We start from the raw sequence: 520,594 nt of genomic DNA, 5'->3' as shown, positions 1-520,594 counted from the left end.
GTGATGCTAGGCTGAATGAAACAAGTTGATTCAACATTCTCTCGCAAGGTTGGCTCTTTAGATTGTTTGGATTTCAAAGTCCCCCTGCTCCATGTGAAGATCCTTTAAAGGTGTCACCAGAACCACTGTGATTTGGTGAAACATTGAAACACGGTGAAAGGCGTTACTAAAACATCCTTGATACAAGAGACAGAAGTTGGTGCACTGATTTGCAATCATTTTGATGCAAAAATCAATTGAAATTTGAAATTCTTGACTGGTTTTCACATTCAATGTACAAACTTTTTATACATTTTATAAACATTTGTTTATAAACATTTATAAACATATGAGAAAATACAGGTCTTTGTGGATTTTGGTCATTTAGTAATTCTACTGTTTTCCTGTTGTTTTCTTATCTAATGTATTTTCAAACCACTGAGTAATAAATCCAATCAGTAAGTTAATGATATACAGTTGACTTTCATAGCATGCGCCAATACTTTTTAGTCATAAAACGTTATATTCAGTTAAATATTATCCTAAGATACACCAGATTGAAAGTCACTGCTTTGCAGAAGCAGTGACTTCCTGTAAGCTGCAGATTAAGAAACTGAGGTTCTAAGAACATCTCCCAGAGAGATGTGTGTGAACATACCTTGGTAAAAGGCGCTTCATGACCGATACTAGGCAGTTTCAGTATTTTCCAAGTGAAGGCTTGGATAGTAACACAGCCCATGAACAAGCTCCTATCCGTCTGTGTGCTGTATTGCTTTGCTCAGGTGGACCCTCGGCCATCCACAGCAAGTGGGTGCCAGCGTGGGGATGGCTCTTCTGCTCCACCTGGAGAAGTGTGCATCTCCAGGGGCTGCTGTGGAGACAGCGGTGATGAGAAACAAGGTAAGTCTAGCAGACGTGTGATGCCTTTTGGTAACTGAATGGGACAGAATAGAGAACTAGGGAGTATGTTTTTATGTTAAAAAATGTTTGGGAATTCTTTTCTTGGTTTTTTTTACCCTCTTCATTTTTGAAAGAAAAGTTTATTCCAGATTCAGTTTGATTTTACACGCTTTTTTTCTTTTTCAACATTTGTGAAGTACAAGACTCTTGCGAATCTTCACATGGATATTACATCACAAAACAAGTGTTTCCTCATCCAAATTCAATGAAGATTCAGCAAGTAATACTTTGTGGGAAACATGTTCGATAGAATTCAGATTTAATACAAAATACCTAGACCAAGGTATAAGCTACAACGTTGTTTTTTTTTCGTCTAGACAAGGGTGGAACTTTCCTTGAATACGTGAACTGATTAGCATCTGATAATCCTAGCTTAATCTTTGTCACATGCATTGGTTACAAATACAATTGGTGGTGTTTCCTGTAAGGAAGTGATCTAAGTGGTGAGAAAGAATTTTAAATGCTATTCTCTGAGTAAAATTGCATCAGAATTCCAGTATTTCTGGACTACTGTAGTACAAAATGCTGCTGCAAATAATTTCATGTCATGTTTTTAAGCCCAGTTGGAGATGAAACACCACACAGTTGCTTCCTTGTGATGAGGAGAAGTGTAGTAAAACTTGTGTGTTGAGATAAGAAGAGTTTATTAATTGAAAACAAAAAATAAAGTAAAATAAAACAATGGTAAGGGTAATAATGGTAAATAATAATGATAACAAAAAATACAATTAATGTACAGTACAATTGCTTGTCACTCACTGACGGTGCCAAACCTCTCCTTCCTGATCCCAGATCAGCTGTGCTTCCAGCTAACTCCCCCCAGTTTATATAGTGGACATGACCCTTGCCAGCTATACTCCCCCCTGCCCCAATTTTGGTGCTTTTCTTGTATTTTTTTTACAGAATTACAGAATATTCTGAGTTGGAAGGAACCCACAAGGATCACAGAGTCCAATGCTGAAGTGCATGGCCTGTATGCAGACCATACCTAGAGCCTTGGTGTTACTAGCACCAGGCTCTGGTCAGCTGAGCCAGCCCTGCAAACTTTTCACTGGCACAGCATCAGGAAAAGGGGAAAAAATAAGTCCTTGCCATAGGATATATATGACTTAGCAAAAAACAAAAACATCAGCATGTCATCAACACCACTGTCATTCTGAATCCACTGTAACAGCTACTAAGAAATTAACTCTTCCCTAGCTGAAACCAGGACAGATGTATAAGTTAGTCCTTCTCCTTGAGGATTTTTGTTCTGAGTCCAAAGAAGAGCTTGGATTTATCAAAAATTTTAATTCTAACTAAAAAGCTTATCTAAGTTCTCCTCCTTACTATACAAAAAGGTAAGCTACCATCTTTGTTGGGATTTTAAAATTTCACTTTAAATATAAAACAGATGGTCTTTAGATGAGCCTGTATCTATCTGTCCACAACGAAAACTACTAATTAGAGCATGTTATCAATCACTGAATTCAGCTGAAATCTTTACAAAAGAGCACTTGTGTGTCCAGCTACATTAAGATTTTCTTCCTAAAATAGGACTCCCAGTTTTGTCCAAAGAGGATGCAGAGAACTATTTGGAGCAGGAATCTAGAATCAGCTCTAGGATACTTGCTTATTATTTCTCTGCTAATAAGACAATTATTAAAGCTGTATTGGATATCAGTACATCTGTGTAAGTTAACTGTGCTGTACAAAAATATACTAAATGGCAATGGCTGAAATGCCATTGAATTCTCTGACATGTCTAACACATCTCAGGTTAGCATACATTTTTATCACTTGCCCAAGAGGTGGGTATGCTAAGTTCCACTGCATAGCCTTGAAATCCTCATTGTGCTTGGTCTTGGTTTCCCTGGAAAGGGCACTTACTCCAGGCAGCATTTTCTATTGTGACTGCAGAATATGGAAGAAGAGGTGCATTCTTCCATCATCTTTTATGGAGGCTTTTTACATTTGTCTGTTGAGGGAATGCAACTATAGACAAATGCTTATATGAAAGTAGAGAATTAAAGGTTTCTCCAAAGACTAGTATGAGCCTTTGGTCTCTGTAATAACCCTAAATACGAAATTATGTTGTATTTCATGTGAACAAGCAAGAGGAGTAGAACTAGGCTTTGAGGGACAGGCTGCATGCTGGGGCTGCTTGGATAGTGCTCTGGATTACTTCAGGAGATAAGTCAGCTGTCAGACACAAAGATACAGATCAGGGAGTCAAATTGAAGATTTGCCCTGCTGCCACTCTTTTCTGGGATTTGGGATTATTGCAAAATTATTTTTCTGCTTAGATTTCAGCTCCTGGTCTCATGTTGGTGACAGGTGCCTGCTCTTTTCCCTGGGCTTTGCTCAGATTTAAAGAAGTTTCTGCAGTGAAAATATATAAAAATTGTAATTCCAGATTTTATTGTTCATTTGGTCTTCATACTGCAAAATATTTGACAGGAAATGAATGATAACTAAATACTCTTAAATATATGTTTCCCCCAGAATATCATAAACTGAGATTGTATACATATGCACACTCAAAATAGAACCTTTATCTGTTGTCTGTTCCTGTGAGACTTGGAATTTTTTCTTAGAAATTATTTTAGATTCTTTTTTTGTTCACAGGAAACTCAGCAAAAATGATCTAAAAAATCCCACACATTTCTTCCTTCTGAACTTTTACTCTCTATGCAGTGACTTTTACCTTTGTAAATCTATCATCCAGCAACTTTGCTTTGCTTTGAAATTATATTTTTGAAAATGAATATTGCCTTGGAAAATAACGATGAAACTTTTTTTTATTTAAAATGGTACAATTCTTCGTATTTCATGCATATTATTTTGCAATTGTTTTTTCATGTATGAAAATTCTTGAAGAAATATTGAGTGTAATTTGCTGCATCTTATCTGCAATGCCAAGCAGATATATATACTTCAGTAGTGTTAGTGCTTTTGATAAACCTCTGACATGCCTTTTAGCCACTTAAAGATCTAAGGAATAAAAGCAGCAATAAAAAGTTGGTTGATGACTCAGCCAATGTGCAGATTGAGTCTGGAATAATGAATTATTTCTGTTTTCCCCTCACCTTGTAATTAATTGTTGCAGTAAACTGATATGAATATGAAAGTAATGAAATTGAACATCATAGTGTGATTATCAATGCTGCAGTTGTTACTTTATTTAAAATGACCAGTGAATTATGGTAATACAGACTAGACCAAAAGCGTTAGCAGGGGCCTGGAGTGGGCACCAATTAGAGAGGGAGTTTGAAGGCATTGTAGTTCCTGTATCCAACCAGAATCCCAATTAGAAGGCAGGGTTTTAGCCAACTTTGTCTGCTCTGTAAGAGCAGGGGAAATGAAAGTTTCCACACAGGATACAAAATCTGGAGACTTTCATTCAGCTTGTATGTGATGCATGAAGGGCTGTTTGACACCCATGCAAAAACCATCTCTTCCTCCAGCCCAGTAATTTATCTGGTCCCATACCTACCTCAAATTACCTGAATGAACTCATACACCAAACTGGGTTTGGTGCCAGAAAGGTGTTCTGCCTCCCTTTTCCAACCAATGCTGCTCTACAGGGGAATCTGGAAGAGGGAAAATGCTCCTTCCTCACTACATTGTAATGTGTACTGGAAGAAATAAGAAAGTGGAAGGGCAAGTGGGGACACTGTGCCATTCTGAGGATTCCTTTTGTCTCTTGTTTGAATGATGCGGAATCAAAAATATAACCAAACTTGCTCTCTGATTGCATCCTGGTGTTAATTCTTTGTTTTTCTGTGCAAGAACTCTGGACAAGTTCTTCACCTTAGAGCTGCAGTGTATTTTAAGAACAATCTTTGCATATAAACTATACTAGCTTGGTGGTTTTCCTACAAGCAGGTGAATACACATATATCTGTGATGAAAAGAGCACATAACATAGTAATAAAATATTAAATTGACAAGTTTGGATTTGGTTTGGTGGAGGAAGGACTTGGTTGTTTGTTTGGGGTCTTTTTCCCCATGTTCATTCTCAGTTGTCTTTTTTCCACTGTGTAGTTTCTATTTGTCTATGATTTAAACATTCTGGTGTTTCTCACTTTTTTCAGGGCCCTGTTCAGAGCGTTTCTGTGTGTTAACTATATAGCAAGTGATGGTGAAAAATTATCCTTTTGCTTCTGTTTTATAGCTTTTAATTTTTTGTTTGTTTGCTTCAATTCAGGTTCCTCCTGGAACAACTGTGATTTTGAAACCAATCTATGCAAACTTCTTCCTGAATTCAATTTACAGCCTGGCTGGATAAGAAGAAATGGTCAATCTGGGATGGGACCACCATACTTTGACCACAATGGGAATGAGAGTGGTAAGACTCCTCATGTTCTTTGGGGAAACTATGGACTCTTACATATTATGTAGTTTTCTATTTACTAAATTTTGCTAATTTCTTGATTGTTCAGTTATATTCTGCCACAGGTTTCCTGAGCATCTGTGTCTTTTGAGGTGATTTTGAGGTGATTTTGAGGTGATTTGTGTCTTTAAGGTGATTGCAATTAAAATAACACAGAATTCCAGGGGGAAAGGGGTGGAGGAAGACAGTATTCCAATAAGCAATTCTTGTTATCATAGAGGTTCAAAAAATCAGTTTCAAAAGATGTGTTTACCTACCAGAACAATCTTTACTTGTTTCGCACATATTAAGTGGCAAATTCAGTCTTGACGATTGCAAAGTTTAGAAAATTTGAGACATATTTTCATGTTTTCTTGGACTAGTAAATGCCTGGAGTGTATCTATCATCTGTAGCTAATATTACTACTCCAAATATTTTGAGAGAAGAGGACGTTGTATTTGGAGATAGCATAAGGTTTGATAGTCTGTTTTTGAGCCAGCTTCTTCCTAAATCTTACGATTCTATTTTACCTTGAAGAGTGTCTCTCAACTAAGTAATTTCTTTCTTCTCAGACGAAATTTACCCTTTATACTTGTCCTATGGCCAAATAAACCCTGCTTTTCCTTCTGTGATGCATACTGTAATACAATAGCTGTTTAGTTCTCTTCTCCATATTTTCTGTTATTCTCTTTCCCTTCACCTCCACCCACACCCTCTCATCCATCCTAGGCACAAGCAGTGCTTTGGAAGCCTTCGTGCTGAGCACCTGAAGGCAGGCATGCAATGCTGAAACATGTACAAGTAGAGAATCCTAGGTGGGATGCAAGTATTGTTGTGATTAGTCCAGGTGCTTTACACCCTGTTCCCAAGCTGTGATGATCTGGGACTGTGGAAATCTGCACTGTTCTAAAGTAGCATCTCCTACACATTGCATTAACCATCAAAAATATAGAAGTTCTCAATAACAATGAGTATAAATTGGTGTTTCAAGTGGAATGTATGGAAAACTTGCTTAGAAATCAGCACATGAAAATGAAACCCTAATTTAATTTTTTTTTATATTATTGAGGAAAACAGCAACCAAAACCCCTATTCTAGGTTTTCCTGCAAGCTCTCATTTCACAGTGGACAATTCTCATGATACTCTGCAATTAGGAAATTTTATATATCTGATATGCTTTTAGCAACTTCAGTTTTTGATTGTGTGTATCTCAGAAGCACATCCTGCTGTGTGCATTATGCTTCCAAAGATAAGGTTGCTCTTAAATAAGTGTTGATTTAGACCAATGTGGCACAAAAATGTGAGCAGTTAGCAAACCTTTTTCATAAACACAAGCTTTTTCTCGAGTATGCAAGTTGTGAAATAGTTTAAAATAATAGATCTTTTAGCATTAAGAAACACATTAAGAAAACCCCAAAAGTACCATGGAATACAAATATAGCAAACTCTTGGCTAGAATCAGAATAGGTTAGCCAGGCAACAGTCTTGCTGCACTTGAAGTTTCTAGAATTTGTGCATGATTGGTAGTGCACACCACATCAGGATTCAGCAAATGCCAGAAAGATACACTAAAAATCAATAAGAACTGGTAGGGAAGGGAAAATATAACTTGTACAGACTGCCAAAGCCAGGCAAAGATTGAGAATCGTGAACTGAAGTGTTTGTTGCAGACGAAGCAAACTGTTCAGTCACCTGTATTGTTCTCATTTACTTGTTTTGGCCCTTCAGTCACTGTTGTATCTGCTAGGTCTGAATTGTGCAGTGGTCATGTTAATCTAAGTTACTTTATTCAGGTAGCAGGAAGCTCAAATACTTGTAGCTATTCAGCTTTCTGAGAGGCTGCGTACTCAGACTGGTGAACTGAATAGCTGAGGAGATTTAAATGCATTGTATTAATTTGCTTCTATTTTTCTACCTGGAGAATGTCTAAACTGCACTTTCATTTTCTAAATGGTGATTCTAATTGCCTAGGAAATATTTATCTTCTTATGGATAAGAAGATAAAGTGAGTTGAGTTTTCCCACTGCTGGTGACTCAATAGACTATGTAATCCATTTTATGTTGGTTCCTGCTTAAAACCCAGAAATGATTCTCTATCATGACAGCTGAGTGGTGTTAAAAGGAAGACTTCCTGCCATCAGGATAAAACACACACATTAGCAGAAAAGAAAAATCCCTTGGTAAATTTAACTCCTTTGAAGATTTATGTAATCATTTACCAGAACCCAAAATATTTCCTTAGGTCCGTCTCTCATGATCTTTTTTATTTTTCACTGAAAAAGTGATTGAACAAAACAATGACAGCCACTTTAAAAGAACCCCCAGAAAAAGACACTATAGATGACACTATTCTCTATGCAGAGGTGTAATCTGAAATGATTGTTCAAAGAATTCCTTAAAATTAATATTTCTTCCCTATCTGTGTAAAACTTAGAATTCCTGTGGCACATGAAAAACAAATTTTTTACTCTTAGACATATTCATCTTTAGAGAACTAAAAGGAAAAATTTCAAAATTTCATGGAAGCTAACATCCAACAGAACAGATTGGAGTCAGGGACAGGGCTCTGCAGAGACAGCAAGCCATCTGTTGTGGGTAGAAGCAATACCCTTGCAGCTGGCAGGCTCTGAAAATGCTGCCTGAGCAGTCAGGAAAGGTCTAAAACCTGGGGGCACATGGGCATTGCCCTGGTAGAGGCTGAAAAATGCTCCTCTGTGGGGGACTGCTCAGCTGGCTCCTGCCCTGAGCTGGGCTGGTGGTGCTTCATCAGGGGCTTTCCAGTTCCACACAAGGATGAGAGGTCAAGGTGGGTAGTTTAATAAATTAAGTGGTTAGATGTTTTGATCTATCCTCTGATATTTGGTGAATGCATTAATCTTTATTTTTAGGACTTTTTTTTCCTTTAGTCCTGCTTGGCCTTTTTACTCCTTTATCTTCCTCCTTTCATTAGCATGTTAATGTCAGAGGACAGCAAGTTACTTGACATTGTTTGGAGTTTGGGAAGAGGAAGAGAAAGGAAGAAAAAGAATTAAAAACAGACTGAGTATTCTCCATTCTTTATTTTTCGTCTTGCATCCTTAGCATCAAACATCTCTGAAATCTTTATGTTCAAGAAGAGTTAAATTTTGACTTGCAGTGTTTGATATCCTAAAATAGGGTGGTTGCCTTCCATCTGTTATAAGATCTGAAACAATATTATCAGGAAGAGACATGATCAGTCAAAGGGCATGGCAACAACCATAGTTCACTGACTCCTCTTGAGCTGTTAACACTTTCAAGGGAAGCAAGGACTTGTTTTGTAAATGATAAATAATGGTATATTTAATGGTAGCTTTGAAGTTACAAAGACAACTTTTTATATTTGGAATATACAAAGATACTACATCTTTCTCTCAAGGCAATTTTCTGAGCAGCCAGAGCCCAGACAGCACCAGTTTTCAGCCTATAAAAACACCAAAGTCTTCTCTCTCATGTTCCACCACCTCATCAAAGACCTGAACTATCATGACAAATATGTATTACTGTTTACAGAAGTTCGATGTTTGGGTATGAAATAAGTTATGTACTCAATCACTGGAGCTTAAAGTCTTTGGATCAGATCTTTGAGTTAGTCTCACTTTGTCCCAAAATGTTGAGTATTCAAGACATCACCACATGAAATGTTTTGGAATCCTGCTTAAAATTTTAGCTGGAATGTGGAGCAATACCATGACAATATTGAACATGGAAAAAAGCTTGGATCACAATGGCTACAAGTGCTATTAGTCTTTTCTGGGAAAACAATCCCAGTTGGCTTTTTAGTTATTAATTTATACCTCTGCATATTGGTCTCCTTGTTTTATTGTTTTTTTTCCCCAGGATTCTAAGTTTTCTATTTTTGTTCCTTTTAATAGCTTATTTCCTCTCATTGTCCTCTGAAACGCAATCCTCTTCTGCAGCTTTAAGGACAAGCGTTTTCCTTCCAACTGATGAAGAACACCTTTGCCAGGTATTTTGGTGCACATTCTTTGTATTACACTGTTTACCACTGTTTCCCTGAAATAATCAACCTTTTTCTTTTCCCCAGATTAGATTCCATTATTGGGTCAGTCAAAGGAGCAAAACATTAATGGTGGGGCTTCAAAAGCTCTCTGAAGATACTGTTACAAACATTTGGCAAGTTTCAGGAGAACTACGAAATCAGTGGAACATAAATACCATTACAATCAATAGCACCGAAAGGTTTGAGGTTAGTAAATTGAGGTCACTGTAAAGGACACTTCTTAAATGGTTTATAAATTGTGGGCCTTTTTAATAGGTCAGCATTAAATATTTTGTAATTGAAAAGAAGACATTATCATGAGGTAAATGAGAAAAAAGCCATTTTGAAGATCATAGTTTGCATTAACAAGTACAGCTTGTTCTTAATTATTAATGGTGTTAAAACTGACACCAAACTTTACATAAACCATGTGTGTGTCTTAAATAAAACCATCTCATTGAGCCATAAATTATCTACCAGCTCATAGAAGTGATATACTTGTGACTTAACTTTTAATACATTCTTCTCTTAGCCCCAGTCTAATTGGACTGATAAACTCAAGGTTTTATTTATATAGGAAACTGCATTTTATATTATGAGATACTGTTTATAGGGGTACCGCAGGTGACAAACACTGTGCTTAACTATTACTTGCAGCTTTGAGTCTTTGTCACAGAACACATGCAAATGGTTTAATTTTGCTCAAAGCTACTGAAAAGCAATGCAAGTGTCATATATTATTTAAATGTTTTTGTGTGTGCATTTATAAAAAGCATTAGTACAATAAATGTAACTTAGGGCTCTAATATTGTGGGTGATGTACGCTCGCTGCTGTGCATAGTACTGGAGAGAAAGTGGGGAGCAGAGAAGAAAATGAGAGGCCTTTCCTGCTACTGCAGTTACTGTGAAGTTGCTTAGTGTGCAAACCTGAAGGCATGGCAGCACAACCTCGTTTCCATAAACCAAATGAGTAACAATATTGGCTTCCATATTGTGCTGAAGCATCCAACAGGATCTTGATTTTTGAAGTAATACTGGCCTACTCAACTCTTCTGAGAATGTATATTGCAAAATACCTGTACCCAACTCAAGTATCAACATTGTTATTGGTCAGTAACTCACCTCTACCTGGTAAGGGTGTATGTATAGCAATCTAAGGTTGTATTGGAAGGGCTTACTTCTGGTGTCATTCTAGATTTATTTTTTCATTGTTTGTATTACTTGGCAAGTTGACTCAGTCCAGGAATGGTTTACATAATATAATCTCTACTTCCTCTGAATTCCTAGGTCCAATCCCAATTAGATTATTGCTTGCAAACCTGGTTATCCTTTGGCCTCTATCAAGTGAACTGATGGGCAGAGTCCAGCTTTAAAGAGGCTGGTATCAAACTTACTCTAGTAATTATTACAATTGACTTAAGAAACACAGCTCAGCACCTCACAAAACCTAGAGTCTGAAGCCAAGCAAATTTTCTTCTGTTTGCACATTTTGCTCCAGTGACAACTTGTAAGATATCAATGTCATACAAGTGAATAAAATTCACTTACACTTTCGCACTTGTTCTTTTATATGACAAGTCTACAGGGATACCTGTGGCATTTTTCAAGATCAAGTTTTGATTATTAGTGTTTCCATGAGAAAAAAAATTATGGGAGACAAATAATTTTTCTTTGGATGTACAAATCACTTTGAAATAGGGTGCTTTAACACTTCTGTCAATTTTAAAAACAGATTTGAAGTGAGATTTTAGTTAAAAGCTACCACCGAACCTCCACTGCTTATTTTCTTAGCTCATTTTGATTTTGAGTGTTTAACACTTATGTCTCTTCTTACTAAGAGTCTGGATTATATCTATGGGATATAGAATTTAGTTTGGCATTTAAAAATCTTCATTTTATGGTGTTCTGAAATGCCAGTGGTTTAACTACATGCAACAAGCAGAAAGCTTAGTATGTCTGTTTTGGCCGAGTTTTGGACAATTGTATCATGGTATTCTCTCCAAGCTACTTTTCTTCTGATTTACTGAGAGCAAATATCTGTCTCCCAGACTTCATTAAGGCAAAGGGTTCCAGGCTTGGGGTTCATTTGTGTCTTTGTGCTTGATTCCTGTTTTACGTTGTGCTTTGCTGCTGTGCTGCAATCTGCTCCTGTGGCTGCATTGTGGAGTCAGCCCACAATTCATTTGATCAGGTGCTCACAGACATTGCATAGCTAAATATCACTGTAGTTATGAGCAAATAGTGCCACAAAGACTTATTTTGTTACTGACTTGTGAGCTTAAAGAGCTCTAGACTTTGTGTGAGAAGGAAAACTGAATTGTTCCTTTCTGGAGAAAACTTGGGCGTGAGTCACTTTGGTTATTATTGGACTGAACTTAGGGAAGTTCAGCTGGGTATCTGCACCAGATAAAGCCTGGATAATCTTTTCTAGACACAAGAGCAGCTGGAGGCATCTAGTAATATTATCTTCTGGAAGTGGGGAAGTTGAGTGACTGTTCAAGAGTTTTGAGGAAGCGCAGGTTCATACAGACTTTGTGTGCTCTGATGGAATATGAACTTGAAGCAGCCTCTGATTTTGCTCCAGCAAAGTGAGCTACTCCCTCTTTAGCATTGTCTAAATCACTTTTTCTCACTATATAAAAAAATCTGACTATGAAACCCCAGATGCAAGCTATAGGTAGATATGTATTTTAAATGAAGTTATTAACAACTAAATCTTGAGTTCAGAATGAAACATTACTGCAAAGGTAAAATATTTGTCAAATCATTGATATTAAATAATATTTATGGTGTTTCTAATTATAAAACAGTGCACTGTATTGTTTTAGGAACTTATCTGAAACCATGCCATGATAGAAACAAAAAAATAGGAATATGCTATTTGTCCTTGTTGTGATATCATGAAAGTAACCATTAACTAAACATATCATTGCAGCAGAATTCAAGAACTCAAAATACAGTTTTCTGAAACAAATCAAATGAGCAAATTTCCAAGATCCTGGATTTCATTTATATAAACATATTTTTGAATGTGCTATGGCTGCCATTCTTCTTGTGCAAGCCAACTACAGGTTCAGTAAAGCAAAAAAAAACCCAAAAGATTACGCCCCTCATAAAAACAAAACTCCAATTCATACCATAATGGTCATATAATTGGGTAAGTTGAGTCATCTTGTACAGCAAAAAACTCAGTTCCTGGTAATTTATAAGTTTTCTGCATTAGTCTGTTAAACTATGCACATATTGTTGCTGAACTCTCAAGCTAATGTTTGAAAAACTATTGGTAACACTGTGAATTCCTTAATAAGAGCTAGAATGTACCTCTAGGTAGATCGTACCTCCAAGACCCTGGAAAATCCTGGAACTGTTTCATCCCAAGATGTGGCTAGGGAATATTTTAAGGAAAGTTATTAATAAGATTGATTTGTTGGGTTGTTTTGATTGGTATGTTTTTGTTTTGTTTTCCCAGGACTGCAATTGGTCAGTTGCCCTGTACACCACTGCAGAAAATGTGTAATAGTCTAGGCATTTACAAATGTGGTTGAAATCTGCCCTTAAGATGGAAAAGTAAAATACTTATAACTTCTTGTGTATAGAAGACTTTGGTGGAGAAAAAAAGTCCCACTGTTGTAACATTAGAGCGGAATAACTGTCAACCAAGTACTCCTCAAGGCTTTTTGCCTAAAAATGTGATTGAAGGCTTCTGAATAATGGGTTTTTTTGCTCTGACTTTTCTCCATGTTTTTGAGAAATTCTAAAATCAACCAGAAAATGTTCATATTTCTAGTCTCTGGTGGAATAATGGCTTGATAAAACATAAACTCCTTAGTGTTCTATTCTTTAACTGTCATGATCCTTGCTTAGATTTTAAGGCATTTTATTGTGATTTTCAGATCCTTCCATTAAATTCTACTTTAATCTTGAGTTAGATGATTGGTTTACCTATCTGTGCTCAGGTAAAGAAAGCCACAGGTGTGTCAAAAAGCCAGGATGATAATCCTTCAAAATTGTTAAATGTGTGATTAGAGTTCTCATATTTCCATTAGATACTCCATGAACTTGACTGGCATATATTGTGTGCTTTTTTTTTTTGTCTGTGACACTGATAAACTCTGTTTCTTGTTGATTTGTTGTTAATCTCTTTAGGTTATTTTTTCGGGGATGGTGGAGACCCAGGGACAAGGTGAAAGTGTTGCCATTGATGATATTACGTTTAGTGAAGGATGTTCTGTAGCACATGGTAAGAATAACTGTTTTTCAGGAGACAGGTCATTTTACATTGTCTTTTTCCTGGATTAGAAGAGAAAAGACAATGGAATTGTTTTGCTTTTTCAACTATTTAAGTGTTTTCATTTGGCTCATTTTCATTTCTCTAAACAATCATCTGTCTTTTCACATCTAAACACAGTTACAAAGAAAGACAATAAATAGTTTAAGAAATCTGATACATTATAAATGAAGGGCTCCGTGGATAAAAAAAGATCTACTGTTTTTGGCTGAAGAATTGATGTGTTCAGCCAGCTCTGGCACAGCTTTGGTCTGACTATGAAGATTCCCAATGCACTTGTATTTCTAAATGCAAGAAGGTCCTGATCCTTAGCTGTGCAGTGGGGTTATGCTGTTCTGCTCTGCTACATCCAAGAGCTGTAATGTCAGGCTGGTCATCTCTGCAGTCAGACCATCCCTGCATGTCAGAATTCTTCAGCAAAACATTTCCTATTTCCCTTTCCAACCCAATGTATTTTCATGGAAAAAGAGTGCTACTCATCCTAGCATAAATGAAGTTGCTTGCTGCTCTGTATTACACCAGAGTATTGCCCTCTGGCACCTCTGTCACATCCTCAGGTGAGTGCAGTTCTGATTCAAACCACCTCCGTTGTTTTTCTTTCTTTTGTTCTTGGAATGGGCACAGAGGGTTTAGACTTTAAACTTAACTTGAGATATTAAAAGCAGTGTTTGACACAGACCAAGCTAGGTTACATGGTTGGTTTTGCATTTACCATACTCCTAAATAATGCTTGCTAGATTTCCCTGTAGGAAAAAACTATTGAAAAAATATGCACATGGGTATCAATATGTTTGAGTGCTAAGCAATTTCAAGCAGATCACATTTAGAGCAAATTACAAAGCCTAATTTAGTGATGCCAGCAGGCATATATATTTAGATTTCTATAATTCTAGAAACCTATGTACTTGTTTAGCCAGTTGCTGTAGATCTGTTTGTAAAAATACATAGAGTTTTTAACAAGATTCTTTTAAAGCAAAAACAAATCAAACCAAAAGAACTCAGATATAAGATGAAACACTGTCTCAAAGAGATGGAAGAGAAAAAAAGAAAAGAAGCAGATGTATGCTTTCTCCATATCTTGTAAATCCAGGTGTTAAACTTCCCTTTCATGGCAGCTGTTGAACTCTATGCTGTGGCTTACAGATTGAGCTGCTGCACTGTTAAGTGCCTCAGGTATAATCTAATAAGAGCCAGTTCTTATCCTGTGTTTCCTCATTAGGAGAAGTCAGCTTCATTAGGTGACATCCAAATGGCTCACAGCAGCTAAAAAACAGGGTCAAAGAATCTTAATTTTCTCCCTGAAAGAGAAGTGTTACTACTGAACATTTTCCAATAATTAAAACAAAAGGTCAGACTAATGGTTGGTTGAATTTGAAATAATTTTTTCTCTAGCCCTTATGGAATGTCTGGATAAGTAGGTATTTAATGAAAGCCACTTGAATTTCATGAAATCCCTAGTTAAAACTTGCATTTTTAATGTACTCTTAATGATTTTTAATCCTGGTACAAATGCACAAAAGAGATGACCTGGGCATTTCTATTCATTAGCATGGCTATGATTTTAGGGTTGTGAGTAAAATATCTCTAAATTTTTGTGCTTTCAGGAGTTTCTTGATGCAAACTGTCATGGTTAAATATAAAAGTAATTTCATTATGCTTTAGGTTCTTTCTTCCCTTCCATCCCTTCCCCTCTCCCAAATTGTCCCACTTCAGTCTCTTGTCCAGTTCTGCTGAAAGACAAAACTTCATGCATTGAAAAAAAATTGCAAGTAAAACCCTGTCTTCAGTATAGCAATTTAAGATACTCTACAGTTTGTAGTTTCCCCAACAGCTGCCAAATAGTTTGTTATCACTCAAAACCCCCACAGCTCTTTATCATACATTTGAGTATGGGCTGCAGAAAAAAAACTTTAGCTGTAAAATAGAATATATGTAGTTATTTTCTGAAACACACAAAATGTAAAATTTCCTTTAATTATACCTTGAGTAGACCTTCTGTTCAAAGGCTTCATATTCTTATCCAAGTGGCTGCTTTGTAGAATTCTCTCACAACTTCAAAAAACTTATATATGTGAAGAACCCCATTAAGACTGTCCTTCTGATCTCTATATAGAGATGAAAGTAAAGAGCTCCAGGGCATGAAAATTGAGTGCTATAAGGTAGAATGAGGTTTTTGTCCTCCTTAAGTCACTTGTAATGCAGAAGTGACAAAGCCCACTGCAAAGTTATGGGTTTTTTTTCAGGGAAACTGAAGTAATTATTTATGTACTACCTCTAATGTATACATTTTGACAAAAATCCAATATGAATACTTCAGCTGACAAAATATTAAAATGAATTCCTTCATAAATTCTAATACTGCAGAGACGCAGCCTTTAATATTACAGAAAGCAGATATTTGAGATGAGCTGCTACAGGGATGGGAGTCAGAAAATCCAAAATACTAATCTTACTGTTGTCTGACATGCTGTGGCATTAAGAGCTAGAAAATGGGTATTTTCATAAAACAACCTTCAAAATATTTAAAACTAAATGAAAGAAAAAACCCCACAGAATGACTTGAGATGTTTTGTATCAATACTTCAAAAGTGTTAAAACATGATCTTGATTTTTCTGAATGAATTTGAAATTTTTTTTTTTGCATGCTGAAATTTGACAAAATCCATCCTTTTCCAGACCCTTGTAGAATTTTGCATTTTCCATAGGAAATAAGTTTTTGACAAGCTCTTTCTTGGATAATACACATGGTTTGAAAACAGTGCACACTTATTCAGCCCTGGAACAGGGAATAAATGAAAGGTTTGCAGTAGTGCTGGACAGCCCATTTCACTGAGATGTCAGTAATGTGAATAATACAATGTCTTTCAGATGAAGGAGACAGTAACATCTAGGTAAACTAACCTGAAACTGTTTTCTCCATGTAGCTAGAAATGTCTATGTTTCCTCTGAGATATCCTGTCTGTTGTTTAATAATGTGTCTTAAGCATGAGATTACCTTTCCCCTGCAATAACATTAAGAAGTGGAACTTCATTGTCATAGTGCAGTCCTGCTTAAAATCTTGGCCATTGCTGAAGGCAGCTTGATTAGTCAAGCATGCTGTGCCCTTAAAAAGCTCTCGAAAACATGTGGTGATGCATTCAGAACCTTTCTGTCTCTAGAAAGGAGTATTCTATTACAAGCATTGTGGAGATGCTGCCGAGTTTAACCTCAGTTAAAAGTGATTTTTCTGTAGCTATCACCTAGAAAAGTAAATAGGTATTTAAAACATGTCAGTTTTTATGTTACCTGGCAACTCTCTCTGTGGAATTGAATTAATGAAGGTTGTGATGGCTGGCTAACATAAATAGCACTCCATTGCTTTCAAAGAAGCCTCTGTCTTGAGGGAATGATTTCTTAGAATATTTAAAGATGGCAGGCTGAAATACAGGGCAGCAATGAGGGATGCACAGGGCTTTTGAAGTAATGTTTTGAAGAAGCAGAAATGTTGCCAAGGAGTTTAATAAGCATAGTTTTCTAATGAGAAATAGTCTCATATATAATGACTTTTTAAGAAATGATTGTTTTTCCTTGTCTTTTAGTACCACAGACTTCCATTTTTGAGCTTGGCGTGTGCGAGTGGCACTCAGACCAGCCAGCTGAGCCTGCTCTGGGGGCACGGCTGCAAACTGGGCACAAGATTGCCTCCTGTTCCTTCCAGGAGGATTCCAGCAAGGATACTGAAGGTGGGGATTTAATTTAACTCAAAATTACTAGTTGTCATGAAGAATATAGTGCTTTTTATAGAAAGATGGTACCTCAATGCCAAACCAGAATAAAACTACAAAAAGTACTTGCATGTATTTTGTATTTAACTTAGGTTTTGTTTTGGCTGTTTAATAAGGACATCATGAGCACTCCTTCTGATAAGGCATAAAAATATTTTATTGTAAGGTTTAATGAATTTTTTCAGGTATTCATTAAATATTTTAATATAAGAATTCTAATATAAACTAATAGCTGATTTATTCTCCAGTTTATTCTTTGTATGAGATCTGTGCAAGAATTTGGTGAAATTAAATCAAATTCATCTATGCCTCCATATGTGTGTTTTTCTCTTTTGTTGTGATTTTGGTACTTGGCAGTTTGACTTTGTACTCTGCTTGAGCATACAGTCTGGAACTTCATTTTATACCTTTTATTGGGGCAAATGTAAATAAACAATTATTCTATAAAATAGTGTCCTACCATTGAAATCAATAAAATTGCTCCAGATGCAATTTTAAGTAAGGAGCATCACTTGTTTTTGAAGTCACTGTGTAGTATGTCTCTATGGGTTTATGGGAAAGGTTTTTGAAGCTTAAATCTCTAAGTGTTCTATTGTGAGATGGAATTATCTTCCCTGCTAAGTGTTTGCCTTGTGTACTGAGACTGCCTTCAGAGGGGTCAAGTACTGCTGTAGTAATGCAGTTTGTGATGCAGCTTTGAAGAAATGATATTATGGAGATTACTGCTTGAACTTTGAACCCACAGAAATGGAGCACATCTTATTGATAGAAGCTGAATGAATGTTAGATATTGTTTTTATTTTAAAAAATTTAGAAGATACTTTAGAATTAATTTCAAACATCTATAAGTCAAATTATCACTGAATAGCAAGGAAAAATGCCTGAGTGTACACACTATGTTAAAGGTAATTTTTGCAGATATGCATAATGAAGAGCATAGTGTAAAGCAGATTATTTTCCCCTTAAATGTGAAGAGTCATATCATCTTCCAATTTCCACTGGTGTATCTAACAAACAAGAGATTTTTCATTTGATTTTATTTGAAAAACCTCCCATAAAGTCAGTGTATCTGTGCCACACCTTAACATGACATCTTAACGGCTAGTAACAGGTATGGATTTTCCTTTTAAGGCAATAGTGAGAACACAAAAATATTGAAATTCTGTAAGGATTTTACAGGAGCGTATTACAAGCAGTGTCTATGGAAAGAGAATATATTTGGAAATATTTCCTGCATAGGTGCTTGCTTGGGCATCATTGTATGGATATGCACAGGCAGCTGAGTAGGCTGAATTTCCCCAACTACTTAGAGAAATTCCCTGTGCAGCCATAAAGAAAAATGAAAATGTGTGAAAAAACAAGCATCAAAACAACATACAGAATTTAATTCATCATTAACATTGAAAAGCATTGAAAAATCTGAACTGTGATTGCTGACCTTTCAATACACTCAGTATTTCTATTCATGCAGATGTGTTGAGACATAAATGAAGAGGCTGAATATAAAAAAATATTCTATAAACTAAAGACATGGTATGAAAACTGCAAAAATACAATGCTTGAGGGCTCACTTGCAATGCAAATAGAGCTTGACTAAGCTTTATATTCTGAGTTTGATCAAAGCTTTTACTTCTATAAATAGAAGAGAGGTAAGAAATAAAATTATAAAAAAGAGGTTTAAACAATTATATATATATATAAAGAAAATATTTCTTACAGCCTTTGAATAATCTTCCCTTGCTTGTGTCCCTAAATTTAATAAAATACTTTCTGTCCTTGGAAGACCTTTTTTCTTTGTTCCTTTATTGCTTTGCTTTTCTCATTTTTTATTTTAGGCAATTTATCTATAATTTTTCCACTTAATTTCTCTAGCATCAAAAGTTCTTCCCGAGGTTTTATATTCCCCTATAATACTGTTCAGAAAGTACTTTTTCCTTGTTTTGAGATAAGTTGTATTTAGATAAATAAACACAGAAACTGCAGACTTAAGACCTTTAATCAGTCATTGTTTATTATTTTAATAGTTGCTGCAGAAGGCAGCAAAGTATTCAGTGACTGAGGAGGTGGGGAAAGAGCTGATATATTTAGTAAAAAGTATTTAGCCTTTTTATTTCTGAAAACTAATAGACACTGTTGAGGGGATGGAGAACTCTTTTAGATCTTTGTAGGAATGCTTTTTATAAGGGTCAGAAAGTCAAGAAGAGCACAAATTGCTTTTCTGCTTCAGGTGAAAAGACAATATGCTTCCAACATTTTGTTGCAGAAGTTCTGTCTGAGAAGACCTTGATTACATAGTGATGTGACTGCTACCTGTAGCAGTAATGCAGATGACAATTTTTCTTATTTTTTCTTTCCTAAGCATTGCTGTAAAAAGCATATTTCCTTGAAACCACAGTGGGAAGAAAGCCCCGTTCCCACATATATTTGTCATTGGATATTGAATGGCTGTAAATGTAAGGAGGCTGAGCTGGGACTTCTTGCAGGTTTTAGCATGCAAAGTAAAAACTTTGAAATACTATTACTGATATAATTTGTGGTTGCTGGGGCTATCTGTGAGTAAAATGAAGATATATATATATATATATATATATATTTAAATCTATTTAATAGGAAATACATGGCATCCAAGTCACATCATCAGCATGATGAACAGATTTCATTCTGACTGGAATGAAGCTGTAATTACATGAGAGTAGTCCTTATTTTTAAGACTGAGAAAAAAAATGTTTTATGAAGAAGTGACCTTTATTTCCTTTCCTTTTTTCTTCAGGCCATTTTGAATGGTTAGAAACTAATGACAAAGCATTATATGAAAGGGCCCATCTAAACAGCTCCATGTGTCATTGCTCCAGCAAGACTTGCCATTTTCAGTTTCACTACTCCATGGCAGATAGTAGTGTTCTCAAGGCAGTACTGCTTATGAATCAGGTAAGTAGAAAAGTGTTCATTTCCAAAAGGTAAAGGTATGGCAGCCCCGGTGTTACCAGACAAAATGCAGGATACCTCTGCCACTGCATGCCTGTCCCCTGAGTCAGCTTGTGCAAAAAGTAACTTGGTTACTGGTTTTCCAGTAATTCCACTGGTCTGTGCAATTGCAAGACCTGGCTGTTCACTGTCTCAGCTGTGAACAGATTTGATGGGTGAAGCTTCTGCAATAAGGCTTCAAGGACAAACCCAGATATTACAGAATTAAATCAATTGCAGATTTCAGGGGGGAAATATATAGTAACAGCTTTTCTAGCCTTCTTCCTGTTATGGAATTAAGAAAATAGGTGCTTTTGTCTACAGAGACATATTAAAAAAGGTTGTTGGCTCAGGATAGTTGGGGAGTTTTTGATTAAACACCCACTTTGCTTTGCCCAAGTGCTAGAGCAGTAATTTTTCTATTCTTCTACCTATTAGTAGATAAAAGAGCCCTGCCAGAATGAAACACAAATGTCAGTTGAACATTGTAAACTCTTTCCATCTTTCTTACCTGAGGGAGGATGGATTATAAGAGAATAGAGACAGTACTGAAGGCAATCTCACCCCTGAGGAGCTGCAGCTGAGCTAATAACCAAAGAGTAGAAACAGCCTTGCCCTTAACTGGTCACAGTGTCCAATAAGGATGGGTGGTATAAAAGAGTGGATTATCTGGTTAGGAGGAGAGTTGGAGTCAGCTGGCTGTGCTGTGAGGAGTAAGGGTCAGGTGGTTGTGCAAGGGACAGTAAGGGTTGGTATCTGCTAGGGACAGGCAGGAGTCAGTCGGCCATGTGGAAGAAAGAGGAAAGGAGTCAGTGGAGCTGTCCATGGGAACTCGCAGAGAGAAGGTGTGAAAGTTTTACAGCAGGGTGATGAACTGATGGTGACAGTCAGTTCCCATCCACTGTCAACTGGTGCCAAGCACTGACACTTACCTCCCCTGTCTTGTGAGACTTTCTACTATTAGGATGTTTGCTTTTGGAAGTCTGGTTTAATAGGTGAGTATTGATGCATGCACTGCTACTTATTGAAAGCAAGATCGGTAGAGCTGCCGTCATGAAGTTAAAGGTTCTCATATCTTGATGGATATGAAGTCAATTATTATCACCCAAAAATATATATATTTAAATATTAAATCCAATTCATTCACAAAGATTAGGTAAAAACCCCAAAGTATAACACAAGCAAAAGGTCTTAAAATAAGAACAGGTAATGGGAATAATTTATTTATTTATGATTGTGTCTTTGAATATTCATGAAAAAAACTCCAGGCTTTTGCTCATGTTTCATTTATAAAAGCCAATAGTTGTGTTTTTCTATGACCCTTTACTGTGTCAGGGAATTGTAACATAATCAGTGTTCTGGTCAGAATGCATGGATTTTTGTGCCATAGTACTTGCCAAAAATTCCCAGGTGTGACACTCACAGCAACCTTGAGACAGAACAGGAATATTGATTTCAGCAGTTCACCTAAGTAGCATCAATGGATCCACTTCTAGAGTTTTCTTTCCCTGAAAACAGAGCAACTTATGTAAGTGAAAACCATAAGAAAACTGACATATAAGTTCCCATAGAACTGGGAGCCTAGATTGAATTAATTGATAAACTGGTCCTTACATGTTAATCAGAAAAACATTTTCTGGTATTTATTACATCAGTCCACTCTATTTCCACAGATTCTCTTAACCCTTTTATGTTTAAGTTTTTCAATTTCTCCTTCAATCATAAGTATATTTATTGCACATAGACTTATTTAAAGATCATGTGAGTTACTCATACTGCAAAGTTTGCCAGAAAAATCTTCAGAAACATAAGCTTCTGCTGGTAGTTTCAGGAAAAATAAAATAATGTACAGACTCATGGTTAAGACTTCTTAAACTGAAATAAAGGGAGAGTTGGCTTTTTCACATTTTGCTACTGAATCATTAGGTTGTTTATGAAAGACAAATGAATCTTTGAAACTAGCCAATACTAGGAAATAGAAGTGAGAGTTGAGTGCTTTTTCTGACCCTGGAAGACAACAGAGCTGCTGTCCTGGAAGCTGTCATTCAAAACAGCCTCTCAGCTGTGTGTACCTTGCAGTTTCCTGCACATCCTATAGCTGTATTTATTGATCAAAACCTCTTATCTTTGAATAACTCTTGCGAAATCCCAGAACTGACAAGCCCAACACACTTGGAGACTGGATTATACTCAATTTACAGTTTCAGTACTATTCTTAGAGGCAAGTGACACGTGTTATAAATTTATCCCTGGCCTTCCTCTTTCAACAGAGGGAGCAAGGATGAGTGAACATATTTTCTAATATAGACATTGTGGTATCAATTGGAAGACAAGGAATTTAAATTGCTCTTGGGTATGAAGAAGGACAAGGAAAATAATAGTAACCTGTTGTTTACTTACATCTACTTTGCAGTCCATGATAATTTGCAGCTTTTCCTCTTTTCTTGTTGGTTTGCCAAACTGCTCTTAATTAAACATTACTGTATTTGACTATTTGATGTTTCTTTCTTAATTGTGACTCATATGTCTTTGAACTTTGTCTTATTGGTTTGGAAACTGGTTTCTGTATACTGAGATGATTTTAAATGCAAATGTTGTTCTTGACAATGCTTGTAATTCCTCCCAATATAGTATTTTCTATATTGTTTTGAAATCTATTTTTTGTCTAACTCTCCACACTCTCCAGTCAGTTAGTCAGCACTATAATTATATCAGGTTCTGGAACAGACCTATGCAGAACTTTATTACAGTTTTCTTTTAGTTTAATAGAAAACTTTTGACATCTTCTCTTTGAAATAAGCTCACATTTCAATTTGCACACACATTTTACAGTAATTTCATTACAGCAAATCACCACATTTTTTAAAGCATGTGTTATGTGAGATTGTTAAAAACCTTAATACAGTGAAGTAAATAATTTTCAAGTCTGCTTATGATGAAAAAAAATACCACACTGCTAAACATAATTTTCTTCTCATCAGAAGCAGCTAATACAGGTTTCTCAGTTTCTATTTCTCTAGCTTATAAGGTTGCTAGCAATTTGCTCCAGTTTCTTAAGTGTTGTTCAGCATCTTGGCTATAATTACATACTGTACTTATCCTTAGCTGCCATATGTGTCCTTTGTTCTCCCAATTATCTAATTAACAACACATTCTCCTAAGTTTCTCAGAGCTTGCTGTTGATAGTAAAATATTCTTTCCAGTATGCAATCTTTACTTAAAAGCTTGTGATTCCATTCCAGTTTTAGTATGTCTGGCTTATATGTATTTTTAACATTATTTGTCTATTCTGGTCCATATTTGAATTCTCATTTAGCAATATTAACTGTTCAACTAACATAAAATATTCACAGAATTATAGAATGTCCTGAGTTGGAAGGTACACACTGGCATAATTGAAGTCCAACTCCTGGCCCTACACAGGACACCCCAGGTGTCACACCATGTGTCTGAGAGCATGGTCTATATGCTTCTTGAGCTCTGTCAGGCTTGGTGCTGTGACCATATCCCTAGGGAGCTGTTCCAGTGCCCAGCCACCCTCAGGGGGAAGAAACTTTGTCTAGTATCCACCATAAGCCTCCCTGACACAACCTCAGGCCATTTCCTCAGGTCCTGTCACTGGTGAGCACAAAGAAGAGATCAGTGCCTGACCGTCCTCTTCCCCTATGAGGAAGTTGTAGACTCCAATGATGTTTTCCCTCAGTCTCTTCCATGGTGAACAGCCCAAGAGGCCACAGCTGCTCCTCACATGGCTTCCCCTCAATGCCCTCCACCATCCTCATGGCCGTCCTTTGGACACTCTGACAACTTAATCTCTTTTTTATTTTGTAGTACCCAGAACTGCTCCCAGCACTCGAGCTGAGGCTGCCCCAGTGCAGAGCAGAGCAGGACAATCCCCCCCTTGCCCAGCTGGCCATGCTGTGCCTGATGCCCCCCAGGACAGGGCTGTTCCTCCTGGCTGCCAGGACACTGCTGGATCATGTTCACTGTGTCATTGACCAGGACTCCCAGGTCCCTTTCCATGTCACTGCTTTCCAGGATCTCATTCCCCAGTTTGTACATTCAATTAACAAAATTCACTGTCTGTTAACTGACAGATAAATTTTAACATTTTTGGCAAAAATAGAAACCAAATAATATAATGTTGAGTCTACCACTTGATGTTTATTAATTGCTTTTTACTCCTCTTAAGTAATGGGCTTATTCTTCCTTTTATTGTCTTAATCTTTACATCTTATACGGCTTTGAAAAATACAGAAATTAAGCAATAAAAGATAATTTCAACTAATGCTTATACATGCAAGTATATTTGTATCCTCATGCACTAAAATTTTTCTATCTGTTGAACAACACTTGCAAAAGTCATGTGAGTACACTCCTCTGCAGAAGATAAAGTTGATTAATCATTGTGGGAGAGAAAATAAGCCTTTGTTGCAAATTACACTCTGAAAAGAGAAGTAGTGACAAAATATAAAAAGTTGTGATTTCTCTTCCATTCTTCAAATCTGAGCAGCATTATCTCAGAAAAAAACAAACAAACAAACAAAAAAAAAACCCAGAACATTTTTGGGAAAAGGAACAATTCTTTTCCATTTTAGCTTTACAAAAGGTTGTTTAGTGATAGTAATATATAGTAAGGGGAATAAAGTTGTCTTGAGCAACTGCTCCCCTGCATCACCAAAATAAATCTGGAAGGAAACTATTGGAAAAACAACACCTTCCATATTTTAGAAAAAAACTAGTGACACAAGGAATGTGCTAGAGGGGTTAACCTATTTGGAGCAAGGAGGTGGAAGAATATGATAAGCAGTGTGAATACTACAAGTATTATGAGGAAGAGAAATTATTGTTGACTTATTAGAGCTGTATAAAATCACGGGGTAAAATCCGCTTAAAATATTGTTTCATCTGAGGTGACTTACAGCTTTCAGTGTAAATAAAAATCCCAGAATGTCTAGCTACTGTGCAGAAAACTCAGGTTTACTGCTACAAGCTATTTGTAGTAAAATTAGTTTGGGAGAAAAATGGTCATGGGAATGGGTTTCTAAGCTGTTATCTGAATGTGAACAAAATTATAATATTGAGGTGCATCCAGTGAAATACACAGCAAATGCAGTGCTTCCCAAAAGATATACAAATGTGTTTAAAGGGTTTGTACATGCAGGTGGTGGGGAGCATGTTAAATAAGAACAGAGATTTAACCACAGCCTATGGTTCCTAGTACATCATCCTTTTCTGTGTCTCATGTGTGCCTAATGTAGGCTGATAGATTTCCTTTAGAAGCGGAATTGTTTAGTAAAATGAAGCAAGTTTTACACAGAATGAGGTGTTCTCAATATTGAAAGAATTTTGCTGAATATGTAATGTAAAGAAGTGAACAAATACATCCTGTACTAATGTAGAAACTTACAGCTGACTTTTATTTTTGAAATCAAGTATGCCATGTGCTTTATCCAATTTGATTTTGTCTGTCATTGAGTGTTTGAAATTAGTGTGTTGCCTTGGCCCTGTTTTGCAGTTATCAATTTTTTTTTTTTTTTTTTTGTGATCTTTGAACACATGTTCAATGGGAATTTAATCTTCCAGCTTTATAATATATCAGAATGGCCTTGGTAAAAAAAGAGCAGTAATTTTCTGCACATCACAAATAATTTCAATGTTCTTCTGCTGGCTCACAGCCTATCAAGCAGTAGACAACACTTTTCTCCTCTCTTTTATATTATAAAACAGCAAAAATATAACTGTCCATGTATATCGTATTGATAACATTTCACATGCCTATCATAACCCTTTTTATTAATCTCCTGTAAGATATTGTTTTTATACTTTCAATTTCTCATCATACAAGAGACTTTCCATTTCTCTTATCCTGCTTTGCATCTTTTTCTGAACTGCCACTAATTCTGTAATAGCCTTTGTGGAAATGGTATGATAAATACTTTGCAGCTTCCTAAAAGTAGTCTCAATATTGATATTTTTAATGATAAGTCTGTCTGTATGTATAGCTTATATTAACTTATCCTGTGGGTTTTTCTTGTCTTTTTAGTTTTGCTCTGTTTTGCAACTGCTTCTTGAAAAGGTTTTGTGTGGGTATATAAAGTTCAAATTTCCGCTGCCTTTATGCCTCAGTATGCTCCAAGTGGGATCATGACCAGAAGCAGAGTGAGCATGAGATACTTTTGTCAGATTATTGAACCAAAAGGGCTTGCAGTGCTTGCATAAAGACAGTCTTACCATACCTTCTTCCTGTTACCCTTAGGAGGTTGAATTAAAATGGGAGGATTAAGGTAACTCGGGTCATGAGTAAAAGTTGTTAGATTGTACTCTGTGTGCTTGCTTTACAGATTAAAAAAATAAAAAACTGTTTTTAGCACAATTGATTGGGTAATTTTGGTAGACCCAAACTTCAGTTCTAAGACAATTAAATCTAATTAAATACACAACAATAATATAAGCAGTTATTTATGAAAAAGAAGCTTATGTGGAGAACACCATGGAAACATATTGTTAAATTCAGCAATAACATGGCTTAATTTACATATTAATTGACATTAATTCTGCCAATTCAACTCCTGATAAATATATTATTAGTCTGTTTAGTCACAGTAAATATGTGTTGTTTTCCCTCTCTTCAATGGACCTCAGTGCAAAGATTGTAAATGAATATGAGAAGCTGTATTTTTTCACATAGAGTAATTTTGTATATAGTGGTTGTTTGTCTGGGAGATGAAAAGATGGATAAAAAACGGCCTCAACTCCTGAAGGAAAAAAAATTATCTTTATAACATTGTTTTCTACATTTTACAGGAGGAGCATCTCTTGTGGGAAACCAGCATCTTGACTAAGAAGGAATTTGTCAAAGTGAATATACAGCTACCAATAGGGCTAGAAAATACAAAGGTATGAATGAAAAAGGCATGTGCTCAATTTTTGAAGATCCTTTACTTCATTGTTTTAGGAAGCCTAAAAATTAGTTAAAATTGTGTGTATATTGAATGTCTTGCTTTTTTTTTTATTGCTTCAGTATGAGTGAATTTCTGTCTGTAGCTCAAGAAAACATCTACAAACATCTACAAACATGACGTACAGATGCTGCTGCACTTGAATAATATGCAAGAAAATGAATACAAATCTCATCTGATTCTAATTAGTCATCTGAGTCCAACTCAGGAATTACCAAGGAAGATACCTTTTCTTTGAAATTTCAGCTACTTAATTTTTATATTAATTTACACATTACCATTTTAAGTGACTTTCCATTTACAGGTTTGTTTTGGGGGTTTTTTTTGTAGTTCTGTAAATAACCACCATATTTTACTGTTTCAGCAATCAGCTGAAAATATAATCTCTATGAAAGGACAAAAACTAAGCCTACTGCAGGAATTGATGTTTTGACAGATGTTAGAATTAATGCATTTCAGTAAGCTAATAGTTTCTAAGGGTGTGTTGTTGCCTGTCTCTCCTTTTCCCACAGGGCGACTTTGAATAAAAAAGTAGATGTGTAATTAAGTTATCTGTAGTATCTAAAAATAATTAAACATCTGCTTTCATGTGCACGACTTTACAAGTTCCGCTTTCACAACTTTGGTTTCTTTCACTTTCATCACTTTTGCTTTCACTTTCACTTCCACTACTTCTACTTTCTCTTCCACCACTTTATCTTTCACTTTTGTTTTCACTACTTTCACTTTCGTTTTCACTTATTTAGCTTTCACTTTTGCTTTCAAAGCATTCACTTTCACTTTCATTTTCAATATTTTCACTTTCGCTTTTACAACTTCTGCTTTCACTTTCACCACTTAGACCACTTTCACCATTTTCACGACATTCACATCCTAAGGTTCACAACTGTCACTTTCGATTTCATTGCTTTCACTTTCACTACTTTCCATTTCACTTTCACCACTTTCACTTTCACTACTTTTGCTTTAACTTTTGCTTTCAATCCACGTTCATTTTCACTTTGCTTTCACTTTGACTTTTATTACTCTCACTTTTGCTCCCACAACTTTCACTTTCACAGCTTTCACTTTCAGAAATTTCACTTTCGTTTTCACCTTTTTTGGTTTGATGTTCACAGCTTTCACTTTCACAATCATGACTTTTACTTCCATTTCCACATCTTGTGATTTCGCTTTCCCTTTGACTACTTTCACTTTTGGTTTCACCACTTTCACTACTTTCACTTTCGGTTTCACCACTTTCACTTTCTGTTTCACCGCTTTCACTTTTGGTTTCACTATTTAACTTTCAGTTTCATGAATTTAGTTTTCACTTTCTCCACTTCCTCCTCTTTCAGGCCTTTCATATTCCCAACTGTCACAGCTTGAGCATTTACTTTTGCTTTCACTGCTTTTGCTTTCACTGTTTTCGCTTTCACTACTTTTGCAGTAATTTTCACTTTCATCACTTTCACTTTCGATTTTGCTACTTTCGTTTTCAGTTTCAATTCTTTTGCTTGCACTTTCAGATTCTGTTCTTTCACTTTCAGTTTCAATTGTTTTGCTTTCACTTTGTTTCACTACTTTCGCTTTATGTTTCACTACTTCCATTTTCGATTTCACTAATTTTGCTTTCAATTTCACAAAATTAGTTTTCACTTTTTGCCCTCCCACCTCTTTCAAGCCTTTCATATTCCCAAATGTCACAGCTTTAGCGTTTACTTTTGCTTTCACTGCTTTTGCTTTCACTACTATCACATTCATTTTCACTTTCATTGCTTTCACTTTCGATTTTGCTACTTTCACTTTCAGTTTCAATTATTTTGATTTCACTTTCTGTTTCACTAATTTCATTTTTGGTTTCAATTCTTTTGCTTTCACTTTCGGTTTCACCACTTTCACTTTCTGTTTCACTACTTTTGCTTTCAGTTTCACAAATTTAGCTTTCACTTTCTCCACTTCCTCCTCTTTCAAGCCTTTTATATTCCCAACTGTCACAGCTTTAGCATTTACTTTTGCTTTCACTGCTTTTACTTTCACTGTTTTACTTTTCACTACTTCTGCAGAAATTTTGACTTTCATTACTGTCACTTTCACTTTCGATTTTGCTACTTTCACTTTCGGTTCCACTACTTTCACTTTCAGTTTCATTATGTTCACTTTCTGTAATTTCACTTTTGGTTCCACTATTTTCACTTTTTGTTTCAGTGCTCTCACTTTTGGTTTCACTACTTTTGCTTTCAGTTTCACAAATTTAGTTTTCACTTTCTCCACTTCCTCCTCTTTCAAGCCTTTCCTATTCCCAACTCTCACAGCTTGAGCATTTAGTTTTGCTTTCACTGCTTTTGCTTTTACTGTTTTAGCTTTCACTGCTTTTGAAGTAATTTTCACTTTCATTACTTTCGGTTTTGCTAGTTTCTCTTTCGGTTTCACCACTTTTGCTTTCAGTTTCACTACTTTCACTTTCGGTTTCAGTTCTTTTGCCTTCTCTTTCAGTTTCACGACTTTCCCTTTCCGTTTCACTACTTCCATTTTCAATTTCACTGCTTTCAGTTTCGGTTTCACTACTTTCACCTTCTCTTTCACTGTTTTCACTTTCTGTTTCACTACTTTAACTTTCTGTTTCAGTTATTTTGCTTTCACTTTCGCTTTCACTACTTTTGCTTTTGGTTTCACTGTTTTGCTTTCATTTTTGCAAATTTAGTTTTCACTTTTTCCACTTCCTCCTCTTTCAAGCCTTTTATATTCCCAACTGTCATAGCTTTAGCATTTACTTTTGCTTTCACTGCTTTTGCTTTCACTTCTTTTGCTTCCACTACTTTCGCATTCTTTTTCACTTTCATTGCTTTCACTTTCACTCTATTGGTTTCACTTTTGATTTTGCTACTTTCCCTTTTGGTTTCAATTCTTTTGCTTTCACTTTCACTTTCAGTACTTTAACTTTTGGTTTCACTACTTTTGCTTTCAGTTTCACTACTTTCAGTTTTTGTTTCAATTCTTTTGCTTTCACGTTCAGTTTTGCAGCTTTCACTTTCGTTTCAACTACTTTCACTTTTCTCCCACTTCTTTCAGTTTCACAGTTTTCACTTTTGCTTTTGCTCTCCCTACTTTCATTTTCAATTTTGTTTCTTTACTTTTCTTGCTTTCACTTTCGCTTCCACAGCCTACATATTCATTTTTGGTTTCACTACTTTCACTTGCACTGTCACTTTTTCGCTTTCACAGCTTTCACTTTTACTTTAGTATTCACAACTTTCGTTTTCACTGCTTTCACTTTCACTTTTGTCATCATTACTTTCGCTTTTGTTTTCAGTTTTTGCTTTCACAGCTTTCATTTTCTTTTTCACAACTTTCACTTTCACACTTTCATTTTAATCTCTTTTGCTTTCACTTTCACCGCTTTCACCGCTTTTGAAACGAGGATGAAAAATTAAAGCTACAATTTTAATAAAGATTTGTAGGGAATGGTATGTTTATTTACAGCACTGTGGATGCATGTGGGGATATTTTTTTTTAAATGGATATGTGCACTTTTGAGAACTCTTGATCTTTATGTTTTTGGGTAATTTTTATATATGTAGAATTTTATAATAGATTCATGTATGTTTATTTTGTTGATTTTGTGTTACACTTACCGCTTGTTACACTTCTACTTAGTTTTTTTTAGAAAGTACAGAAAGAACTCTTGGGTTATTTGCTTTGTCTGTTTTAAGATTTGAGGAGTCTTTCTTATCTCTTCCTTAGCTAGGACAATTTTGCTAGTGCTGTAGTTATTAGACTAAACAACATATTTTACCTATGTTAATAAGCTCGAAGAGGTACATTTTACTTAAATCAAAATGGATTTTTACTTTGTTAAGTTTTTACTCTGTTTCAGTTTCATCCCTTTCACCACTTCCACCACTTTCACCACTGCCACAACTTTCAGCACTTTCACCACTTTCATCACTTTCAACACTTCTACGTTCCCAACTTTCACAATTTTTGCTTTCACTTTCACTTCTTTTGCTTTCATAATTTTTGCTTTCCCTTTCACTACTTTCCAACTTTTGCTTTCACTACTTCTGCTTTCAATTTCACTTCTTTCTCTTTCTGCTTTTCTTTCACTACTTTCTTTCACTACTTTCACTTTTACTACTTTCACTTTCATTTTCACAGCTTTTGCTTTCACAACCATTACTTTTACTTTCACGCCTTTCGCTTTCACTTTTGCTACTTTCACTACTTTCACTTTCAATTTCACCACTACCACTTTCAGCAGTTTCAATACTTTCAGCACTTTCAAAACTTTCACTTTTGCTTTCACGACTTTGGCTTTCACTTTCACAACTTTCACAACTTTCACTTTCACCTTCACTACTTTCACTTTCTCTACTTTTGTTTTGACTTTCGCCACTTTCATTTTCACAACTTTTGCTTTCACCACTTTCACTTTCACCTCTCTTTTAAATGGTGAAACAGTTTTCAGTTGTTAAGCTCTGCTATTCCAACTGGTATCTGAGGACATTCCCCAGCCCAATTTACACACCTGTAACTGGAAATTTTCTCTTGGAGATCTGCAAAATGAGGTTTTGAAGACAGTTCAGAAAGGAAGATGGAGTCTTTAGGATCTTAAAATTCAGGACACCTTTCTAAAGCACAGGGACATTACTCTAAAGGTTTATGAGACTGGTAGTTTTTCTTTAAAATAGTCTTTTTTTCTTTTTAACTTCACTCTTGGAATTCATCAAACTTCAGCTTAAAATTTTCCATAATTTCAGCCCAAGACAGCCATAAAAAAATTCAGGTTCTGGTCTGAAATTTATCACAGTTTTGCAATGGAAATTACGAAGTACTTTTTGCCTCTAAAACTGTATTGTGTAAATAAAAATCAGTTTTCCTCCACTGTTAATGCAAGTATTTTAATTGTAACAATTGTCAGCTTGTGTTTAAAGGAACACTCCAGAGTAGGGCAGGCTTCATCTGCCTGAATAGCATCCAGCTCTTGGATACTGCACAATCAGAGCCAGCAGGTTCCTGCTCCTTGGAAGAATCCCCCTGCAGGGCTGGGCAGCTCAAGGCCCCTGGATCAGCCTGTGACTCTCACCCGGACTGCCCTGATGGCAGCGATGAGGACCCAGCCAGCTTCTGTGAGTGAATCCCATTTCTTTAGAGGGCCAGCCTGCTGAGGAGTGCAGGGAAACCTAAATGCTTCAATTCAACCAATCACTAGAAAAAAAATTTGAAATTTATATGGCTTCTTTTCCCCAGAATATTTAATGACATACAGGTCAAAAGAATTGTTCATTGCATTTTCTTCTTTCCGTTGCTTTGTGTTCCTCTGTCTGGCCTCATTATCATGTTTTAGATACAGCTAGTAATTTGTTTAATAATATGCTGAAATACAACATTTACTGTATTTTTGCTTAAATATATTCCCTGTGTATGACTTCTATAAACCTAATTTGCAAGGGAGTGAAATCTGCATTGGGATTTGTTCTCTAAACAGTTTTCTACAGTTTTTTAGAGCGTTTGTGAATTACTGTCAGAAAATTTATTAAATGAAATTATATTTGCACTATGATACAAATCACCACAAAAATGTAGTCCGGAAGCTACATTTTCATTATATTTGCAGCTGAAGGTAAGTTTGTTTAGAAGCCACAGTTTCTTGTGTACAATGAAGAGTAAAAAGAAAAAAATTAAAATTACTGAAAAATGTCTGTAATAATTCTGAATTTTAGACCTCTATGTGAAAATGTCTTTACGGACCCTATCATTTCTAAAATTAATATTATAGGGCATGCATAAGTATGTATGTTTGCCTGTGGTAGTAATACTTAAATATGTGTTTAACATAAAAAAATGTGTACATATTTAAGATACTGGTGATGATATATATTGCTACTGGGATGTGCCAATTAAATTTTTGTGTATTGCTCAAGGTAGCAGGATTAAAAACACTGATAATGTTTTATTTTCTAATTCCTTGGTGAGACTTCAGGAAATATTTGTGACTGCAAGCCATCTTTTTAACTCACAATATGAATACTGAATTTTTTTCAATTACTTAAATAACCATGTGGGAACTATCTCTGAAACAACTAATATGTGCATATGCTGAAATAACATTTTAAATAGAAAGTACATACTGTTTTATCTCTGGGTAGAATCTAAGCAAACATTAAAGTCTGTAAGGGTTCCCTCTCCGAGAACTCCTTTTGATTTTTACAAGGCTTGACCCTCTGCTGCTAACTCTGTATCTGTCCGGCATCCACTGGTAGGAGTATGGAGAGTCCTTGTAAGGTCTTTTGGAGGAATGGAGTGAAAGTTAATTGTATTTTCAAAGCTGGACTTTATTTCTCAGCAATTCAATGACCCCACTTCATAACAATGAAAGAGAATTGTGGTGTAGAGCAACTGGAAATAAAAAAGAATAATTTTTAGATTTCAAAAGATGATGAAAAATAATTGTCATAGTTGAAGGGAGCTTTTAATCATACTACACATGGTGAAAATTAAGATAACTCCAAACATTTAAAGGGTTATGCCTCAGACATTGATGCTAGGTAACCCAAAAGATTACAAATTACCTAGATCTAGTCAGGATTTCAAAGATAACAGTAGAATTTTTGGGAATATTTCTTCCATTATGGTGATGCTGATGGGTCAGAAAAAAATTGAGATTTGGCACAAAATGACCTGATGGCCATAACATTGTCCTTTGTGGAATCTCCAGAGTTAGGATGCTTGGACAAGGAATGATGAAAGCCACAACCAGTCGCAAATGTTCTTCAATAGCTCTGTGTAGTGCTCCATTCTCTGCTGCTGCTTCTGCAATTAACTTTGGTTTTTCTGTGGAATTGGGCATTGTTTGCTTAACTATGTGTTGAAATATTCACAGTTTGAAGAGGTATCATTTCATTGGAGTGCACAAAAGTACATTCATCCTCCAAAAAGAGGGTGGAAAAAGGTTCTTTTGTGAAGTATAAGTACCAATAGTAGTTGCTTATTTCTCTGACTACTGGCTGAGAAGAAAAGAGCACACAAAAGTGTGTGATCTTTACAATAGCAATAATTATTGTTAAAGTTGACCCATTTTAATGGATAATATTGTCTTGCATGCTTCCCACACTCCTTTTCAGGAAAGAGGGCCCTAATGGAATATAGCTACTCAGCATTTTGGTCAGCTTAGAAGATTAATATTTTAGACACTTTCCACTGTATTGAGAAAAAAAGGTGTAAAAAAAAAAGTTCTTATTTATTTTTATTCTTTGTTCTTTTATTCACATTATATCAATTTTCCACAAGATCTTAATATTCTCCTCCATGATGTTTAGAGTTCACTATATTCATTCATATTGATTTTCAGTAAAATTTCCTATCTGGTACAACAATGTACCAGATTTAGCCTTTATTAGGTCTTGTAGCATCTATCCTTGGACATATTGTCAGTAGCTTCCTTTGTTCAAGTGTTCTCAGGTACTGAAAGAGCTGACAGGTCCCCTACTGCACAAAAACAATGGCAGACAGCTGTTACTTAATGTGAAGGATTCCTCTCCTTTAGGAGTTTCTTTATTTCATTATAATAAAGAATTTAAAAATAATGTTTCTCTTTTGTCATGTTGATTTGTCATGAATAGTATTATAATAACAGATTTTATTACAAGAACAAACACATAAACATTTTGCAGTGCTTCCTAATATTTGGTATAATCTATGCTCATTGTATATATATATTTCTTTATTTATTTTTAAGTCTATGAAATTTAAAAGTCTCAAGAATTAGGAAATTGTCTAGGAAACACGCATATGAGTAACCATCTTTGAATTGTTAAAATCTATGAATCTAATGGAGTGACAAGTTATGAAAGTACAGATTTTACTATTAAATTCTACATTTTCATTATGTCTTTTCTGAAACCTCTTACTTGTGATCCCTCCTAAATTTTTTATTTCAGTGAATGATAGCAAGTTATGAAAACCTAGTTAATATATTCAAACAGAAAGTGAGAAGCAAAACTTGGATAATTTAAAGGACTATAAAGATCCCTTTCATGCTGATGCCTTTTCTTTATTTCCCACCCAATATAAAGGAAGTTTTGTACTAAATACTGTGTCAAATAACTAATATTTAAATACTATACTTATTATTATTTTACATTATTTATGTCACCTTCACAACACTTATAAACCCATGAATACAGCTTGTAAACAAGTCTAGGAAGCACTTGCTATTTTCAAGTAGTATCACATTTTGATGGAATAGTCTTTCTAGAAACTACCTGCTCATCAGCATCCATGTAAATTCAAAATTATTGTGGGGTGGGGTCATCCAATAGGTATTTCTGAAAGAGGATCACTTCCATTTATCTTAATTAGAAGCTTTTTTAAAACAGCCATCTTTACTGCTTCTGCATTTAATTTAACACTTCTAGTATTATCTTAAATAGTCTCAGCTTTTCATAGGATTTGTATAATTTATTAATATGGAATATGTAGAATGAAGGAAACCTGTATAATTTTAAAGCTGTGTAGTTTTTACATAATTTCATTTATAGTATAGCAATTTACAATTGCAAATCCTTGAAACCTTCCACAGCAGGTGAGCAGAGACACAAATATTTTTATTACCATTCAACATTAAAGTGGAAAGAGCACTTTTTAGTCTGAAACATTTGTTTTACTAAACAGTTGTGCATTTCCTGTGATGCTGATTTTGCCTGAAAGTGTCGGTACCTGTTCATTGATATGGTATGTGCATGGGGAGAACAAGGAGCTACATCAATGCTATTTTCACAGACTTCACTTCTGAGCAGCACTGTGTAGCACTGACTGCCTTTGTGTTTCACAAGAGCAGCTCCAAGCATATGTGACCTCTGCAGAGCTCTCTTAACCCTAAGCAAGGGAGCTGAGTCTTTTCAGAAGGGTTTGAGGCCATCTCACCTATGAGAGTTATGAGTCATCTGCCTAATGACTTATGAAATGAGGAAGTTCAGGCTGGATGATCTGTGGCCGTCTGTGACATTTCTGTACAAAACTTTTAACAAATTCTGGGTAAATAAAATTAATCACAAACTGAAAGGGAAAGTCCACAGACACTCAGAAAGAAGGTATATGTGTAATCCTTCATTTCATGGGATGACATAAAATGTTAGCCAGAAATGACAAAATATTAATCGCAAAGAGGCTCTTTGGTTTCTGTTTATAATGATAGTTATTACCTCAAATTCCAAAGACACTTAGGTGTTGCCATATGGAATGAGGGAAGCACCCTCCTCATTCTGTACTGTTGTTCAGGGAAATACCAGCCTGGTGGAGAGACCAGCTGAATGTCCCCATTTGTGTTCATTTGGTTGAGCTCTCAGAGCAGGATTGAAAACTTTTATGCAGTTGCAGGCTAGCAAAGCTGAAGCAGTATGACTTGGCTGGTAACCCAGCCTAGTTAACAGAACTGCTGTGTTTTACCCCTGGAGGATCAGGAGGAGATGGGATAAATAAAGTAAACTAGTCAAAGAAAAAAAAAAAACATTCCCATTTAACCTCTCTGTGCTCTGGAAACATGTTTTGTTTTGTTCTGTTTGTTTTTGTTTTATTTTGCTGTTTGTTTGTTGTTGGTTTTTTTTTTTTTCTTTTTAATATATTGGAATGGTTTTCTATTAATTGAAAAACCTTTTCAGTGTATTTTATGGCTTCATTAACCTACACTTATTCTTGAAACTCAAAAAGGTTTTGGGGAACAAATTTTTTTTCCTGGCCTCATCACTGGATTTTGTAGAAATGGTGTAATAATTTACTTTTTCACTAGTTAAGATATATTGATGTATTCACATGGGTTAAAAAAAATCAAATTTGACATACTGTTAAAATGGAAGCAAGTTTTTGTTTCCTTTCTATTTTCATTTCTGTTTTGCTGAATTATAAAGATAACAGTCTGAAATAGAAAACTGGCTAATTTTCCATTCAAAATGTCAAAAAACCTATCTTCACTTTGAATCCATTGAAATCTTCCTAGTGAAATATAAAACATAAGCTCTGGTGCTGAGAATTCCAATAGAAAGGGACATAATATATCAGTAAATAGTTTTATGTCAAACTTAACTGCAGCATGACTACTCAAAAACAATAGGCTGTGCAGTCACTTATTTTCCTACTATGGATAGTGAAAGATTATCTATAATCCAGAAGGTTCAGGAAAAAATGTTGAATATTTGATAGGCACACTTCTTAATTTTTTTTAATGTTTGAGGAACGAAAAAACACACTGAAAAACTGTCTTACTTGGATTTGGGTTTTAACCAAAGCACAGAACTTTTCTTTCAAGCTTGATTAAACATTTACAAACACCCCCTTGAGTTTTTAGAATTAAATAGGGATCAGATTTGACTGTTAATTTGGACAAATGCATTTCACTCACAGTTGACAGCAAGCTGTTCTATAACATATTTACAATTTTAAATTTAAGTATCACTTCCAGACACTACATAGGGGGAACACTTGAGTTTGGTAACTGACTGTGGTCAGTGTTTCTGCATAATTGGGTGCTTTTTTAGAGCTTTAAATTTCAAGTGAAAGGTGTAATAAAAAAACATTTAGCATCTAAAGTGTGGTGAGCATTACCATATTCTATTCCTCTCCACCACCCAAAAGGAAAAAAACAGCCATCATCATCATCAAAAAACTAAACCCAACCATGGACATCAACAAAAAAAAAACAACCCCGAAGTGCATCAACATGAATGTTCTTCATACCTCTATAATTCTGTTCAGACTTGAATAAAGTTTGAAAAAAATGACTGCACAAAACCAATTTCATTTGGGATTGTGTTTTGGTGTGTGTACATCTCTTTTTTTCCCCCTATATATATATTCAGCTTATATATTCAGCCTAAAAATGGATGTGTATACATTTCTTTCTATATCTATAGGGTTAGAAAAAATTGTACTACAGGCTACCAATGTAAGAAATGCTGATTTCACCACACCTCTCTTCCTGTTGGACATGATGAGTGATGAGCTCTAATCACAAAAAAGCTGTTCTTTTTATCAGCATAACAAATCTTCTTGACGTCCCAAATGCCTTCAGAAAAAAAATAATTTAAAAAATGTTTCCATGCTAAATATATTTTAGAGCTGTAGAATAATAGTTATTAGTACTATTTTGATCTTAGTTTAATATTTAAACCATTATTTTAACTTGTTTTCTTTGGTATGCCTATAGGGTAATTTATGGATGTCTTTTTGGGTATTACTGTGAAGATACTGCAGTCAGCTGTTTATGCAGAAGACATTTTGTGGGGTTTAGGGAGACCAGGAGAAAGAGATATTTAAGCAAAGAATGTTTGCCTTTTTGTGTCACATTGATTCTCTCAAGACTGCTTAGCTAAGGAAAGCAAAATGCCTATATATAGTATTAATTACTAAAACAGCTTAGTCTTGGATATCTATTAGCATATTCAACCATAATGTACTAGCAATTGAAGTCTAATTAAAAAGATACCTTGTAAAAGCATGAAAATTTAATCAAATAAGTTAACCAAGTTTCATTTTAAACTATATATACTGTACTAAACAGAAAATTATGGACCATCAAATTTTAATGTATATGGTGAAGCCAGATAAGAGACACTGATATTTGTGGTTTATTTTGTACCTTAAGATTTAACTGCTCAAATAACCTCTATATTCTTGGAAACTTTTGCTATTTAGCTTTGCTACAATGGTGCTTAAAGAAAGATGCATTTAATTTTGGTTTTTTACAATCTCAAAATTGGAGTCATATGTATGATCGTGCCTGAGGCTGATATGGTCAGATAAATGTACTGTGGGAGCAGAAAGTCACAAATACAGTTCTAAAATAATGGTTGTAATTGCAAAAAGTGACCCCAGGAGTTAAGTGTAGTGCCTTGGGAAGCTGTTCTGGACCAGAAAAGAAAACTCTGAGTATAAAACTTTCCTATCCAAATACTTATTTGTACTCAATCAATGTAGAAGTGTGTGAAAATTTTATACAATTTAAATTGGTCTAATCCATACCAACTGAGAAAATGGTCTTTTACTTTGCAATAAAAGTTTCTAGGCAATCTGAATAATTGATAGGTTTAAATCTCATTTTCAAAAAAAATTAAATGAAAGCTTAATTAATCTTTGCTTTCCATATATTTTAAGCCCTAAATGCATTTGATTTTTCTCACATGTTCATAACTAAATTACTGGTGTAATTCTTCTTTAAAAAAATATTTAATGTTATTTTTATAATAGCTCACCAACCTATGTACAGGTCTTTACTATGGTTATTCTCTTACAGGTAGTTTGTTTCATGGTTCTGAGTTTGATTAAGAAAGGGAGGGCCTGCCCAGCCTGTTACCTGTATTCTTGAACTAGTTATTCCTCTGAATAACCTGAAAAACATTTTTGCTTCTTCAACACTCTAAGTACATCTAAGTATAAAAGCCAGTCAGAGTTGTGGCATTAAACTGTTGCATCAAGTTCAGCTTATTGATCCCTTGTTGCTGATGTTCTTACCACAGCTAATTACACCTTGTGTGATTTTGAGACTGACCTCTGTGGATGGAAGCCACTGAGCAAAGGTGATGCTGACTGGAACATAATGAAAGGACAGGCTCCCCGTGACAGAGAAATCCCTGGCAGAGGTCATACAAATAATATGGAGCATGGTGAGGCTTCTTATTTTTCTCATTCTGTCATGAAAATTCCTACTTGTAAATGGTCACAGGCTTTGAAATGGATGCCACATATTATTCTGTAACATATTACCTGTAAATAACACAGGTAGTATGTTACAGAAAGTCAGTCTTTTGGAGATAATATTTTTTAGCTGTGATCTAGTTACTATGTCTTTGTAACCATTATTTTTGGCTGGCATAATCACTGAGGTATGAGACTTAATGCAGTTTTTTTGAGATACTGATCTTTGAACTGACAGCTGACTTTGTGTATATCATAACCATTGCTTGCCCAATATTCACATAGGGGCCATTTTTGGAAGCATTATTTGGACAAATAGCTTTTTGTATATTAAAATTAAATTAATCTATATTGTCTGGAAAAATATAGAGTAAGTATAATTTCCTTTAAAGAGTTGTCCTTCCTTCAGCCTATATTTGCCATACAATGTATTCAGCTGAAAAAACATTTTATTCCAGAAGAGGACTGTTAAAAATACTTTTACAAAGTGAAAATTATATTACATTACCCAATCCATAAAAATAAAACTGCCAAGCATGGTTTTCAATATCAAATAATATTGACAAGTATTCTGTGTCTTTAATTTTATTAAAATGTATCTATCATACTGCTTCCAGTGGAGATAAGATTAAAATCTGTCTTACAGTCCAGAGCCCATTTAATTATTTATGTTTATTATCTGTGACCAGACCTCCACACTTCTCTTTCATATTCATGTTAAAGAAATATGCCATGTTAAGTATTCCACCTCAAGCTTTCAAAGGTATAGAAACTCCAGGATTAAAATTCACCTGAGCAAACAGTAGTGGGTGAAGTATGTATGTGCATGCTATGGAATGATTCTAAATGATCAGTCATATTTTATCCACTGGTCCTCATGTGATGAAGTGCACCCAAGTTGCTACTCACTTTTCTCAGCAGCTGTTTGATATTTCATTTTATTTTCTCTGTATAGTGGGACTGGGTCTGCATTACTGCACTTTATGTAAGCACTGCTGTGTTACAGGTTTCCAACTCTCAAAGCTCCAGAAGGGTGCACTGATCTGCCTGTGTCTGTCTCTGCTATAGGTGCTGGTGAGATCTGAGGGGCAGTGTGTCAGAAGGAAGGCTGCTGGCAGCCTGAGTATCGTATTAAAATCACCTATATGGAGCCATGTGTTGCTTCACTTAAGTTGCATTGATACCTGAATTTTTACAAGTTTGTTTCAGTGTTGCTGCAGGTTGAAGCCTCAAGCAGATTTGGAGGTTACTATGCCCTACCTCTCAAGCCCAGTAATGTTGCATTCTCTGTATAAATTAGCTGAAAAGGTATTTGTGAGGTGGTTTTGTACCAATCTATCATTGTGTCCACCACAGCCAGAACTTCAGAATTAGGATTCCAGAATCTGAGCAAGTTTTTGCCAATATTAAATCACCATCCTGCAGGTTGCAACTGTTCATTTTAGTACACAAAGTGGTCATCTCTCTTCTCTCCTGGGGAGGGCAGTAGCAAATTTTGATTAATGAAGTTCTTAACAAGGCTACAGTAGAGCCTGAGCTGCAAATTAAAGAGGGTCCTTTGAAGTACCCTTGCATTCCAATGAGGGGAGCTTCCCTCATGCTGTGGAATGCAGCATTCCTGTTTGTACAGGAACCTGGAATGGCCCCCTCTTTGTGCCAGCCTTGCTAAAGCAATGCCATTATTCACATGCGGCTGGACCTAACCCTTGGCTTCATTACAGATCCATGGGAAGTAAGTGGCTAAGGAGTATGAGTGTGGCAGCACAATAGCTGGTTTTCCAAGATGTAAGGAAATATGTGTAATATAAATGCTCAAAAAAGACTGAGCCTTTAGTGTTGTTTTGCATAGACTTTCATGAAAAAGTCTCAGTATTCAGCAAAGGCAGCACTGACGGCATTCAAAATATGCTGCTTTAGGGCCCCTTGAAAATGTTTATCCTTCCCTACCTTTGTCTGAAGCACATCTGCTGTAGTTCAAATCCAAATGCAGTGCATTTGCCAGAGTTCAGATTAGATCTTTAATTAAGCTTTCATCCCCACTAGCACAGACAACAATGTCAAGTCTGTGGACCCCATGAGAAAATACAGCTTATTCCATTGGCTCCCGTGGTCTGCAACATTGTTAGCATGCTTAAAAGTGGCTGGGCTGTGCTGAGAGTGAATACTGTACCCTAAAGGAAATAATTTCTGGTTTAAATTCTGTTTGAAACATTATTTAAGCCAATTAAAATGTGTCCTTTAGGGATCTTGGCTGAAGTCTCTGTTGCTTGATCTCCAGGGTGCTCTGTGTTGCTGCTCCTCTGCTCTCCCCAGTCCATGCAGAGAGTGGATGGGCAATGTGTGAAGGTGATGGGCAATACTTGTAGTGTTTCAAGGCTGGAGATCTTAAGGTTTTTGCTTGAAGAGAGCAGATTAAAAAATACGTCCAGTGGATCTGCACAGTACTGCTCTCAGAGAAGCAACACCTGAGCTGCCTTTGAGGGGCTCCGTAGTCACTGAGGTTTATGTGCTCATAGGCACCATGACAGGGTAGTCTTAGCAATGGCTGCCCAAAAAACCTTATTTCCTTCTCCCTCTCTCCTTGTCTTTGGAATCAGTCATGATGATTTTACAAGAAGGAAGAGCCAATAGCATTTAGCAATTCTGTTTTGTCTTTACCCACATAGACATTGTCGCAATCTGTTACAGCACCCTCATTATCTACAGAGACTGAACTGATGGCAAAGCAGTTTAGATTGTTTTGATCAATGAATAAGCTTTATGTGTCTCATGAAGTATATAGTTACCTCTCTGGGGTAGCCATTTGCCATTGGAGCATGACATATTTCTCATACTTTAAAATAAATATTTTTATAGGAGCGTTCATTTACTTCAGTGGATCACACCAGAGGAACACAAAGATGGCCATGTCTCACCTGGGAAGCCCTTTCCTTGTCAAGCTTACCCCTGGGCTCTCCTGCTGCCAGGTAACAGTTTGATATGAACTGTCCCCATCTTGGTGACCTATCCCTCAGCTGATGCAGGTCAGGTATTCCTGCTCTAAGTGTTGCTGCTGACGGTTCTGTTTCAATACCAGTGGGAGGAGTTACAGACTGCTTTGGGAGGACAGAGAAGGCAATTTTTGTTGTTTTGCTACCAAATTTTTATATCTGATTATTACTATTCTTTTTCAAAGCACCCAGCAGGTAACTCAGATTTCAGGACATACTCCATTTTTTTGTGTGCTTCGGCAAAGGTATCTGGACAATAATAGCAGGGCTCTATCAAATAGCCACTCTGTTGTCTGCAGACAGGAAAGTCACATAACCAGGCTTCCATATGGTTTCAAGTCACTGTACACATCAGCTGTGGTTGGTGTGACCAGAGAACTAGCTGCCATATTCCAGACATGCACTAAATTTTAGGTTATGGTTTGACAAGGATGCTTTTGAAGCTGATCAGTGCAGTACTTGGGCATTACTTTGAAATGTGGGTTTTTTTGTCAGATGTCTTGTGGCTCTGCAGAGGAATGCAAAAGCAAACAGCCAGGATAGTGGTTGAACTGAAAAACTAGAAAGGTACCAGGAAAAAAAATTAATCAGGAGGGACAAAAAATAGAAAAATATTAGATGAAAACTGAAAATGCACTTTTATAACTAGACGGTTTTATTTTTCAACAAAATTCTGTATTATTAAAACAAAACTTGAGGAAATATATTAAATATGAACAGCAACTATTCACTACATTCACAGCTGTGTTTTTATTTGTCCTTTTGGCCACTGAATAAAATCAATAGACACTGCTCAGTTTTATAACTTTTTTCTTTTTTTTATCTTTCCTGAGGCTTTTTATATTTTCTATTCTGTAACTTTTCAATGCTTATGCTATACTAGGGAGAAGTTGTGTAGTTATGAAGTGGTTTTCTTCTGATACTTCTTATTTAAAAAGCCAGAGAGAAGAAAAGGGAAAGACAGAGAAAGCTTGCCAAAATAATTTTATTTTGTTATGTGAAAAAAAGAGCTTTAAAGAAACAAAATGAAATTTAGATTGGTTTCTTAATTTTCAGACTTCTTGTAGAATAAAAACTGTTAATTCCACTTAAGAAAACTTTTTTTTTTTTTTCAAAAAAAGAAAGTCAGGAAAGGTGTTACACTTAGAAGTCCAAGCAATTAGCAGAATTTTATTCCAGCAGGATCTAAACTTCTTATGTTTTATCTCATCTAAGGGACCAGAAACAAGTGCCAGCTTAGCTAAATCTGTTTTACTTGAAACTTCAGCTCATTTGGACTGCACACATCAGTGAGTTACCAGGTCTCAGCTGAATAGCTGCCACTTGCAGCTGAGGAGTAGAAGCTTCTGCAAAAATTCAAGAACAGTGCCTTGCAGTCATTTAAGACAATCTCACAGTTCTTAATCTTCGTGTGACTTCTTATTGTTATATAAGATCAGAAATAAAACAGATGCAGGATAAACTCAAGCAGAATGCTGCTTCAGGGAACTCAGAAATCCTGAACATCCCATGGAATCCCCATGTGTGCACTACTCCTGGGGGACCCAACAGCCTTTGTGCTCACAGCACATTTTTTAGACAGTTCCATCTCATTTTTGTTGACTTTGATACTGAGGAGATAAGCACCTTTCAGATTCAAATTAATTTATCTTAGAAACCCTTAAGGCAAACTGGGCACTGCTGATACGTGAATCAATGAATTATTCTAGTAACATTTATTGCAGAGTTTGGTCTGCATTCAAAATAAACACAGTTGCAGTGGGGATGCACATATTTTTCTCTACTTCAAAGTCAGAAAAGAAAAAAGTTTTATTATAAGTATGCATGTATTGAATGAATTTAAAATTCTCAGATCCAACAAAAGCTAGAGCATGTTCTTAGCCAAATGTACGAGTCTGTCAGGAGAGTGTTTTTGAGAACTGGAAGCCTGGCGTTCTGCCACAGTATCCCTGCAGACTTTTATTTCTGGGAAAGAGCAACGAGTAGGGGTTGTTCACTAGGATGTGTTATGTTCTCTGCCTATTAATGTGAAATGATGCCCTCTGTTGGATATCCCACTGAGAGAATAAAAGGATCCACACAAAGAGATCTATGTTTATTACTAGCTTTACAAGTACTTTAGCTCCAGTTGATAAAAAATATTTGAATTGAAGGGTAACAGATTTATATTGTGCCTTTCTGGTTAATTGAAGCTTAGAAGTAACTTCTTTCTGCAGCTTCTTGTAGCTGGGTCTTTTTGTGGATATAAACTAAGAAACATCTTCAGTTAGTTCAAGGTTTTGCACTTGTAGAAGAAAATTTCTAGTCCCAGATCTGTGTTTATGGCTCTATAATGGACACAATAGTCATTGTATAGTAAGACATATTGACATAAAGAAAGAAGGTAACATTATTTCTTACTTAATGAAAACATAAATGTGTTTGAAAAGCTGTTTAAAAGACAAAAAACATCTAAATTGTTTGGAGTGTAATTCTTCAAACACCTCACTTTGGAAAGTGTTTGTGTACCTGCTGCTTTCTATTTCTTAAGCTTTATGCTGGGGGACTGAGTTACACGGAAGTATTTCAATTTATTAATGAGGATAAAGATTATTGTATATAAGACATGATATTCATGAGTGGTGGTAAAATTAAATGTTGAGAGACTGAGTCCACCAGACCTGAAGCCGGATGATATTGAAAAGTAGCAGTGTGTTTTAACAGGAATATTTCTGCATGACTGATCCAGCTCTTGTTTTACATTCATGAAGAGACAAGTATTATCAATATCAAGGCTTTTGCAGGGAAGTAACAATACTGCAGTTGAAGAAATTTTAGTCTTTGTCTATGTGAAGAAGCAGGAAAGACTCAAGGGGAAAGGAAAAATTAGTCTTTGAAAACCTTATTTCTTTCCCTCGGTTCTCAGTTGAATTTTTGCCTGGGTATTATTAAAAAATTAAATGTATCAGTACCAAAAAAAAAATTAGATTTATTAAATTACTCTGTAGTGCAGGGGAGTGAACTATGATTTTCACCATTCTCTTATCTTTTCTGCCTCACAAGCAGTCTCACCCACATACAGTCTTTGTATTTTCCTCCCATTTATTGGTCAGTCTGATTGTTTCAGGAGATTAATAGATTGTTTTAAAAAGCTGTCTTCACATTGTATTCATTTATGTTGATTTTGGAAATAAAAGATCCTAAGCATTCCTTCATATAAGAATCTCAATAATTTCTCTTCTGAGATTAACATGCCTATGAAACTGTATTTGTAAAGAAAAATAATCTTTGAGAAGTCTCTAAGTGCTTACTCTGATAAAGAAGTTAAAGGAAGTCATATCATTCAGTCTGCATCAGTTGGTAGATACAAGTTATAAGTGAATTGTAAAAATAAGCTTTACTTTTAAATATAGTTTTGTCTTTAGACATGATACTGCTCCTCAACATGCTGTGATTGCAAACATCCCCATCTTTCATGCCAGGTATGTGCTTAGACCTGTCATGTCATTTGTTGTTATAATGTACATATATTCCTTGGTACTGGCTTCATTGCAGATTGATTGTATAATTTTCTTAAAGCTTTTCACTAAAATACTCTTTCAACAGGTAAGATTTTGGTACTGGTTATCTCAGGATTCCCAGCTTTCTGTCTTTAAGAAGATGGCATTAAATGGAAGTTTGGAAAAATTATATGACATTTCAGGATTGCCTGAGATGAACTGGAAAAAAGTGAATATACCTGTAGAAATTCTGGATGAAAAATTGCCTTTTCAGGTAATTAGATATCACATTTACATTGCTTTCAAAAAGATATTTTACTTTGGCCTTTAGAATTCAATTACTTTTAATGATGAAATATAGAAAGATATTTTTCCATTCTTTAATGCTCATATGAAAAAGAATTTAATTCAGCTTTTTCCACAGGTCCATCGGATAAACAGAATAGCCATTGTTTCTGTATTGTAAGCATTAGAATAACTTTTAGTAACAAACATCAAGGGACCCTAAAGATTATTTAGTTCCAGTTCTCATTGTCAAGGACACCTTTCACTTTACCAGCTTGTCAGAGCTCCATCCAGACTGGCCTTGAACATATCCAGGGATGGGGCATCCACAACTTTCCTGGTTAACGTTCCAGTGCCTCACCACCTTAAAAGGAAAGGATTACTTCCCAATATCTAATCTGAACACACTCTTTTTATGTTTGAATCCATTCCCCTTTTCCTGTTACTACATGACCTTATAAATAGTCCCTCTCCATCTTTCTTGTAGGCTTCCTTCAGGTACTGAAGGCTGCAATTACATCATTCTGGAGCTTTCTCATTCTGAGGCTGAATAAACCCAATTCTCTCAGTCTTTCCTAATAGGAGAGGTGCTGCATCCCTCTGATCAACTTGTTGACCTCTTCTACACTCACTCTGACAGGTGCTGGAGACCCCAGAGCCTGGGGTCTCACAAGGGAAGATTAGAGGGCAGAATCCCCTTCCCTGCCCTGCTGCCCACGCTGTTTTTGGTGCAGCCCAGGACACGTTTGGCTCTCTGGGCTGGGAGTGCCCATGGCTGGGTCATGTCCAGCCTCTCATCCACCAGCACCCCCAGGTCCTTCTGGGCAGGGCTGCTCTCAATCCTTCATCCCCAGCCCAGGTGCAGAACCTTGCACTTCATCTTGTTGAACCTCATGAGATTCCCATGGGCTGTTTCTCGAGCTTGTCCAGGTCCCTCTGAATGGCATCCTGTCCTTCAGGCATGTCAGCTGCAACACTCAGCTTGGTGCACCACTGCAAATTTGTTGAGTGTGCACTTGATCACATTAATAAAGATATTAAATTACACTGGTCCAACTATGGACCCCTGAGGGGCACCACTTCTCACTGATGTTCGTCAGGACTCTAAGTTGTTGGCCACCATCCTCTGGATGTGACCATGCAACCAATTCTTTATTCACCTAACAGTCAATCCATTAAATCCATCTCTCTCCAATTTGAAGAGAAGGATGTTGTGGGGGCCAGGTCAAAGGCCTTACAGAAGACCAGATATGGGAGCCATAACCCTTCTCTGATGCAGTCACTTCATCATAGAGGGCATGGGGTTGGTCAGGCAGGACTTGCCCTTGTTGAAGCCATACTGGCTGTCTCAAGTCACCTCCCTGTCCTCCATGTGCCTTAGCATAACTTGTAGGAGGATGTGTTCCATGATCTGCCCAAACACAGAGGTGAGGCTGACAGTGCGAGTACTTCAATTTGCAATCTGTCCCTTCATTTATTGTGCCACGTTGCTAACTTCACCAGGCATAGTATACATGAGCTCAATTAAATGGTGGTGTAAATCATCATATTTGGTAACTATGAATGGTATCATCATACTTTGTAACTATCAATTTAAGAAGATATATAATTTTCCTGTGTTCCAGCAGGAAGACCATTCATTCAATAGTGATGACTTTTACCAGTTTTGATTGAAGCAAGGTCACCCAAGTTGCATAAGTTTCCCTAGGTAGAAGTATGGCTTTGATAGTGGAGGAGCAAATTTCTGACCTGACCAAATCTGAGTTGTAGTTTTTCCTGGCTGATGTTCAGAGTTGGTTGTAGGAACTATTTAGTTCCTGTGCAGATGTTAGAAATTATAAATGAATATATAATTAAATAAGTGTGTGTGTTTGTGTCTTTTTATCATATCACCTTTAATGAATTAACATTTTTTTCTGTTTTTACAGATTGTCTTGCGAGGTACTATTCTAACAACAAATGCTACTGTTGCTGTTGATGATATCAGTATAGCAGGGGAATGTGTAATTGTGAATGGATCACTTCCAGAAGTCAGCCAGGAAAGTAAAGGCAAGTTTCATGGTTTTCAATACATTTTCCCCAATGTCTGATATATATAACTTATTTTACTGACAACTTGAAGTTTCTTTTAATAAAGTAGATAGATAATCTGAGGGAAAAAGTCCATATGCTGTAATCAGTCATCTTGGAAGTGTTCCCGGCTGTGTTGGATGGGTCTTTGACTCTGCCCATGGCAGACTAGGTGATCTTTAAAATCCTTCCCAATCCAAACCATTCCATGATTCTGTAATGAAGGCGTTCATCCTTGTGTAACACATTAGCTGCTGTAAGTTTGCACTAATTCTGCAAAGTAAACTCTGGTGGGAATTTCCTTGTACCACTTACTGTGTAGTACCTGCTCACATTCACGTTTGGATGCAGAGGCAGAAGCAAAGCATCCTATATTTTCCACTAAAGGGCAAATTCTGCTGCTTTAATTTTTTTTTTACCTTTAGAAAAAGGTTTCTCCCATCATTACTGCTAAATATGTGACATAATAAATTCCCACCAAACTCGTTTTTGTACTCACACTCTGTAGTCTTGAAGAGACAATGGATGGAAATATAAAACAACCTGTCAGACTGCTGCTCATGGTCCTCTTGATGCTAACAGCTAATTTTCAAAAATGCCATGGGCACATGTGCAGTCAGGGGTGATGGTGATGAGTTACAGACATACGGTATCTGAATTTAATGTCCAAAAGTTTAAAGGCACAATAGAGAACTTCAGTGTTTTTAAGGCTTCTCTGATCCCTATATACAGTAGGGTTGAGGTATGTAGAGAAACGTTTATTTGCTTTAATTATTTTCCCTACAACTCCCTCATTTACACATTAATCACAAAGATAGTATTTTTAGAAGAGAGTTGTATCTTTTTAAAATCCCTCTCTGGATAGAAATGTGAGTATTTGAAAAAGTTAAACAAAAAATATGATAAGCTGCTCATCATTCCTCTCACTTACTCACTTTTTAGAAACCTACTGAAGAAAAACCAGCAGACCCTGGCTTTTTGTTTCTCCATTCATTGAAATTTGGGGTGTTTTCTAGTGTGTAATTTGAGGTACAGGCACCCAGCCTTGGCTTCTTGCAGCTTTCATTGTGACCTGAGCACAGAGAGAGCACAGCTACAGCAGAAAGGTTTGATGGAAAACCTGCACCTGGCTCCCAGGGAAAGGGCAGGGAGGCGTACTGGCCTCTGAGCAGGAGCCTGGCTCTGTAACACCAAGGTGTATTTAATAACTTTTCACATTAAAGTTTGAATATTGTGGAGAGTTAGATTTAGTTTAAGGCCATCAGACATTGCAATCAGCTGTGTGTCTTATCAGCTGTGATAATCTAGTACACTGCATAGGTGCTGATCTGTTTCTTGTGCTGAGCATGTATTTATATTAAAAGGAAATAAAAGGCAATTCTTATAATTTTATATATTTGTGGGTTGACTTACATGTATTTTTCTGATTTTCAAGGGGAAAAAGAATCTGCAGATGCTAATGCTTCATCTTTTTACTGTCCAGTGGGATTTTTTTCATGTGGGGATGGGCAATGTATTTCACCTGATAAATTTTGTGATTTTAAGCCTGACTGCCCAAACAACCACGATGAAACCAAATGCCGTAAGTGGAAACTTTGAAATTTATGTTTTTAAGCTCCTGTGACTATGTTCTTTTGTCCTATTTGCAATGCTTTCATGACTTGGTAAATCTTGAAATTTAATTAAAAGTAAAAGCTCTCGAGAAATAGTTACTTCACTTTGTTTCTGTTCTGTGATTTTTCCCCTTTTAGTTTCTGTAGCAACTACCTCTCTCTTAGCATTAAAACCAGAAGAAGAGGCTTTGATTAATTATTTAGTAGAAGATGCTCCCTAAAAAATTATATTTTATTTTATAATTCTAATGCACTGGTCACAAACTTGCATTCAAATTGTAACTTACTTTTGACATGAAGATGCCATAGCTGTACCACGAGCTTGGTCACAGATATAATTTAAGCTGAGTCAGTGTCTTCTGTTTGGATGAGCTGTGACTCCTGTCAGGGCCACATGCCTGGGCTTTCTCTGCATAGAAACAAACACGTGGGAAAATAGTGGGAGCTGATGCATCTCAGAATCCCTCTTCAATGTACAGTCAGCAGGGAGCTTGGAACTGTTTCAATGTCTCTAATATGCAGCTTCAAAAGTCTTTTTGATTCATTCAGTTTCCTTCTTTGTATAAGAAATCACAATTATACTTTGCACTTTTGAAAATGAGTCTCTTGCTTTGAACTATCAGCTTTGCTCTAGAATTTATGATGCATTTTCAAAAGGAGTTGCCATGAGACTTATTTAATGCAAGTTTTTCTTTTTAAAAATATAGCATGATGCTTTCTAGCACATTCAACACAAATGACAGAAATATTGTAGACAAGATCTTCAAACTATTTTCTGTGCCCTGTTATGCATCTAAGAACATAGACTTTAGAGGTGCTAATATAATCCAATTTCACTGTTCATGTTTTATGGTTTTTATTTGGAGATCTGAGAGTTGTTGCTCAGGTAAACAAAGATCTATTTGACTATTAGCAAGCAAATGAAATAATTACAGCTTCTATGCATTTTCTCTTCAATTTTAGCATTGAATCTTCTTCAGCTAGAGCACTGGTATTGAGGGTATTAAGTGTTTAGAAAGACTGCTATCTGAAATATACAGAACTTTGACATATAAAATTGCATTTTTTTTACTAGATAACAGTTTGACTAGCACAGAAATGACTATTGAGTGTTCACTAAGCAGAATATCTTTCCTCTTGTGGGTCAGAGTAAAGAAAATTCTGATGTTATTGTAGTACAGCTGAGGTTGGAAGTCATATTTGAAGATTACTTAGTGGTTAAACACCACTGTACTTGAAGCAGGGCCACCAGAGCCGAAAGCCCTGAGCTTGACAGAGTTAGGTTCAGAATACCTGTGAGAATGGAGACTACCCATCCAGCCAGGATAGCCTGTTCCTGTGTTTGATCTTTCTTGCAGTAAAACAAGTGTCTGTTGCTTCTTCTCATTTCACTGGGCACAACTGAAAAGAATTTTTACTGCTTTACTGCTTCCCTGTCCATGTTAATAATATTTAAACACTCGATTTTTAATTTACTTGATGTTTTTCCTACTTTACCTATGATTACATACCTTATGCAGAATTGGGTTATGATAGTCTGAATTTTTCTCCCATTGCCCTTTTAAAATTCAGGTACAGGGTATTTGTTCTCTGACAAAATAATAACACTTCCAAATCAATAGTTTAATTTAAAAAATGTTCTAAATAGATTTAGCTGCATGCATCTTTGCCTGCACTGGGCAAAGCAGCAAAGTGGTAACTTTTAATCAAGAAAATTAAGATCTGTTTTTTGTGGCCATTTATATTTCATTTTAACTATTCAGCCTTTGTTTCCATTTCAACATTGTACCTTTGGCTGAAGACAAATGTCCAGCTAGGTGTTCAAGCAGTCCCAGACCAGCCTTAATTACAAGTTGCCTATATGGCAACTGATATTTTTTTTCCTCTAATTATATGACTGAAGACTCTTATTATGCCTAAGTTTCATTTGTCAAGACAATACATTAACAAAGCCATGCTAAAGGTTAAACTTTGGAACCAATATATTTATGGTGATCTTTGCTCTAAGTATATTGCTGACTTATAAATCATTGTCACTGCTGAGCTGGCTCAGTGTGTGCTAGCACTACAGCTTGTAATGTGGGAAGCTGAATGTAGGTACACAAAGGACACTGCAAGTAGTTTGGCAAGTTGACTGTTTCCAAGCAATAAACTTGCCTTTCAGCACATTAATCTGGTAGTCTGCAGCACTAGAATAGCTCTTATAATTCTTTTCAAATAGTATTTCATCATCTTCATGCTTATGTAGTGCATCATGACTTTCTATATTTTCTTTGCCTGTTTCTCCTCTTGGATACAAGCATTTCATGTTTCTCAATTTTCCTTATTTCTGAACTTGGCTAAGTACAGATTTTTTCACCTCTTCCAGCTACATTGTTGCTTTCATCAATCTTAGCATTTTTTTCCATGGTGTTCCATCTAATAGTGATTGCATGCACCTTGACCTTGTTAATGTTTTTCTCTTTGTATGAGAACCAGGCAAAGATATTACATGGGCTTAAAATGTCTTTCAAAATATGTTTCATTTAAATATTATAATCTTAAATTCTAGCAAGATGATTTAGTTTGATGACTGGGTCCACTACACCCACTGAATAAGCCAGGTCTCCATACAATTTTTTAAGCTCTCAATATCAATCTTTGAGACATTTCTTGATTTTCACTTCCACTCAAATGAGTACCTCTTTTTTCTGTCAGGCCTTGAAGATCAGTTGAAGATAACCACTTCTGAGACAGACAAAATATTTTCTCTCTTGAGTGCTGCTACCCCTGACTATTAGATCACAGCTTTTCTTCTACAGATGAAGAATTTACTATGGCCATAAAGCTTTTATACTTTTTATACTTGACTTCTATGCATTAAGGCAGAGGAGAAATGCGACAGCCTTTTTCAAACTGCAGATTTACAGCTGTGACCTAACATACCTATCACATTGTGTGCTTGTGCTCTGGAAGATGAATGTGCAACATGACTTCTATGGTTTACATCCTCTGCCTTTGGTGTAGTCTAAATGTTCACTTTTGCACTCTAAGAATTATGTTGATGGAATAGGAAGAAGATCAGGTTGAAAAGCAGTCTGGTAACAGAATTGATATTCTGTCTGACCTTTGCTAATTTCCCCCTTATGCTCTGTCTTTTGTGTCTATTCTTTTTTTTTTCCTCTGTCTACTTATGGTTTGGATTATCAGGTATAATTATACAGATTTCTATATAAAATAAATAATAAATAATTTACTTTTATATAAAACATAGCATATTTTTATAGGTTTATACATGGTCACATGTTTTGAGGTGCTCCAACCTAACCTCATGCACAGTCACTGATGTATCGAGGTTTACCTGTTGCAGCACTGACTCACCCACAGCCACAGATCCTTTGAGATGTACTTTCTCCAGAATGGACTTACCCTTCAGAGTAACACCTGCTGCCACAGAGGCATAACCATGGCCACAGATACTTCAAGATGTATCTGCTCTGGCATGGGCTTATTTTCAGCCACAGCCACCCCAGGGAGTCCCAATTTCATGTAGCCTCATCCACAGGTCACAGTCCCTTTGACTCCTGTCCACACTGGAGTTCCAGCCTGTTCCTTCCAGCACAGCAGCAGCAGTGATCTGGCCATCTGCCAGCAGGCACATCACCTGTGTTATTCTGAAAATGCTCCCAGGCACAGTAGATAAGCAGTGCAGCAAGCAGTGAAAGCAAGAAGCAGCCCATAATGAGCACCAGGCTCTAATGAACAGTCAAGAAAGCAGACCCCATGGCAAGCACAGGCATGTGCCAATTAATATCTAAAAATCAATACAAGCTATAAATTTGATCCAACACATTCCAATCACACTTGTCATTATTTCAAACCCTTCGAGCCACATGTGCCAGAAAGGACTGGGACATGGTTGAACCCCCAGCTCAGGCCCACATAGCCGCTGACTCACTCCCCTGGTAGGATGGGAGAGAGAATCAGATGAGTAAAGGTGAGAAAACTCATGGGTCAAGATAAAGACAGTTTAATAGGGAAAGCAAAAACCATGCAGACAAGCAAAGAAGAGCAAGGATTTCATTCACCCTGTGGGCAGGCAGGTGTTCAGCCATGCCCAGGGGAGCATTACACATTACAGTGACTTGGGAAGATCAACACCATCACTTGGAACATCTCCCACTAGTCTGCTGCTGAGCATGGCACCACAGGATGTAGGCTTTGTTCAGTTGGGGTCAGCCATCCTGGATGTGTCACTTCACAGCTTTTTCTGCATTCCCAAACTCCTTGCTGGTGGGGCAATCTGAGGAGCAGGAAATCTTTGGCTCTATATAAGCATTGCTGAACAATAATTAAAATATTCCTGAATAATCAACACTGTTTCCAGCACAAATTCAAAATATAGTCCTTTATCAGCTTCTGTGAAGAAAATTAACTATACTCTAGCCCAAACCAGTACACATAAACACATGTTATTGTTTTGTGTTTATGTCTAAATGAAAGATGCATTTAATAGTTATTTCTATGGTGTACAATTTAGGGCAGCACAAGTATGCTAAGACTAGCCTTAAATTAAGTACTTCATAAACTGCACATAATCTATATGTTTGTACACAGTTTTATGTACCTTTATTTGAGTTAGAAGGCAAGTAAAGAGAAGAATGCATGTATTGGTTCTTAAAAACTACTTTAGTGGCATAATTGTTTAAAGATAAATATTATTTGGTTTCTAATGGTTACCTTCACATGAATAATAAAAATCTCCTCAGTATACTAAGAAAAAATCCTCATATTTCCCATTATTAATCTTGGCAAGGCATAACATTTCTGCTCTAATTACACAGTAACTCTTCCTAAATCTCATTTTTAGAGTCAAATCTTGCATACCAAAATGTCTCTCTCATATACTCTATTTCAGCCAGGCAAATCAGTAATTCTTAAAGGTGAGACCAGAAACAACAGCCAGATCAGAAAGATGGGCTGAAGTTCAAAGAGTGAAAAGATTGCCAGCTTGTAAATTGGAGAAGGTACCTAATACTGGACGTGCCTAGATAACTGCATAAGAATCAGCTCATGAAAGTTAAATGGGGAAGGGATGGGACAGAAATCCCATCTATAGAGAAAGGAAAACACCTTTGACAGTGGGCAAGAAATGGCTACAAAGGCTGCATTGCTTGAGCTTGCTGGTGTAGGTGAGAAGTAACGACGGGGCTGGAAGAAGCCAGGGCAGGAGGGACCCTGGATGCTCTGGGGGGAGAAATGGGACCAGCTGATCAAAGTGTCAAAAGAGAGAAAAAAAATTGGGAGATTAAATGTCTGGTAAGAGAGAATAAAATAAGGAGAGAATAGGAATGAAGAATACAAATGTGGAGCAGTGATATTTTGGGATGGATCAGTATGAAATGTGGCTGTTAAGTGACAGAGAGCTGAGACTACCTGAGAGGACCTGGAGCAGGCAGTGCTTGGGGAAATGAGGTAAGAGAATGAGGATTTCCAATTTTCCAGTGACACTAGGACTGAGATAAGGAGTCACAGAAGAGCAGTTGTGCAATAGGTAAAACAGGAAGGAAGCAGTGGAAAAGAGCATTGAGGAAAGAGCAAGGCATTTTTTCAGCAGAGACCACACACACTTTCAGAATGTCTATAGAACCCAGAAGTCATAAGTGTAACTTGTCTACTTTATTTAGCAAATATCTACATAGTATTTTTTTGGCAAAATCTATGTCTTATTTCATAGTTACCCTTTGGTTTCCAGCAAATTATGCACTTCGATTAAAAATAATGAATGAACTTTGGTGGCAGAGAAAACAGGGTGAATAACAAGAAGACCTGAATAGTGACCACTGGACCTTGATTTTTCATAGTTCAGTAAAAACAGGAACTTTCCCTTTAGTTTTATAGATTTTTTTAAAGAATTTTATTTTTCTTCCGTAAAAATCTCAATCTTTGTCAATCTTACAGCTAAGTTAGGATATATTAGTGCAGTTAGTTGTTAAAAATGTAGGTGCACAGTTATATCACAAGATTTATTTATAACAGAATCTTTTTAATCTGCATGTTTTACTTTCCTTACAAGCAAAGCTATTTCTCATTTCACAAGTGATATACACCTCTGTGTTATGTACAAATCATGTCTGTATAGTACTAAAAAGCCCACACGACTGAAATCACAAAGAACTCTGTTGCAATTTCATGGCTGTTGAAATGGATTTCCAAACAGAATTTAGCAAAAAAAATGTTTTGGAGTACTTTGTTCCTGTAGCCATCTGTAGAGGAAACTACTGTATCTGTTTTAAACCTTTATCTTTAGGTGTAGATTGTCTGGTTTCAGTTTGTAATTTTGAGGGGATTTTATGTGTGTTTTATTAGGGGGTGGTTATTTTTTTCAAATTAGTAGTAATTAATATTTGGAGATGAAAATTGAGGGAAGGGAGAACTCTGCCTTAGATTTGATAAAGACCAGATTTGTTTGATCTTCAAGTAGTGATTTGTTTTTTGTCTTTTGTTTGTTTGATTGTTTGTTTGTTCCAGTTAGCATTACTTCTTGCTGATGAACTTTTGCAGTTATTTTTTTAACTGTTATCTATTCAGTTTGTTGCTGTAGAAATTAGGCCACTGCACCTGAAAAGTATGGTGTTATTTGATAGAGTGTATATTATGAAATTAGCAAATAGTAGCTGGGATAGAAAACCTACAAATGGGAAGGCAGATGTATGTTTCAGTGTGTTTGTATTACAATAAAGAGAGTTAAAATAGTTTAATATGACTGTGTCCAGAGTTAAACTGGTTCCTAGAACTGATGATAATTTTATTTTTGCCATCTAGTATAAATTCCTAAATTTATCTTAAAATTACTGATTGAAATTTAGTTTAAAGTTTATTGGCGTATTAAAAGGTTTAGGAACATTTTTAAAATAAAGTAAATATTAAAAGCAAGTAATGATGATGTTATCTCTTCACCTGGATTTTTTTATTTATGATGCATTCAGTATAAACTTACATGAGCTGAAAGACAAGAAGAGATTTTGGGGATTCTAGAGATTTATGAACTTCCATTCTTGAAGAAATGCTAATATCTTAAACACTTGTTTTAAAATACTGTTCTGAGCAGGATTGTTTCTTAAATTCATGTTAGGCATCACTCAGCTAACAGAGAAGCTGCATATCTGATTTGTGAAGGCCTTAAAACTCCTCAAAACAGAAAGGGGAAAAGTACTTTTCATAAGAGCACAAAGTGAGAAAGAAATCTAGGGTTTTGTGGTAACAAGTCAGCTCAGAGAACACTGAATAAGTTAAAGATGTAAATGCAGCTTTCTCAAGGCATCAAGGAAGCAAACCACTCTCAAATGCGATGTTCACAGGATCACTGATTCCTTCCTGACTAGGGAAGGAGCTCGTTAGAAACGATGCTGAAAGGGGCAGCAAAGAAAAATGTATCTATACATTTGGATACCACTAGGGGTTTAGCAGCATCAAACAAATGGTTGAAGTATTTGCTAAGTCAAAAATATAGAAAAGATGACATATTTTGGTAGGTTAAGTGTAAAAACGTAGTGAGGATGACAAAACAAGTTTAACAAACACTAGCAATAAATCCACCAGCACATGAAGAGCAGACAGCCCTGGCAGAGTGCATAGGCTTACGTGATGATTAGAGTATATACACAGCATGTGAGAACAAAAAAAAGAAACAGGAGAAAAGCAAAACAAAAAGTCTTAGGAGAGAAGGCAAATTAGATTGTTGAGTTGACTGTGAGAGAAAGAACAAAAGTACCCAATCAAGAGATTTTTTTCTGAATAATCTGTCTGAAATGGAATTGCCAATCAAAGAAGTTATGGGACAAGACACTTAGATAATTGAAGTGTTATCAAGCATTAAGATCCAAGTGCATTTCATCCAGGCTCTACCAGCTTTCTGTATTCTTGTATTTTCTCTAACTGTTAAATAGTTGGTTGAGATTTAGTTGAAGGTTTCAGAGTTATTTTATCTCAGTGTACTCATCCATGCTTAAGCTAAATGGTCTAGTGAATCCTTTCTTCTCTGTTTTGTCTGTGTTACAAGTTACAGATGCAAGAAGTCTGGGCCCAGACTTAACAGTTTTATCTTGTTTATTTGCCTCATTTGGTGTAACCATCTGTGTCCGAGGTCTGTCATATACTTTGTGGCTGTTCTCTTGGGAATATGTGATGGTTTCTTCAATTGAGTAAAAAGCAAATCAAAAATAGCTGTCCATATTCTTTTTTCATGATATTCTCTCTGGGGAGTTTCAGTAATTTCTCTCATGCTTAGATCCTTGAATATTTGCAGATATATTTTGTCTTCATTTTATTCTATCAAAACTTTCTGTCAAAAAATTCCTTCCTTACTTTTTTTAGTCACATTTGATTTGCATCATTTTATCGTAGGCATTTCTGACCCACACACACCATATGTAGAGAAAACATATATTGAATTGGATTTCTTAAACATTATTTGTTCTTCCATATTTGTAGATTTTTTTAAGCTAACTGTGGACTTTTACCTGTCAATGATTTACAAACCCTTCTCTTTTCAGAAGCTATAGCTATTAATATTACCAACACGCTTCATTAATAATTTTTCATTATTTCTAAAAAATATGTATAACTAGTGTAGCATAGTTTCTAAAGAGGAAAACAAACAAAATCTAACATACACAAAAAAAACCCAACATGTTTTCCATAAATAAATACTAATATAATCTTATTCTTCAGAGGACTTCATATGATTCTGATATGTGCATATTCTACATACCATACTATGACCATAGCATACTGAAAGCTTTGATAAGGGTTATAAAATAATGGCACAATTCTGACAGTCATGCCTGAATATTTGCTTTATTTATTCTATGAATATGATTAATAAAATATTTCTTAAAGACTTTAATTCCCTTAATGTTTTCCATTTAAAGCCTGTTATATTTGCAGAAATAAAAAAAATATAATTTTGTGATTTAATTAAATTTTTTCTAAAATAATGGAGAGAAAAACCTGATGAAAAGGAATTCTTTACTGTGGGAGTGGTGAGTCAGTGGAACAGGTTGCCCAGAAAAGCTGTGATTAGCCCATCCCTGGAAGTGTTCCAGGCCAGGTTGGATGGGGCTCTGAGCAGCCTGGTCTAGGGAGAGGTGTCCCTGCCTATGGCAAGGGGGCTGGAACTAAAAGATCTTTAAGGTCCCTTCCAACCCACACCATTCCATGATTCTGTGTTAATTTACATTCATTCATAAATTATACCCTTCCACTCCTTTTCCCCCCTTTATTTATAATATATACATTTTCTAAAATATCACTGCTCTTTTAATTGAAGAATTGAAGAATGCAGCTGAATATGCTTTTCAGATCTTTTTCACATCAGTAGTTTGTATTGCAGGGATTACCAATATCATAGTGTCTCACTAATGCCTAATATTTAACTTTATTCCAATTATGAACAGAGGAAAATTTTGTTACCATTAACATACTTGTTGGCATTTAGGAAAAGAGGGATTTAATTTCTGGCTCCAACAACAAAATAGATCCTGCAGAGGGTTTGTTGTTGCTTTGTGTGCCAAATGTTCTTGCTGCATACCAGGAGGACTGTGAGGTTTGTTTTCAGCACCTCCTCGCTTTGGCTGAAGCACCCCAAGAGAAAAGAAGCTGTTCCTCTGTGGCTGCTCTTTTACTCAGTGGTTACCTCAAGCAAATACCTCAGGTCTGGTATGAAGCCACTCTGCCTCTCCACACCCCTTTCCTAGACTACTAGAATATTGATGACATATTAGAAATAGAAACATTTTATTTACTTTTCATACTGCAAAGCTTTTTTAGTAATGTTGTATATAGAAATGAAATGTCTCTCTGTTTATTCCAGCTGCTGTGTGTGATTTTGAAAGAGAGAGCTGTGGCTGGATTGAAGCTGTAAATGGAGATGAATTTGACTGGGTAAGAAGCTCCAGCAACGCTCTTCCACCTGCATTTCAGAAGCAAGCTCCTCCACAGGATCACACCTATAACAAGCCTGAAGGTAAAACAAGCCAGGCCTAGAAACAGAGAAGTGGAATAGATAAATCTGCTTCTTAACCAGATTTTAAACAGAGACCATGAATGATGTAAAAACCTTTATAAAGCCTTTATTTCTTTAGCCTGAAAAGTTGTTTTTTTGTTTTAACAGGTCATTTTATGTTCATTCTGAAGAGCAGCAACAGCATTTCACAAATAGCTCGGCTACGAAGCCCAAAGTTCAGGCAAACAGGATCAAATTGCACACTGTCCTTTTGGTATGAAATACTTTACATTTAAAATTCCTGGATTGTCTCACATTGCTTCTCTTGGACTGAAATTGAGGTTATAGTTTGAAATAGATATATCTTTCTCTGAAGTATTTATTTCATTTTATTTTATTCTGTTGCTATGGTCTTCATTGTAAATAATACAGATATAAGATAAAACACTTACAGAAAAGCAGTGAAACATGACATGATGTTGTTGTCAGGCTCTGAGCAAAATTATAGTAAAGGATTGTGCCTACATGGGCAAATACCACAGTCCTTTTCCTAACAAGTCTTTGGTTAGGTAAATTTGAAAATGTGATTTTTTTTTAAGAAAACACAAATATTTTCAGTAATTGTCTTGTCTCAGTCTTTGTGCAAACTTGTCAAAGATAGGAAGAAGAAATATAGCTTTGATAATTTGTTTACTAGGCCAAACTGGTGTTACTCTTTAAATAAAGGTTTGGCCTGACCTTGATGTTATTAAGAGCAGTTTGTCTCAGTGATATCAAATACATCTGCCATAGGAAGTGGAACTGTCTTTTATCCAAGATTCATGACTTGAAGTTGGATATTACAAGTTGTTGGTTGTAGACATGCTTCTGCTCCCAGTTTTGTTGTACAATTGCCAACCTAAGTATTTGTCAGTTTTAAATGCTGAAGGCTTAGAAGGAAACATGCTAACAAAAACTAACATACATAGAAAGCATACTTATGCATTCAGTAGGTGTTCTGGTTTTCCTTCTTGAAACTTTACAATCATGTACTGAATTAAATTTATAAAAATAAATTTTTCATCTGAGTGAGCAGCGTTTGTTGCTGAATAGAAAAGAAAATATATCTGTTCAGTTCTGGGTTTCAGTTTAATGAAGTATGCTTCTTCTCTCAAAATCTTCAATTCCTGAGATGAGGCCTAGACTGATATAGCAGCCTGTCCTACCATCATTCGAAAATGGATTGACTTACAGGCCCTGTGGTCTTCCTATGTATCACAGAGATACAACAGAAAAGATAGGGGTCATTTTAACTGATGTGGTCCATTTTCCTCATTTGCCCACCTAACATTCTTATTTTATCATTTTAGGTATTATAATTATGGAGAGTCAGTTGGGGCAGCAGAGCTGCAATTGCTTGTGGATGGGCTGGGACAGCCTACTGTTCTTTGGAGGACGTATTACAACGAGGGAAATCAGTGGCTGAAGGCAGTCATTCAGCTTGGACGCCTTCCACATCCTTTCCAATTTTCACTGGATAAAATCAGTCTGGGTGTTTATGAAGGCGTCTCAGCAATTGATGATATTAGATTTGAAAACTGTGCTCTCCCACCTCCAGCATTAATTTGTGAAGGTCCAAATCGCTTCTGGTGCAGAGACACAAAAGCTTGTATTGACAGTTTATTGGTCTGTGATCTTGTGGATGACTGTGGGGATGGATCGGATGAAGACAACTGTGGTGAGTATTCTCCACTATTGCTTACTAACACCGCACAAAAATTGGCTTGCCAATTCACCCCTGAACTGAAAGAGAACAGAATTGCTACATCCAGTAATGATTCCACTCAGTATAGTTAGACATAGAACAGAATGATAACTTTAAACTTAAATGCATATGGTGAGTTAAACTGAGGATAAATGGAATTCTATTTCCTTTATCCAAAGCAACTCCATTTCTTTATCTTGTGTAAAACACAAACATTTGTCACAAATTTATTTTAAAAGGGAGGATGTAAAGTCAAGGTGCTATCTTTGATTTTACTGACCGAAGTACAGACATACTGATGGACTGAGAGGAGTGTATGGCCTACTTCTTCTTATGACTATATTCTTCCTATCGAAAAAAATTTAAAATATCTATACTAAAGATAGGAGGTATGCTGAACATATTTGTCCCCTTCAGAGGAAGCACTTGAACATACTGAGGAAAGCTGTGAGTTGTTCCCATTTTTGACATTCACCTTGAGTGCTGAAGGGTGCTGTTGATGGTTTTTCCCCTGAAGCATGCATTCATCAATTTTAAGAACTCAAGAACATTAATATAAAATAAAATTAACTAGCATTTACTTTATCACTTTCTGAGGTAACTGAATTATGCAAATCACAATCAGTTTGAGAATGGGGGACACCTTACATGCTCGAGGTGATATCAGTCTGCAGCAATAATTGCTGAATATCAACTTAGAACTGCTGTAAATTTAAAAGAAAGTGAAGGCTTTCCAGCTTATCTTAGTTTTCTTATTTGTGAAATGTCTAGCTTATTTATAACCTATTTTGAGGTCTACGATAAGGTTGGGTTGCAGTTTTAACCACCATTAAATGCAGCAGCTTAATTTTAAAAAAAATGCTATAATGTCAGTTACTGCTTATTAAAAGCAGATACAAAGTTGGAATGCAAGTTCACCACCAATGACATATTTTGTTTTATATTAGAAGTAATTAATACATTTTTACTTGGTGTCAAATAAAAAAATGCAGTTGTATTATAAATGCTTTGATATAGCCTTGATAAAATTATCATGTTAATATTATTTAGGGTAATAAAGATCTAAACTCCAATGTGTTTTTAGGACTACATCTGCCAAGCAAAAATACATTATATCATTTATCACACATACCTACAAGAGAGTATGGTGTGGTTTATTTCATTCAATTAACCTCAATTTTAACTCCTTTGATCTGTTCACTTTCCGTGAAAGAACTTTACAGTCTTTAATTTCAGTAATAAATAAAATTAATGACATGGGTACTTTTACTCACAGTTCTGTTTATTCAATAAATTAAGTACAATTTGACAGATATATATTGGAAATACATATTTGTGAGGATAAAAAAAATATAAAAGCACCCTCCCCTTTTGATACTGCTTTTTTATTTTGACATTCTGTTCTCTTTACATTTCAGACCCTGACCTACAGTGCAACTTTGAAAATGGGCTGTGCAATTGGGAGCAGGATGTACAGGATGACTTTGACTGGATCAGAATACGGGGTCCAACCCCCACAGTCAATACAGGCCCGTTAAAGGATCACACGACAGGCACGGCCAGAGGACACTACCTTTACCTGGAGTCCTCTGAGCCACGCCTATTCCAAGATAAAGCAGTTTTGCTTAGTCCTCTCTTCAACCCTTCTGGCTATGGAACCTGTGTTTTCCGCTTCCATTATCACATGTTTGGAAAAGAAGTTTATAAGCTGTCAGTCTTCCAAAGAACTGTGAGTAACTCTAAGGGATGGCTGTTGTGGTACAAGTTTGGAAATCAAGAAAACAGATGGATCAGACAGACACTCTTCATCAGCAGTTCTAAGCCATTTCAGGTATGATCCTTCTAGGTTTTGAAGTGTCTATTTGCTGCATCATAAAACACGGAGTGTATATAAATGACTGCACAATCTCAAAGCTATTTGTAACTGTCTGATCAATTTTGCTTCCAAGCATGTTTGTAGGGATTTTTGAAGAAATATATAAAATATTTTTGTTCTTCTGTTTACATTAACTTTTCCCTCTAAACCACTTAATTTTAATATTTTGAATATGTGTTATTTAAAATGGATACTGGTTTTGTTTTTCAAAGATTTGGTAAAAAAAATCTTATCCAAATCTACTACAAAATAGTTTGATTCATTAATTCTGTTCAAAAGAATATCCTCTGCTTTGCCTTATTTTTAAACAGTTACAAATTAATTTTTAATTATATAATGCCAGAAAATATATCAATACCAAATATTTGGCTGCCAGGTTAGACTAAGAGTCAAAAATTTCATTAAAAAAGAGATGATTAAAGTAAGTTACAGTTATAAGCCTTGACTTATATTCTCCTCTTTTAAATCTTGTATATATTATTTATCTTTGATTACGTGTGGTCTGTTTATTCCGGTTGGGATATACTGCAGGGTTATTAGAGGTAGCACTGGTTTTCTTGATTGTCAACTGGTCCTAAAATTACCACCCTTCTCTCCCCACCACCACATTATAAAAAGAAGCATTTTCAACCTTCATTTGAAATCTGATATAGTGCAATATTTTCTTTAGATTGTTCATTATTATTTTCAAAACCACTATTTTTAAGTAGAGAGAAATCTACTTTGGAGGAAAGTAGATTGGAGGAAAAGGCATTCATATTACTGTGGATGCAAAGAGGCACATGGAATGAGAGTCTTCATTTTCTGTCAAAACCTTTTGTAAAAATATAAAGGAATATAAACATAATGCTATCAAAGCTCCCTTTTCTTCCATTACCTGCCCTTCCCTGTCCTCGCCTCCCCTTCCCCCATTTATTGGTTTATCTAAAATTGTTCTAAACCTCTGTATCCTGTATTTGACCTTCTGAGAATTAGGAAGGTCTATTCAGTAACTGAAATGTTTTTCATGTATTAGTGTTGTAGGGTTTTCTGTTGTACTTGCACAGTTCTGTGCAGGGAATTTCAAAGATCTTATTTTGATCTATTTTTGTTTCTTATAGTCATTTTTGTGGGGTGTGAGGTATAAGTTTGATTGTTCTGAAGAAAGAGATCAAGATCTGATGTTCATTATTGTGTATTGTGTATCTTATAAGGGAGTTTGCTGTGTCACAACCTACAACACTTTAAAACTTAGAAGTTTTGAAGAGAGCAAGTTGCGTTCTTTCTTCTAAGTTGCCAAATGCTGATCTCTTTCCAATCTTTCTTTCTCTTTCCGAACTTTCTTTTAAGTGTATAGTGTTTAAATACTCTATATTTCAAGTATTTCTACTGAGATTTATACTACAATAGTGTCTCAGTTGGTTTTAGGCTGTCCCCAGGCTGTGTAACTGTATTAAAGCTGTAGCTTCTATATTTACTAACTGTGTTCCCCACACCCCATAAACTTAGTTTCACTGCTTCACACCACATGCTTAAGGTCTTGTAGGTCACCTCAATGCTTCAAATGAAGTGTTTAGATTCACCTGAGAATGTTTTTTTTTTAAATGAAAGTCTGAAAACAAGATAGAACTTTAAAACAATTTTCTGGTCAATATACAAGTCTTGGCTTCACAATCTTCTCCGTCTCTAACTAGAGCATCTTGTCAGCTCTTACAGGATTTTCAGAGATTCCTAGTGAATAGAAAATGTTAGACTCTAGGACCAAAGATAGTCCAAATCTTTGTCAATCAGACTTTCATTTTGCTTTTTCTCTTCTAAATGTATGAGATAATTATACATCTGAGATGTGTCCGCTTCCTCTCTCTTCCCTATGTAAGTAGGTAATTTGTTGACCCCAGTTGGAGAAATAATCACTATAAATAATAAATCCCTCAAATTAACATTTTCAGTTTATTTGCTAAACATGAGAAGTCAGTTTTGGGAGTATATAAATAATTGTGCCTATACACCAACTCCTTCAAAAAGGAGGAATTGTCAGCCAAAAATTCAAAGCAGCAAAAAAAAGCATTTGAGAATCTCTTGAAAGTCAGATTCTCTTTTGAAAATTTTGAACTCTATAGGTATGAAACTCTAGGCCCTTTAATTGAATGCTCTGGCAGAAACCCAAAGGCAAGAGCAGACTCACTAGGTTCACACCCACTCCCAATAAGCCTCAGAATCTTAATTTTGTTGAGAAACCTTTGTTTTGGCTGCCATTATTCCATGGTGTTCCATCAGAAGTTTCCCATCTGAGTGTTAAATGTGACATCATTGAGAACTGTGGGAATAGCTGGAGGAGGAAAAGGTAAATTCAGACCTAAACTATTTAAACTAAAGGAATGCAATTTTCTGAGACAAAATTAAGAACCTCTGTGAATTACTCCTACTGACCAGTGTTGAAAATATTCCCAAATACACATGCTTTTAAAAATTTTGCAGCTTTATTGATCTATAATTTTGCTTCCTCTGCAAAGAATATTATCTACAAGAAATTATACAATTTTCTTAATTGGAAAAATTCAAGTTAAAAATACATTTCTTATAAACTATTCCTTTTAATTCTATGGGATACTTGTTTCAACATGAAAAAAAACACTGTCGAGTGTTTTTGTGTCTTTACTTGTTCTGCATTTATTTTCATCCTGAGAAGTTTACTTACATGTCTTTTCATTAGATAAACACTTGAAAAGGTAGTAAAATAAGATTCTGTCCATGGTAACCTACTCATATTGATGATGAATAATGTTTGCTTTTATCTTCTTCAGAATAACCATATCTGAAATAGTTTCTGCTCAGAAGAAGGTGCAAAGACTCTATTTTAACATTTTCGAAAAATTTTACTCTCTTAGCTTGCTCTATTTATTCATATTTCTGATGATACAGAAAGGAAGTGATGGTTTGTGAAAAAGGGCAAAATTCCATATTTCAATCCTTTTGTAGTCTCCTTTTTGTCATGATAGAAATCACATACCTATCAAGTCTGTCTTAAGAGACCTAATGCAACTTTACTATATTGCAAAACATTATTAAAAAAAGAATCATTATCTTTAACCCAATACAGTTCTTCCCTTTTTGCCCATGTAGTTTACACATTTATCTCTATAAACAAAGATGGTTATAGATCTTTGGTACTGCAAAATTTAAGTAGTACATTAGGGAGTCTATAATAATTTTGTGATTATTTCATAAAGGTCAGTTTTGCATTTTGTTCATTGACTCTTATGAAATTTAAAAATGCAAATACAATGTTTAACTCCACGGTTAGCTATTAATGCTATATTTGGTTTTGTTACTAAACATTTTAGTATTATGAGTATCATATATAAAACCTTACTTGTTCCTTCAAATATAAAAGTTTCTCCATTGAAGTGTGAAAAATAAGGACTAAAATCAGAAGAAAATAAATAATGCAAAATAACATTGCAATTAAGTAGTTATAAAATGCATTTGACAATTTTCTTATTTTACAAGTAGTTAAGAAAAGTAAACAAAAAATCCACTATAATAATTTTAATCATTTTATCAATTAAGTTTTAGCTTAGAAAGTAATAGAATATTGATTGAAAATTAGAATGATACATTTGGTATGAATATAGAATAGCCCTATGCTCTGTGAACACAAATCTAATACATTCTTTCTCCAATGATTATTTTTATCTGTTGTGCTATTTTTTTTTAATATACAGATATTTGCATTATGGTTTATGTTATGACTTTGGCATATCAGTTTCATATCAAATACATATGTAGTGAGCACATCTTTTACACCCAGGCTCTTGTCATTCATATTGTCAAGAGAAATAGAAGTGCTAAAAGTCATACAGAAGGTACTAAGCTGGTTAGATTACAACAACATAGGCTGTTCTGCTTTTTCACCCTCTACTCTTCCTTTTCACTCCTCAGTGAGATGAGATAGCAGTTTTCTTTGGGGATTCTGATTATCTGCTCTGTAATAAGTGAAACAGCATCACAAAAATCACTCTTCAATTATTTCTGCAATTCTTGCTGTTTCTTGCAATTACTTTTCTGAGGAAAGAAAGGATTGATCAACACCCTCACCCCACCAGCCATTTATGTAATGAAAGACTCAGAATTCTAGAGGTAAATGGAAATTTTTGTGTAATTACATTTTAAAACCTATTTTTATAGTAGTTTGGGGTTCTGCTTCAAACAAGAGTCCACTGTGGCAATTTTTGAGGTTTCAGAATGTAATGTTTTTCTTTCATGCATTTCTAGTGGTGATAATAGCACTTTGTACATGAATAGTACATGGGACTTATAGTAAACTAAATACCCTTTTTACCTATTTAAGACAAGATAATGAATCACTAGTCTTCTTTGTTAGTTATAATATCCTTTAAGTAAGAACAATTACAATTACATTTCCTACAATAATAAGCATCAGAACTATGGAAATTACAAATTTAAATCTTGTACCCCATTTCACAGCCCCTCAGAGAGAATATTTTAATAGTGTTTGTAACATCGATAGTTTTGTGGGCTTGTGTGAATTTTTCAGTCTTCTCTAGTTATTAATTGATAAGCATCAGACTTATGCTAGTATGTTCCAGAACATGTAGCTAATGAAACTTAACCAAACTTCTTTGCCTGCAACTTCTCTGGAAAAGTGTGCATTACTTTTTGTTGTCCCAAGGAAAAGTATTATTTCCTAGTGTGGAAAGCACAGGAAGAAAGAAAACAAATCAAAGTAATTGTGTATTTACCCTTATTTTTGGAACATTAAACTGTGAAAAAAATGGAAATGTTTGACCCTTTCTCAAACACTTGGGTAAACTGTGTTCCTTTCAGAAAGAAAGTTGCTTGAGATTTAGCAGAAAAACATCTAATCAACAGTGTTATAAAAGCTTTATAGATAAAGATCATTAGTGATTTTTCTATTAGTGACTAGAGACAAGAGAGGTATTCTATAAAATCATTATGTAAAACAATCCAAGCAAAAGGAAATAGTATTTTAGGATGGTCTGTTGTACAGCTCATTGGTGATGGATCTTTTGTGTACAAGAAACCACAAATGGAATCAATAAGTAACTTGGAAAATTACCAGAAGTCTGTTAAGGGCTAGAAGGATAATAAAGAGGCTATGACCTCCCACCTGCCTGGGTGGAACTACTGGGTGCCAGGATGTGGCACTGCTGTGGGTGATGCAATCCATGGGGAGGCACACTGGGCTGTGGATGGCTAACCCTGCCACCGCGCATCTGCGCTCGTGCTGCGAGGCACTGCTGCACAGAGCTTGTGGTGTGTTGGGAGACTCACTCTTTTAGATATTCTAGCTGTGATATCAGATTTTCTGAAGTCACTTTCGCCCTTATTGAACCCTTATTATTGTCAAGTGTTATTAGCCTCCTGCCTTGATTTGATTGTCTACCTGCTTCCTTCTTCAGGGTCTCATTTCAGCGTGTTTTGACATACCAGTAGAGTTTGTTAATGTTTAGTTGGTCAGATACATATTTTTCATTAAAATATGGTGTTGAAGCAGCTCTGAACTTGTCAAGGACTTCTCTAAGACATTTATTACATGTCTAATACCTAGTTGTGATCATTTTAATGTTATTGCTTTTGATCCATTCCCTGCTAGTAATTTGCACACAAAGATTTAGAGAGCATGAATTTCCACTCTAAAAACAGCTTCAGTTTCAATTTTCAATTTATCACTCATCTTCCTTCTCTTACTCTTCTCCATTGTACTTCCCCTAATAATCTGCTAAGATTGGAATTCAGGAATCCTTTTTTTTTTTTTTTTTTTTTTCCCTTTTTTTTCCCCTGTCCTTTAAATGTTACCATTTACTTTTGTTCCACCTTACTCCTCCAATAGTACTTCAAATAAATGGATATCTAGGCATATTTGCTGCATCTCAGTAGGTCTTTTTCTGACTGTATGTTGGCTTCTTTCATCCCTGATATGTCTTTGCATATTGCACAATACTCTGGTTTTTACATTTACATTATGCTGTTGGTTTCTGGTCTGTTTACAGTAATTATTCTTATTTTGTTTTCCATGTGGCATTGTACAGCCTGTAGTTTCGGGCAGACCTGCACAGTTTTGTATGTATTTGTCTCTGGAGCAAGTTTTTATTAATTGGCTAATATGGACCTTTAAATATCCAAATGCACTGAAATGGAAGAGACATCTTGCTTAAATTCTTACCTAACCTGACCAGCGCCCTTCTCACCATCATCATAAAAAATTTCTTTCTTCATGTCCAATGTAAAGCTCTTTCAATTGAAAATCATTGCCCCTTGTCCTGTCAATATATGTCTTGGAAAAAAATCTCCATCTTTCTTAAGAGCCGGCGTTAAGTACTGAAAGGCTGCCATAAGGTCTCCACATATCCTCTAAATTCAAATCTTTCATGCTGGCTTCATAGGAGAGGTGTTCCAATGCTCTGACCAGTTTTTGTGGCCCTCCTCTAGACGTACTCTTACAGGTCTCTGTGGTTCTTATGCTGGGGAATCCAGAGCTGGATACAGTACTCCAGGTGTGGGCTCACCAGGTGGGCAGAGTGGCAGAATCACCTCCCTTAGCTGGCTGGCCACACTTTTTGCATGAAGCCCATGGCAAAGCCTACACAATTCTGTGTGTTATTTAAACAAAACAAGAAAGAAACCCAACCAACCAACCAAAACCAATTACATGCCCAAAACCCAAAAAGTTGCTGTCTTACCTGTATTTAACACTCATGCCTTTTCAGAATGTTTCCTGGCAGGTGTGATGTGCAGAGATGGTTTCAGGGTGGCTGAACTGTGCCAGAGGTTGCTCTGTCAGGCCAAATCGTGTGGAATAGTCCAAGTCTATCCTGTTGAAGTGTCTTTTGTGTCTCCTTTTAAGACAGTCATTTTCAGAATGCCCTTTGTATGGCAGCTCTGATTTTTGCACTTGTAGGTCCTAAACTCTCCACCATGCCCTGTCCTTACAACCAGCCTCAAGAGGCTGTAGAGGGCCAGGAACAAAAGATGGCATATCTCATGTCAATGTCCTCCATACTTCATGCAGAACTTGTATAGGCTCTAGTTTGGGCAATTCATGCTCAGGCTTCCTAACTAGTCCATGGTCTAGGTCAGAAACAATATACACATAGAGTGGGCAATGTGTGAGCCAAGGCACTTGTGGGAAGGGGTGAAAAATAACCTTAAGATTTTGTGGTTGTGATGAGCTTTGTGTTGATAGTGAAGTATATTCAATACCTACAGCATGAATTGAGATACAGAGAATTTTAATGCTGAAAATGTGTGCAGTACAATGCAGTGTATTTGAAAAAAAAGTAGTGCATAGTTTTTTTTTAAGTCATTCATAAACAATCGTTTTGCCATTTTTGATAAATGGATTTCAGAACATAGAAAGCTTTGGAAACAAGGAAATCACATGAGAAATCAGGAAAATACATTGTATAAACCTTCAGAGAAAATTTTTGGGGCTTAGCTCAGGTCTTCGGGAAAGATAGTGGCCTTTTGTTTAATGTTATCAGAATACTAAAGAGATAATCCATTCTAACAATAAAAATAATTTATTCTTTGTCCTATTGATATGCTATGGAAAACTTGTCATGATGTTGTCAAGTCACAACATGTGCACAAAGGGGACAAGGAATAAGAATTTTTAAGCTATCTCTAATAATGCGTTTTCCAGTGAAAATTATATTCTTAATTTCAAATATGTCATTTCCTTGCAATTTTTTTTTTTTTCTTGAGAGGGGAGAGCACAAGGGGGCTGGGGTGAGTGTTTTTTACCTTTTTTGTCCCTATTTACATGCAGGCTGCTCAAAGGAAATCATATAAAGTAAAAATAGCCTTTCTATTCTCCACTGAACTGTCAAGTTCTGCCCATATTTTAAATATGGAAAACCTGAAGTAATCAAAAGTTTTCACCATCTTTCAGAATCCACAGCCCACTGAGAAACTGTGTTGGGCCATTTGAATTCAGGGGGCATCATGTAAGATAGGAGTTTTGTTTTCCTGAAAATGAAGAGTACTGTTTGATATTTCCTATTGATATTACTGTATTAGTTATCAGCAACTGCTCAACAGGAAAATAAGACTTGGATAAATTTTCAAGGAGAAGGAAAATGTTAGTGACTTTTATGTCATGACTTAACTGGATCTTTGAAAATATAACAGGAAGATCACAGGAAATCTGTACTATGTTGAAGATTTAATTAAATTTCTTTCCATAGTGTTATGCTTTATATCAAACAGAGTTTTAAAAATATTTTTACAATCTTTCTGGTTTTGAGTATGCTTAGAGCAGAATTAAGAAACAATGTAGAAATCTACTCTCACTGAAGTGTCAAAACTCTCAACTCCAATGAAGACAGGATTTTATGTCAATCCACATATTCTGGTGATATCTCTGTTATTGTTTTCTTACTTTGGGAGGTTAAGGCTGTATGCATGGATGTAGGAGCAGCAATTCTATGTAACTAAGTCAGGGGAAGTCCTTTGGGTCAGGAAAGGTCCACTTCTTTTAGGCAGAAGGTCTAATAGTGATCCCTTTGCTCACTAGCATTTACTGCTGAACAGATAATTCACTGTTTATTACCACAAGTGTATTCACAAGTACTGAAAAGAAAGCAATGAGTGCCTCCTCTGAGGATGCTCCTTATCTCAGCATGGAAGAATTGCCTTTGCAGTAAGCACTGCATAGATCAGAAAAAGTCTGTCCATTCAGCCCAGTGCAGACTTCCCTAGACAGAGATGTGAAGATGACTTTCTGCAGCCCTTTGTATCTTGGTATGCTCTACTGTACAGAAGGGAGGGACAGAATTACTCAGGTCATAACAAGTCATCCTGGACAATGTGGGACACTTCTTTCAAGACCATAAGTCCCAGGTATTTGATGTAGTAACTCAGCCAGAATCCTGTTTTTTTTTTTTGTTTGTTTGTTTTACTTATTTACATATAAAATCTGAGAAAAACCATGTTTGGGAGAAAAGAAAGCAGACTTTGTATATTCTTATGGATTAAGTCAAAACTGACTATGAACTTCAGGTGGTTTAAATATAGTTTCATAATTATAATTGCTATACAGATGTTTCTGAAATGGGCAGGCTAAACAAGTTGTTTTATAAAGCTAGAATCTCAGAAATTTTTAGGCATTGACAATATAGTACTCTCACAATAATTCTTCCAGTGCTAGTATTACAGAGTGACAACAGGATCTTTTCTCTTAAATGAAGTTTTGTGACCTTAATACAGGAAAGTAAACACTCCCAGAATATGTAGTTATTAATCCCACCAATATCACTGAATAGTCTGAAACAGGATAGAAATGTGATTCATCCCTGCACTTTAGAGAAATGCTGTGAAAAACATCATAAATCAGCATGAGGGTTCACAAGCTTATAGTGAAGTGTGATAAAGTGCTTTACTGAACTAGAACTAGTGTTTCTCAGTATCTTGTAAAACCAAGCACTGTAAAACATCAAATATTTGGCACAATATTTTTCATATTTGATGTGTGTAACCTTAAGAATGCTGGTAACAATTCATTTGGACGCCTGTGTGAAAGGAATTTATTTCAACTTTTGAAGTCTTGAGACATTAATTTCTAAAGTTAATTTTCAATGGTCATGAAAAAATGGGGCTGATGAGCTTTGAAGAAGGGCAGTGCGATCTTAAGCTTTTTAGTGGGTATGATTTAAATGATGTGGTGACCCAGTGTTGATCATCTTTCCAGAAGCTGATGGCAGGTGTCCACTTGTGATTGCTTTTGGGGTTAGAAAGGTTCCATGCAGCACATAACAGCTCTGATTGCCAAAATCATTCCCCCCAAGAGAGGGAAAGCTGGAACAGACAGTGACAACACATGCATACATTTTGTTTCTTCCTAAGACAAACCATTTTGCAGAAGGTACAGAGGAACAGGTCAGTGCCATGTAAACAGAATGCAACTAGTGAACACCTAAATGAGAGTTTGGGGGAATAATCTCAAGTCCACAGCTCCTACTCCTCTGCAGCTGAGGAAGCAGAGAAATAGAGCCAAGGAAGAATAAATCACAATGTTTGGACTCATCAAAGCAGTCAATATCTTATTTGATGTAAATAAATAACTACTCAAAAATTCAAAATAAAATGTAAATTTCTCTTTTTAATTTTTTTTAATGAAAGAATTGTGTTTTCTTGAAAAATAGTTTTGCTTTTAATGCACTTGAGAAATTATTATTCATATTCATATTATATTAGCATATTAAATTATTAAGATGTTCACGCATTATTGAAAAAAACATTCTACAGTGAAGACTTATGACATGACTTGTGACATGATCATTGGATTAAAATATTTTAACAAAAAAGAAGCTTTGAAACTCTGTTCTATGGCTTGTCCTTTTTCTGTAATTACAAAAGTTCCATCACCTCATAAGGAATTTATTGTTTTTTTGATGAAAATTTATTATACATTATTGTACAATTTTAGTTATTCATCCCTAGCATTAAAACATAGGGGTAGCTTATTTCAGAGATATGCAGTGAAATGTTTAGGACTTTACTTTCAGTAGGTTACAACAAAAGTTTTTATTAAAAAGTTTTTTGTCACTTATTTGTGTGGTTGTACTTTCCTCTTGAAACCAAATCACATGATTTCTTGCCAGAAATCATCAGAGAAAGCTAATCTAAATTACCATGAACTAACTACAAATAAAAATCACTAAATAACCCTGTTAACACCTCCTGTGACAAACCTGAGTTGCTGTTTGTCTAAATTGCAAGTTGATTACATTTCCTAGACATTTGGAAATCCTCAGAATTTTGAATATGCCAAAGTTTATGAAATAAATTCCATTCTATCTTAAACTGTGTTTGTATAGAAATTAAGATTTTACTTTCGTAACCGTCAGTGGGAATTGGCTAGTGATAGAAATGAGCATTACTGTAAAAATTTAGCATTTGTACAGAAAAATATTATCCATTGTAATTACTCTATTAACACTTGTCATAACATCACTCTTCAAAAGCCTATTTTATTCAAAATCTTAAGGGATCATTCTTTTTATGTATACAAAGTGTCATTCTAATACAGTTTGCTTTCATGGAATTGTGTTTTTTCCTCTCTTTTCTTTATGTCAAACACCTTTCAGTAACTTTATAGATTTCATTGAGACTTCTGAAAACATGAAATTGGGAATTATTTATTCTAATTCAAATAATAAATGTGATGTGAAATGAGTTTCACAGCAGATGAATTTCCTAGAGTTTGCTTTATATAATCTCTTATGAAGTTTGCAGAATTATGTCTGGCAAATTAATTTAAGTGGTCAAAGTTTAACCACAGCTACAGATAGACTATGCTCTGTATTGAGACTCTAAACTCATAAATTGGTCTCATTTTCAGTTTTAAGTGTATACCTATGCCACTATTGCATTTTCTGTGTTGTTAATGAGTTCATGTTACATTTCAAAGTATCAGGTTCCCCAGGTGCATAAATGTTTAAAAAATAGCGTGGGTGGGGGGATTTTAAACAACACAATCATAATGATAAGGGTGTAAGGGTATTCTGAATTCTATTCCTTCTAGAGAACTGTGTCCTGTCACTTCTAACTTTAGCTATTTTTAATCCCTTTAAAAACATATTCCTGCTTAAGTTGCAAGAGTGCAGCTTTCTTAAAGGAAATATTGGTGGAAGATGTTATATAAGGATGTCCTCAGCCTGTGTGTCTGTCAGGACTGGGGACATGGACACTGAAGCTTCTTGCGCATTCAGCAGTGACATCCACAAGTGCACAATCCAATCCCATGGAAAATAAGTGTAGTTGTGAGGGGATTTGGGTTTATCTTAGTAATTGCTGTGTAATTAAATAAACTCACTGCCTCTTTTTCTAAATTTGAGCTAATTAGTAAGTAATTAATTGCAGGTAAATAATCATTCATACTTTGAAAACAAATTGAAAATTTTATTTAAAATGCTGTTTGCCAGTCAACATTACAGTGGAAAGAGATCTGTCATTTTGGAATAATAAATTTCCTTGCATGGCTTTCCAAATAGTAAATGTTTTTTTTGTCCTCTTTGCCATTTCTAACCATTCTATTGCTATTTATACCAGTACTGTAGCATTGTCCCCATTTTAACCTAAAATACCCAAAACCCTCTGGCAATATTATAAAAAATATTTGTGTGTATCCTGAGGGAAAAATAAGAATCCCATACTGCTGTGAGAGCAATAAAAAGCAATGCTGTCATTTATTGTTGTCATTCACTTGAAATATACTTTATGCTAAAATGGCCCATCTGGAGCATATCCACAGTAGGGGACATTTACCGGTCTTCTTTTAGCATACTCATTTATTTTGTTTAATGGACATAATATATAAATGAAGTGTAATCATTTTTATTTACTCTGGTGATGTCAGCATCAGTAATAAATCTACAATTCACATGCAACTTCAAAATAGCAGAAACAAATTTGTCAGTGTTAACATTTTTAGACTGATATTATTCTTTTACTTTAATGGGGTTAAGGCCATTCCTTGCATCTTTTAAGTATCCTGTTACAGGATAATCAATTTCAAGTGTAATGTTTCAAAGGTCTCTGTACATATCATATGAAAAATGGTTCTTGTTGAATATAACCTTTCTTTATAAATAAATTACAACAAAAATAGTAGAACTAACAGTACTCTGAAGCAGAACTGTCATAATTTTGCCACTATTTATACTTCATTCATGTGTAGGAATTTTTTACTGAAGTGGAGAAAAACTGAAAAAATACATTAGAAATGTTATACAGCATTTCTGAAGCTGAACGTGTGTGTAGCATGTAAAATAAGGATTTTAAACAACGACAAAGAAACTTTGGATTTTAAGGATTTTAAACAATGGCAAAATGTTTGAACTCTGTTGGATCAGCAAAAACATCTTTTTTCAAAGTGTGTGGTTTGAGAAGACTTTTTATTTTTATAAATAGGGGTTTATTATTTAGTTAAGCTTGATTTCTTATTAAATCTTTCACTAATCATCTGCTGGATATTTATCACTCTGCAAAAGACAGAAGACAGGAGGTTTATTTAGTCTTCCAGAGAGTATTTCACAAATGCCAACTTCTCCCTGGCAGTAGAAAATAATTAAGCAAATACAGGATTGATAAGTCTAATGAAACAGTAGAATGTTTTTATTTAAAAGGTTCCATAGCTCATTTCTTACCTGCCTAATTGTTTTCATCATACTGAAATTTGTATGAGTCTACAATTTTTTTTTAACATGAATGGTACTATATTTAAGCATGATTACTATTATTGCAGTAAGTACCAAAGGAGGTAGTAAAAATGTACCACTTATGATAATGTCTTGGCATCATTTTATATCACAATGATGTTTCAGTGAATTTACACCATTGTAAAGCTAACCATTCTGTTATGGTTCACTATGATTAATGTGACCACAAGTGAAAGCTGATAATAATTAGTCACTTTCATAAATTGCCATTAAATTGACTGTATCCCAGAGAATAAATTTTATCTAATTTTAAGTGAGAAACATGGCAAATGACTTCTCTATCAATTAATAAGAAATATTTAATGAGAAGCAGAAGTCTACTATACACTGAAAAATGCTTTTGTAATTCTTGTTTTCTAGATTTTGGTGAAAGGTATCGTAGGAGATGGTTTCACCGGAGACATTGGACTCGATGATGTGTCTTTTCTGGGCTGTACTCTTTACAATGGTAAGAGTTGAAATTCACATCTCCAAGCTGTGGCCAATTCATTGCTGTTATTTGTAAATATTGCTACTAGAAAAGTAAAAATGAGGTTAAAATGTCAGTCAGGAAATCCAGACTTATTTCCCTGCTCCTCAGACTCTCATATCCAGGCATCAGGAAAAAATAGGTTCTGCTGTGCATGTAAGGTCCAAAAGAGATCCTTAGTGAGAAGTGTGCAGCTTCTATACTCTTTTAGATCTTGACTTCTAGAAGGTAAAAGAAACTTAGCTGTGTGTAAATGAGCTGAACTTTCATTCTGCCAATTCAGTTTGATACACCTTTCCCCTCCCTCTCACATGACAGCACACAATTAGTTCAGGTGATAGAGCAATGTGTTGTCAAAAGTCATCGTTAGCAAGGGTAGAACAGTCTCTACAGAACTGTAAAATATTATATCCCAAAATACATGTACTTCAGGATGCCAGACTCAGGATGTGGAGTTCACCACAGAATATATTTTAAGGGGGCCACTGTCAGCTGCAGCAGGTATTGCAAGGTTATATATGGTGTGGCAGTTGCTCTAAAGCCATGACAGGGCTGTAGAGCAGCAGGCAATTTAGAAGTGTCTGAATAATAGTATCCTAGCACTTACTCTAAAACACACTAGTGTAGATGCATTTTGTTCTGCTACCCCAAAAATTTCTTACAGATATAATTAGTTCTATGAGGAATATCAAATATGTATAGTATTTCTTTTGCAGATAATTATCTAGTGTTTTAACATGTTTATACATGGTAAAGCAGGTATTATAACATTTTGGATATGAAGGCTTTTTGTTAATACTCAGGTAATGGATTGTGCCTTATATTCAGGTAATAAAATCTTAATCGGAAAATCCATAAATAATTACAAATTAGTTAGGAAGAAAACTTTAAAACTAAACAAGAAATTGGAAAACACAGAGGGTCAGAGTTTCAAAGCTTCAAATTAAGATTAAAGACCCTCATTGTGTGTGGAAAGATAAATTGAAAATACTCAAGTATAATGGTGGACAGGAATCAGATTTTGTGTTCTGTATATTTTTGAAATTGAGAGCAATTTTTGAGACAGTTTAGGGTATTGTTTTTATTTCATCTTCTCCATGCCATAAAAATATTCCAATAACAACAAAAAAAAACAACAACAAAAAAAAAAACCAAACCAAAACAGTCAAAGAGACTGTGGGAATAGCCTGCAAAATAGACAACAGCTACGGCACATTCCACCATATTTAACACCAATTGGATCAGGTTGAAAAAGCAGGGTTCCCCTGTCCCTGCACACTAGAATCAAACAGTGCCCAATTGCTCTAGGTCCACTTTAAGTGACCAAATGCTGACAGAGAGAGATGTACTTGACAGCTTGGTGGTAAAGTCTCTCATAAGTAACATTAAAGATGTTGAATCTTATGAATTTTGAGTGTACTGCTTCAACAAATCATTTGAATGCCTTGACCAAAGGCTATTCAGTGATGCTTGCTCTGGACAAAATGGTATTCAATAAAGTAGAGAAAATAAATTGTTTCAAAATAGAGGAAGTATCAGATCCTTCTTTCTTTTCAGTTGTTGTGAAGGCTATGGTTATTCAAAATTTCTTCTTCTATTTCAGTGTATCAGGAGCAAAGCCTTAAAAATGTGGCATTTGTATTTAAAAATTTCTGACCAATAAGGTCCTTGCTGTTATTTTGAGTTGTAGATAAATATATCAATTCATAAAATTCTTACTTCAAAACATTCCTTCCTCTCTAAGTCTTTTGTTTGACTTTTAGGACATTTTGAGACTATCATTAATTTGACTGGAAAATAATTTATTTAATGTCATAGATTTGCTTTCTACCCTACAAAATAGAAATGGGTAATTTATTATCAATATTGGAGCTTCAGCCCTTAGGGATAAAAAAAAAAATCCTTGCTTTCCCAGACACATTTAATATGAAAAGTCTTCACATGTACTTTTTAATTAACTCAGGTGTACTGCTGAGGTGCATTGTGCACTACAGCTAATAATTCAATAAATTATTAAATTTTAAAAAGGAGCTTTATAATGGAAATTCCTTTTATGGACAATAGTAGCAAAGGTTTTCAAGAAAAGAGAGTAAGCTTGAAGAAAGGTGCATAGTAAAGAATAGCAGGACGAAAAAAGACAATTGATTTGAAAGAAGTGGTAATGAGTTTGAACAAAATATAAAGGAGGTGGTGGAACAAGGTGGTGACCTCAGAATAATTTCTCTAATGAGAAAATAATTTTTTTCAGCGATAAATTTACAAGGTAAGAAGGTTACATAGTAATTTCCACAGTCGCTTTTAGTAATCAACATGTTGAAAAACCCATTATCATCTGAACAATCTGTTAGCTTTGGTGCACAGGGAAAAATGGCTTCTCTGATTGCTGTTGGCATTAGTTTTTTGAAATTATTCACTGGGTTAATCCAAATTTGAAAGAGGTGTAAATCCTGCAAGTGTCAAAGATTGTACGGATGGCGTGACAAAACTAGTGCTTTCCACTAAGGAAAGCTCCAATTCAGCTCCTGCTGAACAGCATTTCAGTCACTCAATGGTGCAGGCATGAGTCCAGTAAAGCCATACCCTGGAAAAAGGGGGACAGTGGCAAAGGAAGAAATCATGAAGCTGAAATGTCCAGGTGCTCAACATCCTTTTGGCTCCTTTTCAAAGGATACTTGCCCACTATTTCTACAACTACTTCAGTAACTTCAGTTCCTGCCACGCTCCCCATGAACAACTGCACAGAGAAGGAGTTTGTCTGTCAAGCCTCTGGCCACTGCATCCAGATGATCCAGAAGTGTGATTTTAGACCTGACTGCTCTGATAAGTCTGATGAATCAGCTTGTGGTGAGTGGATCAAATCATGGTTTTTGCTACCTTACTAGTTTGTGGGTCTTAAGATCTATCTTATCGTTACAATTTGGTATTACCACCTAGATGCTATTTTAAAGTGATTTTCCCCAGGAACATAGTAACATTTTACTCGTAATATGTGTGATGTAATGCACTTTCTGCCTCCTGATTCAGACTCAACATTTCAATTCAAGTTACTGCTAAAATGTGGTATGGGAAGGAATCCTCAGCTCCTTAATGATTGGTAATCATACATGACAATTTTAAGTGAGCATGTTCACTAGTCCAGACTGGAAGAGAGAAAAGCGTTAGAATTTCATCTTTGGGGTGGACATCTGGGAGAACTGTATCCACTTCTTAACTACTTCAATGAGTATGGGTTTTGGTTGGTTGGTTGGTTGTTGGGATTTTTTAAATACAAAATTGTTTCAGCATCAGCAATAATTGTGAAATTCAGCCTACTCCACACAGAAGTGAATTCCAGCCTGTAAAGCTCTGATAGTCTTATGGAACACTGTAAGGGGGACAATGGACAAGGTCCACATGCAATGTGCCATAAAGATCTAAGACAATTGTTGATTGCTTCCAAGTTGCAGGAATTCACACTGTGGCATTTTAGACGCCTTAATGACTTCCTTTTGCCTCAAAGAACAGTTCTTGAAAGTACCAAAGCCAGTTAATGAGAGGGATAGACATCTAGAGACAGTGACCTCATCAGCCTAGGCAAGCAAAACTATTTAGTCACTGAAAATGAAAACTCTTAATTCATTACACATTGTGAAGGGAATTCAATCACCTCTCTCAGGGCTGAGGGCTCAGTGAGTCAAAGTATCATTCCCTCCCTATGTCTATTTCCTATGTGGGAATAACTGGAAGAAACAAATCTGATATTTTAAGTACCATGGTTAGTTTCCTATAGTGTGGAAAAAACCCACTTCAACAGCCATTGAAATCTTGCCCTGAAACACAAATACAGAGCCCTCTGAATATTTCTCCTCTCAGAACAGTAGCTCACAAAACATATTTTTCTCCTAAGCAAGATAAATACTGTGGAGAATACACCTTTACATATTTGCTCCATCTGAGGTCTCTCATCACTAAGATGGGAATTTATCACTTAAATGTCAATGCTGGACTAGGACTTAAAAATGTCCAGACTGAAACAGAAATATGGTCACAGGAAGGTGTTATCTTTCTCAGAGGCACTTTAAATATAATGTTGACAGAGCATGTTCAAAAGGGGAATAAGCATTTAAAACAACTCATCATTCTCAAGAAACATCACTAATCTTCATATGGGCAATCCATGAGATCACACTGGCTGCAGCTTGCTTCCTTAGTGAGGATATACAACCTATAAATCAAAACTCACTCTCTCTTTAGTCTACCATTTTTAGTCTTCAAGTAAGGAAGCATCAGGCACATTCTAACAACAAAACATGATTTCTTAATGCAGCATTTTTTATGGGTTTATGGGTTAAAATAAATTATTGTTCCCCTTGCACAACTCTCACTGCAATCACTTAAACTTTAGTGTAATAATCTGTTCCAAAGTTCTGGAGAGTGACTAGACTCAGCTTGGACCATGTGATGGAGAATAAATATTCACAGCAGAAATGGAAAATAAAATTGGTTTCTTTACCCTAAGTAGGGTCAGTAGTGAGCTCACTCTGATGCTCAGTAAGAAAAAATGCTTTGGAAGACAGCTGCATGGGTTTTTTTTTTAGTAAGACAACAGTGCATTTGATACCAATACCAAATAGATGCATTTATGCATTTTTATGTAACTTTCAAGTTTTGTGAGGGCTGCTTTAAATCTGGTTTAGTTTTTTTTGGTTTTTTTTAGTTATGTTCATGGACTTTGTAGACAATCTACGATTTGCTAATGTCATCAGTCTACAGGACTGGAGACAGAACTATACAGCAGCTCACGTTCTCAGCTGATGAATTTTACATGAATTTCCATGTATATTGCATGACAGATTATTAGAATTACCTGAAAGGTGATCAGAACTCACATGAAGGCAGATACTGAGGTGCAAAGGAATTGGTATATTCACAAAATTAGAATCAGTCTAATAGAGGAGAAAATATAAAATTCATGTTTTATCTGCAAGAAAAAAACTTTGCCTGTTAGTAATGTGTTCAGTAATCATGGATACTATAAATTTAATCCCTTTTATTTCCATGTTGCTTTTTGGGTTGCAACATGAGTTAATGATTTTCAAATTTTATATAAACATGAGTAATCACTGTTAATCTCTAAAGTTATGGAAGTCTGTGACTTTGAAGATAAAGACCTGTGTGGATGGCATCAACCAGCCTTGGAACAGATGTCAGGAAATTACTCCATACTTTTCACAAAGACATTCAAGTGGCAACTTGGAAGAGGAGCAAATCTCTACCCTGAGGAAGAACAACACTGCCCATTAACTGATCATACTACGTGAGTACATTTTTTCAGGTGCTTGAGTCTCTTCTAAAATGTGTTATTTTAACCACATGCCAAGGGGAAAAACTTCTGCATTTACACTATTGAAGCAGTTTACTGATTTATTAGTGACATGTAACTAACTGACAATGGGTGAAGTAGGAATGCAGGATCAATACTACAGATTAATCAAAATAAAAAAAATCATTAATAAGCCAGTAAAAATTTCTAAGTAACCTTTCTATAAGTAACTCCCAAAAGTTTCAGTACCTCCCTATCCAGAGAAACGTGCAGTCCTCCCACAGGATACGTGGAGTACAGGAATGTTCCCCCTGATGGAAAAGCAAGTTTAGAAGAAAAGGCTGCTCAAGCCTCCTTCCAGCACCCCAAACTGCCAGCCCAGTTGGCTGCAGGCTGTTGGCAGCTCCCAGGGGGTCTGCTGCTCTGTCTGGTCTCTGCAGTGGTTGTGGCACCAGCAAGATGACCTCTCACATGTCAAAACCAGGTGTTGGCCACTGCTCTTTGCACTGCATTATCAATTCCTGCTGTTACAAGTTTTCATCCTACTTTTACACTTCTTTTAGGGCTGACTTCTCTTTTGGAATCTGGCTTTGTAATTAATTTGGCACTGCTTAATTTAGTTCATTGTGGTCATCCTCTTGATTAGTTTGAGGTGAATACCTTCTCAGTCTTTATTCACACAGAAAATTTATGGTCACTTTTCTACCTTACTAGATATTGTTAGTTGTTAGCTGTTGTTTCCAATTTTGTTATTTTTGTTGTGCTAGTGCTCTTATCTCAGCAGTTTTGCCCAAGGGTGGTCTGTACAAGTTAAAACAAAATGTCCTGTGAATTCTGCACTCATTTAATATTTCACTCATGCAATTCAAAACTACTGTAGTTAGAGATAACTTCAGTTTAGCTGGTATTTTTTACCACTTATTTTTATTTTACCATTTCTCTGGTTAATGACATAAGTTCATATTAAAATATAAAATATTCCTATTCTCTCAGTGAAGATTTGTAAATTAATGTTGCATTCTGGGTAGATTGTTTAAGATAGTTACTAGCTCCTCTGAGGATATTCCTTTGATTTATCTCAAGGAGCAAAAATTATCTTTTTTGCATGAACATTTAGTTTTAAATGTATGGAGTTTTTTGATTTTTTTTAAATTAAGTAAGAAATTTGTTTTAAAAAATACATTAATCCAATGTATTCCAGTTAAAAGTAACAGTAAGAGTTACTGAAAAAAAAAGCCCTACATGAAACTAGCAAATTAATTGAGTACGATCAATTTTAAATGTTATACAACTTCATTAATAAGTACATTTTTGTGCAATGTAGTTAATCTGAACAGAAAAATACCTGCCTGATTTTAGTGACATGTATGTTTTGTTTCTGTGACAGTAGCCCATAGACTGCAAAGATGGTCTTTAAATTAAGATCACTTCAGCAAAATCTTTGCTATATTGCTACTAGTTTAAAATTACATTATTTTGCATTTACTCAGCCTGAATTTATATCACTATTAAAGAGTGAGCTCAAGATGTTAGTTTCACCGTGTACTTCATTAAAATTACTTTATTTTTACAAAGATCCCAAAACAGCAATCTCAAACTCAAAAAAAATAATTCAACAATAGCAAAGAATTACAAGGCTGTCAAGCTGTTTCTAGGCCTCTACATTATATATGAAAAGGAAGTGTATCCCATAACAAAAAAAGAGCAACTGTTTACAAGAAATTAGCTGTCAAATCTTTCATTGACTGCTCTCTAATTGTTGTATATTAACCAGTACCAGCCCTGTATGTGTATTTAGTAAATCCTCCCACAACCTTTCTAGTATAGGTTTACAGTGGCAGAGTGATACATGGAATTGTATTACTGGTTTTCAACATATTTTCAAGGTTTAATGAAACTAACAGTTTATTGAAAAGGACTGATGAAAAGAGAAAGTAAATGATCCATAGAGATTACAGTTTTCAGGCAACTCTGTAATGTATTGCTCTTGTGATGTTTCACATGAGATGCAGTTTGATTCTGTGATTTCTCCCTTCCCTTTGTTTATTGGCCTATAGAGAAGTACAGAAAATAAATGTTTCCAAATTACCACAGGAGATGCAGAGCAGCAGTTTTGTTGAATTAAAGCCCTGCAACATTTCACTTTATTTTCTCATCCATTTTCCCCAAATTTCCACTAGTTAGAGGAGGCAATCTGTGTTACTGTAATCCTGTATGTTTGCAAATTAAAATAAAATATGCAGGACTGTGTATAAAAATGTTTGGATTCATTTTGATGCAAGAGTAGTTGGCAGTGCAGCTTATAATGAGTTCTTTCAGCAAAAATACCTGTGAATACTTGTAGTCAAACCATTTGCTTCCCCAGAGTAAGCACTTGGGCTAGCCACATGTAGGCTGGTGAATTGTGAGGTGAAGGTGTGAGTCTTTGAAGCTGTAATTACATTAATTAAGTGAAAGTAATTACTTTGGAAATAGAGAGAGCAGCTTGTATGCCTATACAGAAACCAAAAGCTGGAGGAATAGAAGTCATTATGGGAGTCTGTCATTGGAGCCTGCCTTGAGCTGCACAGTCCCTGGCTTGAGCTGGAACAAGTCTGTCATGTGTTGTGAAAAGGGCTGGGTGACATTGACACTGTGCACTTAAAAAGACCATTATTCATAGTTGAATGGAGAGCTCCTGTGTTTCTATGCTTAGCAAATGGAATTCTCTATTGCAGTTACGCTTCTAAAAGCCGCAACAACAAAATATCAGTTTGTGTAGGCTTAAACAAGTGTATTAAATTGACACCAGCAAATGGATGTCTACTAGTTTGTTTCCTTTTTAAACAATCTGGTCAGTGATGTAGCAAATTCTCTGACATTTTCAATGATGTTTGGTTACAACTGTTAATTGAAAACTTCGTAAGTCACTTAATTGATATGATAATTCATGCATCAAATCTAATAAATCAAAACAAAAATGGATGCAGAGATAAAACGAAGCTGACATGATAATTATTGCTGTGTAAGTCGTTCCCCTGATAAACATATTTTTGATACATCTCTCTTTCTTTTGTGTCTCCTTTTAAGACAGTCATTTTCAGAATTCAGGAAAGTTAGAAAAATTAAAGGTTTTAAGTAATATGCTTAAGCCCAGCAGTTTTTTCAGCAGTCAAGAAATGTTTTACATTTGAGAATCTAAGAATTTCAAAAGAGGAGAAAAAATTATAAAGTGTGTGTGGGTTTTTTTGTTTGTTTGTTGTTGGGTTGTTTTTCCTTGTGTCTCCAATTTAAATACAAGTTACTTGTAAGAATAAGCTAATGGCAAGGAATTATTTGCAGAATGTCAAATTAGTTCATTACAAGCAATCATAATTTAATCAAACTTAATTTTGTATGAAGAAAGAGAATATACCCAAAGTATTTTTTGCCTCTTATGTTAAGATGCCAGAGCATGAGATTAAATTAATAATAAAAATAAATTAAACTGTGAATAATTTAATAATTTTGTGTGGGTAAAATTTTGCCTACATTTGCCTAATTTTCTTCCTGAAATTTGTATTTATTACATAAAACAAAGTGTTAAAATTCTCTGTGATACACTTGGAACATAGTCACAGATAGAAATTTTCTTTTGGAATTTGTCTTTTAGGATCCAATAGTAAATATACTACAGTTGTATTTAGTGCAAGAATTCCTTCTCATATTCCTAGTGGTTTTCTTTTGAGAAACTTTCTGATGTCAGTGTCCAATTACAGGTTTCAGTTTGACTTGTGTTTTGCTGTGTTAAGCAACTTTAGTTCCCCGCAGTTTGAATTAAGTATTGAACCTCAACCATGTGATAAAGTTTAGATGCTCAAGATAGATTTTTTGTTCTCTAGTGCTATGCAAAGAACTTGGTCAGCTGGCATCCAGCATTTTACAGACAGTTGGGAACACAAGTAGAGGTTGTCTTCTGCATTAGAAAATAGATGTATGACATTCTTTCAGAAACCTGTCTTCTAAAATATTTATGTCTGCTTTATTATGGCATGACACTAATTTTACATTGTTTCTGCATTTATTAAGCCTTAATAATAAATGTAATGGATATGGAAGGTTACTAGAAAAAGAAATTCAAGTCATAATAAGAGAATTTACTCTTTTTTGAATAACCAGTTTGAAATTAATATGGCACATATGACTGTAAGTGAAAATCTGCATTCCTAATGAATAATGAATTCCTGTTTGCTCTCAATTCTCTCTTAATTTTTTTTAATCTATACAGAAATGATGAATTTTAATTCAAGGGAAGCCTTTCTTTCTTTTTTTTTTTTCTTCTACTTGTTAGATAAAGATTTCAGTTAATGACTATTTAGGACCTATTAGAATTTAAGTGGTTGGAAGTGTTCAGCAGAGAAAATCTTTCTCTGGTGCATAGAATTAACTAAATTATTTGAGTACTTATCTTCCTTTAAGAATATTGGAAATTACACATTTTATAATATTTTAATTTTGAATATAATTTATTTTTCTGAAACAATATTCTCACAGATGCAATAATCTTTATTCAGGGAAGAATTTTTTTGAAGCCTATGAATATATTATATGTGCAAGAGGTCTGTGAAGGTTTTGTTCACATGTTACAACCTATAATAGCCCAACCTGTATTAGCTACAGAAGAATTAGTAGTCAAAGAATTTCTGGTGCAGACACAGAATATCTAAAAAATACAAAAGAAACAAGGATTTTTTTTTTTCATTCTTCTTCTCTCTCAGCATGAGTCTTCCCATGCTTCCTAAAGATATGTGCAGTCACTGTGCATCTTAACTAAAACCTTGGCCTGCCCATCACGAGTCCTTCTCCTTCCTTCCCACCACCTGTGGCCTTCTGGCTGAACTGACCAGCACGATGGGAAGTTCACTGAGATGTTGATACCCAGCCCAAAAAGGAGGTGATAAATTTCTTCTTGAATGAGTGCTTGAATATTAAATTGTCTTTCACTTCTGAATTCTTGTAGCATATTTTGTGATTTCTCCAGGCAGATGCAATGTTGAGGGAAATGTTAAGGTTTGCTTTTTAATTTTTTTTTTTTTTTAACAGAAGGCTTGTTATTTTTATATATATATATATATATATATATATATTTCTGTAATACTTTCTGTAATATTTTGTAATATTTATAATTTTTTTCTTCCCATCTTTCAGCAGTTTCCCACCTTACAGGCAAATTTCATGTAAAAAGTACCATGTGAATGTGGCTTCCCCATTTTACACATAATATTGAGGTTACATTTGACTCTTTATCAATACATAAAAATTAACCTGTCCTTGTGTCTTTGCTTAATTTTTAAATTTTATAATAATGAATTTTGAATGTTATATATTTATATGCCAACTTTTGTTGCTAGAAAATATAACAACTTTTCTTTGTATACCTTCTTAAATTTTACCAGAACTGTCATATCATCTGGTTTTGACACTAAGAAGCAAGAACTAACAGGAATCAACAGAAAATGAAGTTAGCATGATGCAAAGGTCAAAATATCACAGTTTACCACCACCTTCTCTCAAGTATATAAGGCATTAAAATTGATATTTTAAAATCTATATTTTAATTTAATTTAATGTTTTATGCTATATTCTGATGACAGTACAAGAAAAAAATGACAAAATCATGAATATTTTCTCATAAATATGTTTTTTAGGAATTAAAAGTTAGAATTTAACACCTTATTAACTAATTTTTTTCTCAGAAATCTTCTGGTGAAAGGTTTTTAGTTAGGAAATTGTAGCTTATTTCAAACAAACAATTTCAAATGCATTAACTTTAGCAAGACTTCTGCCTGCTGCTTACTCATGCTTTGGGGAAAAGAAGCTAGAGAAAGGAGTTATCTCCCATAGGCCCAGTACCCTGATAAAGGATGCAGAGGATGTGGAAAATTCAAGCTGAAGCCACTGTCTTGACTGATTCAAACCATCAGCTTGAGCTTTGATGGCCCACAATTTCCTATTGTGCCCAGTATCCTTTGACCCTTTGGTCAAGAGAGTGCTCCTTTTGAAGGTCATCTGGTGCCCTACTGGGTTTTCCTGACCACTATTTTGGTTTTTTTCTCTCTGCAGAAACACATCTGTTCTAATAACAGGTCACTCGCTGGGCATATCCCAGAGAGATGGTGTTGGAGAGTTGAAAGAACAAAACTTTCAGTGCATAATGGGTGCAATTGGTGTGGGGCTCTGATTTGCTATGTAGATACTGTATAGTGTTTATGGACATACATGACCAGGAAAAATGGAAATGCATGTGGAGACTGCTGCTTTCTGAATTTTGAAATTTAGTATAGAGTGCTGATCATTGGGATACTTATAACTCTAAGTAAACTAAAATATCCCTCTCCAGTTTATGTTTTCTCTTTGTTTTTTGTTTTTTTTTCCTCATTATTACTGAAATTTGGAAGGAAATCAGAACAGTGAAAGGGAGTTTGTTTTCTAATCAAGTTTAGTTTTCAGTCCTAAAGAAAAATAATGAGTAATGGCTATTCTAAAAGTTCATTTAAGTGTTTAAGTGTTTAGTTAGGGATTCTCAAACAATTAGGAGAAGATACACAGATGAATTAAGACTTTAAAAACTGTGAGATGTCCAAAAGTTCATTAAATAAGAGCTTGTACTACCTGTACAAGAAAGTACATCTGAATAAGTTTTGATCCCCTTTCAGACATTGCAATAGACAATTAGTACTGTGAAATGTGTAATTCACAGCATGAGACATGAATTGATAACACTGCAAGATTTAAGATGGGACTAATTTTTTGATAGGTCTTCAACTTTTCTTAACCCACCTAATCTTTCCCTAATTATTATCTTCAGTTCACTGTATTCTTTGGAATGCCTTGAAGGGGGACACAGCGTGAAGATTCTTCTATAAATGTCCATTCTTTGCCAACTACAGTTCAAAAGATATTTGAAATATTAAGCTATTAACTAAGACAAGTATGCAAATATAGGTCAGTTGCTTTTGTTGAAAAATTTATATCCATTAAAATGTTGTGAATTTCCCTCTGAAATTAATTAGTATTTTTCAACCGGTGCAGGAATGTCTTTGTTTAGGGAATGCTTGTAGTACTGAAGTAAAATTAATTATTTTCAAAGGGTAAATTTTGAGATTTTAATGACACTTAGTGTAGATGCCAACTAAGAGGTTTTCCATGGGCTAATTTTCTAAATTGGTCTGAGCTTTTGCAGCTTCTGGCAGGGGAGCCTGCCTGTATTCTGAATTTCAGGACTTACATAAGATCTATGCTGAAAGCATTCACTATTATATATGTTGAAAAATACCATGTTTTACATTTGTTATCATCAACTTCTTGATGTCTCATTAAAAAAAAAAACAAACAAAAAACAAACAAACAAAAACTTAAGGGAGTCTTTTTATGGAATAGGAAAGAAATGAATTTAAGGGAGGGTCAGTTGATTAACTCTAAGAATGAAGAAAGTTACCTTCTCTGAAGTTCACTTAAAAAACAAAGTTTGAGGGTGAAGACAAGAACATCATCTGGCAGAGTAAGAGAAGCTGTTAATTTACATTTACAGAAGCTTTGGAACATCTTGTCACTGTGTATTTCTTATTAGGTTCAATAAAAATGGGCCCGCTAAGAAATTCTTTAGTTTCAAAGTCAGAGCTTGACATGCTGAACAGATGATTGCATGCATGTTTATTGGCTCTGCTAAAATTTTGCATCCACAGAAGGTATGGACCTCTAGCTAATTTGAACTCTCTGCAAATAGAATGATTACTTATTACTTTTTCCACACTCTTCCCTCTACAGATCATGCACCTCCCTGGAAATTCCACGGAGGCTTCTATACCAGGCAGCTTAAGAATTCAAGATTCTGTAAGCAAATATGATGCAGGTTAATTTTCACTAGAATAAAGCTTTCCTTTTAAACATGGATGGGTCACAAGGACATTAATCTTGTAGTCCTAAGTGTGAAAACGTCCATGATAGGAGTGAAAGCCAAGAAGAATGCTCTACTATACTTACAAATCCCCTTCTGATCTCTCCGTTTCCCATTACTTTCCTGCATAACCTTAATATTCTTGTAATCACATACCACCATTGTGTTTAATGTCTAGCACTGTGAAGTGTTTCATACAGGAGACTTTTATCTGGTGTACTAGTTTTAAATGTGATATTATAGCAAACACTGGAATAAGGTCAAAAGGACACTTAGACTGCACTATGGGGCAGTGCAGCATAGGCACATCTGGGCACAGATGTGATCTTTGGCCTGCCTGTGTCTGACAGAACATACCAACAAGAGATGGATGACTGAATTTCATCATAGAACTGATTGTACCCTGCCACTGTTTCAAACTAATCTCACTGAGAGTCATGGATGTAATGCTGAATACTCTGGAAAGGATGAGGACTGTAAATGCTGCTGCTCTTCAGAGCTTTTTTATCATTCTGCTTCTTACAAGTCCTCTTGAATGCTGTTGTAAATACAGTGTCAGCACCCTTGGGTTATTGAAGGCATGAGTTCCCACAAGCAGAGTAAATTTTGAATTTTACAATATTTTGCAAACCTTAAGAGAACTCGGTGCTCTTTTACCTCCAAGCAAGACTCTGGTAGAATACTCATCACAAAGACAAAAAAGAGACCTAAAATTACTACCTTGAAATAACAGTTTTCTTCAGCAGAAAGGAGGGAAATAAATGAGTTGTCCAAATGCATATTTCTTGAAAGATCTGTAGTTATGAATTTTCAGTTTTCAGCTATTTATTACAGCCCAGTCAGTTTATTTGGAGAATGTTTTAATACTTAGTCTAAAGGATTAAGTAAATGTATGCAGTGATTATAAAGATGTCTGAGTTGCCAGGATTCAGTGATAAAAAAAAAGCATCAGCAGCAATTCTCTTACCTGCCTGTTCATGAAAAGGAAAATAAGATTGTGAAGAAGATCCTGATTTCCACACATCCTGTCTTCCTTCCCCCTGGGATTCTGCCAGATGAGCTTTGGTCCCTGCTATGTTTATGAGCAGTTCAGTGATCTCACATGTAACATAGCTATCTCTGCAAAATGAAGATCTGTCTCATTATAATGTTGCATTTTTTGATTATTTGGTTGGTTGTTTTTTGTTGGTTGGTTGTTTTCTGGTATGACACATGGGGAGGTAGAAACAGTAGTCTAGATGAAAAAAGTCTCTGATTTGTGAGGATTTTTGAAGGCCTGTTTCTGACCCTGTACCAGCAAACCTTACTCTTCCCATGAGGCAGATTTTCAGTCTGTGAAGAGTGTGATGTCACAACATCTTTGAGCATCTTGTGTTTCACTTGGCAGTGCTTGCTGGGTAGGGTCATTGTCTTCTCACAGCTGTAGGGATGCAGCTTTACAGAGTGGCTGCTCAGAACTTGGCCAACCTGAAAACCAAAAGGAAAGGCAAGCCAAATACCAGTACCTATTTAAAAATGTAGGTTCCATTGCTAAGTTTGTAAGCACTTGTTGGGAAAGATTCTTTTGAGAAGTACTGAGCGCGCAGCACTGCTGTTGGAGAAAAGAAAAATTTATCTTTGGTTAACAGAATTTGCATTTTATTTTGGAAAATAACATTTTTAGGGACTAAATCTTCAATCCGCAAACCACTAAAACTGCACTTGTGGTCAATCTATACACAGAGTCTGATGCTTACTTCAAAGACATCTCACCTTTCCCAGTAGCACAGGAGACAAAATTTTATCCAATATCTTAGGTTTTCATGGCATTAAGCCAGGATCAAACTCTCTAAATTTTCTTAGGAAAGAGGGTAGCAGGGAAAGCCAGAGTCCCTCTAGCCCACATCTGTTTGACTTTTGCCAATCTCTGATATAAAAATACTAGCTGCATTTGCAAGGGTTTTTTTTTGATTCTGACTATATGCTAAGATGCATCCAGATACCCAGACAGCAAATGATATCTAAAGAAATATTGAAATCTTAAATTAATTATGATGATTTTTTTTTTTTAATAAGTTATATCTGTTTTTCTCTGAGCAGGTGCACTGAAGAAGGCTGGTATCTCTTTGCAGACAGCTCAAATGGGGAATTTGGTGACACAGCTGACATTGCTACCCCAGTCATCTCCCTTACAGGGCCCAGATGCAAAATCATATTCTGGAACCACATGAATGGTTCAACAATAGGTTCTCTGGAGGTATGGAGATGTTCTTTATTTTGTTTTCTTTTGACTTTCTGCATGAAATTGCTGTGAGAAAATGTATGCCTTCTCTTTTAGTTTCATTAAAGCCCAGGCTGCTAATAAACAAAAATTAATAATTACTAGCACTCTACTGCTCTCAACATATTATGATGTGAAGGAAGCATTAGTTCAAATATTGGAGAAATTAGAAATATCTACAACAAGGAAAATTTTCTGACTGTTATAGATATGCCATGGTTGGAACTTCAAAACAAGAATAAGTTTTGTATCACACAGTACAAATTGACATTGAAAAGCATCAATAGATATTTGGACATCAAGGTCTTTAGCTAATGTGAGAGCATGAGAAAAATAAGTAATTGTATCAAAAATTGACATAAAATCTTTTAGAAAGAGTTTATTCCTTGAAAAGCTGAACATATCACTTTCAGAGATTATTTATATTCATGTAAGCAGCATCAAACTATTTCTGTTGCATATGCAACAGAAGCAATAAATCTGCTTTTCCATACCCTTTTCTTCATTCCAGTTTAAATAAAAGCACTTCTCTGTAAAGGAAATTTAACTCATTATAGCTTGTAAGTCAAATAAGTCATTGCAGACAGAAATGAATAAAACAACAACATTGTTCTAAACAATAATTTTTAAAACACAGTTGTTATAAAATACAGTGCTTATAATGGGATTTCCTAGGAATTTCATGGAATACCTGCAGCATCAGGAATGGATTGAAAAAAATACTCATATAAGTTACCAGTCACCTGTGCACTCAGGATCATATTGGATGTGGGCACTGAATGAGGATTTAAATATACAAATTATAATAAAAGGTGACATAATTCAGTGATTTTGAAAGCAAAATTAATATTTGTGTTGACATTAGAAATGTGTTGTGGGATGTGGCGAATTACACACCATGCATGTGACTTGCTAGATTTAGTGGAAACATGTTCTGTGTTTTCTTGTATTTTTCCTAAACAATTTTACAAAATATTGTAGAATATTAAAATACTTTAGAATATTAAAAGAATATAATAATATTATATTATTAAAATAATCACATTATATTAAATTTAAATAACTAAATTTAAAATTATAATTAAATTTAAATAATTAAATAAATTATTCAAACAATTGAATAGTTATATTAAAATAATATAATAATATTTTGAATATTAAAATATTTAAAACTATTTAAATTTCTCCTAACTAGGTAAAGATATTGCTAGGCTGCTTTGCAAGTGATCAAATATTAATTAATCAGAATCAGTGGGAAATCAGAGGATAGAGATGGTTTATCCTCATTTTTAAGGCTTGGGATCAATTAATGTGCTTTGGGACTTATTTACATACTCCAGGGTGTAGGCTCCTTTACCATGTAGGAACTCATGTTAGTTAGAATCACATTCAAACAGTGTTTTGTAGAAATCAACAGCAATTCTATGGAGCCACGGCCAGTAGTACCAGCCCAAAAGGCAAATGTGTATAGTATAGATTTTTTCTTTTCTCAGTTTCATCACTGATTACAATTTCCCTCTATTCTTTAACTGATCCTCCTCACCTCCAACTTATTTCATTTTAAGATGTACCAAAGGAAAATCATGAAACCTTTGCACACTGTTACTACTTGTCTGGTTTCAATTGCTTGATTAATCAATTAATAATGGGTGTAAGAATAACTTAGAATATAAAACTACTTAGATGAATTCTCATTATTTATATGAAGAAGGCTCTAAGTATTGTAGGAATGGGAATATTTTCTTTGCTTAAAAGACCTTTTATCCATATCTTCCCTCAAGACTACCACATTTTTTTTTTTACTTTTGCTTTTAAGTCTACATCCATACTATCAAATACCTTGTAGGATTGCTGCAGATTTTCCTGCCATTTCCATGAATGGTTACCTTCCTGTGTTTCTGCTCCTTTCTTAAATATTGATTTACTGTAACTTCCCTGAGCAACCTCAGTTTGGTTATTTGTGGGAACCTTTTTTATTTAGTTTCTGTACTTTGACTTGGCGTGGGCAATTTTACCAAAGTATTAGATGTGCTTTTTTGCAATGCAATTGAAATGCATAGAGGTTCAAAGTGCATTAAGGTACAGGGAAGCCTTGGGTTTTAATAGCACACAAATTAATGGCCATGTTTTACTCTAAAGTTTTAACCTTTTTTTGTGATATGATAGAAAATGTGAATTTATGATGCAGGAATTGGATATATAAGAGAGTAGATAATTTACAGCCTGTAAAAACATGTACATGTGTGTTTGCAATCACACACATACCTTCATATAAATATAATGTTTGCATTTAAGAGTAAAAAAGATACTTTCTTATTCAGTACTCTTTATTCTTTCAAATAATGTCTGTAATCCCTTTCTCACTAACTTATTTATTTTCCTTTAAAATTAATATGTTATATGTCAGATCTTCCTGTCTATAATGTCAGAAGTCACTTGTTTTTCTATCTAATTTAATATATTATCTATTCTTTTTTTTCCACTAAAATGAAAGCTCTTTAGTCTGAGGATTTGCTGTTTGCTTGGCAGAACTTACCTGTTATGCAATACCATATACACTCATGGGACTGCATAAATTTAAAACATAAAATTAAAGGCCTTTTTCATTATGATGAAAAATGCCTGGGCTGCTCTAAGAAGATTACACAGCGTAGCAGTAAATCCGTGAAAGCAGAAGTAGTTGAGGCAACTGGTGAATGGATGTTTAACTCTGCTAGTACTGGCTGGAGATGCAGCTTGACACACTTCATCAAGCACCCATCTTGTTATTGTCAGCTCCGTTGAATTTGGATGCCCAAGAGATTGGACCAAAGAATATTTAGGACTCTCTGCTCATGTTGAAATGTGTCAACTTAAAAAAAAAATCTTTGTAGAATAAAATGTTTAATAAGAATCAGGATAAGAAAATCCATCCTGGAAGAGCAGTTAATTGCATGCATGAACAAATATACTTTTCAGCAAGTCTTGTTAACCCTGTTTCTGTGTTGTACAACTGAGTCACAACCCACTAATGAAAAAATTTTATTCACTGCTAGCCATTCTGGATAAATTAATGCGATACGTTAGTCCAGTTAAGGCTGTGGGCTGGGTATATTTATGAGGAGATCAGAAAATCTTAAAACATTATTTTCTTAGTATAGTCCTTTATATTGATGTATCCATGTGCATCAGGTTGGACATTAGGCAAAGGTTCTTCACCCAGACTGTGGCTGGGCACTGCAGCAGGATCTCCAGGACAGCGGGCACAGCACCAAGTCTGGCAGAATACAAGGAGCACCTCAGCAGTCCCAGAAACATGATTCAGCTTTAGGTAGTCCTGCAAGGAGACTACAGCCTTCCGATTCCAGATATTCTATGATTCTGTGAATTTTAATGGTGGAATAGAGATTAAATGGACAAGATAATATTGTACTCTTGTATATAATAATAGGATTGTCAAGTGAGTTGGTAATGGAAACTTTTTTGTAACCTAGAATTATTTTCTTTTTTAGGTACTCTATAAAAACAGTAACAAGACTTCTAAACTGTGGATTCAAAGTGGCAGCCAAGGTCCCCAGTGGAACAGAGCAGAAGTGTTCTTAGGAATTCGTTCAAATTTTCAGGTGTGTCTTCCAATGCAATGTGCTTCCTAGAGAGCTGGCTATTACTTCTGTATTAAGCATATATTAAGCATTCTTCATCTTCTTATTTCCCTTTGCACATCCTGCATGTACTCCTCTCGCATAGAAGGAATTTTGGCTGTCTGATTAAATATCTGAGGTGGACTCATGTTTTTTGAGATTTCTCACTCCTCTTATCTCAGACTGATATCCATTTTTAAGACTGAGAATCCCATCTATCCTTGAATCCAATTCTGCTTAAAACATTCTACTTCTTTCTCCTTAGTGTGCAGTAAGTGAGAACATCTGCATTTTGAAAAAAGAATCTTGAGCATGATGTTTGCTTTGAAATCAGAGCAGATTCCCAAACCTCTTAGAGATACTTGCTTAGTTGTAGACTTATGAAAAAAACCCCAAAATCCTCAAGGATAGTCAGCAACATATTTTTAAAAGAGTTACATTTCCTGATACTTCTGTCTTAGAATTTTAATGAAATTTTTACATTCATGGGAATAAACGATGAATGGCAGACTAGTCTTCTTCAGACTTTACAAAAGTAGGAACAACTCTCACTGTTAGTTCAGGATGAGTGAGGACTAGTATCTCTTTGAGTGACATGATTTATTTACCTTTTTTTCATGTACTTGGTAATGTTAGAAGATGGTCCTTCAGTAACTGCAGTGACAGATCTGTACCAACTGTAGTACAAGATTTCATAGAATTATGCTTTGACAATAAGAACTGACCACTTCATATCAAAATATTTGTGAGGGACCATCAGTCTGTTCTTTTCAAGCTGTGTGTGTATAAGCTTTTCTCTATCTTATCAGTGGCTTACTGTAATAGCTCTGTAATTTTTATTAGGTTATTTTCAGGACAAAACGTGGTGTCAGTTACATGGGAGATGTGGCAGTGGATGATATTACCTTTGAAGATTGTTCCCCTCTGCTAATCTCAGACAAACCTTGCACATCAGAGGAATTCATGTGTGCCAACAAGTACTGCATCCCAAAGAATAATCTGTGTGATTTTGTAAATGACTGTGAAGATAACTCAGATGAAAGCCCTAGTATTTGCAGTAAGTATTATAGTTTTTTAATATAATTATCATAAATAACTGCACCTGCTGTGAATTTTTATTACTCAAATACTTTTGACAGCTCATCAGCTAAGAAAGCAAACAAGAAGGTAGTAATTTAATTATATTCCTTGGCTTTTAAGGATTTTTAATTATTAATATTTAATTTAAAATCACACGATACAAAATACAAATAGCTGCTAATGGATATCTTAAAATAACTCACAAAGCAGCTGTCTTTAAAAGTAGAAAAAAATTATCCTGCTTTCCATATGAAAAGAATGTATTAAAGTTGAAAAAATTCAAACATAATACCTTTGGGAGATGAGAGACCTACCTCCTTAGATATTTCAAGGGTTGTCAGGTCTCAGCAAATTATTTTAATCTGAATATTGTACAATTTTGGTTTTACAAGACATATCAAGAAGCAACATATGTAGTATCTGATTCAAAGAATGATGTTTCATATCAAATAGTTCCTCCTGGATCACAATATATGGTATTAACACCTCCTTTTTTTAATACTACAAATGTAGGAAATGTTCACACAATCAAATCTGCATTGCTTGGTACCATATTAACAGTTGCCTCATTTTTACTGAGAATATGAATTCAGCTAATCAAACTCTTAGTCAATACAATTCTTTGAAGAAAAGGTGCGCTGAAGAAAAGGTATCCTATGAAAGCTAAGGTACCTGGCAAAGGAACAGTGTTTTATAAATCATTTCCACACGATTAAGCTACTCAATGATTTCCAATCCAGGAATAATACATCACTATACATACAGGGACTAGCTCAGATCTGCAACTAAAAATGAAGAGTGCTTCAAGTTGCAATTACTTGTTAAAAAAGTCTCAAACTTTGACTTTTGTTTTCTGAAATTTTGTAAATATTAATGGGGTTTTTTGTTTGGGTTTTTGTTGTGGGTTTTTTTTTTTGGGGGGGGGGTTTCTGCATTGTCTGTGTTTCCCATGTAATATCATCAGACAAGTAAAAATTGAAGCATTAAGGGCAAAATAGTTCAAATAAACTGATGTGATTTTGTTTTGCAACCTATAATAACTATATAAATTTTAATTAATATAAATTATATAAAATGTATATTTTATAAAAATTATATAAAATATAAAATGGATGGAATATTATATAACTATAATAAGGATTTTTTTCCAATTTCCCAGTGGAGGAGATTAATTGAAACAGTCCCATACACTGAATGCTTTCCTCTAATGTTTTTTTTATTATTACTTTTAAATAAGGGAAAAAAAAAGCAAAATAATTTTAAAAATTTTTCCTAACTGCATTTTAATTGTAAGTTTTACAGTGAAACATTATGGTGCTTTCAAAGCACAGGAGTAATTTAGTGTGCAAGTGCACAATCATCTGCAGTAACAAGCTTCTAAGCAGGCTGCCTAAATGATCTTTTTCATCGATGGAGTAATTTGTTTTCAGGCTGAAGTTCATGCAATTTAAAATTAGTTGTTTGAGTTAGATTAATGAAGTTTTCCTGTAGATATGACTATTTCTCTTTGTTGATCTTGCAAGGACATCAAAACTTAGATTAAGTAATACCCCATGTGTATATCATTAGCAGGGATATCAGTGCTCATGCCTTAAGGTCTTGATTCTTGAAAAAATGTCTTTAAAATGAAAGGGTCAGTTGTAAACATGAATTTTATTGACTCAAGATGGAATTTGTAAATAATGGAAAGAATTTGTTTAAGAATGGTCTTGAAATATTAAGTAACTAAATCAGTTGAAAAATACAATTGGGACAAATTTTATGGACAGTTGCATTCTGTTGAGTTAATCTACAATCTGTGATTTTCATAAAAGATAATATAATTTCACGTATCAGATCTGGATTGGTTTTAAATGTTACTTCAGATGGCACTAGATTTGCAGACTGAGGTAAAAGGAAAGCTAGTTTTGCTAATGAGTTCCTACTTTTAAGAAAAAGTTTCTAACTTTTATTTTATTACATTTACAGATGAAAATTCAAAGAAATAACATTTTATGTCATCTCAGAGTGAAATTTTTGAGGTAGCTGTCTTTTCTGTTTGGTCCATGTGTAGATTCCATGGATTCTAGATCCTTAGCCTGGTTACTGATGTTTCTGAGTACCTTTTAATTAAATAAAAGTACTTTCAAGTGGCTGAACTTTATCAGACCTCAGAAGAGGCTCAGATTTTGATCACATTTTGGAAGAGACATTTTGTAATTTCTGATATTGTTGTACAAAATACATATAGTTTCCAAATTTGTCTTCAAGGCACTTTCCTTTACAGTAGTAATAGTAAGAATATTCAGGGCACAATCAAAAGCTTCTTGAAGTCTCTGCTGAAATTCCAGGTTATTTCAGCAATTTTAATCTTATTTGATAATCATTATAATTAACTTATAGATGTATAGAGACAAAAATATACAGAAATAAAACTTCTGGAATGATACAATTGGCTTTATTTATGTGGACAGTTTACTCACCATGTTGTCTGTTTTGACATTCAATATTCAAAAATTTGTAAAGAATATGTATGTTGTTTCATATAAAAATCAACCAAAATAATGACAGCTTTCTTTTCTTCGCCTTAAGTACAACTTAAGGAGATATGTAGACAAGCATAGAATCATTTATGTTGGAAAAGACCTTTAGGATCTTTAAATCCCACTTAATTGGTAATTAGCATTACCAATTTCACCACCAAACCATGTCCCTAGGTGCCACATTTATGTGGTTTATAAAGACCTCCAGGGATGGTTACTCAGCCACTTCCCTGGGCAGCCCATTCCAGTGCTTAACAACCCTTCCTAGTGCTAGGAAAAATTTTTCCTAGTGTCCAGTCTTAGCTCTGCTGCTACAACTTGAGGTCCTTTCTTCTCCTGTCACTCATTACTCAAGAGAAGACCTCGCTACAACGTCCCTTCTAGTAGTTGTCAAGAGCTGTAAACACCATCACCCAGACCCTCCTTTTTCCAAACACCCCCAGCCCCCTCTCAGCTGCTCCTCTTCCAACCTGTTCCCCAGGCCCTTACCCTTCTTTTGACACAATCACCCACCAACATAATTTATCTGTGTTTCTATATTGGCTAAGGAAATACAAGTGAATTGAGGAATTGTTCAAAAGTAAATAACTTTGGGTGTGATTCAGCTCAAGATTATCACACCCACATTTATGTTTTGTCTGTATCTGTCCATATAGAAGCTGTGTTTTTATGGTGCTCAATACTTTCATTTGGATGTGCTTGTTCCCTACATAGAGGCATTTCTTCCTGTTCTCACCGATCTTCTATTCCTTCACAACGAGGCTGGTTTTCTGCACATGAATGCTTTATGGGGGACCAGTTAAGACCCTAAGGAGCTAAAATTGGTTGCATTTACACCAAGAATTCTGTTGACTGTAATAAAAAAAAGCACTGGACCCACCTCATATATATGCAAATAGGTTTATCTTAATATTATAGTCCAGGATATTCAAAATTAACTTTTTTAATGAGGTACATGGATATTATTTTTTATAGTGAATTTTTTTCTTTCCTATAGATTGGAGTACGAGGTTGTACTATATGTACTTAATTAACTACTTGAAAACAAATCTCTTTTCATGTGTGGCAAATATATTTCAGGTACATCTATTGGGCATTGCAATTTTGAGTTTGACTTTTGTGGATGGAAGCAAGATGAAAATGATGATTTCGACTGGCACCTCAGAACTAGCAATACTGCAAAACTGGGCACTGGACCAGCTACTGATCATACACTGCAAGAGCCATCTGGTCATTATATTTTTATAAAGAGTTCATTTTTTCAGCTACCAGGACAGAAAGCTAGGATTTCTAGTCCTGTCTTAAGCAGAAAGAATAAAAACTGCAAGGTATGTGAGGGTGTGGTAGTAGCAGGAATGAAGAATTTGATTTCTAGATTGCACCAAGAGAATACTCCTAAAATGATTAAAGATGTTTACTGAAACTGTTCGTGAGATAAAAAACCCCATCCTTTTGTAGAGAAGTCAGGAACAGATCTTATTTGATTTTAACCATAACAAAAAAAAAAAAAAAAAATGTATCTTGCTGTGGGAGAAGAGTTATTCTGGAAGTAAATGAGTACTCAATGAGGTTCAGATGAAGCTGCTAGTAAATGCAGTGTCTGATTTACAATGTCTTATGCAACTCATCCAAAGTAACAAACAACTATTTAATGGTTTCTGATTTTATGGAGAAAGTGTGCATAAGTGCAATAACAATTGGTTTTCAAAGACTATAATTGCAAAATGAAGGATGTGTAACAGAAGGCTTTGTTACCAGCTCTTCTCTAGAAAATGGAGAAGTGTAAGCCTTGATCTTCCAAAATATTACAGCACATTGCAGTGGCTTCAGCTTGAAAATTTCTTTGCAAACCTGGAATACGGGTTACAAAAAAAAAATATGTATATAATAAATACCTGGATATATATATAAATACTTGGATACATCTTTTATAGTCTTTTCTAAAAATACAATGTCTCAGAAAATTTAGCTATGCCTTATTTTGAAACTACAAGTTTACCTTTATGCATCTAATAAATAGACCTCTCAAGAGGATAATTTTTATGAGGCTATTTTTAAAAAGCTTTTGAAATTAACCGTTTGTGTGGTCACAGAACTATGCTCATCAAATGAAGGTGGTCGTAGACTGAAATGTCCTAAACAGTTTATTGGCTATGCAAGTGACATCTCTGTGCAAAATGTCCAGTCATGAGCCTCTAGTTTCGTTTATCTCATACTATTCCTGAGGAATATTCCTGTGCAGTTTATCTGCAACTTGGAAAGAGTTCTGCTTATGTTTGAGATTTCTAACCAGTTCATTTTACTTAAATACTTCTCTCTGAAAAGTCTATAAACTCATTATAGATAAGAAAGTCAGGAAGTATTAAACATAAAGGGCTTGATTTAGGATCCAAAAGAAAACTTGAACAATTATGATATTCAGTAGCAAAATTTAACCTAGCCATTATAAACTTATCTTCAAAACTGGAAACCTGTTAATTTTTTGTATTGCCTAAAATACATATGCTAAAAACATTCTGCTTACACAAACATGGAGATCTCAACCTTCAGCGTCTAACATCATATTTATGAGTATTTCTTTCTCTGCATTAGCTGGTTTTATGCTTTAAAAATAACTTTTCCACTTTTTGATTTCTATGAAGCATAAAACATATATAAAGAAATGCAGAATAACTGAGAATGACATGACATCTGTACTGTTTCATATAGCACATTAAATGCAATTAAGTGCTTGAAATGCAACTATGGGAAAATGTTGCTTTTATCACATAGAAAATTATTTACAAAACCACGCAGGTTTATGCACCTTGTACAGACCAAACTCTTGACATCCATTATGCAACCTGTGGACACAGGCAAATGTCCAAAGGAAGGGCAATTATTGGTATAGGAAATTGTATGAATAGGAAAAAAATATGTCAAGATCTGAAACCTCCTCTTATAAGATCAGAGAGTCCCCTGAAGTATTTTATTCTTTCCTATGGGTTATATGAGAAGAAAATGCTTCATCGTACTACAACAGTTTTAGTATGGAATCTTAGACCATTTCAAATAATTGGAAAATTAACATTTACATCAATTGGGTGAGTTTTATACATAGAAAACAAATATAGACCACTAAGTAACTATAAAGGGACATAAATGAATAAAAATATTTTGTCTGTATACAAGACTTTCAGAAACAAAGCTACACCTTCAAAAGGAATAGAAATCCAAGACTGAATTGGAAAGAACTGAGAGTGCAGTTAAATGTGATTAATTTTCACAGTGATCTTTGTATGTATGTATTTGGTCTTTTGTATTTAAAAATTTCCTCATTTTTACTAAAAATAAATAAATCACTATTTTTTAATCCAAGTATCTGTTATATATTTTAAGTTTCTCTGGGGTTATTTTTGCATATGTCCATGTAAAAGTTTTGCTCCCATGATAGATTGGATTGTTTTCTAATTGCACATTCTATAGTCTACATAAACACATTTTTAACCAAGAAATTGTTCGGTAAACTGAAGTTACTTCCTATATTGTAAATGACACTACTCCATTCCTCTGTTTCCTTAAAAAATATTTTAGTTCTTTCACATTTAAATGCAAGAGTCATTCAAAGGGATGCAAGATCTGATGATGAATATTTTAATGCTGGTTTTGAAATTTGGCTTATGGAATAGTTAAAGAATTGCCACTACTAAGTTGTTCTGTTACCTTTTGATTAAATTATTTTTCAATCAGTAAAATTAATGGCTACTCTGAATGCTATTAGTAATGCTCAGTTGAAGAATTAGTGTAAATATACTAGCAGAATTTGACTGAAGTTACCTATTGCATACTTTATGCTCTTGTTTTTGCTTACAGATAATTTTCTATTATCATATGTATGGAGCTCACATTGGATCATTGATTATCTACCAGAGAACTACACTGAAACATGAAAAAATTCTCCTTAATCTTACTGGAAACCAGGGAAATTACTGGCAGCGCAAGGCACTGACCCTGTCTGGAGATGGAGAGGAAGATTTTCAAGTTGTCTTTGAAGGGATAGCTGGACAAGGTCCCAAAGATGGCATAGCACTTGATGACCTCACGTTTTCCAGGGAGTGCTTACCATCCCAGGAATTTTTACCAGCAGAACCCCCAGGGCTACCTCCAACAGGTATGTTCCAGCTATGGACAGTCTGTGCAAATTTGGAAAGAAGGAATAGCAGCATTATTTTAATTTCTTTGTGTCTCCTTCAAAAGAGAAATAGTATACATACATATTTGGCTAAAGACATACAGAAATTTTAACACTTTTAAGCAGCCCATGAAATTCTAATAAAATAAATAATTGTTTAGGTATTGAGACAACTGTTGTGAGTCTGCAAAACTTCTTTTCCTGCCATGTACACTTAACCAATATCCTGCTTAATTCAGTAGGGTTTTTTTATCAAAAGTTGTAAAATAGAGTTGTTGTAGAATAAAGAACTGAATGGGACAGAGCTAATATGGACAGTTTGAAATAAGGCCAGCAAGCTTAAATGCTTTTTGACTTGTAGAAATTGCTACCAATACTAGTTAGGCACCATATCCATCTTCTGCCTGCGTGGTATGGCGCCAGCATCAGTGCAATTATTTGCACCATCCTCACTGCACTAGGGAAATAAGACTCAGAAAACATTTACCAGAGATTTTACAGTTTGTATGGGGAAGGATTCCAATAACCCCAAGGTAAGAGCTACTCATGAAAGCACTGCTGCTGTAGGTTAGCATTATTTGCTTGGACACAAATGATGAAGGAGAGAGTCTTTTTGACAGAACAGGACAAATTTTTTTCCTCCTTCCACATTTATCACAGAGCTACTGAAATGTAACCCCCTGAAGTGGAATTTAGGAGATGCATTTTGTTCCTGGGTCTACTACAAATTTCCTGCATGGCTGCAGAAAGTCATTTTATCTCACGTCTCTGTCTTTCTGATCAATAAAATAAAGTTAATATTTTCCAGTGTCAAGGACTACCACGAGAATGGATCATTAATTTGTGTGAGCAACTTTGCTTTGTTACTGCTGCTAATGAATAGCCTTCCCCTTTAGGTTGTCATTAAGCACTGTTCAGGCATTGGGAAATAACACTGATGAGACTACATCAAAACCAAGAAATTGCACTGAACTTTGAGCACAAGATAAGCAGGAAATATATGGGCAAAATTTTCCAGACATCTCTCTGATAAGGTGCCAGTTCTAGTACTATTGGCTTCTACTTCTGCCAAGCCAGTCATGGAAATTTATTGCAAATGAGATTTATATTTTGAAGTTCAGCTTTATATGAACGTTACCCCAGGAGAAACACTAGCCAAGCTTTCTGATTCTTTATTTTTGTTGTATTCAGACACTATCCTCTTAATGGGAGATGCAAGTCCCTGTGGCAACGTTAGAAGCTTTAAAAGCTTTGGTTTTGATGGTAAAGGATGTTCCAAAACACTTTTATATTTTATAATAAAAAAGATACTAAAATCTCAGGAAAGAGCCTCCAGAGACTGATTTTTTTTGGTGTAGCTCATATAAGATGTACTTTGTGAACTCCAGAGGTTCACAACACTTTAAAGCAATGGTTTAAATTCATCCTTACAACAAACCATACTTTTTACATTGACAAATTTTACTTGTCTGGGATAAGAGTTTGCATGACCCACTGAGGGGTTCAACTTACAGCTGGTACTTAACAGCAGTATCTGTTTGCATCACTGCTTGTAAGTGGGTCTGCTTCTGCCCATAGAAATGCTCTGGACTGTGGCAAAATGCATGCTGGATGTTGTGAATAGTGCTCTGTAATGCAACTTTTTAAAATAGAAACAGCTAGAATGGCCATGATGATCAGCTGCAAAAATCTGCAGCCCTAGACTTATCTGCTTATATGTAGAAACAAAGGAAAGTTTAACCAAAAGCAAAACCCATATATCCATTGATCAATTTTTTGAAAGCTTCTGAAGATGAAGAAGATCATGAAGCATAGATCTGTTTCCTTCTTGTCTCCAGCTAGGGAATATATTTGCTAAGAAAGTAAAAATAATTCTTCTTTAAGAGATAAACTCGCAGTTTTTGAGATCTACTCTAATACATTTACTTTTCAATTTTTTATTTCTTTTAGGTAGTATTTGTAATGTACATATCAAAGGAGATTCTTCTGAGCCTTATTGAGCCATATAACTGTGTGAGACAAATATACTAAGGAGTCTTTGCTTCTTATTTCTATGCATAGAGTCATATGACAATGAATGCAGTGTAAAGTGTAAAATTGAACTGAATCATTAAATGCTCCCATCTGTGACACAGACTCTCATGGTTCAGAAGAATTTTTCCCTGATTCTATATAAACACCTTGAAATTCTGCACACTAACAAAAATATATTCTAAGGTGGCAGTTTCTTTCAGCCAAACATGCAGTAATGTTTAAAGGCAGGCAGTGAACACTGGACAGCTAGAAAAAATAAATTTGAAAGCTAGCATTGTAATGTCCTATAAACTACAGGATACTGTAGATTGTTCTCAATGTGCTGCTTAGCAACAGCGATGCTGAACTGCAAAGCCACAGAGAGTCACTTAAATTGCTGGGCCTGAGAAACAATAAACATCATTTTAGGCTGGCCCTTATCAAATTTTCATTGTACAAACATCAGGTTTTGCTCCTGTGTCACAATGGTACTCTGTGGAGGAAAATGCAAAGACAATTTTGTTCTAACAATGCTATTTGTGCCTGTTGCTGTGTCTCTGCAGTGTGGTAAGATTTTTGAGTTAGGTTCTGCTTTGTGTAAAAAGCTCCCTGTAGCCACATCAGCCCAGGAAGAGACCCTGGCCACAGTGAACCGTGTGAAAGTTGCAGTTGTTTCTGTATTTGGTTTTTCTGGCAAGGTTTTGGTGGCGGGGGGCTATAGGGGTGACTTTTGTGAGAAGGTACCAGAAGTTTCCCTCAGGTCTGACAGAGCCAATTCCAGCTGGCTCCAGGATGGGCCCAGCAGGCCAGGGCAGAGCCCACCAGTGATGGTGGCAGCATCCCTGTGATAACAGATATGGGAAAGGGAAAAATTGTTGCACAAAAGCAATTGCAGCCAGAGAGAGGAGTGAGAATATGCAAGACAAGGAGCTTTGTTGGTGCCAAGGTAAGGGCCTTCAGCCTGTGATAAATACCATGCTAAGTTAGGCTGTCTCATTGCAGCCATGGAGGTTAATGGTGGAATAGCTATCCATGAATAATATTTTATACTTACAGTTGTTTACAAAAGAGACGTCATGGATTTGACAGCAATTTCCATGATCTCTAAAATAGGTTTTCCTATCTTCTTTCTATCCCTTCCCTCCTGCAGTGTTGTTACTGACTATAAAAATTGCAGATCCCTCCATCAGTTTCTGCTCATGTTTCCTTCTATTCACCTGGGAATACAACAGGTGCCAAGGGCTGCCTGATCAGATTAGCAGGCTACAATAAAGAAAAGTTATTCCAGAGACTAGGGAACTGGTATCTGCTGCCTTCAGTTTTGTAGAGAGGACCATTACTTTCAGCAAATTAAAAGCAATTTACTGAAGTGTGGAACATGTCTTTGAGAACTTTGAGAACACAGGAGTAGTAACAGAGAATCACATCAAGGTCCATTTCACTTGATCTCTCAACTGCTATCAGTGAGATGCTGAACATACATGATACTTCCTCTTAATGTTCCTCATATATGCTCTTTAGGTGATCTTACAAACTAAATGTGATTTTAGATATGGAGTAAACCTTAATGTATTTGCCTTCTGTATAGAGCCTCGTTTGCCTAGAAGCACATTCAGAAGCATAGCCCCCTTCTCATTTTTTGCAACAAGTGGAACAGTTCTGCCACTTGCAGAGAAAGCGAATGTTTTTGCCCTCTTTTTACTGAAAGTGGTGAACAGCCAAACACACCTACTCTGTTGTTCTCTATGCAATCATCCTTTGACATTATATACTGAAGGAGTTTCAACTTATTTCTTACATGGAAAGTATTCCTTATGTTTTACTTTCTCTGACTTCAAAAAAAAAAAAAAATCCACTATATTCTTTAGGATTGTAAAATCAGGTCTGTGTAGAGAATTTAGGGAATTAGTGACCAGTGGAATGATACTGTAAAAAAATGGTTCATTTTTCTCTCTTTCCTGATAAATCCTAAAACCTTGATTGTTTTGATCTTTTTGAACATTGGGCTTTTGTGTTCCTGGAACTGTTTCAGAAGTGTGCTGTGTCACTCTTCAGGAGTGGTAGTGATAGGATTCCAGAAACTGTGAAGGATGGACTCAGTTATTCTGTGTAAGTCAATAACATCATATTTCATTGCCAGTCACTAAGGGTGCAATTAATTTTTATCTCCATTGTAGTTGTATAAAATAACCGGTGCAGCTATGGGGACTGGATGTTACAGAGATTATAAGAAAGTGAATGTCCTGCAATGGCAGCTGATGTCAGAAAGTTTTTTTTAGTTCATAACTAGCACTGGGTATGGTGCATAGTCATTTTCACAAAAAACTTGTCTTAATATTCATAGTTATTCCTAGCTTATATCACCCTGAATACCTTCATATCACTGGAAAATTTTCTTAACTCATCACTCATGCACTTCCCATGTCTTTTAAAAGTAAATGTTAAAGAATACAGTCTTGCTGTTTCTCTGTTCTTTCTTTGGGATTTTTTGTTTTAGTTGATAGGGTCTTTTTGTTTCATACTGATTTTTAAATCATTTTAGTAAAAATTTCTAATTCACAAAAATATTTTAAAATTTATAGAATTTGGTCAGCAGTGTAATTGAAATAAATACATGCAAAGTAATAGAATAACCAGAAATCAGAATTTCAAAAGATATTTTCGTTTGAAATATAGCTCAAAAATCTAGAGTCTACTCTAAAGGCCAAGGGATATTGCTTATATCACTCTTTTGCAGTTGTAATTAGATCTATAAAAGTTTACAGGCACATAAATAGAAATAACTTTGGCAGTTTTTGTAACTAATATATAATTACAAGAATAATAAAATTTTATGCTTCAGTGCATAATGTGATCTACTGAAAAAAGGCAAAAAAATCTATGCAGAACTAATCAAATAACAAAGCATTTATAGTTTCATTTGAAACAGCCAGCATTGGAGATTGACTGAGAGAACAGGATGTGAAATAAATAAAGTACTATTTCTAAAGCATTTAAAAACCAGTTGTGGGAAGAGAAAGAAATAAAACCAAACTTGAAACCAAACAAAAATAAACAATTAGCCTCAAAACAGCAACAAGAGCTTAGCAAAACCCAATCAACCAACTAAACAAGGACCCCAAACAAAAACAAGCATATAAAGAGGACTCAACATTTCCTTTAAAAGATTGAATCTGTCTTTGTAGTTGCCTTAATTACATACAGCAGATTGTGAAGTTTTTTATTCATTGGTGCCTGAACAGCAACATATTCTCAGATATATCTAGAATGAAGTTCCACTCAAGAGACAACTTTCATTTTCATTATACAACAATACAAAATGTTTATCATTATGGTATTTTAAAACCAAAAAATCTATATGTTTATTTTTTTTTCTCTTCTTTCTGGTGCATTATACAATTCCTTCCATGTTTTTCAGATAAATGGTGGAAATATTGTAGAATATGTGGATTGGTTTAGGAGATTGGTTTAGGAGCTTGGTATCCAGCTACTACATTTGAATATGATGTAGAATAACTACAGTTTACTTGAATTCAATTTCTACATAAATTGTCCACCTGTTATTATGAAAATTATCCTTTTTATTGACTGTGAAGGAGAAAATATATAGCTCAGATTTTGGTAGTGAAATTTCTAATTCAATTGAGTTTTCTCCAATTAAATTCCAAATCTGTGTACCTTTACACAGACTGTACTTTATCACTGTACTTTATCAATTTAACTGGAAATATCTTGCACCACCTGTTTAATTCCATAGTTTCTTCTGATTCTTTTTGCTTGTTTGTACCTTGGACTCTAATCTCCTTTTATTTCAAGCTTTAACCTTACCAGATTGTATAATGGTTTGAAAGCAATGGGCCCGTTTACTAAACTAAACAAAGAAAATCACATTTTTTTACTGGTCTAATTTGGAAAATAATGGCAAAAATGTAGACTGGGTTGTAATTTTAAGGGAGTTAATAATATATTTCCACTATTCTGTGGGGATTTAGGATACATTTAAATTCCTAAACAACTACAGGATTTGTACATACAGTAAAGTACACATAATTTGAAAACATTTCCCATACTTTATTATAATTTTATGTCAAAGAAACAATATTTTTCCCCTAGTTATTGTCAGACATAGTAGTGAAATTAAAGCCCACAAATTCTTTGGATCAGAAGGTAGATGTGAGGAGAGCTTGAATTGGGCCCATAACTGATTACAACTCTGCAAACTGGCTGACAGAGTGTGATTAATGTCATCTCAGAACATGATTAATGTCATCTAAGGTCCTTGGAGGTAGGACATTGTCAGTCCTTGTTTTTCTGTTCCACAAAATTGTTTAACATCTTCAAAACTTTCTTTAGCTCTTGGGTCTCCACAGACTTGTTTCTGAGAAAGGCGTTCCAGACCAGGCATCCAAATAAGTACAAGGTCAGGAGAAAAGAATTTCAGTGCTTGCAGTTTGATGAGAGTCTCTGAGCAGCAGGTGAGGGCAGGTATTTATATCTACATTCATAGTATGAGCTGTTAATTCCTTTTGGCAATGAGTAGTTGGGATCTGGGGATAGCTTTAGTAACCAAACTGCTCCAAAAATTGTAAGAGAAATTTCTGATACAAATTTATAAAGAAGAACCCTCTTAAAGAGCTCTTCTCTTTTATTTTGTCTCTACTGGGAGAACTAAGTAAAATCTGAGCTTTCTCAGGACCACCAGTGCTACTATCATTATTAGCTCTCATTATGAGACATTTCTCTATGTGTTGCATATTCCAGATTCAGAGCTGGCCTTTCCTTGGGTAAACTGAGAACATGAAAGCTCTAACTCTGCTCTGCATTCCAAGAACTAGATAAAAAGTTGCTCTTGCTTGTCTGTAATGACTTTTCTTTTTCTCACACATCTAAAAGTAGAGAAATGATATCACAGTACAGAGGAGTCTTAGAAATATAGGATGTTTCTACTATTAAGTCATGCAGCAGCAAAAGCGATCTGAAAAAAAAAATTAAATTTCACAGAATCTAGTACTATTTTATCTTCAGTGCAGTACACCTTTGCTGGGCATTTGAATTTTCTAGACATCGTGGAACAAAATTTCTACATGTGGTTAAGACTGAAGACTACTGTGGTTCTTTATTCTCCTTCTCTAACTGTATGAAACAAGATCTAACTAAAATAATTTTTAAGTACATGCTTATCAATCGTCACTTTGGACTGCATTTAACATTACTATTTAGGAATTTATGTTTTCAGTATGATGTACCGTAGATAAAGAAAAACATTATTTTGAACAAGATGTTTGTAAACTTTATTTGAAAGTTCAGTTTATACTTTGTGATTCAGGCAACTCACTGCACAGCTTCATTTTCAATCTCTGATATTTTTTGTTCTCAAATTTTTCAACAGAATATTACTTCAGGATAAAATGCTATTTTGGCTTTCACAAAGTACTTAACTATTCCAATATGTGCCTGAATTCTGTTTAGAGTTAGGAGAAACAAAGTTAATATGCAAATTAGAGGTTTAAAAACTGTTAACTGTCAAAATTTATTAAGCATTCCTGCCTATGGAAGGACTGCAATAATTTTTTGCTCAAAAGTCAGATCTGCCCATTGGTCCATCATCCAAGTTGAACACAAGAGGTAATGAATGTGTTAAGCACCTCTGCCTTGTCTCTGTCCCTGTTTGTGAGAACATCCTCATCCTGTAGTGGGTCAATTGCCATTAATATATTTGAAAAAACTCTTTTTTATTGTCCCCCCACAACTCTGCTCAGCTGAGCTTTTGCCACACCATTTTTTTCCCCACAGTGGAAAGCAGCATTTCTGTTTTTTTCCCATGTCACCTGCCCTCCCTGCTGCTGGCTATACACCTTCTTTTTACCCTTTTCCCAAGGGAAGAGTCCTGTCCAACCAAGATGGCTTTCTGCTTCACCTGCTTGATTTCTGACATTTGGGAATTGTCTCTGTGCCTTTATTAGGAGATGATGTTTAAAAAGTGACCAGCACTTATGGACCCCAGCACTTGCATAAACAGTTTCCCAGGCAACCTTAATAACTAATTCCATGAGCAGCCTGAGGTCTGCTCTCCTCAGGTCCAGAGTTGAGGTTTTGGCAGTTCTCCTGTCAACAATATCCACTTTGCTCATGAGATGCACTCTGATGACAATCAGTAGAACAAGAAATTTGTTAAAGCTTCAAAAGATGATTGTGTAAGAAACTTCTTGGCTTCTATTGGACTTAGAGATGAAGGTTTGGGCTAGGTAAATATGAGGGTTTTAGGTAGTATTTTTTTTTTTTTTGGGGGGGGGGTGGTTCAGAGTGTTGGTACTTCTCTCTGTATTTCCCTTAGCTTTCTTTCTAAGCAGAGGAAAGCTGAATGGCAGGGCTTACATGGTAAGCGCTGTGGAAATCCTGAGAAGTGGCATCAAGCAATTTCATCAGGGTTGTTTTTCTAGCCATGCTTTCCATGTTCATTCACTGCTAAGCAGATGTGATACTACTTGCTTACCTCAAAGAGTGCTGGTAAATGTGAACATGTGTTGAATGGCGGTGCAGTTAATAAAGTTATTAATGCTTTCAGGAATAAATAACTGCACAGGACTGGATTTACATTAAATGAGAAGAATAAAAAAAATTATCTTAATTGTTCACCCTGGCTGGAAAAAAGATAAGGAACAGAATTTTTTAATGGCTCTAGGAGACAGTGTAACAATATTGCAGCATAAAAGTGCCAAGAGTATTATTGTTGCTTTCAGAACCTCACCTTAAAGCACTTTTGCTGACTTTATAGGTAAAGTGTTAGTCTTTTTCTTTAAGTGTCTGAGAAAAAACATGTAGCTCAGAAGAAGGGAAAAGCTGAACATATTTGAAACTACATTTCTACAAAATACTGTGTGATTAAGGAGATTGTTGGTATCTTTCTCCTCCATCAAGCATAAGGCATTTTTCATTTTCCTGTTCACCTCTTCAGTGGAGGCTTAAATGTGTGCAGAAGGCTGTTCAAGACATCAATGAGATCTTTTAATCATCATGTGCTCTTCAGGTGAAAGTGGTAAATACAGTAATCCTGAAATTTATTCCTGAGTAATGACAGATGAGGACTCATAGGGGTCATGACATTCAATTTAATCGGTTTTGGGAAGTTTTACTTTCTCCTGCACCTGACTCTTACTCACATATGTCTGCAGAGTATTAATATAGCTGTGTTTAAGTGTTGTAATTTAGCATACAAATTCTGAACAAATTATGTTTTTTGCAGATCTTTCTCACTTTAATCCCATCTGTACACAAGTGACAATTCTCCAGAACAATTTCCTTTGTTGTCCACATTTGTATTGTTGAATATTGCTGCTGATTTAAGGGAAAAGGTTGATATTCATAAATAGTAAAGATCCCCAGCTGATAATAGATGTACTTTTTGTTACCTTCCCCTTTGAATATTGAACAGTTATATGTCAAATTAAGGATGTGACTGGGCCACCTCATAGTGTCTAACATGCTGAAGAAAATGCCATTTTCTGGAAAACATCTGAGGTCTTGTGGACATATAATAGAAAGAATTTTTACCACTTATTCTGTGTGTTTTTACATGGCTTTATTTGCCAGAGAAAGGTTTCTCAACATACTTTTTTCCATACTTTCAGTTCTGGAAGCAATGTTTCTCAGTTTCTGGGACTCCATGTCCTCTCTCACCAAGGTTAAATCTGGCCAGGACAGCATCCTCTGGTCTCAGAGTCAGGGCTGTGACTCTAATTTAGAGCTGGTTGGTCAGGCTCTGAGTAGGATTTGAGGGAAATGCTCTCCACCTGTCACATTTACTGAGCAGCTCTGGCAAGTTGTACAAAGGTGATTTATCTCTGCTCTGCAAGCTTCACCTTTCACTCTATGCTTTGGGCAGCAGCTTTGGGTATGGTGGAGTATGGAACAATCACATATTCCACTGCAGCCAGTGAAGATCTCCCCCCCTTATTCAGTTATAACATTATAAAATGCCTTTAGCTCACTGTTTAACCAACTTTTCATTGCTCTCTGTGTAGAAATTCCCTTCTGACATACCTCAACTATCCAGAGTTTGTGCAACCCATTTCTCAAGCTCAGGTTGTTCTGTTTTATGGGTATCTGCTTAACTTCAAGCCATACTTTAGATCCAGTCTCCAGACTTTTCTCCCATCAGAAATGCAGCCAGTGAAACCACTGACCAGAGCCTGCTCTTGGCACCAGGAAATGCAGAGGTCACAACTAAAGCATTTTGGGCTCTAAGGTAGAGATGTCACCAGTTACGCACCAGTCCAGTCTCATAAAAAGTCTTACGTTGATCTGCTCCAGGCAAGATGTCAGTCTATAGTTATTCAGCATTTTACATAAGCTTCAAGGTATACTTCTAAAGGACGTGCAGCAAATTTTTTACATATTTTTAGGATTGTGGATCTGATACCTAGGGAATGTTTCTCTTCCTATGTCTTTACTAAGGAACTCAGGCAGTAAATAGATTTAAATTTAATTTATTTGAGCCAGAATGTAGCAACCCAAAATTTTGTTCAATATAATTTTAGTTTGGATTTTTGCTAAGAGTAAACTCAGAAGTGAGAGTTAAGCTCTTCATTTTAGTTAGTATTTAGTCTTTTTCACTGTAGTAGATGCATATGAGGAATATTGTTTTTTCTGGAAAAGCTTTTCTTGAAAACTAGATGTAAATTCCTTTTCTCTTAGTATTTCTTTGTCCACTCTCAAGACAGGTTATAAATTTCAACATGGCTTTGGAAAGAGAAGACTGTAAAAGAGCTGATGTATCGCAGTTCCCGTTAAGCGTGTGTCCTGATACAACAGTTTTCCTTGCTTGTCCTTTTCTTTATGTTGGAGACATAGACCACCTGATTAGCACTGGAATAACAATATTGACATGGACTGTATATCTTATTTCAGTTTTCTGGCAAGAAGAAAACCAGTCAATGCTATTGCAATGTATCTTTCAATGAATCTAGGCCTAGGTCTCCTAGGTCTTTTCTTACTCAATATGAAGATTTAACACCCAAAGAGAGTAACTAAAAATTTCCTTTCAAGTTGCCCTACTAGCATGTTTTATAGAATAAATAGGTGTAGAATTTCTCAAGAAACATGGAAAGTATGCACTATTTCTATTACTGAAGATAGTATGCCAGCACTGTAAGAGTGGGGTAGTTAAGACGCCTCCTTCTCTAATCAAAACTTATTATTTTCATTTCTTGTGAATGCACATTCACATGCATCTAAGCAATTGAAACGGAATCTTTTAATCTTTATAATACTGATTTTAGCATTGCCCTGCATATAGTATATGCAGTAAACTCTGTATAAAGAGGCACTGAGTAGCCCCTCTTCCCTTGAGGTCAGAATTTCTCGCAACCTTAAATAATGGAAAGCACCAGGTTATGACCCATTGAATGTGTCACAGATTGGCTATGTCTTTAAGAGTATTGAGTGACTGATAAAAATCAATACTTTTCTAATAACAAAGTACCAACAAACAAATCAAAGATTCTTCAGTGCTCTGTCATGGACAGAGACAATAATATTGAACAGCAATATCCAAGTTTGCTGTTAATGTTTTTGGTTCTTTTTAGTTCTGAGGTTGAATATTACCAGATCTGATCACTGCAAAAGAATTCTCTAGTGTTTTTGTGTGGGAATGGTCAATATAAGAAATTGATTGAGAAAGTTTTGGTTGTTGGAGCTTTCATCTGCTCTTTGTTGTGGCAGTAACTTAGACAGTTAAGTGTTTCTTCTAAAAGTCCCTTTTGCAAATGAACTCAAGCTGTTGTTTTTCTAACTTTCACTTGTTCAGAATGCAAATCAATATGTCAAAGTACTTGCAAGTCTTACAAAACCAAATGTTTGCACTCAATTCGAGAAAATAAAGCCCTTTTCCTTCAAAAAAAAAAAAAGCTGATATACTATAATACTTTTTAAATCTTTTTTTCCCTAACACCCCAACATCTGAAAGTCTTTAAAAATTCTCTTAATTTCTAAATCTTTGTTTTTGAAATGAGATGCATTTTTCACATTCCTGCCTTGACAAGTCAGTATTACCATGCATCACCAACAGTGATGAAAGAATTTTCTCTTTGTCCTTGGGCTATAGTGGTGAGATACTAGAGGAAAGATGTTCTTGTTAACAAATTATTTTTTTAAGGACACATAAATTTCAGTCATACGGTAATGTCAACTCAGAGCAAGAAGGATAATGGAGTAATTTTTACAGGGAAAAACTCAGAGATCTAAATTATCCAGAGAGCCCCTATCCCTGGGATGTGACACTCTTAGTCTGCTGATTAATTACTCTGGCCTCTGTACCAGACTATGGTTCTACAGGAGGTCTAGTTTTTGTTTAGAAGAAGGTATATATCTAACCATGTGAATGTAAATAAAATAATTTGAAAATATTTTGAAGCAGCTCTAGATTTTCACACCTATTGATGGGTTATTCCAATAATTGTAAGCTATCTCATTCATTTGATTTGGTTTTGGTTTGGAAAACATCCGTGTTGATGCTATTAAATATAATAAGTTTAAGAAGATTAACAACTTATTAAATTTAACAACTTTCAAATAATCACAATTAGAACATAATCTGGCCACTTCTGGAAAGGATAATAAAAATATTTTTATAAATACATTAATAGCAAAATGAGTGGCAATAAAAACTTCCATTCCTTATTGGATGCAGGGGGGGATATGAGGAAAAGATGAGGAAAAGGCTGAGTACTTGAGACCTTCTTTGCCTCAGCTTTCAACAAGAAGACAGGTTGTCCTCAAGAAAAAAATTATTTTCTCTCTTGATGTTCGCAGGTACAATTCTTTTTTTTTTCAGAATACATTTAAGAAAAACACCCTTATAAAATAAGGAGATTAGTCCTTCTCATAAAACATGTTTAAAAATATAAATGTTTTACCTGTTGATTTTGCTCAGGGTATATGAACAAGAGGATATGAACAGCTGGTGCAGCTGTTTTCCTCTGTTGTAGAAATCCTCCTCAATTCAAAGGTTATTTATCTGAAGGATACATATAATGATAAGATAAAATATATTTATCTGAAAGGGGTTCTAACAGCCCCTAAGGCTCTACTGCAGCCTAGTGTATCTATGCAGTTACCACATAGGATAAAAATCTACCCACAAATAATCTTCAAGAAACACTGATTGGAGAAAAGGTTTACTGAACCTTGTTAAGGAGAAGTTTCTCTCAATTAAATACCTCTCTCATACACAGGAATCTATAAAACAGAGTGTTTGAACAACTAAGATTAAGAAAAAGTAGGCAAGAAAGAAATGAAATGAAAATTCCTTTTCATGTAGGTTTGGAGTTGTTTTCTGGGGGGAGGGAAGTTTGTTTGTTTGGTGAAGTTTTTTTTTCCCCTACAGTTTTAAAGCCTTAGAAATGTCATTTAAAGAGAAGCTATACTATGGAAGTACATCCAGAAGCAAGTCACGTTACAGACTCAGGCAGTGTAATATCATTCATTACACATGCTTGGAAAGATTCATTCATGCCAGGATTCAAGACGGACTTTTTTGTTTTTCCTGAGAAAACAAAGACTTCCACTTTTCAACTCTGCTTTTTTTTTTTTTTTTTTTTTTTTTTTTAACCTGAAATTGGAAACAATGCTACAAAGGGACCTCAAAATTCAATAGTTATTGAAATTATTGATCATTGAACTGCAAGGGAAAATATTTTAAGGCATGAACTGATCCTGAAATTTAAATTCCTAGTTTGCTGACAAAAAAAATGTTAAATTCTTACTGTAATCAGTTAAAAGAAAGGTAGCATTATAATAACTAGTTGCTAAAATATATATGTCACTTAAATTAGGCAGCAATTTTGTAATAAATCTCTTCACCATTTGGGATACAACACAGATGACTGAAATTCTGAAGAAGATTGATAGAAGATTCTGATGGACACAGACTGGGTCATCACTGCTATCGCACCATCCCTTTGACCAGGACCATTTTCAGAAATTGTGTACTAATAAAAATCCCACTGATGCTTTTAAAAATCTTTAGCTGTGAACTTCAGACAAGTGTTTTTCTTCTGGTCAGATATTACCCATTTTTCTTGACTTTCAAAGTCAGTATCAGATTTTTATTCTTACTTGCTTCTTTTTGATCAGGAATTTTTCCTCCTTTCTCTGAGCAATTGTTAAAAGCCAGATAATACACAGTCTTTTAGAGCAAAACTGGTACATATTTTTATGTTGCTAAGAAATCAGTAATTAAAAATTAATAATTTCCCTGGAAATATTTCTATCATATTCCAATATGTATTTGTATTTTAAATTTATGTTAATAAAAATTGCATTAGGAGGATTTTAACTTGAAGAGGAGAGGTTAACAGTTCTTTTCTTTAGCTGATATCTAGAAATAAAGTGACTTGTTTTCACTTTAGCAAAAAATTACAGCAAAGGGTTCTAACAATGTTTTTTCACTTTGGAGTATTTGCAATTTAGAGTCTGTTGTCTCTTATCCTCACTTTACTAATAAATCTGTTTTTCAGACCTCTTGATAAAATCCAGCCTTATGGTAATGTAATTTAGCTGTTTTAAATTAATACAGTGGTAATGGAAACAAGTTTCTAGCATCATGTGACTTTCAGTATCAATTAACTCTGATTCTCCCTGTACTGCTGCAACTTTTAGACATCTACATATCTCATATATTCATATTCCTATTTTTAAGTAAAATTATTATTGTTCATTTCTTTCCGACACAGCAGAATATACAAAGTAAATGGGAAGGGGTCAATTTCAGAATATTGTGTTTCACTTCTTGATTACAGATTGTGCTAAAGCTGCTACATTTTTTTCAGAGTCCTGCAGAAACTGATCTGAAATGAAAACATGAAACTTGGAAATAGATCCTGTGTCTGAGTCCTACAATCCTTAGGCTGTCCAATAGTAGAATTATCCCTCAATAATGGCAGGAAGACTGCACAAAAAAGACACCATCAACTTACTGAACATATAAAAAAATCCATTAAAAGGCAAACCTCTGTAGTTGAAACAGAAAAGTTTTTCCTTCCAAATTAGGGCTCCTAAAGTAGGCTCAACTTTGCAGCTTAGATAAAATGATTTAATCCAACACCACATGAAAGGAGAATGCCAGCAATTAAGTCAGACTCAAAAGCTTTGTTAGTGATGGAATGCCTGGCTGGAGCTTGCCCTCTGAGGCTTTACAAGGGAAACAGTCATTTATTTAGGCAATCACTTGACAAAATACAAAAGAAATAAACTGATAATGGATTGGTACTTCAGGGGAACCAAAGGCTTTTAATAAAACTGCTCTGGACCACCCTCCTCCTCCTAAATATTAAGCTCTCTGAAATGTAACCTTCCAGTAACCTTGCTGGGATGCACGGCACTGTGATTCACCAGGACACCCTCATTCTTCTCTTTTCAGGCTCCTGCTCACATGGCCATAGGCAGTGCCAGAATGGCAAGTGTTACAGACCAGAACAAAGCTGTGATTTTGAAGACAACTGTGGGGATAATACAGACGAGAGTGAATGCGGGACTTCCTGCACCTTTGAGAATGGCAGATGTGGCTGGCAGAATTCCCTGGCTGACAATTTCCACTGGGTGCTGGGGGTCAGCTCGCCTCAAAGTCTCAGACCTCCCAGGGACCACACGCTTGAAAATAGAACTGGTATGTTGTTAGTTCACAAGTAAGGGATAATTGTCTTCATGAAATGTCTCATATCTCCACGGGCAGCAGGGGAGCTCTAAAATTTCTAATCAGGGTGTCATTTTTAATGAATTAGATGTCTTACAATATAAAAATATTAACTACAATTGTACAATAATTTTAATTTAGGAAAATTAAATCTTAGTTGTTTCTCATATGAGTCAGGCAAGATAATTTGATATTTGTCTGGAGAGAGGCATTTGGTCTGGCTGCAATTTGCAAAGGTGAGTTATCTCAGCTCTGAGATCCACTGGGTCCCATTCCTCCGGAACTTGAGGTCATTTTCAGGAAGCTTACAATTTCCCCTAGTGACTATTCATACTTTAATTTTAGATAAAATAAGTAAATTTTAAAAAACAAATCTCCTTTGTTAGTGCATGTCCTGATTTGTTTTGGCCAAAGCACTGAGTTATCTGCTCTTGCTCTTGCTACAAGCTCTGTGCCTTCATACTTTGCTTTTAAAGGTCCTATAGCTCAGACAAAGATGTTACCAAAGCTGAGCTCAGAACTGACCTTAAACTGAGTTGCACAAAGGTATGATAGCAGTCACTGAATGTTTGCACAAACTGCTGAAGGACAAAACCCAATAAACTTCAAAATATGTAGGAAAAAAATTAATTTGCATTGTCAGTAATATATATTTTTAAAGTATTATCACAAATACACCACTATAATATTTTTTTAAATACATGCTTGACCTGAGAGAAAAAGTAGATTTCTTACCCCATAACACCATGGCAAACATCTATGGTTGTATTTGAGCCAGGGCAGTGTCCAACTTAGCATGAGACCATTTGCTCCTGCATTATCTAGTGAAGTAATTTTTTTTTTGCTGAATTCATATACAAACATTAGTAGATGTGCAGTTATAATTTTTGTGCTATTTATAATACGTTTATGTTTATGTCAAATACACACTTCTTATTTGTACAAAAGAAGAAAATGAATTTGAAAACTTGGGAGAATTTTTTATGCTTCTGATTAAAAATAAAGATGGAAGACTCAAGGACCATATCAGTGCTGAAAAATATTAACTCCAGGCATCTAATTTTGCAATTTCATCTGACTAAATAATTTATATATTCATTAATATTCAAACAGAGTAAAAATGACCAAAGGTAATATGAACCATTAGGGATACCTAGTGATTTATACATGCATATTTTTTTTTCCTGTTTCACAAGTTTTTATATAGCATGACTTGCTGTTTTGAAGATTACCTTTCAAGAGACTTTATCCTGAAATTTAGCATGTTGTGGCTATTATGTGATGTATTGTCAGAACTGCAACTACTGCAGTTCAGCAGGGATACGTAATCAAGGCAGCCAGAAAACATGGAAGAGTTCCCAGGCTTCTACACAAGTCCATCCAAATCTTAAACTGCTACCACCAGTTGATTCCTGATATAATAAGTGCACAGGGAATGGGAACAGGTCATTTTTTCTCCTGAGCTGAGATTGACTAGTATGAGACTTATGAGGAAAATGTTCTTCATATGCCTCTGCACTTACTTTACTGAGTTTTGGAATCTAGTTTGAAAATGTAAAACATTTTTTCAGTAATACATCATTTAATTTCAGGACATTTCCTATATCTTGAGGCCACTGCAATGAGCCTAATAAATGAAAAAGCCCATGTGAAGAGTTCCATATGGAAAGAATCAAGTGGGACTTGTGTGATGAGCTTCTGGTACTTCAAGTCATCAAAAGCCATGGGACATATTCAGGTTCTGATTAAGGTAAAAAAAAAAAATCATTTTCTTTTGAGTATTTTATACCTGTAAGGGTGTTCGTGCTACTGCAGAGTGTCCCAGCTCTGTGACATTCTGTTGTTTAGCTGACAGACTGGGAGAGCTCCCACACACCTCCTGCTTCTGTGCTGTTTTTTATTACTCCAGTCTCTTAAAAATGCTTTTAGCATTTCTCTTCCAAGAGAAGCCATCTGAAAAGCCAAAGAAAATCTTTTCAAATCCTCTTTTTATCTTCCCCTCTTCAGATATAGTACCTTTCTCTTTGATTTTTTCCATGTGAAGCTATTTTCCTATTTTGCTGACGTCCTTATTGGTATTTATCAGTAAACAGCCCTATTGTTCTGATGGGATGACACAAAAAAAAAAATTACCAACATGTACAAAGTGAGAATAAAATGGAAAAATATGACTGCATTAAATATCTTTATATAAAAGGGTGCAGAGTATAATCAATTTTATTTAGAAATATTTTTTCTTCACTAAATATGAGATGACCAAAAATGTTATTTAAAAATACTGTCTATTCATTTGCAAATGAAAACTGAGACATTTGTAAAAAATTGGCTGTTCCTTTGCTGTTCATTATTAAGGCTTAAATGCTTGTAAATACTTTTTAAAAATGATAATATGGTTCAGACTAGAAATTAATTCTTATGTAGAAATTAATAATTGACGTTCTTCAGACGCAGTGGCCAAATATATGTTTGTGCTTACTTGTATCTGTGCATCTCTTCTGGTTATTCAAGTATAAATCATGGTGCAATTTATTTGCCATGTGTCCATTAACTTCCCTTCCTGCAATATCTCTAATAATGTCTTGGTGAACTGCATTAAAGTTTCTGTTTTATTTCCAATGCATTTGTTGGCTGACTTAACTTTAAATGATAAATTATATTTTTTTCCTTGAAAACAAATTACTTAAAATTATTTCCCCAATATTCTGAATAACATATAAAATAATTTAAAAGCCTGGAGGATAAAATACTTCAATAGATTTTAGTACCTAGAGATACAACCTGAAATATGTCTGCCTGAAATATAAAAAAAATGAACCCTTTGACAGGCATCAGAAGATTTTTTTCATTAATTAGTCCAAACACCTACAAATAACAACAAATCACTCATAAAGTAACCGTATAGTTACTAAGATGTTTTTATACAGCTCTTTTTCCCAGAAAGGTTCAAATTTGTAAAGGAGGAAAAAAATTATTCTGTCATTGTACCTGGGATTTTTGCAGATTGATTTAACTTTGCCTGTTATGCTGTTGTAAGGACCCATAAGTCCACATTTTAATTGGAGTTCTTATTTAGCAGTGTCTGTAGGAATGTAATCAAATTAAACAATACATAGTCATGGGAAGTCATACTGAAGCTTCTCCTGCTGGTTCAAACTGCAATATTTCCATCCAGATAGAGTATCCCTTGATTTAAAATAAAGCTAATGTCAGTGAAATCAGATCTCTAGGTAGTGATTAGCTGAAAATGAAAGATGATGAGATGATCTGGGAAGGTAATTACCATCTCAAGTTTAAAAACTTAGCAAACTGTGTCTGGCTGAAGTTATTCCATCCATTCAAAGTTTAACTGAGAGTAACTGAGAGTGGAGACTATATAAAATGGAACAGGGAAGAAAAATAAGATGAGGCAGAATGAAGACAAAAATTCTCTTCTTCCAGAATTACCACAGTGGAACAAAAATGGTAAGCAAAGGTAAAAAGTCATCTAAAAAAAAATCATAGTTCATAAAAAAATCATAAAAAAAAATAATAAAAAATCTTAGTATGTACCAATATCTTGTCTTAAATATGCATTGCTTGGCCACTTTCAGGAAGTCTAAGAATATTATATATCACACTGCTAAAATGTTATTTACATAAACAACAACTAGAAATAAAACTAAAATATCATAAAAAGGTACTACAGTCAAGCAGAACCTCTTGTTAAACTTTGCAGCTGGAGAAAATCAATACGTTTTCCTAATGGAATTTTGGGGTTTTTTCTCTTGAAATTGTACTACATATTCTTTGAAGAAAACCATCTGTATATGGAATAATAATAATCCAGTCCAAGTGATGGGCTGTTGAAGTAGCTGCAAACATATAGTATTCTTGAAATTGACCCCTTCGACATTTATGTAAACAAAAGATATCCACAGTGCAGCTACTTATGAAGACTGAAATAGCCAGCTCACCACCCATCTGAATTCAAATTACAAAGATTTGATAGCAGTGCAAAAGCAAACAGAATATTCCCCAAAGAGATCTGGGTATAACTAATCAAAACTTTTTCCAGTGAGATTTGGAGACATTCTAGTCTTGACTGTGGCATCTGTAAGAGAATATCATCCATTGTAGGAGAAATTTCAAAGTTCAGGTGCAGCATGTTCACTGTGCCTGTTTTAGTGTTGATGTTGGGGCACCTCATCAACATTCAGGTTTTTATGAGTCAGAAGAAACTGTGTGTTTTTAAACAAGCAAGACTTATTAGGTGAAAGGGATAATACATTTCATTATTCTGTTGATCTAAAATAAACTTTCTACCACCACTTAAATTGTCCCTGCAATAAAAAAATAGAAGCAGAAGGAAATCAGCAACAAAGGATAAAAACATTTGTTGAAAATAATTTTCATGGTATCAATGTCAATTGCTTTTGCATATAGACATTTTAATTTAATTTAAGAAGATAATTTAGGATCTAGTACAGTTAGGGGAGAATTCTTTCAAAGATTTGAAACAAGCATCCAAAAACAAATATGCAGATGAATAAGGAAGGTGAAACCTGTCATTAGTAACTCTCTCTGCTGACAATAACAAGGCCAATACACACAGGATCTCATTAGGAAGTTCCAGTGGACCTTACCCAGACATTTAGTTAATTCCATCCGGTTAAAAATCAGCAAAGACATGAGGACATTCAGGAAAACAAGAATTCCTGACGAGTGCATGGCAAATAAAGCCAGGCCCCCTTTATACTGTGGCAGCAGCAGCCTAACCTAACCAAATCAGCAACCTAACCTAACCAGAAATCTAACTTAACCTAACCTAACCAGCAATCTAACTTAACCTAGCTGGTAACCTAACCTAACCTAACCATCAATCTAACCAACAACCTAACCTAACCTAACCTAACCTAACCTAACCTAACCAGCAACCTAACCTAACCATCAATCTAACCTAACTTAACCTAACCAGCAATGTAACCTAACCTAACCTAACCTAACTTAATCTGACCTAATCAGCAATCTAACTTAACCTAACCTAACCTAACCTAACCTAACCTAACCTAACCTAATCTAACCTAACCTAACCTAACCTGACCTAACCAGAAATCTAACCTAACCTAACCTATCCAAACCTAACCTAACCTAACGAGCAATCTAACCTAACCTAACCTAACCTAACCTAACCTAACCTAACCTGCAATCTAACCTAACCTGACCTAACCAGCAACCTAACCTAACCTAACCTAACATAATATAACCTATCCAAACCTAACCTAACGAGCAATCTAACCTAACCTAACCTAACCTAACCTAACCTGCAATCTAACCTAACTTGACCTAACCAGCAACCTAACCTAACCTGACCTGATCTGACCTGAACTAACCAGCAATCTAACCTGACCTGACCTAACCAGCAATCTAACCTACCCTAACCAGCAGCCTGACCAGCCCTAGCCAGGGCAGCAGGCAGCAGCGTCCAGCCTCCTGCCCCAGCTGCTCAGGGCTGCTGCGCACAGACCCTTCACCTGGCGGCTGCTGCTTATCAGCAGAAGCTGGGAGCTCCCACAGTTTTCTCCTGGCATTGTTCTTGCTTTTAACCAGCCCAGTGTAGAGAGCAGAGGGTTGGTTGTGTAGAAATATTTGGTTTAGCAGGTGCCACAGCTCAGGTATGGATGACTCAGTGGATTTTCTAATTCCCTGGTTAGTTTTAGTGGAGCTAAATTTTACTATCTCAGGCTGTGGACAAGAAAATCTGCAGCAGAGGTTCTGCAGATGCCGGCTGGTATGTTCTGGACATTTGTATTTGTAGGATCAAGTAGCTTAAAATCACATTTTCACAGATCAATATAATTGACCCTACTTCTATAGGAAGTCACTCAAGGATAAGGCTTAAGGAAACTAGTTATTCTACCTCACAGCATAAAATAAAATGTGTATTTCTACATTGATTCTTCTCACTGACTGCATGAAAAACAATCAATCCCTCACATTAATGTAGAAGACTGCAGTGGATTCAGGGAGCCTCAAAGGAGATTACTTGACCTCTATGAAACTAGAGGAAAAAATTAAGTTTTCAAAGATTTGCTTGAATGCTTTACTTAAGAGTTTGCTGAAATCATATTCCAAAAGAAATGTAGACCATCTGTAGATTTTATAAACATAGACATGAGGTTTATTTTGTAGAAAAAATTAAGGTATTAGCAAAATTCTTTAAAACTAATAGCAAAGAGTAAATTTTCCTCGTATTAGTTCCACATAGCTGCATAGTGATAATGGCCTTTATTTAATGAGTATCTACAACTCTGAAAAGGACACAGTTTTAAACTATTTACTCCCATTACTGATCTGTGAACTCTTATTAAAACTTATAGTTGAGTCAATAAAATGTCATCTAACGAATGACAGAAAATAACAGAATATTAGTCCCAAGAGTTCTGAAGGAAATCAGTGGAGATACGGTGAAATACAGTATTACTTGTCAAGAGTAACTTTTATGGCATCTTTACTTCCCAGGGAAAGAAAAATTTTTAGTTGTATTTCCTGAATCTCAAACAGCACTTTTTATCCTTTTAGACACTCTTTCAAACAGTGTTATTTTAGGCCTGATTTTGACACAATGACATAAGCATATTTCCAAGCAAATTGGGAATGAGAGACTGATTATATAGAAATAAATCTGTTTTCATTGAAAGCATATTTTTTCAAAAACAGTTTACATAGAAAGTACAAACAAATATGCACAACTGTAGATAAATGCAGATACCATTCAGTGTGTTTTATTTCCCTAGATGAGTACATTAGGAAGTTATTTCAATCTTCTTATTGTCAGTTACTGGAAGAATATAATTAATTGTATTCCTATACTGCAACCAGATGTAAGCATTCATTCCAAAGACTTGATGAGAGAGATCAATATACTTGAACATCCTTTGAAGGAAGAAAGCATTTTTAAAAAGACTTAAAGAATCACCCTTGTATTTTGACATGTTTCTTGTGAGGATGAGAAGTTTATCAGAGGATTGTAAGCTACAATCATTGTTTTTCTAGAAACACATGTAAGTGAGATTGTTCATATGTGATTTTTTAGGATTTTTTTTTCCTTAAAATTCTTTGAGACCTTGGCTTTTTCCTTACTTAGGAGATGAGGGCGATGAAGGATTGGTGTGACTAGGGCATGTCTCTGCCATTCTGGGCAGTGCCTGGTTATAAAACCAGGCAGTCTGATAGATTTAGACAGAGTGATGCACACAGAGTCATTGAAGCAACTCAGCAATAGCCTGCAACAATCCACCTGGAGTCACAAGCAGTGTGTCTCAGAGCTAGAGACACACTCCTGATTTCTATCCAGCCTGGCACCAAATAGCATAATGGGGCATAGGTAACAAATGCACCTTCAGTTTCCTCCAGGCTGCACAGCTGCTAGTGTTGTTTCACTGGACCCATTCCTCAGGTCAGAGATCTGTGGGAGTGATTTCCTTTATTGATTTGTCATCTTATAATCTCATAGAGTGCTATCACATTGCTGCTTTTTAGCATATGAGACTTTGAAGTGACTCTGGGATCTTTGCTGGTCAGATATAGTTTGCTCTTTTCCAGCACTTTTCAGGGCACACATTCAGCAGTGAAAGTTGTGATACAAATGGATCTCATGGCAGAGTTTTTTGAAGGATCATTGAGCTTCTGTTAAATGATTTTTACTGCAGCAACAGATATCAAAATCAGATCTTTTTATAATAAATGTTATACAGGCATAGGACTTAGTCTGAACAATAGCCTCTGAGGTATAGCCTTGGGCTTTGAGCATTTTCCACAATTTTTCTTCTAAAGAACTCAGAAATTTAATTAAACTTTTTTTTTGAGATAATAAATAATGCAAGATGTAGCCTTGTGCCTGCTGATACCTTTTACAAAGCATAAAACATTGATCAGATCTAAAATCCCAGTACAATATCTAATTTTCCTGATCAACAGCCCCACTTGGAAAAAAGTTTCCAAATTTCTTAGAAATGTTCTAAGAAAAAAACTGAACATTTCTAAGAGTTCCAATTGGCCTCAGAAAAGGTGGAAGATTTTTCTTTTATTTTTCTTTTATTTTTCTTTTTTCCTTCTCATCACTTTTTACATCCTGAAAGCTTCTTCAGTCTGCCACTGAGAAAAGCGTCTTTCTTTTTTTCAAATAAATACTGAACTGAGCAGATGTTATACTGTGAAACTTCATCAAGATCAGATGTAGCACTAGCACTCATAGTGCAGAACATTAATCTGTTACAGGTTTTGTATTCCTTTAATGCAACTTTAATTTTTAATTCACAGATAAGTTTTAGTGTCATGAAGATCAAGATAGTCCTTGATCTTTGGCAGGCTTGCAGTACCAAGTTGTAGTGTGCTTAAAATTACTTTGATTAATCAATAAGGGTTCTTAAAACAAGAGTCTAATTTTTATCCTTGCAGGTTTTTTTCTTTCCTGACCTTCAGCTTTGAATTCTCATTAGCTTCAGGAAGAAAAAACAAACAATAGCAACCCAAAAAAATCCCCAAAAACCAAAAATGCAAACCCAAAACATAAACAAAACCAAAAAAACCCTTTCAATCAAACAATAAATGCCAAAACCACCCCAAATCAACTGTGTTTCTGTACTTGCCATAATTTATTTCACAAAGATGGGAGGATCTGATTCTAGTAATTTCCTGTGAGAGACAGACTAGGAATTTTTAAGTGCACACATTTATGACTGCAATAATCTCTAAGTGTATTTGTTTGTAGGTTGATCCCATAGCATTAGGTAGAATTGTCTTATCATTGCATGCACTAACATGCTGTAGAAAGCAGGTATTACTTGCAGCAGAGAATAATAGTGTCAATGCAGGGGGAGCTTTGAGTGACACCAGTTTCTTCCTACCATCTTGCTATGCAAACTAAACCTTCCATAACTCAGTAACTTCACGGTGCTTGCTGGGAAAAGGGTCATTGCAGCTCATTTCCTGCCCACTTTTGGAAATCCCGGAGTCCATTCACAGCAATTTCTCGTCTTTATTGACTCAAATTCTTCCAATAAGCCTTTCTCTTCAGCCATACTACTCAGGTGTCCAGCTGTCCTCAGCACTTCCCCATGTCCTCATTCTTTTGTAACTTGCTTCTGCAAGGTTTACCAGGCCACATCTGCAATTTAAAATAATCAGGGAGCTCAAATAAGGAATTTTAAACTGATTTTAAAACTGAAAAACCATGCTAACATGATATTCTGTTTAAATTAACGTAGTCAAGAGATATGACACAGTAATACTCTTAAAATCAGGAGTTACAGACTATTTGCATTAAGTCTGGAATATGTGGGTGTAATTGTGTGGTCTGCAGGGTATATTTGAATTTGCCTTCAGCAGGAGTGCTGCAAGTAGAAGATGAGCACTAAAAATTGTATTTCTTAGCTCCCATATACCAGATTTATAGAGGGCCTTAATCCATCTATGTTCCTAGTTTTTCTTTGGCTCCAGTTGTTTAGATATGGAAAGTTGGTGGGTTTTTTTGTTTTTTTGTTTTTTAATAAATGTCTTTATTAAAAGTACAGATTTTATGGAATTAAAAAATAAGGAGAATAATTTAATGTTTAGCTGTAATGTGAACCAGGAAAACTGTGTGTGATTAAAATGTGACCATTTTCTTAGCAGAACTGGGGGCTTGTTTTCTAGAGAGAGTGAGCACACCACAAAAACCCATAACCTACCATACAAAAAACAAAAAAAAACAACAAACCAAAAATATTAATCCTTAAGCCTGTGAGACTGTGTCTATCAAAACATGATGTGGACACTTTTCAGATTTTCAGACTAAATTAAAAGTACTAGCTAAACTTTTTGCTTAATTTTCAAATTCATACAAGAGAAAAAAAAATCCTTATCATGGAAAGCATTCTTGTTTGTTGGATAGCAGTCATTGAATATAAATACAATGACATATTTTAAACTTGTTTTAATTCTAACACTAAGAAAATAATTGAATAAAAAAGTGCAAGTAACCTTATTTTTATTTCCTTTTACAATCATCTATTTTCTCTAAACCATTATATGTCATCACACCTTTCTTATTATAATGCTTACATAAGGTTCTATACCATGGGTGCTGTTTTATTATTAATAATTTAAATTATTATTTGGCATCCAATTTTATGAATGTCAGTTTCTCTTTCACTGAAATGTGAGAAGAGACAGAGGTTGTGGCAAGGTCATATGAAATCACATGCTAATGCAATTGTATAACTTTTTATGTCCTTAACTTCTCAGTTTGTTGGAAACTGTGTTTTGTTTGAAATTGCAGTGGACCAGGCATTCAATATATATTTGGCTGAATCAATAAATCAAGGCACAAATGTGAACCATCTTTCAGCTTTTAAATAGTTTGCTTACACTTGTTTTCAGAACATTTATACCATCTAATTTGGGCATCTGAATAAAGTGCTTCTTCTTTTAAGTGACAGAATGATAAAGCTACTCTGCCATTCATGCCTCTAAAATCTTCAGCCTATATTTAGATGTTATTTGGTCTTCCCCTCAGAACCTCACTGCTGCCTTTCACACTTTCCACTGAATAGCACAGCTCTAGTATATTACTGTTTTCCAGTTTAATTTAGATTGATCTGCATGGAAGAAAAACTTCAGAACTTCCATTGTGATCCAGAAGAGGTGCTAGTTAAATTTTGCTACATGAGGCATCTAATTCATTTCATTGATCAGCAAACACTAGAAGATTCTTGTTATTGATGACATGGAAATATCATTAGATGTGAAGGATTCTGCAGTGCACAACATTATTCTGAGCATTTTGACAGTGTGATTTAGTTCAGAATTGTGTTCAATGGGAGTTCAGGAGCTGAACTGAGCCGAGCTGAACTGAGGTTTGCTGTCAAAAAGTTTATTAGCAGTCAAAAATTATTTAAGTTGATTTCCATCTCTTTAACACTTTACACACCAGGACTATTCTTCAAGAATTACTAAAAGAGTGAGAGTTCTGCTTTCTTTCTTTTCCCAATCTAGCTGTTTTAGGAGTATGTGGGCTATAGAAAGGAATTAGGAACTAATAAAAACCTTCCCCTGACTCACTAGCTGCATATTAATTAATCTTAGACTTTTCCTTAATTAAAAGTATAGTCTGTTAAAGTTTCTCTGGAATTTAATCTCTATAAAAATTGCAGTCCTCTCCTTCCAAGTTGTACCAAGATTTGTTGCACAAGAAATGAGGTGTTTATTCAGGTTAGAGCTGAGATTTTTGTTTACAAAAATGGTGCAGTAAGATCCTTTTAAAGAGACCACCTGTCTAGACAAAAGCAACGTTGAAGTGTTTGACAAAAGAATTTTCATTGTATATAGTTAAAAACTTGAATGGTTTTATAAATAATATTCACAAAAATGTGGTAATATGAGAAAGAAAGTTAGAGATTATCATGTGGCAGGACCAAAGTAGGAACATCATGTTAAATGATAATAAAATATCATAAAGCTACTATTTATTTTTCTGAGTATTCCAATCTAACTGCTACAGATTTTATGTCAGGATGCCATTGCTATAGAAACTTCTTAAACATCATCTTGAAATATTCCTTTCCAAGCTGACGGGATGAAATTGAATTTCAACTGTAGAAGTGGTAGGGAAGGTACATTCTTCCACAAATCCCTTAAAGTTTTCTCTTTTTTTGGTTGTTTTGTTACTTAGTGGCTATATTTTTCTTTGATTTGCCTTTTTAAATGTTTCAATGTTTCCTCAGTTCCTAGTAAAAGGTTTATACTATTCTGTTAATTAGCTATGTGCTTATTTGCTTCAGGGATTAAATCCATTTAGAAAACACAGATAAAACTTCTGCACTGTCTGCAAGATCTAAGGAAAAAGTGAAGAAGTGGAACAGAGAATTGAGGTTATCACGGCTACTGAAACTATAAACCAGAAGTGGGTAATGCAATGATTGCTGCACTGGGAAAAAAAAATTGAAGGGCCTCTGAGGGATTTTAATTGAAAACAAAACAAAAAAATGGAAGAGAAAAAAGTGCCACATAATTTCCTGTTCTACCTTAGTTTTATTTGTATTTGACAACTTGAAAGATATTACAAATTCTTTTATATATATTGGAATGTGGCTAGCATGTGCTGCTCCCATGTTTGCTTTTAGATCAGTTAATTTGCTTTATCCTGGAAAATTATATCTGTTACCACAGGAAAGATATCTTAGAAAGAGATCTCTGTACTTTCTCCAGCAGGGAGATTTTTTTCCTAAGAAATATGTTAAGGTCACAGGACTTGCTGTTAAAATGCAATTTGTCCCAGTCTGGGTGGGACAAATTCCTATTACTTAAAGTCATAGATGCCCAGAGAGCAACCACTGCTGCAGTCATTTTAATCTCTCTTTGTTTTACTCCCCATGTCAAAAAGAATTTTAAGTATGATTTGTCTCATGTAGAGCAAACATCTCTAAGAGGAAAAGTAGCTGTTACTTTCCCTACAGCTTCCTGTAGACGTGTAACTCTTTAGAGTACCTTTCAGTAAGCAGTATTGGGTACTGTCAGGAATGTCCCTGCATAAATATATGAATTTGGAATATTTCAGTAAATGTTGCCATATACTTATGTAAATTTTTAGTATCTCTGCTGGCAATGAAAATACCAAGATCTCATGAATCTGTCTGCAAATTTTTGTCTTGTACATCCGTACCATGCTATGTATATTTACATATTTATTACTTCATTTGTCCTTCAGCATACTAGGTGGTGGCCATCGGATAAAGAAGTGTTTTATTACAGGAATATCTGTCAGTTATAAGAGCCCTCAATTTTTAGGGAATATATTTCATAACTGTAGTTTGAAAAAATTAAATATCTGGTTCCTAGGCATTCTCTAAGAAATAAATAGTTGTAGCCATTAGATGCTATAGAGATAGGATTAAACATTTCTCTTAAAGATGTCTCATTTACCCAGGATCAATACAGTGAAGCTTAAAATACTTAATTGGACATTGACTATATAAAGAATGTACTATTTTTTCAGCCTCAGTGTTTTGAGTCCCCTGAGGCTGTCCAGTTCATCTAATATCCCAGAGGATCTGTTCTATGATTCTACAAGCCCAAAAGCTACAATCAAATCAAAAAGAATATTCTAACAGAATACAAATAGGCTGTATAGTTGATGTCACAAAGAAAGAAATAAAGTTATATCCCAGAGAACATCCCCCTGCATCTAAGTAGGAATGACGCCTGACTGACATTAATCACTCTCTCATACATCTGAAAAAGCATATATGATGCACTTTGATGATTAATAGAGAATATTCATGTCAGTCCTCATCCTGCAGATTTGTCACTTTGAAGGGTCAGATTAAATATTTATTAAAACCGTAAAAGTTTGAATGACAGTGTACAAGAAGTAACAATTGCTATTGTCAGTCTTAAGAATTATTAGTAATCTTTTAATTATATTGTCCTGTATGAAAGAACCTTACTTTTCCTAAATAAGTTTTGTTTACATCAGAGATATTTACTTCTTATTCCTTTATTTTATCAAATTTTATTTTCTTTTTCTCTCACCAGAATTTTTGTAAAGTATGTTTTCCTACATCTTCCACTCAGTATTATGCAGAGAATCATTAGAGGTCAATTGCCAAATTGAAATATTGACTAAAACAAACAAAATCTCTGGAAGATTCCAGATGCTTTGTCCAGCTGAATTGGGTTTGCCTTGAGGTTTTATTTTACAAGGCTGCTATAGTGATAATTCTTTAATTCTTCATGCACAAATTTTCACATTTTCAAGAGTTAAGAGGACTTTCACACAGACTGATTCCTTCATTCCCACTTTGTGGAACTGATCTTGTCAACACTGTGACACTGTGAGTAGAATGCTTCTGACCTTAGCAAGTCTCTGTCAAAGCGTCAGAGGAGGAAAGTTGTGCTGCCAGCTCGTATCCTGCCTGCCCACTGTGTCACTCAAACAGTTCTTTGATCCATGATTTGTGAAAAGGAAAGGTCCTTCACCAAAGCCACCCTGGGCAAGCACACCCTGGCAGTGTCTGCTCTGTTCTGCAGGCCTGAGGTGTGAGTTTTACCCAAGTCCCAGTTTCACTGTGGCTGGCTGTAAGCACAGACTTCTCAGACACTCTGTTCTGCCATCCTCCTTCCTGGTGAGTGCTCTGAGGTGCATCATGGATGCCACCACTGGTTCTAGAGTTATTAGGGGTATGCACCTCCTGCTCAGACACTTGTATTCCTTCTCTCAGTGATATCCAAACTGATGAAGGAAAAAAATTAATGGGGAAAAATAAAATAAGAAAAAATGAAAAAAAAAAAAAAAAGAAGAGAGGTGAGTTAAAATGCATAGAAACACTAAAATTTAATAACTGACTTTTGCCTCCCATCTTTCAATACGGTATCCAAAGTATTCCCTATAGGAGGAAAAACATGACAGATTTGAAGTTTCCGTATGTCTGCAAACAACTATTTATGATCTTGATTCCTAAACTGTTCTCTTACATCTATTAATCTACATGCTCTGCATTTGTGTAGGTAGTGCATAGAAGTAAGGGGGTTATTTTTTTTTTAATCCATGGAATCTATTATTGCACAGCATTTAGCACACTGACCTTGTTTGACAATAGGGAGGATTGTAACAGGTGTCCAGAATCTTAGAATTTTGGTAACTGTGATTATTTCTCAAAATTGGAAGCTTTGCTTTTCCACAAATTTGCAGTTGCCTCAATTCTAAGATGGGAACATTCCAAAGAGAACAGTAAAATGTGATTAAAACAAAGGTGTAACAAGGTTTGAGACAAAACAGAACTAAGTTGCTTGAAATGCTAATAGTCTTATAAAGTGGCTTTGATGCTTACAGTTACTTAGAAATAGAACTGAAGGAAAAAAAATGTAATCCAAGCAATCAAAATTATATCCCTTAAGCTATTTAAAACCCAAAATCAAACAAAGGGGGATTATGACAGGAAATTTAGAAGAAATATATGCATTTGAGGAGAAAGAATGGCTGGAAGGGCTAGGAAATGAGAAGAGGATGAAGTAGTACAAAGTACCTAATGAATCCTCTTTTACAGTGAATTGTTTTATTTCTCTCTTTTAATTGGTAAGGATAACATATGAAATGAAGATATATATTTTTAAGAGCCTAAGCACATAAAAGTATATTTGATGGAAATACTACCATGGGAATGTAAAGGGATGCAAATGTCAGAAAAGTCTGCTTGGTTATAAATGAAAGCTGACTATAATGATATCTATTAGATTTAATAGTTGTGACAGGATAAATCAAAGTTATAAGAAAGTGAAGTACACAGACTAAGGAAAAACAACAAATTATTCTTGCCTTTCCATTATAGATTTCCAAAATAAGTGGGTTTAAAATGTAATTTTATCTTTTTTAAACAAGCAATGTAACTGTCATTCCTTGCAATGTGTACCTGCATAAAACAAACTGCTATCTCCACGTGAATTACCAGTCACTTTTTACCAATGCATCTTTTAAATTGTCTTTCCTCAACTCAGCAAATTGAGCAAATAATTCTTACTATTTCAGAATTTTACTTCTAGAAATATGGCAAATACTCATGGCAGGGTGAGGTGTTGATGCCTTTTGATGCTCTGGAGGAATTCACAGAGATTCCAGAATTCCTAACAGGTGCATTTTTAAAAAAGGAATTTTATCTGCAGTACACTTATTCATCTAGCTTTTTTCATTAGAATGCTTGGGGTTTTTTTTGCTGAAATGTGTAGTCCTTTATTATAGTGATGTTAATTTAGGAAATGAAAATTGGGGAAAAGATATTTCAGAGAATGAAAATAATCTTAAAACTTTACACAAAGGAGGAAATTAAAGGGTTGGCTGGATGGGTTTTGTCATTAACTCTTATTATGAAAACCTACTGAGACTAATACAGACAGCCTATAATAAAAGGCTTGAAAGCTGAAATATCACTGTTTCATCTTACTGTTTTCCTTTTTTCTATAATGCATTTTGAAAATTCATTTTTTTGTGTGATTTTTATAAATTATCTTCAAAAGTGGAGCCAAATTTTTGTGCATGCTGATGTACATAGGTAGCATATATATATGTTGCCTGGATCAAATAGTTTCTCCAACATGTCATTTGATCAGCTTCATGTTTCCTTTTTAAGTGTTTTTTTACTGAAGATAGAGACATAATAAATAGCTTGCCTGGTTCCTACCATAATTTAACACTGAAAATTTTGAGATTTTTAATGCATTCTTATCATTGCTGAGAATCATGAATTCTCATTTAAGTCATGGAGCTTGAGTAAGTTCATCAGTATCATATTCCTAAAGTAAAAATCATCCTGTTGCATACTTGTCCCTAATTTGTCCCTGCTTTTTTGAAACATTACTTTGTAGATTCTTGCTGTTTTCTTGCCTGCTTTTTTGATGTTATTTCTTCATTTCTGCTACCTCAATTTGCTAAAAAATTCAGAATCCCACAGTGAGCATCTTGCAGCATCCTGCAGCTGAGTGATGGAAGATAGATTTTGAGTTTAAAATCTCTTCCTATATTGAAATAGTTTTTATTTGTCTCAGAGCTATTCTAGGAAGACCCAACAATTTTGGAATTGTGTGTTTAATGCAGAGCTTCAGCGTTCAGATAATTAGTAGCAATTTTCTAAATGTAACAGTAATACTAACCACAATAATTATTTAATAAGAGTGACAAATTTTCAAAAAAATTAGCTAAGGGCAGAGTAATAAATAACTACTACTGTGCCCAGATTTTCCTACATTATTAACAACAACACGTACCAATGTTTTGTTCGGTTTGTTAGCATACACTTATCTACCTTACCCATAAAATGCTGAGTATGTGCCTTTCCCTAAAATAAGGTAGCTGGGTTATTTTACCTGGTGCTGTTGTAAAACACCACTGAGCTGTTTGTATGGAATTGTTGTCAGGCTGACAGTGTGCCAGAGGACACACGTGCTCGCTCATGGCTCACATCTTCATGGCCCTCTTGGCTGCTCTCGTTTTTCTTTGTGTCACTGTGAAGAAAAGATAGAAGAGAGAAAAGAAACAAAGAAACAAAGAAAAAAGGGAAGAGTATCAGAAGGAAAATGTTAGCTTGAATTTTAAGTCTTGGGTGAACAATTATCGACTTCAGTGCATTTTTTGACTAATTTAAGTAAGTTTGATAATTTGATACTCCTGACCATTTAGCACATGTTTGATAATTTGCTACTCCTGACCATTTAGCACATTTATTTGCTTGAATTAAATGTAAGATCAAGTTCTGTATGGTTAATTTTCTGTTTTCAAGTAAAACAGTGTTTTAGAAATTTTTCAGAGAAAATCAGTGAGAAATGAAAAAAAAACTTAGAATCTCTCATATTGTGAATATAACATCAGATGGAGGAGACATGATAATATTTTTCCTTTTTTTATCCTATTTTGATATACAGCATCAGTTTTCAGTTTTATTGTATTTTAAAGCACTTTTGTTTCAAGCTATTTATGAGAGACTAAAGATTAGGAAGTGAGATCTTTAAATTAACCAAGCATTCTGTGTGCAGAGGTAGCATCAGCCAAATCTATAGGAAAGGTGCTCAGAAGCTTCACCAAATAGGGCTCACTCTAAAGCAATGAAACTGAAACAATTAGATAGATGATTTTAGAAGTGTCAGCAAAGATATTAATTGTTCTGTGACTTGGGGAAATACAAATTCATGGACAAGGTCTTTAAATTATGGACAAATAAGGAAAAGCTCTGACTTTTCTTCCTACTGCCTCCTGTTTCTTTGATATAACACTCAGAACTGCACTCCACTCCTTCCTGAGAAAGGGAAAAAACAGGGAAGGAACACAGCTCATCATGGAGTACTTAATTTTTAAACCACTTGGTCAGCCATGAAAAGACTTTAATAATGTTTCACACCAAGGAAAATAAAACTTCATTAAGATTAGGTTTATTAATTAACTTCATTTGCACACCATGAAAATACATTTCATCCTAAAGTAAGAATAAATGCCTTAAAAGTAAACTGTCCTCCTGAAATACTCATAAAACAGAGGGATAACAATGGATCTAAAACTAGAGAAAAGAACAGTGAGAGTTAAAGTCCCATTATGCTCATTCTATACTATTTTTCTGTGCTTTGCATAACATGTTTAAAAGATTCTGGATCATCAAAGTTTGTCAGGAAGATACTGTTTTCAAAGCAAACTGAAAGCAGAGATGTTTTTCCTAATTTTTTATAGAAGTATCTAAAAAGGGCTTTACTCTAAAAAGTCGGAAAGGTGGGTCTTTTGATACAGTTAATCTGGAAAGTATTTTTAAGGTATTAATAACAAAAAAAATATTTTTTTAATGAATAATTTGAAAATATTCTGTCTCTGATTAAAAAGCCCTCAAGGTTTGGTTTGAAAAATCTAGGAATATTTAAGAAATGTTTTCATTGCCTCCATCCATTTGGTAAGCTCTACTTCATTTCCTGTTGCTCTGCTGAAATAAATATCTGATGGGAATGAACCAGGAAAATAGTTTTAACCCAGCTTGGGATATGAATAGAAGGAGAGATGCAGATCAAGAACAAAATCTGTGTTTCATTGTAGATGCAACTAGGAAGGTTGCCTCATAGAAAAATCTTTATCATTGCATCTGGAATACTTACTATATTGCTCTGAAAGAAAGTATATTCACAGGAAGTTTCTTTGCAACATTTTGTAATGGAAAATCACTTGTGCATGCTTTGGAGTCAGTTCCTAATATTGTTCTGACTCTGTTAGAAATTTAGCCTTGAGAATAATAGTGGTCTCTGATGGATAGAAAAAATAATAAACTCAGCCACAAAATAAAAGGAATTCTAAGACAAAAGTAAATCCTTCCTCTCCTTTATTCGTACTATCCCCAGGTGAATTAATGAGGATATCGAGCCAAATAAGTTGTACCTTCCCCCTTGAAGAGCTCAAAAGAGAGGAACACTTTAGATTGTCCTTCAGATGAAGACAAGCACGAGGAAGATTCTGAATTGCAGTGGAAAAAAATCATTAAAAAATAATTCCCCTCAGACCATCAGAAAGCAGATAAAAATCCTCTGAATATGAATATGAATTTTCTGATAGGGCTGGGCATACAGACCTGCAGATCTAAACAGGTTGTGTCCATCTTAGAAGTAATTTTACCATTTTCTGAGAGTGTTTATTACTCAGAATAATGTGCCAGTGGAAGTGTAGGACCCACTGCTGCAAATCAATGCAAAGATATGACCTTTACTGTCGAGTTTCCCTTAATGATGCCTCCTCACCTCAGCCTGACCTTTCACTACGTCCAACCCACAGAGGGCAGTGATGTGCAATTAATAATAATTTTCAGAGCCTTAAATGAAAACACCGTCTGTTTTAGGCAGTCTAAGTATTTTTGGGAAATTACAATTTTTTTACTTGATCTGGAAATAACATTGAACTCTTGCAATTTCCCAGGTTGAGTTTAGGGAATTAAAAAGTACAGCATTACAAAAGAGAATGTAAAAATTATGTTCTGGGGAAATTTCTGGAGCCTTTTTGTACTAGTATTCCTGGTAATAGTCTGCACTAATAAATAGTAAACCATATACTGGGAAGAAATAGACCTAAAATAGAAACACTCATGCAAATCTAGGATATGTTCTATTGTATCCTGTGGTCTAGTCACCTGTAAAACTTATAGCATGACCAGCAAAATCTTCTCTTTAACCATTTTTGTCTGCATAAAGCCTTTTTATCAGCAGTCTGTTGGACCACAGAGGCTTTTGTCACCAACCAGCCCAGGCTGAAAAGAAATCTACACTCAATATGAGTAGGTCTCAGCAAAAGAATAACCTCTTAAAAGCAGAAAAAAGGTGACATATTAGCCTCCAGCTTTCACTGAGCTCAGCTCAGCTCCACTGAGCATATTTCTGCATGTCATATATCTCTTTGAAATGTCTCTCCTTTACATTAATATATGTGTTCAAGAGTGAAAGACATTGAAGGATTCATGGATGCAATGGGCAGGTCCAAGCACAGAATTATTTTTCTCTCCACCTTGGGCCATATTTTTGTTTGTTTTATAAGCAAACACATTCCAAAGATATGAAAGAAATGCCAAAGCACAAGACAGATTAAAAAGCTGGAGTATGCACAAAACAAAACAATAATTAATGAAACAGAATCTGCAAAGCTGCAAAGAAATGATCCTCTCATGCCAAGCATGTGTCCAGAAGGGTATAGCTTACAGCCCTGGGCCAAACCAGCTTCACTCCCTGGGCTGGGGAGAGGAGGAAAGCCAAGTTTGCTGCTTGTCTCTTCCTTTCTCACCTCCCTTGGGTGCTTGATGCAAACAATGTGCAGGGCTTATGACTTTGAAGGGACTTAGCATTGGAACAGCCTTCATACTGTTATGCAGGGGGTGAGGGTGCTTTTCATTTTGGTATGTAGAGCTGTAGCTGAGCAAGTGAAAAATCAGCCTGTCATGCTTCATGGAGTTCTACTGTGGTGTAGGAACTCCTTTTGTATGTGGAACCCAGACAAGAAGAGAGATGTCTCTTCTGCATTTTATTTGTGTACTCATATTCAGTAACTTGTGAAGTGCAAGGAGACTGCCATGAAGTTTCCAGCTGGAAAAATTCTTCTTAACAGAAAATATTTCTGTGTCTCATTGTATAAAAAATGCCCCAGTGCCTATAATTGCATATGTTATGGCTATGATACCATATACAAATTGATTGCTACAAAATTTTTTGTGGTTATTTCTAAAGAAATGTGATCCCTATCTCTTGTTACTTGTAGCATCCTTTACTCAAAAATCAATGTGATAAATGCAATGTTAGGCTGAACAGAATGTCATGTAATTAAATATAATGTGAAATCAATCAAAATCTAGCTAGCAGCAGGCATGAGGCTCATACTCTAGATAACTGTGTAACATTTAAAACCTCCAGATTTTATATAAATACTTATCTCTGTGTATTTTATAAATATCCAGCTATCTTCATACAGTCGATCTTACATACATCTAGTTTTGTAATAAATTTGGGGCTTAATGGTCATATAGAAATAAGTTTTGAATTTTCCATCATCTGCAAATGTATGAATATACAGCAAGTCCCTTATGATTCACCATTATTTTAATCTACTTAATTTTAAGTTTCCTAAATCTACCACTAATACACAGCACTGAGATACTTTTTTAAAATTAATCAGTGATTTATTATGAAAAATATTAATGAAAATTATTTGTATTCCAAAATGTTGTCAAGTGCAGACAGAAGAGGGTCCATATATAACAAATGGATAAAATGTTTAAAAGTGCATATTTTCTAAGGTGTGGGGTTGTATTCTGTGTTGGAGAATACAACAGGCTAAATGTAACTCATCATAACAATCCATTTTCTTCATGTCAGGAATAGGTGGAAGGTGTTTGCAGACTAAGCAAACTACCCCAATAATAAGAAATACTCTCCTGGAGGCTGTTCAAAAATATCAGAATCAATGGAATAGATATCACTGAGCAATTTAAATAAGTTATTGATGGACAGAAATAATAGGAGTAAGTTTAAAATAGATTTGCCACTCTGTTTTACCATGTTTGAAATCAGCTACAATTACTGTATCTACCCTTTTCGAGCTCAGTGTTAATACAGAGCCCTCTAAGCTGTGTTTCTATACTGAAATGTACACAAAAGTTTTACAAAAGGTCTTACTCTCATGCTGATTCCAGTCTCCCTTAATTGCACTGATTATAGGCTTCTTCACTGGGAGGGTGGTCAGTTCTTCACCCCAGGGAGGTGATGACAGCAGGAAGTATGTCTGAGTTCAAGGAGCATCTGGATGATGATCTTGGTCATGGTTTAGTTTTAAGTACTTCTGCAAGAAGCAAGGAGTTGGGTTTGAAAATGATCATGGGTCCCCTTCAGCTTGAGATGATCTATGGTGCTATGACTGTTAGAAGAATGGACTGCTGATGTGATGGCACATAGAGTTAGGAGTTTTACTGGGAGAAATTCATTAAGAACATCATTACCAATTGTCATCAACTCCAGAATTAGTGGTGCAAAACACTACTAAGGTCCTGTTATATTATTTTCACTTTAATGGACTGTGTCATTGACTTTAAACAAATGAGACATAACTGATGAAGCAATGCCTAAACTTGCATCTGTAAGTGCTTGTGTGCTCAGATATCATGACTTAGAAAAGGCTGCTATCACCACTGGTCTAACATTGTTAGTTATGTGCAGAAATAGAGTTATTCAGCTGGATATCTATGACTTTACATGAAGTTATGGAAATTCATCTGTTTTTTTCTTTCCTGCTTAGAATTTTAAAGTAAAGTTGCCATCATTTTCAAAAGTTCCTCTACTGTTCATTATGATTTTCCACAAGACCATTGCCAAGCCGCACTTCAAATGTGTCTATGCTTTGTTAGGTCTGAAGGCCTTATTCTAAAAGATATCAACAATTCTGTGAGTTCCCTGATTCACAAACTAATGTAATATTTGTGTGCATGCTTGCCTGCACTTTCTTATTCAGAATACAATAGCTAAAGGACCGAGATTCATTTTCTCATCATAAATATGCATAAGACATTAACATAAATCTGATCTAACAGGTTCACCATGGATAAAGAAATGTAATTAATTTTCTTCCCTGTCTATTTTACTGCTGTCTCTATTTTCCTTAGATTTTGCTTGTTCATGTACTACAGTCTCATAACCCTTGTTATGCATTATATTTAGCTGCTTGATGCATCTCACAGTGTTTTTCTTAACCCCAGCTGAAGTACTAATGGCTTTTGCTAAGAAAAGAGTAGAAAAAAATTTCTTATTTACAGTTTAGATGGTTAGTCAGACAGTCACAAAGAAAAGTAGATTTAGACATATACAAAACTTAGGCAAATTTTTCCTTTTGCTGTCATCATTTATATGTATCCTCCATTTACAGCAAGGAAAATTAGTGCATCTGCATTCTAACACTACTACTATAAAATTAAGCATGTTTGCTGCTGACTTGCCAGATAGGTAGCATGATAAGAGGTCTAAAGAAAAGCTTTAAAATATATTAGTGTACTTGTGAGTCAGAGTATTCTTATTTACCTTCAAATAAGCTACACTAAATCTATGGTTATCCCATATTAATTTTTCCTCTCCTTTTTCACCATTGTCACAATTTTCTAAAGATAGATGGATACAATTTAAAATGGTAGAGTAGCCTTGGATCCAGTAATATATCCTAAAAACAAAGAACAGTTTGTATAAAGTTAAATATAACCCTAAGAAAATTGATGGTTTTGCAGTTCAATCACACACAAAGTAATTTCTCTACTGAGATTTTATCTGCTATTGATGGTTGTTATTTGCACAGTACTCATCTAATTTAACTGCCTTTCCTATTATCCTAGCAAATAATCTGTTTGCTGGCTCTTGTCACAACTGCATGGGCATCTTCAAGTCTTCTTTTTGTTTTGTTTAGTTTGGGTTTTTTCCTCAAAACTTGTGTTTGATAATCCATACTTGCATGTATCTTACTATACATAATTCATTTGAATTTCAGACTAATGATGGGATTGTGAAAATATGGAGTGAATCAGGAACTCATGGTGATGAGTGGAACCAAGTCAAGTTACACTTGGGGAAGCTAAGGAATTTTGAAATTATCTTTGAAGGCATTCGTACCAGAGATCTGGGAGGAGGAGCAGCAATAGATGACATAGAGTTCCACAACTGCACCACAAGTAAGTTCAAGAGGAAAGGTTCTAGAAGGTCGCTACATGAAATATAGGAAGTTCTTGTTAATTTTTAAATACATCATAATTTTACTGTTATCATCATAATTTCACTACTCATAAAATCAGTTATGAATAAATTGTTTCTGGTCTTGTAACTTTAAAACTCTTTTCTGCACACACGTTTATGCGGTGTTCTCACACTAAATTATGGCAGATAAATCCAAGAAATTACTAAGGTTTTGTTTCCTTTATTTATTATGTTTTGAGTAAAAGCTTTCCTTCATTAATGCATAGGTAAGTTGTTGAGTCTGTGATGTATATAACAATTTTCTATAAACTGTGTCAGATTATAATATATGCAACCTTTGGCCTCTGTGTTTTATTATAAAGTCTCTTGCCATAAAAATAAGTGGAGACTACAAATGAACCTTTATCAGTATTCTTTTCCCAGTTCAGTTGAAGTGTTAAGGTCAGCAAAATAAAACTTTTGACTCCTTCACAGAATACTCTATTTAATTAATATCTCTGTAGACATAGGCTAAAATAAGAACAAAGTTTGCCCTTATTAAAAACAACTAAAGCAACAGCAACAACAATCAAAAAAATCCCAAAAAATGCCCACTCATAAAACTCCAACAAACCACCAAACAATAATAAAAGAAACGCCTAAACCCAAGATGATAAATACTGAGTAGGTAGATCATGGCTTCTCTCAGGAAAGTATGTGGTCTTTATATCTTGTAGGAAACAGTGTGACACAACATAAGTGATTATGTTAAATGAGGTGCTGATCCCACATATCAGCACTGTATGAGTTTTGTGGTAATTTTTGAGCAAGCTTTAATCTCCTGCCATAGACTTGATGCCCATCATAAACTGAAGTATGAAAAATGAACTTCAGAAGAACACCACTTGATCTAGTTTCATCTAAAAAATGAAGGGTTTGCAATCAGAAATTGTATAATTCAAAGAATGGAAATGTGCTGCAATCTGGAACCTTCTTCAGAATTGCACTTTAAGAAAAATCTAAGGCAGATGTACTCAAGACCTCTATGAGCATTACTGAGCCCCTTGTCTTTTTTTGAAGTGTTTCATTCTCCTCATTGCTGTGCATGTTATTGTTCACCTAAAAACAAAGGTAGATAAGTAAGGATGCCCTGGTAGGAGATGGTAAGTCAATATTTCTCATCTTGAATAACAAATTAAACGCTGGTCTCTCTTGCCATTTGTTGCCAGTTGTGTTCACATGTATTAATTAATACCAGTGGGGTCTAGTTAAACCACATTTCTGAGATTCGGTTCAGTCTTGGAGCTACAACAAATTAAACACTTCATTTCACAGTCAGATTCATGAAAATATTCAGCAAAAGAAAAGAGTAGTTTATTTTCTTAAGGAAGAAGTAACATCTCTGTTAAGTTCATAAAGATGATATCAACATATCCTATTATAGTGTAAAAAATATTTCTTCTTATTCTTAAGTCCACATATTATATAATAATCTGTAAAATGACATCATATAATCAAAACTGGAAATATTCTGCAGTTGTCATTGCAAGGAAGGAAATTGTTTCAATGACGATTTGGAAAGCCGTCAGATTAAGGACCCTCAATTTCTTAAAATGTTAAGATTGCTGAAATTTACATTGGTTTTAGTCTATGACCCTACAAATCTGAATGTCAACATTGTTTTATAACAAGTCTTGCATTAAAATACCTTTGCAGTGAAACAGTTCAGGAAGTAACTTGGTTTATTACTTTATAGCAACTATTTGTTTTACAGCACTGCTTCAGGAAGAAGCTCTGTTGGGAAAGGAGTTGCACCAAGTGCTGCAACTGCTTTCCCATACAGCTTCAGCACAGTCATATTCCTGTGTATTTTGCAGAAAATTATTGTTTATGGAGACAGATGATTCAGAGGAGGCTTTTCTCATGGAAGTTTGATATGTAAAATTGAAGCTTAATTTGCAATACAAATTTTTAAAATATTTATTTAAGAAAGTTGGTGACCCAAGATGCTGATCCTTTATAGAGTTGTAACTTGCATGGTCCTTGCTCTTGCACTCTAATAGTATACAGTCTTTATACACTCAGGAATCATTTCCTTACAGCATCTCTGGTAGTGTATGCTAGGTACAGCAGGGTTATCATTAAAGTTTAGGAGTATGTATCCTGTGGGAATGTGTTCATGTTTATGCCTTTGCTTTCCAGCAGGATCAGAAGCCTATCGTTTGTTCACTTTTCAGCTGTATCTGTGTGCATCTGTGAACATGCATGTCTGTAAAATAAGCAAAACAAACAAAGCCTAAAAAAACAACCCATTGCCCATCACACCTCACCTCATCTCTGCCCCCTGATTTTCTTATCTGTATGAGGACACTCAGCCTCAAATCAATGTTAAAAGGGAATAATGTTGTGCCTTTCACATTAGCTCTGCATTCTGCCTATGATTTTTTGCCTTCTACTCCACAAGTTGATACCTGCTTGCTTAATTTTCCCAAGACTTTTGGTATGCTGACCTTCCTGTTGACATGATGACACAAAGGAGCCTGGTCTGACCTTTCTCATTCTTGTTGTTATTGATTCTTTACCTTTGTAGAACAAACAAACAAAATACATTTTGCCAGTTTCTCAAAAATAACATTTCCCACCTGACCCAAGCCTGGAGCATTCAGGATAGAAAAAGCATGTCATGTACAGATTGTACTTTTTGCAGCAGAGTTCACAGTATTATTGTGTCTGTCATAACAAAGCTAAAAGTCAGCAAACACAATCTTACTGTGGCCAAACTCAAAAAGAAGAGCAGCATACAAAGGAGATGGGGAACAGGGGTTTCTGATCAACAAAATGACTTGATTTACAGCACTTACAGTTCTGTGTTTGTAGCTGTAGGATTGCTGGGCTATACATACAAGGGTTGTATGTAGGGCAGCTGAATTCACATTTCTATTTTCTACTTGGTCTTATTTTGTTAAACTGAGATCTTACATATTATGGTTATTCTGGATGTATTAATTACATAAACAGTGGAATATGACATGCACAGAAATAACTAGGAGATAGAAAATAATTAGGACTTGAAAACAGGTTTAAAATAAACAGAATGGAGTTGAAATGAGAATGCCTTAAATTGAATGGAAGAAAATAATTGCATATTTATATATTTATAGCTGCTTCTCAGCAGACAGCATTTAGTGGTGAAAACTAATGTAAAAGCAATTCTGGAGCTTTCAAATATTTTGGGATAACCTCCTCCTCACAGACTGTCCTTTTGGAAGCTGCTGAAGGGTATTCCTGGAACATGGTTTACAGTCAGCACAATAAAATAATTGCTTCTTTGCAGGAATTATGTACTCAGTTGAGAGAGTGAAAAGGGAAAAGAGGGGCAGCCCATGTGATATTTTACATGTGAATATTAGATCTGTTTTCTACAGTATGGTAATATTCAATGGTTATACCATTGTTAAAAATTTCTAAATACTTATTTTATTTTATATGTATGTATTTTACATGTATTTTCCTTCAGCTTGCTTCCATGCAGTGTTTTATAAGCTGTATACATCATATCTGCACTGAGGTGGCTTCTTTGTTCTTCACTTACATAGCCCATTTTATATGAGGATTTCCAACTGATTACAGAGATTTTTTCACTATTTCCTTTCAAAAATTAATTTGTCAACAGCTTCTTTATCTGTAGTAAGTGACTCTACTATGGTCTGATCTTCTGAGGCCCTTTCTTTCAAGGCTATTTTTGTCAGATCTCACTAATTTCTATGGAAGTGAAGGACAAGAAGAAACTGTGGGTTTATTGGAAATAAGAACTCTAGGATATATTGTCAAAAATCAAATGAAACAAAGATATAAAAGAGTTTGTTTTGAGAGAGTAAGAATGTTCTGGTAACAAAAATGGGTTAAATTCCAAATCTGATACATTTTATTTTACAGGTTAAATTAAAAAAATATGAAATATAGTGAAATTACATCACAGCTAGAAAAAAGTTGTTCTTAAATTAGCTGATGTACTGATACTTTTTTTTCACTTACTTGTACAATAACTCTTTACACAACTTCATTGACACTGTGTGATCTGAATGGAGTTTACTGTCATCATTTCATGTGCTTTTTAATAAGTGACCGTTAATCTTGGCAATGAGGTTATTTGCAAGCTGGAAACAAAATGTCTCCATTTTTGCCTTAATAAAAAGATAAAGTATCTATGATGGTCATGCAGAATAATCCCTAATTATAAATTAATTTTTTACACTTATGACATTTAACTTCATAATAATGTGGTGTGCTATCATTAAGGAGCACTTTAAACATTATTATTTGCTTTGCCAGCTGATGGCTCACTGTCAAATAACAGTGAATCAAGAGCACAATTTCTCAGGCATGCTGTTAGCAGAAGTCAGATTTTGGGCTTCTGTAATGTAAAGAAAAAGGATTTTGTACTCTCAGGTACACAACACCAAGTATAAACATGGACATGCACATGGCTCAGCCACATCATACATATTGGTTTTGGCATTCCAGAGCACCACATGAAAATCTAACAAAGGAATATAAATTAAAATAAGCAAATCATAACTCTGAATTAAAATTTGACAGAAATTCCTATAACATTTTGCTATTCAGTTGATTTATATAATTTTCCAGTCTGGGACTTCAGTGCCACAGAAATCCAGGAATAAGACAGAACCATTACAGTTCCAGTGATCTTTGTCAGTTTGAAATCAGATTCCACAACCTTCTCTTCTAATGTTGCAATCATATTTAGTTTTTAAAAGAAAGAAAATTAAAAATTCCACAGTCTATTAGAAGGAAATTGTTTCATTAAATTGAGCTGAACAAAAATTTTCCTTAAAATATAATAAAGCTTGCTTTCCTGGTGGTAAACTTTTTCTTTCCATTTCTCCTCATATATTTGTATTCCTCCTCACATATTTGTGTTCCTTCTCACCTACTGTTTATGGCAAAGACCATAGGTGAGGTACTGAAATCCTTTGAACAACTTTACTTCCATTCTCTTATAAACAAGAAGCTTTGAAAGTCACAGTAGAAAAATACTTTCTTATTAGAATTCCATCCTAGCTTTGCAGATCAGAGAGGCAATGACTAAAAAATCCTACTGTTTGTGTTTGTAGGCCAGCTTTTTTGTTTTTAAAACAAGCCAGTGTTTCCTTTGAATCCTCAGCTATGTATCATGCAAAGCTTTATGTTTAGTGGAGAATTTAGTTCCTTCTTTTTAAATACTTGAGAAAAATTCAAACTCTGATAATAGCAGTATTCAGTACAAATCTGGCCCTGAAGTGAGAAGGAAGGGAATTGAGACAGAGAAAGCTGCCAGACCTAAATTAGTCACTAAGGATATTCACTGATGTTCAGACAGAGTGTATGCCCAGTTTTTTTAATTTTATTTTTTTCCCCCTTCAAATATTTTAATGATTCATGATGTCTTTCTCTTGTTTTTATAAATAGGTCAGTGTCAGGGTATTCTGACATGGAGCACTGGAATCACACGACCTGGATAAAACTTCTCAGTAAATGTGCTGAAATCAGTGCTGAAGTTTTTGTTAGTCTAATATTTGGATTTTGCCTTTACAAAAAAAATATTCTCTGATTTCTTTGTGACCTATCAATTTAAAATTTTCTGCAATATATTGAATCTTCTTCATTACAGAGAAAGAAAGCTAATTTTGAAGAGTATAGAAATTTTGGTATCTTTAACTTAGTGTAACATGCATTAACATGAACATACTTTATCACTTGAGGGAAAATTTTAGTGAACTCAGCAGAGGGTACAGATATGCACAATTTGTTTCTAGATAAAAAAAAATCTCCCTTTTGGCAATGTGAAGATCAGCCACAGATGCCTTTCAGAGGATATCCCTTCTATATGCCCTTGTAGGAAGGACTCAGTGAGGAAGGCAGCATGCTAAGGACAGATGTGGAGGAAATTCCCTCAATCCAGCTTGCCAGGGCTGCCAGTTAAACTGGGGGAAGGCATGAATTCCTGCACAATTCCTATTATGCAGAAATGCTTAAACTGCATTGAATATTAAGACTTTCTAGAAATGGTTGAAAAATATATATAAATTTTTACAAAATTATTTTTTAAAATCTGGATTTAGGGAAAGATTTACATTTGACAGCCTTGTTTGTAAAAAAAATGGAATAAAGGGAAATATGGCACCCGCTTGAAAACCACAGAGTTGTCTCTGTTTTACTGCATTGTTCAGAAGTCATTGGCATATCCATAAACTAGGATTTCTGTTTCTTATGTAGAAAATGCATGAGTTTAGCCAACAGGTTTGTTCACCATATTTTTGCAACTCTCAGAGATGTGTTAGTAATGCCACAGAATTTGAATATAAGGAACAAGAAATAACTTTTTCATTAAGACATTTTTCATTAAGACACCCCAGTGTCATCATAGTTTCCTGTTTATCTCACAGGAAACTTTTTAAGAAGAGTTGCTGACTCCAAAGATAATTTGGTCCTGTAAACTAGGACTTTCAGCCTAAAATTAAAATCTCATAATTTTGACATTTGATTCACATATTGTTTACTCTTCATATCCAGTGGGAGATATTTTTACTCCGTCTATTTAAAGTGGGCCAAAAGAGAAGGTTTTTTATGGCTACTAAAATATACAGGGTAGAGGTGAATAAACTTTCTATCTTTTTTTTTTTTTTTACTTAAAATCTTTATCTGTAAAGGTGGTACTAAAAGAATAACCCCTGTCCCATCCTTAGTTCATTTTCATGTAAAATGACTCTAGAAAGTGCCCTTCCAGTATAGCCAAACTGCATGGAAATCATCATACACCTCCTCAACACCCAAGGTGACACCCAAGATGAATTTCACATCTAGCAGCAATGCTGCGGAGATAGCGAAAGCACTCAGCTGAGGAAGTGTCTCCTTGTTGCAGATAATTGCAGATTGCACTATGTGTTCTACTCCATTGGTCTGTCACAGCATCCCCTGTGGGCCACATTAGGACAAGTCCATGTTAAAAAAACAAAATATTAATATTAAATGCTTCTGTGATATCTGTGATAACTGGAGAGTGCTGTGATTGAGTCGTTTTGATAGATTCTGCATCACAGTGGAAGCAATAGTTTGACAGTCACTTTCAGTGTAGATATGATTGAAAAGCTCTAATAATAATCTATTAATCTGAACTTTCTGAAGCACAATGTAACCCTACACTGGAATTAGGATATAAATCAGACAGGGAGGGGGAAAAGGACCAAGTAGAGATCTCATGTCAAATTGTTTCAGGAGATACTTTTATCTGTTTGAACATGTTCATAATTACTGGGAAATAGGATTTTCTGCAAAAGCATCTCATGATTTTTGCCTTATTTCCACTTCTCCCTTCCTTTTACCACTTGCAGATTTCAAAGAGATAAAGCCTAGAACAACCAGATCCCCTCATTGCTCAGTCTTCAGTGCTTATCCCTCGTGTGTCCTTTGGTATTAAGCAAAGTATGGTAGATCCCTGTATAAGAGTACTATGAGTATAAGATCCTTATCATGCTGATATACTGTATGCCAAAGCTGGTCTTTCAGTCTTTATCCAATATAAAATCTTCTGTCCTTATGTCCTGTGGATTTATATACTCCATGATATCAGTACTAGAAGTTAAAGAGAATTTTCTTATCTTTCGTATTGCTTGAGCCAGATTCAGTTCTGCATTTCCAGAACTGTGAATAAATGTTTTATTTTTCCAGGTTATCAGGGGCTTTAGGCAGAGTACTGCTTGCTTTGAACAGCTCTGGGAAGTCCTTTGTCCAAATTTTGTGTCTAGAGGTCAGAGTCTCTCCTAAGATTCAATATAATTGGTTAGATCTACTGTTTATGTTGGAGTCAAAACATATCTTTGAATTAAATCTGGCCTTTTGAGTGATCTAATCCATGAGGAGAATTCTCTATGGTTTTAAAGTTATAAAAGAATCTTATTTGAAATTACATGTACTTTGCTTGAGCAGAAACTTTTCATCTAGTTATCCTTGCAATAGATTTACAACATCATCCATGGAGAGAAGCATTATTGAGGAGTTTCCTAATACAATTCTAATATTCCATAAAAAGTCATGCATAAAGGGTACTGAGTGATTGACGTAAGCAAATGAAAAAACCTTTATGAAAATTGTGTTTCATAATTTCTGAATCTCAGAGTACGCCTTCTGGGACTGTGTATTTCATAAATTCCATTTTAAACAAAGGGTGAGACTTTTAAATTAAATTTCCTTTAATTGAATAATATTTTCAACAAGATGTTTGATTATTCCTATATCTCAAGTGTTGTGAAAGAGGGGAGAGAAGTGGTGTAAGGTCTTGCACTAAACAATACAATTTAAACAACAAAAATAGAAATACATGAATTTTCAACTTAAATTTGAAAACATTTCTACTCAGGAAGGACTATAACTTGTAAAAAGACAAATAGTGGGAGAAAAGTGGGAGAAATAGTGGGAGAATTGAATATACATTGTATGTTATATTTCATTTCATACTGCTGACATGGTGGTGTAGTACTGTTGAGTGAGTGCATGTGTTTCTCTTGGAGAGTAGAAATGAGACTCTTGCTAAACAGCAGCTCAGTGCACTTGAACTTGAGGTACACCCTGCTTTCCAAAACAGCTCAAGGTATTATTCACTGCTGCCTTTAGGAACCGTAATAGTTTGTAATTGACCCTATGCCTTTCAAAAGCACAAAGCATTGGCCAAACACAACCTCCTTCAACCTATGTCTTTAGTGTTGTAATACTAGAACATCTCTTCCTGTGTGATCAATCACTTATTTCATGTTAAGTCTTTTAAACTTTTATTTTGTGTCACCAAATCTATGATATTTAGTGCTAGCTATTAAACTTAAACTTGCCTTATCCATTTTTTTCAATCAATAAAGTTCTATAGCCTATAGGATTGATAAACCACCTCTCTGGTTCTTTCTGTGATTTTAGATGAAATGAATATCACAGGAATGTTTACATCTTACAAAACATTGGTAGAAGTAAGCTCTTGTACTCAGAGAGTCAGAGAAATAGTCACTGACCTGTTGCTGTCCTCCAGTTGCAAACTTAAAGGAAATAATGGTTTTGTGAGCTCTTTCCTAGTCAGGCCTTTCCTGGTAATTGGGAAAAAAAGTCTCAGTTAATAATGCTATATTTATCAGCTATCTCTAAATGAATCTTATCATTTCTGTAAATTCTGTGTCCATTATATGGGTTAGTCTTCCACAGATAACACATACTGGAGATGGGTATAAAATAAAGACAGCTGCAAGCTTTTGCTGTATCCACAACAGCCACAATTTACTTTTGGTATGCATGATGCACTTTCTATGTATATACAAACACACACAGGTATCCTTACCAGGGAAGATCATCGCTGGTATTCTGAGAATTGCATTGTCCAGAACAAAATATGTAGAAAGGAAAGCAAGTGTATGTAAATGCAACCTCTTTGGCAACCATCATTAATATGCTTATTTTGTAGGGTTTAGTGATCCAGAAGCCAAGCTTGCTCTATTGGCCTCTTAAAAACTACTTAGAAGATTATATGGCTCTTTGCTGCATCAATACAAAATTGTACTTAGCTGAAAAGTGATATCCTGTATGGCTTTTTCCTTTTCAAGTACTGCCATTTCATTTGGTGAAGGGATTTGCATAACATGCAGTCATTAGCTACATCTAAAATATGTCTTGTGTTAGTTTCTTGTGGTCTTCTGGCTTTTTGGAAAGGCTGCAATTCTAAGGGGAAAGCCAAATAAATGGGCACAATAAAATATTTTATTTTTTCCATACCATAACAATAGACTGGTTTTGTTAGTGGTTTTTTTTGTTTGTTTGTTTTTTAGGGTTTTTTTTTAATTAATAAAAATCTAATCACCAAGTACTTAATGAAAGGGAAAAAAGTGATTTATAAGGTCATATGTGCTGCTCCCAGATAACACTGAACTACGAGAAAATAACTGGTTTAATTACTCCATTGATTCTTGTTCATCTAGTTGTTTCTATGCTGCTCTAAATGTTGGTTATTACCACAAGCTATTCAATTCTTGTCTGTGCTTGTGCTTGTGTATTATATTCTATATTATTTTATTTTGGTTTGGGGTGATTTTTTTGCTGCCTATAATGAGTTTTTTTCTGGGAAAGGAATGGATTGTGGTCTTTTGACATACAACATATATAGTATTCAGATTTTTGGACTAAGCAACTGGAGAAGAAAGATCAAAACATAATGAAAAACAAAAGCAATTAGTCCAAGAAATGTCCAAGAGTGCCAGAAATTAGTAAATTCAGTTGGAGCTTCTGTTCTCATTAAAAAACCAAAACCAAACTGTTCCCACTCCCTACCACCTGTTTTTCATGCTATGCCTGTAGACCAACTTTTAAGGATATTTTTTATTATGTAAAATTATGCCTATACGGGTTAAACCAAAGATTTGGAAGATCAGGTCAAAAAACAACACTTACGGCTTTTCCATTAAGTCCAAGATACTTTGTGGTCAACAGTTTTCTTAAATTACAGTGAAATGTTTTCCTTTTATTTTAGACATTGTAGCTCTCTGCAAATTTTTCATAGCATATTTAGAAATTAGGTTAGTACATACCAAAACCATTTCAACTCCCTCTAATTCATCTCATCCCCATTTTGTGAAAAATCCACATTTGTGGTTATTTCACTCTTTTACACCTCTGACATTTCCATACATGGCATTAGCTCATTCTTTTGCTTGCTGTAGCTCAGTCATCCATTTATGTTGTAGCTGCTCAAAGATAATTTCAGAGTAACACCATAAGCAAAGTACATCAAATAACTTTTTTGTCATAATTTTTGTCTTAATTTGTTTTGCATGTATTCATAATTAGATAAAGTTTTTTTCCTTACAGGTTTCATGAGAAAGAGGCAAAAATCAGAATTTATCACATTTTTTTGGTTTTTTACTGTTTAGGAATATTTTTTTGTGTGTATTGATTTTCATGGAATGCTGTGAGCTAGGTTATTGGAAAAATATAATATTACATGGTATATATAATCAACCATCATCCAATGCATGTTCTCATTCAACTTACTGGTCATCAAAGTACAGATGAGAAATATGATCAGATAAAAATCTATGTATTTTTAAATGCAGTCCCAACACAATCAGCATGCACAAAGAAATAAGGCTTAATAAAAATTTCTCATTTTGTCTGAAACATCAAATTAAAAATAAAGCTGTTCATTAGGAGACATTGTTTTGCTTTATACTGTAAGTCTCTGGAGTTATGGTTCTCCAAATTCAATACTGATAGTCACAAACTCAGATTTTGGCAGCCCTATAATTTTGAGGGCAAAAATTAAAAATGGGCAAGATAATATTTTAGATGTCCTCTTTTTGTTTAAAGTAGCTTCTGACACATTTTCCCATATGTTCTTCAGTGTATTTTTTCTGATTAAATTGATTTTTCTATATTATATTTGAAGCATAGCTCATAATAATGAAACTTCTAAGCTATGACTTCTATGTGAACTTGTCTTTGGCTTTGGGTTTGCTGACACTGAAGTTGCATTTTATGGTTAAAGTTGCACTGTATTTCTTGTTTTAATTCTTAGCTGGTGTAGGAGTTTTGGCCAGAATGAGTGTACTATGGAAAGTTGATTTTTTTATGCCATGATTCCAAATAGAGTTTAAAATATTTGATTACGCAGTGCAATGCTAATGCTAGTACATTGATTTAAAGAAGGATTTCATTTCTCTCTGCCAATGACTATAGCAGAAAAACCATAATTATCATAAATGTAACCTGATACCCCCTAAAAAAGGTCTTACTCCAAAAGGATAAAATTCAGAAATATATAATTTTTTTGTTTATGACATTCACACAATTTTTGTTGAGACAAAAATTTTCATTATGTCTGTGTTGGGATCACATATTTTATTTTAGGATAACATAATTAAATGCTGGTTTATGGTAGGTTTGAAGTACTATAAAGTTGCTTGTTTCTTAAAAAAAATAACTGTAATTAAGTACTAAATATAAATTATAGAGTAATGTATAAACATAACATTGCTCTGTCTAGCTAATGCTGAGAAATATGATGAGTCACAAAGCCATGGATTTTAAAAAGTCACTCCCCTTTATGGTGATAATGTAACCCTTTCATATGCAGTGAGAATTGCTGTATGCTAATGGGTCTGCAATTTCCTAATTTCTGTAATTATTTAAGCCATTGAATGACTTAAGGAAGTAGTTTAATTTTCCAGTGTATCATTTCCAGTGCAGAGGAGGGAGTGGAGATAAGGGTTTTAGACTCTTCTCAAAAGTGCCAACTGACAGAAGGCAATGGGTACAAATTCCAAATTAAAAACTAGGAAATTTAATGTGAATGCAATAAACCACTTTACTGTGAAGATCACCCAAGTGGCTGTCCAAAGAGGTTGTTGAGTCTCCATCCATTGACATTATCCAAAACCCAACTGGACATGGTCCCTCACAACCTGCTGTACTAGAGGTGGATGAAGTAATGGGTTGGATTAGAGAGGTCTTGAGAGGTCTCTGCCAACTTCAACTATTATGTGGCTTTCCAGAATAGGATGAGCCATACTCATGAATTTTTGGTGGTATGTTCAATCAGGTTTTATCACATCATTTTGCAGAGCTGTGAAAACTGCCTTAACCATCACAAATGCCTCAGTAAATGTTTTTCTCTGAAGTCTGCTCCACTGCTAATGGCTCTCTGCCACATGGATTTTCTGTAAAGAGCAGCCATAGGTTTTTATGTATTTAAGGCATTCATTACAATTTTTTTTGTGATGACTAATCAGATCAAACTGACAGTGAAAAATTAAGAGACTAAATAACAAGACAGATATCAAGTTGGAAAGATATTTTTTTGGTAGGTCAGTGCACACAGGCTTCTGTATTTCAAAGCTGAAAATACAAGTAACCAATGTTAGCAGTGATTTTTTTTCTTCTTTTTTGTACTATCCATTTTAAATATATGGATTGCATTTTATTGCTGTATTGTCACTTTGTTTAATATTGCTTTGAGTATATGTTAAAACTAAACAAAAAAAAAATTAGTTCTCTTTTTCTATTCTGCTTCAATGAGAATGCAGTTCCTCAGTCTCTAAAATTCAGTACCACAATTTGAGGAGATTAATACCCTAACAACAACTCCTCTGGAAATATGGGCCTGTGCAAAGGTAAATATCATGGTCTTCTGATCAGACTGTGTTTAACAATATGTCACATATTAGTCATGTTTGAAGGAAAAAACACATTGAATGAAACACATTGCTATGAATACAGTCAAAATAAATTCTCCTAAATGTCTTCTGCAGAACTTGAAGCTCTAGACTGAAAGGCAATCTAATGTTATTAGAGTGCTTTTGAAGTGTTGCATCTGGGGTTATCAGAACTGTTTCAATTACTGATGGCTGAAATTATGCACACAGTGCACTGAACTAAAAAATAACTTATGTCAGTTCCCTTTTAGTCTTACAGTCCAGGGATGGCTGAATCTCAGTACTCTGGATTTGAACCTAATGATTTATGTGAAAGTTACTAAGTCACTCTCATTTTATGAGATAATTTTCACTCACCTTCAGAGATGAACACTCATTGTAAAACAGATTTGTATGTTAAATACCCTAAGAGAAACTCAGAAGTTCACACAATCAGAGCAGCAGTTTTTCTAAACTCTTCAAAAAAAGGGTAAATGTCTTAGAAAGGCTCTAAAAGTTCATTTATTATTCAAATGTGAATAACAGTAATTTTTCTCAGTTTAAAATGCTATTTTCAAAAAAATGTAATTATGAGCAGAATAAAGCCTTTTGTCTGTATGCTTTCAAACAGCTCACAGAACTCTTTTTTTTAATAGAATATCCACAGCAAATATACCAGGGAAATGGTTATGTTGATGGTGAACTGAATTTTCTTCCAGACAAAACTTTCTACTTTTGAAGCTTTGGTCAAGGCAAATACAGCAGTCTAGAAATATATAATTCAACATTAAAAAAGTGAGACCAAATAACATCTGTTGGAAGCAGTAAAACCCTAAAGCCATGATGTATATTAGTTAACAAATTTAGACAATTATCCTTTGATTTAATTGCAATATTGATTTAAATGTCCTGTTGATTTCAGTTGGAGAGAATCCCAGAGAATGTCCTGCACTCACTGATTTTGTGTGTGGGGATAAAAATTGTATAGAGTCTCAGCTCATCTGCGACTATAAACCAGACTGTGAAGACCTATCAGATGAAGCTGACTGCAGTAAGTATCTCTTTGTGTGTTAATCTAATCTTCAGTTTAAATTATAGCTTTAAATTCTGTAGGTGAATTCATAAAGATGATTCATTCACTCAGAAGATGATCACAAGCAGGTTTCCTTGTCCCCAGGTCGTAAGATCTGATATTTTCACATCCTCAGAGATATTTGCTGCAAAAAGTATTCAAGAGCGGTTCAGTTGCAAAAGTGTAACTAACTAAAACCAAAGGTTAAATACTCAAATAAACCCTGACACCAAGGCCAGAATGATCTTAAGGATTAAAAGCATACTTGAGGAATTAAATAAATGAGTTACAATATTAACTTTGAGAAAAAAAATATTGTAAGCTTGTTTATTAATGTAAAAAGGTGTTGAAAGGAAATATCAATGTTGAATGGAAAAGTCAAGCAAGCAAAACTTATGTACAATAACATTGAGGCATGATTCTGCCATAAAAAGGTGAATATTTAAAAATACCTTGTCTTTCCTTTCAAATGAATTTTACCGTTGTGATCTGAGTAGTGTGAGTACAGTTTCATTGTTAAATCTTGCTTCTACCTCAGAGCTATGAAAATATTTTACTATCATTTCTCTATTACAGAGGAGTTGGAAAAAATTGAGTCTGTTTATCTTTGCCTAAGTCCTAATGAATACTGTGACACAATTTGTCTGAAGGCATTCTTTTCTCAGGCTGATTGAGATGGAAAGACACAGCTCCATTTGAAAAACTGGATCAAGTTAATGGGCTTTCCAATTCAGGCCTGAAACTCAGAAGCCATAAAGCATTATGCCTTTGTTCCTGCTCCATATCTTTGTTTACTTACAATTATGGTCTGGATTGGATATTTGGAGTAGGAAGATAAGGTAGTCCATATATGCAGCTCAATAATCAGTCTAATTGTTAATCTTTGAGCTGGAGGGTCAAATTCTGCCATAATGCAGGTATGCTCAAAAGTAAACTTGCTAGATAGAGTAAATGAATCCACACATCAATTAAATGTTCATCCTTTGTGGAAGTAAAAGTACTTCACTGAAATAAGCAAATATTTTGTGATCCTTTGAAAATCAAGGTCCTTTTTTCTTATATGGGATTGCCACCTGCTCGACTGAACAGGATTACAAAAGTAATGGCCCTTTATTGGATGATGTGCATGATAATGTTTTTACCAGGCTTACATAGACTTACATACTTACTAAAAAAGATGCTAAGATGTCAATATAGTAGATTTAAATTAGAGTTTCTCGCTTTCATAAAATTAAATAGCAGTTCTGAAGTATAAAAGCTGAAGATAGTGTTACTATTTCTGATCTCTATTTCTTGTAGTACTTTGTGTTGCTGTGAACTTTGTGAATCATATTCATGGAAATGAATTTACATAGAATAATAACTTTAAAATAGTAGGTTTTTAAAAGTAGACTCCAAGATAGATTTTAAACAGCTAATCTGTATTTCTTGTATAAAATGTTAGTACTTTTTCAGGAGTGCAGCAGAATATTTTTCAAAAGTAAGTGCAGCAAAATATTCTGTAAACTCACCCTTTTAAATGGATGACATTTTCCCCACCTAGCAGATACACACTAAATTCGAATTACTGTCCAAAGTGAACTGTTCAGTAAAGATATTCAGAAAACTGTGGAGACACTTGATTTATTCCCTAAATATTGTTAGAGAATATAATAGCTTCCTTGGGGGAGGGTGTTGTTCTGTGTTTTCTAGAAGAACTCTTTTCTTAGATAATAGATTGGAACATTTCAGGCCATAAATTATCTTGAATCACAGTAAAGCAACACAGTCTTTGCTATACTGAAGAAAAGCTTTTCCAAAGGGAGAAAAAAAATACTGATATTCACTTTAAAAGAATAGACTGAAATATCTTTTTATTGTTGATAGAAAGGCTGAAGATACATCAAAATATTTTTATCAGTCTTTAGTCTTGCTGTCTCTACCGAGGTGTAATGCAGAGATACAGTAATCTGGCATTCAGAATACTCAGATAAGACCCAGGTATAATATTTCCTTGTCTGCTCTATTTTAGTACCAACAAATGATGCCTTATATTTAGATAAACACACTTTTTCCCTGAGCATATATCTTAGAGATGGGAATAAACAACATTAAAGGGCACATAATGCCTTCTAGATATGGAAACCTGATTTTTTAAATGAAAAGACAGCAGGAGCTGCTTAATCAGAAAAGAAAGTGTAACAGACACAGAGAAACCTCTTCATAGCCTAACCTGTCCCATCACAAGTGGTTATGGCCACATTTGTCTGCAGTATTCTCCTTTGCACTGAGCTCAAGTTCTGAGCTTATTTCATATTCTACTATAGTTTTATACAAGTGTAACTCCAAAAAAGTAAATGGACCATAATCTACTCAGCAGCAATTCCTGTATGCAGGATTTACAACAGAACCTATATGAAATGAACTGCATCCACCTAGGCTGGTGGACTTTTTTTAATAAACTCGTGGTAATTACTTACTCAACATTTCATTCAGTCCAGTCGGGCAATCTTGCAAAATTTTGATTCTCTTTCAGTGTGCTGCTGGGAGTACTGAGGTGAAAAAAACACACATGAAAGCAGTTTCAATTTTCATGAATTGCAGCCAACTATTCAGACAGATTTGATTAATAGCAAACCTCAGTGTTGATGAACCAACTAGAGGAGTGCTTGAATTATTGAAATAAAAGCAATTTTTCCAATAAATGGAGCAATTTTCTTCTGCTGGCTTCTAAATAGGGTATGCTTACCCATAAAAAAAAAAAAAAACAGCAGGCACAGATGGGTCACATGACTTTGTCAACCCAGTAAGTACTGTTCATAAATATTTATTAATAATTGCCTTCTGAATGCACTGTTGATATATTAGGGTAAAAAAACCTGAAGTCAGGTATTTTATTCTAGGGTAAATCATAAATTGATTTGGACTTTGATCTTATTAGAGATGCACAAGAAAATGTACTTTTTTTTTTTTAAATAATGGGTTCCCTTTGTTCTTCCTGTGTCTGAGGTTATTGTTGGAGTTAGGCCTTTATTAGGTTTACAGGATGTTTGTAATACACTGCCAGTGCATATCTGTGCTTAGGAGAGACACTTCAGTCTTTGCAGTACAAATTCTCCCCCTAGCATATTCACTGATTTTGATTCCGTGAATAACCTATATTGAGTCAAAAATTATACATCTTTTATTATATTTGTCTTAAGCATTTAACTAAAATGACACTTTTTTTTTACAGAGAACAAAATTTCACAGGGTTACAAGGTTTGTACAGACCTTGGTCATAAGCAGTTTTATGATAATGATATTTTCATAAAGAATGGCCTCAGTTTTTCTATTAGCATCAAAGTAGAAAATAGGAAAGAAACCAAAATAGATTAATAGGAGGTAGTTAAATCTGCTATTTATATCTATATCATCTATAGCCAAACAATGATACGTAAATAATTGTATTTTAATATTGCAGAATATTTCTATATAAAGGAACATAATCTAAATCCTCAAACCCATCCTGAACAGTCACAGACAGACCCATATCTAAAATTAATGGCTGATTGTGATGTTCAATAGTTTGTAACATTTTTCTGAAGTCTCCTCACAGGTGTTGTCCCCACTTACACTCAGCAATTGTGTAGCTGCCTCTGCTTTATAACTAAAGAGAAGATGTTTTGGAGCCAACAGAAAATATTGTGGTGCTATTTGACTCATCTGTGCCACACAAGTTATATAATTTTGTTGATTAATTACTTTTCCAGAGTAACCTGAAGCAGCAGATTTAGAAGTGAGCAGTTTGACTCAGACCTCCTGAATTTAGGAAGAGTGTCCTAATCTCTAGAACATATCTCTTATCATAAAGCTACCATTAGACATAATATTCACAAGGCAAACATATGTAAGAAATTATTTACTCAGAAGGTAATGAGACACTGGAAAAATGCCACTGTGAAAGGACAGTCCAGTTTTACTAGCTAATTGTCCAGAAATCATTTCTGTTTAAATTGGATAAGTGCTGAATTTGGTGCTCATTAGTTTGTCATGGGCATTCATCCGTAGTAAACTTTATACATGCTCTTAAAGTGAAGAATGTGTTTTTCCTTTCCTCATTAACTATCACATATTATTTATGTCCATGTATGAAATTTAGTATGCACACTATAGCACCTTTAGGTAGGGCTGGGATGATAAGTGACTTTTTGCTGTATTTTCAGGTTACTACACAAGTATTCCTGGAAGCTGTAACTTTGAAACACAAGATCAAGAGTGGACAACTGTATGTGAATTAACACAAGACACTACTGATGATTTTGACTGGAATATTAGCAACAGTGCTGTCACAGGGCAAACAGATCCTCATACTGACCACACACCAGGTGTGTACTACATGTGTACTACATCACTTCTGGGAAAATAAAATATCCACTGAATTAAAAAAAAAAAAAACAACTACAAAAACTGTAGATTGGTGCCAAGATAACAGCACATCTCAGTGTGATCAGCTAATGCATGGGAATGGTTCAAAGCTGTGCCAGGAAAGGTTCAGACTGGACACAGGGAAGCATTTCTTTACCAATGGGGAGGCCAAACACTGGAACAGGCTTCCTAGAGGTGTTAAGTGCCCCCAGCCTTTCAGTGTTTAGGAGGCATTTGGACAATGCCCCTAACAACATGCTTTATCTTGGGCAGCCCCAAACTGATAAGCCAGTTGGTCTAGATGATCATTTTAGGTCTCATCTGACTGAAATAATACTATTCCTTTGTATTCAACTCTAATAACAAATTTCAGCTACATAATTCCGGCTTCTGACATTAAAAGATGAATTCTCTGATGAAATAGTAACTGGCTATGATAATACTGTTCTCCTTGACAATATTTCAAATAATTTACTTTTCCTGAAATGTGCTACCATCCTTATGAATTTTATAAAAACATGCAACCATATGCAGGATGAGGAGTAAAGTGTGGGACTGTGTGTGAAATGCTGTGTGAGGCTCCTACCTTGATTTAACTTATCTCCCTGATATTGGCTTACCAGAAAGACTTTTCTGACAAGCTGCTACCATGATGCTTGATGATTGTCAGGAGAATGAAACAAATTGACAGGCAATTACAGTAATTTGTGTTATGTAGTAAGCATAATTATATATTGTATTATATAAATGTTAAATCTATTCTTTAGATTATACCATATATCTGGGTGGGATATTAATTTCCATCACAAATATATACCAATCTCTATTTGAGAAGTAGTTAATTTTCTTTCTAGAAGCTTTGATGGTTAGAATCCCTATCTTAATTTCCATCTAATCAGCAAAGTATAGTTAATATTCAATCTAGAAATATCAAAATTTATGCTGTTTTTCTCCTGGGTTTGTGAGCAGAATAATTTGCAGGTTTTGACTCTTTTTATCATGTGTTTTATGTTTTCAAAATCAATAGAGACACCTTATCATGGGTGGCTGTAGCCACTTCTGTCCAACTCATGCATCCTCCCTTTTCCTTTATTCTGCACCTGCTGCAGGAACTGCTCACCTGATCATGAGGGAACTGATTATCTACCACAAATCACAGTTTTTGCAGACATTCCTACTACTTTATGTTGCAGGCTGTAAATCTGGAAGTGCATTCCTCTTGGAAAGGGACAGAACAGATAAGGTAGAGGTAGAAACTACTGCAGCTGTTCCAGGCAAGCTGTTTCTTGCCAATAAGTAGTCCGACTTGCTTCCTTGCTGTTACTTTGATGCAATGTGATAACAAAACAACCACTAGCCCTTGGCTTTTTAAGGAGATTTTGTGTGCTTTTCTATTTCAGTTTCTTTCAGTCATTTAATTAGTTCTTTGTTTTGGTGAAATTACCCAGCAATTGTAAGAAAAACAAAGTTAATAAAAGTGAAACAAAAGGAAAAGGAAAACAAAATTAGAGCAAAGTGTTTACAAAATTATCCAGATTTGTAATTTACTTTTAAATTACCCAGGCAAGATATATTCACATTAACTACAGAGGAATAGCTTGCCAGAATTGCCAACGGCCTGTAATACTTAGAAATATCTATCAGTCCATCATGTTTAGGTTGGATATTAGGAAAAGGTTCTTCTCCCAGAGTGTGGTTGGGGAGAGGAACAGCTCCCCAGGGAAGTGGTCACAACACTATCCTGACAGAGTTCAAGAAGCATTTAGACAATGCTCTCAGGCACATGGTGTGACACTTGGGTGTCTTAGATTGGAAATTATGAAATTAAAAAGAAATTCTTTATTCAGAATGCAGTGCGACACAGGAAAAAAATTCTGCAGAAGCTGTGGATGCCTCATCCCTGGAAATGTTCAAGGCCAGCCTGGGTGTGTTCTGAGAAGCCTGATGCAATTGTTGGCATCCCTGCCCATGGCATGGGGTTGGAACTAGATGATTTTTAAGGGCCTTGTGTAAAATACACAAAACATTGACAAGGAAGAACTCCACTCAAGTATGGTATGGTATACATTTATGTGGGAAAAGGAAAAAAAAAATACTGTGTTTATAAAAATGCTTATAAACTAAAGCAAAGCATAAAATAGTACTGAAAAACTCTCAATGCTTTTAATTTTTTTTTTTTTTTTTTTAGGTAAAGGACAGAGATTTTTGTATGTCAACTCATCCACCCAGAAAGAAGGAAACAGAGCAAGGATAACTACCACCAAATTCTTCCCAGCTAGTCTTGGGGTCTGTAGAGTTCGCTTCTGGTTCTGGATGTTTCCCTCTAGGCAAACAGGAGTCTTAAAGGTAAAAGTCTTTCTACTACATTATGGCATAATAATAGTTGCTTTAGTACTATTTGCATTTTTGTGTCTAGGATTAGCAAAATCTCAGGAATTTTTATTAACAAAACTTAATCACAACTTACTGCTGTTGCACAAATCTTCTGACAAGACCAAGTGACAGTTCTGCTTTAGTTTTAGTTCAACTTGAAGTCCTTTCACTACATGTGTAAGAATTAACACTGCACATTTGACTAGTATACTAAAACCTACCCAGTACTAGCACAGTTTTCTGCAGAATTCACTCTAACATAAAATAGAGACAATTTCTAATGTTAAGAGTTTTAAATTATATGATTTAAAAATATTAATGCAACTGTGTGTGAAAGGTATTTTAGTAAAACAACTGGAAATAAGGTTTTTAACTGTGTTAACAATTATAGCTCAAGCTTCCATGAAACTGTATCTTATTGTTCCCCAAGCATCCTTAACAAGTTCACTTTTGGTTGTTAATTAATCCAGTAACAGTCCAAGCAGGGATGTGACCCCTTGGCAAACAACTCACTTCATGTGACTCACTATATAAATATGCTGCACAGTTCCTTTTTAAGTGACCTGAGAAACACTCCTATCTGTGGGGCTTTCTAAATTTTGAAAATACAGGTAATGTTAATTTTTTAGTCAGTACAGAATGTAAATTCGTCTATGTTAAAAGTGAACAAGAATATTTTTGTAGTCTTGGACATTGAATTAAGGCAGGAAGTCTTTACCACTGTTTTCTCCATTGGAGAAACAGCACTGTTCCATGGGATTAGAGTGCAGTTAGGCTGGAAGGGCCTCAGGTGGTCTCTAGTCCAACCCCTTGCTCCAAGCAGAGTCAGCTACCAGATGATGCTGGGTGGCTCAGGATTTATCCAGTCTTGAAAATGTCCATAAATGGAGACTACTCAGCCTCCAGGAGCAACAAACTCTCTACTATCTTCTCCTGACATCCAGCCCAAGGATAATGTTATCCTTCATTCCACCTTTTTTTATTTTATTTTATTTTTTTTAGTAATTTTTTCAAGATGGGATTTGCATATCAATTTTATCTCTAGCCCCCAGCTTATTACTCTGAGTGTTGCTGTACATTTACTTATTGATTAAAAAAAGCTGAATTTCATGAAGTTCACATAAGCAGCAGTAAAAAGCAAACATAAATTCCTTTTTTTGACCTGTTGATAGCTGAAGTACTGTGAGATTATCTATGATTAATTATCTGTTTAAATTCAAGTATCCTGGACCTTACAGCATGCAAGATTGATGATGAGATCCTTTGAAGGAGCTTTTGAATGTTTTCAAGCACCACAGAACACTTAGCATTTGTGAATAAGTAGATGTGTGTGGCCTATGTGTGAGTTAGCAGGCAGATAGCCAGAGCCTGCTTTTTAATTGGACATTTTCTTTTTAAGAAGACTAATTTAATTTCTTCCAATTGCTTCAATTTCATAAAGAATTGTCTTACTCCCACATACAAACAAAGTTCACTGTTTATGGCTTTGCTACATGTAATCTTACATAGAAATGTATTCACAACAGATTGAGGCACTCAGCAAGGAATGTCACCCCATCACAGAATCAATTTACCTCTGTGGACATTTTGCTCTTTTCTGCCAGACTAATAAGCTATTCAGTATCAACTGTTGCTGTTATTAAATCAAGAATATAAATTAACTGTACCCATTCAAGTGAAAAGGAAAAAGCCTAAAAAGAACAAAAAAGAAAAGTAATAAAATCAACAGCCCAAAACTTCTGAAACAACAGCTCTGTGAAGATTTTTTTTTTTTCAGTTTGCACTGGAGGTGAATAAAGTCAAACTGTAATAGGAAGTTTGAATAATGTGCCAGAATATAATAACATCAGTACAAAAGCTGATATAGTTCTTATCTGAAAGACAGCTATCTGGTCAAGTCTGAATTTAAAAAAAAATAAAAGGACTGCAGATATAGGACATACTGAGATGTGTGATTAAAATGACATATAAGGAATCAGTAAAAGAAAGATTAAAATGAATGTTGCAATGGCATAGGAAGGTAGAACTGCACAAAATAGTGGAAAGTTACAGAAATGATCCTGTTCTTACTCAGAAAAGGAACTAGTCACTGAGGAAAGAGGGAAAGGAGCTTGAAATGCTCCTATTCTGTATTTGCAATGCACATTTCAATTGCATAATTTGATTGTCATAAACTCTAATTTTTCATAGGGAAACCAAAAGTCTGGGCTATTATTATTATTTTTAGAAAGGACACAATGTTTACAGCAACTCTTGCATTAACATAGAATGGATGCTATTTAAAAGAAATCTGAATACTCCTGCTTCAGGACTTTGATCAATCATTAAACAACAGGAGAAAAAAAATTCTTTATCATGACTTTGTAAGAACAAACCCACCACCTTGCTTAGAAGTATTTGGTAAGAGTGTTTGGAAGGGGAGTTATCCAGCACTAAATGCAAGCCTGGTCTAATATATTAATCAATATGTTCTGGACAAAAATACCTCTTAATACAAACAAGTGTTGCTGCATTATGCTGCAAATGTACATTTAAAAAAACCTCACCTTTCTCTTTACATTCTTATGACTACTTTTTTGAATTTAATGGTGTAGGGGAGCAGTTTCAGCAGAAAATGAATGTGGTTTTCACATCTGTTTCTTCCCAATGGAAATTCTATTGATCATCTGTCAGTTAGACTGAAAACACTCAGTGTTTATTATGATTCTCTGCCCATTTACCTCAAGAGTTTGCCATACTCATAAAGTGGAGAATTAAAAGTAAAATTAATTCCTGATGTGAAAGTATAGCTAATATATCAGTTTTCTGCTTTGTATTTGTTGATACTAAAAAAACTAACTGATTTATAATAAATTTTGGTATAAGACAGGTCACTTCTACTCAAAAAACCTAAATATTTTATTACTTCAAGCTAATTTTTAGGCAATTTTTTATTACTTTAAACAGAGGTTTAGGGGAATAAGGAGAAAAGAGGTAAATAATTTAAGTGTTTCTCTATTGGGATAATGAAATATGATGCAATTTTGTAATCTGATTTGTGGACTTAGAAACAATTTCTGTCTGTCTCTGGTGAGACTTGGGTGCAAGGAAGACATGTGATGATGACTGCTGAGGAACATGAGTTCAAAAGCATGATCTTAAAAGATGTAAAGCAGAAAACCTAGCATCATTATTCACTGGCATCAACGGAAATTTTCCTCAGCTGACACAAGTCTCTGGTGCCTAATGAAGTGAAAATACAGGTTCTCTTTTTCAAGATCTTCCTGTTTCCTCAGCTGGCAATTAAAGACTCTAAGTTGTCAATGGTGGGAAAATACATCTCATTATGCGTCCTTCAGAGCTGCATTGGTTTCTTATTTCTTAAGCAATTCAGGTGGAATGTTGTACCTTCCTGCATCCCAACTGCTAGATCAGGGAGATAATATATCATATTGAAAAGTTAGGATGAGGGTACAGGATAGCCATGAGTAATGCTGTTTAACAAATATTTTATGACCTTAAAAAGTACTTTCTGCACCCTCAAAATGAAATAGAAGCTGAAAAATAATTCAGAACTTTCTAACACACAGGATATTCTGTGGAGAATTAGAACTAAGTCATGACTTTAAGGCGGTAAATAGGATTTTCTAAAGAAGTTGTTCTCGGTGGATCAGCTAGATCAGTATTAAGCTGGAGAACACTCTTATCAGACTTATAAACACAGAGTTGTTCAATGGCATTTTGCTACAACTTGTTGTTTGGTTGTTTTGAGGGGTTTGTGGTTTTGGGGAGTTTTTTTGCTTGGTGTTTTTTTGGTGGTTGTGTTTCTTCCATTACATACCATATAGTGAGCTTCATCTTGCCAACTTTTTTCTTGAACATTTTAAGTTGTTTTCACTACCAGGCTAGCTTGTACACATTAGATAGGATGTTGTGCAGGAAGGTGTTATTGGAGGCATTAAGCACCACAGTTGTACCCTTCCAGGGCTCTAGGGAGATCTTATCCATGAAAATTTGCTCAACCTTTCATGTTTACACAGGCCAGCAAAAGTCTTATATACACCTGACATTCTTCCTGATTCAGAAGATGCTCAAACACTGAGTGACATGGATAGCCCCAGGAGAGAAGATATTATTATGTTTCTTCCCTTTCACTGGGCACAACCTCAGAGAAAATAAGACCTGTATCCCCTGCTAAAGGAACAGAGTTCTTGGGCTTCCCATTTTTCTGAACTCTACTTTAACCTCATTTGATTTAGCAGGCATTTTCAGTTATGTGTTATTCTTTTAGAAATTTCATCCAACTTTTTTTAGAAGACATTTAAGAACACAGACCCTTTCCTGGCATAGTTATGGACAGAAAAAGGTTTGGAGGTATTCAGGAGTACTTTGGCAAGTAGTGGGATTGAAGCATTACCCTAGGAGTGTACATGACAAATGAAGCAGAACTGGGAGTTCAACAGAGATTTCCAATGTTCCAGTTTAGAGATTTATACTAAATAATAGTGGCATCCTCAATTACCTATGTGATTGTTATACACCAGGTTTAAACTTTAGTCTAACTGAGGACAGAGTCACATAAATTACCATAATATGCTAATTAATCCATTAGTAATTACATATCTGCATACCCTTACTCTATGGTAAGTGTAAGTTAAATTGTAAAGGAAAGAAAGACAAGGCATGTAAGATGACTTTGTATCTATTTGAACATGATCTGATGTCATCAAAATGTCACACTTATGACCCAGTTTGACCTTCTGCCATTCCAGGCCCACTGGCCAGTGAACACACAGCAGGATCCTGACTGGTTTATTGTTGGTACTGAGCTTGAGCTGCAGTGTTGATCTGAATGTGCACAGAATGGGTCCTTGCTGCACCTGATACCAGACTGTATGGACACATTGAAATTTCTCTGTACATAGACAGACCTGTTCAAACAATTATTGTGCCTTGAAACTTTAAGTATGAGAAAATTCTCCTATTAACCTGACCAAAAGAATTGGAAAGAAAAATCTGGCTTTAAACAATGTGACAATCTTTATCCTGTAAGAAAGATGGTAATGTCTTGAAATGTTTTGGATTCTTCCCACTTCCCCAATAACTATTTTTGCAGCTGTGAGACTTAACGAGATATACTGAAATGGACATTACCTCAATATTTACCTTCCAAAAGTAAATATCACTGCTTATAGCTAAAACCATGCTAGCATTATTATATGCTGTAAAATTCCAGATTATCAAGATTGTCATATTTCATGATTGGTGAAATAGTGAATGGTTCCAGAGGCACAGACAGGTGTTTAGCATTGTTCTAACCTCACAAAAGGTTTCTCTAATCAAGGGTTTCAACTTATTAAAACCTCAGAGCCTGGTAACATGAAAAACTGTTACACACAGTGTTTAATTTTATTTTATGGGTTGAACCATCTATTTCTTCTCAACACCTGTTCTTTTAGCCCTGCAAGAGGTGTGCTTTTAGGAAGACAGTGACAAGATATTGCTGTTGCACAGTCCTGTGACCAAAGATCAGGCATGACAAAATTTGGCCCTGATTTCAGTTACTCTGTGTCAGTATTCTTTCTTGCTCCCTTACTCCAAAAATAAAATAACCTGCAAGAATTGTCAGGCGTCATAGATCTTTTAATCAATACACCAAGTTCAACAAAGTATGTGGGATTTAGGGTGCCATTTTGGTTTTTAGCTTATTTGTCCTGCCAGGTGGACTGGGAGAGTCAAACATACTGAATTATACAGATCATTAGCATGGGTTCAAGTTCATAACTTCCTTGGGCCTCAGGGTTTCTGTTCCATTATTAAACTGGGGTATTCAATTGGCAACATGAACCTACAGGTCACTGGAAAATTAGTTTAAGAGAATTATGTTTCTAAAAGGGATGAGAAGAGTATATTGATTATAATATTCAGTCCCTTAAAAAATAGTTATCATCTGGAATGGTTAGAATATGCTTACTTTCTTTTCTCTAGTTCTTTTTAATTTTTTTTTTAACCTGGTCAGATTTTATAACACCTGAGTAGGAAAAGGAAATACCTCTGTATTTTCCGGTTTCAGGTTCTTGGCATAAATTCACTAGTTGGTGGTTAATTGAGACTTCATTGCTATACTTATTGCTTTCAGTATTTAAATATTTTATGTATTTTTATTCATATCTTTGCTAAATATGTTTGCAATAACTTTTTTTGTGACTGTCTCAAACTCTGTGTTATAAATTGCTAGTGCCAGATGACAGACTTAAATCCCTAGTTGCTAAATCTTTTATTTATACCTCTAAAATCTTCACTCAGTCTAACTATAAAGAAGTCACCATTTAGAGATCAAGATCTTTCTCAGTCTTTTTTCAATTTTTAAATGAATTTGGGGTTAAGTCTTTACTCATTATCTTCTGTATGTCAGGCTGAGACTGTAGATTTTGCAATTAGTGACTGGGTTAGCAGGTCTTTTTTTTCTTTTCACAGTAGCTTTATATTTGAAGCTGAACCAGCATTAGCAAAAGTATTCAGTAACATTTGGTCAACACCAATGTCAAGTGGATCTGAACCATATCTAGGAGGGTCAGTACTGCCCAAGCAGGGAGGTGCACAGCTGCTCTTGTCTGTGTTGCTCTCCCAAGCTGCACTCCTGTTGCTTAATGCTGATTCATTTCTGTCTTAAACAGGTTTACACAGTTGAAGAACATGGAATGGATATCCTTATGTGGTCTTCTAGTAGAAATGAAGAAAACAAATGGATGTATGGAAGTGTGGTTCTCTCCAGTAACAGTCTTTTCAGAGTTGCCTTTGAAGCTGAAGTGGGGTGGAGTCAACCCACAGAATTTGCTCTAGATGATATTTCTTTCACCCCAGAATGCATTGATGGAGGTATGCTATTTACACAACTATATATCATACATGTTCTCTTTTCAGAGGGCAAGGAAAATTGTGGCATTTTGTATTTCAATGTATATCACAGTCACAAAATCTGATATATTTTCTTTTTCTCATGGTTTATAGAAGACAGTTTTGTGTTTTAGCTAGAACTTGAACATACAAATAATTACAGCAACTCAGAATATTACTGGCATTGAGGACCTGAACCACAGTTGAGAAAAATCTACTACTATATTGGTTTTCTCCTATATGAAAAAGGTCAGAGAAGACATTAGTTTGGGAATGAAGACTTTTATGAATATCAAAGAAGTTCACAATTATTTTCAAAGAAAGTTGTTTGGTTTTTTTCTCTTCACTCTTTTTATAAAATACAAATATGTACCAAATTTGCCTTGCTAACATTTCCTTCAAGTATTTACAATCTCACTTCTGCTATACAAGTATTTGATCTATGTAGAAAAAGGATTCTAATGTCATGAAATGCCCTGTTTTTTTTCTGTGAGAAACGCAAGGTTTCACTCTGAAAACAAAATGTAGCCTACAATACCATATCAGAAGATAAAGAACAGAGTATACATGCAAACTCAAATTCTGATAAAAATATAATCAGAACTTAATGACTGACTAAGGGACAACTAGGTATTGTTAAATAAATGCCAATAAGAAGGTTGTAAAAATCTTCTTTGATAATCTTTCTTTTTATTAAAACAGTTCTTGTTGTTCAGATAGGACAGCCTGTGTATGACCTAGTTGTCATGCTGTTCAAGAAACTATTTTTATTATTATTTTCATTGAGCTAAGCACCTTCTGGAGGAATTAAACACGTGCTGATTAAAGCTTCAAGTTAAATAATATGTTCACACAGGTGACATTTGTTCAGTCTCAAGCTCAATGAGAGTTTTGTTTATTTTCTCTAAATAGGCTCAACAAATAATATTTTGGAATGTAATTCAATGAGCTGCAGACTATGTGCATAAACAGGCATTTGTTCTACCCGTATTACATTAATCACCTTTCTTAGCCATATCTTAAGGATTACATAGGCAGTTTTATGCATAGCATAACATAACAGGGAAATTTTCAAATTATATATTTTGAGTACCTGTAATTCTGAAATAATCACAACTATAGACATAAATTAATTTTAATAGAGCAATATTTTCTAATGACATTATTTTTCTCCGGAGATTTTCCAGTTGTAGAATACTTCAAAGTATCTAACTTGTATCACAATCTGTTGCTCTTGCAAATGTGAGATATCATAAGTTTGGCCTGAAGAAAATTTGTTGGAGTTAAATTGGTTACTTAGTTTGTTGAATAAGTCAAAAACGTATGCCTTATCTACATGCATAAATTGCAACTTGATAGATAATCTTCTCTCCAGACAAAAAACTATATCTAGATGCAATTACTTAAGATTGGCTTCATATTGTCCTTGGAAGAGTCCTATCTTAATAATCGTTGCTGGCATGTTAGAGCTTCTGAAGAGGCAAGAGAATTACATAAAATCCACGTAATACAATAAACAACAGCAACTGAGAAAAAAAAGAACCTACAACTGAATTTTTGATACCGTTCTTGACAAAGAGCTACTTAGGAGGAGGTTCTGTTTTTTACTAACTGTTGCTGTTAGAGAGCTGCTTAAATATTCAGACAGTAAAATTTGAAGATATTACCTTCCAATCGTATAAAAACATTGTCCTGTAGATATTTGAGCAAGAACATTTTTCTGTAACAGAATCAGTGGGAAAGTTTACCTAATCCATTGTCAGTCCTGCTTTGATTGTTGCTCATTATGTTTATTCGAAGACCTAGCTCAAAGAAAAGTGTATTATCTGCAGTGCAGGTTTTGTGTAGTGTTCTTCCTTTCAGAAGATAGCTATACTAGTGCAGATCTTTTTTTCTCTCTCTGTATTATTATATTTCAGCTTGCCTTTAATTGCTTTGAGTTTCCAGAGGCAACATGTTCTAAATGGAAGCAATCACAATTTAGCTGGTTGGGAGCTTGAAGTAATAAAGCATTGCCAGCAGCTCTAACTCAGTTGTGGATTTTATGTTTTTAAGTAGTCAGTCCGTATTAGCCATGACACTTCCTAGATATCCAAGAATATTTCTCAACATTTAAGCAAGGTGTTGTCAAGGTAGTGCTAGGTCAAGCTAGGACTACTGCAGAAGTAGCTTCAGCTGATGCTGATGCAGAAGGAGCTATCAGTGGCACTGGACCTAGTTCAGAATTAGGTGCTAAATGAGATATATTCGTACCACTTTTCAACGTTCATAACTTTCTGCTGATAAAGTTGTGTGAAGATCTTATCATGTTAGGAACCAAAGAATTTAAATGTTTGTTAGTTGTAACTGTTCTTCAAATTTGCAAGTAACAGCTTGAGTTTAAAAAACCCACATAACTTTATTTATATTATGTTTTAATTTTTTCAAAATATAAGTTACAACACATTTCTATTTCTAGTTTCAGATAGATCAAAAAATTCCAAAGCATTGAATCAGATTTTATGTTCATTAATGTCTTTCTCATAGTATTTCTAGTTTAGCTGAAATAGGAGGCATTACAGAAATTCTAAAAATTATTGCTACACCTAATTTAAATCCTAGCATTAACCCAAAGATGCCTAATAACCAAACTTGATTCTCCTTATAAAAATCAGAATACTATGTTTTGCCTCTCATTCATTACTAGAGAATTAAACCAGATGGACAAATTTGATGTAATTTCTACATAGTGGAGCAGATTCTCAAGAAGCAAATAAATAGTAAATATATTTTGTTAGATCTTTCAGAGATCACCAAGTGAAATATTTATGCTTGTAGAGATCAACTGGATGAAGGTAAATCTCAGTACAAAGTCAGCACTGAATGATGCTCCAGCTCTTTTATGCAGTCAAGTTATCTGCTAGGCCCTATTTAGCTGCAACTCTTTGGGAACTTATACCTCTAAATTGTACTGCTTTAACTAATTGCTAAAGTAATTTTGGTTTATTAAAAAAAATAGTATTGACATTTTTAAATTAATATTTGAGATGAATTTTGGGTATAAAGAGGAGTGCAAATGTCATGCGGCACCTGAGGCTCCAGAGTATTAGAGAAAACAGTATTTACTTTTTCACCATCAGTCATGCTTATCACCAGTTCAATATTAATATTGTTTACTGAAATAATTAATTTGAATAAAAATAATCTGCATGTGATTCTGTGTCTATTCTTTTACTTCACCTTTCCTTAACATTCTCTCTTTTTTAATTAGTGTTTTTAGTCTATGTTTGCTGCCTAGTTTATTTCACATAGCTGGTCACTCTATCTGAAGTATTTTCTTTCTTTTCTCCTGTTTTCTGAACCACTTTTTATCAACTTTGATAATTTTATTTTAAAATAGTTTTTATTTCTGAGCTTTTTTTTTATATATATTCCCTTCTTTTTAAAATATTTTTTAAAAAATGTCTCTTTAGCCTATAAACTTAGCACATGAAAAAGGATTGTCATTGTTTCAAATTTCCCACCACATCCCCCTGCAGCTTTCCTTTCAGCTGAAAGATTTGTCTCCAGTAGAACATATCATTATGTAAGGATACATAATAAAAGGGCAATTCAAACCGTGCAAAACATTCAGCACAGATAGGACATGGTATCTCTAACACTGTGTCATCTGACTGTGGTGGAATTGTGAATATAGGAAGTGCTATTTCCCAGATGCAATGGATTGGGGCTTTTTTCTGATGTCATAATTCTTGAGTTCACCACACAGGTTACCAACAAAAGGGTCAGATTTGCCTCTTAGGACCTGAAGTATAGTAAAATTTTCAATGATTGTTGGCAGTTTTCACTTAGGTGAAACATTTGCTTTGAAATATCATAATTCTTCCATGTCTCCCAATTGCTGTGTAGCAAAGCACAGACTAAACCTTCTGTAAAGGTTGTATATAATCCTTATACTGAGCAAGCTTTCACATGCTGTGAAAAAAACAGACAGAAGAAACAAATCATAATCTGTGAGTTATAAGACAGGTTTTAGCTTTACATTCAAGCCCAAAGGTATTTTTAAAAATGTGTACAAAGGTGCCCCAGTACCCCAAAACCTAACCTCCAATAATTGAATTTTCAATTTATTTGAACTATTATAAGACAGTTGTGAGATAACAGCCATCATCACTTTAGATTACCTTTCCTTAGTTATCTAGAAGAAATTATATTGCAAGAGCTGTGTGTCAAAGGAAATTATATTCAATAAAATGTAAGGTAGATATATTCAGAATTTCTGGCCAGCCACAGTCAGAAAAAGTGCATCGAGAAACATAATCTGTCTCCAACAGTTCTGGATGTCAGGGAAAGAGTTTGAGAAAAGGGCAGGTATACGTACTGTTTTACCCCAGTACATTTCCCATTGGCAGCCATTTGTAATTCAGCCTTCCTGAGCCTGAAACCATATAGCCATATGTAGTCTTGGAATAATGATCCTCAATTTTTTTCTTTACCTTTGAACTTATCTGTTCCCCTTTTAACATCAGAGAAATTCTTAATATTCAGAAATTAAATTGTATGCTACTGCTTATATGAATCTCGGCAGTTTATATTCATGAATAGAAAAGCTGTTTAGTGCTTTCTCATTTAGACCTTGAAATGTTTGAAATCTTTATTTCAACTTTGGCAATTCACTCTTTTGTGTGGCGGGTAGGATTTTCTCAAGGTATCTCCATAAAGCAGTTTCAAATCTCACAATAGATGCATGCTATAGACCCAATCCTAAAGTTCCTTCAGAGTGAAGTAATTTGCATTGACTTCCAAAAAACAGCAGAATATATGCAATGCAAAAATTTGGGATAGGTGTAGGTTCTCATCAAGATGAGAAGGAAAGTAACCCCATAGGCCAGAGATATAGGCCATTCTCTTTGTTCAGTGTGGAAGGAAATGAACATTATAAATGGCATCTAATTTAAACTGTTTATGACTGTTTATAATTTGAACATAGCAGAATGAGGATAAAATCTAATACTTTTTCATTGAATAACTTAGTAAAAGTATAGTAGCTCTGAAAATGATTTCTGTATATCTAGATAGTGGAAAGAAAGAAAGTGGTGGAATAAAAATCTATGTAAATAATCACCTGATAATGAGTCAAGGTTTTCAAAATCAGTATTAATCTAAACTACTATAATTTTAGATATGTGGTATCTTGAAGGTATCTAATTTTCAGGAAAAAAATGGGAGTAGCATTTCTTTAAAAGTGAATCCCCTTGTGATTTTAGATAAGAAACCACAGAGCCAAGGTTTATATGTATGGAAATACTAATGTCATAGCATCTCACCTAGGTATAATTTGTTTGTCACAACATATATTCATAGAATGGGAGAATATCCTGAGTAGGAAGGGAGCCACAAGGATTATCGAGTTCAATTCCTTGTACTGCACAGAGCCATCCCCAAGAGTCAGACCATGTGCCCAGCAGCACTGTCCAAATGCTCCTTGAGCTCTGTCAGTCTGGTGCTGTCACCACTGGCCTGGGGAGCTGTTCCAGTGCTCAACCACATATTGAGACATTTTCATCCCTATTTTATCTTTGCTTCATGAAACACACTCTTTGAATCCTGATTGTTTATAAACCTCCACTGCTTTTCCTGCCACAGATTTCCATTTGCTTAAAATCAGGGTCTGTGTGTTTATATGCAAAGGCATAATCTTTAACCACATTATTGAATACTGTTTTTCTCAGAGCTCTCTTTTCTTTTTCCAACACAGAGATGAGGGATAATTGAATATTTTTGTTTCTCTGTGCACATTATTCAGATATATCTTTCACTGCAGAATTTCTTATCTTGATGAAGAGTTTTTCTAAACAGCATATAGCTATGGTGTCCAAATATTTGAAAAGCATTTGATAACTACCTCCATAACTACTTCTCATTGCATAATGTTATCTACCTGACAAATAAAAAAAAGATGGGATTTTAAAAACCTCTGTAATTTTAAGTACTAGTTTGGAAATGTCCAAACCATTTTTGTCTTCAGACTCATAAAAATAAAAAATCTTGAATTGACCAAAAAAGCAAAATATCAATCAGCCAAAACGTTTCTCCTGTGCATACCCTAAACTGGCAGACTAGTGATAAGCTGTCTTGAATTAGGACAGCTTAAAGAGGGGATTCTAAAATGAGTTACATCTCCTTAGTTTTAATCACTCCCTTTCCACCAATAAGGAACAAACGCTAATAGATATAAGTGAAAAAACACCATTTACCTACAAGCGGAAGAGCAAAAGGCAAAAAAGCTTCCTGGTAAATAACCACTAGATACAAAATTGCTAAATCTCAGGAACCCCACAGGAGCAAAGATTACCGAAAATGCCAGAAATACCCTTCCCAAGACGTTTCCCTTTCAAGATGTATCTTGAAAGACAGAGGGAAAATGGTGCCAGCTCTTTCCCCAGGTTGGTGCTCCCCAGATGGCCCATGGTCTGGTAGGCAAAGGGAGAAATGGTGGTGCCCAGAAAAGAGCCCTCCTGGGAAGGTGGTTGCTTACAGAGCTGTCCTAGTGGCAGATGGAGACCTGGCAGCGTGTGCGGGGTCCGCCCTGCCACCGCTGCTTCCTTCTGCCGCCCACCAGACTCTGCCGGTGCTGGTGCTCATGTCCTGACTCCATCCACTCTGTGGTGCTGACATGGGGTGAGCCAGTCCCATGGGACCAGCTCAAGTTTCACTGCCTATGCAATTCATAAGATTCACTCTAAAGATGGTTTCTAATTGCAAAATGCAGTTTTTCCAAGTTGCTCCAGTGCAAGCCCAGACACCCACCCAAAGCAGCCCTTTCAAAAGGGCAACATCCACCTTCAGCAAACTCTGCCAGGCAAAGAAGGGAGTCAGCTTGGGTGCCCTGGCCTTCTAAAGGGACCAGCATGTCCCAGCTGTCCCCCAGTTCTGGTTCTGGATGTGCTGGGGTTTAAAGAGACAATAAGAGATCGATATGAAATACAATGACATTCTGGGTTACTCATGACAGAAGCATAACAGGCGAGCTAGTCAAATTAAACAGCTCAGAAGCCAGGCATTTGCAGATAATTTTATATGCTCTCTAGTGCTTTTAGTAGATCCCATTTCAAAACAAGAAAAGCATAAATAACATTTTTTCCTAATTAAGAGACAGCAACCCAAAAGGTAGAGTGGGTTTTTGTTTGAGCTTTATGCAAAAAAAATTAGCTGAATAGTGCAGAGAGAATCTTGCTGAGGAGCAAGCATGTGTATTTGTCCATGTGTCCTTGTTCGTGTGCATGTATGTGAATCTGTGTGTCTGTGTGTGCAAGTGTGCCCATATGTTCCCATGCATGAAGCAGTACAGAAAATTCTGCAGCAGAACAGGACTCAGTTTATGATCCTTCTCTGAAACTCCCAAGAGGCCAAGTGCTGGAAATACTGGAAGAGTTAACTGCCTGAACTGCTAGTACTACAGTGTTAGATCATGGGGAAAAACACTGTAGAGGAGACTTAACTTCTGACTTCTTTAAGTTGCAGAGCCAGGGGAATCACTGTTAGATTCTCTGCTCATGCTTGCAGTGAAGCAGAAACCTCTCTCATATGGAGTTTCTTTCTCAGGGAGAAAGAAAGAAGAAACTCATGGAGTTTCTTTCCTCAAGGGCAGGAGATGAATCATGAGAGAAGTTGTAGAGGGAGGCTGCTCACAGAAACAAAGGAGGGGAAGAGGAAAGCAGAATGAGTAGTAATAGAGGACTGGAGATATCAGGGAAAATTGTGAATAGGTTCTTTAGTCAATTAGCATTTCCCTGAAGCCAATCACTATATGCTTTAGATCCATGTTGTTTGGCAGATAGAGCATTTATGAATTTGTAAAGACTAAAAACTGTGATCCAAGGCATAGTACCTTAGAGAGCTTCTTCAGCCTGTTCTTGTACCTTCCGGTGAACAGACCTAGCCAGTGTCAAAAGCCAAAGCTTTTTTGTGGATTTCATAGAAAAAGAACTGTGAATAATTTTAGGATAAGATAATTGCATTGTATAAACTAGGATAATTATTGGCAATTCCTAAATGCAATTATGTTGTGTGTGTTTAAATTAATAATTATACTATCTTTGTCCAAAACCTTCAGTTAATCTCTGCCTTCTTATAACTTGTCCAGAATATTGAACTCTTCTGAAGCAAGCTCATGCCTTTGGGGAAATTAAAATTCTTCGGATTTATTAATAGTGTATTAAAATAGTTTCATTAATATTGAATCTCCAAACCCCATCTGTTTACACAAGAAAACTTTCAAATCACACAGATGATATTTTTCCTTCCTAACTTCATTCATAAAAATCAACATATTTCCTTGGAGGGATGGAGAGAAATAGTATTTGGAATAAAATTATTTCATTATACTATCTTAAAGAGCAGAAAATTCTCAGACACTTCCCTATGTAAAATCTACTCATCTCCTCAATATTCAACTTACTCAATAAGAGTAAGTCTTCAGCTCAGATTTATCTCAGAAATTACATCTATTTCATTTTGTTGAAGACTAAAGCTTCATAGCTTCTCCAGTTTGTCATTGGTCCTAATAAATAAACAAACCAAAAAATCCCTGACATTAGCAGCATAGCTAGCAATTCCCAGACTATTCTTACCAGAAATGTGGCAAATATTGCCATATTCCTGTCACAGGTAGTGTGCTCCAGCCAGAAGCAGTAGTTCTCTGAGTGAAGACTAAATCATAGCTTGACTTTACTGGCAGTAAACCTGTCTGTCTGTTTTCCATTATGCTTTTATGTTAGCAAACTGTGATCATTTAAAATAAATTCTGCACAGACATATAGAAATCTGCAGTCACTGGGCCATGTTCTGCTTGTTTTAGTTCTGGCTTTGTCTCTAGGATCCTTCCCAGCACCCTGCCCCATACCTCTGTCTTCTCATGAATGGAAGAGACTTGAAGATTCAATTGGCTAGACTAATTTTCCCCATTTTTATTTCTTTTTGTCTTTTTACAAGCTTGGAAATAAACAGCAGGAGCTTTATTGTAATGGATAAAAACTCATGGAAAGATTGTTAAAATATTTGTATCGTTTTATTCTAATTAATTTTTTGTAACAAGTTTGTTTCCTTGCAGACACCTTGAATGGGTTGATTTCATGCCCTGATCCAATTTTTATTGAACTCAAATAAAGGACTGACATTTTTTCAAATTAATTAATACACTGGATTGGGCCCAGAATTATTTTATACTCTTGTCTAATGAAATCTATTGGAGGGAGTTATTTTTGACTTCTTTTAGCTACAGTTAATAGGTCCACCATTTTTATTACATTTACTAGGCAAATTACTTATGCAAATATATCTCTCAGATTGTTGGTTTTAAAGGGTTTGATGCAAGGCCCATTAAAATCAATATGAGTTATCCCATTTATTTAAATGGGCTTTAGAGTGAGCTCTGATATACTTGAGGTGGTGCTGCCTAATAGCATATGTTTAAACTTTATTTCATGCTCCCTGGTGTTGACTCTAATGGCAGTGTCCACTAGGCTTAACTAAAATTCACTATTACAGGTGATACTATAACTATAACTATAACAACTATAACTATAACTATAACTATAACTATAACTATAACTATAACTATAACTATAACTAAAACTAACTATAACTAAACTATAACTATAACTATAACTATAACTATAACTATAACTAACTATAACTATAACTATAACTATAACTATAACTATAACTATAACTATAAATATCAATGTCAATATCAATATCAATATCAATATCAATATCAATATCAATATCAATATCAATATAAAAAAATATAAATAGGGACCTACTCTGTGCCAGAGATCTTTGTATTTGAAGAGGAAAGGCAGAAAGGAGGATAGCCTGGAGGTGCTGCTTCATTCAAATTAAGCATGTTTGTGTGCTGCTTGCTGTGGTAATGACTGTGTAATACAAACATTTATTTTATATTAGCATTTGGATAATAGCAATTCTACGGTTTTCTGTGACTGAATTGCTGTGATTCATGAGCAAAATATTTGCAGTGCCAACCTGTGAAGCTTGCTTTACGCTCAGGAAACAGGATCATATGCTCCATGGATGACAAAGACAATAATGCAGCAAAGCATAAGTGTACAGAAAATATTCATAAAAGAACAGTAAGCCTTTAACAAATCCCTATCCCACAAATATATAATTGTGTCCTTGAAAATGAGCACTTGTTGACTTAACACTTTTCATATTGTAAAGACTCTTTTCTTCAAAATCATCAGCTCATGAGTTCTATTTACTGTAAACATGGTTTGATAGCACATTGCAATAAAAATGTATTTAAAAGCACCTAATTGATCTGACAACAATGGAATGCAGGTATATCCAGCTGTAGTTATAGCAGTTCAAGGAGCAGTACATACCAAATTTCATTTGATTTAAACACTGGTCTGATTTTTATGGTTTTTTATATATCTACCTCAGCTACTTAACTTCTCATAAAAGTGTGAAGGTGCATGTGAGGTAGCACTTCTAGTCTGTAGATTATAATTCAGCCAGCACAGCTGTGTGAGTAAGTTTCAAAAGACATAGGATCAAATTAAAATGTCAGGTTTTAGGACCTAATTAAAATGTCTTTTTTATGATATACAAGTAGATCTTATATGCACATTTTTAAACCCTTTCATAAATTTTGGTTATTTGCCATATGCAAGGTAAAAATAAGTGCAAAATAAAATACTGAGTGCAGAGTAAAGTAAATAAGGACATGTACACAGCTTTCTACTTGAAAAGTAATGATTTCTTTAGCTATAATGTAGCATCAACAATTTACTGCTGTTTTTCATGTGGATCTAAATTGAGACTCAGTGCTTTGCAGTGCAGAGGTTATTTTTGCTGAAATTGTTTGTGTTTGTTTGCTTTTCATCTGTGTTCAAATACTGAATACTTGACGATTTTTAGTCATGCTTTTCAGTGAGCATGCAACCTGGATACAAAAAGCAAAAGCTTTTATACTGTCTTCAGTAGAACTCATCATTTTCAGTAGATTTATCTCCAAATCGTTAAACAGTTTCAAACAGATAATGCTTTTGAAAAAAGTAACCTGTACAATGTCTCCTGCACTCCTGAATGTGGTCTGAAAATGAGTGTCACACGGCACTCAGGAGATGAGTGCTGCCTTGGGAACATCTTTTCTGCATTTGAGAAAAGGTGAGGGAAACATTTTCTTGGCATGCCAGTGTTAGGCAATTGTTGAGTCAAAAAATATTAAGTGACAGAAAGAATGTGTTGGCCACAAACGGTCCGATTTACATCGAAAAGTCTTCGGTTCTGCTGTTTAAATAACTTGCATATATATGTACAAGAGGAAAATATTAGGTTCATAGATATGCATAAGTTTAAAGTTAGTTCTTATTGCTAAATTGTGTGAGTGTACTACTGTGTGCGTCAACACAGGGAGGATGTTTCTGACGAGTCTCTCATTAGTGCCAGATCATTTTTCACTGCAAACGACATTGTAGTGTTAACACCTTAGTTTAATTCCTCACACTGACAAGAAAACAGAATGACTATTCCCACTTTTTAGAAGGAAATGTGTCAGTAGCAGATATGGCAATGATGAGCTTAAAATAAATAATTACATGGATGGTAGCTTTGAATACAAGTAATTAGTTTTGCATTAATGTTACTTGAGATTTCAGATGGAATTAGTTAATGATTTTCTACATTTGCATATTCTTAATTAGCTTTTATTTGTTTACTTTTATAAAAAATAATGTTTTTATAAATTATCAAAAATTGTACCAGGCACATTTAATTTATAATTATGAAAAACTTTTATAAACTACTTTATGTAAAGAAAATAGATTGAACTTGGGAGTAGAGTTTTGGCAGACCATGGCAATAACAACTTCTTATAGAATGTCAGCCACATCACAGTTTTTCTATTGTGTCTGAAACCAAACACATGTTAACTAATTAACATATCACATGAGTTACTAAGCAAGGGGCACTCCTATGAGCTTTGAAGTACGTTCTCATCGCATGCTCTCTTCTGATCTAAAAGGATTTTACTTGTTTCAGGGTATAACTTCGGATTTTTTTTAATGTAGTGCAAATATAAAACAGACCTCAATAAGACCCCTGGTTAACCTTACACCTAACTCAACCTGGACTCATCCTTTCTGCCCTTGGTGAATATTGCACATTCTAATATAATTGTTACGCAAGTCAGGAAGAACTTCATGCTAAAAATTATTTTCTAACAATCAGAGGGATTAATGATAGAAAATACTAATATAAAATATTAATATTATTAATATTAATATTATTATTATTAATAATAATAATAATAATAGAAAAATAATAATCCCCATTCAAAAAGGGCATTCAAGCATTTCTCTATATGCTGAATTTGGCACAGGATTATTTACATGCATAAGCTCATTATATGATTGGGCTCATAAGCCTATACTGATGAGGGTTACAAAAGTCTGAAAATAATTTAAAACTCAAGGCCAGATTCATAACAAGCAACACATTCAATAAATATTGAGTTTAAGAGTGGATTTCTGTTTATAGAACAAATTTGGGTAGAAGCATGTGAGTAAATGTATCATGAACAGGAAATTAAACTGGGTCAGAAATGCTCACAAATGTATTATAAATGCAATCTTTCCTGCAACATAAACAGGCAATCACAGCAAAGTCAAATATATTGTATCTGTGTGGGGTTAATTTCCATAGTATCAGAACAAATACAGAAAAGCTAACACAGGACTATGCAAGGACAAAAGAATGTGCATAAACAGAACTGACTGCAGCTTAAGTCATTTTCTCTGCCTTAATGCCCCCTAGGCACTGTGAGAAAAGGGTCAGAAATAACAGAAAGAGAAAAAAGTACTTTCAAATATAATCATACTTTTTAATTTTTCCCAGAGCAAGTGCAAACTGAAAATAAAAAAAATAAATGTATTCAACTGTACATCATTTGACAGCATCAGTTCTGTATCAATTGAGAGAGAAATATGTTCTTCCTATGACATTTCATCAGTATCTTGGCAGAATGATGGCGTTATATATAGTTTCTATATGACAAACCAAATTCAGCATTTTCATGGGCTACTATTTTTATCTGGTAAAATATGGGACCAAAGTAGAAAAAAATGCAAAATCAGGAATACTTTTAATCTACAAAATCAATCCACTATGTGATCTGAATGTCTATTATCAATGTCAATGTCTATCAGCTACCTAAAACCAACTTCCATAAGACTTTTAAAGTAGCAAAAATAGATTTTTTTTTTAGACTAACACATTCATAAAGCACATATGAAACCACAATCTTTTCAATCCCATCTTTGAGGTATGCATGGCATAATTCTGAATACAAACAGGATAATATATCACTAAATTATTATTTTCACTGAGTCAATATCCATTTCTGTTATTTTGTTATTTTTATCCTTTTTGTTTACATTATATCCAGTGAATCAAATACATTTTTCTAGTAAGAAGATTTAATTTAATTAATGGCATGAAATATTATTAGGCATGTTTTATTGTATGAAGCTTTTCAATTATGATTTTCTCATATAAAGTCAACTTGAAAATCAAAAATTTCTAATCTTGAGAGGGTCTGAATTAAACAGAACTTTGAGCTTTTTCTCCTTATAGCTGCTTCACAAGCAATTGGATGGTAAAATAATGCTAATATTCTATTCACATGAATGTATTAGTAGTTCATTTATTTGTACAAAAAGCTATTGTTATTTATGATGGTGGTATCCTTGAAACTGAGCATTTTTTAGCAAAGTCCTCACACTGTAAAACCCCAGCCTGGTATTGTAGAATACACAGACATACTGATATGGCCAGTGGATTAAAAGTCATAAAGTCATGCCAAAATCCCTTAGTGAGTGTCATGCCTTAATGCAGCAGTAACATTGGACATCTAAGGCCAGAGAACAACGCTTGCACCATTTCAAAAGAAAAGAAAAAAACATGACTTTTGTGCTTGTCTCCTTTGCCCAAGTCAACAGCAAAACTCCTGTCATTTACAGAGGAAGCAAATTAATTTGTCTTACCTTGTCTCTAATGATCACATTATATTTTTTACTCAGCTGCTGCAAATTAGCCTAGAAAGATTAAAAGTAGAGAGCTAAATTTTGTAGATTTTTCTCTTTTCCCTGCACATAAAAAGTACAGGAATCCATCACATTGCTTCCATGGGAGATCCCGATGCTATAAAGAAAACAATGCTAGCACAGCCAGCTCCTTAGAAATTAGTTTCCACAAATAGATCCTATGCTTCTGCTGATAAAATCCAGTTGCAATGGTTTTCATAGGAAAAAAGAAAGACTTAGGTACCTGGGACAATTTATTCATATACATGATCACAAAAAGCTTTCCCCAGTAATTTCCTCCAGCAGTGCAAGTAAGCATGGAATATTTAATTTATTTATTTAGTTATCTATTTATTTTATTAATTTATTTTTTTCAGATGTCTGAATTAGTTAAAGTTTGAAATTCTAAAAAGACATTTTTCTTTACTTGTATCCTGGAAACCTATCTAGTATTTTTTTTATTTAATTCTCTATCAGATCAAGCTAAGTTAAAGAGTCAGAGTGATAAAAAACTAGATCAATAAAAATTGTTATTGTTACTTTCTAAAAATCTTTTTGTTACTTTAGCTTGAAATTATGATTTGAGGGCTTTTATAAGGCTTTCCAGATCCTGGGTGAAAGACAAGATGTATTATTCTGGTATTCACCCTTCTATATGTACAAGGCAAAAGAAGTAAAAGGATCAAAATAAATGCTGAACTTGAGATTTAGAAGCAAAACTCTGCAACAACAACACTGGAGCTAATATAAGACAAAACATTATTCATACTGTGTGTTTTGCACTTAGGAGCAAAGCTGGGTTCCTTTTGTTAAAAAAAGTTTAGTAACCAAAATCAGCTGCATTCCCGGCAGTTTCTATGTCTATCTCACAGGCAGTAAGAATGACTACTGAAAGAATAGAATCCCTAAAAACTCCTTTTCCTCTTGTAGGATCAGCTGTTCCACACCCTCCAGCTTGCAGCGGGGACGAGTTCCCGTGTGCGTATGTGCAGCAGTGTTTGCCCCTCGCCGCGCGGTGCAACGGGGTCGAAGATTGCATGGATGGAAGTGATGAGATGAGCTGCCCCATGGAGGTGCCCACCACCACCATGTCCCCAGGTTCCTGCAAGGAAGCAGAGTTCCTGTGTCCTTCCCAAGGCTGTGTCCTGTCCCTCCTGCTGTGCGATGGTGTCCCTGACTGCCGCCTCGGCGAAGATGAAGCTGGCTGCCGTAAGTTACTTCCATGGTGGTGGTTATGGCAATGTTAACTTACCTGCCTAAACCATTGACAGTTTAGGAAAGGAAAAGAGCAATATAGTAAAGTTTAGTGTAAAATTCATCATTCCCTTGTCAAATAAACCCCTATTTGTGTCACATATCATGCATTAATTGAAGAGATGCTTTACATTTCTAAATAATTTTGCTTATGCATTTTAATATTCTGGTTATAATTTGGTACATGTTTTTAAAAATTGCAAATATGTTTCTGATAATATTTACTAGTATCACTACATTTTTTCCTTGAATCAGTCGGCTGCATTTGCATTGGCTCTGTAACCTCTGATCATAATATGACAGAAAGATAGGCTTCTGCATTTCTGTTATTCAGTAACATTTAAGGCTGTCCTGACCTTTCAAGGGTTTTGAAATCAAGTATGTTCATGAAGTAGCAGCAATCTCCACCTCAAGCAAGGAAAAGGGCTCACAAACAAAATACAAGGTCAATAGGCTTTGAAATGTAACTGTCATGAGGCGACGTGGAGAAGTATCTGAAACAAATAGACACAAATGTGAGTATCTCCCATTTAAAAATATTTCATTATTAGCAGTTGAACAGAGGCCAAATGTTTAATTCCAAGAATTTAAAAATAATTATCTACACAGAAAAAAAAAAAAAAAAGAAAAAAAGAAAAAAAGGCTTTTACATGTAAGCACTTTTCTTCCTAAACCTCTCATGCTCTAAAACTTTTTTTAACATTTTTCTTATCCTTATCAGAATGGAAATAAATTGGTAAAAAAATCAGTTTCCAGTGGGTTATATATTCATGTTTTTCAATATTTTCTATCAAATCTACTAAATATAAAGGCAGGCTACTGCACAGGACACTTAATTTAGCAAAGTAGTCTACCAAACTGGCATGGATTTGGCAGACTATCTGTGTAAGTCTTTTATTTTGAAGTGAACTCTGGTTTTGTTGACAGAAGACATGATTTTAGAGATAACTTTGATTTTAAATTCTACATACCCTGAAGACATGTAGAAATTTTGCATGTTCCTTCCTTCAAATAAACTTGTCATGATTAATCTTCATTTGACCTTGTTTCCTGCTCAATCTGTCCTCTGGTAGAGACATCCATCCTGTGTTCTATTACATGCACATCCCAACTCCACACCAAAGAAGTTGTTGTGGAACCTCAAAATCTGAAAGCCAAAAGATTTCCATGATTTTGTGTATTACCCAAACAACTGAGATAATGCTTTGTTTTGTTTATTTGACTTCTTTGACTTCAAAACAAAACCCAGGGGTTAAGAAGACATTAAATCCTGGTCTCTTCAAAGAAAAAATATTCTCCATAGGTATTTCACAGCTTTAGGGTTCTCAGTCTGAAGAAAACTTAGTCAAGTCTGTACTTCATTGTTACTCCAAAATTGAGTTCATAGTAAATAAACATGTAAGCATTGATAGCATAAGACAGAAATACAGAATCAGTAATTCTCTGAAGATAATTCAGAGATGCAAAACAAAGCAGAGAAGAAGGCAAAGCAAAAAGAAAATTATTTGTGCAAGTTTGGAATTAAATCAATGGAAAGATGATTACTGTCGCAGATGGTGCTGAGATCCAATTGCGTATGCCATGAGAGCACAGTGTTTAATCTTTAGCTTCCTACTTATAACTGGTGAAAACCCATAGAAGTTTGTCAACTGGGGAAGGCCAGAGATAAAACATAAATATCTCAGAAATTTCATTCTTTTATTGAAATTTATTCATGATCTAAAAAATTGTTTGTTGTGCTAGTAACTCCAACCTACGTGTACTCCAATAATAGCACAGATTAAAAGGAGGGATATATTTTTTAGATTTTAGATAGATGGTTTTTTTCCTTGATGCAGATCAAATCTACCTGATCATTTTAGAAAACTTCAGTTTAGGAATTACTGACACTTTCCACTTTTTGTCCCATAGCAATTTTATTAATTTAAGTGCAAAACAAAACACTTAACACTATTTAAGTGTAGAACAAAAATGTTCTGAGTTCTGGATTCAGGAATTAATCAGGGAAAGTTTTCTTTTGTGATAAAGACTAGTTGTCAAAATGCATCTTGCAGAGATTAAGGATAAAGCCTCAAAAGAGGCTAAGACAAAAAAAAAACCCAACCAAACAAAAAACATTGGTCAAGTCCCTACTAAAAACACAGTTTCTACTACAGAAATGCTTTTCTTCATGACTTAGGAATTTATGCAGACAGAATATCCTGTAGAGTTCACATAGCAGTTAAGTTGTACAACATTATGCTAATACTGTTTTGTACCTACTAATGAAGTGCATTTTATTTCTTGTTCAATTGAACAAAAAAATTCTGGAAGTGTTTTCCAGTTAAAGATATTCTACTTGGCTGGCTTTCTTCTTGCTGACAATTTTAGTGAAAGGTATATTACCTCACATATTTAGTCTTTTATGTGCCTGATTAAATACTAAGGGTATAAAACAAACATATTAACACCAGTGGGATGTATACATTACTTTTTCACATTCCAACATCCTTTTCCACCTGCATCCTCTGATTGAAGTTCTAATAGCAATGAATAAAGAGTAATTTCTCAGTTTTCTGTAGTGCACCAAAATGTATCTCTTGTAGATTTGGTAAGTTTTAAATACCTATGAAATATTAAAAAAATTATACTTTCAAAGTGGCTGTGATATCATTATCCCTTCTACTGGTTTAATTTGCACCTGGAAAATTAAATATAGATGAAAATTGGATATTTTTATTTTCATATCTATACTATTTTTAGTGTCTCCATGTAGTCTTTACATTCTTTACCTCAGCACCAATAACTTGGTGTCATTGTCCTTAACTGTAAAATTTTCAACTGTTAGGTCCATTGCTACTACTATTCCCTCTGTAATGTGTTAAAATTATGTGTAAACAAATTGATTCCTTCATTTTGAAACCAGTTGTTGAATGAGAGTTAATTATGTTTGCTGATATCATTTCTATGGGTTTTATTTGGGATCTTGCAGTATACACTCTCAACATTGCGAGTTAATATGCACTCTTTCACAAATATTACATGGGAAAATTCAGTTTCTGTACCATCTGTGCTCTGTATTTGTTTACTTATTTAGCATCTCAGTAGTAAAGTTGCATGTCTTTGAAGATGAAAGCTTGGAGAGGTCAGACAGATGCAAGTTAATATCCTACAGTATGAATCAAGTTTTCTGCTAGTTTTTGAACAGTGAGAAAAAAAATACAGCTGATGATAACGACCATGTTATTTTTCATTCCAGCCATTAAAGATTGTTCCAATGGTTCTTTGTTATGTGCTTCAACTAATCAATGTATACCACTCTCCCAGCGTTGTGATGGAATTGTAGACTGCATTGATTCCAGCCTTGATGAATCTGGCTGTTCAGGTACATAGTTTTGCATAAAAATATCATTTGAAACAAATAAAGTGTTGTTATTTCCTACTGAATGTTTTGACAGTCCTCAAAGTTGACTGAAGTTCCTCTGCTAAAAGTTTATCAAATTATATTAGGCATGAATTTTCCTGATGAAAGTATGACACAGATGAAGTGAGAAAAAGATGAAGGATGATATGCTTAAAATCTTAACATCTTCATAAGGGGTGTTTCTTACTGTATAAACACATTGTTAAATAAAAAAAAAACAACCTAGCCCTTTGTAGTAAACTTTTAGGACTTCCTTTGATTTTAGGCAGTTGAGTTAACTCATATTGTTGAGTAAAAGGCTTGTGGTGGTTTGGCTTATTTGTGGTTTCATTGGTTGGTTGGTTGGTTGGTTTGTTTGTTTGTTTGTTTTTTTCCCAAGTGTATTACAAATCCAGACTGGAAAATAAACTAAATAGCATTTTTTTAGCACAGTGCATTTGACACAGTATCTTTCTTCACAATGGTGGAGAAAGATAACTACAAGACAATAATAAACATTCAATGTGAATTAGATTTTTATTATCAAAATCTAACAAATATATGGACAATGGTAACATAAATAATTAAATCTGGATTCAGAATGTCTCATTCAATGAGAGAAGGGTACTGCAGCTCCTCCCCAAGACAGATATAAACTCTTGACCAGTTCTGTGCTGACAGTACTCTGCCAGCTTTGCTGAAGTTGCATTAGGTGAGAATTTAACTCTCTGTTTTTATATTCTTTATTATTTATGTAATAAAATTTACAACATACATGCATTGCAGTTATATAATTAATTATAATATTTTAAATGTCTTTTCACAAACTAAAAGTTTTACAAACACTTATTGGTAGAAGGCATCCAAAAGTTTCTTTGGGAGTGAAATTGACCACAAGTATTGTGTTCATTATCTCTCATAGCATCATGAAATGGTTTGGATTGGAAGGGACCTTAAAAATCACAAAGTTGCAATGGCCCTGACTTGGGTAGGGACACCTTCACAAGCCCAGCTTGCTCATGTGAGAGAAGGAATCATACTTCAACATTAAAAAATACCACTTCTATAATTTTGAGAGAATTCATACTTGGTATATTGGATTTATAAAAATTATTTTAAATTAAAGGGAATTTATTCAGAAATTAATTCAATATAGAAGAATATATAGCATAAACTAGTAGACATGCATAACAGTAATTTATGAATTTTCCACTATCTTTCCAGAAAACCTTTTAAGTAAGCAATGCACTTTTCAAAATGTTATCCTGAAATAGTGAATAGCACTGTTATATCCTGCAATAAACAATTTCACTTTGCATATATCCAAAATTCTCTATGCCTAATTGGTAAATTACCAGTTATTTTCATACTAAAGAAGATTGAGGATATTATTTTTAGTTTTTTCTTGCTAAAGCAATGTAAAACTAAGCTTCAGTAAAATTAAATGTGGTGATGTGGAAATCCAAGTTAATAGACATTAAAAGGTTTTAAAGAATATCACTAAGTACTTAAACTTAGTTTAAATACTTAGTTTAAGTATGAAAGCCTGGTTTTCCTCATTCTTATGAGAATGTGATTCTAACTGTTAAAATTCTGAATATCTCTAATAAAAGGGTTGGTCACAAAGAAGTGTCTGTTCACCAGCCCTATATAAAACCTATTAAAAATTACGTAGACTTAGGTACTAATTAAATATTAGTTCCATTCCTTTGTGTCTTATTTTATATATTCCTGTTGTTTGAAAATCAAGTACGTAGCAAAAATTCCATTTCCAAAGTCAGATGAAAATGTCATTTGAGAAAAATTTGAAGCCTGTTCAAGTGCAGCATCAGGATTTCAATAAGCTCAAGAGCACTCCAATGCTTGTAATATTCTTAGGACTTCACATTTGTATCAGCAAGTCCAGATCTAAAAAAAAAAAAAAAAAAAAAAAAAAGTTTTGGAAGTGCTAAGCACTCAAAAGGACAGGTGTGAATATTTTGACATTTTGAAAATTAGATAATGACAAATGTAATAAAAAAAGAGGGAGAAATCACAATTTTTACCTTTATGTTTGCAGCTTGTCCTGAAGGATACTGCAAAAATGGAGGAAAATGCACCATCAAAGATGACATTCCATTATGCCAGTAAGTTTCATTGGCAATTGACTTGTGCTTGAGGTTGGAGAAAGATGCTGTTGAACAGGTGGATTACTCCCCAGGGATTGAAATTATATTTGGTAGAAGTGTATTTTTAAAAGTCTCTGTATTCTACACTATTTTTATTTACATTTAGTGAGTTAAATCACATTTTGAGAAGAAAGCTATTTATCAGATCGAAGTTTCTGTAACTTTTATCTTTTATTTCATGAGACAACATGTTGGCCTGACACCCTAATTTTTCTGTTTTGTGTTTCACTTCAGAACACATGTTTCTGTACCTTATTTGCAGCACAGTATTGTATACCTCAGATGAGATTTTACAGCAGGCCACATACTTATCTTTATCTTCCTGTTAGGAATTTGGAAAAAGAAAAGGTTTTTTCCACTTGTCTCCCCTCAAAAAAGGGGTTAAAAATATGCTTTCATTTTTTTCTGGAAATATTCTCTGATAAAAAAAATAACATATGCAATTCCAGTGTAGAATGTATGAGCTGTTAGAAAGAGTCTCAGGGTATCTGAAGCAACTCATTTACACAATATATCAGTGTTTCCCTTTGGGAAATTAAAGGAGAATTTCTAAGTGTAAAGGAAGTGATGGTATGTGTTATCATGCTTTTGTCCTTCACACGCTTCAGTGGAGCTCACCAGAGTTTGCCAAATTACTAAAGTAACGGTTTTATCACAGTAGCTATCTTAGTCAAGATTAGATGCTAAGCTTTGTCTCCTAGTGGCCAGGAGATGCACATTAATAAGACTGCTTTGTCTTTCAATTCAGGTTTATTCTTGATTGGATGAAGAATTGTAATATATAACATATAAAATATAGGGACATTCATATAGCGTATTTCAATATGGATCTCAGAAAAAATGTTAATTACTTGCAGATTTCCCCAAAAATGTCCACTATAATAGAACAGAGAATAGTCTCTTGACAGAGCGTGCCAAGGATCTTGACATTTCATCAAGGTGGCTGCTTCAAAATTTTTTTGAACACATAAAGAGAGAAAGGGGACAAAAACCATAGGGAAAGACTGCAGAACGAAAAATCAGCAAATCAGCAGAAAATAAAGGGACTTGCAATAGGAGGTTTGTAATTTGTAGATCAAATCATTGATCAAAAATAAAATTGCTTGTAGGGACAAAGCTCTGGGGGAGTAATTGAAATTTTAAGTGTATGATAGTATTATGAGAATTGAACTTCTGTTCAGACTTGCAAGAGAAAGTAATCCAAACTAGAAAATATTTTTTATCCACAGAAATAAAAGACAGTTGGAATAAAAATAGTATATTAAACTAGTAAGTAGGGTTGTTTACCTCAGTGTTCAGTAAGAAACATATTTAATTCTGATGTAATGCACAGGCAATCTGAGCAAAGGCACAGAAACAAAAATTCCTTGACTGGGGGGCTAACAAAACTTCAAGAGCTGTACAAGGTTGTGTTGGGTCATCTCTACAGAAGAATGCAGAACACCAGTGCATGTTGCAATGGCTTTCTGAAAACTGCCTCTAGGGGAAGTGGCTGGAGAACAACAAATGCAGAAGAAAAGGGATGGCCAGATCAACAGTCTGATATCAATACCATGCAAGGCTTTGTAGTATTTTTAAGGAATTACTTATATGCATATTATATAAGCACTTTTATTATTTTATGAACTAAGATAAACTTCTGCATGACTTTTTGTAATTCCACATCACAACCATAAAAAGGGAAAAAAAAAAAACCAAAAATATACCTAAAATAATTAAAAACGTGTATCAGTTTTCAACACCCAAGGGGAAAATAGCAAAAATCCAAAACAAAAAACAAACAACCCCCCAAAACCACAAAGTAATTGAAAAAAATAAAAGTTATTATGAAAAATATGCTATTTTTTTGCCTTTTAAGTCTCAGTTCTTGATCTAAATTTCCTGAAAAATAAACTATAAATTTAGCTAGAAATATCTTCCTCCCTTGAGATCAGCTGTTCTTTTAGACTGCAGGATAGGTTAGGAGAAAAAGCAGAGTGTGTAAGAGTGCAGGAAGCCTGTTCTACAGCAAGGAGACTCCTGAAAAGAACAGAGTATGGATACTGCCCTGCCACAGAAATTACAGTCTTCCTATATACCCAGATGTAATTGTGTGGGAATCAAAGTGCTCTTAAAAGTCCCTGGGTTTGACTAATACTATTCAGAGACACAGCAAAAAAGGAGAAAATTTGTTAACACATTCTTTTCTTACTATTTTATCTGGCAAAATGGATTCTGATCTTCCCCCAAGTGAGATGATTGTTCTGTAATTTCTATAAAACAAAACTGGAGTCTGGAGTTCAAAAGTCATTCTCAGGCCTCCCTGAGAATGTTGGTTTAACAAAAATTTGGAGTGGACTGGTCTCAAAGCTTGGTCTTCTCAAAACTGAAATTGCTGCTCATTTTAGGTTAGTTTGAGGTACACTGGTAAAAAAGAATAGAGTTTCTGGAAAACATTTTTGCTGGTGATTACAGCTGCATTTTTCTGTAGGTTTAATGCAGTGGGGTTGAAGTAATCGACTATATAGGCTTCCAGTAGTTTAACCTGCAAGCATGGGAACAGTGAATTTGCAGTGACTGGTTAGGCAAAAGAAAGCACTAGCATTTGAACTATTTGAAGAGACTGAAAGAGAGTAGATTTTACACATTTAGTGCTTCTCCAGTTCCTTTGATGATGTTTGTTTTACATGTATGAACTAGTGTAGCTTAGATATATATGAAGTTAATACTTAGGACATTACCCTTTCTTTCAAGAGGATGTAACTAAGAGGGATCAGTAGCAGTGGGAGGTGAGTTCTGACATCCCTCTGTGAAGAGATGCCTGTAGACCTGGTGGAAATGATAGCAGTGGATACAAGTCTAGACAAAATTTCAGTATATATTGGAGTAGGTAAGAAAGCTGATTGCTGTAATCTTTGTTCATGCTACTGAAGACAGTTTCTCTAGGCTAGTGCATAATGACTGTATTAACATCAGTGAGATGCCCAATGTTTGAGAATGTGACAGCTTCTATTGGATGTTCTCAGTGAGAGTATGTGAGTAAATGCAGGGCAGTGGTGCTTGGGTAATGGTTATCTTCCTACTTGAATGAAACACAGCTGTCCTGCTCCTGCTTGGCATTTGTATTTTTGAGTTAGCTTTGAAAGTCACTTGCACTTGTTTCTGCTACTTGGTCAGGAGAGTAATTGGGGTGCATATTGAACACATTTGTCTTGTACTTTCTATTTCATGGGTATTTTCTTTGTCTGCCAAACTAGATGGAGCTTTAATCTGAAATTCTCTGGCTATTCTCATTTGACAAAATGTGACTTCTATTTGTCTTGACTGAGGTCTCTTTTGTAGTCAATGAGCAGCCAAGTGGCTGGTGCTGGCAATCAGTTACTGTGATTGCATCAGCAGATCATGATAATTTCAGCAATAATGACTAGAATTTTTGCAATTTCCATCCTCCAATTTCAAAATCATTCCTTTGACTATATGTATGCTTTCCCAAACTGCTTGTCCAGTGTCTCTTTGTTTTAATTTTGCTTTAAAGTGAAACCACAGACTCCTGGAAACATAGGAGAGGAATGAATATAGAGGAGAACAAGCAAGCTGGGAAAAGTGTGTTTCTAACAAACTAAAGTGGAAGGGTGAGGCTTCAGTGATTGTACTGGTGTTGAAAGAAAAAAAAACGAGAACAGGAAAAAAAAAAAAAACCAAAAAAACAACCAAACCAGACTCTTCACACACGTTTTTCATTCTCATCTAACTGGACAAGAGTAATATTAAACATGCACATTCAAATGTACTAAACATCACATATAATAAATATTAAATCATCATTGAATCATAAAATGGTTTGGGTTGGAAGGAACCTGTAAAGTTCACCTAATCCAACCTCTCTGCAATGAGTAATTTTATCTTCAATTAGATCAGATTGCTCAGAACCCCATCCAAACTGACTGTGAATCTACCACATCTCTGGGCAATATATTTCAGCATTTCACAAAGTTAGTTCTGAAAATTTCTTTCTTATATCTAATCTGAATCTCCCCTTCTTCACTTTAAAACCAGTATGCCTGACCCTGTTTCTGCAGGCCTTACTAAAAATAGAATTGTTTAGGTTGGAAATGGCATAATACAATGCTTGAATTTCTCTTTATTTTACACAAATATTTTCAACATAATATACCAAATATCAGAGTAGTTACACTGACTAGTACTACAGAGCATATGAGAGCACTTTTATTATTGTCTGAACTGTAAGAAAGTTCTATCCTTTAACAAAAAGAAAATGTAATTGCATTCACTTAATTAAACAATCATATACAGATTAGAAATAAATCTTTATTAAACAGTTTTAAAATTCACTGAATATGTAGCATCTAACTGAGCTGTGAAGATTGAAATTGCAAGAAGTCATTATAAATAGATAATTAAATATTATTGTCTTTGTAGATGTGTATCTAAATGCTGATTTGGCCCAAAATAAAGAAACAGAATTACTTTGTTTCTTTTATGTGATAAAAGTAAAGATTACTTTCTCTTTTGTTTCTTTCAGAAAAAGAATTGGTTTTACAGGGTAATCAATCATTCAGAGAAGTGGAATTCTTGCCTATTTTTTTTTAGAAAAGCTACAGGTTAATTGGTCCTCTATTTTTTACTTCTTTCCTTATCGTTTTTGCAATGATCTTATTACTTTAATGCAAATTATCTGTTTTCCATTGCAAACAAGGTATTTTATCATGAGTAGTACGATAGAAAACATCATTTCACAAAATTTGGAGAAAAAAGGGTGGGGTATTTTTTTGGTAGTTGAGGTATTTTTTCAGAATCTGGTTTTGTTTTCAAAATACTAGCTTCTAGTAAGCATGATAAATTTTTGAGGAGCCTGCAAGTGGCATGGAGCATCATATAATGTCTTGGTAAACTCTTTGATACCTTTTCCAGTTAAGTATCATATATAGCAAAGAAGGTAAATCCTACATCCTCACTGGACAATGTCTTTCAATAACAAACGTAGGGTTCTTCCTGGATTTTTTCCTAAACATATTTGACTTTGGATCTACTCTTACTTGTTCTGTGTTACTGGATTTTTGAGGACTAATGGTGGTAAGTATCTTTAAAAACTAAAAGTGGGAGGATTTTTATATGATTTTTATATCACACAGGATGTCAGGAAAATGGAGTGATAATAGTATTACAGCCTAAGAAAATGAAATGTTTGGAAGCATCTGGATTGTGATTTGATGTAAATATGAAGTTTAACACTGATGATATAGAAACACCAATTCATGAGTAAAGAGAGTTTATAAAAAGAGAAGAAAGCAGTTTCCATTTCAGCTACATTTTCTCCTGCTCCTCTCAGAAATTCCCACATCAGAGGGAGGATTGCTGGCATAGCAGATGCTGATTCACTGCAGATTATTAATGGTTCAAACAAAGTAAATTGGTACTGATTTCACTTGTTCCCTAAGAATTTTCTTTAAGATTTACTGAACAAGTGGGACATGGGTAAATTGATAATTCTATATTGAGCATATACACCTACTCAGGAAAATTGTAGTAATGAAGAGGAGCAATGAAATAAGGATGTAGCCATGAATAAAAACAAAAGCCGTGATGAATAGTAAAAAGGATAAGACACTGAAAACAAATGTCATGTTGAGATTTGGATTTTGGGAAGCACAAGCATATCTACAAACATACATAGTAAAGAGAAGGGTTTTTTCACATCTTTCCTTTACCCAAGTCTCATTTGAAAAGTGATACTGTTGCAAATTAAAAACCAAATTCAGGTTACCTGAGTTAGGTAAAATTAAGAATAGGAAGACAAGTTAATACATTTATTATCCAGAAAAAATTAGAACAATTTGTCATGAAAGAAAATATGCAATATATTGATGGAAATGCATATTAAATATTTGCTTACCGAAAACTCTTTCCTAAAGTTTCTATTTATTCTATTTTATTTTTTTTTGTTCAGTCTTAATCCTTTCTTATTTGGAAACTTTTCATGAAATCAAGATGCTTGATACAACAATACTCTTGCCTTTTCATTTTTCACGTTTCTAACTTCATAACCTTTTCCAAAGGAAAATCCCATAGGGATTAAGGTGCAATGCGACAGAAACTTCGATTCAAAAATCTTAGCATTTGGTCTATTTTGCAATAGCTGGGATGAAACAACTTTTGCTTCTCATGCTGATTGCCTGCTCACAGGATTTTCAGTGATCATTTCACAACACAAGAATAAATGGAAAATCTTTTGGATCCTTCATATATTAGAATTTACAAAATAATGTTCCTTCATTTAGAAAAATATGTGTCAGATTTGTTTAATGAGTTGGGATTTTTATCATTTAGATTTTCTCCACTTGTACCAAGTGACTTCAAAGTAAATACATTTGGCCAAATCATTTTTATCTAGTGAGAAACTTGCCATTGAGCAATTATCAATGGCATACACTGCCTATCTTTTGTATTTAGGAGTTTACTTCAAGTTTTCTCTTCTTCTTCCTCTGCAGATAATAGTATAATCCTGAGGTCCTCTTTATCACACTGAAGCCAGCTGCTTCATGCATTTTCAACTTCTAGAAATGAGGGAAAAAAAACCCTGATATTTGTCTTAGTCAAAACTAATTGAATACATAGGGCAGTTTGCCACCTTCTGCAGTGAGGCAGGGTTATGCTATGAAGTTCTCTTGTAAGTGGTCTGAATCAGTTGACCTCATAATTCAATGATTTCAGAAGTAATCTCTCTTTTTCTGGTTTTCTTATAGAACTTAAACAAGGTTGTCTCTATGTAACTGCTAAAATTTGATTGCACATAATTGAAAGCCAGATGTTAGAGTCAATTAAATAAATACAAATGAATAGACACAAAAAATGGTCTCACAACACATTTCTGATCATGTTTTTTAAAATTCTCTAACACTTGATTCAATTGTAAATCAGACTTCCTCATTTCACTCTTCAGTTTTGGTCTTTTTTTTTACAGAAAAAAATGTCAAGATATCTTTAAAACTGGAAACAAACTAAATAGCTTATAGCTTTTCCTCTGTTTTCTTGAGGTGAAATATTACTGTGACAAATGGAAAAAGTCTCACTTGAATGACCCATTGATAGAATCAGAAGAGCACTCACAATGGAAGTGCTTATTTTAAACATAGCCTACTGGTTATTTTGTAAAACAAACTGTAAAGTACGTATTTTCAAATTGCCTCATGATATTTTTGCTGAGTGGGGAGATTTTTACCTGTAAAGAAAATCAGCAAGGAATTTCTGGGACAATTTTGATATAAAGAACTTAATGAAAAAATTGTACAACCATTTCTTGCAAAATTTTAGAGTTGAAAGGTGCTAACACAGCTTTGGGAATAAAAGTAACTGCATGTTTTACTATAAAAGGTGATTTTCCTACATTATCAAATGTCATTGCAACTCTCAAGATCAGAGAGAGAAATATATTTAGTAGCTGAACAAAATAATTTATGCATTAATTTGAAGATATTATAATCTTATTGAGAAGGGTTTAATTTAGTAACTACAGTTAAAATTAATTGAACATATAATAATGATTAAGTGAAAAAATTTCTCCTCAGAAATCAGCAATGGTTGGATTAGCAATGCTTAAGTTGCTGAAAGGATTCAACCTCTGATAAATATCCTACATTTCTCATTTGATTTTCAATTCATTCTTTTAAGAGACTCAAAACAAAATGAGGAAACTGCAAGGTATAGGAAACCACAGCTGGACTTTTATTATTACTAAGTGCAATGAACCTTTACCTCAGAATTGCTTGCACACAAAACTCTAGACTTTATTACATTTAAAATTCGGGAGATAGGTTTGTCTTCAGTAAGGAAAGGCTTAGGATGTGGGAAGTGTATGTGTAGGAGAGGATGCATTTTGAGTAATGAGAGATTTTTGTATGGGAGAATGTTAATTAATGTTGGATATTGGATGTTTGCCAAAGTATGGAGAGTCCCCTGAAGGGTTACTCCTACTAATACCAGATGCTCAAAAGTAGGAAAAATGGATAGAAAGCTTTAAATCAAAACATTTTTTGTTCTATTTTGTTCAAAACAGGAAAGAATAGCAGTAAAATAATAAATACTTTTTGAAAGAGAGAAAAAAGAGAACAATTGAGGAAGTACAAACAAGGATTGCAAAGATTTTTGTTCTACAGCCACTGCTTCACATTCATGTGGCTGTCTTTAGTCGACAGCAATTTAAAAACATCTGGGTTTCTGTATTCACAGGCACATAAATTGCTATAAATTTTTGGATTATATTAAGTCAAACAATAATTTAGAAGTCTGGGTTCAGATAGTCTTATTTAGACTGAATTACGATCTTTTTCCAAATTACGTCTTCCTGGATTTAAGTGAAAGTAAGAAGCAGTACTTGGAATGACAACCAGTATTTTCACTCCCTAAGATTACACCTGCATGTCTGCATATCAGACTTTGCTGTCTAGAATGACAATCAGCTCAGTGTTAGAGTCCTCTCTGTGGGAGGCACCTGGAGGCTGCTGGTTGGATACACCTAATCCAATTCAGAATGTGGCACAAAAGATGTAAGGGAGACTTTTGGAAAACACGTATATCATGAAGCATGTTGACAAGAATTTTGAACTGTGACTAAAATGAGTACTCTGATGCAGATAGGTCTGGACTGAGTATGCCAGGAAAGATGGGAATTGTGGAGATCTGTATATAAGGATCTGTGCTATTGTGTAAATCGTGTAGAAAAGACATCCATCTTGTATTCTGTACCAGCCACATCCTGACATTTGGCCTACTCAGACTGACCCACAAGACACACTGGTGTCACAATATCATCAAGCTATCTTGCACGTTTGCAATTTTCCCTCTTGTTCAGTCAGTGAGAATTTGTCTCTGAGAATTATATCTTTTGTGCTGTTGCTAGGTGGCTAAGGGATTTACTAAAAGCAGCAAATTCAACTAAATTAAGAACTTTTGAACTTTTCTTGCCAGCTTTTGCAATGTTGACTGATCTGGAAAGCTCCATGCACTTTCATTTTAAACACATACAAACACTGAGGATTTTTCTCAATGCTTGGAAGGAGCTTTTCATGTTTGCTATTGCTCTAATCAGCTACTAGGCTACATCTCTACACAGAAAGAAGTAACTGTGTGCTGTTCCCACACAGAGACTTGTATGTCCCTTGGGGGAAAAGTACACATACCTTTAAGCTAAAATAATTTTGTCTGCATCTGGTGTGAAAGTCATATTTTCAATGTGCAGAAATATTTTTAATTAAAAATATGTATTGGATTGTAAGACATAAATGATCTTTGAAATATCCTCTGGACTATATCAAGGTGATGTGGCTCCTGCAAGAATTACACTATAGATCTCAACACCAGAGTTACTGCAGGAAAAGATATCTGCGGTGGGTTGACTCTGGCTGGGTGCCAGATGCCCACCAAAGCTACTCTATCATTCCCTTCCTCAGCTGGACAGGGGAGAAAAAATATAATAAGGAGTTTGTGCATTGAGATAAGGACCAGGAGAGGTCACTGAGCAATTACCATCACAGGCAAACCAGACTTGACTTTGAGAAATTATTTTAATTTATTACCAATCAAATCTGAGTAGGGAAATGAGAAATAAAAAGAAGATTTTAAAATGCCTACCCCCCCACCCCTCCCTTATTCCGACTCGACTGCATGATAACTAGCTTAATTCTGCAATAGGACAAGAAAACATAGTCTTATGCTGTTCTAGGGGAACTTTAGGCTGGATATTAGAAGAAATTCTACACAGAAGGGGTGATTTGTTTGGAATAGCCTGCCCAGGAAGGTGGTGGAGTCGGTGCCCCTCTAGATGTTTAAGGAAAGACTGTATGTGGCACTCAGTGCCATGGTCTAGTTGAAATGGTGGTGTTGGATTATAGGTCAAGCTTGATGATCACAAGGTCTTTTCCAACTTAATTTATTTTGTGATTCCTCATTTTGTCTTCCTTTTCCCCTCTGGCAGAACAGTGGGGTGAGGAATGAGGGTTGCAGTAAGTTCATCACAGGGGCAGCCACCATCGCTTATGTCCTCAGCCTTGGCCAGTGCCAGGTCCATCTTGCAGCTGGCATTGGCTCTGCTGAACATTGGGGAAGCTTCTGGCAGCTTTTCACAGAAGCCGCCCTTGTAGCCCCATTCAGCAGATACTAAACCCTTGCTGTGCAAACCCACTAAAACATCAATCATCAAGCTATGCTTCAGAATTCACTAAACTGCAGGAGGATAAGCTTTTGTTTGTTAGATTTTAAATTATGGAGGTGAGAAAATTTGGGTCTAAATGAACTGTGTATTGAGTTTTGCAGCCAGAATTTGGTAGCTGGGAGGGGTGCTACAGGTGGGTTCAGTGAAAAGCTGCTGGAAGATTCCCCCATGTCTGACAGAGCCAATGCCAGCCAGCTCCAAGACAAACCCAACAGTAGCCAAGGCTGAGCCAACCAGAGAAGATGGCAACACCTCTGTGGTAACATATTTAAGAGGAATAAAAAAATTGTTACACAGATGTAATTACATGAAGAGAAGAGAGGAGTGAGAATATGTGAGAGCAACGATTCTACAGACACCCAGGTCAGTGGAGAAGGAAATGCAGTAGGTAGTCCAGATCAGGGTTGGAACTGCCCTGCCGCCCATGGTGAAGACCATGGTGAGGTAGCTGTGCCTCTGCAGCCCAGAGAAATCCCTGGGGATGCAGAGATTGACCTGCAGCCCATGGAGGAAACCCACACCAGAGCAGGTGAAAGCTTGAAAGAAGATTGTGACCCCATGGGAAGTCTACACTGGAGCAAGCTCCTGGCAGGGACCTGCAGACCCATGGAAGAGGAGCCCATTCTGGAGCAGTTTTTTGGCAGGACTTGTGATCCCATGGGGGAGCCACTCTGAAGCAGTCTGTTCTTGAAGGACTGCACCCCACAGAAAGGGGCCTGTGTTGGAGCAGTTTCTGAAGAGCTGTAGCCCATGGGAACCCAGGCTGGAGAAGGTTGTGGAGAATGGTCTCCAATGGGAGGGACCCCTCAGTGGAGTAGAGGAAGGGCTTCTCTCCCTGAGCAGTGTCAGAAACAACCTGTGATGAGCTGATATTATGGTCATTCCCCATCTCCCTGCACCACTAGAAGGAGAGGAGAAAGAGGGTGGAGTTTGGGAAAGGTGTTTTTAAGATTTCTTTTATGTCCCATTGTCATGCTCTGATTTTGATTGATAATAAATTCAACTAATTTCCCCAAGATAAGTCTGTTTCGGCCTTGATGGTAACTGATGAGTGGTCTCTCCCTGCCCTTATGTCAACTTGTGAACCTTTCTGTTATATTTTGTCTTCCCTATCCAGTCATGGAGGGGAGCTTTGATGTGCATCTGGAATCCACCAGAGTCCATCCACCACAAATTGTTTCCTTGGGAATGAGAAAACTTGATGCTTGATATTTTCTTTGCAGTATGTGTATTTTTGTATTAGCAGACCTAGATGACAAATTATCATATGGCTTCCCAAATATACTGAACTAAACTGTGCCTCTTCTCACCCTCTGGACAGCCACATGAATGCCAAAACCATGATCATTCTCTCTGTGGTCAGAGAGAAAGAGTTGTCATCAAGCCCAAAGTGTGTTCTCCATTTTTGACTCTAGTTCTGAACATACCTAGGGTACCTTGGCAGCAATGTAAATTCCTTGGATAGAGGAATGTATCATTTGTGTATAAACACATGCACTGTACCTAGGCTAACCTCAACAAGTGCCTTTGTTGGAAAAGAAAACTGTATTAGAGACAACAATATGTGACAATGGCTTCTTTAATGTAAGTGCTAGGTGAGATTATACAGTAAGGATTGTCTAAATTCTAAGATTAAGTGTGTTTGAGCTCTGGGTCATTAACTTACTATATTAGAAAATTATTTTTATTGCTTCATGAGTTTCCTGCTTCCGCTTAGAACTTTCCAATTTCTTACTTTAATCTTTTTGCCATTCATCCTTATTAACTATTGCATTTTCCACTGATGAAATGTCTGCTCAACTGAGTTTGGTGGCAAAAGTTGTGCAAATTAAAGAAAATTCCTCAGGGTTGTAAAATGGAGCTAACAAGTTGACGGCCTACAAAATGGAGCCTGCGTTATGCAGTCCTTGCATACTTGAGTTTCCTATGCAAGTAATTAATAGTGTGGCTTTATAGTACTAGGAGCGGAACAAAACATTTTTATGCAGTGCTTAAAGTCAAATATAGAGCTAAATATCCCAATGCTTGCTTTCCACAGGACAGAATTCAATTTTTTAAAATAGTTGTTTCTTCTTTTGGTAGCTTCATTTTCAGATTTTAAGTACTCTTTTGCAATCAACTGATTTTGACCGATTTTCAGGTAAATTAAAGTGCATGGTTTGGTTTATCTTGTAGTCTATCAAAAAATTTAAACATTTAAAAGTCAGGAGTTATTAAAAGACTTCAACAGAGGAGGAACAAAAGCTTTTATTTGCCTTGTTTTCCTTTATCCTTGATTCTTTATCTTTTGCAAATCAATATTTTATTAATGTGAACTTTTCTGGGAACTTAGTAAAATGGAAGGTCTCCTAAAACTCATTAATATTTTAGTGTGTGGAAAATAGAGTGTGTTTACATAGTCATAAAAATTCACATATATTTTCTTCCTGCATCTCTGGCTTTTAGAGTTTAAGGTGAGATGATTTTTTGCCCAAATTGTTATCATTATGCATCTCAGTTAGTGCAGCATTTACCCTCCTCACTTGGATGACTACAAAGTTTTTAGGCCAATGGTCTTCAAAAGCTTCAGAGAGGATCCTATTTTTTGTCTCTGCTCCCTTTGCTGCATCAAATGTTAAATATTGACCCTGCTTCCCTAGCCTTTATAATTTATTCCAACTCCATCTATAATTTCTTATTTTGCAAGTACAATTGGAATATGTTTCAATACTGCTTGCTCAGAGAGTATAACCTGTCCCATACCCAGTGCAGAGCAATAGCAATATATTGTTTTAACAGGTCTGCACTCTTGACAAAGTGTAGAGTACAATTAAAGAAAACTGTTTATACCAACTAAACAGAAAGTAGGCTTCTCTTTCAAAATAACTTCATTCCAAATATTCATTAAACAAGGGCTGAGCTCAGGAAGGAATTAGGCATATGCTTTCCTCATAAATCCAGAGAATCAAAGTGTAGGACAAAGATCCTTCCTTTGACATTTGAGCTTCTTTTACAAATTTTTTTCTTCTAGTCTCTAGCCTTGTTTTTTAATTACTTACCTTGTTCTGGTAGTACGAAGTCCTTACATCTGATATTGGCATGCAAAAGATGGAACAAATTATTTGGTAAATGTTCAAGATTATCTTTATTTGAACATATCTTCTTACATCTTTGAAGAATGCACAAGGAGTCACAAAAAATGCATAGTAATGAACTGTACAATTCACTTCTTAAGGCAGTCTATACTGTAAGATTCAAAGCTATGTTGATATTTCAGAAGTACACATGTGCTGTGATATTAATCAAAATTGAGCTTTCCCTTTTTTGGCTGTCTCAAGAAAGTACTTTATAGTTCACAAGGTCTTTGGGGAAAAAAGAAAGCAAACAAAACCTCAAACAAAGAAAACCACAAACAAACTCCCCTCACCCCAACCAAAACTTTAGTCAATACCATGGGATAATCTCATTCATTTATAACATCTTCTTTTTCCTTGGAACTGGGAGAACAATTTGCATTCAATTTAAATACATTAACTATATTTCTTAAAAAGACAAGCAGATTTTACCCTAGTTCTATAAATTCTAATTTGTTTAGACTTTGCTAAATATTATATAATGGAATTAAAGTTTATTTAGAAGGTTGATCACTTTTTCTCCTTTTTCTTTTCCTCTCAAGGACATATTAATGAAAATGAGAGTAGAATCACAGAATCAAAGAAATGTTAAGACTAGAAAATACCTTCAAGGCCATTGAGTTCAACCATTAAACCGGTGCCACCATGTTTCTGCACAGCCATATCCCTAAATGCCCCATTTTTTGAACACTTTTTGAACATTTCTAGAAATAGTGACTTCAACACCTTCCTGAGCAATCTGTTCCAATGTCTGATCATTCTTTCAGTGAAAAATGTTTTCCTAATATGCAATCTAAGCCTCCCCTGGTGCAACTTGAGGCCATTTCCTCTTGTCCTAACACAATTTACTTGGGAGAAGAGCCCAGCCCTCACCTGGCTACAGTCTCCCTTCAGGCAGTTGTAGAGAGTGATAAGGTCTCCCCTGGGTATCCTTTTCTCCAGGCTGAACGCGCCCAGGTCCCTCCATCTCTCCCCATCAGACTTGTGCTCTTTCAACAGCTTTATTGCCCATCTCTGCACATGCTCCACTGTCTTAATTAGTGTTACTATAGTGTCATTCTTGCTTAAATTGTCAAGGCAAAGAATTCTTTTAAAACTAGAATAAAAGCAATTTAAAGTTTTCTGGTAAATAGCTGAAATTTTATAAAATATTCCAAAAAATGCTATCTAGTCAGTAAAGAGTCTACATGGTTATTTTTGACAGAAAATATCCCATCTGACCAAGCCAAAACCCCTGAAATATTTAGAAAAGAAGAAAATTTGTCTTGGTTCTTTGACTGTTTCTTTGCATACAAGCCTGGGCTATCACTGTACAGACATGTCAGGGACACATACATATTCCATGATGGAGGGCAAAGGTTCTGAGAAGATTAATTCCTTTTTCAAAATACGAATAAACGACTTTTCTTCTTGTGAATATAGGGTGTCCTCAATACAAAATATTTCCATAACAGTATCCTCTCTAAAGTTGCCAAAAGGTGCCAGAGACTCTTATCTGAGGCTCCTATCATGGTGTAGTGCAGTGAGTTGACTCTGGCTGGATGCCAGATGCCCACCAAAGCCACTTTCCTTCTCAGCTGGACAGGGGAGAGAAAATGCAATGAAAGGCTCATGGGTTGAGATGAGGATAGTGAGACATCACTCACCAGTTACCATCATGGGCAAAAACAGACCTTGATTTTGAGAGAATCACTGATGGGCTCAGCCTTTGCCAGCAGCAGGTCCGTCTTGGAGCCAGCTGGCACTTTCTGTCACACACAGGGGAAGCTTCTGGCAGCTTCTCACAGTAGCCACCCCTGTAGGCCCCCCACACTTCCAAAACATTGCTACACAAAACCAAAACATGTAGAATTAGTAAAACAGGAAGCACAGAGAAACTACAAACCACTTTTTTTTTTGAGTTTAAAAAATTATTGAAGCTATGTATTCAAAGCAGTGCCAATTGTGTGCATTCCTTATGACCAATTTCACTCTTCTTCAACAAAGAACCCACATGGAAATATTTTTTTTTTTCCGTTGTTATTTTTAGGACAGTTCAAGCAGCAATTTCAGACACAGATTTATGAAGCCTGGCAGTCCTGAGAATAATTGTGCAAGTCTGGAATTGAGGATTTCTGAGCTTAGGATGTGCAGCTTCCCTACCGTAAAATCTTCCAAAACATACAAGCAATTTTAAAACCCATATCCCACCTACTTCAAGAGTCTTTTTGATGAAATATAATTTAAATATAAAGTTCACCCTTTTCATCTATGACTTCATCAGCAACAAGCTTATAATAGTGCTATCTCTCCTCCAGAACTGTTAGTGTGTTTGCTGCAAGCTCCTCATAAGACGGACTCCTTAGATTTTTGTTTGCCTTGATGAAATCAGACCCAGATATAATAACAAACACAGAAACTGCAGCAGTAAATTTTAAGTACCTAAATTGATGTTAAGTTTCTACATACTTAGAGATTTCTGATTCTCAAACAGTTTTTGGAAAAAAAAACCCTTTTGTATAACAGTGAAAGCATAATACATTCATTGCAGAACACTTGGATTTTCTTGTGTACTTAGACAAAAAAAATTGAAAACCAAATTAATTATCAGTACACTTTTTGGCTATTTATTTTTTAATGTTACTGAACTTCTGGAAATCTAGTGTCAGAATAAGGCAAGATAAATGTACATAATAGTTTGATTAATAGATTCTGCATGACTTTATTTGTGAAGTACTCTGGTTTGTGAGTAGACTCTAAGAATATTCAGTCAATATTATTTTCGGTCATGTACTAAAGCAAAACTGAAATGATTTATTCTGCTTGGGATCAGTGCTCAACTTTCAATAAGGCTTTTACTTTTTTGCTCATAATGTCCCATATTATATGCAGGAATAAATCATATATCCAAAACAGCAATCAATATCTTTCTGTCTTTAATTTCTACTCACTTTTATGTAAATGCTGGTTTATATGTTCATTTCTGCTTCCTTAGAGATGACTGTGAACTGAATTCCTTGTAGGAAAATATCAGTGATATTAATAGAAATGCCACATCTTGATCTAGGATAGACTTTACATATCTGTTATCAATGAATATATCAAAATTAATATGTATTTTACAAAAAAAGCAAGGATAAGTTAGGAATTGATGCAGATAGATTAGCTCTCTAAACTCCAATCTTTCCAAATAATTACTCTGAGCTTTAGCCAGTTCAGGCAAACCACAATTATATGCAGATCATAAGGGATGGAAGGATTATTTGCCTTTCCACCCACATTCACTTTGAAACCCTATGTTTATAAAATGTCATGAGAAAAACACTGCATTTACTGACCTTCCTTATGATTATCTAAGATGGAGTTTAGGGGCCAGAGAACGACTTTCTTCCACTGTATGGTTACCACAGAATAAGTACATCGGCTGTAACTTTAAAAGTGTGGATCCAGTAATGCGTTCCTAACTGCCACAGTTATGGCACACAGGACATTTCTCCCATTCTTGGCTCTGGATTCCCAGTGAAGTCACCACCCACAAAGTATTGTCTGTGCAAGTCAGACTTTGGCAGCAGGCTGAAGAGCAAAGGCTCAGACCCAAACCATAAGAGATATGTCAGCAAACAGTTTAACTTCCTTTTTGCTGTGTGGGTGACCAGAGCAACAGGAAGGCTGCTTTTATTGAATCCTCATGGAAAGTAAGTTCTCAAAGTCTCTTTCTTGAGGAAGAAATAAAAGAAGAGTTGGAACGGAACTGCTTAGGGACAAGCTCAGGAAAAAATAATTAACCTCAAAAATAAATAAAATCACATAAAGGTTTATTCACAAGGCTGCCAAGTGCATGAACACCAAGTGTGGATCTCAAGTTAACCCTTAAACCTTCAAGACAAGGCTGTTAGTCTGAGGTACTAGCAAAATTCCAGTGGTGAAATAAAAAAAAAAAAACATATTCAGTTCTCAGTTTATAAAAGCAAGAGGCTCCTTCAGTTTGCACTGATGTTCATACAAGTTCTACAATTCATATATGCCCACAAAAAATCCTGTTTCTACTCTTGCCAATACATTGGCCCCAAAGGCTTTTAATTTTTCCATTGATTCTTAAACACTAAAAGAAATTTATAGTATTAAGTAACACAATAACAATAAAAGAACCAATTCTTCAGCTGATATAAATATTCTTCTCTTCATCTGTAAATGTAAAGTGAAATAGCCAGTCAGCCTTACACCAGTGTTGACTTCATAAATTAGGCAGCTTTTTGCACACGTCTTACCAAAAGCAAATACTTTGAAATAGAACTTTTTTCAATTGGTTTGTATTAGGCTTGAAGAGTTTTTAATAATACCCTGAATATAATTTTTCCTTTTACTTTTGAATTTGTTTCTGAACAGTCCTTAACAGAGTCAGACATTTATTGACCTGTATAAACTACACTTGACCTTGACTTTTTCTGAGCTCTGATTTGAAATTTGTGACAACCCCCAGTCCTTCCAGTACACGTTCTGTGTTTGGTTGGCAGTTGCCATTTTTGAATATTCAAAAAATCATTGCTATATTTTTAATGAAAAGATTTCACATATTTAAAATTTTTGGATTTTTCTTGTGACCGTTAACATAGCTGTAACAATAACCATAAATTTGGTTTTATTCTTTGTTACAATCTTCTTTTGCTGTAGTTTTAATGTTTTGATATTTAGGTCATGTGAAACCGGTGATATGGGTGTTCATTTTCATGTGTATTTAGAACAACTCATTATTTTGGCTTTGGCTGGTAAATTGGCCTTTCTTACTTCCCCCTTTTTAGGGGGAAGATTTTCTGTGGAAATATCCTACAAAGTAGTCATGTGGTATTTATCTTCTATACTAAATATAAAATATTAAGAAAAATATTCTTATCAGAATTCCAATTTAAATCAAGTGGAGAGGTTCAGAAAATATTATAATCGGTAAACTCTTATGGATGAATAGCATTTTTACTCCTCCATCTTCAGAAATCCTAACTTCTCCAATGTTTGGGATCATATACCCATCTAACTGTTGGTCTTCAAAGTAATCTTGGAACATAAAACAGGATTATAAACTTTTATTTTGCTCCTGGATATTTGAGAAAAAGAACATGAATTGAATTCCTTATAATGGAAGTCTGCTATAATGAGCTGCTTAAAGCAGAAAATCTATATATCCATAGAATGTCACAAATGTATATGTATGTAAATAAAACTTTGAGAATTGCTGTACAGTATCTCAAAAGATACTTTAAATACTGCCACTTAAAAGCCTTACTTATTATAAGCAGGTGAAAACCAAATAATTATATTTTATTTATTTAATTATTTGTTTGTTTATTTTAATGCATTTACAACTAGAGTTCAGTTTTTGGCTTTCTATTCTGCCAAAGCATTTTAGAGTTTATTAAAAAGCCAGGGGAGAGGGGTGGCAGGGGCATGTGTATTCTTGAGACCTGAGCCAACATTTGTTCTCTGAACCATCTCAAATAGCTTTTACTCTTAAATGGAAATTATTCACTGTCCTTCAAGTCAATTAATTTAACTTTTCATGAGGTCAGCCTGAGCAAAGAGCTGAGTTTTCTGTACTCATTTGACTTAGTTAAGCTCAGGAGAAGGGCATGCAAGGATCAGGCAATGTAGCAGAGAAATCTCTCTGGTGGTGATATGTAGATGTGTTTCTAAACTGATGGAACTCAGCAATTTTAAAAAATTCTAAGACCTTGTGCCAAAGTCATAGATAAAAGACTCTCAATCAGGCAACAAGTATGATCCTGATTATGTGAATGATTATGATTTATTGCTAATACAGTCTCTAAATACTGCAAATGCAGTATGCAACACAAGCAAGTCTAAAGGGTTATACTGTAAGCAGGTTCATGTAGAAGCAGACAGGTTTGTCTCTGGTGTGAAGCAAGCACAGTTAAAAAGCAAGAATACACCTATGTAGGTTTTTTAGAATTTTATCTCTGTATTTGACTGGATTTTAGTGCTTTTACTCATCTGTTCAAAAGTGAGTCCCTGCCACCACGGGGATCCAACTGGAGGATGCCTATGCCCTCCTGAGCCCAGCTGGCCCCGTCTCCAGCAGCATTTTGCACACTTGCAGGCTGATGTGCACCACAGTCAGCCACAATCAGCACAGCCTTCCCACGCTGGAATCATTCATTGTGTGAGCATCAGACAGCTCCTCCTGCAATACCCACCTGGTGTTCTTATCTTAGGGAAAATCACATCATCCATCAGAGATGTGAGGGGGGAAGGGGCCAAAGACCTGACCATCTCTCATTGCTGCCACAGACCTTTGAAATAACCAAGGGATGTGCTTAGTTAATAATGGAAATAGATCAACAGTATGAATGGGTAGGAGAACATTAAAAACTAGGCATTATTAAATCCAGTGTTGGCAAAATACAGTTTTATTACATTTGCTAAAAATCACAATATCAAATCTAATATTTAAAGATATTGAAGTCTTAAATAAAGATATAATTTAGAAAATAATGAAAATGCAGGTTTTTATCTCTTGTGCTGTATATTTAAAAAAATATTTTAAAAAGTAAGTCCCAAACATTGGCTCAAAAACAAAATCCATAATGCAGGATGTTTTCCTCCCTCTGCTTTCCACCTTTTTAGACAAGCAGAGGCAAACTCAGACTCCTGCTGCTTCATAGTAGCTTCATGTTTCCTCTTGTACTTGTGCATGAGAAAACACCTGCAGACACAGCTGCTACCTTAGCCAATCATTTTTATTGGATATTTTACCTGTGAAAAAAATCCTTCTAGTAAAAAAAATAAACCACAGCAAAAGAACTTAAAAAGATCAATGTCTAATCTCACTCAAAAGATAGTAAACTATCATATACAAATAAGTTCAGTCTCCTTTTATATATTAAAAGGTTGATTACCTCAGGTCATATTTGAGAATATACATGTAACATATTATATTATTTATTTACTCTAAAAGAAAAAAAAACTGATGTGCATCAATATGATACATTTCTTATTCTCCTTCTTTGAAGGTATTTGTGAAAGTAAGTTATCTTGTCATGTTTTTCAGCTATTTGATGTTGAAGAATAAAGGTAGGGCATTGTACCAGCTTTGTAACAGACTGTTTCAAGAGCAGTAAAAAAAATATCACCTGCTAGGACTCTGCAGAAAAAAATATATACTTCTTATTCCAAATAGATGAAAAATTGTCCTTAGATGACAAGAAATGGGTTAATGAAAACACTTTTTCAGTATATAAAAGCTGACTTCAGCTTATATAAACACCTCAGTCCTGTGGCTTTACAAAATGTAAATCTGTCCCTTATTGATACAGAATGTTTGCTATGGCTCCCCGCCAGCTTGTCCCAACTGCTAACATAAAATCATCAGTAGAAAAACAGAACATAGCAAGGATTCTTTGATCTTACAGGGTTTTGGATACTGCCTCTCTCTGTTAGGGCTGTTGACCTGCAATGCAGGCTAACTAGGCTTTTGTTCTGCCTGGCAGTACATACTAAAGGAGCATAAAGGCTGCTCTGAATTGTTTTATGTACAGTGATTCGTTGCACAGCAGTGCTAACACCAGGGGAATAGTTCTCATTTCTTCATCTGTACTGCATATTCCATGGCTGTAACCAAGAAGAGATTTTGTTGAATGGATGCTAGAATGCTGTTAGAATTTTTTCTATCATTGCCTATAGCTCACCATATGTTATTACAAACATGTGATACATTAATCACAGGAAAGATTTTGCTTCATCAAAATTCCTGTTTGAAATTAACAATTAACAGTTGAAATTTACTCTTCTATTAAATTAATTCAAATAAGCCACATTTAGACCTAACTATTCTCCTCAAGAAATGTTTCAAGAATGCACTTAGAGTTCAAATTTCTCTTCATAGCAACAGAGTAGTATTAAGTGCTAAAGTTTGAAGGTTTAAATACGAAGAACAGAAGTGATGGTTTAGCTATTTATAATAACAGTTGGGTTTTTTTTTCTGTTGACTTTTTTCTTCTTTTTTTATTAGGTATTGTGAGTTACCTCTGCAGTATTCCATGATTATAATCATGTTGCAATGCTAAACACTAAATACCAGAATTAAAGCTTTAAATTTGGGAGGGAGGTGCAAATTTGTGATCTTCCAATTAAATATGTGCTTGAACAGGCATACCTGAGGGTTTGAATTGAAATTGCATGGGAATCCTCAGTTCCAGCTTCTCCCGAATTCTCAAGTCTTGACTCTGTAACCATAACAACGCTAAGGGAATGTGGAGCTGGAAGAAAGGTTGTGATGAAATTATTTTTATTGCATCTAAAGTGTCTTAGGTTCTCATAAATTTTTTAAAGGTCATTCCTCTGAAGATTTCATAAATTTAACTTGATAACAAGAAACTAGAAAGAGAATTCCCCAAGCATCTGTGAAATTCATCTCTAATACCTGCAAATTATGCAGAGACAACATCCCTGCATTATTTTCTATTAACCACACTGGCATGTGTCATTGCAGAAGTTGAGTCTTTTCTGGGTTGCAATTCAGAGAGTAAACCACTTTCTCTCTGTACATGGATGGTAAGCAAAAAAGAAGTTTTGTGTCTTTTTTGTTTGGTTTGGTTTTTATTTTTTAATCTAATCATACATTTAAAATAGAAAAAAACATTATTAAGAATATATTCGTGTTGATGTAATCTTAGCCTGTACTTATGCACCTCCTTTGTACAACAATGAGAAGCAGAATTAGATGTTATTGTACAGTGTTGTCCCCTGTGCAGGCAGATATATTTATGATTGTCTCAGAATGACAAAATGATTTATAATCTGCAATATATACCAACAATCCACCTGCCAGGAGCAATGCCTGGTGTTGGCAGACTCTGGTTAAAGCCGACCATTTCAGCTGATAAAATGACTGAAGCAGTGCTGAAAAGGGGCAGCAGAAAAAGAAAGAAAATAATTTAAAAACTTTTTTTATATTATTTGTGCCAAGTGTGTATTTAATATTGTCAAAACACTTCCATGGCATAAGCTTTTAAAACTACTATTTAATTTCACCTGGACATTGTAGATTCATTCCCATGAAAGCTATTCAGAGGGTAAACTGCAGTGAAAAGCAGATACACAAAGTGACTGAAATAAATAGCTATTATTTCTTACTTAGCTATAATGCAGATAATAATATAGTGATTAGGTAGTACTGTTAGTTAGTGTTATTGATTAAAATCAATAAGACCAAACATTAAAAAACAAACAGAAAAAAAACAAACACCCCCCAAAAACCTCAAAAGAAATAAACAACAAAAATTAACAACCAAACCCAATAATAATAACAACCTAACATACAAACAAATGAACAAACAGAAAGTTTAAAAAAAACCCAAAACACCTCAAAAATCCCAACCCATAATCTAGCAGAAACAAGACAATAAAATTATGGTCTCTGTGATAAAATGCAGCCACTGTAAATATATTCAGATCTTATATAAGGTTTTCTACTTATAGAGAACCCTATCTGTTCTATCACATAGAAAATTAAGCAAAAATTAAGCACATAGTAAATTAAGCAAAAAGCTTTTTTTCTGTGAAATGAACAGGTCTCTTCTATAATTTATTGCATTATTTCCTAATCTTGCTTAAATGTAAAATCGTTGCTGGTTATGAACAAAAAATAATGTTGCTACCAGCTGTCAATACATCTGCAGAGCCAGACTTTCTGTCAGGTCATTCCTTAATCTCTATTCAGCCCTCTAAAAGTTGCAGCTAAGGTCTATATTTGAGACACAGACATGTAAAACATGTTTTCTAGAGGTTTTGTTTCCCTACCTCATTCTCTTCTTGCCCTCTTTATCTCTATATTCTTCCCTTACTTGGAGTGTTCTTCAAGAACAAATCAAAGATCAGCTCCAAATGCACATTCCACAAAGAGCAAAAGGAAAGAAGGGAAAGAACAGGAGAAACAAAAGAGGGTCAAAGAAAGAAAGGCATGTAAGATTGGGCAAAAAGAAAAAAAGGAGGAAGAGTGAACCAGGAAACAAGATGGATGGGCAGGCTGGCATGAAGGACTGCTTCTTTTCTGTCAGCTGATTTAAGCTAAGGTGTATCTCTTGTGTGAACTTTTTCACCTTTTAGGTGCTGCTGTAATGATACAGACATCATGGGTAGCTTCTCTTCATATGGCAAATGGTAATGGGCAAAGCTTTAATCTCCAAGGTTCCTTAGCACAAGAGAAGGTGCAGATTAGTCCTTTTTCTCACTGGTGAAGTGCTCTACATGCTAAGCACATCACTTGCAGTACTTGCACCAAACTTCCCTCAGCAGACGGTGCCACCCCAGTGCTCACAGTATGCAATATTTTGATTCTAGTTCACAAAATTACTAAGTCTAGTTTAACCAGGCTTTAAATTATAAGACTATTTTATTGACAAAGTCATGTATTCTGAGGGTCACTTTTTGCAAAGCACAGCTCTAGAAGCAGTGGGCTGAAACTCAGGACTCAGCTGTAGTTTGGACTCGGACCTCCAGTCATCAGTGATCACTGTACCTACTACATTGCTTCAAGTTGTTTCTTTCTCTGTTCTGTGGATGTTTCACATCAGCATCAGTTAGAACTAAACAACATGCTTGCTGGTGGTTTGACCTTTAAGTTAAGTAGGTTGAAATACTGTTTTTTTCCTAGAGAAATTTTAATTTTAAAAATAACTTTTTTTTTCTTTAAGAAATCTTAAGACTTTAAATTTGTTTATTATCTAGCTAAGTCAATAGTCATTTACCTGCTGAATTTAGCACAAAATTATTTTTTCAATGCCAGGAGTAGCTTCACAATTTGTTCCACAGGAGCTTTTAACTCAGTAATATAGTAATGAAAAATCTGTTATCAGAAAACTATTATTTAAGGTGGTGGGAAAAGCTAGCATAAAAAGGTGTGTAACTGTTTAAATGGCGGATTTCAGGTCTGGCCATCTGCTGTGAACATGTATTTCTGTTTCTTTGCTGTAGCTGAATAAATCTGAGCTATAAAACAGTTCATGTCACATACCAACCTTCAATGAATTCTGCTGGGGCCTATTTTATCAAACACTAAAGGCACAAAAGCAAATGACACAGCAAATAATTTCCATATAAGTCTGCATTTCCTTATGATAGGATTAAACACTCTGATAAAAACTCTGTCATGCATTATCAGACACTGGTCTGAAACAGAAAGAATTTATGGAAACAATAAAGTAATTTGTTTTTCAGATCAGTGTAATTATCATCAAGATAACTTCAAAATTTTACTTTGTTCTGAGGTGTTTAGGTTAAGAGCCAGAAAGAAATCAGGCAGATCAGGCAAGTTTCAGGTACTGACAGAATTTCTTTAAAATTTAAATTAAAATTCTCCATAAAATATAAGCCTTTTCATGTATCAACAACTTTCTGTGAAGAAATACTTGATCTTAAATTCTCCAACATCTCTGTTCAAAATAACAGGCATTAGAGAAAGACTTTATCCTTCCCCATGTAATAGAGGGTTTGCCTGTGCCTAACAGGAAGTCATCCACAAGCTGTCCATTATACAAATCTCACCATCATCCTCTTATTCTAAAGGCAGAAATTGCTTATTTTCTGCTTCAACATTTCACAGCAAACATTAAGGTTTTGTTCCTTTTCCCTAGCTGTGAAAAAGCTAAACATACCTATTTAGTCAGAATTATTCATTGTGACACTGTTACAGACAATGGTAAACGACACAGTGAGGATTGGTCTATTTACTTCACATAGTCTGTTTGTCCAAACTGTCTCTAGGTACCTCCATTTTCAGGTGTTTAATGTTAGAAGAATTAAGTCCCCCTCCAAACCTTTAAACTGGTTACCCTAGTTTCATTGTATATCTCTGTGAAAAGCAATTAGATGCACTGACCTCGTTCTTTTTTATAACAGTTCTGCTTTCAACTCGGGCTGTAATTAGAACCTCTCATTGTGGCTATAAGAGCAATGAGTAATCAGTGTGTCATGCTAAGAACCTGGAGTAGCTCCCAGCACACACTGGAGAAAAGTTACATATAAAAGATAATGATGCCCATATAAGAATTTTCTTCCATATTTCCATCAGTTATCACATTGGGCTCTGTAATCTCTAAAGAGTTTCATTCTCTGATTAAAGGAGCTCTCTCTACCCCATATCACAAAGTTCTTGGCTTTTAAGACTTGCTGTGGGGCAAGGACTCCCTCGGGTCAGCTAACAACTGTGTGACAAATAGGTCCCTTATTATTAGTTTAGGATGTATTCCCTTTCAGTTTGATTGAATGTTCTAGAAGATAGACAGCAACACATGATTTTTCTTCCATTTACCATATATCATTTTGTTTACCTTCAGCATATCTGCTCCCATTCATCTTCTGTGTAAATTAAAACTGATCTTTTCAGACTCTGCCATATGACTTTAATCACCATAATCTCAAAAGTCTTCTATCCTACTCATTATGCATACTGCATGATTTTATGATACAAAGTGAGCCATTACTTTCCTTGAATAATCTATGAGGATGCATAGATCTTTTCTCAGAGTGCTTATAATTTTTTTAGAATCTATACCTTCATGTTGATTCATTTGTATTTGCCACTTAGGAGTCTTAACAGTTTTCAGAATAGAAGCCATATATACATCCTCAAATTCCAGGCCTTTGTTACCATACACAGTCACACCATATAATTCTATTCAGAAGTTTAGTCAGCTTTTTTTTATGACCATTTATGGGGAGCTCCTGTTCCTCTCCTGTTCCTTGCTGTGCTAGTGGGGGTTTACAGCATCTGAGGACCTTTGGTGTGTGTGTGCAAAAGGATAACTACTTTGCTGAAGCACAGTTTGCTTCTTCCTTCATAATGGAATGAAGAGTTGCTGTTTCCATCAGCAAGAAACCATCAGACAAGAGTCTAGTGAAGCTTCATTTGCACAATATTGGTTGCAAAGACTAGTGAGCAGAGAAACTTCTACACTGATGTAGCAAAGAGATGTAAATGCTGTTTTCCACGAGAAGTTGAAGAGAAGTTGGTGGTTTTTTTTTTCCATTGTATCACTGTAACACCACTTCTGGAGCAGCCAGCACTGCTATAAAGCAGCTGTCCAGCATGTAGGCATACATGGCACAGCTCCCAGACAATGTCAGCACTCACATGTAATGTTCCCCATGTAATGTATAATAAACAGCAAATGCATCAGTAACATGGAAATGACAAATCTGAGCTCACACAGAAGGTACTGGCTCACTGCATTGGAGCAAATTCACCAGAACATTCTCTAAAGGATATTGCAAAGTGTACAGTCATGTTCAGAAGAATATATAGCTACAATCATGCATATATTACTGCCTTAATCTATATATTGTTAATACCATGTACACTGAATAGTTGGCTGAATAACTTTTGGTCATTCTGAACGTGCACAAGGCATAACAGATTAGATTTCCTCTGTAAGAAAATTTTCAAATAAAAATAGGAAATGGAGGAGGGCTTTGATATTCTGAAATGAAACAGGGTATTAGACAGACATGTTCTTGTAAATTAAAAATGCCCTTACTGAACATCGAAAGCAACAGACACCTTGTCTGATTTGTATTTTACATTCCAAGTGAGATGAGCCAAAACTGCAGGCACAGGATGCAGCAACACAGGCTAAATTCTTTCCTCTGCATTGCCAATATGTATATGGGGAATAATGAATTGGAAATCCTGGAAGCAAATCTGAAGTGTTAACACTCTCCCTTCCAGGGTGACTCTTCTGTAAGAACTTGCTAATAGCAGAAGACGTTTTGTCAGGCACAATAGATTAGGATGTGCACTGGGATGGAAGTATTCAAGTGCTATTTCATCTATCTTTCTCTATTGCTCCTTCTGTTTCAACTAGGAGGAGTTTCCTGTCTAAAAGGATTGAAATGGCTATATCTGTATTTCAGATAAGCTTAAAACTTGTACAAAACGTGGTGCTGCTAATTAGACAAGATGTCATTAGTCCAAGGAAATTAATTGTACATAAATAATGTGGAATTTCAGCTTCATGGCTCAGGAGATAAATTCAGTCCTTTCAGAATTGTCCGTCTTTAAAATAGCAGAAGAGGATTATTAAGGCAGCTCTTCAAAATTCCCATTACCCTGCTAATGAAGATTTAACACATAGCCCAGAAGACATGGTTGATCTGTAATCCTTAAGGTCCTTACACCACAACAGCATTGGCATATCCTGGCTGCTTTCATCAGAGAGAAAAGTAATTGTGACTTTGAAGAAGCAACTTACCAGCCTCCCAGAAGTACAGTCCATGCTCAGCAGTGGATGGGTAGTTAAGAGTGTTCTTCATTATCTGAACTTCAAGGGAGTCATCTCTTGGGTGCATGAAAAGGCTGCTCTCACTGGTGCTGCTAGATTAATCAAAGTTCACTCCAGGATTGATTGTCTCAAGGATTTCACACTACTAAGGTGAAGTTTGACTGGATTTCCTATAAAGATGCCTGGTATTATTACTGTTATTCATGGATACAATTTTGCAGTAACAGTCAAATGAAGAAGTCTGAGGGTTGAGACTTATGTTTTTGTGATTGCAAAAGCATAGAATTGTTTATTCTGTGTCCTCAGTACAAACACCTAGGGAAATCTCATCCATCTGCTCAAAATCACTGTAAACTAATACCATGATTGTCCTTGCCACCTTTTTTTCCTTAATACTTTTATTTTATTCCTCAATTAAAAGAGGGACTCTTCCAGTTTTTATCAACTGTCTAGTACTTCACACATTGGATAGAGTGTGAAGCCTACAGGAAATGTCACTAGATGAGAAGAGCATCGTTTCAACTCCCACACAACAACACAGCTGCAAAGGATTGCACAGGCAGAAGGCCATGGAGAGTCAGACTCAGAGAAATGGGTGCATGTGTCTCATTTCTTAAGGATGATAGGTTCTGCATTTTTTCATGTAAGTTTTGCATGGCTTTTAACCAACTAGTTTGATTGGTTGGTTATTGCCTGCAATAGTTTCTGGAATTTGTTAAATATAAAATAACATATAGTGGTATAGCATTTTCAGATCTGTGAAAGCTTTTCATTCTTCATTTCGTAGCAAAACCTCCAACTGTCCTATAGAAGACCATGCCTAAAATATTTGTTTGTTTTGAAAGCACCCCTCAGCTTTCTAGTCCAGTGAAATAGCTGGAGTTATTCAGTAAAAACTATTTATATTTTATTTACCTTCATGGTCTAGAACTGTTATCTTATCTTCTCTAATCAAAGTTATTGGCAGATATTGGTGCCAGAAATCTCATTCTATCCTTTCCTCTCAAGTTACAGAGTGATTTCTCCACCACAGCTATCACTGTAGTCAGCTAGTTTCTAGAGATGATAGATATAAAAGGAACAAAATCTTGCAAGACATCTATGAAACAAGATTGTTTTGAATACTTAAGACAAGTTTCCCTCTATTCTGGGAACAGAAAAGCTTGGCTTCATTAAAAGCCAGAGGCAATGTTTGTATCAGCTGAGAGCCAAGGGTATTAATGAGCAATTTTCCCAAGTTTTTCTTGGAGCCTCATTGAAAGTTGCAGGCTTCTAAACTAGCTGTAACTCTTACTGTCTCTTGTCTTTTTTTTTTTTAACATGAAAAGATGGAATTTATTAGTAATGAAAAAAAATCTTATAAAGGGTTGAATGAATCTCCAATTTATAACCCAGATTTTTATGACAGTCTTATGTTTTACCAGAGTGGCAGAGACAATGGCTAAGATTCCCTACCACAGTTAAAAAAAAAACAAACAAATTAATGTGTGAAGATACATGTGGGAGCACTTAACCAACTTATATACTCACGCTTCAATTTTTTTGTTGTTTAGCACTCCTTTTCCATCCTGGTCTTTGAAGATTAGCTATATTGTTTTTTACTATCTTCATCTTTTTTGCCTTCACTCCTCCCTCTCCCTATAAAATAGTCCCTATGGTTCATGCTTTACAACATTTTCTCCATCTGTTTGATTTTGAATTTGTCCTTATAAATTACCAGGTTCCAGAGATATTATCTTTTCTCTACCTTTATCCATTTTTACCCTTTTTTTTTTTCCCAGCCAATGTCAATGACACTTTTGGTAACCACCTAGATGGACACAGTGGAAAATCATTTCACTGGCCAAAATTACACCTTGATAGTCTGACATCAGATTCCTAATGGTATGTGTCATGTAGCATTCAGAGATTTAAAGAGGAATGAATGGCCAAGCCAAGGGAGTTACTAGCTGATCATAAAATCTGTGTGTATAGGAAGATAAACTTAAAGATGCTTAACTTTTTTACCCACAATTCAAACATTGCATGAATATGTGGAAATATTCCATCAATAAAGGGAAACACAGCATATGAAGATATATTTAGATATTTCTGTGTAGTAGAATTTTCCTACAGTCCTACCAGTACACACACCTGCTTTATGAGAACTACCTTTTTGCAACTCTGAGATGAATTATGTCCTGGTGCCTCCAAACCAGCAAATGGCACCTCTTCTTGCCACTTTGAGTAGTGCTTGTGCACAGCTGCAAATCTGTATTACTATTCTTTCTTTTACAGCCAAGTAAGTTCTGCAGTGACAAGAAAGAGGCCAATTCTGGTTAAAATCATATCTAGTTCAACAGAGTATCTGACAAACAGGGGGAAAAGAAATTATACAATTGAGAGCAATCAGAAAATTCTTTCATTGGGTGATTACCAGCAGATTGCAATGTTTCTACATGGATCCACAGAGCTTGGTGTCAGCCCAGGTGCAATTTGACACTTTTCATATCATCAGTCTGCATAAAAGAACAGCTTATGAATAACATGATTTTTTGTACTACACTGAAGAAGAAGGATTGAAGAGACCAGGTATTTTCAGTCACTAAATACAATGAGTCTCCAACTCAGACAGAGCTGTCAGCTGGAATTATACCATTTTTTCTTTAGTGTTAGCATGTCAGAATATGCCACCGGCTCTAATTTCTAAAGCTAGGATTCATTAGTATATCAATTAGTAACCTTGAATAAGGTAACATTTTAACCACAGAAAACCCATCTGTGGTGTAAATGGGTTAAATAAAATCTCTCTTTGCCCACTGTATTCAAGTAGAGCTGGTACTTCCCTTCAGGCACAGTCTCTGCCCAGAATTGTTTTAATCATAGACTGAATTGCAATAAACTGTGCAACAGTCACTTTTGGTCTTTGGTGAAATCACCTTCCTGTTGTGTCTGAAACTGGGATATCAATCAGGTTTCTGACATGCCCTGATCTTTTAAGGATTCTAATTATCATTTCATCTACAGATTCTTGCTGCTCCTGTCACCCCACCCTTTCTCTTCCAACATCCAGCACTCTTTAGTAATTTCCTGGGAAAATGAAGTATTCCTGTCCCTCTGAAATACCTGGTTAACTCAGTGTGCAGCTGCTAGGGTAAGGCATGTGGACAATACCTTGTGCTAAACTGTGGCAAATAGCATGAAGTCCTCTCTCACATGTTCAAATTAAAGAACATTAATATAAAGATTTAATTGTGTATATGTAAGGTTTCATACTATATATTTAAGAAGAAATTACAATTTCAAAATTACATCTTAAAAAGTGGTGACTACAGAAAAAAATTGTGATGTTAGAGTTAGAAAGTATCTCAATATGCATTCCAGCCCACAATAATAGTTTATGAAACTGTAAAGAAATAAATCATAGGTGAAATGAATTTTCCATGCATTTGACATTAGTAGGACTGAAACTGGACTGCTACCATCACTTCTTTCTGATACTCCCTTCTAAAAAAGTTTGAAATGTATGAAGCTAATAAATCACCATCCATGCATATAATTAGAAAGCTGGTAGAAGTCATTCCATCAATACACTCAGGATGGGGTTCAAACACCATGTGGGGTGCCTGAAATTCATATGTCAGTATGTGTCCATCCCCCTAACAACCCTTTATGCTGCAACCATTTTGAGATTCCCCAAATTGCATGTGTCTCACCAAAGGCAGCTGACCCTCACCTAGGTGCCAGGGTCCCTTCATTCTGATGGAGACAGAAAGCCACAATAAAAGCAAATATACAAATGTTTAATTGAGGCAAATTAAAGTGACAAATTATATAGACATTTTTGCTGAACATGATTAACCATTAAGCAAAAATACAGCAAAGCTTGTGTCAGATATTTTATATTTCGGTCACTTTTACCAAACAGAAATTTTGGAATCATTTATATGGCTGCAGTCAAGTGTAGCTTTGGTTTGACAAGGTATTTGTTGGAGAGGTATCATTAAAAAAAAAAAAAAACAAAAACAAAAAAAAAAAGAGAAGCAAATTATGTGACCAGAGAAAAATATTCTTCTCATATTCTAAATGTGTGTCTTTCTCTATATTAGGGTCCCAGTCCCTCAATTCAGAAATGTATTTAACCCTCACATGGGAGATACATGGAAATTAATCAAGTTTACTTTGCTGTGAGAGAACAATATGATGGCAATATGATGGAAAAGGAAGCCAATTTGAATCTTTGAACTTAGTTTTATTTTTTTCTATCTTTTTACTTTTCTTTGTGTATTTCTCACTTAGATTCCATTATATTAACTTTGATGCTGCTCTTTGTGATCCCTGGATAAGCTTTAGTCACTGGCAAAAGTGCTCAAAACTTTGGTATTTCATCTGCGCTCATCACTGTTTATGATCCTTTCTCCTCCCTTCTTCAAAAAGTCTTGTTTTATTCACAGATGTGGAAAAGGATGGAAAGGAAACCGTTGCCACATAAGTGCTAAGCCTCTTCAGACTCCAAATCTACAAAATGGTAGGTCTGTAAAAAGAAAGTAATATCTTTAAATTCATTCTTTGAGTCTTTCATTTTACTTATTTCTGTCTTTGATTGCTTTGATTTTGCAGATATTTGGATTGGATTGGGTATCGGTTTCTTACTGATTAAAATTACAGCTGCTGCCTTGTATTTTCTTTTGAGGAAGAAAGTGCCAGAAATGTAAGTAAAACTTTTATTTTGCATATAGCAGACACAAATGTGGCACAGAGCAATGGCCAACTGCCCAGGCTCATTGGTTTCAGCTTTTGAATCTCCCCACAGTCTGTCTTCATATGAAAACACTAAGCAGAAAATGTAACTTTGCAACAAAAGCTGACCTTAGTGGACCCAGTCTGGAAACAATGAGCAATGGCTTGCTTGCCTAGAATGTTTTGATTGTGACATTATATGAAAATTCTTAAATTATAAAATTTAGAGCATTTTAGGATATGCCTTCAACTGAAAATTCAATATTTCACAGATATATTTACAAGCCCTTCTTGTCATCCCTCTGATAATCTCTGGTTCTTCTCTCCTTCAATAATCTCTGCTTTTTCTCTCCTCCCTTACTGTTTATTTTACTCTAACCTCTGTATTGCTTCTCTGCCTATCTCTCAACTTATTCTGCTAGATCCTTCTCTGCCAGCAAGTACCTAGCACTGTCCCTTCCTCCATTTCAGCAATTCCCGTTGCACATTTCCGTGTCCATTTTTGTGTTGTTAGATTTTCCTTGCCCTTCATTTACTTCTCCAGAATTCATTTCAAAGCTGTCTCTTTTCCTTTAAACGTGTTCTCTGCTAGAGACTTTCCTCTCTTTGGGGACGTTGTTATCTCCCAAAGTATCTACTAAACTGTGCAGACTCCTGTCCTGACATTATTGCTGCTGACATGTCTCCTATCTCTGCATGCTCCCCTGACAGGTAGAGCTGTCTATGAACACAGAACAAAATGTTGAAGCAGAAACCTTTATTGGTTATGCTTCTGTTAATTGAGTGCATAGCTTATAGCTTCACCTGCTTTCCTTATATCTTCTTCCTCTTCTTTAAGGCAGGAATAACATTTCCTTATCTAATTTCATGGGGCTTTAAGATTTACTTAATTCACATTAGTACAACCTGCCAAAGCATACATATAGAAAAGAACTTCAGAAGTGCAAAATTACTTATACTGGAAGAGCTGCTGCTTCTTTTTTTTTTTTTTTTTTTTTTTTTTTTTTTTTTTTTTGTGATTTCTATAGTTATCCTTGAAAAAAAATAGTTTAATTTCTCAAAAAAGTTTGAATTTTTTTTTAATTTAAAAAATATTGTTGTTTCTTACAATACTTCTGTGCTCTCACTCAACACTCCCTCTACATTTTTCTTTCATAAATGTCTAGTCAAAGGTTACTGCACAGCCATTTTCATCTCTTTTACCCATAAATCTATATTTTAGGAATATTTTTTCTTTTCCTGCAATTACTTATGCTAAAAAAAAAAAAAGTAGTCTTTTTTGTACCCTGTTGCAATGTGATGCTATGGTTCTATTAGGTATGAAACAGGGGTGAATTATGATCTTCTTAGTATGGCTCTAAGAGTATACCACAGCTCTGATATGCAGAGAATCAGAGCTGTGAAAAAGAGGATTAGAAAAGTTTCCAAAACAAAGCTTATCGTTTGATCGTTTTCATTAAAGCTTCCAGCAAGGTGAGTTATGATGATGGAAATTTTTGGGACTACAGATTTTGTCTACTAGAAACTGAGATTGTCAAATCATTTTGGCCACACTGCAAATAAAATTTTTCATTTTCCTTGTTTTTAATCACAGTCAACTTAACATGTAAGTTAAAATGTTTTATAGGCATATTGCTAAGAAATAATCTGGCTAATAAATGGCAATTTGTTTGAAATTGTGAAAACAATGAAATTGGAAACTTTGAATTTGAGAAGATAAGTTCATCCAAGCTCTTCCTCTTCAACTACCTCATGCCCACCACGATTTGGTATACAAAAATCACAACTGGAAACATAGTCGTAAATGAAGGCAAGAAGGCAAGTTATTCCTGAACTGCTTAATCAGTAATCAGAAGTGACTAGTCAAAATGCAGCCAATGTTAACGTACTGAAGTTTGGATCTTTAGGATAAGGCTTTATAATAGGAAGTGACTTGTGTTTGCATAAGTCTGTAAAATGTACAAGGTGACAGCACCACACAGAGGCATGAAATTTTACTCCTGTTTTTTTTTTTTTAAGGGATTTGATGAATGAGAGGATTTTACTGGCTCATAAATGATACTTTCCTATAGTTAATTTTCACGTCTTCTTTTAGACTTCTGAGTAATGTCATTTTCTTAAAGTCATTAGGCACTAGAGTCACTCTAGGGAAGCTTTCACATGCTTGAGGCCATATTTACTATCTTTTGATAAATTCTTTTGTCAGATATTTTTATGTAATTTCTATTAGTGTCCCCTTACTTTACTACATAGACCCATCCATGCAGGCACTAGCAGATGGTTCTCCAGAGGCACATTAGGAGTTGCAGGTGATAGCTCCCATGATATCTTGAAATGTTGTTTAGGTCCATCTAAGTCACAAGGCAAATAATATAGGAATGTGCACAAGAGCTGGAGAAGCTTAAGAGTCCAATAGAACTATTTTTTTTGATCATAAAATGAGGTAGGAGGCAGTTGGGGTAGGCTGGGTATCTCAGGTGATTGACAGCTAGAAATTTGTCACTAACAGCAGTGGGAACCTAAGTCACATTTGTCCCTCTTCTTCTTCCCTGGAAACATTAATAAATACTGCCTTAACCCTTCCTTTCAACCCAGAATGGATGTCCCGCTTCCCCTTTTCTATCTCCTTCTCCTTTTCTGAATTCAGTTTCTGATCTGCAGGCTCTAAACACTCCTATTACTGAGTCGGAGCTACTGGAAGTCATCATGTAAGTTTAATTCCTAATGGACAAAAGCAGCTTTACATGGCTTGGCAGCAGCATACTTCATTACCATGACAGCATTCAGATATATCAGATACTTCCCAGTCCCCAGCTGGGGATATGTGAAACTTTTGTACAGAAACCCCAAATCAGAGAAGCTTGTGAGTTTCTATTATTCATGTTTGCACTTACAGAGATGATGTTCCCTAATCCAGAAGGGAAGGCTGCCAGTTGCTCCACTCTATCAGTGACATCTGTCCTCATTGACCAAATAGAAGCAAAGCTTCATTTTAGTTTCCATTTTTTTGCAGCTGCCTTCTAAGGCTTTATTGTATTTTGAAATGTGAGAATGGGAAAACTGAGTGACTTTCTGTCCAGCTATTCTATGCCTTTTTACTATTGCCTCCAAATCAGGTCAATGTCCCTGGATCATCTCAGTTTGTTTCTTTTTTGTTCCTGAACTGTGCCATCCACTGCAAGGCCAATGTAACCACAGCTATTATCAGTCCTGTCAATTTCAATGAACACAGAACATTAAATTTTCCAAAGCATATAACAGTGTATCTTGCCACACAAGCAAAAGAGTGAAAAACTGAGGTGTTATGAGAAAGCATTTTAAAATTATAGAAAATCATGGGAAGAAAGGGCCCACAGAGGCCATATTTCATCCTGCCACATCACTGACTCAATTGTATCACTCCTGAGTTCACATTTAAAAACCTCTAGCAACATTAATTTGATGGCATCCTCGGGCTATATTGGTACCCTGGGTAGAAAGAAGTTTGCTGTTAAAAAGTTATTTTCCAACTACTGATATGTCTGTTTATCATTTAAGTTCCTTCCTATTCACCATGGACAATAACAGATCATTCCTCCATGCAGAAAGCTTTTTCTGTTCTTGAAGGCAGTTGTCATGCCTCCTTACAGGCTGCTTTCTTCAGGGTAAACAAGCTCAGTGCTTTTGTCTTTCTCCATAGTTAAGGTTTACTTAAAATTATGATTCCCAGTTTCTGTTGCCAGGCTTTCTGCAATTAGACAATACCCTTCTGGAGGTCTCGTGTGAAGGAACGGGTGGTGTATTCCGAGGCAAGCTCTCCCAACAGATCTGAGGGGCTGCCAGAGGTCATTGCTGGCTGTCCCTCTGTTCCTATAGCTCAAAGACATAAACAGAATGACAATATAATGACATTTAGTGAATAGTTTTCAGCTTGTGAACTGGAACAGAGACAGATACAGTTCATGTATAATGGGAGAAAAATGTTCCTTTTTATGGGAAAAAGTAAACCAAAATTTGGAAGCATTAGCCATAAGTGTTGTTTGGAAATTGTTGTACTAGTCCAATGCTGCTATCCAAATCCATTCATTCTTCTGTAGAGTATTGTTGTTCTGAAGGATCACCACAATAGAATGACTGCACAGAAACATGAGGAAACACACTGAAGCACAGCCAGTCTCTGTAGTTTGTAGCCTTCAAGATCACGAAGATGAAAGTTGCAAAGGAGTGATTTAATAAAAGAAAAATTACTTCCCCAAAGTGTATCAAAAAGTACGAAGTACCTTTTCGGTATTTAGGAAACCCATACAGTGTATTAACAGTTGAATCAAACATCCAAGTGACCTGTACGTTATTTTAGATGCAGCTTTTGGAAAGTCTTCTCTCCTTGCATCATGCCTCCTATTTATTTTATGGGATGTGCAAAATATAGCCTACTTCAGCAAACCTAAAAGGATTTTAAACATGCTTTGGAAATTAAGATCTTGAGTTTTAGTTTCTGTTACGAAATGAGCTTTAACACACCTATAAAAAGTCTTTTAAGGGATTGTTTTAATTAGTACCTTAATTGTAATTAAATCTTTGGTTGACTAGGACTTTGTCATTGTTTTTATGAATCAGGCGATAAGCATTCCTCCAGTACTGTCTTTCCTAAAAATCTGTGTTCTGCATTAAAGATTTTTTTTCTTTTAAGGGTATATTGAAAAGTACAAAATTATGAGCTCTTGCATCAAAAAAAAAGTTAAATCTAGATACTTTAATTTTCCATTAACAAGGATGGTGTTACTCAGCAGTCTGTTTATACACTGGTGGGTATTTTGTGGAGCATAAAACTTCTTCCTATCTTTGTGAAATTGTAGTGGAGAAATCTCTGGCAAGGCAGTAGTTTTTGCTACTAAAGAATGCAGATGAGCTTAGCAAAGCTATGCCTAATGTTACCTCAGCCTAAGATGATTAATTCTCTCCATTCCTATTGTGGTATTTCTGGTTATATTAGAAAACTCAGTACTCTCTTAACTATCTTACACACATATTTGAGTATTTTATACTTTTTAAAATCTTTTTTAGCTTTATTTCTGAAGTTACTACCTCATCCACTTGATACATTACAGCACTTGTGTAAACATGTGGCTAAATTTTCTCTTACAAATTCTTTAAAGTCTTTTAAGTAATTTGAAAATATTTTAGACATTTTAAGGCTATCTATTGGTATCCCTTAGAAAGAATTGCTTGCTGCATTCACAAACAGGGGTAATCATATATAAGTTTGCATAAACATGTTCATATGTATGCATCTATGTGTTTATATACTGTGTATGTATGTGTAGCATAAGTTACGTAAGGTAGTGTATTCAAGGTGACTTTTGAATTTTGACAAAAATGTTCATAAGAACAGAAGAGAAATTGAGAAAGTTCATTTTCCATCTATGTTTCTGGTGCATAAATTCAATCAATGCCCATATTTTGGGCCATAGAATTCCCATTATCCCTAAGATCCAGTGACCAATACATATGCTTTTCATTATTCAGATCTAGAGTGGAAGGACACCTGAAATCTGCTGGGCTCAATTTTATTGCTTAAGACATAGACAGGACCGATTTCAGCACTAAGCACAGCAACCAAAAACACGTTGAAGAACTTGGCCAGCACTCTGGTGCCCACAGTTTGGCCCAGTATCCTTCTGTGTTCTCCTCCTTGCAGAGGAAGGTGGAGATCTGTGTTCAGCACCCTCCTGCCCTCAGGACAGACCTCCGTACTCAGCGTGTTCTTGCCTAAATAAGCTGTGCAGATGTCTTGCACAAGCTGGTCAAGTTCAACGGAGTGATGAAAGAGAATCAGACCAATCCCTGTCCTTGCCATTTCCTACTGGCACAGTAAGGGTGGTTCACACTGAGAACTGTGTGACCTGTGCTGCCCTTTGGAAGCGTCTTGACTTACTCTAAGGCGAACTGATTTGCTTAATTCTGTATCATGCTTTTAGGCCAGTTGGTTTGTGATGTCTAAATGAGGCACCAAAATTAAGGCATTCAAGTCTGGCCCTTTGGGCACTAGTTTACAAGCAGAGCCAAACTCCTTAAAATCTTCTCATCTGAGTTTGCTTCTGGCCTTAGATTTTTTGAGCCCTGCTTTAATTTTAGAGTAAAAAATAAATTTTGTACACATTTTCTGGACTTCATTCAGGAGGACTGGGATGCAAATATAAGCATATAAATAATCTGTCATTGCTTCACTAAGCAAACTAAATTAATCAGAATATCATGATTTATTACAGTTAATATTCAATCAAATGAAAAAGTTATGAGGTTCAAATATTCAGCTCTCCCCATTGTTGTGTCAGGTAATCAAAATAAATTATGAGACTGGCATTAGAAGCAATTGCTTTCTGACAGTCTTGTTGTGAAAAATTTCATGAAGACATGTCTGGTATAGTCTAAAATCCAAACTTAGTTTCTTGCCCTGATTTAATTCATTAGGTAGAATATTTCTGTGCCTTGCTTGTGTCTTCCTCCCAAGCAGCCATTCTGGTTTTAGCTATTTGCAACAGAAATCATCCAAGTGTCTCCTCTGTGGCTCCCACTGGGAACAGCTTCCCTTCCCAACATCTCTGTGGGCTGTGCTCCTGTGACTGGTCTTGGCCCCTCTATCCTGCCTACCCCAGTAACAGAGAGCCTGTCTAGCAGATTCTAGGGAGACAACCTGTAAGTGCAGCTTTGGAACAGACACACTTTTTAATACAACAAAATTTATTTCTCAATCATCAAGATTGATGGGAAGCTTTAGAGAAATTTTTTGTCTTAGAATGCTGTACATGCGGATTTCTATTTTCACAAACTGTGGATGAAACCCAAAACAACTAAATGCATCATTTCAGAAGCAAGGATTAGCTTCTGTTTCATTCTTCAGTAATTTTAACTAATACCTCTGTTGCTTTTTATGTAGTATTGGCACAGCTTTGATGATTCTGGCCCTCTCGCTACAACAAAGACATTGAGGTGCTGGAGAGAGTCCAGAGCAACAAAGCTGGTACAGAGTCTAGAGATTTAGTTGCTCCTATGAGAAGCAACTGAGGGAGCAGGAAGTGTTTTGCCTGAAAAGAGAAAAGGAGGGTCGGGGGAGACCTTCCTGCTCTCTACAACTACCTGAGGTAGGAGGTTGTGGTCAGGTGGGGGTGAGTCCCTTCTCTGAGGAACAAGTGACAGGACAAGAGGACATGGCCTCAAGCTGTGCTAGGGAACTTCAGGCTGGATATCAGGAAGAATTCCTTCACTGAAAGGGTTGTTGAGCATTGGAACAGAGTGCCAAAGGAGGTGGAGTCACCAAACCTGGAGGTGGAAGGGGCTGGACATGGCACTTAGTCCAGCTGACAAGGTGGTGATCAGTCAAACGCTGGACTCAGCGATCTTAGAGTTCTCTTCAACATAAATGAGTCCATGATTCTGTGATTTCAACCAACATGGAATATTAACAACTAGTCATCTGTATGGGAAAAAAATTTAGATCTAGGCAGCATGTTCCATGCCCATCTGCTTTTGCAGAATAAATACAATTAACTGCACAGGTCATAAGTGCTTCCAGAAAGAAATGGGACATGGGAAGACCTCTATCAAGAAAGCATATCTTTAAACCTCCAGATGAGGTAATGGACATGAGATCCATAAATAGCAAAATTGTCCTAATAACCTAATAAATTGTTTAAGGCATTATGCTAATTAAAGAAAAATTTGCACTTCAATACCTCAAATGAATATTCCTGGCTTTCTAGCAAAAAGTATGGGTACCTTGTATAGCTTTAAAACTGATGCTGATGATTTTGACCCAAAATGCAAGTTCTTTCCCAGTTAATTGGAAAACTGGAGTACTTATAATAATTAAATAACTGCAGTGCTCTTGAACTTGGAGCCTAAGACTATGTTATCACTGAACTGTCAGTGTGATAGCAAAACATAGGAAGAATATGATCTCATCGCATGCAAAGAAATTATAGGAATGCAGCTTTTAAGGTAATCTCATGCTTTATTTAATGTATAGCATTATACCTGCATTTTATATATACTAAATAGTTCTATGCACGTCCAGAAGCATAGATAATTTTTAGAATAAACAAATGAAAAATTATTATTTTACCCTAGACATTATTTATCCAGAATAATGGTTTAATTTCATTAATTTCAGTAGAGCTAAGTTGTAAATATATTTAGCCACCTATTTTTTTGGACTCAATTCTCTTTAACTTTAATCTGTTCAGTTCTTTGATGTCCTGTATGATATGATAATTTTTGTTCCTTTTTTTTTTCTTGGTTTGACTTCCCAAGGAAAGTGCAAGAAACTGCTATTTCTTCATTTGCCAATCCATTGTACAAAGACCTTAGTTCATCTGGGAAAGTAAAGGTAAGCTGCCTCTATATGTTCAGAAAAATGTGAGATAGTCCTCAAATAGTTTTCCATTAAAAGAATGCAATCCCTGAGTGAATGTTATTTAATAAAATAATTGAGAATTAAAAATTTACTCAATATTCAGATCAGTTCCAGTGCATTTTCAAAATATAGTAATGGCTGAAATCAGCTCAGTTTTGACAACATCTCAGTGTTTATAATTATCATTACTGTAGGCTGATGATTTGGAGGAAAAAAAGTGGTTTGGATTAATTATTTACCCACATAGAGATAAGAATAAACTCGTTGGGACTCATCTCCTTTTGTATCTGTAAAATAAACAAACAAAAATAAAAAAAATAAAATAAAAAAAAAAAAACTAAGAAAAACCATCAACAAAGCAAACACACAACAAAAGAAACACGTCAACAATAATAAAAATACAAAATGCATGATTTGGCAATCAAGTTGCCTTTGCACACTCACTTAACTTGAATAAAAAAGTTTTTAGTCCTCCCCAGTACCTTAAATGTACATCACAATTCCCATCACTGTAAACTTCACCTTGACACTAAACAAGCAATTGGCCACACATTTCCCTAGTACCATTTGCTGATCAAAATTAAGAGACTGATATAATAACAAAGAATTTTTTGAATAAAATATGTATATAAAAGTGAACATACTGCAGCAAAAGAATTGAAGGCAAGATTTAATTATCAAATTAGAATGATAGTTAAAATTAATATCTTCAATTTAACAAGAAATAAATTATTTCTTTAAAATGAAGTTATCTCTGATATTTTGTTTATAATTAAAAATAATATAGACAAAGAACCTTGGAGTAAAAAGAAAAAAAAGCAAAGAAAATATTTTAAATATTCTTCCTGCCCTCATTTTGATTCTACCCTTATTAGCATTGAAAGAGCTAGCATGATTTGAAATAGAAAATAAAAATTCCTTGTCCTTTGCACAGTCAATAATATAAGATTCAACGGTAGCTTTGAATAAGATTAACTCTGACATGCCATTTACTTTCTGTAAAAAGGTCCTTATACCTGATTTTAGAGACATAAGATCAAATGAATTCACTTATAGGTTGGAGTTTGTGAGAGCTCCAAGTTGGAAATATTCCCATCACAATCATGTCCAATTCATCAGGACATTATTATTTTAGTTAAAATAGATTCCTGACAGGTTTCATTTAATAGCAAGTTGAAAAACAGAAGCACAGAGTCAGGAGAGACATTTTCATGGAAGACAGCCCCAGGCATTGTGATTGAAGTCCAGCCATGTACCAGAACTTCCTCTATTTTCTCTAAGACTGGGAAAATACATGTTTACACTAATTCTTCATTTTAAAAGAAAACAGGCCTTATGAGTTTTCTCCAAGTCTGATGAGACTAAATCTGAATGGTGTATCATCAATCAAAAGAGATGACGAAATGTGAGCAAAAGCTCTTGTCTCCAGCTGAATACTCACAAGTTTGCCCTTGTGGGAGTCTCTGAGCTTCATAAAGAACAGTTCTCCTGAACCTTCCTGAACACTAAAATCATGTGGGCTTAGCATAGCTCTACTCTGGCTCATAATACTGCCTCATAAATTTGGTTCCATAGAGTGTGTTACCCAGGCACCACATGGCAGAGTATATTATTTTCAGCTCACTAAAAATATTCTGAAGCAGTTTTTTTCTTTTTATAGTCTCCTAGGTATGCCATCTCATCTGCTGTTCAAATCAGTGTTTCTCCATGGCATGAGGTATGTAATAATATATTTCTAGGATATGTGCTGGACTAGTAATGGAAATTCATTTGCAGAGGAAAGGGAAAAATCTCACTTAAAGTCAATGGTGTACTGCTACTTATATTGTTAGCACCTCTGGAAATCTGAGAAAGATGACCAGGGCTGAATTGGTTGGCAAAGACCTCATAATAACAATTCTAGTAGTGTTCATATCTACTTGTTACAATTCTAGCTCTTCATATCTACTTGTTACACCAAAAGCTAATTCAATAAGTTTCAGTCTGGGCAGATTCTGAAAAAAATGTTTAGAATTACTGAAATCCTTACCTGAGGGGTTCATGTTATCTATTTCCTCATACAATTTTCAATCAAGGAAATTATAAACATATCCTTGAATAAAAGGAAATTACAATGTCATGTACCAAAATTAGTGATCCACTGCAATTATACTACTGTACGTAGATTGCCTAAAATAATACTAAATGTATACTGGAGCAAGGGCTCTGGAGACAAGGGGGAAAAAGGTGGAAACAGATGCAGAAGTAGGTTAAATTACTTGATCAAATGCATGTGGTAGGTAATTGTTTTGGTGGAGCTATGCTAACTTTATTCAGCTGAAAGTCTGGTCTAAAAATGTTCCAAGATTGTATAGTTTTCTTTCAAATGCTACTTCCATAATGAATCTATAGTCATTTATATGTGCATTTTTAAAAAATAATTGAATCACTTGGATTTTAAATTTCATTCTATCTTTTTTCTTTTAGTATCCATTTAATGAAAATGGGAATGCTACTTCTTTTCCAAATCCTCTCTATGGTGTAGCAGCAGAAGATATGGAGAAATTATGTAGCTCTTTGAAAACTTAAACACAATGAAGGATCATTGTGATGAAGAACAGTTATCATAACTCTTTGACTAAAGATTTGTTATAAGATCTGGAAGTGTGTCATGGTACTGTAGTATTTGCAGTATGAATGAATAACTCATCACAGAATAACTCTTATTAAAACAATTACTTTTATTAAGTAAATTTATATTAAAAATGGAATCCATACATAAGTAAACCATAATTATACATAGTCTTCTGTCATTTCTGTTGGTGTAGAAAGAGATTGATAATTATAACTATTAATTCATTTTACATTCATGCAGTTCAAATTCCAGTATGTTAATAAAATGTGTGAACCAATCCAGATTCTTTATGCTTGGGAATAATAATTTTATGTCCATTATTTGAGAAATTATTACTTAAATATTTCTGTAATTTTGCATTAGAAAGGGATTTTAACTGATTCTTTTAGTGCTCCAAGATGCAGAAGCAAAAGAAAAGCCTCTATAAAATTGGAAACATATCAAACTAAATCAAAATTGGTCATGAATCATAGATTTGAATATTGGCTCAGTGACACACCAGTATATACACTTATTTTTTAAAAATATTTTCATTATTTACCTTGATAGTTATATCTGACCAAATTTCTCTCTGGTCAGCTCTATAGTTCTGTAGTTCTGACCACAGTGCTCCTGATAAATTTAGCTTAGTGGTTGACAGAGGGTGGAAACTGGCATGTTCAGGAAACCATATTTCTGCTGAATAGGTTGGCCTCCCACACAGCTAAAACTTATGTCAGCCCATGCCTCCATGAGAAAAATATCAGGGAAGAATTCTGGAGTGCCTTGTGATTTCAGTTGTCATCCTCTGTGGTACCAGGCACAGCTCGTAACAGTGTTTACACTTTAAATAACCTGACAAAATGTCATCTTCCATAATACCCACTTGCTTTACACAATTGTCATTTTTAGCTTGAAGGCTTAAGTGCTCCTGCTGTGCTTGTGTTTTCTCCCTTTCTGTATTTCTACAGCCTGCTTAATTTTAAGCCCATTGGCAAGTCTGAAAGTTACTAAACTCCTACAAATTGCATAAAAACAGACATCTGCAGTGTAGATGGTATCTCAGTTAATACCTTTATTCAGGGAAAGCAGAATTGCTTGACATTTATTAGACTTTTGATACTCCAGACAGAAAAGCATCCTGATGCCTGCCCAAACCAAAACACCAAACCCAAACCAAGAAGCTCCGTGCATGATGGATTCCATTATGCACAGAGATTCTTGGTTTGGGTTTGGTATTTTCTTTCATTTTTTCTTTGTAGAAGAACCATAGCCTGTATTTTTCTGTATATCTATATATCTTTATATATATATCTATGTATCTTCCTACCTGGGGGCACAGAACTATTTTTAAACTTTTTTTTTTGTCTGACTGTCATGTTGTTTCATGGTTACTAGGAATAGCAAGGCATGATGCTTGCCCATCATTGTCCCCATACCTTTCCATCAATATGCTCACAAGTGCCTCTCTGCTGCATTCATACACACACTTGCCTTAATGCCATCTAGTTGAAAGTTGCCAAATGTTATTCATTAGGGTTTTAAATAAGGAAATGTGATCACACATGCTGTTTCTTTCTGAAACAAGTTTAGTGTAACTGAAACATAGAATTTTTTATTTAAACTTGTACCTGTTAGGTTGAGACACAAAGAACACATTTGATTCTGGGAAGTGCCAAGTGTCTCCAGCTCCTGAACACTGATATTTTGATAAATCTCTGTGAGATGATTGATCTCCATGTTATAAACAGGCATTGAACATCCTTACATAGTCGAGCCAATGTACTCAAATTGTCTATTTATTCTGCAATAGACTAGCACTACTTGCAGAATTTCATTAAACACTAAAATGCTGATTGTGCTATAGTTCTTAAATCTCCATTCATTGTGTCATGCTATGTGTAGCTGTAAAAAATTACACTAATGAAAAGGATAAAATTAACAATGTAAGAATCTTATCACATTCTCTCTCATGAAAAGAAAACCATTTATTTTACTGTTTATGGTATTCATATTTTAATGTCCCAAATAAAAGTAGATGAATATAAAGAATTGTTGTAAAAGAACTCAGGGAATATCATATTACTCATCAGTAATTATCTTCTGAGAGAACTGTGACTCTTCCAGATAATCTCTGAAACAAAGTTGGCCTTTTATCAAAATAATTTTCAATTTTTATTAGTGACAGAATGCTTACAAAGAAAGTGCTAAAATTCAGACTTTTAATCTTCCTGAACTTCAATAATTTTTTTCTCTTCTTATTTAATGAAAAATAAGAGGTTTTTATTATATTCAATATATGGGGTTTTTTTTAGCTAACAGCCTCAGACTGAAATTTTTAAGACAAAAAATCAACTTTTTATTTTCTGAAATTTTTCAGTACTGCAAACCAAATTCATAGAATTCATATTCTTAGTCTTCCTTTCCACAGCTTCAATTTCAAAATCTAAAGAACAAATCTAAAGTAAATATACAGGATATAAATATACAGGATAAGATATTGTTACATTTTTACATATATTTGTTCTTCCCATTTATAATATCCCCTGACTAAATATCCCTCTAAGCTTATGCTGATACTGCCATTAACTTTATGTAATAAAAATTACTTGTTTCAGAGTGACCTGTTTTCTGGAAATAAATTAGAAGATGGATACTCTATAGAGACAACGAATACTATACTTAGTCTAATTTAAACATGTTTATACATCAATGATCCAAGGTAACAGCAGAAATAAATTACAAGGCTTACTTTTAACAAAACTAGATACCACTTTCAGTGTGTTCTATATGGTCTTCTCACAGTTGTTTTGCTTCTGAGGTCTCACAATCATAAAGAATACAAGCATCTATATCACTCAGATTGGGCTAATCTTCATTTCAATCCAAGATTTATTTATGGTACATATCAACAATCATGTTTCATACACAGATGCCCAGGTCTCGTCTCAGAAAGGATCACTGTATTTGGATCTTGTTCCAATACTAGCCTTGGCATCTGCCACTGGCTCCTGCTTTGCACTTTTGGAAGCGGTGTTGACAGGGAGCAGGATCTTCTGTTTACAAAACCCGAAGTACCACATATGGCTGTGAATTATTCTCCTTGCCACTACTGCGGGGCTCAAGCCTTTTTCAGAGTTCCCCTTTGGGTTCAGTGGCTGCACTGGTGCAGCTGTATCTGTGTTTTTGTATGGTTGCCCCATGCCTCCATGTTTTCCTGCATCTGCTGGTCATTATAGTGGATATGCCCATGGGTGTAGTCCAGGTGTTTGCTGATGGTGAATTTCTGTCATCCTTTCCCTGTTTCCCCTGCAGCAGCCTGATGACTATGCAATGATAGAACTGATCACCCACATGATCTAATTTTGAAGGTATTATAGTTTTTATCTAGAGAATGGGTTATGTGGCATCTAGAAGTCTTTTTTGACCTAAATCTTCTTGTAGTCCTACTTTTCCATGGTGTTGGTGGTACCCAGCTCCTCTTGACATCATTACGCCCATTAAGTTGTCTCCGGCCTGTGCCATGCATGTCTGCTTGAGATTATTCTGAAGCCAAAGGTGTCCTCAGCTCCCTTTTACAGTTCCTTCCTTATTTGCTCGCTGTGTCTAAGGCCTCAGGCACAGCTTTTGACTTTTCATTACCTGTTTCTGCATCTCACACAGCTGGATATAGGCTCTCGGATTACTTAGAGCTTTGATCTGATCCACTGCATCTTGATCAGACATGCTGCCATATATAAATACTGAAGCTGCAAAAATGTCCACTTTTTGTAGCCATCAAGTTGGCAGGGGTTAAATTAATCTCGTTATCAGGTAGATGCCTACCCTAGAATGCAGTACTTTGAATTCTAGAAGCTTGTCATTTAATTCTTCCTGTTGCCTGTAAAAACAGACTTGACATTATGCCTGTAATGGAGATGTTCAGATTTAATAATATGAATCCCACGGTTTTAATTAACTCCAAATTTCATTAATGTGTGTATGTAATAGGAAGATTTTCACTAGATATTCTTCCTTACATGTGTGCCCAGAAATGCCATCTAATACACAATAATTTTCCAGACCTCTCTGTTTGTATAAATTAGACATAATAGAGCTTAATAAATACATATAACTTGCAGTAAAGCATCTGTCAAAACCCATCTTCTGTTTTTCATTTTCAGTTTGTGTGTGGGAAGAGAAGGAGAAGGGGTGGGAAGAATTCATATGAGAACAAAAATGGAAGTTCCTAAGCATCTAAGCAGAAAAACCTACTGTGGGCTGTATTGCTTCACGTAGATTACAGCATGTGAGAACTCTGGCACCTGACATGGAACAGTATTCCTCCTCTGCTGGGAACTTAAAAAGAAGTAATTTATTCTCCGAGGTACCAGTCAGTTACTAAGACTAGTGAACAGGAAATCGCTCTTCACTTGTGTGAGGATGAAGTACAAAGTGCAGCAAAGGAAGGAAACACAATACTAAAAACATAGTAACATCATTCTAAACTGTTCCTAGAGTGTTACCACTTCATCAGCTGTAGATCCCTTTTTATTGTAGACCCTTTTTATTTGAAAGCAGGGATGCAGCTGACCAGAAGGGTGGCCATAATGTGCATGCTCCTGCAGCAGCCATCCACAGACCTTCACAAATGTCAGGCAAGTTAATATTCATTTCTGGATTTTAATTTATCATCTGCAGCTATAATTGTTCTTAGGGATATATTTCATGCTCAAAAAAAAAAAAAAGCCTATAAAGAAGAGGTGCACTTTTCTACACGATAGTTGTATGTGACTACTAAGATATGATAAACTGTAGAGCATATTAGTTTTGGTGGCCCTGCATTTTATTTTTATTACAATACTCAAGGTGCATCTCAAAGGGAGACAGGGGAATAGATCAGAACACAACCTTAAACACACCAGGAATTTACAACATATTTACTGCTGTATTATAAAACCACTTTTTTTTGCCCTCATCTTAATACAGCCAAAAAGCAATATAGCATTCAGCCTAGATACAGGAACATAAAACTTGACTTAGTGTTCAGGTGGTGAAAATTGGGGGTAGGAGGTAAACTAGAGCAGCTTGTTATGTGACAATGAATTTCTTTCAGTCCTCTGGCCCTCCATGGACCACAAGCTAAAATACCCAACAACTACTAACTCTATGAGTTTTTTAAAATTTACCTTTTCTTTCACCATGTCATCATAAAAGGAGTTAATTTTTACTTTTACAATTTATTTATGAACAATGCCAAATTGTTCAGGGAAATGTTTAGGCAACAATATAAGCCAGAAAAAGTTATCAGCAACAGGGGAGGGTGAATATTCTACTTTTCTAATGAAAATGTGAGTCTCTGAAGCAAGTCAGCAAGGCACGCTCAACTGGGTTAAATGGGTTTAACAGGGAGAAATGAGCACAAATTATTCATGGGAATTCTTTAATCTTCTGTGTAATTATGTGATCATTCTCAGAACAAAGACTTTGGTTGCTCATAGCAGGAGGAAAAAGTCAGTTCACACTCAGCCCAATGATTAGCATAGAGCTGTGGAGAACAAAAAACCCCTGATAATCTAGTGCTTTAATTTTTTCTGCATATTTTGAAAGTTTGGGATGTTAAGCCTAAATAATTTAGAGATAATAAGTAACTTTTTTAAAGGAAGGCTGTTTTCATTTTCTTCTTTATCTTAGTCTTTAATTTTGAGTCCTACTTCTTCAAGTGACTAATTTTTCTTTTTCTCAGCCACTTTATTTAGGATATAAAACAGTATCACTCTGTGACAAGTATTTTATAATACATATGGTATGTGAATTTGTAAAGCTTTAGTTGACATTATTATGATTTTGATATCCAAGGCTTAGAATACAATTGAAAACCAACATACAGCAACGTCAGAAACATGCTGTCTAGAGCTTTAGCATTAGTAATATATTTGGTATTCACATGCACATGCTGGCCAGAAGTGGACATTAATAAGCACTATATTAAAGTTGGTCTCCAATGCAACTGTGTATTACAGCTACTTTAGTAGTTAAAAGTATTCAATGTGACTCATGTGAAGTGTTGTCATGGAATTAATAATGATCTACATAATTTTGTAAAAAGGGTCTGTATTCATTGTAACAATGTGATTATTCAAGTAACAAATTGAAGAGGTAAGTAGGACTCTCAGGGTTATGCACTGCCTTGAGCTTATATGCAAAATTCCTACTGACACAAAGACAAACAAAAGAATATACTCCTAGGAGTATACTCCTAGATATACACTCCTACATGAACTTAGAATATCCAGAAGATAAAGACTAAATTACTTTGCAGTTCCTGTTTATCTGTCTTAGCCTGCAGGAGGTTTCTCTGGACATCCTTGAGAAAATGCAGTGGCCAAAGGATGGATGCTCAGGCTGAAATTTCTGGTAACACATGTAACTTCCTTTGCATCTGTTAACCAATCAAGGCAATCCTAAGAAATTTTGTTTCTGCAGTTTAGCCAACCATTAAATGCTACTTTAATTTGCTCTAAAATCTGCCTAATTTACTAGTTGTGTGAACTTTCTGTTGAAGATCAGTTTCTCATAGTCAAAAGATTTGAAAGGAACCATTGAACCACTTATTTTCCTGTTTGTATGACTATGTTTAACTTTTCTACTAGAAGTAGATACAATAAAATCCTATCCAGTTCAACTTTAACAAAACTGTCTTCAATTATATATAAGGTAGAATGATGAGAAGCAAGAGAGAGAATTAACATCAGTAAATAGTCAACATGTTAGGTATCCAGGAGTAGAAATATTTTCATATTTCTATTCTATTAATGACCCATTTCCTACTTACAAATACAAATCCAAGAGTAAGCTAACATGCTCCTCTAAGTTCACTTCAAATAATCCTAAAAAAATTCTTTAGGCATTTACCTGAAAAAAAAAAAAAAAATTGACCAAAACTTCTGTTTTGCAATACCAGCGGGAATTCCAGAAAAAAAAATCACAAAGAGGAAGTAATTTTACAAAATATTGCCTATCAGTAGATACATGGGTTCACTCCTTATATTTAGCTTGTCATCCTCCTATGGACCGCAATTAAACTCACTGCCTGAAAAGCTCTCTGGAAATGAAAGTGAAATGTAAGTGCATACCCAGTGCATACCATACACAGATCCCAGGTTGTTTTTTATCTCAAATGAAAACAGATAAAATCATAGAATCACAGAATCGTTTGGTTTGATAGGGACCTTTAAAGATCATCTATTCCAGCCTCACTGTAAGGGGCAGGGACAACTAAATCATGTTGCTTAGAGCTCTTGAATGTTTCCAGGGTTGGGATATTGCCCAGCCCTCTGGACAACCTGTGCCAGTGTCTTACCACCTTAATGTTAAAAAATATTCTTCCTTATATCCCATCTAACTTTATTCTCTTTTCATTTAAAACCATTATCCCTTGTCCTGTTGCTACAGGGGTCACTAAAAGGTTTGTCCCCATCTTTCTTATAAGCCCCTTTACATACTAAACAGCTCAAAAGGTTTCCACAGACCCTGCTCTTCTCTAGGTTGAACAATCCCAACTCTTTCAGCTTTTCTCATAGGAGAGGTTTTACATCACTCTGATCATTTTTATGGCACTCCTCTGGACTGTCTCCAGCAAGTCCACATCTTTCCTATGCTGAGCACTCTACAAATATGGTTATTTATAGTCTTAAAAGAGAAAATATAAAATCTCTCACTGAAGAGGTTGCATGGATAGCTTTGATTTCTTTTAGCATGGAATTGATTAATCAAATTGCACATATTTGTTATTTAAAACTAAGTTAAGCTTGCATTATATACTTTACCCTGACACAAATTAATTCTACATCCATATACAAACACATACAGTAGGTGCCAAGAGGAAAGGCAAGCAAAACATGTATATCTCTGAACCTCTGCATCTTCAGAGAATAATCTTTGCTTTTGGCTGAACCTTTCTTTTCATGTGCCAATGGGCTCTTAATTCAGCTTTCAATCTTTCCATCTTTTTCAGCTTTTCAATCTTTATATATTTTTTTTATTCTTTCTTATAGTCTCTCACTGGTCATTCAACCCTTCACTTATTCTCTTTTTTACAGGAAAGGGAAATGCAGTTTTGATCAAATAGGAAATTTGTTTCAATCATGCTGGTTAAATTACACTTACCTTCTATAATGTCGTTATCTTATATATTGCATTGCAAATTCCTCAAGGCTTTCTTTGTCCTCAGGTATTATAACATTGATTATAATAAATAATGTCACTAGATTTTTAAGAGTTTCAATTGCCTATAAATCTTATTGAGGTCAATGGGAACTGTAGTCCTGGGACTTCAAGAAATTCCAGAAACTCAGAAACTCTTATTTAATAGCCAAAATATGGATTGAAACTCTTAACTTTGGGGATATTAATGTCAGTGTTTTAAGTAATTTTCTTCCTTTGTTTCATTGTCATTTCTCATGGAACAAACTTGCATCAGTAGATCAAATAATTTTCAGATAGTTCCAAACTGTGGTGAAACATATTTACATAAATCATACTGACACAGACATTTGAAGCGTTGCTGATTTCCTCCATCACCCTACGCTGTGGTAAGTGCTGTGCCCTGCCTGTTGCTTGAGTAGATATTCCCCTGGGAAGGAGCACAAAACACATGGTGAAGAGGGACAGCTCATCGCAGATAATTAATGCTCTTCCATTTGATACACAACTAAATAAACATATACCAATAAGATAAACAAGTTTGGTGTTAAATTTTTGTTGTTTCAGTATGAATTTGTAATAAGAGCTATATACTTTTCTAAGTGGCATGGTTCAGAAGCCCATCTCTCGCTTTGATTGTAAACTGGTTACCCTAGAATTCTGCACCAGCACAGAGACTGCCCCAGTTGCCAGTAAAACAGCCATGCTTAGATAACACAATTAGACCTAACTTTTAATAATTCTAGTCAGAAAAAATGTTAGGCTTCAAAGCCACTGTTGTGGTTTAATACTGGTCAAACGCCAGGCACCCACGAAAGCCACTTGCTCACTCTCTCGTGCCACAGCTGGGCAGAGGCGAGAGAAAAATTTAATAAAGATTTCACGAGCTGAGATAAGAACTGGGAGAAAACACTGCAAGGGCAAACAGACTCATCTTAAAGGTACAAGGTGAATCTATTACTAGCAGAATCAGAGGAGGATAATGAGAAGTAAAATAAGCCCTTAAAACACCTTTTCTTCCCCCAACCCCTCCCTCCTTCCCACCACCAAAGCGGGGACACAGGATATGTGGGTTTTGGTCAGTTCATCACCCAGGGTTTTCCTCTGCTATTCAGGGAGAAGAATCCTTCCCCTGTAAGGCCGTGGGCTCCCTCCCGTGGGAGACAGTTCTACTGAACTTCTCCAGTGTGGTTCCACCCTCACGAGCAGCAGTCCTTCCAAAAATGCCACAGTGCAAGTCCCTCCCATGGGCACACAGTCCTCCCAAAACTGCTGTGGAATGGGTCACTCTTTCCACAGGGTGCAGTCCTCCAAGGACAAGGCGTTCCAGCCTGGAAGCAAGGGCCCCTCCCTCCACCAGCTCTACCACTAGATCACAACCTCCTCCAGGCATCCACCCACTCTGGCATGGACTCCTTCCCCATGGGCTGCAGGTGGATCTCTGCATTCCCCGTGGATCCCCATGGGTGCAGGGACACAGCTGCTACCATGGTCCTCACCATGGCCTGCAGAGGAATCTTGGCTCTGGCACCTGGAGCACCTCCTTCTTTTCCTTCTCCCCTGACCTTGGTGTCTCCCAGTTGTTTCCCTCACATGTTCTCACCTCCTCCTCTCCTTTGGCTAGGAAAAAAACTGTGCCTCCTTTGTTTTGATTTTCTTCTTAAATATGTCATCACAGAGACATTATAACCACCTCTAATTAGCCCAGCTCTGGTCAGGAGCATGTCCACCTTCAGAGCCATCAGGGATTGGCTCTGCTGGGCATGGTGGAAGCTTCCAGAAACTTCTCACAGAAACCACCTGTGTGGCCCCCTGCTACCAAACACCAGGCCAAGTAAAACCAACAGTCACCTCAATGAAGTTTGAAGACTTTTGAGTCCATTGAAGGACCCTTGGTAGCAGCAGCAGTGTGGGCTGTTCCCTTAGGAGTTGGACTCAATGAACCTTGTGGGTCCCTTTCAACTCCAAACATCTTCTGTGGTCTGTAAATCTGTGTGGAAATGTGGAGAATGGGGGGAAAAAACAGTTTTAGAAGCTGGATGCATACTTGGTATGCAAGTACCAGAATTACCGACAATAAAACTTCTCTTTCTCCAATGGCAAGAACCTAACAGAATGAAATATTTACAATTCTGAATAATTTTCAAAGACATATTAAGAGTTGGTCAATATGGCTTATGAAAATGGTATCTTCTTCAGAAAAATATGTGGAATTTTCTTTATTTGTTTGGTCTTTTTTTAAACTGGGTACACTCAAATGTGCTGTAAGTTTTAATTTAGAAAGAAAATGTGTGCCCTGTCTGAAATGGTATTCTTGTTAGCAGATTCTTCTTTCCTAAATAAAAAGCCCATAGTTCACATAAAGGAAAATTACTTGTATCTCTTTGTTTTGTGGTTTACTCATCAGAAATGCCCCAATTCACACTTTTTTGGGTGCACACCTCAAATAGGGTTGCCATTATAAAGGCCCAGATTACTTGGTGGGCAAATGCAGGCAGTAAAATAAAAGATTGATTGGTTGCTTGCTTTGATTTGGGAGAGACATGGTTTGCAGACACAGGAATGGGGACAGATGGTTCTGGTTTTGGCTTCAATGTATTAAAATGGCCTAATCTGTTTGAAACTATGCCCAAAGGACCAGCAGTGTTTCAGAGATTGACAATACCATACAGTGTAAAAATTTGCTTAATGAGTTCTTTAAGTAGTGAATTAAAATTCCTCAAGAAACATTTGAGGAAAGAAAAGGAATAGCCCACTAAGGAGAAATTCTTTTTCATTTAACCATTTTTTTTTTACGTAGCTCAAAGTTTCATGACACATCCTGTTCTTAATAATATGTGAATAGTGAGTGCATATTGCTATGACTTCTTTATATTAGGAAATTATTAACTACAGATTTAAAGTGCACTACAAAAGTACTTCACACCACGTTTCCATTTATATTATGCTGAAAAAGTAAATATGTAAAGGAGGACCCAAGAACAGACTTAGAGGAGGAGTCTGTAAAACAGAAGCTATTTTGTACTTCTCTGACACCCACATGACACATTTAATACACTGCCAGCAATATAAATCACACAGACAGCCTTTTCAAGATAACAGAGAAGTATTACTATTCTCTTAAAGCTGTACTTTTTTTGGGTGATAGCACTTGCTACTTTATGCAGCAGTCAACAGAACCCTGGATGAAAATAGATTATTGTGTAAGCAGAAAGCAAACATGCAAGTTTTCAAATGCAAAATTGCTTCAGCTGCAGTACAGATACAACAATACTTGCTTTCAATAGCTAAGGGGGAAAAAAAAAAAGATTGAAAGACATACCAGTCAAATTTCTGTAACTTCCAATCCAACAGAACAATGGCAAACTGCCCAAAGGAAATGCCCAAAATATTTGATCTGAGCCACGTTGAAGGACAGCGTGTTGCACATTGGGAACTCTTGACCTTAACAATCATGAATAAGTTTAAAAATAATTAGAAAGCCATCACTACTGCTAGATATCTTGTCTAGAAGAGAAATTTAGGCACTGGGGTTTTTTTAGGATATATTCTATCTTTATATATTTAACAACACCCTGTGAAATTAATTGCTTTAACAATATCCTCACAATCTAAATTGTAAATAAATTTAAATTTTATACATGCATAATATATTACTATATTCTATTCTTGTTTATATATTTTATGCATTATATATAAATGCTATAAAATATTATATTGTTATATAATATTTATACTGTATTTTAGGGTGTGTGTTAAATTGAATTCTAAGAGTATCCTCATTTTAAAAAATTAGTTTGACTAGTAGTTCTTTAAAGTAATCTTTTAATGAAATTGATCTTTTTATAATGACATAAATTTTTACATGGTTTTTCAATGGAAAGTAAAGCTGTGTATTGTTGCTGTTAAACATTAATAGCAATCCTTAAAAAGAGTAAAAATAGACCTTGAAGTTATGTGAAACTTATAATTACACATTCAGTAATCCAGTTTCTAATGTACTTCTGTGTAACATGATTGTGATTGATCAAAAAAGAGCAGGTATACTGTTTCTAAAGCTAACAAAAGGACGCCAGTGAAATGCCTTAGCAGGCATTCCTCTGATCACATTACACCAAAATATATAACTTTTGCTTCATTTTTCTCATGTCTGTCATTCCAGTGCAGTGCCATCTCAAGTTATACAAACCATATAAGACAAGCCATGGCCACAGTTGTTTGGTTATTTTTTGTGTGATTAGTGACAGCATAAATTATCAGAAAATGCATCATATACTAATTGGTGATTAAGGAATGTGAATGATCATAGATACTCTTAGGTGGGATTAATTTTGCATCAAAAGATGTTATATAATAAGTATAATAAAATATCAATATGCATTCTCAGAAACACAAAATTCTGTTCTTATAGGAAACTAGCTTTTCCTCAGCAGTAATAGATATTAGCTGGTTTTACTAAATCTCGTAAAAGCTGGAGTGCCTATCATCTTCTCTTTAATTGCCATGAAATGGTGAGAAGCACAAGTTAAGTTCTACATATGAAGTTAGAAATGGAACTACAGTAAATGAAACATCTCAGACTAGTTCTGTTCAAGGGGGAAATTCAGTGATATAACTTTTAAGCATCTGCTGAAGGTATTTGCTTGAGCTTTACTGGAATACATCCTTAAATTTCATTGCTGTGATTTACTTCTTAACTGCCTTAAGCACTAAAGGGCTGAGCGGGTAAAGCAGCTGTCCTTAACTGTTTAATGACTGAGTAGTTTTTTTCCTTTGTCACAACAGTTACCCTCACCTTCATCCAGTTCACATCTCTAAACCTCTTAATTTCAACCAGCAGCCCCCATCACCTGTGTGCACTTGGTGTGCACCTTGCATGTGGGAGTCAGAACGGACTACCTGAGTTGTGTCCTTGCATGCCTTGTGGAACCTAACAACACAAATGCTGCCCAGTCACTGGTCTCAAAAAGCCCCTTCCTTCCTTCCTTTTCCTCTTTTCCTTCCCCATAACCACCTCTAGCCCCTGTGCACACAAATCTCTTCTCTTAACATGGCCCCAGAGCCACACCCTGCAAACTGCTGAGTCTCTGCTCCCACCAGAGGAAGAAGCAGAGTGCTTACATGGGGGTACTGCTCACAGCAAGACCAGCACAGAGAGGGACCAGAGCAAGGGCAATGAGAGCAGCTACAGCCCCAGCATGATCCATGATTTTCTCCTTTTCCCCTCACTAAAAGAAAATGGGATACTACTCAACTAGCAAAAAACAGAAATGCCCAACCACAAAAGAATCTAAATATTCTTCAGGTTTGAAAACAATAATAAATTTTTGCTAAGCCTTTTTTTAGTTTTTAGAGGTGGAAATAAGAGTTAATAATTTCTGTAACTGACAGATATCCATGCAGATATTCTCCCTGGGTGGCATACTGTGATCCCTGCACTCTGTCAGGGAGTTTGGTGAGAAAATTAGATATTCTACCTTAATTTTTATTTTTTTCATAACAATTTAAAGAACTTATATGGCCCCTAACATTAGGATATCCTTATTAGATGATTGATCTATAGTGAAACTATTGGGTGGGCAGTCAGTAGTTGAGATTCAGCGTAAATGTGGGAACTGAGGCAGAATACAAGTATGGATCTCCCTCCCTTCTCCAGCTGTAAGGATTTAGGTTTTATGCAGTGCAACATAATAATTCAGACCACTTTATCCAAGTATGTAAAGCCAAATATCCTGCCTGAGACCTGTGAAAACTTCAGTCTCCCTGCACCCATATGGTGACCAGCTCATGCTAACTTCCCCTTTGTAGAAGGATGAAACATTGCCAACTTGTGTGTCCACAAATATGGGCAGGAAGATTACCTGCTGGTTCATGCATTTGTCTCAGAATGGTGAGATGTGGATTCCTAAACCATGTTACTCTTCTGGTGGAAAGGACTGAGAGGTAAAACAAAACAGCTGTTAACCCCATATCTACACATTTTCCAGAAAAGTACATAGGCCAGGGCAAGCTATATACACTCTCCACAAATTCTCTTGAAAACACACATTTTAGAGTAAATGTGAGGTTCACCACCAGACAATTAGAGGCAAGAGATTGCTACATAGGAATGTAGATTTCTGGGTCTTATCTATCATGTAACTAACCCCTTGAAAGAAAATGCCTTCTTTATCACCAGCTTCCAGGTTTTTGGATTGACAAGCTTTGCCTCCTGTTTTCAAGTGGTTGCAGGTCCTGATGGAGCTGACCAAGCGCTGGGGACCAAACATGCCAGAGGGTGAACAGTGAACACAGTGCTTTGCTTTGGCTCCTTTGAGTCCAGTGCCTGCTGAAGACCACAAACCAGTAAGACATCACTTCCCCTGATTTCTCATGGTTAATCAAACTGATCTCCTCAGTGGATGTCATCAGTAAGTGCAGCTGAATAAAGATTTAGCTTAATAACAATAAATGCCAAAAAATTTACTTTTCCTCCCAAAGCTTTGAAACTTAAAGATGCAAGTATTGCTTGAATAAATAACAAGTAGCCTGTGAAAGATACTGCCATCTGGAAATAAGAATCCAGACAACGCAATGTACCCTTGTCTGTGCCTTTCCCATTATCAGAGACTGGATATGCAGAGTGCCCCACAATACAGGATTAATCAAACCTGTTGTAGAAAATCCACCAAATTCTGGAGTCTTTATTTGTGTCTGCAGAGATTCAAGATCTGTCTATCCACAACAGCAGGCAAAACTGTATTTGGCACCTAGAGATATATATTAAAAATTCAATTTAAGATACTTTTTCAGCAGTATTTCTAATAAATTATTTTATTATAGTATCTAAAAGTTGACTTTATTTACCTTCAGTCCTGAATATTCAGACCTTTTTTTAATTATTCTTTATTATAGAAAGAATAATAAAGATTAATTAATTCTTTAATAAAGGGAAAGGAGGAAATTGGAATATAGTTAAATGTTATTGCATGAGGAATAATGCTCAGCGCAAGTTTTCTACTGTATAGGTCCCCTCAAATGTTATATTTTGGGACCCACATGTACTCAGAATAAAGGCAGTTTGTCAATTGAAATTTATTTTCTTCTTCTTCTATTTCTAAACTTGGAATACAGACACATAAGAACTATCACAAATAATCGCAAATTTGCACATGCTTTATACATCTTAAAATGCAATTACTTTCCTGACAGCTTTTTTAATACATGATCAATGCACAGCCAAGATCTGAGGAAATTGTTTGGTTTTTCATAACCACAGCAATCAATCAAAAAGCAGAATGAGATCTTTTAGCACTGATATTTCTGAGCAATGGTAAAAAAAATTAAAAGATACTACAGGTTTTCTTAACAGATATCTTTACTACACCATTCTCTCCAAACGTCAAACACAGTTCTTTGTGAGCTGCAAATGTAGGAAGATTTGATTTCAAGAAATGACTGCTGAGACTGATGCAGGTGAACCCCGTCATGCCACTTTAAACTCTCTGTTCCTGCTAACGTAACAATTTTGGGCACAGGCTGATCTTTATGCAGAATATAAAGGAGCTGATAAAACTTTTCGACAGCTTTTATCTGACAATTAGCAACTTCTTCCCCCAGTCACGCCAGCTGGAACTACCAAGGACTGTGATGAAGGATGTACACTTCACAGTGCAGCAGTGAACACATTAATGACACCCTGTCCACTCCTGCTTTTTCCTCTACCAAGCAGCTAATGAGGGGCAGATGCTATAAAAAACCAAAAATCAGCTTGTGCAAAGGTGATGGATGTTGATATCTCAGCTGCCTCTAGAGCTGCTGAAGCAGCTCCGTGTGGAGACTGCCCAGGGCAGGAGGCACTGGCAGGCTAACACAGATTACAGCCTGCAAGAGAGGCTGAAATGGTGTCTGGATTTCCCTGCAAAAGAATAGCAGCTCTGAGAGGAAGGGATTGATAAAGCAGGACTAATCTATGCCTGGTTTTAAGTTACTTAGAGGTGGGTGATACATGCTGTGTGTAGGAGAAGTGAGAAGTTGCTGTGCAGACACTATAGGACATGCCTTAGGCATAGATGTTGGATTTTGGTCCTCTGTCCTGAGATTTTAAGAACATGTGTGATTAGATTGAAATGGGGCTTTAAATGTTATTAATTTAAGAATAAATTGTTCAATTCATTTCTTCTTCTATTTCATCTCAGAACCCTTTCAACTCCCCCTTTTCCAAGAGAAAGCTTTTTCTGTCGTGTCACACTGCACTGGTCCCCAGAACTAGGCCAAATCCTGCCATCAGTGGTAGCAATAATGTAATTAGGGAATCACAGCCCTAGGGAGGAATTACCTGAAATAATAAGAAGAGAAACTTGCCTTCTGTTTCTGTGGTGATGTTTGGTTTTACTTGACTAGCTTTTATGGCAGGGTTTACATTTTTTTTTGGCTGATGTATAATAAAACACTTTTACTGTGGTTGGTTTCATTTTCAAAGCTTTAAAAAAATCAATTTGTTCCTTTGCACTTGGTATATTGGGGCTGATAACCATAATGTGCTATTACTTTGGGGTCACTGCTTAACTTCTGTTGACCCTCTCGCCCATTAATATTTCCTGGAATTTATTGCTACAATCTCTTTCCTGGACTATTTATTTATAAACTTATTTTCTTGTTCCTTTCTTCCAAGTCTTTAAGAACAATGATTAATTTCAGGGCAAAAGCAATTTTCTAAATGCAGAAACACAAAATCCATGAAACAACTATTCTGAATATCTGGGTTCTTCACTTTGTACTAAACAGATATTGAGAGGGTTGTGACAGATGTGGATGTCTCAGACTCTATAATGTACAACAGGGAAAGAAAGAAACACAGCGCATAGAGCTAATAGGTCATATTGACTAATGGTATTCTGTCCTTTGGACCAATTGAGTTAAACACCTGCTATTGTATATCACAGTTTCTTTAACCAGGAGAAAGAAGGCAAAGATGGTGCAAAAATCCTTTTTAAGATTTTGGCAAAGTCTTTGAAAAATTTCTAAAATTTATTGTTTGTTTGATTGTTTGTTTTAATGGGGAGGGTTTTACAAGCTACTTAAAGTACTGAGTCGATTTGTGTTGTAACTGCCCAGGAAATGGTTGACCAGTAGAGTTACACCTTTAGAGCCAGGCATCAGCAGAGCTGAGGTCAGCACATTACCCTGAACAGCTCTGCTGTTAAATGCTGGTATCTACATTCTTTGACAGAAGTACATATTATTATAGCATCTGCAAGACAACCAAGTAATAAGGTTTCTGTTTGAGTATGTCTATATTAATCTCTTATATAATGCTAAAAACATCTAACTGCTCATGGACAAGAAACTGTTTTGTATAAAGACTTCCAATACCCCACTCCAGCTAGAAAAATCTTTTTTTTATATCAATGCAATATATGTAATGGATAAGATGCCAGTGTTTCCTTCACTGTTGTTAATCCCTTTGCATGCTCTGCAGCAGTATTTCTTATGATCCTGGTATCTCTGTGTTTTACAGGTTATAGCAACATAATGGTGCAACATTAGTCACACCAACAACTCTCACTCTACTTATCAAAGCAGCCTTTAGATAACTTCAGATGAGACACGACAGTGGGTAATCCATTATCCTCTTTGTTCTTTTGTCTTGTGAACAAAGGATTTGATACAAATAGTTAAGCTGATTCCAACACGTAGCAGTTAGGACTAGCATTTTGAAAATGTATTTTCCATACTTGAATGGAATGAATGAGCTTCTACTTGCTTTAGGGAGAGAGGGCAATGTGTGAAAACAGATGAATAATGACCTGATTTAGCAGAGGAAAACTGCTGTAGGGAGAGATAATAGTAGGTAACAAATAAAAGCCCCAAAGCAAGGAAGCTGAATACTACTAGAGGAAAGTGGAGAGAAATGTTTTAATAATATTGGGTTTTTTGAGAATATCATAGAAGAAAAAGAAAATAAAATCAAGACTTTCTCAGCACATGACTTGTAGATGAGAGACCATAGGACACCCTGATTCTGAAGTGTGGGAATAGCACCATCTATAGCAGGGCTGTCCTTACCTTGTACCAGACCTCACAGCTGCCACTGCCTGGCAATCACAACAGCTTGGTAAGCTAAGAACAAGGTATTTTCTTGAATTAAGAGGGAGCAATCTGCTTTCTTAGTGACTTGGGAAAAACCAATGAAAATGCAGGAATTTAACCTAGTTCTTCTGAATGACAAGCTCACGCTATGTCTGGCTCTGTTTCCTCTCCTCCTATGAAGTGTCAGCTTCTTGAGAACCTTGATAAATCAGGCTAATGAGACCACCTATAAATATATCTTTTTCTTTTATTCATAAACAATGTATTTACCCTTGCCTTTCCATTTTTGAGCTATGCTCTCTTTCAGCTACAATTGCATCACGTTTTGCAGACATTAGAAAAACTGTGAATATTTGTATTAGGAAAACATATTTTCTAAAGCATGTAGAAAGTAAGACAAAAGAAATTTATATTTAGTGGAAAGTAAGGGAATGTATACAGACTAAAGTCTATTCAAATCCAACTATAAAGCTTGAAAAATAGCTGCCATTCTAGAAAGGAATATAAAATTTCAACTTTTTTTTTCTTATTTTGTCATTATATGATTCAAACACTTTTTATGTCTTGAAAATGCAGTTCAGCAGATGAGAAAAGCAGTGAAAAGTAGCATGTTAGAACATCTTCCTCTTTGAAAATCAGTATTTGTCCACAAACCACAACTGCCAAAAAGTAGGAAAGGGACTTAGAAACATCACATTCATGCATCCGTGTGTCATTTATATGGGCTGCTTTTAATTTTCTTACCTTTTATTATGTGACTGCCAAAGTAAAAGTGGAGTTTAAATGGGTGTGTCCAGATAGACAGTATACACAATCTAAGTGGCTCCTCATTAAAACTTGGACCAAGTTCAAATGAGAAAAACTTAGCTCACAACTCTCTTGCTACCAGAGAAGCCTGGTCTCACATTTTCCAGCAGGCAGAGGTGCATGTACATGACACATACACACCTTATAAGCCCCTATTGTCCCTTTTCCCTCACAAATCAGTTTTGTGAAACCCTCCAAGTAATGCCAGCTGATTTAATTATTTTTCATTTGATTGTTTTCAACAAAAGTAAGGGTAGTATAGCATGTATGATTTTGCTCATTTTCATGAAAATGTGAACGAGGGGTTTTTAAATGTTGGATATAATTAAGGAAACAACTATTATCTAATTGTTCCCTGCATAACCATTTCACCTGCTGAAATACTCCAGGCAAGTCTGTAATTCTCAGAGGGGTGTTCTGGAGAAGGCTTGAAATCCAGCCATTTGTTGCCACTGTATTCCAGATCCTCAAATGTTTTGAACAGACATAACTCTCCTGGACATCCCAGTATTTCAATTCACAAAATCTAAAAATTGTGCTCAGATATCTTAACTAGATAAAACTGCTTTGCCTGGTATTAGGGTGGACCTCTAAAATTAATTTACAGGAGGAATTTTTTCTTCAACCATACAAGAAAGTGAAAATATTCTACAATTGTTGCAGTGAACTAGTATAGATAATTTAAAAATCAGGAGGCCCAAGTCAGTTGCCTATGTTTTGGAGTTTTTTCTCCCTAGACTGTAACTTGCTCTTATTTTATACACCCTGGCTTAGTTTTCTAATTTCTTGGCAAAATTACTTAGCAGTGTTGAACCCAGAGTGTGATGTGACTGACTAGCCAAGGACCTTTCCCTGTGGTCCTACATATTTAACTCCCATTCAGACCAATTTAACTGAACTTACAAGGAATGTAGATAAAAGGGGAAGGTTAAGACTTTCTATTGGTATTTCAATGACTGAAAGAAACAGTATTAAGCTACATACATTGGAATGTATGTAGTGTTGGACAGTTAGTGTTGGACAAAATTCTGAATTTAGAAAAATGTGCTGTTGTGTTGTTATCTTTGCAAAGGAAAAAAAAAAAAAAAGAAGAAGAAAAGCCCTGCAGATGTATCCAAAATCTCAAATTATAATAAAAAAAATTAGGCTTCTTTTTATCCTGGATCCTGGCTTTGGCTGGGACAGAGTTAATTTTCTTCTTTGTAGCTGGTAGCTGGTACAGTTAAGTGTTTTTTAAATTTTTTTATGAGAATAATGTAGATGGCACACTAATGTTTTAGCTGTTGTTAAGTAGTACTTACCCTAAATCAAGGACTTTTCAGTGCCTCACACATGCTAGTTAGGAGGGGTACAAAAAGCTGTGAGGGAGCATGGCCATGAGAGCTGCCCTGGACTCACCAAAGGGATGTTCCACACCATAAATATCATGCCCAGTATACAAACTGGAGGAATTGTCTGACAGGAGCTGGTCACTGTTCAGCGATTAGGTGAACAATTGTATTGTGCTTGACTTGTTTCTCCTGGATTCTATTATTCTATTATTCTCACTTCCTCTCCTTATCATTACTATTATTATTATTGCTGTTGTTGCGGTTATTATTATTGCCACTGTTGTTATTATTATCATTATTATCTTCATCATTATCATTATTGTTTCAATTATTAAAGCATACTTCTATCAACCCACAGAGTTTACCTTTTCTTTCTGATTCTTCTCCCCTTCAGGAATATGTTAGGGGCAATCAGTAAGTGGCTGTGTGGTACTTAATTGCCAATTGGGATTAAAACACAACACCTTAAAAAAACATTTGGACAAAACAACTACTGTTAAACCTCAAAAAACAATTCATTGAATGATAAAGAGAGTGTAAATCTCTGAATTATATGTGACATAAACTTATTTATACAGCCTACATTTTATAACTTACTTGCTTCAAAGCACCATAATTCATAAGCACAACAAAAAACAAACAAGGGAAATGCAAAAAAAAAAAAAAAAAAGCAGAAATAAGTGGATGATGGACTATTAAAAAAAGAAGTTTATTTTTCAGAACATATATTGACTTGTGACACTGATTGATCTGCATTTTTTAGATACATTCCATTACACATAGAAATTTAAAGCTGCAAAAATGCCTAAGAAGATTACAATAAAATCCTGAGACTGTGTCCAAAGGTATTAGATTTACAGACTTCTTATTTTATTACTGGAAGGAACATAAGGGAATTGTTTCTTTTCCACCACCTGCTTATTTGATATTGCTAAAGAGCTACTTGTTGCCAGCACAGCAGCATGGTTTGAGGAGAAACTGAGTTATGACTTCTTGAGTTAAACAGATTTCAGTTAACATTATCATGTGTCATCTGTTCTTAAAAGTTCACTAAGTGCTTTCAAATTTAAAATTAATCCTCTTCCTTTCCTTTTGTTTGCTAGGATTCATACATTGCCAGCTTTAGATGCTATTCTCATTTTAAAAAAAACTTTGGTTAACAATCTTCATATACACAGTATGTCTTCTTTATGTAGGATTCATTTGCACTAGAAATAAAAAATATATATTATTGATGTTAGCAGAGCAACTTTGACAGCTGCAGCTGGGAAACTCAGACTTCATGGTGAAGCATAAAACTGAGATCTCAGAAAAATCTTATGTTTACTGAGTAGATAGATAGATCTAACTTGTATGTTTTTACTACCTACTTATTTTTGAAACCCAGTCTGAACTGATGACACAAACATACTGGAAACATCTTTGCAGACTTATTTCTTCATTACTATGGGAATGAAATAGATGCAACAAACTGAAATTGTAACCAAACCTTAAAATACAACCAGAAAATCATCCCCAAAAATAACAACTTCTGTTGATTTTATGACATTTCACTTAGTGGCATCTTACAAACACTACTGGGAAACTGATTTTTCAGATCACATGAAATAAGACTGTTCAAAATGAATGTTAAAAGACAGAGAAGTTGACAAAGCAGTCCCTAAAACTTTCCTGAATCAAGCTTAAGAACACAGATCAACAATAATAACCTCAGCTTTCCACATGAGCAGGTCTTCTGGCCTGGACAATTGACTATAAGAATAAAGAAGAATACCATGGTGTTGATTTTTCTGAAGATATCAACAGCTTGGACAAAGGTTTAATATATTTATAGTTTATATTTACTTAGAACTTTGTAAAAAAATTTCTATTGAACTAGATAAATTTTCTGAGTTCTCTAGCATTCAAAGAGTTTGTTCTGTGATTCTGTGTTGGCAATACCATCTTTTTAGGCTTCTCAGAGGGAAAAGTACTTCTGATTTATCAGAACCACCTGAGATAATTTCAAACTCCACAACAGATTAACAAGAAAATCAGAAGTTTTACTGTACAAAGGGAAAAGTTTTAGGTTCTTAATTACAAAACTGGAAAGCACCTAATACAGTCCTGAATCACATTACCAGAAATTTTTTCCATACCTGCTTCAGTGATGTGGTTGACGAGAGGCAGATTTGGCATTTCAACATCTCTGGTTTCCATGGCTGGCTTTGCTTGGAGAAACTGCTGAATTGATATCTGTTTTGAGGATGCTGACCAAGGTGAAATCTCCTTCCCTGTTCTTTTCAAATCCCTTCTCCTATTGTCTTGTAAGCCTAAGATTGCACTTCATCCATTATGACTATGATAACTGTTTTCTCATCCCCTGTTCAATACATGGCATAAAGTAAATCAGCAATGTTGGACATTTCCCAGCCTTGTCTCTGGGATTTAAGGTGTTCTTCAATGAGCATTAATTAAATAGGCTTTCTCTAAGTGTTAACATTTTAAAGACTTAAATAATAAGCATGAGCTGCAAATGCATGTTATCAAACTCCTAAATCTCTAGGTCAATACTAAAGTCTATATAAGCACCATATGTGACCTAGTACATCTGTCAGATTTATTACTGTTAATGAAAGCAGGTTTTTATCCTGACCACTTTATCATCCTGCATCTTTCAGTAGTGTGAGATACTTGCAGTGTCATGAAACAAAGCAGAGTAAATAGGTTCCTCCTGAAGTAAACATGGTAAGTGTGCTGAATTGTTGCAGTTGAGTTTAAAAGAGGATGTAATCATCTCTTTCCACTGTCTAGACATTTGAAAGGGTTGTCAGGACTACAGCTAGAGCTTACCAAGCATCTGCTTTTGCTCTGCAGGGAGAGCTAAATCTTTGAGATCAAAGTCTCACAATAAACACTTATCTGGGTTGGATTTCTGACATGAAAAATCATCACATAAGTGCTACCCTTCACTGGACAGTTGCTTACCATTTCTCATTAGGCGCACAGCCAGGCTCCGTGGTGCATGTGGAACCAAGAAAAAAAATAATATCTTAATGTTTATATAGCAGTTAAGGTGTTCAAGGGTAGTTTGGAGCAACATACAGGGGCAGATTACAGGGAAGTCTTACTGGAGAGAGGGGTGGCAGCTCTCAGAGAGCAGAACTTACTGCTTGGGGGAAGCCTGTTGCCTGGCAGATGTGTATGCCTACCTTTGACTGAATAATTCTTGTGTTTCTTGGAGACAGGAATCACTACAGAAACCTTTTGAACCTGTGATAACGAATAAAGAACCACTTCAAAACAAGATAAAATAAGACATTCATCTGCTTTAGCATCCAACTGCTTCTGGAGAGTTCTTCCCTTCTTAAAGATTTCCCTGGCAAAGGAAGTATTACCACAGTGGCTGAACTGAAGCAAACTTGCTATGTTATACTTTTATTTGAAGATATATCCCTTCCTTAAGCCTGCTATGAGCACAAGTAACAGTGCCATTTTGCACATCAGTTGTGCATTCTGACATACTGAATGTTGACAGTATATTTTAAGATCCATCACAACATACAGGAAATATGCTAAGGTGAAACTAAGACAACACAGCTTCTAAGTAATTGTATTTCTTATTTCTTCATAGCCAGATCAGCTCTGTATTGAATGTGATTCAGCTCAGTTCAATGGAAACACTGTTAAAAAGCATGTTTCTGGCACACTCCATTCCCTGCTGCACAGGCTGTGGCCTCTGTGGTCAGTTTAACTGGCCAGTTTCCTGCTTGCCTACCTCAGTGTGGTCCTGGAATCTCTGTGCTGGGGATGCTGGCACTCTTCAGAAGCAGGTTTCAGGGTTTATGGCTCATCAGATACGACAGCTGTGCCTAGAGACATCAGCCCATACAGCAGGGAGGAAGCCAAAGTTCTGTGCTACTTAGTCCTCACATTTAAGGGAGCCAGTGGTTCAATTGTATTATTTCTTTCAAGCACTGAATTGAAGAAAAAGCATCATATCTGAGCTACATTTTAGACATATTGCAGTCTTGATGCCCATAATGGACCAAGCTGGGGCAAACCAAGCAACAGAGGTCTTCCTGAGCAAAAACTGCTTGAGAAATCTGTGCTGTGGTTTCATGTGCAATCAAGTCTGGAAAGATAAATGGGCAACAAGCTGCTGGATGTGCAGCAGATTGTTATGCTGCTGGGGCCACTGCACACAAATGTGGTAGATGTTTTCAATACTTAACTCCCAAACTTTGGCTACTTGTTGCAGCTGTCCCTTTCCCCCACCCCCACAACCATCACTAACACCAGGCATTGACCTTCTACAGGTCAGTGTCACAGCTACTCCTGGGTCAGTTGTCTCAGCTAAGCACTTGTAAAGATCATTCTAGCTTTAAAGTTTGCTAGGCTTCCTGACCTAAAACCTAATCCCAAACCAATTACTTTTTTAAACACCATTCCTAAACCCAGTCTGCCTTCCCCTGCTGTGCTCAGCAGCAGATTTCTTTCTTTGGTCTCAAATGATTAAAAATGTTAACTCACAACTGTATGGGCCATAGTAATTGCTCAGGCCCTCCTACGAGCTCCAGATCATGAATAAGAAAGGGCTTAGTGAAGAATAGCTTGGCATACTTCTGCAGATTCTAGTAAAGATTGCCTTCTTGGAAAATGTGGTCACTGAAAAACTATGTTTGAGGTTGATTTGGTTCTAATTGCAGCTGAAAATTTTTGTTCATAGTTTTTTTGACTACTTCAGTGACTACTAGTACCACCATGTCCACCAAGAAATGTGTTCTTTCCATATATTATCCTGTACACCACTAACATGGCTAAATGAACTAATGACTTGCTCTGCCACCATTTCCACTTTCCCTGTAGCCATCCATGAAAAAGGCTTGGGACCTGTGCATGTAAGGTTCATCACACAAAAGTCTGCCTATATATATTTATATATATCCATATATAAATAAGGTTTTCATCACAGGCATAGAGAAATGTCACTGACAAAATTGGTTTTTCTTCTCTCACTTTAATTTCCACACTTGCTTTCTCTTCTGTGCCACCCATTAGCTTCTTTCAGTTCTCTTATGCATTTACTGTAGCCTGCTGACCAGTGCTAAACTGAAATATTAAGTTCTCTCTTAAACTTGGCTCTTCCAGAAGCACTCAGGAAACTTTCTAGTTCCTGCAGTCCTGGGCACATAGCTATCACTGTAGTGGACATAACTCAAGTAAGGGTCACAATCACAGCCTTTTCCAGAGGTGCAGGAATGGCCCTGTTTTGGGATTTGCTGCCTTGTGGCTTTCAAAGTTGAGTAACATCCTCATAGCTCCTGATCACAAGCAGGCAAAGGCATTGCTTGGTGCAGCATTTCCCTGTGTCAGTGCTGTTGCAAAGGCAGATTCATTAAAAGAGTAAGTTTGAAGCATCTTGAGTTCAAATAATTGATCTTTAGCTGGAACTTTTTGGTTTCTCATTCTGGAAGTATGTTCCATTTCAAAACTGATTCCATTCTTCTTTCAGAGTTCAAATAAATATCAAAACTGTTTTGGATAAAACTTTTTGTTTAACCTCAAACTCTATTATTTTTTTCATGCTGCCTTGCTTGCTGAAATGTCTCTTTAATTTTTCCCCTCCTCAAATTTCCAGTGAACCACTTTATCAGAGTGTGAGATAATGAGACTGAATTCTACTTTCCACATCATAAAGTGTCTACCACTCCATGAATCTGAACTCTCTTTACCCCAAAAAAACTCTCCCTAACCATGCATTGTGGCAGAGGGGAAAGGCAGTGCCTTCTGTGGGAGGTTTGCAGTCCTGCTGTCCTAGAGATAAGCAAACAGCTCTGCTGAATAAAGCTGAACTGGCATTAACCACACAGCTCTTAAGAGCCACACTATGGACAGATTCTAATTAGGCATAATTATGCAAACTCATGTATTTTCGTATAGCAACTCGCAGAGAGTCACTCGCAGACGCCTACTGGATGTGACTTAACCAGAAAGGGAACCTCAGTGTTTTTCCCAGAAAATAAAGCTGAGTGGTGAGACTCAAGGCTCTCCCAGCTAGAGGAAAAGGGAAAGAAGCAAAGTCTCGTTTAAAAGTGCAGCTTCTCTGGAAAGCTGCTGTATTTCCCTATTTAACAAGGAAGCTGCCTCTGCCTCATGCTTAACATCTGAGTCTTGCAGTGCCCTTTACTGATTCAACTAAAATGCTGTGCTCCTCCTTTGAACTGGCAAAATCAAAGGCGGCTGCCAGCTGGGCAGCACTTGAAGTTCACAGCTCTAACACCTCCTTTTGACAATACTAAGCCTAATGCCTCAGCCAAATTCCCAAAAGCTACACAAATCACCATCTTGAGCCCTAACCAGCACAGAGCTCCAAAAGGAGGGAGGTGAATCTCAGTGGCAAACTCACCCCCAGGGATTAAAGGCCATGTGCAGCTTCAATGTGCAATACTCATAACATCAAGCTGTGGACTACCTGCTCCATAAGGGTCCCATAATCCATTTTGTCCCTGTGGGGACTACTCCTGGCAGATCAAGTATTATTGATGGCTCCAGTATTAATTAACTAGATCTTTTTCTCTCTGCAGTTGGGAAAGTAGGTTATTTGATAGACACCACTCAGTTACAGCAGAAAATACTGATGGTTGTAGTCTGTCTATTAATATGCAGATACAATCCTTTGCAGAAAAACAGCAAGTGCAAATTCAACAAACAGAAAAACTCTGATTTTTCTTCTTGGAAAAGAATACAGATATTCTCTCTCTCAGGAATGCTGCAACTATTTATACCAGTTTCTTTTTCCCAAATTAAGCAAAGATATCCTTCCATGAATCCTCAAATACAAAAGCAGTTATTGATCCAGGCTAGCACTGGAGTGCAGTTGAGAAGTGCTCCTCTTATATCTATCAAAGCAGAATAGCTAGAAACATGTTAAAATAGACAAAGAAATGTTAAAAACTCTGTTTTGTCAGAATCAGTAATGCAATAAGGCCAGAAATAGTGTAGGTAGAAAAGTCTATGTTGATACAAAAAAAAAAAAAAAAAAAAAAATAAAAAAATTAAGCAAATTCTTATATGAATACATGAAAGCAGGCACTTGCAAGCAGTATGACAGTAGAACACAATGAACAGAGAGAATGTTCCCACCTTTTTTCCCTGAGTTTTTCCCTGAGTGATTGATGCTATAAGCAGGGGTGGATTACACAGGAAAAGAAATTATAATGCCATAATCTTGACTAGTGAAAATTCTCATTGATTTCTATGGAACCACTGCTGTTTACGGCACTGCAAGATATATACCTAAGAGAGGAGAGATAATGTGCAAGGCTGGTGATGGTAAAAGCACATAAGAGTAATGAAAACTTATCACAGACACTGTGTTCCAAGAAAAAACAGCTCATCACTTCAGATAGCCTTCAAGAAGTTGCTCTTTCAGTTCTACTTATGCTTTAGAAGTAACAACAAATGCATAAACTTTTGTGTTATGAATGCCTTTCTAGCAATGACATATTGACATTAATCACTATAAGATTGATTAGTAATTTTCATCTCAGGCTTTTTCTCAGTGCAATAAAAAGTCTTGCCTGTACTTTTACACACAATTATACCAAGATAAGCTATGTTCTAATTATGTTTTGTAGCACAAATACAATGGATACAGCCTTATTTGGAAGATGCAGTTTGTTTTTCTTTGTGGAGAAAAAGATGTATTGAATGCTGTGACTCTGTGCTAACCTTGCAGCAGGCAAACTGCAAAACTGTCCCACAACTACACACAACACAAAATATCAGGACTGTGGGACCCAGTATGTTGCTGACACTTTTATCTGCAACTGCACACTTCAGCTGTCTCTTGGTAATCCTTCCTTTCTTCAGCATGCAGTTTTTGTAGTGTATCTATGAAGAATTTAAATCTGAAACTATAGGACGGAGAAGGAAAGAACAAATGAAAAAAATATAATTTGTCCTCATTTAGGCTTCTCTATACTACACATGAGGGGCTTGACAAATTATTATTTATTTTAGCAACATGTAAACTTTTTTCTCAAATCATTCAAATATTTTTTATTTTAAGATGCACTATAACTTTAAAATAATCTCCTCTTTATTATTATTTTAAAATAAGGCTAAAAGAAGATGAAAACAGATTGTGAAGGTTTTACAGACCTTATTGTTCTTGTTCTCAGCTAATAGTTTTAGTGAAAAACAGCTAAAAGAGTGGTCAGCTCTTCTTTAAGATTATCTCCCTATCCCTTCCAGTAAAGGCCAAAAGCTCAACAATCCTCTCAGCAACTTCATCAATACTTTGGGTAATCTGAGCAACCTGACCACTGTCAAGGAAAAATGTACTCCAATAACATGAAGAAACCTCTGTCTTACATTTTATTTAAGAAGCTGCAATAGCTTTACTACTAACTTGACCAAACCTGCACAAAAGTCTGTGGCATAATCCAGATCCCCTTGTATACAAGGTAGTAACATTCCCTGAATCCCCACAGATTTCACCAAGGCCAGGATTTCATTCCTGATGCATAAAATATCAAGCATTATTTCCTCTTATACAGAGAATATAGAATATATTTTTTGCAGTTATTTTTAGCAATACTTGGACTGCTTTTTGCTTTGTTTTGTTTAAGGGTATATGCAAGAAGCTTGAAACTAGAAAGGCCCACTATTAACTCAAATATAAACCTTATTGATAATACCCTCCAGTATCATATTCCAATATACATTGAAAACATTTAGAAAATTTCTGCTTATACTTCTTAAACCCAAGGGTGTAATGCTTTGATTTACACATAAACACATCAATGATTAAAGAACAAGACACTTACAATGGACCTGATGAATTCTTAATCTCAGGAGCAGCAGTAAATTAAAGAAAAACACGGTCTAGTTACAGGTTGTTCCTTTGTGATTAAGTACTAGTTATCTGCTATGTTTGACATTCTGTAGACCTATTTATTTGATTAATTTAATTGTCGCCCTAATTAATTTAATTATTTGGTAGCAAGCGCTGAGAGGCTGGTGCATTCATGGTTCTCTACATGTTGCCCAGATGATTACCAGCTCCACAGTTTGCTGAACTGGTAAAAAGCCGCCGCCCGGTCCCCGGTGCCCCTTTCGCTTGTCTGCGTTTGATTGATGTGCCCTCTGCTCGCTTCTGTCTCCGTGCCGTCGTTCACAGATTAATGTAGGGAATGGCATTATTCACGGTGCGTTTAATCAAGCATGAAGATAATTTTTTGGAAGGGGAGAACCCTCCCAGTCATTGCACTTTTGAAGTGATGAGTGTACATAAACAACTCTTTGCGGGAAAAAAAAAAAAAAAAAACAAACAACAAAACAAAACCAAAAACAAAACAGAAAATAAAAGGGAAGGGGTGGAGGAGTGTGGGTGTGGGTGACGTGAGTCTGCTTTATCCGAAAACCCAGGGAAATTCTGGGGAAGAGGGGGAGCGGGGAACGGGATTCAGCGGGGTTTGGGCATTATTGCAGTTGTCACCCGCGGAACTGCCGCACGTTTACACAGCAACTTCTGAACAAGCAGACGGCGTTGGGCCGGGCTCGCCCCGTCCCGCGGAGCTCCGGCCGGGCCCGGGGGTCTGCGCGCCGCCCTCGCCGTGCAGCAGAGGCTGCCGGCGCTCGGGCAGCGAGCCGGCCCGCTCGGGAGCCGTGCCGGGGCCAGGTGCCCGGCCCGGCGGCGCCTCCGGGACCGCCGCGCGGAGCGGCCCGGCCGGCAGCGGCGGGGAAGCCCCGGCGCCTGCGCCCCACCGCGCTCTGCGGAGGGGGCGGGGGGCAGAGCCAGGCGGCGGGACCGGCCCCAGGCGAGCCCCCTGCCCGCACTTGCGCGGCGGGCGCGCTGCGGGCCGGGGGAGCGCCCGCCCCACGCCGCTGCCCTCGGCCCCGCACCAGCGCCGCCGGCCGCGGAAACCGCCCCGAAAGAGAGAGAGAACTTGTTCCTCCGTCCCCGCCTGCCTCCCCGCCGCCCGCACATCCTCTCCCGCGGCGCATCCGCCCGCCCTCCGGGTCCTGCTCCCCCCCGTACTCGGGGCCGGTCCGCTGGCTCCGGCTGGAACCTTTCCCCGCTGGCTTCCCTCGGAGGGGTTTAGTCGGTAGCGGTACAGCGAGAAGAGGCTTCGTCCCTCAGGCATCCTGTCTCACCCTGCGGGGGAAGGGAGCTGGGTGGGGGCAAGCCAGGAAGGGAGGATCTCAGTGGCTCTCCTAAAATCTATCAGCAGGCTGCGAGGAAGGAAGAGTTTGGCACTTCGCAGCGAGCCTGGGCTTGTTTTCCCTAGCGGTGATGCCGCTGGACTGAGAGCGGCGCGGCCGCGAGTTAGGGGGACGGAGCCTCCCCCACCAGCTCCTTCCAGCGCCCCCCAGACCCGGTCCAGCGCCTCCAGCCCCAGCGGCTCGTCCGTGCCGCCCCACTGCATGAGCGCTGCTCCGAGGACAGGGCGGCTCGGCGCCTGCTAGGGCTGCTCTCCGCCGCCCCCGGACTTCCCCACCACCGACGAGGAGCGGCGCGCACCCCGCACCCGGAGAGTTGTCTCGGCAGGCTCCGTGCTATGGCGAGGCTGCGGAGAAGCAAACTAGCCGCCGGATTTCTATTACTTTTCCAGTGCCTGAGCGAGCGCTGCCAGCTCGCCGGCGGGGAGACGCCGAGGCAGAGCCGCGGTAAGCGAGGCCGGTACCTGCCGGGCGGGGCCGGCCCGGGTTCTCCGCGGAGCCCGGGGCAGCGCGGCCGGGGCCGCGCCGGCTCCGCAGCCCCGCGGGGTGGGCTCTGCGTACCCGGAGAGGGCAAACGCCGTTCGGGGCTGGCTCCCCCTCCTCCCGAGAGAGGCCCGGGGTCCCGGCTTCTCATCCTTCCCTACCCCGGCTTCCCCGGAAAGAGCTCTCTATTACTTCATTTCTTATTTTAATGAGAATTCGGGACTTTCCTCCTCTAATGAATCTGCCCCGCGATCACTGGGAGCCGGCGATGTTCCCCTCCCCAGCCCCTCCGCGGGGTCCCCGGAGCCTCCTTCCCAGCCCTGTACGAGACGTCAGGGGCTCACTCGAGAGCCGGGAAGGGAGGCACGGAGCCCCGGGGAGAGGCGCCCCGACAGCCTCCCGCGCCCGCCCTCCCGCGCCGGGGGCCCCCAGCTCTCCCGGCAGCGAGCCGGGGAGGGATGGCAAAGTTTCCCTGCAGATCCTGCCTGGGAGAGCTAGCGGGCACTCTCCTCCCCCGCGGAAGGCAGTAGCATGCAGCCTTCCCTGGAAACTGGGGGTTGAGAGAAGGAGAAAGATAAAGGAAGAAGCCCCAGGCGCTGTGGGACCTGTTCGTTAGGAGCGAGAGGCTCTGTTGACTAACTTTGCTTGTGAAGTGTCAGGGTCCTCTTGTCAGTCCTTCTCGGAGACACCTGTTAATGCGTGACACACAGCACCTGTAGTGCTTTCTCTTGGACCACAGTTTCCCACAGCATGGGGTTCCCTTTGGATCACTAAAGCCTTCTGTATCCTGCATTCCTGTGCTGTGGAGGGGAAAGCTGCTAAGGGAAATCCTGGCACATTTGTGGATAGTGGTGAAGGTCATGGGGTTTGTGTGTCAGGGGACCTTTCTGCAGCAGATTCTGGCTTACAGGTATTTTCAAAAGCTGTGCCTGTATATTCGAAATGCCAGCTAGATTATTATTAGATGGCACATGACTACTGGCTTCCCTGGTGAAAAAGAACTGCCCTTTCCTCCTTTTCTTACAGGTTTGATACAAGTGTGAAAAGTTTTTGTGGTCACTGTGTAACTGACCCGAACAAGAGACTGGGTAGTTTTTTTAAATGTCCGGTGAGATTATGCGCTAGACAGAGCAGGAGTTTCCCGGGCAGGGGCCTACCACTGAGTTTTGGAATTGCTAAACGACGGGGTAGCTCAGCAGGTTGCTGGGGCTCAGATGTCACTTGGGGCCAAAGGGAAAAGCCAGGAGGTGAGTTTTCATGTACTGCTGCAAATCCCTTGTTGCTACACCCAGGGCCATAGGCAACAAATGCTGGTATTTGTTAATGTTAGTTATAACGGGGGGAAAAAGATGTAGTGATGATATTAGAAAATGAGAATTGCAATCTTGTGTGGTAGTGGACTGAGCTCCCAAAGTTTATTATCTTTCAGCCAATGTATCCAGCCAATACGATATTAGAGATGACTAAATGAAGTATAATATATCAGTGGGCAAATAAATGCCACACATTTAGGCTATTAAGTTGTAGTAGTCATCAATATCTGTACCAGGAGGTGTTAAATAGAAGGTGTACCAGTGGATTGCTTATTCAGAAATCATTTGATAATGTCTTGTGTCTTCCTGAATGTGATATGAAGTAAGAAGGAGTTTATAATCTGGCAAATATTATTTTGATATTTAATACATTCTGAAGAAAATATAGCAAGTAGTTGTTTTCTTCAAGCAGCAAGATGGGCAATCTGAAGTCAGTTTTGACATCTAGATGTTTATAACTTTGGTATCTTTTCTGTAGTTCTTGATTAAAAAAAACTACATAATTACAGTAATAATTAAATAGAATTTTCAAAAACTGAATTTTATTTCCTTTTTTGTTTGTTTGTTTGTAATACTGTAGCTATTGAGAAAAAAAAGGAGGCAATGATAGACTGTGTCTAATCAGTGAGAAGAGAAAAAATATGTAAAGCCAGAAATTCAACTTCAAGTTTTGTGAGTCAAAATGAAAAAAACTGATGTTTCAAAGTTTTACTTTATTTAGCATCTACTGTATCCCTTTGGATCAGCTCAGATAAAACCTTAAAGAATTAAAGAATAAATATTTGAGGTTAGCTGCAAATTCTTACCTTTTTGTCAATAACAAAAGCCCTTATTGAAAATGAATGGAATAACAGTATCAAGAAATGGAAACATACAGTAAGCCCTGGCAGAGCTGGAGCCAGGGAGCATTTCTGAGGATGCTACCAGAGGGATACGCTCTGATTTCAGCAGACATGGGAAAAAAAATGCAAAGGCGTTTTTTTTTCGCCAGCTAGTTTGAATTACCCTGCCGCAGAAAATCAAGTCGGACCAATTCAAGTGAAATAATTTTCTAGGCATGCCGGAACTTACCTGGCTGCCCCTGGGGGTTTCTGCGCGCAGACTTTGCCAGGCTGCGCTGGCCCGAGCGGCGCGGCCCCCGCCAGAGGGCGCAGCGGCGGCCGCGCACGGCCCGGCTCCTCCATCCCTCCTTCCCTCCCTCCCTCCCTCCCTCCTTCCCTCCCTCCCTCCCTCCCTCCTTCCTTCCTTCCTTCCTTCCTTCCTTCCTTCCTTCCTTCCTTCCTTCCTTCCTTCCTTCCTTCCTTCCTTCCTTCCTTCCTTCCTTCCTTCCTTCCTTCCTTCCTTCCATTCCTCCCTCCCTCCCTCCTTCCTTCCATTCCTCCCTCCCTCCCTCCCTTCATCCATCCAGTCTTCCCTCCCTCCCTCCCTCCCTCCCTCTCTCCTTCCCTCCTTCCTTCCTTCCATTCCTCCCTCCCTCCCTCCCTCCCTTCATCCATCCCTCCCTCCATCCCTCCCTCCCTCCATCCCTCCCTCCATCCCTCCCTCCATCCTTCCCTCCATCCTTCCCTCCATCCTTCCCTCCATCCTTCCCTCCCTCCATCCCTCCCTCCATCCCTCCCTCCATCCCTCCCTCCATCCCTCCATCCATCCCTCCATTCATCCACCCCTGGGCCCATGCAGAACTTCCCTTTTGATGACAAAAATGCTAAAAATCCAGGACGGAGGTTCTTAAACGTGAGGTTTGTGTGTATGCGTGTTTTACAGGAGCCAAACTGAGTATGACATTTAATTAAGTGAAGTGAAACAGACAGCCTCTTGAAAGCTCAGAAAACAATTAAGGCTTCCAGTTCTGTAAGTGAGGGCTCACTGTTGAAGTGCTGCCACAAAGTCTTGAAAGTGTTACATTCTTTTGCAATTGTCATCAGTCAGAATTAGGAGCCTGCTATTGTAATTTTTATTACAATATGTCAAAGTATGTTCCAGAATCCTGATATAATTTATATTCATTGGACTTCTGCTGTCTCTAGACATCAGCATTCAAAGGGGGCTAAAATTATTTTTATAGGATAAACTGCTATTAAGGAGTGTTTACCTATCATTTATCTACTTCTGAAATAGTAACATTTTGATATTGCCTAAATTTTACTCTATTAAAAAAAAAATCCATAATTGAGGCCTAACTGTCATCATGGTACTTTAGGACCTTTGGCTTTTATCTTAGAAGTAGCAAAAGAAATACAAGATTAGATAATGTATATCAGGTATACTTTCTCTGTTTGCATTTAAGATTTAAGTTGTTGGGGTTTTTTTTGCTCGTTTTTGGTTTTGGGTTTTTTTTTGTACTTGATATGTAAACAAGGACTATTGGGTTAGAGAATCCTAATGACATTTGAGAGCAAATCCTATTTGCATATCATATATATTTTACTAAGCTTTGTCTCTAAAGTAGTCATCTCCTTTTTCAATTTTCTTCCTACTTCTTCCTCTTTTTTGTGCTTTTTGTCTTTGTCATTTCCTCTGAAAGACTGGTTTGAAATACTGCTAGTAAATAGTGGGTAAATTAAGACTATAGTGAGGTTGACTTAGGTCTTAAATTCAGTTTTACAGAAACTCATTTCCACAGTAAGATCAATACTCAGTTCATTGAAAGTTTAAAAATCCCTTGGGGAAAAAGTGTTTTTGTTTGGCTCCGAATATTCCTGTTCAGAGTTCATATCCTCATTCAGGCACCTAAACTCCAGCAAATACTTGACTCAGATGTTAGGTTTGGCTGACATGTAACTTGGAGCTGATAAATAATAGGGGAACTATCTCTCTACACTGTAAACAGATGTAGTCAAATGAAGGAAAGGTCTTTATAATTTGGAATAGTTTTTTTGTCTGGTAAAAAATTTATTAGCAACACATACAGGTCATTTAGAGCAAAATCTTGTGACATCTAATGCCTTACTGAATACCAGATTTTTCTAAAAATATGCAGTTTAGGAGGGCTGTTTCCTTTCAAGGAAGAGACTCCTGAGACCATGAAGGAGGTAGATGAAGAAATGCATAATGTTAGGTGATGAGCGACTTCCTGAAGAGAATAGTGACAGACCTTAGTATTTTTCATTAAGGACTTTTTGGCAAATTTTGGTGGAGCAGGGCTGCCGTTTCCCACACCTACACAGACCTCAGGAGATGGAGCTTTGGACCTGAAACTTGTGTTTCCTGCAGGACTGCTATGTAGTTCTGCCTGGAAAGTTGCTTTGCTTTGAAGTATGCCAAATACAGCTGTCACATGCTCTGTTGAATCTTACTGGTTTTTCTCCACTAAAGTGATAAAAATTTCATATTAAAATAAATGAAAAATAAAAGCTTCATTTGACCCTGCTTTTTACAAAAGTCACCGTGGTTTCATTGGACTGAATTACTGCACAGTTCTGCTGCTTGTAACTCTAAAAGACCTGGAAAAAAAGAAATCTCTGTAACATCCCCAGTTTCAAAACTTACCAAGGCTGCAGTCTGTTAGTCTGAGAACACAGCTGGGGTCACTGGTATTTTGCATTCCCAGTGTGATTCATGCTTCCTAAGAAAAATGAATACCAGTGGAATTTAAGGCAGCCATGGTTAAGATATCTCTCCTGAGGACTCTCTACAGAGGGAACAAAGGTAATTTGATGGGAGCATTTACGATCCAGTACAAGGAAATGCTGCAAGCTTGCCAGCAGTGTGGAATGATATCCAACTTTTAGGTTTGATGAAGGCTGAGCTGGGAGTGTTAATGCGGTGCAATTGGCAGATGCTGTATTTACTAAACTGGAGAATTGCATAATCACAGCAGGAACAAGAAGAACCAATGAGTTTGCTTTCTATGGAGAAGTATGCAGAGAGGCCATGCTAAGTACACATGAGGATTGTTTTTGGTTGTGGCTTCTCACAAATGAGCATAAAACATTGCCCTGAAGTAACGTCTGTGAGTGCTGGGTGCTGTGTCTCATCATGGAACACTTCCTCCCCTTTCTCCTCTTCTCTTTTTTTCCATCCAAACAATAAACTTAACTTCAGTTAGCACTCCTTGCAGATAGCATTGAGCAATCAGTTGTGCTAAGTGTTTGGGTTTGAAAGAGCTTTTGTAACCTGTTCGTGTCCCTCAACCAAAGGGCAGCATGTTGGAGTGTGTTTCTGGGTTGGGTTTGACCCAACCTTCTGAAACTGGCAAATGGAGCAGGTTCTGAGACCAGATCCAGGGTCAGGCATGGTGCTTGAACACAGTTTCAAAAGTAGCATCTTGATGGGTGATCCATCAAAGAAATGTAAGGATTGATATGAAGGTAGGTACAGGACATCACAAGAATGACACCTGTGCTCTACTCAGCCATGGTAAGATCTCAAGAGTTGTATTTTCTTCAGTTTCAAGCACTGCACTTCAAGAAATATATGGACTAATTGAGGACTGTCATGTGAAGAAAAAAAAAGGAAAGAACATTGCTATAGAGAATAAAACTAAGAGATGACATGGTAACAATCTTAAGGTGTGTAAAAGGCTTCCACAGAGGAGGAACTTGTCTTCAGCAGCAAATAATGACTGGAATTGCAGTAAGGCAGACTCCTATATGATAAGGCTAGAGGAAAAGATTATCTATGAGTATTCTTCATCACTGAAACAGGTTAGATAAACATATGTCCAAAATGTCATTCCGTCAAAAAAGGCAGCTGTTCCTGCCTTGCAGCAAATGGCTGGACAGTGTGACCTTTCTAGGTGTCACCCAGCTATCTGGAATAATTCTGTGTGGATAGCTTTAAGTACACAGGGGCTTGCTGTGAACTCTGCAGCTAGATAAAATAACAAGCATGAATTCCAGTGCTCACTTAGCTTGAGGCCTCTGTCTCTGATTTCCAATGATGTACGTGGCTTTAATGTGATTTCACCATACACCTTCTGTGGCTGTAGACAAGTTAAGGACATTTAAAATTCTGTAGTTAGTGTTCTTATGTCATGAAATAAAGCTTTTAAAATCAGATTTTGTTCTTACTTATTTAGAACTTTTACCTTTTAATATGAGTGCTGTCTAGGTTCCATTATAAGCAGATGATTTTTTTTAAAGATATTCTCATAGTGACTTTTTTGGTCTTTAGGCAGAATCACTTATGCCATTTTGTTCAGTGAACAATCCTTGACATGAATAGGAAGAGTTCCACAAAGGGAATATATAAACCTTTCCATTTAACCTTTCTCTGGCAGTGTTTCAAATATATGTTGTGTCAGAGTTGATGCTAGGATCTCCATTCCTTTGCTTTACAGATGTAATTGAACTGTGTCAAAGGGCTGCTTATGTTTCAGGGATGCAATGCCATTTATTGTATTTACTGCAGCTTTCCTTAACTGCTGTCATAGGGCACATTCTCTTGGAAGTTTCAGCTGCATTTAGTAGCAGAATAGGATGCAGTGGTTACCCAGTAATAAGCACTTAGAATGGTATTTAATTTTTTCTTCTGTTCATGCATTACCCTTTTTTTTCTCCTTTAGTCATAATTTGCAAACTGCATCTCTGCTGAATAATTGCATCTTTTCTTCTCACAGGAGTTGCTGCTGGCGTAGTTGTAAAAGGCGAGTATCATCCATTGTAAATTCAGTGTTTTCTGAAGGGTTAAGGTTTGTTCATCACTATGCAGATTCTTCTTTTATGAGTCAGCAGCTGAACTAAAAATCCATTGGAGAATGTAGTCTTGGCCTCCATAGAGAACTGGGAGCAGGCATGAGTCTTTCCTGTGGTAATTGCTCCATGATATTCTCCAGCTGCACATTTCTGCTTTCCTGTGTGGGTTAAAAGGACTCTCCGTTTGAATTTGCAAGCAAAACAGTGTGCATTTGCAATTCAACCTCAGCTCCCCCAGGACAGAAACCCAAGGCTCTCTGTTAGGAACTTCTTTGTGGCAGAACAGATTTCAGAGTTCTTGGGTCCATCCTCTTTTGCCCCATCCTGCATCTTGCTCCATCCTTGCCCTTCCTGCGTGTTTCAGAGAGATTGCTTCCTCTTCACTTGCACACTTTCAGCAGCTGATGGATCAGACCTAGTCAAGAGGGATTTTAAAAAGAGAGAAGCAGAAAAGGCTACATTTCAGAAGAGGTAGTGGAGGTGAAAATAAAATTATAAGGAGGATGAATGTAGTATTTTGAAACCTGTGAGCATTATAAATCCTCTTAGTACAATATAACTGAATTCTGTTCAATACCACCAGGTGTTATGTAGGTTTAGTCAAAAAATACTCAAAGAAAAAACTAGTTGAAATCGAAAAATTATGTCAAAGTTGACATGCTGTTGTTAAGTATTTCAGTGGCAAGTAACAAAACAAATAGTTTTGAGATTGTTGTTTTGATGATGATAAAATATCTTATTTCAAATTTTCATTTGGATCTTTAACTTAAAATTTTATATTATATATAAGCAAAATTGAAAAGCACTTTAATTTGAAGTTGATGTGTTTGTGTATTTACATATTTTTAATTTAATTTCCTACAGCAAGCATTAACTATTCACTTTTAATCTGAATAAGATCAAAATTTTGATGAGGGTGGGAAATTAACTTTCTACTAATCTCTAATTGAGACTTATTGCTGTTGACAATTTGGCTATGTAAGCCCTGTAAGAGCAGGCCATTTTATCTTGTAAAAATACTTATTTTATTTGATGACAGGAAAGGTGAGAATGGCTGAAAAGGACAGTTGTCTTGATCATCCAGGGTTTGGAGGTTTTGTTTTTTAACTCTATAGTATATTTCTCATTCAGGTTGCTTCTTGGTTAGTAAGATATACATGAGACAACAAAATTAAAAGAGCATATTTTTCAGATTGCAGGTGCTGTAAAGATAATAGATTTATGTTCTACTTGCAGTGAAGGTATTTATGGACTAGAAGTTTAGCATTTGGTGTATTGCAGAAACCTGACCTCAATATCAACACAACTTATTACTGATTCCTATTTAAACTTATATATACAGTGATCTAAATTGTAGTCTCAAATAAAATGGTTAGTATGAATCACCATTATAGATTGTCATCAGTTCTGGTTTCCATTTACTTTTTGTTATGTCTGCTATTCATGTTCTTTTTAATGTTTTTTTATGAATTAAGAATGTGTGATGCAATGGTTTTTAGTTTATTATGTAAACTCTGCAAGACTAATAACTGAAATGTACAGTTGTAGACTGTAGAAGTACACAGCTTTTCATGTTTACATTCAGCCACAGAAACCCAAAGGGTTCTTTTCCCTATCAAATATCACACTAAACAATAACATAATTGCTTTCAGTTTTGCTAATGTTAGTGAATTTATCCTTCCCAAAAATTTTCTGTAAGCTGTTGGAGAAATTTCTATCTTTCCAATGCACAAATGATATAATAACAGTAGTAATTTGTCCTAACAATTTCTTACCTAGGTCAGCAAGTATTTCCTTGAGATGAGAAGCAGTTTTGTTATGAAAGTCTGTTCCACGTGTCCCCATGCACCACAGGTCATCAGTAATGTGCTTCACTTTAACAACCTTTGGGTACATGGTGAAATTGCATCAGACCCAAGTATAATGTGCCACAGAATGTAACGAGGGCATTGAGTTTGAGTTACTACATTACCAAAAAGAAAAAAAATCTACCGTGCTTTGTGTGAAGGCTTGTTGGTCTTTATCTGGTTTTGCTGTTTTTCCATTTATTTTTTGACTTAATATACTTGGCTTTTTCAGCCCCTGTTTTGTTTCATGCACAATTACATGGACAATGATTGCAGAGTTGGTAACACTTGTTTTGATTCAATTCAGAGCCCTTTTCTAGAATAACCTGCAAAATTACTCTTCTTAGAGTAATTGAATGGAGGAAAGAAACTACCACTGTCTTTTGTCAGCCTCTTGAGCACACCCCATGCACCTGGAAAGCACCCTGAGAAAGTGTCCAAAAGGAGGAGGGATTATGCTCCACCTCAGCTGAGGTGCCTGAGGATTGACAGTTCTGCCATTTCATACTGTGTTGTACTGCAAGCTTGGGTCCAGCTTGTGTTCTTAATTTTGTTTAGGTGCTCTGATGTTGAACCCCTGATTTTTGATTCCCATCACTTGTCAGCAAGCATTTTGTATGTTCTACTTCTCCACTGCTGTTTTCAGACCATACTTGTTTTACAGCTTGCTTGATTGTTCCCAGTATCATAGATACATGTTTTATATTCATAGTTTTCTTATTCTTGGAAGACCTTATAGAAGTCAGGTAATATCCTAGTTTTATGAATAAGAAGGTGGTTTTAAAAAGTGACAACTTTGCCAGAATTAAAGATTCCTTGTTTGTGTATCAAAGGATGAGTTGTATTTTTCTGCAATAGCAGATCTTTTGGGTTTCCCCTTGTTTCTTCAAATTCACAGGTGTAGTTTCTCTCTGCATTCTTATCCTTCAATTCCCTAATCTCAGATTTTAAATTCTAGTCAGATATCTGATCAAGTAATCGGTCTGTCTGGAAAAAAAATCCAGATTAGAGTTGCCTGAAGGTTCTGATTAGTGCAGAGACCACAAGGCTTATTCTTGGACTGCTGTAGATTCTGCCATTTCTGATACTCCTTCTTCACTCAGGCTTGCATCAGGAGAGGGGTTTTTCTCTCATATGTTTATATAACATATCCCAAACTGCAGCATTTTATAGTCTAGTGTGATAAGTTCTTTTCCTAAACACAAGCATATCTGAAATATAGCCGAATAGAGAAGTACTGGGTCAGATTTCTGTCTGTTGGCGCTTTGACAACTTGAAAAGACTGTGTCCAAATCTTTTTGGTTTTGTCATTGAGTTCTTGGAGAAAAGAGAAAGATGGTGTTCCACAAACTGTAAAATTATTTTTCCTATAATTAAACTTTAAAAATAATAATCTAGATTCAGAAATTGCTAGTCAGAAGAAAGAATTCCAAAGCATTCGGGTTAAAATGCTACTGACCAGAATGCTTTGATTGTTCAAAAAGTTTATCATACTAAAAAGCAATCATTGCAAGATGTAAATTATTATTTTGCTTGATAATATGATAGCAGCTTTTACTGGCACTGTATCTTCATGACCTTTTAAGGAAAAAGATTATTGACAAATGGTTTATAACACATGTATGTGTACACCATCCCTGTATAATGCTGTGCCTCTGATGCTATAAATCACGCTGAAGTTTACTGTAGACTATGTATCTTGCTGAAAACAGAACTGATAGATCAGCAGACTGGTGCTTTTCAGCATGTTCTGTTTTGTCACTGATGGTGGGTTTTGTTTGTTCTGGAGAAATAGTGATAAGTTAAGAAAGCTGTATTTTAAAAAGCTGTTATTCTTATTTTGCAAAGTATATGTGTTTCCATCCTCCCACCTAATTTGAAAAGAAATTTACATTATCATTTAAGTAATAGATCTAATAGAGCTATCAACTGCCGGGGGTGGGGGGGAACCCAACCAAACAAAAGAAAGCAACAAGAACAATAAAACCAAAAAGGGGAGGGGAGGGATAGGGGGGAGGACAGCAGGAATGAGGGGAGGAAGTGGGAGGAGGAGCAACCCACCAAAAAATAACAAACCAAACCTCAAATAGACTGTACACTTTGGAACATTTGGAGTTGCATATCTAGGCTTCAGTTATGGAAAACTTCCCTTATTTAGAAGTGTGTTTAAATGCTTGCTTAGCAGTATCATTCTATACAAATGGTGTCCTACAGATGAGTGGACTGAAAAAAATGTAGAAGTTTAGGGTTTTCATCTGATCTTGGACTTTGGAATGTAGCTCACCCAGAAGTCCCAGTACATTTGCAACAGAGGCAATAATTTTTGCAGCCTTGTTGCAGATCCTGAAATGGTTTGAGGAGAAAAGGATCTTTCAGCAGGCAGAAAAGACTGTATAGTTGTGGTGCATAACAGCAGTGAGTAATCGCTAATGCACGTTGCATTTTCTAATGCATGTTGCATTGTTCTTTAAGAGCTGGGCACTAGGATTTTTTTTTTTTTCTAATGTGATGTAGAAGACACATTTAGGAGATGCACAAACTAAATATTCACTTAGATTTTATGATGTCTCTCCAAGGCACTGAAATGTGGCCTGAACTTGAGAAGCAATAAGCACACATGGCTCACATCAAATTTAAGTGTAAACACTTATTACATGCTGCTTCTTGAATGCAAATTTATGGTTTATTGTTCTGCTTTTTACACAAAAACATTGCTGTTAGCTTCAAGGGATGACCCAGAGATGCTAGTGAATCACATTTTTTTCCCTGAGGATGTATAGATAATAAACTGAAGGTGAAGTCTTCAGGATAGGAAGCTATATGCAGCTTTATCTTCAGAAGTTTACTCCAGTTACAGCAGATTGTAAAATAAAATTAGTTCTTTCAGCTTTAGCTTTGACCCTCCCTTGCCTGTATTTTAATTTTGTATTTTATCCCTATTCTGCTGCTTTATGGCACAGCCTACTGGGGGTGCATAACAAGCCAGCATTCCAAGTGAAACTTAAAAGCTCTGTGGCCAGAGAGATTGTCCAGTGTTTGGTTATATTTTCTGCTGTCATAATTATATTTTATTGATCATATTAAATCCACTGTAGCTTTAACTTCATCTCTCTACCTGAGAGACTGAGACAGATGCTAGTACAGTTGTAGAGCCATCCAGTTGTCCCTCTCTTTCCAGTAATCTATCTGGAGATTTGAGGAAATTTTTAAGTAGAATTCAAATACGTTTTGAGGTTTGCCATAAAAGAGGAGAAGGTAGAGAGAAAAAAGATTTAAAAGATTTAAATTTAATACAAAAATAAAAATAGTTGCTGCCCTTGCAAGCCTCAGTTTGGCACAGCACTTGAAAATGTGACTGAAGCATGTGCTTGAAGAGAAGAGCATATGTAAAGCCTTCACCAAAATTACTTGTGCTGGAACATGCTGGTAGGTGTTGCTAAAATGTTTATAGGGCTTTTTATATGTAGAATGTAATGTAGGAAAAAGAAAGAGGTTATATTTTATATGCTTTAACACAGCCACAGTTTACTGCTAAAAGATCAGCTTGAGCCAATTTGAAATGAGTCTTCAGCCCACAAAGCCTTGCCTCTAATTCTGTAGTGTGCTCAGCAGTGCTCAGTGCCTGTGATGTATTGCAGTGTGGGATCTTTGCTCACAGGACAGCTTGATGCCACTTTCCCACAGGCAGCAAGCATGGCTTGTGTGCTCCCAGGAAGAGAATGAATGAATGAATGGGGGGATTTTTACCTCATTGCTGAAAACCTACTCCATACCTCAAAGTTGTTTATTATACTCTTTCAAGGCATTTGAGGTTTGGAGGCTGAAAGGTTCTGAATGCCTGTTTCTTTGTTGATGTTTTTATTTGTACTATTTATTTATAATATATGATAATTTAGTTTGCTTATATCTGAGGGTAAAGGAAGTGCATTTGGTTTTAGAGTGCTTGAGATTCTTGAAATACGAAAAAGAGGAGCAAGCAGAGGAGTCCATGAGTTGAATGTGAGAGCTATAAGACTATTTGCTGGGCAGGAATGAAAGACTTGATTCAGTTCTCTCTATACATTTTAGCAGCCGTATTAATTCTGTGGGGCTATTCAGCCTGGAAGTCTAGGGAGAGAGATCAAAACATCCATGTGAATTAAAAAAATAGGTTACTTTGAGGACAAATATTCTGCTTCTGTAGTTTAAATCTGTAGGGAGCCAGAAAGTGAAGATAGGAAAAGATATATTCAGAAGCTCTGTAGAACTCTATAGAGAAGCTGTGTCCGTTTAGAGGAAAATGCTGTATTTGCTATTCTAATTTGGCTTCTTTTTCAGTATTAAAAAGTAATTATTAAAAAAAATAAAATAAGAAAAAAAGGTACCTCCTCTGATTCTGTTCTCCTGAAAATCAGAGAAAGCAAGAAGGAAGTTCTGTTGCACAGTTTTAGGAATGTTACTAACTTCTAAATTATATAGGACAGGTAAACTGGGAAGGAAAGCTTCCCAACTTTCATCTCCCTTCCAGGTGACTGCTATTATCAATGTCTGCCTTGTAAAAAAAATACATGAGGAATGAAAAGACTTTTTGTCTGAGTATGCTGGGCTGTGCTTCTAGGCATTCAGAAGCTTCCTTTTTCATCACTGAACACCTGTTCCAGCCAGCATCACACGATGGGGGAGCAAAGGCCAGGAAGGCAAAGTGGGACCCTTCTGGTCTGTGGCATTTCTTCAAAGGTCCAGTTGTTTCCATGTTCTGTAAACATGTTTTCTGAGGGGAAATGAGGAAAAAAAAAATGGAATAATAGAGATAAAGAAAACTACAGGCTGTTTGCTTGGCCCTATGGTAATTTCCTGTATCTTTCCAGCTGTACTGTGGCAATAGTAGTTTAACTTGCAGCTTGACAGAGTAGCCTCTGACCATCCTTGAGGCAGTAAATACCAGCAGAAAGCACTAAGTTATAACCCAAAATAATGCTTCATTAAACACAGGATGCTGAATTTAAAACATATTCTGCTCTCCTTGCACATTCCTCTGCAGTTGTGGACTGTATTTCCTTAACTTGTTAACTGACATGGTAGATCACTTACTTTTGTTTGCTGAGGCAAATTGCTCCAGTCTTCAGCATTCCCAGGAATCCTAAAATATGTTTCTGACCAGAGGTGCCCATCCCCCTCAAGTTGCTCTTTTTATCAATAACGAGGCATCACTGCTCTTACTCACTTTGGGATTTTGATACCCACTTGCCAAGCTATTAGTAGGAAGTTCATTGACCTGTACCTATTCCTTCTGTTTATATTCATCCAGCCAGCTGGCATCTGATGGCCATCCATTCTACATACTCAATGAAAACTTCCATGTACATTTTATGATTTAAAATCATGTCATGTACTTTTTCTCTTTCCCATCTCTCTTGGTATTTATGCTGTAATGTATTTTACTTACCATTTGTGGGTTTAGAATGGATGGATTTGAATTTTGAAATAACTGTTTATAATGTTTTCCATAGGTTTCATCATCACCATTTATTGAAGTTATTTTTAAAGACTGATGAATTTAGCAATAAAACTGCCACATCTAATATCTGTTATTATTTCTTTTCATTTTACCAAAGGAGCATCCAAGTATTGAATGACTTGCCAAGATCACACACAGCAGATTTTGTGTAGAAACAAGAAAAAAAATCCCACAGCTTTAATTTGTATTTTCGTGTTTAACCTTCAAAGCTGACACCGTATGCTTTGTAGTGATGGAACTATGGACTTGAATATACAAGAACTACTCACTAAAACACAAGCCAGTAGCATCTTTACAATTTGCAATTTCTATCAGAACTCCAACATCCACCAAGAGCTCCTAAACTTCAATATAAATATTTGGCAGACGGGTTTTTTACTCTCCCTGTTGCTGCAAGACAGCATTCAAGCTTACTGCTGACTGGAGCTGCAGTCTCTTAAATTAGGGAAACTGTTTTGCTTTCATGAGAATACTAACATATGTTTTAAAGGAAAAAAAACCCAAACAAATCAACTACAACAAAACCAGCACCAAAAAAAAAAAAAAAATCCACAAAAATAATTCTGCCAAAAAAAAAAAGCCTTCTACTCTGGCTGAAATTATTAATTTAGTTTTGGATTGTATTTACTTGCCGTTTTAGATTAAATACTTTTTTGCAATTCTGTTCTCCTTTTTCTCTTCTTTTTACTTTTTAATTTTTCCTTCAATGCTGTGAGCAAGAAGTAAAAATGAGGCTAAAGGAACAGGCAGAGACCCCCACTGTCCTGGAACAAAGGTTTGGCAGGGAAGTGGAGGCTTGGAAGGGTCTAGGTTTGCATTCAGCATCTCTTACATCTTTGTGAAGGATATAATGGAAGTCCTACAAATCTTAGAAGAGAAGAAATCTGGAGAAATGTCATAGCCCAGGGATAGTTACCTATACCAAGACCTTTTTTCAAATGCTGCCTTCAGATACTGTTCAGTAAGAGCATGAGGGCCTTTGCCTTAGTGTGCAGAGTGAAAAGAAAAATTATGTGACTCCTTAATACTTCTTCTGGCCTACATATAAAAATACCTGGTCTTTCCCTAAATTACACTACATGGTCACAGGCAGCAAAAATTACTTACTATTGTAACTGAGCTTGGTTTTGGGACCTACCAACAGCAGAGGTACTCCAAAATATAAGCTCTGGTATTAGAAGAGGTCCATATTCTTTAGGATGTGGAATCCAGCACAATAACTTTTGAGATTCTTTCCTTGATGGAAAGACTGTAGAGGGTGTAGTTTAGAAATCAAATCACAGAATCCTTCATCACCTCAGTTTACCTTGAAAAAGAAATGCCAAGTCACCAAAGAGCTGTTCCCAAATAAATGATAACCAAGAAAAGGCAGCCAAATGTGACCTGTTAATTTTCTTCTTCAATAAATGCATCTGAGCATTTAATCTAATATAAAGGTCTCTTGTGATATAAAATTTATGGCCTGTATGATTTATTTTTTAAGGTCTGCTATAAATTAGATGCATCAGTTGGATGCTTTGGGTTTCTTTTTCTAAAGAACAGTTACCTGGTTTGGAAATTTAATCAAGCCATTGAGTTTAATTATTGTCTGATTTCTGAAAGATATACAATTGTGCTAATATTTAGAGCAGATTTCTAGGAAAAAATGTTAAAAGTTTTCTAATCCTTTACTTAATAACTTCCATGAGACATGTGCTCCATTTAGCTTGGAATGTCTGGGTTTACAACAACCACAATACATTTGGAATGCTCGCCATAAAACTGAAAATATGAAACTCTAATGAATAAGGTGAATATAACTTACAGTAATGCCATGCAGTTCTGTAACTCATAATGTACAGTTCCCTAAGTGCTTAATCTTGGGCATTTACCACTGACGTCAGTGGGAGCTAAATGCCCAAAATCTCCTTAAGCACTTCTAGATGTGTGGTATGCAAGGTTATATTTTGCATTTAGTTTATTTTTTGCATGCATTTATTTTCTATTCAGTTTCAAAATAATGCCAGGTAATGTGGGAGCTTTTGCAGCTTAGTAAGCAAATCACTTGGGAGCAAATTGTATTTCAGCCATTTAGTCTTTGAAATCAAAATAGTAAAGATAATAGTCAGTCTTGGGACCAATAGCTTCTGATCAGCAGTCTGCTGTACTCAACAGGACTTCTGAATATGTGTTTCTTGAAGAACATTTCCCATCTGTTCCTGAAGAGCTCAGCTCTGCTGCTCTCACTGGCTGGGGGAAGCTGCTGGTGTGGGAAGCACAGAGCTCTAGGTACAAGAGGTTGCCAGGCCTTATGGTCCCTTTCTGCTGCTAAATAATTTTTAAAGAAATGTTAACTGTCCCAGCTGTGTAGAAGGATGCAAAATAAATTAGAAATATTTAGAAAGAGCTGTGGGACATTGTGAATTTATATATTGAAAATACTTGCGAACCTATTTTGACGTTCAGTATATAACCTCTTATAAAAATGGAAAGATAGGAGGGTGTTTGTAGGTGCTTCTATCACAGAATCACAGAATATTCTGAGTTGCAAGGGGCCCACAAGGACCACCAAGTCCATCTCTTAAGTGAATGGCCCATACAGGGGTTGAATCCACATCCTTGGCATTATTAGCACCAGGCTCTAACTGAGCTATATATGCATATATGTAGATGTTGTCATATTTAAAGATAAGGCTGCAGATGAGTTATACGGTAAATTTTCTTTGTTTTTATTCTTTATTTGTGTATTCCTACACTGATTTTCACAGTCCTTATAATAAGGATATTACTTTGAATATTTGGTATTGCTTGCTTCCAGAGGTGCCATTCCTTTTACTATTCTCAGAGCATATTCCACTCCAAGTTTTGCCTTTATTGATGAAATGTCATGTATTAAGGAAATACAACCTTCTTTATTTTAGCTTAATTACTGTTTTCAGTATTTTTTCATCTTTTTAATACTGAGTACTAATCAAAATCATAATTCATTAAACCGCAAAGAACATCTAGTAATTATCTTTTCTCAATGTTTACTTTTACTTTTCCACTTTTGACTTCTATTAGTAACTCATACACTTTCTAATAGTACCTCATAGTGCATTCAAATAAAGCGACTACCTAGAGACATCAGGGTTCTTCTGACTGTTTTTGCTAGTGTTTGTGCAACTTCACATGTTGATATTAATTGTGCTCAGCTATATCTGTGGATGTTAGTCTAAATTTGCTTTCCTTACTCTGGCAAAAATCCTAGTGGCTTCAGCGGTAATTTGCCTGTTAAGGTTTATACCTGTCCCTGATGGAGAAGCCTGGAGTCCCAAGAGGAAGAAGGCAGGTGAAGCTCACAGAGCTCTCCAGCCTGGGAGGATGATGAGTCTGGTCCCCCAGTGAGTGACACTCTTGGGAGGTGGGTGACTTCTTCTCCCTGAGTCTGTGGCATAATGAAGTGGGGCCTTCCAAGGCTGTTAAACCTTAGGGCTAAAATTCATGTTGGAGCAAAGCCAAATCATGTGGTATCAATACTGTTGTAGGTATTTACTGCTTTAAAACTCTCCATGGGCTGCAGGATCAAGTTTCAAGGGGGAAAATCCCCTACTTGCTTATACATCTAATTAGTTTCTCTTTAGCAGGTGGATACTTTTTGTGTTTGGCGTAAGTTATATGCTTATCATGTAAAATAAAATGGAGGAATAAGCTTAAATTGAAACAAGATGATTGGGGTTTACTACTCTTAAAATAGTGTTCTTTTATTTGGGGAAGCAGGAACTGAAGAGATTGGGAAAGCCTAATGACTTTTCATGTATAGACCTCATTGGCAGATATGCCTATGTAATTTCCTGCTCTTGGGAGTTTTATGACCTCTTCAGCCTGAGTTGCTGTCTTTTACTGCAGCCCTCCATCTGCTGAAGAGAATGAATCTTGCTAGAAATAATTGTAAGAAGAGAAGGAGCTTTGTTGCTCTCCCTTAGCAAACTATTACCAGCTTCCTCAAGATTCTTCATTAGGACACCTGAAGTGATACATTTTTTAAGAGGTTTTAATTATAGGTCTAGTGAAATGTGAATAAAGAAAGAACTCAGCAGGCCAACAGATGTTGAACCGTTTTATACAAAGTATTGTTGAAAGAGGAGTCTTTGAAAACATACATACTCAAAGATCTGATGCAATTTATCCAATAGTTAGAGCAAATAAATTCCCTACCATTTTTACCTCATAATGATAATACAAATCCAAAACATTTTCAATTGAATATCAGTCCAGGCTCAATCTGTATTTTAATAGGTGGGTTGCTTGTTTTGCAGAATGGTTTTGTAAGAAACATGTTTTGTTGTTTTTTGTTTTGTTTTTAAAGATGACTAAATGATGAAAATATATTCCTTCTAGGAAAGAAAAAGAAGCTTTTACATTTTTATCCTTTGATTTTCCGTGTTTCTTCCTAGTAAAAAAAAAAAAAAAATCTTTTCATTTGATAGTATGTGACATTTTGCCATGTATTTAATTTGTCAAAATGAGAAAAACAGTGATGCAGGCAATTATACCCAAGCTTTAGACATTTTGAAACAATTATTTTAACATTTCAGTTACATACTGACATAATGATTTTTCCTTTTTTATTTATTTTTTTTTTAATATTTAGGTGACTTAAGAAAGGGAAGATTATTTCTTTACTGTTTAGTGACAAGGCATTATGGTAGATCTTCTTTTACTTTTCTTCCCAAAGTCATTTGTTATGTATCCCATAGATATAGGAATAGTTCAAACAGGGAAAATGGTTACTAACAGAAGAACTGTAATGGATATGGCAAGACTCTGTGTCAGAGGAAGACTAGTAATTCCTGTAAAAAAATAATGAGATGGGAAAGTATGAAAAAGGCATGAAATATAACATAGTCAAAATTCTCACATTTGTTGATTGAAACTGAAAAAAAAAGCCCTTATCACCTACCTCCTTACTGAAGAAAAGACTGGTCCATGGAAATGTGTGATAGATGTGGAAAAAGTGGCTATGCTGCTAAAAGACATGAGAACCATCTTTCTCAGCAGTGGGAAAGTACGCTGATATAACTGAGCATAAAGTATTTCATAAAGTTCTGATCATTGATTTGCTATAAAAACTCATTCAAATTGTAAAAGGTGCAGAGGAAGCCTATTTGGGATGAATAGGACAAACAATTCTCTGTGAAGTAGGATAAATTTCTTTAGTCTCACAAAATAAAGTCTGGAAGAAGTCATAATACCTTCCTGTAAATATATTTCAGGAGAAAAAACAGAAGAGGAGATATTTGAGGTAAAGATCAAATAGATATATATTTGCCATGAATAAATTTATGCAAATACAAAGATCAGTAACCAGTAGAGAAAGGGCATTCTGAATGTGGTTCCCTTTCAAAGCCAAAGAGATTTCTAGTGAGTGCACACCTAAACTTTATGGAATATTTTATAGGGGATACACATTTGCAGGGTATTGGTGTCCTAAATCTGGTGTTACTGCTGCATAACTTCACCTGCTCCTTTTGAGTCCTGCAGTGCAGTACTGCAGAGGAAAGTGTTGGGAGGTAATAAATGAGTTCTTCAACACTGCTCAGTCTTCCACAGATAAACACCCATGGGAGCAGTACGAGAGAAGGGTGTTGCCCAAAGTCTGTGACTGGAAATGTAAGAGAAGTAGATATGTTCACACGCAATCTACTTTTTTTGCATGTTCTGGCCTTGCAATTTCCTTTTTGCTGTAATCTGAAAAGACACTAAAATCATGTGTGCTAGACTCTAAAACAAGTGCCACAGATTCTGCTGCCTGGAGAGCATCCCAGTGGGCCTCTGTCCAGGAGACTTGGCTTGCAGTTTCACTGACAGTGCTGTCTGTGGTCATGGGTTATATCATAACTTTGGTGTTTCTGCTCCAGATCTCCCAGAGAGAGTGGTTTCTTAGCATCACAGTTGTGTGTCTAACCTGCTGGCTTCTGCTCAGCCTTTGTGGCGTGACTGTTTATCTACAGATTTCACTCAAGGTTTTCCCATAATGTTATTATGATAGGTGCTTAAATAACCCTGCTGTACTACTTTGCAGTCTGTCCAAACCTTTCAGCATGAATATCAAGAGGATGACTGGTCATTGGGTTTTAAAACACTAGTTAGTGGAGGATTGAAAATGAAGCACTGTGTTTGAGTCTTTCAAGCATTCCCCTGAAGGGATACAGGTATGTCACACACATCAGAAAACCTGTTCCCTAATCCCTAACTGTGATTAACTTGTGCTCAAGTACCATGTTTAGATTGTGTTGGCTCCTGAAGGTGATGTAATTTCAGTTATGGGACTGAATTTCGGCAAAGTGAAACTTTCAGTAATTTCAGCAGTGTCATGGCAAAGTTGATGATAGCAAATAGTAAAATTTTATCATTCTTTATTAGTCTTTTAACTAGTAAAAGCATCTTAAAGCTAATCTGGGGGGGACAGAATAGGAACTTCACATCTGTGTGTCCCAGCACCCACTGACAGGAGAAGAAGAACCACCTTTGAAAGGACAAATGAGCAGTGCTCTGCCATTTGAACTTGGGAAACATTATGAGAGGATTCCAGTTTTTACTCTGTGCCTTTCCTCCTATTTCTATGTCATTAAAGCAAAAGAAAGCAGAAAGACTCCAAATGAGGTTCAGTAGCAAAAAGAATCTTGAAAAAGTGGTGGAATTGGTGGCCTGGCCCAAGTTGCTGCTTCAGAGAGACCAAGATCAGTCTGACAAAGTAACTGTAACTGGAGCTGCTGGGAGTGTGCTTTCTTGCTTTTGTCTTCTTGGAGCTTATCTTAGTCTTATGAAATCTGTTTACAGGGGACAAAGAGCACTAAACACCTCTCCCATAGTCCAGTGTCTCAGTGTCTTTCTTTAGAGTATCCAAGAGATAACATGGCTGTACAGGCTAATTTAAAAACTGGAAGACAGATTTAGGAATATATGTATGTCATCATCAAGCTAACTCAAATGTCTGGTGGGCAGCTAAGTAAATGAGTGTCCATTCCTAGGGTTTTCTGGGAGTTTGTAACTTCAGTGTTCTATTGTTAAAATCTGAGTATACATGTATCTTATAAAAAATCTGACTTAAAGACTTCAAGTAATGAAGGCTACAACATATAATTTCATCCTACAGTTTTAGAGTAGTGGCCAAACCAGTTTTCAGGACTTTCAATCCCAGTTCTTTCTAGTATTGTCTCTGTAAAAGAACAATCAGTTCTAACAAAAAATCAGTTTGTGTGCTTTGTCTCCAACAGATTTTAGAACAGTGTTTCATTCTTTATGGTTCTTTGAGGGTGGTGACAATTTTTAATGCATTGGATGATTTCTATAGCAAGGAAACTTCCAGCCTGGTTTGAATCACAGGGGGAAATCACAGTTGTGTAATTTGAGCTCCAGAATCTAGGGTAACTGTTTTTATGTTGCATGTGTTTTTCCACACACAAATAAAGACATATGTCCAAAGAGTTTAGCAAGAAAGAAAAGGATGGCTAAGGGAGATTTTTACCCTGACTCATCAAATTGCACATATTTCTGCCTCATGTGAAGAGAAAATGTAAGAGCTTCTCTGCCCTCAGGACTCCCAGAAAAGGCAAGTGTTGCAGCAGTTGTTTTAAATGCAGTTGTCGTTTAGGGGTTGATTTTTGGTAGTGCCTCATTAGTATAACTAAAATTTCTTTACTACATATCAAAAAACATTAGGTAATGGAACATCTGAAAGAGAACCAAAATTTCCATTCTATGTAAGTTTGATATGGAATTATGATTTTACTTCTGACTTGGTCCTTTTCTTTGGTTCACTGAAGCACTGATTCGATGTACAGTATCACATCCCATGTAATTGTTAGCAGCCAAGCACTGATTATAGGGCAGCAGATGTCATGAAAAACCATTATAGTAATAAGAATATGCATTTAGCAGCCAAAATTTGCTATGGCTGGAAACCTCCTCTTTGTGAGGAGCAAGTGCTGCAGTGTTTTGCCTGGCATTAATTTAATGTAATCTTCAAAGTGGTTTTTATTAGTAATTGGAGAAAATAGGAATGTAAACTTTTAGATTTTATTCAGTGATGTTGGAATATATATCTCCTACACCAGTGTGAAGATTGAGTAAGCAATGAATTCACTTTTGTACAGTGTTCAGGCTTTTTCAATGCAGATGATAGCAGCCTTGTATCCCTGCCTTCATGAACCAAGCTTTACCATACAATTGACTCCAAAATTAAATACCACAAGGCTCGGGAAATCATGGGATTTGTTAAGAAATAATAATACTGGCATTTTTTATTTGCTTGTATAAATTTCTAAGTTGTCCAGACTAATTTCTTTTCTCCCTGAGAAGCCACAGTAAAAGCCACAATCTTTATTCAGTGGCAGGACTTCTGTAATTGGTCTTTTAAAAATGAAGTATGTGGGAACTAATGGCACTTATCTGTGAGTGCCCAGTAGTATATTAAACCTATTTAATTTCTTGCCATTGTTTGGCCTCCCTTGCTCTCTGAGTCTTAGGTACTTTGAATGGTGTGTATTGCTTCTCTATTTTAAGGTCTCTCTACAGACTTGTTATCTCATAAATTAGACTGTGCCAACTTATGTGCTATACCCTAGGTTGATAATCCTTTCTCTAACCCTTCCTTGCTGGTGCTCCACCTTGCTGCAGAGGGAGCCGGTTTTGCATCCCTGTATGAGGTATGGTGTGCATTCTGTACAGCTTGGAACTGAAGAATGGCTGAAATTTCTTTCATTTAGCAAAAAAATTGCATCAGCCCCTCTGGCTGCAGGATTTAAGATGATGGAATTTTCACAGGGTTGTCATTCAGCTTTGGTAAGTGCAGTGGTTATATGTAGCACCAATTGACAAGTGCTGGAAACAGAGCTCTGTCCCTACTGCCCTCTGACCATAACTTCACAGCAGTGGTGACTAAGTTCTTTGGTGGTGGGGGAACTTTGAAGGCAAATAATAAGGTTAGCACACCATTATTTGATGCCATCTGGGAGAGGAGCACGGAGTGGGATCTGGTCCTCATATAAGGAGTATGAGGCTCTTCTAGTAATTTGATTTCTCACTGGATGTCCTTGAGAAATGGTTGCATGACTGAGAAGACTACAGATTTCATTTCATCTGACCTAGGAAAAAAACAGTTGTTCTGGTTTCTTCTCTCTCCAGTTCTGTGGTATCACAGGATTTATGAAGTGAATTTTTAAATCAATAAGATCTGTTTTTTCCCCTCTATAACTTCCATAAAAATATTTCTTGCTTTTAGAGAAATCATTGCAATGTGTGAATTATCAGGCTGGGACCTGCTTTGTTAGAGTGGTTTCCATTTAAATCTCTGTTGTTTTAGACCAGAGGCTGGGGCTCTTCACACAGGATTGCTTTGACATTTGTGGCCTTCCTACATGTCAAGTCCATGTTTTTCAGTGTTCCTTTTAGCAAATCTGCTTGAGTGTGACCTTGAAAACTGTGCTTGAGTTCCAAAAACCATGGCTATTGAAAGGTTCTTAAAACACTGCTAAGGTATGTGAAATTTCTGGACAGTACTTTCAAAAGTGAACTAGGCTTTTTTTATTTTTTTTTTTTTTAAGTATATGGTTTATATAGCAAAGTTCAATTTGCATGTGTACATATGCAAATACTCACACATAATTTTCCCCAAAGATTTTTTTAGGCATTTTATTTTCCTCCTTTCTCTTTATTTACATCTCACTGACTGCAACCTTTATGTTGCTGCATTGGGTGTTCTTTTCTGATGGATTTTTTTTTTAAGGTAACCTGGGGATGAGTGTTCAAGAAAATCACTGCTATGATTCTAGGGCTTCAATTATCTCCTGGGGCTCTGCTTTAGGAAGCATACTTTCACAGTTTCTACCTTCATGAGAATCTTCTGATTGAATAATAGTCTTGAATTCCATTAAGAACCATGTGTTTTTTTCTGAGCAAAATACAGAGAAGGTGGTTATTTTCCCATAAGCAACATGTTTCATTTTCTTGTAGTCTATCTTCACATTACACATGTGCTGCTCCTGTTGTCATTCATTAATTTTCCTTTTGAGATCCTTGTTCAGTTATTATTGTCTGTCAGGTCCTGAAGAATGTATTTATATAGGGTTTTTTTCAACTCCTCCTTCTTTCTATGAATTAATTATAAATTGAATAATTTACTGTCTACTTGTCTGTGTTCCAAGCAAATGATAGTTGTGTGTGCATTTGATTGCCTTGGTTATTATTTTATGTATTTCAATTTCTGAAGTAATCATAGTTTGACAAGTGCTGTCCATTCTTCTGCATGTCAAAGACTCCATGCTGAAAGGGAAATTACAGAGAAAACACGTTCCACAGATGGAAGTGCTATGTGACTATCCATTTAAGGAGCCAGTATGGCTTCTTTCCTTGGCATGCAGCTATAACAGAGTTTTAGTTAAACTGAAACAAGTCTCTATAAATAAAGTACATATTTCCCTGATACAGATTAGTCAAAGTGCTGAATATGACTAAATGTGATATATTGGTTGTTTAGCAACTGTGATTAAACTATGACTACTTTTGCAGGGTAGTTGTAGTATAGGAAGCATTTTCTTTTATGTTACAAAGATCATTAATGCTTATGGTTGACAGCAGAATCAGAGAAGCATAAATTCAGATGGTTACAAAAGAGTCTGAGCTATGGTACAGAAAGCTATTGTGTTTCTCTCTAGTCTGCCAGGTTGCCATGTGGGAATTGCCTCCTGCACCTTTGTTCTGTCACTGGCCACCTCACTAAGGCTCACAGCAGAGTAGTTGGGAGCATAGAGGGTGGTTTTGCCTCATATCTTTGAAGATATTTAAGGATAATACAGCATCCATGTGATTTTGGTATTTAATAATTTCAGTATCTAAACATCATTCAGAATCTAGATTTTTTTTTTTTTTTTTTTTTTTTCCTCAATACATGTTTATACAGAGAAGTTCATCAAGAGAGATTTAGTGCTGAGCACTTTGGTCCCAGTCCAACATAACCTTCAAACTTGTAATCAATTGTCAAGCTCTCGGGTAATCCCATTGAAATACCTGTGTGAATCCTTGGCTGGAACAGAATAGACTTGGCATCCTCTAGCCTGCCACTGTAGAGAACCACTGGTCTAGCCAGAAATTGTTCATCACAAGCACAAAAAAAAGGGACTGTGATTGCCAACTGTTCTTGTGTCCTCTGAGTCACTGAATAGTTACTGAACAGTAATGATATTTTATATCTGATGACCCAGAATCCAGGGGTTATGTCACCATTACTAAACAATTTCTCTAGTGGGGGAGCATTGAGTGCTCACCACTGTGTGCTGATTATCTTTTTGGGTCAATGGCTTTGGGTAAGTTCTTTCAGATTCATTGAAATGTTGGCAGTTCAGTCTCTTTTATATAAAACAGTTTGTGCCTCTCCTACAAATGAACAATTGGGAAGCCATTGATTTCGCAGCCTGTTCATTTTAGTGAACCTGATGGTGGATGAACTGAAGGAATGCACTAGGTAAACTTTTTTATCCAAGGCCTCAGTAAGCATTTCACATAGCTTTGTGAACAGCAGACATTGTGCTCTGCCCAGTCTGGACATGTTGCCTGTTTGGGCATTGTAGATGTCAGAGCTTTGGTATCTTGTCACTCTTGAACAGATACTTTAGTTGTAAAGCTGAGTTATATTTTATTGTGTTTTAATTATCTTGTGCCACACTGCTGGGATTTTTCTCTTCTCAATCTTGAGGCACAGAATAGAAGTGGATAGAACTCTATTTTCTGGTATGCTTCATGCTACCTGGAAAAGGATGTTTATTGTTGTACATAAATAAATAAGGGAAGGAATGTTTTAACTCCCTACATTATCATGAATATAAAATGAATATGCTGTATTCTGTAGGAGGTATTTTTGGGTTGAGTGCACTCATACTCCCAGGAATGTGTTAATTTTTTTCATGTCTTGAGTTCCCCCATTTATAGAAAAAAAAAAGCAGCATGTTTACCTTCTGATGATAATGGGCTTTTTGAATGGCACCCAGAGGAAGCGTTGCTTCAGTTCTCAGGTCTGGTTTTGTAGATGTCTTCCATGTTGTTAGGGAAAAGAAAAATGCCAGTACATGTCTGCAAATGCAGCCCAAATTCAGTGATTACAAAGGCCAAGCCAGGTGTGGCAGTGTGAGACAACAGGAGATACTTTGTGGTTTGGGTTTTATAAAGCTTAAGAAAGCAATGGACATTGTGTTTATCTGGGAACCAGTTAGAAAAATTAGATGTAATTCCAAATAACCATAGTAGGGTTGTGTTTTCTTCTTGCTGTTTTTTCTTTTTAAATGGGTTCAATTAAGGGTTTTATTATTTACTTTCAGATCTTGACCATGCACCATAAAAGTAACTGGGCTTTTTTTACAGTGGCTTAAATGTGACCTGCTGTAAAATTAGCTTTAGATTAGCAGCTAAAATAAGGCAATTAAACCAGCACTGGAGACTGAAGTTGTGCTACCTTCAAGAGAGAGGTTAAGGACCTAAAAGTTTTTGTTAAGGGATGATTTGTACCCCACAAATCAACCACCCAACTCTTCCATCTTTCAAGGTGCAGATGGATGCTGAAATAGATCCAGATAAACCAGATAACAATTTACAGGTTCATCTCTGTTCAGACTCCTGTTCTTACCATCACATCTGCCTTTGGCCCCGTTTATATGAGAGCATTTTTTAAGGAAAAGACTGAGCAATCTTTGTTTATGTCTATGGGTGATACTTAAAGCACAGTAATTGCTTTGACACTACTAAATTAGTATTACCCAGTACTGGAAATGTTTATCAGGCCTCTTAGAGCCTTAGCTGCAGTAGTTATAAGGAAAAAAAATACTACTTTGAGGTGAAGGCAGGTGTTGAATATCTGATTTCTTCTGTGTTACTCCAGTCATCCTGATGATCAGAGCAGGATATTACATGCTATATATTGGAGTGGTAAGAGACAGGGTAATGAACTTTTTTGCAATAATGTTTAAGTGGACAATTATCAGGCTTATTCTGTCTGTGGGATGATGTAGTGCCACGTTCATGCTCTATTCTGGATTCTTTTTCCCTCTACATTTGTACAGAATTCCTGTATGCATTTCATTTATAGAATTTCATTTGCCACTTAGTCAATAAAGAGAGAAAAGAAATTCAATTCAAACTTTGCATTTGAGGGTTTGAGGGGTACAAAGCAATGAATAAGAAGCTGATTTTTTTGTAATTAGTGTGACTTTAAGTCAGTCATAGATTTTTAAATTTTGGGTAAGAAAATATATTAATGTAGAATATTCTGATTAGTTATCTAGATTTTTATGTTTGCCATGAGAATGGTCAAAGACTGGACTAGGATTTATGGAGAAATTGTGGTACCTCTCTCCGTGGAGGGACTCAGCATTCACTTGGACATGGGCTTGAGCAGCCTGTTCTAAACAGAACTGTTTTGAGCCAGGGTTTGGACTAAATGTTCCTGGAAGTCCCATATGACTTCAGTTGCTGCGTTTCTGTGATTCACTATTTTTAAGAAACTCACTGGTAACCATGTGTTCCATTAAAAGCAGTTTTTTCCCTCTTCCCTTTCCCACAATGTGGTGAGATTACAAAAGTTTCTAGTAGAAGCTGTATTAGAACACATTTATGAAGAGCTACCATGTCCATAAAACTGAGAAATTATGTCCTTCTTACTGAATTATTAAGAAGGTTAATCAGGAATTTATCTAAAACAATGAAAAAAGAAGAAAATATATTTGTAATACTTAATGAAAAAAAAAAACTGAAGTGAGACCATCTTCTCTGTAAATGCTGTGCAGTCGATAAAAAGAGTTGTAAGTAACGTTGCAACCCTAGTGATTCTTTCACTGAACAACTATTATATCATTAATCAAATTAATCCAACACTTCAGAATTTTGTTCGCAAAATGTGTTTTCCCAGGCTGTCAGTTAACATGGGAAGATGGAATAAAAAAGACACTTTTTTTTTTTTTTTTGGGTGGAAAAAAAGCAGAAATAACAGCTGCAGTTACAGCTGGTGAATAAAGTAGGTAGCCATAATGTTTTCCAAAATAAGTGAGCAATTCAGGACAGAATCAGACAGGTGCAAATCAGGCTAGAATGAAATCAAGTCAGAGGAGACCCTTCAGCTTCATAAATTAGGTGATTATTTCTGTGATGCATCCTGTTCAAGGATATGATTCCTTGAGATCTAGTCATATGTTCACAGATTAATGGCTGGGTCATGATAATGCACTTTAACTTTGTTTGGGAGCAAGACCAAGAATAAATTTGCAGTCACTTTTTTGTCTGTTGTTGGCCACATCCATGCCTAAATCATCTCTGTAACATTGCTGATCAAATACAATGAAACAATTACAGGGTGCAGTCCCAGGTACAAATTACTTTCTATAGACAACTTGTGTTAAGTTCCTCTGAAAATAGCCCAGTTGCTTGGTCCTGCTCCAGCTGGCCTGGCTCAGGACTATTCAGTATTCTGGTTTTCACTTGTATCTCACTTGCAGCATCCTTTGGAAATGAGCAGCAGATGCCCAGTTTGATGGTGCAGGTCCTCTGATCATTGAGCACATATGCTCCTTTGTCATTCTGTCTCAATAATTGAAAGTACTGCCAGATGAGGAAGCAAAACAAAACCCTGCTAAGATCCTAAGGAAAAATTGTTTCTGCCTAATCTGCTGGATGATTTTTCAGTTTACAAAAAGTTCTTCTGCACATTTATCATCTTCTGTCTAAGGGAAGTCTGTCAGTACTGGTAGATCTTGGAATTGCTCCCTGAGTGCTTCAGACCACTCACCATTTTTATCTTTGCTATTGTATTGTATTTAATGTAGAGAATTTTTCAGTTCATAATCTAGCTTCTTGGTAATAAAGAATTTTTTTCTCACCTCCTTGATATTAATGTGATATTTGTGACATTCATATTGAACAGGAAAATGTGTTAGTGGAATAAGAAAGTTGTTTTGGAGCTCTCTTTACCAAAATTTAAGGTTGGCATCTTTGTCAATTGTCAGCCATGTGTTTCCACTTGGATGCACTGAAATGGAAACTCACGTTCTATAATTATGCATATTTTTATATAGATTTTTTTTTACTTAGTATAAAAATATAATAATAATATAATAATATTATATTATTATATAATAATATAATGTAATATAATAATAATAATAATAATAATAATAATGATAATATATAATAATATAAAAGTATACTTACTCAGTATAAAAATATATTTAATTTAAGATTATTTCAGCTTTATCTTTTAAAACCATCAAAATTAAGTATTCTACCTATTTGGATGTGTGTGATCAAGAAAAAAATCAAGATGTGGTGCAAGTTATTAAAAGATTGCTTATATCTGCTTTCATCATACAGCATGAAAAATTTCTTGCAGCATTGATCAAAAAAAATACTTCATAGCTGGTCTTCCATGGCACGTCATACCATATTGTTAGAGGAATATCTTGTGCATTGTGTCACTCTTAGGCAGCACAGGATGCAAAGGAATGATTTTTGCAGAGAAAACTCTGAAGTCATTTAACATGTTAGGAACTGAGACAGTAGTTTCTGTTCCTGATTCAGTGGCAGATAATGCAGAGGAGGGTGAACCATGGATTAATAACTGTTAATTTTCAAAGTTTTGACTTGAGGGATTTAACTCTTCTATTAAAGAGATCTGGGGAAGTTACTAGTTAATGAGAAGTGATGGGACTTGAAGGGGTGTGTAGAAGAGCTTTGGGAACAAAGAGACAAAAACTCTAGTTGCAGAGTTGATAGCACTTTGGGAGATGAGTTATGGGAACAAGAAAGGTTTGATGTTTGAAGATATGAGATGAATATTTTTCTGGTAAAATTAATTGGCTCTGAAAGATTAAACAAATGAGATCTGTTACTGCTTTTTTGAATCTGAAGAGAGCTGTTATCTACATGGAAAATGTGTGGTGATTATAGCTATTAGAAATGGTATTTTTATAGTTAATTTTTAAAAAAGGAGTCTAACAGAAAGAATCAAACTGCTCTTAACTTTGTTGTTCTGAATCATACATCCTTTTGTTATATATAAATGTAACAGATAGGCTTAAAAGTACCCCTGTTTCCTTTTTTAAGCATATTCTGATCAGTTTTGGGTTGGATGTAGGAAGACACTTATTTTCAACTTCAAAAATAGATGTACAGAGAAAGCAAGGACTGTATCAGCTGGGATCTGTTCTTATTTTACCTCTACGGATTCAACCATCCTCAGGCTTTTAAGAGATTTATAACTAGACACTTGAGAAATGCTATCAAAATATGCAGTGAAACAAGAATAATAATTACCATGAGAGCAACAGTGAAAAGGCTTGTTGCCAGTTCCACAGATATCAACTAATCAGAGTAATTTAAGTCTTGGACACATTTCAGAAAGATCATTTATATAACGACTCCAAGTGAACTGTTTAGCTTAGGAGCTCTTCCCTCTGTTGCTAATTTATCAGCTTTCATTCTGAGAAAAACAGAAGATGCTGCTAATAGTTTTAAAGAATTCTGTAGTAAGGCCACAGATGAAATGTAGAGCTTTTATTAGCCAGAGCTGTGATTTTTCTAACTAATGGAGGGATAGTCTTTGTTCTCACCTCTGTGTCATACTTGACAGTAATAATAGCTGTGTTCCACATTCCTTTTGTTCAGAAAGTCCTTTCTGCAAAGTTCAGTGAATGGCCTCAAACAGTGGAGATGATGTTGATGAACAACACCCTTTAAGTCATTCTGAGACATTCCCTAATTACATGCCTTATTTCACAGAACCTCCCATCTCAAATGTCCTTAGGCCCTCTCCAGACTTCAGTTAAGAGTATTCACACCAGAGTAGGATATGCTAATGAAATTACTGATCCATCCTTCAGGCCTTCACTGCAAGAAATATCATTTGAAGCAATCTGTTTTGTTTGCATGAAGGTTGGGTCCCACAAACACAGTGATACTAGACAGTGCAACCCAACAGACTAGGGACTTTGAGCAAGAAACATGCGTAACTTTGCCCCAAAAATATGTCCAGACTAGTTTTGTATTATGCTTGTGTTAATTTCGTGACCAAAGAAAAATAGGGTTTTTTGAAATCTGTTGTGTAACTCCTATAAACAACTGCATTGAGATCAAGCTGATTAACTGCAAGAAGGAACAGCTACAATGCCATGCTTATACAACATTAGAAACATTTTAGGCTTTTAGAGGCAAATATTACCATCAGTTACACAATAACAAAGGTAGCAGAGGCAAACTATCATAACATTCCTTCAGCAATGAGAGGTTTAGTACTTATTGCATAACACAATTATAAAAACCAGGAACATTACTTGCGTGACAGTATGTCTGGTGGGAGGGGAAGTGTTCAGAATGAAATGGAAGGGAAATAGGTGTATTTTGTTCCAGAGCTATGGATTCTATAATGCTGAAAAGAAACTTATAGAAAAGAGCTGATGATATCAGCTGAGAGCCACTATATCAGCTGAGAAATACTGAATTTGCAGATGAAGCAAAGGTGAGAGGCTTAAAAGTGCACTGGAGTGTTCTATTTGGGATGATCATGACAAATGAGAGCAGCATTCTGAAAGAAATAGAAGCCAATTCAATGTGAAACTTCGTGAGAGTGTCTGTCTCAGAATAGTGACTGCAACATTACAAGAGTGAGAAAGAGGATTCATATTTGAAGTTCTAAAGGCTGAAATGGATGTTAAGAAGAGGAAAAAAAAGGAGATAAGGCTGTCTATTCTCATCTGAGCTCATATATTCTCAACAGGAATCATGCATCCAGGCTTGCACATTGTATCCTTCAGGAGGGACATAAGCCATCTAACAAAGGAGAAAGCAAATATGTAGCAAATGGGATCTTGCATGTCAGGAAAGTGAATAGAAATTTGAAAGGGGCTTGGTTACTAAAATGATATCAAACTGAAGTGGACCACAAAAAATATTTTTCAGGTGCTTAAATTACAGTTGCAAAGGGAAAGGCAGTCATTTTCTCTTCCTGTCCATTGTGGATAGGATAAGCAGTGCAGGACTTAGATGACAGTAAGGTAAATCAGACTAGAGGGTTAAGGAAACCCTTGTGCTTGAATGAGCAGTTTAAGCTCTACAGTAAATTACTTAATGATATGGAAAGTCTCCAATGGTAGAGATACTTGAGAATGTATTAAACAAATATCTGGCAAGAATATCTGAGATTTAATTGAATCTTCTTTCATGCAGAAGGATGTCATATATCTCTGCTTCCTCAATTTTCTAAACATTCTGTGAAGTACATGAAAAAATACTCACTTTTAGATTTTTCAAATCATTTTAGTTTGAGGCATTTGGGTTGACTTTAGTGCTTAATAACTACTGTGGGCCAAATATTCACTGTTGTTGCTTAAATGGACCTTGTGACTGAGGCAGAGGAATCCATGACATCATCTCAACAGACCCAGAGCAAAGATTAGTTGGAACAGTTGCATTTGAGCTGGTATCCCAACAGCTGGTCAACAGTTTTTATCTGTTTGTCTTTCCATTTTAAAATGTTAGCTGTGTCAGTCTGAATCTATATGTGCTGTCAGAAGGGCCTTAGGGTAAAGTTAGGGTTCCCCTGAGTCAAGAAACTTTGCTAATAATATCTTGCAGGAGGTCAAGGCTTTGTCTCCAGTCTTTATCTCCCCATATAATAGTGAGACCTTTCTTCATGTGTATTCTTGCCTTCAGTGCTGTAGATGGAAATCCAGGGACTTTATAAAACCTAAGACTCATGGGAAATTTTCTTAAAAATAAAAACATATCAATCAGAACTGGAGCAGTCTTATATGAACAGGCTCCTGAGAGCTGGCTAGGCTAGTGCCAAATGCCTTGTGCTTGTGATACAATTTGACTCTGGAACTCAGATGTTCAAAGGTGCCAGACATGTTCATGCCTTTTCCCTCAGAATAGTAAATAATGGATATGTTTGTGAGTGTCCTTCAGATGTTCTGAATTCCAGGTTGTGTAATCACCCTGAGTTTCAAATTTGACAATTAGAGCACATATTGCAATTACTCCTCTGGGATAACTGTGGTTTTGTTGAACATGAATTTTGTTGCTTTTGTTGCTCAGCCAATCCTGAAGTACTAATTCTTTAAATAACAAATAAAATAATTGAATTCATATTTTATTTAGCAAGTGTGATACCTTGTATAACCCAAAAGAGTTTTGGTTGGACTCACATTCTGTGCTGTATAATTCAGTACCACTCTGGCTCTGAATTCAGACAGCTGCCCTGGCTCCCAGCTTTTATCTGGCAAACATCCTCCCTCAGAAAGCCAGTGGAGGCTAGACAGAGTACCTGCAGATTATTACTTAATATATATTCTAGAGCAGTTGTGTTTGATTGCATAAGAATTTAAGAAAATCTTAGTCTCCCATGAACTAATAGATTTAAAATTTATTTATTTTTGAGGGTCTGACTGATTCAGTATTTGATAGGTCTATCCCAAAGCTGAGAGAGGGAACAAACATCTTTCTTTACAGATGCATTTATTTTCTTAATTACTATTTCTTCTCCAAATAGTTATAGTGCAGTTTTTTTTTTTTTTTAATTTGCAATTTGATGGTACTAAACAACATTCAGTTAAATCTTTTCCAAGTCCTTTTTAAATTAATATTTTATTTTTTCATCTTTAATCCTCCCTTGAACTCTTTTTATTCTCTATGATTTAATGAGGCCTTCTCAATACAAATCAAACAAAAAACCAAAACAGACCCATTTTTCCTCCTTCAGAGACTGGTGGTTAATTATGTAAGTATACTAATCTTTTGAAAATGAATCTGAATTTGAAATCTTCTAAAGAAAAACTATAAGATTTTTTTCTCTATATACTATTCAAGCCATCAGGGGTAATGCATAGAGTATGCACTATAGTTATATCTGGCAATGTAGTGTAAAGCATCCAGGGCGGGCCCTGTCTAGTACTTAGTGGGGGAGTAATGAAGATATTTTAATATTACTTGCCTTTGGGAGAGAACTTGTAACTCTTCTGAAGGAGCTTGAATGAGACATGGCTTCTGAAAGATGATCTGGTAAATCTACCCCCACCATGGCTAGCTGTACTTCACTCTTCAATAGCTTCTCCTTCCCGTTATGCTGTTCATTAAAATAATTTCTTCAGACCAGACAGGGAGCATGTATTGAGATGTATTGCACTAATAGAGGTGTTTTTTTTTTTTTTGGTTTTTTTTTTTTTGGGTTTTTTTTTTTGTTTGTTTGTTTTTTTTTCACTTACTAACCAGTGTTAATGGTTTGATATATTAAAAAACCTGCCTGTAGCTTCTTAGGCCTTTCCAGTACATGGTTGATTTCAACCAAAAGCGTACAGTTATTTTACCTTTTTTTTAAATTTCAAATGGTAGTATGATTTTTTTTCCAAAAATTTTGAATGGCATTTTGTGGTTTTGGGAGTAGTCTTGAGGATAATGTCTATCTAAACCAATCAGACCTAAAAGCCTATTTGTATCCCTTAAGGTGTATGACAGTTTCCTGAAAAATCTATATAAAACTGTTCTGTAATTTGCCAGGCCAAATTGCTCTTTTGTTTTCAGGCAGGAAAGGTGGCATTCTGGGGGTACCCTTTCAGATTTCAGTTATGCCAGGTATATGGTTATGAGGATATATGATGCTTCTGGATGGAGAAAAATCAGTTTTCCACCAGAACTGTATTTAAATATAGTATTTAGATATCAAATTATTCACTTCTCTCAGAAACACCTTTGAAAGGAAGATGCCTACTACTAATAGAAACCAAGCTTTGCATACATACACACTTTATTGGCTTTGTGCATGAAAAGGGATGTCTGTATGAAACCTGAGGTCTAAAATTCCCCTCTGTTTGTATCTTGCTCTTCACAGAATATTTAATATATACTCAGAAATTACATGGTATAAATTGGAAAAAGATCCATACTTTTTTGCATGCAGAAAAAAAAAGGTATTTCACAAATTTTCATTTACTGAAAAATCTTCAAAACAGGCCTTTTTGAGGTTTGGAGAGGAAGGAAGAGTTATTTTATTTTACTCTTTCATCACCATTCCTGTGGAGTTGATAAATGATGGTCATTCTTTGCTGCTTCCCTTGAATTATCACTTCTGCCCACAAGAGTAGCTATAACACAGAAAAAAGAAAAAATAATTTTCTTACCTGTAATTTTGCTTTTTCTCAGTATTGATTTAGTACTTAGCAAAGACTTTTTTTATAGCAAAATGGTAATCTTTCACTTAATCTGGCATAGAATTCCGTCGAGTTTTTCTATTTGTCTGAGTGAAAACAAGAGTGAGGATCCCATAAGGTTAAACTTTCACATATTGACAGCCTGTTGTGTTTATTTTGTTTGGTTCAAAGCTGCTATTTGTGCCTAAGTTTTCTTATGTCTTCTGCTGTGGAATTCTGCTTCTAGGCAAGATCCAGCAGTCAATCAGAGTATTGAAACTCAAATAACAGGTTTTAATAAAGAGATAGCAGAACTCCACAACCCACCCTCTCATTTAGGTCATTATTATAATGCTGGATATGCAAGCAGCAAAACCATCACAAAAGAAAACAAAAGATCAAAAAAAGAGAGAACCAATTTAGATTTTCCCAATATGAATATGCTATGAAGAAAATTATGGATCTAAACATTAGACATCTGAAGGATTTAGCTACTATTAATGCCAACCTCATTATATGCCAAGCTTGATACTATTTCAGTTTCATTGTTTGAAAGCAATCTTCATAGGAAGAAAAAAAATGTAGCTCATAGCAGTGAGATTGTAGACAGTGAAATAAAAGAATGCAGTCAAATAATCTTATATTTTCAGTGAAAATAACTTTGGATACTAATGAAGTTTTGAACCATCTTGAATAACTGATGCCTGTACCAGCTGCTAAGGCTTTCTATTTAACCTGTTTGGTTTTGTTTATTTGAACCTATGAAAGCTTCTAATCTGCTACCTGTTGCAGGCATAGAGAACATTTTGGAGTGTGGAAGATTCTCCCTGGCTGCCCATAAAGCCTGGCAGGAAGAGTTATAGCTAAAATTGTTTAAACTGATGAGTAGCTCCATCCATATCAATGATAAATTTTGATTTTGAATAGCTTCTGAGAAAAAAAATGGGAGGAAAAAAAGTGCTGAAGTTTCACTGTTAAAGGAATTTTTGTTTTTTGAGATTTTTTTCCCTTGTCTTTCCATTCATTGTCCCAGGGGCAAACTTAAATTATTTATTTGAAAGCTTTTGCTTCATCCACCATTAGATATTTGTTCTGAAGTTTTATTGACATAAACATTTGCATGAATCCTAGTTAAAAAGAATAGTCAATTGGAGGAGTTAGAGAAACAGCTGCCAGGTGACACCCTGTCACTGCAAGGCTGGAGAGGCTGGCACACATCTAACATCTTTTCCTTTCTGCCTGTTTTGTACAGACAGCAGATTTGGCCAGAAATTGCACTTCATGTAGTAGAGAATGAAAGATTGGGCCAGATATTCTAGTCAGCATGTGTGCTACTGACTTCTCATTAATTTAGCATGATTTTGCTCACTCACTGTGATCATTCTTCATCCAAAAAAATCAGGAAGATGTACAAATCTTGCTGATGCGTAGAGGCACCATAACATCCCTTTGCATATAAGTAAACAGTGAGGAAAAATAAAGTTAATACAGTAATTTTCCAGTGTTAGTGCAGGTTCTGTCTTATAAAAGTCTATTACTAAGCATAGTCAGAAGTATGCTGATCACTGATATTTTGATTCACCTTCAATTAAAAGAGTTAAATTAAAATTGTTTTGTATTTTTTTTTAAGGAACACCATTTAATTTCTATTATTGCTTCATGTCTCCTTATTCTCAATTTCAAAAATATGTGAGGGGATACCAGAGAGGCTCTAGGTTTTTTAGGGGTAAAGAAAGAGGAATTTTTTTCCCCCTTTTCAATTGAAAAAGATTAAGAAGCAGTATGTTTGGGTTTTATGCATGCATTCCAGGGCCAGGAGAACATTCTGTTTTCACTGATGTAATAGTGGGACTTGTCAGAGATAGACATCAGGCATTTCTCCTGTATACACTGGTTAAATCCAGGAATATGATGGTACAAGAAATACAGCACTTCTTTCATTAGGTCTCACATTTTATAGTATATTATTGCTCTATTCTGCAGGCAATGCCATCTTTGCCTAATACATGGAGCAAACAGAAAGAATTTAGTATAGACCAAGATGATAATTGCCCAATAAAAGTTTCATTTGCAACTAAGGCAGTGATTAATGCTTGACAGATGAAACAGTAGAAAAAAAAAGACTGTGTCCATCAATACCTTTTAAAGGATAACAAGCCAATATGTTTGTTTTTTCAGTTTTCAAAACTCAGGATGATGGGAGGAGATACACACCTGCTAAGTAGTAATGTATTTGTGGGTTATGTATGTCTTTGTCATTAATTACATTGTAAAAACCATATATTAAATCTTTGGATGTACTTTTGATGAAAAAAATGATAAAGCATGCATCACTCTGTCAAGATTATTTATATTTGTCCATTCATTCAAGGCAGGGTAAAAGATCTAGTTCTTAAATGCGTAGTTAAGCATCTAAATTCATAACACACTTTTGGTTTGCTTTTTTTAGCTTTTGCAAATCATGTTACATGTCTGAATTTGACAATATAAAGACAGTGTGAGAGATAGCTATAGGATATATCTGTTTTACAGGTAATGTGCTTGAAAACTAGAAAATTATCTTTCAAAAATGTACACTAGGTAAATTAGGGCTCCATCTGATGATGTTTGATAATGAAATGTATATATCTCTACATCAAAGCCTTCACAGTCTTAGCTCACTGAATTAGGTAGGTACTGGCTTCTTGGTTATTTTAAAGCAAAGTAATGACCAACAAAATGCTGAGCATTGCCATCTTTTGACACAGTAGGAGCACTTGCTGACACAATCATCCAGGTCCCATTTGGGCTTAGACTTTAGTCACTCCAGACCTTTCTCAGAGCTGTCCCCTCTGTCTTCTATATGTCAGTGTTCCTACAGCTATAATTCTACATGGGTGGCATGATGCAGAGCTTGGAAGGAACCTTGTCAGTAAAATGGCAGCACTGTTCAGAGGCAAGGGAAAGAGTCACTATCTAGGGAAAAAATACTGTGACATTAATTACTCTCAACAAAGCTTTCTCCAATGTAAGGTCAACAGTCTTGCTGTGCTTGAAATCCCTTAGGCCAATAAGAGACATGTGTCAAGGTTTTGATTCCCACCTTCCATCTCTCATAATGAATGTAAGAGCCTTGGTGTGCATTGCTGGACACCATTCACTTCCCAGGGAGAGGCAGTTTAGGACTTTTTCAGTCTCCAGTTTATTTATGCATATTATTTAGACTAGAATGGTGCCAGTTGGAAGGGACTGTCAATGATTACCTAGTCCAACTGCCTGACCAATTCAGGGCTGGACAAGTGTATTATTAAGGGCAATATTCAAATACCTCTTAAATGTTGACAGACATGGGGCATTGGCCATCTCTCTAAGAATTCTGTTCCAGTGTTCAACCACCCTCTCAGTAAAGAAATGCTTCCTCATATCTAGTTTCATTCAAATGAAAACTTTACGCCAGTCATCTAAACCAAGCAATATTCTAGTAGTGACTAGTTGTCAGCAAACTACTTTCTTTGTCTAAGTTATGAGGAGGTATTTAACAACTGAAGCAACATTAAATTATGCTGACATTTTCTTTAGAAATTGTTCTAGATTTTGGCACTACATTAAAAAATATAAGAATATGCATAGATAGAAAAAATAAAATATAATAACATATTGAAAAGTTTTAAATGGGTCAGAAAAATATTCTAAGGGTGGTAAAGATTTCATTTCTCAGAAATTTCATCTAGGAGCTCTGAAATATTTGTGCTGGGAGGATTGTTTGGAGCAGCAGGCATTAGCAAGAGCTAATGAAAGGGAAAGGGAAAAAGAGCTGACAAGTAAAGGAAATTATTCTTCTTGAAGTGTCCCTTGATTTTCATTAGAAGAAAATAATTAGCAGTGAGGGTAGTAGAAATGATAGGAGTAGTCAGGCCAGATAATTACATGCAGATAATGATTTTTTGAGGCTCACTGACTGGAGTACCTTCTTTAGTGAATACTGCCATGGTGAAATCTGGGAAATATAAATTCACCAACTCTTAGTGATTATGCACAACTCCAAAAGAAAAGGTGTGGGTATTATTTTTGTTCTTAAATACTTGACATTTGCCTTAATTTAGCCAGTCCTAGCTAGCTTGCTTTCTGTTTTACGAACCATCTATCAGTTTTTTTAGTTTGAGTACTCCATCACAGAGACAAAGTTTTATTTATTTATTTATTTATTGTCTTATTTCTTAGTGGTAGATGTTTGGTGTTGTCCTTACCTAACCTTTGATATGATCATGACAAAAGCAGAGGGTTCTGAGTTATTTGCGGTGCCCATAATAATCAGTTGCACATCTGTGCAAAAATCATAACCCTTTTTTCTGGAATATGATACCTCTGTAGGTCCAGCTCATGGAGAGATTTGTCTGCCTAAAACAATAGTCACTCAAAATGCCAATCTGTTTGGCATTAACATCTTGAATTCTCTGAAGCTAGCAGCAGGTTTTTCCGGAAAAAAAGGCAGAATCAAAGTGGAGAGTCGCCTTCTGTCCTTGACTTTTGTTGTTGAGTATCTTTTTATATTAATGATGTCAACTGGGGCCATTGCAGAAAATCCCAAGTTGTGAAAAATAGCAAGTACCCTACTCAACTAAAATTTAATTATTTTTTCCTATTGAAGTAGGTAAGGATATGATCAACATGCATTAGAGAGTATATAACACAGTACAATAGTACCTTCTGAAAGGTCAATGGTTTATAGTTTTTTGCCATCTTTTCAAGTTCTTCATAAATCAACATAACTGTTGATAGTCAGACCTGATCATCAAAAAAATCCTAGTGCAGAGAAAAAAAATTATTTATCTCATTCAGAGGAGTGAGAATTTTTCCTGAAAATAAGGAAATTAATGAGAAAATATCTTTATTTTCCCCCTTTTTGGTGTATGTACTAGGTAATTATTACCTTACTAAAAGCCTTTTTCAACTAGAAAGTTTTTAGAAATCGTATTTCACATAAAAATGTCAGTTGCTCTGGCATAGCTTGGAATGCCCTTTGGGTATTTTCTAGTTCAGGCTTTGTGCCTTAAGCTTACGGTCAAGCTTATTTGTCAAAAGGATTGATGGTTGGGAACTGATGGGAAATTGCTTTCCTTCTTCTTTATCATTTTCAGGTACCAAATCACCTGCTGTTTAGAATAATTTCTCATAAAGTACCTTTGGAAATCTAGATGAGTAATGGGCAGGGAAGAAAAGTGAAGATGTTACATTGTGCAGTAATCAAGGTTTTTTCTGTCTTAATAAAATCATAAATATATTGGGTTGTTTCCATAGCATGTGAAATTGAGACCTGACTGCTAGGTCTCTTTGTACATCTCAGTCAAAAACTTTGTACTCTTCAGGATCTTTATTTTATCATGTGTCACTTACAGTAATAAATACCATTAATAAAACCCATTCAAATTACAAAGAAAGGATTTTTTGAAACTTCAGAAGAAGGTGTAGGTGCTCCTATTAGCATAGTACTGTATTCTGAGGAGCCAGCCACAGAGCAGCAGTAAAGTGGCAATTCTGTACCAGTAAAATGGCATTCTAAGCTATAAAGCTGCTTGCTTGTACCTGGAGAGCCTGAACACTGTGCTACAAATCTAATTAGGTTTTTGGTTCTTCATATTTTTAAGTAACATAATGCCTTCTGGGAGGTCCAGGTATTATTTAAATCTTGGCCCAGTTTCCACAAAGTTCTGTGCAGGGAACTTTCTCCCCCCTTTTGTGGGATTCTCTTCACACAGGTGCCAGCTTCAGTGGGTACCCTGAGGCTTCCTTGCTCTCCCTGAGCTTTTGGAGTAGGGCAAGCCTATCTGTAGTTCATGTCTGTGCCTTTTCGAAAATTAGATGTAAGCCTTTTATAAAACGGTGTTCTCTACTCTTCTGTTTTTAGATATTTTGGTAGAGAAAGCAAAAAGCAAAGCTGAATGTAGACTGCTTAGAAGCCTTTGCTATAGAGAGCATTGTTGGTTAGTGTAATGGAAGAGAGATTTGGTTGATACAATCATTAATTATTAAACTGAGAAATGCCTTTAACGAGAAAGTAAGCAGTTTATTATTTGGCTCATAAGGCAAATACATTCCTGTGCTAAACTGATGGGTAGGAGTGTGTTTAGACTGGATGGTAAGAGTATTTTGATAATGTGAGAGACTCATGAGGTTAGTCTGTTCTGACACCAATGATTTTGATTGATATTTCTGTAGATACTGTGGTATGATTTATGTGGAAGTAATGTAAAGGACATTCTACTTCTCTTTGAGAATAGAGTCACAAGTACACTGTAGGGAAGGCAAAGACATTGAAAGTATATGAAAATAAGTATAAGGAAATTGTTTAGGAATGTCCTTCAACATGCTATCTGTTAGCTCAATTTGCCAAGCCAAAGAATTTCTTGATATGAAGAGGATAAATAAGAACTTCTAGCAAATATTTTATTTTATAATAAAGGAAAAATTTGATCTTTTTTTATATTTGCTGGGAAAAAAAAAAAACACATTGTTTCACAAACATGTTAGTGACACTGGTCAGAGACAGAATTGTCAAAAGTCATCTGCACCTTGGTTAAAGAAAAATTTGCCCATCAGCAGTTGATGAACAACTGAGTTGTAGAAGGATGTGTTCATTCCAACCAGTAAATTATAAGCTTTGGCAGCATTATAGCATATACACTGAGAAAGGCCTAAATGCATAGTTCACATGTTTCCAAGGCAACAAATAATTGTTATTGCTGCATTTGGACTTACAGCTAGTTAAGAAAGCAGGAATTGTAAACACAAGCTGAATTAACCAGCATTTCTGCCAAGTTTAGTTATTCAGTAGGCTGACAAATCTACAAAGGGGAAGATGAAACAAAAGATAATTTTTTTAGGGTTTTTATATATTCATTTTCCACTTCTATATGTGGTATGGAAAGTGTTACAAAAGGCAAAATTTGTTGCTGTCACTGATTTCTTGATCAATGGCTGCCAGCATGTGGCAGCTAAGAAAGAGTGAAATTTGAAGGACGTATCTTGCCCACAGGTTTCTTCTCAGCAGTGAGGCAGAGTTCTCAGAACAAGATTAAAAAGTACAAATACCTAGATGCTGTGGAAAATAAAAGAAATGTCAACTGTTGCATCAGATAGATTCCGAATACCTTCATTTTTTAAAATTTCATTTTCACTGAACTCACCTTACCTACAGTTACAAAAAAAAAAACCCTAAAACCCCAACCACTGAAAAAAATGAATTCTGTCGATAAGACTTCAAACTATATATCTTGTCACATTTATGGGACTGTTGGGATTTTTAGAAGAAAAAATTCACAATCTTCTGTTGCAGAGGGTTTGAGAAAGGAGAGGTGCTATGTTGCGCTTTTCTTTTGAAGAGTAGTTTTGACTAGAATCTGATCCCTAGTTTATTCAGTTTAGGGGAAGTCCTGACAAGTTTGGAGAGAGATGGAGAAGAAGGATAAATACCTGTAATTTTTGCTTCTCAGACCAACAGGTTGAACAAGTTGTGAGTGTGGAAGGGTCCGGAAGGATGTGCTGTCTGAACAGACTGCCCCGTTTCATGGAAAGCCAAACTGGTTCCCTCAGGCGTGCTTGGTTGCACAGTGCAGCAGTAAGCAGAAGTTCTTCTGAAATAATAGCAGGGCATCATTAAACCAGTTTATAAGTCTGGCTAACTTCTGCCTCCAGTGTGTTCCACTGAGAGCAGTGGTTGGAACCAGTAGTTCAGAGATTGCCCTTCTTAGGTGAATTCTGACATCACCACGAGTAGTATCACTGCTTGCAGTTGCACATCTGCCCAGCCAGGGAGCTCCTCAGTCTCTCTGACCTCTGCTCTGCTGCCCAAGGGTCACAGGCTCTCTGAGAGTCTTGCAGGAGTTTTAAGGGGAAGAACATGGAGTAGAGTTAAAAACAATAATAGGAAAGTGCAGGAAGCAAGTGTGAACCTTCTAAATAACCAAATGGTTTCTAGCCTTTCTTTTTCTCTGAATAAACAAGCTCACAAACATATATAGTCCTTGTGGGAATGCGGCCAACTCCATCAGTTCCAAGTTATTACCTGTAAATTTTTTACACAAAGATACTTACTTTCTTTGTTCTGTAATTTGTGAGAAAAAATCTGAGAGTGTAGTACAAGACACCCCAAAATTGGCCCTTGCTATAGGAAGTGGAATGGAAGAATCCAGGCTTTCTGAAGTTAATGACTAAATATTGAAAACAGAGCATGTTTAAAGCCACAGAAGCCTATCTTGAAAAAAATCTGTTGTCATCCTGGAGTATGTACTTTGCTTGCATCCTCAGTGGATCTTGAAAGAAGATGAAAAAATGCAGCCACAATATTGTGTGGGGAATAGTAGAAGGTTTTAAGCTTGGAAACCCTAGAGGCACTGTGCAGGCAATGCTGCAGATGGGATTAAAGTGGTGAGAGGTCTCAAGAAAGTGCATTTTTTGATGTTTTCAGAAGGAATGTGGAAAATGCACAAGAAACATGTATGTTTGGTTTTTGGCAGCTGCGATTTGAAATTCAAAGTGTTTGAGGTGGAGACTTGTTGGCCAAACTAAATAGTGGAAAATAAGTGAAATGAGCACGGTAAAAACAATCAATAAATTCAGTGCCTTCAGAAAGGGAGACCCATAATTGGTGCATATCCACCATGTGAACTTGACTCTGCATGGACAGCTAAAGCTGACACAAGAGATTCTGGGGAGCACTCTGGTTTCACACATCCTGTTAATTCTCTTAGATTAATTTTTTCACCTTCTGCACCTTCATTGACCATATAATTTGCTCCATCTGGCAAAGTCTTCACTGCTGATTATAGAGACTCTGAGCATGCTATTGTTTTGCTTTTTCCTTTGTACTTCACAGTTTAATGGCTTACTGCCAAATGCTACACCTAGAGGCAGAAAAATATGGATATTAACATGGCATAGACTGTGAAAATTAAAATCCATGACTGCTGTGTGGAATCTACCTTAACATATTCAGAAGAATATGATAAATATTCTATGCTTTTCTGAAATTATTGCTTTTTTCATTTACCTTTTTGTGTGTACTTTGTTCTCATTGACATCAATAGAAATTATTCCTGTGGATCTGGAAAAAACTATGCCAGAACTTTACTGGCTAAATTATGCAACTGATCATCTTGTTGAAGACATTTCAGGCTTAACACTGATCACCCATCTTGAGTTGTAGACTAAGATATATGTGTCCATGGATGTTTAATGTTAAAAGAGCTTTACAGAAATGTAATTTTTCAATCCCACCGTTAGATATATTTCAGATTGCTTCTGGCCCTATGATACCCAGGGCAGCCTTTATGTGGCCACAAGTTGCACAGCATTTGATTCAGAAAGGCAAGAGGAGGATACAGCCTGTGTGCAGCCCAAAGGCAACAAGCAGTTTCATGGCTGATGCTGCATCATGATGTGATGGGGACTTGGCTGGTTTGGGCAAGCTGCTGTGCTTTGTGTAACCCTGCAAACCTGGTCTCAGCAGCTTCCCCTTGATATTCTCAGTTGGTTCTGTGACTGATTGTTTATATTGCCAACCATACACCAGGAAGGTACCTGCTTTGTAATCAGCACAAGAGAACTCTGGTTTGGAAACCACAAGTCACCTATCTTGCTGAGTGCTCTGTTAAAGAACTTGTTGAAATAGCAGTGAGTAATAAGATTGAAGCATTACAGTATTAATTATTATTTCTAGCATTGTAAAATGCAAAAGGACATAATTATTATAATCCCATGGCATATCTTGTTTTTGTATCTCATTTCTTGTTATTGTGTAGTATAAAATGAAAATGGTTTATTTTTAAATATATTGCCACATTTTGCAATTAGATCATTTCAATGTGAAAAGGACATAAAATTGTGTTTTATTATTGTGTCATTTGCCATGGTTTTTGGTAGAAATTTCTAAATTTTTCAGGGAGTGTTGTCAACATACAGCCTAGCTAAGTCATGGGTATTTCTTGCACAACACAGCACAAAATATGATCAAGTAAACACCTGACCCAAAACTAAGGCTTAACTTTCCTGCTTCAGGCCTAAGTGTCACTATTCTTGAAGACAGAATAGGCCAGATTTCTTTAGGTTATTTTTAGCTTCTCATTTGAAGCAGAATCTTGCTCTGTCATTAGTTGTTGTGAGCTTCCTAGTAGACCCATTGTTTTCATTAGGCTTTCTTATCTGAATAGCAATTATTTCTGTGAATAAGTATTTGTGGTAGTGAGCTCTTAATCAGTTGGGCATTTGCAAACTGTTAATAATGCACAGAATGTTCTGCATGCAGAAACACTGACATTTGCCCTCAGTGTCACTGTGAAACTCCTCCACCACAAGCAGGAGAGACAAAGTCCTGACTTCTGCAATTTCATTTACCCATTTTATATTTCAGAGATTTCTAAAGTGATTTGCAATCAAAACGCACATTTGTTGAAGCCCTCCCTATATTGAAATGATTGCTTTGAGATATCAAACAATGAAAAAAAGCAAAACTGGCCTTTGGATTTCTCCAGCGTTGTGTAGGAGTCATATCACTGCATCCTTTTTGTTTTCTATCAATTCTCTTATTGCCTTGGCTGGATGGAAGCTTTGAATGAGTGTAATCCATGGAAAATAACAAGTCCAGATGCAAATTGAAAGTTTCTGGTTTGCACTCATGTCTGGCCTGCTGTCTGCTCAGCTTCTTCTTTCAATATTGCTCTCTGTGGAATTGTGTTGCTTACAATTCATTGGTAAATATATGGGATGATCAATGGTTTTACTTGTTGCTTTTATAATAACATGACAACTCATTTAGGAGTACAGATAGTTCAGACCTCTGAAACAGATGTATTTGAGTTATGAGAATGCTACCAGTCAGTGATCTATTAAAGGCATTAAGAGAATATATAATTAAAGAATCAAGTAACTCTGAACTTTCAGATTATAATTAAGAATATCTGATTTATGATTGTTCACAGTATGAAATTTTATTGCTCCAGTTGTGATAAGTACAGGGAAATCTGACCTATTAATAAAAGAAGATTACGTTTCTGTCTGCTCTAGAAGACAGGAGTGCTTCTTTCCTCCATTCTAACTCCAGGGCTCTCTGTACTTATATTGTCTCTGTACTTATACTGTACTGACATGGCTCTGGTTTACCCCAAAAAGAAATTGCTAGAATTTAATAATCATGATTTGATTTTACCCCCTCTGTATTGGTAGTAGTGCTAATTTTTATGGGTTTTATTTGAAAAGGAGACAAATTCTCTGAAGGTGGTGAGAGGAAAGGTAAGCAAAACTGCTGCTATGTGGGTGTCCTCAAGGTCTTGCATGAGTTGCCCCTCTGCATTGTAGCAAATACCAAATGTTGGTAATATTGCAGTGAGGCAGTGAGGGGAATATCAGCATGTCTTCAAAAGAAATGCTCTGAAGAGGTGAATTGCATTTCTCTCCTCTGTTTTGTTTGTTTCTTTGTTTATTTTAAATAATTCTACTCATCTATCTGATGCAGTAGACAATAAAGACCCAGTAAAGTGGAGATTTTTAACACCATAAATTTATGGACTACTATGTTTTTTCTAATGACTGCTGACTGATTGTGCAACTAATCTTATTTTACTGGTTTTCCTTTTTAATTATCTATTGAGAGCCACTTGGATGGAGTTCATAGACCTTCAGACCCACAAACTACAAATTGCAAACTAAATACAGTTAATTAGCTGAGCTAGAACTAACATAAAATATCTACACGGAGCTGGGTTCTCAATACTTTTTTATGAGAAATAGAAAAAAGCCTGGTACAAAATTCATTACATAATAGTAAATTTTATAAAATTTTCTCTGGAATATTTTAAGGACACTTAAGTGTGTTTTTGTATCCAGTCTACCTCTATTGGTGTAGTTATATTAGCAGACTAATCAGCATTCTCATGTTCTTAGAGAGACATCCTTTATTACAAGGTGAAATGACACTAATCTCAAATACTTTAGTGCAGTGGTTTCAGTCTAAAGAATATTTGGTTTGTGGAGAAGTCAAAATCTGTCATAAAGATGCCATATTTCTTTTAACACACTGGTAATCTCTCAGGGTTTCAATAATGCGAAGTTTATATTTTCAGTCTGAGCTGCCATTGTCTTATGGTAAGGAGAAAACTCCTTTTGCTGCCAACATTTAGTGTGGCAGGAGGAGTTCAGCTGTGTTTTTCAGCTGGGATTGTTGAGTTAGCTGCTGCTGGATACAGCTACATGTGTGCTTCTATGCTCATGGGACAAGCTGCACATAGTAAGCCTTAGACATGACTTTAAGATGAAATCTCACCTTAATGTCTGTCCAGTTCTGTCTTTTAAATAAAAAGGGGTCATTTAATAAATGCCATTAAAAAGAAATTGCTAAAAAATTACTAAGGAAATCAATGTAAGTAAGGATGAGCACTCCTGTAATAGACTTGATGGTAGAATTCCTATGCTTTGTGTATGTCAGTGCAACTTGGTTCATAGCAGGTATCACTACTTGTTTACTGAGGAACATATGCTTTTTTTGCCTTCTGCCTAAGATGAGCAACGAGTTTATGCCAAAGCATTTAAAGTTTGGATCTGGACCCTTCTCTATTTTTTTCTGTTAACAGGCTTCTCAGAGTGAGAGTACACTTCAGGGACTGCCATAGGGCAGCACAAATGGATCTTATCACTTTAACCAAAATGTATAATGTGTGATAAAATGTATGCAAAACATCATTTAGTACTGAGAAAGACATAGTTATAAGGGATAAAATGGTGAATGTCATTGTATTTTTCATACTAAAAAAAGAAAACTTAAGCAATTTGTTGCACCAGGTCTTGCTTTGGTCACAGACTACACCAGGGCAGCTAAATGGCACTAGCATCCAAAAAGCATGGCTGTGCTCTCTACTTGGCCAATCCCACAGGCAAGGAGGACCTGGAGATCTGCTGCACCACACAGTAGGCAGTGGGAGGATAAAGCCCAGCTCCCTGTGGTTCTTGCCCTTTCTCCCAGTCATCCAAGCTGAGCCCTTTGACTCCAGCAGCAGGCGTTTTATTACTGATAGAGCAAAACTGAGTTTTGCCTTTATTGAGAGGAAGCCTTGATAGGTCCCTGAACCTACTGTGGGAACCAGTATCATGACAGGATGGCACCAAATCTGCAACTGGTCTATAGCTCAGATTACTTGAACACCTCTTAAAATAATGAATGACTATGACATTTTACCTTCCCCTTGTTTCTAGGAATTACATACTAAGCTTTAAGGTAGGGAAGAATGGGTGGCTTTGAACATACCTGGGAGTCAGAACACCTCTGGAGATGTGCTTAGTCGTATGTGCAGGCAAACATGTATGACCTGGGTGGAAGGGAGAGGTTTCTCCTTCTTTAGCCAGGGTTGTAGTAGTGCAGTTCTGTGGCTCTCACACATTCTTGTCCTTCATTCTCTACCTAAAGCATAGGCTGTACAGGATTCTGTCAAACAGGAACTTATTGTGCACACTCTCACTAGAGATCCATAGTAGACAGGCTTATATATGGTCTGCTAATTTTATATGCAAGACAATCTCTCCAGTCTAAATAGTATTTGGGGGTTTCTTTTTGGGTGGATTTTTTTGAGGTTTTTTGCTGTTTTGTTGGGATTTTTTTTAATGTGTAGAGAGAAGTAATGACATTCTGTATGTCCAGTGTATCAGACTGTTCTTTTGAGAAATTCTGATGTCTAGATGTTTATCTGATTCTAAAATCTTGCAATGATGGATTCTTTATTACAGACTGAATTTAGTCAACAGAAGGGATATGGAACCAGGAGGAAGAGAGAGAGAAGAGTAGCTCTGGTGACATGATAATTCTTTTCAGTGATCTTGTCAGGTCAGGCTCTGGGCCATGGAAATATCTGCTTCCTGAGCCTCTGCCTGTCACCTAGCTCTGGAAACTGCATAAGAGGTCGTGCATTAAATAATGTATGAGCTCTGTGCACTCACCAACATGAGTCATCTCTCAAGTAGTTTAACTGTGTATTCAGAAATAAAGCATACTCAGGAATTAGGTAAGTTTGCATTGGCTTTTCCTACCTTTCAAGAGCCATTCTTTATGAACGTTTATTGCTAAAGAGCTTATTTTGGAAGAAGAAGAAGGAAAAGGAGAAAGGAGGATGAGGGGGGTGGGATTGTTGAATTCTAAGAAAAAAGGATAAGGGAAGACCTCACATCTGTCTGCAGCTAAAAATGAAAGGTGATAGAACAAGTAGGAATGGACACAAGTCTAGTTAGACTTTAGGGAAAAGAAGAATCACAAGATCAGACATGGTCTGAGCAACGGATTAGACCACAAGACCTTCAGAGGTAGTTAATCTCTGAATTACAATTCTAGGGTGTTTTTGATATGCTATGTCATGTACTGATGACCTGCTATATCTCTATAAAAAACACACTGGCTCCTATTTTTTTGTTTATAAGACATAATTCTTTTTAGTCTTTTATCCTTTCTCCTGCTTTTGGTGATTAGTATTTGTCTTTTTAAAATAAAAGGAAAAAAGTAAAGTTTGGTTTATCCTGCTGTACCAATCCCACAATTGTGTTTTCTCACATAAAACAAATATAAACAAATCATTAGGCACAGATAAATTCTTCAGTACAGCAAGTCCACCAACTTCAATGTTACATAATATTCTTCTGCCAGGATTATTAGATTGCACACATGTGGCTCACTGAGTTATGGTTGTTGATGGAGTTTGTCTGACAAATGTCCTGGCCACTATCCACATTCCTCCTGTTCTGAAAAACAGAGGACATGAGTCTGCAAGTCTGGTGAGCCAAGTGCTTTCGTAACCTTTACATTTATTTTCATGTCTTTATTTTGGAAAGATATCTTCAAACTGAACTTTGTGGTTTTGCTGACAGACTTATTTATGCTAAAATCCAAATATGAAATATTCAATACTTCCTTTTCATTCCCCCAAAATTACTTGGAAGAAATATGACAAAAATTTTGGAGGAAATAAACAAAATTGAATTTGAGAGCCCAAATGGGTAAATTACTATTCTCAATACCAGCTTGAAAACTCAGCTGTGTTAAATCTTTGTCTCAAATGTGATTTTAATTTAAAAAGGAAGAACAGAAAACATGGAAAGAGAAAAACAAATTTTTGGCAGGAACATGACTAGACAGTCACTGGGATAGAAAAAAATGGGAGTTCACTGTCTCTGAAGTATGTCATGATCTCTCAAATGTCACTGATTTCCTCACTGTGGAGTTAACTCTGCACAGAGGTCAAAACTGCTCTGGAAGACTCCCCAAAGAATAATGAATAACCTGTTTGAAGGAGTTTGTGTATGTGTGTGGGCTACAAAAAAGGGTAAAAAGGTTCAGGTTCATGTGCTTTTCCTGACAATTGCCTTGTTGGGAGCTAAGTTCTGTCTTGGAGTCTGCACAGACATTTTTCCTGCTATGCAGAGAGGAGAAAGGGTTTTGATACCTCACAAATCCTGTTTATTTTTGCTGATCACAAGCTCCCTGTATTTTCTGAGTGTGGAGGAAGGTCTTATACTGCCTCTGATCAGAGGTAGATGCTGAATACCAGGAGACAGTCTCATACAGTAAAATTTGTGGCATTGAATCAGTCCAGTGTTCAGTTTTTCTTGATTTTTACTCTACTGGTGTTTTGTAGCAGCTGCTTCAGATGGGAAGCCCATTAGGATGCACTTTACAGACCTGTTTTTTCTAATTTTAAAATTTGCTGAGATTTGTTGGTTTGGATTATTTTCCCTAAATCATATATCATTCATTACTTTTTAAATCTTTAGTGCCTATTTTAATATGTTGTTTTAGTGCCTGAAATACCCATTCTCTCCTTGAAAAAACCTACAGATCTATGTTTTGTATATGTTATGTATGTGTTTTGTTCTCTTGGCTAATGAAAGTGGAAACATACCTTGCTGATTAGTAGTTGTTCTGAATATATACCTACAATATATACCTACCTGTTCCTGTTTCTGCCAGAAGAAGTGTGCTTTAGGATACAACATAGGATCCTTTAAAGTAAGTTAATACACAAATGAAAATGTGAAAGTTAGTGTTTCAAGATCCCACTGTGACAGGTTGTTCTAAACTCTGTATGATTTTTGGGGGTTTGTTTTTAAACTCTCATCTGTTGAGTCCTTAGTTGTAAGATTTCTGTATTGATTTGTCCTCTCTTTTACTAAAATGTATTCCCAAATGTATTCACTTTGCTGCTGCCTATAGGTTGGATTTCATCACTGAGTCTTTGTGAGACCTGGATTTTTTTATATCAGGAAATTATTTGAAAAACTGTAAAATGACATATAATCATAACTGTCCCTTATAGTTTAGTTTACCTTGTCATGTCTTTATGTCCTTAATCAAAGTTCTATATTTATCCATTTTGCATGCTGATCTAAGAGGTGCAGAGAATCTATCTCTTCCAATGAGGTTTTACAATTACCTGTAGTCCTAATTAAAATAATTTTTCATGCTGGCACCCTTTGTAGGCTATACTAAAGTGTCCTGGAGGCCAAATTATTATTTATTTTCATGCTAAAGAAAGCTTTCCTGTCTTTGCCCTTTATTTCCCGCCTCTTAGCCATCATCACACTTTTTGGAAGGCGGCTCCTATGAGCAGCAAATGTGTTAACAGGAATTGAAAGGATTTATACAAGGGTGTAAGAACAAAATACTTCTAATTGCCTTTTGGTAGGAAAGAGAAAGAGGTAGCTTTTTAAAACCACAGTTAGACAGCTCTGACAGGGCATATGTCATTTTGAAATAGAGTTAAAGCTGAAACTGCTATAGGCAAAAAACAAACAAGGCATTTGAGGATCTAACATTATTTCAGCTCAGTTTATGCTCTTTCATGTCTAATTGCATAATTACAGTTTACTGTACATTTTAAAGACATAGACTCTGAATCATTCAAGCTAAAGCAATGTATGATGTTGTGGTGCTCCCTGCATTTTTCCAGTCTAAGTGGAATTCATTAATGTGCCTAGTCAAGCAAATGCAATGATCTTTTGTGCCATTTGCTCTTGTTCCTTCCTGATTTTCTCAACTCACTAGCATCTTTGTGGGGGCTAACAGCTTTGCAAGTGAATAAAGAGTTACTTTTTCCTGAGGTATTGAAAACAGGAATAATATTGATTCACAATAGGGAATATTTTGGCATTTAGCAGAAAACAGCAGATTTACATTTTTCAAATACAGATCCCTGATTTGTTGATTTATCTTGACCACTGAAGCGTGTTATAGTCTTAACTCACTATTGAACTTCCAGATAGTTCTTCAGGGCAGCATTAAAACCTTGTTTATGTTCAACAAATTATTTCACCATTAATTAAACTGTAAATCAGTAAGTCAGTTCCCACCATCTTTCACTTTATTTCATTTTCCTTTTTTTTCATTTTCCTTTTCATTTTTCTCTTTCCTCTCTTAACTTTTCCCCTCTTTCATTAAAGAGAACACAAAAGCTACACAGCTGCTTTGAAATTTGCATGCTTTTGTTTGTAGTGAACCCATGATTTCAATATTGATTATTTATTACTCCAACCAAGTAGCTATCCTGAGTGGTAGGGAAATATTTTTGTAGCCTGCCAATGAACTCAGCAGTTTTTGGTATTCAGTGATAAATCATTATGGCTCCATGGCATATTACAAATGAGAGTTACAATCAGATTTCTCTTTTTCTGGGTTCTAGTGATTTTTAGGTGCTTTGTTTGAGGTCATCATAGACAGAATTCAGATTAAAGCTTGGTTGTAATCAGAGTAATAAATATTTTGTTGAAATTCATTAAAAGTGTCAGCAGCTGTTTTGGATGATACACTTCAAAGAGAAATAGTAGCAGATTCTTTCTTCCTCATTAGTCCATCAGGTGTACCCTAACCAAGAGGGGAAGGGAGCATAAAAAAACCCAATGTAATTAAAATCAGTCATGGAGGTAAAGTGTTTCAAACAAATCAGTAATAAAACTATATTTGACTTCTACAGGGCCCATCTGGTACCTGTAAAAGCAAAATCCCATCCTGAGTTCACATCTTTAGAGGTGATGGATGGTTTGTTGCAGCGGAGCCAGTTCAGAGAAGATCACGTTCCTTGCTTTTCCCTAGGAATTTCCCAAGGATTGTATGCAGCATTAGATCATGCTGTCTGCATTGCCTGCTTATTCCTCCAAGCTTGCCTGGAGGACTGGGACTCTGCTCCAGAGTAAAGCAGAAGGTTGCAGCCTGAAGAACAGAGCAGTAAGTGGGGCAAGGCTGGCACATGAACCCGTGCCTGGTCATAGGAGCAATGTGCCACCAGAGTACTTCCAGTAATGGTAGTGGTTGGGTTTTGTGCACAGTAGTATTTGCACTTGCTTGCAGCTTTTCTGTACTCCACAGACACTCATCCCATTGCTATCAGGCCATGTGAAACAGAATATGGGTTTGCACATTGTTTATCCCCTCATCTTCTTCCAAGGGGTGGTGAGGGAAAGTACCAGGTGACTGCAGAGCACTGCCTTGTTTGCACAGGGATGTTTGCCATGGAGATTCCATAGGGACAGCATCTTCCCTCACTGCACAATTTATACAGCCCTGTGAGGAAAAGGGGAAAAGCAACAGAGAAATGGCCTGTGTATAGACAGGTTAGGCAGGAGGTGGTGGTCATTGTCATGGTCATTCATGCTGCTTTGGACTAGGCTCTCACAAAATTTCTCACCTGGAGACCTCATCTATTCTTACAGTCGAGATGTTTTATCTTTGCTGTGCCAGTGTATGCCCTGCAGTTCTTGTGATACCTAGCCTGCTTCTTGCCTGTTTATTTTATTTCTTTAGGAGCAGGACATAGGTTATGAAAAGGAGAGAGATACAGAAAACAGAGGTCTAAGCTGATGCTACAGGTGCAAAGGAGAATCTTTGCCTGCTGCAAACCTTTAAATTGTTGGGAGAAATCAGTTGCTGTTAGAGCAATTTGTAAAAAGATATTTTCTGCCTTACCTAGACAAATCTTTATTTTTGCAGCTTCATCACCACAAGACTAATTTTTTAGTGCTGTCCCTATTTTTCTCCCAGCCCAATTTTCAAGTGCCAAAATGAACAATTTTTCACCTTGAAAAGTATACAAACTTTTGGAACTGGAGAGGAAAATTAGTGCCTCTGATCCCTGGCATCTCCTTACATCCCCCCTGTCACTGGCTTTGCCAGAGGAACCCAGGTTTGTGCTTTCATTTGCCTGTGATGTGTTCCCAGCTCCAGCCTAAGGTGTGCATATCCAGTCCTCTCCATTTCTTATAAACAGAAATAACTCCTATATAACATGGTAAGTCAGGACTTTTCATTCCTATTTAAACTTTCAGACACTCACACAAGCAAAAATGAAACAGGATAATCATTCTCAATTTCCATTTTTAGGTATAGTGGTCATGTATCTTGTAGATGAGTGAAAAAGAGTAGCATTTCCAGCATGCAGTACAAATAAAATTGAAAAGCCTAAGTCTCATTAGTGCAATTGGTGTGGCTGGCTTTCTCCACACTGAAAATAGATCTATTGCATGCATCTCAAATCCACTTAATTGCTGCTTACAATTGAATTTTTCTCATTGATCAAACTCTAGTTCTGCCCACCACAGTGCAATCCTGGCTGTTACCAGACATCAGCAAGAGCGAGATTCCTTCAAAATGAAAGTTCACATCTAGGAAATCCAAGCTTGTGCTTACATATATTGAAGCAATATTACTGGCAGCTGTAAAATACTCTTGTTTTAAATCCCAGTATGAAATTCTCTGCTGTTAAAAATATTACAGTAAGTGAATGTGAAATCTCTTTATATGTTCTCTGTGTAGTTTTGAATTTACACTCAGTGCTCAGTTATTTTTCAATCGTGAAAGACACCTCTTAGCAGCTAAGAGGAAGTAATGATATTGCAAATTTCTATTTCTTAATGCCAGTGTGGCCAAAGGGCCCCTTTGTCTGTGTCTCGTGTCAGGGTTGTTCTGTGTAGCTGTTTTGAAGGTGCTGCTCTGGTTTATCTTCTGCCCTAAGGAACTAGTCTTGAACTTCTCTACGGAAAGCGAAAATCCTGTTTCTGGTGTGACTGACAAATGCAATCATATCTTGCTAGTCACACACTGATATAGGCTTTCAAGGGGTTTGGCAGGGAGGATTGATTTAGCACAGTGTCTGTGGAAGTGTTTTTTACAACAAATATAGATTTTTGCAGGAGCCCAGGTGTTCCCATAGCTTAAAATTAAGGATGAATTCCTACTCATTCTTATTCTTATGCTATTCTATCTACAGGAGGATTATGTGCTCTTTCAAGGGCAAGCACACATTAAAAGAAAGTATTTGATCTTGAATAGACCTTCTGCATTGGAAACCAAAATAATCATGATGGCTCTGCTGCCAAAGCCCGGCTAAACTTTCTGAGGCATTATGGTAGTAGTGTACTGGAACCACTTAGGGAAAGCTTGTTTTGGCCAAAGAGAGCCTGCATGGCAGCAAGTAAAATAGCAGCCTGTGTCATTTAATTCTACTGTATGACTTTGTTTTGGATTTCACAATGTCTTTATTGACTTATCTGGATAGCAATTATGTCATGTGCCAGAATGGTATTGTGTACGTAATAATCATTCTCAAATACCATTCAGAGCACACAGACTTGTTCCAAAGATCTGAGCATGTTCCTGAATACATTAGTGCAATCTAATTGCAAAATGCATTAACAAATCTGTAGTTTCTTTTAACTTTAAGCCCTCTAGGACTGTGAAAATCTGTAACAGTGAAATAGTTGTGACAACATTCCTATCCATGTTAGCAAAGTCTCAATAACAGCATAACCCGAAAGAAGTGCTTACACTAATGTACCATAACTATTAAAAAGAGAAAGGGAAAAGTAACAATAATTGAGAGGCCAGAGAGAGAAAATTCATTAGTCAGAGCAGAATAAATGTTCAGTTAATATCAGTCTGCCAGGATGGGAAAAGCTCTAAACCTAAATCCACATAATTCTCTCGGATCTCATCTACAAATTCACATTAGTCATGAATACCAAATACACTGATTAAAAAAGTACATGTCCAAGCTAAGTAGGCTAAAATATAAAAAAAATATTAGAGCATGTACTGGTATTTGTGATTACATGGTTTCTGTACCAAGCAACCAAAACAAAACAGGTAAAAAAAGCAAAAACTGCAGAAATTGTGTCTTAATTGCTAGCAGGCATTTTTTACATGGTTCTTTGGAGAACAGATGGTATCCCTGTTATTTGTAAATTGGTTGCAGTACTGCAGAAATTAATATAACTCTGCAAGATATTGCCTTTTAAGCTGCACTCTTCCTTTGCATCAGATTTGTGCATTGTAACATCCATAGCCAGACATTTTCTGATTTTATTTATTTTGAATTGATTCTTTTGTTTTCTCTAAGTTTTGGGTTTTTTAATATTTTTCTTTTTCTCCTAAAGTTGGAAATGCTTGTTCAAAGGATCAAGGTCCTGCCAGGACTGGTGATATATAATGAAAGTGAGCTTCAGGTTAATGTTAATCTTCATTTTTCTGGATTTTTTCCCAGCATATTCAGAAATTCCACTTCATACTGAAAACAAAAAGGAAATATTTTGGAAGCATTTGTTTTTTAAAATTATTACATGACCAGAGTGACAGACTACATTATATTATTTTAAAAGAGAGATAATGTTCTAATACATACTAATACATAAGTGAAACTATAATAGAACTTCCTGGAAATTCAGAAAGCATTTCTGCCCATATAACTTTATTTCTTTTTTTTCCCAAATACAAACTTTTTTTTTTCTCAACTTCTTCACTAAATTTAAGAAAACTATGACATTATGATGGATTTCAATCTGAAATACATAAACGTCAAAAAAATCAGCACCTCCCAATATCACTAAATACAAGGTAATACAAAAAGAATCTGTTTAGAAAATGAGGTGTTTTTAAAAGTAATCACATTAGGTTGGTTTTAGAGCTTTGCTGATGGCCAGTGGAATATAATTTCTAGTGTGGTAAGGGGACTTGGAGACCAAACACCAAATGCCAATGCATGAACCAGATGAAAGGAACTAGAAATAATGTGCATCATTAGAAGCCATCACACCCTCCCTCTGGAAATAATACTGATATGGTTGACAATATTGACAAGGTGATGCTTCTTGCAGTAAGAAACTTGATCTGCTTACCTTATTAATGAAAAAGCAAAAGGGTGACATTTTTTATTTCAGAGAAATCCTGGTGAAAGTATTTATTCTAGTAGAGAACCACCTAATTTAGCAGAAAGATATAAAGAGTTCTAGTGACTGAAGGCCTCAATCTTATATATTTAGACTTGAAATGAGACTTGATTTTAAAATCATTAGAACAGAAGAGAAAAAGAGAATATCTTGCACAGGTATGTGGTATATTCCTTCATGCAAAATATCCAGAGTGGTTAGCCTGTCTGTCTGAATGTTGTAGACATTCAGCTAACTGGAGGTTGTAGTCTTGATCCAGATATGGAGATGTGTGTCTGCACACTGAGCTAACACTGGTCCTCTGCGAGTTTATTCCAGCATCCAGCATATCCATTCCTGGACCTGCACACCTTTTATATTTTGAAAACTTATGGAGAATTTAGGGTCAGCACAAGTCAAGGGCTCAAAGTTCTCTTTGTTTTAAGGACAGCATGAAGGCAAACCATGCTTAAACTTGGTGACAGACACTGAACTACCCACTGAAAAGTGCTCCAGAGCAACTTTTTAACTTGTGTGGCCAGTTCTAGATCTACTTAAGTCTGAATCTGAGCAGGTTATATTCAGCCAACAAAAATGGAAAGAGAACACCTGCATGTTGGGTGATCCCTGAGGGATGATGCATGGATCCTCGCCCCTCGTTGTTGCCTTCCAAAACTGCCCCCAGGCCCAGGCTGCCTGTGGGGAGCTCTGAGGGCATTAACTCCATGTGGAACCCACAGGTGCATGGTCCTGTTTCATGCACTCACCTGCAGGGTTGTGCAGTGCCCCGTGCCAGGCAGGGAATGCCATTGCAGGTGGGGGTGGCTGAGGCTGCCCTGCCATCCTGCCACCAGTCTGGCTCTCCCAGTCTGCTGAATGGGGCAGGAGGACTCAGCTCACACAGCACCTGAGCAGGTGTTTGTTTGCGTAAATCCCTCCTTTGCTTTTTTGTTCTTTTGCCCATCCACACCAAAGCTGCACTTTTGCCTGAGAAGGTGATTCTCTTTAGCATCTTTAAAGACTGTAAAGGAATACATTAACTGATTGTTAGAGAATATCAATGAATGAATTAATGAATGAATGGATGAATGAAAGACAGCACTGTTATCATTTTAATTGCATTTTGATCAAGGCAGCATCAAATGCTGTTGTGTTCCTCATTCACTCACAAGGGGTGTTTTGCTGTTGTCTGTGTGCAGGGCACTCAGTGGTAGGCATTGCTGTAGAAACTTGCATGAAATGTGGAGGGAGGTATGGATGGCTGTGGAGAGAGAAAAGCTTGGAAATGTGTGCATTTGTCTTGAAAGCACATTGTAAATACAACTCTTAATGTGAATTTCTGCCTTAATAAGGAGCTAGGTTGGGTTTTTTTTCTTCAGTAGAGTTTTTCATTGTACATTTCTAGCACTAACTGCAAGGGACAATCTGCCTCCTGGAATCATGAGAAGTGACATCAAAAATTGCTCTGGTCTATAATTCTTTGAAGTAAAGAAAGGTAGTTTTGAGTTATTTAGTTGTTTCCTATGTCAATAAAAGGAATGGTGGGATAACTGCACCTAGATATTACCAAGAAGTTCTGACAATGAATGAAATCTGACAGTAACCCAAACCAGTTTGATCTTACATTTCACTCAATTACGTGGCAACTGCCAACTGCAATGGTCCTGGATTGCCATCATAAACCAAAGTACAGTACCTGTTTACCTGAATGTGTAAATCCTCATATTCTCATATATGTCACAGCAACATGCAGCTAAATTAACTTCAAAATTATCATCTTCATACATGGCCTGGGATCATTTTATAAAGGACTTTATGCTGTCCAACCTCTTCCCATGCAGTGAACTGGGAGGGAATACTATTCTCTACAGCTGCTAGTTCTACACCAGCCATGAATGTAGCGATATTTTTGGGTTAAATGGTAGTGTCAATGTGAAAATTTTTATTCTGGGGTCAGGGTGGAAGCAATAGGGGGGAGAGTCTCAAAGAAATCAGTAATTTAATTAATAAAACTATAATAAGAGGAAATATGTATCTTGGTTCTGATTGATTTTCACCAGATCCCTTTCAGTCACAGAAAAATGTAATGTTCCACTTTGTTCTGCAAATATTGTCAAGATCATTATTTTACACCTTTTAACTTATTACAAGGCTATCATACAGTAGATTTTTAATTAAAAATAAAAGGCAAGACAGTTTTTTTTTTATTTGGACCACTCAGTTTGCATTTCAATCTTTTTTATGGATTGCTTGTTGAGCCCTTAATTGCATGTCTCTTACACCCTCTGCATCTACCCTTTGGCATGGTTTGAAATGACAGAGTAGAACTGTCTCATTCAAATTCAGCAGACTTTTCTATCTAAAAATTCCCACACACCTTTTTTTTTTTTGCAATCCAGTTATACAGGAGCAGAGAAACAATGCTTGCAACAACAGAGGGAGCATTCATGAAAAAATGAAACTAGGCACCGGTTACCGGAGATAGAGCTTACAACAAGCCACTTTAAGTTATATGGTTCTCACTGATTTAACTCCCGAAGGAGAGAAGAACTCACAATTAAACTGCATGAAAATTGGAGGTTCTGTGTCGTATGTGGTCTCAGAGTTATGTAGCAACATTTAGCTCCCTGCTGAGTTTTCACTTTCAAGCAGTTTAGCTGTATGTGTGTGTCTAGTTTATTGCTTATTTTATTTTTTTTCTTGCCTGTTTTTCTTTCCCCAACCCTATTCCCCAGGATGTTATTTCTGGTAGCGGGATGCAGGGTTTGTGTGAATGACTCCACAGGGGTTCTCCTGCTCTGTATTCTGCAGGGGTTCTCCTTGAAACCCCTTAAAGCCTGCTGGCAGCAAGCAGACACAGCTGACATGTGACCTCACAACAGCTTTCCTCCGGCGCAGCACAACACCCTCTGGAATATTGTTACTAATTCTTGTTTGTTAACCCTGACACTGTGCCAGACAGAAATACCAAGCCAGTTCTGGTTTCAGAGATCCGTAGTCTAGAGAGACATAGAAGGGTAAATGCATGGAGAGGCTGAAGCAAAAAAATGCATACGTAGGTGTGATTTCTGTGTTTACTGTATAAAACACTGTCAGAGTCCCCTGACCACAAAATCAAACTTCCAAACTGATTTATAGCAGGTGACTTGAAGTAGGTTTAGCAGCAGTGCTTTTGTACCTAAATAAGAATGTTAATAATCCAGAGGAAGAATCTGGATGAGGAGCTTAACAGTAATAAGACCACAGTTTGATGAGCTGGCAAGTGCTCTCCTAATCAGTTCAAATCAACTGACTACAACAGCACAGTTTTCATCTTGTTTAAATGGTGGTGACCTCCTGTGTCTGCTGGGGCTACTTTGATTTACATGACACCAAAAGCTGACATCTTGGGATTTTACAGATCTTTCGTTTTGAATGTTAATAAGCCAGCATTACCTTATTTCCTTTCAGAAATGACTGTGAACTCTGTTTATAAGTCTGCAATATATATTTATTACTTTCCATGCAAACTATTTACAGGTACCTATGGAATGGGCGCTATTAATCCTTTATAAAAATAGAAATGTTTGCCACATTTTCTTGTAAATAATTTATCCTGTCCAGTTGTCTACTCAATCTACATCTGCTCTGTTTATATGCTTCCTACTCCCATTTTCAGGGAGTTTCTCACTGCCTTGCAGAAATGTGGTAAGTAGCTTGACAAATGTTTGTCATATGCAGTTCATTCTTTTTCTCCCTTCTCCAGGAGGGATATTGTTTATCCTACAGTGTTGTACTTTTGATATGGTTTTGTGAATTATGTATGCACCACATATATGCTATAAAATACTGTGTTAACAAAATTAACGAGTGTCTACAGCACTTAGAAAAAAAAAGACAGTGAGGTTTTTAGCTCCCACTGAAGATTGGTCTGAAAATTTTCTTCTGCACAGCTGAGCTTTATTCAGTTGTGATAAACTCTTCTTCTGTCTGTAGCTATAGCAGCCTTGTTATAGAAGGACATCATTAGATTTCTTGGCTGAAAGAAATAGCACAGGGAAGCTGAGATGGCATTTTAAAGTTTGTCACTTTAGAAGTAAAGATCACTATCACTGTTGGCTTAGAGTTCCTTGCCAGTTGATTGCATCATAGGCCAGCTGTCAAGAAACAAAGTTGGGTCATCATTTGGGAAGAAAAGAAGACATTAATACATAAGACTTTTTTATCTATTTAGGCAAATACCTAAACACGATTCATTCATTGTTCATTACTTTGTAGTTCTACATGTCCTTAGGAGATTACAATTTGTGTGAGTATCACTTCTATTTTCCTAATACTGAGAATATTTGAGGTATATAATATTTGTAATTTTATGTCCCGTTCTTCATGGGACATAAAAAACATCTTTAGGAAGGCTGCAAAATTCCAGTTCTATAGTCTCAAAATTTTTGTCATTTTTTTCATGCACTTGGTATGTGATTTTTTTTCCTGTGCTACAAGAAGTGCTGATTTTAAACATTACAGCATTTTTCCCAATGGTTGTTCAATATGAATGCATTCAAGACCTGTGAAGTAAAAGAAAGGAAAAAAAATCAGTTTACATTAACAAGAAGAAGAGAATTTACATTAACTCATTTCTACATTAGAAATTTTTCAGTGATTTTTACATTTGTTTGAGAGATTACCTTTTAGTCTGTAGAGCAGGGACCACAGTAAGTCTGTTACACCTGATGCCAGTAGTTCATGCAGAATGAATAGACTGTGATGGATTGCTTCCTTTCAACAATTGAAGTAAACAGATGGAAATTTTTACCTTGAGACCTAATAAGAGATGATGAATGAGAACTTCTGTGGAAATGGAAGTAAGGTGTACTTTCCTAGGGCATAGCAGAGTGCTGAGCGATCCCTGGGAATATGATGAAACGCAGGCAAGCAACTCCATGGAAATATACGTTTTTCCAAGTAGAGAAAGTGAGGCACTCAGTGATGCATGACTTCATAGAATCCTAGAATATCCTTAGTTGGAAGGGACCCACAAGGATCATCAAGTACATTGGTCTACAAAGTGATGACAACTGGGCTAAAAGAAATCTCTCTTTAATCCAGTTTTTCTCTTTTACTCTCTTTGTAAGACTGAAAAGAGAGCAGCTCTTTCAAATTTCAAACTTAATTTAGATAGAAAGATGTAGTGGCATTCTTAGGTTTACAGACACTTTCTGTTCTGGGAGGAAATTATTATCTAAAATGCAGTTTCAGGCATTGAATTTCTTCTAGTTCCAAGCTGGGACACCATGACATTTTAATTTTAGGCTCTGATAACCAATATGTTGCAGTTCTCATATCCACTGAATTATTTGTTAGATTTGGGGTCTGGCCTAGGTTTGACAAATTCCCAGTTATAATCTCACCACCACAAAACAAGACAACCAGCATGCTCAGGCCTGCTCCTTGCTAAGGGCACCTGACCATCTTTTGCTGCTTATTAGAACTGAGTCTTCTATCCCTGTGCTGGAAGCCTGTTAATGGAGGCTACAAGAATTTTCACACATTCAGTACTCCCACCACAGATACTATTAAATTAACTTAAGTAAACACTTGTTAATAAGAGGTAAAGGTAAAACACAGAGAAATACACCAAATTGCTTGGAGTGATATAGAAGGCTTAGTGCATCCCTACAATGTCCCAGTATAGATGGAATTTACTCAGTTAAATCAATAGCCTGCAGTCTATGTTTACAAAAATGGCAATCTCCATTTAATGAATGAAATTGTTTTACTCAGCAACAGTCAGACACACTGCGCACAATTAAATTACTTCTTTAGAGTTGCCTCTCTCTTTTTCCCTTCCTTCTATTCCCACCACTTTTTCTTATTTTCCTGTAAAATTCAATGAAAGGAATTCTGAGTCTTTGCAGCATATGCTTAGTAAGAACAGTGAGGTTCTCAGTCCCCCTTGGAATGCACTGCAAAAAATGCAAAGGAGAACTTTCACTTTTCCCTTTAGTATGTTTGATTGCCTGTGCTTTACCCCAAAACAGAGAAAAAAGCACTGCTGATGGGTAGGCTGCATTCATTTGCACATACGACATTTGTAACAGCATTTTAAGCAGATGTATCCAGCATGAAGCTCCCTCAATTAATGTATCTGAAATCACCAGTTTTACTGCAGCATTCAAAATGTGTATTTCTTTAAAAATGTCATAACTTGATGATGTAGCTCTAACTGCATGAGTGGGTTAGACATGTACACATGCCTGCCTCCTGAAAGTCAAACCTGGGGCACTTTCAAGTGTTCATAGTGATCTGTCCTGGATTTATTTTCTCTACTATTGAATCCAAGGGTGCTGTATTTTTCTAAATCAGTGTTTTTACAACCAGTTTTAGGCCTGCAGAGTTAATGAACATTGGATTTGTCTGAACTGTTTTGCTGACTAAAAAGAGGTAGATGGGAGAGATGGGCAGGAAGAAGGTTTGCAATTTAAAATCATCTCTACTCCATCTCAGGATGCACAGCTGACTGTCTTGGTGCTGTGATGGATCTCTATCAAGGTAGTTTTTGTACAGGTTTAACCAAAGTCAAAAATCAAGAGACTGGCATGATGGATCAGGAGCACGGGTAGTAATTTCCTTGATCCTTCCAGTAAAAATGAATAGTATTGATAGGTACAGCCAGATCTAGCAGGTTAGTTAATGGCTCTGAGGTTGGTGTAATCAAAGAAAATGTAGGGTTTTGACCATGGGATGATCTACTCAACACCTGGTCTTCTGCCACCTGACAGGATGCACCAATATTAGAGGGGGAAAAGAGTTCTAGCACAGGAGCTGGCAGGGCTCACTGGCAGAGCTTTAAACCAGCCTGGAAGGGGAAAGGGACAAAGCCAGGCTGGCCAGTGATGAGTGATGGGATGGCGTGTCAGTACTTGAGGAAAGGAGCACTAACAGGATTCCTCAATCTGCCTCAGGAGGTGCTGGCTGCAATTCACCACACTGAAATGTGTCCACACTGATGCACCCAGCATGAGGGACAAACAAGGGGAATCCAGGCTTTGGCCCAGTCCCAGAGGTTTGACATCGCCGGCAGAAGTGAAAGCCGGTGGGATGGGTCCTGTGCCTGGAGTGCCCTGTTGGATGGTTACAGGCTCTTCAGGAGGGACAGGCAGGGCAGGAGAGGTGGAGGGGTGGCACTGTGTGCGATAGAAGGGGTAGAATGTATGGAGCTCACAGCTGGCAGTGGCACAGGTGAGAGCCCATAAGAATCAAGGGACAAACAAATAATGCAGATGCCATCGTGGGAGTCCACTACAGACCTTTGGGACAAGACAATGATGAATTGTTCTTTGAGGAACAAAGAGACTCTTCCAAGTCAACTGCCCTTGACCTTTTGGGACACTTCAACTTGCCAGAAATTAACTGGGAACATCACACAGCTGGTACAACCTGGGCCAGAAGATCCCTAAAAAACTGAATGACAACTTTATGGAAGAGGTCCTAAGTGAGCCAGCTTGGAAATATGCCCTCCTTGATCTCCTGATTGATTGTCAACAAGGTGGATCTTGTGAGCAAGTGGAGATTGGAAGCCATCTTGGCAACAGTGACCACAAAGTGATTGAGTTTGAAATCTCTGTTAACAGGACGAAAAATGCATGAGGGGAAGAGGACAGTCAGGCACTGATCTTTTCTCTGTGGTGACCAGTGACAGGACCTGAGGGAATGCCCTGAGGTTGTGTCAGGTGAGGTTTAGGCTGGGTATTAGGGGAAGGTTCTTCACCCAGAGAGAGGGTGGTTGAGCACTGGAACAGCTCCCCAGGGAAGTGGTCACAGTACCAAGCGTGATGGAATTCTAGAAGCATTTGGACAATGCTGTCAGATTGTGATTGATTCTTAGGGCTATCACCTGTGCTAAGAACTGGCCTCTTTGAGATTTGTGGTTCACTTTCAGCTAAACATATTCTGTGAAAGTAATATTGGGGCTTGTGCTGAGTTTACAGAACCTTGATTAATGTGACAAGCAGGTGAAGATGGTTGATAGTAATAACATAATCTCATTTTTTGAACTCTTTTGCATATCTTCAAAGAATGTTTTTATCCTGTTTTTACTTTCATTCTGGCTATAGACATATGTCACATTTTTACTACATAAACAAAGGAGAACCCGATTCCAGGTGTCAAAAGTGATTTCATAAATAATAAAGAAAAAGAAAGGAAAAAAAAGTGAAATTAATCTTCCTGAGTAGAGCCAGTTTGTTATTGCACTACTTTCCACTTTGATAGTCAAGTAACCAGCTGTACTTATACTTAATAAACACCTTGTAGTCCTGTGAAAATAAGGAGGCACTTGATCTAAAAATGTATATGCAACTCCAAGGAGGAGGATGATCCATTGAGTGTAATACTAGACAAGGGCTTGGCTTAACTGTGTGATTTACTCTTCCTTTTTCACTGTCTGACGTTTGCCAGATTATTGTAGTCAAAATCAGAAAATCTATATAACTTGGGTGCATAAATTTATTACTAGGTATGAGTCTGACTTACTTTTTTACTTTTTGGGAGTCATGAACTGCCTATAGAGCTGGGTTAGCCTGAGTCTAATTGGTTAATTATCTAGGCTCTCCTTGTAACCAGTGGAGAGAGGTTTGAGTCAGTCCAGTCTAAAGAAAGTGTGTGAAATGCTGGAACAAATGAACTAGGTCTGCTGGTGTGTTGTCTTTCAACAGTGTAGGAACTGAAGCATCTAATTCAGACTAAATATAACTAATAACTTTGAGATACAGAAGTTAACTGAAGTAAGCCAATCTGGTTTCATTCTTCTCTATGGTCAGGACAGTAGATGGATACTGAGAAAATAAAAGCACTAGGAACTGTTCAGTGCTTATGTCAATGACTAAGACTTATTAACTGCTTTTGTCATTTACACCGCTGTGAAGTCTGAACACCTGTATGTCTTTTTAACCAAATGTAATGCATAAAATTCAGTATGCCTGATTTTCAGGAACATATTTTAAAAACATTTTTTTTTATTTTGGTGTGGGTTTTTTGTTTTGTTTCATCATCTTGGTTTTGTGGTTTTGGGGGTTGTGTGTGTGTGTGTGTGTTTGGGTTTGGTTTGGGGTTTTTTTGTGTTAGGTAATTCTAAGTAGTATATCCTATAGGGAAATGCTAGAGAGCTGCCTCAGGTTGTATGTCATTCTCTGAAACCAGGGAATGTTTTGGAAGGCTGAATCAAAGAAAATCCAGTAATTATATTTTTCTTCAAAAATTTAAAACTTTTTTAGACATACCCTCTAATTAATTTAACTTGATTTGAGAGGAGTATCAGCATACAAAATTTTTCCTTCATGATTGTTACTGTTCTGACATTTATCTTATGTTTCAGGTGCTTTCTTAAGTTGTCTTCAGATTTTTGTTTGATGCAAGAGGCTGGCAGAGTAGATCAACTGTACAAGAGTAAGGTCAAGTAGTACATAGACTATTTATTATTAGATGCTTCATTTAAAATGGCATTGGTGACACTAGCTTTAGGATGTATAAAATATTCCCATCACATTTACGGTACATTACATTAGATCTAAATTGCAATATTTTTCGTTGCTCATAGAAACCTAGAATGTCTTGGGTTGGAAGGGACCTTAAAACGTATCTAATTCTACCCCCCTGCCATGGGCAGGGATGCTTTCTACTAGACCAGGTTGCTCAGAACCCCAACCAACCTGGCCTTGAATATTTCCAGGGATATTCACAAATTGCCTGGACAATCTGTTCCAGGGCCTCACCACCCTCACAGTAAAGAATTACTTCCTAGTATCCAATCTAAACCAACCCTCTCTGAGTTCAAAGCTATTACCCTCATCCTGTCACTACATGCCCCTTTAAACTCGTATTTAACCAATGGCTTGATTTTTCTTTTTGCTTTTATTTCTGTCTTTGAAAGGGCTGGGTCCAGCAAAACACTGCCACTTTTAAGCCCAGTGTTGCTGGCTGTGATTGTTGATGCTCAGAGCATGACTGATGATGCTTCGCACCACGCAGAATCAGCTCCCCTGCAGGTGCTAAATCTCCTCATGGACTATTTAATCTGCAAACAGAGCTGTTATCTTTCGGCATGAGGTTTTTCTAGGTTCAATTTCTAAAAGCAACTGCAAGAACAGATAAGAAATTATATCAGAGTGAAATAAGAAATGGAAAAAGAAAAAAATGAGAATAAAAAATGGGATATGTTATAGAAGACCAGATAAATATTTGAAAGAGAACAGTTATAAAATATTAAAAATTACATTCTTATTCTTCTAAGTCTTACAATCACAAGAAATCTTTTACATTTCTGTTATTTTAATATATAAATTAATACATAGAGGGGCTTCAAATGAGCTGACAGTCTTGCTTCTGCAGTAAGTGTGAAAGCATGTGAGACGTGGTATTTATGTTAAAGAGCATGCAAGCTAGAGAATCCATCAGAAAAAGTAGTATTTCAAAAATCAGTTTGTTTTGCTGTATTTTATTTCATTTTACTTTAAAATTGAATGACAACTAATATTTCCACGAGTGGGTTTCATATGTTTTGTCAGTAGCCCTGGTGTTATACCTTTGTGGTTTTTTGAGTTGGAAAGATAAGATACAAGAGGTTTAATACTAGATAATGTCTGATGGCAGATCAGCATAGGTCTTTCACGTTGGTTGGTGCCTTCATTCTCATCTTCTTACAAGTCTTGATCAAGAGCCAAGCATCTTCAGCCTTGGAGCAAAATGCCTGCAGCTAGATTGCCTGCAGCTCCATTTCACTGGCCTGTGGTACGAAGGTGTGACTTAACATGGCACTCATCAAACCAGTTTATTTTCTTTTGTTTTGTTTGTATTTTTAGCTGTTTTACACTGAAAATATTTTTTTTCCACACAAGGAAAAGTTACTCACGTGAGGCTCTTGGGAATGATGAGATGGCTCATCTGTTTCACAGAATATTCTGAGTAGGAGGGATGTACAAGGATGATCAAGTCCAATTCCTAAGTGTTCATGCTTTCCTGATTTCCCATATGATGTTGTGATTCCTCCCTTTAGGATGCAAGGACAGGGTCAAGTGTACCAAGTACACTGATTTGTGATGTCGCAAAATTTGGTCATGATAATTCCCAAGAAGCTTTACTAAAGTCAGTGTAGAAGAAAACCTCACACTGATTTTGCCTTTTAATTTTAGAGAAAAATATTTCTCCTAGGAGTATAAACAATATTTTCTGAATCAGGGAATTAAAATGCTGCCATATTTGCACATCATATGGAGTAGGTCAGTTTGGCACTACAGAATTACCAGAGAGTTTTGTTAATTTCAGTGGAACAAGACTGAAGTGTTAAAAGAGCATATTGCTACCAAGAGAAGCATTTTTGAACACAGAAATGGCACTGAATTGATTTACTGATTTATTGATTTACATTTCTTTAGGTCTGGACTCTCCTTACTTTCAAGACAAGATACATGATTTAGAAAGTACTCTACTATACTTAATCTTCTCTTGATCCTTGCTTGGAAGGAATCATGGAAGCCACTAAAAATAAATTTAGTAAGGTATAGCACTACTTCAGCTTCAGATCTGCTCTGTGTCATAATGGGTGAATAATGGGAAAGATCAAGGCAGCATTTAAAATATTTATGCATACAGCAAAGATACTTGGCAAAATTAATCTGAAGGAAAAAAAATGAAAAGTACAGGAGAAGACTCTGGAAGAGGAAATTAGTATAAGTACAAAAATGTGTAATATTTCTGCCCTTTAAAGAACTACTTAAATGTTTATATGGTTCTTCTATGTGAATGTCAATTTTATGGAGATGTATCTCTGTGTTTCCTTCATAACACAGAATAAAATTCAAAATTTCCAAAATTTTACCTGATTTAAAACATTTTTAAAGCCAAGGTCTTATGCTTTGGATTTTTTAGAATGGTTGATTTTGAACCCAAATCTGTTGCTTTCTCTTTTCTCAAGTTCAATGCTGGAGGCAGAGGGATATCTAGTGATAGATATGTCAGTCCTGTCCATCTCATAAATGCAAACAACACTGTATTGTGAGCAGATGCTTGTTGGAGGGAATGAGAACTCCTGAATCAAGCTGCCATTGCTCAGCCTGATAAGGATCCTGTTGAAAAAGGGACATGCCCAAGTTAAGAAATTGAAAAATCTGCTCAGAACAAGTTTCCTGACACTTCCCAATCTTGGGGAAAACTTATGTCTTATTTTATTGCCAACGTTGTATATCTGCAGTGCCATCCTGAGGTGGAGATAAAATAGGAGCATTGTTTACTTTCTTGATGAAAGTTTAATGGCTCAGATCATAAACTATAGATGCAAGCTTTGTATTGTCTTAATAGAAAAAATAGGTTTTTGACTGGTTCTCTTACTTTGTATTTCTTTATTTTTGTATATAATATGTGGCTTTACATGAAGTGTTGAAGAACATGAAGTAGCTGTATTTTTAAGTCTTTTATGTAGTGTTTGTTGTTTGCAATATACCATGATTTTTGCTACACTTACTTTGCATTGTAAGCAAAAATCTATTCTTTATAAAACTGCAACCTAGTTAGATATTTTGATAGATGATGTTTTGCCTCATGGCAGAAGATGCAAAGCGCCTGACCTGCTGGGCATTGTTCTCAGCACTTTGTCAACAGCCCCTCATGATGTGCATGTTCTGTTCAGAATCTGTCTTCTGATTTAATAATAGAAGAATTTTGTTAATATGTACTCTGTTCCCTGAGGAAGTGAACTATACAATGATTAATAGCCTCGAACATCTATAAATGTTTCCTCTGAGTATTTTGCATTGCTTTGCAAATAGTAAGTTGCACAATTTTCTTCGAACATACTCTATGTTAAGTATTTTCTACTTATCTTTTGTATTTGAATACTTCTTGCTATGTTTACATGTGGCTAAAATGAATCACCTAACATTATGTGCCACTGAAACCCCCTGAATTAGGCTTTGAATATGTCCACAGGAAAGAAGATGGTGACAGCCTTTGCATGGGTGTGCATAATTTCAATTTAATCTCGTTAGCTCCCATGCCAGCAGAAGTGCAAGTGCAGCAAATGCTCTGTGATCCAAGAATTCATTGATCCTAAGCACACCTCTGGAGTTTGTCTTTGGCAACCTGTCCAGCTCAGATTAAATCTATCCCGTTCTACAACTGTGGACAAAAACTTCCATCCTCAGAATTTATTTTCTGGGTAGACATTTTGCCTATGTCAGTCCACATGAACCGTGAGCCCATACAAAAGAAAAGTCATTCAGACATTAATATTTTCCTAACTTCACTATTATTGCTTTTAGTTGTTTTTACAAAAAAAACTCCAAGTAACTTTATGGTGGTTTTGTTACACCTGGATCACAAGCCTTTTTGAACATCATATAGTTTTTCATCCTTAATGCCATTTATATAATAGTGTGAAAATATTTGAATCAGTGACAGAAACACAGTTTCTAGGTTTTTTTGAAGCTAGACCTAAAAATGAAGGATATTACCCAGAATAATGAATAAAATACTTTTCAACAGATGTATAAGTTAAACCAGAGGTTATCCGCCAGCAACAAAATGGTGATTCTAGATTTTGAATTCAAGTTTAGTGAAATTTGAATCTTAAAAATATGACTTTTTTTTTTTTTTTAACACCCTGGACCATGCTATTACCTGAAATATCTCAAAGTAATAGTCCTGAAGACAGATTTTTGTAGTAGACAATTTTTTTTTTTTTTAAAAAAAAACATAGCTTGTGAGGAAAAGGAACAATGGTGGCACATCTATATAAACATTACTTTGTATCATAAAACCTCATGATGAGATGTGTGTGACATATAATCCATTGTATGTTAACTTTGATAGTACCCAGGAATGCTTAAAGAGTATATTAACAGTTCAGAAATTTTCTCTTGCCTTACCCTATTAATTTTTTTGTTTGTTGATTTATTAGTGTCAAACACAGAGGTTTTATTCATGTGTTTGTGTTTCAAACTGAGAAGAAGAGTGTGTGGCTTCAAGATAGGGAAATAGATACCCTAGATGTTTAATACTTGGGTCCTGTATATGCCATGAAGATCAGACCTTTACATATTCACAGTGCTGAATTAGGGCAACTGTAAATCTAAAAATAGGAAAAGGCCTGGCAATGTTCATTATCTTAGCTAATCTTAGGTAGTCAGAAATTCAGTACAATTAATTGTAAAGTGGTGCTTATGGGGAAAAACCAAAAACTAACTTCACAAATGGCCATTCACATGCTGACCATTACTGCTACTATTGTTGTAGTGTATAGTCCTATGAAAGTTTCAGTTAGATCTACAGAAGTGGTTATGTAGAATTAGAAATTTAGGGTTTATTAGGAAAAGCAATAGAAAACTAAACATAACAGCATCACTCTGTGATTGCAACATTCCACAAAGCCCTTCTACACTGAGTAAAAGGTGTAAAAGCAGTGTGTGCTGCCCTGGTCTCCTTCTCCCAGAAACACTGTAGTACAACTAGAAACAGAGAGGCACCAAGGATAATCCAAGGATGTTAAGCTTGTTAATTTATTTTAATTATCTAATGTTATCATAGTGTCTACAATAGGATAATAGATCAAAATGGACTACCTCAGAGATAGGAAGGAGGTTATTTTCTAAGTGGTGTGGTGACACATAGTTTTTATGATAGGAATCCCTTTTCATCTGTTGCCTAGATGGAGCAAATAAATGTCTTCTGCTGTAGTTCCTCAACTGAAGTATTTGCAATTTCAGGTGCTGTGCATCAACTGCTTTATCCTAAACATGTCATCACAGCCCTATCCTAATCACCCTGGATGCTTCTTTTCATCTTTTTCAGAAGGAAAGATACATTCATCTTTTTGAAATGCTTAACTATGAGTAGAAGACCTCTAAGAATATTGCATATTTCATCAATAAAATTTCATTTTATTAACTGGGATTCCTATGAGACTGTGAGTTTTTAAATGTCTGCACAATTCAGAGGCACAATTCAGTGGTCTTAACTGAGTAGTGATGGTAGTGGTGGTGTGTGCTTTTAATAAGTCTGGTTTTACTTTTAGCTGTAAATTGCTGTGAAAAGAATAAGTATCCAAAGAGCACATTGTTAGCAGAGTGCCTCAGGGGCAGGGAAGATGTAATTTTCTACTTAATAGGAGAACCAGCAGGCCAAAATCTCCATCTCTTTTTGTTTTGGGTTTTTTTTCTGTTTCTTTGTTTATTTTTTCTACTCCTATACTATTTTCATCAGATATAAATTTATTGAGCAATTACTAACAAACACCACTATAATTGTTTATTTTAATGTTTTGAAATAGAAGTGAAAGATAGACTTTACATTTTTACTTTCTTTGAGGAGACTTCAAGAAATCTAAATTTTTGTTATTTTTATTTGTCGTTACTACATTTTTCCACAAGAAATGTACAAATTTAAATAAATATGTGTTATAGTGAGTTTATAGTTAAAATGTTTATTTTAACTCTGACTTACATTCTCATAATGACAAACCATAAAATTGTGATGATCTAATATGGTCCTGTGCACAAGCATTTTCTGAATATTTGTTTTGCTGAGAGCCAAGTCCCAGCAGAAAAAGAAAAAAAGAAACCAACCAAAGCCATATTTAAGTATACTGTGTTTGAAGTAGATGTTTTTTAGAAAGGTATCTTGGTGAACCACTGGAAATTTTTGGCCAGTTGAAACCTGACCGCCTGAAACATAGGTTTGCTAAAAAGTGTAAAATCAGGTTCTGACAGAAATGTCCTACTCTTCACAGGAAATAATTTTTTTTTTTTTCAGTTTATTCAGTAAGTTCTATCCATGATTTGTTCCCTAAAAATTAAGAAATGGTCTGAAATTATAAAAGCCTGAAAGTTGGCCATATTTTTCATTTTCAGTCTTTGTCTAAAATACAAGAGAACTACTGCTTATTGGTTTTAAAATTTTAAAGACTGGACTAACCAAAATCAATGTATTTAAATTGCAAAATAGACCCAGTATGTCCTTTGCAATTGCAATACTTTATTTAATACTGTAAACTTAGGTAGATTTTTTTTGTGTCTAATTCATTTTGGTGTTTAGATTAAACAATATGAGTAAGAATCATTCTACCTAACATTAGTAGTTGAATTCTAAGCAAATAGTCTTCCCCTTTAGGCCGAGGGAGAAGATAGCCATTAGAGATGGCAAATCATTTCATCATTATTATAAGGATTCTCATGCTGAAGTTGCCTCTTACCTCTGCTGACTGCAAACCAAGCCTAGGTTACCTGCGGGGATGAGGTGTTTAACTTCTAGATGAACGAAGTCAAGTGAGATTACTCCCTGACTAAATTGGTTTAATACTTCGTTTTTCTGTTTAGCTTAAACTGAGATAAAATTTTCCATCTGTATGAAAAGACACAAATCAAGAATAATCATTATCTCATTAGTAAGAAATTCTCTATTCACTATTTTCATGCTTAATCAAAGTAAAAATCAGGGATTTGAATAACTTTTACCAAGTGACAAGGTTTTGTTAGTCACTATTTGTGGGTATATTTGGCATAATGTTCCCTAATTGCAGGAAGAGAGAAAAAATTATACCAGCTATAAAGACTCAACTTTTCATTAAAGAGAAAACCCTAAAAAATGGAAAACAAGATTAAACTTGAAGATCTAAGTCATACTCTTCTGCTGACTCATTTAACTCCTGATTAAATTTGGTAATTTCAATCATTTTGATTTAAGCCTGTGCACTCTTACATACAGTGAATTGTCCCATTAATTTTAATGAGTCTATTTTATGTGCTAAACAAAGCACCTGCTTATGTCTGCAGAAGGTAAACCTTGGAGCATAAGGTTTCCATTTTAATTGCTAGCTAGTCTTGTTTTTGCTATTAATTTGTAGTTTCACATTTTCTTTTAAAATGTAGTGCATATATTAACCACTTCATCTACAAGTTTTATGTCAGTAGTGGGTTTGTTGAAGACTTTATTCTTGAAGTGACTGAAGTGAGTCACAGGAATATTTTGCCATGTTCCTTCAACAGATGGCCTGTGAAACAGGCAAAACTTAAGGAAAGATAGGAGTAAAGAAGTAGAGTATCTTTGCTTTTATAAAACCACTCTTTTGACTTCTAAGCCTGCTAAGAGGGAGAGATTTTTTTTTTTTTTTAACTTCTATTCTTTCAGTGCAGAAAGTGCCAGTGCGAATTGGCTGTGGAAATTTAAGTTTATGCTAGGACTGGAAGCCAGATTAATTGACAGGTTATTTGTATTGGCTTTCTGATTCAAATAAATTCACTAACGTAGTGCATTTTGCAAGATTTTCCAGCACAAAAGGTCAAAGGACTGAATCTATGGCAGCTGACAGAGTTACTCATGCTGTCAATGTGCTAGCTAGTACTCCTACCAAACTTGCTAAACTTGTCAGTTAAAATTAATCTACTGATAATGTCAACTTTTTAAAGATGCCTTCAACAAATGCATTCACTTGTGGCATCATCCTGAAATATTTAAAGTTAGCCTTTTCATGCTGGCAGTGAATAGTCTAAACACTAATTTAATATTCCTCTGAAAATAGCAGCTATGCAGCAGTAGCAGAGAGAAGAGATGACTTTAGCAGCGGTCCAGACATCCAACAGGCAAATGTGTAATAGTGTTCCCAAAACTTCATGTTCAAAAAGTAGGTCAGGAAACGAGAAATAAGAATTCCAAAGAAAAGCCTTCAGTGGTTTACTGCACATGAAAAAAGTGAAAAGCATCAGCTAAAGCTCAGTTAGGTTCAGAAGAACTGCAGGATGTGTGTATTCAGTACATCAGCATGACTTTATCTTGAAAAAGCAAAAGCACCTTTATCTCTTAAACTGATACAAAAGGGATGTGTTATACTAAAGACAAACAGGACTTCACAAACTTGCTGATATCTTGGTGTGGCACCTGGCATTCTAAAACTTAGAAAAAGTACCTTCACCTGTCAGGACTTTGAAGAGAATTCTTTTTTTAATGTAGTGGAGATTTGATTTGATCTGACTTATGAAACTACCATTTTTATGATGCATCCTGAGCAGCCATTCTGAAAACAGCTTTAAGAGAAGTACATAATGTTTCATTTTCAACCCACACATGTGAATGAATAGGTCTTACTCAGCTCGTGGTTCCAAAGGCAGCAGCAGCAGCTGATGCAAGGAGCTATATTTTTGACATCCAGCTCTGGTTTGTGTTTGCTGCAGGAAGCAGTTATTCCCCTGCCTTGCCATGCCTTCTGGAGTTCCAGTCATGCAGCAATGTTCTGCTCTTATCTTTTCTTAGTGACAGCACTTCAAATGATGGGAAGAAAGGGGGGAAGAAAATAGTCCTCTTATTTATTTTCATATAAATACCTGTCATGCTCAGTAAAAACAGTGTGATGTTTATATGACATGTGCTGTTGAAATGTGGGAATAACTTTAATTACTAATGCTGTGGAGTGAAACACAATGCATCCTGCAAAAGCACTCCTGCATATGAGAAGCAACATCCTTGCTCCTATGTATTAGTAGTGGTTGTGATTTCATGAGACAGTTCTGTTCATCTTTATGCCTATTTTTCAACCTTCTAAGCCTTGTTAAAGAACACAAGAATTTCCTGATAGTTCATCTCCAGCAGTCTGAGTCTGAGTATATGTTAGATATTTGTGTATGTGCCTTTGATTTGCAAATCTATTCCACGGTTTTTAGAGTTGTGGGGTTACTTTATGTGACCAGCATTTAATCACTGTCATGCTTGAGTCTCACTGAAGTTGGCAACATTACAGATGTTATTTTATGTGACCTGCATTTAATCACAGATGATCTGTGAGTCTTGTTAAACCTGGTAGGATCACAGAGATCCTATTTTAACATTCTCTAACATAGTTAAAAGAAACCTTTTTGCTAGTAGGATGCATAGTGTATCCGCATTTCCTTTATCTAACTAATTAGTTCATCCTAGAAATTTTGAGGAAATTTCAAGGATTCCCTGTCAAAGTCCTCCTATTTTTGAAATAATATGAAAACATTTTTCATACTTATTTCTGAAGTAACCTTTAAGAACTGATCTAGATGCAAACATTCTCTCCCTGCCTTTCTACTTCTCCGTTTTCCTCTTCCCTTCTCCCTATATCTTCTTCTCCACTCATATATGACTGATAGCTAAAAATATTCTGTCATAGAAAATGTTTCTTACATCTGACATTTTTTGAGCCCTTCAGAAAATGCATAAGTATTTTATTTTAGTTAATGATAGCAGAATAAACAGCATTTCATCTTAAAGCAAGCCTTGTTACCCACCTGTTTTTAAGTGATCTGAGGGTGGCAATTGAATTTCATTATATTTACACTGTACTGCTGAAGCTGTGGTTGATGCATCACTTTTTTTTTTTTTAATGATTCTCTGTCACAAGTCAGGTTTAGTATTATGTCTATAATTATCATTCTCTAAAGGTTTACACAAAGGTTACACTCCATGGACAAAGTAATTAAGTCATTTACTAACTTCAGCAGATCCTGGGGCCATGCTTACACTTGAGGAATTCTTGGTGGCAGTCACCATTTAGGTGTGGAGCAGGATCTTTCACACAGTGGGCTCCTAAGTACCTAATTTAGCAGTGGTGAGCATCTGGCAGCAAAAATTTGTATCAACTTAACCCATCTTTCTCAGCTCAATAATCAGATGCCTTGTTGCTTGCTCCTCCAGCCAAATGTTTTTAGAGTTATTATATGTTGTGGATCAACTGCAAAATACTGCAGAAATCAGAAAGTGTTGATTACCTGTACTTGCTATCTATATAGCACTTAATCAGGTCTGTGCCAAGAACTTTATACTTCTTGTGAAACAAAATTGGGACACTTAATATTTCTGTTCCAAATATGCAGTGTATAAATATTTTATAGACCATGTACTGCAAAGGTTTTAACATCACCAGTCTGCATTTTTAGCACAAAGAAAGCACTCAAGAATTTTTGAATATATATCACATTCCTGCACTTTACACATTTCTAAGTCTGATAAGAGAAAAAATGGTTGTTTTTTAAAGGCGTAATGATGAGTACAGCTTTAATCTCTGCTCATGGAGTGGTCTTTGCTGACAGTAAATGGCTTCTCTTTCCCCACAGACATTTTTTTGCTCTTGGGGATACAGCAGGAGATGGAATTATATCAAGGTGTGTTTCCAGAAGCTGTTATAATAATTAATCAGATTTATTATTTTCAATATTTTTCTCCATGTTCATTATTTGACTTTAATAAATAAAAGCTTCACCTAAGGTGTGTGCAGAGTACATTCTCACGTGGTGCTGTTGAGAATGGGAGTGTTCATCACCTCTGCACAGCCTGAGGTACTCTGCAGTGGGTGTGCAAGGGAGTGTGTCTGCTGCATACTCAGTATTTGAGAGTCATATGGACTTCTCCTAAAATGAGAACAAGTGTTGAAATTAGGAGAGGTCTTTTCTTTTAAGAAATCTGTTGTCTGTTTAAAATATAAACTCCTTCAGAGTAGATAAGAGCCTGGAGATAAAGTTGCTTAGTTCCTATGTAGTACTTTTTCACATTGATCCATTGCCTCATTTTGTCTTAGTTGCATTATAATTGTCAAAATTTACACATGTCTTCTCCTTTCATAGTGACTTTTTATTCCAGCTGGACACAAAAAGCATTTCTTGGTTTTGTGGAAAACTTAGAGAAGAAGCAAGGCCAATACTTTTTTGTTTGTGCTTCTTGGCTTTTTTTTTTTCCATAGGAACACTCAGGTTTAAGTTCCAAACAATTTTTCTAGAATCCAGGAAGCATTTTTGTTTCCTAGTGGGTAGGTAGTATGAAGAAGAGCCATACAAACACTAAAAAAATTGTGAGAAGGGGAAATAAGTGACAAGGAGTAAAGGAGAAGAAACAGAAAATAAAGACTAGGCTGCAAAAGAGGGAGGGAAATGGATTGAAGGAAAACATGGCAGTAGGTGTAAGTAAATGGTGAGGATTGGCATCTGTCTATCCATCTGCCATGGTCAGAGCCTTCACTGGAGCATGAGACTAGCTGAGGTGTTTACATTTGAGGATGAATTAATTCAAATCACAGTGAAACCAGCCTTCTCAGAGAGAGGAAAGGCTGACTGTCTTTCCTTTGTGCACATCTGTGTTTCCATGATTCAATCAGATGGATGTAGGTATGTCCTGGATCTGCAGTTTGATGTAATAACACAGAATGGTTATTTTTAATGACGATTTTTATTAAATTTAATTAAATTTATCTAAAAGAAACATTCAAAAATTGGTTATACATCTATGTAGTAAGTCAGCAATGGAATAATTGGCATAGACATGTAGACTCTCAGTAAATGATGTGGCAGAAGGACAGTGAGATCAATCCTGCCAAGAATACAAAGTAGTTGTTTCTATCTTAATTTTATATCAAAATGGGGACTGTACTTTTAATGCATTCTTCTGGTTTTATATTTGGTCCTCTGCCATCTTTCTCAGATGTACTCTCACAGAAGACAGTGTTCAACTTTGCTTTAAGTTTTACTTTAATGTGAATTAAATAAAAAGTATACTTTCTTTTTCTGTTGTAGTATCAGTGCTAGTTAGTATTACTTTATCTGCTCGATATTATTTATCAGGACAGGTTAGAGCTGCAGACAAAGCTGTTAGGAAGAAAACAGAACAGTTTCAAAGATGAAATGTTTCCACGAGAAATGTGAGGCCCTGTGAGAATAGAGGGAGTGCTAATAATAGGAAAATGTCAATCTCAGTCCAGGTGGGCTAACAAGTTCATAAGGTTTAGGACTAAAAGGCAGAGAAGCTTAAAAGTGCCTCTTAGCCCAGGAGAAAAGAACATCAGCCAAAACTTCTGAAAATGTTTTTCTGATGAATTGCTAAGAGCTGTTGCAGCAGGGTTATAATTCTTTGACTCTGACTTTACATCAGCTTCACTTGCAGTGAAAGGACAATATTTACATAAGAATTTACAGCTCGAATTATTAAATGCATTATTTGTTTCAGTGGGAATTAGTGATGCTAAGTAGTGAATATTCTAAATGTTTCTGAAATTCTGGATCAAGATGTATAGGTCAATTACTATTTTAATCCTCATTAACTAATACATTATTTTATTGAAACATTTTGAGTATCATTAAAAATATTTGTGTTCTGGAGAGAAGGGTTTTTTTCAAGTGGAGTAGCTGAGGGATTTTTTTCTCAGGAGTACTATACAGGATTTTTTCCTGATCCAAGCCAAGAAGAACTAGATCATAATGGATCTTGCCTCAGATTGAGGTGGAAGAGTCTAATCCTGTCAGGTGGTCGGGTGAGAGTGATGAACCCTAAAGTAAAGTAGTCACCTATTGAACGAGGTGTGTTGTGATTTACAGTGAGTAAACTGTGGAAGGACCCTGCTGATCATCTCTTGAAAGACATGGACAGTATTTATAGAGAGAGGTCGTGTCTTGAGACAGAGGTGACAAAAAAGGCAACATTTACTAGAACTCATCACCTGAGTACTCTTGATTTCAGTTGTTCAACACATAACCAACCTGTTCAGAAATACTGAAAATCTTCTGTGCCCCAAAAAGCTTTTAGTTTAATAGTTTAAGCATAGTGTTCAGCAACCTACACAGAATAAGAGCCCTGCACTTTGTTCAGGAAATATTAGGAAAGACAAACCTGTCAACTTGGTCAGCCCTGCTTGTCTAATTCTGCTATTGAACACTGGAAGCACAGTTTGTGTTTGCTTTGCTTTGGCTTAGTTCCAGTCATCTGAGAAATGTAGTGCTCTGCTCTTTTAAGTGTATTAAACTATCCTTGTAAAGTGAATTATGCTGATGGCTTGTTTTGTTGGAGGAGAAGACAGCAATAAAAATGATTTGTGACTTTTTTTAAAGAAGATAGACTTCAGACATCCAAGAAATCAAGATTTGTCCAACATGAGGCCCTTTCACTTGCTCAAGTAGACTATTAGCTCTTACCACTGGGGTTTGTTTGTTTTGACAGCCATTCTGAAGGTGGTGGTTTAAAAAAAAGTCCTAAAAATATCATAGAAACTGAATCACTTCATATTCTTATAAACTGGGAATGGTGAGAAGGAGAGAAAAGCTGATGATATATGTAGAATTAATTCTGATGAATTATTTAACATGCAGGAATTTAGTGTATAATCCTTTTGAATAATCCTCCCATCTTAAAGTCTTCAGTTCTTTTGGGATTTAACAATGCTGGCTGATAGTACTAAGGGTTGTAATACATTCTGATATGTCCTGTCTCATTTCAGTACAGGTAAATTAAAAGCAAATTTAATTCTAATTAGCCAGATGGATTGCTCAAAGGACAAGGTCTATGAGGTAATGTTCAAGCTTTTAATTTCTTGTGATCTGAAATTGAGGTATATATGATTGATTATTTGAATGTCTGAGAAAAAAAGGAAGTTTTAAGCAAATGAAATGGACAGTCTGAGAAGTAGTGGTAGCTTGCATCCAGAGCCATTTTAAGACAGTTCTTCACTGTCTTACAGTGTATTATGGCATTTAAACAAAAATGTGTTATTTCTTATCCCTTCTGAGCAAAAAGTCAGTAAGTAGCAGAGCTTTTCAAGCCTGATATATGGGTTCCTTGGAAAAATCTATTATGTATTTTACCTCATATGCTTGGCTTTTTTTTTTTTTTTAATTTCACTTGACTTGAAAACCTGGCAATGCCATCTCACTAGGATACAAAGTCCAGTTTGTTTCTGAATAATCCAGAAAGCTCAGAACAGAAACCCAGTAGGATATATTAGGTTTTGGCTTCACTTAATTTGTCACAGTTTTTGAAGAAATTTCAGAAGGATCACAGCAATAAATATGCTCCAATGGTGCTGTGACCATAAAGTGCATTATCTGAGACACTGCTGGTGAATGAAAACACATTATGTTGTACAGGGAACAGGTAAGGCTCTATTTTTTTCCTGCAAGGTTGCATGGAGAGGCAGTCTTCGAACTTCTGAAGGGATTAATTAAAACTGGAATAGGCACTGAAGGAAGAGAAAAATTAAATACAAAGATGTCAATAAAAACACCAAGAGGCCTTGGCTTGCTTATCCTCTTAAAATGGAGGCTGAGTTGGTTGATTTTCATGCATGATTATGTGGGTAAGTAATACAGAAGATCTATTTAAGGTATAGAATTATACTGGCTCAAGAAAAAATACATGTATATAACTTGAATACATCTATGTCAGAGTTTAGAAGAAATATATAAAACATTCTTGGATAGCTTTCTGCTAAGTTAGTAAAACCAAACTACTGTTTGCCTACCAATATTATCAATTTATGAAGGAGCATGTGAATTATAGAGATATTCAGTTTTCTACATGAGTGAACAAGATAAAGAGACAATGATCTAAAATCATCTTTGGATGATCTAAATTTTTATTTTGCATTTAACTGGATATATAAGGATTGAGATGTCTTCTGTAGGAATTTCCGGATCTATCAAAATTACCACAGGTTTACTTTATCTGAGGACTCAAGTCTTGCATTCATGCTGTGAGTGTGTTGTACACTTTGAAGCCACCCTTCTGTTCCTATTCTATACCTCTTTTTATGGTATCCAAGTGCCTTTCAGAGACCTCTTAATTAATATAACTATCATGCATCATTAAAACTTTTCATTCACTCTTTCTTTCTCATCATCTTTAGGAGAAAGTCTGTCACACTTCCATACACATACAGAGAGGCACATGAAAATATTTGGGAAGAAATGCTGAAAAAAATGGACTTTATCATAGCATGTGTGGCTGAGGTGCTGGGATTAAACAGATTTTCATCTGGTATTCTTTTATAGAGATCCATATTCTGTCAAGTTAAAGGAGAAAGGAATGTAGAATGTCCTGACTGCATTCCTTAAACCAGTGTCTGAGCAAATGTTTCAGATACTCCAGAAATCATTAAGGATCACGTTTTCAAAGGAGGTGATAGAGGATGCGAGCAGGCATACTGGGACTTTCAGAAGCATTTTTGTACGCCTGTCAATTGGAATTGAGTACTGAAAATTGAGTCAGTGATATGCCTCATTCAACCTAACTAGGTTTATCTCTTTTACTGAGATAAAGAATAAAATCAGTTGGACATGATATTTTAAAAAGAATCAGCATCTTGAAAGGATTAATGCTTATAAACTTCTGAATGGTTGGGTGTTTTTAAATTATATGTTTACATATAGTTTAGCTCAATATTACCTGCTGATGTAACTGTGGTCTAAAGGAAGCTGTTTGCAGCAACCCATATGGTGGAGAAAATGCAATGTTTGCATTGACAATGAGTGTAATGAGTGTATAGTTCCATGTTTCTGTGGTTTTCAGTTCTATAAAGCTGGAATAATAAATGCATGTGCTGCTAAGTCCACGAGATTGTTTATCAAGATGGAGAACAGTGTCCTAGACAGCATTAGTGGTCGGACATGGGGCTTTTAGAAGGTGGTATAAAAAAATATGGTACATTAAAAGTGAAGTGTTTGCTTAAATTCTACTCCAACTTAACCATTTTTAATGGATAGTAACAGCACTTAAAAACAAATGTCAGAAGAGAAAACTGGTTGTGAGCCCCCTGTTTCAGACTATCACAACTAGAACTGTCAGTCCTGCTTTCTGTAAATTTTGGGCATGTGTACACAGTCATGTGTAGTTTAGGATAACATCCTTAGAATTAATTTTCTAAAAGGCAGGTTGAAACAAAGTGATGTAGTCATAGGAAAAATCAAAGTATTAGTCTAGTACAATAAAGCTATTATGAGAAAGATTTAATAATCTACAAGGCTTCATGGAGGATGCTGACTCTTCTGTAATATTCCAAGTAACTATTACAGCTGGCAGCAACTCCACCCTGAGCTCAAAGATATCTGCTTGTCTAACTGCAGTGGCATCTGCATATCTTCTGGGAGCCTTCAAGGTTAGGCTTAGAAAAAGGGGAAGTGCCAATACTTAAAGCAGAAATTTGAATAGCACGAGGGAGATATAATACTCATTGAATGGAAGCAGCTGAGGGGCAGTGTGTCAAAAAATGAAAAATCTCTTTCTAAAATTCTGTCTAAATCTGGCCAGTGACAGCATAAATTGTAGATATGGTGTTTCATTAATTGCATATTTATTGGTTTTATATTTGATGTATGATCTTTATAACTACAATTGTTTTGATTGGGCTTGGCAAAACTCAGTGCTGCCAATACTAGTTGTCACCCCTCTTTAGCTCACTCTGTTAAGTTGCCAAAAATCAAATGTATGTAACTTGAATTATTTTCCACTTCTAAATCTGTTGTTCTAGATATAGTGTTTAAATATCATTAAAAACCTGAATCAAGACATGAAATAAGGGAAAGAATTCTTTTTTTTTTTTCTTAAAAAATAAAGGAAAAATGTAACAAAGCCAGCCAATCAAAACAAACAAAAAAAAAAAAAAAAAACAAAACTTACGCTATTCAACTCAGTTTGACATCTTTGAAACAAAAGCAATTACATGGTTTTCCCAAAGTGATACAAAGTATTCACAAATCAGTTCCCAAAATGTCTGTCCAACCTCATCTTCCAAAGACGTTTAGTAGATAACACTATGGGACTGTCAGGTAGTTAATGTATTTTCTTCATTAGGTTAGAACAACACATGGAAGACAAATTCAGCTCTCATTAAATTAATTGAAAATTCTCATTAACTTCAACAAAATCAGTGTCTTGTACTTCAGAGTAAATTGTCAATGGAGCAGCAGCTGTAGGTTCAAATTTGTCCCTGTAGATTGCACACAGATTTGAATCTATTTCTAAATTTAAAGAATCCCTGTAAAATCCAAGGGGATAAATATATTCACTATGCCATTCAAACTCTCTTCTGGTTAATCTGAACTTGCAGCAGAGCCTCCTACACTCTGATCTTGAAAAGCAGCATCATATAGCTAAAATACTTCACACTAAACTAAATCATCTGTGTATGTAATAATTTGATAAGTGCTGTTATCTTATTCCCTTTATGCCTGTTATACACTAACTAGTTAATCATCCCAAGAAAATGCCTCACCATTGCAATAAATACTTCTTCAAATAATTTATCTTCCACTTCAGTCAGCAGCTATTTCAAGGTTTAAAATAAGCTTTTGTCCTCAGCTGTGTGTCTACTAACATCAATAACAAAATTATTGCTGACGTCATAGAAAGTAAAACAAAGTCCTTAATACTTCCTAAAAGCTAGATTCTTGTTCCAGCAGATGTTACTTTATCTCTATTTTACTATGTTACATAATTGACAACAGATAAGTGCTAAGACAGATGTCACTGCATGGTGCAGTTACACATGTGCTTCCAAACGCTTTCCAGTATGTGCTGGGAAGTACATGCTGCAGCATTTGCCATCTGTTTCATTAAACTTGGCAGAAATAATGGGATTTGCAGAGAAATTTGTATGACCAGTGCTAGAGCCTGCATTTGGCATTGGTCTTTCATCAGAGCCTGATTTAGAAGGAGAAATTCTCCTGAAGAATGGTCTACTTCTATTGAGATGAAAGATAAAATCATACTGGGTCCCTCTGGTTTCAGTCAGATGCACCTAGAATATTTTAAAGGAGTAGCAGCTGTTCACAGCAGAGTTAATCTGGCAAATTAGTGCCTGGGTTAGACCAGTCTAGATATGAAATTCCTGCATAAAAAGAAGTGTTTTGTTCTAATGGGCATTGTATTCTCTCCTGTGAGCCAGTGAGGTGTCTAAGGGAATATGTCACATGATTCTCAGAGCTGCATTTGACTGCACCCTTTTGATTTAATTACTTCCTAATATAAAGTGAGAGAAATACTCACTTCATTCTATAACCTAGCAGATGTGAGTTTAACACATCAGTGCAGGCAAGCCATTCCCTTTGCTGTGCAATGCTCTAGATTTCTGTCTAGCAGCCTGTCTTCCTACCATTAAAGTGAATATCTATATTGACTGCTATTTTGCGTAACACTGCCTATTCTGCTTCCTACAAATACTGTGAGTTGCTCTCTGAAAAGTTGTAATCATATGTGTACAACTTCAAGTTTGATGGCAGAATCATAAGCTTGGTGTGTGGAAGCCAAAATGCCTATATGACACCAGCAGTTACTGTCATTTCTGGGATCACAGCCTACTGAGATGATAAAAGGAAGTAAAACACTTAAATAACCAGAAAGTGCAACTTTGTTTACTCGGGCATGGTCCAGAAGATTTGAAAATGGGCTGTGTTTCTGTATCTTTAGCGTGAAAAATCCTGTACTGAGCATGTGGTTGTGACCGTGGATATGGAGCACAACCCTGGGGTGCTGGATGACTTTGCATTTGAGAAAAGCAGTTTTATATGTTCTTTTTTTGAGACTTTATTAAACCCTTCACTTCAGTTTTTTTTATTTTCTCTCAAACTGAGGCACTGAACAGAAAAATTCTGTATTAATAACCAAAGTAATAGACAGCTCAGAGAATACACAGCCTGTAAGTGACCTGGTGCTGGCTTTGCACTTAGTACAGACCACATCAGAACAGGGCTGGGGGGATTGTCCCAGCTGTCTGTCCCTGAACCACAATGATCCTGGGGCTGCAGGGATGGTTAGTAGCAAAGGCAGCCATCCTGGGCCTTGACCAGGAGAAGCATCGGGAGTGCTGTTCCACTCCTGGCTGGCAAATGGCAACAGCTCCCTGCAGACTTTACAATGCCAGTGGCAGTGAGGCTCCTCTCACCCACTCCAGCTCAGCGAGTCTATTAATACCTTTCCTTTCTGTTCTAATTATGATATGTGTTGTAGCCTCTAGTAGTTTTCATTTGCAAAGTCCTTCAACTCCTTAAACCACCTTTATTTCTGTATAAAGAGAAGAAATATTTGTATTGTGCTTATATGTTATTTTTCTATATGATTTCTCTCTTGCTAGAGAGAAATGTCTCTTCTCTGACTTTCTCAAAAGGAAACTTTTTACCCTTCACTCATCAGTTTCATCATGTTCTCCAGCTCTGCTCTTCTTTCTGCTCAGATTTTTAGTTAGTAAAAATGTACTATATGTCTTATATTAAAGAAAAAATATACCTTAAAGATGCAATATTACGTACTTTGATATGTAGCCTGAAGAAGTCAAGGTCCTCTATAATTTGTGGTTGTGTTGGCAAGAGAAAATAGGAACTTGTTGGAAGATCCTGGAGTAAAGGCTGCAGTAGTAAGTCATCTGTCAATGCCATGTTCTTCATCTGGTGTACACAATTATGAGGATTGAGCAGAAGGGGCTCTTGAGCTGCAAGGAGAAAATGGAAAACCTGATTTGCCTGGAAATTTGGTTTCATGTTCCAAGTTCCTGCTTCATCAGATAATCTCTTGCATCATTACCCAGCAATGAGCTGAAATTAAGGCCAGGATAAACAGGATGTTAAAATAAAATGCTGCAGCTCACAGCATTACAGATGTCTGCACAACCCACACCCCTCATCTCTTGCAGCAGCTGGACACAGGATCTTTAAGGCCAAGAGTGTTCCTAGCATCAGACTGCCTCAGTGGCCTCAGTGTCTGACGTCTGTGATGCTTCTGGTGGTGACCAGGAGCTGATACCAGAGGGAAGGGGAAGCGTGCTGTCCCCGGGGTGTGTCAGAGCAGTCCTGCACAGCCCCAGCCGCTGCGCAGCACAGCCTGCGTGCAGGAGTGGGTGCTGAACGGGGCTCTGCTCGCGCTGGTGCCTCTGCCTGCCTGGATCCCAGCCGAGGATCGGGAGCAGGAGAAACACAGGGGCAAAGGCAGCAAAAGGTCTTCGAATCTCCAGTGAAGTGGCACTTTTAAAATGTGATTTCCCAGCTTGCAGAATTTCTGGATTACACGGTTGAAGTCATTCTTAGAGATAGTTTTAGTGAATGTATAAAATTTCTGTGTCTGCATTAGATGATTATCTCTGCCTGATCCAGAAATTGCTCTAAGACAAGTTTCTATTTAATGAGCCAATATTAGTGGTTCTTGCAGCTGGCAATACACTATATTTGTTTCCAAAGGGCTCCATTACTTCTGAATTAGTAGTATTATTTTCTTTTAATTTCTCAAACGACTTGCTATATTTCATGCACTTCATTTTAAAGTAAAAAGCTAAAGTAGATTGCTTCAAAGTTTATTTGTTAAAAGATGCCCTCAGGTTGAACAATAATAGAGTCTCCTCTCGAGAGGAGAAAATGGTTATGGTCAAGTTAAATTCTTTTGTGGGTAGACAATAGGAAAAAATTGTTTTCTAAGATACAGAAATGCAAGCAAAACAATCACGTGAAAAAACAATAGGGCTGTAAGAGTGTGTTATTTTGATAATATTTCCTAAGTGAATCTAGAAAAATACTGCTTCTCTTTAAAAATTTATTAAAATTAATCATACAACAAACAGGATAACAGGATACTTTCCTGATCTTATAAATACCAAGAGATATTTGTATCATTTCCAATTTAAATTTTAGAATTATCTTCATCCTGATAAAACTTCTCTACAAGGCATTATTAATGTGAAGATCTCCAGATATTTGCAACTAGAAGTGTTTTCTATCACTGGTCAGTGTGTCCACAGGGAATGCAATGCATTGATTGAGGTGATGTGTAAGGCAATGTGAAAGTTCCCCCTTCCCTTCAGCTGGTATAACACTACTGACATATTCTGAGAACTCTTCATGACAAGAAATTTTCTGTGAATCACACACTCCATTGGTCCCTAGTTTCATCTTTTATATTTCTTCATGAAAAGGCAATCTATGCTGCCAGTGCAACTCAGCTGAGGCCTTCCCATGTTCTTAACATATCCTTTGGGCATGAATGAAAGAGGCAGCAATGTACTTGCAAGGCTGGATTCTTGTTTTGAGAACATAGCACAGTTTCTTTCAGAGTGAATAATTTACCTAATTTGTCCTTCTAGAGATATTTTAAAAATATAGGGAAATGTCTGTAATATGTTGCCTCCAAATCACACTAGGGATTTACTTGATTCTGAATCTAGGGCATAAAGACACCATTATTTTGGTAATCAGAGGAATTAAGAGGCATTATAAAATACTGGTGCTATTAAACCATCACTGATAAGTAGTTTATTTACAACAACTCACTGTTGGATCTCACAGTGTATATTCATCCTTTGGTGAGTTGCATTTAGAAATTAAGGTTTGCAACGCTTTGCAGAGCTCTGTGAATAACCCTTGACAGCACTGCCAGCTTTACCTGTAGAACTGAACTTCACAGAATGACTTGGTTCGATAACACCCCACAGAATGCTCTGGCCAGGTAAAAGTGGGAAGGAAAATTCAGCACTTACATTTTGGAAAAAGTAACCCAAAATCCAGGTTATAAATCCTGGAAAATATTTTATGTGACCACTGAAGTGCCAAGGAAGCTGCCATGTATTTATGAGAACTTTGTATTCAGTTCTGTATTCTGTATTCAGGTTGTATTTACTTTTGCAGACATGCTGATTGTTTGGAGGGGATTTATCCAATCAGTTGATTGCTACTTTCTCCCCTTGAGCAAGTTTGGCCCAGTTTATTGACACCTTTTGTGTTTTTGTTGTAGCTGTGTGGAATACAGCATATGTGAGCACATGTAGAGCTGATTAATTTTCAGAGATTTACTATGTATTTTTATTATTCAGACTTGTGGATTTGTCATAGAAAGGTGAAAGCCATGCACTTGATGCTTTGCCTGTCTGCATTTTCTAATGCTGAAGTACAAACTTATTACAAAAGCTAGAAAATTACAAGGTGTAGATAAAATACTTCCCAAATATCACCTAAAATAATTTTGCTTTTTTTTTCCCCTAATATGAGAATTAATTAATATTCATTATAGACGCCATTAGTCTTAGTGCATGTCCAAGAATCCTCACCTTCATGACAGTGCACTCATACATAGTCTGCTGCTGGCTCAAATTCATGTTTTGTGAAACAAAATGGAAATATCTTGAGTGGAGATACTTTTACTATCCTTCATTCTTCATATTCACACCCTTATTCTTCAGGTCCATAAATGCCTTCTAACATGTACACCAGGCCAAGAAGCAATATCCTGCATCAGGAGACTTTTTTCAACACAAATACTAGACAAGGGAAATAGATAGCAACTTGTCTGTCTCTGCAGAGTAAATGATTGAAAATGGGTTGAGAGTAACTGTAGGATTATGTACAGCTGTCTGTTAGAACAGCAATTTCCTTGAGAATGGGTAATGGCAGCAAAGAGCTTGCTGGATTTCATGGAGTTTTGCTGACTCTGCTTTTAAAATACAAAAATCTCCATATTAATTTGTCCATTTTTTTGGTCTGTTACTCCTAATGACTCACTGAATGTTGAATGCACTTGAGCTGTGATAGCAGTTGTCATCTTAAATCCTCTCTTCTACCCTTGGAAATCCAGAGAGTAAATAATATGTTGACACCCTGCATGGACTGAGTTTCCCTTGCGCTGAACAGGATCTTTGTTTCTATATCAGTATTTTACAACATTAAAGAGGCTAATATATAATGTATAATTATACATTTTGACACTTCTAGAAATCACAAAACCACTGAAGTCACACTGAAGATTAATAAGATAATTACTGGTAAAACTTGCTTAGCTTGCTGAAGAGGTTTTGCATCCTGGAGAATGTTGTTTGCAACATTTTCCAGAACACAGCTGAGCAACTAGATAATAACCTGAAGGATTTTCCCATGCATTCTTGAGTTAATTTAACAGGCAGTCAATTTACACTAATCTAGATTAATTGCTTTACCAAAATAGAAAAAATATATTTTAAAAAAGGTAAAATATTACTTGATAAAATTTCAGCTAACAGACATGAATAATGATAAGAGTTCTTATTCTCAATATGTGTTTAAAAGGCACACAAACCCCTGCCTTTGAAAAGGAAGAAAAACAGTATACTTAAGAGATTTACCACAATCTGTGTTTATGTTGCCCTAGTATGTAACTCCAACACATTTGTAACTTCCTTGAATAAAACCTTAGAAGACTTAAGTTCTTTATTTGTTTTTCTTTCCAGTCACAAGCTTTCCATTTAGAACTTATTTGTGCATCACTACATCCTTATATCCAGGTCTCTTGAAGAAGCTGAAGTTGGATACTTGGTTTATGTATATTTTTCCAGGTGATTTATTTTATTTATTTTATTTTATTTTCAAGTGATTTATTTTATTTATTTCCTATGTTTAAAGGAATATTATGAGGTTACTACATTATATAAATTTTGTATGAAAGGTTGATATATGAAGGAATTAGCCTTCCAGCTGTTTGTACCATCCCTTTGTTTTGAAGCAGACCATGTACACAGCTGTGTTGTGAAAGCCTCTGTCAGAGTTATTGGCCTTGTCCTGCAGACCCCTGCAGTGCAAATAAATAAATAAATCTCGCTCTGAATTAGGGAAGTACAACTGAAGTTAGTGACTGTATTCATTAATTCAATCTTTCATGGTAGACTGGACTATACTCTTTTCCATGTGGTCACCTTTTCACATTCTGAGAGCAAGCATTAGAGCTCACACATAATTCATGATTTTAAACAATGTCTGTAACTATCCAGCTGTGTTTTAAATCTTAATTGTTTTTTAAAACCCTTTTTATTTTTTCCATGTGATACTACTCAGCCAATGAAAATAAGTAAGTTATCCATGTATCTGTTTCATCCCTTTTCACTTATCTGTGTTTTTCTAACCCAGAGCTGCAAGGTGGAAGTGCATAACTGTGTAAATCCTAACAACCTGAACCCAAAAAACCCCAACATTTCTGACATTTGATTAAATGTCGCGCTTTCTGAACTCTATTTGAGAAAACGTATCCAAGCAGTAGAAAACAGGGAATACTATAGATAAAACCACATTAAAGACCTAGACAACATCAGGAGTGAATCTTTGGAGAAGTCAATAATGCAGAACTCTGCAAGAAATTTTATAACTTAGAACTGATTTAAAATTCAGATATAGAGCTGGTGTTGAGACATTTACCTGAGATCTTTCTCCCCTGCATGCCGTTTACCAGAGGGTGCTAGCTGATGCTCTGACTAAAATTTAATCTTTCATCCTGCTGTCTGACATTGTCCAAATCACTTTTTAAATTTGGTTGTTCAGTCCAGCTCCTGAGTTTTCTAATCTTGACTCTGCTAAATTGTTATCAACATTTGTATTCATCTTTCTTACTTCAGGGACAGAGGAAGATCTCCCAGTTTATTGGAAACACGTGCACCTTTATAGACAAGAGAAGCTAAAGAATGAAAAGGTTTTCATCCAAACAGAAAAGTACATTCTTGAATTTAAAATAAATAAGTAAATAGGAAGAATTTATGTTCAAAGAAGAAAATAAGCCACTACAGTTCTAGACGATGCACTACATGCAGGTTCTTTGTGAACTGGTCCAAATTTTTGCCTATTTAATAGAGTCAGCAAATTAGTTTTGTTCACCCCAGGTGAACCCAAGCTGGTACATGCAAAACTGCAGGTCAAAAGAGGGACTTAAATTGGAATGGATTAGGAGGAATTCTTTGCTGGCTTTGAGTGGGATGCTTAGTTTGCTTGCTTATATAGTAGTTTTACTCCTTAGTGTGGAAGTCCTAACTTGGGAAAGGGACATGGCTTTGGTTTTAAAATTTTGAACTATAATGGCCATGTCTTTTTTTTTTTCTTTTTTTTTTCTTTTTTTTTTTTTTTTTCTTAGCCGAGAAAAAGGAAGGAGGAGGGAGACATGTCTGCAAAACTTCAGATATGCTAGCAAAAATGTGCATTTATGTCTACATTTCCACCATGGTTTTTAGCCTTTTTCTCTCCTGGAGAAAAAAGAAAAGAGTGGATGATGCTTTTGTTTTTAAATGTTGAATAAAGTGCAAAATCAAACCAAAATAGTTGGCATGTAGGATAATACAAGATGGAATAGTTAGACTGGTCTTGTAAGAATATTACTCCCACATTTAAGCATGTTTATGTATTTTTGAAGTTTAGAAGAGGTTTGAGGAGATAATGCAGTGAATACAAGAGTCTCTCCTCTTGACTATGATGCTGGGCCCTGTACCCATTTCTGACCTCCAGCATACCCAGCACCCCAGATGGAGAATGCTGAAATGGATGGGTGGGTGCAGCTGGAGCAAGGCACCCCTGGGACAGGGGCAGAGGTGGGTACAGGCAGCCCCTGTGACCTACAGCCTCTCCTCCCCCCAGTTTGGCACTCGGGAGTCACTGCTCAGGCTTCTGCTGATGGTGCAGGAGAGGCTCTGTGGCTTCCCTCTGAAAGGGTCAGAGCTTACAGAGAACTTGCACAGGGATGCAGATAAGCAGGAACCCTGCTGAAAGTGATGCTTTATTTACTTTATTGAGCTCTGGCCCAGAGCCCACCAAAGTCAGCAGAAGTGCAAATGTTGGATCTGTTCTTCAATCTGTGTGGGTGTCTTCTTAGCTGAAAGCTTGACTATCATATCAATATACTTTATTTAGCCAAATTCCAGAAACAAAAGTAAATGCAAAGATTTAAAGATTTCTTTTGTTCTGGCAGGGATTTTCTTTTTTTATTTTTTCCTTTTTTTTTTTTTTTTTTTTTTGGTGTATGTGGGGAAGATTTTTTTGTTTCTAATTAACATGTTTAGTCTTCAGAAACTCCCTTATTTGCATTCTACAATTATACTGCTGAGTAGGAAGCAGGGGGTCTTTGCAAAGAACGAAGTGAATTAGTTTTAGCTAACTGCATCTAAAAAGGGGAGCACGTGGTCCTTTGGCCTTGCTCTGAGAGTAACTCAGCTAGTGTTTTGGACAGTGAACTCTCTGAATATTAGACACAGGAAAAAAATGTCACAGATTATTAGAAATTGGATGGATGGGAACAGGCTTTATTGGAACCATTGGCTAAGCTTATGTTGTAATTGCTGTGTTGAAGCAGTAAACAGCTGCTGATCCTGTGATCTTTCTAGTGAAAAACAAGCATTTGTTGTAGTTAGTTTTCAGATGTATGTTGTTATTTGCACAGTATTTCAAGTATCCTACTTGGTATTTATATTATTAGCTCAGTGTTCTATATTACAATAAATGTGTTTACTTATTACAGAAGTACTGACCCTTAAAACATCTGCTGCTCAGCTGAACATCCACAGCTCAGTGGGTGTGGGTAGCTTCTGTTAGCCATTCTTTCATAATATTTTGCAGTCTTTGGCAAGCAGATTGAGTCAGATTCTGACCTCAGATGCACTCCTGTACAATGGCAATAGCTGTGCTCCAGTCAACAGCATTCTTCTAGTTTTATGTCAGTGTTAACTGAGGTCAGAGGACATTGCAGCAAGTGGGCCACAATCCTGCCTAATTTTTGCCTGGCGGAGTTCTTTAAGCAAATACATAAAAACTCTCGTGGCTCCAAACTGATGCCAAAGTCTCCTTCACTCTTCTAGAGACTGAACAATAGCAAACAGTATGGCAGAAGGTTAATCAAATAGTTATGAGGAGTAAAGGGTTCTCTGTCTTTCAGCATTAGCACAAGAGCTGTAACTGCAGTCTGACAGGCTTGGAAGAGCTGTGGCTGTCTGCAAAGTGCTTTTTGATCTTGTGCTGTCTCTTGTCTCTACCAATACTCGACCCAAGGGGAATGCTCAGAAGCTTCTTTTGGAGACAGTGGTTTCAATTGCCTCATGAAGGAGGGAAAGGACTGGGGAGACTGTCATTTCCTGCAGTGGGGAGAAGACTGAGAGAACCTCTGTGGTTGGTGTTAAAGTAGGGAAACAATCCTTTTAGGAATTTTAGTGTTTTAGCAAAAAATAATCCTTCTCTCCCACCCTAGCATGTCCACACTCATGCCCACTCTGCCATTCATGTCTGAGGTTCTGCCTTTCCACCAGTGCTGTGGAAACAATACCCATCTCAGACCTCCTCCTCTTCCAAAGCCCTGCAGCTTCCTCTGGTCATGGGCTAGCTGAGGAGAGGGAAGGAGCTTCCACTTCAGAGCACTGCCTAATTTAGCAGTGGAAGGGATGGGACAGTTTTTATCCTGCATTTGCAGTGCATCTTCCACCCTGGACATAGTCGACAGCAAAGGAATTTACCCACTATGGTCGTACAAGCAAAAAATAATATCATCAACCAACCAGAAGCCATCTGGGTTAGTATTAGCTGGGACTGGAAAGAATTCAAAAGTAAAAATGCAGTGTAAATTTAATATACACAGCATCCCCTAGAGGTTCATGCTGCAACTTACAGATAGGATAACTGCTCCTCTTCAATAACTGGTTTCTCTTAAAAGTACCATCTATTAATCATTATAATGAGAATACATTTTAGAATTAGCTTATAGATGAGTCATGGCTAAAACAATGTTGGTAATATATCTTGTAGAACAAATCTCATCTAAAATAGAAAAAAAACGCTTTGCAAAACTACTTAGCAATGTAACCTTTGCAGACTAGTAAAAAAAAATGGTAATTCTGATTTGCTTATCACCAAAAATCCAAGTTTATTTCCCAAATGTTTATTATTGCCCCTTTTAATTAAATAAAGTATTGTATTTTCTAGTACATGGATTTAATACTGACAGCAATGTTTGCAAAAATAAAATGGGCTCTCTTAAAGAACTTCAGGCCATACACAATGTTTCTGCTTGATAATTGATATCCAGATAAAAATGCAGTGAAGCTTGACCTGGACAATTCATGGAAGCATCTTGATATAGTTAATTTGACATGCAAATAACCCATATTCATATCTTGAATGAAACCACTTAATAATGAAAAGTAATCATTGTTTCATCTACAGCTACTTTTTAATGTGGAAGACAGTTTTGATACTTCCACATTACAATATTTTGGATGCCTTCTTGTATAAAGAAGAAAACTTCCTGATCAAACTATTTTATTGATGTCTTGTGGAAACTGAGCCTGGAGAATACAACAGCAGATGGTATAGACCCACACCAGGTCAGTAAGCTGTGGAAATACAAAATTGCAAATCCTGAAATTGAAAACAGGTGGCAAAAATTTCACTTGGAGATTTGACATCTGTAAGTAATCAGTTAGTGCAAGAGCTTTGGTCTGACACAAATTAACTTAAATGAATTGCTGATTGCATTTTCAATAAGTAAAGGAGAAAGTAGCTGCAGTTGGTTAGAATCACAATAAATGAAATACCTAGAAAGTGTTTAGAAGAACTTAATTTTTGTTTGTTTGTTTTAGTTATCTTGGGTATATACACTTCATAGCATTTAGGTTGAAAAAAACAAAATGTTTTACAACAGTTTTAAAAGTGCTTCTGGGATCAAAACTTCTTCTCAGAGCTTCAAACTGTTTCTCACCATTCCTGCACCCCTTTCTGCTTCTAATAATGTAAATAAATAAATAAACACAAAACATCTGGATTTTATGGGGAGAGGGATTAATTTCAAATAAAGACATAAAAAAGTTATTTTGACTAGAACTGAACTATGCTAATGGGGGATGTTGTGTTCTTGAACTTTGTCCTTTCTGGCAAGCCTTGTTTCCCCTACAAATAGTAGTTACTGATCTGAAAATGCAGATGTCTAACACTGACCCAGTGCTGACTTTCCTAGCAATGACAGGGCATTTTAGAACAGGCAATGTGTTAGTGGGTGCTAGTTTGAGAAAAAATGAGGTTACTTGTATGGCAAATTGAACTTTAGAATATTTTCCAAACATCTAAATGGTAGTTATTATTTCAAGGCAGCCAGACTACCTGAATAGCTTCAATAGATAATGGTATTGATACCCAGAATATTTCAGGTTTAAAATATTTCTAGTCAGGGCAGAAAAAGTTTTTCCCATGGAAGAAAACTAACCCTGTAACCTAGAGCCAGAGCAACCTTCACAGTTGCAGTAAATAGCTGGGGAGATTATGTCCTCCACCTGATGTTGTATGAGGCACATAGATTTATGAGAATGCAGCACTAACTGTTTCCAGAAATTCACGAGTCTGTTGCAGTTGATTTCAGTTCAGTTTTCCACAGTTGGATGTTTCAGAATGGTTACCACCTCCAGTCAGACACTGCCCTGTACCAGAGCAGCTTGACATCAAAGGTGGTCTAAGCATCCACAGCTGCACTGAATCATAAGATCTTCATGAGGTTGCACACTTGCATTTACACATCCCAAACTGATTATAATTCCAAATCTTGAAGTATGTGAGGATAGCATAATGTGAGGAAGTAACTGAGCTTACTAATGAGAAGAACCAGAAGGTCGAGAGTTGGAGGATGTCTGTGGGGTTCTGGATGGAATGATGTTCAGAAAGGGTGAAGAGATCACCCTGCAAAAATTATGCTTCTTTAAGATGCTGCAGTCAGGCATCTGCAAAATGTGAAATTCTCAGTCATATTGAGCAATCCTGGCCAAAGGGTTCACAAATTCATGTTTCAACTCAGATGTTGCCTCATGGGCTTACTTCCCAAACTATTTGCCATTGCATCCTCTTTCTGGCAGCAGCATTGTATTCCTGTGGCATTTGCAGCAATTACTTGTGTGGAACAAGAAATATCAGATAAATATTAATTATGAGTTTAACTTTCTAAGTGTTGTTTAATAGCTGAAAACTAAAGGAAACTGTATGCTGTGACTAATCAGCTCTCTGCAAAGCACCAGCAAGTGCTTCAATTAACTATAATGTCAAATGTATGGCTTCTAGATCACTTTGTGAGATTTAAAGATGTCGGTTTGTTTGCTATATGATGTATCCTGCAGTAGAATTAGTATTCTACTGAATAGAATTCTTTTTCTGAATTTTCTAATGTCTGAGTTTTCTAAGAGAAGCAAGAGGAGCCCATGACTCCAGTTTTATGGTGCTACTGTATATATTAGCTATCATCAGTAAATTACCTTTTGCTTTTTTTCTTGAGACCTAGACATCCCACTGGACTCAACATGTACAGTCATTTCTTTCCTTCCCTATGTGCATGCAAACCACTTTGCTTTTTTGTCACTACCTTGACTAAGTGATTTTCTTAATGATTTATGTCCCATATATTCATGAAACAGTAAGTAACAGATCATAGTATGCATATAGACTGTTCTGTAAATTAAAACATGCAAGTTCTTTGCCACAGCCTTGAATAGTGTGAAGTAAGTCCAGTGTTGTTTCTATGCACTTATAATGTAACAAATTTCTGATATTAAGTTCAGATAAGAAGGGTCTTAATTTTAAAATTTTTAAACAAGAAATAAGATTCCTTCTGTGATACTGAGAAAATATATGATAGCAAAATAGAGTTCAGGCTTGTCACATTGCTTTTCAGAGAAGTGATTTTCTGACTGCAGAGCTCCATCCAATCTTACTCTCCCCTCTGCTGTTTTATCTTTCCCTGACAGGTCACTGGAGAGTATAGCATCTGATTTCAGACAATAAAGTTGGGAAGAGGTAGCAGGCAAGTAAGGCCAAATTTGATGGCCGAGGCTATGAGACAGTCTCTGCATGCAACATCACCTTTTCCTCCCTGCTCTGCTCCTCATTCCTGAAACAGAGCTGAACAAAAGTGGTGCAACATAGGGTCTGTGCTCTTCCTGGGAGGGCACAGTGTGATCTGAAGAGACCAAGCAGCTGTGGAAAAGGAGATGGTCAGATTAAGGCTGGAAGATGCTGAATAACTGGACTGATGGCAGAATAAAACCTGAGTAAAGCTGTAAAAGGAGGAATTCCCAGTCTAGACCAGTTCCTGGTGCCATTGACCTGTCAGGGCACTGGATGGTAAACACTGTATTAAAGCTGTCATTCAAGCTATGGGAAAGACAACTTTGGTTGTATGGGGAGAGACTTGATCTGAAGTCTGAGGACATCAGAGGGGATGTCAGTCTGGGGTTTTGGACCCTGCAGGGAGGAGGGAGGAAAGCACACAGTGAGGAGTGGGGTCACATGCACATATAGAGGGAAAAAACCCAGACAAACCTTAAAAAAAAAAAAAAAAAGCAAGATTCAGTTTGCCTCTGGTTGAGTGCACTACAAATCTGAAAGAAATTGTATGAGCTGGTATATGTGAAATCACTCACATTTAAAGCTGAAGATGAAAAACAATATATTGATGAACCTGTGCTTCCTGTGGAGAGTCTGTATAATGACACAGAAAGTTTTCTCCCACAGCTTTCAGTCTCCTTACTTCAGCAAAACTGATGGGAGTAATAAAGTAAGTTGTTGCTTTTCCCTTCTTACTGCATTTTTATGAGAGGAGGAGGCTGAATGTGCTGTCTTTTATTACTTTCTCCTCCAGGAGCAGGTAAAAAGTGATATATGCTTAATACTTTTTTACAGACAGATTATACTGGACAGATGCTTAGAAACAGCTTAACTAAATCATGTGAAGGGATGCCTATGTTATACAGTGTGGAAAATCTGCTGCTTTTGGTATAACCAGGCAGAAATGAAGATTCATTTGGGGCACAAGAAGTTGTGAGGTTATGGTTTACCATTAACAGAAAAAAAGAAAAATGTCTACTGTGAATTATGCAATAAAGTTCAGTTAAATAACAAATCTTTGAAAGGCACTGGTTCATGGAAGTGTCAGTGGGTTTGTGGGCTCATTTAGAGCCAAACAATGTGCCCAAATGCACCAAACTATGAGAAATTTCCACATGATTGACAAGCATGTGATACTTGGGCTGAAAAACTGGTTTTAGTCTTTGAAGCAAGTGGGCATTTGCTGTCAACACTGGTTAGTGTTTAACAAACTCTTCCTCCCAAATTTGTTTGAGGTTGTGAATGTGATGAATGACTTCAGCACTTATAAACTGTGTTTTCATGGCAAATTTGTAATTTTGTAATTCTTAAGTGGAATTAAATCCTTGTATGAGCTGCTTACTGTTATCACTTAATTTGCAATCCCAAGCACTCAGTTGTGGATCAAGGAGTAGCCTGAAATTTAAAAAGAAAAATAACCAATGCCCATAGTGTGTCTGAAATCCTGCTTCTAGGGATTAACTTAACTGCTCTTAAGATTTGCAAAAAGAGACCTGCTTGCCTTGGGCTGCAGCATGTGTAGTGCACTTCTGAGAGTGCAGCTGGTCTTTGCCAATGAGAGAACTTCTCAACTTGTCTTCTGAGCCCAAGCACTGGTGTCTTGTGCTTTCATGGTATCCTGGTGGTTATGCACTCTCCAGGGAAGTGAGGCAGAGAGTTCAAGGTTACCTTTCACCCTGGGAGGGGTCTTCCACCTCCGAGCAAGGTGTCCTGCTTTTGAAGTTTTTCTGGACAATAGTGAAGAGTACTTCAAATGAAGGAGAGAGGGCAGGACAGACAGATTATAAAATCTATGAGCACTATAACTAGCCCTGATTTAAGAAAAGTTTATTGTGAATTTCAAGAGACAGTTCTGCCACAGTAGGTGTATGCTTTCCCAAACTGGAATATCAAGTGAGCAGCTCAGGCAGGTAAGAAAAGTGGCTAAGCCAGCTTTTTGGTAGGTGGGGATGCCAGTCCTTACTGACTGAGCCTGACTGCATCCTTTAGCACTAGATAGACTCGCCCTTACAGTTTTCTGAAGAGACTATACTGTAAATGGGCCTGTTAATGGTTTGGAAGAGGTGAGTCTGTGGGACATACTGCAAAAGGACAGCCAGCCTGTGCAAGCTCAGCAGTCAGTTGGCCAAGACACCTAGATATCCAGGAACTGGTAATTTATGTCTCTATAACTCAGACTTGGAATGATACATCTTCAGTGACTGAGCTGTTTCTCTGCTAGAATAAATGAGATGTATGTGTTGAGGAAGGCAGTCAGCATTCAGCAAGAAGACAGATTAATTTAAAATTAACTCTTCATTGGAGTGGAACTGACAGGCCTGTAGAAGATGGGCAGTTTTAGGGGCTGTTAAAGTCCCATTAAAGTTCACCAGCTTGGAACTTGCATGACTTGCAAGTGTGTTTTGGCAGTGTGAATACATGTGGTACAGAGTGAGACTTTGTGCCCAAAATTAGCATTGAGCTAATTGGAAACAAAACCAAATTGTTCTTGAGAAACTTAAGTATGATTTCTAGGGTTATATTAATTTCCAGGAATCAGGCAGATCTTTTACTCTTACAACACTGAATGTAGTTGAGCTGGTTTTGAATTCATTCCCTGCTTCAAGATGTGAAGTGCTGGTTTGCAAACCTTACTGTGGCTGCTCTGGCTCTGGATGGGCTGTCAGCCAGGATGTGGGTTAAAACCTTGGCAGTGAGATGATGTGACAAAGAAATATAAGACTGCTCTAAAAGATGCCTTTTTGTGCATCTGGCTAGTGCTTTTCTGTCATTGAATTTCAAGGGCAGGGCATGAGGAATCATAGCTGACTATTGGCACTATTCTTCCTTTGGAAAGAGAAAAGAAATAGCACATTGAGACAGTATTATTATGTGCTTCTTAGGAATAAAATTTGTGGTGAATAGAATGAGAAGACAGGTGATTTTTCAAGTATATTTTACAGATATATCAATCTCTGTCTAACAAAATAGGCCAAATTTTGACTATTTTTACCAACTCATTCTGTACATGTGTATTCTTGTCTTTGTTTAGTAATTAAATACTGAAATATCATTTTATCTAAAAAAGTTCTAAAGCACTCTATTTTCTCTCTTACATAAAGATATTTTTCTTCTTTCTCCTTTGACTTTGCCTTCTAGCCAGTGATAATAAGGAACCTGAACAACAGCTTGACCGAGTGGCTCAGTAAAGTAAAAATGCTCTGCACTCGAGTGATTACCCGAGCAGAAAACCCAACCATCTTGTGAAGAAAGTCTTTTCCTCATGGAGTCATTCCTTCAGCTCTCAGTGGGCACTAGGCAGTGTTTGCATGCATCCAGTCACTGAGCCTACCAACTCTGAGTTCCTATAAGCTCAGCTTTGTTTTGGAAATAAGTTCCTCCTAAGCATTTAAGCACATTTGTGGTTTTTTTAGGAATGTACTGAGATCTCTTGTTCCATTTGTCGCGTCTATTTTTTTAACCCTCTGAAAAGTAAAATAACATATTCTTCATATGATGATTAATGTGTAATGATCTTCACACATTACATAATGTCCTATCTTCCACTTAGAAAAGCACTGGCACAGCAGAGTTGAAAATCTGTCCCTTCATAAAGTGTAGATTGATGTCATTTAAGCTGGCTCATCCCTGCACAGCTTCCAAAACACCATGTGCTTTGCAACAGTAATGGCAGTATCCATTTCTGCCTCCTTTAAAAAAAAATATGCACAGATGAATTGTATGTCCACAGCATGCTAACAAACCCACCCCAGCAGGAGTGCTGCAAAGCTGATAATGCTTCTTTTCCTGGAAATTCAATTGTGGTTGAATGGAAGGTGTTTAATACAGAAGGAAAAAAAAAACAACACATTTTTTTCAGTCTTCTCCCAGAATGTCTATTCAAATGCCTTAGTTCCATGTAACCTGTGTATATTAAAACTGAATGCCAGAAATGCAGTTCCCTAATTTTATTTTGGTATGGTGAGACTGTGTCAAATGTAACATACATTAAAAAAATAGCAGGTTTTATCTGTAAGTTCTAAAATGCCTTTATAGGAGTTTAGTCATTCCAGGCCTGTTCATGTGTTAAAAACTGTGAAAACATGCCCTTCCTGCACTTTACTCCCCAGAGCTGCACAATCCACAGCACTAGCTCATCTGCCTTTTGGGAGAAGACAAAGGCGATATTCAATACTCCATGTATTTGGCAGTCCAATTCAACATTTTCTGGATAATTTCATTGCTTTGACAAGTTTCAAGATTGATGCAATATTTTATCTTCTCTTTCTCCAGTATCTCTGCCAGTTTTCAAAGGGTTTGTTTCTTTTCTGCCAAACAAAGAATGTCTTTCTATCATTCATATCTCAAATGGGCTTAATTTGTATTTTTATGCCTCTGATTTATGATGGTTTTAATACAGCTATTCTTTGACTCTAAACACATTTCTACAACAATTCCTCCTTAATCTGTGATTTTTTTTTTTTGTTTTGGTCTCACATCAAGTCTAGCAAGACAGATTTTATGCCAGAGCTTAAGCAAAATCTCTGCTCTAATTTCCTCTCATTAGTGTGCTAGAAACACATTGTTTTTCTCCATCAGATATCCTGAGCTAGGATTTTAGCTGATTTTAGCTGAAGCTAAAATGATAATTTCTTCAGAAAATAAAGACTAAAAAAAAAACCTGAAAGCATTTAGACCCTTTGTGATTTCAGTGACAAATTTAATCTTCATTAGACAAGACAGAAAATACTTTGCCAACAGAGAGACTGGAAGAAATAAGCAATGGCCTTTTAGTAATAAAATAGTACACAGCTATTATCTAGTGCTTGTCATCAGTAACACAAACCATGTTTAAGAGAAAAAGTTTTCTTCATTATCTGCATCTTACAGATTGCAAAAGAGAGTCATTCATTGAACTATTATGAAAAAATACTAAAAAGTATAAGTAAACTGCACTTTTACAGCATATATTTAGTTTATTCTAGAGAATCCATCTCAACACTCTATATATTACTATAATAACTTAGGTTTCTCTTATGCTTCTTCAAAAATTGAAAAGTTCTGACTTCCCCAGTGACTACTCTTACAGACGACCCTATCTATGGTACTGCACTGGGACAGATTGCCTCCCTTATTATTTAAAATCTCTACTATGTTTTCAGAAGTCCTTAGGACATTTACTTCATGCGTTGAGTGAAAATGAAAGACTTTTTAAGAGTTTTGTTCTATTATTTTGGAATAAAATATGCAAAAATGAGGGAACTGTGTAAATATATGGAGAAGTTTAAGTTGAACAGCAATTGCAAGTTGATGGTGAAGAGACCTTGAAATAAGCTTCAATGTCTTTTTTTCAAATAAAATACCATTTTCATTTCTTGACCATCTCATCTCTATTAAAAAAAAAAAGGCATCACAGATAAAATAGTGTAAGCATAATTCAGCGCATCCATAAAGGCATGAAAATCAGGTAAAGATATCTTGCAAATTCGAAAATACTAGCACTTAATGCATTTTTCAATCATTGCTAACCTAACCATGTAATCATACCATATAAGTCCAGTGAGACAACCTTTACTTCTGACCTTTGAAGCAACTCTGTGTTTGAACATGACAATTTACTTCTTTTACTTTTTGCACGAAACTTCATGAAAAACATCTTGACACCACAGTGTAGTGAGTTCTGGCACTAAGCCTTTACTGCTTATTAAATGAATTCATCAATTCTACAAATCATCAATCTGTTTACTTGTAGCTGGATTAATCTTTTTTAATCCTGAATCATCATTTGTCTAGGAAGCCTCTGTGTGCAGAAAATGAAAGAAGATATTTAGTTTCCTTGTTTGATCCATAATGAAAGTGAAGGAGTGTAAATTTATGGCTCTGATGGAAATCAATTTATGATCTTGAGCTGAAAAGAAGTCCAAGTTATATCTCCATAAACAGATGTAAGTTTTAATTTTCCCATCTTCAAAAAATTCTCTTTTGCCACTCTACTGGAAGAAAAATAATGCAGTTTTTTTCATCAGCTTTTATAACATCGGATTATTATTACATTCTGTGCTACACATTTCTGGGCAACAGCAATTGCTTGTTCATTTTCCATTTTTCCAAATCCCGAGCTCTGTGAAACATCTATTACTGCAAACCACTTCCTTTCCCCTCCTGTGTTGGAGGCAGAGGGGATTGAGGATGCAGAGAGAGAAATGTGCCATATTAAAGTCATGCTGGGGTTACATTGCATGATCTGCCTTTCTTTGAAGTGTCCAGGACGTGTTGAGTTCTCAGAAGTGTCACTCTGTATGTAGGCTGTGTTTTGGCACACTGCCACAAACTCATAATAAGTCTGTTTGGGGGTAGTAAGAGGCTGAAGGAAGTAAGGAGTAAGGAGTTTGCCCTTGTTTGAGACAAATTTACAAGGGTGGTTTCAGTCTGTTGGGCACCACTGCCTAGAGAGGAGAGAAAATCCTTCATCTGTGTGCCATCAGTGTTTGCTGTACCTGATGAGGCACTATGACAATGTGCCAACTTTCTTTTATTTCCACTGTGCCAGGTTGCTCAGGCATTAACCTGTGCCCCTGACGTTGTGTGGCGTTGCCTGTGCCTGTCTGGATGGGCAGCTCCATTGTGTTGGTGTGCGAGCCCTGCTGTCCATCTGTCTCTTTGCATGAGCAACCCAATCCTGCGTGGCTGCCTTTGGGGTGCATGATCCTCATGCCTGATTTGAAGTCAGCCTGACAGGGCTACCCAGGGAGCCAATTACCCTCTGGTGCTGCTCCAGCACCAGTGAGTGACAGGCCTGTTGGGAGCTGGCCAGTGGTGCCGTGGCCAGAGCAGTGTCCCTGCAAGCGCTGCTCTTTCCTCCGCACGCTGCTGTGCGGAGACACTGTGTGATGTCTGTGCTAATCCATTTCTTTGAGCTATGGGCTTCCATCTGCCTTAGCCTTTGGCTTTTGCTCCGGCTAAAACCGAAGATAACCCTTCTATCAAAGTTGCATTTGACACTATCTGCTCAGAAGGGCATAATTAGCCAAGCTAGCACAGGTTCATACATTCCAGTTTTTTACTGTCTTCTTTCTCAACAAGTCATGCAAAATGACTTCCAGACATATGCTGCAGCTCAAACTATGAATACCTTGTTCACTTTTTGTATGCTTTTCTCTTCTATCATTGGGTTGTTCTAGTGCCTAGGTTTGCTAGATCCTTCAGGAAAAAGAAAGATGCCTTCAAGTTGGAACAGTGGAGTGTATGCATAGGAGACAGCTCTAATGCTACTGTCCAATACCAGCAATCATACTGTAATCCAGGTACTGACCAGAAAAAAAATAGCCAAACATCTTTACAATGTGTTTAAATAAGGTACAGTTGGTATTAGTATTCTTTGGCAAACCTTTGAATTGAGTTTGGAAAAGCAAGAATTTGCATATAAATAGAATATTATAGAGAGATCTCCATTTCTCTTGGCAAGGCATTTTTTTGTTGAATTCTTTCCTTTTTACTGCTTTTTAAATAAATAATTCTGTAGTTTAACAAGGGTTTGTGTTTTTGGACAGAAAATATATAAATTACACATGAATTAACATTTTGATATTATTGTTACAAATTAATCAGAAAACATCAAATTATTTAAAATGTGTTAACTACTTCCTTTCCTATGCTCTAGTTGATAATCCACAAGAAAATAAAGCTATTAATAGTGTGAGTTGTGTGCCAAGTACATAAGAATATTACAGTTATACTTCCTTTTGGAAGCTTAATATGTGCTAAATATTCATCTATGTCCAGCTGGGGGTCTGCATTACTGATAATTATTGCAAGTGCTACTGGAGATGTGGATCTTGAACATATTAGTATAGGATGCAAAGATTAAGTGAATAGTACTCAAATTGAATTTGCCATGGCTGGGCATCTAAGTCTCTTAGAACTTCTTTTCTTTATTTTCTTTTTATTTTATTTTGTAAGGAAAGGCTAAACCAAAATCAATTCCAACTTCATTACCTTTCTTTTCAAGGTGATTTTGTCTTCCTGTCTCCAAAAGTGGAGAGCTGAAATAACACTCTACATTGTTAGCTTAATCATAATTGTGTTTTTATCATTCCAAAAATAATACTAAAAAGGTCTGGGATGCAGATGTGCATAAGATTTGTAAGCACCTATTAGATGTGAAATGTTGTATTACTTCCACTTCTGTTACAATCAGGCTTCCCTCTTGTTCTAATCTGAGTTGTTAAAGCAACTTAAATCCTTCTAGAATATATGTGTAAAAAAAACTAACCACTTTTTTTTTTCTACTTTAAATCTTCTTTTTACTAAGATAGCTTCAAAATCATGAAACTGGCTAGGTTTTTTTTTTTGACTGATATCACTGTGTATTGACCAAAATTTTCTCCCTCCTCTTACTATCCAGCATCTTCAAAACTGCAAGCCTTCTTTGAGACTTAAGTTGTATTTTTTTTTGTTCTGTATGTAAGCAGTTAGCAATAAATTTAAATCTTGGTCCCCAAGTGCAACTGACAAAAAGAATAGCAAAACAAATCTATAAGAAATTATAAAGCCATAATCAGATTGCTTGTAAATTCAATGTGCAAATTATTGTGTTTATGTAGCTGGAGAACATGAATGAAGCTGAAATTTAACAATATTTCCTCAGTGTTGATGTAGGCTAATCAAAGTAACAGCATTGTTACCAGTGGACTCAGATCTTGACTTTATACCATTTTAATTTACCTGTATGATTACATAAATAATTACAATGTGAAAGTAAATCAGGCAATTAAAACAAACAAACAAAAATTTAAAAAACACTGAAACAAAACACCCCAATACACTTCAAAAACCCAGCCTGCAGCAGTTGTAGTTGTGACAAAGATAAAGTTCTACAGGTGTAGTAATATGCTCTTTGGGACCACTTGTAATGGTGAAAAATAGTTATTGAACAGAAAGCAGTTGCAAATGGGAATGTCTGAGTTCATATTGTTGATAAAATGGATGTGGAAGGAAATTACCAGTTATGTTTTTTCCCTGCCATAATACCTATTATTATTGATACTGATTCTGTATTGGACATGAGTCTTAGTCGCTACTCATTATATCATTGCATGGAAAATGTACCTCGAGCTAGTGTCATTATTTTAGACATTATTTTTTTGTTCTGAGCAAACAATTCAACAGCAGTACAGTGATCATCATCTTCCATCATTCAGAGTTTTATCATTGTTGACCTCTGATTCCCTTTGCAGGCCTCATAAATTCTCATCCCTAGTTGGGAAAAATAGGATCATGCTATGCATTATTTTCCCACATATTATTACAGTTCTGTTAGCAGGCTCAGACAAGCTTTAAAAAGAAATTATGAGGATCTGGTCTTTTGTTGGTTGACCCAAATCATGACCCAAACTGACACAGCTATTTGTGTGCTAATTATCAATTTGAGATAGATTTTACAAATCATGTTATTTTTTAAATTTGTTAAGAAATTTATTGCATCATTATCAAGGACATATTGAAATTCTCACTTGACTTTCAAGGGTCAAAATAGAAATAAAGACTCATAAGACAAGCTGTAGAGAGTTACTTAAGCTAAAGTAGGATCATGGCATTTTCTGTCCTTTGATGAAAAAATCTGTGTATTTGATACTTGATTTTGCTAACATTTGGGCTGTGGCATATTTAGAAAGTTGATCATGTATCTCACAAGCAATCTTCTGAATACAGGTTTCAATATATGAGTATTTCTAGTCTTTCAAAAAAATCTTGCTGATTATGATGCATTTATGAAATTAGTAAAATTGCAGAGTTGGCTTAAATGTGTGCAATCATGAAATAACACACACATTTCAGAAATGCAGTTCTGAAATTCTGATGTGCTAAAACTCTCCACAAAACTTTGAACTTTTGGAAAAGGGGGGGGAAGCCCAAAACTGGTTGAATGAATGGAAGATTTATGTATTTGCCATTTTTTTCCAAAGAATATTTCTTTCTCCTTTGGTTACGTTGCCACCCATTAAAAAAAAAAAAAAAAAAAAAAGTTTATTTTTGTTGTTTCTTCCTTGTAAATAAAGCTTTATGTTTTCCTTGCAAAATGAGAACTATCTTGTCAAGTTCAGCTGTTGCATTTTGGGCCTGCTTGGTTAGAATTTCTCCTTTTTTCTTTGAGGCCATGCTTAGCAAAGCAGAGAATCCATGTCTCCACCACATTTAGGTGTTTTCTTCCCTTTCAGTGAATCTTTCTTGCATAGCCCAGGATTTCTGATCTGTTAGAGCCAAGTTTTGCATCTCCTTTGATCCAAGTCAAACAAGTTGCTACCCATCTGTGTTTGCAATTATTGTGATTTTATTATAAATCAGACATTACAGCATTTGGCTTCCTTTCAATTGATTTGAATGACATGTTCTCCTTCAGTGTTAATTAAAGCAAGAACTCCAAGATCTAAAAGATAAGACTATAGTACATTTCCTCTAAAATGCCTTTTATGTGATTTTTTTTAGCTACACAGAGATTTCAACCAGAAACATCAAACAGTTCTAACTTGCAAAGTGTTGGAATTTTAGGTCTCTGAATGCCTTTTCTGATGCCCCCTTTTAGAACATAAAGATAGTTTATCTTTCCATTATCTGAAAATTTATATAAGTTTTATTTACATAAAAGTAAAACATCCTGTTCAGCTTATTTCAAAAATGTTTGTCATTTTCTCAGCATTAGAGATCTGCTGGGATAAACAAAGAGAACATTCTGGAGAAGAGTTGGTCCAGCCAAGTTCATCACCCCTCTCTATCCCCTGTAGTTTAAGGAAAAGGTTTAATGAAGGATGAATCACAGAGTACGTTTCTTCATTTATTCATTAAATCACATCCAGATTTTATTTCACATTGTAGCTCCGTATCTTCACACTGCCAGTCCAGGACAGTTAACTAGGATATTGATAACAGTGTTTTACAGATTTTATGGTGAAAAAACCTCCAAAGATTAGATTCAAACTGAATAGTTATCACTTCCTGCATTTAATTCTTGCTGCTATTCAATTTAGAAGGATATCATGCATTCTGAATACAGTTAGGTGATTCTAAAGCTTCCTTATGTCAGTATAGCTTGTACCTGTAAAAAAAATGTTTGTCAGTGTAATGGCAGAAACAGTCTTTTTTAGAACATTTCTATGTTTCAAAGTGAAAAATCATGTAATTAAAAATTTTAAAGGGGGTAAAAATTGTGCACTAATGACATCAAAAATCTCTTTAATGGAGAATGGGCAAGCGAAATTTTGCAGGTGCCATGATGCAATTATACCGTAAAAGAAAGTATGGAGAAAATTGTGCAGAATTCCCAAGCCAGTGAAAATACCCAAACACATTTTTCCTTCTCACCATCATTATATTATTATAATTTTAAAAACTAGTTTATGAACACCTTAAAGATTAGAAACTTCATTCATTTCTATTCAGGATGTGGGAGAACAATAGATTTTCTTTACAAATGGGTCTCAACTTGAGGTGAATGGGATTTAAACTTTCCCCTAACTTTCACATGTTCTATTTGCTAATTTAGGTGATTGCCTCAATACATGAAGCATGTATGATAGCCATGAAAAGGGTAGACTGGAGTGGGACTGCAAAATGGGGTGAAATGCTTTTTTTACCTCCGAGCGTGGGTTTTGAGCCACCAAGACCAGGCAGGAAAGGTGCTTCAGGGGAAGGAAAAGGGTTCGTGCAGAGGTAGCTGAGGTGCTGTGGCCTGGGCACCCCGTTTGTAGGTGTGTGATGCTCCCCAGGCCTCGCAGAAGGTGCTGTGGTGTCCCGGTGCCCAGCCTCGGTGGCAGCAAGGGACAAACTCTGCCTCCCTGGAGCCAGCCCTGGGCACCGCAGGCACGGGCAGGGAGCCCTCTGCCCATGGCTCTGAGCAGTTTGCCATGTCCCACAGCTTCCTGATCCCCAAAACAGCACGTGAAGGCTGCAAGCTGAAGCAGGGAGGGCTGCTTTGAATAAATTTTGATAAGGAATGTGAAGGAATAAGTTAGTTCACCTGCTGAGCTGTCCCTCTGCATCGGGCTGCAGACTGTGAGGGAGCACCGTAGCAATTTGTTGAAGTCAATGTTCTAAAGCTTTTAAGAATTGTAAGGAAACAGGCTTCAAAAAGCCACCTATTAAAAGAAAACAAGTCTGATTTCTTGGGGTCTGAGGAAAGATGGCCTGAGATTGCTTGTTTTGCATGTCAATTAAATTCTGATTTATCTAGCTGACCAAGCACCTTTGTCTCACATAATTTCAGTTTGGTTGAAACTGATCAAATAACTTAGGAAATAAGTTTAGTAGATTTGAGAGAGTTTGATAGAAAAATGGAACTACATAGAGGCTAAAGTGTATTAGATATTGTTTCTGTACTGTAAGACTTTCTGGTCTGCCAAGAACAATGTCTAACAGACTTTTCTATACCCATGGCTCCTACATCTCTTCCTGCTGTGATGCAGGAAAACCTCACTTCTTTATACCTTTGATAGCTAATTTTATATTTGTCCATCTCTTCTGTACTTTGACAATATGTGTGTTGCTTATTAAGCACCTTGGAAGTGGTACCATCTTTTGTTCAGAAGATTCTGTTAAAAAAAAAGCAATGGAACTACTTCTGCACATAATTGTTTACTGGTCTATCCTTCAGATAGACTAGACTTTGCCACTGCTTTTGAGACGTCTTTTTTTTCTGTTTTTTGAACCAAATCACCTTCTTCCTGGCCCATCAAAAGCACAGAGCACCTCTCTACTTCTCCTTTTCGACACAAAGACAATATGAAAAGCATATTTGAGTTTTAGTGAAAAATATGTAAACTTTCTTCACTCCCTCTTGATGGTGTTAACAAAAATAAATAACAGAAAAATACTTTGATAGGGTTTTGGATTGGGCAAAATGAAAACTTCTGAAGGATTAATGGTTTTTTCTGCTGATAGTTTTATAGGTTTGTTGTGCTGATAGTTTTACTAGCATGAAACGGTTGCAAATGAGCATGAAGATGTCCAAAACCAATATGTTAAACACACCACCCAACTGCTCACCCCTTGCAGAAAATATAGTGGGTGTCTGCAGACTTCTCACATCATTCATGTTTATCACGTATACAGCAGGACAGCTTTATTTATGAACTGGAACAGCTGTTTATGAGAATTTCACATCTTTCATAATGTTTATTTGCCTTTCACCATGGCTTCCAAGCTCTTTCGACATAAAATCATAGAAAAACCTAAGTCTGTACAAAAGTTTCTCTGTCTCTTCTACATTTGTTTTCTTAGGTGATTAAAATATTTTTTTAGACCTATTCTATTTTGAAAAGTGTCAGCTATGGGTAAGCATGTATTAAAGTTAAAAATGTTACATGAAAAGCTTTTCCCAGACAGAAAACAAGCAGAAAACTAAAATAGTTAGGATGTTAAGATGAGTTTACAAAACCTAGTCCAAATTCCTAAATTTTATAAAAGTAAAATAGTTTTTTAAACACATTGCCAAAAAATCTTTATCAGGGATACAAATGGCTATTTTACGAAGTGTAAAATATAGAAAATTCTTATGCTTTCAATTATGATTAGCAAACCAGTATTCTGTTCACTTAAAACATTTCTTTCTTTTGCCTTTCCTTTCTTGTCACACAGGTGTGTTTTATGAAGTTGTTCAGAGCTTCCCTCGAGTGGAGGAAAATGTGGAGGTGGATTCTTTTGTAAGCAGCCACAGGTGGAGAAGGCACTCAGAGTCCCTCAAATCAGTCGACACCAACAGAGCCAGCATGGGGCAGGATTCCTTGGAGCCAGGGGGTTTCACAGATCTGCTGCTTGAAGAGGGACATGACAATGCTACACAGATTGAGGTAGGCATTGATTTCATCTAATTCATTTTCTTGTCTTTCACTGGGGGTAAGTAAAACATTAGGACATTTCCTTCAGGGTATTCAAACACTTAAAGGGAGGAATACCTCTGCTGTTTGTGAACCTATCAGCACATAGAAGCTGGAGTTTTCTCTTGTCCTGAGGCTGGAGCCTGTCCTTTATGACTTTGGAAGATAGCCTCTTGAGGATGTTTGCTTTTTTGCTAAAAAACAGTTAAGGGAAGTCCCATGTTTTAGCAGCCATGTTTTGCTGGAAAACTGGAAAATTAAGTAGCATTAAAACAGAATAAAATTGAATTGAATTATTTTTTGAAGTTGATGTAAACACCTCAATTTTTAAGACTTTTCCTGATCTTTCTGGGGAGTGATCTCCAGGCACAAAGGGGAGAAGACCCTAGAGAAATTGGAAGAAAATTCAGGTTGGTGATTGAAAAAAATTGCATGCTATTTGATTTTTGGTCTTCCAAAGAATAAGATGGATTGAATCCATCTTTGTGAAGCCTTGGGACATTCTCCCTCTGTTTTATAGTGTCATTCAACCTCTAATTTCTTGTTTAGCTGCCAGATAGCTCTCTGTCGTGTTTTCTTTGGTTCTTTTGTTGTTGTGGTGGTGGTGGTTTTTTAAGTATTGAATCCGTGATTTTGCTGTTAATAGAACCTACATCCTGTTTTTCAATAAAATACAGTTTGGAATAAACTACACTTAACATCTTCAGTCATTAAAATCTGCTTCCAAAACAACAGTCTTAGGGTTTTTTCAGTTCCAAGAAGCTCACTCTCAGAGGAAAAAAAAGAACAGATTTCAGATTTTGGGTTCTTACTTACACAATAAAAAACCACAATGCAATATAAAACCCATCTGTAGAGACAATGGAATCTCTCCTGCATGAGCAAAAGAAATAGTGCTTTCGGAGAGGTGTGTTTTGTGCTTGTTGTTTTTAAGGTTCCCAGTTTGCACAGCACTAATTACATTTTCTCTGGTACTAACACAAAAGCCACAGGTTAGTAAACTGTAGTTTTGAGTTTCATGTTCATTTTTATCTTCCTTTTTGCCTCATGTAATCCCAATCTGTCCACACTTGTAGCAATTATTTTGGGCTGCAACACAGATCAGTCTTGCTTCTAGTTATTTTAGCAGGTGAAGTGCGAGCTGTCTCAGGTACAGGGAACTTTTAGTAGCTGATCTTTCCATGGCTTACCCCGTAGATCCCTATGCAGTGTTTCCATTCAGTTGGGTTCCAAGCTCCTATGAAGCAAAATGGTCACATGTCCCCCTCTAACACTTATGTATAGCAAGCCTTGGGAAAAAAAAGGAATGCTTGCAAATGGATATACACAGAACGGTATTTTTGCAGGAACATATTTTCTGACAGATTAATGTCTTTACAGTATCTTAACCTGAAAAGTTTATTGAATTCAGGTTTTGTGTTCTGTTGCAAGCCTCTTTTTTTCTAAGGTCTTTTCAGCACAATAAGATAATGGAGTTGTGGTTTTACACATTATCGGATTCCATTGAAAATCCCCACTCCAACACACAGACATCTCACAAAAACCCCTTGATGCCTGGCCTTATGGAGAAGGTAGAGTATACAACAGAAATCCACAGAGGAAGAATCCATATGTTGCAGTCTTCTGCAGCTTGGCAGCTTATCAGCAGTGCTGGAGAGCTTATTGATTATTTTAAATCCTAGCTCTGTGCACATTGCAGTGCTTGCTAAAGAAAATCCAGAGAATAAGTATTAGCTGTCACTTACCTTTAGTGATGCTACAGGATGACGACATCTCTCCTTTACAGATACTGTTTTCTCTGAAGTGTTTTGTAGGCTTACCATGCACATGTAGACTTCTTTAATATGAAGACTGAGAGTGATGAACATGTTTTCACTTGATAGTATTTGCTGTCCTTCTTTATAATGATGAGTTTACTTTCTCTCCAGCTTTATAAACCTAAACTCTTGCTCCCTCTCTCACCTCTCTCACCTCTATCCATCTTTTTTTTTTTTTTTTTGCAAAAAAAACCAAACCAAAACAAAAACCCCAAAATAACAACAAAACCAAAACAAAAACACATAAATAAAACAAAACCCACAAAAAACCAAAACAGCCAAGGGAAAAAGGAAAGGTAGTAGACAGAAATATCTGGACACTCTTTAACATTAAATATTCCTTGAGTTATCAATCCATAAAGTCATAAGTTGAAAAATGATAAAATCAAACCTCTGGGGGCACAGCTTAGTTCCACTGGATTTACATTTATTTTAAGATAATGACATTTTTGATTAATTTTTCCCCATTGGAGTTACTGGAATTGTTCTGTAATTTCACTGGATCAGCCATCAGCCCTGGTTCAGAGGTTACTTTAACATCAGCTTGAGTGGAAGCATGAAGTGCAGATCTTCTTAAGCTCTTCACACAAGTGCATTGTAGATTGATTTGTCACACCTTTCCAGTAGTCAGAGTGGACCTCCTCCTATGCACGGGAAAGATGATAATAGTGAGATTCTCTTTAGAGCACAGCCTCTCTGGTCCAAAAAATGGAGCAGTGTAGCCACCAGGGTATCTCTCTTCACGTCTCTGTTTTGTCTTCTGCGTTTGTTTGGCATTGTGATTCAGGAAAGGGCTCATACAAAATGATATATACATTAGGTGCCTTTTTTAAGTAAAGCTGTTCTCTTGAACTTGTTTTGAACTAAATTGCAGAGGCTAGAAGAAGCAGTGGTTATAACCATTTGATGTGCTGAGGCTTCAGAAAAGAGCAGGGCCTTTGAAAGAAGAAAAGACCTCCAGGTCCCATTGTGTTGCTGGAGAATAGGAATGTTGTGGTGGCACTAACCCACAAGGATGGATGTTGCCAAAAGAAAAGGACATTAACAGTTTTTGCTGCACACCAGATAGGAGCCCCGAGAGTTAACTGTAAATTATAGAGTAAAATTAATATATAACACTCTTAAAGCAGTACTACTATCTTGAAAGTACTCCTCCTACTTTAGAAGGATTATTATGGTGTACCAATTAGAGGCTATAATGTTGCAAATCCAAAAATCCTCCCAAGGATGGAGATTAGTCCCATTTGCTTTATTTGCAGTTGGTCCTCTAGAGCTCAAAGGCAGAGGAGGGTCATATTCTATAAGAGACTTATTGTGTTTTCATTCCTACTATATCAAATAGCTAGAGAAAGAAATCTCTGAAGAGGGATAAAATAGTGACATAAAAAGAGTAAAATCTTATATAGATGGGTGCAAATGTTACAGTCTGAGAGAAACCCCCAAAGGAGATAGCCTTGGACAGGCAAAGCAATATGCTGTCAGCCATCTAAACCAACTGTAAGGGGCAGCCCCAAAATAAAGGGTTCTGATGATGCACTGCAACGAGTTGTCTTCTTGGCTTCATGGCAAATTAGAGTTTCAGTGTCTCCATTGAAGACATCCATGGCTAAGCCATATTTCTTCTCAAGGGTCACAAAGTCAAACATGAAAGCCTTTTGTCTGGAATAACTTCGGGACTATCAAAATTCTTCTTTCTAGAAAGTTTGTTTGTCAAATTTCTGGGATTTCACAATATCATGATTACAAGCATAGCTTTCTTTTTTTTTTTTTTTTTTTCCCTCCCATCTTTCTTAAGGTTCTTCTCTCCTGTTTCGAGAGTCAGGGTTGTTTTGGGTTTTTGCTTGTTGTATAATCTACTGCTTTTGTTTTTTGTGCTCAGGACATTTTACTTATGGCAAATAGAGCTTAGGAAATGCAACGTGTCAGGTGGAATTTGTTGCTGCAAACACTGTAAGCCCTTGTAAAAGCAGTGAGCGTGAAAATACATTTTCCTGAATATGTGTAGTTTGGCATGTCTTCTTTCAAGCAAGGAGAAAAATAAGATAAATATACTATGTTTCTTTATATATTCTTGTAAAATAAAAGTATGCTCCATAATCACTCACTTTTATTAAGTAATTAGTATTAATATGATTAAAATAAACTTAGATTCATGGTGATGATGTGGCCATTTGTTCTGTTAATCCCCAAAGGCCTGTGGCCATACAGATAATGAAGGTGGATATCAGAGAATATCTTTCTGCCTGTTCATTTTTTTGCATTCATTTTTTGCATTTCATTTTTACTGAGAAACAAGCTGATCTCTGAAATTAATCTCCTGTGGATTCTGGTTCCCCAGTATTCACCACTAAAGGATGCACAAATGCATTCCTGTTTTGTCATAGTAATTGTGAATGCAGGTCTGGCTACTGAGCACTGGAAAAGGCTTAATAACTCAATAAAATACAACTAATGCATTAATATACAATTGTGCATTGCACAAATGTTGCATGATGATTTTTCCATAGCTTAAAATATGAATAATTTTTGAAGTGATTTCCTATGGTTTTAGGCTATGTGTAGCTCCATTCAGAACAGTCTCCCTCTGTACATATAGCTTTGGTCTCTTTATGATGTACCTTCCTTGTGACTGCAGTCACACCAGTGCAGGGTAAAACACTGGCAAGAAAAATACAGAGAAATTGATCTGAAGTAGTGTCTGATATATAGCTTGCTCTGGCATGAGCAGAAGGTGAAAAACTTTGCAGAATAACTTTAGATCATGTGAATTACTTTCGAATTTGTTGCCACTGTATAGAGACACTACATCAAAACAATAGTCTTTCACAAACTTCAAATATCAAAAATAAATCCAGCAATAAAATAATAGATTAAATCATAGTCAAGCATGAGCTGAGTGCAGTAAAGTTTTATTGCCTTGCACCAGCAAAAATGTGAGGAAAAACATAATTTTTCATATAAAGTCTTAGAACAGAATGAATGACTGCTGCTGTATGACAGAAGATTCAGTTCCGAGAAAAGACCAACATCCTAAATCAAACCAAACTCTGTATCTTATTTTCCCCACCCCACCTAACATACTACTTGCAAGCATAGAAAATTGAGGCTATCTCAGTGCAATTTTTTTTTTCTGTATTGAAGTAATTCATTTATTCCTCTGGATATCACTGATGTCTCCTGCTGTGCATTGTTTTTAACTAAAATAGACTTGTTGCCAACTGAATAACCCTTTGGGTTTTTTTTCTCCTTTCTTTACTTTCTCTAGATGTTTGAAATGTAAATTTTAGCAGCACCTGCAGTTTATCCCTGAAAAGCATCTTGCCCCTATTGAAACAACACTTGTGGATTTCCTACTGATAAAAAACAGTCTTTTGCTGGATTTTGCATTCTCATCCAGAGTTTCTGCCCAAAAGAGCGCTTCTCCCTTATCAGTCCCAGTCACTCATGGATGTGAAGATGTCTGATTCTGACTGGCAAAAACAACAGAAGGGATTGAGTTTTACAGCCCTTGGGATTTGAGAGCAATTACTCTCAGCTACTGACAGCAGTGTCAGCATGCCCATTGCTGTGTCCCCACTGCAAGTCTGAACAAGGAAGAAAATAAATGGTTGAGATTAAATTTCCCTCAGCTGGACAAATGATAAGCCAATTCTGTGATTACTTCTCTAATGCACTGTATTAAAAGTAGAAAAACTTGTCCATGCGAAAGAGAAGCCTGAAAACTAGAGAGTATTATAGTCTGCTAGTGAGCTGTCAGTTTGGCCAAGCCTGCCTCTGTTTTGTTCCTGCTTTCATTTTTTTTTTTCTTCCCATCCCAATGCTTTAATGCCAGTTGCATTTAAATCACTTAAAAAGAGCAGTGTTAATAACACTGTATTCTGAAACCATGGTCCCTCAAGGTTATTGACAACCATATTCTGTGTTTAAGAAAAAAATCCTTATTATCACAGTCTAATGAGTACTTTTGTTATTTTTCCTCATCCCAAGCTAAGAGAGTGTCCCCCTTTACTTCTAAAACCTGTTGTCTGACTTGCAATTTTTAGAGCCTTTAATTGCCTGTGTAAAGTTGCCTGCTTTCTTACCTTTTAAATGCATAATTCAAATATTTATTTTAAATACTGTTTGTATCTTCCTTCTGCTGTCAGTGGTCCCCAACAGTACAAGTTGATTCCATGGGCAAGATTTCTTGTATAGCCATTTAGTTTAATGTGGAGTTGCGGTTTTATATGTTTTATTACATCTTTATTCTGTCATGGTTTGTTCCAGTGTACCCCCATACTGTATTGGTTTCTCATCAGGGATGCTATTGATCCCTCCACCACTAGGACAGAATTACTTTCTTAGTGCATAGTCACATTTTAATGCAGATTCAGTACAAAGGTTTAACCAGATTTTAGGTTTCATTTGGAGCATTTAACATATAAGTGAGGAGGAATGAAGATTTTCAGAACTGAAATTTGTCACAGGAATTGGCTGATTCTTTAGAGAGCAAAAGAATAATATTTCTGTTATAAAATTTGTATTTACAAAAGTCTGGAGGGGAAACATAACTAAAAACCTGAAGCAGCAGTCAGTTTTATTTTTGATACCCACTTTCTGTGTGGCTTTATTTTAGGAACAGACTCTAGACTAAATTAATAATAGTCTAGAATAATTAGTAATACAATAATTTGAGCTAGAATAGTCTAGCTCAAATAATATTTAGCCCTTAACTGAAATAAGGGAAAGTTTAATTTAAATTTCTAAGTCAAGAAATGTTCTAATTGATTTAATTACATGGCTGAAGCTTTTCAGATCTACTTGCAAAATCGTTATCATAACAAAAGTTATATTCACTCTTATTTTCACTTTTAGGGATGTATAATTATTTCTTGTTCACAGTTAATAATTACTACATCACATGATTTTTGGTGTATGTGTGATTTCTGGTGTTTGACTCATTCAAGATAAGGAGGAAAAATTTGGGCTCTTCCTGTAGGCCTGCAAATGTTTTCCACAATTTTTGATCAAACTTCAGTTACCTAGTCTAGGCTTGGAACTTCCAAGGCTAAAACAACTGTGACTAAAATACATGGTTTTACAGCTGAAGGTGGCATTTCATATTTTCAGTCATTTCAGGCTGTATCTTATGTTGCCTTGAGCCATGAGTGAGTTGTACCTCTAACACAGATGTATTGCAGCCTTTAAGCCAGTGTAACTTAAGCCCAGAAGTCTCTGTTGGAATATGTGCTGTTCACATCTCTGGTGTTTCCATAATGGCATTAAACAAATGTCTCGTATGATTCCTTTCTACTGCACATCGTGAAACTGCAAAATTTCTGAAGCTTATTGGCACTGAATGTTGTGGATGTCAAAATTTACAGAATGAGGCAAAGTCTCAGAATAGGAATTTGTCACAGGTTATTAAACAAAAAGGGAGTTTCTAAAGGGCAGATTAATGGACCCTAGAGAAAATGGAGAATTTCCATTGTTTGCTCTGGGTCCCCAATGTTTACTGGGTGTCACACAGACAGAATCATAGAATACCCTGAGTTGGAGGGGACCCACAAGGATCATCGAATCCAATTCTTTTTCCCAGTCAGTTCTGAGGACCATGTGAAGATGTTTGACTTAAGAGAGTTCAGCTGTCCTTGTGCATTTTTTGGTAGCCATTTACTAGATTAAGTTAAATATCATGTTATTATTTTCATATTTGGGAGCTTGAAAGATACAGTGGAGATTAAGGATGTATTGGAGGAAAGATCTTAGGATATGCTGAAATAGTGTCACTGCACTGAAACCATTGTTTTCCATTTAGCAGAATGTGTAGATAGCATATTTTTATTGTAGGGGAGCTAAAATTTAGTGTTAAAATATATAGCCAATATAGTAATTGAAGGCTAAGTTGTATAGAATTTTCTTGCTGTATTTTATTTTTTTTTTTTTTTGCAAAGGTCGTTATTGTTATTTTGAAGTGTTTTTATTCACAATTTCTGTGAGTTTATTCTAGAAAATTAGCTTGTTACTTTGGAGGTGGATTTGCAATTAGAAACATAATCTGGAATAATCATTAATTTACTCATTTTTTTCTGCTGAGTTTTTTACCAATGATGTCATACTTTCTAGCCAGTTAGCAGACTGAAATATCACTGTCTTGGTTTTTTCCAGGCTTTCCCTTTCAAAATGGTAAGCTAGGCAAACACCTCATATCTTCTTTTGAATATACTGATTGCTTACTTACATCAAGGCCATCTTAACACTTTTACTGGGTGTTGCTGCAATGTTCAGCTGGACTGAATGCATTGCCAACTCTGTAAAAACTGTTGTAGCAATAACCCTGTCAGCATTTCCAATATTCTCAATCTAAAGTCAAGAAGTGATGGTTCTGCTAATAACTTGGGTATAGCTGAAAAGGGAAAAAGCTGGAGGAAAGATTCATTCTCTGTTTCCTTTAAGCCTGGGAGGAGAGGATGGGGAATTAAAGGAATTACAAACTAGCTTCCCCATTCCTAAATAAGAGAACTCCATTGTAATCTTGAGTTCATCTCCCCATGCTTACCTACATTGGTACATAAGGCATTTAATTTAACACATTGATAAAAATGAGTCTTTATAGAAAGGAAGGAGACAGGAAATTCAGAATTTAATGGCATCTGCCTTTGAATTTTCTTAATGATAATATTTTATTTTTCCATATCCTTCATCTCCAACTTCCTAAAGCATATTCCAGAATGGCAGAACTCATGACTGAAAAGAGCTATGAGCAGAATCAACAGACCTTGTACTTTCTGAATTAATTATTTCAGTCATACGTGTCTCAGCACTTGCTTGCAGGGGTTTGCTGAAAATAGATTCAACTTATGAAGCTGAATATTAGTATGGCTGTGAAGGCTAGGAAGGTCTCAAGGAAAGGCTTCTTTCCCAGACACCTCCTTTCTGACACTTTTCACCATGTTCACCTGGAGTGTCCTCAAGAGAGGAGACTTGCATTAATTTGGTCATGCAAAAAGTGGAAGATTATGTTCATTTCTATCCATGCAAAGTGAACAGCCTTACCTAATTTAACAACACTCAGCAAACTGTGCATAGTTGGTTGGAGCAGGGAGTGAGGGTGAATACATTACCAAGTTGTTTGTGCAGAGGAATTTGTGTAAGTAAGTAAAAAGTTGTCATGCTAAGCCACACAATTCCAGTTTTGGATAGTACCAGTCCTTAGGGATAGATTTTCAAAGCTGTAGGAATTCTGCTGACATTGATGGATTACTCAGTGTCTCTCCAAATCTTTCATGTTTCTTTAATATAGAAAAGTCAATTATCTGTTATCCCAAAACAGTAACAACATGGCATGTAAACAGATGGGTCCATTGTTTCAGATTTGGTCAGACACTTCCTGTGACTCTCTGTAAATTTAGTATTTATGCCAAAGTCAATGATCTATCCTCATTGTGATTGTATGAGTTATACAGATTTTGCAAAAAGCATAATAAATGGGGCCAATGCTCAAAATTCATATCAAGAGGGGAATCAGAGTCAAGAAAGTTCCATTTGTAAAATGTGCATTTGTTTTTCCAAAAATGCCAGTTAAATGTTTTTGAAGGCTGAAGAAAATGCTGATAAAACTCTTCAAGGAGCTGTACTATTTCATACACAGAACAGAAATAACTAATGGAAATACCAGGGATTTATTTGTTTTTTTCTTTCTTCTATAACACCAGCATGCATTCATGCGCAGCATGTCTAAGTGTTCACAGACCATCCATCGGTAAAAAAACAGTATACTTATTTCTGGAAAACATTAGCAATAGAAGATCTTGGAGAGTGTGCAGCAAATTGCAATGTGAATAATGGGAGGGAAAAAGCCAAAAAAGAAGAGCAAACATGGCACAACAGTTAACAAAAGTTAGAGAAATGTGACATGGCTATTGGAGGCTTGCTTCTTGCATTTGTAGTTAAGCTGCATAATTCTTCACAATTTCCATCATTTTCTGAGCATTCTTTTTGTAACCTTAGCAACAAAAGTAGGAAGAGGGAGAAACTGCAGATGCAAATCCTATCTGTCTGATCTCATCTAGGTGGAGCAGTCTTGAGGGATAAAATGCCAAGATCTCTCAGAGGTATTCTGCTCCAGTACAGATAACAAAGCAAGCTGTTTCTCAGGTTCTTCCTGCTCCATGCAAAGGATGGATGGCTCTCTTCTGGTGTATGAAAAGTGTCTTTCAGTGCTAGAACAGACATAGTCTGGCTCAAAAGTGCAGCTGCTTAGATCTGGCTTACAGAGGTCAGCAACTTGGTGGGTGTTCATTTTGAGGGCATAACTGGGGATATTATGTTTGCTGACACAGTGGATTATAGCAAGTTTGGTGAAGATGTTTGGAACATCTTCATTCCATAGTCATAAGCTAGTGCCCCCAGTGTCCCTATTTTTCTAGAAAACAAACCCCCAGCTCTTTGTTGAGTCAAAAGTACTGGCTATGTAGTTGAAAGAAACAGCAATTCATTCCTGAATTTTTTTTTTCAATAAACCTGGAAATAGAATGTTGATTCAATTTAGCAGTGTGTATAATGTTGATTTTTCTTATATCAAGCATATTATTCCATCACCAAGGCAATTTCTTAAATATACTGCTGAGGTTTTGTTTCTAATATAAACATTCAGTAAAGGGTAGTACATCTGTTTACTGCTCCAATAATGACCATTAAACTTATACAAAAATATTAGGTGGCTGTGATTACTAAAAGACACTGGAGTCTGTACAGGTAGTGTTTTTCTTTTTTAGTTGTAGCTGTATTGAAATTGGAGGTGAAATCCGGCTATTCCACTTGGAAACCTAAGTATAGATTCATGTGTCATAGACAAGGAGTGTGAAAGTTTTTACCAGGGCATGTAGTGGAAGGAAAAGGGGAAATGGCTTCAGGAAGGTAAGTCTAGATGAGATATTAGGAAAAATGTCTGCCATGAGGATAGTAAAGCACTTGGACAGGTTGTCCAAAGCAATTTGGATGACTCATCCCAGGAAGATGTTAAGGCCAGGCTGGATGGGCTCTGAGCAACCTGGTCTAGTGGAAACTATCCCTGCCCATGGCTGAGGAATTGGAACAAGATGATCTGTAAGTTTCTTCCAAAACAAACTATTCTGTGATCAAAGTTGGTGGAAATTTAAAGTGAAAGCTGCCTAGCTATAGATGTCCGATATTATTTTAGGCTGTGGATATACTGAATGGTCCATTTCCACTCCTGTAGGATAAAGGTCAGCTGCAGGTCCTGAATCATGTCTGCAATTTTCAGATGGCCCTGGGTTCCTCCAGTGCTTAGGAATTAAAAATCATCTGTGGTCACTACAGGCAATGCAGTTAAAGTGTGTATTTGGATTGTTCTAGAGTGGAGCTGAAGGAGCTGGCAAATCTTCACTGACAGCATTTAATGGATCTGTGGTTCTGGTAACAAGTGCTTACAACCCAGCTCTTAGGTAGACAGCTGCAATGAAATATCCAACCTGCACACCAAATAACAAAATGCTCATCTACCTATCTTTTATCTAAGTTTGAAGGGGGAAAATATAGATTTATTTTTTTTTACAGATATACCAATAAATTCTATCAAGGTCAAAATGTTGAGAGTCCTTCTTTCTTTTCCCTTTCCCCATCTTACTTGCCATGCCACCAACCCCACACCAGTAAAAAAAAGATTGATTTGAAACACAAGTAAAATCTCATGCCTTCATCTTTCACTGGTTTTTAGTGCTTAGATATTTTTACTCCCTTCCATTGCTTTAAATTGTCAAAAGACACCCTCCAAATCAAAAGTAATTCTGTAGTGCCTTGTGACTTATGTTCTTAGTGTCCTGTATTTAGATGAAAGACAAAAAAGGAAATACAAGTTTATGCAACATTCCACTTTGGAGCAATCTACTCTGGAAGAGCAATATAGATTTAGACACAAGAAAAAATAATGTCAAAACCAAAACAATGTGTTTGTATAATTTTGAAATATTTGAGTATATTGGTTCAACAGCACTCTAGGTTAACTTGAATGGAGTACTTTTCAGAGACAGCAGAGGGAAAATATTATTTAGCATCCTGATCTTGTCTGGGTAATTGTGAGGTGCACAGAGTATTCCTCTTAAAAAAAACAGTGCAGATTCTGCAGAAATCCTGTTTGGAGCCTGATGTCAGGCAAAGGCAGCAACTTGGACACGCCTGTCTAGACAACATGTAACTCATCAGGCATCTCAATTAAATATGATGCCTTAGAGTTGTGGCACAAGAGTTCTCAAGGGATTTATTTATTTTATTGAGCGTGACTGGAAGATCTGATAAAGAAGCATTTTTGTGACAAGTCCTTAAGAAATGTGGTGGTGATAACAGTTTGGTAAAACTGTACATAGCATTTTTTTCAATATTCTTGTGTATAGAATCCAGACTGAAATACTCTTACAGATGTATGCAGAAAGACATGTGAATAAGGCAAAAAGCATACTTTTTCCAAACAAAAGACTAGTAGAAACTGCTAACCACATTCATAATCATGGTCTTTCTCTGTAAGCCATGAACAATGATTTTGGAATTTTGCGTATTGATTGCAGATTTCAGCCAGTCCCATGTTTTAGTTACTAAAGCTTTATGTGTGTTGTACATGAGAGCTAAACTAGAAAGTTCTGTGGCTAGATAAATTACCAGTTTGTTTGCAATCTGTTTAAAACCAGTGCACCCCAGGGAAGCCATGAGGACACAGTTTGTCCTCTGCTGCCCAGGTTCTCTGATGGGCATGGTCTGGCTATAAGGTCACCAGCACACAGCTAGACTGAACAGCATGACTTTGGCAAAGACTTGTGCTGAGTGAGGTGTATGTGGGACACCTTTAAAAGCTTCAGAATAAGTTTTATCCCTACAGGTAAAATGCTGCTGCATTTAACCCATGCTCCTGTCTGTATCAACTTTGTATTGATCATATGTGTTCGTATAACTGATTGTCCTGCAATTTTGGCTCAAAACCCTGATGGATCCCTGAAACACAATATCAACAGCTCAGGAGTGACATCTCATACCAGTGAGCATGGAGGCAGCTTCCTGCTGGAAAGCCCTGATTAACTACAAACTATACCTGCTAATACCAACTTAATGCTTCATATCTGTAACACTTTGCATACCAATATATATTTGTCATTTGCCCTCCTCTTTTGAGGCCTCAGGTCTCCTGGTTGGGTCTTGGTTGCTGTTTTCCTTGCACCTCTTCCAATAGAGAAGTGCCAAAGAACAAGAACTAAGGATGACTTGCATCTCCTTGCATTTGAATGTATAGTGGAGTAATACAAAGGCTACAGAGAGTTTAAAGTTGCTCTAATACCTGAACGGAAAAAGAGAAGAGGGTATATAATACTAAACTGAACTTATATATTTAGGGGGAAGAAAAAAATTGCCCAAGTGTGGCTGTAAGTAGGTCAAAGTACATATGCTCAAAAACACAGTAATACTCCACACAGGAAGTGGATCTTTAAAAGACTTAAATACTAAATCTTTAAAAGCTAATGTGACAAAAATGTAGTTATTTATGGTATTATCTGGTGTTATAAGCCCCCAAGAATCCAGCTGGTAACAGATGCGGTGCCATAACCACTAATGCTATGTAGTCTAGACCTGGCAGATAGGTTTTCATGTTTACAAAAAGTCATTTTTGCAGTTTCAGTTTCATGAACCCTTCAGTCTAAAAATGAGAATATAAATGCTAAAACCTGTGTCATAATTACACCAAAATAAAATTTCTGCTAGACACTTTTGGGCACTGTATTGAAATCGTTCTTCTAATTTTCTTTTAGTGGAGAGGATGCTATGTTGAGCAATTAATAAAGATGCATTTTCAGAATGTCATTTCTCAGACTTCTGCTCCAGCAAATCAGGAACAAAACTGCATAATAAATATTTCCCTAATTGGGTTTTGAGTGACTGGTAATTTGGCTTTTCTCCTTTCTTAAGTAAGGCATTGCAGAGATTTTTGCTCTTTTGAAGCTTGTCTCATATGACAAGACAGTCCAAAGGGCTTTATAAGCCTGCTGTAATGACCCCTAAATAGGCTGACAGTTTTATAGCAGTCCCCAAGAGAGAAGCTTCCTTTCAAAAGCAGTTGAATATCATGGAAAAGGCAGTGACTCCACACTGACTTTTCACTAAGCTGCAAAGACTAAATGGCTTTTTGGATTAATAACAGTTTTATAGCATCCTTCTCTTGCAGAATGTCTGTCAGCATGTGTGACTCTCCATTATAGGTGCTGTCAGGAGCTCAGATAAGTGCAGTTTAAAACCTGGGATCTTAAGTTTTTACAGTTCTGCATAAAGCCTTGTGTCTGCATGGGGGACAGAGATGTGAGATAAATCCTTTGTTTCATCCCAGCTGATGACAGTATTTAATGTTTACCATAACAACCTCTGGATGTAAATCTTTGAGATTCTGGGTAAAGTGACTTCCATACTGGTCCTAATGAAAACCTGAGTGTGAGGACTACTGCACACACACAAAATAGGCTTTCAGGACTCTGCAGAGTAGTCCTGTAGCTTCTTAGAGTATATAGTGTGAGATGACATGTTTAATACCAAAGCACTCCTCTTCCATTAGTTTGGCTTCCTATCATTCATTAGTCATTATATTAGCTGTTCAAAATGGATTTTGCTAGGGTTTTTGTCATCAACAGCCATATTCACAAGCTGGTGGTTGATGTCAACTATGTATGCTATGCCCATATTGGGCAATATATATATAGGCAATATATAATATTGGGCAATATATATCTATATTCCCTTGGTTTGTGCTATGTCAGACATTGCAAAAAAAATAACAAAAAACCCAGTAGAAAACTCAGCAGATTGCAGCTTTGTCACTATGAAAGCAGCAAGACACTGAGAAAGCACTTCTCTAAATTACGTTTGCTCAATAGATTTGTACAGAACAAAGAATTTTGTTAGAAATTGAACAGCAGAGAGTTTATCCTTGATGCAAAATGCTTATGAAATTGATAATTCTGAGCATCTCAGAACAATCAAGCTTTCTAATCAGCAGCCCCATATATATATCCTCTGTAAGATTATGTACGTGTTGTAATCCACATGTAAATTAGAGCTTTCATGTTTTGAGAGGCCAGTTCAAGTTAAATATTCCTTAAGGTTCTTCGATTATCAGATCCTATAAACCTGTAAATCATAGCATTGCTATATTGTGATTGTAATTACAGTATTCTGTTAGAATGAGCTCTGTGGCAGCAGCATGCATAACGTCTCTATCCCCATTTCCCCTGGCCTTAATCTTCCCACTAGGACCCCATCTCAGGATAGGTGATCCTCTCCTGTACTGTCTCATCTTCTGTGCTAATGGCTATTATACTAGAGATATTCTCCATGTGTCCTTGCCACCTGCCCCTGTCTCAGTCAGTGTCTGCCTAAAGAAAATGTGAATAAATGAGAAAAATCAGTTGCAACACCATACACACATGCTTCTCCTGCCCAGGTAATGCAAAGTGTGACCATGCATCTCTCTTGCCCCTTCTCGGGGCCCAGAAACGTGCTGTTGAGAAGAGGCTTTCCATCACCTGCAATGCAGAGCTAGCTCAAGTCCTATCCAAGCTGTCACCTCTGTTCTCCCCCTTGGGCTGCTTTTAGCTAGTGGGGATTAATAGTGCTCAGAAATCTAAAAGCAATTTTCTAGCAAAAGTCTGAAACTATTCAGAAGTCACTTTTGGCTGTATTTTACTGATGTGATAGGCAGAGATACCATAAGAGAGTAGCCAGCATTACATATGACTGGGTAAAAGTACAAGTAGCTTTGAGGAAGCTGTTTTGGCTGTATGTGTGCAGGGGCACATTGTTGTTGTCTTATTTAAATAGAAAGGGTGTTTTTAGGATTTCCAGAACCACTTTATTCCTTAGGGAAATAATTCTACTTGCTAGCCTATTTCCTTATATCCTTTTACTATCCAAAGAAGTATTGATATCTTTGCTTTTTTGCTGAAAAGTAGTCTGTTTTAAAACACATAATTGCATGTTTTCTTCTTTTGGTGTTTTCATTTTAGTCTACAAATGCACCTTAAAGAAAACACAAATCTCTGATTAATTTCATATGGTATTAATCTAGAAATGTTTGTGTTCAGAAGTAATGATTCTGAAATTAGTAATCGGTAAGAAATTTTCTTGGAACTAATTTTTGGGGCAGATACTAACAGAAATTTCACTTAATTTAAAAATAAACTGGTCTGTGAATTTGGCAATATCTGAGCAATTTATTAATGTATTTTGCTAAAAATCTGATACCAGACCTGACATTCACAGTGATAAAACCAAGTATCTATAAAGTCTACCACCATTATCTTTGAGGGCTTCAGAGTTTTTACATTATGTTGTCATCTCAATTGAAGCTGGAAATGCAATTTCAATAAGTAACATATTTAAAGGGACAACCGTTATTAAATTATATGCAGTCTTCCTTTCTTCTATTGCATCTGGCAATAACTCATGACACTTGATAAGGAAGATCTGATGATGAGGATCCTTGGATGGGACGATTGATGGATTGATTGATCAATCAATTGATTTTTCATTGATATTGACACAAACAATGCTCCAGTACTGGGACAAGGCAGCCACAACAATCTTCTGAAATGTAATGGCCATCTGGTTGGCTGATCCATAATAATTTGCTTTGTGGATGTCTTTCTTTCCTTTCTCAGAGAAAGCAAGACTTTTTCTACAACAGTAGAGCTCATTCCTGGGTGTGCCAGTTGCTTTTTCTCTGGTTGAAGTTATTAGTTTTCTTCAATTACAGCTTTACACAGGGAGAGCTTGAGAGATGGCAGGACTTCTTGTTCAGTAATGTCTGTAGTTTGGATTGAATTGAATCCAGTATTTAAAAACTAAATATTCATGCAGATGGATTCAACAGCAGCTCTTACTCCTGAATCTTGTTTGGTAATATCCTCTGTCTCCTAGAGATTTATATTACTTTCCAATTTCTGTTAAAGAAAAAATGTGACAGGAAAATAATTAAACCTAAAACGTCACATGTTTATTTATGTGATTGTATCACCAAAGAATCATGGTGTCTTCATAGTGTCATATTTTGCAAAGACAGGTGTCTGCTAAGGAAGGCAGGAGCCTCCCTTGAAATGGAAAACGTAAATCCTCTCCCTCTGAATTGTTATAATTTTGAAATTAAGGAGCTTTCAGGCAAAGATATGGGAGCAGGAGTAACAGTTCTTTATTAGGAAAGAAAATAAAAATAAAAATAAAAATAAAAATAAAAATAAAAATAAATAAATAAAAATAAAAATGCAGTAATACAGAACAACACTCACAAAGTCAGAACATGACCTGGCACCCTGTGGGTCAGGGTGGTGGCAGCAGTCCCTTTAAATGGTGGCTGCAGCCCTCCTGCAGTGCCAGGTGTGGTTCTGCTGGAGCAGGGATCCTGTAGAAGGGTGTAGGTTTCATCTGAAGGTCCAGTGGTGGTCTAGATGGGCCTGGTCTTCCTGTGGGAACCCAGTGGAAAAGAAAGCTGTTCCTGTTGGAATCCAGTGGGAAAAGGCTGTTGTGGTGTTCTGAATCTTAGATTACATACAAGTAGGAATGCTTGGCTCCTCCCTCTGGGTGGAGCTTCTCCCAATGGGATGATGTAATTTTATCAGTCATGTGGTGAGATTCGGTGGCCCATTAACAGAAGATATTTCCCAGAGGGAGGATTGGTTGTGGAAGAGATAAAGAAAACGTCCCAATTAACAGAAGATAACTGCCCCACCTCAGATGGGAATAGAATACACACCCCTGGCCACATCTTGCAACCCAGGACATGTTGAGAGGAAGCTTTATTGTTTCATGTTTGTTTTGGTACTATTTTCATGCCTATCTTTGGCCATAATCCCAGATAATAATTTGAACTAATGCCGGAGGCATAATGTAGTTTTTACTTTTAAATCTCACATATAGTTACTTTATGTTACTTGATTGTGAAAGATCACATCAGACATTGGAAGCCTTAATTTGTAAAGGGACAGCAGTTACTGATGAAATGAGTATGTGACATTTGGACTGTATTTGGGATTATCTGTATATGTAACATATGGAATGGATGTTACGTCTTTGACAAATACTGAACACCAAGTATTTAAAGAAGGTTTAATCTTCAGTTGTGCTGAGCTTTTATGAGTAGTGCATGTATTCAGCTTTCCTGAAAAATTCAGTTGTATTTGGAGAAGTATGGGAATATATTCAAAGTGTCAACAGACAATACTGACTTTCCCACCCTCGCACAGCCCTTGAGAAAGCTAAGAAATTAATTTCTACAATCAAAAATAAGATGGCAACTCAGCATTAAGTATTGCCTGAGGTTAAGAATAACTCATTTCCCCAAAAGAAAAGTGTTATGAGAGATGTTATCATAAATATTCCCTTTATAGTCACAAAGGTTGCCAACAGTAATCCTCATAGCTGGTGCAAAGACTATCTGGGAAAATCCATTGCTTTAATGCTGTACTGTTCCGTAGAAGAAAGATACTATGTACTTCATATACAAACAGAATTTGGACAGAATTGCACATCTAGAGATCCAGTGGGAGATAATGCTCATATCCTCCAAGTACCTGAAAAAGAAAGAAAACCTTTCTTGAATCTGCTTTCCTTTTTCTATATCACCTATAGATACTGAAAAGTTTGTTTCCCTTCATAATTGTATCTTTATATAATTCTAACTACCAGTAAAACTCTAAATCTATCTCATCTAACTGATAAAATTATTTTCCTCATTGAGTAGTTTACATGAAAATTCAGTAAAATTCTTAAACATTTTTTCCATCTTCTTATATAGTAGCTACCTGTAGGGAATGGAATGTATTATGAAGCAGGTGCAATCAGCCAAAGAATATAAACAGGTTTGACAGAATGAAAAGTCATAGGTATCTAATGATACCAATAAAATCATATTTATTAAAGATTCCAAGATTTTCATTTCCATGGTAATGCAATTTAGGAACTATGAAAGCAGTGGCTTGGAACAGAAGCTTGGATCTTAACCTTATTTGGAGTTCCCAAGCTGCTCACATCAACTTCAGTAGTTAGCTGCATGTGCTTTTTTGTTTCAGATTGTAAATTGACAGATGGGATTAAGAAAAATTAGGATGTGAGAGAGAAATAACTAATAGTATATTCATAAAATACACCTGCACAAAAGCTATGAAGAGGAATTCTGTCTTCCTTCTATCATTCACATAGAATCAAGTTTGTTTCCTTCCAGAACAGATAAATAATCTAAGGTTATTTAACCTGGATTAAAATAATAAACAAGACTTTTTATACACAAAATTTGTTAGACATGAACAATTCCTCACACAGCACCAAAATCTTGACCTGAAGGCTATCATTTAAGTGTTTGATTTACAATCTGTATAATGAATCTGCTTTAGGTGTGGGTCAAGATACCATTTTAAAAAGTCTTATAGATCTACCAAGTAGTCTCAGTGCTAGAGCCTTCTAGTTGTGGAGGTGGGGGCCTAGGTACTAGAAATTAACTGGGGTAGCTTTATTAGCTATTAAAATAAAAACTGAAATGCAAAAATCCTTGCACAGTTTTGGCTATAATTTAAATATTGCATGCTTATCTGAAACCAGCTGTTTTTGTCATTGTTTTATATTTGTCTCTGGAGCTCTTTCCTTGAGATTTTGTATGCCTTAAATATGACCATTATTCCCTAATAATTTTTTTTTCAGGATGATAAATTGAACTGGGAATATATATATTTGTTTTCAAAACCTTTTTATTTACAGTACCTCTATTGTATACATGACAGCAATAACTGCTTCTGTTGACCACTAAAGAAGGACAGAATTTGGTAAGGTGTCTGGCTTTTGTCATCTTTCTGACAGTATAGTTTTAATTATGTTTACTTGTGTGACTAACCTAGAGCTAGTGAAGCTGTTAGAAGTTGCTCCAGAATTGTTACTGAGATTTACTGGGCATATAAAGTACATCCTGGCATGCAAAGTACAGCAGAAGACACAGAAATTTTCAAGGAGAAAATAACCTGATTACATCTGCAACAGCTAAAATAAGATGCATCAGTAATGATGTTAATGTGGGGTCAAATCCTGCTGAAACAGGATTTATGGTCAATATGTTTTATCTAGGACATGAATGATGTCATTAGAATATAAGTCCTTGCCATGTGTGTCTCCAGCTCATGATCATATCAATAGGAATGTGATATGTAATGATATGGGGTTTTGGGGAGGGAATGTCAGGTCTGCATGGCAGCAAAGCCTGAATTGAGGGTACTCCCATGTGGCTGACTGGATACAGGAGGTACAGCAGGAGGGGAATGTCTTCATCACCAGGGTAATTCCAAATTGTGAATCCTCCTCTTCAATTTTCTATTGTACCTTTTATTTTCTGAGTCTATTTTAATTTTCAAACTCTATCATCGAGGCTTTGGGGATTTTTTACTTTATCTTAGAAGGGGAGGAAGTGAGGAAGGAACTAAGAAATACTAGCATGTACTACTTTTATAGAATTACTTGTAGCTATTCAGCAGAAAGCTGGCAATGCTGTCGATTTAAATATTTTGTGGTTGCAAAAGCTTGGTTTGAGTAAAGGAAGACTGAGAATCTGAGACGAGTTTCATTTCTTGCCTCAAACCACGAACTTTTTTTTTCTTTTTTTCTGTCTTAGATAGGAAGGTAGAGACCTTAACAAAAATTTCCTGTGATGGGACTATGACAGCAACTACTGTATTTTTTAAAACCATGAGAATTAGGAAGATTTCTTCCACAAATGTGTGTTATTTGTCTGTCTTGGAGAGGCAAATCTACAGTAAACTACAGTAGACTTTTGGAGATTTAAAATAACATAGCATTGTAAGCCTACAGCTATTAGGAATGTTTTGGATGTTCTTAAATAGTAAATTATGTTCACAAATGTTAAGAACTACATTTTTTTTTTAAGGTGTTATCCGTGAATAGTTCTCATGGTTTCATAGAGTGTGGTCATTGTTACAGGAACTGTCCATCTTGCCTCAAAAGACATCAGACATTTTGCCATAGATTTCACTGATATGGTTGTTACACAACCTTTATGATTGGTACTTGGGATAGTGAATATTATAATCATAATATAAGATGATTTCATGAGGTAACTGCCTTGTCAACTACTAGTGGTTTGGAGCAGAGCTATCTCTGCAACGTATTTACAATTCTTACTCTTTTTCCTTGATTGCTGAGTTTCTTTGAGGAGCAATAGGACTCAGTATTTCAAGGGCGACTTTTATATAAAACTAAGGTGCATCTTCCATTATAATCTGTTTTTATTTTTTCCCTTTTTTAGGAGGATACAGATCATAATTATTATACATCAAGGACATATGGCCCCTATGATTCTACCAGCCGGGATTTGTGGGTCAATATAGACCAAATGGAGAAGGACAAAGTAAAGATTCATGGGATCCTTTCCAATACCCATCGTCAAGCTGCAGTAAGTTATTTTATCTTTTTTTCCTTTGACGGTCATGGATATTTTTCCCCAGAGACCCACACAGCAGTATTACTAGGTACCATGGCTATTGTTCATAGAGCTATATGTTTGAATTCTAGTAAAGCTGTGGAAGTCTTTACACTACTGTTGTCAAATGGTTCCTTGAACTTTTTGAACCTTTTGTAACAGTTCTTCAGAGATGCCTTTAAACATACATTTAAAATTTTCCTCTGTTCCTAAGTGAACACCTTAAAAGTTGTACAGTTTTTAAAGATGCAGATGTGTTTAACAGTTTTAAAGCTGAGAGAAAACACAAGTTTAATTCATCTTTTCCTTAGTTAATTTATTTTCTCCCTGGCACAAGGAAGGTGACTGCTCAGAGGAATGCAAGAAGCAGCAGAAAGAAATACTGTGGTATTTTAGTCAGAATATAGAAAGCAGAGTGCGATGATAAATCCAGCACACGTAACTGGCAGAGAGTCCAATTCAAAAAATATATCCTTCATAGTTAAAAATGTGTAGGCACTCAGGGATAATGCAAATGCAGGGTGTTACGACAGTTATAGATCTTTGGGATAGACTTAGTGAAGCAGCATATCAGCTATTTTCTTAAGAAAGTTTGATTCTAATGAGAAACAAAGAACCTCAAGGGTACCTAAAAGTGAAGACCTCTGTCTGTCTTGTCTGCTTTATGTGGGATCCTCGTGCTCTGTGTTGAGGGAAAGAATGGAAATATGCTGAAAGAAAAGCTAATAAATAAATCAAAAATTTTAACCCATGTTTAATGATTAGTAAAGATTATACCCTTACATGTCTTTGTTGTAAGCACTTTTGTTTCCAACTGGATCTCTGAGATTATGCAGCCAAAATGACCATCCCAAGGGGGACATTTTGTTGGGGTTATTAAACTAGAGCCTAGAACAAGGCTATATTTTTGGTCTGGTGTGGGATCAGTGTAGGGGACCATTAAACATGGCAAATGAAACTTGAGGACTTCAACTGTTTTCTCCCCAAAGCAAGTGGTTTAGGACCTTTCTTCTGAATGTCAGGTGCCCCCTCTGCCTTTCTTCCAGCTGCAGCAGAGAAAGCTCTGGTCCCTGTTTAGTGCACTGATATCCATCTCTTTTCATGCTTACCCAAATATCTTGGACTATGAACTTGAGTGGCTGCAGCCACATCTACATAGAGTTTTAAAGACCCCTTTTTCAGATCTGTTTTCTGTCCCCCCAAAGGATTAAAAAGTACCAGAGAGTCATCCTGTAAGGTTTTATGCCTTATTTTTTTAATCTATAATTGATTTTTCATATGTGTGTGTCCAAGTAAACAACATCCATATGTACTACACAACAAAGGTTTAACAGAGAGATGTGATCTTTATAACTGTACAACTGCAGAGTAATATATATTTTGAGATCATACATACCTCAGCAGCAATCTCTTACCTTCTCTCCCATAAACTTTGTGATTACTCTTTTTAAAAGGCCATTTTGCACATCTTGCTGAGACTCAAATGATTTACATCATGTTTTTCTAAACATTATTCTCCAATTTGACGATAGAACCAGGAGTTAAATTATCACATGTTTTATATTAAGGAATTAATTTATGATGTCAGGGATTCTTTGAATGCAACAATTTCACACCCAATTTGTGTGTTTTCCTTCATTTGGAAGTAAATAATCCTGAGACTTCCCAGAAGCTGTCAGTTTGTTTTGCTTCTACAAGAAAAGTCATAAGGAATGGAGAGAATCCTGGAGAAGATCCACGAGATGGTTTGATTTTTTAAACAGTTTAGTAATTGTTTGTAGAAAGTAGCAAACATATATTAACAGAACAATTAAAATGTCTAACTACAGGATTTATAACTCTAGTAGTAAGGGTATTTTTTAATATATTGCCACCATCTTCTTAACTATACAATAAAATTTTAGAGGTGGCTTTTGTATTCAGTGTGTTTAAGTTAGATATCTAAGAGTTGATTACTCAAACATTGAACTAAAATATAGGATATGTCATACTTGGATACTCAACTCCCATTTCTTCCAGTCCATTAAATTATTTATGCATGGAGAGAATATTTTTATTTCAGTGAATTGAAAATTCTGATATTTTTTCTTTAAAATTATGTATGCTTTCTAGCCTTAAAATAAAAGCAAATTTTAGTGGATGTTAGAATATTGTGTTTCCAAATAATACTTAAATCATGTTGGTTATTACAGTATTGTGCTAAAAAATTTGCTATGTTAAACATTTTTATATTGTCAGAATTTAACAGGTATCATAGTTTGACTTAAATCAATGGGAGATCTGTATCAGGCTTGAGTGGGAATGGGATGAAGTTTTTGTTGCAAACATCTTTGTAGTAATGGCCATATTATAGCCTTTTAGAAGACAGATAAGGGGGCACAGTTTTCCTCTGAAGTAGTTCAATGTTTATTATGATTCAGAAAGTTAAAGTAAATAGGTAAAATGGAGGATGGTCTATAAAGGAAAGAGGGAAAGTTTGGTCAGAATATTGGTAGTTTCAATAGAGTTCTTCAAATTATGTTTACTAGAGCAAGGACATAATTTAAATGGAGTGCATTCATAGATGTAGCATACACTTCAGCAGTGAAAGCTGTAGAACATGGTAAAAGAATATTTGTGTGAGTTAATTCATGTGCTGTCTTTTGCATATGCCATTTTTTCATTAGAAATGCTCAGTTGTACATCCATATTTATGTATATACAGAAAAGGTCATTAGAACCTATTCAGTCCAATTAACACATTGCAAATGGATTTTACATTCTAATTAAAAGCAAACAAGAAATGTGCTAATAAATCCTGTCATAATTCTGTCTTCCACTTAAATGGAAATAAAATCTTTCCATCCCTTTCCAAATACTTAAAGTTAACATAAGTCTTCAACTGCTAATTTCATGCTAAATAATTATTTAAACATTTCTGGTTGATGTAAATATAATTCTTCCTGAGAAAAGAAGTACTCAGATATAATCTGAAAATAATAAACACAGGTCAGAAATAATGAGAGAGAAAATAAAGACATAAGAGTGAGTACTTTTCTTCTTCACTCCCCCTCCACTTTATTAAAATGTGTGGGCTGTTGCCCTTTCTTAAGCAGAGTCATCAGAAGTTACAGTTGAGGGACGGTCACCAACTCATCCTCACACCAGTTTTTACTGTAGTAAATCCTCCAAAAGAAGTAATAATAGACTGCATGCTCATTTCATATTTACTGTTTGTACCATTGTGGAAGAGATGTGTTTTTCATGGGATATTATATTTAAACAGTGAAAAGATCTTGCTGAGTTTTCAGCACTCCTTTCTGTCACAAGCACTAATTTATTCAGAGTTTAACCAGGTAACACACATGGTGATAATTATGAGTGGCCACAACAATTTATTTTATTATTAAATAAGTCGTTTAAGTAGAGTTTGTTGTTGCTTCTGTTGAATATTTCTTTATACAGCATTCCATCTCCTAGCTGACAATATAGAGGGTTTTAGGGAATGGTGTCAGATGGGTTTGATGGAGGAATTGCCTTGCAGTGACAAGCCTTCATCGGATAAACTCCCAGGCAGCAGCAGGATGTCAGGGACAGCACTTGAATCTGAAGGCTTGTGTGGCAGAGCAGCAGAAAGCAAGCAGCCAAAATAGCAAACGTCCTGTAAAACATAGCTATTGCTAAGGTTTTTTATATTGATGGGTCCTTTTATGAAAGAGGTTAAAGCAACAGTTTTTTTAAGGAGAAACTTCTACAAATCTTTTATTAATTTTATTCTTGTGATTGAGTTACAACATCTGTTAGTGTATTTTCTTTTCTGAAGTTTTCTGTTATAAAAATCCACTGCTTTAGGTGTTTAAGTGCTCCTCAGAATTCTTTCCAGTTAGCTATTGGCAATTCCAAATTAAGAATAGCAAGGCTCCAGTGAAAAATAAAAGGCAATGAAAGAGATATTTGAAGTAGATGACTGTTCATCCTTTTTTCTTTTAGTGTTCTGCTCAATATTGATTTTATTTTCTGCTGTTATTCCTTTCAGAGAGTGAATCTGTCCTTTGATTTTCCGTTTTACGGACATTTTCTACGTGAAATTACTGTGGCAACTGGAGGTAAGTGGCTTACTTTGAATAAGATGAGAAGAGTTTCTTGCAGCTATTTAAAATACTTTTTCCCCCCCTGCTTGTATATGTCAAGAGATAAACTACAGCTTCTATTTAGGAAATTTTCCTGTCCACAAAAAGAAAATCACAAAATATCAATATGATGAAAAACCTCCAGCATTTAAGTTGAACTTTTATAAACCCATCTCATTGAAAGACTGTACAGCATTAATCCTTTTCTGTTTAGGTATTTCCCCCAGAACTCAGGTGTGTGTGTTTAGCAGTTGCACTGGAGGTGAGCGTGCTGGAGCCAGAACCAGGAGGGAGACAGAGTTTGCCCAAGGGGAAAGGATTTCCTGCCAAAAGATGAGAAGTACTGGTAGAAGTATGGCAAGTGTCACCTGTTAGGCAAACCCATCACAGTGAATTGTCATGGTGTGGCCTCTGAAAATGTGCCATGGCCTTCCTCTCCTCTTTCCATGAGAGGAGTGGGGTAAGAAGGAAGGTGGGGCCAGCTCGAGCTCCCAGTCTGGCAGCTCTGGGCACCACTGATGGCTCATGGTTGGGGCTCTTCCTCCCACAGCTGCTGGCTGCTGCTTGCACCAATCTCCTGTGCTGGGAACAGCCATCAACCCCTTCTGTGCCCTTCCCACTCCAACTCCTTGAAAGACAATTTGATTTCAATGAGGAAAAGGAGATGACATGAAGACAACAAATTAGAAGGAGAAGGAGTAATAGTAAAAAAATGAAAACACGGAGGCAAAAGACAGCATCATGGAGAACACACCGAGAGGATCCTCTGGTCCTTGAACATGTTCAGCAAGTTCATGGACCCTGGCTGGTGGTGCTCAGCCTAGAGATGTGACAGGACAAGCAGGCAGAAATAGGCCACCATCATCAGGAATAATTCTACCCTGTCCCTGATCAAAGCTTTTCCTTTTCTTGCTACAGGGTCCAGATGGACATGATCAGGGGATATCCATGTTCCACTGGAGTCCTAAATGGGGAAGTTATGACTAAGAGATTAGGGTTACAATTTCAGCCAGTGTCTCAACAAGAGTGGGAACTCCTAGCAGAGGTTCTTGTCATGTTCCTCATCAGGAGGAGCTACCAAAGTAGAATACATGTGATGGACAAAGGTGAATAAAGGCTGATATTAAAGTGATTTGCAGTAGAATGATAAAAAATGATGCAGAATTATGAACTGACTTCAGTATTAGTTTTCTTTTCTTGATCAGCAATAATATTTTGATACCAATGTGGATAAGATGAGCCAAGAACCACTGATTTTGAGATTTTTTCTGATTTCCATTCTGTTTTGCTGTTACTTTCATTTTGGTGCTTGATCATCAATGCCTAATTCTGTATTCTTTATTAAAGCAGTTGCTTTTGACGGGCTGCCAAAATCAAGCACATAATTTGTGTAGCACAAAAGGATGGGATAGCTCCTGAAAAGCTAAAGCAGCAGTAGTGGGAACAGGGTTCATCATCTAAATGTCCCTTTATTCTTATTACTGTGCTTGGTTCCTTAAAATTTCACATAGTTCACTCTCTTCAAGTAATTTCTTTTTTGTGTGGTCATTCTGCTGAGCCTTCCCATTTAATGGAAGACCTTAATTCTTACTACTTTTACCACTTTCACTAATATACTGCTCTGACCAGTTTCTCCATCAGACCGAAAAGACTTGGAAGGAAAGTTAATCTCATGAAGTGAACTGTGTAGTAGCAATTTGTGAGGTACATATTTTTTTCCTTTTAATACAGAGTAAACTGGGGAATTTAAGTGGTTTTTTCTTTTGTTCTTTTGTTTTCTTTTTTTTTTAAAAGTCTGAATGTAAAAATGACTGCAGCTCTGCAGGATTCTTTTCTCTTGCTATTAATGGAACACTGGCTGATAATTATGCTTTTCTTTTTGCTCCATTTGGACTAAATAAAACATTATTGCTGTAAATAGATCTATGGATTATTGTCAAGCTAAATACAGCTTTAAAATCAATCCTTTTAATGTACACCATTGACATTTGCACAGATATTTCTTTCATTGACATTTCATTGATTTTTCCACCTCAAAATTAAGCTTGAAAAAGATCTAATTAATAATAGATTTTGAAATATTATCTTGATAAAGCCCAGTAACTGTAAGTCATTCTGTCAGCCCAGGATGCAACCTTTACTACAGCTGCAGGGCTTTGAAGCTCATCTAGCAGGAAAAGAAAGATTTACTTCTCTACTAACTCTCTAAAAGTGTTTTAATTCAGATGTATTTGCAAATTTTGTTGCTAGGCTAAACATCACACTTCACCACCAATGATTTATAATAACAGAAGATGAATACAGGTTCCACATGTTTCGTATACTCTATGGTCTGCTATTTCTTATTTACCAAGATTTTACAATGACATTACTATTATTAGAGACCTGGAATACCTCCAGAGGTTATTCTGACATCAAAAGAATGACAAAGTTAATGTGTACAAAACTCCCACATGACAGATGTCCACTTCCTGGGGAGTGGGATATGATTAATTATGCTAATGACAACACTACAAACTGTTTTTTACATCCAAATCAGAAATTAAATAGTCTTCTTAAAAGGCAAGATGAGGACAATGGCACATTAAATCCCTGTCACAATAAAAACATCAACCCCAATGGTTTCTGCCATTCTTCATGGAGTGTGCACTGTGGCATAGTAGGGTTGCCAAATTGCATAGGATGATTTTGGAATCACTGTGGTTTAAAACTCAACATCTTTTCCTCTTTAGCTATTATTTCTTATTCTGAATAGTTTTGATGAGCTGATTGTGTTTGAGACAAGAAAGAATGGGAAGTGAAAATATTTTGAAGGGTTTTTGTTCACTGCTGTCTTAGTTTGTATTTGAAAATGCTATATATTATTATAGAAATTATATATTAGAATAGAAATAATTTACAAAATGAGTAATTCGTTCTTTGCTATACAGACATGTCTCTGCCCACATTCCTATAGATAGTTCTCAAATAAGAAGCTGAACTTTGGTTTTTGTGAAGCTTTCTAAAGTTTGTAGCCTACAGGCCAAAAATGTATTTTTGTAAAAAAAACAACAAAAATTTGTGAGATAGCGAGTCATGTTGTGCATGCAGGGAGCTGAGTATATGAAGTCTGCTTGTTGCTAGTCACTGACACCCCTCACAGAGCTCAGTGGTGCTGGGAAAACCCTCTCTGGTGATAAATGTCTCCATGCAGTACCATAACCCTTCTCAAAGGCATCCTTGAAGCTCTGTGCCCTACATCCTCCTCCACGTGCTGTAAACTTCATTCCTGGCTGTATTAATTTTCTATGTTCATTGTAGAAAGCTTCTCTTGTTTATTCTCTGTGGGAGTTTTTTTTTGTTTGTTTTGTTTATCAGTCTGTAATTTTTAGTGCAATTTTATATCAGATACTGTAAGTTATTTCAGTGGGTTTTTTTCTTTTATGACATTTTTTGTTGACATTATATTTCTCTGAGGTATTGCAGGGAGCAGGAAAGACCTTGCTGTGCAAGCATTGCCCAGCATTAAGGAAACATAACAATAACAGTAGAAATTGAAGTGACTAGGTGGTTACATTTTTAGATTTATAATGCTGAATATAGAGACATTTTGCCAGCTGGAATGAAGAAGGCTCCAGGCATGTCTACCTACCTTGTGTAGTAGCAAATTACTGAAGTTGAAGCAAGCAGCTGATTTTTTAAATACTGTATTATATTCTGGTGAGATAATATTTGGTGAATCGTCTTTCACTAGAGGAATATTCCAGATGGAGGAATTGTCTGAAATAACTCTGAGGATGCTGCCTGAGCATTTTCACCAGGGTCAATCAAAGGAGTACCAAACAAAGAAATAAAAAGCCATCCTAGCTGTAAATGCCAGTTTATCAAATTACAGTTGATAATTTTCTAAAACAGAAATCAAGAACTCTGTATGATTATTACTTCCTCAGGCCAGATCTCATGCTTAAAATACTTGTATTTATGGAAGAAAGAGATCTTTGTGCATCCAAGATTCATGCAGCTTTTCATCAAAACTACAACTGTCCTATGCTCTATTGACACAAAATAAGAGCATAAGCATTAAAAATACTGAAATAATTTTTCTGCTGAAACCTGATGTTATTGGATCTTTCACTGAGGAGCAGCTATGAAGTACCTGAGCATGGTTCCTAAACCCTGACTAGTTGGGACAACTGTTTCAAAGTAATCTTTCATTATCATGAGGAATCCCACTTATTTCAGTATGAAATTCTTTTTAAGTGTACATATGGCTTGTGGCAAAGTAGCAAAGGCAAAATATCTCTGGTTAGCTAGTTGGTTAGCTGCTTAAAAGCTGAAGTTCTATAGAGAGATAACACTTTAAATTTCGTTTTGGACATTGAATGTGTATATATCATTATGGAATTCTCTTCAATTTTACTGTTTTCAATGTTGCAGAAGGGATATGAAAAATAAGCACCAAAGTGTGAATATTCTAATAGAATTTGCATCATATTTTGCAGTACTTTCAAGGAAAAGGGATCAATGATAGAGAGAGAGTATGTTGTGGGGAAGGAATGAAGCCTGATGTTGCACTGTCTAAGCCCTTTCTTTCTGTGTTGGAACACAGAGCAATACCTCAGAGCAGGAGGGAAATTTGTTCACCTAGCTGGTGGTGCCATGGAAAGAGAAGGAACCATGGAGTGAGGACCTGAGCTTGTTAAGGGTGAGGATGCTTGTGCATTTGCAGCCTGCAGAAAGTCTATGCTAATGAATTTATTTTCCCTGCATCTCATGAATTTATTTACTTAAACTTCCAAACCAGTGGATAGGTAGTGAAATTTACCTCGTTCTTTGAATTATCAGTGTCCTGAGTGGAGTGTTTTGTTGGAGTCTGTCAGAAATCTAGCAAGGTTTTTCTGGCTGTTCCTGCTGCTCTGAACCTTTCAGCAAAGGAGCCAGCAGATGTGTTCATCACTTAATGAGGAGCTCTTTGAGAATACAAATTGCCCTATGGGCAACATCTGTTGAAGGGTAAATATGATACAAAGCAGAGTGAAACACAGTGTTTCTAGCCAAAATCAGTGCCTCAGATTAGTTTATAGCTGTTACAGGGGATTACACTTGTCATCACCAGTGGGCAGGTCACTCTGAAGGGACTGTGGAGGTCTGGCTGTTGACTAGTTCATACAATTGTCTTAATTTATCTCATCTTTTTCTGATGTCTTATATTGTCATACAGTTGTAACAAAAAAATTTCTCCTTGTAGAGCTTCCTTTGTCTGTCATTCCTGTGTTAAGTGTCCTGGAAATACCCTTCCTGTCTTTGTAAGGGACTAATCCCTCCCTGGAAACTCTTCTTTGCCTACCTTCCTTGGAACCCTTAGAACCCTTTCCATTCCCACATTTATACTTTATCTTTGCAAATTGGATCAGAAGTACTTAGGGCAAAGAGAATAAGCTTTAGGGAAAAAAAAGCATTTCATATGCCTTGACATTACTCTGATCATCACATATTAGGGCATTTGCCAACTTTGTGATGATTATGGGCAGTACTGGTGCTGAAGTGGTAACAGCTTAAAATGACCATATTTGTGGTTTTTTAAGATTCTGTTTCATGGAATAACAGATAAATAGCCAAAGTATTTGTCTACATGTAATGCCAAGTAAGCATTAAATAAAATTAAATAATTTTGCAGAAAATAATAATAAATTAAATGACTTAATGTTAAGGCAAAGAGCCTTCAGGGTAGCTGGAAACCACTCCACTGAACTCTGAGAAGTTGTTAGGTATGGACTATGTCTAAAATGGATCCATAACTTTTTATAGCATAATTTTTAATTAAGCATTTATCTTATGCTTAGCCTTTATAGTAGCATTCAAAGTCTCAATAATATTATGCTATTACCTCATAGTAAAGATACCTAACTCTTGACAATCTTTTTTTTCTCCAGCTGCTACAAAATATAATGTTTCTTTGGTTTCTTTGGTCTAGTGCATGCTTATGGGTTAAAAACAAAAAAAAAAAGAAAAGCTTCAATACATTTCTGCTTATAGCTTCTAAATAAAAAAGAAACTCCCAAAGAAGAGTGGGAAACACACTTTTGATGCTGTAAGGCAGCGGTCCATAAAAATTATGTATAAGTGTGGAATTCCTATACCAAATGAGACGTGGTCAGTTCATAAACCTTCTAAGATTTGTGAAATACTACTTGACTATATCTGTTTCCTAATGCCAAAATTAAGATCATAATGATATTTGGTTACAAGATTTTTCAAAAAATTAAGTCTTTCCAACTATAGAGTATTGAAAGACTATTTAGGCTTAGAATTGTGTTTAAAGTGCAGCTCAGAGTTAATATTAATTATTAAATATAGGGACTGCTATAGGTTACAAGATTTCTAATAAGAGGTGGGTCATAGTTTGAATTCTGTCAAAATATTATTAAAAGTTGTCCTTTCTGAAAAAGTTTATTTCTGACTTTGGCAAAAGTTCTTTTTCCTGTTTTTTGCAGTGTTTGGGTTTCGTTTTTTTTTAATGTGTTGATTTCCTACTAATATCAATATTATTGCCCAGGGTAGTAAAATCTTTTCAGTCACTTGGTCCCATGTGCATCTTAAGGAAGACTCTTTTATTTGAACTTTTAAGGGAAACATATTTTACCTCTCAAATCGAGCAGCTGTAAATGCAGTTTTATAATTTTGGATTATAAAAATTGAAATCCTGTGTATTGTGTAATGCTGTTGCTAGCTAGTGCCCCACAGCACCAGGTACCATTGATGATTACTCGTAATAGCCAGGGAAACTGAGGGCTTCATTCTCCTCAGCATGTTATCCTCCATATCTATAAATGTCATAAATTTGTGTTCTTGTTCCTAGAATACTTATGAAATTCATATTGTTCCTCATATTTCTGCTGAAACCTAGGCACCTGCACTGACTGATCATGGCTTCCTTAAGAAATGACTATGTTTGCAGAAATGATATCATGATCCTCTTGCTATCAAAATGAGTTGTAAATTTCCTTAGATTGCTGCAGGATGCTTCCCTAATTGGCTGTACCTCATATCAGAGCAGTTCTCCATTTCCACAAGCAGTGGGGAATTAAAAGAGCACTGAGCAGGTTGGTTCCTCATTCTCATTAGCAGGGAGAGGCATGGCCCATCTCTGAGGGCATGGCACATCTCTGCAGGCATGGCAGGCAGTTTGCAAGGCACTTCACACAGGCAGGGTTGCAGGTTTCCTCCTGCTAGAGGGGTTTTTAGTTTGTTCTGTTACTGTTGGTTGTTTGGTTTTGGGGATTTGTGTTAGTAATGGTTTTTAAATTATCAAAAACTTCTGTTAGTAGAAGTGTGTGTAGCCAAATAGAAGCCTCCAAAAAAGGATGTGTCTGTCCAGACCCCTTCCGGTGCAGAGTGTTTGAGCTTATGACTGGTTCTAGGGGGCATTGCAGAAGAAACCTGCCTGCAGTGTGAACAGGTGAATGATCTCCTTTTGCTGGTGGCCAAGCTTAAGGAGGAAGTTGAAAGTCTAAAGGAATATTAGGGAAAGTGAAAGGGAAACAGATTGGTGGAGTTCAGCACTTCCACCCTTGAAGGGAGGCCCACCAAGAGTCAGAGGACTTCCATGCCTCTCACTGTCAGGCAATAGGAGGGCACCTGGTGGATGAAGAGGCGTGGAAATGGGTCCCTACTAAGGGAGGTGATAAAAATTCCTCCTGACCCCCATCACCTACCCACATGCCACTTCAGAATAAGTACAATGCCCTGGATCTAGAGGGTCAGCCAGAGCATGTAGAAGAAAATAATCTGTGTTGTGAGCCTCCCAATTGTGCTTAATCTGTCAGAGGTATCACCCTCTGACATTAAAAAGAAAAGGGTAGTCGTAGTGGGTGACTCCCTTTGGAGGGAACAGAGGGCCCCATATGTCAACCAGACCCATCCCACAGTCTGCTGCCTTCCTGAGATGTCACTGAGAGACTCCATGGGTTGATTCAGCCCTCTGGTTACTACCCACAGCTGGTACTCCAGGCTGGCAGCGACAAGATTGAAAAGAGAAGCATCAGGGCAATTAAAAGGGACTTTAGGGCACTGGATCAAGTGGTTGATAGGGCAGGAGCACAGGTGGTGTTCTGCTCAGTCTCTTTGGTGGCAGAGAAAAATGATGAAAGGAATAGTAGAGCCCATATCATCAACAAGTGGTTCAAGGGTTGGTATCATCAGCAGAATTTTGCGTTCTTTGATCATAGGGCAACTTTTACAGCACCTGGCCTGCTGGAACTGGATGGGCTCCATCTCTCTGCTAAGAGCAGAAGGATTTTAGTTCTTGAGCTGGTGATACTCGTTGACAGGGCTTTAAACTAGGTTTGAAGGGGGAGGGGGATGCATCTGGGCTCTCTGGAAGCAGGCCCAAGGATGGTAAGCCTGAGTTAGGAGAGAAATCAGTAGCCCAGCTGAGGTGCATGTATACCAATGCACACAGCATGGGCAACAAACAAGAATAGCTGGAAGCCATGGTATAACAGCAGAGCTGTGATGTGGTCACCCTCATGGAAATGTGGTGGGATGACTCACACACCTGGAGCACTGCACTGGATGGCACTTCAGAAGAAACATGGGAAAGATGTGGAGGGGTGGCCCTTTATATTAGGGAGGCTTTTGATGCCATGAGTATTGAAACTAATGACTATGAAGTTGAGTCCCTATGGGTAACAATTAGGGGGAAGGCCAACAAGGCTGACATCCTACTGGGAGTCTGTTATCGTCCATCCAACCAGGAAGAAGAGGTGGACAACTCATTCTGTAAGCAGCTGGAGGATCAGCAGCCCTTGTTCTTGTAGGTGATTCTAACCTACCAGACATCTGCTGGGAACTTAACACAGCAGAAAAGAGGCAGTCCAGGAAGTTCTTAGAGCGTGTGGAGGACAACTTTTTGTCACAGATGGTGAGTGAGCCCACCAGGGGAGGGACTATGTTAGACCTGTTGTTTGCAAATAGAGATGGGCTGGTGGGAGATGTGGTGGTTGGAGGCCACTTGGGACATAGTGATCATGAAGTTACAGAGTTCTTGACATTTGGTGAAATCAGGAGGAACATCAGTAAGGCTTTTACATTGGACTTCTGAAGGCCAGACTTTGGTCTATTTAGGAGATTTATTCAGAGAGTTCCTTGGGAAGCAGCCCTTATAAACAACAGAGTCCAGGAAAGGTGGGTGTGCTTCAAAACAGGGATCTTGAGGACACAAGAACAGACTGTCCTTGTGTGCTGAAAGATGAGTCGACAAGGCAAACATCCAGCCTGGATGGGCAACAAGGTTTTGAAGTAACTTAGGAATAAAAAGAGGATGTATCATCTTTGGAAGGAGGGTCAAGTCTCTCAGAAAGTATTTAAGGGGTTTGCTAGGGCATGTAGGAAAAAAATTAGGGAGGCAAAAACTCAGTTCAAACTTTATTTGGCAACTTTTGTAAAGGATAATAAAAAATGTTTTTTAAAATATATTAATGGCAAAAGGAAGGGTAATGTTACAGTGCACTTGGAATATGCTTTCCCCATTCCCAGTGACCCCTATGACTGGGATCAGATAAGTGTGGTCCCTTCCTTCCTGCTCTGATGGGGTTGGCGGAGAGCCAGAAAGCCCTCCCTGTCCAGAGCCTAGATAAGACCATGACCCTTCCTGTTCTCTCTCTCTTTTTTCCTTCATCTCATGGAATAAAGAAGCTAGACAACCACACTGGGGCAATTGGAGCCTCTATTGTATCTTTGCCCATCTCCTGACGTGTCTCCCCTCAAGGCTCTGTATATCTGGGCTGGCCTGGTGATGTGGGGGGTTGAGAGGGATAAGAGTGTCAGGGTAAGACCAATTTTTGTTCTCTACTGGATGTGGGAGGGAACTTAGTGGCTGCAGATGAAGAGAAGGCAGAGGTGCTTAACTCCTTCTTTGCCTCCATTTTTAGTGGCTCACTGGTGAGGTTCTAGGTGACTGGAAGCTGGCCAATGTGACACTAATTCACAAAAAGGCTGGGAAGGAGAATTCTGGTAATTATAAGCCAGTTAGCCTGACCTCAGTGCCCAGTAAGGTTATGGAGCATTTTATATTAAGTGTCATCATGCAACACTTACACTATGACCAGGGTATTGGACCCAGCCAGCAGGGGTTTAGGAGGGGTAGGTCATGTTTGACCAACCTGGTCTCCTTTTATGACCAGATGACCCATCTGGTGCATGCAGGAAAGGCTGTGGATGTTGTGTATTTGGACTTCAGCAAGGCCTTTGACACTGTCTCCCACAGCACATCCTGGAAAAGCTGCAGCCCAAGGCTTGGACAGGAGCACTCTGTGCTGGGTTAGGAACTGCCTGGATGGCCGGGCCCAGAGAGTGCTGGTGAGCAGTGCTGCATCCAGCTGGGGCAGCCACCAGTGGTGTCCCTCAGGGCTCTGTGCTGGGGCCAGTTCTGTTCAATATCTTTATTGATGACATGGATGAGGGGTTTGAGTCGTTCACTAGTAAATTTGCAACTACACTAAGCTGGGAGCTTGTGTTGATCTGTTGGAAGGGAGAAGGGCTCTGCAGAGAGACCTGGAATGGTTGAATGGATGGGCAGAGTCCAGTAATATGAAGTTTAATAAATCCAAGTGCTGAGTCCTGCATTTTGACCACAATAACCCCCCTGCAGTGTTATGGGCTGGGGACGGTGTGGCTGGACAGTGCCTAGGCAGAAAGGGACCTGGGGATGCTGGTCGACAGCTGGCTGAACGTGAGCCAGCAGTGTGCCCAGTGTGCCCTGGTGGCCAAGAAGGCCAAGGGCATCCTGACCTGCATTAGGAATTGTGTGGCCAGCAGGAGCAGGGAGGTCATTCTCCCCCTGTGCTCGGCACTGGTGATGCCACACCCTGAGTGCTGTGTCCAGTTCTGGCCCCTCAGTTTGGGGAGGACGTTGAAATGCTTGAGCACATCCAGAGGAGGCAACGAGGCTGGGGAGGGGCTTGAACACAAACCCTGTGAGGAATGACTGAGGGAGCTGGGGCTGTTCAGCCTGGAGAAAAGGAGATTCAGAGGTGACCTTATCACTCTCTACAACTTCCTGAAAGGTGGTTGTAGTCAGGTGGGGGTTGGACTCTTTCTCCAGGCAGCAACTGACAGAAGCAGAAGGCAGTCTTAAACTGTGTCAAGGGAAATAGAGATTGTATATTAGGAAAAAGTTTTTACGGTAGGAATGATCAAGTACTGGAATGACCTGCCTTTTGGAGGTGGTGGAGTCATCACCCCTGGATGTGTTGAAAAAGACTGGATGTGGCACTTGGTGCCATGGTTTAGTTGACGTGTTAGGGCATATGTTGGACTCAATGATTTTGAAGGTCTCTTCCAACCGAGTCATTCTGTCCTCTGTTAAAACACAGTCTGCAACAGCAGGAATCAGCAACACTCACCACTGCTCCTCTCTGAAGTAGTGGAAAATGTTTACGAGTTGTAGCAGAGCAGCGCTCAAAGGAAAAAGTGTCAAAGTCTGTTTAGTTGGGTTTTTTCCCCTCTGCATAGGTAGCATTAGGTGCAAGAAGAGAGTAATACAGGCAAGGTTTTTGCCTTTGTAGATAAAGTACCTTTAATTCTGTCAGGAAAAGATATTAGAAATATTACATTTGGAAGTACTCAGCAGCTACAATATTAGTTCACCTAAGTGAAGTTTTTAAAGCTATAGGTAAGAATCCTATTCAGTTAATAATTTTTTGTTCTATCAGTGAAGGGGTTCTACTCCATTTTTATGCTGTGCATTTTATTACCTTAAACGCTATTCCAGTAGATCACAGGATGACATATATCAAGATGTTTAAGCTAGTGTAATGTTAGTACAACAATTAGGCATTTATTCTATATTACCTTTGTTATTTAATCTGTGTTGCATTAGCTCTAGTATCTTTAACATGATGTATCAATATGTGGTATAGTGCCATCATCCAAAAAATTAATTAATAACAAAAACAAGTTGCAAGAAAAATAAACATCTGAAGACTCAAAACAATGTTCTAATTTGCAACTTGTCATATTTTGGAAAACAAGATTTCTTGCCCCTCTATTTTGCTTCAGATTTACCCATTTTTTGCGCCATTGGCAGTATGTCCAAAGTAATTATGGCAAGTGACAGTAAATTTGATTTCCATCTGCATTAGTAAGTGTGGAATTTCTGGTTGTTGTGCTATAAGCAGCTTGTTATCTAAAAGAAAAGTTTGGAAGCTTAAACAGGATTAATTAAAATCAATGAAGGATTTAAAAGTGAACACTGAAATTATTGCTGGAGAAATATAACTAACAAAGTAAATTGGATCCTAAAATGGCCCCAGATCATCCCACAGAGACCCAGTGCGAGCCCTCACTGATGAGGAAGGCAGAAATAGTTTGTGGGAGCTAAAAGGCAGCAGCAGAAAACCATCATACTGGAACCATCCTACTGATGTCACAGGCTCACATTAAGAGGCTATTTAGTTACGTAGTTTTACATGTCACCAGCAGCATTATTTAAAAAATAAATATTTTAAAAGTAAATATTTAAAAGTAAATATATTCTTGCTATTGAGTTTCTGCATTGTTGTATCCACAGCCACAAACCACCCATAATTTCCATTTCTTATCTGTATCTCTAACTGTTGAATAGTATGAAAAGCACATTAATAAATCTGTGTAAGGCTTTTATATTCATTACTTCAGCTAAAGTATTCTAATTTCACTACTTGGGATCTGTCATGTAAAATTCTGCACATGGAATTTCTTTTGCATCTCTGACAGTACAGGGAGAACAGATTTTCTTAATATCTTTACTGTGCTGCAATGTTCATATGATGACTATTCATGTCTATCCATCCCTGACTCCTGGTAGTCTTTAGAAAAGCAAATGCTGCTACGTGTTTTGCATTAACAATAGTTAGAAAATAGAACGTATGCAAGTGTTGTCTGAGCCACATTATGGAAAATCAGTTGCCCGTTGCCAGCCTCTTCATTATGTCATCATTCCTTCTTTGGCAACCACCCTGTCTCAAGCCAGTCCTTCCTAAATTCATTACCCTTGCAAATTGTTCAGATTCATATCTGTCTGTTTTCTGAAACCAAAGCCATTGAAATAAATAGATTCTCATGGATCTTTGTCAGTTTTCAATTGAGACTTTATTTTTTTCTCTTGCTTCTCACTCTTCCTTACAGTCTTGGCCTTGGCTGCATTCACACCCTTTCCCCTTCCTTCTCTCAATGTTGTCAGTGGGCTGTGACATCCCAAGTCTTCAAGCTTTTTCATGCATATGCCTGTTGCTGAGGAGATGGTTCCAGGTGTGAGCATGGGAAATGAGCTTTTAGGGCTAAATTTCTTCTAAAATCATAGGAAAGAGAAGTTTATGGAGGTTTTCCTTGCCATGGTTTAGAGTGATAATTTTGTCACAAAGCATAAATTTAATGACATGTCACAAAAAAGAGGTTTTTGTTGTTTTCATTTAAAGCTTATCTCAAAACTACATTTGTTTTCATGTGGTTTTGTTCCATTTACTTTTAGGAACTTCTTCATGCTCCAATCACTTGCAGTGACTGTTGTAGACAGGGCTTTTATTTTGGAATTACTACCACTAGGCCATAATATTGTAACAATTTAATATGTTATGTGTGTCATTTTGTCAGTGATGCTACATCCGCCTGGAAAAGCAGCTTGTTGATGTGCCTCTCTAGTGTGTTTCCAGGAAATTATGGGGTAGCCAGAATCATTAGCATGGGACTCTTACCCTGCCTCACTCACCAGTGCTGGTCTCAAGTCTGAAGTAGGGGATAAACAGGGGATAGACATGTCCATAAGGGGCCATCAGTGCAAATGCCACCTCTCTTCAAGTGTGTGTGTGCAACACTGCCTTGTCTTGCCAGAAGCACCATTGGTATAACTCTTCAGTCAGGGTCTGCCCTGCAATTCGTGTTAGAATTGTTTTATCTTCACCCATTACTGTACTGCAAAATCTGTGCAGGCTGAAGTGTAGCCTGGAACTCTGCTTTTAACCAACCTGAAAAGAGGAAAGCCAGACTCTATAACCTGCATCATGACCCATGATGCCTGGGGCTGCTTACCTATAAAAATCTTTTTGTAGCTATTTGCTCAAGTAGAAATGGTGACTTTTTGACTTCAAGCTGCCTCACGTGGCAGTTTGGTATGTGCCTGCACATCTGAGAGCAGAGAGAGTCTAAAGGCTGTTGAAGAGACCATGAATTGTGACTGTTATAAGACTCAAAGGGCTTAACTGGCTTGATAAAAATTCCCATTTGTCAAAGAAATAAATGCTTATTAATTTCATAACTTATTAATTGAAGGCCACTAGCTACAATATTGTTAAATCCTGAGCTGAATGACAGTAGATGTGTGATTTCATATATCTCACTTGTTAGATGCAAGTGATGCCAAATAAAACAAGGCGTTATTCGGCAATGGCTTAACAGGGCAATAAAAGTCATCAGCCCATTCTTTTTTTACTGCAGTTTATGTTCTGCTTTGACTTTCTGCCTAATGTGGAGGAGACATAAAATATAATGGAATAAAAAGATCTATGGAGCATTGACTGAGTTTTAAGCTCCATGTCTCTCAATCCTATACATTAAAATAAATGTTTTCCTTCTTTCAAGTAGATTTCTGTGTAGTGTTATTGGATGGTCATACAGTTATGAGTGAATTTTACTTTAGGATACCTACCCCCTGATTTCTGCCTCTTTTGCAATTGCATCAGAACCACTATTTTAAGGGAAAAATTCTGTTTCTTAGTTGACAACCTGAATTTATCCCCTGAGGACACTGTAAGCCATTAGACCCTGAGCCTTTTGAGTCTCCTCCATGAGCAGACCAACTGCTGTGTGAATTTTATACTTCCTTTTCTATCTGAATAATACACACCTACCTGTGCCTACTGCTGCCTTTTTCCCACCTTAATAGCTCTGAGCTGTACCTGTTTTCAAGTGTCAGACCAAGGTTAGGACAGCAGTGGTATTGCTTACCTTGACTACAAAACTATGTCCATATTTTCAGGAAAAAAATCTTCAGGCCTCTTTTGAAGCAAGTTTTTTTCTTATTTATCATGCTGATTTATTGGTTTCTTTTAAATAGTGATGTGAAAGATAAACCATTTTTTTACTCTGGAGGAAACATATCCTGCCCATAAATATCCAACCACCAGATTGATTAGGTACATGAACATTTCTCTTTAAGAAGAGTTTATGAATTTTTACAAATGCGTTTTTTTTTTTTGTTTGTTTTTTTTTTTTTTGTTTTTGTTTTTTTTTTTTGTGCTTCTTCAGCTGTAGCATTTATAACAATTTTATTCGTTAATTCCAGCTCCTGGTATGAACATGGGCTTCTGATAACACAGAGTCGAGAAAGTTGTGCATTCAGCTGTGAAAATGTCCAAGGAATAATATTTGACATTACTTCATATGTATTCACTCAAAAATAGTGAAAAACTTTGGTTAAGCAGCTTGCAACCTCTGGTACTTCTCAGAAGTCATGGTGCTTTAAAATCTAGCCCTAGATTGCCAATTGCAAAATATATTTATTCAAATTTTTATAAATACAATTTTTCATCTATTTCCATTGTGGGTGGAGGGAACAGAATAGATTTTTATGAGTCATTCAGCTGGTTTTACCCTACATGAAGAGGAACTCAAGCAATTCTAAGTAAATATGCTCTGGGCATTTGGAAGGCATTGTTGGAGTCATTTAAATGCTGTTTTCAGTGCTAGCTGTGTTTGGTTTATTCTATCATTATTGAGAAATTATTGAGAATTATTGAGAATTATTGAGAAAAGACAATTTTGCTTAAAACAGAAATGGAGCACAAATAATATAGATCCATAATACACATCTTAAAAGAGTGAGACTGACAGTGCAATATTTAATTATTCCTCTAGGTTTAATTATGTTTTATGCAGACCAGAAAAGAATGGTAAAATGCACATTTTCTGTGGTAAATTTTATGTCTTTGATTTACTGTTAAATAATAATAATTTTTAAAAGTAGACAAATGTTAATTTAGTGTCATTTATCCATAAAAGAAAATATATACTTTAAAATTTATGTAGGGGAAGTCTATGGTTGGGAGACTTTTTTGTATATATTCAAAAACTTTTTGTATTGCTTATGCTTGTTAAGACTAGGGAGAGAGGGAGAATATGAATTATCAAGAATCTCATATGACATTTTCTTTTCACAGGTAGTGAAAATACATGTCATCCAAGCAAAAATTAATTACTGGCTAGGCAGTCAAGAATATTCTTAAATATTTCTAAGGTTGAAATATAATTGTTTTGAAGTATAGCACGGTTGACATTTTGTTTTCTTTCAAATGTAGTCATTTTGGCAGTCACTATTATGGATATTAAAGGTCAGTTCCACTCATAAAAGCACTTTAAACTTATCAAATATTTGAAAATTAATCAGGCATGTTTTTTATTCAATGGCTCCCATTTAGATGACTGTTTTTTTCTAGTTTATTTACAGTTTTGTATTTTTACCTTGTAGTCAAATTATCAGCATGCCACAGTCAGGCACGTTTTTCCTTGTTCTGTTTCTGGATGTTTCCTCATGAAATGAAATGCAAGCACCATTATGAACTTGCAGTTCCTCTTGGGTCACTCATATTCTGCTGTTTGCATCTTTTAGAAAACTGTTCCATGAGAAAGGCTGTGTCAGCCTTTAGATGAGGATCACTGAAATTGGGGATGAATTGTAGCTTCTGTCCCTTTCATAGTGGCTTGGGAGGTGTGGTCTTGTTGACGTGGTCACTTGAATTAGTCTTCTAAAAAGAAGACGCTTAAAGGTCTTGCAAAGCCAATAACCATAGATGACTGTCAGCTGCATTAAAACCATTCTTAATCTTTTACCCAGACTGAAAATAGGTTTTCTTTTTTATTTTTTTTTTTTTTTTCAGAAAAACTAGTACAGTGATTTAGATACAGGAGGAAGGACTGAGGACTGCAGCTTTAAAATGCAGAGCTACTGTCGTTTGCTACCAAAGGCCTAGAATAACAAGGCATGGTCCAACTTTGAGCAATTTCTAAAATGAGTTCCCTTCTATTGATGATGCTATCTGTGTGATAGTTGGATGGTCAGAAGGCTCTGTAGGACCCATAGGTGTGTTTTTGCTGGGTGAATACTGACTCTGTGTTCTCCAGCACTGCTGTATCATTGCCCTCAGCAGGCAGTTGGCTCTCCTGGACAAGTCAGCAGCTTTGCCCACAGCAGAGCAAGCACCAGCACAGTGTTGGTGGACTTTAATGCATTGGTGCACTTTAATGCATTGCTGTCTGATTAATGTGCTCGTTAATTGCACCGCACCAGAGCAGCCGCTGTGGAGAAGAGCAGTAGTTGTGTCACAGCAATTAACCTGTGCATTCTGGTATTATGGCAAATAACTTTGTCATCTCAATGCATTAATGTAAAATTGTGACAGCATGGAAAGATGCCGTTCAGCAGGAAGTCAGCTTTCTCTTTAAGCCAGCAGATGCTGAAAATATATTTATTGGACAGCAATGTGAAGCAGGTGGGCTCAAAAGATAACAATGTACTAGAAGAAGCTGCTGTGTAGGGAGCAGCAGAAAGGAGAGTGCATTTTGAACAGGTATACAGAGATCTTGTCATCTCATCACTATTTTCTGCGGGAAACTAGCACTCCTATTAACATTCTGACTTTAAGTAATCTAATGTCATTCCTTCATTATGTTTGGGAATTGTTTTTTTCTTTTCTTCTTTTGGGGAGAGGGAGGGGGGGGCTTGGGGTTTATTTGTTTGTTTGATTTGGATTTGGATTTGGTTTTTTTAAGGCAGCGAGATGATCTTTAAACTAATGTCCCTAGCTTCCAATCGACTGGAACTGTGCACTTAAAAATATGACTTTTAGTTATGACTCAAGAGGTCAATCAAAAGACAAATATTTTGTCCTCACATCTTTCTGTGCGTGTAAGTATTACCATGCCTTCCTTGTTCTCATGTTTTGGAGTAATGAGATAAATCCTAGCATGACAGAAATTTGCCTAACTTTTTAACTTGGTAAAACCCCATTCTCATGGGCAAGTCAGTATGAAATCCTCAGCCAGTTCAGCTAGGATCTCTTGCAGGTTGGTACAAACAAACAAACAAAAAAAAAAAAAAAAAAAAATTAAATGGAGAGGTTTCATTTTCTTCCTAAAGATAATGACCTGTGTGGGTTCAGTGTGTCCTGAGAAGTCTGTCTGGTCTTAATACAGAATGACCATCCTGTAGCTGATTCCAACAGATACCCTATGTCCAGACACAGCTTACAGGAATTTCTATGTTCAGCATAGTATTTAAATGTGATCTTCTGTGGCCATGATAAAATTAAAAAATAATTTTATTGATCTGGTTATTTTTTGCTAGAGGAAAAGAAAAAGGAAAAGAAAAAAACAAAATGTAACAATGTCTTGGAATACGGGGAAATGTGTCTAATCATGCATATCCTTGTATGTATCTGTTTATGTGACATCAGGATAATGAAAAATGCAAATTTCTTGTTTAAATTATTCCAAAGTCATGCTAATCAGATGTATAAATCCATTTTTAAGAGATTTATAATGGTTGTTGCATGACTAGACAGCAAGTCATATTACCAGATTTGCTACAAGTCATAAAACTATGAAAGAAATTTTAAGAGTTTTCTATTGAAACATTTTGTTTTCTCTGTCATTTCCAACAATAATTCTGAATTTTAGTCACACCTTTGAGTCTGTTTGTGTTCTTTGATGAAATTTCTTGTTGATTTTCTTCTCTATGATCATGAGTGTCTAGTTGGTTTTGCTGTTTCAACAGCTTTCCAAAAACTGTTTTCTCCTTTGAATTTAAACATGGATATCTCTGGCTTCTTCTTACTTTTTATCCTTTATTTTTTGCATTAAATTTTAATTTTACAAAGATGAATCAATGAATACATTCTTGATCTTATTCCATTAACCTCTAATATCTTGTCTCATTGATAGTCTCAGAGCTTCAACTTGATTTGTCTCTTCCTGTCTATTCACTTTGTTGTGTTCCTGCTGTTAATTTGGCTTCTTCCGTATATTGCTCCTATGTAAGAATGCTCCCATTCAGGAGCCACTTTCTATCTATATTTCTCAAACTTTAAAACAGAGGTTGAAACAACCTTTTAGCTGAAACTCAACATTGTGCCCTCAGAATCTTTAAGAGAGTCGCTATTGCCTTGGGCAAGAGGGGGAATCAATGTGTGGTGCAGTTTAGCCTCATCTTCTTATTGTGTCTCATCATTAACTGACACTGAAAGCTGCTGGATGGTGCAGAAATTCTGTTTATGTCATGCTTCAGGAAAAAGAAAGCTGGACTGCTGATTGTGAACTCTGCATAGGAAAACCATATAAATAAGCATAGAAATTTTGAGCTTATCAGATAGAGAAGGACCTTCAGAGATCACTGCATCCAACCATATACTCCAAGCAGGGAACTAATAAATTAGTCTTGCCTAAAATAATTATTCCTTTGGTGTATTTAAAGTATATCATCTAGGTGGGCAGCTATTGAGACCATTACAAGTTGCAATAAAATTTGCAATTAGGTACTTAAGCTTTCAGTATTTCCAGTAATATTAGGGAGGTGGTACACAGAATTTGCTTGAAATAGGGACCAAGGAAAACTCACTAATATGTGAGTTTTAATGGTATGTGATAAAGGATTTTGCAATGTGAATTCTGCAAACTGTGGGCTGCCTGTAGGCATCCCTGCTTCATAAATATTCATTTAACCTTCCAGGTCAGCTGTAGTCACAGGGTAGAAGCCCTTGTAGATTCAGTGGAGCAAGTCAGATCATAGTCACAGGAGACAAGGACCTATTACATTCCTGTTTCCCTTTGTTTCACCTAATTTCTATAGGCAGGAACTTCTTTAGCTGTTAAAGTCATCTTCATGTTATTGGCCTGAACCTTTATTTTCATCTCAATCAGATGTTATGTGATCCTTAGATAAAATATCAGAGCCAAGGACAGCTGACTGAAACTGATTTCATAAACACAGGAGTTTTCAGGTGATTTGTTTTGACTTATCTAAAAAGAAACCAAACTTCTGTCATTTGTTGCAATTATTCTAAGTATATATTGACTGGTCCTTACCATATAAAGATCTAAAGCCTGACTGCTTCCCTGACTGACTTCATGAGAGCAAACATGCATGAAGCCTTTTTCCTTTCATCTCATCAAGAAAATGAATTCTTTAAAAGCACCAGCCTATAAAACTATTTTGTATCACAACCCTTAAGCAGGTTATAGCCCAGTGGTTTCACAGCAATAAATCTGAAGAAGAAATAAATAAAAGGCTGCCTCTGTAATGAGTGAGTGGAAGAAACTTTAAGGAGACATTGAGCAGAAGAATCTCATTTATAGGAGTTGATTGATATCCACAGAAAACTTCTCAACCTTGCAAGAAGGTTGAGAAAATAAAATAGCCATAAGAAAATTTACTGACTAGGACTCAGAGGACTCAGTACACTTATTATATAGATGATTAAAACGAAGAAGCATTTATATTTGGCTCCTCCTTTAACCCATCAACAAATTGAACATTGTATAAATTTGTAATGCAATGTGCATTTTTCGTGGGAAAAGTTTCCATGGTAACACAGCAGAAAATCAATAAAAGAGTTGTGCTGTGATCTAAACACTGCCTCACCTCCAGGTAAAGTTTGAAGCAGTACAAAAACAGTATAGTTATCAGCAAACTGCAGATATTTTGTCTAATTCAGACAGTTGCTTAATGCTTTCCAAGGATGACTCTAACTTCTTCCTGTAACGCTGCCCTGTTCTGTAACTATAGTTTGTCCAACAGTTCAATTTAAGAATTAAATTGTTTTGCCCTGTGGGGCAGGTGATAACAGCTTAAGTAGCCAAGCAATAAACACAAAGGACCATGACTGGACCAGTTTAGCAGGTCTGGTAGTGTTTTAATGACTTTGATCCTCATTAAAAATTCTGTTTCCTAGTATATCAATTTGGCCTCATTACACTGCTGAGGTTGGAAAGGAAACTCATTAAATGCTCTTTTATTCTTTTTGAGGCAGAAAAATATTTTTTCTTATTAGTCTGGAAATTAATAGGTATGTCACAAAATATATATAAAATAGCCAAACATTTTGCATGTATTTACCTTCAGTCAGTCATAGAGAAAGTTATTTTTGCACCTAAAAGTATCACAAGATGCAGAGACACTGAGGTTGGAAAGGACCTCTGGAGGTCATGGAGTCCAACCCCTTTCCCAGGCAGGGCCACGTGCAGCCAGTTGCCTACAGCAGTGGGCATGGAGCTTTTGAATATCTTCACGGATTAATAATCCACAAAGTCCCTGGGAAACCGCTGCAGTGTCACCCTTACAGCAAAATACTGCTTTCTGACTTTCTGATATTCAGAAAGACCACACCTTGTGTGTTTCAGTTTGTGCCTGCTGCTGCTTCTTGTCCTGCCACTGGGCACCAGTGAGAAGAGCCTGTAGAGCCTGTCTCTTTTTTTTTTTTTTTTTTTTTAAACCCTCCCTTCAGATATTTACATACCTTGATGAAATCCATCCACCCCAAGCCTTGTGTTCTGTTGGCTAAACAAGCCCCCTATAATCTTTACTGGAATGTCCTCACTGGAGTGTCCTTCACTTAACTCTCACCAGTAATTCCGTATCTCTGTGTGATGCTGGGGAATCCTTTTTGTGATTTTTTTTTTTTTTTTTTTTTAATGATACTGCCATAAATTCTGTGAAGTATGCAGGCTGCATAGCACAGATTATTGTTAAAATCAAGAGCTGCTCTGCTCGGTACAGAATCCCTTGCCGTAATCTTTTTACAAAAAATCCCTTAGTTAGAAATACATACTAAAAATTAAGCAATGAAATTCAGAAAAAACTATTAAAATTCCTGCAGAGAGTCAGTTGCAGAAGAGAATTCCAACCTGTTTAATAGGGAAAGACACAAAGTATTGGAAACATGCAGCCTTGAGAAAGCAGAGAAGACTTGAGTGCAAAGACCAGTGCAAGTGCCTCAGGAAAGAACTGCTCAGAGGAGATTGGGAAAAAAGGACTTTGAATTGTGATGTGTTGAGAACTGACAGTAAAAGGAAAATTTATCTCTGAGCAGAAGCAGATCAGTAGCAGTGAAAAGTCAAGATAAAATATTCAATATATGCAAGTGAGTAGTGAGCAGTACCAAAGAACATAATCTGCAACATTGGTATCTTAAATTCCTTCCTTCATCCACAGTAAGAGGAAGAAAAATCAGGAAGAATTTGGTAAATCCTGCCAACTTTTATTAAGGTATCAAAAATCAGCTGAGCACTTTCTTTTCTGGAATCTCATTCAGAAAACATTTGACTGACTATGCATAAGATTAAAGGGCATTGATCCAGTAGAGGTTTGTGCCCAAGAACTGCATGACTTAGATAAGCCAAATATTTTGTGCCGTCTTCTTTCTGTGTAGTCATTTTTGCTAAATTTTGTGAACTGTCTATAGTGAATGTGGAGATTTTGTCAAGAACTCCCTATGAACACAATATGAACAATTCAGCTTTCCATATAAAATTTATACATAATTGTGTCTTATGAAAATAAAGCACTGGTTTAGACCAAAAGATGGTATTTGCAAGTGGTAGCAATTAGCAAACTTTGAACTTCTTGGTTTTTGATGGTTTTTTTGGGTTTGGTTTTTTTTTGGGGGGGGTGATTCATGGGCTTGTTTGGTTTTGGGTTTTTTTGTTGTTTGCTTTGTTTGGTTTGGATGGTATTTTTTGAAAGAAGGGTTGGGTTTGTTTGGTTTGTGGGGGAGTGATGAGGGAAGGTGGATTTTCTTATTTCATGTTTAGTTACTTTTAGGAGACCTGGAAAAACTGTGCTCGAGTTATACCCAAATTTTTCACCAATTGAAATAGATTTCATTAGAACTTTTTTCCTAACATGTGCAAGGAAAACTTGTGAATTATGTTTCACAACATTGCTAACTCAGAAGAAGCTCAGCAATATCAGAGTAGGATTTGTGTGTACTCTGTCAAGACTGATGCTTTTCTAAAGATTACATCCATCAGGTCTAAAGTTGTTCCTAAGTTTGGTTGCTTCACATTACATGGTAGTTACATTTTGTCCTCTGCACTTATAAAAAATAAAATTGTCACACAGCAGTTCAATTTGAACTTCACCCAAGAGCTCCTACTACCTGATGTTGGTACTTATTCTACAGTGTATGAGTTTTCCCAGTTTACTAATTTGCAGGTTAAATGAAAGGATAGATCGTGCACTTCTTATAAGAAAATTAAATGTGCAAATCCATGCCAATGACACATTCCCAAATAAAGGCTTAAACATAGCTGAAATTAAATTCTCACTACAGAAATGTGTTTGCACATCTCTACTTTGGAAGTGAGATGTATCATACTACAAGAAAATGTGCAAATAAGTGATGTTTTATTAGAAATGGTATGCCACTGTTTACTCTCTGAGTAGAATTCCAGCATCCTGATCTATACAAAAATCACCCATGTTTTAAAATTAACAAGGGAGAACCAGAAGAAAAAACAAAGCAATGGTAGTAGAAGTAAATGTACAAACCTACATATAGAATGGTTAATGCCATCTGTACAAAACAAAAAAATAGACAACTTGACAAAGTGAGATGAAATAAGGAAAAAAAAAATTGTCCTCTCTGTTCTAGGAAGAGAGGTAGCATCATCCCTCTGCCCCAAATAGCCTTCCACCTTTACCAGATTTTCTGTATTGATTCTTTTAAATATATTTTCTGCTTGATCATTTCAATAAATACTAAGAAATAAGAAACATATCAGTGCCATTATAGAGTTGTTGTCTAGCTAGCAATAATATATACATGACAGAAAGTAGATTTCTATATGTTCTGAGCATTATAAATGCTTAATTAAATGTACTGGATAAAAGATTATTTTTGTTATTGTGAATTTTAAAGAAGCAATAGCCTTTGTGCAATGAAATCCTTTCTCTTTCTAAATGTAGACGGGAAGATGGAACAGGAAACAGGGCAAGAGAGGTGGAGCTCACTTTCAGTTAAGGCATATATTTACTTACGTGGTCAATGAAATGAAAAAGGTAATTCAGAGCACCTAATTAACCTTCTTGGATGCAAGCCTGTTAGCCACTGCAATAGGATTCCCTCCTCAGAGCTGGCCCCTTCCCCCTCTGCAATTTGGACACATGCTGAGAGCAGCTAGTGCCAAGCATGCAGAGATTTCCTCTCTTGTGCCTAAGTGAATGTATGATTTCCATTTGCCAGAGGTGTAAATACAATTTTCTCTTGGATGCAAGGTCTGGAAGCAACCTGAGGCAAAAAGGTCCCTAGGCCTGGCTGGATTCTGTTTTTCTGTGAGTCTGTTCAGCAAAATGGGCAACACTGTCCATGGCATTTAGCCACTTGTGCTGCAAGACATATTTAACTGCCAAGAGGAGTGCGTGTGAATATCTTATTAGGGCTGAAGATCCTGACTGGGTGTTCCCAGATATCTACACCATCTTTTAAGTTCATAACTTAAGCGCATAGAAGTTTGAACTCAGATTTAATGTATGGCTGAATGGTAGCTGAGATTCTACTTCAGTGCTATGATAATATTGGTAGGAGATAAATATAGGCATTCCCTTTGTTGGAAAAAATGATTAAGTGGAAAACAGCACTTCAGGTCAAAACCACTAGCCTTTTTGTCCACTGTGAACACCCTAAATATTGAGTGAACTCAACAGGTACTGAAGGACCTTCAAGCCATTGCAGACACAGGCCATTAGATATTTGTATAATTTGCTAAATGAGAAAACCAATCTCTACAACATGTAGAATATTCAGCCCTTTAGGGCTTTTCATTTGTTTGTGTTTCCAGCTTTTGCAGAATAACTGAAGCATTATATACTGTCATAAAATGACTGGATTTTGTGCAGCTTTCACTGTAAATAACATGCATGTATTTTATGAAAAACTATTTTCCTGAGTGTTTTAAAATCTACATTAAAATATAGGTTTTATATTTAACATAAGTTTAATAGTTGATTTCTCTCTTTATTATTCTATCTTGTGAATTCATCACTCTTATTTCAATAGTATTTTTAATGGCACTTGGTCCTTTTTCTCTTTATATAGTTTGTTAAGTGATAAGAATTACAGACATATCTGGGTTTTTTTCTATTGAGAAATGGCTTGGCATTCATTTGAATAAAATTTGTAAGCCATTGTATTCAATCTGGTAAGGCTTAAGGAGTTTTCAAAAGCTGAAAGAAAGTGTGCAGTTATGGTTTCTTAAGGACCAATGTTTTCTGCAATAGAGAAGCATTTATGGTTGAGTGGTTTTAAGTATCGTGTTATAATAATATTATAATTTCTTTTTACTAGCTTATTTTGAAGCTGAACACGAATGTTGAACACATTGGTCTTGAATGACCTTGAATGTTAGACATTCAAGCTCAAAATTTTCATACCATGTGATTTCCTTCTCATGCCTCATCACTGAATCTGTGTACTTGCAAATGAGAAGAAAACCTATGTCTCTCCTTTATTCAGAAGCATCTTTCAGTCATTGTTGATAAGGTTTTTCAGCTGCCTTAGACATGTAGGCATGTGATATCACTTCAGGAAGAGGAGATTAGGTCATCTTCCTAGAACTGATGAAAAATAAGTGAAATCTATTGGATTTGCTCTTACTTCCCTCTTTCAGAAGTAAAAAAAAATTGTTAGATGTAATTTAGGCCAAAAATTTTAGAATGTTGAGAGGGTGTAGGCTAGCCCAATGAGAGTCTTAAGTGGAAATTGAAAGCTCAGGAGATTTTCAAAGTGACCTTGATCATAAGGTGGAAGGCTGAGAATTCATGATGACTTTGAATTGACATAAGCCTTCACAGCCAAGAAAATAATCAGTTTCCCTCACTGCTAACCTTGCCTGCTAGCTTTCCTGGGATAGCAGAACTCTTTACACTGCAGTTCAGTGAAGTGGGGTGATGAAGCTTTTTTTTTTTTTTTTTTTTTTGTATTATTACTGGCTTAATCTTTTGTTCCTTGGTAGGAAGCATTTGAAAGAAGGTAAAGTGGTTGGGAACCACTTTGGTTGGATATGACATTGTACAAGGATGTGAGTTTACATCACCTTGATGGGTTTATTTAACAAGATAAAGACCTGGAAATTGAATTTCAGTGGGAAAGTGTGAATCTAGTCTTGGAGGCAAAAAGACTGGTATGAAGATCATTAGTGACAGATTGGCGACAACCACTTTTAAGGTTATAAACTCATGCTGGGCTTCTTTTTGGTGTCAGCCCTCTGTACTATACACAAAGGGAAGGCAGTCCTGTTCTATGATAGAGATTTCAAGGCAGTTTCCCCAAAAAGGTAGGAAGGGCAAAGGTTTCACTTCTGATACCAACCATCATTTTAACAAACAGCTTCAGAGAAAGCAACTAGACATGGTGACTAGCAGTCTGGTGACTGCTGCTTGGGTTTGGGCAGTACCAGAGCAGGCATCTTTCTACTTTTATGTGCTGCAGAAGGAAAAACTACAGTGGCTACATGGATCTGTACATTATCACGTTCATCCTGTGGTACTACCAAGTTTTCTTGTGTTAGGAGCTTTGCTGGTCGTAGTTGACATCTTACATTATTTAGTTGAGCGCACACAGATAAAATCAATATGTCACATCAGTCACATTGGCAGAAATCCTCAGCAGTGTTGCTTTTGTGATGTTTTCTATTCTCTATGACTGAGTTTGTGCAGAGAGTAAGAAGCTGTAGTTAAGGTTTATTTCCAAATAAAGGAAGATGAGTAGTGAATAGAGAAATTAGAGACAGAAATGTGTTCTTCAAATATCATGCTGAACTTACATCTTATGCAGTGCTTTAGGTGACAGAAGAAAAGAGCTGACATGACCAGTTGGATACTGACCTCCTCTGCTCCAGACAGCTTAGTGCCAAAGAGGCAACAAGCACCAGTGCAGTTCAGAATATCCCTCAGCTCTCTAGTCCAGTATTATTACTGAATAATGGATGTGGGGGTGATCAGAGTAGCTTTGATTTGATGGCTTTCTCAATGTATCAGTCATGTTGATCAGACATGTCCCAACCATTATTTCCTCTATTATTCTATCACATTGTATGCTAGTGTATCTCACACTCAGAGTCTTCCTTCTGTCACTTTGCTTGAAGTAGGAAGTTTTACGACATTCTATTTTTCAAAACCCCACTTTGCCGGATACCATACAAAGAAGTCAGGATGCACATGATAGAAGGTCTGTTAATGCCAGCAAAGTACTCTGCTGCTCTTGGTCATTTGTGGTCTTGCCTTCCTCACCAGCAGTCACTGAGCTCAGGAAGCTGTGCTCTCAGGAATCACTACAACTTCACTACTCACTGTTGTAGTGATTGACCTGCAGTCAATCTGCAGTGTACAGATGAAGCTGGGTCTGTCCCCTTCCCAAAGTCCCTGTTTTTCTGAAATGTCTCCTAAAATGCTTGTGGGAATAAAAGGGTTATGCTACCCTTTGTACTAGTTATCCCTTCTTTACATTTCCAGATGAATCAAACCTTCAGGAGGGCTTTACTGGACTCAGAAACACAACCTTGGTTATTGCTAGCCAAGACTTGCCTTTCATATACTCATAGCACAATTAGTAACAGAGGGTAAAAAGCTGTTTCTTGCTTACATTTACAAAACATATCTCTGGCCAGAACAAATTATGATTACTTTTATGTGTTTTCCTGTCCATGGTGAATTTTAAAACATTGTAATCATCGCTGAGGACTGGCCATTGTAACTGAGTCCCCAAATCAGACAGTACAGAGCCACAGTTTTGTGAGCAGATTGTCAAAGCATAAATAATACTGATGTTAACATTCAAAAATTTTCTTTGTTGTCTTAGTTCCTCAAAGAGTATACTCAGGGTGGACATTTGAAATATTTTCTTCCTGCCTTTTTCTTAGTTTCTTGATAAAGGTCATTAAATTCTCTAGTGAAAAAAAAATTGTTTCCCTCTGTTAAGACATATATGCACCTTACCTAATGAGATCATGTACTCTGAACAAGTAATTTTGTTCCTCAAAAATGAAATGTGAGTTGCCATACTGATGGCAACTTGTGAAAGTGGCACTTTCTGGGGTATAAAATTTGTGCAAGAGTAATAATCAGTTCCTTAATGAAGCCATGACAGCAGAAAGAAGGATGACAAGCCATATGTCTACACTCTCTCAAGGGAAATAAGTAGAACCTGCATTATTTTGTTCAAACTGAATGAAGTAAAAAATTTCATAGGTTCTCCATTTTCTCTCTGCTGCCATTCATGACCTGCAACAATGAAAACAACTATGAGTGCAGGTGGCAGCTGAAAGCAGTTTTGTTTCTGCACCTGCTTGTGCTTGCTTCCTGAATTTAATCTTTCAGGAACTTTATTTCTTAAAAAAAAAATAATAGAATGTGAACATGATTATATTTTTTTTTTCCTGGGATTTCACGGGAGGCAAGATTTTCTTCTTGCATCTTGGTGGTTTAATCCACACTCTCCATTTTGTTATTCATTCAAAAGGAAGTGGTTAAAATGCTCATGGAAAGAACTGTCACCACTCTTCTGTAGCTGTCATCTGATGTGAAGAGCAGCCTATTGTGTCTCATGCTGCAGACAGACGTTTCCCACCAAAGCCTGGTGAAACAGCCTTATCCTCATTACAACTAATGTCTGTCTAAGGCTTTCTGCTTTAAGACTAGACTTCTAGCTTTCCTGATGTAACTTTTATCTTTTGGGTGGATGATGAGACATGGGGCTACAGTTATGCATTACAGATCCTAATGTTGAAAGGAATTAACTTGTTTTCTTTGGGCAGACCCTAAATGGCTTTTCCTTGGCAAATACAATCCAGCCATATCTGATGATTACTTTTACTAAGTCTAAACATAATTATGTTGTAACCTGCACTTTGGCTTGGGAGGCAGGGATCACTGTTTATGTACCCTGTGATTATATGGCATTTACCACAGATATCCTATTGCTGCTTGTAACCTACCATATGATTAAATGACCAACATTCATCATCATAGTGAAGTGTGCATTTTATCATATATCTCTCATAACGTAGAACAGCATTGTAACTTAAGTCCTCTGTTTTTTAGAAATTAATTTTTGGTTTAGTTTAGTCTAAAGGCATTTTCTGTTTAGTTCTCATGCTTCTTTCTCCAATAGTCATATTTTAATTCATCATGTAATGGTCAAAAAACTTAAAATATTTTAAATCTCAGTCATTTAGAATTTCTTTCAGATCATGTACCAATGCATACTGAATTTATGAAATATGACCCTTCCAATCTTTTGCAAATGTCTAAAAGACACAAACCATGTGTTTTCACATGTATTTTTACTGAGGCACAGAAACATAAACCCAGTTTGTATGCTGCCCAGTGCTATAAGGCACTCCCCTGGCAGGGCTGATGTTGTACAATAAAGTGCCCAGGCAATCCATCACAGCATGTACAGTACTTATGAATACGCTTCAACCTGTTAGAACCAGCCATGAGACTAGGCAGAACTATATTTACTAAAGGGCTTTGCAGAGATTGCACACAAATCAGCTTCCTCCTGATGGCTTTTTAGGCCTAAGAGAAGCTGAACTAGAAGCAGCACAGCTACGTGCCACCCTCAGCCCAGCCATGGCCTATTTCTCACTTGGACTGCATGGAAAAGATGGGTTATTACAGTCTGAGATCTTCAGATGGAAGCATCAATTCCCTTGTGCTCCTAAACCTCTGCATGCACAAGTCCAAAACATGCTCACCACTGCTTTTTCTTAAAGGGGCACCCACATTTTGAAAACTTCTGGAAATGGTAACAAAGACTTTTCCATAAATTTTTTTTACATCCATAAGTCAAATCATTTCTCTCATCCCTTTAGAGTGCTTATTCAGACCAAAAAACCCACAGACAAACAAAAAACCACTGTTTTAAAATAAAAACCATAAAGATGTTACTTTTACTTCAGTCTTTTTGTTCAAAGTTGAAGCTGGTATACTTCCCATGACAGACCTGTAATCATTTAGTTCAAACTAGTATTGAATTTTTTTGGTTTTTGTCTTTTATTCCTTTTGGTCAGATAATTAAAATCTTGGGTTTGGAACTGTAATACAGCACAGGTCCTATTCTAATAGGGAGATAAGGGAAAGCTTTTTCTTTAATTAAAATAATTAATTTGAAATGAGAATGTAATTACCCAGTTTGACAGTACAGATTTTCCTGACATCATTATGGGACTGTTGTTAAGCTACTTGCTTAGAGAGAAAGTTTCATCTTTTTGGATCTGGGTGTATATCTTCCTGTATTAACTGCACTGAGGAAGACATTTTGATCTTCCCATTCCCATAATGTATTACAAAGTTGTGTATGACCATGAAGGTAAAAACCATGAAGGTCTACAGTACTGAATTTTTTTTAAAACTGAAAAATCATACAGGAACACTTTTTACAGACAATATTTCTCTCTATAGAAGAGATTTTTTTTCTCTCTATTGGTCCATTCCCCTACCTGTTTGCAGAAGTTTTTTTTGTGTGCTTTAAATTACAGATCAATACAGTGCTTTCATGTAAGGTAACTTGCTTTAATGTAAACTAATGTAGCAAAAGAGAGGAAGCACAAGCTGTTTTATGATACCAAATCTAATGTGATTTAATTCTCAAATTCTAAACACTGAGGCTAATATATTCTAGTTTTCCCCCACTTCGATTTTGCCTTTTCTCTGTTTAGTTCTGCTCATGTTGCTCTAGGCCAGATGTTTTCATAGATGAGCTCCACAACTGAAGAGCATAGGCCAAAATGATTGTGAGGTAACAAGTATAAAAAGGAGGCAAAGAATGGACAAGACCAAATTTGTCTCAGCTTCAGGATACAGTGTGTCTGCTACAAATCTGGTTGAATATTGTAATTTCTTGCTGTTTGCTCCTCACCACACCATCCTGCCACCTTCACTGCCTACACAACATTTGTCCGCTGCACAGAGAGACAGACCAGCAAACTGATCTTAATCAAAAAGGTTTGGTTTGGGATTTATTTAATTTTGACCCAGGGTAAGAGTTCCTCATTCAAAGTATTGTCTGCCATTAATTCCACTAAGATGAGAAATAAATTGGTGGTGAAATTTGATGAGTGGTGTATCCAGTACTGTGCATCAGGCTGAAGGGACAGAAAGGGACAGAGCTAACTGCTTTTCCCTTACAGTAGCTGCATTGAGCCCCCTTGGGAGGGATGCAGAGTTCAACAAGAGAAAAGGATAATATGCTTATATTGACATAACCTTTATCTGAGCAACACAGATGAACAAGAACCTCTTTCAGATCACAAAAACACAGCTGCCTCCCCTGAAGCCCAAGCTGCACATGGACATTTACCAGCTTCTCTCTCACTGCTCTGAGCTGTACATTCACTGCTGAGAAGTTCAGCTTGAGGCAAACCCACGCTGCCTCACCTCTCTGAAATCTGTGTCCAACACAGAAAATGTTGTGAGAGAGCAAGGCATTGGACAGCACATAGTTGTGGCAAGATGTTGACAGCAGAGGAACACAGAGCTAAATTCCCTTCTGAAAAAATCACAATAGAATCAAAACCATGTTCATTAGATGCTATTTCAGAGTTATTTTTTGTGTATACATGTGAAATGTAATTTAGTGGTGTCTGAAACTTCTCTAATGTTGCATGTTGGCCTCTGCAGTCTTCCCTTACATGCTGTGTGCTGTTGTTTTACATGAATGTGAATATTATATACATAGGATTAGCTTAAGTAGTTTATGAAGGATTAATAAAAGCAATGCAATAGTATTATACAGTGGGTATGGAATTAATCTCTATGTAAAACCCCCAAAGTTATATTTTAAATAACATTTATTTCTTACAGTAGAACCTCAGATGTTCTCCAAACTGTCTTTCTGTTATGCATAAATTTTAAGCAGGTTTTTGAAAATTTGAAAAGTTTTATTTTTGTCTTCTGCAACCTTGTTGCTTCAAATTTCTATAAAATGCATGACAACCCAGTTTGATGGCATACACTATTTTTCTAAACTCTATTATTTTCCTTACTGAATTTTTTAAACATTGGAGAATAATGATTTCATCATAACCTGAAAACCTTTTTTTTTATTTTTTTAAATTCTTCTGTATCATGTGATTCAAGTTTCCTGTGATTTATCAGGTAAGAAATAACTTTGAAAGTTAGCTGGAACAAAGAGGAGAATAAACAGAGCAAGGACAAAAGCTTATGACAGTTATTTTATTAGACTCCATGGCAATATAAGGGAAAGACAGACAGCAGCAAAGTAAAAACAATCTGTATTGATATTACAACAGTTCAAATCTAACATGAAGCCACCCCCCACTGCCCCCCTGCCCTATTATATTAAAGGTCTGCAAACATTAAAAGACCATCCAAAAATCATCCAGTACCATCTACATTTTTTTATTGGTGACAAGGACTGTTCAGTCATGAAGAAGTTTTACCCAACCAGTAAACAGCAGAAATAGACTGCAAAGTACCAGAAAGAGACTGCAAAATTTGATTTTCCTCTAACAGCTCTATTCAAGCCTCTTCCAAGGATTCAGCAGCGCCAAAGTTACTACAATGACACAGCTGCTAAGATATTCATCCCAAGTGAGATAATCCTCCTGTCAACCTCTTTTCTCTGGTTCCAGTCTGTCTAGGAACTGTGTTGGTCTTTGTTTGGCTTAAGCCGAGAGGCTCTTGGGAGCTATCACATGGTGGTGTCTCACCAAGTAGATAAAGTATTTTGTGCCTCTTTCCAAGAATTTTCTCTAAGGAAGTATGATCAGAGAGGAACAGATACAAGTCAATATACTCTAAATAACATTGTGGTTTCTATGTTCTACCTATTGGTATCTAACAGTCTCCTGACAAGATATGTCTTGGGGCGTTGTTTTTTGGAGGGTAAAAAAAAATCTACTGGAAGAGTTTCATGATCCATTATACCCTAAATTCCTTCATTTAGCTGAATAGGATATTGACCAGAATGGATTTTATTCCACTGGATCACAGAGAGTGAATAGCAGGGAAACTACTTCCAGCAAGCTGGAAAACTTACTGACATTTGCTCAATGTCATACATTGCACATTTCTAAATTTTCCAGATAATGCTTGCTTTAAGTATTAACAAAGCAGCAGGAAAAATAATGGTGAAAAAGTAATTTTCTGGCCTTTAAATATCTACATAAGATAACACAGAAGTAGAGAAGACTAGCAGAATTTTGGGTAGCTTTGCTTTTTATCCTCATGCACAGACTCACAAGAAAGCCCTGTAAGGTTATGCAGTTAAGAAAAACGGTAATGCTTATGCCTTCTGGGGTTTAGCTTTCAGATAGCCCAGTTTCTCAGGCCAGAAGAAATGGGTTAGACATTCAATCTAGTCAAGCAAAAGAAAAGCAAAAAAAATTGTATAATCTCTCTCTAATTCATTTTTCCCAGAAGGCTAGAAAAAAAATCATAAAATAGCATGAGAGATTGGTTCATTTTACACTGATCTTGAAAGCTCATTAAGGTATTTAACTTTCATGGATTGTCTGAGGGATCTGGAGTTGCTGTTATCCTTTTGTTTAATTACACCGTAATCTTCATACAATTACAGTGATGATAAAATTCTTCTACAGAAAAACCAATAAATTAGTCATCTGGGGATAAATTACATTACTTAAAGCTTACTTCACTGAAATATCAAAGAAAAATTAATATGCCTATATAGGACAAGGTGTGAAGGTAAACTGCATTATCTGTTTCTAGAATTCAGCATTCCAATGTATTTTAGGGGCTTAATAGCAAAACATATCCTTTAATTTGCTTCATAAAGAAATAGTTGGTGGAGAAATATCTGGAAAAGCACAGGCAAAGCACATTTCAGCATTGTTCAAAAAGATACAGTGCAAAGTTTTGTGGCCTATGCTTTATATACTTATGCAATACTTTTCAGCTTCACCAAATAAACACATGAGCATCACTACTCCTGATGTTTTATTTCCCCATATCTTGTCATCTTTCCATTGAATGTAAATGTCTCTTTTGTAGTTTATTTCCAGAAATAACAATAGGTTCATCAGGTTTTTACTGTTACTGCTGAAGAGAAGAAATGTAAGATAAAATTGTGTTATATCAGAAATAGTGAGTTGTAAAATAAGAAACGTCCTGTAAACAAAATGGAAGTCAAAATTCTCAGCAGCATTAATCAAAACAATTGCAAAAAAAAATCCTGCATCCTCCTGGACTTTCAATGAAAGAGAAAATTTGCAATTCTCGATCAATCAATTATAAATTTTTGTGCTCTTTATGATAGCAATGACATGGCTATTTCAAGGTATAATTTCACATCAACTTATTTCATTGCTCTTATTTAGCACCAGCAGATGCAATGGTTCTTTTTCTCTCTCATTTTCTTTTTGCCAGAACATTTTTTCCTTTTTAGAAGACCAAAGATATTATATAATGTGAGTAACCTGACCTGGGCAAGAGTTAACAATTACTGGTAAAAGATTGGTACATTAAGTGCTGTTTCAGCTGCAACTTTCCACCTATCTTCTACTATAAAGTAACTAAACTAAAATAAATAAATGTTTAAAACTCTTAACAAGAAACAAGAAATTCCAGTAATTCAGGTAAATAATTTTGGGTTTGCATATTAGGTAAAATAGCTGATATAGAAAATAAAATATTATGTATATTAAAAAATCAAAATACGAAGTTAAACTTAAGTTCTATTAGGGATTGTGGTAATGTTTAGGTAGCACAGTGACTGCCTCTATGGGAGGAGGTGGGGGGCTGTCCCTTACCAGACAGAGACAGATCCACTGCAGGAGACTGAGCCCTGGTGGCACCTCTAGTGGAGCTTATTTAAGAAAGGCTAAAAAATGCTGCACTTCAGTGTCAGGAGTGAGGCAAAAAACATGAGACAAAAACCTGTCACCACCAAGGAGAGAAGAGGGAGGAGGTTGTTCAGGCACAAAAGCATCTGTAAAGGAGACCAGGCTGCAGCAGGTATTTCCTCACAGACCATGAGAGAGCCACACTGAAGCAGATATCCACTGCAGAGGAGAGATGGAAGTGTCCTGGAGGAGCCATGGGCTGTGGAGTTCTCATAATGGAGCAGGTTTATCCTAAAGGACTGCAGACCATGGGAAAGATCTATGGTGGATTAGGAAAAAAATGAGAGAAAAAAGGACTGACACAGATGAAGTGTTATGAACTAACCTCAAGTCACATTCCCCATCCCCCTGCACTGCTCAGTGGGGAGAAGGAGGTAGAGGAGTTGGGAATAAAGGAGTGACACTAACTAAGCCTGGGAAAAAGGGAGGGGTGGAGGGAAGGTGTTTTAATCTGTCTTTCTCACTGTGCAAACCTATTTTATCTGACAGCAAATTAAATTAGCTTTCCCCAGATCAGTTCTTTCTTGCCCATGACAGCAATTTGCAAGTGTTCTCCATGTTTATGTCTGAACGCATGCATTTTTTCATTTTATTTAGTCCCCTTATCCTGTTGAGGAAGGGCTATGAGAGAGCAGCTGGGTGGATAGGGGGCAGATGGCAAAAGTCAACAAGAGAGAGACAAGGTTTTATCTTAAAAGTTTGTTATTAGGCATTTTAGAAGATGGTTATCAACCTAGATCATTCTTCTTTTTTTTTGTTGTTGCTTTTGTCTGTGTATCATATATCCTACCATCTCTTTAGAGACATTTCAAAGGACTCATTGCCTGTGCTGCCTTGAAACTATGTTTTGTCATTCTGTTGGCAAACATTGTCAAAAAACTTTTTAAGTGATACTGAGTTTGTGCATAGCTAAAAATATAAAAAAGAAAATCACAGAAATATGATGTGCAGTGTGTTGTAACCTCGTACATTAAATTGTCTTTGTAAACTTGATATGTTAGCATGCAACAGATAAGAATATTTTGGAATGGGCGAATTCAGGCGTAAAATGCATTTTTAAATCAAGTCAGGGTCCTACATCAAGTGGGACTGTACTTTTATGCTTAAGTGGTTATATATATTTTTTGCCTGTTTGTGTGAGTGTAAATTTGTACACTGTGAGAACCAGAAGTATACTCTTCTTGATTTACAAGTGGTTTTAGTATTAGTTCAGCCTCAGTTTTAGCTAAATTTATATGTGCATATTAAACTTGCAAAATGTGGAGCACTTTTCCCTATTTGTCTTCATTCCAGTATTTAGGAGAATATTATGCTTCTAGGTATAGTGCTTGTGGAGAGTTTTGGAAAAGAGCTTTACCAGTGCCTCCCACAAAGTAGAGATTAAGTGGTTCAGGAAATTGCAGGTTTGAAAAATTCTTCCTTGACTAAATGAATCAACCACGAGCATTAAGCATTGTCAGAAAATTAGGTCACAGATAGCGTAAGTCAATTTTCTGTGAAATTCCACTCCAGAATAAGCTAATTTTACTTCTGCTGCTCTTTTTACGTCATAGTTGCAATGATAAAATGTCCATGGTCAATGATGGCTTCATCTTGTAAATCTCTGGGATGATTTGAAATTACTTTGTGTTCCTTTTCAAGTTGTTCTGATGCATGACTGGAGTTCTCATTAGAGTGATCTTCATGCAAGGCCTGCCTGCTTCCCAGCTATCTTCCACCTCCTGCTTCCCATTTCTGTCTATAGTAGAGCTGCATCCAGCAAATACTTCAAAATACGTTTAGTGGTTACTAATTACTTGGGCTGATTTACTTAGTTAAGTGTTCCAGCACAACTGAGTGCTTTCTTTTCTTATTGTATCTGCCTCATTATTAGTTATAAGGGTGACATTTATACTGTAAATGGGATGAAAGCATGGAGGAGAAACTGTGTAAGTGTAGGATGATTGTGCAAGGGATGAATAAGTACTGAACTGTTAAGGCTAATTATAATGTACGAATATGGATTCAAAGGTTTTGTTTGTCCTCAAAGTATTTTTGAGGAATTGTTTCAAGGTTATAGACCTACCTACAACTGTGTTAAAATATGTGTGCAGATTTCCACAGGGACAATAAGCAGCACATATTATGAAATAGAATTCTGTGTAATAATATTTACTAAAAATGTCGAAATAAACATAAGGGATTATTATCAAGCAAATGACATTTTAGAAGCAAACACTAATAAGCATGAAATAGTGAAAATGCCTTTCAGGGACTATATTTTGGCAAGGTAGTTAGCTATCCTAAAAGAAGTGATAGCATAAAATAGCCACACATATTATGAAAGCTCAGATTAAATTACTTGTAAATATGTGCGGGCAGATTCTCTTTCTAAACTGGTGTTTCTCTCTCCCTATCAATTACCAAAAGAGAAAAGTGGTATTTAGATATTCAATTGGAGGAATCTGCCCCCCAGTCTCCCTCTTAGCCAGTTGAAGTGGAGTTGGCAAACCTTAATAACGCAGGTTTATTTGTAGACCATTTATTGTTTAAAATAGGAGAAGGCTCTTGTCACTAAAATACAACTGGTGTTTGCTTTGAAAAAAGCTGCAGAATTACTGTATTCACCATAGATGACTGGTCTTCTTTCAAAGGAAAGACTCCAATTCCAAACCAGTAAAAGGTTTTGGATGAGCACTTCAGATGAAAGAAGCCCACTATTGATCTGAGGAGCACTGTCAATTCAGGGATGAACAGGACAGACTAGTGAGACCTGACACCGCAGAGAATGTTGTAGAAATGTTACTTGCCTTATAAACCTGAAAAAGCCCTATCTGTTCCACTTTTCATCTGACTTTTTTTTTAAAAAAGGTTGTCACCACTAGTCTGAAATAGTCCCTAACTCTGTGTCTCTAGAAATATGAAAAAGGGTTAGACTAACTTTGAAAGAGATCACAAATTGCATAAGCAAAACAAACTGCAGATTTTGGAAAGTATGGAAGAAAGCACTATGGAATATGCCTGGTGGTAAATGGCTGATTTTCATAGTGCCACTTACTTGCATTTTGCCCTTAACTGGAGTTATTCTTCCTTGAGTTTTCACTGTTTTTATTTCAGTAAAAAACCTTCTTGAACTATTTGTTCCATTATTCATTTTGGATCTTGTTTTTCTGGCAGCCATCACAGATGTTTTTCTGAAATTTTAGCTCTTATTTAATTCACTATAAAATTTGTGCTGGGATTAATTTCTCTCAGATGACCCTTTAATGCTCTGTCAATGCCTAATTCAACCTGCCATTCTATTAAAATCTTTTCAGAATTTGCTGAAATTGTCTCAACTTTTTTTTATTGTAGGTTTCATATATACTGGAGAAGTTGTGCATCGAATGCTAACAGCTACTCAATATATTGCACCCTTAATGGCAAATTTTGACCCCAGTGTGTCAAGAAATTCAACAGTCAGATACTTTGATAATGGTATGTAGCAGTCCTTGTCTGTATCTCTTGCTTCTTCCTATTTTCCTAAATAACTATTTCAGAAGGAAGCACTGAGGATTTTTTATTTTTTTTTTAAATTTAGAGGCTGTATAGAGCATGTAACTTGACATCTATAAACAATTATTAATTATAACACAGTAAAGAATCATGAATGCCTTTTCTTAATTGAGCAGATATCATCTGGGTGTTGCAGTACATAAACTCACTAGCAATGCATTTTATCAGTTTTAAAAGGGAAAATCTGTCTTATATAACAGCATAAATTCAAAGTGTTACTTCAAAGTATTTATAGTGGATACCATCTGTCCACTACCTAAAATGAAAATAGCATTTGTGGAGTTCAATAGCAAGAATACACAGAAGCAGGGCAGGGATAAGGTTAATAAACCTGTCAATGACTAAGTGTTCATGGAGTCCCAGAATTGGAATCCAATACACTCATCTACACCACGAGTTCTCAACAGTTCCTTGTAAAAAAGATTGAAAGAGGAAAAGGCAAGCTGCAGTGTTATACTTGAAACTCTGTGAGGAGTTTCAAAGCCCTTGAATGTGTGGATATCTCTTGAAGTCAGTTGTAATCAATATTTTAGAAACAGACCCTATGTGCTTAAAAGGCATCTGGTGCTTTACCTCAGGCCTTTAGTGGTCAGCTACATTGACAGTTAAAACTTAGTGTTTAGTATTGTGAATTAATATAATGACATCCATGACTTCTAAATTGTCCTGGATACATCTATGCTATCTTATGTATGCTTATTTATAGTGAATTTAAGCAAAAATTGCTAGCAGGTTCAAAAACATTTCATATTTCCAATAGTATTTTTATTAATTAGATCAGTTAGCAAAATGTATTCTGTATCTTTTACATCTAGTCATAACCTTTCCTTACAATCTAGTCATTGCAATGTTTGTTTGCTAAAAATCCAGTAAAATGCTTACATGAGAAAATCCTATTCCTTCCATGAAGAATTTTGAAACAGAAAAAGATATAATTTTCACATTTTAAATTATTCAACATTTTGGCCAGAGATTTGTCACCTTTATTTAAAGAATCTGAGAATTCTGGAAAAGTTGCTAATTCTCATTATAGTCCTGACTTCCAGTCTTCACACCAGGTGTACCAGGCTTTATCACATGGCTTTCATTACCAGGTTGAACTGTTCTTTGAGACTTTGAATTCTTCATGTGTAATGCATCATCGTTTGAGCTCCATAGGCTTTAGGACAAAGAATTTTCTCTCTTAATACAAGTAAAAAGGAACTGAGCAGATTGTATCTTCAGCACCTTGTTTCTTACTCATGTGAGCTTTGTCCCCATGAATAAGGGCTCTACCATAAAGCAGAGTGGGGACAGATGTGTGTGGGGATCCATCAAACAGAGTGTGGGGATCCATCAAAGTCTCATTGATGTAGCTAACTGCAAGGAGCTTAGGTACACACAAGTCTACATAAAAGCCTCTGAAATGAAATGACAGTTTGGGTGGCATCTGATTTCCATTTTAGTTTGGGGTTCTGAGGTGCACATAGATCTGAAGTATTCAGTGACTGCCTAGAAGAAATTCTAGCTATTTTTGCTCTAATAACTTTAGAAGCCAATTTACATTTAAAACAAAATTTAATGCAATCAAATAAATATTCAGAAAGTAGTTAACGAATGTGGTCACGAAGGAAAGAATGTACTGTGTGCACAATTAATGAGTATCTACTATACAGAAAAATACAAGGGACAATAACATGTTGGACTTGGTGCAGTGTGGACCCAAAATTTGCATGCTCATAATTTCATGACAACACCTGTCAAGTGTGTTCTTGACAGTTGCAGCACAGATCTGTAACAAAAGATTTTTCAAGGACATATCAAAAGTATATTGAGCTGAATATGTACTGACCCATCATGAACATTCTACAAAGAAAGGAAATTAAAGTCTGAATGAAAGCATATAATTCCCATTAGTGCCAAAAAGAGAAGTTTTTGAGCAAGGCATGTAAAGATGAAAATGTTATTTTCAGTAAACAGTTTTGGTGATAAGTGTCTCAACATCTGTAAAATATGCTCACAGGGTGTGCAAGTTGCTTGAGAAATATTTTTAGTGTGGTAAGTGCACCTTCAGCCTGTGAACTCCTGTGAATATTAACAAGGCTCTTGCAGCTGAATCTCTGCATACCAGACTCAATATTTACACCATCTATGACTTCTCAGTGAGTTTGATTTAAACTACGTTTATTTATTGCCAACACCTAAGATTTCTCAATTTGCAGAACCTCAGAAAGGGCTTGCACCGTGCAGAAAAAAATAATGTTATAATGTTATTTAATTAATGCATAGTTAATGGAAGAATATGAATTATTGAAATAATAACTTTTACTAAGCAGGCAATTCTGTTAGCACTTCACATTTCAAAGCCATCAGGATTTAGGTATAGAGTGTAAAGAATGCCACTGCAGAGAAGTGGTAATGGCAGCACACCTGAACTACTGGATCCTACTTTTAGTTTATTTCTTGTGCAATTTCAAACAAGATATTTGACCACTCTTGCTTTAGCACTAGTTGAGGTGCTTGTGTGGCACTGTGGTGTCTGCATTTCAGAGAATTTCAGTTTCAGCTTGTGTTTGTAATGTCTTTGGCATTTCAAGGTGTGGAGCTGAAAGCTGCTAGAAAGAGACAAATCACTGTTCTTGTTTCAAGTAATTGCAGTGAAGTACTTTTCCTACAGTCAGTTAATGTATTTCTCACATTTTTTTTCTTCCTCTTGCCTCTCTACCCCCACACTGGGGTTCACAGGCACAGCACTAGTTGTCCAGTGGGATCATGTACATCTGCAGGATAATTACAACCTGGGCAGTTTCACTTTCCAGGCCACCCTTCTCAATGATGGGCGTATCATTTTCGGCTACAAAGAAGTAAGTTGGGTCTGAGAATGTCATTTAAGTGGACAAATTACTTTATACATGTCAGGAATTTCCCTACATTTTTGGTGGGGAGGGAAGATTTTTGAAATAGCAGTTATATAAAATCATTTCATTATTCTGCTTACATGATCACTATTTTGATGAAAATTACACATTATTGTTAAAATGATGTTTATATGATTTACTTTAAAAACATCAACATGACACAAATGTACTAATCCTGGATTTCAACTGGGTTTTTTGGATGTTTGTGAGTGTTAAATGTTCAGTAAATTCCTGGGTTTTTAGTAAATTCCCCATGGGTTTTAAAAGATAGGATCTAATTTTTTCAATTAGTTTACCCAATCTTGACCCATTTCAAAATACTCTAGCATCAATGGTTATTGTTAAAAGGTCACGTATTTCCTGCAGTTGTAGTTTTTTGGCAACCCACATATTTCAAAGTTCATATATTTGAAACAAGAAGTAACTGGTTTGTATTGCTAACTCTGAGGTTTTCCATCTGTTTGGTGATAAAATTGCTTAGATTGAGGCCATTTGGTTTGCCTTCATAGCACCAATATGTTGTCTTAAATGGGCTCTTGTGCATTCTCCAAGTGTTTCAGAATTCCCGTTGTTGCTCTGAGTGATTTTTTTTTTTTCTAAAGCTGCTAGAGCTCTAGAAGCTATAGCCTATTTGAATTCAGCTATAGCCTATTTGAATTTCAGGGTTTTTGCCAAGAAAGGTTGGGGCAGGTGATCCTTGAGGTCCCCTTTCAGTCTGGTATTCTATGTTTCTCTGATCCATGCAAATAAGAATCAGAAAGTAGAAAAGCTTAAAATCTCTAGTGGCAAAATGATGTCTTCCTTTTTGTTTGGTGGGGTTTTTTTTGTTTTTTGTTTTTTGTTTTTTTTTTTTTTTGCTTGGTTTGGGTTTTTTGTTCTGTTTTGTTTTATTTTAATCTGTTTGGTATGCACACTGTGACTTTCTCTTCAAAATGCAACTCTCAGTTATCCTCCTTATGGTAAGAAACTCTAATGAGTGATAAAACCGATTGTCCTGACTTGGAGAAACCTCTTTTCTCTTCTCTCTGCTATAAAACACTTGTGAGCCTTCAGTCTCATTTTTCATGCCTGTGTTGTAGCTGTGCACCTTTAATGAAGCTGAAGTGATAACCCTCCTCTGCCATTCACTAGCAAGCTGCACAGGATCTGGGTTTTTCTACTAGAAGCAGTCATACCTTCACTTAAGACAGATGTCTTTGCAGCTTGAAAAGGACTGCTGCAAGATATTCTTACTGGATCAGTGTTGTAGAAACAAGAAACTTCTGGTATGCCTATGTACGTGGCTTTCCTTTTCTTATAAAAGACATGCCGGTGCAAGGTCTGCTTTGGTTTTTTCTGAATGTTACATGTAGGTTACAGTCTTCATCTATGAAAATGCAACTTATTTGCATTTTGAATCCAATTTATGTAAGCTTTACTCTGCTTAGGACAATGGAGCTCAATTGCACCTGATCAAAAGAGTGTGCACTAAAAGCTTTGGTTATCTCCTGTTGTTGAAAACTTTTTAAAGAAAAGCAAAAACTTCTAAAGACTGCACAAAACTTCCTGCCTTCAAGACCTAGAGAGGTGGAGACAGGTACTAGTTTTAAGATAAATTTGTCAAGAACTATATATGCATTCTGACATTAAAATGGCGACATTTTCAGGAGACTTCTATTCCTGGTTATGAGATGTGCTGCACCCCCTGTTACTATCTAGCCCTGTGCAAATTTGATCTAATATGGGTGATAGAAGTTGCTGCTCTAAATTGGAAGTGTCTGGCATACATTTTACACAAAAGAAAATGATGATGTAGAGTATCACGTAATTGAAAACATTATTAATTTAGGAAAAGAGGAGTAAATGGGCCACTCCTTTACCACAATTCGTTCCTAGAATTGCAGGGAATTATAGCATCTAATCCATTGATGTACAATTTCTGAGCTACAATGCACAGGCTGCTTGCTCTCATTAGACTACTGGAAGCTTCCTCCAAAACCACATTGCTTTTATGGGTAGGAGTTAATGATGTTCTTTTCATTAATCTTGAGACCAAAAACTGGAATTTGCAGATGGAATAACATGCTTTTTACTACTGGTGAATCTTTGAACTCATCCCCTCTTATGACTTATTCCTGTGCTGAATGGAATTTCCAAACATTACTTTAAAGCTATTGACATAACTAAGAAAAGAGATTTTTAATATGGTAATAGTAATTTATTAATGACCTGTAAATCTTTTTGACAAAATATTTTTCTAAATATTTTAGAAAGTTACAACTAATATATTCCATCAGAATTACTTGGGGAATGGGTTTGAGTCTGAGTTTTCCAGACAAATAGAGTCTTTATTTGCAGTCTTTACTCCATTACCACTATCTTAGCTTTTTACCTAAATAAGGAAAAATAAATAAGATTGCTAGTCACTGATCAGACACAAGTTGTCTGAAAAGAACAAACATGTCACTTATCATTTGAAACTTGGTCCTTGTGCTTATAAGCACTGTTAGGAATTTATTTACTTTCTAGTGCTGAATCCATTGCTTTCTGAGGAAGTCCTTCCATCTGGAGCCGTTTCTCTTGCTGCTCAGTCATGTTGTCAGGTGCCCTATTAACTCCAGTGAGATTACTTGTGCAAGTGCTCGCTAGCATGACTAAAAGTTGCACAAGATTTCTACTGTCTTTTTGGTGCCGTTTTACTTTAGCATCACAGTTCAGCAAAAATGACAGCGATATATGGCAAATCTGAGAGGTCTTCATGGCATTGTCATTGAAAGCCCCCAAGCTGCAGCCCCATGTAAAATACAGCAAACATCAAGCATCCCACAGGGGCTCTATATTGGTTACACCAGGCATTTATCGAGAAGAGTCTACCTTTAAAATAACTGTGATTATACATTTAAAGCAGGTACAACTAGGGTGTTTTATGTCTAATGCACTTTAGGTAAATTTTACCTTTTATTTCTTATTTATTCAAACAGTTTGAGAGTCCCTTTTTTCACTTTCTTCCTGCTCCCAAATTAGGTTTGCTGTCTCATAAATCTGGTGCTGACCACCAACAGAGGATCCCAGGAGGTTTGCTGAATACCAAAGGAGTTGCTCTTCCCAATCTGCATTCTGTTGATTTCCCCAATAGAAAGTAACGTGAAATTTGCAACTTTTTTTCCAAAATTTTTTTAAAAGTTAGTAAAGGAGCAGAATCATCAGGAAAGACAAATGTAGAGACGTCAGAATATCTTTCAGAAGAGTTATTAGGAGAAGGAGCTGTATGGTCGAGTTCTCAAAATGTGAAAACTATTAGAAATACAACAAGGTCCTATAGCAAGTAAAATATTTATTTCTTTAGCAATTTACTTGGTTTATGGTGCATGCACCTTCCATTTTAAATATCACTTTACTTACATCGACTCTTAGTATTCTGGCAAATGGTTGATATGGCAGGAAACGTCAGCTGGCATGAAAATTTTACGGGTGTACCTCTACCACATATGAAATTCATTACAGTGCAAACAAGCCAGCAGAACACAGGAATAAAAAAGAATTTTGGCAAAGGCGTACGTTTTATGTATTAGTAGTCAATACTCATTTCTTACGTTCTAAATTTCACCAAGGTTCAGTTCTCAAGAGTTTCACTTCTTATTAAACAAAATAACTATTCTATATAGTCTTTTCCCATTAATGCTTAGAACTAATGTTCCTTAGTGTAATATTTGGTTTCTTTTTTTATCCATGATTAATACAGAAAAAATTAGGCAATGGTTCCATAGATCTTGTTAATTGTTTAGGATATTTTTCTTAATATCATTAGAGAAGGCTCTCATTGTTCATTTGAATAATAATGACTCTCTATTTATGTAGTCATCCAGAAACCATTATTAAAGTAAGAATATTTGCTCAAAATTGTCCAATACATGAGTTTGGAAAATAATTCTAAAAGAGGCTTGTAGTAGAATGTAGGAGACAGAATTGAATGAAAATTATTAAGTGCTAGCACTTAAATAAAATTGATGCTGCTGCTAGGCATTAAAGAAAATACTCTGTTTTCAGTAACAAGAATTTAACCTTGCTACATTTTCCTGAAAACTTAAATAAAAAATCCAAACAAACAATAACAAAAACCCCACAAAAAACCACAAATCTTTTTCTAAAAATCTCATAATGGGAAAGGATATTCTGCTTGCATTATACACACTTTGCATTTCTCTGCCTCTTTTATTGTTATCAAAAATACAAAATAGAAATTATTTTTGCTTTTTGGGGTGGTCAGTTTACACAAATTTAAACTCTTGATTTTCATGCGATTTAGCTTGTGGTCTAATTAATTACTACTTAGGAAACTGGCAATGAAAACCCGGTATAAATACTATTATTGTGTTCCTAATTATTATTTTACAACGTATTTTGGCTCTTATCTTCGACTCAGAAGTGGGGCAGTATTTCCACCATGCTTACCACCTCCTTCAGAATAAGTTTAGAGGCCGTGATTTTATTGTTTTTTGAAGAATAAGATTCTGATAGGACCTCACAATTGAAAAGAATAAAATTTGAGAAGTCTGATGAAAAATACTGTCTAGATTACAGATCCAAATGATACATAGAATTCTGCATAAATTCTAAATACCCTTCTCCTTACTGATGAAGTATATAATCCAAAATATAGATATTAATGGTCTCAGTGATAGTGTGGGAAGTTTATTCATAAGATGGTGACTTGTACAACACAAAAGATCACATTTTCTGTGGTAGAGCTAATAGATGGTTTAGAATTATTCTAGCTAAAAGCCATTCTGTGAAGGTAATGCTGTAAAATCCTTGCCAACCACTAGCAATCACTTGCAGGATCCTAGCTCTCTGCTCAGCTATTTAACGTATCAGCCTGTTACGACATATCTTGCCATTCAGGTGAGAAATCCAGAACAGCATCTCTCTGCTATCTAAGTTTTGCTGTAGTATTCCATAAGTTATTTTAATATTTACTACAAGCTTTCTGTCAAAAGGGAATATTTCCTAATCAGATAGCATATGGTAAAAGTTCATTTTATCTTGACATCTCATGCAAAAGATTTCACCTGTAATATGGTACTCAGTACACACATTACCAATTTCTTTTTTCCACACCTTAAAAATTAATACATGTCTTTGTAAATACAGGTATAATGACACTGTAGATTTTCAGGAGAATAAGAGTGTTCCTGGGTTGTGGATTACCTTCTACTTTGACTGCATTTCTGACTGTATGATTGTTGCACACAGGCTGCCCTTCAGTTTGAAGAGCTGACTACTAATTTAATATTTCTTTTTTGATCTTAAAGAAGCTCTTGCTTCTAAGCCTTGTTTCTAAAATATGTTTCCAAGTTTTTGGCTGCTGCTTCTGTTAGACTGGGCCCTACTACTTTCTTATTTGTTTTAGAAAAGATTATGAAAGTTCCTTGCTCTCAGTCAAATGCCCAGCACTTGAGTATTGACACCTGCAGGGATTTTGGCAAAATCCATTGTTACTTCTGCTTCAAATTTTTCTAATTTCTCTTGAAGTTTTTCTATATATTTTCTGTTCAACTTGACTATTGCATCCTGTTTTAGTACCACATATCACTGAGTCATTCATCATTTTATTAACTTTCAAGGCTTGAACCAGATTGTAATGAAAATTTATTTTTAGAAAATAACATAAAATACCCAAACCCCTCACTTGTGGCTTTAGTACTCATCACTCCTTCCCAGAAGCAAAACAATACCAAACCAAACAAAAAATTAAATAGCTTGCTTTTTTCATAATTTTTAAGGGAAAGATGCAAATTGTTCAGTAATTCAAAAATTCACAATAAACTTGTGAAAAGGCACTAGAATAAAAAGAAAGAAAAGAAAGGAGTCTTATTCAAGAAGACCAGAGTGCAACTTCTCCTGATTAACATTCACATGCTACAAATGAGTATAATCCTTTTTATGCATCAGACACAATTTATGCATTAAGATGACAATTTTGTCAGCATCTTTTATCACACACCTACTAATGCCAATTCCAAACACACTCTGTGTCCTTTCTTCAACTGCTGTGCTTCCTCTCTAACTTTGAAGAGAAAGTCATTGCATACTCCTCATCAGTGCTTTTTCTAATTTAACTTTCAATAGGTTGTCTAGAGTATCCTCCTCAAAATCATTTAAGAGAGTTTCTTTGATAGTTAATGTAAGCTTTTCTTTCCAGTATTCTGAGACTATGAATAATTCCCTAATTTTGTTTAAGCTTTCATGCTGCAGAAAATGTATAGACTTAGTTCTGAACTTAGTGAGTCTTTTATTTAGAAGAATTTGAAAATATGGCTTTTGGCCTTCTTCTGTCATATTATCTAATAACTGCATCTGAGCTCAGCTGATAGAAGCCAAATTTAAGCTGATGTATTGCTAGCAGTATTTCCAAGCCAGTTTTCTTTTTCCTGTCATTTTTACAACATGCCACAAGCCTCTTTTATACCACTCTAGATCATGTGTGCAAGAACCCTCAAAAAACCAGTCACTAAATTAAGTAAAACGAATGGCAATTTATGACGACATTTAATTCACCAGAACTTACTTACCAATGTAATTGGTAAAAAGCAAAACTAAAAGATATTTTGGGAACAAGGAGAACTACTGATGCTTAACCCAAATGCCAGAAATCATGCTCCTAATTGTCACATAGACAGAACTGAATCCTCAGTCACTAGATAAATAACCAGCTTTTTATGCTGGTGAAAAATTTTTCAGCTATGTGAAAAATACTGACCAACTATATCATTTTTGTAATTTTACACAAGTAAAGCCAAGCAAGCTATTGAGTTAGCAAAACTAATACCTTGTATCTCCATTTCTTATATTTGATCTAGTTCCATCTGTCTTCAGCCTAGAAATTTCTGCTAACCTGAAGGGCAGCTTTGAAAAGTAAGATAGCCAAACATAAGATACCTGAAAGCAGCAGCTGTCAGAAATTGCTCATAGGAAGCTCATAGAAAGCTGTGGCTTATTCTACTCCTAAGGTACCAGTCTGGAATAGTCTATGACTGTCTACATATTTTTATTTCTTCCTCTAGATATTGGCAATTGAGCATCTGGAATTTTCCATGTTTACCACAACACTTTTCCTGCTATTCAAGAACATAGTAAATATTATTAGCATTCTGTCAGAGTTCTTTACAGATAACAATTAACACAGTTTTCAGTGCAAGTTAACTAAGCCATAAGTTTAAAATTTTCATCCCAAGCTGAACTTTCACAGTTTTTTTCACAGTTTTTGTGTTCAGCAGTAGACAGGAGGTATTGCCTCCTCATCCTGAGTGTACTAGCACATCACCCCACTTTTTCTTCAGTTGAGGGAAATAAATTACTGGAAATTCATACCCTTTTCTGCTTTGTCACTGACAATTTTTCTACCTCTGAGGGTTCATGTGAAAACAATGCAAAGAAAATTGAGATAAAATAACAAGTAAAACTAATAATTTTATCTTCAAATAATTTGTGGTTCTATTGTGCTATGTGGTATAAAATATTTGTTTAGGACTTTTAAGTAACACTGTTTAAATGTTCATTTTGGTAGTACTTTTTATTTTTAATCTTTTTTTTCTAGTTCAATATTTCAATAATATCTTCCTGTTTTGTCTTTTAGATTCCTGTTGCTGTGACACAGATAAGTTCAACCAACCACCCGGTGAAAGTGGGACTTTCAGATGCATTTGTGGTCGTGCACAGGATCCAGCAAATTCCCAGTATGTAGAATTGTAGTGGTGCTAATGGTTTGGAGGCTTAGAAATCAGTAGAAGCTGATTTCATCAAGGATAACTAGCTGCATAACAACTTAGCTAATTTGAGCTTGCTAATTCAAGTGTAATTTTATTTGCTTGATAATTCCCAATATGGCTTTTCCTGTCATTGTTTCTTTTGAGCTGATAAATTAAGTAAATAAAATTAAATGACCAGTCAAATAATGTCAAATTAAACTCTCAACTGGCTTAATTTGGTTTTCCATAAGATACTTTATCTGGAACATGCTTTCATATCCATAGTAAAGAAGAAGCCATCTGTTTAGAAAAACCATCTGTATCCAAAAATATCTAGGCTGGAAGCTCTTGATACTTTATTCTGTATTTCAAATTCATTCATTTTAGTGAGAGGAAAATAGAGGAGATGTAGTTATTCAAAAACATCTTGAGCTCTCATAGTCATGGCAGCAGTAGTGCAGGTGCCATTTAGTTTTGTCTGCCATTTAGCTTTTCAGTTATACTTTGCATGGCTTCATTGAAAACAAAAAGTAGTGACTTTCTCAATGTGTGAGAGTTTCTCAAGTGTGACTTTCTCAGTGTTCTAATGTACTGTGTAAAGGACCCCTTGAGGTTGTTTAGCAATTAGAGAATATGATCACTTTTCAAGTCTACTGGGTTTACTTAATATTTAGAGAAAATTTACTAAGATCAGTTTTCGATGAAGCCCTATTTCGATAATAGCAGGGTGCAGATGGAAGGAGCTGTGCTTGAACAGGTCTCCTAGGGCTGACTCCAGGCAGATTCTCCTGAAGAGAATTCTCTCTGGCAGACCTGTGGTGCTCACAAGGACTGACCTGATCCAGCCCAGCTTTAAGGCAGACAGCAAATGGGGTTGACACTGACACTGAGAAAGAAAGTTCTATTGGCCTCTCAGCTCATCCTTTCTCCTCGGCACATATAAAACAGTCTTTAACATGAGGGAGCATCAATCCTATGTCTTACATTCCCATCTTGGGGAATATGGAATATTTCAGTACTATTTGTTACTTGTGAGCTCAGAGTGTGAAGGATGTAGCATACCAAGATTTCACTTAAGAGAGAAGAAATTTGTTTCTGAAGTAAGGTAGGTAGTTGTAATGTGCCTATGCTTGCATGGATTGGTTTTGAGTGTTTAAGAATAAATGAAACTAGGCAATAAATTTCAGTAATGTGAGTGATATTTTCAAGTAAATCATCTGAATATTTCTGAATCTTCAGTTTCTAAGAGCTTCAAATATTAATTTGGGGGAAATTAAGTTGATTGACTTATGCAAATAGTTTATGAGTATAGTCACAGAGAAATTCTATCCAAGAGATGCAACAGGATGATATCTTTTGATATCAGGTCTCCATAAGAAAACAACACTAAAGGACTTGTATTAGATTTACATATTTTGTATGGAAAATATATGGTAGATGTGAGTCTTTTTTCAAGTCTGAATGTTTCTTTTTGTAGAAATATTTCAGACAAGCACCATGTTTTACTACCAGTAAATAATACTGGTTTTGATGAATGCACAGTTACTTACTAGACTTCTGGTTTTAGCATTTTTTTTTTTTTCCACATGACAATTTCTGCTAAGACAAGTGAAACTATAATGTGGGTAAGGAGTATAAAATCTGCTACTGCTATTCTACAGCAGCTTTGAGAGCATTATTAATGTATTGCTGTTTACAATGCATTGCTCTTGCCCCTAACTACCAGTTCTATGGAGGGTGGTAATTCATTATTATTTTTGCTAGACTGCAGCTTACACTAGAGCTAATATTAATCAAGGGAACCATCATTTCACAGTAGATTTTCCTGAAGCTGAATTGTGTGCTCAATGAAATAGGTTTATATTGATGTTTACAGGCAATATAATAGCACCTTGACAGAACTGGTAAATAATGTTGGCCCATAGAAAGCCAGTATCAGATGCTCTTAAAATATGCATGTTCTTGAATTCTTGTTTTTCAGAGGTATTAAATCAACTATGGCTCCAGTCAATTACTAGAAAAGTGATATGATAGAATTGTTATTTTGTTGACTTCTTAAGACAATGGAAGAATATAAATTGTTGTTTGTCCCAGGAGAAGGCAGAGTATAACTACTAGTTCTAGCTTCCCACTTTTATCTAAGATTTTTCCATCAAAAAACTCAATCTGCCTTTATATTCATGGATAGTTATTAAAAAAGAAAAAAGAGCCAAAATCATTCCCCTCAAATAATACAAATAAACCACCCCAAACTCTACGGCTTTATGTTTGAGCTTTGTCTGTTCTTTTTGTATATATTGTGCATTTGAAAAGGAAAGAGACACTAAGAGCCACACAAGCTTGTTTGAACAAATATATCCCCTCAATTTTTGAAAATGCTGAAAACCTTTGGTGCCTTTTCTATGCTCAGTATTCTAAAACTTGAATATAACATACCTAGTTTATTAATTTCAGAAGATTTAAAGCTAACTATTTATCAGATTTTTTTCAGATGTACTGTCCAAAAGATTGGTAATAACTTTTTTAATACTTCTGAAAGGTGAGTTCAAAAGCCAGGCAAACCTATTTCATTCTGGGAAGAGAAAACATGCTTTTTGATCAGCCATTTCATTTCAAAAGTGCATTTTAATGAGTGCTGAAAAGTCTTGAAGAGCCAAGAGCTAAAAGGAATGGTTTTCTGAACTTTTTTAAAAGGAGGAATTTGAGAATATCATACCTATTTTTATTAATATACTTCTTCATATAAAGACTTTGCTGTAATACTCCTTTTATCTGCCCCTAAAAGCACATAGGCACATACACTTGTTCACCTTATCTTTTAAGAGTTAGAGCATGGAGATGGAAGATTTTTGTCAGGTGGCTTTATGCCTGTTTGGTTTTGGGTGGTTTTTTTTTTTTTTTTAATAAATACTTCCTTGATCTGCTACTACTTCTTGCTCATAGACTATCTCTTTATTTTCCACTGATAATTATATTATTGCAGATTAGCCACTATTTTATCTTTTATATGTAGATATAAATATACCTATTACTCCAGAGGTGTTTTGGAATGATTGGAAATATCTTAAGGGAAGTAAATTTCTGATCAACACCAAGATTAACCTGATAATTCGGAGATTTATATGACAGCAAAATGGCAAACTAGGTCCTTTGATTAATTTCTGAGGAAAAGTTTCAGCTCTATCCAGGTAATTCAAATGAAGTTCCAGGCTCTGGAGCTCTGCTTCTGATGTGTAAGTTAGGGTGATCATCCCGATTCCTTCTGCTTCAGACAGGTTGAACGCTTGCATACTAACTATTTTTCCTTTTGTAACAACCACAGTCAGAAATTTTCATGGATGTCTTCCAGCTAGGAACATGATTGCTAATAACAAAGATGGGAGTTTTATATATTCCTCCAGCAAGACTTTTTAAACACCTTCACTGCTTCAGGACCTTTGTTCCTTGCCCACCTTCTCCAACCAGCTGCCTTTTATTTCTTGTTTATTTCTCTGCCATCCTTGTTATTCTGTTCTTGGTCCTTTTTTCACTCGCCCATGGTGTCCATTGCTCTTCCTTCTGCAGATTCCCAAGATCTCTCTTTATCTTCATGATAATCTTTCTTTCCCTCCATTTTTCCTCTCATTCAGGATTACTGTGTATAAACACTCTTTTGTTTCAGTGCTCTTTCCTATTGTCTTTCAATTAGCTTTTTGTGGTGCAAGAAGAAGAAATGAAAAAGCATTTCCTGCAACCCACTTTTGTGTTTTAGCAATGAAGACCCCACCAGCTTTCCCATATTGTGCTTGTTTTCCACAAAACCATTCCCAGTGTATTCACTGGGAAATGAGAGAGTGCCAGATTCAGGGCATCTACACAAGTGAATTACAGTCTTGGACTAAGAGATAATGGGTAGTAGGTCTGCCTCCACAATGAGGCATCCTTCTCCGTGATTTTGGCCTCTACTGTATTGGATGCAGCTCTTTTAGGAAATCCGTGCCTTGACAACTTAACATTTAATCACACTGAAATTATTCAACAACACTGTGTACAGAAATAAAATTGTAGCTGAACTATGTGTTAGTACTATTCCAGTTTCAGTGCAATTAGTGTCACTCAATATGTAGTGTAACTCAAGCATATAATTGAGTGACAACTCTGCATGTTATAAATGTTTGCTCAAGATGTCTCACCACTTTGTTTACAGCAGTGAAGCCCCTGAAAGAAGCTTAGGATTACCTTCCTAAAGGGTAAAAGACCACTGGCCATTTATGCTCTGATATCTATTATATAAAGGTGCAGCACCACTTGGGAAATCAAGTCTGATTTCCTGATGCCTTACTGGTAGTGTTATCATTTACCCCTGTGCAAAATGGGCCCCCAAGTTATCACTCTAAAATCATAGTATTTATTCTTCTTTACACTAGTGTAACTAATCCCACAGAGCCAGCTGCTCCAGTCTGCATGTTTGTCTGCTGGTCCAAAAAGGGTTATCAAGGCAGCTGGGTTCCTTGCACTAGATGTCTGATTCAGGAGCATGCTGTTGATGTTTGGTAGTATGACAATACTGCCAGGACTGGTACAAATTGATCAAAGTTTAAAATATTCTCATAAACAGCCACAGACAGATCTCAGAGTGAGGCAGTTTGGTGCATGGTGAGATTAGAGAATAAAGCAAGTTTTTCACACCTAGATCCTATACCAGGAGCTCTATAGCTGGCAACATGTATTGGGGCAAATCTGAAAGGACATGGAGAGTGTCAGAGTAAATCATGTGTGGTAGGCACAGAGCAGCATTATGGCAGAACAGCTCTTAGTACATTGTTCACAAAGATATTTTCAGAGCCTACTTCACTGGTTTGCTTGGTCACAGATTTGAGGTGCAGCTACCAGGTTTAAAAGGATATTTTTAGTAATTTTTTAAGTGAATGATAAAATTAATACAATTAGGGAATCTGAATTTTTATCTAGATTTAGATGTCTGTTATATTCAGAGGAGCAATTGTGGAGGTGTTTGGATTACAGGCATTGGTGTTTGGTCCCAGTGTCAATGCCTCAATAATTAATTAGTTAATATTGATAAGTTTAGCAATAGAAAGCTGTTAAAGAACAGATGCTTTGGCATTCTGATTCCTTTACCTTTTGTGGTGACAGCTATCAGATATACCAGGTTGACAGTTTTATTCAGCCAGTGATGTTAAACAAAATCCCTGTCAAGCAAAGTTAGTGGCTGTGTAACATAGCAGCTGTGCCCCTCCCTTCTCTATGCCTTATATTTTCCACAAATTGATTGCAGCTTGTTGGATATGTTCCATAAATTGTTTACTTCAAACTGACTTCTGCATAATCAAATGAAGCCTCTTAGCATTTTTATTTTCTCTATCAGCAACACTTAAAACTGAAAGTACAGCTGTATGAATACATACGGCCTTGTTTAGCAGTTATTTCTGGGTATATGGCAAATCCAAATTCCCTAGAAATCTTTCACTGGAAAAGGTCTTTATTTGTGTGAACATATAATTTAAAAACTCAGAATGACTTCTCCAGTATTTTCACATTTCACTGTATTGCAGGTTTTTAGCTGAGGAATGGTGTATGAGGAAAAGTAGTGATTATGTAATGGAAAAGATACAGAGAGATTCTGCATCTGTCAGACACATATTTAGGATAGTTTGTTATGAACTACTAACCCTGCAGACATGTTAAGAAGTCATTGGTGCTCTCCTGGCACTGCTCCCTCTCCACAGTACTCTCCCTATCGAGTACCTTTAGTCAACTCTTGCAGTTCTGTTTCAAATACTTAGATACCGAATTACTTAGTTTAATGCTACTGTGATAAAACTACACAGAATTATTTTGTCACAGCAGAATCTTGCACATCCATAATTTACCAATCCATTGCTTAATCCCTTGAAAGAATTCTTTCAAATGACATTCTGACCCCCATGTTATCTCTCTCAGTCAATGAGGAATGTGTTCTTACCTCAAGTAGCTGGTGTTTTCTTCAGGTTTTTCTGCTGGGACTGTACCTTTGACCTGTGTTCAAAGACAGCACAAGTACATGCCATGAAAACAAACTAAAAAACAGCCTGAACAATACTGCAAATCAAACCAAGTGTAAAAAAATATAGATAGTTATTAAAGAATACATGTAATGTTATACCATTTCTTTATAGCAAAATAACTGCACATGATGCTTAAATATTGATCTGTTACTGCATCAAATTATTTCACTAATTCTTGTCATGTTAACATCTGTACTAAGGTATATAGAAGCTCTTTGTGATTCTGCACTAGTACTTTTTTGTTAAAGAGCTAAATAGCATTAGACAAAGAACAAATTTCACCTGTGTGAAATGCAATGTTTGTCCTGGGTTGAAGCAGGAGTGTGTGAAGAGGTTAGAGGGAAAGTGTGTGGGCAGAGTATTCATTTTCCTGTTGAGTTTAGGTTTTTTTAACCAATTTTGTTAAGGGAAACTGGCTCACAATTCAAAATAGAGAGAGAAAAGTACATTTTGAAGATATAAGCATGGCATGTTTAAGTCATACTTTCAACAGAATCTAGGTCTGCATGTTTTTCTAGCCTGGTCAGGGAGATAAATTTGAATGCTCACATTTCCAAACACCTGTCTGCAAGTATATACAAAGATGTTAGAAGGTGACTGTCCAAATACCTCTCTGTAAGTTCCTTACATTAGATAGATGCCTCATATGCAAACTCACCACCTGTGGTTGACATCTTTCTGAAGGAAAAATCAAATTTGAGTATGTCAGGTAGTGGGATTTAATGGAATAAAGAGTCATGCTGAAATATGCCTGATTAGAATTTTTTTAATGTAACTCATTTCATTCTCTTAGAAGTAGTGTTTTTCAGAAATTTCATGCACTGGGTGAAGTAAAAGTGCCTATGCCTGAATCTCTGATTCTTAGTGAGTCTTTAAAAAGCCAGAAGCTCCTTATTTCTTGTAAGCCCTGTAAGGAACCTGTAAGGAAATGTTCAGCATTAACAGGATTATAGTATGCTAGTCTGAACCAGTACTGGTGAGGAGCAGTTCAAATAAAGGGTTGACACACAGCATTTTAATTTATGTGTTCACATTCACTTGCTTTTTTTTTTTTTTTTTTTTTTCTTTTGACAGAATGTTAAAAATTTCTATGGAAAAAAATTACAACCTTCAGCATTGACAGGAGCTCATTTCAAAAGACATTTTACAATCACTATGGTTGGGCTTTCATGAGACTGACCATCCTGTAAGCATATACACCTTGCAGCTGGCAAGAGATTTTCCCTATCCCAACACATAGTTAGCTTTGTCTTTCTGTCCAGTGGGTCTCAAGGACATGGCTAAGGCATTTATTGGGGTAAATTTTGTCACCTGCCCATATCCATCTTTCAGCTAGTCAGAATGACTTTGTGTAACACATAAGACTAGTTCAATTATAGGTTCATTTCATAGTGAAAGAGAATTCTGCTATCAGGAGGGGTGAAGTCATAGCAAAGCTTCAAATAAATTGCAAGAGGTGCTTGGCAATGGTGCTGATTAGGAACTAAATAGAATTATTGTCTGAAGGTGAGATACTGCCTACTTATCCCTGAGAGCTAATGAGGTAAGAGAGGGGACAAAAGCTGCTTCCTCAAGCAATAAGGTGTGCCCTAATCCATATGGAACTGGCAGCATAGAAGACATCCAAAGACTGAGTTTGTGACTGTCTACAAGTCCCTTTTCTTCTCTTACATTTAGACGAAGACTGGCATGGGACATCTTTTAGTCCTTTGTATGTAACCCTTGATTCTTCTCTGGTATGATTGCAGAGGGTCAGTGATTGTATTTAGCTCTGATTTTAATTAGTTTAGCAGACCTTCAAAAAGAACATAAATATGAAACCAGCACAGCAGAAAGCTGTCATTTTTGTGTCAGATTGGTATTATAGGTTGTACTTTTAGTTTTCAAATATACAAGTTCGCCGGTCTATATTGCAACTGTATAAATAAAATCTGGAATTTTCAGAACACATTACAGGATATTGTTCTGGGAAGTAGTGTGTGATTTTTTTCATGTTTATCTTGTGCATGGGTCTTACAGTTGCTTGTGAGTTCAAAGCCCTTCAGAGCAGTACATTGACTATATTGAATTTCTGCTTTGAGAAACAGGTGCAGTCAGACTGTGTAAAGATTATGCATAACAGCTGTTTAGGAAGATTGTCTTCTTTAATATAATGTTATAATATATAAATGTTAAAATATACTCTAGTACACTTAGATGTGAGCCATCTTGTAGCTAACAAATTTGATTAAGCAATGAAATAAGTTTTGTTTGCACATTTTGGCAAGAACTGACAAAGTGAGCATATAAAGCATTTCTCTCAAATCTGTAAGCTGAAAAAGATATCTAAGAAAAGCAAGTATTTGAAATACACCCTAAAATGTCTGACAGTACACCCTATAGAATTTATGCCTAAATCAGTGACTAAGATGCTTGAGAGCACACTCAGCATTTTCATAATTCTTTGCCAGGAGAAGTACCTTTTCTGTCAGCTCTGAGGGTTTCTCCACTAAAAAAATTTCTATCTATCTTTACATGTTATTTTGTGATATTAAAAGTTAAAAATATATTCTTGAGAAAAATAGTTGCCATATGTGCACCTAAGGAACAGTGTGCATTAATTACATCCACTATTTTTCACAATCTAAAGACTGCAAAATAAGAAAATACTGTTTATTTTTTTCATTCCTGTTAGATGTCCGCAGAAGAACAATTTATGAATACCACAGGGTGGAGCTACAGATGTCAAAGATTACCAATCTCTCAGCTGTTGAAATGATACCACTTCCAAGTAAGTAAAACGTTACATAAACAGGAGCCAGATCTAGAAAGCATCTATCTCCCTCTGCCTCCCAGCAACACATACACAGTTTCAAATATTTTGTTTTATTTGTGGACTTGGAATCACAAACAGATTCATTTATCCTCTCCTAGATTCCCGTATGGATGATACATTATCCAGTTCATCCTCATGTATCTCAAGTTAGTTTATAGGTACATAGCTCCCAGGAGGTTTTGAATGAAATTTGTGCCAAATCATTTTTTCAGAAGAATGATTATATTGCCTTTAAATACATTTCCTTAAGAAAAAAAAAAAAAGAACAGTTTTCATGCTTGCAATGCAAACATTAATTCTTCTGTGTACTGTGCATCACATCACAAAGGCATATCCCCAAATGGCTCCAAATATTTTGCAGTTCATCTGGCTCTTTTTCTCTTTTTTCCAAGGTAAAACTACATTGCTTTGAAACCTTGGGGTTTAAAATAACAGCTGTACTACTGTAGAAAGAGTAGAAACATCTACTTTTCCTTTTTTAAAATTCAGTTATAGTTTTTGCGCATTTTTCTGTCAGTCTTATTATCTACTTATGTCTGAATGTTAGCAACACCAAAGAACAGCCAGGGAAGAAAGAGATTTAAGGAAATGCTTAATATTGAGCAAAAAGATAAAAATTTAGGAATGAAGCTGAATGAACAGATTTGGAAGTAGGAGTATATTTACAAATGGAATACTAATGGAATACCACAGATTAAATGTACTTGTGTGTATGCAATTGTGCAAAGCATTGTAACAGGCTGAGTTCGGGGTCTTATTTTAGACATGGCTGAACCAGATGACTATATATATTATCAGAAGATTTATTCTCCTTCCATGGTTTTTATGTGAAACACATATGAGACTAATGTAATAATTCATGTTTATCTACAATCCCAGCTTGTCTCCAGTTTACCAGCTGTGGTCCCTGTGTCACTGCCCAGATTGGTTTCAACTGCAGCTGGTGCAGTAAACTCCAAAGGTAGAGAAAATAATTTCTTTTCTTTTTTTTGTGTGTGGGTATGGAGCTGTGCTCAAAGGCTATCCAAAATCATTGCCTACAGGTTTTTCAGCATTAAAAGCTGTTACATTTGGGTTTACATGTATGCATTCACATGAACATAAATCTCAAGTGTGATCACAAACAACTCATCATTGTCACATTTCACTTAAGTAATTAGGCAACAATAGTCAAAACAGTTGATTCAGGAGTTAAGCCCTTGTTCTTATTTCTTCAGTCATACTTTAAAATCCCTTTGAAGTAGAAAAAAAAGAAGATGCCATAATAAAAATCGTATTTTCTCCCTCCATCATTGGCTTCATCAAAAATAATTTAACCCCCTGGAGATGTAAAGTGTTAATGTAAAAACTTCCTACTAACAGCAGGAAGACTAATACATCCAAACAGAGCACTTTCCTTTTTAACCTTTTAACCACATTACATATAGTGGGTGCATTGGGTCTCCTCAGGCTCTCAGTGACACATGGACCAGGACAGTCAAGTCCATGGCAGGAATGATTTAGACTATGGAGTAGCTGAAGCACAGCCAGCAAAATGGAAACTCTGCAACTGCAGCTTTTCAAAAAGTTTTTCAGTCACTGACCTTCACTGACCTTAATGAATAATTTAATGCCAGTTTTCTGAAGCAAAATGCAGTCTCATCATGGACATTTATTTTTGCTGTACTCTTCAGCTCTAGTGATTAGGTTAGAAATACTTTGTATGAAACAGATGTATAACGAAACAAGAAAAGGTACCTAACATTCTAAAATAGTGGAATATTTTGACACCATGTTGAAGAACTGGTAAATAGCTAAAGAACACAGGACAGAATTAGAAAATTGGACTAATTTTTATAATATTTCCTTAAGTTGCAAGTCCTGTAGTAAGTCACTTAAAAAGTAACTCTATTCCCCATCTGTCTTGCAAAAACCTTTTCAGTGGAATTAGAGCTAAGACAAATCAAATAATAGAAAATATACCAAATCTATTCCAGAGTAATAATACTTCTAGAAGACTGTTCCAAGAAAGCATGAAGAGTTCTTGGTTGCCTTAGCCACTTCCTTGCTTTCAGCATTGCTTCATTCTCCTTCCATTAATAGATGCTGTAGCACCAAGTTTCTGTTGGCTTTGGTTTGAGCAAGGCCTGTTGCTTTGTGGACAGTGTTCGCATTTTTGCTTGGGTAAACTCACTTATATTTTAAAATCCAGACCTCTTGTAAAGAACAGGTGCAGAAACCTTCAGATCCTTTTTGTTTCCCTCTAGTTTCCAAACACCTGAGTTTCCTGAGTTCTGAAATTGCTGATAAATATGTTTTGCTCACTGAGGCACAAATTCACTGTGGAGAGCTAAGTTTTATCCTTCACCTTTAGCAGGAGCAGAACCAGACATGTAGCCACACTGCATTTCCTTCTGCTCATTTGGGGTTGTCCCCTCACAACTGGCAGGGTGTAATTTACTGCTGAAAAACATCTATTTCTATTCAATTAAAGTTTGAATGAAGAAAACCTTGCTTTATGTTTTGCATGTGGAGATCAAAGATGAGCCTACTGTGAGGTAGTCCTGCACTATTTCCCAAAACCAGCTGTCTCCACTCTGCAGCATGGTTGTGCTTTTGAGAAGATGCAGCAGGTATACTCAGTAGCTTTATTGCTATTAATTAAGCCATTACTGACAGTAGTGAGACTGTCACTTCCTGCAGGTTGTCTTTGGGCATTGTCTGACTACCAGCAAAAGCAGAAACTGGAGAGGTTTCCTTAGAAAAGGTATGGATACTGAAAAGGAAATTAAAAATATGCTTTTACATGGGAATTTCAGTAGTATTTAAAAAATCATACCATACCATTTTTATATGTCAGGATGAGCAGTATTCATTCAGGTTTTAGAAAATGGAGAATTGTGTATAGAGTCATAAAATAGCTCAGAATGGAAAAGGTCTAGACTAACCTCCCGGTGAAAGCAGAGCCAGCTGTGATATCAGACCAGTTTCTTTGTGACTTTGTTCATCTAGGACTTGACCACAGAGGCTGTGGTCCAGTCCCCAGAATACCTTATACAGGATTGTACACCTAATCTGTTAGTTTGCTGTTTCCTCTGGAAACATGGCTTTGATTGATGTCTGCTTCAGGCCTCGTTGTCTTTCTTGGCCACTTATCTCCAGTTTCTGAAATGAGCATTTTCAACTATTTCATCTCTATTGAGAAATAGATCTGAAATAATAAATGGTTAAATATTTTGTGAAAAGAGGCAACTTGCTTTCCAAAATGTGAAACCTGAATATTTATTCAGTTGCACTGCAGGATTATTGGGATGAGGAATCATTCTGTCTCAGCTTTGAAAATTTTCCACCAGTTCTGCACACTTTCTCTGGACTTCTAGTCTAGTGCCTCTCTTTCTTTACCTTGCATTTTCTCAGAATGTCTAATCATTTTCAAGAGATAAAAAATAAAAAAAAATCTTATTTCATTCTCTGTGGCAATGTCTTGTTCAAAGAAGAGTGCTCAGAATCATTTGCTTCAGTACCACATTGTTGTTTTGTTCCCCTCAAAAATAAATTTGCTGTGTTAAAACACTCTTTTTGCATGCAATAAAGGAGCATTTCCTCAACAGGAAAATATAATAGCCTGGTTAAAAATCATAAAGCATGGAAAGTTGTTAATTCCTACCTCACAGTCCTTCAGCTTTTTCTGTCTGTCACTGCTCTTCACTCACCAGCCTTGTAAATCAATGGAGACTTTTATCTCCTGTTATGATATACATTGCTCTGCTGCAGTAGGATAAAATCAGACTGGAAAAACCAAGGGCAAAGAATTCCATGAAGTATTAACTTAGACATTTCAGAAGTGCCTAAAGGACAAAGAAATTAATATTTATAGTCCACTTTCAAATGTGTCCTCATAGGGTTTTTTGAAGTAGGAAGAATGCTTAGGAGCAATGCCTGAGTAATGTTTCTCAGTTGCAAATCTGACTGGACACACTGGTCCAAAGATGAGGAGACAAGACTGCCTGACCTGTCTGTAGGCAAATCCCAGAGTGGGGAAGCCAATTAGCCTTTGCTGCAAAAGCCTGAAGAAGGTTTTGAACTGGCAGTGATGGGTTTTCAATGTGTCAATAATCTCCTGACAGACCTAGCACTCAGATTTGTGCAGAGGGAGAATTCCTGTTTGCTCCTTAGGGCACTGATGAGGGTCAGATATGCCTGGAACACACAGAGATGTTCTTTCCGTGGTGCCAATTTGGTGCTCTAAAGTGAGATATTCTTGAGCAGACAGACTTCCATGTGGGTAGCAAGCCTACACATATCCATTTGGAAACAATCTTTTATCTCATGTACTTATTACCCCATTTAGCCGGAGAAACATTACTACCAGGAGCACCATCTTGCATTTCATTTTTTTCTTTGCATTAGATTTAATACACATATTGAAACATTCACACAACAAAGTACAGTTTTGGGAGGGAGAGGAAAACCCCAAAACTTAATGTAAAGCATTTAACTGCACAAAGAAAACTGACCAGTGGTACCATTGCAGAAAAACTTTACTCCCCCATGTAGGTATTCTGTGTTGGAATGAAAATAGCTTTATCCTACAACAGTGGGTTGTTTCCTACCAGTAACTTCAGCCCAGCTGCTGTGCAACCTCTGCAATGGTTGGAGAGGCAAGTTCACTTTGGATGCTACTGAGGGCTGAATCCTCTATTCCTGCACTCTCTACAGGCTTAAATCATCATTAGTTCTTTCATAGGGGGTCGTCAAACTATCCAGTCTGAAATCCAATATGATGTGTGTCACACAACTTTTTCATGACTGAAGCAAAGGCACATCATTTTCCTTTGACTTCAGCAGATGGAGGATCCCCCTAGGAGCTAATTTCTGTCAGAACGATGTATATTTCATAACTGTTTCACAAGTAAAACTCTTCAAAAGGAGATTAATTATAAATATGTAAGCTAGGATGGTATTCTAACTTTCTCCAACACAAGTATCCGTGTCTATAAAATGCCTGAAACACTTTAGCATCTGTCCCACAGTGGGCTCCAGTGGCTGAAACATGGATCATTTGCCCTTCATTATCTCTAACTTCTTGACATGTAAATGTTGGGAGAATTCATTAATGTTAGATTTGTTTATATCATCTTCTTATGCATCTGAAAATGTTTATATATTGTGGGCACTTGGTATAGCCTGCACATTAGAGATGTCATTTTCTAAAAAAGTTTTTGGAAGTTTTAAGACCACCTTGCTGTTATTTTATAGCTTCAGATTGTAAAACTTGCTTGCATATACTGAAATAGTGAGTTCCCTTGAAAATATTTGAAGTTGATTGTCGAATAAATAAGATTCCCTAGATATTGATGTTTTTATTTTGATAAACTTCAGGAAGGTCTTGGATTTGGGCAGTGAAATGAAACTGATTTTGCAGAGCACATTCTGGCAATCTATGCATGCTGGAGACTCACACTGTGAATATCTCATGCTTCATTTCATCAATAGAGGATAAAAGCGTCTCCCAGTACTTGCAACATCAGTCAAGTTTGGTGTGGTACCATCAACCCTACACTGAAGATAGGGAACTGGAGGGCTGTAGTACTAAGGACAGGAGTTGTACACAGTTTAGATGATATCTTTACTCAGCTGTCACTGTTAGAACATATATTCAAATTTTTAATCCTCAAAACAGTCTTTATGCCAAGGGTACCCAAAAGGCAAACAGCTGGATCCACAAGGATGCTTTGCTAGCAGACTCACTTAGGTTCTCAAGGGAAGTTACACAGAATAGGAGAACAGTACTAGCAAAAAACTCTAAAGGTCCATCACTTTGCTTGAGAAAAGAATCTTCAGATGAGTCTAAGCAGGGCTGAGCAGTGAAATCCCCATGGGAGCCCCATGAAGCTTCTCTACTCAGTAAGGGTGACACTGCCTTGACACAACAGTCTGTCAGTGATCAGAAAACCCCCAGAAGCACAAGAGATAAGTGAACATTAGCCCTCTGAAAACAAGTCACCCCTGAAGAATGGCCCATTAGTTTTGTGGAGGTGTGTAAGTCTGGCTACTTCCTTGAATGTCTCCAGCTCAGACCAGCTCCACTACCCTCAGTCACTGGCTGCTTGGAGACTCAGGATTAGCTCCTGGCACTGCTCTCCAGGCAGCCCTACTGGGGGACTTTCCTTGGTCTGAAAAGAAGTGAGATTTTGCACTCTTATCCTTAAGAGTGTTTGTTTTCCAGAGTATGCAATGAATAATGTGGTTTGAAATCATACCAGTTTATGGTATTGACCCATAGAGTGCAAACCCCAAGTTTTAAAAGTGCCCTGAAAGAGCCTGTACAAATTCCAGGACTGAGTGCAGTGATGAGGCAGGACACTCCATGCACTTAGGGAGTTATACTGCCCTTGTGTGTATGCACAGCTCCCAAAGCTTCTTAGACGCTTAAAAAATTGAAAGAATCCCATTTGTGGTGCATTTTACTTCAGTGCTTAGTCCTCTGTGCCAACAATAGCACTAGTTGTGAAAATGAACAGGTTATAGCTGGGGTTTGTGGAATGGGTTCTGAGCAATGTGAAAAATCAGAAATGTGTCTGGGAATAGTAGCAATAATGTCATTTAAGGCTTGATACTTCTAATCTTTTATTATGATAATCACTATTCCCATCTAAGCAGGTAATAAAGAAACAAGTTGTTTTTCATTCTTTGCTGATTAGCTGGAAAGCAAGGAAGTGAGAGTCTTTAGGCACATGCATTTTTTAAGGAAACAAGTTACAGCTGAAATATGAAGTGACGGTTTTACATAGTGCCCTTAGAGTAATTGAGATAAAAAAGAATTCCTATTACTTGTCTTCTGAACTTCTGGATAAGTTTGCAATGTCTTTTTTGTTCTTCCTTTAGAAGGAAATTGGAAACATGTTTAGATAACTTTCAAATGTAAATTTATGTCTGGAAATTTTTCATATGAGGTAGAAGAAAAGGATTATGTTTATTGATTTTTGGTCTGTATATCCCAATTGACAAGACCTGTTTTCATTTTAAAAAGTGTTGACTCAAATATTGTAGTATTTATAAGTAACAGTCTTATATAACCTAAAATATTTATCAGCAAGGCAAAGCACCTTCCCTGCAGAATTAATAAAACCATAAAAATAATTACTATTCTGACTAGAGAAGTCTCTGGATTTACAAAAGCAAACTATTAAATCCAAGTAAGAAACACATGGCTTACTGTTTGAGATCTACATTTTCCTCAGCTTTTACACCACAATGAGGGTTGGAGATGCCACTAGAGCAGGGAAAGGCAGACCACATCACTCAGCTTGGTGTCATCTGCAAACCTGCTGAGGGTGCCCTCGATCCCATGGTGTGTGTCTTTGATAAAAACATTAAGCAGCACTGGCCTGCTGCAGACCCCTGAGGAATCTTGTCACCGATCTCCATTGGGACATTGATCCTTTGACCATTACTGAATAGATGCAAACATCTCACCAGTTCCTCATCCACTGCACCATCCAGCTACCAAACCTGTATCTCTCCAGTTTAGAGAGGGGTGTTGTGAGGAACTGTGCCAGGGGCCTTACAGAATTCCATATAGGTGACATCCACTTTCCTTATCCATTATTGTTAGCACTCCATCATAAAGCCTCAAGTTTAATTCAAAATGCCAACTTTTAAATACTTCCTCATTTTAACTACTTAAAGTTTTAAGGTTGTGGGTTGTTTTAAGGTTGTTTGATTGGTTGCTTGTGGGTTTTTTTTATTGCTTTAGGAATATTTCATAGTTCAGTTGCAAATTAAAAGATGGGAGGAAGAGTGGCTGGCTTATACTCAGGCTTTTTTTACCCAAACACTATTTAACTGACAGTAGTGTGCTGTTATTATTAAATTGGTCACAGTACCTAAGCCATTGAAATACAAACAAAACAAAAAAAAGGTATTTCTATGGATTAAGTAAACCACCAGAGGGAGCATATATAATCCAATCAATATAATAGTTTCATATACAAATTACAAGGAAAATCTCATTTTAGATGCTTTTGAAGGGCTAGATGTTTAATACATAGTGTATTCTGTTAAATATATTTCATTCTATCAGTGTGTCTGATTTCATGAATTTGCTGATCATACCCCTGCTTCAGACAAAGCAAAGGAAATGTGCCCAGATTCTGGATGTTTGTATGCCCTTACAGCTGGAGTGGTTTTCTATGAAAATATAGCTGAGTCCTAACACATCGGTCCTTAACAATCAGATTGTTGAATTTTGATCATATTTACCCTAAGATAAATGAAAAGTAATGGCAGTTGTGTTTTTCTAACCTGTATACAGTTTCTTTTCTAATTATGAAGCAATCATATTGCAGACCTGAGAATCAGAAAGTATGGCCCTTTATCAGAATTTGCTCTAAAATGCAACATATTTTTCTTTTATTTTAAAAGCTGTATTGAGACATCAGTTGATCTTTCTAATCAAGTGCAACAAATGTATCAAGAATGAATGTGTAAAATTTTCAGCCCTGATACATTACTGATAGGAACAATACAATAAGTAGATCTATACTTTATTGAATATGAAATTGCTCCACACCCAACTTCTTCAAATACTTTCCAAGGTGCTTGCTCTTAATTTGACAAGCTAATTTTCCCTCATGCACCGCAAGAAACTGTTAGGAAATTATCATACAATAATTAAGAATTTTGTATGCGTGGTAAGCCTGATGGGACTAAAGCAAGAAAAGACAGTGGCACAAAAGTGTTTAATGAACAAAGCATTTTTCTCAAACCAGAATGAGCTCAATGATGGTATTGCTTGATGAAGAAATCCTCACAAGATTATAATAATAGATATTCTCAAGTGGGATGACAGTTCTGTTTAGAAGAAAGCATTAGCTTCAGTCACCCTGCAGGTACACTTAAAATAAATGGTAAATGGTAATGGTACACTTAAAAATTGGTAATAATGGAACACATCAGTAAAATGTACATAACAGTATATTGGGAAGTACTGTTAAGGAACGTAGATGATCCTGAGTTCACAACATGTTTTTGTTGAAGGTTAGCCTGCAGCCAGAGGAATTTGCAATTCACTGAGAATCTCACATGGAAAAATAGCAGATTACTAGCCTTTCTATGTTTTTTGTAAATTGCTGGAATTTGATAGTAGCTGGAGTCAGTCAAATTATTGTGGAATTTCTGTAATTCCATCCGGCACAAATTGTATGGAATAATTCCTATGAGTAATACTAATAAAACCTAAAAAGCTCAGTCTCTGAGCAGAAACCCAGTGAACATGCAGTAGTAGCTTTCAGGGGCTTTGTACAAGTCAGTGCAAGACCAGACCATTCATTCCCCAAGCTTCTTTTCTCCCCACACTCTTCTGCAGTTTACTCACTGATGTTCTCAGCAGCTCCATGAAATTATCCTGATCCTTACATTAATAGATTTGATATCTAAGCAAGTGAATTTGAATCCTGCTTTCATACAGGAAATAACCAGTCTTGTGCAGCTGCAGTATTAGTCACACATATGCATACCTTGCTTTGTTTTCCTGAATAACTCAGAACAGCATGAGGACAACAGTTATGCTCATAACTGATGCAGATTTTTAAGAAGTTCAAGGCTGGGTTATAGAACTTTAAATTATTTCTAGAAAAGGAGCAGAAGATTGCTACAATTGTCATTAGTATGAAATCCTAGTATTTCTGTTAAAATATTTTCTATTAAATCCTGGACCTGAAGATGTGGAAGCATTTTGATTATTCTTAATCTAGATGTAAACACACTGATCAATTTAAGACACTTCACTAACACTATTAATATTCTGTATATGTGTTTCTTAGAATATAATTTGCTTTTCAAATCTGAGATTGTTTTCACTAACTGGATGTTCACATTAACATCTTTTGCCAGAGTTGTTGCTGTGTCTTCTGGAGCTTAGAGGCTGTGTTCATTATCCACTGTGCAGGTTTCTGTGATATCCAGTTTTGCAACACAGCTTGGACAAGACAGAGATATCACAGTTAATATGGAAATGACCACTGCCTGGACTGTTCTAAGACCTTCCTGTAAAGTCTGTCTCATGTTCTGTTTATTACCAAATATATGACTTTCCTAAGGTGTTTTTTATAAATGGAGGAAGTAGTTATCAAAGATACAGAGGACAGTTAAGCCCTTAAATCTCATTGAGAGGAGGGATAGAAGGTATACACCTGTTATATAAACCTTAGGTAATACTTAAATTTGCTGATTAATTTGGAAAGAAGATGGCAACATCTGTATTTCATTTCCATGTTTAAATTCACAGATGCACCTAAGACACCAAAATGAATAATAGGTGTAATATAATAATTATAAAATAGGTAGCAGTACAGTTCTTTTCTTTAGAAACTTCTGTTGCAATTCTTTTAAATACTAGTAATATTTTATTCTTCATTTATTGCATTCTAACAATAAGACAAAGCCCACCTCAGTCTCTAATGAACCATTTATATCTAGAACTGCAATTTCTGTGCCACAAATCACAAGAGAGCTTAGCATAGACTTAATTCCTCATTGTTTGTTTATCCTGAGGGTGATAGCCATTCCAGTGGGTATTACCACACTGTATTAGAGAGGCATTTACTCTGGGATTAAACTTTGGGTTTTTTCTGACAGAGCTATGCCACATTCAGTCACATTGTAGCCCAAAATCCTTTTCAGTTTTGTTTCCTTTTCATCTGTTCATTTCTTACATTAATAGCTACATTTGAATTCAGAAAAATTTCTATTTGATTGCAGAAAGGTGACACTGAGGAACCCCAGGAAACTCAGGAACCCCAGGAAAGGGTTCCACAGATGTCTTATGATGCAATTTATATATATATTAGGCATTTTAAGAAACTTGGCTCAGGCTTGTAGTAATCAATCTGTGTGTGATAGATTGTCTCTCTCTCTTGGATTCCTACACAAGGCGTTATAGACTGTTGGATTCCTGAATAAATGCCTCAAATGGTCATCTATCATAATTATTGGACTTTAATTGTATAATACAAAGAATGCAAAGGACATTCAAATCCAAATTTCAAATAAAACAGACTTTTCTGATAACAAATTAAAATGCATAGCAACACTGCATTGAATAAATTGTAATACAAAGTGGTTAGTATGATAATTTTCATAATACGTGACATGTGAAATGTGAAATACAGGTGATGATGAATAGATGAATACAGAACACAAATGAGAAAAATTGGAAAAACTAGGTGTGTTACTTAAACACAGACTGCTTCAAAAATACTGAGGGGGAAGTTACCACATAAGGCAAAAGCTATACCTGCTTTATCTGCATTCAGAGAAAGAGCTTCAAGAAGGTTTTGACATCTTCAGGTAGTAACCACTGCTGCACCAACCCATGTTCAAAGAAAGAGGAAGACAGGGTCACAAATTTCACATTGGTTGTCTCACTGTAATGTATTGTACCAAAAAACAATGAGATAATTTAACATCATGTCTACAGCATCATTTCTACTTTACTTAGGTTATCTTCTTGACACTCAGACTGTTTCTTCCATTTCTTTTTGTTAGTTAAGTCCCAAAATATATCTTTTTCACACCTCTGAAATTTGCTACATTTTCCGTCACCTAACTAACATTAATTTACAAGTATTATCTTTATTTGCTAAACTACTGATATTTTTATCCAGTTCTCTCTCTGTTGACTATTATGTATAGTTCTTTATACTATTTTGTGCTGACTACTATTCCTGTGCTACTGAAAGAGTCATAAATAAGCTGACCATCTTCCACTAACAAAAATAGTGGATTCTAAAATAGCTCATGGCTATTTCTCTAACCATATATGACAGGATAGATGTTTTGACTTTGAAGATATTAGAACTTTAGTGTTCTAATATGAAAGTTAAAGGGAATAAAAACCAAACATAATTTGGTTCTTAGTTTCTCAAGAGCTCTTAGGCCCCACAACAGCAGTTTCTGAGCCATATATGTAAGTAAGCTTTTCCTGATGAAACTAACAAGTTTTTCTAGTCCTAAATGAATTTATAATCAAAAAAGGATAGGATAGTACTATAACAGGATAGTTCCATTACCCATCATTGCTCATTTTGCAATGCTTTTATGCATTGCTGTACATAGAGCAGTGCTACTGCTATTTTGCACTATACCTTATCCTTGCTTCAAATAGCCTGAAATAAATCAACTGTACTGCTTACAACAGATGAACAAATTGAACATTTTTTTTCTGTCCCAAAATGATGTATTAGAAAATGCACAAATTTGGCCAACCTAAGTTGCATGACTTTAGGGTGATTTTTCACCTAAGTTCAGTTACAGAAAAGATTTATAAATGGATTAGTAAAACTAAAGATTGTGTAGTAGGTTCATTCTGTCTTGTAGACCTCTCAGTAGAATAATTTAGTGAGGAACAAGGTACTAGATTTCTTTCCTTTCATGTCTGAGATGCACTTAATTTGTAGTTTCAAACTCCTTCCTTGATTACCAGAGAATGGTATGTTCCAAGAGATTACTTTCTGTGTAACTTTTATCAAATATTTGTATGTTCATGAGTCTATATTTCAGAAGCCATATACCACCTACCCACTGTAGCCTAAATTGTTGGCCTAGATAAAATTTTCTCAACTGGTCCCCTTCTTTACTTATTTCAACTATCAGGGAAAAAAAAAAAAAAAAAAAAAAAGACCATGAAACCATGAAACAACAGAAGCTGAGAACAAAGCATTTCAGGAATGTCAAAACTCAGGACACATCTGTGGAAACAAGCAGCCCAGATTATACACCTGACTCTAGGATAATTTTTAGGATGAAGGTTAGCCTCCTTTTTTAGAAGCATTAGATTTTTTTTTTTCCTTTCATATAAGCATCCAACCACTGAATTACTATGGAGAAATCTATCTTCCACCAATTTTTATGATCAGTCTTAATTTTCTTTGTTCTCATTACTAGGAAAATTAAATAAAACAAGGAAAAATAAAGAAATAATATAAGTCAAGTGGTTTTCAATGGAATCAACCAAGATTTTTAATGGAAAGTTTCTTTGCACTTTATCAAATTTTCTTTTCTCATGTTTCATTGAAATATAATGCAGAATGGTAGCCTCAGTCAGTTTTACAAGCATAGTTCATCTTCTCATATAAAGTATCTTTTTACATAGTATTGCAAATTGCCTGAGAAGCTTCCTGGGCATTGTCAAACAATTGTAGGTGTCCCTAAAACATCTGTGATGTTTCCTGGTATAATTTAAGTCCATGCCCAGGAGCACTGTCCAGAACAGTTCCCAGGCATGGTGCAGGAATTGGGCTGTTCAAAAAGGTAATTTCCAGCTGGTTATTTATGTGCAGCCTCCTCCTTTTCAAGGCTGAGAGAATTTGCTTGTTCAGGCATAGGCCATTGTGTGCCAGCAGTCTTCAATGCCAAAGAACATTTCTGGGCATGTTTATTGTACTAGTATGGACAGAATTATCACAATTACCTTAATTGCTTTCCAGAAGTGCTAACCTCTTATAGTTGTACTCCTCAATATGAACTGAGCATCACTGAGATCATATATGCCCTACAGCCTCCTAGATATCATTCTATAATGAAGTACTATGAATGAAAAGTCTCAGGTTTTAGCATATTTTATTTATTTATTTATTTATTTTATTAGTTAACACTAAACACTTATCAAGAAGAGTAAGAACTGTAAGGAAAAAAAAAAAAAGAACTTTATTTAAACAAATCTGAAATTCATACGTCTCTTCATAAATTTTGGATTATTTGAAATTAGGACCACCTCAAGCAAAGTGCTCCATTTCCCAGCATAGTCTTCAGATTTTTCATAGCAGATATATATTTCTCAGTCTTTCCGGTCATGTAAACTCACGAATTCTCTTAAATGTTGTTGTAGAAAATATTCCCAGCTAAGAGAAATAAATGAAATTTTATGAGTACACTTCCTTAAATGTCATCTTTAGTTCTCCCTCTATTCAGATCTATTAACTCCCAATATCTGCATTATCATAATACATTAATGAAATCACTGGATATCACAACAAATATCAATATGTGCCATTAATTAAGAAACTGAGGAGTCTCTGCTGTTCTGTAATTCTTTTGTCATTTCTTTTGGTGACTGTTCCTGCTCAATGTTGACTTCAGAATTGGACTCACTTTTAGAATAACAAATGAGACACAATTAAGATACTATTTTGGGAAACAATTATCTTTCTGAATTTTAAGTTTCTTTGAACATAACCAGTTACAGGATAATTTGTGTCCTTCCTTGTTTTGCTCTCTATCTGAAGAGTTCACCGAGTTTTAACAGAGGGTACTTTTCTTAGCCCTAATTCACATACTTTTATAAACATATAAGCATTGGATTATGCAGCATGAGTTTAGCACTCTGTGCCTCCTTTGCCTGTCATAGCTCCTGCTTCCTTTCAGTTCTTACTCTTTTTAGAGTTGTGAATGAGACATAGCAGGGGCAGGAACCCAGCACTAACCAAACCATTGCTGCAATTCTCTTTCTAGCAGCTCAGATGCTGCTGCCCACTAGTACTGAATCAGCCATGGTGTACACTGTGTGATTACTGGGGGTTCATGTTTGATTACAGACATGTGAACAGCCCTGTTTCATACTGTCTCTAGGCACCAGGTCATTTTTATCCTGTCACAAGGACTCTACTAGTTGTTAATCTTATCAGTGTGAGTTTTCTAAAAGGAGTAAAATCCCAGTAAAGTTCCTGAATAAAAAACTGCATGAGCATGAGCAATGTGTGAATGAGATCTGTGCCTTGATACACATCACCTGAGACTTGATGTTTTTTCAGTTTAATTCCCACTTCTACCATTCATAGGTCTGTGAGTGCTATGAGAAACAAAGACGCTGTGAAATAGTACATGCTCATCTGGTTTTCAGAAAATCTGGGCTTAATTCTAGGTTCTGTTACAAATTCTGTGTTATCTCAGCTGATCATTCCATGTCTCCTATGTTCTATTTCCTTACCTCTAAAGTGGAAAAAGAAACATTTTCTCCAAAGGCGGCTTTCATATTTCTGTTTAAAAATGAGACTAAATCAATGGATATGCAACACTAACTGTAATTCTGAGAGAGTGTCAGCTGCACGTTCAAAGATAGAAAATAGTTCAGACAATCATGTTAGAAAGAAGAGCTAAATTGTGCTTTTTAGGATCACTAACCAGAATGTAAAGTACATCTAGTAGTACTTCAGAGCTGTTTGCATCAAACCTTGAGAAATTACTTGTGTGCCAAACATGCAGCAATGCCAACAGATCAGAATTCTCTGCTAACTTCTCTTGCTATTAGCTCTTTATACCCACTTTGTGCAGGTACAAATGCACAAATTCAAAGCAGTGACAACTGTAATCTAGAATGAGGGACTAATCTCAGTGTGGCTTCTTCCCCGAGAACACATTTAATATAAATTTCTGCTGATTCTGTTGGAAATTCTGGTACCATAATCTCATAAATTTGACTCTAGGGTCCTCCTCTTACACTATGTTTTTCCTTCTTACTGTTCAAAGCAGAGCCTTGAGCAAAAGCATATTTTTTATTCTTTATCTGCTTTTCAGCATGTTTCCTTTATTGTTGTAACTGACATTAAGTTTATAGAAAATATCCTCCTATTCTTCTTTAATCAGAACTCTGCCAAGTCTCACTTTAACCACAATTTGATCTTTTTCTTTCTAGTGGAATTGAAAATAAAACTTACTTCTTTTATCTCACTTTTATTCTTAGCTTCTTTCAACTGAAAGAATTCCCTATGGGTGTCTTTATTTTCTACTTCCTATTCAAATGTTGTGTCAGAGTTACAAATATTGATGCTTATGCCTGTTCAGTCGTTTTCTGTAAAATAACAGCTTGGGTTTTAACATCTTTTACTTCTATGTTTACTTGATATTTCAGGAGTATTTTACAGAACATGTAGCTTTAGTTTCCCAAGATTTCCATCCCATAAAATTGTGGAACCATTGTCAGGCTGAAGATTGACTGCTGAACTTTGTTCCACTCTGAACATGCTTATCATTACCTGAATGTTTTAACTTTGTGCAGCACACAATATTAAAACAATGGTGGAATTCAGTATTGTATCAACTATTAATTATGCCTTTGTAACATTCCAATTTTTCATAAATGTTAGAATTCTACAGGCTGATTTTTAAAATCCTTTTATTCAACTAGTTGGCTGTTTTTATTTTACAACAGCAAGATGGGAGCAAATCCTCTTCTGATTAATCAAATTGTCCTCCTATTCTGAAGTGCAGTTTAATTAAGCAATATTTAAGTAAGGGATAAATATAGAGAACATACTTATGCTAGAATTCAGGTATATGATTCGGAGCACTGAGCTAAGTAATAAGCACCAATGCTACTCAAATATCTTATAAATGCATACCATAGTCATTCACAGTGACACTTCAAATGAACTTCATAAGCATTTTGAGCTGTGATTAAATTCTGCATTTGAAAGTGGAAAATAACAAAGGATGGAAAATTCAGTCTTTTTCCAGACAGCATGGTGAGGCAATAAAATAATATTTGAAGGGTGAAGGAACCAAACTGGAGCCTGCTCTGTGGTAAAGGGAGGCAAAACCAGACCAAGCACAAAGATAAACATTTTTTCCCTCCAAAAATCACTCTATAATTAAAGTTATTTTTCAGTTGGACAGACACAAATTTCCAGTATTTTTTAATTTTAATTTTATTTTTATTTTTATTTTCTATCTCACCTTGGAAAGAAATTCCACTTTAAAATGTTCTAATTCTTCTTCTAGTAATTCAAACATCCTAGCAACTGTCTTAATCCTTTCATAATGTGATGGTCCTTCCTTAATGGTTGAATTCAGAAAAGAGTTCTGCCTCTTCAATTTTCTATTTAATTTTCCAGATTAACCTTTTATTTAGCTGAATTAATAAACCTTTTAACTGAGGTAAATGATTACATGGTATTTACAAAATCATTTCAGATTTCTGGAATGCCTTTCATTTCCAAACTGTCTGCTCTTTACATGGTCTTACAGAGCCAAAAATACTAGGAAATTATTGGTTTAAATTACATGTGCTGTGCATTTCAATGCTTTTGATTGTCACACTCCAGCTCAACTTGATGAGAAGGTTTTTCCATACAGGCTTTGCCCTTTTTGTTCCAAATAATTTTGCATTATTTCTAGCTTTTACACATATGTTTTTGTGTATTCAGGTTATCTCTTTTATTATTATTATATCACCATCATCATCATTAATCCTCATTGAACTCTCTTTAAGAAAAGGAGCAAAGCATTTCATGTCCTGCACTGAGTGAACACTTCTTGTCATTCAAATATTCTCTGCCAAATATAGGTAAATGGCATTTGGCAAATAGGATGGCATCTTCAACTCCTTTCTGGCTACATACAACTCACTGAATGGATTCTGACAGCTTTCTTGTTACTCAGACTGAGCTGCATTAGTCGTGCCATTAGTTGAGTTGCATTAGTAGCTATATGTGTAGAGACATACATTTTCCCTTTCCCCCCTGAACCAGTACTCCAGAGTTCCACACAATTCTTGAAATTCTTTGCATTTCATATGTCCCTATTTTCATTTCCTAGATCATCTTTATTATTGCTTTCCTAGGAGCTGACTTCGGTCATCACTTGAAAATGAAGTTGTTATAAAATAGCCATGTTGACAGATGGCATAAACAGCACAGCAAATCAAATCTGCTCCAATGTTTTAATTGCAACAGGGAATTATCACCATGCCACTAAAATAAGGTCTTAAAAATGCAGTCAGTAAAGCGGTGCTGCACTGAAATGACAGTTTCCAGAACTCTAACTCAACAAGGCAGCAATAGTAGCTTCTGTGGCTGACATGAAGTGATATATGCCTCAAAGGAAGTTCACAAACAGGTTTGCCAGGAGACTGTCTCATTCCTGATAAAGCTGCTTTCTGATAATATTGTTTGGACTCACTATGCATCAGTGGAAAATGTTAAATAAGCAGTGCCCCAGGTTTAATGTACTTTTTTTAAGGCAGAGTCTTCTCAAGACTGCCTCACATGTTTGAAAGAGCCATTCCAAGTCCTTGAGTGTTATATTCTATTTTTGGTGGTTGGTTAATTCCTGGTGAAAAAAAATTAGCCCCAGAAGTGTTACTCACCCCTGTAATTCATTAGTTTGTAACAAAAGACTTAAGAACTGTAAGTGAGTGCAGTGAGTGCACCTGGGATACATTTTTATTCATTTAATCTTTGGAGCCTTAAATTTGACACCACTTAGATATAAAATAAAATCTAGGTTAATTTAATCCCTACTAGCTCTAAGTAGACTGAGTTGAATTAGCATAGATATGCAACAGCAGCAACTGCCTCAAGTGGAGGAATTTATGGAGTGGCTTGATTTCATGTCTAAATATCTGGCTTGGTTTTTTGATGTACTGAATATCCTCAAAACCATTTGAGCCAAAGCAGTATGCATAAATTGTAATGGATTTATGAGTATTCAGTACATCTTAGAGATGGGCAGAGAAGTTGCTAATGAAGATCTTCAAATTTTAAAGAAATGTAGGGAGACTGAAAAAAAACACATTCTATTCATACCTGGAATACCATGTCATCATTTCTTTCTGCTTAGTAAAGTTTTTCTTGTTCTTTCAAACATTCACAGAGACAGAACACCACAAAGATGGAGAAGCAGCACTGAGCTCCCAGCATAGTACTGATTCACTCACACTTCAGCAAGAAAGCACTTTTTGAGTGGTCATTATCATAGAATGATCTGGGTTGGAAAGGACCTTTAAAGATTCTTCTGTGCAGCCCCACTGACATGGACAGGAACATCTTGCAGTAGATGCAAGGTTGCACAAAGCCCCATCCAACCAGACCTTGAACACTTCCAACGATGGGACATTCATGATTTCTCTTGACAGTCTATTCTAGTGACTCACCAGCATCACTGAAAAACTTTTTCCTTACTTCCAATATTAGTCGATTCTCTTTCAATTTAAAACCATTTACCCATGTTCTGTCACTACAGACTTTGATAAATGGTCTCTCTTCATCTTTCTTATAAGCTCCCTTTAAGTGTGGAAAGTCTGTATAGGCTCTTCCTGGAGCCTTCTCTTCTCCAGGCTGAACAACTCCAATTCTCTCAGCCTGTCTTCATAAGAGAGGTGCTCCAGCCCTGTGATCAACTTTGTGGCTCTCCCCTGGACTGCTCCAGCACACCAATGTCCTTCTTATGTTAGAGGCCTCATGCATTGGGAAGGAGATATAATAAATGTATTTCCCTGAAATACATTTCTGATTTGAACATCTCTCTCTTGAGGGCAATGGGTTTTTGGAGAAGCCAGTTGCTATAGTGTGAAAATTGGCACCTGTTAGTGTTGGGGTATTTCTTTTAGTAACATTACAAATGATGAAATGTGGTATGCAATGCAGGTATAACAAGAAAATGAACATTTTTCCCAAAATCTTTTCTCAAAGACATTGAAGATTCTGCTCAGATTATATGGAGATTTTTCTTGCCCCAAGTGTGTTGTTAACATTGTTTATATCTTCTTGTAACATCCTCTCCCATTATAAAAATAATTACAATGTTCCATTCTTCCAAATGAACTGTTCTTTGTTTGAAGTAGGTAGTACTTGATGTGTCTAGTTATCTTTCAATTCTTTGTAAACAAAAAAGAAACCTCAAATGCACCTAACCATAACAGTGACCTTATTTGCTTGCCTAGTCTTACTAAAAGACAGCAAAAAGTTATTTTTTATACATTTAGGTAAGTTATGATCATGGGTGCCAAATTACATCACCGTGTCTCATAACAAAATACTGCAGGAAATGAATGCAGAAACCAAAAACAAACCCTCCAAAATAAAAGCATCCTACCTGGCAAGATTCTCCTTCAAAGCTGAACATCGTGGTTTAGTTATTTGCTTGCAATTTTAATAGTGTTTTCTGTTTGTGTTGCTACCTGTTGTCTAGGAAACACAAACTTACTCAACAATTGCAGATAATACTCTTGAGAGATGAGGATTTCCAGGGGAATCATTACATTAAAGTGTTACAAGTTTCTTAAAAATTTATTTGTTATGTACAGCAAAAGAGAAAGGATATTGCAAACAGGTTATTAAACTCACCTAATTTGATAAGAAATATGCATGCAATATAAGTTTTCTGCATTTAGTGAGGAGGTAGAAGGAGCTGTACAGTGTTCTCTATTTGTCACAGGGAGTGTTCAGAGGATCTGTGAACATTGATCAAATCACTATATGTGCATCTTTGATGTCTCTGAGCACTTTGCCTGATAAACCCAGTGACTGGTTTACTGAATCCTTTGTAAGATTAAATTTTCCTGGCTAAGTCTGGACAATAAACTAATTTACATCAATATGGTTGATATCAAACTTTAAAATGGGTCAGTGACATCTTAAGAATAATTATCCAGTTGTAGGGAGATATTCCTATTTAAAAATTATAAATAGATTTTTAAAATGAAAATAAAGTCTCATTCATTGGAACACCTTTCACTGAAGTGGATTAAAGGAGAGACTGAAATTGAAAGCAAAAGCATCTTGAATAAAAGTGATGCCGTATTAAACATATGGATTTAAAACCACATAATTTACTTATTCTTTCTGTCACTCCGTTCTGTTCCTCTCTCTTCCTTTATTCTTTTTTTCCTCCTATTTCCATCTGGACAATTTCTATCTATTTCATTATTTAAAGATGCTCCAGTGGATTTGATCGTCACCGGCAAGACTGGGTAGACAGTGGCTGCCCTGAAGAGGTATGTGAGTAGTTTACATCCTCAGCCCATCAGAGGCAATTTATATAGTTGTGATGTTTTTGTTTAAATTATTCAGATCATAAAGTATGGTTTCAAGGCCAAAGACATACTATATTTGTCATTTAGGGGAAATCCCATAAGGCATAACAAACAAGAACAATCTGAGCAGTTTCACTCCTCATTTGAGGGACTAAAATGGACAAAAATTAAAATTTTATCTTTGGGAAACTACTTTAATTAAACAAAACCACAAAAAAAACCAGAAAGCCTACTCCAAAACAGTGTCCCTGTGCTGATTTTCTTTTAGATCTCTGACTTTTGCCAGAAAAGGGGAAGAAATTGTGATGCTCCTTATTTCAGAAAACCCTTTGCAAGAGTAGCCTCAAGTGTAAAACAGACATTGCATTTTGATTATGAAATCTAACCAAAACATTGTGTAAAAAAAAAATTACACATTCAAAGAGATAAAAATAAAAATAGTAATTGAAATAAAAATTTAAAAGCCCTCACACAACTAGCCTACATAGCATTTTGATTTCTTTTCATGGAGATGCAGTGAGAGGATGAAAATTATATTTGACTGTGGTAGTGGTGGGCTGTCAAACAGGGACCATAACCCTCCTCTGAAAATTATCTGGGGTACTCCTAGACCAGAGTTCATTTTTAATAAACAATTTATAAAGCAATTTATAAAGGTGATGATGATTGATGATTGATGGTGATGACGACGACTTTCCAGTTTTAAAAGCTCCTTTACAAGCATTTTATGTTTGAGTTTGGGATTTTTTCATTTTCCATTTGGTTTTTTTTTACATGTTGGGATTGTGGTAATAGGAACAAATTAATTTATGGCACTTTTAATCTTCTGGGGGCTATAAAAAAAAAGCAGTTATTTTTCCATGTTTGCTGAACAGGCTAAATATCCTCATGAGTTCCAGCAACATAGGCCTTCCGAAATGTCAGGTGAAACCCAGGGCAAAACATAGCCCCAAGTGTCTAGTGAGGAAAGCACATTCTGTTTTATTTTCAGTAGAAGCAAAGACAAGTAATGCTATAAATCCATATTAATGGAAGAATTTTTTTTTTTTTGTAACTGTAATTGCAAGATATCTGCAACCTACATACTGTCTTATTACATGGTCTTGAAGCTTCAGCTTTGCAGTTTGTCACCAGCTGATTTGAAAGCAAAATTTCTGAGATATTTATTGGCTGTGGAGGGCAACATAAGATAAAAGTTACTGGGAACGTGTTATTATGGTGCAGAACTCTTGTATGCTTTAATCCAGATTATAATTAGCTAGGACTCACTTGTGCTTGCAAATTAAGATATCAAAAGACTTTTCCCTGCAGGACATTAACATTACCTTCTGCTTCTCCTTTATTGTTTCAGTCCAGTATGTGCTCCAAGGTTTAGTGCATGATCTGAGAGAAAATTATTGATACACTAAATGTATCCGAGGAATTAATAGTTTAATTTGCACAGTTTTGGGCTACTTGGTGGCAGTTAACTGTCCAGCTTTTAGGCTCTGTGGAATAGAAGCAACAGCTTGCTTGGCATCTTCCAGAATCATGCCTGAGCTGAATGCTGGAGTTCCAGGAAGGATCAGTAATTAGCACACAATGGTTAGTTTTAGATACTTCATTCAAGAGGATAAATAATGAGGATTCTCATAATAAGGTTCTTTATTTTTAATATAGATTTTAAGCTAAATTTTAACTAAATTACATCAGTGAAATTAACAGCATTTTTTAAGAAAAATACAAAGAAATGTAAAGAATAATTATCCTTCAGATACTGAAATATTTGTGTAATGTAATAAATAGTTCCAAGTAAAAAAGAGAATGATAAAATATCTGTGAATATTAGAAGCTAGATCTCAATAAAATGAAATAAAGGTTTGCATGACTCCACTTCCCATTGAAATGAATGGGGACAGCAGGAGTTAGATGCAGTTTCCATATTTGCTGAAAGATAATTGGATGTATTTTCCTGCAAAACTGTGTGAACCATAAAAGAAATTACTCATTGCATCTTCAGAATTTTAAAAATGTCCAGAACTTGGGAGAAAAAAAAAAGAGCAAACAGACTCTATATTGGTATCAAAATATTTGCCCATGCAAATAAATACTAAATTATTATATGATGTTTACCTTTATTTAAAGTGTGCTAATATATTATAATAATTGTGTTGTTTATTGCTTATATTTTATAATTATGTTTATGCATATTTTTGTTTTAATATATACAAATAATATATTACATTTTAATATTATGTTGAATTAATAAGTATATAGTGAATGGATTGATTTATTGTCATAGATAAATATTCTATAGGCTGAATGCATACACACATTTTACACATCCATGTGTGTTCTCTTGTGATAATTATATATGAAGCCTAATTAAATCCCCCAGTTAACTACACATTGTTCACTATGAAGAGCTACTGTTTAATTCCCAGATATCTTTTTTAACGTGTTTTATGTCACCTGAATTGATGGCAGTGAGCTTTTATAACAGAAAAGTGAAAATCTGAATTGTAAACTTAGATGTTAAACTCTGATCGAGGGAAATAACAAGTTTGACGATCTGGAGTGACTTTGTAATTAACAATTGAGAGTTCTAAATTTTGCAGATAAATACAAAAATATATGTTGCTCAATGCTGCATAGAGACTTGAAAGGGGAAATGTAAAAAAAAGCCTAAAAAAAAAGCTTTTGAAATTTCTTTATCTAGCGTGTCTATTTTCACTCTTTTCATCACAACAACTTTTCTGTGATTAAATTCTTCATTCTTGACAGTTTCTACTGAGAATTAATTTTCTCTTCCTTATTTCTGTTGTTTCCCAACAGTCAAAGGATAAGATTTGTGAGAAGACTATAGACACAACTGAAACACCTCTGTACTCCACCACCACCCTTCTGCCAACCACCACAAGGTTCAGAGTTTTAACAACCACCAGAGGATCCACCACGTCCCACCTTCCAACCAGCCTGCCCACAGAAGGTGACATGTACACACTACATTTTTACACTTGAATAAAAGCAATTTACAACTCAGAAAGAAATTTATTTCCTTTAAGTATGTGTTGATGACAGCCTTTTCCCTCTGGGGCAGCCGAAGGAAATGGGAATTGTATTCAAGGCTCTTGCTTTTAAATTGCTCCCTCTTGCACCAGTAAGGTGAAAAGGGGTTGAAGGCTCCGGGAGAGGATGTTGATGGAGAAGCAAGGACAAGTTAGGAAGATTTCGTGAAAACTTGAGGTTACAGTGACTTTTTCATGTTCCTTTACATTGAGGCAGTAGTCCAAAACCTGCTGATATAGTAGTAGTAAAGGTTCCTGCTAAATCAAGAAGAAATTCCCATCACAGACTTAATGAGTTAGTAATTCTTTTATGGATTCTATTTAGCCAGGTGAAAATTATAGATAATCCAAAATAAAAACATCTTTGAAATATGCCTGTTTGCCTTTTTTCAGTCAGTTGACACTGTTTTTTTCATATAGTGCTCACTGTTGTGAAGTAGTTTCTTTAGGCTTCTGAATTGAATTAACTGGGTAAGCAATGGTGGGTCAGTTCTCATCCTCGTACCAATGACTGCTTAAACCTTACCTTTTTGAGCTTGGGATATCCTGCCTTCCTGCTTTTGGAGGAAATTCATCTGGGCAAGAAAGCTAATTCAGATTAATCAAGAAACATCTATAAAATTGTGTGTATGTGTGTGTGTTTATTGAAATTATATATTAACACAAGAAAAAGTCCTAGGTACAGATTTTCCAAGTAGCTTGTGACAGGAAAATCTGAGCTGAAGACATTTCAAAGTGAGAATCTACTGATAAGAAAGGCTGGTAAGTTTAAAGCAATAAAAGTTTAAAAACTGTCAGTACAGCATTTGGATTGCATTAAAAGGAATATTGTCTGGCATTCTGTTCATTAAAATTCACAAGAAAAAGAGGAATATGGAAGTAAATAGAGTTTAGTATTAGTATACTTTTCCAAGATTCTTCAAAAAGAAACTAAGTCATTGTCTTATTTTATTGACATATGTTAGTTCATATAGTCTTTAATATGATAGAATGCTCAAGCTGTGTGAATATGTAATATATATTAATTATTTATAAACATTATGAGACAGACTCTCATACCCGTATTAACTAGTGTTTCGAATCCTCCTGAATGCTTTAATACTCTCATAAATGATTTCTTTTTTTTTATTTTTAGTGGTAAGAATGTGTAGTGCTCAGTGTAAGAAAAACCACAATCTAGTTCTCATTGAGTATCAAATAATTTTCTTGTTGTGGAATGTTTTTATCATTAAAAATTTATTGTTAAAGTGATTAATGGCCTAGAAAATGCTTTTTTCCTTCAACTAACTTTGAATTTCCTTTATAGATGACACCAAGATAGCACTGCACCTAAAAGATAATGGAGGTAAGAGATATTATTTTTGTCTGTAAATAGTGTCAGTATTTTGTCAAATTATACTCCACTGAATTTTATTAATCAAAATCTGATTGTAGAAATAGTTTTTACCAGACTCTCAAGGGACTCCAGCATCCCACATCTGTGTGGAAGATAAGTAGGGCAAATAAGCTTAGGAACTGCTTAGGAAACTAAATATTTACAATTCTCTTTAGCACTCTATAATTAAAGAGTTTGTTCAATTACTATTAAATAAATTTTAATTGTATTACTACTTTTATTGACTATAATAATGCAGTTTTATTTAACTGTTTTAAGAGAGTATATAGTGCTAGTTCTAAATAATAATATGCTATAAAGTCATTCATAGTAATGAATCATTTCATTACATTTTGTTAATAAGCATACCCATTTTATATCTATATCTGTACTAGCTGAGATCCTGCACATTCTCTATGTGCAAGTTAATAAGAATCCTGTTGAATGAGACTACGCAGGGGACTACTTTTGTCATCATCATCTTTTTGAGTTCAAGGACTGAGACCTGTGGTTTTTCCATCTCCCTTTGAAGTGGATGAGAATTTCCCTGCTAGAATAGGACTGAGCTGTTAGATGTCGCCTGCGCCTGTGTTCATTGCCAAAGTAGGGCTAGCTGAGTTGAAAAGGAAGATTTGGGTTCATTTCTGAAGGCTTCAGAATGGTTTGTCAAAGCAGAGGAAGATTTGCTGAGCAAATTTAAATAAATCACATTCCCACTGGTATTAAGGGGAATATTATTGGCTTGATTGCCTTTCCAAGCAGGGAGCCTGAAGTTTCTCTCCTGGGTCAAGGGAACAGGTAGCCAAGTGTGGCAGTGGGCACAGGCAGGGCACAGTGACAGTTCAGCAGCTTAGGGAAGCAGCAGGGCTCAACCCTTGTCTAGTGACCATCAGCTAAGTCTGCAGCAATGAGGCAGGCCCAGGGACAAGGCAGGAAGCCAGGCTGACAAAGAAGGGAAAGTGGCACAGCTGCCAACAGACAGCTCAGGAAAGGACCAGAGGAAGCATCTCCCATCAGTGGTCCTAGAGAAGGTGAGATGATGAATGACATCTACACAGGAGTTGTGCAACAGCAAAAGGATAAACAGCTCCAAAGCCCATCCAAGAAGGCACATTCCATGGACAGGACTGGAGACAAGCTATCTTTAGTGCTGGTCCAGGGTACAAGATCAGGGATGGGATTGAATATAGGTTCATCTGCAACATATCTTAGGTTTGGACCTGAGCTTACATGGGGACCCCAACATCATGGGCACAGGTCCTACATACAGCAGTCCAGAACAGCTGAGATATAGCAGCTTCTCAGGACCCTCACAGAGAATTATTCAAGTTTTGAAAAATCACAGAGTGCAGATGCCAATTAGTTTGTTGGTCTCTTTTCCTGTCATTTTTTTCTCAGTCATATTCAGCCATTATTTTCTCCTTCTCTCAAACTAGAGATCTGTTCACTGCATGGTGGGCAGTTGTCATACTCTTCCTTGCCTCTGTCATTTTGCTGTCACCAACCACAGCACAGCTGGTCACATGCTGTATGGGCATTAAATTGTCCATTTGTTGGCGTGGTATTTTTTTTATTGCTTTGATGCATAAGTGATCCCTTGGAATAAAGTGATCTGTAAACTCAATGTGGTGCTTGTAAGTATTTTATCTATAGAAATGTCCCTGAAACTTTATTTCTCTCTTGAAATCAAATTGCTTCTTATTTTATTGTGAAAACTGCTTCAGTGCTCTTAGAGGTCAATAGTCAGCACTTCATTCTCCTGTGCCACGTCTGCTCTGAACTGGAGGTGTATTCGTGGCTGAAAAGTGCCCACACTCTGCCCTGTGAGCCAATGCTCCGTGGCAGGAGGCTGACCCAGAAACAGCTGACTCGGGCAGCTTTTCATCATGAGCATCTCATACACAGCTCAAAACTGTATGCTGTTATATAAAAAATTGTTCCAAAAGTGGGGTTTAGAAAACACATCCATGATTCTTTCAGATTGGGACTTGCAGAAGGATTGCTTTTTCACTTGTTTATTCTGTGCCCAAGATCTAAAAAGGAAAATTATGTAAAAGTGTTGAATCCTACAGCAAATTATACATGGCTGTGGCTTACTTGGTAGGTGAGGTGTAGGGTTTGATGCATTGGTTATATATAGAAAGTTCATTTCCACAGAGAAAGCTGTTGCATTTTAGGAGGACAAACCAACACTTGATGCCAAGTATTCACTTTCCTTGAGCTTTCCTGTTATTCTTGAAATTTAAAAAAAATAAAATTACTTCAAACAACACAAAAGCAAAGCAACACTCCAGGATTCCTCATTCACACAGTAAACGTATCTTTTAATCTGAGAAGTTATTTTTGATGAATCTTCAATTATGCATTCAATTTCCTAGTGTCCCCTAGATTTGACTCAGATAAAACCTCTGTAGCCGCAGGCACATTCTTTGATTCTCTGTGGTTTCTCAGCCTTTCATAAAGAGTAGATTATTCCAGGTCATGAATACAAGGTCTTTACTTTCTCACACTAAATTCTTTAAAACTCTAATGAAAGGGAACCCTTTATAATGGAAAACCAAAGCTATGTTGGATCAATGATTGCCTATAATTTGATGTGTCCTTGGGTGATAGCAGTCAATATCTGGTTAGGTAGATCAAAAGGATTCCATAGAAATTCTACATCTCACCTCTGTCTAGAACTTTTGAAACCAAATATTATAAATTTATAAATTGTTATAATTTTTTTTTATTCTGGTCATACTGCTTTGACTTTTTAATTATATGAGAAAATCTTTTGCAACTGTACTGTAATCCACCCACAGTTTTGTGGCATATCTTAATGTGCATTTCAAGTTTGCTCGGTTTCGTTTCTTCTGCCTGCCCTCTTTCTTTACAGACATGACAGATATCTATTACATACATGCCTAGACCATTTTAAAATACAGGTGGTATGCCATCACAATTTTTGTTATATCTCGGTTCTCCTTAAGATGACAAGCATTTTATAAATTCTAAGAGATGTCCAGCACTAAAAATGTACAATATTTTTGTTATTAATTTCAGATTCAGTTGTTTTTTCATTTTCTTAAAATTTAAACAACTGACTAAACAGTTTAAAAGCCTAATTTTCCTTAAAAACTGTGAGCAATTGGCTATGACTATCCTGTATATGTAATGCAATATTTTCTTGTTGAGAGCTCTCTGGTAGGTGATTTAGATGATTGGCCAGCACATCTAGTACCCTACAGTCCTTCAGATTTAAAACTCAAAAAAGAAGTCTATGACTTTTGGACAGCAAGTATCAGGAAAATGCTACACTTTTCATTCATCAAGGTGTACAGAAATTTCCGTTTTAAAAAAAGGAAAGCTGTGAAAAAAGAAACCACACCAAAACAAACAAACAAAAAACAAAACAAAAAAAAAAACATTTAAAACCATTTGAGGACAAAAAACTGTTTTATTTATTTGTTAACAAGTGCATCCCAACATATGTAGTTCTAGGAAATGTCAGTATCATGTTTTTTTCACTCTCGTCTGGATATTTTCAAAGATGGTCTAGATACAGCTAACAGGAATGTACTAACAGGATTAACAGTTGTGCTACAGTGAGCTTAATTTGATTTTGAGAGATTAGGAAACTTAGTTAGGAATTACCAAAATGTAGACAAAGTTTTTGAAAAAAAGTACTTTTATATACTTTATATACAGTGATAAACTTATCCAAGACTCTTTTTTTCCAATAGTGTCCTATGTCTGGAAACTAGCTTCCATTAGTCATCTGTCTTCCTGATTTCAATTACAGAGAAAATGTCCTTTTTTTCTTGTATACCCTGAACTCCAGCTGCAAGATGTAAAACACCAGATAATACCTGATAAGACTCAAATAACTTTTTTCTTTCTAATAGTTTAAGTTGCTAAATGATTCAGAAAATAAGATGTATTTCACCAAAGAAATAAGCCAGACTTTCAGGCAAAACAAATATTTTTGTCATTATTATGACCACATAGTCCAAAGCCAAGGGACTCAGCCTAACAATTCACTATGAATTAGCTGAGTCTTCCCCAATTTTAAAGTAAAACAAAATAAATAAAAAAATTATAAGCATAATTTTTGTGTAGGCTTAAAATTCTTGTAAGTGGACTTCATATAAGATAAGATTGACAAGATAGAGCTTTTTTTTACTGCAAGAACTTAGCTTAGCCACAGGAAATTATCTTCCAGAGGCTTCATCTCATCTAGTGTTAGCCAGGAATGGAAAAATGGTACCTTTAATGGTGCTTTGAATTGTACTTAAATGTTTCTTATAACAAGACATTTATGCCTTTTCCAGAATTTTTTCATCTTCACTTCATCCCAGTTTTTTTGTCATCATGTTATATAAAAAAACTCCATCAATCCAATCAGCAGACAGTCAATCAAATAATGGCAGAGATTTTCCAATGTAGTGGCACTGGCATGCAAATAACCCCTAGAAAGAAAATATCACTTTCTCCTGGAGCAAAAAAGGGCATTTTTCATCATATTAAGCATTATATATCACACTGGAGAAGCATGATGTTAAAAAACCAGAAGAGCTTACATTGAAGTCAAGAACACTAGTTTTGTTTCTCTTTGGTTTTCTAAGATCAAAAATGATATATGGTAGTCTATTCTTACAATTGTCATGACTTTGTTGTAAAGGCACACAGCTGATTTTGTTAGTCACACATTTACATTTTGCTGACTTTGTACCTGATCAAAGGGTTAATGGGAAAACCCCATGTAGCTCTAAGTGCAGACATTAAGGAGGACTCCATGGAAAAACCTGAATAAACTTTGACTAAAAGCCTGCTTTCCTTAATTTTACGTCATCTGCTCCTGTTGCTGTGACAGTGCTATGGCAGTGTGACAGCTGCTGGGGCACACAAACACCCTGTGGTCTTCTGTCTCTAACTTCCCACTCTACATGGAGTTAAGCCAGGTTTGCAGTCAGCAGCCTTCTCCAATCTTCTCTACACTGCTCACTCGTCTTTGACATCGCTGTGCATGGGTCACTGTCAAGAATGGCAAAAATGAAGGTCAGGTGAAGGAAGGCTCATATAGTTGTACATTTTGCATTGAAGTTGAAATACCTGAAGTTGTTCTGTGTCCCACTGGGGCACTGTGGTAACTCTAGAAGCATTAGACACAGCATTAGAGAGGAAGAGCCTGCTTTACCTTATTGTCTTGTGTTTGCTTTCAGTAGCTTTCAATGGTGTGACAGAATTGAAATTCTTATAAAAAGCTAACTTTTTGTTCATCTGAATTTGAATCAGATGCTTTTACAGGCAAATGGTGTGGTCCTTTGTGGTATTTATTGAGCTTCATGAGGACAACTGTTTGAAGCTACTAAGTATTGTAACGGCTTACACGGTCTCAACTGGCTCAAATTCAAATTAATATAGATGACAACTGTTGTAGCATTAGGTGATATTTTAGAGCAGAAGAATGAAAGCCCTTAGCTAACATATTTAGAGTACTGTCATCCTACAAACAGAGGGATTTGATTGTAATGCACTCTCATCAATTTACTACACTAAGCAATTGATCAGTCTTGGAGAGACTTACTGAGTTGCCTTGGGTCCTACAGAAAATTGATAGCAAAGCCAGATACTGAATTCTGATTTTGTGTGTTGTAGTTCATAATATTCTCACTCAGACCACCTTTCATTTCTTACATGCAATTGAAAATCAATTTTTGAAGCATTAGCTGAGCCATAACTTAATAAATCATCATGAAACCAAGTAAAGCAATGGCTTAACCTCAAAATGTTAACAAATGCTGAGATTGAACCCACAAGTCAAGAAAATCACATTCCATTACTGTGAATAAGTTGAGAACTCCAGAGCATGCTGTTCCTAAAAGAGGTAGAGAGAAAATTTTTATGGGGATTCCCTTCAGTCTCTGGAGAAACCTTCCAATTGCACATTCCCTTATTACCTCCCACAGGTCATTAAACATCTTCTCAGGAATCTGTGTTATGTACAGGGAAAAAACCTGTGTGAAGAACCACATACCTGCCCCATAAAGCAGGGTAGATTCACATTCCAGATGTAAATGGAGGCCCAGAAGAGGGGAAAAATCTGGTGGCTCTTTTGAGCTCACTGTGCCTCTAAGCCTGTGTGCTCAGCTGTCCTAAACATTATGTCCTCCCTAGGCAGAAGCCTAACTCAAACCCAGAGTCATGCAAACAGGAGTGATACAGTTTCCAGGCTAGAAATTATCTATGTAATAGAGTGGAGAGCTGGTGAGTGAACTTGATCTGTAGTTGCCCCAGAACCTGCAGCAAGAGAAGGTTTCTGTTCTTTCGCTGACCAAAAAAGAGAAAATGCATTCTTCAGGTAAAAAGAGGGGAGAAAAGAGCCAAGCTTAGGACTGAGTTACCATCTTCAGGCTGATTGCTGCTTCTTGAATCATCTATTTCCCTGGTTTTGAGTGTCAGTCAGGAGGGTCAAATAAAGTATTGTGTTTTATCCCTTAACAAATCATGTCCATATAAGTGAGTTTGAATTGGAAGTTCAAATCCAATAGTTTTTTTCCAGATGGTCTTTTACCCTCTGATCAAAATTCAAGAGCAAAAAGGAATGCCATGGCTTTTAGAGGGGAAAGCAAAATTTTATTTTCCAAGTCTCCAGGGAAATTCTACATTTTTGTCTGTCATTCACCTTTTGTTCCACATCACTTTATATAAAGGAAATTTTCTATCCAGGAAGTACCTGAAATTCATCAATTTTTCCTCAGTTTTCCTCTAAAATATTTTGTATCTCTCTTCTCACAGACAATCTCTGGGAATTAAACTCTTTTGCATCTCATATCATAAGAGGTGTAAATGTATTTATCACAATTTTGTTTTCTCATCTATAAAACCATGACAGTAGAAACTTTTTGTAAACTTTAAAATTAGATAATATAAAACAATGTATTTCATTATTTTGCAAATCTCAAGGGTTAATATGCAGTTATGAGAAAAATAATGTTGGCAATGTACCCTCAATGTGTTTGCAAACAGCAAGTAGCAGTTTGTAAACACTAAAAAGCAATCTCAATTTGTAGACACCTTTGTTCTGTTAAAGTCAGCATCGCAGTCCTGTGTGCCATGGCAAAACAAGATTTTCAGTTTTCATTCCTTGAGGTTTTTTTTGTTTTGCTACTCCAAAAGAAGCTAGCCCAAGAGTAACTGGAGACATAACAGTTATTTTAAATCAAAGATTTTATAATGTTTATATGTTTCTAATGGAAACAATAGGAACATTTTTATTGTGTTTTCACTTTTATGTTTTGAACATTCCAGCATCAGAACAGCTATTTCTTGTTCAGATTCTGTGCCTTTTATATTAGGGAAAAAAGGCTACTTGCTCTTTCTATCCAGTCATGCAGCACCTAATGAGAAGTAGACTGACCTTGGAGATATTAACAGGCTCCTTTGGCTTAGAAGTTTAATGCATTTAAGAGTTTGAGAAGACATTATAAATACAGGGTATATTATATGTAACAATTGCTTCTTGAGCATAAGAAAAGGAAAATCTGAGTAAAGTTCCATAGAGAAAACCCCTTTTGGGAAAGGATTGGTCATAAAACAAATAGCCTTCCATGGGTTTAGCCTTGCCTGGAACAACAGACATGCTGTGATAATCTTAGTAAGATTTCTACACCTGAAAAACTTTCCTAGTCCTTGTTTTTTTCCTAGTCCTTGTTTCCCTTGGTGGCTTTTTGAAAGAAGTGACAGTTGATTTTGCAGCAAAGAATATCTTCAGTGTTGACAACACTGTTTATTGTCTCAGTGAAAAGAGAGTGAAATCCTTTTCTCATGAGTATTTGAGCCCTGGGGTCAATGGACTGAATTTCCATTATGGAAATTATAAGTTACTTAAACTTGTTGTAATTTAAGGAAAGCATTTCTTTTGTTTCATTATGTTTTTGCATTTGGCATTCTGATCACTGCACTGATGTCCACACAGTGCTTCACCCTTGACTAGCAGAAATCTGGGCAGGCAGTTGACACCTGTGTTGTTTCAATGAGACTGTGTTCTAGTTTGCAAAGCTGGATGCTAAAAGCTGAGAAAATATCAGATCAAAAGGGATTAAACTGATGACCTTTATAGAGTGATTAGACCTTTGCTGAAGTCCAGCATTTTTTAAAATGCAGAATATGATGTTATGCCTTCAACCATAACATAGCAACAATAAATTGCTCGTTTAGTGCAAATTGGCCTGAAAATCGATACAAAGTAGTTTTTGATGCACAAATGTGACATTGAAGAAAAGAGTATGAAACTGTCAGAACATAATTATGAGACGAGCTATGAATCCTGTGTTCCTCTGAGAGAGCAGTTGCTTCTCAGTAGGGCAACTCAGAACTTACTGTTCACCAGTGGGAATTAACAGTCCAACCAAGAGGATGTACAATCAAGCAGGCCTTTTCTGATGCCCTTTCAGTTACTTAATTTCCATTTGCGTGGCACTTTGGAATATATGTACAAATACTAAATATTGTTACAGTGCATGAACAGAAACTAAGACTGATGTTTCTATACATTCGTCTGTTCTCAGATGAAATGAATATTGATGACTATGTCAAGCAAAAGATTCTACTGTCTGAAAATATGAGAAATTTTTTTTAGGGTCACCTTTCTTTCCTGTCTTCTCCATGAATCTTGCATCCTTCTTTATATAGTGCTCTAACTAGCAGGAAATATTTCAATGACCCTTTAGGAGACAATTTTGAAAATTTGAAAAATAGAACTTCCAGATTCTAGGTAATATCTCCTTTCCCCCACTTCAGTATAAAGAATTGCCTGGAAATTTTCATGATATGTACTGTGATAAAATAAATAAATAAAATAAATAAATTAAATTAAATTAAATTAAATTAAATTAACAATAAAATAGGGCTGACACTACTTTTCCATTTCAAAACTCCTATACATTTGTGTGAACTAAGCTCTAAGAAAGCAAAGTAAATCCCTTAGTAGGATTTAAGCAGGGAGAGACCTGGTTCTTGGATCCTGTTCATACAGAAACTCAAAATTCATGTCCAAAATCAGTACAATTAAAACTGAAGTTCATGTGTGAACAGATACTCATGGACTTTTTAAAATAATGATACCTGCAGGATTAGGCTGTACCAGAGTGGGTATCATGCTTGTATTTTTTTAATTAATTTCATTTATATTTTCCACATGCTAGTTTAGCTTCCCAATCTAATATGATCTTTTTCTTTATCCTCTGATTCTGATACTCAGTTCCTTACTTCACAAAGTGTTGTTGACTTTATGGGGAGAGAACAGAGCAGCTCTGTGGGGTTTTGACTGTCCTGAATCAAGATTGAGGAAATATGGACAAAAGGGATATGTACACAAATCCCTTCTCTATCCCCAGAGATGCATAACTATTACATTGAATAATATTCAGGTATATTCTTGTCTAGGATAATGTATCTTCATTTTCCTTTTGTTCCAATGGCACTGTGCAATCTGCTGGGTGACAAGCCATGAAGCCTTCCTTAGTCTGGTGAGAAACATGCTGCCAGACATGGATGTATAGACTGTAATACTCAGATTAACTGTTCCTCTTTTCTTTTATTGCACCTCATGCGACATTTACCACTACCTGCATCAATATGCCTTTCTTCTATATTTTTCCAATTCTCGATTTTAACTTTAGTGTGGAGTGTTCAACTCCAATCAGATGAATGGTAAAAGACCATGTTGCTATTGTTGTTGTTGTTCCTATTAATAACAGGGATTTGTTTGAAATGATACTCATAACACATATCTGTCTTCAAATAACAAATTGAAGGGAGTCCCTGACCTCAGAGAATATAGCACACTAAGACAACTAAACAAATATTTCAAGGGGATGGCACAGCCAAAAGGATGCTTGCAGATATCAGTGATTTTCATTATAGTTCACTTGCCATAGAAGTATGGCGAGAGGAAATTTAAAAGTGGACCTGAAAGAAAATTTCTTATAAGCAACACCAGACAGGTGCTGTGTGGAGTAACGCATGAAAGTGATTAGAAGAATTTGCAAAAAAACAGAAAGCAGTGGGAATATCACACAAACTCACAGAATATGCAGAGTTGGAAGAAACCCACAAAGATCACAGAGTCCAACTCCTGACCCTGCACTGAACCACCCCCAAGAGTCACCCCATGTGCCCAAGAGCATTGTCCAAATGCTTCTTGTACTCTGTCAGGCTTGGTGCTGTGACCACCTCCCTGAGGTGCCCAGGAACGCTCTGGGGGAAAAACATTTCAGAGAATGATGGAAGTTTGTGAAGTCAAATTACCAGAGCTTTACTGGTGTTTTTTAAACCTAGGACTTCTAAATGGCTCTTTCGCCTGCAGAAGTGGGCAGAACAGCAATTCTTGTATGCAACAGTATTATGAAGAAAAACCAGTTCTATAGGTGTTGGTTTGATATATTGAGAAACTTTTCCTCCAAAGGTTACACTGTTGTTGAAAGGCTTTCAGTCACTTATTTTAGAAGCACTGCTGACAAGTTACTTGTGACACAGATAATCCTCTTTTATCATGACAGTAGCATAACATGAGTGGCTGCTTGGTATCAAGTTTAGTAAATGAATGGTCTTCTGCAATACTTTGGTATGAAAAGTGTTCCATTCAGACCAAGACCAAAATATTGCAGTATATTGTCATCCATCTTTTGCACTTTTGGCTGTCTGATTCAGTTGCAAATAGCAGTTCCAAACTCTTCCACAAACTAATGAATAAGGCTTTCAGAATGTGTTTAATACCTAGACCTCACAAGGGTTTGTGGCATGTCTCAACTGGAATATATAAAGAAAAGTAAAATGTTCAAAATGTATTCAATTAGTACTTTTTTCTCTGGGGGACAATTGCAACAATCTTATAAGAAAATCAAAGCAAAATTTATTATAAAGGCAATTAGGAAATTCAGACTGTCTATTTTAAGTTCAAAAGAAAGGATGTTAATATCATTTATTGAATTTGAATCAGTAATATGTTTGAAAATCTCTTAATTAAGATTATGAGAATACCCGGTTGTAGAAAAGAGACATCTAATATTTTTTTCCAACTTGGGCTGTAGAAAATGAGGTACATGTAACACAGAAAAAGCAAATGCTCAGTTGCTGTCTGTGTAATGGAATGGGTAAGGCATAAATTACTGTGCTAAGAAGTGTGCTCTTTGTGCAGCTTCAACAGATGACAGTGCAGCAGAGAAGAAAGGTGGAACGCTTCATGCTGGGTTAATTGTCGGCATTCTAGTCCTGGTCCTCGTTGTGGCTGCAGCCATCCTCGTGACTGTCTACATGTACCATCATCCAACGTCAGCAGCTAGTCTCTTCTTCATAGAGGTAAGTAAGACAAGAGCAACACTTTGTCACTAGTCCTGTCTCTTGGCTAAGGTTTTTGGAGTCTCCAAAATAGATCTTTCTTAACTGAATCAAAAAGCGTCTTTGTGTTCATAGTGTAATCTTTGAAGAAAAGGAGCTCTCCTAGCAGGGGATATTGTTTTGTTCTTAGCACGTTTGTCACTCCACTCCTTTAGCTACCATTGCTATTACTTCTTTTGCTTGTAGACAGGACATATATCTAAGAGATATATGTCAGATACCACACTACTTCTCTTTCCTGTCCTTCATTTTCCCCACAACAGCATTTTTCCATTGCCTTTCTGTGCACTATCATTTTATTTTAGGACATATAATTTTCCTATAATTTTCCTATGGGAGGAAGAAAAATGTATTCATTCTTAATTCTACAGAAGAGCTGACTTCTAGTAAGTTTTTAGCTGGAAAATTGTATTAGCTTTTCCTTATATCATTTAAATGAATAATTTTACACTTTGTCTAGAGTGTGGAAAATATTATTTTCACCTAATTTTTAACATCTATCATTTCTTCTGCTATTTCTATTAGTGTAGAGAGAAACAGACTCTTTTAGGCCATGATTCATCCTACCTATTTGAGACATCCCCTTCAGGATTAGATAAATTGACATTTTTCTCCCTCAAATACAGACAGCTACCTTAGGTGCAGATACCTACATTGCAGATGCTGACATTTAGTCAGTTCAGTTCCGCTATAGACAAAAATATGAGAAAGGAAAATTCTCCATAGGCTTTTGTGTCCACAAAAACCCATGAATACCTACACCTCCTTGTGGTTTCTTTTTTTTTTTTTTAACACAGCAACATTCCTCTGCCTTGTGATAGTATAGATTTGCTGAACATGAAAGAAAGAGATAACTGTACATAACCCTGCTTGTGGTATTCCCTTACTATGAAGAGCACAGTCACTTACTATTGGACAACAGTGAAGATGCAAAACCACTGGAAGTGTCACTAGGGACATACGTTAGGGATTGCTTAGGTAAAAGCCTGGACCAGGAAGATGTAGACATTTATCCTTAGTGACAGCAATGAGAATTGAAGTGAGACATGAACATGAACAGAATGATTCATCTTTAACATCATATTATAATAAATATTCTTCTTAGATAGAATAGTAGTGACAGAAATCAGAATGAACTGTTTATCAGTATTCCTGTTCTAGTAATGTAACTGTGCAGAATCCATATAACACATAGTTTTCTCTCATGTTTATGCAACATTTCAAGCCAGTTCACTGTTGATATAGACAAACAGAATTCCACTGAAGTTGTTGTATGAAAGAGAAGGTTTTGTCCCTTTCTTTTTTTCACACACTAATTAAATTTATATGGATAGAATTTCTATTCTTTCACTCTACTAAAAGCAAATTTCTTATCTGTCATAGTGTGATAGAAAAGGCTAAGTAAATGCAACACTACTTTTTAACAAGAGAAGAATTCCAAATTACAATGCACATTTTTTGTTTGTTTATCTGTTTTAAATGTAGTAAGGGCATGTTAATTTATTTCTTTCATTGATATCATACTCATCATGCAAACAGAAGGTATCTTATTCAGTGTTGTTAGACTCATTCCAATGTATCTAATCCTTAGGTGCCATTAATCAATCTATTAATCTATATTAGTCACAGCTAACATGTCTTTCAGTAAGCAATTCCTTTATAATAAATAGAAAAACATCATCTTTCTGTATAAAATAAAGGAGAAGTCAAAATAAAATTTATTCAAAACAGGGTATAACCTACATTCTCCTTTGGTTACTAGGATAATTGTGGTACTTGTGAAGGGTCAGCATTAGCAAGAATTGTAAAAAGTACTAGTGATGAAGGGGTGACCTTTCCCTGTGAGTGGTGCAAATACTGATGTAGTGGGAAAATCACAAATGATTAAATAGGGGATGACTGTACTTCAGAATGCTTACACAATTTTCAAAACTTTAAACCATTTTTGGTATCATAAGTCAAAAGAACAAGGTAATCCATTCTAGAAATCAATTTGCTTTTAATAAGTTTAATAATTAAATTTTCAAACAAAAAAGTTGTTTGATCAATTAAAAAAATAATAAGTATAAAGTAATATTCGTGTATTCATTTAATCCATATAATTTACATGTTTCCAATGCAAAGAAGAAAATATCTTCTCAAACTTGCCCTTTGAAAATGAAGTTCAAAAAATAATCAGGCAAAACTGGTGTTAATAGGTCAGTGTTACAAGAAATAATTCTTTTTTACTTTTGTGCAATTGAAAAATATTTGAGTAAACTGATAGCCCACAAAGCACAGGAGACAAACTACATTATTTATGGGAAATGAAGGAAATATGGATATGATGTTGCCAATCTAGGAAGAGCTCAAGAGGTTTGCCATGGGCTTGGTCATGAAATAAAAACAAGCACATAAATATTTCAGAAAATAATACTGTTTCCTATGAGTCTCTTGATTCATAAGCACATTGCACAGTTAAAACCAGATGTGACAGATGGACAGGCATCTCCCTCCTGCAGATGTCTAAAAAATTACAAGTACACTTTAGTCTGCCATCAAGTCTTCAAGCCAAATCAAGATCCACATCAGTTTATCTATCATTAGTAATTAATATAACTCTAAGGCTGGCCAAAAGAAGGAACAGGAACCTGGCACATTTGTGTTTACTTTTAAAGAAGTTACTTAATGGAGGCATCCATATAGACATCAAACATAGCACTCATTAAAATCTCTAATATAATTAATAGAGAAACTTCTTTTTACATTGAAGATACTGTCACTACTTGGTAGGTAAAATGCCATTTTCAAATAGATTTTGTTGGGTTTTTTTAGGTTTAGGGCTGTGTAAAGAATTTTTAGTAGATTAGTTTTATAGTCATGAGTGGCTATTGAGTAAAGAACAGTGTAATAAACTGATCCTGTATCTGAGGCTTTAAGTCTCTTTCTTCCTTGTGCTCTCTGCAGATATCACCCAATATTCACTTACCTCCTCACTCAGGTTCTCACAAAGCTCATCTCAAATCCAACTCATGTTTGTCATGAAGTAAGCTCTCCCAGATAAGAATAAATACACCCACACTTTGTGCTGTTTACCCTTGCACTGATAAAGGCAATCTCTTGTGGCACCTCTGAACACCATTAAATGATATCCTGAGTGCAGAATAGTTGGTTTAAATAAACAATACAAAAGCTATAGAACATAGGAACATTATTCTATTACTTTATTTTACCTTTTAAGTCTGAAGAAAATGCTTCCCTAGGGGGTTTTGTTCATGCCTGTTGAGCCGAACACACATAAGCAGCCCCACCAGGAATAAAAAAAAGCTATTTTGAACAAAGAGTGTGAGAAGTCTTAAAGTGCCATTCAATTTGCCTATGGTAGTGCACAATTTTAAAATACCATCCAAATAGTTCAATGCATTTTCAAAAATATTCTACTTTTCGTGATGTGTATAGAAGACTCAAATCAAAATGCAGTTTTCCTATTTCTTCCAGACTCTACATTATGTAAGATGTGTTTCATTGTTGAAGTTGGACACTTCTCTGGTGGCCCAAAGACTGAATGAATTATCAGCTTTTAAAGTCAAGGGAGCTTAAGTCAAAGTTCCAATTAATGCAAGCCCTTCCTAAGAGCTAAGAGTAAATATTGACAAAAGATTAGCCTACAGAGTGACAGAAGAGATGTTGCATGCCTTGGTTTCTTATTTACTTATCGTTACCTTGCAGTATTTCCTCTCCACTAAATTTTATTTAGTTGCCAATGGTTTCCTCTCTTTAATCACATTACATACTCTTACCTTGAGGAATCCTGTGCTCTTGATTATACTTTGAGCTGATTTGGACTGATTTTTGTAAAGTAGGATACATGTCAAATATGCTCTTCATGACTTTCTCGACAAAGTTTATGTTAGAAATCTATCTATGACATACAGCACTGCACACTAGCTATAGCACAATTAAGTGATTAATGGATTGATTGATCGATTTACTAATTTATGTAGTACACTTGTATACAGGATGTGAGATTTGATAGCCAATAAGCCAATCATGAGGTCCTTGATGTCATGGATTGCATACCTGTGATATAAGTCACAGCATATGCTATCTAGAGGTCCAGAGCTCAATGTAAAGAGGAGTAAAGAAATTCCCAGCTGAGCCAGATTTGCTCAGATTTCAATGACCTATGGGCTAAATTGAAGCTTTAGTTTTATATGCTAATTCTTCCCTTCTTTTCCCCTCACATTCTTTCTTTTCCCTGTATTTTTAATCTCTAATTATTTAGATGTGTGTTTGAACATGGCTGTTAAGAGCAATTAATGTCAAGGAAACATTTAGCAAACTGAAAAATGAGGTATAAGTCTGACTACATTTATTCAGTTGTCTTTTGCATGTTTGCATGCAGTTATCTGTAGACAGAAGGGTTGCATAATGCAAGAAGTTTTCACTTGCAGACTTTGTGATTTTATTCTCTTCCTTCCTTTCTTAAATTGTGATCCAAAGTCCTTTTGAGGCTTGAAATTTACCTCAGTTGTCATCACAGTGTTCTGCTTTGGAGATCAAAGGCAATATGATCTGTCCACAGCTAAGGAAGTGTAACCTGGTGGGATGGGTCCTGTGCCTGGAGTGCCCTGTTGGATGGTTACAGGCTCTTCAGGAGGGACAGGCAGGGCAGGAGAGGTGGAGGGGTGGCACTGTGTGCGATAGAAGGGGTAGAATGTATGGAGCTCACAGCTGGCAATGGCACAGGTGAGAGCCCATAAGAATCAAGGGACCAACAAATAATGCAGATGCCATCGTGGGAGTCCACTACAGACCTTTGGGATGGGACAATGATGAATTGTTCTTTGAGGAACAAAGAGACTCTTCCAAGTCAACTGCCTTTGTCCTTATGGGACACTTCAACTTGCCAGAAACTTACTGGGAACATCACACAGCTGCTACAACCTGGGCCAGAAGATCCCTAAAAACCTGAATGACAACTTTACAGAACAGGCTTGGAAAGATGTTGATCTTGATCTACTCCTTGATCTACTCCTTGTCAACAGGGTGGATCTTGTGAGCAAGTGGAGATTGGAAGCCATCTTGGCCACAATGACCACAAAGTGATTGAGTTTGAAATCTCTGTTAACAGAATCGAGAACAGAACAGAAAAATGCAAAAACCTTGACTATGGACCTGAGGAGAGCAGACCTCAGGCTGCTCAGGGAATTAGTGAGTAAGATACCTTGGGGAAAAAGTTTTTGCAGGTGCTGGGGTCCATCAGCACTGGTCTCTTTTTAAACATCACCTCCTAAGTGCTCAGGCAACTCCCAAATGTCAGAAGTCAAGCAAGTGAGGCGAAGGTCATCTTGGTTGAGCAGGAATCTTCTCTTAAAAATAAGGAGGAAAAGGAAGATATATGCCCAGTGGAAGCCAGGTCAGGTGACGTGGGAAAAACACAGAGTCTCTGCTGGCTGCTGTAGGGAGAAAATTCATGTGGCCAAAGCTCAGCATGGCAGAGTTGTGGGGGACAATAAAAAGAGTTTTTTCAAATATGTTAATATTAAGCAGTGTAAAAACAACATTGTCCAATTACAGGATGAGGATGGTCTCCTCACAAACACAGACAGAGACAAGGCAGAGGTGTTTAACACATTCTTTGCCTCTGCCTTCAACAAAGATGATGGACCAAGGGTGCCCTGAGCTGGAGGACCATGACTACAAGAGTGATCCACTCCCAGTCAACCCTGAAATTGTGCAGGATCTGCTGCTCCAGCTTGATCCCTACAGATCTGCAGGGCCTGGTTGGATTCATGCAGGAATTGTCAAAGAGCTGGATGATGGTCCATGGAAAGTTGAACCTGAACCAGCAGTGCCCTGGCAGCCAGGAGGGCCAACCCTGTCCTGGGGGGCATCAGGCACAGCTTGGCCAGCTGGGCAAGGGAGGGATTGTCCTGCTCTGTTCTGCACTGGGACAGCCTCAGCTCGAGTGCTGGGGGCAGTTTTGGGTGCCAAAATGTAATAAAAATATTTATTAGAGTCCAAAGGAGGGCAACAAAGATGATGGCTGAGGCCACTTGATCTGTTCAGCCTGGAGGAGACTGAAGGGAGACCTCATTGGAGTCCACAACTTCCTCATGAGGGGAAGAGGAGGGTCAGGCACTGATCTCTTCTCTGTGGTGACAGTGACAGAACCTGAGGGAATGACCTGAGGTTGTGCCAGGTGAGGTTTAGGTTGGAAGAGGTTCTTCCCCCAGAGGGTGGCTGAGCACTGGAACAGCTCCCCAGGGAAGTGGTCACAGCAGCAAGCCAGACAGAGCCCAGGGAGAATTTGGCAATACTCACAGGGGACTCCTGGGGATGATGCTGTGCAGCACTGGGACCCAAGGGCCCTTGTGAGTCCCTTCCAACTCAGCAGATTCTGTGATTCTGTGATATGAATGTAAGGACTGAAACACTGGGATGTCTCTTCCCAGATGGACACAACAATACATTGCCAAGCATGTCTACAGGAGGCTTGACAAGAGATTAATGACATTTTACTTTGGCGATTCTCTGGGGACAAAGAATTTTAAGGAGTCTATAATGACATTATTTCAAATTAGGACTTCTTAACCTCAGGCAAAAGAGCCTTTCTCTTCTATTCACCTTATAGTTACAAAAGTTATTAACATATGTTAATGTTAATAACTTCAAAGCTGTAAGAATATGAATGAATTCAGAGCTTATGTATTAGTGGCTGTGTATGTATTACTAGTAGTTAATATGTCACACACTGAAGAGCAGTGTGTGTGTTTGTGGTTAAAAATTAACATTCTTTTAAGTTAAGATCCTATTTTGAAGGTCACACCTTTTGCCTTCATGTTCCCAGCCTCCTTGGAGGTATGTCAGAGCTTTATTTTGCCGGTTCAGCTGCTTAGAAACATACGTGTACACTTACATCACACACATATACATACCTATGTCTTTTTTTGTTGTTTGTTTATTTATTGTTTAATATGGCTAATTTCAGGAATCTGTTTAAGTGGCCACACAGAGAGTTGAACTGGTGCTATCGAGCCAGGGAGTGACCTTCAGGAAAAAGACAAGGAGGGAGGAAGAAACGGCTGCAGATCTTCAGCAAATACATAATTGTGTGTGATCAGAGCATGGAGAATGCACTTTGACTCCTCTTGATTCAACTTATGTCCTTGATTTAACTTAAATTATGTATTTGCTAGTAAATTAAATAAGGTTGGGACTGATTTTTAGCATAAAGACCTACCAGCATGAAAGAATCTGCATTCCTGTCATTTAACTCTGCCTCACTTCAAGCTGACAGTATGTAGACTCTTAGCATGAACTGAGGATGATTTCTAGATACTGAGCCCTAGCTGGGGTGGTCTGAGAAATAAGTTATTATTGGGGGTTTTTTTTAATGATGGGCTGTATAGGGGATTGTATCTGAAAGCATTCACTGGCATGCACATCTAGCAGTAGATTTTCTTCAGATTTTAAACTTCTGCTCATCCCCCTGTCTGCTTAGTGGAAGAAAATAATATGAGAAAATAGTTAAAAATGCTAGAGTTCTTGGTATTTCAGAACTCAGAAAATAAATGGTCATTTCTGGGTCACCATTTTACTTCTCTGCTTGTAACAGCACACCACAAATAAGAGCCAGATTTAACATCCAGCCATGTTTTCCATGTACCATTTCTAGGTTTCTGCATTAATGTCACAAATGCAGTGTTTGTCTTCAAACAAACAAAAAGTAAATAGGAAACAGATTTAAAGAAAAAGAAGGGTTTTTGTAAAAAGAATGAGATCCTCAGCTAAGCCAGCTGATGGAGCACACACAGCTTTGCTGTTTTCTTCTGGGATATGGGCCATTGTTTTTTATAGGAGATAATGCTTTTAGTTTAAAATAGGCTTAACATGGTCATCAAGTAGCTTTTGTACAGATGTTCAGGCTGAATTGGGTTTCATTAAGATGATGATTAAAGAGAAAAGAACAGGTATCATTCTTCTGTTCTTTCAAAGTCCTGCAGTATCCTGGCATTTGGAGTATTGTTATTGATCTCACTGTCATTGCCTAGTACTGATAGTAAAGTTATTTTTCCAAAGCTTATCCAGCTCAGCAGGAACCATCAGTCCAGCAAGGGAAACCTAAATCGACCACCAGGGAGAAGCACTAAAATAAATAATCAACACTGACAATAAAAGTCAAAGGTGTAGAGGAAAGAGGTATTCTGTTTCTCGTCCTTCAGCAGCCAGCTCCTCAGTTGAACATAAGACTGCAAAAAAGGTTATAGAGATGGTTTAAATCACAAAAAGATACATTAAACAAGTCCTTCTATCAAAAAGAAAAATAAATGAAGCCTGAAAATGGCTCTACTAAATCTTAAGTCAGAAGCAATCCTTGTTTGAGAACAGTTTCTTCAAAATAGAATTTAACATGGTATCAGGCAATTGTTTTTTTCTTATTCCTGGGAATATATATCAGAAATATAGTTTCAGATATTTGTAGCCTCATCCACTTCTAACTGTGATTTGTCAAAGAAATTGAGTATTTCTAGAAGACATTAAAGACTAATGCACAAATTTCAGATAACTTTAAGCACAAAAATACATTTTATGGTCAAGGCAATTGTTAACAGAAAGATCTTCTCACAAGAAACCAAAGCCCCTGACTATTGAGGCAGATTAATGCTGGACAAGTACTTGGACTAATGAGTTTTGAATAATATCAAATGCACATTTATTCATTTAGTAACACCTTAGTTTTGTTCCCTTTTTCTTAATCTATTTTAGTAAATCATAACAGTTTTTCTGAAGTTTTGACAGTAAATCCAGAATTTTGATAACTCCATATTTGCATATTTCCAAATCATCAGGGTTAAGTAGGCCTTCTTGACCAAGTGTGGTTAAAGAATACAGCTTTTAAATAGATTTCAATGTGGCTATACTTCTGAATTAGACAAAGAAATTGACATTGGTGGAAATGTAAGATGCAGCCCTTCAGTAAACACAGTGAACCAGTCCTCTGGAAGTTTGAAAGATTGAAATATAGAAAAAAAATCAATACATAGAGGGGACAAAGTTGTGCCAGACCATTCAGTCTAAAAGGTAGTCAATAACTTCAGCTTTTGTCTAGTTCAGTGCTAAATCAAGTTTACTAGGGAGCTCTGGAGAGTCAAGACTTTGAAAGGTTGACCTTCTCATGTTATGTCAAGTATTTATATTCTGTATACTCAGTATACTCAGGAATAAAGAGCTGATGCATGCACAAGCACTCTTGGATTTTATGCTGGTTGAAATATACAAAGAAACTTTTGACTGTTTTAGAAATCTTTCAGAACAAAATGTGTGCCAGGGTTAAGATGACAGAGGGGCAAATATTTCATTACTGTTTTCCTTTACTGCTCTTCTGACATTGCAGATCTGTACAGAATTGTTCTCATTCCATTTTTGTGTATTCAGGGAAATATAGACTGAGGATGGGATGGTGATAATAGAGGCTAGGATTCAAGAATATCAAATATGTAATACCTGTTGCCAAGTTTCTTTGGTCCATCACTGGTAGTAACTTGTTTTCACACAGATGTATGAAAGGAAATGTAAAAGCTTAAAATTGCTGCAGCTAACAAAATATATATTATTACAATTGCTTTTGCTAAATTACCATCTTAGAAGAGAAATGTTAAATTGCATACATTTTAGAAATAATAGCAGCACCAAAAACTCTCAGAAGCAGGGCATCAGTCTTCAGACACAGGTATTTCAACACAACTGTCCACAACTGTCCATCCTCCTGTAACTGATCTTGTAGTACTGGTTACTGTTCAGCAGGAAATAAGATGGTCTACAGCTAGCAACCCTAAAAAAATCATCAACTGTTAACAATGGAAACCATGTTCAGATCATAACAACTGAGTTTTATTTAGACTATATTCAATTAACTGCACACAGATATGTATCAAACCCTTTTTTTTAACATGTCTAAATGAGATCATATTATTTTCATGGATAAGTGGGGCCCTATAAAATCCCTGCTATTCAAAGATGTCAAAAGAAGAAACTGATCAAAAAGAAGAATATACTTGGAAATCTTTTCTTGCAACCAGAGTGAGAAGTTATTTCAGTTTCTACCCTTTAGTTTTAATAAGTGGAATCCCCTCTGATTTTCCCACAGAAGAAAAATGGTATAAATTCTGTCTCTTCTGCAACATGGATATAAATATACTTATTTTAGTCTTTGTATTGCTGCAGGAAGTCAAACATCCTGCACAGACACCAGCAGTGGTGTAGACAGACATAATGTAGGAAACATGAAAGGTAGACCTCACTTTCCATGGGTTATCCAACCGCTGGATTTTTTTTCCTTTTATCTTACTGATCTTCAATAGGAATTAACTTTTTTAACACATACCATAAATTACTTTCATGCATCTCAACATATTTCTTCTGCATCCTGGTCATGTGGGGTCACAAGTGCTTTTCTCTCAACTTCATTGCTTAAAATAGTGAACTCAAGGAAGCTTCAAAATATGAAAAAAAAAAAAAATGCTAATCCTGTTTTCCTGCTTTTTAATACCCTGAAAGGAAGGAGTTACAACTCTCCAGCCACAGCTCAGAGGATTTCCTTTATGTGTTCTGATTCCAGAGGAAAAAACCTATTTTTGCCTAATAAAATTGATAATTATTTAATTAAGTACCCAGCTTGCTTTGGGTTTGGGTTTGGTGGGGTTTTTTGGTGTGTTTTGTTTGGTTGGTTTGTTTGGGGGTAGGGTTTTTTTCTGTTTTTTAAATAGTCTTCCCAGAGAAAAAATAGGAGGAGTACATTAAGTATTTCCTGAGCTGCTTCAGTAAATTAAGGAACTTTGTATCTCCCAATAGCTATCAACTTACTTTAGTTTTTTTCAGTTAAAGCTGAAGTATTTTTACAACTTTCAAGAGGTTACATAAGGTAATGAATTGATAGTTTGTCACTGCTCTCTTTTAAAACTGTCAACACGCACATAATGAAGCTGAAATTAAACAATCACTATAAAAGGAAAATCTCACCTCAGACGTGACAAGAAACCACAGAAAACTGTAACTGCAATATTAGGAGATGACCTTCAAGTCTTTTGCTTTATTTCTGGAAAAACAACTCATATTTATGTCTTATGGCTTGTATCATTAAAATTGATACACATCTGTTCCATAACTAATCATCTGGAAAGCCAATTAGAAAGAGTAGTACAAAATGGTAAATTTAGTATCTATCATCAATGTAGCAATGAAGTAGTAAGTAATCATAGGTACACCTTAAAATTAAATTAGGAAGCAACTTAGCATATTAAAACCCAGCTCATCCTTAGAGTCACCATTTGATACTGTTTCCAGTTATTCTTTCCTGCTAGTTTTCCAGTGGTTTTTCCTTTTCCCTTTTCATTAGAGACCTCTCCAGCAAATTGCTTTCTCATTTGTACCAGTGTAAATCTGAAATAAACCCTTTACATTTGATTGCATTATTCTTGATTTACTTTAGTGAGCCTGAGAACAAAATATGACCCTTTTTCTTTAGCAGTAACCACACTGTCCTTCTTAATTTTGGAAACACATAGAATCAAGCTTGGGTAGAAAAAACTCTCCAAGTTTTGAATAGACTAAGTTTTCTGGCTAGGAAGAGACATCCATTAAAGAAGACAATGTTCTATTTTGTAGGAAGGTGCTGCACTGAAAAGTCTGGTATTTTAAATTGCCTGCCAAACAGAATTTAACTCTGAATGCCTCAAAAGTAACTTGACAGTGCAACGAGAGGAAAAGGAAGCAGTTGCTTTTATGAGGTATCTTCCTGAAAATGGTCACTGAGGAAGACTTTGTGCTGAACCTGCAGTCAACTGTGTGGTTTGTTGGGAACAAGATCCACTGACACTTCAAGATTCCTTTAGTGAGTCCTGCCCAACAGTGCCATGAGTCCCAGCAAAACAACATGGCTGTGGCTATGCTACAGCCACCAACAACACCCCTCAGCAGCATGAAGTCTCCTTTGTGACTGAAAGAAAATAAAAATGGGGTATTACAGATACAGAAAATCAAATTCAGAATAAAGATCATAAAGTAAAATTATTTCACTTTTGAGCTGTCAATGAAAATATAGGCTGTAACTTGTTTTCATTGATTCTCCTCTCATTTTCCTGCAATGTTTCTATATAAGTTGTTGTATATTCTAGCCCTCCTTCCAAGCAGATTTTAACTCTTGTCAGTAAATAGAAATAAATCAGTATATTTAGAAGATAAAATTTTCAATAGGGAAAAATCTTATTAGGAAAGATTTTTCTTCTCACTGACTCTATGAAGGAGTTTCCCTATTTTCCTCAGAGTGGTCACCCAAAATCTGAGCCTTACCTGACATTAATTCATTTGAGAATAAAGATTGTTTAAAGCACTTTTCCTGCCTAGAGATATCATAATAATACAGGAACTGTTTTATCTGCCCTATAAAATAACTGTTTACTTTCTCTGTTTATTAACTGTTTTTAAAGCAGGCACCCAAGATACTAGTGGCAACTGGTTAGGACTTCTTAAGGATCTTGTACCCAAAGTTCTTAAGAGTTTAAATTAAAACATTGCTTCTATTTGAACCATCAAAGTAAACTACTCAAGTAGAAATTATGGCACTTGAAATAGGAAGTCATTATTTTGAGAGTCCTGCATAAGCATGCCAGAATTTTATCCTAAATATTTTTTTATTAAAGTTCCTGTAATCTCTGCCACATATTTTCCCATAGCATAGAGTATATTAGAAAATTCCTATGCAGAACTAGAAAGGAAGGGTATTGGACAGATTGTTAGAGGTTAGTGGAGCACCAGTTCTTTATGTGACAAATCCAATAATCAACCATTTTAGACAGGAGCTATTTCATCCTCTTCATTGCTAAGAGTAGTGGTAATTGTTTATGTGTTTGACAACAGTCATCCCTTATAAATTTAAAAAGAGGTATTATTTCCTCTGACTTTTGCTGCTGCTGAAGTGTGCCTTTCTATTCCTGTAATAACTACAGGGGGTGTGGTTTAGTATGACAGGTCAAAATTGCAGGATATTGTTAGATCTTTTTATTAACAATTTATTGTAGTACCCTTCATAAAAGTTTATTTTATTATTACTCTTGTAGCGACGTCCAAGCAGATGGCCAGCAATGAAATTCAGAAGAGGCTCTGGACATCCTGCCTATGCTGAGGTGGAACCAGTGGGAGAAAAAGAAGGGTTCATCGTATCAGAGCAGTGCTAAAATTTCTGGGACAGAACACCAGTACTGGCCTACAGGTGTAAGACATTCATTTTGCCTCTCTTTAAAGAAAAGGAGCCCTAAGCTGCTGTAGCCTGATAGAAAGAAGATTCTGGATAAACTTTGTCCAAGAAGAAAAACTATCTGAGATACCAGATTACTACTGCACAGTAGTTTTTGTTAGTGGACTGAGACACAATGGTTCATGCAGAACACTTGTCAGTGGACACCTACAGTATCAGAACTATGGCACAAGTGCCATGTTAATTGCTTTAGGTGTGGGGATGCACAGTAATCAGAAATATAATAAAGCTTTGGTGCACAAGGGTGTTGCCCTTTGGTTCAAGTCTTCTTCTCTATTATCTCAAAGATTGAGGAAAAAATCTATACCATTTCAGTACAAAGGGCATTGATCACAGTGTGACTGAGAAAAGTATCTAAAGACAGGTAAAGAAGAAAAGGAATTTTCCAACACTTATATAAACAGATGTGAAATACATTTTTCAATTCTAAATTGACCTGCCAACCTGAGTGAGTCACAATGTAAATGCTTTCCAGGAATAATACAATGTTTCTTGTACGTTGCTGATTACTAGGCTGCTAAACAACTCATGATATGCAGATTGGTAAAAACTGAAGACAACAGAGAATTTTCATGATGGTGGAATTATTTCATGGGAGTTCACAATGACGTTTGGCTGATCTTTGATTTCAGTGTTCACTAAAAAATGAATTATCATATTTGTATTAAGGTGTATTTTTCATTTCTCAACAGTAGGTTGAATTAAAGGCAACAGATCCTTTTAGCTGCCAGAGAGCTTATGGACCATTTCTTAGGCAATGGGGTAAGAAAACTAAGATTTAAAATAAATGGGTTTCTATTCTTTGCCATTTCATTGTGAGTCCTTACTAAGAAGCACCATAGACTTCAATGCACCCCTTTCCAGAGATTCAGATACAAGTGTTATTGAACCCTGCTGATTCATACAGTGGTTTTGTTTAATGCACATAGTAGTTGCATAAATATATATATAAATATATTTTTTTTTATAGCTAACACAAGGCAGGTTCTTGTGACTGTTAAGACTGCATTTTTGTCATCCAGACAAAGGAAATGAATTGCATTACTGCATATTTCCACTGAGTTGTAAAATAATCCTTAATATTAGAATATTTTTATGTTGTGTAGGGAAGGTGGTTCATGTAGTTGCAGTCCATAAACTTTCTGCCTATTGGAACCATTCTTTCTATAAAATTGACCCTTTCCCTCCCTGCACAGGGAAAGACAACACTATAAATTCACACCATCAAAAACAGTTACTCCTTTCAGGGAAGGGGTTAATATACATGGAGACTCAGAGCTTCCCTGAGGAGTGGAAACCTAAATGATTTGATGATCTGGGCCAACATAAAATTCAGGTACTGCATGTATGTTTCATAGCAGTCATTTACTATCAATTTTTTTACATACTGTGCAAGGCACTTGAATGATTTTTAAGTGAGGTATACAACATTTGTGGTTTTGGATTTTGAGCAGTTTAAAAAAAGTTGTAGATACCACCTTAATAGTACAGTTACTTACATTTCTTGATGCTTGTATGGCCTAAATTTGATTACTTAATGCTGTTAAAGAAAAAAAAAAAAGCAAACAAACATGATTTTTGTTATTTTGTTCAGTAAATACTACAATACTGTATTTTCTGTATTCTTTTGTTTTGGGTAACACATTTTTATTTTCATCTGGTTTGAATCATCTAGCATGAGATTGAAACTGTTCAAAAACTAACTGATATTAATCTGAAGGTACTAACAAACACATTGTCTTGAAGCCTGGTTAAAAACCTGTGGCAAGTAGTCATTTCCATTTGTGTGGGTCTGCTGAGCCCTTTTTCGAATAGGCTGGGTTTAAATTTTCAGGCTCTGATAGCAATAACCAAATGTATGCACATATATATGGTGACACTCATTTTTATTAAATAAAAAGGTATCAGTGCACATCATGTAGGAATGTATTTGGTGTGCAATAATTATCATCAATTTTTCTGGGAGTCTTGGAAGGTATCAGCTGGGGTTCATTCCAAAAGAAGCAATTGTACAGCTTCTGGAATCCTGTTTGAAATAATTTTTATTTCAGAGAACATCTTTGCAAATTATACTAAGAATTTGCAAAAATCCACGTAGTACTGCAATAAGTTCAAAGTATATTTCATATAAGTAAAGAAGATTTATATTATTATGGGTTTACAGGTCTGCTTTTCATTTTATTCACTCCTATTTTTACCCAGATACGTGTCACACATTGGAGCTGACAGAGTATTTGTGATATGATTAGACAAATATGTCAACAGTTTTAAAATATGATGTTTTGATTACTTTTAGTTTAAGGCCCCTTCACAGCTTAAGAATGTTTGTTAGTATTTGCAGACTAACTTACGTTATACTACTTCATAAAATAATAGCAGTTATTTGTTTCATTTTTATCCCCCTCATGTACTTAGGTGGGAGATTTCACTGGTCTGCAGGGAGCATCATAGAATACTTCTTCAGATTTTTGCCATGATGTTATATACTCTGGATTATAACATGAGGTGTTGCTGGGTTTATTTAATAAGATTGATAGGCATATGCTTATGTCTGATAAGAACTGCTATCTGAAGAGAAAATCTCCTGCATACTAATGGATGTATAGTGTCTCATTGGTGTCTGCTCTGATATATTCTGTGGTATGTTCTATTTATCCCAGTAGGCAAAAGTTAATTAAGTAATCTGTTGCTGTTTTGTAATTCCATCTGGTTTTCTAATTTTTTAATAATTAAAATTGCCACATTAAAAATTATACAAACATTAATCTAGAGGTCTGATAAAATATTGAGATTAACTGAGAACCCTATTCTTATATTTTTATAAAGCAGCAGGTTTAACTGATCCAGACCAAAAAAATGTCATATAGCCCTCTCTCAGAAATCCAGGTGAAATGTTTTCCAACAATTCATAAATTTTCATCCAAATGTCTGAAACAGTGGTTTCACTAGCATTCCCAGTGGTTCTTCATTTGAATCTTACTCAGAAAAATGCTTGTTTACAGAGTCATTTATCCAAACAGTTATTTTAACTCTTAAACTTCCCTATGAATTTATTTATCTAATACTATTTAATTATTGCAAGATCTGTCACATTTTTTCTTATTATTTTCCATTTTAGTATCAACTGTTCCATAATGCCTAACACTCTCAGTGCTCTGCTTCAGCTCTTCCTCCTCCACAGAGATAAAGGAAAATTTGAATTCTAAGGACTCAAGACATATTACTAAGTAGCTTTCAAATCTCATTGAGATGAAACATTAAATCAGATATACATATAAATATGTGTGTGTGTATGTGTGTGTGTGTGTGTGTGTGTGTGTGTGTGTGTGTGTGTGTGATTGATTGATTGATATATAGGTATCACCACACACAGAAATTATTGGAAAAAAAGACCCTAGCATTTCCAAAGTTGTATTCATATATTAAGAAATTGTGGAACTGCTGAAGTGGAATTGTAATTTAATTCACATGTGCATACTTATAATGATGTGATTATTTATTTGCTTTCTGCAATACATCCCATGATGTATTGGAATAAGAGAACACAGATTTTCACAAGAAACACCTATTTTGTATTTTTCTCCCCTTTGCTCAACTTTTGTTGTATTTTGTTGCATACCATCCAAAGGCTTTTCAGAAAACATTTTTTTCATGGTCTTTTCTTCCATACCCATCAGCATTATACTTGAGGGATGTCTACACCCTGATTTATTTCTGCTCTGAGCATTCCTGTGAAGGGAGTCAATTTTCCACAGAACACCATATGAAAGTGTTCTTCTTTTTCTTATAATTGCCCTCTACAGTTTCTGCAGGAAATGATATAGATGTCTTGTAAGTAACAACCTATTTCAATGCAACGTTCTAATTTAGCTTCAGATCAGCTCATTTTACAACTAATGTGTGTGCTGGAATTCTGGGAGAAAAGATAATGCATCACTGTATTTTGAGAAACTGTGGAAACCAAATTAAATTTGCATAAGCTGAACAGGATATTTAGCTTTGCAAAAATCACCATATTTCTTGTTCAACAGAGTTAAAAAAAATTCACTACACAAGTACCTGAGACAGCTGAGTAGTTGCACCATTAGTTTGCCATTCAAATGTGGAAGCAATGGAAAAGGAAGGGGTGAGCTGGTTTACGACTGAGCATGGAAGATATATTCTTTTCTGTAAAGTGAAGAGTTCCAAGGAAAACAAGAATATATTTCTACATTCTATTAGAGAACCTCTTGGGTAAGCAAAAGAAACTGTAAATTGTAACACACATAATTTCATTTGTATAGGATCTCTAAACAAGATTTTACACGCAGTTGTCAGGAGCTGGCAGATTTTCACAAAGTAGGTGGGTGACCAAAGCATTCAGAGTAGCCCATGTTGGATCATGGTCCAGTTCACAGATCATCAAAGGGAATTTTTACTTTGAGTGCATACAGTGGAGAAAGTAATGGCCATGTTATCAGTTTCTGATGCTAAGCAACTAAGCTTTGTATGAAGACAACATTTGACATCCACATAGAAGATATCTCAGCTTTACAAAGTCCACAGTATTAGCCATGGGGAACAGAACTGGAATAGATCACAAATTTGGCTCAGATCAACAGTTTTGATTTAGGGGAATTTATAACCTTCAGTGAAGAGAAAGACCAGCAGCAAGCACTGTTGTTCAGAGTAAGACCAATGGAATCCTTACACGTGTAATCCTTACACGCCACTGCCTTCTTGCAGAGAACTGCTTGAAGCCTACAAAACTCCAGAGATTAATGCAACAGGGTAGCATTAACCTTAATTCTCATGTTTTAGACAGAGATTTCAAGAACTGGTACCTGCTACTAATTTCTTTATGGATGTAATGGTACATTGGGTTTGAGTCTTGTTTTTTTGGAGTAGGAGAAGAAGAAGGGGAAAATGCAGAAGGGAAGGAATTTCAGTATTCCCAGATGCTCTAAAGGTACAGCAAGAAACCTTTTACAGCCTAAAAAGCATTGGTACTGTGTGCCAGTGGCACTGAGTGAAAACACATGAGGTCTTCCTTCATGCCAGCTCTATAACTTTAAACTAAAAAATAGTCATCAGAACCAATAGCTTCTGTCTAAATCTACATGAGTCCTTATTTCATCTCATGGATGGTTTATGTCACTCCTTAGGGAAAAAAGGCTTGAGCCACAGGCAGCATTTCGAGGTGGAACAGTCAGTACTGTTTTATCAGAAGCCAAATATGACAAAGCAGGATGTAGCTTGTGTAGAACTGAGAGAAACAAATCACTTTAATTTTATCAGAGCAGCCAGTATCCCTACGGCTGGAGCACGGATAAAACATTGAAGCCTGTGTGCTGATTGGACTTGATTGAAACAATATCATAAATTTAAAACTGTCCTTCAGTTTATTGTCAAATCTTAAGTGATTTTCTTGACTTTTTAATTTTTTATGGGAAAGAAAACACTTGAGCCAAGTAGAATAAAATATATTTCTGACAGGAACAGTCTCATCTCCTCATGCAGTTCTTTCCCAACCAGAATAGTTGCTCCCTTGTGAACAGCTCATTTTAGTGGGTCTCATGATGACTCCACAGGACATTCCACACCTTTTAACACAATTCTCTTTATCTTGCAAGATTTTTCAATACCTATATCCTGCCTTTATCCTTTGGTTCTTCACCTCTGACTTTACATTCTCACTACTTCACTTCCTTTTACTCCTTTAAGCTCTGACTTATTTGTCATCATGACCACTTTTAGTATCACTCAAAATAAGCCTCTACCTGAAAAAAAACTCCACTTGATTTTTCCTCTGTATATGTGTTCTGGGTTAAAAGAACTATTTGAAGGTAGATTTTCCTGTTATTGATGGGATTCTGTCCACATGAAGCTAAATGCTGAATCTCTTGGAAACTTTTTGCTTAGACATTTTGGTCAAACAAAATTCTGATCTCTTCAATGAAAAACTTACCCCAGATATTTTTTAAAGCAGCAAAAGGACTTTAAAAGACAGACCTCAAGACATTACTCTTAATTACATCCATATAACTAAGCAGATCATTTTACCCAATTAATTAATATAGATGCTTTCTGTGGTCTCCAGGAATATGGTATTTAGGGATATTAATTAAACTCTTCCCATGCAATTTGCATTATTTCCTTTGGTGTAGCTCTTACTCAAAAAACAAAAAGACTATTTTGTTAATTGCTAATGTTGGCTTGAAAGAAACTTGTTTTATTGTCTGTTTGGGTGGCACAGTATTTCCGCAGACATCTAGAAGCTGTTAGCAAGAAATAATACTTGTTCCCATTTAGCTTTATTGGACAGCTGTTTTTATTTCTAGACTTTTTTTTTTTTAAATTTCAATAAGAATTGTTACTTTTTTTTGAGAAATAGCAAAACATACTGTAATCTGAGGGTCAGATTTGACTACATATCGTCAGTGTTGTCTTTTATTAAAGACTTTCACTTTAAAAAATTCCAGCTCTGACCTGACTTGGTATGTCAGGATTTCACCACTGTTTTAGAGGCAAGGTTATTTTCTTTTCCAGAAGAAAATGCCATGCCTTTCCAGGATATGTAGGCATTTTCACAATGACGTGTTTCCAGAAGGAATCCTCTTCCTGGAGAGATTAGTCTGGCAGTCTAGGTTTACAAACAGAGTGTGATTGAAGAAAAAACTAACTCTGCAGAACACAAATTCTGTGTAGCTGTGCTATCAATGGATGGAATTACTTCCACCTGGGACCTGACCCCTCCACATTTCCTCTCCAACATGGGTTGTGGGCAGGATGAGGGCAGGGCAGGGAGTGCTTGAATGACTGCAGGTGCCATTCCTGCTTGGAAAGCAAAGAGGCAGTGGCACCTGGCTAAGACTTGCACCCTCCATAAAGCAGCATGACCTTGTGCCAGCCTCTGCCTTGTCAGTGCTGAGCATTAGCCAAGGATCTCCTCAGCAGCCCCACGAGGTCATCCCTGTGCAGCGAGCACAGCCTTTGCCTCCTGCAGCCATGCACGCACAGCTTGCATGCCCTCATGCTCACCTGATCCTTCCAGGTGCTGTCAGCCATGTATTTTGAGTTTTGCGTGCTTTCTCAGAGCAAGAGCACTCTGTTACCATAAAAGATGACACAAGTTGTCCCACTGTGTATCTCTGCAGAGGGCTTTGCATCCTGAGGTGAGGACCTGATGGATCTCCTCCCAGAATGCTGAACTCCTCACCTGAAGTGTGGGTGAGCATGTCAGTGAAAGGTGACAAGTGCTCAGGGGTTATCTTGGCCTGCGGATCTCTGCCTAGAGGGAACCAAACATGACAAGAAACTTGGGGAGTGATCACAACTTTTTAGATAAGATCAGATATCTAAAAATTTTCCTAACAATGTAAATTTTCCAGTCTAGAGGTGTCATTGGAAATTGTAGAAGTAGCAAGCAGTTTCAGGTCGTGTCTTGGTCTCAAATATACAGTTAAATCAGGGATGCTAGATTCCCACAATCAGTAAGATGTGGATTTTCAGACATAGGCTGATATTTTATGAGCAACAGACTTGGCATAAGACACCTTTGCACATTTAAGTTATGTCATTTTTCATTAGCATCATCCTCAGGAATCCAGTTCACTAATATATAGATTAAGGTATACATTTCCCTGGAAACACTTTCTTGGGAATGTAGCTCCTGGAGCTGATGTGAACATGCTCTGCATCACAGTATGCTGTTCCCTTACTTGCTAGGTGCCTTAGGAGTGAGGAGAGGTAAAGCATTCCTGCAGGATGCTGAGGTATCTGTGATGAGCATCATGAGCAATAAAGAACTAAATACATATGCAAAAAGCAAAGCCAAACTTTTCTTCCTGCTGCAGAAAAGGAAATAGTGAACAAGACAGTAATGAATCCAGATGAACCCTTCATTCCAGAAGCAATGAAGTGCTGTGTGGAGGCTCGTCTTGCTGTCATCTATTCTAATGGTTTAGAACAGTCACCTTGTACTTTGGGAGCTAAATGATGTATGGAGCTTTTATTTGCCTAGTCCATGTCTTGTCTCCAACCACTGCCTATTGCAGACTGGAAATCTGTCAGCTTTCCACTTCTAAGATAATGTATAAACAACCCAAGGTTTGTAGACACAGTTGTTTTAGTACAAGTTCTGTCACCTCTCTCTACATTGAATAATGATTCTTTGGCTTAGAGAAGCTCTGAGCTCTGTGGTTTTGTTCCTTCTTTCTCCCTGCAGTGGATATTAATAGTTGTACAGCATGCAGAGAGCTCAGCTGAAGTACTGCAAATGAATGTCAATTG

The 520,594-nt window shown here is 36.2% G+C and overlaps 2 protein-coding genes across 4 annotated transcripts; both read left to right on the top strand.

Moving 5' to 3' along the window:
* Positions 1 to 570: 570 nt before the first annotated feature.
* Positions 571 to 237,300, top strand: MALRD1 (MAM and LDL receptor class A domain containing 1). Its single transcript, XM_085565894.1, has 41 exons — positions 571 to 879; positions 5,129 to 5,269; positions 9,189 to 9,283; positions 9,362 to 9,523; positions 13,463 to 13,556; positions 17,184 to 17,327; positions 20,140 to 20,297; positions 27,141 to 27,233; positions 32,196 to 32,403; positions 39,784 to 39,930; positions 42,818 to 42,927; positions 46,537 to 46,704; positions 48,644 to 48,764; positions 50,221 to 50,367; positions 60,252 to 60,404; positions 60,552 to 60,657; positions 61,733 to 62,100; positions 63,546 to 63,958; positions 77,608 to 77,695; positions 80,384 to 80,560; positions 82,835 to 83,012; positions 93,013 to 93,169; positions 96,685 to 96,795; positions 97,657 to 97,870; positions 101,496 to 101,743; positions 104,268 to 104,565; positions 120,017 to 120,262; positions 121,882 to 122,039; positions 143,823 to 144,003; positions 158,144 to 158,272; positions 162,478 to 162,639; positions 164,868 to 165,025; positions 171,709 to 171,910; positions 186,949 to 187,227; positions 190,511 to 190,636; positions 192,714 to 192,780; positions 224,843 to 224,916; positions 225,009 to 225,099; positions 233,418 to 233,493; positions 235,181 to 235,237; positions 235,987 to 237,300. The coding sequence occupies exons 1-41, from the start codon at positions 717 to 719 to the stop codon at positions 236,086 to 236,088; spliced, it is 6,570 nt and encodes a 2,189-aa protein (XP_085422020.1). The 5' UTR covers positions 571 to 716; the 3' UTR covers positions 236,089 to 237,300.
* A 29,022-nt stretch (positions 237,301 to 266,322) lies between these two features.
* PLXDC2 (plexin domain containing 2) lies at positions 266,323 to 514,240 on the top strand. 3 transcript variants are annotated; one of them, XM_085565860.1, is made up of 15 exons: positions 266,400 to 267,162; positions 357,828 to 357,932; positions 378,862 to 379,073; positions 400,242 to 400,388; positions 404,431 to 404,500; positions 442,748 to 442,870; positions 445,673 to 445,791; positions 453,461 to 453,560; positions 462,291 to 462,386; positions 463,311 to 463,392; positions 483,123 to 483,183; positions 486,037 to 486,190; positions 487,576 to 487,614; positions 498,827 to 498,987; positions 512,127 to 514,240. In XM_085565860.1, exons 1-15 carry the CDS (start codon positions 267,054 to 267,056, stop codon positions 512,241 to 512,243), a joined length of 1,695 nt encoding a protein of 564 aa, XP_085421986.1. In that variant the 5' UTR covers positions 266,400 to 267,053; the 3' UTR covers positions 512,244 to 514,240. The 3 variants fall into 3 exon arrangements, with proteins under 3 accessions (XP_021386032.3, XP_085421986.1, XP_085422005.1); XM_021530357.4 differs by lacking the exon at positions 357,828 to 357,932 and having other exon boundaries at positions 266,323 to 267,162; XM_085565879.1 differs by lacking the exons at positions 266,400 to 267,162; positions 357,828 to 357,932 and adding an exon at positions 375,726 to 376,049.
* The last annotated feature ends 6,354 nt before the right edge of the window (positions 514,241 to 520,594 follow it).

The sequence above is a fragment of the Lonchura striata genome, chromosome 2 (assembly GCF_050655825.1).
Source record: "Lonchura striata isolate lonStrDom1 chromosome 2, ASM5065582v1, whole genome shotgun sequence".
NCBI classification, from domain to species: Eukaryota; Metazoa; Chordata; class Aves; order Passeriformes; family Estrildidae; genus Lonchura; species Lonchura striata.
Note: the sequence above shows the minus strand (reverse complement) of the source record. Positions and strands in the feature narration are given on the sequence as shown.

Coding starts and splice junctions, on each gene's coding strand:
- MALRD1 (XM_085565894.1), top strand. CDS start 717: ATGAACAAGCTCCTATCCGTCTGTGTGCTGTATTGCTTTGCTCAGGTG. Junction 62,101..63,545: donor ATCGGATGAAGACAACTGTG/GTGAGTATTCTC, acceptor TTTACATTTCAG/ACCCTGACCTACAGTGCAAC. Junction 80,561..82,834: donor GTCTGATGAATCAGCTTGTG/GTGAGTGGATCA, acceptor TAATCTCTAAAG/TTATGGAAGTCTGTGACTTT.
- PLXDC2 (XM_085565860.1), top strand. CDS start 267,054: ATGGCGAGGCTGCGGAGAAGCAAACTAGCCGCCGGATTTCTATTACTT. Junction 453,561..462,290: donor CAGGATCCAGCAAATTCCCA/GTATGTAGAATT, acceptor CATTCCTGTTAG/ATGTCCGCAGAAGAACAATT. Junction 483,184..486,036: donor ACAGTGGCTGCCCTGAAGAG/GTATGTGAGTAG, acceptor GTTTCCCAACAG/TCAAAGGATAAGATTTGTGA.